We start from the raw sequence: 491,294 nt of genomic DNA on the forward strand, positions 1-491,294 counted from the left end.
GGGCAGTGCCTGTTGCTGCAGTACCTGCCGAGAGAAACTTTCTTGCTGTGCCCTGTTTTCCTGAGGCATCAAGTGACCAAATTGAACATCCAGCATCTTTTCTGTGTTTGTTGTTATGCTTGGACAGACTCATTCAATCAGCTGCATGAATGAGCATTTAAGGGTTTTATAAGCCAGAGTGGACAAATTATGGTAATTAGACATCTTGTCTATTTTGTTATCATGGCTGCAGGACAATAATGAGGTTAAAGGGATACTGTCAAGGTGACAAAGGTACCAGACTGTCTTACCTAAAACCTGTGATTTTTCTGCTGTATATATCTGAATACTTTGATTTTAGAGTGTTCTTTCTGCCTGTATTTAATTTCATGACAGAGGCAGAGGGAAGGGGCAGAACAGTACAAATGCGTGGTGTGAAATCTGTATCAGCTTCTTATTTCTTGGAATTTGTCTCTTTTAAATGATGTCAGACAACTTGACAGTCTCTAAAGTTAATTTTATACAATAGGTCACCTGTAATGCTTCTAGAAATTCATAGCTCACTACTGAATGTGGCAAATGTGCATTTAATAGTACAGAAAACTGAGTGCAATAGAAAAATGGGTAACTCCTTAGGGTGTTGCTGCTTAGGAATGCCAGTGTCTTTTATATGGGCTTTGCTAAATAATTGTGTTTACATGGCTGAGAAATTGATTCTCATAATCAGAGGCGATTAAAGAAACAAAAAATTGCAACCAGCTAAAAGCCAGCCAGTTTAGTAACATCAAAAGTGGTTAATAAATTAGTAGATATCATATGTTAAAATCCAGCCTGTGTTCAAGCAGAACACAATAATAGCCAAGGACAGCAAGGCTGGTTTTTTGAGGAGTTCAATCAGCTGGAGCATGTTATCTGAGCTTTACATCAATATTCCTTTGCTTTTTTCCTCTCCTGTACTGTGTCAGTTCTTGTATTTACTTCTTACAGTGTCACAGTGTTTTCTCTGAAAGTCTGATACTCATTTCAGACATGTTAAATTTGGGGTTTTTTCATCAAAGTCCTTTTCCCTTGCAAAAAAAAAAAAAAGATCAGGGAAGGGGACTTCTTTTACCCACCACTTTCAGATGTTTTGGGGAAAACAGCTGTTAACTATTTTTTTGCAACACAGGCATCATCCTAGAGCAGCTGACCTTGGATAGTCTCCCAATCTGCCTGCAAAATAAGGAGTTTTCCTTTCCTGTTTCTGTTGGCAGCAGGAGGAGGAGGAGGAGGAGAACCTGGTCTGTCTAAAGGGGTGGGTTCCTGTGTTTTTAGGGCTGGCTGTGGGAGGGGGCCATGGATGTCCTGCACTGTCACTAAAGGCTCTGCAGAAGAAGGTCTGCTGTCTTCAAATGCAAATTTGTTCATTTTGGCCTCACAGGCTTTTTAGAAAATTGTGATGGTTTTATTAAGTGGGAGGGAAGGAAAAAGCTGAAAAACATTTGTAGATGGTGTAGCAGTTAAAAATTCTGTCTCACCATGGCTTCAGCCAAGAGCAAGGGATGTGGAAAAGGAAAGTGTGTGTGGCTGCTCAGTTATTGTGTTCCCTGGTGTCTTCTCATCTCCCTGATCTCAGTCCTGTCCTCCAGATGGCCAGACCAGACTGGTGACTCTCAGAGATAATTTTGGCTGTTGATTTTCCCCCTCTCCCTGTTGAGAGAGGAAATACTGGTTACATGTCTGTGTTTTCCCTGGTGCAGCATACTTCCAGTCTGTCTCTCCAAATCTCTGCTAGCTGCTGGTGTACAGCAAACTTCTTTGTGAAGTTATCAGTTTGGGGATTATTGTTTTTACCCCCAGTTACTGTTTTTATGACTAAATGATGGTTTGCAGTGGTGGACAAAGTGTGAGCTCTGTGGAACAACTAATCCACAAATATTCTGTAGTTTATTTTTAATGAGACTTCTGGTAAACTTTCATGCAATAATAAATATAATAATAATGTTTTCTTTAGCAGATTGTAGATGTTGGGTGTGTTTTGTTCTGCAAGAAAGCAACTGAGTTGATACAGTCCCAGAATTTGGGGGAAGCCAGGAAAATGTCCCCATGGAAATGAAGATGGTTTGGTTTATTTGATAAGTGGGTAAAGAATTGTTGTAACAAGGAACTGTTGTTAGAAAACATTTTTTTATGGTAATGATACAAGTGGGAAGGAGAGGAGCTGAGCTTCAGGTTGCATGTTGTGTTCCAAATGGGATCGTTGGATTTTTACAGGGACCATGAAGCTGCTTTGTGAGTGATGCAGTCACCAGGGAATCCAGCAGGACAGTTTTAGAGGAATAATTAAATTAATGGTTCTTGTTTTGTCATTCTGTATGAAGAGCTGTGTGTTGAGCATTAGAGGTATACTCTTTAATGGACAATTCAGTATTTGGCTTCCAGCTTCTCAAAATGGTCTGATGTCTTTTGGATTTAGAAGAATAAAGTAGGGGTGATTATAAGAGCAGTTGCTTCAGACTGAGAGTAAACCAGTCCTGTTCATCTGATAAAATTCCAGTGTCTGCCTGTTCATCAACATAGATATCCACAGCTGCTCTTTGTAATTCAGGATGAGCAGGAGGTATTGTTGGGCACCTTTCTAACCTCCAAATTTCATTTAGCAGTAGCAAAAACAATGCATTTCTTGGTGATGTGTGTGTTTAAAATAATTAAAAGAGATTCTCAAGCTACAAGTAGACATCTGCTTTTATTCTTGTTTTAGGGAACTGCTGTGCTCAGTGCTAAATCATGATGGTGTCGCAAGAAGTGCTTTTGCATGTGCTGTGCCATATGAAGCACAGTCAAGCAGGCAACAAGTTGAATCTAAAAGCAAAATATTTTTCAGCCAGAAGAGACAAGCAGCAGGCAGCCTGGGAGTTCAAAGTTAGAATTCAGCAGGAAACATCCTTTGGCTCTGTTCAGTGCACATGAAAGCCTCACATCCCATCCCTGTTTATGAATACCAGCAACTTGCTGTGTAGCCCACACTTTGCAGGCTAAAAATAACTTCTCTGCAATGCAAACTTGGCATCAGCAGCTGGCAAGTTTATTTGGTATCACCTTTAGGTGTTTTTGGGTTTTTTTTCAGGGAAATTAATGGCTCCTTTGCTGTGTATGTGAACTATCACACTATTTAATCACTGAGACCACAAAACACAAAACTCTTTTCCACATGGCACATATGAGAATTTGTCTTTGAGATAGATCTTTAGAAGAGAGAAGTTTTAAGTGAAATCAGCTGCCAGCAAGTGTCTGGTGCTGGTGGCTACTATGGGATGAAAGAATGGTGTGAGGAGGTAAACATTAGTTCAAATTTTGGATTGGAGTTGATTTTTCTATCTTGTTTTAAGTTTTTACACTTAGAATTTCAGCTTTCTTCGGAGAGTGTTGTGCCCCAAATGAGAACTCATGTGGAGCACAGGCTGTGTTTCCCTCATGAAGAAATGATACAAAATTCACTATAATCCTGGTATTGTAGTGATGGTAGATTATTTTTAAGGGTTGCAAAAGTGCACAGCTGCCTGACAGGAGTTGCAGTGAGGTGGAGGTCAGTCTCTCCTCCCGGGTAACAAGTCACAGGATGAGAGGAAATGATCTCAGATTGTGCCAAGGGAGGTTTGGATCAGACATTAGAAAAAATTTCTTCGTGGAAAGGGTTGTCAAGCATTGGAACAGGGTGCTCAGTGCAGTGCTGGAATCACCATCCCTGGGAATGTTCAAAAAAAGTCTGGATGTGGCACCTGGGACATGGCTTAGTGGTGACCTTGGTGGTGCTGCTGGTTTACAGTTGGACTTGATGCTTAGAGGTCTTCTCTGACCTTTATGATTCTATAACTCCACATTTAGGTGAAGAATTTAGAAGTATGAGCAAGAAATTCCCTCAGATTCCAGCAAGGAATTGGTTTTCTTGGTTCTTAGAGGTTTTCTCTCTTTAATTACATTGCTTTTTTGGCAGAATTAACTGGTGGCAGTATTTTTGCAGGGTTATAGCACATGGGCAGTGATGAGAATAGATATATTTAGATATTTTCCTCAGTGCCCAAGTATCCATTTTGTATTAATCATTTCATGGCAATGGGAATCAGCACAGAGGTCCCAGTTTCTGGGTGATGGATTTCTCTGTTCACTAGGACTTCCTATAAAACCAATTTATTATGGTGACATTCACAGAAAAGCCAAACAACTGTTGTCCTCATCCAGGAAGGACACTGTAGATGCTTTAGTCTAGAAAAATCTTTGGAGCATTGAATTTACAGCATTAGATCTGTCCTGCAGTTGGAGCAAAGTCATTTTAGATTAGATCTAAGAGGGTTTTTTAAAAGAGGTGCTGAGGCCCTGGCACAGGGTGCCCAGAGAAGCTGTGGCTGCCCCTGGATCCCTGGAAGTGTCCAATGCCAGGCTGGAGATGGGGCTTGGAACAACCTGGGACAGTGGAAGATGTCCCTGCAGGGTTGAATGAGATGAACTTTAAAAAGTCCCTTCCAAACCATCCTAAAATTCTGTTCTCAGTGACTACATGACTTGTTCACACACAGCCCTGGGGCATACAGCATTTCTTGTTATCCAGCTTTGTGATTCCCTGTTCTGTTGGTTATTTTCCCTATTTTCAGACCCTTTATATTGTCCAAATGAGAGGAAGGTACTAAAGACCCACAGAGCTGCATTTGTGCAGTAAAGAACACTCGACCATACAATGAACTTTTAATTGGCCTGAACTGAATGTAACCCAGCATATGTGTAAGGTCCTGAAAAGGACTTTTTCTTAAATATCTACAACCATAAACAGCTTCTGGCTTCTGCTCCAGAAACAGCATTATGGAAGGGTTTAAGTCTCCTTTTGGGGTGTTTTTTTTTTTTTTTTGTTTGAGGGAGAGGTGTTGAAAGGGATTTCAAAAGAGAAAGCATACTGGGGAGATAAACAGCTCTGGGAATAAGAGCAGCACAGGAAGCGAATCCATGGCTGTTGCTTGTGAGAAGCTCTTAGAAGTAATTAGGGATAAGAGTGAGGCAGGAGGAAATCTGGTTGGCAGCTGTGGCACTTTCAGCAGCAACTCTGACCTTGGCTTGTAGGTGCTTTGAGGCTGCTGGGGAAAAATTTGCTGCCGGAGCTCTTGGGTTTTACCTGAATTCCCTTGGAAAATCTGCCGGCAAGTTGCAGAGTGTAATTTCTCAGGCACTGCAAAAATAGGTGATAAAAGTTGGTGATAGACCAGAGGACTCGTGTTTGCACGTTTTAGAAGCCTAATCTAATCCTGGAGCACTGGGAGCAGTCTCCCAGCAGTCTGCTGGAGGGTGGGAATTGCATCCTCCATGCAAACACTTCTCTGCCCTGCCCTGGGACAACATGAGGGTTGGCAAAAGCCAGCGAGTCTCTGGCCAGGATCCAGGCCCAGGAGATTGGCTGGCAGGAAAGTACATGGTGGGATTTAGTCTGACACAATTTACTTGGCTGAAAGGGATACGTGATGGTGCACGGTGCGTGTTTCACCTTGTTAAATATCTGCGTTCTGCTGCCAGAACATGAAATGATAACTTAATCCCTGATTGCTCCTTACATCCCTGCAGGCCACAGTCTCTGGAAGAATGTTTGTCAGCCAAAAATGGTGTGTAGCTTCACCAAGCCCAGTTTCAGTGCCTTTTCCAGCTAATTCACTTATGAATTAATTTGGGGCCAGGTGGTTTTGCACTCTTGACGTTGTAGCTCCTGCACTTGGTCCCACCAGTCACACTCATCTGCTAATGCCTGTTCCTGATTCCTGTTTTCCCCAGCATGAATAACTCAGCAGCAGTAATGAACAAACCCTTCAGCAGCTGCCACGCTGGTTTTTGGGGTGCTGGGTGTTGATACAAGCATTTAGTGAAAGAATTCCATCATTGGAACAAGAAGTAAGGAACAAAAGTGTATTCAAAATTATCTGCTTTTTTAAATTCTTCAGGATTATCTGATTGCCCAAGTGAGAGCTTTCAGTTGGAACACAATGGGCATGAAAGAACTGCAGGGCTTTGAAATAGTTCTGTAGTGTGTTGATTCAAGAATAGGTCACAAAAATATTTCCTGCACTTAAAAATGACCACAGCCATTTGCTGAGGTGGGAGGGAGAAGAATAGACAAAGCAGATGGGTAGGTTCATCATGTGGCCAAAAGATGAATTTGGGGAGTTTAGGGTGCAGAGGAATGCTAGAGTGAATCAGGAACACCTATTTAGGAAGAAGTAATTGTGCTTTTTCTGCCAAATAATGAAAAAAATCTGTATTTCTCTCTTTCCTTCTCACTCCAAAGATGCTATATTTTGTCTTCAGAACAAGTTCTCAATGCAGATCTGTTCACTTCAATGCAATTCTAGGTTTAAGCAAATATTTAATTCTGCCTAGAGCACTCTGACATTTTTTGCAGCAGTCTGGAGCCATTAGCAGGGCAGATGCAAAGATATGGGAGCTGAGCTGTCATGGTGAAGGCTTGCCTGTAATTTTCATAATACGCTGTATTTTCCCTTTGCTTTCCAGCAAACAGGTCAATTATAGCTTATTTCTCATCCTTGTGCTGGGAAGTTCAAACAGCTGATTGGAGTGGTACACTGAGGATAAGGATTGCTTTTCTAGGTCAGCCAGAAGAGAGCTTGGTTCAAAAATGTTACCCTGGAAAGCAGTTCTTTCTTTGGGACAAAGTTTGTATTTATTTCCTCATGCCAGCTGCTCCTGTAGTAAGATTTCTGGAGTTAGATGGGATATTGGGAAGGAATTGGAATAATAGAATTGTAAAATTGTTAAGGTTGGAAAAGACCTTTAAAATCATGGAGTCCAACCATTAGCCCAGCATTAAAACATGTCCCTAAGCACCACATCCCTGCATCTGCTAGATCTCTCCAGGGATGGTGATAAGGATATTGATTGCTGCCTGCTTCCTTATCTCCATGCTGTCAGTCAGGTTGTCTTTAGTGGTTTGGAGGAATATAGACAGCATTGAAAGGGTTGATCAGGGAGGGTGCAGAGTCTGTGCTCTTGGGAAGAGCAAAGGACATCGTGACATCATTCTTTTTTGAGAAACTAATTTTACGCTAGCTGCATGTTTGAGGCTTCTAGTGCATGTCAGGCTTTTGTTGAAGTGCTGTTTTTGAGATGCCAGTGCCTTGACAAGCTGCTATTCTTGTTTGCAGCGTGGTTCACGTGAGTTACGCTGTTCTTTCACCTGCCAGGCTCCTTGGATGTGTTTGGGTTGAGAGTACCCAGATCTTGTGCAACAGCCTCTGGGTTATCACTGTGGTCCTGGAATGTGGATGTGCTGATGTGAGGAAATTGGTTACTGAACAGTGAAGCCAAGACAAATCACTTTTTTATGCTAATGACCAACCCTTCTTGCCTACAGCTCTTAATCTTCTCCCTCCTCCCCATCCAACATTAGACCAACATTATTTGTGGTTTCCAGTGTGTTTGTATTTTAAATACTGCTCGAATCCCTTAGATCTGGATCCAAAACAGGCCATGAATAGACTTTGCCACATGACAATAACACTGTGCTTAGCAGCCATCTGGCTCTGGAGGTACCAAAAATGACTCTGAGCTATAAATTTTGGCACTGTACATGTGCCCTCTTCATCAGCTGGAGATCCAGAGGTATTGAAATTACATCTAAATTCTGGCTGCTGTACCCAGTGAAATTCCCAATCTTGTAAATGCCCTGAGCGTGCACAAAATGCACCATTAAGATTGATTTCTTTACAAAATGTGGCCACAACGATGTTCCCTTTTGAACTGCTGCCACTTCAGACACTTCCTGCTTAATGCCTGGTGGATGTGCTAAAGAAGCTGGAGAACCAAGACCAAAGAGAGGAAGGTGGTAATCTCCACTGGAGGACAAGGCAGACAAGTGGAACCAAAAAAAGAAAGTGAAGGAAGCAATTTGACTTCTTATTTAGGCCTCGGGGCTGGAAGGTGTCTCCCAAGTTGCATCTATGATTGTCTAACACAAATTGCCTGGACAGTCATGAGGATAAATGACTGAAAGTTCTCTGGGGATGTCAGAAAATATCGACTGTCAGGTGTTAGGAGCACAGAGCTGCCTCATGCTGTTGGTAATTCAGTAGGAGAGTAGATGGGGAATTAGCAAGTACTCAGAGACACCTCTTCTACACGTTTGTGCTTGGAGGGAGTTAGTGCCAATTTAAAAGAAATAGAAAACATTACCAGCATTTTCTGAATGCTCCTGCTGAGGCATTTGTTTCCCTGAGTTGAAGAGTCCTTGCAGTAATTGCCTTAGTGTGCACTGATTGATTAATGTGAGGGTGAAGAGCTTCTGGGCTGCTCTGGAGCCTGCATGGCTGTGGATCCCTTTGCCTCCTTTGCAAATGTCTCTTTTTCTCCTTTTCTCTTCCATGTTTGAAGCAGAGAGGGACTGAAGAAGATTTAGGGAAGAAATTCTTCCCTGTGAGGGTGGTGAGGCCCCGGAACAAGTTGCTGTGGCTGCCCCTGGATCCCTGGAAGCGTTCTAGGCCAGGCTGGACAGGGCTTGCAGAAATCTGGGATAGTGGAAGATGTCCCTGCCCATGGCAGGGGTGGAACTGGATGAGATTTAAGGATCCATCTAACCCATACTGTTCTAGGATTCTTCTTTCTTCAAGGGATATTGGATACACACATTTGTGTTTAGGTACTTGTGTAAATATTGCAGAGTCTGTGTGAAAATCAGCTCCCATTCAAAGTGATTCTGTTTGTTGCATTTGTGTTCTCAAGGAAACCAGACAAACTCAGGCTCAAACTGGTTTAAGGTAGAGGCTCTAATGAGTTTATGGATTCAATAATATAGCTGGGTGATCTACCAAAGGTGGAATAATCACTCTTGGTGGACCTGAGTTCTTGAAATACCCTTTCAAGGATTAATTTCCTTTCAGTTCCAATCTTTTGCTTTCCATAGTGCCCAGGAGATCATTCTGGATTAATCCTGCGTGCCAGTGGCCTGGCTAGAGGTTGTCCTGGATATGAATGCTGAGTTTGTTGATGTGTAGAACAAGATCACCATATATTGTACATTTTCCTGGCTGCTCCACCTGCCATCATTTTCCATTTGGGATCCCCTGGAGGAGTTAAAAAGCTGCCACATCCTAAGGAGGCTTTTTCCCTCCCTCACATGGTTATAAAAAGGTAGGGACAGCCCACTTCATTAAAAAATACAGTAATTCACAATAGTAACTGAAAGTTTGGGGACTGGCTGTTCACCAGACATTCTCTAGAGCACAATAGTATCCTGACATCTGAGTATTTACAAACAAAAGGATAAAGTTGTAATCCCCTAGTCATAACACCAGCTTTATGGGATCCATGCTCTGCTTGAATGTGGTCAGGACTAAGCAGATTATTGTACCAACAATACAGAAAATTTAGCTCCAAGTACAAAATAACACAAACCCACAAAGCTGCTGCTCAACCCGAGTTCTTGGGGTGGTTTTTTGTCTTGTTTTTGGTGTGTTTTTTTTTTCTTTTTGTAGTTGTTTTTTTTTATTTTTTATTGTTTGAGTGAGCTGGCAAAAATTAGTTTTGTCAGTAGAAACTAAGTAACCACCAAGCCAACTACGCCTGGAATGCCCTGGAGCACTGGAGGAATTTTCCAAGGAACAGTGGTCACCTTTGTTCCTTTTAGCTACACAAGTTTAGGCTTTGAACCGTGTATGCTCTTTCACAGGTTGTTGTTTGGTTTTTTTTTTAATGTATTTGGGGATTTTGTTTTAAAGAGGCTGTTTCTGATTGGAGAACAATCTTTTGATCAAACAGAGCAGTGTGGTTTTCTCCCAAAGGACTCAGTATTGCTGTGGAAGTAAAAATTAGACTGTAAGAAAAATAATAATAACAGGACATCATGATAAATTGGAGTTTGGTGGGCCTCAGCATTTTGGTACCACTTGGCCTGCATGTAAAAAATGGGATAAAAATATTTATAAATTGTTCAACAGTTGTGAAACCAAACACCTTAGGCATTTTACAGTCTGAAATGTTCTGTGAAAATGGATTTCTAAGTATCCTAGGATAAGCTTGAAGTGATCAGACTTGATTTAGTTGACTTTTCTTCTCATTGTATATACCTGGCAGCAGCAAAATGGATTGCAAGTTGTATTCTTCTGAAAGGCAGAAGGAAAGGAAACAGCTTCTCAAAGAATTCTAATTTTTGTTATCAGCTGTCCTACTACTGTCTTTCAGTTATGTCTGTGTTAGTAGAATTACTAAATCCATTCTCTACGTTTTATTTCACCATTGGCTGGCGCTTTTTCATGCCATGAAAGAAATTCTGGAGCTGAAATTTAAACAATAAAACTGACCAGTGCAGTGCTGGCTCTTCAAAATACTTCATTCTGAGTCCATTATTCATACAGGAAAAAAACCCAAAACCCACACAAGCTCCCAATTAAAGGATCTGCTTCAGAAAGATAACTGGGCTGCCAAACTTCAGACAAATCCAAGATCTTTCTGATATATATATATTTATTTATGATTTTATTTTGTTTTTGGTTTTTGTGCCTCCTTTGCATATGCTGCAAGGCCTTGAGACTTGCTTGTGCTGGATCTCTTGAGTAATTGTGCACCCTTTATCAGCTTCTCCACTCTAGGAAGGTCCTGTAGTACAGTGAAGGATAGGGAAGCTTGGAAATTGTAAATAAATAAAAGAATAAAAGACTGTGGGTTGTTAAATCCCATCTCCTGTCCAGGCAGGTGTCTATTGCCGAGGCAATGAGAGCACTTCCTTTGGAATTCCACTGTTCTACACCCAATATTTGCCTTCTGAGAGATAGTCAGGGGTTATAAAATGATAGAAAATCCTAAGTTGGAAGGAATTCATCCAGTCCAGCCCCTGGCCCTGCACAGACACCCCAACATCCCCACCCTGGGCATCCCTGAGAGTGTTCTCCAAGCACCCCTGGAGCTCTGGCAGCCTTGGGAATGTCACCATTCCCTGGGAGCCTGGGAACCCTCAAGACTTGAAAGCCTTGTTTGAAGGATGCGTTTTCTTGAGAAACCCTTCAGTCCATGAAATCCATTGTGTTTTAACCCACTGCTCTTTGAACAGAGCCTCGTTTGCTTAGCAAAGCTTTGTGCTGAAGTGCTGGGAACAGAATATTTAATGTTCCTGAGGTGCTCCTGGCTCTGCTGTGTTTAGTAGGGAAGCTCATAGCAGGTGAGTGAGAAAGAACAAGGGAAAACACCTTTCATTCCAGTGGAAGGTATCACTGCCAGGGGCACAGGATCGCAACGGGATGATCTTTAAAGGTCCCTTCTAATCCAAATCATTCTGTGATTCCATGAAAACACTGAACAGGAGCCACAAAAGGAATTGTGCTTCAGGGTTTTCCATACCAGTGCTGTTTTGAGCCGTACTTCACCAAGGAAAGAAAGGAAGGATTTGAGGGGATGACAAACTCTGCCCAACTTAGTTCTTTGATTTCATGGAATATTGGTAAATGATGCTGTTGTGTCTGTAAGAACCTAGGGGAGTTATTGTACAGCTTCTGCCTGCAACAACTGATGAATAAAATCCCAGAATGACTGGATCCAAAAAGTAAATTACTGTTACATATCATATAATCTTTACTTTTAATAATAATAATACTTTTTTAAGCCAGCTGGGAACATAAAGATGTGGCCTTCCAGAGTAATCTCTGGGAGACACTGACACCTTTTCACTTGTAAACACCAAGGAGCATTTCCCCATCAGTTTCTTTTTCTAGTGGCATTTTTAGTTGCTTTCTAGAGCTTATGCTGGACAGTTTCTGCTGATGGGCATAAAGTAGCACTGATTACACTGGAATTTGATATGGTTGTTTTTGCAATGCTTATGGAAGATTGAAAGTGGAAAGCAATAAGAATTTCTGGAGAGATTTGCTGAGACTTTCCTGATTCATAGTTGGAATTGTTGCCTCCTTCTTTCTTTTTTCTAACCCTCAAGCTTGTATTATATTTTGCCAGTCCAGAAGCTTCTGACAATGACAAAATGTTATGTTTCAATTCCATAAATCCAGCATAGCCTTGTGCCACTTGGCAGTATCACTCAGGTGTACAGTCTGGATGTTGTTGCAGTTGCTGTTGCCACAGGAAATGTTCGTTTTCAAAAAAAATATGGTGAATAAAACCCATGGCTGGCATGTCAGCTCCTGTCCTAGAGCTCCTGGAGCTCTTTCCCCTGCTTCCTGCCTTGCCACCTCCCACCTTTCTCCTCCCTTTGCCCTGTCTGCCTGTTTCTGATTTAGACAAGAAGCGAGATGTGCTGTGACTGATTTAGAGCATGTGCTGATTTGCCAGCTGGCTGCTATCTCAGAGCTGTGGGGTCATCCAGACAGAAGAGATAAGGGCTGAGCTCTCCTCTCTCCAGCCAGGCTTTACCTCTGCTCCTTTGCTGGAGTGTTTGCCCCCTCAACATTTGCACATTCTGAAATACACCGAAGCCTACTGAACCTTCCATCCCCTTGTGAACATGGAAAAAGTGTTACTAAAATGCCACTGATAACTGTGGTTGAACCATTTATTGTGTTTGAATATGGAATTGATGGAGTATGTAATTTAATTATTCTGTTAAAAAAACAGAAGCAGTCGTGGTATTGCACATACACTGATGGTCTCAGCTGGGACCTGCTCTGATTTTATTCATGTTTTTCCATTGTGCTTGAGATCTGTGGAACCACCAGAATGTTCACAGAAAAGCAAGTATGTCCTCATTAAGAAGCTTGATCAGGACACATTTACATTGTGTAACAATTGTACTTAAACAGAAATTATTACCAGAGCTCCATGTCTTCGTTCACTCTCAAAACAGCAGATAGATTCATGAAATCACGGAATGATTTGAGTTGGAAAAGGCCTTAAAGATCATCTCATTGCAATTTCCTGCAACAAATAAAATGCTATTAAATGTAGGATGTTGTTTCAGAGTAGTCTTCCTCCTTTAATTTTAGAATTAAATTAGATACATTAGATTCCCCTAACTTCTGTTTGACACGGAGCTGAGAAGAGATAAAAGAAGGGAGCTGGCGAATTCCTGTCAGACTGGTTACAAGTGAAAACAAGTAGCTGGAAGCATCTCAATCACATCCTTCAGTGGCTAAAAGATAAGTTTTCCCTCCCTGCCTTGGATGCTTCTGCTTTGTCCGAGATAGATGTGAGTTTCTGGCTGTGAGACAAGGAGCTGCCTCGGAATGGCAGCATCCTTGGGGATGGAGAGGGAGCTGGGGACGGAGGGACAGGACACAGGGAATGGTTTCCCACTCCCAGATGGGATATTGGGAAGGATCTCCTGGCTGTGAGGGTGGGGAGGCCCTGGCACAGGTTGCCCAAGGCAGCTGTGGCTCCTTCATCCCTGGAAGCTTCTCTGTGCCAGGGCTTCCCTGCACTCATGGGGAATTATTCCTTCCACATATCTAACCTAAATTTGTCCTCTTCCACTCTGAACTCATTCTCCCTTGTCCTATCACTCCAGTTCCTGATGAACAGTCCCTCTCCAGCTCCCCTGTCACCCTTCAGACACTGGAAAGTGCTGTGAGGTCTCCACACAACCTTTTCCAGGCTGAGCAGCCCAAAATTCCCCAGCCTGTCTCCTCAGGGGAGGTGCTCCAGTCCTCTTATGAACCTCGTGGTCTCCTCTGCATTTGCTCCACCAGTTCCATGTCCTTCCCCTGTTGGGGACACCAGAACTGTGTGCAGCATTCCAGGTGGGGTCTGACAAGAGCAGAATAGAGGGAGAAAGTCACCTCCTTGTTCTTTGCACGTGTTCCTGACGTGTGGGTGTAGTTGTAGGAGATCCTTCCCTGCTTGGTGGGTGATGCTGTTTTTGGTATTCACCTTTTCCTCACCTTTGGGATGGACAGGAGTGCTTGGGTGTGAACACCCAGCACTCCCAGTGTGTCCTTGCAGCCAGCCAGGCTGCTGGGGGTGCTCTATTTCCCCATCTATTCATTTCCCAAGGGATTTTGAATCAGGCTAAAAATCTTTTCATGGGTTTCTGGGCCCAGCACGCAGCTGCAGCATTAATGGGCTCATATGTGCACAGCACAATGCTGTGTGATGCAGGCTGCACCCTTAATGCTTTCCTTGGGGAAACATTTGTTCCATTTATTCTCTTCGTGGTCAAAAGTACAACAAGCTGCTGCCCTGTGTATAGCTGTGCTGTATCCCAAATGCTGCACGCTGGGTTTTGTGGGGCTTCTGTTCCCTCACGTTTGGATTAAACAAGACCCAAGACCTGGGTTTGTGTGTTTGTGTAGCCCTTCAGAAAATGAGATACTTAGTTCAGACTAAAGGTCTTAAGTTAAGCTTGATGATACATAGCCCCGTGTAATCCATCCTCTTAAAATTGTATCTGTGGTAGAACTTCTCAGTTTATATCCTTATGGCTGCTTTAACCCAAATACTCAATAATATGCCCTATATTGAGGGCTGGGCAGATCAGCTGGGTTGTTGCAATATAATCCTGCCTTGGAATTGGGCTGGGGAGTGTGAGCAGGGCAGTGTCGCATCTCTGAGTGCTAAACTCATGAATCCAGGCTTGCTGTTCCCTTTGTTTTACAAGGAGAAAGTTCTTGTAGGAATAGTAATTAAATATATAAGCAGAGCTTCCCTAAAAGCAGTTTCCAGCGAAGTCCTGCAGCAAAGTGCTCCATGAGCATTTCAGAGCACAGAGAGCCATGAAGATGCTCCTGTGTCTCTCTGAGAAGGATCCAGAGGGGCTCTCTGGAGTCTCCTGTGTCTGGGTCAGAGCCCCAGTGAAGGAGATTCCCTCAGTAAAATCCACCCAGGAGCAACAGCCGAGAGTCCACACCAAGCTCACTGCCAAGGACCTTGGGAGAGCCTTTATTTCATCTAACCCAGATGGCAGAGGGGTTGTGTTGTCATTGCTGACTCGGATGACCCTGTGACACGGGGTGACCTTGACTTAAATAATCATCCTGCTCTCCCAAGCGCCTGTCATTCCTGTTCTGTCAAACAGATAGACAGAGCAGATCCAGGCACGAGTAAAAAGAGGTGATGGATTTGCGTAATAAATAATAGTTTTTGAGAGACAGTGCTCAGAAATTACTATTTTTAAACTCGCTTCTCAAGCCCTGTGAGCAGCAGGAGCTGTGAGGGTAATCCTGTATGGCTCCCATGTCTTTCCTCTGCTCTGCTCAAAAGAAATCAGTGTTGCTTGTCACAAGACTTTACTCGTTGCTGATGTCAAGAGTTTCCTAATGTCATCTGGAAGGTCCAGGACAAGGGGAGTATCAGTGGCTTGTTGTGTATTTACTGCTTTTCCTCTGATGTGGGGAGGCTGCATAACCTGCAGTCATCAACTGAGGCCGTGCTGGTGTTTTAAAGGTCACTCCAGTAATTTTGTACTTGCTTAAAAACAAACAAACAAAAACCCCCAAACTTTTGAATTCTGCACATAACAGAGTAGAGGAATTGCTGTTCTCTGCTCATTCTTTTGGGGAGGCAAATGTTTGCTCTGCTGTCCCAGCAACCAGAGAGAGCTGGGTTGGGCAAGCCCAGGGGCTGGACTCTGAAATTTCCTCTTGAATAACACTCCTGAAGTTCCTGTTCAAGTGGTTTTGAAAATTTTTATGTTGCTTGGGTGCTTTGTTTTTAAGAGGCAGTGACACCCAGAAAGAGAGAGAGGTGTCACAAGAAAAATAAACCTGTGAGAGAGTGAGGAAGAGGTGCAGCTTGAGGAAAATCACGGGCTTTGAATTTTAAATCAATTCTGAGCAGCATCTGAAATCTTGCCCCTAAAAGTGTTTATAAAATCACTTGGGATCTGCAAGCAAGGAGAGTTCTGAAGAAAGAAATTAACTTTTTAAATACAGTGCATTCCAATGATTAATGATAGCACAATTAAGCTAAAATCACTACAACTAACGGTCCTTGTTCTTCTTTTGTCTTTCTTTTCTCTTCCCCTGACCTTGTACCAAATCCTTTCCGTTCCTGATGCATTGGGGAACAGCAGGACTCACCCAAAGGTAAGGGCTTCTACCAGTGTGTGAGAGTTGTCCTATCCCTTGCTCACTCTTGGGTTATCCAGATATTAAAAGCATTTTGCAGAGCTCTGTCGCTGATCAGCTGCTGAGTAAGAAACTCGAAGCATCTCCTTGCTGCAGAAATGCTCTGTACAGCCCGTGCCAAGAAATGAGTCAGAGGAACAAATGAGAACACCCACACTCAGCACTGCAGCCTCTGAATGGAGGATATTTGTTCTTTGTGGGCTTTTTAAAAGCGTTTTCTGGTATTTGTGTTAAAGCAAACTCATTTTGTTTTTATGGTCCCGTGACTTTGCACTTGTTCTGAAGACTCTGCCCTGGAATATCAGGGTTCAGCTCCATGGATGTGCTTATACAGCCAGTGGTGGTTTACCAAATATTCTGAAGGCTTGGGATGCTTTAATAATATGTTTAGCTGTAAAATGAATTGAAAGGCAAAAAAAAAAAAAAGGAGCACCTTAATTTTTAAGACACAAGTTGTTGTTTCCTCAGAGGTTATAAAATAACTACTTTATCTGTTCATGCTGGTACATCAACACAGTAGGGGGGAAACAATGTATTTTTGAAGATAAGTTATTTAAATTTCAAGGATTTTGCTATGTTAAACATTTTGATAAATGTTGGTAGTCAGCAACATTACAATGCAGGACATCCAAAGGGGAAAAAGCAGCTTCCATTAAGCTTAGAGGGGAATTCCACAGCCAGAGAGCCCCACTTCCCTTTTCCTACATAATAAATTTTGTGTGTGTGAATGTAGGTCAGACATTACCCTAATTAATATTTTTCCTTGTAGATACATACCCAGGGGAGCTGTTTTTGCAAACATCCTAAAATATACATTGTATTATTTCAGGTCATCTTTCAGGACAAAAGGTGCCTGTGGAGCTTTCAATGGATTTATGGCAAAATTGAAAGTTTTCTATTAAAAATATTATAGTTCTGCTCTTTTAATGATAAAGCTGGTTTGCTTTCTATTATTCTTTGCAAATATTAGACTTTGATGCTGCTTTGGTTTATCATGGAATTTAAATAAATACCTACTTCTCTTGTATGGGAAGAGCTTCCTACCCCAAGGCTTATTTTTAATTTATGCAGACAAGAGGCACGAGGAGATGGGAGGCAGAAAGAGCTAGAGGACATCTGTCAGTTTGCAAAAGAGAAACTCTGGTGAAAAATGAATTGCAAGGATGGGTTTGGAGGGAGAAATAGAGAGGTCCTTGACATCCACTGGGTTGGCACATGGAGAGAGGGGAGTTGGGTTGGCACAAAAAGGAACAAATAGAAACAAATAAAAGCATAGAGGAAAATGAAGTGTTTTTTTAGGCTTCAAACTCCTAGAAAATGAGGAATTCAGTGGGAATGTGTGTTGAGTTCAGAATGTGAATAACGTGTTGGATTAGGCAGCAGCTGTTGTAAGGTGTCCTGCTTGTTCCCCTGCAGGTGTTTGCATATGATCACTGCTTTTGGTCTATGGATGAATCTGTCAAAGAAAAATATGCAGGTAATAATATTTACTGTGGCTTGGTTGTCTCCAAGTGGGAATGATCTGATTAAAATACAGCCCTTGGCTGCAGGGCACCGGCCATATGGCACAAAGTGCTGCCCCTCTATGACTGGCTGCTGTCAAAAGGAAAAGGGAAATCTTCAATCATTCCAGTTTCTTTTCTCTAAAGGTGACAATAGCAATGGGCACTGACAGCCCTTTGCACTGCAGAGAGTTGAGAAACTCAGCACAATGTTTGACTCTCATTTGCAGCTTTTTTTAAAGTACTGCTCCAACTCCATCATTTTAAATGTGTCAAATCCATTTATTTATTTTGAAGAACACTGTTATATGTGACTTCATGTTTTTCAGTGCTGATGGGAGTTTGGCATCATAGTAAAACCTAATAAAGGAACATTAAAAGCCTAACTTCATTTAAGTGTATGTGAATTCAGATGTTTTAGTGAGAATGTGTAATGTATTCAATTCAAAGTTTTCTGTGTATTATTATAATGCATTTTGGCATATAGTTATGGTAAAATATGAAATGTATTTGGAATTATCCTGTAATTTATTCCTTTCAGAGCTGTTACCCTTTAAAATTTGGGATGAGTTGAACTTGTTAACAATGATTTTATAAAAATTTAAGAAAAAGACACGTACACGTATTAATTTTAATTTCTTTAACAAATAACTATTGAATAACAACGTATCAAGCCACTGAGAAAAACATGAAAAGCTTTCAGCCATACAAATTACATAAGAATATTACATACTTTGTTCCGCAGACTAACGGTGATGCCTATATAACTGATATTTTGGTCTGTTATACAGTGGAATTGTTACCCCAGCTGAGCCTGGCACAGCTCTTGCTGCTTTTGATGGGGAATTTAGCATGGATTTGCCTGTAAAGATAGGAACTTTAGTGAGAGAAAGGAAGAGCTTAAAGGAAAATTATTTGAGAGGGCTTTTCAGTCCATCAAGTTCTGTCATGCCTTGTTCAGGCTTGAGTTTTCCTGGTTGTAAAATTAATTCTGAAAATAGGTTTTGTTCAAGTAGTTACTACCCAGATATCTTAAGCCTTTTTTCTTCTGCTTGGAAAATTATCCAAAAAGCTCAAAGTTAATTACAAAAGAAGTGATACACCTTACTTTTTGCCAGTGGCAAAATATCCTGTGAATATTCTTGTGATTCCTTCTCTGCAAAAATCTTCTTGTGGACCCAGTGTCTTACACAGTAAAATTTTCCAGTGCTCTGCTGATTCCTTTGGATTAAAATCAACTGACTGTCATTAAAATGTACATCTTGAGTATATTTTGAGGAGGTGTCATCCCCCAGCAGATTAAATTCTGCAGTTGGTCGTAGATTCTCTGCTGATAAAACTTCTGAGTATGAACCTTGATAGGATGTTGCTTTAAGCACATCCAGGTATACCCACAATAATCCCAGCCCCTGATTTTTACAGCAGCATAAATCTGGAGCACATCCTCTGCTCCTTTCCATGGAGCAAACCTGGATTACTGGATGTGTTTTAGGCAGAGGCAGCAGCAGGAAAAACCCTCACAGCTTTTACCTAATTTTCAAAGAATCCAAATCAGGGGACAAGAAGCTCTCGCTGTGTTACAATGTTGGCTTGTGTGTTCTATTTTCTAGGTCAAGATGTTGTTTTCAAGTGCCTTGGAGAGAATATTCTTCAGAATGCCTTTGAAGGCTACAACGCTTGTATCTTTGCCTATGGGCAGACGGGTGAGTCCAGGAGTGAGGGAGAAGTGTTCCCTCCAGAGGTGTTGTGTTCTGGCTGGAGGTGCTTTCCACGGCTCTTGTGACATTGCTTGAGGAGAAATAACCTTCCAGCACAGATAAGAAATGTTGTTCCTCTTTTGTAACATCAGATATGAGGTGGGCAGGATGAGAAGTAAGGTTTTGTTGCTGCTGGCTGCCCTTATTTCTCACACTTTGTGTTATAATCTTTGGCATGACCGTGGTCGTCCTTGAGCTCAGAGCATCGCTCAGATTTCCTGCCTCTGCAGTTGAAGTAATCTTGAATTGTTATATTCATGTAATATTTAAAGAGTAATTTGAAGAGTTTACTAATTGTGGGTGTTGGTAGCTTGTCATCTACAGTAATCCTGTATGTACCTAAAAGTTCTCCAGCACTCTGAACCAAATTTCTTGTTTTCCTTTTCCTTCTAATTAGTCTTTAGCTCAGTGGCGTTTGGATTACTTTAAGGCAGAAAACTGAGCTAATATCTTTCACTGAAATGAAAAAAAATAAAAAAATTAACCTCTTTTATTTCCTATCAATATTCTGCACAGCAGGAACGTTTGTTGCATGTTCTCTAAGCACAGCTTCCCTCACAACAGGGTCTGGAAAATCCTACACCATGATGGGTACTGCTGATCAGCCCGGATTAATCCCTAGACTTTGCAGTGGACTCTTTGAAAGAGCACAGAAAGAAGAAAATGAAGAGCAGAGTTTCAAAGTGGAAGTGTCCTACATGGAAATCTACAATGAGAAAGTCAGAGATCTCCTCGACCCCAAAGGGTATGGAATTTGTGTGTGAATGGCACTGTAGTATTTGTCCTACACCCTTCCTTTCCATAACCAGTTTTCCGTCATGGATCCCATCTAAAACATTTGCCTAGGATGGCTTTTGCTGCTTCCTGGTTTCAGCATCTCCTCATTATAAATCAAAATAACGTAGCAAGACTAAAAGCTTGGAGTAAATTTAAATTTACCGTTTGTGAAGTGACAACACTGTCTGTGTCAGCTTTTTATGTGTTATAAAGCTTTCACTGTTTGCATTCTGGCCCTTGCTCTGTGCTTCAGTGGGTATTTGTGAGGCCATCCTGTTTGAGATGTGTCAGTGAGAAATGGACTTTGTGTAAATGTTGTCTTAAGTCAGTCATGTGTTTATAAATCCCTTTTTTCTCCCCCAACCAGAAGCCGTCAGTCATTAAAGGTTAGAGAACACAGTGTTTATGGCCCTTACGTAGATGGCCTATCCAAACTAGCTGTTGCTAGCTACAAGGTAAGGATCAACTTTATGAAGGGCTTATCTTGACATCCTAAACACCAGGTGCTGTCCCTTAAACTGGACAGAATTATTGAAATGCTCCTTATCAGTACCCTTAGAGCAAGAGAGCTGTAGATTGTTGTGTTGTGATCCCTGGGGAGAGCAGGGCTGAGAGCAGAAACTCCCTTTGTCTTGTGCTGCTCAATAATTCTGGAAGTAATTCAAGTGTTGAATGGAACAGACTTCCTCTCAGCCTTAAGATGAGTGCACACTGTCATGAGAAAGTGTTCTGTGATTAATTACAGGCCCAGGATTAAGCAGAGGACAGGCTCTCAGTGCCCCACTGTGTCACTTTTTGCCAGTCATGCTCTACTCAGTAATTTCCCTTCCCAGCAGCCCATGCTGGAATTATGAAGTAATGGTTGTTTACCAAGCAAATACTTGAGAGCTTCACATGAAACTGGCTTGCAGGATAGTAAGTGTTTATATGTGCATTCACCAAATGCCCTGTTTTTTAAAGGAGCATTAACTTTGGGGAAAATGGATAAATACGGGATGGAATCTGTCAGCTTCACCAAGACATGAAAACAGTTCACCCACCCCATCTTGGTGGTTTCTGCTAAGACAGGACACATTTCATGCTTTGCCTTTCCATGTTGCCCAGCAGCTTTGTGTAATCCAGAATTTGGAGTCGGTGGTCTGTGGTGGTTCTTTGTTTGACTGTTTGAGTTGTTTCAGCATCACCCAGCTAGAGCTGCAGAAATAGAAGTTTAGACCCTGAGGTTTTTACTGTTTTACACAATTGCTGTGAAAACCCAGAGCAGGGGAGCTGGACCTTCCTCAAGCATCACAACAGATCAAAGCACTTAATAAGCTCTTAAAATTTGGAGGATTATAATGACCTGTTTTATAAACCTCTCAGCCTTCTGTCAATATTCCAGAGTCTCAGACCAGGACAACTGAGGCTAAAATGTGTCAGGGTTCAAACACAAATTTCTGTTTCCTCACTTCTTTCCCTGCTTTTGAGTGTTGCTGTTTGCAGCCAGGTGCATTATTTTTGTTGATAACTTAATATCTAGGTTGAGGAGTGGGTAAAGTCGTGACACTGTGGAGTTTTTAGCCTTTCAAGGGGGGGGATCGCTTTTATTTTTTCCTCACATTTTTCTGAATAAACAAACGGGAGGTTTAGTGGGAAAATGCTGTATTTGACCAAGATGAGATGATTTTTGGAGGTAATTGATAAGGATGTTAATGCAGATATGCTCATGGCTGTGAAAATTGTATTTAGGACATTGAGTCCTTGATGTCTGAGGGCAACAAATCTCGGACAGTGGCTGCCACCAACATGAATGAGGAGAGCAGTCGGTCCCACGCAGTCTTCAAGATCATCCTCACCCACACCCTCTATGATGTGCAATCAGGGGTAAGAAAATCCAGTTGCAAGGTCCAAATGTCAAGCTGGGATGTGTCTCTTGCTTTAATGTATTTCACAGGGAAAAAAAAACACATTTATTTGGAAGCAGCAGTTTGTAGTACAGGCTAGAGATAAAATAGGTGAAAAATAGAAATACACCTGAGTGTACCTCTGGTGATTTCCTTCCCATGGTTATTTAATGCACGTTTGTATAAATGACAAAATTTAATTAATTTAATTAATTTATTATTTATTTAATTTATTTTAATTTATAATAATTATTAAAATATTTATCAATAGTAATTTTCTATTTAATTCATATTAATATATTTATTTTATCTATCGATTTAATTAAATTAATTAATTATAAACTAATGCAAGTTTGTATGAATTATCAACTTTCTTAATTGAAAAAAAATACTAATTTTAAATATATTGCATTGTATGCCATTAATGTTTTTATGTGTATGTATTAAATATTGAAAAAACATTTAAAGCTGCAGATATTTTAATTTATGTTCCCTTTTACATAAACATGCTGTGAAGGTGTGCATGAAATACATTAGGTCAATATTATTTAGTCCCTCACAGAAAATGGTGATAAACTGGAATTGAAGGAAGTGTCTTTAAACTTCATTGATAGATTCAGTGCTTGAACAATTCTTTAACATTTTCAAAGGTTTGGAGAAATTTTGAGTGGAGCAAATCTGAGCCTAAATATTGAATATATTGGAAAACATAATGAGAATTTGGGCTTTTTTTCCTTCTAATTTCTCCCTTTCCACCAATCTCCCTATCCACACAATTTTCCTCATTCTTCATTTGGATTTTTTTTCCCTTTCCACTTCAAATCAGCATCATACTGTGCTGATTTTTTTATTTTATTTTTTTTCCATAATTTGTCATTCCAGTTTTGCTGTGACTTCTCTGCATGCTTTTCATACCTGGTTTTTGTGTGGTCCTGCCCAGCTTGGATGCAGAGTGGTTGTGCCTGTCCATCTTCTCTGCACCTTCCAGTGTGAACTTCTGCCCCAGAAATCCCAGTTCTCCTATCTGCTGGTCCTTTCAGTCCTGGAAGTGGCACATTCCATGATAACATCATATTTTGATAGGTTTAGGGTGACATTTTTGAAAGCTTATTGATTCTGATTATCCCGTTCATTTACGGGAACATAAATTTTGCATTTGGGATCCTTAAGTGGTGAAGGTGCAGGTGCTGCAGAAGAACATGATGTGAGCAAGCTGTTCTCAAAGACAGTTGGCTCTTCTGTTTCAAATTGATTTAGGGAACCCATGGGGTGCTTCAGAATGTCATTTTGGGTCAAATGAGATGAAAGGATTTGTAACAAAATCTGCATTATAGGTGTAAATACTCACATAGCTGGGATCGTGTTCCAGGAGGCTGATAAGGATAAAGGAGACTTTTCAATTCTGATAATTTATGTAAATTGTAATGTGCTTCTTGCCAGGTTTCATTCCTGGTGAATGAAAAACAGAGGAAACCCTGCTATAAAATCCGAGGATTCTAGGAGACTGTTTTCAGGATAGGATTGTGAACCTCATGTCTCTGCTTGTCACTCCTTTGGCATAACTGCAATTTTTCATGGTTCAGCACTTCATTAGTGTGCCCTGTGTACATCTCTGGAGATTTCTGAGATGTTTGAAGGTATCAGAGTATCTGACTTCACACCATCCATGACTTCACTGTTGTTTCTGAAGCAGCAGGTAGTGACTCGGCACTGGACACTGCTCAAATCCAGCTGTTCTCAAAGAGAACAAGAGTTTACACCAAAAATGAAGTTTGATTGCTGTTGTAAAATACATCAAACAATGTAACTTGGTTGAAGTGACCTAACAGGTGCTGTTCTCTGGTTCCTTCCCCAGACATCAGGTGAGAAGGTGGGCAAGCTCAGCCTGGTGGACTTGGCTGGTAGTGAAAGGGCAACTAAAACTGGTGCTGCAGGAGACAGGCTGAAAGAAGGAAGCAACATTAACAAGTAAGACTTTGAGATTATTTATTTTCCTTTTTTCATCACCATTTTCTGCTAAATACAGCCTACTTGTAAAACAGGATGAAGCTCCTGTAGTCAATTTTCTCCTTTCCTTCTCTCTACAAAGCTTGTAGTCAATCTTTCTCCTTTCCTTCTCTCTATTTCTCCTTCTGACATGCAGCACTCTGAGATACGGGAGTAAGATCCTCATCTTTTAAAAAAACATTTCTGTTCCTGTAACTGCCACGAATTTCATTGTGAAGACCTGATTTTTTAAGACTGAAAACATACTGAAAAAAACAGGAGTGGAGTTTTTGTGAAGAAAGCATGATCAAAATTAAACTAGGAGTTTTTTCATCAGAGCATGTTTTCGGAGAGAAAGCCACTGTCTAAATATGCATTTGACTTACGAATATTTACCCCTTTTAATGACTGTTTGTGTTCTCTGGGCAGATCCCTCACAACTCTGGGGCTGGTTATTTCTGCCCTGGCAGATCAGGCTGCTGGCAAGAACAAGAACAAATTTGTTCCATATCGTGATTCTGTGCTCACTTGGTTACTTAAAGTAAGTTGTTGGTTTTTTTTTTTAATTTTCTTCTTTTAAAGTGAAATAAAAGAGAGGAAAGGGGGAGAAGAGTCTCATTAAATGAAATCGAAATTCTGTGCTTTTTGCCTCATTTTCTGGGTTTGATGTTAACCATAATTGTCTTTGGAAAATGAGCTGGATGCAAGCCATTAGTATCTCTGCAGACTAAATATGTTCCCTGTCTTCTGGTGACCTGCAATGGCCTAAGGACTAAGGAACATTAAAAATAAAACAAAAAGCAGTGTGTATTTTATGGGTTAGTGTAAGTACAGCTTCACACACAACCTTGGGGCTAATTTAATTTGGGTTATTTCTGCACGCAGCTGATTTTACATACTGGTATGCTTAGCTCTGAAGATCTTGATTAAGACTATCACCTTTTCCTAATTGTCTAATTTAATTGTTAAGATATTCTGCTTTTGTCAGCAGAGGATTATCCCAGTTACAGTCTGAGGAACAGGTCAGGAGACTTCAGGGATGGTGCTCATGTGAAGTGAGCAGTTAAATCATTTTCTGAACTGCACAGGACTCTTATTTCGTCTTATTTTGGGGGAAAAAGGAGTGCATCATGATGGCACTTGGATGAAGATCTGTACAGTCTAAATGAAGAAACCCAAATTGTTAAATATGAGGTCTATATATTTGAAATTTCTTCTTTTATTTCTGTTTAGTTGTTATCCAGGAGCAACTGAGATACTTATTGGTAGAAAGAAATAATCTGAGAAGAAACCGATTTGTGGCATCTTTCTTTGTCCTCTTACTTTTTTGTAGGTGCTCTGGCTATGTTTTGTTGTCTTGGCTTCCCCACCCTTTTTCAGCATGTTTTTTAGGTGATGTTTAAATTTCACATCCCTGGGATTTAAATGCATGTGGAAAGAAAAAGACAAGGTGACTTGCAGGTGGAATGAAGTGTGGAGATAAAAAAAAAACCAACACGTTTTCCTGGCAGAGATTTGAAAACAAAGTTGAATTCACTGCTTAAGTAAAACAAAATCCCTGCTCCTGTAACTTCTTGACACACAAACCTTCATTTTTCTCAGTGCTGCCTTTTAATTAACCTTTTAGTATGACTTGTGAAATTATCCCTAACAGATGTGAACATCAAATAGTCAAGTAAAAACCTAAATGGCACAACACAGTGTCTGAGTAAAACAAGTCCTTATAGCACAGTGTTCTTGCACTGAGGCATTTTCAGTGTTTAAATACATTTTTTTACCACTCTATTTACACTGAGTTTTCACTCCCATTCATCAGAAACAAATGATTTTTTTTTTGGCAACAAAGCCACTGCCCAGCTTCTCTTTGCCCCGCTCAGGGGTCCTGATGTGGCTGCAGCAGGGTGGAAACCTCCTTCATGAATTTCCAGCCTTGTTGGAATTAGTTCTGCTGCTCCATTTCTAAACAAATCCAGGGAGCAGACTGCAATTCCTGTTCAGCACCTGTCTGAGGCATTGTGGCCACGGTGCCGCCGGCCGGCCGCGGCGCAGGAATGGGAGCCCACTTTTGTTCTGCCTCCTTTCAGGGAAAACCCTCTTTGTGTCCAACATCAGCCAGCAAAAGGGTTGGGGGCTTTTGGGGTTTTTTAACAAACAAGCTCTCGTTGAAGCATTGTTTTGAAAGGGGGAAGAGGGGGAAAATTTAAAGTTGGTTTTTTTTTTTAATTAGAGATCAAAGGAGGGATTTATTCGTGTAAAGAGGCCTGTTTGGAGAAGCCGTGAGATGGTGGGCTGTCCTTTCTCCATGGCTTTCAACTTCTAATTATGATACCAAAGCAGACTAAATGTGTTCTAACTGCAGGAATATCTGTAATACAGTGTCTCCCCACAAATCTGAGAAATCAGTTCAGGAGACCTCAAGAACTGTCAGTTTTTGCTTAATTTTGTTGAGGATTTTAGACAAAAACGCCAGGTGAAAAATATCATTGCTTGAGCAGTGGCCTCAGGTTATGTGCAAGGAGTAAAATAGTTTTGTCAGTTCTGTAACTTCCTGTTTTAATCAAATTGTATTGGCACAAACATCTTGTTTTCCTGTGTCATCAGAAGCCTGATGGCTGCTATTAAAATGTCATTTTTGAGTTGTTTTCACAGTAATCTTGCTGCTAGAGGAGAAAAAGCTAGTTAATTCTTAGAAATAACTTACTTATTTCCATTATCTCTCTAATGTATGCAAGCCTTGCCAGGCTCATTTACAAACAATCTTCACTAGTGAGAGGCTGATTTGCTGGTTTTTTACCTTTCTTGCTTATCATTAAAGAAACCAGTGAAATCAGCACACGGGGTTTATACATAAAACTTTATCAGACAGTCTGGCATTGGGCTTGAATTGCTGCAAGAGGGACTTTGCCCAGTTTATAATGGGTGTATTGTGGGTTCTGGTGTATCACTGTTACAGCGTTCTCAGCTGCCTCTACAGCAGAGCTGCAATTCAAATAATGAATTCATCCTATTTTGGAGCTGATTAGTGCAGTGAAGGACATTCCCAAAGCGCAAACCGTTAGGGTTGGATTTGGGAGTACCTGGCCAGCTCCCTGCCAAACTTCAGCTTTATATGAGGAACAGGGATTGCAGTTGCAGGGTGTCATTCCTAATTTTTTGCCAGGAAATCCCATGGAATGATTAATTAGTGCTCCTGTTGGTCTTAAAGTTTTCAGTTGAAAAACATTTCTGTGGTACAGAGGAGACCCTCCCAAGCCATGGATTAATTTGGAGTAAACATTGGCTAGTCCTTGGATGAGAAAAGTCACTGTGAGATCAGTCAAAAAGTTGTTCTTTGCCACTGGTTTCTGTGTAAATACACTTTACCTGCATGTGCTGTGTTGAACACTATGTATTTACATTTCATATGAGTTTCATGCCCTTTTGCATGACCAGAGACAGCCAAGTGCTGCCAACAGCCTGACTGCTGTCAAACTGCTTTAGGCATCACGCAGCCAAAAAGAGATTCTTGGGGAAATACTTAAAGGGGCATTTTAATGATTGCTGGGGAAAGCTCCACGTGTGCTTTGGAATTGAAATGGTTTGACAAGCAGTTAATGCAGTCAGATTGTTCTAATGGCAATGCCTGACCTACATTTCATGGGTTATTGAAGATGAAAATTAAGAGTGTGGTTTGTCTCAGAAAGAGATATTGGTTAGAAAACAAATAAACAAACAAAAAAAACCCCACCCCAAAATTCCAAACAAACCAAAGAAACCAAACTGCCAAGCAAAAATAAAAAAATTTAAAAATCTGCTGCACAATTTAAACCAGAATATTTTAGGTTTATATATCTATATTTTACTGAAATTGTAAACCATAATCTTCTGGTCAATAAAAAGATTGAATCCTTCCTTCCTTGTTTCCTTCCTTGTTTCCTTCCTTGTTTCCTTCCTTGTTTCCTTCCTTGTTTTCTTCCTTGATTTATGCCCTTCTTCTCAAGCAAATTCCAGGAGGGTAATTTCTTATGTAACTCAGTTTAGATTTGTGAGCTGTGCCAGCAGGAGGAAAGGAAGGGCCCCATTCTGGGTGTTTATAGGAATAAAATCAGCTACATTGTTTATGAAGAGATATTTCAGTCATTTATTTCTTGAAGACATCTGTCTTCTAGTCTTTGAAATGAGATAATCTGACTTCATCATGGTTTTTCCTGAGCTCCCTCAGTAGCATCTGAGAAGTTCAGTGCTGAAGTGTTTACAATTCTGGTTTGTAAATCTAAGCAGAAAACACAGAAAGAAACCTTTGAAGCCTTTACCAGGCCCTGTAAAGCCCAAAACCGAGCCTTTTTTTAATTCCTGTTGAAACTAAAAAAGCCAAGAATGTCAAAAGCCAAGAATGACATTTCCTCAACGAGCTTTCAAAAGCGAACACTGAAAATCGCGACTTTTTCTTCACTTGCGCAGCTCAAACTCTTAAGCCGGCAAACCAAAACAAAATAAAAAACAAAATAAAAATAAAAACCTTGCAGGACAGCCTCGGGGGCAACAGCAAGACGGCCATGGTGGCCACGGTGAGCCCGGCGGCCGACAACTACGACGAGACGCTGTCGACGCTGCGCTACGCGGACAGGGCCAAGAACATCGTCAACCACGCCGTGGTCAACGAGGACCCCAACGCCCGCATCATCCGCGAGCTGCGCGAGGAGGTGGAGAAGCTGCGGGAGCAGCTCACCAAGGCCGAGGTACAAACTGGGAGCCTGGCAAATCCCCGGCTCTCCAAAAGGAATTTCCCCCAGGGAACGTTGCAGGGTGTCCAGGGGATGCTGAAATCTCCCTTTATGTGATTATTTTTTTTTTTTTTTACATTTTTCTGTAGTTTCCATCTTGAAACGTGGGTGTTCATTGAGATGCTGAAACCTTGTTGAGCATTCTTGGTTTTACTCTGTGATGCAGAGGGCACGGAGACATGGATAGTTCCAGTTAACACTGGGGGATTTCTAAGCAGAGCTCTGCCGATTTATTTTAAGAATTCAGCATGGCCACATCCTGCGAGATGTGACTACAGTTGAATAAAGTTTTCCTGCTTGTTCTGTTGAATCTCTTACAGGCACTAGGCAATATCTCTCTACAACTCCCTGAAGGGAAGCTGTAGCCAGGTGGGGGTCACTGTCTTCTCCCAGACAACCAGTGACAGGATGGGAGGGGACAGCCTTAAGCTGCACCAGGGGAAATCTAGGCTGGACATTAGGAAAATACTCTTCACAGAAGGAGTGATTAAGCATTGGAAGGGGCTGCTCAGTGAGGTGGTGGAGTCGCCATCACTGGAGGTGTTTAAAAAAAGGCTGGATGTGGTAGTCAATACCATGGATTAGTTGATAAGGTGGTGTTAGGTCATAGGTTGGACTCGATCATCTCCAAGGTCTTTTCCAACCTATTCTGTGATTGCTTCTGCAGCGAAATTTCAAGAGAAACATGGTCTAAATGTTCGATGAAGGCCAAGAATTAGTGTAGTTCTGAGTTCTGCTCCCAAAGGGACAGAGCAATGGCGATGTAATCCTTGTGGTTTGCAGTTCAGAAAAATTACAATTACAGCATTTGCATCATGAGGTATGCAGGGAATGCTGGCTGTGGTAGTGCAAATGACTTGTGGATTTTGGACTCCTCATTTGAGCTGCCTGATAGCTGTGTGTATATCAGTTTCTTTAAGGTATTTCAAGTTAAATATCATAATATTAAATATCTAAAAATTCCTCTAAAATATCAACCACAGCCTTAACAGTGCTCTTGAGAGCCGCAAGTAATCCCCATTTGTTTTGTTTTTCAGCATTACTCCCAAAATAATGGCAGCTGTCCAAAGTAATGAAGTAGTGTTTCCTAAGGATGAAACAATAAATATTTCCTTTCCCAAGTATTAAAATCCCACCCTAGTTGTCATCCCAGTGGCATTGACAAAGAGCAGGGAAAAACCAGAGCAATTTGCTGTTAAGAGGCTGCACAGTAAAGGTCAAACCCCACATTCACAGCCCTGTGCTCCTTTCAGTTCATTACATTTGTTGCCCATCTAATTTTTCTTAGAGAAATGTGCATAAATAACTTCCTGAAGTGAACAAAAGCACTGACTCATTATGACAGGTTACATTTTCAAAGCTCATTTCCAGATATAGAAGTTGCCAAGTTGTGGGTTTGGGTTTTTTTTTACCCTTTGGTGTCAGTGTCCTTTTCTCTCCCAAAGAGTCAGAACAGAACTTGACAGGTGACTCTCCCCTCACAGACTATGGAATTATCTTCTTTTCCCCTTTTCTTTTATAATCCATGCATTTTGATGTTTTTATTTGTCAGAATTAACATCATGTTTTAATTTGTCTGTGCAAAGGCCAGCAGTTTGTCCTTCCTGGGAATTCACCTGTTCCAGGAGAGAAGCAGCCCATGGGTCTGGGGTCAGGCTGGGCCCATTTCTTTGGCTTTTTTTTGGGCATTTTAGGGAATGAGGAAAGTTCCCCAGGTCATTGTGCAGCTGAAACGTGTGAAAATGTTCACTAATTGTCCAAAAAGATGGACAAACTAAACCTTGAGAGTATCTGGGCTTCATCATTCTGCCCTGGTAGTGTCCCCTGCTTTGAACCGATCATGTTTTCTGGCATTATAAATGTTTGTTTGGGAAATTGCCTTGGCTTCACTTCCCCTCCTGTGTGGAATTCATAGAATCATGGAGCGGTTTTGGGTTGGAAAGGACCTTAAATCTCATCCTGTCCAGGGACATGGACACTATCCCAGGCTGCTCCAAGCCCTCTCCAGCCTGGCCTTGGACACTTCCAGGGATCCAGGGGCAGCCACAGCTTCTCTGGGCACCCTGTGCCAGGGCCTCCCCACCCTCCCAGGGAACAATTCCTTCCCAATATCCCATCCATCCCTGCCCTCTGGCAGTGGGAAGCCATTCCTCCTTATCCCTCCAGACCCTTGTCCAAAATCCTTCTCCCTTTTACCCCATATTTAGGTATTTAAAGCAGAAAAGGCCCACACAGGACACATCAGCTGACAGTTCCTAGACAGTTGTGTCTTGAGGCAGAGGAAACTCCCATCTTGAAACAGGATTTTCCAATCCTGGCACTTGGTACGTTTCTTGAGGGAACTGCAGTGTAATGAGGCCACTCTTTGATCTGAGTTCCTGTGAGGAGTTTGGGGTTTGTGGTAAGGGAATGTCTGGTGCTGGAGGACGGTGCTCCCATTGTTTAATTGGCATTGCATAAATGCCAACCAGCCAAACCCATGTTCCTCGTTAGCAGTAATGAAATAATGACATAAGGAAGTTCATGGGCTTTTTGATCAAGGTTAGTAGAGGAGGAAATGCCAGTGTGGAGGTGGAAGTTCGAAAAATCACGGAATAGTTTGAGTTGGAAGGGACCTTGTAAAGCTCTTTTAGACCAACCCCCTGCCATGGAGCACCTTCCACTATCCCAGGGTGCTCCAAGCCCCATCCAGCTGGCCTTGGGCACTTCCAGGGATGGGGAGATGCTGATTCCCTTTCAGTTTTTGGGGTGTCTGATGGGTGGCCGTGGGAGAATCTTCTTACTCTTAAGGCAGTCCTTGTTTGGAACATAGGCCTTTGAATATTTCACCAGACAAAATTAGAGCTGTGGCAAATGAGCAAGAAAATGGAATTTCAGTGTCTAGAAGGACATTGTAAAGCTTCCTTTGATATTCACTTTGTAAACTGCATGTAGAAGTGTGGAGGTGCATAACCAGAAGAGCTTTTTTCCTGTAGAAAATTGCATTTTTCCTATAGAAAAAAAATACTGCACGCATCAGGCCACTTAAAAATGAGCAATAAAAATATTCTAGTGGCATGGCAGTTTACTGAGATGTGAGGTGTCATTTTGAGGGTTTGACAGCTGAGGGGGACATCGCCAGAGCAGCAGGATCTTTAAAAACAAAACTGTTTTTGATATGAGTCACTTGGGCTGTAGAAATAAGATTAGTTTGTGTGTGAGTATCTCTGTGCAAACCTGCCAGTATCATGTAATTGGTTTGTGTTGAAGTACATAAACTCCATGTTAACATCTGTACTTGTAACTAATTAAAAGAGATTTTTGGTGGATTCTTTACGTGCAATATGTGTTTTAAAGACCCCTTTACTTACTGCTAAGTGTGCCTTGAAAAATGAGCCATGTTGCCTTTATTCCCCCATCTGTGTGGCTGCAGAGGGAAAAAACCACAAAGCACAACACGCTTTTCTTGTTTCATTTGCTTTTATTCCTGCAGGCTATGAAATCACCAGAATTAAAAGAACGATTGGAGGAATCGGAAAAGTTGATTCAGGAGATGACCGTGACCTGGGAAGAAAAATTACGAAAAACTGAGGAGATAGCTCAGGTTTGCTGCTTTATTTCCTCCTTCCCTGCCCCCATTTTTTACAAAAAATAGGTTTGTTTTCTTTGTCTGTCACTTCATAGAGGTTGTCTGAGTCTCTCCCCACATTTATGGGTAAGTAGGTCAAGCTTGCTGCCCTTTTGAAAAGCTTCACTTAATTCCTGTGATAGATGGGTGCCTCCCAGATTACCACTCCAGTGACAATAATAAATTGTCACTGTATGCAAATGAAGAAGTTATTTAGAAAAAAAAAAAAATAATCCACAGATGAGAGGATTACAGGGATTTTTATATTCTTCAAGCAGTAAAATTGTTTGTGATGAGGGAGCACTGAGAGCATTCAGTGCAAGGTTATGGACTGAGTGCCTCAATGCACCAGGCAAAGGGCATTCAGAATAATAAAAAACAGAGCTGTTGAGCATCTCTGTATGTTTTAACGGCTCCTAAAGTGATATTTAGGGCCTCAGAGCATAGCTGGAGATGATTACGTTGGAAAAATGATGCAGGTCACCACGGTTATTGCACGGCACTCCTGGTTCTTCCCACACAAATGCTGATGTATCTATTTGCAGAGGGGAGCTCTGGGAGGGGGAGGACTGTTGGGAGGTGATGAATAGTGTGTAATAAATAAGGGGAGAACGGAGCCTCTGGTACAAAGCCCTCTTGTAGATGCCACAATCAGAATAGACTGTGTTGACTTTGGTTTTAAAGATCCATTGTAAGAAGTGCTGCCTGTGACTACGAGGGCTTCCTGCCTTTCAATGTAATTCCTCCTTGTGTATAAGGGTGGAAAAAAGAATAAAATAAAAAATAATAACAGTAAAAAAAACCCTGCTCTTATCCTTGCACAATAGTTTGTAGGCATTGAATGTGTGAGGAGGTTGAAAAAAATGAAGTAATGGGCTCAGCTCTCCAGACTAAATGTGCATTAAGGTTTGCGTGTTGCTGCTTTAACTCTCTGCTTTTCTGTCTCTGAATTCCCAGCCTGGTAGGATGTTTCAGGGCTGGGAGTTTTATGAGCCCTGAAATAGGGATATTTTTTCCAGAGGAGGGATAAAGATAAGTGTTTAAGCAGCACAGGCTGTTTTAGGACGGTCTGGAAGCCGGTGGAAGCCACTCTGTCACTCCCCTCCTCACCTGGACACGCGAGAGAAGATGTAACAGAAGGTTCCTGGGTGGAGATAAGGGACAGGGAGAGATCAATCATCAATTACTGTCATGGGGAAAATTGATTTGACTGGGGTGAATGAGATTAATTAGTTACCAATCAGATCAGAGTAAAGTAATGAGAAATAAAAAACTAAATCTTAAAACGCTTTCTCCCCTCTTCTCCTTTTTTTCCAGGCTCAACTCCTGATTTTCTACTTCCTACCCCCAAGTGGGACAGGGATGTAGGGAAAGGGGGCTGAGCTCTGTTCTCCACATGTTGTCTTTGCTTTTTCCATTTGTCTGTCAGATTATGTCAGGATGGAGGGATATTTGTAAATCTTTGAGGAAAGGGAGATTCCTAACAGAGAGCAAGGACCATTGAAGAGGCATCAATAAGAGTTCAGAGCCTTAAGCACCAGCCACATGAACAGGCAATTTTTTGCATTTTCAGTGAGCACTTGACATACTTTTAATGTTCTTTTCAATGTTTAAGTTAATTAACATGAAGTCTTGAGAAAAAATTAACAGGAACTGGCTCTTTTTCTCTCAGTTAATCCTAAGCGATTCACATTGTGGGTCAAGTTCTCCTTAGGGCAACATGTGCTTTATCTTTGTAGATAATAAGGATTTTTGTGAACTTCAGAGCCTGGCACTGGTGATTGGAAGGGAGATCTTTGACATCACGCTGCAGTTTCTCCTCTGTTCTTTGTTTTCTCTCTCACACGCACACACACACATGACTTTTCCTTACAAGGACATTATGTTGGGTTTGTAAGTGTGTGGGGAGACAGGGAACAGAAAACCAAGAGCAAGTTGTGCCGTTTCTTTGCAATTTTAATCTTGATTAGACATGGTGCAGCTCCAGTGCTGAGCAGAGAATGATACTGAATATTGTGGCATAATCAGTTTTTAAATATAAAGCACAGTGATAGGTAAACATTCCAGGATTATTCATACATTATTTAATTTTATATTTTTTAAAGTCTCGGCAACACAGAGAAAGCACTGTAGGTCTCTTGTATGGTTTTTTTTACTTCTTATTATTTAATTTCACCCTCTTCTGTTTCTGCTTCCCCCAGTAATCCTGTGAGCACCCTCCCATAATTATTTCTAATTTTTTTTATTTATTTTTTTTTGCTGTTGTGGACAGTGATTCTCACTTCAGTTTCTCTCTGATCCTGGGAACAATCCTCAACTTTTCTATCCCAGTGGGCTTTTTTTATAGAAGAATCCCTTTCTGTTCCTAAGTCAGAAATGTTTAATGTTCCTTTCACTGCTCTGGTCTCACCCAAACCCTTCCCTTTGAGAGATGTACATTTTTGCACAGTAATGCTTTGTTGGGCATTTCTATGAAGTCCTTTGACAAGAACAAAACACCATCCAAAACGCTGCTATTCTTTTTCAGCAGGAAGTGTTCTTTGCATTACTTAAATAGCAGGTTGCCAGTTTTTTGTCATTTTGATTGCTCTGGAACAAAGGATAGACATGGAGCTTGGCTTGGCAGGGATTTAACTTAACTTGTTGCTTTTTAGCTGGAAAGGGAGAATAAAGGGCTCTAGAGATGGCTTTGTGGTAGCGTTTTGCTGTTCCAGTGAGGTCATGGAGAAGCTCTGCAGTGCTGCAGGAGGCTGCTCCCGGCTGCCTTCATTTCCCACTGGGAATATGGGAATGTGTGGGACCAAAGCACGGAGCCCTCCGAGAGCAGAGGGGCGAGGACGGGAGGAATCACAGATACCCCCGCTCAGAGCTTGGTAGAACCGAGGCTTCTGTGCCCCACCTGATGCAGAAGGAAGAGTTTCCTGTTCTAGAAGTATCAATTTGTCATTTTTGCAGATGGGAATGGATTTCCGAAGGGTCGTGCGTCAATCGGATAAATTTTGATGGCTGCTCTCTTACAGGAGCGTCAGAAACAGCTGGAAAGTCTTGGCATATCCCTGCAGTCCTCTGGAATAAAAGTTGGGGATAATAAGTGCTTCCTGGTTAATTTGAATGCAGATCCAGCTCTCAATGAACTCCTGGTGTACTATTTAAAGGTAAAAATATATTTTTGTATATAAAAATTTTCTAATGTCAGAAGTGGGCCTCTAATTCATTTAGCAGAGGTGTAAAAACTTAGAGAGTTTTACAAAACTGTATATCTGAAAATATTAAAATTATTATCTTACACAACCTTTTTATTTCAAATGTAATTATTTCTAGCACAGGAAAGGTTTGGGGATTCGATGTTTTTGTTTTGGTTTTCTTTTGCCTTTTTTTTTAACAAGAAATTTAGACGTGTTCTTTTTGAGAAACCATTTCCTGTTCTGGGATGAGATTTTTTTTTGTTGGTTGGGTTTTTTTTATGCAAAATTTCACAAGCTTTCGCCTATGAAATTGTTTTATATGAGGGTTGGGCATAGCAGTAGCCAGCTTCTCCATGTGCAGTCTAAATTCTGGCTGCCGTCTTCAGTTTATGAAATGCACTTTTAATCCTCTTCGTGCAACTTGCCAGGAGTGAAAAACAAGTTCTGTTCTGCCTCAGCACTTCTGATGTGCAGTCCTGTTTCTGGTATTAACCATCAAACACATGATGTGACTTCTGGACCCTGTGCTGAAACACTTGGGCAGTTTATTGTGGTTTTTTACAAATTGTAGCTGGAGGACTCAGGAGGAGAAACGAGGCACAACCATTTTAAAGTCACGTCTTGGAGTGCAACTTCTAAAAATTTCCCAGCAAACGTCGGCGGTTTGAGCTTCACATTAAATCGTTCTCTTCCCTTTGAAGTGGGGTAGAAACTCTGAAAGCAGCCACAAAATCAGCAATTAGGCTGAAAGATGGTTTTGGTTTCGTCAGTCTTAGGAAATACGTGATCCTCTTTTATATCGGCCGTGGTGGCTCTGCGATATCTCAATAAAAACAAGAACACTTTTTCTATGTTGTATCTGCTGAAAATAACCACATTAAAAAGGAGATAAGAGCTGAGGTTTTGGGAGAGGTTGACTCTTTCCCAGACTTGCACATAAAAGTCCAGAGTGTCACTCAGCTGCTAAATCACTGACAGATACTGGGACAGATCCCACTTCTCCCAGTGATCACTGGGAACAAGGACAAGAGCAAGGCAAAGCCTTTGGCCCATCAGTGCCAGCAGGAAAAGTCTCAGGTGGTTCTGTGCTCCTTTCCTTTTTCAGGGAAAGCTCCTTGGGGTAGATTTTCTAACAAAGGTAGATCTCCTTCAATTAGTCTTCGTTATTTTTTTAATATCTCAGATTTGTCTTGCTCCTGGGGAATTTTGGTGTAAAAAAATCCCTGTGCTTTGAAATTATTATGATAAAACTACTCTGTTGTTTCTCAGAATAATTGCCCACGTTCCCTCTGAACTGTGTGTTCACCAGGTCCTTCAAGTACTGAAGAACAACCTGAACTCTGACCTGTCTAAACTGTTCCTCAAAATTTCCTTGGAGATGCCTAAAAAAGAGATTTCTGTGCCAAAAGGGGGAGCCAGCGCTGGCAGTGGTGGAGCCCCCATCCCTGCAGGGATTTTAAAGCTGTTATGGATGTGGCACTTGGGGACACGGGGCAGCGGTGGCCTTGGCAGAGCTGGGGGTTGGTTGGATGGCCTTCAAGTGGTTTTTCCAACCTCAGCAATTCTGTGTGTGGGGTGATCCTTCATCTTCCAAATCCCCCATACCTGAGTGTTCCAGGAATTTCCTGAGCTGTTGCTGATCGAGGTGGAACCTCCACAATCAACCGTGGATCTGCCATTGCGAGCCTCTCTTAATTCCTGCCTGAAATCCTTAATTCCTTTGGCTTCTACAACATTCCAAGGCACTGAATTCCTCCACTAAATCATGAAATTCTCTTCATTTTCATGTTTAACTGTTGCCTGTAAACTTTCCTCAGTGCTCCCTGCTTGTTACTGTGAGACAATGCATTGATTTGCTTCCCTTTTTCCCTCTAAGGGAAGAATTGAACAGCTGTGAAAATTTGGGACCAGATGACACAACACATCCAGAAGGAGAATGGGTGTCTTAGACCCAGTGAACCTCTGCAATCCATCATTAACATCTGAATTAATTTTTCCCCAGGAGCACACATTAATAGGCTCAGACAACTCTCAAGATATCCAGCTGTGTGGAATGGGAATTCTTCCTGAGCACTGCATCATAGACATCACCCCAGAAGGACAGGTTATGCTGACCCCTCAAAAAAACACCAGGTGAAGGAATAAAATGCAGCCACAGCTGCTTGATAGTTGTCATTTTATCCAGTGTTTTATGATTAATGGTGCACTAAGATGCTTGGAAAACAAACTTCTCCATCTCCTTCGTAGTAAGGAAAATTCTGCTTCTTGTATGCTGCTTTTACATTTTAATTGTCACCTGTTCCTCTGTCAGCTCATGTTCCATTCCAGTGAGATTTCTCTCAGGGAGGGTGTTTGTAGACCAAATTTTCAAAGAGAAGATGGGTAAATTGCATGTGCTTTCAGCAAGTAATACACACTGATTTGCAGCTGTGTAGATACAACTCCTATCAAAATTTGAATTAATTTTCTAGGAAATCTGTTGATATGCAAAGAGCTGCTGAAGCATTTGTTGCTTTATTCAATTAAGTAGCTCTACTTGAGAAGCAGCTGGCATATTCAGATTGATCACAAAATGACATGCAGAGTCAGCATCTCCAATAATTTATTGTTAATACACAAAATTCAAACTTTTCTCATTTACGCTGATTTGTGGCTGATCCTGCTTGGAGCAGATTTGACTGGGTGACAACCTGAGTTTCCTTTCAAATTTGAGTTATCCCATCATCCTATTTTCAAACTTAATGTGACTCTGAAATAAAAGTAGTTTCTGATTATTTCAATTAGTGTATTTAAGCAATGCTTGTAGCAAAGGTATCTGTTGCCTTAATCAAATATTTCTACTTTGTGTCTGTATTTCAGAGCAGTGTGCAAGTGGTTTTTTTTTCTGGTGACTTTTTCAGGCTGCTCATTTTTAAGCTCTAATTTTACTCCCCAGACACAGCTGTAGTAATATCTGTCTAAATGCACTGAACTTCATGAGCTTAGGAGGTCAAAAGAAGCTGAATTTGAGGCACTGGGTAATTCAGTGAATTTTCTGGGAATATTTTGCCTGTTTGCAATCCATAAATCTCTTCTACTTTTGCTTGTTGCAGTAATGAAAGTAATACTGGCAGGGGGGAAAAAATTAAGCTTTAAATAATTATATTTACTTTACACTTTTGCCTTTTCACAGGACATTTGTGAATGGCTCTGCTGTCCTTTGTCCCATCCAGCTTCACCATGGAGACAGAATCCTGTGGGGAAACAACCACTTCTTCAGGTAACAGAAGTTATTAAAGGAATTGTAAATTGGCACCCACTTTGGCTTAAGGTATGAGGAAAGAGGTGGATTATAAAAGCAATAGTGATATTGGACTGGTTTTTATTGCTAAATGTTACTACAAGGTCACTGTGCTCTCTATCCCCTGTAGTCCCAGCCATATCTGTGACCTTCCTGTGTCAGACAGGATCACTGGTAGGTGTTTTTTGTTCAAGACTGTGCCTTGAAACGCTCTGAAATACCTCAAAAATCTGTGGATTTGAATGATAATCTAAAATTTCACTGCTTTATTTTATGCTTAAAAGGAGAGCCCCACGTAAAAAAGTGAGGTGTCACTTCATTATTGCCCCTAAATTATTTGGAGGTGGAATGACTAAAAAATGTCATGATTATTTAAACTGTATTACTGGTGGTATCAGGTACTTAATTATGAGAATGTAGAATGGATTAATTAGTTTACCTAAGGCTCCTGTTTTTGCCCTGAGGAAAGTTACACCCACAGGAGATCAATAAAATTTGAAAGGGAAAAAAAAAATCTTCTGATTTGGAGGCTCTACTGAATTCTAACAATATTTGAAAGCAACCCTGTGCTTCAGAGCTGAGCAATTAATAGTTCTTTAAAACTTTTCCTCTTAATTAAAGGCTGAATTTGCCAAAGAAGAAAAAGAAGGCAGATCACGAGGATGAGGAGCGGGACAACTCCATGAAGTGCAGTAACAGTGTGGAGCAGCTGGATATAGATGGAGACAATTCCAGTGAGGTGTCCAGTGAGATTAACTTCAGCTACGAATATGCCCAGATGGAAGTCACCATGAAGGCTCTTGGTAGTAATGGTAAGGAGCCACAAAAATTATTTGGAATATGTACAAAATATGAAGATAACCACAGACTTTTTCCCTTATAACTTCCTTTTGGAGAATTTTTTCTCGTCAATGACTCATCACAGTCATTTTTGTGCTTGAGGAGGGAAAAATAACCATGGCAGACTGTTTGGTTTGGCAGTTCTTGCTGAGGGGAAAGCCAAAAGTGGAATGCTGGTGGAACTGCAGTCTCAAATCAAAGTGTTTTCACTTGGCAGTTTATTTTTCTTGTGTTATGTCTCACTCAGGCATTAACTGCAGAGATTTCTGTCTCTGAAACGGTGTTTTTGAGTTTTTGTGGTCTTATGTAGCTGTCCCAGAATGACATTATTTTGGGAAACAGGAGGACTTTTTTTTTTTTTAAGCTTGGGCTTTCCCTTTTGTTTTCTCTTAAGTCATCTGTCCTGTAAATGTTTGTTTTGCTTCAGAATTCAGCATCAATTTCTAAATACACACTGCAACAAAAAAAGCCTTTCCCTTTTTACCTGCTACCTGTGCTCACACCACGCATCCAGGACCCTCCTCAGCATGAATTTCACTGCAGCACTTCCCTTATTTTCAAACTCTGCCTAGACCCGATGCAGTCAATCCTGCAAAGCCTGGAGCAGCAGCACGAGGAGGAGAAGAGATCAGCTCTGGAGAGGCAGAGGCTGATGTACGAGCACGAGCTGGAGCAGCTGCGGCGGCGGCTCTCGCCCGAGAAGCAGCATTTCCGCAGCATGGACAGGTTCTCCTTCCACTCCCCCAGCGCCCAGCAGCGCCTCAGGCAGTGGGCAGAGGAGAGGTGGGTAACCCACTGTGGCCATCAGGGGGGGTTCAGTCAAATTTCTGCAGTGAATTTGGCAAGATCTCAGTTGTGCTGCACTTGTGGTGAATTTCTCTGAGGACTGGTGGTGGGGCATTGATAGATCACAGCTGTAATAGTTATCTAAGAATCACAGAGTGATAGAACAGGTTGGGTTGAAAGGGACCTCAAAGACCATCCAGTTCTACCCCTGTCATGGAGAGGACACTTCCCACTATCCCAGGTTGCTCCAAGCCCTGTCCAACCTGGCCTTGAACACCTCCAGAATAACCAGATCTAAAACGGTAGAAAATATGAGAAGTAATGAGTTCCTGCTTTGTTATTAAGGAGAAGCTCTATCCTGATCAGCAGCAAATTTAACTAAAGATGGGGTGATTGGATGAAATTTTGAGGCTTCTGTGGGAATTTGTTCCTTCATGGGTCATGCATGACTCAGCTGCTGGAAGGTTTTTTTGCTCTTGACTCGGATCCAGCTGTCTGACCTGGCAGGTTCTGGCAGGCAGAGGAGTGCAAATAAAAAATGGGAGTAAGAGGATGATACAAAGAATTTTAATCCAGATCATGGTAAAAACCATTTAATAACCACAGAGGGGTCACTGTTCACTCTGCCTCTTCTGGCACTGAGTTATTTACTTCAGCCACTAAATAATCTTTCCCACTATTGCTCTCAAAAAGAGCAGCTGCAGGAGGAAGATGAAACCCTAAATAAATAAGTGTGGTAAAGACATTGTCATGAAAAATACAAATCTAATATATATGGATAGAAAAGCCACTTTGGAAGTAAAAGATATTTCAGTCAGCCTGACAAGGTACTAGCTTTGTGCCTGGGATGTTTTGTGGCACCAGATTCCTGGGCTGCGCAGTTGCCACTCTCTCTCTCACGCTTGCCAGGAAGTCATGTCTGAATAAACCCTTCTCTGTAACATGGAACATCCACATCTGTGGTGGGGAAACTCTGGAATGAACCACACAGTAGCTGCCTGTTCAGCAGATGCATGGAGAAGTCTCCAAAGCCAGCAGCATCCTAATTTTCATATTGCTAAATTCATACAGATAGGGTTGGTTTTTTTCCCCCAGTTGAAATGTTATTTCATACACCTGATTATTGTGTTAAAAATGATTTTGGTGTGAAGGGACCTGAAAGTACTTCCAGCTCCATCCCCTGCCATGGGCAGGGACACCTTGCACGATCCCAGGTTGCTCCAAGCCCTGTCCAGCCTGGCCTTGGACACTTCCAGGGATCCAGGAACAGCCTCAACTTCTCTGGGCACCCTGTGCCAGGGCCTCACCACCCTCACAGGGAACAATTCCTTCCCAATATCCCATCTATCCCTGCCCTCTGGCAGTGGGAGGCCATTCCCTGTGTCTTGTCCCTCCATCCCTTGTCCCCAGTCCCTCTCCAGCTCTCCTGGAGCCCCTTTAGGCTCTGGAAGGGGCTCTGAGCTCTCCCTGGATCCTTCCCTTCTCCAGGTGAGCACCCCCAGCTCTCCCAGCCTGGCTCCAGAGCAGAGGGGCTCCAGCCCTTGGAACATCTCCATGGCCTCCTCTGGACTCTCTCCATGTCCTCCTTATGCTGGGAGCCCCAGAGCTGAGCCCAAGGATGTGTAGGTCCAAACCTTTGCCCAAGTTGAGGTGAATTCCAGGGCTTGTGAGCGTGAGGTTGCTCCTGGGTTTTCCGGAGGGGCTCATCTGTCCCGTATTTGTAGCAGCCCTGCCGTAATGTCACCTGTCCCCTCTTCAGTCCTCACCCACAAGCTCTCAGTTGCCTCCTCATCCATTTGTTTTGCTTTCAGTACATAAACCTCATGTTTTTTCCTCTTTCCCAATCCTGTTCTTCCAGAGAAGAAATGCTGACCCACAGCCTGAGGAAGCTGCGAGAGCAGATTGTTAAAGCCAATTTGTACGTGAGAGAAGCCAATTTTATCGGAGAGGAACTGGACAAGAGGACAGAGTACAAAGTGACCCTCCAGATCCCAGCTTCAAGCCTTAATGCCAACAGCAAGGTACAGCCATCCTGACTGAATTAAATGGCTGTTTAGTAAGTTTGTCCCCCAGTGCTGAGATTTATTTTACTCTGACTGTAATGGTTGAGTTAGTTTTCCACTAATGTGCATTAAATTTGTCTCTGCTATATCCTTATCTTATTTTATACCAGGAAAATCCTATAATGTGCCTTAAATGCACCAAAGTTGTGCCTTGCACCAAATGTTCTGGTGCAAGACCTTTCCCCTGGTGTTGAAGTTCCCACTTGCTGCTGTCTCTGCAGGTTTTTTGGTAACATCTACTGCAAGTGTTTACCATCCCTTTGTGGGCATTTGACTCTCCATCATCCCAGTGAGCTGCAAAAATTCTGCCATCCTCATTGTGGAGGAACTGGGACAAAGAGGATTTGGATTGTTTGTTCCCAGGCATTTTAGAAATTTTGGAAGGAGGGAGCTGAACCCAGACTTGTGTGTCTCAGGCTGGCTGCCTAAGCTGGTGTTATTTCATGGAGCCAAATCAGTATTTTGGTGATACTCAGAGTGTCCTTAGTGCAGTAGATGGATTTTATTCCAGGATTATAATTTTTGTCAGTTGTTTTAGAAGTTTATCTCGCAGTCTTCTGGGGAAGACACATCCAGAACCAGGATGATAAGGGGGGTTAAGTATCTGCACTAGCTGAAAGTTGCAGTAATTTTAGCTGGAACTCCAGGCCTGCTGTAACTTGAGGATATTTGTGAAATGCTTAAGTGTTCCCATTTCTAACACTTATGCAAAGTGAAAATCCACAGAAACCAGTGCCTGTAGCTGTGATTAGACTTCCCAGTTAAAACGAGCACCAATGCACTGTGACAGCTGAACTCGGAGCTTGTCACACTCAGATTTGGTTGCTCAAGCCAGAATAAAAAAAAAAAAGGACAAACTTTTCCCAAAGATATTCTCAAATTTGTGTTAGTTTTAAACTCTTTTTGCACTGTTGTGACACGAATTCCTTCTTGGCATCCCTTGAATTGTTTTGCAGAGAGGTGCAATTCTCAGCGAGCCTGCAATCCAGGTGAGGAGGAAAGGGAAGGGCAAACAGATCTGGTCACTGGAAAAGCTGGAGAACCGACTGGTGGATATGAGGGACCTCTACCAGGAGTGGAAAGATTGCGAGGAAGACAATCCAGTAAGTAAAAAGCACTCCTGTAATTGCATTCCTCTTACATTTTCAAGAGGATTGTTGGGTGGAGGTGGGGAGGGAATATGCAAGGAGCTGAGTTTCCCTGAGGTTTTGCTTTTCCTAATACTGAATTGATCCTCAGCATTTCATTAACCCTTATCTTGTCACTCTGATCCCTGCTTGCATGCATAGCTTGGGGAGGGAATGGAGCACACAGTGGGAAGCAGCAGGTAACACAACAGCAGTTAATGTTCAGGAATCTGGCAAAGTTCAGGAGAATTTGCTCAGGACAGGCCTTACCCAAAGTAAAATTCACCACCATTCTTCTTGTGATCCAATCTGGCCTCTTGCTTGAGTCCCTTTTTTCTTTCCCTGGGCTGGTTGTGCAGCACTTTGAAAAGTGTTTCCTGGGAGATTTGGTTTCCTGACAGGACTCTGGATTTGCTGGATTTGCTTGCAGGTGATGAGAGCTTATTTCAGGAGAGCTGATCCCTTCTACGACGAGCAGGAAAACCACAGCCTTATCGGAGTAGCCAATGTTTTCCTTGAGTGCCTGTTCTATGATGTGAAGCTTCAATATGCTGTTCCAATCATCAATCAGAAGGGAGAGGTTTGTCATTCTTTACAATCTGTCCTTACTCAGCTGTTTAATTACAGCCTGTGGATCCTACAACCAGGATGGAGTAGATAATTTCCAGTTTCATGTGCACGAGTTCTTCACTAACAATGTGGAATTGTGTAAATCCCGTAATACTTTACTGGGGTTTTCAGACAGCTCTGAGTCCCAGCAAGGTGACTGTGAAAGGAGAAAGGTTCCTGAGCACCTTCCTGAGGGAAATACCCCAAAATAAGTCCTTAGGATGAGTTATAGCTCCACTGGTTTTCCTGCCTGCCATTAAGGAAATAGGTTCTTAAGTGTATTCTGTAAGAACAACCTCAAAGGCAGCAGAGCACACCAGGCAGCATTCTCCATCCTCTGCATCAAGTGTGCACTTTGCAGACTCTCCAGAGTCAGGTTTGAAGGTGAGATTGATCCCCAAGTCACCTCAGCAATTTCTTTACGGTTTTTGCAACAAAGGCTTTTTGATTCTTGTGCCGGAGAGTTCTTGGTGTGGTGCAACAAATGCAGAGTGCAAGAGCAGTGCAAAAAGGAATAAAATGTTGGCTGCTTACAGACTGGGAGGGGGTGAACCTGTCACTGTTTTCTGGCCCACAAATAATTCTGAGTCCTGTCCTGCCAGGTTTCAGGTCGTCTCCACGTGGAAGTTGTCCGAGTGAGCGGGGAAATCGATGACAGGCTGGTGGGAGGTGAGGACAGTCCTGACTACTCAAATGAAAATGACATTCAGGAGAGAAAGCTTGTCTGCAGGGTGAGTTCCAGATGGATCCCAACCTCTGAGCAACCTTCTCTCTTCCCATCCTGAGTCAGAAAGAAATCCTTGGCTTCTGGACATTGGATGTCTCTTTGTAACCTCATTTTGTTTCTGGAGTTGCTGAAGTTACATAAGATAATTAGTTGGGGTTTGTCCCTTTCATTAATTGTATTTATATGCCAAAGGCTCACCCCAGGAAGCTTCTTGATATCCAGGGAAGATCTTTGTATTAGGATTGGCACTGCAATACCCAATTCAATGAGAGTCACAGTCTGATAAACTCCCACCATTCTAGGAATCATTTTCTCTTCATTTTCTCTTAATATTTCTTTTTCTCTCAATATTTCTTTCTCTAAATATTAAATATTTTGTAAAATATGTACAGTCTGTTTATTACTGTTAGTAATAAGAAGAAAATGAGTAGGAAGTATTTACTAGAAGTTCTGTGTTATATGGTAAAACTACAAATTACAGGTAAGAAAAGAAAGGCAAAAAATATTAGAGGGAGTGGTCCCCAGCCTTGCTGACTTCTGGACAATATGAACTATTTGGGAGAAGTTGTGCTTTTTTTTTCTTTTTTGTCCTGTCCCATAGAGAATGGGGCAATACTTTTGCAAAAATAAAAATATTTTTTTGGCAAAAAATATTCCTGCCTAGTCATGAGGATCATACTGCAGAAGTTCGACTCATTTGGTCTTAATTTGACAAATGGAGAATAAAAGTTTATTAGATAAATGTGAACATGATGGCTTTTAGATCAGAATGAGAATTTTGTTTTGATTTTGCCTTGATGTGATGAAGGGACAGGTTAATGTTGCATTTTTTGGGGTTGATTTTGGGTTATTTCCAGCATCACAGAGTAAGAACAAGTAGTATCTTAAACCAAGGATTTTTGGAGCATAAAGGAGCCACTGGAAATAGGAGATTTTTATTGTATTCCTCTTCAATTGCAATGGGTTTGGTGCATTTCACCATTAAAAAATGAGCAGAATGTCCCTTCCAGGAAACATGAGCCTGGTGACATCTAGTGTTCAGCTGCTGCACTCCAAATATTGTCTCCTATGAGTATCAGTGCAGAAATTTCATTTGCTAAATTGATTTTGGTTTGCTGTTCTTGTTCTTGTTATCCTTTGCAGTGGAACATCGTTCTGCCAGGTGATGTTTTTAATTCCATGCCTGATGAAAAATAAATGCTTTTCATTTCTCTCTCACCTCCTTTCCAGATTAAAATACTTCAAGCTACAGGTTTGCCACAGCACCTGTCCAACTTTGTGTTCTGCAAATACACATTTTGGGATCAGGTGGAGCCAGTTATTGTTGCCCCTGAGGTGGATCCTTCCCAGTCTTCCATCAGCAAGGAGCCACGGTGCATGGTTGTCTTCGACCACTGCAATGTAATTTATTTTTCTGTTTCATTAATTAAACTGTAAGGCAGGCAAAAAAAAAAGCAGGTTTAGCTTTGTGTAGCAGTTTTATCTGCCTCTTTTCTCACATTGTATTTCAGGATGCCCTAATACCATTTTTAATTTCATTATGTCGGTACAGTAATATTTTATTTTTAATAAGGACTTAAATGTCTTCAGAGTCCATTTAAGTTTGATTCTTCTACACTGTTCATTTGTACAAAAATTACTGAAGGTGAAGTGGGTTAATAAAGGAAAACATCAGTTCATCCCAGAAACTTACATTAGAATTTCTCCACAGTAAAATTCACTGTGGATGAGGGATATTTATCTGAGGATATTTGATGTCAGTAACTGAGCTGATCACTCTAAACTCTGATGAAATGAAGAGAAATGTCCCAATTCTGGGACATGGGGCTACTGTAGGTGCTGAAGTTGGGTTGTTAGAGGTCAGATCAGAGTATTTAGGACAGGCTCTTCCTTCCCACTGGCTTTGGAGCAGCTGAGCAGAGGCATCTTAATAGAGACATCTAAAGTGAGCTTGGATGAATCCCAGCCAAATCAGCCCAGTTCTCATCGTGTTTTATCACTTCTCATCACACTGAGCAATTTATTCCCCGTACCATTTGTGAAATGGATGTAACACCTTCTGATGAGTTTTGATTTCCTGATTCTGAACATTACAACATGTGCTTTGATTTTTTTCCTGAGCCATTGGCTCTGGGCTTGCTACAGCCTGTGGTCATTTTTCAGCTCCTTGCAGACTTCAATCTTTGGAAAATCACATGCCTTTGACCTGCCTCCTGGTTTTACAAACTGAGGCAACACTTCTTTTCCCCTGGGCTGTGTCTTGGGAACCAGGGGGGTTTTACTAAATGCTTTTATTAAGATCAAGGCAGTAAAATCTCCCAGCCTGAGCCATGTAGTCACAGTTAACCAACTGATTTGTCCCTTCCAGGAGGTTTCTGTGAATATTTCTGAAGACTTCATGGAACATCTTTATGATGGTGCTTTGGCCATTGAAGTTTACGGGCACAAGCAGAGCGGTGACCGCAAAAACCCAGCCCTGTGGGATTTGGGAATAATTCAAGCCAAAACACGCAGCCTTCGGGACAGGTAAATGTGGAAAATGCATCTTTGGTTGGAATTTGGGAAAAATCACACTGTGAGGTGCCTGGTTTTAAAGCAGGTTTGGGGTAAGGAGTCAGATTTTCAGCTGGAGGCCACTGGATGACTCCAATTCATTCCTGGCTATGAAATGCCATCCCTGTAGTGCTTCCACTGAGAAAGTATTATTCCTTATTACCTCACTTTGGATAAATATGCAATATTATGGTAATTCAGACTGCAGGGGGGTGTTGTTTGTTTGCTGGCACCATTTGTTGTCCCCAAAGTAATCTTGTAGTAGCATTTTCTTAAATGTGAGTTGTTTTGCCTCTTCAATTAGCAGGCAGCTCTGAATTTTAATTTATTGGCAGTTACTTCTCTTTTGACTTGCAGCTTAAGCTTATGTTGACTATTGAGCTGCATACAGGTAAATTTAAAATAGAAGTAAGGGAAATACAGCAAGGAGGAAAGGGATGCCCTAAAATAGTGAATTATGTTTGATAGCTAAATAGTGAGCACCTCTATCCTTTTTAATTTTGAAGTTCCACAAAAATGTTTCTTATTAAGCTCTGGGAAGAGTTGGAGAGAAGGCAGTGATATGAAGAAGGGCAGGAAACTGCTCTGAATTTTGAGGGCTTGTGAGACAATGTCATATTTCATTCTTCTCTCTTCTATCTCAGTCTGATTGCCCTGACAGCACTGGGCTTCTGTGGCAGGAGTTGAAACCAGAGCTTAAATGTGGAATTGGGGTTTGTATTGGAATCAGGAAAAGGCTTATTTCTGGTGTCTGACTGAAACAGCTGTCAGGAGAGTTTAGAAGCACTGCACAGCTGGTGCCTGTGTGCTCACCAGTGATGCATTTATTGCAGCAGTTGTTGTTGCTTTAATCTACACTCTGAGCTCAGTGTTTTGATGTTTTAATTCCTTTTTCTTTGGGGAAAAAAAACCCAAAAAAACAACCAAACAAAAGGAACAAGCCAGTGTGTGATTTGATGTGCAGGTGGAGTGAGGTGACCCGCAAAGTGGAGCTGTGGGTTCAGATCCTGGAGCTGAATGAGAACGGGGAGTACTGCCCAGTTGAGGTGACCCCTGCCAAGGACGTCAGCACAGGAGGCATCTTCCAGCTCAGACAGGTGAGGTTATTACTGTCAGTAACAAAATCAGTAGGATTTATTTACTACCAGTTCTGCTAGGCTGAGCGGGCAGGGTTCCAGCTGTGCAAAAAGCACCTGGGAAGTTTTGCTTTGCGTGGCCAAGGTGTCCAAGGAAGCATCAAGCTTAGGTGCAAAACATGATGTTGTGGAAAACAGAAGTAAAGTGGGACACAGAGCAAAACTCAGCTTAAAAGTGATCAAAGCCCTCCCTGTAACCTTTTTGCTCCGTCCTGTGCCTACACCTGGCAGAAGGGACATCAGTCTCCACTGAACTTCATTATTTTTTAAAGAGGTCCAGAGTTCCCTTTTATTTGATCCTTCCAGCCATGCACTCCTTTGTTCTTTGAATTCTGCCTGCTTTAAATGGTTAATGCTTAACTGGACAGCTCACGTTTTTAAATGATGAGCTATTGATAAGCTGCTGCCCAAAGAACAGGAGGAATCAGTAAAAATTAGATACAGGCTGCTCCTCTGACCTCACCAAGTCCTTTGATTTTTATTTTAATTTTCTTTTTTATTTTTTTTTATTTACTTATTTTTTTTACCCCCTTACAGTTTAACTAAGGAGCAGTTGCTTTGCTGCACTGATACCATCAGTGGGTCAGAATTTTCTGTCAAGGAGAGCAGAGTCAAGAAACATTCACTGAAATGCCAGTAGCTCACCAAATTAGACTATTTACTCTCTTTTGTAGGTGGGGAAAAGATCGCATTTTCTGCCTCCAGAAGTATTAAAAATAAAATCCTGTAAGGGTATATTGGAAAACCCTCCAGAAGAGTAAACTGGGGAGTCGCTGAATGCTGAACTTTTATTTTTCTCTGTGAATTCATAAATCCTGTAAATATACATCCTTGCTACAGGAAGGGGATCTCTTAAACACTGTCATTGGGAAAAACAGAATACTCCTTGCCAATGTCTGCCAGTAGAGGTCTCTCTGGAATTAAACTTTCAGCACTTTATATTCTTTTCTTTTTAAACAAGCATTTCAAATTGTTCTTTTGTACAGGGGCAATCTCGACGAATCCAGGTTGAAGTGAAATCTGTGCAGGAGTCTGGGACCCTGCCACTGATGGAGGAATCCATATTATCTGTTGGTGTTGGCTGTGTTCAAATAAAACATGTCAGGTCACAAAATTATCAGGTAAAACTCTGAATATTTACTCTCAGCTATTTCCAAGAGCTGGAAGGCATAAAGGGGAATAATTTTCCATGGTAAAAATAACCCTTGTAAGATGTTTTGTGTCTCTTCTGGTTTTGGTTGGGGTTTTTTTTTTACTATCTTTGAAAGCAGCACAGCCTTAACGCACCACTCGAAGAAGAAAAGAAAATGCAAACATTCCTAAAACCCATTAGTAGTTTTTCCTGTCGATTTTACTTCAAATATTAGACATGGAAAGCAATATTAAGTAAGTACTCAAAATAAAAATTAATTCAAAGTATTCAAATTAAAAATTCAGCCTAAAATAAACCACTGCAACATATATTTAAATAGTGTCCAAAAACAAACGTTAGAATTCCATGAACCACTCGTGGCCCACAGTAGATGTTGGGCAGTTCTTTGACAATCTCATACACACTGCACCTCATGTGTATCTTTCTCTTTTCAGGGATTGTCTTCTTGCAGTGCTCCTGTGAGTTTCTGGTGCACTTTGACTGTTTCCCCCCCAATAAATGAGAATTCAGTGACTCCCTGGAGCTGACAAAGCTGAAATCTGGTGCAGCAGAACGAGTCTCTGAACTTGTTTGATTTTCTGCCCTGCTTGAGACAAGGCCAGCTAAATGGAAAAGTCTGAGATGTCCCAAAATATTTACCTTATTGACAACATATGATTCAATCCCTGTCTTCTCCCCTTTTTTTGCTTAATCAGGATGGCTTTTCCTTTGACCTCTGAAGTTCTTGGGGTTTCTTGTTGTCTCCTAAACTGGGCAGTCCTTTCCCATTGTGTGTCTGGGGTACAAAAAGGGGAATTTTTTCCACCTTTCCAGCAGCATCCTGGGCAGATTGTTCCTGTTGTTCCCCATTAAGCTCCTGCTGGCTCTCCCTGCAGCTTTCCCTGCAGCCCCTGATACCCACATTTCCTTCCTATAAAGCCAGGAAACTCCTGAATGGAGGAAGTTTATCTCCTAGGAGAGAATGATTGATTCTTTCAGTTTTTCCTTGACCCACAAGTGCCCCTTTTAGTCTGTTTTGTAGGGACAAGTCCCAGGGGAGCCTCACCTTATTTATTCCCCAGTGAATTCCTGATCTACTGACCAATTCCAGACTTATTCCACAGAGCTCACAATCCCCCAAATAGTACATTCTGTCAAGAAGAAAGACTAAAACTCAACTTGAGAGAGAGAAACCAGTGAGTTGTGCCTGATACTGATAAACCCCATGGGAAAGGGCCATTGAAAAACAGATTTTATGAGACCTGTTGCTTACAATAGGCTTTGGACATCAGCACCTGGATTTTTAGTCTCCTTATTATCATTTCTCTTATCTCAGGTAAATTAGGTTTCTCTGGAATGTGAAAGATTTTCTAAAGCCCTTGAACTCAGGAAATGCCTGTTCTCTATGACTTTTTAATTTTAGCTTAGCTAAGTTTTTGCTTCCATGATTAAGGTAGAAAAGTAGGCTCTGGTGGCTCGTTATTGCTTAACTAGATAAGTTATAACTCCTTGAGGACTGGAGACCTCATTCCTTTTCCATTCCCTGTGAGGAGGGGCAGTTGTGTTCATTGTAAGTGGCTCTGCTCAGGATGAAGGTCAAGAGTTAAAGGAAAATAATGGGAATAAAAGGTTGAAGGTCTTCACTGTCACTCCTGGTGTGGCTGCTGTTCTAATTCCCTAATAATTACACTGGATTTTTACAGTTTTTCTCCTTTGCAGCAGTTACCTCTGATCATTTGGAGACATCTCACTTTTGGGGGAAGGTCTGGGCCCCTCATGACAGGAGAGACCCTGAGGGGCTGGAGCACATCCAGGGCAGGGAATGGAGCTGGGAAGGGGCTGGAGCACCAGGAGAGGCTGAAGGAGCTGGGAAAGGGGCTCAGCCTGGAGAAAAGGAGGCTCGGGGGGGGATTTTATCCTCTCTGGAATTCCCTGGCAGGAAGGGACATCCACATGGGATCGGGCTCTGCTCCCAGGGAACAGGGACAGGATGAGAGGGAGCAGCCTTAAATTAAATAATAAAATAATAAAATAATAAAAAAAAACAGCCAGGGAAGGTTCAGGTTGCATATTTGGAACAATTCCTTCATGGAAAGGATTTTCCAGCCCTGGCACAGCTCCCCGGGGCGGTTGTGGAGTCCCCAAGCCTGGAAGTGTTCAAAAAACTTGTGGATGTGGCACTTGAGGTTCAGTGCTGAGCATGGTGGTGGTGCTGGTTGATGGCTGGACTCAGGGATCTTAAAAGTCTTTTCCAACCTCAGCAGTTTTGGGATCCTGGGATTCTATATCTGACTTTGATTTTTTAGCACTTGCTGTAACTTCATCCTTAAATCTCAGAGGTAAAACAGCATTTTTCTTTGCTGTCTGGGATCAACAGGTTTTAAGCTGTTTTTCCTGTTTCTTTCTTGTATTCTACTTTCTTTCAATTATTAAGGCTTCTGAGAGTTACATTGCTGTGAATTTTTCCATTATAATTATTGGATTGTTGTGGTTGGTGTTTAGAGGAGATGACAGCAGCAAATCTTTGGGATGTCAGTGTGTTTTAATTCTGTGACAATGCCATTGCTAAACTCAAGACTTTTATTTTTCTGGAAGACTGTTAATAGTGCTTAAAATAGTTAAACCTTTCTCATTCAGTGTGTTTCCCATTATCAAAAAAACCAAAAATTAATGGCATGGGTTTTTTTGTGTTTTGGCCTAGGAAGAAGAGGATGAAATGGACAGTTATCAGGTAAAAATTTAAAGTTCTCTCCTACAAAGTTTTCAGATTAAAGCATATTAGAGGAGGAGCTGAACGTTCTTAAGGATATTCAGGTGTTTGGGGGTTTTTTTAAAGAACATGAGCACTTGAAAAAAAAAAATTTAATTATTTTTATAAATTTTTTATAAATTATTTTATTTGCAAATGCCACAACAGTGGGATGATGTGGGGTAGGGATGGATTCCTGACGTGAGGACACTGAAGGGAGCGGTGAGGACTGGGGCTTCCAGCTCCAATGAGTGAGTTTGTGGGCAAAGTATTGCATAAAATGAAGGGTTTTTTTTCAGCTGGGTAGTACAGAAAAAAACCTTAAGACTTGGCAAGCAAAAATAATTCAGATAAGATGTGGAAAGTTGAAGGGTTTAGATGTGTCTTCCTTATCTTCTGCTTGAGTGTAGGATGAGCAGAAGGGTTGAGCAAATGTGCAAACCACAATCAGGAAAGCTTGGCATTCCTGGGGCAATATTTCATGTGGTTTTTTCCCCTTTTTTAGGACAGGGACTTGGAGAGGCTCCGTCGGAAGTGGCTCTGTGCCTTAACAAAGCGCCAGGAGTACCTTGATCAGCAGCTGCAGAAACTGGTGGGGAAGCCAGGTGAGGAGAATGCTGTCAAAGGCAATAACAGTAAAAGGTTGAGAGTTGTGCCCACACTTCTTTTATCTTGATATGTATTCAGATTTAGAAGAGATGTTCATGGAGAGTTGGATCTCTGAGCTCGGCAGTAATTTGCTTTTTTTAGGGGTGAAGTTAAAGTTGGAGAAGCTTTTATGAAATTCTGTTGTTTTGGGGTGCTCCTTTGTGCACTGGATTGTGAGCAGAGCAGGGTTTATTCTGTCCTGGGTGGTTCAAAATCTCTGCCAGGTGCCAGAGGCAGTGGGAGCTGCTCTGCTGCCCTGACTGACGTCCTGCTTGCAGATAAAACAGAAGACGACGCGGATCGGGAGGCTCAGCTCTTGGAGATGAGGCTGACCCTCACGGAAGAAAGGAATGCTGTGATGGTTCCTTCTGCTGGCAGTGGGATCCCTGGAGCTCCAGCAGAGTGGTAGGAACATCCATTCCCAGAGGAGGGATGTAAAAATGATGCACTGCCCATTCCTGGCTTTGGACTGTGGCCGGTTTTTTTTATTCTCTCCTCAATCTGGCCTCTGTACCCTGCATGAGCAAAGTTGTTAAAATTAGGCCTCTTGCTTAAATTATTTTATCAGGTTGTGTCTGTGAAATCCAGAAATGCTGTTTGGTAAACGATACTGTTATTGATCAGGGTGTAATTATAACCTTCTGAAAAAAAGGAATCAATATTTATTACCACTGCACTCACCATTTAAAAAAATTAGCTAATATGTTAACTACCTAGTTCATTCACTTAAAAGGCTGCCCTCTCATCATAAAACTGCATCTCCAGGAGCGTTTTTGTTGCACTCTTGGTTTGAGAACAAACTCTGTTTAGTCAGCAAGTGTTCCATGTAATTTTATGAACATTAAAAATAGTAGAGAGCACTAGACTGAGACTGCTGTGCTGGATCAGCTGTGAGCAGCAACTGCAGATAAGGATTCAGGGTTGTTTCACCTCAAACTCATCTTCAGTTGCTTGCAACTTCCTGGATATCTTCTCTGAGCAAACCTCTAACAGTATTTATTTATGGAATTGAGTGTCATGGAGTTTTAAGCTGGAGTTTGTCAGAGCTTCTAAAACATAAAAAACATCAAGTTCTTGTTGGAAACACATCAACTTTCACATTAATGTGTGTTTCATTAGCTTTGAAAACAGTGGAACTGCAGGGAACTTGCTCCAAGAAGATTCTGGATTGCACTAGAGGAAATGTTCAGTACGATTCGAGCGCTTTATAGATCACATGAGACTCCAGCCTGCTCTTGTTCACTATAAATTCATCAGTGTTGGCTCTTCAGTATGTGTTTTGTAAGAAAGAGTAATAAATGTGTGGAGTGGCAGCATCAGTGTCAGTTTAAAAACTTTGAGACTGGCGTTTCTGATTCCCCATTTTCCCTGCCATCAGTAAAGTAGAGGGGGTTGCATTTCATAAATGTGTGTGTCAGAGTAAATAAACTCAATTTTGCTCTTAGCATTTAAGAGAGAGAAAACACTTCAGAAATCAGAGCTCAAAGAAGATAATTCTAAGACAGCTGATATAAAAGAAATACTGATTTGTTTGAGTCTCCTGGAATCTGCAGCAGTAAATTAAAATAAAGAGGTTTGCCAGGGTTATCAATTGCAGACTAAATGCAGTGTCCTGGGGGTTTGGATCATCAGGGACGTGGGCTGGGTAAATCTCTGGTACTTTAAATACCACCATTGTCACTGTCTTGTATTTTAGGACTCCTGTGGCTGGTATGGAAACTCACATTCCCGTTATATTCCTTGACTTGAATGGTAAGTGGTCCTTAAGATGGCAGAGTAATTTGAAAACAAACTTTGTCCAGCCAGTGACATTACAGAATTGAAGCAAGCTCTTAAAATTAACAAAAGCCTGGAATGGCAGAAGGGTTAATTGGAGAAGTGCCCATTTTTCCTGAAACATATTGCTTTATGTTTCAAAATAAACAATATTATGTATGGGAGGAAGCAGAGGTTTTAATAATCCCGTGTTTCAGTGCATGCCAATGCAAGATCCAGTTTGAACAATGTATTTGTCACGTGCTCCTACCAAAGATGGGAAGTTGGAACCACGAAGGTGAGAGCCCCAGAGCAATCCAGGGAGCAATCAGTTAAATAAATCCTTGAGAGGATGTTTAAAAGAGGGTTAATATTTAATTAAGGTGACGCTCAGCCTGTTGTGAGGAGACCTGGGCTGCAATCTTCTGACATTGCTGGTTTGTCCACCTGGGACAGCACATCCATGGATCCAGTGGCTTCAGAGAGGAGCTGGTGAATAATTCCTGGGGAGAGATTCCAGCCAGGACAGGTTGAGCTTCTCAAAACCCACATTAAGGGTTTGTTTAATCATGATCTAAAAGTTTTCCTCCTGTTCAGCCAGCAGCTTAACAGCATCACATGTTTAATGCCAAATGAGTTCAGTGCTGAAAACTCACCTGTGGGCAAGGAAGGGGTGTTTGCCACAGGGGGAGATTCCTGCCCTTTTTTAGGCACACTTGAGTCTGTGTCCCAAAATCTTTGTGCACACTTTCTGTATAGAAATGGGATTTTTTTTTTTTAAGTGGAACGATGCAGCTTTAATTTTGTAGGTGAACTCTAAGTAACCAAGCTGGGGGTGAAAATGTGAATTCATGACTTGCTGATGTTTTTTAAAAAGGGTGATTTCGTTGTGTTTCCTCACCTTCCACATCCCCTCCTGTTTGCAGCTGATGACTTCAGCTCCCAGGATAACCTGGATGACCCAGAGGCAGGAGGCTGGGATGCTACTCTGGTGGCAGAGGAGGAGGAGGAATTCTTTGAGCTGCAGATTGTGAAGCATCATGACAGTGAGGTAAGGGAAGCTGCAGACCAGGGAATTTTAGTCTTTAATTGCTCTTTTTATATGTCCACATGTGAAAATAATACATCAAATATGTCATAGAAATGACAGAGCACTTGTTTCTCCTGTGAGCAACTATGTTTTCAAGGAATATTCACTAGGAGTATAACCATGATTTGGAAAATAGCAAAACTCAAGGATCTTCCTTCATCCAAATCCAAGCATTCCAAAAGCCTGAGGTTCACTTTCTGTTTAGCAAAGCAAAACCCCTGAGCAAATTAGAGTACAAAAGCCTCAGCTGGAAAACCAAACAATCTTAATTGTTAACATTTTTGCCTCTGCATTGTTACACTCATTATCCTCCATTTTGCCATATAACTCACAGTTTCACAGCTTCACAGTCGTTGGTTTATAATTTCTGCTATTAGGTTTAGAATCTCTGACTTATTTTATTCCTTAAAATTTTGCTCCTTTCTCTGAAACTTTTTTGTTTTTTAGAGGAGCTTTATTCCTGGTAGTTCTGTTAGGGATTTTTTTTTTCTTGGTCTTGATTTGTATTTAGAGCCTGGAAATTTGGCTACCAGGCCAGTTTTCTTACGGCTTGAAGATAAACCATTCAAATCATCAATAATACTTAAATTTTAACATGCAAGAAGAAAAATTCCAGCTTTTGCTGTATTGCTAGAAAGTCTTCAGCAAAGTTATTTCTCTAATACAGACAAGAGAATTTTTGTGGTGTGATGGAAGATTTCCACTGCAATCTCTGTTGCTCCCTGGTTTATCTTAATAAATTAGGCCAAATGGCCCTGCACTTCTGCATATTTTATAATTTATTTGCAATGATCCTGGGTATTCAAAGATCTTTTTTCAAGAGGAAATGTTCCAGAGTTTGAGCAAGTTGGCATTTTTAATCCCAACGTCTTCATTTGGCAAACTGATCTTGATTTTTTAAATGGCCTCTTCTAAAGTGCGGGGATTTTTTTCTTCACAGGGAGCGAAACGGAGAAACCGACTCTCAAAATTTATGTATTATGTATTTTTGCTAATTATGCTTAATTAATTACAGTTAATTATACACCTAATTATGCTTATTAGAGGATAAATTTTTATTTTTTTTTCCCCCCCTTTTGCAGGTGAAAGCAGAAGCCTCGTGGGACTCCACGGTCCACGACTGCATCCAGCTCAGCAAGGGGACGGCGGCAGAGGAGAGGGTTTACCTGATTGTCAGAGCCACTGTCCAGCTCAGCCACCCTGCAGAGATGCAGCTGGTGCTGCGCAAGCGCATCTGTGTCAATGTCTATGGCAGACAGGTACAGATCCTGCAGCCCTTCCTATTTCCCAGAACTTGGATTCCCTCGTCTCTGCCCCCATCTCAGCCTGGGCGGAAGCGCCGGATCAACGGCGTCCAGCGCGGCTTTGAGCTGCCAAGTCGTTTTCCTGGTATCCCTTGTATTGTGGATGGTGATACAGCTTGTTTTTTAAGGCATCTAAATATGAATAATTTTTCTCTTAGCCCCTAAGTGCTTTCTCACTGGAAAAAGAAGAAGAGTTAATTTCTCGTGAACTTGGAGTTTGTATTTTGCATAAATACATATTTCCCTGGTCCTGTGTTGAGTTCACACATTGCTGCTGACCATTTGTATTTACACCTCCTGGTATTTAGAAATCAACTAGGAAGAGCTGGAGGAGAGATCCCTTGTGTTAATTCACCACAGTTAATCACTCTTGGTCCTTTATGTTTTCCAGCTGGTGCTCTTGCAATAATGTGCAGGTGAGAACAGGGTGTTTGATAAATGGCAGGCAGTGAAGTTGTCATTCCATTTGCAGCATCATGCCCTGAAAATAACATAAATCCTGAGAACAATGGGGGAGGCAGGAGCTTGTTCAGCACTGTCTGAGAATCCAGCCTCCCCTGGCAGTGATAATGACAAAGCAGAAAGCCTGGATTGTTATTCTGGTTGCACATCTGTAGTTAAAATCCGAGGCAAGAGCAAAGACAAGAGGTGTGGTCACACTCAGAAACTCTGTAGGCAGCTCCCAGTGCTGGAAGTAGAACCCCAGTTCTTGGTGCTTCCATCAGGCAGAAGCTTTTTCTCAGCGAGGGAGGAGCAGTGAATTTTTTGTGATGTGGAATGGGAGACTGTATTGACCAGATCAATTGAGCGTGCCAATAATCACAATCAGGTGAAGTTTTCATCAATTCTGTTTTCTACAGATTTAGTCAATGCCATTTTTTACTTTCATTCGACACGGAATCTTTGGCTTTCTTCCTGTTTTTCTAAACCCTCCTCCCCCATCAATAACCTTTCCTGGGAGTTTGTCTCAGCAGCATCTTTGAATGACTCATCTCTGCATTAATTCAACAGTCCGGTTCTTAACCCTGCAAGGCGCCAAGTCAGCATAAACAATGACCATGCCCCTTAAATCATTCTTCATAACGATCTCTTTGGTCAAGAATTTAATGTCTGTACTTGTCAATATTCAAGACAAGTTACCTAGGGCTCTGTCAGGGGAAAAAAAAACACCTCTAAAAGCAGCTGATGCTTGGTGAAACAGTCACCTTGCAAGGAAGTGAATCCTTCTTGTGAATCCACAATAAGCAAGCAAATTATTTTTTCCAAGTTGAAGTCTTTGACTCTTACATATTTCTTGGTTAGACTTTGGAGTTTGGGCTTCTTCCATTGTGAACTGTATTTATTTCAGCTGGAATCTGTTAATCCACGTTTTCCTTGTGTTTATTTCAGCTGGAATCTGTTATTCCACGTTTTCCTCCTGTTTCCTCCCCACAGGGTTTTGCACAGAGTTTCCTCCGAAGGATGTCCCCCCGAAGTTCCATCCCTGGCTGTGGCGTCACTTTTGAGATAGTCTCAAACATTCCAGAGGTGAATAAGAAACCAGAGTGTCTCCAATTGGCCAAGAGCCTCTAATTTGGTGCTTTTCCCCCATCATTTTGAGCGTGCTGGCTCATGCTGCTGCCAGCATAAACTGTGGTTTGTAAAAGATGGAGCCTTTTTCTTTACACGCTGTGACTTAGCAGCAACCTCTGTCTTATCAGTGTCACTGTGTGTTTTGTTGAGGGAGCATCTATTTGCTCAGGTCCTTGAAGAAGCAGTTTGAAGAGAGAGGGAGAGGGGAAAAAGATGAAGAAAAATGGGCAGGTGAAGTGCCTGCTGCGGGGAGCATGAGAATCTGGGGGGAAAAAAAAAATAACAAAGTGGCTTTTTCTCAGTAATGTCTTTATGCAACTCTTGATTCCTGAGCATATTCCCAGTTAGATGCTAATCCATTCTTTCCAAAGAGATGCTCTATCAGAGCACTTGTGGAAACATTAACACATGAAGAGCCACAACTCTGATTGCTGCCTGGCTCTTTCATGTTCTGCTGCATTTTGCGCCCTGTGTTGTGATGCTTCTCAAGCAATGTTCAGTTTTTTTTCTTCTTGCAGCTCACTTGAAATTTTGTTTTCCTCTCAGGTTAGATAACGCCCCAAATGTGCTCGAGCACTTTTTAATTATGAAATATCTGAATGCAGCCCTTTTGCTAATTAATGGCAATGTCTCGCTGTGAGACTCTCAGAAAGAACCCAAAAAGCCTCAAAATAATAAGCACGTACAGCTCGAGATGTCTGCCACAGTGGCAGGAGCACCTGTGCAGGTTGCATGGCACGAGGTGTTTATTTGAATCAGAATCTTAGGTTGGGTATTAGGAAGAAATTTTGAATAGATATTAGGAAGAAATCCTTTTCTTTAAGGGTGGTGAGGCAGTGATTGCTCAGAGAGGTTCTGGACTCCCCATCCCTGGAAGTGTCCAAGGCTAGGTTGCACAGGGAGCAGCCTGGGATGGTGGAAAGCGTTCCTGCCCATGGCAGGGGGTGGAATGGGATGAGTTTTAAGGTCTCTTCTAACCCTATTCCATGATTCTCATCTGCCCCTGAGCTTGAGGACAAAGAGTGCTGAACTGGTGCTGTGTGGTTTAAAAATGCATTTTCTCCGGGGGTGATGTGGGAGATTTTGGGTTTATTTTAAAATGCTGCCCTCTCTTTTTGCCTCCCCAGGATGCTCAAGGGGCTGAGGAGCGGGAGGCACTGGCCAGGATGGCAGCAAACGTGGAAGATGCAGCTTCAGCTGACTCTGAAGCCTACATTGAGAAATACCTGCGGAGCGTCCTGGCCGTGGAGAACATCCTCACCCTGGACCGGCTGCGCCAGGTCTGGCTGCAGGGCTGTGCCCTGAGAGCAGTGTGTGCAATCCACACGTCCTCCTGAGTGCACAAAAGCTACCAAACAACGCCAAAAACCACCCCAGTGCACCCCTCAGCCTCCCAAAGTGGGCCTGTGGCAAAGATCCAGGGAAGCTGAGGTGTCCTCGCTCAGGTCCAGTGTGGATGGATTTGGGAGTTCTCTGCTCAGGGTGCAGTTCTGGGGTGCTTGGTCTTGTTTTAAGGCTGTTCATTGCTAATTCTGGTTCAAGAAAAGGAGTTGTGTGGCCTTAGCTTTTGCTTTCTGAAGATTTAGCAATGGTTTCTGCAGTTGCCAGTGGGATTTTTCTCATTTTTTCCCACATTCTACTTGGAATTCACCAAAGCCATCCTGCCAATAAAAAAAGACATTGATTGGGTTAATTTTAAGTACTATAACTTGATCTGTTTACCAGGAAAAATACAGGAGAGAAAAACATTTATTGAAAATTGTTCTCCTGGATATAAATTATGCAAGCACAAAGAGAAAAGTTATGCAAAACAAGCTGGAGCTTGTGCCTCCCCACTATAAATTCACGGGGAAGTGTGATGTACTTTAAATATTGAAAGCAAGTTCCCTGTCATTTGTAATTAGTTTAAAGGATTAAAATAGGAGCTCAGCTAGGAAAGAGAGTCTTAGTCTTTGCATCTCTGTCATCCCCTAGAATCAAGACTAGCTGCAAAATCCTACACGTGCCAATCAGTAAAATACCAGATGTTAAAATTTATCCATTCATAATTTTGGCCGTGTAAACTTTACAGACAGCAGCCTGTGCCACAAGGCAGCTTAGAAACATTTTACTCATATAGACAAAGCTATCCTGGGATGATCAGAGCTTTAATCCTTGCCAAATACACTTATTTTCTTTGTTTTGCTCTCTCTGACTGCCAGGAGGTTGCTGTAAAGGAGCAGCTGATGGGAAAAGGAAAACTCTACCGCAGGAGCCTGAGCTCCCCCAACGTGAATCGGGTGAGTTTTCCCTGCTGGCATCTCCAGCAGCTCCACTCTTCATTCTCAGGTCCTGGAGTCATGGAGCAGAGCAGTGAATTTCCTTCTTTTTGACCCCTCTGTGCTATTTTATTATTTTTTTTTCCTGAACACTGAAGATTTTTTATTTCCTTTCCAAGTTGAAGGGTTTGGTTTTTGGGGTGTTTTTTTCTGTTCTTCTTTAGAAGATTTGAAAACAAGTATATGCTGAACTTAAGCTTTGTAGCAGTGTTGTGCATAAGAAAAATGAGAGTCCTGCTGCCCAAAATTTGGAAAGAAATCATTGGATAGAGCTGGTAATCAAACAAGTGTCAAATTTGGGCTCCTTTAGATCAAGAAATAATTTTTCACCTTTAATTTATTGGATTTTGATTCTGCTTTAACCACAAGACTGTTTCTTTTCAGCATTACTAGTCAAGAGGCATAGTTATGACTTTTTTAAGTTCCTGTTAAGAAATAATTCTGCTTAACTCTTCCAGCTTTCTGCAAGCCGCCAGGATTTAGCCCCTCCTTACAACCTGAGCAGTAACAGGGTGAGTATCTGCAGATCTCCTGGGAAAACTGGGAAGAAAAAAGGAAATTACTCTCCTCTATCAGTGATTAGGAACATAAATGGGAAATATCTGTGAAAAATGGGCCACCCCCATGTGCTCATGGATCCTCGGGACAGAAATAGGTTTGGATGTGCTGCTCTGCACCTCCCTGAGGAACTTGCCAGGTCTTGTCCCAGCTCCTGTGGGGTGCTCAGGAGCATTGTCCAGCTTTAGAGCTCTTCCAGAGCTTTCCACCTGGGTGGAGGGAAAAATTCTGGGAGAAAGGAAGAGGTCTGGGTCCATCTGTCAGCTCAGGTCCACCTCTGGACAGAATAAAGGCTGTGAAGAAAGTCCCTGACCTCCCAGTGGTCCTAAACTTGTGGTGGGTGATAATTCAGCCCATTTCACTCCTTAAAAACACCAGTACAGACCCGAAGCATTTCTTTACAAGGTGAAAAATTAAATTTAAGCTTATTTTCCGAATCCTAGATCAACTGAAGGATCTCTTCCTGATAGATATTCTGCCCAGCAAGCGTGGAGTCATTTTGAGGGGGAGAATCTGGTGGTGACAAGGCATTTTAATGCATAATGCAGTTGCACAGAATAATAGAATTTTGATGTAGTGCTCCAGCATTGGTTGCTAAATCTGCTACATCTGCTCCATGGACAGAATGCTAAAATATGTGCAGGTGATAAAGTGTTTGTAGCAACTTCTGCTTGGAGAGAACTGTGGGGTGTTTCGATATTGTAAGGTTTTTAAAGCAAAAATTAAAGATCAGGATTCTTAATGATTTCTGTTTTTCTCCTCCCTTTCCCCTCAATGATTTCTCTCATTGCATGTTTCAGAGTCCAAAGGTCCCAGCAGAGGTAATGCATTAGGTCCACCTAATGAGTGGGATAATAATTTTATCTCACTATAAAGTTGATTTTGCTCACTCACACGCTTTTATTTCCTGCTTTGAAGATGCTGCTGGTGGTGCCTCATTTGCATAGCACAGAGCAAACGAGTTTTTCCATTGAAATCCTGTCATTAATGCAGCGTGAACTGGTACAAAGCAGAGAACTTTTCTCCTTGGGTGCCTCTGATGGGTTCTTACAGAGCTGGAGCTGTTTAGTGCCATTTCTCACAGATTTTTGGACAGGGTGAAGTAATTTCAGAAATAACCCCCTCTCAGCTGAAAAAAAATAGACATGAAAGCAAGCAAATATCTAAATATCTGCCAGTGAATATAGCCTGGAGATGAGATAAACATTGAGACTTTCTCTCAAATCTTGCTCAGGCTTCATGGCTTTTATAGCTCAGTGTGAGCAACTCTTGATTTCTATGAACAAATTACCTTAAAATAATAACTGGGCCAATGGAAAACATGCTTCTCCTTAGTTTTGTGTTATTGCTCTCAGAGGAATGACCCCTTTTCCCAAGCTTTGGTTGACTGGAGTCATTGGCAGTGGTTTGCATGAGGTTCTGCAGCTCTTGGCCGTGGCTGTAGTTGCTGACAGAGACTCTGTGCTGCAGGAATGTGGAGCTGAGGTGGTGGAGCTGCTCCCCTTGCTTGCAGTGAGCTTCAGTCCAAGGCACTTGTTCCTCAGGACGTGGAGGTGCGACCTCCCCAGCTGGGAATTCCTGGTTTTGAATGGATCTCTGGTTCCAGGCCACGTTGGGCAGGGCTTGGCACAGCCTGGCTTAGTGCAAGTGTCCCTGCTCATAGCAGGGAGGTGGAATTAGGTGATCTTTGAACCCTCCCAGCCCAAACTTTTCTGTCATGCAATGATCCAGTTTCAGTAGGAAGGTGAACAAAAGCATTCGTAATCCCAGTGAAATATTTAACAAATCCTTAAATGTCCCTATGGCACAGGGACATCACAAAAAATCTCACTGGTGAGATCATTTCGGTCCGCTTTAGGATAAAGGACCTGAGAATAGCTCAACAGGCAGAGTTTTGGTTAAGCAGGATGTCTTTGTCCCTTGACAAGATATTTGGTGGCAAAGCAGTCATGGATTGTTATTTTTTTTGTCATCTGACCAGGAATTGGGTGTTCTTTATCATAATAAGCCAATCCCAAACAAGTGATTTAATGTATCACAGGAAACAGCAGTCACAGGACAGCAGCAGCACCTGAACCGGGTGCAGAAAATTGCTGGAAGCCCTTGGCACATTCCAGAATATTCCTTTCCTTAACCTATATTCCATTACTTTATTCTTCTCTCTCTAATTGTTATTCCTTGCATCCCTGCTGCCTTTACCATGGATTTTTAGTTTTGTGGAAAGGGCTCCTGAGTCTCATTCCTCTATGTCAAGCACCATCCGTCCTGGTGAAGTTTGGAATGTGGATGCTGCTCCATTCTCCAGCACTCAGAAGTGCCAGGGCTTATTTAACCATGCCTGTTAAAAAAAAAAGAGTATTAAACAAGAAAACAAGAATATTATATGAGTTCATCTAAGAATTAAAGATGGTGTCAAAGCAGCTACAACAGGAAGCTCAGGAATTTCAAGAATTAGGACATGGATTCATCTTGCAGACTTTGGTAGTAAAAACATGGATGGGTCACGTCTTCCTGAAGAGCTGGAGGCGTCTTTCTCTCCAGGACTGGAGCAGAGGTGTGGGATTGGCACATTTTGGGGAAAAAACACCTTAAAGAATATCCCAGTGTGCCAACAGATCCCAGGGAGCAGGATGACTCTCACACTGAGCTGTGCATTCCTGAGAAGTATTTAAGCTACCACTGGGAACTCCTGATTTCTGAATTTACTTGGGAAGAGTTTAGTGGGCTTTGGTATTGCCAGCAGGACTGCAAGTGGCCTCACTTCTAGGTTCTGTCTGCTTGCTTACATGAGAAAAAGGCAATTTTTACTCCTGTTATCACTGCAGATGTGGTAAGGGGAGAGCGAGATGAGTTTGATTTCTCCTTGCACATCGGGTGGTGCAGGGGTATTGAGTGTCTTAGTCTTGATACAGGAGGTGAATTTTCATGTTCAAGGGGGCATTTGTTGGAAATTTAATTTAATTCAGTTCAGTTGGATGCTGAATTTAAAAACTGAGTTGACTAAACTGGATGAATCAGAGACACAATGAATGGAAGGCACCTCTGAGGTGTTTTCCAGATCAGGCTAAATCACATATTGATGAAAAATATCACAAGTTTCTCATAAAACACGTCTGACAAGAACCATTTAGTCCTGGATAGTTGTCTTTCCTTTCCCAAAGACCTGGTATTTGTAGCTCAAAATCCAAGTAAGACACCCTTCAGATTTTTCTAGGAACCAGAGTTTTTTTCATCAAATTGATACCGTGTAGATTGACGTTGAATAATCCTGCTGTTCATGAGAACAAGTGCCTTTTGTCCCAGCTGTGTGTCCCAGCTGTTTGCTTGTATTCCAGTGCTCCATGGTCACCTTTTCCTAAGCCTTTTCTGAACTGCTGAAATAATAAAACACAAGAACTATTCATTTCTCTTACCCAGTGGCTGCATTTTAATGGTCTGTCAACTTCAAGGAAAGATTTGTCAGGTAAAGCCTCCGGATAACTTAGGTAGTGATCATCCCTACCTGCCCTAAAGGTTTTGTGCATGAAGTAAATTCCCTGGGGTTTTTCATGGAGGATGTGTGAAGGAAGGGAAGGCAGAGGAGGAGAAGGAGAAAGCATTATGAAAGTAAAGCTCTGCATTATAAACAGCTCTGCATTAAAACACATCAAGGGACCTGCATTCTTCTGGTGGCTACTTTGATTTGTTAAATTAAATCACTTGACCTCCGTTTGGTCACTTGGCAGAGAGCAAATATATTCATGAAACGATGGCTCCTCTGGGCAAATGATTTATAAGCTTCCTCTCTTTCTCTCACCACCCTTCTTGAGAGAGAAAAGATTCACAGCACTTAAATAATAAGAATAAAAGAATAGACTTAAAACTTGTAGTGCTGCAGTTGGTGAATGCACAAAGCAACACAGGAGAGTAGTGGATGACATCCAGGTGGGAAACTTGGGAACTTCATTAAGTTCATACAGTTAACTTACAGTTCTTTTTATTTTTATTTTAGTGAGATTGATGTGGGTTATCTTTCGATCCAGCTTAGTAAAATCATTCATGAATTACCTTTTCCCTCTGCACAGTAGCTGACACTTCCAGTTGTCCCCAGAATTTTCTTTTCCAAATGTTTCTCCACCCATTGCCCTGATTAACCTAATTTGGATGGTTTGTTGTCATCTCAGAGTTGAGGGTCACAAATCTGACCTTCAGGCTAAAACTGATCTCTTCACTCTCTCTAAACCAAGTGTGATTCAAAAACCCGACATGCCTTAAGTCAACAGCCACACAAATCCTTTTCTCGTTCCTGTTCTTCCCTTTATTTAGCCTGGCAAAACACTAAAAATTATTTAGAAAATACAGTCATCCAGAGTTTCGAGGCTGAAACAAAATTTCTGAAAGATCCTAAGGAAAAAGCCTTTTCCTGCTGAAACAGATACCAGATGCTGCCATTGTTTCTGTGAGGGATGAATATTCTGAAAATGTTCTGCTGGTTCTTCCCTACTCCATTTTTTCAGCATTCCCCAAACAGGGAAAGTCAAGATATTGGCCTGAACTCATTTGTCTCTTGGAACAGTCAGTGAAGGGCACTTCTGACTCAACAGATCATGACTCAGAAATTTTTTTTAGTTGCTCTTTACCTGCACTGAGTCCCTGTTCTAGTAAGCTGCAATACTCTTGAGTATTTGTAATATTCGTTCTGTTTCTGCTTTTCCTGTGGTCTCCAGAAGCACTTGGGCTTGGCTCAAGATGTGTCACCTTCATCCATTTGTCTTTAGGTGGATCACTATCTCAAGATCCAAAAGGATCACAAATCAAGATTTATATTCTCCAGAAATGGACCTTTCAGAGGCTTTTCACTCTTCCACAGCAATTTTTCCTAATCCAGTGCCAACATCTACCAGGCTGATGGCAGACTAGGCCAGGAGGCAGCAAAACCAATATTTAAAGATTATTTTGAGTCTTGTGCTGTTTGGTTTGAGTCTTCTATTTTTTATTAATCTGTGCACATGATAGGGCCACCTGAGAGAAATCCGCACTAATAGAAACACAAAAGCCAAAAAAAAAAAACTGAAAAAAAAAAGTTTGGGGATGAGGAGTAGGAAAGATGGTTTCATGGAAGCATCTGGTGGAATTTTTCAGCCTCAGACATGACTCCTGGATGTGTGTAAGACATAAATGAGTTGCAGGTCAAAGATAATGCTGGAATTGGAGGCTTAAGGCATGGGCAGAGCAGGAAGCTTTCAAGAAGGGCTTAAACACCAAAATCCTCAAAAATAGCAGACTAAACAAACCCCTGCTGCTCCCAGCCTGGCCTCCATCAGCTTGACTTTCAGGATGCCTCAGTGACTCAGACATCCATCAGTTATCCCAAATTTGTCTTCCCAGCTGCAGCACTGTCTGTACCTGGAGCAGGAGGGCTGAGGACAGGTCCTGCTCTGCCCAAGTGAGGTTATTTGCTATTCAAAGCAGGAGAGCTTCCCTGGGACTGACTTATAGATCCAAATGGAAATGATTCTTGCCCTGGGCTGCTCACCGTGACCTTCAACCCATTGGAGAAATCTATTCCTCCTATCCTGGCTTATTTATTATTTGTGAAACATTCATGACTTCAAGTTCCAGTTAAGATTAGTTCGGCTGCCTGTCGTTTTTATGTTCAAGGTCAGATTAATTCCTTGCATCCAACAGTGGGGTGCTTCTTGGAAAAGTACATTTTCCCCCTTTTCTCCAGGAAAAAATACGTGAAACTTACGGTCTGGGACACAGCAGGTCCTTCCATCCCTCGTAACACCTGCACCATTTTACTCTGAAAGGATTTATCTTCCTGTTATATCTTTTGAAACACAAATTTAAAAATTCAGGTGTACAATAAAATCCAGATTTTGCATCAGCCATAGCAAAATTCTTTACCAAAAAAAATTTAAAAAATGGGATTAGACTTCAGTTTTTGTCAGTTTGGCTGCACCTTTGGAAAGGTGAGGCTTTGCAAACTCATCCTGAAAACATTTTGCCACCTGAACAGGACAGCATTTTCCCTCAAGACCCTGAGACTTCTTGAAGAGTTTGAGACTGGACTTTTTTGACCCATAGGCTCATAAATGAGTGTTGATCGTTTTCAGGTCTCCTATAAATCAGGTAAATGAGGAGGAACTGCTTTGGCAATGTGCTTTTGCATGTGGGCCTCCCTCAGACGTTTTCAGGACAACCCCATGGAATTTTGATTTCCCTTCCAGCTCTGCACACTCAGCTTGGGGAAGCAAAACCAGGCCCTTTCCTACATCCACATGAAACTTCCAGCAGGGACCCAGCCTGGCCAGTCACTTGGAGTAATCATTGGAGATGAATTTATAAATGATTCTACCTAGCAAGATGAGAGAATTAATAAAAAATGGATTTTGACATGTAGATCCTTGTCACTCGCATGCTGATGCAAAACAGTGGCCTCTGTTGGACAAGAAGCTTTGTCACTGAGCCAGTTTCTGGCTGTGAGTTTGAGAGGAAAGTTCCAAAACCACAATGGACCTTTGTAAAAGCAAGAGAAATCACCCCTTGTGTGCAGAATGGTGTGTGGGATCCATGGGAAAACCCAAACAGAGAACCCTGGGATCTTGGGAAGGCAAAGGAGCTGCTCTTTTCTCTGTCACTGTTTCTTCCTCATCTGCATCTTGTAGGGCTGAAAATAATCTTGTTTCAAAACCCATGCCAAAACCCTAACCTGTCCTAATCTGTTTTGTGGCTCCTGCTATCCACTTGGATATTCCAGCTTTCTCTTTCCCAGGCTGTCAGAGAGCTTTGCAGTGCCACAGTTGCTTCCTCTTGATCTGATCAAGTTCTCCTTTCTCTGACTCCAGACACCAGCATCCAGCCTTTTTAGGTCTTGTATTTCTTGTTTAAAGCTCTGTCCTCACCCTTTTTCTGCCTCCACTGCTCCTGCGTAGATACACAGAATATTCAGGAATTTTGGGCAGACAGCACCATATTATTTTCACCTGGTTGTAACGTACTCAGCTTCCAAAGCACAGCAGCACAAGTGAGTGAAACATAGAAAGAATATAGAAATAAATATTGCAGCTGTGAGGTCTAGAAATAAACTTTTTCCTGTGCCTTTCTGCTGAGGGTGCCCATCTTTGCAGGGCTGGGTCTGCCAACTAAAAGCACTTCTGGGGAAGGGTTTTTCCTCAGCTCTGGCACACTGAGCTTGGCAGAGGGGCTGTGCAGGGTGTGTCAGGATTGCTGTGCTCCTGCTCTTGTGTTAACTTAGAAAAACACCTTATTTTCCCCCCTCTAGGGTCGATGGGAGAGTCAGCAAGATGTGTCCCAAGGTGCCACAAACTCCAGTAGAGGCATTAGTCCGTCTCGTACCTCCCTGCCGGGCTCTGGGCAGCAAAACCACTCTCCTGATCCAGGTAAGGGCTCTTCTTCAGCTCAGAAAACTCTCCTGATCCAGATAAGGGCTCTCCTACAGCTCAGAAAACTTCCTAAATATGGGATGAAGTCACTGCAGCTCCTTAGTGTCACAAAAAGTCAGAGGGTTGCTCATTCTTTGACCACGGAAGTCATCTTAGACTAAAAACGAGTTTTAAAGATTTTTTTATAGAGGGTCTTGTGTCTTTTCCCCCCATTCCTCCAAAGAATAACTCTTTTTATGTATTAATATTTTTTTCCAACAGGTATTGGTAGCCTGGCTGCTTCCTACCTGAATCCTGTCAAGTCCTTCGTGCCTCAGATGCCAAAGCTGCTGAAGTCCCTGTTCCCTGTCAGAGATGAGAAAAAGGGCAGGCAGAGCTCTCCCTTTGCACAGCAGGTAAAGCATTAAATCACCCACAAAATCCAATATTGGTGAGTGCTGCTGGGCTTGCTGGCAGAGAGCTGTTTTGTGGAAGTTGTTGCAGAGCAAACCATGCTTTTAGGCACAGTAAAGCCTCGTGATCCATTTCCCCTCCATCCTGTCCAGGGCTAGCGGAGCTGCTGGAACTTATTGACACACACTCAGCCCACTTGGCTTTTTACAAGTGCCAGCTCCACTCCCAGGGTGATTTATGGGCCTCCCACTCGCAGCAACAATGGTGAAATTTATGAAGGGCACTTAGTGTTGTTTGTGTATTGCCAGGAGGAAAATGTAATTCTATTTTTAATTCCTTATTTCATATCCCATCCCCTCCCACTCCTCGCCCCAGCTCGTGCCACCTTTTACCATCTTTTCCTGTGTACCTGGGGCAGGTGCTTTTGTTCATTCTCACCTATTCCACATGTCAGGCAAGCATTTGATTTCCATTTTTTCTTTTGGATGTTGTGCTGCAAAGCTCCCACCTGCTCCAGATGTGGCTTCTGTGCTCTGAGCAGAAGTTGATGCATGGGCAAGCTGACTGAAAAAACACTTCTGTCTTTTGAAAAAACATCAGATGAAATAGAGAATCCCATTATAAATCATATAATCTCCTTTATTTGTGAGGCTGTAGCTTATTATAAAGGAATATTTCCCTGTAAATTTTGAAGGTTTAAAAACTGCTGTGAAGATGAATCTGAATTCTGTCCATGCTGGTTCTGCTCTCACCCTCTTCCTTTGCCTGGAGTTCTGGAAGCTCATCACTTATTAACTCAGATTTTTCCTCACCTCCTGCCATGCAGGCAAACATTTTAAAGAATGTCTTCCTCAGAACAAACCCTAAAATCCCTGAACATGAGTCCCTGAACTCTTTTTTTTTGTGGATGAATCCACATATTTTTTTTTGCAACAACTGAATTTGCTCTTACAAGAACATACCTGGAGTACAGGAAGTTGTTTTGGCATAATAGAAATACAGTAAAATATTAAATAGAGCAAAAATAAATCCACTAACACTTAAATATTTTTAAAAGTAATTTCTGGCACATATAGCACAAATAAGAATGAGGCAGTTTTAAAATATTTTTAGCTTGATTGGGGATTCATTTTACATTTTTATGTTGCCTTCTGCTTGGTGTTGAGGCTGGAATTGTACAAACCTCCTCATCTATGAACTGTAGAGAATTAAAATGAAAGTGGTGACTTTCTTTAAAGGTATTTGGGTAAGGAAAGATGCAAATAGGTGCTCTTACAATTGCAGTGAGAGCCTTTCACACCTTCTTGAAGCCTCAGTGAATCAGTGAGAGCTGAGAGGAGAAACTAGGCTTAATTTCCTGCCTCTAGTCTAACCACCTGTTCCCACTCCTTTCCTGTTCAAGATCAGTTATGGATGATTTGTCTAGAAATCAAGTTTTAAACTACAGAGACATCTCCTTAATGAGATTTTAGTTTATATTATGGATTACTATGGAAAGTCAACCAGGTCATGATCTCAACGATTTTTAATAGGAGGGGAAATGTTATTGATGGTTTGTTTTTCAAAAAATAAGGAGTTGTATGTGATGCTTCAGTGCTTGCACAGGAGAGCAGCCCAGGGTTTCCACGACCAGTGGGTCTGTGCAATACAATGAGATGTTAGAATTACTCTTGACTTTCAGGCTTTGCAGTAGAACAAATCAGCTTTATGGCAAATGCACCTCCCTGGTTTGAGAGGTTTCACAAATTCCTTGCAGCTCCATCCATAGGGAAATGGGGCTTCTTCACTGCTGTCAGCAATCCCAGGGAATTGTGGAATATCCTGAGGTGGAGAGATCCACAGGGATCATTGATCCAGCACTCCCACCCTGTCCCTGAGAGCACTGTCCAGACATTCCTGGAGCTTTGGCTGTTTTGGGAATGTCACCATTCCCTGGGGAGCTGTTCCAGTGCCCCAGCACTGGGTGATGTTCCCAAGGCTGCCAGAGCTCCAGGAGTGTTGGACAGCATCCCAGGGATGCCCAGGGTGGGGTTGTTGGGGTGTCTGTGCAGGGCCAGGGGTTGGACTGGATGATCCTTGGGGTCCCTGCCAGCTCAGGATATTCCATTATTCCATGAAAAGCAAACTTCCAGAGGAGCAGGACTGACCCTTTATCCCAGTTTGGAGCTGAAGTTCACCATGACTGTTCCAAGTGGGTGTGGTACCAAATCTCTGATCCTGTGCTGGTAAAAACATTTTAACAGTCATTATAAAAATACACTTCCAAATACACTTTTTATTTCAGTCCTGCCCATTGCTTAGAGCAGCATCAGCATTAAAGTGAGCGAGCCCAGACAAAAATTACCTTTACAAAGTGATCTTCCCTTGTTTAGAGCGGTTGCTTGAGCTTCAAAAATAAAATAAAGGCAGAGGCATCGCAGTCAAGGTGGTGGCAGTGAACAAAATTGCTGTCTTTGACCTTCTGCTGCAAGTTTAGTAACTAATCTGGAGAATAATGAACCGCAATTAATGAAATCTGCTCTCGTATTCAAGTGTGTTTCTCAGACAGCACATAAAATAATTGAAAGAACTTCCTGCTCTCTAATTAGTTAGATTGAATTAATTTGGCATAATAGGATTCTTTATGTAACTCGCAGAACGGCTTCCGATGAAGCTGTTTATGTACCTAAAAGATTGGGTTCTGATGAAGCTGTTTATATACTTTAAAGTTAGAAAATGCCTATTTTCTCCTTTATCTGGTGCCTTTAAATTAATTGCCAGCAGTCTGTAAATTAAAAAAAAAAATAAAAAAAGCCAACAATTTAAACCTTTCTCAGTGGCTGGAATTGCTTTTTATTTTCCCAGCCTGTTCTTGAAAAAGCTGAGAAGCACAGAGTGCAAAATTTGGAGCCTTCTGACCCTCACTGCTGATGGGGAGAAGTTTAAAATCCTTGTGTAAAATATGCAGGTGGAGGGGGAAGGAGAGTTTCATCTGTCTGTGCTAAATTATATTATGTAGGAATTGAAACTCCTCTTTTTTCTTCACATGCTGAGGCTTTCCCAGTGTGCACCAAGCAGAATTCCTGTTCTTTTCCCCTGTGCCCCTGTGGCTCTCCAGGAACTATCTGTGTAACCACGGTTCAGGGCATCACTGAGTGCTGACATTAAAAATAGACATATTCAATTCCAGTTTCTGGGTTTTTTTGGCATTGCTGTGGCAAAAGGAAATTCCTGTGGCAGATTTGGTGAGTGGATTTTGGTCACCTTCCTATCCAAGAATTTTTTTGGATGCTCAGATGTCTTTTTGGTAGCACATGGCTTGAGAGAGAGATCTTGAGTCACAGATCTATTTAAAAAAAAAAAGATAAATTCTTTGAATTTCCAGATAATTCATTTTTGCTTCGTGGTGTAGCCACATGGAGAGGGCAGCTGTCACTTCTTTCCCTTCTGATGCAGACATAGAAATTAATCTTGAAAACTAATGAAATGCAGTTAATGAAAGGCTTTCTGAATAGACAAAACCCCTGTTCTGGCAGTCCATTAAAAAATAACAGTTTCATGGATGGGCCTGGTGCACAGTATAATTGCTAGAACTGACATTCCTTAATCAAATGTAAATAATGTGGCCTCTGAGAACTTTCTTTAACATCTTGAAGGCTTTTTTTTTTGTTTTTGTTTTTTTTTTTCCAAGAGTTTAAAAATCATTTGGATGCCAAAATCAGCAGAGCTCGTGTGTGTCTCCTTGTGACTCAGTTGTTGGTGTTTTCATTTCCTTCTGAGCTGGGTTTTCCCTGTCATCCTCAAATACAAATAATTTTTGATGAGAACGAGTGTGGAAAACTGGCTTTGGATGTTCCAAACCATTCAAATTTCTTTATAAATGAACTTAAAAATGGGTATGAATTACTCTTTTAATCTGCCAGGACCTAGAAACAAAGTAATTTAGCTGCATAGGAAATGGTGTGGTTAATTTTGGATAAATTTTACTAGAAGTGGGGAATTCTGAAGTTTTATTACAGGCTGAAATGTTCCACATATGGAATGTGGGATAAGAGGGGGTTGTTTGGGTTAATATTTAAATACAGAGTGTATTTAGAGAAGAAAATGAGCAAACACCAAAAACCCCCAACAAATTAGCTTGCACTGGATTTCAGATCTCCTTGTGGAAGGCAGGAGATTTTATATTTGAGTGATTAATGACTTTGCCCTCAATTTAAAATTAATTTTCAAGAGGAAGATTGTTGGGGTAGGGGGGGTACCTTTTAAAAATGGATTTTTATTTTTTTTCAGGCTGTGTACTAGGGAATTTTGAATTCTCCCTGCATTTCCATGCACGCCTTGTTGGAAGTATTTTATCCTGAGTGCTCCAAACTGATTTATATCTGTGTTTAATGAATTTAAATCTCTGTCCTGCTGCAGAAGTTCCCAGTAGCTGCTGTTAAACAGTGATGGGACCATAACACTGTCAGTGGGAGGAGGCTCAGCCCCTCCTGTCTGGGCATGGGAAGGCAAAGAAAAGAGCAGTGGAAGTTTGGGATAATGTCCTTTTAGGATTGAATCAACCTTGGCTAAACCATACCTGCCATTCACAGGGCAATTCTTGGCCTGATTTGTTCTCTTAAATGCCACTGAACTTTCTGCATATTGGGTGTTAATACTGAGGGATTTTCATCCAAGTGACACGAAATCAAAGGCTTTGCACTGAAGTCATCAGTCACTGCTGCCAGAGGCATTTCACAAAGTGTTTAATGACACAGAAATACCAAATGTGTTTTGCTGAGCTCCTGGAAGAGGTGGATGTTATATACGTGTGGAATATATGGGATGAAAAAAATGTTCATTCAGGATTAATGAAGTTGGTGCCTCTGTAGCTGGCGAGAGACACACAAATGCTTTTCCTCTTCGAGCTCACCAGCGTGGCAGGTTGGGCTCTCTTTTGGTCACCTCAGGGAATGTGTAAAGTGACCTCTGAGTGAGCACAAGATGTGCACCTGCAGAGATCAAAGATTCATAGAATCACTGTGGAATCCTGGAATGGTTTGGGTTGGAAAGAACCTTAAAAATCATCCAGTCCCACCCCCTGCCATGGGCAGGGACACCTTCCACTGTCCCAGGCTGCTCCAAGCCATGTCTGAGCTGGCCTTGGACACTTCCAGGGATCCAGGGACAGTCACAGCTTCATCTGTGCCAGGGCTTCCCCACCCTCACAGCCAGGAATTCCTTCCCAATATCCCATCCATCCCTGCCCTCTGGCAGTGGGAAGCCATTCCCTGGGTCCTGTCCCTCCATCCCTTGTCCCCAGTCCCTCTCCAGCTCTCCTGGAGCCCCTTTAGGCCCTGGAAGGGGCTCTGAGCTCTCCCTGGATCCTTCTCTTCTCCAGGTGAGCACCCCCAGCTCTCCCAGCCTGGCTCCAGAGCAGAGGGGCTCCAGCCCTTGGAACATCTCTGTGGATTCCTCTGGATTCATTCCAGCAGCTCCACGTCCTTCTGCTGTTGGATCCCAGGGCTGGAGGCAGCTCTGCAGGTGGGGTCTCACCTGAGCAGGGCAGAATCCCCCCCTCCCCTGCTGCCCACACTGGGGGATCAGCCCAGCACTGGGGGGATTTCTGGGGTGGGAGTGCACACACCTGGGGCACATCCAGCTTCAGAAATCCTCATCATCTCCCTGCACAGAGCAGCAGCTCTTAGGAGAAGATAATCAAAGATGCTTTAAAGTGAAAAGCTTTCATGTTCTCCCTCACTCTGTGTTTTGTCAGCTTGGTTGAAGAAATTCTGCCAGAAATCATCAGTGTAAAAGGGTCGTGTTTTGCCAGTGGATAAATAGATACATCAAGTTTAGCAGTCACTATCTACAAACATTTAATGATAGAATTTGGCTCTGGATCCAGAAATATTTTTCATCCAGCAGTGTCACCCCAGATAGTCCCAACAGTTTGTTTTCAGTGTGTTTCCCCCCTCCCCAAGGAATTTGACTGCATTTTGTCCCCCAGATCTGGTGTGGTGCCCCAGTGAGGGTGTTCCTGCCCAGCTGCTTCTTGTCAGCACCAAAACTGGGCAAGTGCCTCCTCTCAGAATTGCTTTTCCCTCCCTGTTTTTCTAAACTGTGCTTGGCAAAGTTACTGTGGTTTGGAGATCTGTCATCCTTTCAGGAGGAGAACTTGATGAGGAGTGATTAAAGCCTAATGGTTTTCTTTCTTTTGCTGTGTGATACCAACTGGATTTTTAGATTTTTGTGCATTTGCAGGCAGTAAGACTGGAGGTTTCGGAGAGATAAAAAAACCCAAACGCTTTACTCTGTTTATTTGTTTTAAAGGGAGAAAAGTAGCTTTAAATACTTTTCCTTATTCCAATTTTGCATGCTTATTTCTCGATAATAAGGCTGGACAAATTTTATAAAACCTAAACTTTGCAGGGTTTCTTCATTGGTTTATTCTAATCCATCTGCTTCCTGACCGATTCCCGACCAGGTGAGCATCTCAAAATGCACAAACTTGTGCACCCAAAACAGAGCCAGTTTGCTCTGAACCCCATTCCAGCAGTGAATTTTCATTTAGCAGGTTTAGGAGAAAGCAAAAACCCCTCATCTCCTGCTTCCTTTTATTGAACTGGAGCTTTAACGTCTTCAAAAAATTTACTTGGGTCCGTGGTGACCCTGCTGGGGTTTTGTCCAATTTTTGTCTTTTTATTTTCTACGTCGAACCATCTTGGTTTTTTAATGCCTGGAAATCTCTGTATAAATAAAAGCTGTTCTTCTCTCCCATGTTTATTCCTCTTGAGGGTAAGATTAGTCATATTTCTGCTTTACTGGGCTTAGAAGGGATGCAAGAGAAGGTTCCTCACTCCTCAGCTGGAAGGTTTCAGTGCTTTAAACAGATTATTGAGTTCTGGGAATCACTTGTCTGGGAGCTGAGCACTGCCTGTGTGTTTGTACAGAAGGAATCCTCAAGTCCCTTGGAGAATAAAAGAATAAAAAAAAACATATATAAAAAGAACAAAAGCAGCTCCCAGATTGTGTAATGTGTCTCCCTTAAGGAGCTCTTCCCCTCGAAGTCTAAACCTGCCCTTGCAGTTCATTATTTAACAGTGCTAAAGAGATTTTTCTACCTTTTTCTCCTCTCTCCTTCTCTTCATTTTCCCTTGCTTCCCTTTCCCGAGGTTCTCCACTGATCTGGTGGTTCCTTCCCCTCCGGTGTGACAGCCCAAGCCGACAGCATAGCCTCAGATTTATATCAGGTGTCACAGTGTGCTGCTCTGGTCTCAGGAGAGGGATTATTTCAAATCTGCAACATAAAAACCTGAATATGGAGCAAGTGAGGGCTGTTTATTGTCAGTTCCTGCCGATCCAGCCCCATGCAGCAGGCAGTGGGAATGTCCTCCGGGAAAAAGGGATGCACAGACCTGGATTCTGCCTTGCTTTCTGAGTTAAAGCCAACACTGCTCAGATCCAGACTGAATTTAGAGACTGGAAAAGGAGAAGGAGTTCTGGAGATCAAACCATAGATCCTTAAGGTTGGAAAAGGCCTTGAGGAGCATCAAGTCCAGCACCACCCCTGTGGTCATGACTAATCCAGGTCCTCAAGTGCCACATCCAGGTGATTTTTGAACACTTCCAGGGATTCAGGGCCAGCCACAGCTTCTCTGGGCACCCTGTGCCAGGGACTCAGCACCCTCAATAGAAGAATTCTATCCTAATATCTAACCTAAATCTTTTTTAGATTAAAACTATTCCCTCTGCCTATGTAAAAAGCCTCTCTCCCTCCTTTTTTTTTATTTTTTGACAAACTCCATTTTAGGTACTGAAAACCCGGTGTAGTTTTCCATCCTTTTGTGACAAAGGTTTGCTCAGGATCCCAAAATTTCAAATACAAGCTTTAACATTTACCAAAGTTTGCCAATACTTAATCCTTTCATTGAACAATTCTCTTCATTTCCATTCCCCCAGGCTGTCCCACGAATTATGGTTCAGTCAGCCAGTCTGGATGCCAGTGCTGCAAGGATAAAACAGGTGAGCACATCCCAGGATGTGAGGATGGAATTTTTGTATTCACCTGCCAGGGGTGGCCAAAGCATCATCTGCTTAAAAAACCTGTTGCACTTGTGCTGTTGCCTCTCTGTGAGAGAGTGAAATTCTGCCGGGTGTTTTAGGTCCTGGTGAAATCTCCTCTCCTGTTCCCAGTTACACTTTGATATTTGAAAGCATTAGCAGATAATTAGCTGAAATTTAGCTGGTTCCCTGCTTTAAAAGGAAAATTTCTAGGCTCTGGCAGTGTCTGTAAGCAGGATGTGGCTGTTCTAAGTGTGGAGCTTAATTCCCCATTTTACCATGATATCATGGGAAAACTCTTGCTAAGCTGGAGAGAAAATAGAGCCTGTGATCTCCCACTTTTCAGCAGAACTTCAGTCTCCTGAGCACACAGCAGCTTCCTCCCACTGTGCTTTTATTGTCTTAGAAAACTCTGTGTTGTCCAAAGGGAAAATCCACAGAAAGAGCAAAGCTCCTGAGTCCACATGGACACCACCCTTGCCATAGGAGAGTGAACAATATATTTTTAATCTGCTGTAATGTTTAATTTTATTTTTTAAATTATTTTTATTTTCATTTTTTATTACATTTAAATTAGCAATAGCAAACCTTTGGTTCTGAAATTCTGAAAGTCAAATCCCTCTTTCTTCAAATGGTGCTTAAGTTTCCAGGGGAAAAGGCATTTTGGGAGTAAGCTGAAAATCCTGTAGTTCGGAGTCTCACACTCAGCCACTAGATGGAAGAAATCACAAAATTGTGAATAATAAACAAAAATGTTCACCTGAGACAGGATTTGTTCAAATCTGCCTTTCTTCAACCTCTTTTTTCCCCCCACTTCCTATTGGCACTCTCCCTCCTCCCTCTTTCCCAAAGAGATTTAGAGACATCCTAATCTTTTAGAGTACATGTGCTGGCAAAAGATATTGATCTATCAGATTTAGTAAACTTTACAGCCAAGAAATACATCACTGAAATGGACTGTTAATCTCGTGAGGTGCAGTTAATTTCATCCTCTGGAAGTGCGAGGTGCTGGCGGCACTGAGGTGGGAATGGCATTTGGAAACGGGGACAGAAGTGACAGTTTAGGTGCAGGGGGATGATTTATCCACCCAGAGACTTAAGCCTAATAACTGTGAGAGACTTATGGATCACTGCTGGTTCCCATTCTGTATAAATCCTGCTGTTCAAACAGCAGATGACCATTGCTGTAATATAAATAATTTTTCAGTAAATATTGGGGAGTGTATTTCTAGGGGTTGACACTTCCCTTATTAATGGAAGGAGTGAGCTGACAATCCTCCCACGCTGGCTGGGCTGACTTGGGATCAGCTTCCATCTTCTGGAGGTGGCAGCTACACGGGGATTTAGATAGGCTCAAAGCCTTGGTGCTTCCCAGAGGTCTGGTATCCGTGCTTTTAGCCCAGATATTTTGGATGATGGAGCCCCACGTTCCCTCTCCCCCTGTGTTTCAGGTGAACCAAGAGGAAGCAGCAAAGCAGCCACTGGAAACCGTGGCGCAGACGCCCGAGGCGGACAAGAGTCTGGAGAAGACACCCAAAGTGCCTTTGCAGCAGCCCACGGGGGACAGCCAGGCCCAGGACTGCCAGGAGGGACCTCCAAGCCCCCTGAGTGAAGCCTCCAGTGGGTACTTCTCCCACAGTGTCTCCACAGCCACCCTCTCTGAGGCCCTGGCAGCAGGAAGCGACGCTGCGGCTCAGCCAGGAGGTCCAACACCTGCAGGGAGCGACTCCCCTGCTCCTGCACTGGCTCAGGTCCCTTCTGATGTGCAGGGACACTCAGAGAGGGCTTCTGAGAGCTCTCTAGCCACAAAGAAGGAGAATCCGCCCACCTTCAGCCTTCCAAGCGCTCCCCCCAGACCGAGGGATGGCCCCGAAGTGAATGGAAAGTCTTGTGCTTCTCCCAGCAAGCAGGGAAACGATGCTTCTGCAGCCACTGATGCAAAACCTTTCCTCTCTACCTCCGCTCCAAAGGAGTCGATATCCAAACAATCAGTGGAGCCAGCAGGACAAGCCAGGAAAAAGGAAACGTCTTCTGGGGCTTCAGAACTGGGGTTTCCCAAAGCTCATCCCGACAGCGCTGCAGCCTCCCCCTTCAAAATCCAGAAGGTGAAGACATCGGAGCTGAGATCCTTTACAAGCATGCTGGGATCAGATCCCATGAGTTCCCTGGGCACAGAAGAGCAGCAGGAAGGAGGAAAAACCACATCCAGTGCTCGTGGACTGAGCCACAACGAGTCAGAGACAGCAGAGGAAAAACTGGAGGTGATTTCTGACTCTGAAGACACCAACGAAATTCCTGAGTGGCTGAAAGAGGGAGAGTATGTCACAGTTGGCACCAATAAGACGGGCACCGTTAGATACATCGGGCCCACAGACTTCCAGGAAGGAACGTGGGTTGGTGTTGAGTTGGATTTGCCTTCAGGTAAAACATCCCCTGGGTCAGGTGGGAAGCAGCTGGTGTGTCCCAGCTGGCAGAGCTCATCCTAAAGCTGCTTTTTTGGGGGAGTTTATTGCCCATTGCAGGAGACATTTTGGAAAGGGAAATGTAAAAGGTCTTCCCTGCTGTTGTCTTTTTCCAAACCTGCTCTCACTCCCAACTGCTTTGAGATCCCAACCCAAACAGTTCTGTGATCCCTGACCCTTTCCAGTCATTTCTTGGCTTCTTACACTGGAAGTAGGAATCGGGGTTCCTTTTCCATGCAGTTTGGTAAGCAACAGCTGCAGGAGACAGGCCTTGTGTCCATAGGATTCTCTTCTGGGCTTCTGCTGTGAAGATGAGGGTGCTCAAAGCACAACAGGAGTTGTGGGATTTAGCTCAAAGGGACATTTAGGCTAAACGAGTTGCAAAGTCTCTTAATAGGTATTAAGAGGTAATAGGATTTTATTTTAAACTAAGCTTTAAAATTGCAAAAGACAATTTCTGTGTATATATATATATAGTGTGTATAAATATATAGTGTATGTGTATGTACATACACTGTATGTATATGTATATATACACATATATGTGTGTGTCTATATATATATATATATTTATATACATGCCCCCATATATGTGAAAAGCAGTGGGAAATAATCATCCACTGACCACCAGGTCATACAGATAATTTGAGGTTTCTTTCATCATCTCATTTGTCATCCCTGCCTGACTCTTGCCTGTACAGCTGTGGAACTCCTGGAATTTTGGGTTTCCAGGATTTTTTTGGAAACCAGGGTGCGGTTCCTCTGGTGTTGATGTGGGAATAGGGTGTCTCCAGCACAAGAGGAAAGGAAGATGATGGCTGGGATTTGATCCTTGCTGGAGTCCAGCCTTCCCAACTGCTTTCCTCTGCAGGAGCAGGCAGGATTGGAGTGAGGGAGTGCCAGTGGAAAATTTGGGAGAGATGGAGTGACAGTGAGAGGATTTGGGTTCCCCGGGGCACGTAGAACTCTTTATTCCAACCCTTTTAGCCCAGTGCAGCATTTCCAGGCTGGGTGGTGAATCAGCACCTGCCAGGGAGCCTGTGCTCCTCCCCACCGCACATTTCCCTGAGGTTGGAGCAGTTCATCCAGCAGATCCAGAGCTCCCAAATCTCCCTGTGTCCCGTGTGGGCAGTGACTTCCCAGCTGGTTTCGGAAAACTCTCTGCAGTTTTCCATCCTGGAAAGCAAGCTGGAGCTCTTGATCCTTTTGCAAGCTGTGGTAGTTCCTCAGTCCTGGATTTGTGCCTCATTTTAAAAAAATAAATATATAAAAATAAAAATATATTAAAATTAAAATTATATCAAATATATAATATGTAATATATATTTTATATCTTAATATATTATGTGTATTTATATATAAATATACATATTTTATATGTATTTATATTTATATATATAGAGAGAGAGATAGATACTGATATGGATATAAATAAAAATATAAATATATTTACAGATTGAGTTCAATTTTGGAAGGTCACCTTCCCTCTCTCGAGCTGTTCCAGTGCTGATTCTGTTTGCACATCCCAGTAAGCAGCAGCTTCCATGGAAAAGTCAGGAGATTTTTGGCCTGCTGAGGACTCAGCTGTTGATGTTGCTGGAATTTTTTCCCACCCCTTCTGTATTTCCACAAGGATTAAGACCCTGTTTTGGTGGATGCTGGCTTCTGGCACATCTGGAGCTTCACTTGGGGAATGTGGTCACAAAGTGGTGTCTTTGTCACACTGAAAACAGGGATAGAACTCCAAGGACATGGAAATCCAAGTCCCCTGAGGGTACATTGGACCCGACGTGCTGATGGTGGAAGGGAGAATGAAACCCCCCAGAAGCCAAAGGGGTGACTTTATGTCATTTAAAGAGCTGTTGGATCTTTCCACCTCCCCTTTATGCATGGGAGCAATCCCTGAACAGTGATCCTGGGAATTTTAAATTATCTAAAATTAGGTTTCAACAGCATCAGCATAGAGAAATTATCCTTCCTGTTCTGTGGAGGGTTTATGACATGGCAAGAGCGGCAATCCTCAACTTCAAACGTCAGCTCAGAAAGCCAAAAGCTCTTTTAAATGTCTGATTTTCCTTCCTTCCTGGTACTTTGGCAATGGAACTGGTTATTTACCTCTTTTGGAGAAATTAGAGAGCGAATGGGAAGGACAAGGTGGAGTGTCCCATTCAGAGTCACTCTCCATGCTGGGGCCTTGCTGGGGTTCCGCAGGGAAGTTTTTAGCTCCATGCTGTATTTTTAAGGAACAGTTCTCCCTCTCAGCGTTTTTTCCTTGCCTCCTTCTCTGGGTGCAGTAGCAGCAATTTGCACAGAATAAAATCCCTGTCAGGGTGGCACAGAGAAGCTGTGGCTGCCTCACGATCCCTGGGCCCGGCTGGACGGGGCTTGGAGCAGCCTGGGGCAGCGGGAGGTGCCGGGGTTGGAAAAGGGGCTGGGATTTAACATCCCTCCCATCCTAAAGCAGTCTGTGACTCCCTGATTCTCTCGTCCCAGGTAAGAACGACGGCTCCATCGGCGGGAAGCAGTATTTCAGGTGTAACCCCGGCTACGGTTTGCTGGTGAAGCCGGGCCGGGTGAGGAAGGCCCCGGGCCCGGCGCGGCGCCGCAGCAGCGGCCCGAGGCTGCCGGCAGCCGAGAACAGGAGGAGCGGGAACTTCTCCGGCTCAGCCTCCAACCTGGCCTCCCTCACAGCCCTCGCCAAGTCGGAAGGAGGATCCACGCTGCGGCTGGAGAAGAGCCAGAAGAACGCGGAGAACAGGAAATCCTGGGCAAACTGAGAGCTCCGAGCCCAGCAAACACCCTGGGGACCCGGCCGGGGGAGCCGGTGGCTTCGGGAAGCCAAGCCAACCATCCCAACTTCCAGTTGGTGGCAAACACTAATGAAGGGTTTGTTCTCTCTGCTCTGGGTGATTGACACGATAATTCTTTGCCTCGTCGTGGTGCTGGATCCTTCGTTTCCCGTCCCAAGTCCTGACACCTCCGAGAGGAGCTGACGGCAGCTGGGGCCGGTGCTGGCTGGGTGTAATGAGCTCCTTCTCTTCCTCCCTTCAGAGGAAAATTGGTCAAACCACGGCACCAAAACACTTCCCAACAGCCACCAAGTCCTCCCCAGGCACCGGTGCTTCCCTGGAAGTGCAGGGCAATTCCTGAAGAACCTCCCCAAAGTAACAGCTCTGTTGTAATTCGGTAGGAGCTGTGTCCGTGTCATGTAATCCACCATGAAAGGGCAAGGTGGAAATTATTCCAGACGGGCAGAAAAGTGAAAGTAGAATTTAATTTGGAGATAAAGAACCCCCAAAGTGTCCCTTTATTTAAAGAAGCAGCAGCCCTTGGGTTACGTGGGTGGGACCAGTGCTTGTTTGGATCAGTGCTCCGTTATCCCACTCTTCTGTGGAAGGCAGTGTGCTCTTCCCAGCTGGTTTGTTGGGAATGGGAGAAAGCCCATGGCCAGCTCTGTCCTGTTTTTGATTTTTGGTCCATTTAATGTTTGCTCTCACCGTGACAGGATCCCCTCTCTCACTTCCCCAGAGTGGCGGGACCTTCTCCTTGGTTCCTCCCTGGGCCAAGAGGATTTTTGCAGAGGTGTCAGCACTGAAGTGCTTCCCTGTTCCCACCCAGCCTTTGAAGACACTCAGAATTCTGCCAAGTAGGGGGTCTCTGTCCTCGTAACAGGATCAATCCAGTCTATTTATTTTTATTTATTCTTTTAAAACATGAAATGTTTGCGCTTTACAATCATCCCCCACCCAATTCTGCGCAGAGGAGCTCTCCCAGCACCGATCCAAAGAGGAGGTGCCTCTGTCATCCCCAAAACCAGCCTCTCTCTTGGAAAGGGGGAGCTTTGGGCTGGCTTTTATAAAACTTGGTTTTATTTCTGTCTAATTTTTAGCTGCCTGTGGCACAGGGGACGTATCCCTGTCCGCGTGTCCATGCACGGATCGGCCCACGCTTGTTTTCCTATCAGATCCTGAAAAGCCACGGATTTTTCTATCCTGAGCTGTTTATATCTTGTTTAGTCATCATGGGGGGATTGGACAGCCTGAGCAATAGATGTTTTAGCTACGTTGGGACTATTTAGGATGCTAAATTAATGATTAAACTTTAATATCTCTTCAGTCACTGCCCGTGGGTATCCAAGTGCCTTAAACATCTGGTTCTGAGGTCCAGGGGAAAGCTCCATTGGCATCAAAGGAGATAGGGATGCTTAGTGAAGGAGATAATTATGCTGATTTACTGTAATTAATATCATTTATGCAGAAGGAATAAAATTAAAATAGAAACTAATCTGTAGCAGAAATAAGTGGGCTGGGTTCCGATGCAGCCTGCGTAGACCTGCCAGGGGTTGTGTATCCTTTCAGCTTGGTGTAAGTAGTTTCCCTAAATTTTCCTCAAGAAATCTTAATATAAAATGTACAGAGCAGCTTTTTAAAGATATTTTTAGTGTACAGTTTTCCCTCTTTTCCCTTTGCACGAAGCTCCTGTCCATCCAAGCCACGATGGGGGGAGGAATTTGGTAGTAAAGGATTCGGATGCTGAAATCCTGGGTTTTAAAATGAAAACAGTTTCTGTGAACACAACCTGTACAGTGAAACTCTTCGTTTTGGGGTCTGAGGAGTCTTGCCGATGAAAGACCACCCGCTAATTAATTCGATGCCTCTTAACTCTGCCTTGTTGTTTCTCTGAACTCCACCCTGGCCGTGTTTTTAGTTGCACTTTGTTCTGATGTGCTGCCGGAAGAAGCCGATGTGAAACAGCCCCTCCCCAGAGTTGTGTGTTTTTAGTCTCAGCATTTCAGATACTTGGATTTAGGGATGTCTTCAAAACTCCTCCAGGTTTGTTCGGTGGCCCCTTTGGGGGAGATGCGAAGGGAGGAGCCTCCAAGTCCTTTTGAAGCCTCTTTTCTTGTGCTGCTGTTTGGGAATCCAGGATTTCCCCAGGGCCCATGGAAAGGTGTCCAGGCTGCAGGAGAGAAGGGGAGGAGCAGAAGGAGCTGGGGTGATGGTTCCCTGTTTCTGCTGCTGGTTATAAACTCCTCTGGCCATGGCTTGGTGTTTGCACTCCTGGGACAATCTGACTGATCCCGGCTGGATTCCCTCTCCTCCCACCCTCACTTGTGTTGCAGAACCACGGGGAGGGGTGTGAAGGGTGGTTTGAGCAGCCCACACCTGCTGCCTCCTCTGGGATAACTCGTCCTGGAAGCAAATCTGTTCAGTAGGGCTGGGCTGGCTCCAGGAATCCACTGGGAGTGAAGAGCACGAGGAGCCTGCGGTGCCTTCCTGGAGGGAGGACCTTGCTCAGAGCTCTCTTGGTTTTCACCATTTCCTCTGACTTCGGAAACAAAACCTCCCCTCGAATTAAAATCACCCTGATGCAGCACAAGCTCCAGAAAGCCAAAAACATCAGATTTGGCCATGAGGGTGTTCCTGGAGGATGCCCTGACTCTCTCCTGTTCCCTCACAGCTTTCCTGGGCACGTGAGGTCTTTTCTAAAGGTGTTTTTCAATTTTTGGCAGAGTGAGCACACATTCCTCTACTCAAAGCCATCTGTTACTTCACCCCAGCTAAGGCAACTAACCAGAAAAGAGGTAAAAATCATCGTGGAGGTAGTAATATCTATTTTTTACTGATAATCTTGAAAAACTCTAGTCTCAGCCTAAAGGAGGAGGTGCTCTTAAGTGGAACCCAGCACTGAGGCTGGTGTGTGAATAGCTATGCAGATTTTTCCGAGATTTTCATGCACTTTATACAGGGAAGAAGAGTATTTAATGCAGGAGAGTGTCATTTGTATTGAGTGTCTCATCTCTGGTGTCTCTCGGGGGTTCAGTCCTGCTGGCTGTGTCCCTGAATTGTGGGTGGGTCTCAGATTTTTGGAAAATGGTGTTGGTGGTTTGGAAAGGCTCCATCCCCACTGTGTTTGTGGGGCTGGGGGTCCCTCCTCCCCAGGGGCTGTGGCACCAAGCCAGCCAAGAGGAAGCTGCTCACAGGGACTTTTTGGGGTTTTCTCAAGCCAAGCCACGCCTTTTTCCTGTGTTAGGTTCAGCTCTTGAGGTGTTTTGATCTCCATGTCCAAAATCAAGCCTGTTCACCTGAGGCTTTGGCCCTTTGCTGTTTCATGACGTTGTTGAGTTGAGGAAAACGAGCAGAAGCAAATTCTGTGTGGTGACACCACCTGGGTCCTTGAACAGAGGGGTTTGTCCGTGGCTGGGGTGGAATGTTCACCTCCTACCAAGACAGGACCCCCTCATTCCCCCCCACAGTGGGGGAACCCCACCAAGCCTGGGGGTTGTCCATGCCCTATGGAGCCGTGTCCGTGGTGGTGTTCCCGTTGTCCCTCCGCCGGTTCCTCCAGTTCTTTGCACAAGATTTCGTTTTCCCAGTGCCTTATCCCAGGGCCAGCAGCCGGCAGCGAGGGCTGGGCGGCCTCGGGGTGCCTGGATTTTAGGGAATGAGGCGGTGAGGAACGGTGTGGGCTGGTCACACGTCACAACACCCCGAGTGGGGTCACGATCAAGTGTCTTGTTCCTCCATCCCCCGTATCCACCTTTGGTTTCTGCCCTCTGCACCGTTCCCAAACCGCGATCCCGTCGGGTTCCCTGGGAGCCGGTCCCAGCTCGGCTGTCCCTGCCAGGGTCAGACACTGCAGGGGCTCCGTGTACTTTAAATGAGCTGAAATCCAAAGAGACTTTGTAATGAGCTGTAAAGTTTTTAATTATTTCTGTACCATACTAAATGACTGTAATATTGTATCATACGTGCGATGCCGCCTGCAGGACCTGAATAAACATCTTCTATAGAGCCGGGATGTCTGTGCTTTGTTGTTCCAGTTAGTGACACCAAAATGTTTAGAATCGGAATAGTTTAGGTTGGGAAAACTTCCAAAATTGATTCCAGTGGTTCCCCAGCACTGCCAAGGCCACCACTGACCCACATCCCCAGGTGCCACATCCACGTGGATTTTAAATCCCTGGAGGGGATGGTGATTCCAGCGTTCCCTGGGCAGCTGCGGCAGTGCCTGACCACCCTGATGGGGAAGATTTTTTTCCTGATGTCCACAGTGGGATGAGGATCCCCAGGACTTCTCTGCCTTGCTCCAGGTTGGTTTTTAAGGAGGTTGGTGCCTCAGGGAACTGCCATGACCAACCCTGCTGGCCAAAAAGGCCTTGGGGTGATGAGAACCCCCCTCAACATTTCATGATGTCCTTGAAACCCCCTGCCTGCGCCACATCATTTCCTTTCTCTTCAGCACCATTTCTCTCACGTTGGAAACAACAGGCAGGCTTTGACTGGGATTATTTTGTGTGGTTTTTCAGTTTATCTTGGCTTTTTTCTAAAGCAACAAACGCTGCGTTGATCCCCCCCATCCCCACTGAAACTCAGCGAGCAAAGGATATTTTTATCAGCGCTGTCTTGCAATCAGCACACGAAAACAGCTTTTTCTTTAAAGCCACTTCCCTTTTATGTTTTACCTTCTGAAAGAAAAAAAACCCTCTTTGGCTGAAACACAGGAGCTGTTTGAAGCGGCGTCACTTTGTTCAAACCTCGCTCTTCCCGGAAGGTGGCTGCGGCACCTTCCCCGCGCTGCCACGTTCTGTTCTGCAGCCAAAGCTGGCTTGAAAAGGCTCCGATCAAAAAGAGCAGGAAAATAATTTTTAAAAAACCCCAAAACTAACAAAGGACACCTTTTTCCTCGTTTTCCTTCAAATTAACACCGCTTCCATTGGCCTCGCTTGGCTTCAAACACTTTGCCATGGGAGGCAACAGCCCCTGGGCTTCACCCTGAGTGGAGAGAGGAGCTGCCCTGCCACGAGCTGGGCACATTTCCAAGGGGGTTTTGTTCACCTTTGGACACCAACCTGTGATAAATTATTGTTTTTTTTTCCCTGATCAGTCTGGTTTCCCACCAAAACAGGCACAAAGGTCTGGAAGTGCAGCCTCTTTGCGAAGCACAGACCTCCAGTGTGGATTTATTCCTCTTGTGTTTTTTAAAACATCTCCAAATGGGGCTTTTTTGTATTCCTGGTTTTCAGCTGTGAAGGAGGGAGAGTGGGCTTCATCCAGCAGCCCAGGTGTTGCAGCAGACACCCCTGGAAGTGTTTTTCCCATCCCTGGAAGTGTCCAGGGCCAGACTGGATGGAACCTGGAGCAGCCTGGGATAGTGGAAGGTGTCTCTGCATGGCAAGGGGTGGGACTGGATGAGCTTTGAGGTGCCTTCCATCCCAAACCATTCTGGGATTCCATGGTCCCCACCCAGCCTCCTCCCTCCAGAAGATTCCCTCTATGAACACAGCAGCTCTGGCAGCTGATGATGTGGAGATAAATTTTATCCCTCTCTTTGATGTCTGAGAGGCATAAGGAGCAGTCTGAAAGGTGTTTCCACTCCTGAAGTCCATTTTTTATCATTTGCACCTCTCCGGAGTTTCCTTCCCCCGTTTTGAGGTGTCCATCCTGAGCAAACCCCCCAGCCACAGCTGCACATCCTGATTTTAACCAGGATGGCAGGACCCAGCCACCATCTCACTGAATAAATCGACTCCTGTGACTTTGTGTTTTCTCAGCTTCCACACCTCCTGCAGGAATTTCTTCCCATTCTGAGGAAGCTTTTTCCCACCCACCCACCCCACAAACCCTCTCTGAGACCCCCCCAGGCTGCTCAGCCCCACCAGGCCAGGAGCAAAGGGCAGCCACAGCCCCCTCCTGCCTTGGGGCTCTCGCAATCCCCCCGTGGTCGGGAATTCGAGGTCTTTTGGTTTCATCGGCCGCTGGCCCCAAGGGCTGCTCCCTGCAGACCTTCAGCTGCTTGAGCAGGAGACTTTTCTGCTGGGGATGGGTCACAGGGCCCTTCCTGAGGCCTGGGGGGGAGGTTCCCAGAGGGAAGGGCACCATCTCCAAGGACGCAACATCTCTGTGTGACCAGCACTTCCACCTGTGACAAACCCCAGTCCAAGGAGGGAAAACTCCACTCTCAACATCTCCTTTGAGTGGAAAGAGACCCAAAAGGTCCCTGGAATCAGCCCAAATCCAAAATCCAAAAATCCAAAATCCCAAATCAGCTCAAATTCCAAGTGATTCCACTGCTTCAAATCCACCATCATCGTGTCCACCACCTTCACCCCTTCCCCACAGGGAGGGCACAAAGAATTCATTTTCCCCCCAAACAAATCCAAATTTTCTACATTTGCTTTGTTCTCAGGACACATTTTAGGTCTCACAGCCAAGCCCTGCACAAAAAGGACGATGGAAGAAAAGGGTCGGTGTTGAGTTATACATTTTTATTTTCTAATAGGTACAATACTAAAATAAACACAAATTAAAAAAAAGTTTTATTAAAACAAAACTGTACAAAAAAGCAGTTATACTACATTTTAATTACAGAACAGTCTACTGTCCAAAAGGCACTAATCCAGAATAGGAGATACAATGATACAGGACTCATTTGAACTATTTTAATCAATACAATAGAGCACTTGTTTCTCTGTCCATTCACATACAGAAACAAGGACTTTTGCTACAGTCATTACACATTGTTATAAATATGAGCCCTACGTGGAAAGGTGCAGTATCGCTCTCCCCGGGCCGCGGGTCGGCTCTAACGAAGACAGGGATGAAATTAAAAAAGAGAAAACGAAGAAGGGCACAAGGGGACAGGATGATGGTTTGTTTTCACAGCACCTGCTGCCAGGGGAAGGTGTGATGGACACTGACCCTCACCTGCATTTGGGATGGAGGCTGGATCAGTTTCCTCAAGGGACTGTGGTGGGACTGAAGGTGAACTTCACCATCTCCCGCCCCAAGCTTTCCATCAGTTACTCCACTACATCCTGTTCTATCCAGCTTCCTTTGGCCCTTTGTTTCCCTGGATAGCTCTCTGTGATGGATAAATGACGACTCCCAAGCGCACCAAGGGTTCTCAGGTTTCCTACACTATTCCTTTTCTCCTCGCAGGGAGCCATCAGCACCTTGCAGATAAAGGCAGTGACTGGGAGAAGAGTTTGGAATGTTCTCAACACTCAGTGCCTTCACTGCAAGGGCAGTGCATGAACAGATGGATCCCTCTCAGGGCTGCTCCCAAAGCCAAGAGCCAAAGTGCCCCAAAGCCACCAGGGGTGCTGGGGTGGATGTTCCTGAGGGGGCACAGGGGGAGTTACAACCCATCACCTCCTCCCCAGCCTTCCTCCCTGACAGCCAGCGTGGGGAACACAAGATGCTTCCTCCATCCCTCGTGAGTGAGGCTCGCCCTGGGGACCACCCCGGCACTTCCTTCTCCACAAGCAACTTCCCACCACGAGGATCTGCTCATCCTCCTTCCCAACCTATCCAATCCATTTTTTTCTCCCCAAAACGTCAGGCTGAGGAGCAGCAGCAGAGCATGGAAACGTGTTCAGGGAACAGCTACGTGCAGAGGAGTCAACCAGCGCATGAATATTCAACTTCACGAGGAGCAGCAGCGACACAAGGCGCGGGCAATGAAACATCTCATCCCTCAGCTGAACGAGCAGCCCTTAAGATCAAGACCAGGGTGGATCTGAAGGGGATGATGATGATGATATGATGATGATGATGACAATGATGATGATGATGAGGGGCATCACCTGACTCATTCCCTGCGGAGGAAGGAGGTCAGACGCGCAGCGGGAGAGGGATACTGCACCTTTGGAACAGTGTCATACACATAAGACAAAGACAGGCATCTGGATGTTAACAAAAATAAGTAACAAAGAAATATGATTAAACAAAATCTCTTCTCACATCATCCTATACTACATCCTCCTTCTGCTTAGCAGAAAATTGTACGTACACAAAAATACAAATACACAATTTTGTAGAACAGTCTGATTTTAATATATTTATATATATTTATATTTATATGAGTGGCAGGTTAGTTCATTATATAGAGCTTTTTGCACTTTTGGCTCATATGCAACAAGGCTTTATAAATTCAGCTTTAGCTTTCATTCAGGTTTTATAGCTTCTTGAACATTTGTTTTCACATTTAAAGCAGCATCCAATTTGCAAGAGGAGTTGGTGGTGGCTACAGCAAGGATCAGGTCAAGAGGTTATTTGGGGGCTGGGGGGGGAGGAGAATATACATTCCAGTGTGTGTGTGTGTGTGTGAGTGTGAGTGTGAGTGTGAGTGTGCGCTAGTGCTCATGGAAAACTGACCAGAGGGTGACCACACCGCTCCAGGATCCCATGGTTACCTCTTGAGGTAGGCAGGACACCTACAGCAGATGAGACACGGGGCCCAGCTGGGGCAAAGCAGCAGCTGGGTGGGAGAGGCCGACGGAGGAACGGACAGGACAGGGATGGGACACGGCTCGTCTTGGGTGTCACTGATGGACCTGGTGACAGTGAAGTGACAGGAGGCAGCTGGAGCCATCCCAGCCCAGGACAGGAGATGCAGGGCTGGCACCCGCCCCAAGGTCGAGGGCACGGTGGGACGAAGTCGAGACACACAGGATTTGGGTGTGAGGAACCTCCCCGGCCTTCGCCAGGGTTTAGCTCAGTTTTTGTGTGGCTCTGAGCTCGTTCCACCCTGCCCTCACTTGAGGGTTTGCAGCGCTCAACTACAGCATCCATCTGCTGTCACCAACATCCACTGCCAGTGACAACCACTCCTCAGGGAAAGTATCGCTCCCAAAAGGCATCTCGGAGCAGGGCCACAGGCTCCACCAACAGGGGATTTCCATCAGGACCCCAGCAATGGATTCCCACATTCTATCTGCTTCTATCAACATCCACTCCCCAGAGGCTGAGTTTCTGCCCTCTGCAGAGATGTCCTCACAACTTTCCAACAGTCCTTTCCCAGGCTTTCCCACCTCGGATGTTGTCAGAGTGAAAACATTTTGTTGCTAATGAAAAATAAAACATCTACACACGGATTGCTTTCATTTGCTGAACCCTTAAGTGGTACTAAAACACCTTCATAGTGTTCTGTTACCTCCTTTCACTCTGGTCAGAAGAAATCCTCCTTTAATGATTTTTTTTTTTGAACTATCACTGATTCCTTTAGTCTTTAAACCCACATAAAATTCTCACCTTTACAAAATTATAACCACCTGCCAATAGTTAGGATTATTTGGACAAAATGTTTAGCAGGTGCCACTATGATAAACCTAGAAATAATTAATATAGGAAGAAACTGCCTTTGGGATTCCAGAGAGGTTTTGGCTGCCCCATCCCTAGAAATGTTCTGGGCCAGACTGGACAGGGCTTGGAGCAACCTGGGATAGTGGGAGGTGTCCCTGCCCATGGCAGGGGGTGGGACTGGATGATTTTGAAGGTTCTTTCCAACCCAAACTATTCTGTGATTCCAAAGGAGGTGATTAAGGAAGCACATCAGCTTTTTCCACCTGATTTTCCAGAGGTGGATGTTTATCACACAGAGCTCTTTGTATCTGCAATCCAAGAGGCAGTTTCCTACTGAATTCCATCCAAGCTTTCCCCCTCTTTGCCATCCACCCCAAACCAGAGATTGCAAACGTTTGGCTGAGAAATGAGATCCCCCCTAAAAGACTGAGAACCAAGGAGGGCAGCACAAGGCAAGAACAGGGAGCTTTTTCCAGCCGGATTCTGCCGGGCTCCGGACTCACTGGAGGGATGTGCGGAGGGATGCAGGGAGGGCTCTTTTCTTAAGAGGGAAATGAGGTCTAATCCTATTCCTCCAGCTCACTCTGGAGTCCTGTTCCTCACTTAGGCACTTTTTAAATCGACACTAAGGAAAAGAACTTAAAATGAAAGAAGTACTGCACGTATCTCCCGCTTCCCGGGCTCGCGGCAGCCTCGGGAAGAACATAAAGACCAAGAGGAAGACAGCCAAGGCAATGTGTCAGGAAAATGGTGCTTCCCGTGGCCACAACTGACTCTGCCTCATCACCCTGTGACAGAACTGCTGTTTAAACTGAGTTTAAATCTGATATTCCTGGGTTATGGACACAGCCTGTCCCACGGTGACACAATGACATCGCCCCGTCCCACAGGATCTGACTGAAGGCTGAGGGACTTTGGGCTCTCCCAACCTCAACCAGCAGCACTGGCTGGAAAAATGATGCCCAGAATGCCAGCAGCAAAATTAGGGAGGCTTTGATGAGATTCAGAAAGACATTCCTGGAGCAAACAGCAAGGAAAAAGGGGGTTTGCTTTTGGGTTTTTATTGGGTGACAGAACAGGGAATCTGTCCCTCCCAAAAGACCAAACAGGGCTCTGACCCCACAGCCACCAAAAACCAGTCACCAGCTTCAGGTCAGCACAAGGCTCAGGATGACACCCAAATTCACACAGAAGCCAAAAAAAGGGAACAGAAAATTCAGTGGATAACACTGGAAGATGGGAAGCTCAAAATCCAAACTCTGTTTTCACTGTAATTCTTTCTCTTAGAAAAGTGACTTCAAGATTTTCCAATGATTTTCAAGCCTAAACCAACTTATGAATAATAATAAAAAGCTACTCTGGCTGCGATGAGAGATTCCTAACCCTGGATAAATGAAGTGTCCAAGGGAAGCAGGAGACTCCTGGGAAAGCTGTGCAAATCCAGGCATCCTGTCCCAAACTCCCACATTAAAAAAAGCAGGCACCCAAACCGGGAAAATCCATTGCTCCAATTTAGGTTCCAACAGAAAGGGAAAGCAAGGCAAAATAAATCAAAATAAATTGGAACAAAAAAGGCCAGGCTGGACAGGGCTTGGAGCACCCTGGGATAGGGGAAGGTGTCCCTGCCCATGGCAGATGGATGAGCTTTAAGGTCCCTTCCAACCCAAACCATTCTACAATTCAATGAAAAAACCATTTCCACCTTGTCCCTCTCCCAAGGCCCTGATTTCACACAGGATTGTGCAAGTGAAGAACCTGCTGTAAACTGGATGAATTTATGAGCTGATTTTTTTTCCTTTTAACCGGCCAAAGTAGATAAAATTGTTCTTATTTATTTCATATATACTTCAAGTAAGTTATGGATACAGCACCATCTAAAAGGCCAAAGGAAAGGGGGATGTCTCCCAGTAAACAAATGTTCCCAGTAAAAAAAAAAGAGTCTCCAAGTACTAATAAAAAAAAATTTATACTTAAAAATTGCTATTTCTGTGATTTTCTAATCATCTAAACTGCGAGGAGGGAAGGGAGAAGGGTCTGAGAGCTGGGAAACCCCAGAGCAGAAAGTCTGGAACCTTCTGCCCTACAATGGATTGTTTTTTATAGGGTGGAAACATCAATCCCTTACTTGGAGGCTGCAAGGACAACAGCTTCAGGTCAGAGCACTTCAGAACAGGCAAACCAGGTAAAATGGGATTACTGGGGTGTGAAGGAGCTTGCATGAAAGATAAAAGAGATTATTTCTATGAGAAGCACTGAAATCTGGGAAAATAATGTGACAAATATGTAAGTATAATGACCTATACCGACAAATTCCGTACCAAGAATCAACTGCAGAGGGAAGCAAATGGCTCAGAGCAGTTGAGGAGGGTTGAGCTCAGACTCTCCACAGGAATTTCTTCAAGGAATGCAGGCTCCGTGGAGGAAGTAAGTTTAGCAAGAGGGCTTGTGCTGGCTGTGGGATTTTTTGAAGCCCTCTGACAATGGTATTTGTGAAAATCAGCTGCTGAGGCACTGCAGCCCAAAGAAATGGTTATAATTGATCAAATTCTATTTATGCTGAATTTGGGGGTAATGGTACAAGATTTTTATTGTATGGAACTGGAAGTGGGGTTAGAGACATAAGGCACAACGTGTTCTCTGATGGAAAGTTCTTGCTGCAGAGAACCCCTCCAGAACTCAAATCTCTATAAACTATTCAATATTCTGAACAAGTTCTAAAGGTAAAAGACACATTTTATCTCTTTGGAGTCATAGATTTACAATTAAGGCCAGAAGGGACCAGTCTGCCACCTACAAGGAGACCCTGAAGGTCGGGTGGCCTCCAACAATCCCAAAGCAAACTCCCTATTCCACCTACTTCATAAAAAAAAAATAATTAAAAAACTAAACCCAACCCTAATTGAAAGTGTCTCTCTATTCTGCATCTCCCTTCACAAATTTATCACATATATCCAATAGATTTATAAACATTTCCACATCTCAACAGCACTGATTTTCTCCAAGGCCCTGGAGAAAGAGGACTGGGACTTAAAAAGCTCTACGAAAGAAAGGTTTGTGTAAGAGAAGGGCTCTGAATGAGGAAGTGGTGAATTGAACTCTTAGGATTGAACTGTTCCTGTGTGCCAAGGTGGGAATGTTTGGTTAAACTGAAAGGGAACTCTGCAGAAAACCTTCCAGCACCTGCCAGGGCCTAAAGGGGCTCCAGGAGAGCTGGAGAGGGACTGGGGACAAGGGATGGAGGGACAGGACACAGGGAATGGCTTCCCACTGCCAGAGGGCAGGGATGGATGGGATATTGGGAAGGAATTGCTCCCTGGGAGGGTGGTGAGGCCCTGGCACAGGGTGCCCAGAGAAGCTGTGGCTGCCCCTGGATCCCTGGCAGTGTCCAAGGCCAGGCTGGAGCAGCCTGGGACAATGGGAGGTGTCCCTGTCCACGGCAGGGGTGGGATGGGATGGGATTTAACAGCCCTTCCCTGAACTACCTCTGTGAGAAAATGAACAAAATCACAGCTCAGATCCAGTAACAGCTCCTAAACCACTTCAATCCTCTCATCAACGAAGATCCCAAGGTGTTTCCCCTTTTCAGGGAGCAGTTCCAGATGTTGTGCAATACTCCTGGGTCTTTCCCAGCAACATCTTGAATTCCTTCACCATTCCATCCCACTCCATCCCGTACACTGGAAGTGGAGGTGCTCCTGCTGCTGTTTTCACTCCATAATTTTACCAATTGTTTTCAAGCTAAGAACAGCTTGGATGTGTCAGGGACAGTCTGTGGCATGATTGGCTTGAAAAGATCTGCTCACAATGCTAAAGGAAGTGGAAAACTTGGTCAGTGAGTTGATATTTGGAATTCCTGGCTGTGATTTAGGTTCTGAACGGTATTTTCCACCCTGTCCCTACAGTCCTGTCAAAGAGAGACAGCAGCAACTTCATCAGCAGGCAGACTTAAGAACATAATTCTATCCAAAGTCAAATGTGCTTTGAGGAATGGAATAAATGCTTAATATTCTTAATGGAATATACTGGGTGAGAAATATTAATTAATAATTTACTCTCATTATCTCTTTGCCCTCCTTGAGTGATCTGACGGATAAACTGTGTAAGTAAAATGTATTTTTAAATCTCAGATGATGTCAAATATATCTCAGAAGGCTGAATTCAACCTCTTAATTAAAGAGGTGGGTTATTTAAGCTACATATGCCATCTTGCCATAACATGGAAGACTTTAATTAGTTGAGGGGAAGGGAGAGGAGGACGGGAAGCTGAATTGAGGACAGTGACAGCAGCAAGTGAATATCTAAAAATGTATTTTCTAAAAGAGAAGATGTTCCCATTGCTACTGTGAGTGCAGTGCTGGGAACTGTGCTGGGAGAACTGAAGTACCCAGGGCCACAGGTCTGCTCTGGAACTGGGATTCACAAGGATTTCAGGGCAAAGAAGCTGAAAAGTAACTGGAAGATTTAAATAAGAGCCTAAGGGAAGTCCCTAAATTCTCTCAAGAATTTGTTGGTGATAGGAACCTGCCAATTTTACTAAATTTGTCTCAGAGTACCTTTAAGCACCTTTACATGCCAACAAAATGTGGAAACCTGCCTGATAAGTGGAGAACAAAATTATGGAAAAATCTGGTCAAGAATTAAGGGCAAAAACGGAGCACAGGCTCTGCAGTGCACAGTGGGCAACAGACACTCACAAAAACAGATTTAAAAGGCACAGAACACCCTATGGCAGATGCTTTTGGAGGATCTAACAAGATCAGGGGAAAATGTTGATATTTTGGGTCACCACCAGATATCCTGGGTGAATGGCAAGGATAGTGTCCAGCCAAGTCTCCTGTGGGGGGATAGTTTGAGATTTTTTTTTTAAGGAAAAAGGGGAGTTAGCTCCCATCTCTACACTGTGAGCAGAGCTGGAGGAGAGCATGGCAACAAGTGCTGGTAAGGCTTCCAAATTGGGAATGGGAACTTGGAGTGGCACCCAAGAGCCAGGGACACTCCCTGCTCCAAGGAACCCTCCAGCTGCAGACAGGTGAAAAATCAGGATGAGTCCAGCAGAGTTCATCCTCTTCATCTCCTTAAATCCAAAATGAGCCAGAAGAGCTAAACCAGGCTCTGGGCAATCTGTCCTCAGGCTGTCACACAACCAAATGTCCTCTTTGTCTCCAAACTCGCTGGGAGTGACACGCACGTGGAGCGGGAAACAGAATCAGGAGGAGCAGCTTTGCATAGAAAACTGAGCTCGCTTCAGTCCCTGCTGCTGTAAGTCACCATTCACTGAGGTCATTATTTAAGTTTACAGAGGAGCTGTGTTCCAAGTGTCACTAATAACACTGGTATTAAAGAGAATTAGGGGGTGGGAGATCTTCTGTTTTCAATCACAGAAAAGACAGAAATCCTTTTAATCACGGCCATGCCAATCCCCCTGGTTCTAAAGCCGCTAATTACCCGTCAGGGACACCCAGCCATTGAAAAGAGCTGCCATCACTGTGACTGCCATACTCCCATACATTTATCCTGCCCATCCCAATTACCCTGGCTGCAGCCTGAAAGGATTCAGCACAAGTGTGCTGGGTGTTTTGATCAGCAGAACACTCCCGCTGCCATTGAGCAGAGAGGGAATAAATGGCACAGGGAGGCTTCTGCCAAGGCAGCTGAGGGAGAGATGCTCTGCACATACAGAAACATCAAAGGCCCATCACCAGCCCCTCCAGCTCAATGGCTTCGGTTCATTCCTGCTCGAGCTCCTGGCTGGAGCGCTCCAGACCTCCCTGAAAGAAAGGGAAAGAGCTCCAGACTGCAGCCATCAAGCCCATCGGTTCTTCTGCTGCATAAGCCTGATTAAAAGGGGCATTTAAAACGCTTTGTGAATTTTCCCCTGGGTTTCAAATGGCAAATTATTTTCTAGCTCCGTGGAAGTTCCATCCCTGGAACTGTCCAAGGCCAGGATGGACACTGGGGCCTGGAGGAACCTGGGATGGTGGAAGGATTCCCTGCCCATTGCAGGGGAGGGACTGGATGCTCTTTAAAATCCCTTCCCACTCAACCCATTCCACGATCCTCTGATATAAGCTACAAAACAAACAATTCCAGGCTATTTTTAAGTGATAAAACCTAAGACCAAGGATGGCAACAAACTCTTCGGTACAAGAGTTTAAATTTTTCTTCCTCTGCCTCACTGCTGCCACTGAGATAAACTTCCATTGGTTTGATCTGATTTACATTTGTTGGACAAAAACCAACATCAAATCCCTGTCACCTTCCTGACAGTCCTCAAAACACTCAACCACGCTCTTTTAGTTGTAACACATTTCTCATAAAGGAAAAAAAGATAATTTCAGTGTATTTTAAATTTGGATTTGTAGCTGCCACCTCTAGAATGCCTCTGGTTTTCATGAATGTGCAATGTCTTTAGTCAGACAGTTTAAACCCCATAAATTTGACAGGAGAAAGAGAGGCTGAAATGAGGGTTTTAGGGCTGTACCAAATCCCTTTTGGCCAATAATTGTTCCAATATCCTGAGTAAATATCCCAGCTGCTCAAAAGCCCAGAGGGGAATGTTTTAGGTTGAAATGTCTCTGCAACTCTTCTTGGGAACTGCAAGGTATTTTTTTGGTCAGGCCATCAACCTTCCCTTCCAAGGAATCATCACAGTGAAAACTCCATAAAACTCCATTAAAGTAGCTGGGATCAGGATCCAACCCCTGACTTCTGCTAAAAACACACAAAATCCATGCAAGGAACATATATTAAGGTCACTGACATGTAACACAATTTTAAAACCAATCCTGCCAACAAAGGTTCTTGCCAAATGCCAAAAGCTGCACCAAACCAAAGATTATTGCCTGTAAGCTTAAGACTTTGATCAAAATTGTATTATCAAGTTAAATAACTTCAAAGAGTGCAAGAGCTACTTGAGTGGGAAAACTCAGATAAAACAAGAGCAAAATTTTGACAAAATCCTCTAAAATTTGCTGGTAATTACTCAATGAGTTTGAAAGAAGCTGATGAACGCTGGGAAGTGGGGGCTGCAGCATGATGGAGCTGGAGTGGAAGGAGGAGGAACATTAATACAAATATTAATTAAAATGAGTAGGGGATAAAGCAGTGGAGGGGTTGGAAACCATCCCCAGCTGAACACCCACAGCTCAGGATTATGGGCAGAGTCTCACACTGAATTTAGTCATTTGCAAAGTGTGACTCCAGCTTTGGATTCCAGTTAGGATCACACACAGGGAACCCAACATCCTGCATCAAGGCGGCAATTTTGAGTTTGGAAAATTCTTACGCCAATTTTAGTGGGTTGATCTGTATGAAAAATAAAGCTTATTTCAACTACCACACTGCTTTTCCTAGAAGTGGCCAACAGCACAAGCGGGATCCAACTGAGCATAATCTGACTTTTTCCCAATCAAACCCTTTCAGCTCCTAACAATGACCAATTTGTGATCTCCTGACCCAAAATTTCTGGCTTACCACAGTGGGCTTGAGTTTTTCCTGAAATAGGTTCAGCTATGTGGAGTTTCTCACTTGCACTCACAGCAGCAAGACAAAGATAAATCTTCACAAATGAAGGCAAAAACTGATCTACAAATCACAAATGTTACAAAAACATGAAAAACTTACCAGTCTGATGTTAGGCAATGAAACAAACAGAGTAAGTCAAATATCCCTGAAGAACTGTGTAAACAGAGCAAATAATTAATGAAATCTCTAACTTATGGCTTGATTGGAGCCTGGAGCCAGACCCTGCAAATAAAGCTCCTCTCTATTAGTAAACTAGAAAAGGTAATTTTTATGAACAGCAAAACAGAAAAAAACCCTCAACAAATTAACAGAATTTCTTTGAAGAAGTCAACATGTACAAATCAGAACTAAGGAACACCTCAACCTGAGCAGGTCTGCACATAATCAGAGATAATTTAGGTCAGAAGAGACCTCTGGAGGTCTCTAATCCAACCCTGTCCAGCTGAATTTTGTGTATCCCCAGGGATGGGAATTTCACTGACTTTCTGGGCCATTTCTACTACTGAGCATGAAAATACTTCTATTTATATTCATCTGGGATTCTCCTTAATGCAACTTCAGCCCTCTGCCCCCTCAGGTTTTTGCTGGACACCTCTGAGAAGAGCCTGGCTGTCTTCTCTGGAATCACAGAATATCCTGAGTTGGAAGGGACCCACAAGGATCATCAAATTCCAACTCCTGACCCTGCACTGGACCCCCAGGTTAAAACTGATTTATTAAGACAGTTAACACCCAAAATCTGGGATGTACTGTGACCCAGCATGGACAATCCCAGCTCCTGCAATCTCCCACTATGTGACATGTGCTTCCATCTCCCCCCTTCTTGCCCACACAATGGTCCCACAAAAGATAGACAGAGGGGTCTATTAACCTTTCCATGACCTCCTGAAGGCTCTTAATGAGATTCCTTAATTGCTGCAAGGGTGCACTGCAGACTCACATCCAGCACAGGATTCCACTATAACCACACGTGTGTCTACAGAGTATTCACAAGATCAACAGGTAACAAATCTGCTGATTTTTATCAACTCATAAGGCTTTTGCAAATGTTTAGGATCTCATACTTCAGGAAAAAGGGTGGGGGAACTAAACAAAAAAACCCTACACCAAAACAATCCAGAAAAGAAGTAGAGGTAGAAATTGTTGTTTTAACAAGACGGTCAGAGACAACAACTCAAGTAAAAGGACTTTATGAGGGACAAAGTATCAGCCAGAACTCACTCTACGAAGGTAAAAGCAATCTGTGACCATCACAGATGAGGAGCTTCTTAAATTAACTTCTTCTCTGGTCACAGAACAAAAAGGAAGCTCGGATCTGACACCAGAGCCACTTCAAGGAGAACAAACTGCAGTGACTCCAGCCTGGCTACAACAAACTGCCACTCCATTGCAGTGCTACCAAAACGAGGCTTCATGTCCAAAGAAAACCACAGACAGAAAGACAAAGATGACTCCCATATAGTGGAAAAACCCCCAAAAGAAAGAATTCCAGGATTCCTGAATTCCAGGACACGCCCTCCACCGATTCTTTCACTTACTCCAGATCACATTCGTTCATCTCGGTACCATCACATCAGCACCTGTCCCATTCCAGATAATTCACCTCAAACCAAAAAGGGATTGAGCAGCTGCAAATGGCTCCTTGTGAACTTCCAGAATGAAGGGAACAACCTGCCAGGAGCACCCTGGGGACAGCTGAGGTCCCACTCATTCCTCTGAGGTGCCACTTGTACCTCCCGATGCGCAAAGAGAAGCCAGAGCAGACACACCCCAAACACTGACCCCCACAGAACCAAGGGGTTGATTCCCCAGATATTTGATATTTTCTCTGGTAAGATGATGATGTGGGAAGGTAGAGAACTGGCATGTATAGCCCAGGAAGATCTGCTCACAAGGGTTTTTTTTACCTGTTTAACCTTCAGAGAAGATAATGGTGTGGGATGTCAGCAGCTTCCTGACAGTGACAAACAGAATTAAGACCAGATTATTCTACATTAGATGGTACAGACACACAATTTCAGCGGTGTTACTTTGATCCTGCATCACATGAACCGATAATCAGGATATGTAAGTTCTAATACTATTTTTATTCTTCCTTATTGCTCTTAAAAGGCAAAGCCTCAAACAATGCCCTTTTTGTTTTTTACAGATACTATAGTAAGCAATAAGCAATATGTCTTTTAAAATTGCAGCTGTCCAACAGTTTGAGTCTGTTCTTTTTAAAATGAAACAGCCAGAACAAATGGTGGTGGCAAGCCCAACGTAAAGAGGTCATCGATTATTAAAATCTCCTTACTATAAATCGTGGATGTTGCTTGTCAGCTCAGTGTGTGACTGTGGAATGAATAAGTAGGTAAAATTCCACTAAGGCTCGAGTTTGCTCGATCATTCTGCTGTGCAAAAATAGAAATAAAAGCTCTCCCCATCCTTTCACTCCTTAGTACCAAAACATTCATACAGGCAGTAAGAAAATAACTGCAGTGGTGCAATGGTCACTGATCCAAGTCCTGCCTTTCCTGAGTCCACCCTGACACTAGTCATGAATTTGCCTACTCAAGAAATGCAATAAAACAGAAAAAAAAAGACGGCTTCATTCTGCTCCAGTGATCTATACCTAAGGAAAGCACATAAATTTTCCAATGAAATCCATAAGTGGAAGTCAAGGCCAAGCCCTACCTATAGATTTTCCAAGGGACAAAGAGGTGGCAGGGCGGTGCCCTCTGAGCACAGCATCTCCTCGGCACTTGGGGGAGCAGCTTGCTCCACATGGACACGGGGGAAGCTGATCTGGAGGGCTCAGCCTGGCTCAAAACCTGCTGAGGAGCCGCTCTGGAGGGGTCACTGAGAGTTAAGAGGGAGGAAGGGATGAGAACAAGGCGAGTAACGGGAACTTCCCTTCGCTCCACCTCGGAAGTGGAGGGGAGCAAAGGGAAACCCATTCTTCAGACTGAGCTGTTTTCCCCTCTTTAAGCTATTCCCACACCAACTGGGGAGATAAAGCAGAATGTGGAGGAAACGCTATGCAAACTTTTATGTATGTGCCTCTACACGAAAATTTCCATAGGTTTTTAATTTGTTCTCTGTTAATGTAACACAGCCCTGCCCGTCTCTAACGCTTCTCGTGCTGTTTCCATCAAAATGTTTCCTCTTACCGGCAGCAACATATCATTTTATCAGGATGCCAGGAGATCATTTCCACACAATGCTAGCAGATGTAATTTTCTTAGATGCACACACAGTTCATCATTTAGATACTAGATGACAAGGTGATCGCAGGGTGACTCTGTAATGCAAGTTTGCTGTTTGGTATTTGGAATTCTCAAATGATAAAAAAAAGACTTATCAAATATAAATATCTTTAAGAAAAAAGTAACAAAAGTGCTACATATGATCAAGGAAAACAATTCCATTAGTTCCTGCTACTTAGAGTAGGTTTGCTTTACAAATATTACCACATCCATTATCAGTATGGCTTCCAATTATTAATTAAATTGCTCGTAGCAGTATAGCTTTCTCACACCTTAACAAAGACAGAGTAAAGAGAACACAAAACATTCACACCCCATTTCTCAGGTAAGAGATCCTCCTGCCTCCAAACCAACAAAAAAAGTTCATATTTAGGAGAATATTTATGCTCTGATGGTTATCTAGCAAAGGTCAGATGTCGAATTCTCCAGCAACCTTTCAGGCTAGTCGGGACGTAGGCATTACTTACACAGGCGTGTGAAAATCCACTCACCCATTTCAGGACCTTAACAACCTTCCTGGAAAACATTGCTTTCGAAAGTGGCAAAGTGGAGAGGGGAGTAGGGTGGGGACAGAAAAGGTGAGAGAGGAGGAATTAAAGGTGAAATTGTTAATGACAGATGGGTAAGAGTCTAGACCTCTTCTGAGCAGGCACTGCCAGCCATGCCAAGAACGCGCAGTGGTTCTGAGAAGTGGACTGTTGTCCATTAGACATTCAGCTCATTTTTCATTTGATCCCAGGCTGGGCTTCAACCATGGTCCCAGAGGCAGAAGGCAGCACTTCTCCACTAAGCCAGGCAGCTTGTGAGAGTAGAGGATGTCTGTGTTGAATATGTGAGCATCAACCGAAATGTGGGAATGTGTTTCCAATGGACATTCTCAGCACAGCACCCGGAAGTAAACGGAGTCACTGTATGACCAGTGAGGCACGGCTTATTGCAGCTGGAAATCATTTATTCCCATGCTGGAGTGGGGTTTCTAAGTGTTCTTTTTACTCTCTGTTGATACTCCCGGTCTGGTGTCCATCCACCCTGTGCCACTACCTCAGCTTGCATCCTTCCAGTCTCAGGGCAGGGAAAGCGTACGGACTATCGGTTTCAACACCATCTCTAAGGTTATCCAAGATTTTAAGTGTAGCCTAAGACTTGTAATTGAGGGCTGTCTAAAATACCTGGAAGCACTTTGAATGCTAAGACAGAGCAGCAAGATATATTTTTTTCCTTTTTTTTTTTTTTTTTTTTTTGATTATTTTGTTTTTTTGTTTTTTTGTTTTTTGATTTTACCTTTCTAGCCACTGGGGGCCGGGAGAGGGAGGTTGGTTGGTTGATTGATTATTTACTGGGAATTAATACTGAGAGAGTATATGCAAAGGCTGAGGGCACCATGCCATCTTCACAGAACAAGACCCTAACAGCTAACTGACGTACAAGAAACTGCAAAGTTATACTGTAAGAACACATATTAAGGACCGAGGAAAGTCTGCTAAGGTGCTACGTCTAAAACTAAGTTACTTCTTGCTTTGACCCTCCCCTTTCTTGGCATCAGTCGTCGTCCAGAGCCTCTGTCTTGATCTCGTTGGCTCCTTGCCGGGCCAGCGCCAGGATGGTGTGGTTGACTGCTGCCATCTCCACGGCTAAGGAAATGGGGTCTTGGTGGTCACTATGGCTAGTGCTGTCATCCTGGGAATCATGTGGGAAGGAGCAGAGAGAAGCAGGGTTATTCCATAAGTCCAAAACCACAGCGGAGAAAACAAGTGCGCCGAGTGATCGTGGGGGGACAGAGCTGGTTCACAACGTGGGTTTAGGAGTGAGGGTTTCCCTCACTGTGCAGAGGTAAGCAAGGCAGGGAGTGGGGGACCCAGCTCTGGAGGAAAATATTCAATTATAAATAGACATGATTATAAATACTCAATTACAAAGACAGAAGTGATACACCAGGTTAAGTCAGGAAAGCAAATTAAGACAGGAATCACTGGGCACGGCACAGGTCCATGCTTATTGTTGGAATATTCTGGTCACCCTATTTAGGTCATTCCTGGCCATGGAAGGTCCCTTCCAACCCAAACCATTCTGTGGTTCTCTGATTCTATTCAATGCCACAACGGAAGTCGTAAAGGCAGAGAAAAAAGGCACCCCAAGGGAAGAGGTTTCCTCATGAGAAGAAACTAAACAGAGTAAAGGCCTCCAGTTTGGGGAAGAAATGGCTGATGGCTGATATGAGAAATGTTTATTACAAATAATTGGAAAATAAGAGGACAATTGTCCATGTTTTTTGATGATTTAGTAATCAAGGACACTCGCTGGAATGATAATGTGATCCAAGGCAGCAGTGGGAAGCACTGCTCGCTTAGCACAGTTCAGTTCAGGATTCACTGATTTTTACACCAGACAAAAGTAAAAATGGCTTTAAAAGGCAGGGGTTTGACAAATCCAGGGAAAATTAGTCTGCTAGAAATCATGGAAACTCAGGAAGACTCTTAAAACTACTGACTTCCAGAAGCTGGAAGCTATTAGAATGAAATAATTCTATATATATTAGAGAACTACTTTAACTGGAACTGTTGACCAGAACCATGACACAAGCCCAACCCTTGGTCCAAGTCAGCATCCTGTGAAAACATTAAATTCACACAGATACAGGGGAAAAGATGCTGGAAAAACCTTTGAATGCTAAGAAAACCAGTGACTGAAGGGTACTGGAACCACCATAAATCAAGTAAGGAATTTTGGGAAAAATCTTGGTGCTTTCCCCTCTTTAAAACAGGGCAATAATAGTTATACCCCTGTGATCCTGGATTTTTAAATCATTATCATTTAGAGAAAGCAAATGATAAACATTTATCAGTCTCCCAACAGCCTTCAAGTGATGAACTTGTGTGATTTAAAATTTAAAATGTGCATAAAGCATTTTTAAATGAAGATGATGGGTGGCAAATGCTAAGGAAGACCAAAAAAAAAAAAAGGAAAAAACAGGTTTTGTTAAAATTCTGAGGTTATTTAGAAGGATTCATTCACTTATAACAAGGATCTGGTAAATTTTAGGGCCTCTCAGAAATCTTTATCATGGCACAAATAAGTGCCCTAAAATCTGGGGGTTTAGGTACTTCATTAGTACTTAGATGAACTTTGTGTTTTTAAAATTTATTAGAGATTAAGTGTTGCTGTAGAAAACACAGTTTCTGGGTTTAACAGCTAAGGGATGTTAAATGGTCATTGGGAGAATCTGCCATTTAATCTGCTTTGCTGCTAACGACTAATTACACCTTGTAGAGGAGCCCAGATTACTGAGAAATGTCATTTCTAAGGCCTCTAAACAAAGACTTTTAAATTTTAATAACCAATTTATTTCTCTTTTCGAAGTATGCTGGTTAATGCACAGAAGAAAAATGTAGTTTGGGAGTCTACATCACACTCCACCTCAGTATTCCGGTCCTTTATCTGTCTGACAGGGAATTTTCTGGGCTTGGCAGTGGTTCCTAAATATTTTACGGCAGTCACAGAGCAGTTTCTCATCACTGAGAGCCAGAAAAGTTGGTCCCACCAAATCTGCTGGTGCTGACCTATAAAAAGGGTCTCAATCCCCATCAGGAGAGAGCAGCTGGGGATGCCTCTGCCAGGGACCTGCTGATCTGGGCCAGAGCCAAGTGTGCCAGGGACTCATTCCAGGCCACTCAGCTGCTGTTCCACTCCAGCAGCAGCCTTTGGAGAGGGAAAACTCCCAGCTTCTCCCAGAACAGGCAGTGAAAAGTGATCCAGCACAGAAAGATCTCCTCTCAAAAGCAGGTGAGTGAACTGGTGGAGTCACTGGTGCCAAGCACACACAGCCCTGGGGGTTTGGCCAACACTGGGAAAATTGGGAAGGGGATGCAATACCTGTCAGGAAGGTGTGTGAAGGAAGGGTCACCAACTTTAGGGTAGGTGAGGGCTCAGAGTGCGGGAAGGGGTATTCTTTTGCTAGAGAATTTAAAAAAGAAGTTGCTGTCAAGAGTTAAAAACAACCAAGAAAAAGAGAGAACAGGCAAGAATAAAAATGCAAACAAACAAACAAAAACAAATGAACAAAGAAAAAAAGACAGATAATATGTAAACAATCCAAGTAGTGGCACACTATTGCAGAACAATATGGAATAGGCCAATTAAAGGTCAGAGTTTAGTTAATCAAATCCTTTCCCCCCACCCTTCATCCTTTGTCTGTCAGTGTCTAAGGGATGATCCCAAGAAGCTCCTGAACGGTTCTCCCACAGAACAGAGGGAGCTCAGGACCTTCCAGAAGGGCACTCAGAATCCTGCTGGAAGAGGATGGCACAAGGAATTCTGAAGGCTCCTGGGCAGGGACCCTCCCTCCTGCTCATGTCTGCAGGTGTGGCCCTGGCCTATTCTTGCAGAAAGAAATCAGAGGTGCAAGAGGTGCCCAGTTCTTCGGGGACAATTTCTGGGGACACACAGGACTGTGAAAGACCTGTCCATCCCTTCCTGAGGGAGGGGAACTCAGAGCGTGGGGAAGGAGAGAGTGAGTATGGCAGGGCTCTGGCTGAGGTGAGGCTCTCCTGCCGTGTCTCAGACATCGTGTGTGGTGTGAGGGGTGTAACTTGCTTGTTTGGAGCAGATCCTCCTGTCTTCTTCTACCTTCTCTGCTTCTCTGCCTCCCTCGGAACATCGTCCCTCCTCCTCTCCATTGCGGACTTGCCAAGTGTCCTGTTGTAAGGCAACAAATCCATGTGGGTGAATACTGGAGTCTCACCCTTTCCCCATCACAATGACACAAAAGCCGAACAAAACAGGATTTTCCAGAGGCAAAAGGGCCTTTTAAGGTGTTTGAGCTCTCCCTGTTTGGGCCACGAGGCTCCGGCACTCACCTGCTCCGAGTAATCGTTGCCGTCCACGTCGTCGCTGTTGGAATGACCTCCTGGACTCTGTACATCTATTCCATGGCTCTCCAGGATTGCTGCTTCTTCGAAAAAAGCAAATGGATCCCTCATTTATCTGATGCATTGGAGTAGCTAAAGCAACTGGGCTTTTTTTTTTTTTTTTTTTTTTCAGGAAGTTAGAATAACTGGAGAAACAGGGTTAGTTCTCAGCCCTTTCCTCTTCACTCTCCAACATTTGGGAAGGCAACACAGGTGTAAACACTGGTTTGCCTGAAATCCTTCCCTGCCAACTTGTCTGTGAGTAAATACCCCTGTTATCCAGGCAGTCCTAAACAGAAATCAGTGTCATTTCTAAGGTACTGGAGTGCCAAAGGCATTCCCTGTAAATCTTCCCCCATAGTTTGGACTGGCCAGGACTCGAGGGGGTGGGCAGTGCCTGAAAATAGATGGGAGAAATTTCTGCAAGCACTTCAGGGATTTGAAAACACAAAAATCCAGCTTCCAGTAGAATCCATACTTTGGTTCTTTTTAATTTATTTCTAAACCTCCTCCCCAAACACTAAACTCCACCTGCCTTAGACTGAGTTTGCTTTATTCCCCCATCCCTTTGAGAAGCCATTTTTACTTGTAGAAAAATAAATTTAGTTAAACTTCAGCAATGTGTTAAATGATATAATAAGAAGGTTTTTTTCTTATTCAGAAATAAGGTAAAATAGTGGAACATTTGAAATAATTAAAAATACTGGAAATAAGCAGATATGGATGTCTGTTCACCCATGTGTTGCAAAAGTAATTCTTCCTATCTAAGTAAGAGCATCACATTTTTTATGAATGGCAGGAGTTTGTTGAATCCAGGCCACTGAGGTGATTTATTCTCCTTAGAATGTCTTACCCACACCAGAGAGTCTCCTTCCTACAAGTTCAGAGTCACTTTTGATTTCCTTATTATCAGCTAAGAAATCACAGGGTTAACTCTGAAGTGACTTTTGTTTTTTCCTGATCATCAACAAAAAATATGGCTTTTTTCCACCCACTTGGCCTTGGGCAAAACCTTGGAAAGCTGTCAGGGGCAGAGGTATAACCAGGATAAACACCACACTAAGTTTGTGATCCTGCCAACATCTCTATCTCCTTTATTTACAATTTCGAGGTTTCATTTCAGATTTGAGTTTGGATACTCAAAGGAGGGAAAACGCAACTCTGCTTCCACCTATGAAATTCTCATTTTGCTTTTTAAAGCTGATCTTCCAGTAAAACTTTGTAACTGCACCACTTTTCCAGCACTGATGACAGAATTTTACAAATTATACGTATTTTACAAAAAATCTGGAACAGCAAGGGGCTCATTTTCATAATTCCTCCACATTTCTCCTGAGGCTGTCAGCACCTCTGGTGTTTTCACTAATTTATTCTTACGTAATTGCCACCTCTCCTGAACAAACCCCAAGCCTTGCAGGCAGGCTCTGTGATACATTACCGATATTGGCTCTTCTCTTGATCTCCTTCCTCCTGTTGGCAAACCAGTTGTACACTTTGAGGGAGGTAACTCGCTCCAAATCCGACAACTTTTTACCTAGGAAAGCAACAGAAGGGAAAAGTAATATTTCAGTGGTGTTACTGGGTTCCAGAGAAGCTGTGGCTGCCACATCCCTGGGAAGTGTCTAAGAACAGGTTGGACAAGGCTTGGAGCAACCTGGGACAGTGGAAGGTGTCCCTGTCCTGGGATTGGAACTTCAGATGAGATTTGAGGTCCCTGCTCACCCAAACAGTTCTGGGATTCTGTGGGATAAACCCCTGAAACACAGAGAGCACTGGCAAGTTATTGTAACTGAGAAAAAAGTGAACTTTATGTGGATCAAATTCCTGTGTCCAGGTGCTGAGGCACTAACTACCACACATCTTCTTTTCTTCTGCTTTTTAAAAATCTGAAATACAGGGATTTCTCTGCAGCTTCAACCAACTCAAACCAGAGCCATGGGAGAATTAAGGGCTGCTTTTCCAGTTCAAGTACAGATCTGAGATTCCAAAAACTGCAATTCCTGCCACAAACCCCACCCCTGGGGCTCCTCCTCTTACTCTGTGTCACCAGCGCACAGTTCATGGTTTTATACAGCAGCATAATGAATGAAGAGGTTTTGTGTCACCCTTGCAATCTGCTTTCCTTTCTCTCAGCCCCATCACCCATCACACTCTCCCAGCTGTGCTAGGACACTCAGGATCTTTTGGGAGAACAGAGGTGGATGCTGGAAACCAGATCACTGGATTTTTACACTTGAACCAACAAAAAAAAAATCCAGTGTAAAAATCCAGAAGGCAGCTATAGAAAACTATGCCTTTATCTGGTCATCAGTATAAATAAGGGAAGACTGGAGGGATTCAGTATTCCAAGAGCATTCTGGAAACCTTTTCTGTTGCTCTTGACCGTATACAAAATATTCTCCACATCTGCATCCTCAGACCTCTGCAGGCTCCACAGGGTTGAGCCCCTCTGCTTCTGACTCCTTCTCAAAGTTTATTTATTCAGCATACAAAAAAAAAACAACCATGTAATTGCAGCAATCTGCACACTTAAATAAGTTAGGAGAGATGAGACAAGTGAAAGAAAGAAAACTCTGGAAATTGATAGCCTGGCTGCTGCTGAATGCATCAGCACCACTGGCAGTATTTTACTGCTCCCTGACACAGCCCTGCAGCACTTTGTTCCAAGTTACTCCACAAACCAGCAGCAGAGCCAGGAATCAAATCCTCAGCTCTCTTGTCCTCTTCCTGATGGATTTTTCAGGGAAAATTTCAGCAGGTATTAGGGAAAAAGTACTTTGGTGTGAGAGTGCTCAACGTTGTGGAACAGGGGCCTGGAGGTGGGAAAACCTCTGGTTTTGGAGATATTGAAAACTGAACAATCTCACCTAAACTGATCCTGCCTCACCAGATGAACCCCAGAGGTCACTTCCATTCTAAACTGGTCTGACCCTGTGCTATCCTCTGACAGTCCCAGCTCTCCACAACCCCCTGAAAGGATAACAAGGTGGGGATTCATCTTCTCTCCCAAGGAACAGGGACAGGACAAGAGGAAACAGCCTCAAGCTGTACCAAAGGAGGTTCAGGTTGGATATTGGGAATAATTCCTGCCTGGAAAGGGCTGTCTAGCCCTGACACAGCTGCCCAGGGCAGTGGTGCAGTCCCCATTCCTGGAGGGATTTCAAAGCCCTGTGGATGTGGCACTTGGGGACAACTGGTTGGACTCAATGATCCCAGAGGCTTTTCCATCCTAAATAATTTTGTGATTCCATGTGCATGAGTCACGCCTTAGTTGCCTTCTCATTAATTTTTTTTCTGGTTGTATGAAATCTAAATATATCCAAAACACAAGTTCTGAAATCTATGTAAATGTTTGGTTAGCAAAACTAAGCAAAGGCAGGTGCATCCACTAACACTACACTGAATATTCATGCTCCTCTCCCAAAGATAACTTCTCCAGAAACAGGGAAAATGCAACTTGTTGACCTAAAGATAAGATTCAACATTAACACTCAGGTTCTAATATCAGATCTCTCTCTGGAAGCTGTAAAACACCCAAAAACAGGAGAGCTGAGCTCTTTCCTCCTCCAAAAACCTCATTTATCAGTCAAAGGCTGATGACCTTGGAGGTCTTTTCCAGCCCAAATGATTCTGCAAACATCAGTCTGAGAACTCAAGGTGCTGAAACCTGTTTGTTTTTGGGAAGGGCCCCCCAGCAGCTCCTCACCTGGTTTTTGTATAACTGCGTTACAGGCGTTGGCAATTTCTTCTCTCTTTGCCTCGTCGGGATATTGATTCTCATTGAAGTAACTGCAAAAGGGGAAAAAAAACCCAGGTTTTTTTCTTAAGAAATCAGAGCATGAAGGTTCCAAAGCAGCTCGCCTAAAAGGTGTCAGCTGCTGATTGATGCATCACTCCTCCAGAGGTACCAGACACAGTGAATATTAAGGATAAAGTAACATCAGCCTGCACTTACATCCACATGGAATAAAGGAAAACTTCCCAAATCCCTCAGATAAATGAACATTATCTCAGCATTTGGAATATTCTACTAGGACACCCAAAAATGCAGGCAACTCCATTGATATCTGAGTAAGATTGTCAAGTGAATCATCATCTCCAAGACACCACAGGCCTTTGACTTTATTATCATTTATTTATTATTTATCCCCTGACACACCCCCAGCTTAGGTAGAAGGAACTGTTTAACATTTATTTTGATCCCTGTTCATGTATATTTGTTAACATATACACATCCATATGTACTTTCAACATCTATATTATGCAAAACCCCACAAATAGTGCAGAGACAGGTATGGTGTGGAGATGCTGTGAAATTACACGGGACAATTTCTACAGTCAGATTATTTTTTTAAAACCACAATTGAAATTTTTTCAATGTTCCTCAGAATGACACACTGAGTACAGCACATTTCTAACAGCATTTTTTCCAGAATATTTGTGGGGTTTTTTGTACTTTATATGCAGTAAACATCCTATAACAGTTAAAACTGTTTCTTCTTTTACCTCATTGAACCGCTCTGCAAATTTTAATGAACTGATTTACATTCTGCAGAGCTTATCAGATCTGCATTAAAACCAACAAAATGTCCTGTTTACTTCAATGGACTCTGCTAATCACACCACAAGCAGGGACTACCACTGTTTTTTCTGTAGATTATCCATAATATATAATCCTAGGATTTCCTTTATCAACTTTGATCAAGCAGCAGGTCTGGCTGTTGGACAGCTGCTCTGGATTTGAAAATAAGATATTTACTTCCTTAACTGTAGATCAATTCGTAGTAGGAGATTCAGGCATATTGAGGCAATTATTATTTTCCATAATTCACTGAGTGGATTGGCCCCAGCTACTTTCTATGGAAATCCAGATTCTGTTCCATACAGGAATTGTTTCTGTCCAAACTCTGAACGCTCAGCCTGAATTTTAGGTGCCATTACCTCATAACCCTGTTCACAGAGTCATTTACAGCCACAGCCATGCCCAAAATGGGGTCCCTATTTCAAAGTTGTTGCTCAGTGAGCAAGAGAAATCACACATCAGCTCAGAGAGTTGCACCATTCATGGACTTCCAGGTGATCTGCTGGAAGAGAGCAAATGGAACCACAGGAATGCCTCAATCTTCTCTAAATAAAGGGCAGCACTGCCTTAAACTTAGGTTCAAGTGTTGGAAAAGTTGGGAGTTTGTCAGCCAACACTTCCAGTATTAGAATGATCTTAATTGCTGGAATTAAGGTGACTGAGGAATCAAAGGAGGAGCCCCCTGACACAGGATTGGTGTCTTTGTTCAGCTTTATGAGAACTTAGAACGAACATCACGCCCTCTGGATGTGGCAATTTTTAAAGTGTATTCTCCCCTCTCCCATGTCCATCCCCTTTCTGTGATTCCAGCCTTTGAAGTGGTGTGTGTGTCTATCTCAACTTGCAAATTTCTGCTCAAAGGGGTCGCTTTCTGTACAAAGGTGCATTTCTGGGGAATGGAGAACAGAGCAGAAAACGCTTTTTCCAGTAGTTAGTGATGGAAGCAAAAGCTGAGGATCCCAATTCAACAGCCCCATGACAGTATTTCAGCTCTCCCACCTGCAGAGCACTGCCCTCTGCCCAGAGCCAAGAATCATTTCCTCTTTTAAGCACCCTGAGATAAAGGAGCATTGAGAGATCACAGCTGAAAACTGCTGCTCTGTTATTTACATGAACATAGTGCCTGCCCTGGAGTCCCAACCAGCAATCCAGGTCAGCACCACATGTACAAAAATCAACATTTATGGAAGAAATAATACAAATACCTAAAATTATCAGTCAGGGTGTCCTTGAACTGCCCATTCTTGTTGATGCAAGAAACTGAGACATTAATTAAAGCAGCAAAGACAACACCAGAGCCACCAGTGACCCTTTTCTTGTCACCTAACTCGACACTGTCCCTCTACCAAGCCTCAGCCAGGCTTTTGCTACCTCCAACAAATAAGAAAAATACTTCCTACCAACAACAAAACTTCAGCCCATGTTTACAGCTCTCTAGGATAACAGGAAATTTCCCTGTGATGGAGCAAACTTCCAGAAATGGACAATGGATGAGACACCTCTTCTAGCAAATGAAGGAGTTCTGTGTATTCCAATCATTTCTGTGATTCAGAAACTGCTGAAACAGTAATTCTCAGCTCTAAACATTCTACAACTGAGCTATAAACAATTCATCTGCCTGACATTTTTCATCAATCTGAAATGTTTCCTTAAATTCAAACAGGAATTTCTGATCTTTTCATGTAAAATGTCTAAAAATGTCTACAAGAAAAGTGATTCTCACTAGAAAATGTGAGATTCTTCTCATATCAAATCTCCAATTTATGAAAAAGCATCAAAAATCTCAGTGAGTTGTCACAGAGCTGTCCTGGTAATTTTTGTGGGGATCACAAAGCCAAGTGGGTACCAGCTGGAAGGGGAACTACTGGAGCAGTTAAAACTCTGTTTCTGCAGTTGACAATAATTTTAGAACCTGCCTGTTTTTCCCCCTGCTGGATTATTCCTTATCCTCATTAAAGATGTGACTTCCCCCACACATTCCACCTCCCTATAAACCTGGCCAGCCCTCAACCTGAGCACCCCAAAACTGAATCTTCTCCTCAGAACTGAATCCCAGGATGGTGTGGGGTGGAAGGAACCTTAAAGATAATTCAGTTCCGACATCCATCCATGGGCAGGGACACCTTCCACTATCCCAGGCTGCTCCAACCCAATCTTGGACACTTCCAAGGACCCAGGAGCAGCCACAGCTTTTTCTGGGCAACCTGTGCCACCCTCCCAGGGAAGAATTTTTTCCCCAAATCCAACCTAAATCTACCCCTTTCAGCTTAAGGCCATTCTTGAGGCCATACTGTTCCTCTCCAGGACCACATGGTGCTTTTAATGTCTGAAGGAGTGCAAGCTGCTTTATCAGAGCTCATACCCTGAAAGGAAAAGGTCTCAAAGCTCCAGCTAACCCAAAATATCCAACCCTAATTGCTGATTTTCCTCCTCAGCCTCCAAATTCCCTGTGCATAAACTCTACCAACACATCGCATTTCATCCCCCTCCCATCAAGGTCTTGTGGCTGACACACCACGCCACAAAACACAACATTTAAAACCTCCCACCATGTGGCACTTGGGGACGTGGCTTAGTGATGAACACAATGCTGGTTGATGGTTGGACCTGATGATCTTAAAGCTCTTTTGCACCCCTAATGACTCTGTGGTTATATGATTCCTGAAAAGTAGATGAGAATAATTAAGTTTTCAAGATAGGGAAGCCATGGAAAAAAATTCAAGACTTTATCACTGACTATTTTGTTTTCTCATACAGAAGTTGTGAAAACACTCTGACTTTTTTGGACTACAGTTCTTTTTGCAGTAAATTAATTATTCTGCCTCTAGTTCTGTTTCTTATCAGCCAGGTACACAGGGAAAGAATGCAGGATGTCTAAAATTCCCTTCACACCTACAAACCTGTTCACAGTCTGAAAAGTCTCTGAAAGCTACGGATGAAAAATATGAAGCAATATGAACTTAAAAGGAAAGAAAAAAAGAAAAGGAGCAGGCACAAGTAACTCCTGCAAAGGCACACTGCTTTCTAGACAAAGGGCAGCTGTCAGCTGAATACCTTCCATGAAGAAACCAAATGATCTCTTTTGTAGAAAATGACAGTGGAGGATTAAAATGAAAAGTGGCCAAATAATTTACATGAGATGAGAATCCATATGATGGTAAAGAATGTAGATATCCTTGAAGCCGTTTCATTTCAATAACACTGAAGCCTAGAAAAATTGCAGATTCAGAGAAACCCTCTTTCTTTCAGGGATAATGTGCTTAGGACGATGATGGAGAGGGAATCCATCTCAGCCCAGGGCTCTGTAATGGAAGGAGAAGCCTCCCCCCGGCTCTTTACCAAGGTGCCCCTCTCTGAATTCCTGCAATAGCTGCCAATCTTTTTTTTTTTTTCTTTTTTTTTTTTCTTTTTTTTTTCCCTTCTGTTCTCGAGGCTGAGATATCAGATGCATTAAGCAATGCCTCAGTAGTGTTCCTGATAATCCACAGTGGAAGTTTTGTTGCTTCCTATCAGCTTTGCAGCTGCCAGGGAAGTGTCTGAAATGACAACTGCAGAGTGGCAGAAGGCCGGATGGGGTCGGTGCTTTTCCAGATAAGGCAAGAGATAAAACCCCCAAAACTGATCAAAAGACCCCAGGTTGAGGAAATATTTAGTTTACAGCAGAACCTAGGGGTTAAAACTTTCAAGTGTGGCAGGGTTCGAAGTGGAGAGGCTCAAATGTGTTGCAGGGTAACAATTCACGGTGCTGCTGCAGCTGAATCACTCTCAGGTGAGGTCACTCAGGCACGGGGACACAGATCACCCTCACTGGAGGAAGGATAACTGACCTTGCAATTAATGGGGAGCAAGAATACACAGATGGATATTTACTGAAGAACAGCAGACGTGCTGCAAGCTCACTCCCTCACTTCACTTTGCGTTTGCATCCCTGGGTTCCCACTTCCATCCCTGCAGGAGCTTCACCTGCAAGTGAAATATCCTGGCACTCCTCTTGGGGCTCCAACTCCTCTGCTGGAGACCAAAGAGCCACTGAATGCTTTGGCCAGGAAGGACCTTGAAGAACCTCTATAGTTCCCACCCCCTGCCAAAGGCAGGGACACCTTCCACTGTCCCAGCTTGCTCCAAAGCCCTTTCCAACCTGGCCTTGGACACTTCCAGGAATGGGAGATTCATCTTCCCCGAAACTCAGGCTGCAGTCCAGCTTAACACAATTTAATCACAAAGCAAAGGGAATGATCCCATCCTCTCCTTCATTCCTGTTCTGCAGGAATGTTTTGTGCCCGGCTGCCTCCCCAGTCCAGCTCCCCACGCGTGCCAAGAGCAGCGGCTGTGCAGCCAAGGGAGGCGGGAGGACACGGCTGAAAAGGCAGCTGGGCCCAGCTCCTTCCACAGCAGCTCCCAAAGATCCTCTCCAAGGGATGCTGAAAGCAAAGCCAGAGCCACGGGCTCGGCCACCAGCCCAGGGAGGGATGGAAAAGCAGAACTGCCCAGCTCCCACCCCTGTGGATGAACAGAAGCCTGTGCCGTCCCCAGGAACGGAGCTCCCTGCCAAACCCTCTGGTGTCTCAAAATACATGAGGTGAAAGCTGCTCCTTTGGCTCTGATAAGATGCCTGTAATTTCAGCTCCCTATCTTGTTTCCCCTCCCAAGAGTTCCTCTGCTTCCCACTGACAAGCAGTTACCTATTTATCTCTCATTAGTACATTTATCACCCCAGTATCACCCAGCAAGCAGAGGTCACTGTTCCAGTCTTTGTGGCTTTTAGCAGAACTATTATTCAGGCTGTCAAATCAATGGAAATATTTCTGAAGTTAGTCTGTCATCTGTGCCTGAGATCTTATCTCGTCGTGGCATGAGACAGACTGTCAGAGAAGTGACATTCAGAGCGCAATCTCATCAGAAAGTGTAATGCCTAGTTTATTTCCCAGTAAATACTGGCCAAGAGTATCACTAATGCCACTCTCAGTGAGGTCAGCAGACACTCAGCATGACACCACCACTTTTATCTGCTGATATTTCTATTGATTACCCAGTAACGACATAGGTGTCAACTAAACCCACAATATAAAGCCATTTTTATTTTTGACAGCAAAATTAAAGCTCAAAGGCATCCCCTCAACAGATAAACTCTGATGGATCTGAGAACTTCCCCCAGGACTGCAAAACATAACCAGGCAAGGATGGGAAGTGCAACTCTCTGGATGAACTTGAGTTGAGGCATCAGCTCAACCAGACCTAAGCAGCAAAACAAATCTAAGAATAAAAATCCCTAACCCAGAAAAAACACTGACAAACACGACAGCTGCAGGTCTCTGCTGTGTTTTACACAGCACCATCATCTAGCCAACGGATTCCACAGGTCCATGGATTTACAGGAATAGGAGAAACCACTGCAGGACTGTAGCTTGACCTCTTCTACAGCACTGACCAGAGGGCTTTCAGCAATTCTGGAGTTAAGCCCAGATCTTCTGTTCAATCTGTAGAGATATCCAGTCCCAACATAAAAAATTGGGTGTTTACCCAGTGCAGAATATACCGTAACTTTAAATCAACTTTGGAAACAAACCGCAAAAATCTTCATTTTTTAAAAATCTTTCTCATTCCCAACTTGAGCTTTCAGGCCCAGGGTATTGCCACACTCTGTCCAGGAACAGCACAGTTTTTAAGCCTTTCACTCTAAGAAATGTTTCATTCTTGGATTTCTTTTCATTGCAAGTGCAAATCTGGAGATCTCACCAGCACTAGATCACTTAGAGCATCAGACGGAGAGAAACTGAAATTATTTTACACCTCAGGATGTGTCTGCGTACGTAACTTCCAGAGCCATGTCAGTACACATTAAAAACCCTCACACAACAGAGCTGACTCTCAGTTCTGGTTTTACAAGTTGCTGTCTAAACTCTGAGAGTCGTCTCACTGATGCTTCTTAGCAGGAATCTCCTCTGCCACGTAGATTAAAATGCCAAAAATACACCTTGCACGGGAGTGGGGAAAGCTGGATGACCTTCAAAGCTAACAGAATGAGGTTTTCATTCTTTCAACATCACTTTCTCAAAATTTTGACAGCGGTCTCCAGGACCACAATCCTATCAAGCTATTAATATTATCCTAAAATTTGTTTAGAAACAGAATTAATTGATAATAGCTCTGAAAGCCTCGTACTTGCAAAAGATAATCTCTGCCTCCTAATCTCTAGCACCCTACTGTCGAGATAATTAACAATTAAAAAAAAGAATAGTTAAGACATCCGAGGTGGTGATTTACTCTTCCTCGTAATTGGATTTGGTGATAAGAGCATTTTTGAAATTACACAACAGGCCTCTTCTGAATGGCAAGGTTTGGAGTTTGCAGCAATTTGAAACACACAGTGCTTAAGGTGCTTAAGGCACCTTGAAGATGCTGGCAGCTGAAATTTTGAATATACTTCAATTTATCCTTAAATTTACTGGCACCACCAGACTCTCAAAGTCAACAGAGTTCACTAAATTGTTCACAAAATAAAAGTGGACATATTTTGAAGCCAGCAAGTAACTAGTACATCAAGACAAGATAAAGTGAGAATTGTCCTGCGATATTGCAACGAGTGGTTGGTGTGAAAAAACAGTATCTTCAAAGCTCTTCCTAAGAATGAATTCCAAAGCATGAATAATAGGATCTCTTGTTCCCTTTTATTTACTTGAAATATTTAAATTGAGGCCTCCATGCTGCAGGGATATTTATGTGCACTAAATCCGGTGGACTTCGCGAATGATAAACAAAACCTTCCTGCAAACAACTGCAAAACAAACATCTCATCTTCATTTTTAACGTGGTACAGGGCAAGAGTTATTTCAGTGGTATTTTGGATTATGTGGTCCTCACAAGCAAAGCCAGGGCAGGGTCAGCCCATGGGTGAAACATCTCCGAGGAGGGATGAGGCCCTGCAGGAATCAGCCCTGGCCCACCCACTGGGAAGGGCTGTTCTGCTGCTGGTGACCCACAATTCCAACCAGACAAACTCTAATTGACACTGAGGCTTTTACACACACCACTCACAAGACAACGGAGGATTCCAAGGCTTTATATGGCAACACAAAGAAATAGCAAAACTTAAGTTTTTACATTACTCAACGCAGAACATCTTTATTTGCTCTCTGGAACAAAATATTCCACTCAGCAGAGCCAGAGCTTGGTTTTCAGCTCATCTGCTTGGGTATTCCTAGAACAGCCTCAAAACTGGAAAGCTCAGCCCTGGATGTTTGTAAATAACGTCAGTTTGAGCACCAAGGTTCCTCAGGTTCTCCTCACTTTAGCCTCAGTAAAGTTTTATTTCTTCTGGACAGGAATCGTGCAGCATCCTTTTGTCGCAAGCCTCCAGAAAAGTTAAAATACCAGCCATGAAATTTGGGATTAATCTTAGTATAAACTGATAGCTCCCAACATCACCACCAGCATTGTCCCTCAAAAATCCACAAGGTTTTGTTTTCAGTTTCCAGTCTTGGACCAGACTTGGTTCAGCTCAGCAGAGCCGCCAGTTGCTGCTACTTTTTCAGAAAATAAAAATTAATTCAGCTAAATGAAAGGATCCTACGGGATTCCACAGACAAAACCAATTTCTGCAGCACCTAAAGTTATCCAGCACCTAAAGTCAGGATGAAATCTGACTTTGGGCTCAATACATGTATTTTTCCTAACATGCAGTATCTCCAAGATCTGGGCCAAAATTGTTATCCCATTAAGTGTTGGACAGAAGGGTAGCAGAAAATATATTTAATCTTTTAATATCAATCTATTCTGTACCTTGCAACCTAAATACAACACAACAGATGGACAGAAGCAAAGGAAAATTAAAAATATTGAATGAACCCAGTAATGGCAGTGGATTAAACTACTACAGTGCCAAGACCAACTTCAGGAGGTTTTTTTTAGACAGCACAGCAAAGAAGGAGATTTAAGGGAAGTTTTAAGCTATCAGAAAACTTTGGGATCTTTAAAGAATATTTCTCAAACTTGGCAGCAGCAACATCTTCTTTTTTTATTTGCTGAAGATTGTTCAGTGACCATTCACCATTCATAGGGAGGGGAAATAGCTGAATTTATTACCCAACTTTTTTACATTTTTCTTTTTGCCTACAGGATTATGAATAGTTATCTTGGAAATAACAAGCTCCAAAGACTCAAAAGATTATTTTGTATACCAACACTCATCATATTTCGTATTTCAAGACCACTTTTTATATCCAGATTATCAATCCCTTTAGGAACTATTCTGAAATTGTCTTTTTTCATCTTGCAATTTAATATTATTATAAGAATTTACAGGTTAGAAGAACAGCAAAGTTAAAAGATGCAGAGCTAAGAAAGGAGATTAAATCAATCCACAATCCAAGATTTGTGCTCCCTACCCTGAGCCATGGTTTTTGCCATGTGCTTCCTCTTAAATGTCACTGTCACCCTCGCTCAGATCAGCTGAGTTTCCTGAGGACAATCCTTTTAGGAGACATGATTTAAAAAGTGCTGGTAGTAAAGCTCCAAAAACAACTGAGGAGTTGTTTACCAGAAAAAAACTAATTATTCTTAGCATTTTTTTGGACTTTAATAGAGCAATTGATAAAGTGACATAATGGGAAATTATCCATGATTTTGGAAAAGACAAAGATCAGTATAATTACAAGATAGGGTAGAAAGGAAACATGTAACTAAAAAGAGGCTGAAAAATTAAGCTAATGGCACGGAAGACAACAATCAGGGATACTCCTCAATAATCATCTTTGGAGCATCTTAAAAATAAAACCAATTAATGATCCTGACAGAAAAACGTCTGTACATGGTGATGAATCTGCTGAGGCCAAAGTCAGAAGCCACATCACTGCAGGGAACTGAAGCACCATAAGAAGTAATAGAGAATCCTAAGGGCAAGAACCGGACTGAAATTTAACGGTGCAGCATCCAAGGTCACCCACTTTGGGAACAACAACTTCGCAGGCACAAAAAGATCATCAGCTGGGAAGATCAGTTTTTGTGAAGTCACTGTGACCAAAAGATACAATGCAACAAAAGCACCTGAGAGGCCAAGCCTGACAGAGCTGAGGATGCTGCTATTCCCAATCCAGAGAGAAAAGTATTATAAAAGGCACTTCTTCTATGCTGTTGACAGGGTTCCTCACACATAGCTTAGTATTCAAAACAAATTTAAACTTTTGTGTGTTCCAAAGGAAAATCAAACAAGTAAGAAAGCTGTACTATCCAGGATCACCCAAAAAAAAACCCAAAAAAAGAATTAAAAAATAATCTAGGATGTGGTAGTGACTTTTGTGCCTAAAGCCCATAGGGTTCTCTGATAGAACATTCTTTCAGGCTGTTTAAAGTGCTCCACAGTCTGACCAAGAGCCCATAAATATATGATGCAACAACTTAAGAGTTTGACTTTGGAATTTTCCTCCCTCACTTCTCCTCGTAATGACTCTGTTTATTACTTGTGTAAAGACCTCACATCTGTTACTCGATGGCAGAGAGTTTCCTCTGGCTGAGGTAGGGTTGGACTCTGTTCAGCACTGGGCTGCAGTGAGAGTCAGCAGGAACGCTCTGCACAGTTCTGGAAAACAGGAATGGGAAAATCCAACCGCACTCTGGGCTGGATGGTGCTCCTGGATCCTCCTTGTTGACAGGAGCAGCAAAGCCAGAGGTGACAAGGTGCCAGCCTGGTCCTGAATCCCTTCTGAATGCTTCCCAGATCACTCAGGAAGTTAATTCTGTAATTCACTTCAGTGGGTTTGTCCCAGGAGTAACATCACACACGGATTGGGTGAATCCTGCTGGGAGGGGTAACTCTTCCCTCAGCCTGGAGCTGTTCTGGACAGCCCAGACATCATGAACAACCACATAAAACGCAGCCTGAACGTGCCAGGGGACACTTCACACAGTTTGTGGGACAAGGTTGTCATGGCTTTCCCTGCCTCCTGAATCCACATTAAAATAGCTGAGAAAATAATTTAGCTGATTAATACAAGCTTCTTGTTCCTAGTTCCTTCTGTGTCTTTTAAACAGGAAGAACAACACTAGGAAGGACTGAGACAAACTCAGAAAGCTCAAAGAGATAGAAATCACAGCACCAGACTTGTATTTTTACTCTGTCCTTACAGCAGGCCAGCACCTAGAGGTCTCAACATGATGGTAAAGAGCGAGAAGTTCTGTGTATAAACTCAGCACCAGCCCTTGACTCAAACAAGCTGTGCCCTAAAACCACTGGCACTAACAGTTACATTAAATAAAGTTCTGCAAGGAGAATTATTTACACTGGATACAAATAAAGCTGGTAGTTTTGAAATTCACAGCAATTAACACTCCCACGACTGAACTTCATTCGTTATCTCGGCATTAAGCAAAGCACTGCACGTGGAAAAGGACAAATTCCAACTCCTCACGTAAATGACCAGGTCTAAATCAGTAGTAGCTCTTCAGGAAAGACTATTCCAAGAAGAGATACTCTCAAATCGATACATAAAAGTGATCAGCAAAAAAAACAAATTTTAGGTTGGAGGTCAGAGAACAACAGGACTTGGATTCAGCTGCTTGTGTAAGCTGGAATATTCACCCTGGAAATATGGAAATCAGCTCTGCTTGAGTCCCCACTCACCTGCCCCAGGTCACTAAAAATTGAATGTAAGAATAGAAAAGGTCCAGAGAAGAGTGACAATTAATATTATTAGAGGCAAGGGAAGCCTCGGTGTCTGAGAAGAGATAAGAGAGTGACTGTTAAGTTCAGAGAGGAGATAAACGAGCAGCACATTGATAGCAGCACGTGCAGAGAATGATCCTGGATAAATGCAACGTTCTGCCTTATTCTTTCTCATGATACTCATGCCAGAGGGACCTTTGACTTTTTAAACACGTTTTAGCATATAAAATGAAACTAGGTATAATTAGTTCTCCGGAAGCACCCTGAAGACCTTAGCAGGATTTAGAAGGAATTACATATTTATGTGAATAACAAGAACACCCAGAGCTGCAATAGCAGGATTAAAAATACAGGATAGGAGATAAGAGCTTTTGTCCACAGCCACATGGCTGCTGGCCAGGTGTGAACCAGGCACAGGATGGAGAGGACAGGTAGAAAGAATGATAAACACCACAACCATCATCACCTGGGATGAGATCCTGCTTGTCACCTTCACCAGCAGGGAGACAGAGCACAGAGGATCTCAACTAGTGCTGGAGAAATGCAGCAGACTATCTGGACCAGAGGAGAATTCCCATTTCTAAAATGTGGGTTTGCTGCACGAGCCAGTGCTGTTACAGATCAGACTGACAAAGTTGCTTTTTCTAAATGTAGATTTCAGTTATTCTGACCTTGGCAGATACAAGAATTTTATCTGAAGTCTGCTGCAAGGAGCTGCCCCTCCCACAGATCATCTTTTTATTATTTTTTAAAAAGAGAGAGAGAGAGAGAGAGAGAACACAAAGACACAAAAAGCACCTGAGCTCTCTAGAAAGCAAAATAACTCATTAGGTGCTGGATCCTTGAAGAAACCATAGCGTGGCGAGGCTTTGGACAGACATCCTTGCATTCTATTTTACTGCCTGCAATCTGCCAAACAACTGGGATTTGCTTACAGCTGATTAGAATAGGAAGCTTGTATATTATGCATGTCTGAGAGGGAACAGAGCTTGATCTAATGCAAAATAAGGCAGATCCTGTGTGCCAAGCAGAAAATGGCTGCTCTTGCATTCTATGAAGACACAGAGCAATGACCCCGAGCCAAACCACTTGAACCTTCACACAAGCAGATGATTCTTGCCCGTGTCTGAATGGTAAAGTGAACTTTGCTGGGTGCCTTTGCAAAGTGCCTTCGCTCAGATCTCGAAGCATTTCAGGAGCACAAACAGCAAAGATCCTAAAAAAACCCACTGCCTGTGTCTCAAAGGGCTTAATGAAGTTGAATCTCCCCCTGGAAGTTGCTGACTAACAAACACCTTATGACAGGATAGAAAGAGCTGGAAAAAATATAAAGAAATCACCTGATGTTTCTCTCTGCGTTAAGATCAAGTATCTCAGAACCATCCTGACAGATTTCAGCTAATTTGCTCCTGAGAAATGTTCTGTAGCTCCTGTAGATAACCTGCTTAGTGCTGTGCCATTCCTGAAGTCAGGAAGTTTTTCCTAATGCCAGTATTCCTTGGTAACCCAAGAATTAGAGGCTTTTGGCACTTTTCCCTTGCCTTGACTCATCTCCCAAGCTGGTAGTGGCTATTCCACAGCTGAGAACAGCGAGTCACCAAAAGGTCCAAGGACACCTGAGGGTCACAAGGACAGCAGAGATAATTCCCAGCCCTCCCAGCAAACCCAGGAAAGATGAGCAGCATTCCCCAGCCAACCCATGGCCATCCTTATATTGATGAGAAGCTGCTGTTCTGTTTCTAACAATGTAGCAGCCTAATGGAAGGGGCCAAAGGACATTACTTCCTGCTCTGCTGTCAGCTTGGAAAGGGAGAAACACAATGAATCCCAAACTTAAATCTCCTCCAAAGCCTTGCACAGGAAACTTAGATCCCCTATGGGGCCGGTATTAAGGTTCTGCTGGAAGACATAACTAAGAGTAATGGGATGAAATTAACTAAGAAAATTTCCTAACTGAATTTCAGGAGCTAATAGAGCTCTTGTGTTCCCCAGGGAAGTCGTGGAAGCCCCGGCGCTCAGGAGAGCTGCAGTAAAAGCGCTTTCACAGTCGGAAGGATTTCTAATAAGGCACGTCAGGCCTCATCTCACTCGGGGCCAGGACCATGCCCAGGGCACTGCCTCGGGATTGGGGTGGGATGAGCCTCTTCCAGGAGGGGAAATGAGGCTGAATCTCCCAGCACCATGATGGGAATGCTGCTCTCGGCATGGAGATGACCTTCCTCAGCTTGGGTCCACTTTGGAGGGGAAACCAAAACACAGCTGGTTAAATCAGACCAAGTTGGGCAGTGGTGCCACAGTAATCATGGAATTACGCAGTGGTTTGACTTGGAAGGGACTTTAAATCTCATCTTACAATTCTGACACCTTCACTATCCCAGGTTGCTCCAAGCCCTGTCCAACCTGGCCTTGGACACTTCCAGGGATCCAGGGGCAGCCACAGCTTCTCTGGGCACCCTGTGCCAGGGCCTCCCCACCCTCACAGGGAACAATTCCTTCCCAATATCCCATCCATCCCTGCCCTCTGGCAGTGGGAAGCCATTCCCTGTGTCCTGTCCCTCCATCCCTTGTCCCCAGTCCCTCTCCAGCTCTCCTGGAGCCCCTTTGGGCTCTGAGCTCTCCCTGGATCCTTCTCTTCTCCAGGCTGGAAAGCCTGAATTCTCTCAGAGGAAAGGTGCTCCATCCCTCTAATCCTCATGGACCTAATGCTTTCCTGTACCCTGGAAAAATCAAAGGACTCCTCTTCCACGATGCCAGTATAACCATGCCTCTAAATAAACCAGGAACTCCTCCAACTCAAACCAGACAAAATCAGAACAAAACCAAGCAGACCAAACAACTCCACGGAATCATCATCTTTTTGTTAAACTTCCCGTTCCTGGTGCTCCCAGCTGTGCATTCCTGTCCTTTGCCCCAGCACAGCCCTGGCACAGCAAGCCAAAACAATTCAGGAAAATGCAGGGGGAAATAAAAAGGATTTCTTTTTCCTGAAGCAGGCTGAATTGGCTGCTATTTCCATCGGACAAGAAACATCTCTGGCACAGCACAGGCTGGCAGGAGCAGGGAAACCGAGGAGGAGGAATTGAGAAGGGTGGAGAGGCAGGGTAACACCTAAGGATGAGCTGGTGACAAACTGTTAATTCAGCTCAGCTACAGCACGAAACTGTACCCCCCTATCTTGGGAAATCTAAACCCATTTCTCTTCTGAATAAAGCCAAGTGAAGCACCTGACTGTTTTGCCACCTATGAAATGGGGGTGATGGGGATCTACAGCATCTCAGTCTTATTTAATCTAAATACACCTTTACAAAAGGAGCTTCAGAAGCACAGACAAGTGTTAAAATAAAAACCCAGAGCCATAAAATCAAACCGAATAACCCTCAACCAGAAAGCAAAGTCCCTGCTCCCTAGAGAAACTGAAATACGTTCAACTGATGAATTATTCATTTTTGTTTAGGGCAGAATTTACAGTTATTTTAATTTAATCTTTGGATAAAGCATATACTTAAAAAACAACACTCAACTCCCCCCCTCAGTCTTTAACAGCACTCATGAAAAGTGCCTTAAAAAAGGGTATAAAATCACTGATTCTGCTGCCAATCTTAGTTATTTTTTTGTCTGAAAAAGAAGGTAAAACTCTACTCCAACATATGATTAGGAGAGAAGCATAAATCACTGGGGGAGAAAAAAAAATAATAAAAAAATAGACCGACAAGACAACACATCTTCATTAAAAAAACAGAAAGCCCTAAGGGAATTTTCAATTTCATACTTCTAATGAGAGGGGTTGAAAAGAAGAAGCAAAGCAGAGAAAAGAGGAAAAAAGAAACACAACATTATCTGTGGGACAAGACGTAACAAAAAAAGAACACGAAAGTGAACCAGAAAGAGGCTTTCAAGTTTAACCTCGGGTTTGCACAGAAAGGACTCTTGCAGTCTTAGCTCTGCTCCCAAAGGAGAGCAAAGCCACACAACAACATCGACACACTCAAAACTCAGCATATTCCATGAGCAGGAGGCTCCACAAGAGAACAGGTCAAGGTTGGCATCAGTAGCACTGCAGTTGTCTGAACCACACCTAGTCTGCAGTTAAATATAGAACTTTACTTTCTGGAACCACTGCTCCTCTTAACCTTCAGAGCATAAATATTCAGGGAGATATCTACAGAAAAATAAAAAGTAAAGGGATAAAGAGACCCGAATTTATTGTCCAAAAAAATCTAAGACCAGGGATTAAAAAACTAACCTGGGAGGATTCCAAAAAAGCAGTAAAGGCTGGAGAATTGAATTACAGAAACCACAAGCAGCATCCTGGAAATCCAGTATAAACCAATTAGTTCCTTTAATACACATACCCTGTACTCAGACCCTCAGGTACATCAGACATTTCAGGATAAGGCCCTAACTCTAATCTTCATTCTGTCAGGTTGGCACCAATATAATAATTAATTGAACTGGATTTTTTTTGTTGATTTAAAGCTTTTGAAAAAAAAAAAGAGAAACTACCCCTTCAACCCTCACCCTTCTCACTCAGTTCATGGATCCAATCCTGACCGGTGCTGTGCATTTTCAATTGGAGAGCCTGCTCCTAAGAAACAAATCCCTCAAAATTTTGCAATCACATTCAGATTCTTCCCTTGAAGTGCTCTCAGCTGGTCTGACACATGAGACTTTTAGCAACTCCAACTTTTACCAACTGAATCCAAGGCAAAAGCAAGAGCACGGGGCACAATTCAGTGATGGAACAGGTCAACACCCTCATCCCCAGCCAAAAAATGTTTATACGGCATCACAGAAGCATTTCAGAGAGAAGGAGGAGTTTTGCAGAGATTCCACTAAGCCCTGGATTCCACCCTCTTATCTTCAGGCATTAAACTAAACCATCAAAGTTAGTTCTAATTGCAGGAGGCAGCTGGAGAGGAAGGTGCACAGAGCCCTCCTCTGAGTGCATTAATGGGATGGAATTGTCTCCTGGATCTCTGTTTCTCCCTCCTGGACAGGGATCAGCCCAAATGAACGAGCACTTTCCTGAGGTTCCCAGAGCAGCAGCTCCAAAACCAGGTGCCTAAATCCTTGTGTGCACCAGCATCAGAGCCAGAAGCTGCAGGACACACAAACACAGTGCACTCAAAGTTGCATTTCATTAGGGAAAACAGTCCATTAAACTGAGATGCCTCCACTCAGAGTCAAAACTTAATCCTGCAGAGGAAAATGCAAATTACCAGACAAATGGCACCACCAGCCCACAGGCAATGCCAAACACCATTTTAGTGGCCAAGTGCTTATTCATGACCCTGGGCCATCAAGGGAACCTGATCTGCTTGGGCCAGAGGGGTCTGGTTACCTTCATGCTGCTGCTGTTATGAATTATATCATGGCCAAGCCTGCAAAACTCCAGTGACCTGTAAGTGAAATTAGTGACTTTTTTTCCAAGGGCTCCCAGAAGAGCATTTTTCTCCCACTCTTTCAAAACTTGACACATAAAACAGCTCATCCTTACAGCTCAACGAGGCCTTTTAAAGCACAACAGTTAAACAACCATATTCCCATTGCTTTATGGTGTAGCTTTATTGTCACACAGCACTTTTACTGTGTTCCTGCCTCGAGTAAAACTCCTCAGCTTTGCTTCCCAGTATCCCACACAAGGCTGTGAAACCCAGCACCCACAGTGACCCAGCCAAGGGCTTGGCAAATTAATATTAAAAGCCAGGATTAAGGCAATGTGGCAGCAGCAGAATAAGGAGAAAAGCCCAACAGCAAAGACCTTACAGAGTACAAAACCAAAAACAACAAAGAAGAAGAATTTAATGAAAAATTAGATCCAGCCATTATGTATCTGCATTCGTAACTAGATGATTTCCAGTGTCAAGACCAACTTGATTTTTTCAATTCCCAAATCCAAAGCACACACCTTTCCAACAGATGTACTAAAACACCACTGTTTTAATTTCTAGAGCGTCCCAGCAGAGACTGGCTTGAGGAGCGAGGTGGATGAGGAAAGGGTGGCTTGCTCAGCTCTCTATCAGCAGTTTTCCCAGCAAAGAACTCTGAGGCACAATCAGGGCTCAAACAGCAAATAACAGCAGTTACTGCACTTTGGGCCAGACAGAAACCAGGAAGAAAAACAGCCATGCCCAAAACCAGCTATGCCCGAAGAGCTCTGATTCTACTCCCAATAAGCATTTCACACACAGAGGGTTGATCAGGAGATGGGTGCTGCCCTGAAGGCACAGACAGCTGTGGTGGTTCTGTCCTGCACACACAATCAGGACAGTCAGACAAACATTTCAAAGTGCTAAAGATCCTGTCCTGCCCCTTTGCTCTGCCTCTGCGGAGGGGGACACTAGAAAAAACACACTATCAGATCACAGGTCTTTGCATTAGTTGGGCCTAAAAAGGCAGAACAGATTTAAAACATTTACGTTATTTCCTTTGGGGAAATATTCAGGCAAAGCCAAAAATATCAATGCCAGATAAAATATCAGTGCCAGGCCAGAACAGGGAAACAAACATTTAAGTTACTGGTTCCAGTGCTGCAAAGTCACAGAAGTGTGTCCAGCCTCTGCTCCTGAGGGAGCCCAGGATTTCAGTCTTAGCTCAGGCAAAAGATGATCTCCTGCTCCTAATCAGTTCCCAAGACCCCCATGCAACCAAGAGGAAAGGGAAGCATTAAAGAAATGGTAAAATCACATCCTACAAATCTGCTGGCTGAGATCTCACAGGGGTTGTAGACCCAGGAGGAGGGTAGCACACACAGTCATCCAGTCCTTCCATGGAAAGGAGGCTCCTCAGAGGGGGGAAAACTCCTCCCAGCCATTTAGCCCTGGACAGAAATAAGCATTCATCCCTAAACTACATCCAAGTTCCCCAGCCTTTTTCTACTGTACAACATTACCCACAAAAGAGATGTTCCTGTAAGCAGAAGGAAAGGCAAAGCACGCCTGGGCTCAAAGAGGAGAGCTGAGAGTTCAAATGATCACCTGCCACTCTGCATATGGATTTGAAAGATCCACTTTGCTCTGTGCTGCTCCCAGCTCCTGTAAAAGGGTTCTAAGAGCCTTTTTGGACCAGGAATCTACGGCTTGTTAGGCAAAGTTCTGCATCCCAAACAATTACAGCGCTGCCAAAATGCCGGTATCCACTTTAAAACACCACGAGGCATCAGGAAGACAAGTCAGGAAAGTGGAAAGGAGAAAATGTAGAATGGAAAGAGCTTGCAAGACCCTCCCAAGAGAGCCCAGATCAGGATAAGTTGAAAAGTTTCTGCAAAAGCAAAAGAGAGCTGAACACCAACACACTCAGACTGAGCTAAGGACATGACTGACAAAAATAAAGAGATCTGGAGCAGAGCTACAATTTTTTAAACAACACAAGAGGCAAAACAGCTCCTCCTACTCCACCATTACAAATCCAATTCTTACAGGCCTGCACGAGGCTACAACAAATCCATGAAAACCAGAGCAGGGAAAAGGACCCTTGCCTTGGCTTTCCCATCTCCAAACCCCCTCAGAGAGCCAGCACGTACCTCTCCATAACAGCCAGGCACTCCTTTCTCCACGTGAACCGACTGCCTCGCCGTAGTCTGAAGGTCCCAGAGGTAGCTGTGACTGGGGGAGGCGTCTGTCTCCATTCTGGCTCTTCTATTGGGATGGGAGCGGGTCTCATGCTTAGTGTAGCCCCTAGGGACAATAAACACTGTGTTTCCCAGAGGGTTAAAAATCAGGCTCGTCCTCTCACTCCTGCTCATGAAAAAAGAACAAAACAGGTGATGAAACCGTTCAAACTGAAAAAAAATATAAAGTATTATCAAAGACAACTTAAAGATGTACAAAGCCAGCTAGAATTCCCATTCCCCAACCTCCAAGGTTGATGACCACGGAAATCCAAGGAGCTGATGGGCACTCAGGAAAATCTGTCTTGTCTTCATCAAGAGGAAAAGGATCACACAGAAAGGGTGAACTGTGCCCCAGATGGGATTCATTTAGGTTGTGCTGCCACCTCAGCTGTCACAAAATAGGAAACAGCAGTTTCTATTTAATTATACCACAGTCTCACGAAGCAAAAGGGAAATTTTTACCAAAGGTATTTCAGTGTGTCTAAAGAGCTGAGAAAATATCTGAAAGCAGCTCCACCAATAGAAACACACCCTATGGCCTGGGAAATCATGGGCTCCCAAGTGCCAGGGTGCCTGAAAAAGTCAGTGCAAGCAGATTAACATCACAACCTTCCTCTCCTGCTCCCCTTCTTTGGAAGTATTTCTCCTTTCCGTGACTCTGAGCTGGAAAGCATCAGGCACAAGACAGGATTTGGCAAGATGCCTTCAGGAAAGGCCCCTTTGAAACTTACCCCTGATCCTTTCCACAAAAGCCTCTCAGTTAATAAATCAAGATAAATAAATCAAGACACTCTGGGAGATCGATCTTTCCTCCATCCCTTGGTGAGGATGGGAATCTGGGATAGGACACGAGGACAGAAATCAGGGTATGTTCTGAAGGACAAGCTTTGTGCTTAGTGACTTCCCCTGCAGGGAAGAGAGAGCTGTTCTAGTCTGCAACAAAAAAAATTAAGAGAAAAAGGTTGTATGGAAAGATAAATCACCACCTATATCCCATAAGCATCCTGGGTTCCAGTGGAATTCCTGCACTGAGCCAGCCTGGACAGATCTAGGAGAAGCAGCAGCCCTGCTCACGGTGCAGGGCACCCTTTGGGTGCTCAGGCTCACTCAGAATGGCTGGGATTTAATCATCAAAACACACAGTGTTAGTGCAACAACACCGCTCCTCTAATACACAGAGGAGTGAAAGGGTCAAGGGAACCCAGGAGTTTAACCAATAAACAAATTCCTACAGCTAAAAAGCAAGAAATGAGCTGTTTAGGCACTTGGCTGCATTCCTTTCCAGAAATGCACACGGAGTCTTTCCCTTCCTGCCAGGGGCTTGCATCTGTGTTAGGTAGTGGAGCCCAAAATAATTTACAAATGTTCCCCAGGAGGAGTCAGTAGGAAGTGAAGCCCACAATCTCTGCCTTGCACACACAAGGCACGGTGCCTCTCCCTAATTCCCAGCTAACGAGCCTACACAGATTACTTGGTTCCATTGAAACATGAAATATTTCCTATAGTGCCAATTTACTGGGAGGCCATTTCAAGGAGAGCTCCTTATCTAGTCTTTCTGCTACTTGCACAGTTTAGGGGGCTGGGTGGCTATCGAGTTGCCAGGTTTTAAATACACTTCAAAAACTTAAAAAAAAATTTAAAAAAAAAGAGAAAATTTTAAAAAGAGACAGGGGAGAACAGGAAAAGAAATTAGGTTTCCCTGCACTGTGTTAGCAATATACTTTCCCTACCTAAAGATTTGATTTCACAGGGAGAGTACAGGAGTATCAGTGCTGCCTCACATCAAGGCAAGAGATGCAGAATCCTTCCATTAAATTTGCCCAAGATTTTTCAGACAAAGGTTGAAAAAAAATCTGCATCGAAAGCATAAATTTTCTGCTGCTGCTACAGGTATGTTCACGTACTGAATATAATGCACTTTTTTATTTTAGTAGCCTTCCTAGATCAATTTAGCCATTTCTCTTTTCTATGGGGTAACATCAATATCAGCAGCAGATAAGAGAGGAATATGCTGAGAATTACAAGCAAGTACCTCCACACAGCAAGAGAGGAGGATCTGAATGCATAAAGAGGCCCAAAATGGGCTTGGATGAACATGTGGAAAAATGGCAACATGGGATGCTCAGAGCCCCTTCCAGGGCCTAAAGGGGCTCCAGGAGAGCTGGAGAGGGACTGGGGACAAGGGATGGAGAGACAGGACACAGGGAATGGCTTCCCACTGGCCAGAGGGCAGGGATGGATGGGATATTGGGAAGGAATTGTTCCCTGTGAGGGTGGGGAGGCCCTGGCACAGGGTGCCCAGAGAAGCTGTGGCTGCCCCTGGATCCCTGGAAGTGTCCAAGGCTAGGTTGGATGGGGCTTGGAGCAACCTGGGACAGTGGGAGGTGTCCCTACCCATGGCAGAGGGTGAAATGAGATGACTTTGAATCCAAATTTATCATTTATGATATGCACATTTGATAAGGAACCCACGGAGCTTTTCCTCATCCCCATCTCTTCAGTGAGCTCCCGTTTATTCTGCTGTTCCAACATTCCATCACAATATTCTCGCCACCCAGCTCCACTTCTTTATAACTTAGCAAGTTCCATCCTAGTCACCAGTTCAGATTCTTTTTTTAAACCCCTCAAACAGCTTTTAAGGAGAAGTGTAACTTCTCTCCTGAGCAGACAGAGTGGAGAAAACACAGTACAAGGTTCTCAGTGTATGCATCAAACAGCAAGACACCTCTGAGGGGTGCAGAGGTGAACTGCCTGGGAAGAACTCCTTTCACACACAGAAATGAAAGGAGACAGCTCTCACTCCCTGCCTGTGCTCAGCACCTTTTCCTACAGCACTGAGTTTTCTTGGTGAATTTTTTGTGTGACTGAGGATGCTGCAGGTGGGTTTGGGGGAGAGGAGGCAGGAGACGTGCTCTCCAACTGGAATGGAGCTCTCTCCATGTTCAAAATTCCTCCTGGCCAAGGCTTGCACATGCCAGGTCCCATCCTGAAGGGAGGGAGTTGTTCTAAGAGCATCACATGCACTCATTGCTCCCCAGCCCAGGGCTCAAGCAGGCCCTACCACTGCACGGTCACAGAAAGCCTCAGGCATCTCCCAGCTCCAAGAAACCATTTCCTGGCAAGTTTTCATTTGCAGCAAGTACCTGCTGTACATTATCCTGATAAGAACAGATGCCTCACTGTATTTTTAGCCAGGCTGACCCCAGATCACACAATAAACACCTCTCGATCAGAAATCAGCAGCAGCACAAGGTTCCCTACAGAGCCCATGGTGGGGAGGAAGAGGAGCAGAGCCTGTTTGCTCTGCAGCTCTGTGGAACAGCACATTCCCAACCAGCCCTTCCCAGTGCAAACCTCGTGGGACAGCCAGCCCCTGATTTTGGGTTGGCTTTTCTTTCATAGCTAAACAAGAACCGCTATGAAAATAACAAAAGAGATGCTACATCCTGATAATAGCTCCCTTTCATTTTCCCTTTTGTTCAAGGAGGAAGAGCCCATGGCTCTCTCCAAGGTGACCACAGCTGCCTTCCTATTAGAGAAGAGTGGCAGAAATAAATACCCAGCCTAAATGGAAGCAGCCTGTAGCCATCTGTAACTTTAACACATCATTTCGAGGTGCCAGCTTCAGTTTGCACTACACAGAGGCAAGAGACAAGCTGAAGTTACTCCATGACAAACTTTCCACATTGCCCAATAGCCAGTGACAGGAAAATTAATCAGGATAACAACTACCAATCAAAAAAAAAAAAATTATTTAAAACCTATGGGATCTGAAAATAATAGCGAGAACATTGCAGGACACTACTGGCTTCTGAAATATACAGAATTTATCTATTGCCAAAATGCTCTCAGTCCTCCTTGAAACACAGGACAGACAAGTGGTGCCTGTGTGAAAAAAGCTCCATCTAAATGAAAAGTATCCCTATTAATTGGAATAAAGACCTTTTAAACACCTGCATTTAGCACTGACTTCTTCCCTTCAACAAAAAAAAAAACTGCCTTTCACCCTAACTGGCAACTCCTTCCAGAAAAATTTCCATCAGTAGCACACTGGAATTCACAGCACTGCCATTAACTCTGACATCACTCCTACCAAGAAAACATTGATTAAGACATTTTTTTTGAGCAAGATTATTGCATACAGTGGGACAAGTGGGTGTTTTCCTCCTGTTCCATGAGACTTCAAGTCTCCTTTGCAACATTCCAGTCTGGTGCTTTCTGAACACCCACCACCAAGGACAGGAGAAATGCAGAAACTGCCCATGCAAACCAGCAATCAAAGCCAGGCAAATAACAAACAGCACATTCAAGAGCTCGAAGCCAGCTGGAAAAGAATGGAAGGGATGGAATTGCTGAGTCTCTTCCATATAGGACCAGCAACACCCTAAAACTGCCCTAAGGCTCCCCAGCACCAAGTCCTTTGGTTGGCAGATGCAGCACTGCCTGTGGATGATTTAAAGCATCACATAGCACATTTTAAAAAAATAAAATATCTTTTGATATATTTTTAAGTCATAATTTGCTTATATAAGCACAGTAAGAAGACAGGTCCTGCTGTGAGGAACTGAAGGCAAGGCAGGTGTGTCAGCCACAGGGAAAGGTCTCACCTGTATCCAGGAGATAGAAAAGGGACATAAAAGGTGAATTCTATAAGCTGCACAGAAAAACTGGCAGAGCCAAGGGAAAGTCTGCCAAGAGATCTCCAGTCCTTTCCATACAAACTATTCCTTCACAGTTTAGAAATTGATTACATCTGCTGTCCTAGTCCTTCAAAACTGTTTCAATTTAAGGTTTTCTTTCCATTACTACACAAATTCAGTCAAAAAATGGATTTACTCTGAAGATCCAGTTTTTCAAGATTAGGAATTACAAAAACTGTAATTTTTGGGAACCAATAGTCCTCAAAAGCCTCACTTTGCCCTCTGATAACTTAAACCTGCAGATCCTTCTGCACACAGACCTGACTTTCTCTCAAAGGACAGAGATTTTCCTCCCAGCAGCTGGAACTGGAAAAGATGGGATGTATGAGAACAGAAAGCCAAATGCCATCTCTTACTAAGTGAGCAACTAAAAAAAACCCACATGGCAGTCATTTCATCTCTCGAGTTTCTTCCAAGGAGGGCAATCCTTCACACCCTACAGAGAGAGTGTGGTGATGGCAGCACTTTTTGGGAACATGGCAGGAAGCCCCAATGATTTCCTCATTTTCTGTCTCTAAGGAGATCACCAGACCAGCTACTCTGTCTACTAACCACAGGATACTGTGTACTAGCACCCAAAACTCCAGCTCCAGGTGTTTTTTTAAACAGTGATTTAAATCCAGGATTCTCTGGACAAGGTTGGTACCTCCCTTTGCACACTTGTTCATACCCATGTTAATTCTTCTTGGCTACCTAGTCTCACCTGCAATATAATAGATGGCAGTAACTCAAAGAGTGGATTAGCCTACAGTGTATAAATAAATACAACCCCATTTTCCTCAGATTTTCAGATAAATCAGATAGATAAAAATCAGATAGATTTTTTTCTGACAGTGAGAGGAAAACTGAAGGTTCTTCCCTCTACCTCACCTTCTAAAAAGAAACCAAGTGCTGTCTGGTTCTAAAAGGAATTTAAGTGCATCCAAATAGTCCCTTAGCTTAGGCAGAGGAAACAATTTGACTTTTACACTCCTTGAAAATGCTGTTTAAGATCTCTTATTGGGAAAAAGGTTACACTCAAACAACCACTCTTCAACGAGTTATTCCATGTCTAAAGCAAAGCAGAGTTAATGTTGATTCATTTCAATTTCAGCCAAAATCTTCAGTGTGGAAAATCTTCCTTCCTATGACAACTCTCAAGAGCAAAAGGACAAACAAGACATGAGCTCGTGGATATGGGGGAAAAAGAAGGTAAAGAGGAAGAAGTAAAGATTTTAGAGCTAGGTTGAACAAGCGTTCTGTTATTAGCACAAAATACTATTCCCTAAACAGCTCCATGTAATACTGCAAATAAAGGATGCAAGGCTGGGAAAAATCCACACAACAGCTTTCATCTGGCGAGGGTTTTGATGGTTTTTACACCTCCCAAAAACTCTCAAGTCCTTCCACTGCTTTGGAGGCAACACTTTTCATCAAAGGGAAATGTCTGGGAGTTACTTTGTAGGGTAAAACCTGAGCCTTTCCAAGCAGCTGGCTCTGGATGGTTGTACCCAGGAGTTCTGCTGATTCTCAGTATCACAAGTCCAGCCAGTGCAAAAATCAAGGCTTCTTGGCACTTTTACTCTTTAAAACAACTTTAAGAAAATTAATCTTAAGATGCTTCACATAAAATACAGGCTCAGTTATCCCTCTGGACCCACCCAACTTAAATCTGAATTATTCTCAGGCCAACTATCAGCTGGAGCCTCTTGATTTTCAGTTTACACACAAAGCAGAAGTTTTGAGGCTCTGTTTCCACTGGAATTTTTCTTAATAGAATTCTGGATATTGAAGCCAAGTTCACATTAGAGAGCCTGAGTTTTAAATTCCTTGAAACAATTACACAGTTAATTTAATCAAGCCAATGTTTAAAGGGAATTAAACGTAAATATTTTGATCTTTACAATAAAACTGTTAAAAGGGAAAAATAAGAACTGTGATCAAACAAAATCTATGGAGAAGAACAATACAAGGAAATTAATTCAACTGTGATTTTGAAGATTGCTGGTTAGTTAAAGATAATGAGGAGCTTTACTTCTCTTTTTGTATTCAAGATCTATTCTGAGATTTGGAAAAGCAGGTGGGATTTGAAAGACACATCTCCAGCTTATCACTGTAACTATCAACATCCCATCCGTGAGCTTGAGATCCAACCCAAAAGCCTCTGAAGATCCTCTCTGACAAACTGGGTGGGGTTTTTTGCTGCAACTTTATATTATGCAGCCATTATTAATGGTTTCTATTTCTTCATTCTGAAGAGCCTCAGCTTCTATTTGATGTTTACTGATTATAACTTCACTGGCTGCTTCTGATTCCCAGATTTAGTGAGTGGTGGGAGGGCAGGGCAGGTATCTGTGGCTGAGGAGCTCTGGACGAGGCAGCTCTGGATGAAGCAGCTCTGCATCATTTCTTGCCAAGCAAAAAGCAATTTGTTCCCACCCTCCTAAAAATTAACCTGGTCAGAGGGAGAACCTCTGGAGTACCCCAGACTCCAAGAAGAGAATTATCAGTGCTAATAAACAAAAGGTTTCCATTCCATAAATAAACAGCAGGAGATATTGAGGCTGCATTTGTTTACCAGGATTTGTCTTCTCAAGCTGGTACCATCTGTAAAATGCCCTTTTCTTCTGTTCACTCAGGTCCGACCCCTGCTGCAACAGCCAATGGGAGATCCGGCTCTGACTGATACCTGTGAAAAACCAGAACAGAAGAAAGAAAGAGAGAAAGAGAAAAGTTCTTCTTTACCAAACATTTGAAAGTGGTTTATCTACTGATAAAAGGTGGTGTCTTACAAAGCCCAGGAACTTGTGATGCTTCAATCCCAGAAAAAGCAGAGTTGAAGCTCCCCTGCTCAGTCCCAAACTGCCCATATTTCTCCCTGGGGTTATGTTCAACCTCACTCAAGGAACACCCTGGAATCTGCATGATCAGCCCAAAAGCAAAGAGGATAAAAACTGAACAGCCAAAGCTATCACAGACTCGAATTGTCCACACCTTCCCTGATTCCTAAACTGTGAAATGGAAACAAGCCCCTTCCCCACTATTATATATAAATAATGATTTTTAGGAAATTCTTATCATTCAATGCTTGAATAAGAAGGGAGCTAAACAAAGGAAACAGTTTATGTGACATAAATCACATCAGCCCAGAAATGGAGCAAACCAACTGTCAGCAGCTGTAACAACAGCCAGAAAACAAGCCAGAAAGAGCAGCTGTCTGTCAGCAAAGCAGGAGCCAAGCTCGAGGTACCCAGGCATGATTAGGGACAAAACACTGCAGTTTTTAAAGCAAGAGATCTAAGAAAACAGTAAGAAGGGGAAAAAATTCCTAGAAGTTAATACAGTTATTTCCAAAGCGTGACAGGGAATGAAGGATCAATGCAGGAAGGGCAAAAAGTGATCAGCAGAGGAGCTAAGTACAGCAAGAGGTTTAGAAGTGCATGAAGAGGTCAGCAATAGGCTCATGTGAAAATGTCAAAAATGCAGTTTGCTGAGTAACTGAAGCACTACTTCAGAACTCCCCGTGCCTTCCACAAGGCCCTTCAGAACAGGTTAACAACATCCAAACTCTCCTGAGAAGTTAAGTTTTAGGAGGTGCTCCAAGTACCAATACACTGCCAACACCACCTGTGCCACCACCTGCTTGGTGAAATCACCCGGGCAGGTAGAGGCTGGTTTGCACACAGAACCCAAACTGCCTCCCCCCTCTAGAGATGCATCAAGGTTTTATAAGCTCTCATAATCATATTTAACTCCTGAAAAACAGCCCCCTGTAGTTTCACCACTTCTAATGTGGGGGTTTATTATGGGGGTTTTTGTGCGTTGAAGGTAGTTAACTTCAAAATGTCTCAACTTGACTCTCAGGTATCATATTCAGGTGGGTTTACACCGACCAGATTTTTTAAAATCACTGGGTTTGTACTCTTAATTGTTTTTCCACAAGTAGAATTGTAGAGGCTATGAATTTTAAATTGTCCTGGGGGAAAGATGGGTGTGTTTTGTTTCAGATACAGCAGCTCACTTCTGTTCAGCAGAGCTGTGCCCACAAAACAGACCCTGATTTTCCCAGAACCTTGCCCTCAACCGACAGAGTTCAGGAACAGCTGGGGCAGCCAAGAGCTGCCTACCCCCAGGGCCCATACTGGGATCTAAAACTGAGTTTATACTACTGGGGAAGTTGAATTAATCAACCAAACACAACCCTCAGACCCTGCCAAGTTTACATCAAGTAACTGTGGAAGCACACAAGTTAATACCAAAAGAAGGCAGTGTAAGTTGATAACCCTCTCTGGCCCAAAAAGAGGCTCCAGCCTAGTTGAAACCCTGCCATCTGCATGCCTCATCACCAGTGGAAAGTCCAAGTTTTGAAAATTTGCAGCTCTTGACCTATTATGATTGATAAAAGCCATTTCTTGTCCTGGCCTGTGGGACACAAAGGTTTGTGTCTCGCTGCTCTTGGCTGCCCTGTTCCCATTAATTAATCACTGGGTAACAGCTCCAGTCATTTACTTGTTTACTATGGTCCACTTACACTTATTGCAGTGAATTAGCGTGTGTTGAGCGTTTGGATAACAACCTAAGATACAAACACAAAGCACTGGCAGATAAAAATTATAAATAGAGATTACAAGTCTGCCCCGAGTGGAAAATCCAAATTCTGCTCAAGAGGCTGCCTGACACTGTCACACGTGGCACAGATGTCACCGCTCCAAACAATGTGCTCGAGGGCAAGGCACACCAGCAGGAGCCAAAAAACTCAAGTTGGGTCTTGCCATGTCCACTTTCATGGCATCACAGAAAAATCTGAGTTGGAAAAACCTTTAAAAGTCAGCTAGTCCAACACCCCCTGCAATGAGCTGGGACACCTTCAACTGGATCACATTGTTCCCTGTCCAACCTGACCTTGAATGTTTCCAGGCATGGGGCAGACACCAACTTCCTGACCAACCTGTGCCACCTTCATCATAAAAAGCTTTTTTCCACAAATTATGCACTGTGCCAATGTCCTGAACTGCATCAAAGTTCTCCCAAACAGAGCTGGATCTGTGCTGGGATCCTTTTGTGGCTGTCATCTAGCCACAGTAGCTGAGCCTCTGACTTACTGCGAGTCCTCACAGCTCATAAAGCTGCTGCTGCAAAATGTTTTTAAGGCATAAAATTTATCTGCACCTCAGCAAGGTTTAGAGGCCTCAAAACAGTATCCCAGCAGCTTGACCAACCCAAGGTCACACGCAAAGTCTTCCAGAAGAACTCATCCAGGATCTCTCAGATCCCAGTGCCATGGGATCCAAACCCACCGTTAACTCCTTTCAGTGTAAAAAACAAACCCCACAAATTGTCATGCCCGAGTTTCTTGCATCTCAAGAAGTGGGTTTCACACAGAAAACAGTGGTTGCTGGACCACCAGGACCCTCCTGTCTTGTTGTCTCTAATCACACTCTGCTTTAGGGAATTGCAGTGGCAGGAAAAAAGAAATCATCCTGCTGCCAGAAGCAATTAATGAAATAACTTCTCTGGAGTAGTGAAAATCCAGCTGTGCTGAGGAAATTCACTCTCCAAGCAAAGCAGGGACATCAAGGAGGGGTGTGCTGCTCCAGGCTCAGCATCAGCAGGGCCAGGAACACACCTGGTTATGAACAACAGCAGTTTTTCATGGAAAATACTGAAGGAAAGTGGTATCCACAAAGGATTATTGCCGTTCAGATGCTTGTGTCACACTTACTCTTTCCCACAGCAGGTCACACTTCCCAGTGATAAAAAAAAATGTGCTCACCCCCCTGGCCAGGCCTGCTGTGTCCTACACAACTGATTTAGGGAGAGCTTCCCCTCCAAACACATAAAATAAATGGTAAAATACATCATCAAGAGAAGGCCACTGCTATGTGCAGCTCAAACCTGCTCATAACCCTCAACTCTGTTATTCATCAAGTCTTTGAGATCTGGTTTTCACCTTCACAGATAGATCTGTTCAGCAGCTCTGCTTTGCATTTCTTTAATGTTTCTTTCAGGAGAGGTTTTCAGAAGCACCTGGAATACATCAGACCTGGAGAAGAAAGTAACTGCCTGTGTTTTAATTCTTCACTTTGTAAGCAAAGTCCCAGATTCAGAGAACAAGTGCTTGCAAAGGACATCTATCAATTTAGGAGATTAGCAAAGCTTGTTTACAGAAAACCTGCAAAGATCAAAATCACAGAAAAACATATCTCTGTGTTGTCATGAGTATTAAAAAAAAAAAAAACAGGAAGGAAAATGTTTCTCAAAATGCATAAAACTGCATTTTGAGATGATTAGTAATTCAGGAATTTTCTGAATTCTCTTCACAATGGAACTAGTTAAGTTTCCCTGTGTATTGGCATTTGCTCAACATCCCTGTGTGTGGGTTCCAAACCTGTGGGGATTTTATTTGTTCCAGCAGTGCTCCAAGGCTGCCCTCCACTGCACGTGTGTTTTAGCATAATCTAAAGCCAAGTCCTGCAGATCCCCTATCAATTAAGGCAGAGGCAGGAGGACAGGGCTGGGTTGTACAAGCGGAATAATTGGGAAGGGTACCAGAACTGCACCCTGGAAAGCTCTATGTGTATTTAAAAACAACCCAATAAATGATTTCTGCATTTTACTGTTGATGGGTTTGGGTTTTTTTTTTAAATGGTGGTTAGGGTTTTATGTTTTTAAGAACTGAGAAAACGGAATTGAAATTTCTGCTTTGTAACCTCAGGAAAAGAAGGGTGTTTTTTTAATTCCCTCACTCCCTATGTGTAACAAACAGGAAAGGTAATATTTCCAAACCTTGCAGAGGCATCATCCATCAAACCACTTCAGCCCATCTGCAGAGGGCTCATCCCTGTGCTCTACTCCCTCTCTCCTTTACTGTAGAACAGAAAGACATCAGTTCCTGAAAACACTTCCCCACCCTCCATCTAACTTGGGAAGCTCAGCCAGCACCTCTGAGAGAAGTTTACATTTCTCTCTCTCATTTTCATCCTTTGCCTTCTGACCATAACCTGGTGCCCAAGTACAATTCTTGTGGCAATTTAAGAAAACTGCAACACACGACTTCAAATTGTATTTGATCAAAATTTGGCAGCTCACCTGCCCCACGTGGGGCTGAACCCTGAGCAGGCTGCAGTGATGTTAAAAGGAGCTCCAAACACCAGGATAGGAAAATCCGCAGGAACTATTATTAGCTTCTGTTTATACTGTCATTTTTTCTTATCAGTAGGAGATTATTTATACAGAGCCCAACCCAAGTGCTCCTTGTTTATCTTATTACAGACACCATTAAAAAAGTTTCTATAAAAAGCAGCTCCTGTTTTTAGGACCAGCACTAATAAGTGTTATGCTAAGTTTTTGCTTCTTATCAATCACCCTTTTATTTTCAAGTCACTTTTTAATACCCTGTTACTATTTTCCAACCTGCCCTGTCCTCTCCATACACCAGGCAGCCCTGTAGAATGTCTTCCAGGTTTAATTTTTCCTGTCAGATTCATTATCTAAATGACTTTTAAAGTTCCTGGTAATTTTATAAGGATTAAGAGAGCCTCAACATTTTTTCTACTGCAACAGCTGACTTTAACCTTCAGCTCTGTTTTCCTCTCTCCTGCATCCTCCCTCTCCATCACTTGCCTTGTGCTACAGCAGGAAAAACAAGAGGAAAAGCTGTTTACTGATGCAGAGCTGCTCTGCAGGACTAAGGATTCTCTAAGTGCTTTGCAATGTTAGAATTAAGATGGGAAAAAGAAGAAATGTGTTTCTGAATGAAAGCAGTTTTGAAGAATTAGAAAAATAAGGTAAAAAGGAGGTTTCGAGGGGTCACAGTTGCAGTAGAGGTTTCTGCACCAAGGACAGAACATGGCAAGTTACAGAATGGGGATAAATAAGGTCATAAGGACTGCGGAAACAGAGAATTGGTAGAGGTTGAAAGGAAAAGTTCCCAGCAGAGGTAGCCAAGCCAAGCCAAGCCAGTCTCCTGGACAGAACCAGCCATAAATTTTTCATTTCTTGCCTCTTCCCAAGGCAGAAGGGATGAAGACTAAAAGCTAATATTTCTAATTTTCCTCTTCTACAAGTAACTTTTTACAGAAAATATTTATCAGTAAGACTAAGGCTGTAAATCCTGAGGTGATGCCATTTGGGATCATACAGCCTGCAAAGCCTCTGCCTATGCAAACTGTTCTTTTACTGAACCAGAAGTGGTTTCCAGACATTCTTTGGGAGTCTCTTTCCCAGCTGAAAGGGATGTTGGAGGCATCTGAAGAACACTCAAAGTCCTCCAGCACTCATCAGGCCCGAGACAGCTCTGGAAGGGAGAGCCCTGGGACGCTCTGCTCCGGATCTCTGTCCCGAGCTATTTCAGTCACACCTCACCACTCCCTGCTTTTGAGAGGAAGCTGATGTTTCCCCCTGCTAGAGCTGAGTACACTCTTTAATCTGCTCCTTCCAAACGTCTCTTTGAGATTTACCATTTCTCCCAGATAAGCTATTACTATGTACTTAGGAGTGGCATGTAAGTGCTACACATCTGCTTACACAAGGTTTATTTAAAATGGATCAGCTCCCTCCAAGCACAGGGAGGATGACTGAGATGCAAGGAGGTATTGGTTTCCCATGGATTTGTCTTGGAAACAAGATAATAACACAGTGTTTTCAGCTCAGCCCTCATGCTGTCCCACTGGTACCCTGCAGTATTTCTGTGGTCCCTCTGTGAGCACACTGTGGATCCCCCTTATGTTACACAGGAGGGCTGAGTGGGAAGGGTGTGAAATTCAGTCAGCCAAGTCTGAAGTGGATGGTTGGTGTCATTTACTCACAGGAGGAAACAATGAGAGCTCCCAAAGTCTAAATGCCAATTTAATGTCCATTGAAATCCAAGAGAACAGGATGGAAGGAAGGAAAAGATCAGGTGTGAAGAGATTGGTCTTGTCTTTCCTACAGCTTCTTGCAGGGTATCAAACACACACACACCAAGACACTCAGTTAATTATAATTAGATCCATTCCTTTCACTGATACAGACTCGGATCTGGTGTGGTGATTCTGATTCAATGACCCCACATGTGGCAGTCCCATTGACCAAAAAAAAAAAGTCTCCTTTTGGAAACACTCCTTTTGTGCTGTTTTTCTCTCTGCAGTACTTCTCTTGCAGGGGAAGCCAGCCTGATTTGCTGGGTGCTACACAAAGGTTAATTCAGAGATGGGTTCTTCCAGGACTATATTCAGGCAAGGAATGAACAAAAGCAGGAGACTGACCCACTAACTACCAAAATTGTAGAGTTCAGGTACAATTTAAGCAACTCGACTTACATATAACTTTTTGAAGTATTAGTGCTAACATCTGATAAGGCCAACATCCCTTACATTTACACAAATTGTTAATCTCATGATTTTCCAGATGAAACTGACACCAGGGAAGGACAAGTCATTTTACCCAGGATCACACAAGAATTGAAGACACACAAGGAATTCCTGGCTCTGTGGTTCAAGCACCAGTTTGTGTTTGCCCACCTCAACTGCTGCCACGTCTGCAAACCCACAGCTCCCAGACAAGTGGGTTCCTATGACATTTCAAATCCTGGAAATATCATAAAAGAACAACTTCCTTCCTACTGGTTTTGAATTCCCAGACATCAGGGAACCTTAAAAATCATCTGTCTCAAGATCTTCATCCAAGTTTGGGTTAAAAAGTTAACAAATCCTAGAGCTGTAACATGGGATTGAGCTGTCTGAATTTTATCATCAAGTCTTCATCCTAAAAGAAGGGCTAGAGTGAATCCAGGGAACGGAGCTGGGGAAGGGGCTGGAGCACCAGGAGCAGCTGAGGGAGCTGGGAAAGGGGTTCAGCCTGGAGAAAAGGAGGCTCAGGGGGGACCTTCTGGCTCTGCACCTGTCCTCTGGTCCCCTGTCAGGAAACAGGGACAGGATGAGAGGGAACAGCCTCAAGCTGTGCCAGGGCAGGTTCAGGTTGGATACAACAATTGGAGAACAATTCCTGCCTGGAATGGGCTGTCCAGCCCTGGCACCAGAGCAGGGGTGGAGGAGTCCCAATCCCTGGAAGGATTTAAAAGCCATGTGGATGTGGCACCTGGGGACACGGATCAGTGGTGGCCTTGGCAGAGCTGGGGGAGTGATAAGACTCAATGGTTTTAGAGTGCTTTTCCAACCAAAATGATTCTGAGGCTGTTCCAGGCAAGGCCCATGTGCCTGGAAGAGAGAAACAGCAATACCCCACCCCATGGAGGAGGAACAGGACTTTATCACCCTCTCTGTAAAGCTCTGGGAAGAAGAACAGGGAAGAAGTGGCACCACTGCACCTGTCTGGATGTGAGAGAGAAGGCTCAGGGCACAGGGCACCCAGAACCGCTGCTCCTTCCAGGTAAAACCTGAGCTGGTCTGGTCATCCCTCAACCTCCCTTCAGATTTTCATTAATTCTGACTCAAAGGACGGATAAAACTTCCAACTCTCCTCCTGCAACTCCTTGCTGCAGAGGTACCAGATATAGCTGTGTCCCCTGACTATTCATATGCTTTTTAATATATAAATACACATTATCTCTCTCTCTCTCTCTCTCCATACCCAGAGATGTAGATACACATCTATTTGCCATACTCAACAACAACTTAAGAATTAAGGAAAACCATTTTCATTTTAAGATAAGAACTTCAGGCTTTATTATAATGCTGTAAAATAAAATCTGCCAGCACAAGCCACAGGAAAAAAAAAAAAAAAAAAGAAAAAAAAAAAAAAAAGTGATTCACTAGGGAAGTTCCATGATGTGCAGGACAATGGGTCTTAAATCAAAGGCATACATTATCATGACTAAGCTGACAGATCTGCACTGCAATGCAGAAAGCCAAGTGATATTCCAACATCTGCACCATGCTCAGACAGGCAGCTCAGCCATAGAGATTACCAAAATGAGGACAGGACTCCCCGAGCTCTTACCTGTTACCTGTGCAACAACTGCTTGGGAAATTCTCCGGTTGGCGAGGAAGGCTTTGATTTCCTCCTTTATCACACTGCTGTCCCTCCTACCAAAACAAAACAACAGGACACACAAAAAGAGGGACGGACCAAAACGCACCTGCAAGATGCAAAATGCCTTTATTTCCTTTATTTACGGGACAAGGAGTGGGGAAGGCTGGAATTAAAGCAGCCCAAGTGCCTCAGTGCTGGACACTTCTTTTAACAAGTGTCACGTTTGATCAAAGTACCATAGCAGGAGAATGGATGACTCATGTCCCATATAATTCATATTAGGTGCAGCACTGCCATATGGAATGTACAAAGTTTCATTACACAGGGATGAATAAATCTCTCATACCAGCATAAAAACCTCACTCATAAAAATGAGGCAGAAAAATAAAAAATAAAGGATAGCAGGAGCTGCATGGTTAGTTACCCAAATGAATATGCATACACCAACCTCTTCCAGCATCCCAAGGAAAAGATCCAAAATTTTACAGCCTCTGTCCTTAAGTCCCCTACTTAGTCTAGAGCTTGCACTGAATGAACTGAGGTCTTTGTATGATTTTTACAAGGTCTGCACAGGTAGCTCAGAAGGGGCAAAAACTGTGCTAAAAAGCAAATAAATTGGAGGTTGCACATGTACTGTGATACACGGCAAATTTCAATTGCAATAAACATATCCTTTGCCCCTCCTCTTCCTCTCTCCCTTCCTGAGAAGGGCAGGCAATTAAAACCAGCCTTTATTAGGCTTTCTGAGACATTTCCCTTCCTCTTCTCCCCTCCTGCCCTAGCAGCGTTGAAGACAGACTCAAGCTTGCAAATGTAAATGCAAAATGAATGCTGTGCTGTGGGTTCATTTTTATTTCTGTACCAACACTCATCTTCCATATGCCTGCAAAAACAAGTAATTTCAATTTAAATAAGCACTAAAAGCATTACCTGAGACTCACTGCACAGGAACCCAAACCTCAGCCATGGTAACTTAGCACTCTGATGTACTCACTCCCTTCCTGCACAATTCCATCATCCTGCAGCTGACAGCAAATGAGGTTGATCGGCTTTTTTCTTACTGGTCATCTCTAATCCTCTCCCCAAAAAGCCACATCTTTCCCTGAAATCTCCAAATTACTTCCAACATATTTCCATTCTGAAGCTTATGGACCCCAGTTCTCCAGTTCTCTTCAGGAATGGTGAAGTTATGGGGGGAAAAAAGAATAAATTCCAACATTATGACCGAAGTTGTTTTGAGACATTTGGCCTTTCCTCTTATTTCTTTCTGCTCTCAAAGCCCACTGTCTCTGACTTTCATCCTCAGGAGTATAATCCCCTCCTTTCATCTTTGCCATAATCCTGAAAAGGAAGCTGCTAAAAGTAAAGGAAGGTCAGACCTGAAAAAAACCCACGCAAATGGCTTTCAGAGAAAACTTCTGCTTCTTCTTTACTATTTGTATTTTCCTGCACCACTCTGCAAATCCCTGCCACAAACTATAAACAAACAACATGCACCCTCTCCAGATCCCACTTGGAAAGCACTGACCAATCCAAGTTGGATTCCTTACTCTCCCTCTTTATTCAAGGAATCACAAAGGGTGTGTGTCCTAGTCACCCCAGGACAGTGTGAAACAGTGGAGGAGGAGTCATGTGAATTGGCATTTGATCAGAATCCTGAATAAAGCTAGGGTGGAAAACGAGTGCTCTAACATCAATCCCAATTGTTGGTACAGCAGCAGAAAAATTATTTATACAGTCAGACTGTGGGACACCCACACAGGGCCAGGGGCTGTCTCCACAAGGGAGGTGAGAGGTTCTGGGATGGTGACCCTTGGAGCACTGGCAGGAACAACTACCTGAAGCAGCTCCTGCTCTCCTGATCACCACCATCATCAAACCCTCACAGAACAGTGAGGGTTGGAAGAGACATTTCAGGTTATTTAGTCCAAACCTACTGCAATAAGCAGGGGTATCTTCAACTAGATCAGGCTGCTCAGAGCCCTGTCCCACCTGACCTTGAATGTTTTCTGGGATGGGGCATCCACCACCTCTCCAGACAACCTGTGCCAACATTTTACCACCCTATAATCCCTATTTGAACAGCCCATTCCTGCTGAGGCTCTTCTCACCCCCAAACTTTTTACAGAGACCTTCACTCACCTCATCAGCTCCTCCACTTTGTCGTCGATGTCCAAGTCCTCCTCGGAAGCCTCGAAGCTGTAGGACCTCTGGGCCAGGCTGTTGGCCAAGGGGTAGCGGGTGGGTGACATCTTCCCATTGAAGGCAGACAACCTCTCGTTACTCTCCCTCCCGTTCTGATTCGTAGTGCAAGGCTGTGGGGAGGTGTCGTAACTGTTGCTCGGGGACGGGGACATCCCGGAGTGCTGGGTCTGTGTGGAAGCCGTGGCCGTCGAGGAAGACGCCGGGACGTTGTTGGTGCTGTTGCTGTAGGAGCCGCCTCCGTAGCCAGACCTTCTCCCGAATTTGTCGCTATGCTCTTGGTCAAGACGGTCCAAGGTTTCCAGGGCGTGCAGGATCTCATGCCTGGTCATTCCCGTGCGTCTCAGGCGCTGCAGGAGGTCGATCTGCTCTATGGTGAATCTTGGCTCGTCTGTGTAGTGAGACATGGTTTCCAGCAGGCTGGAAATGAGGTAAAATACAAAATACTTCAGTTCAAAGCTTCTAAAAGTGGCACATAGAAAGTACTTTATAAACTTTGGTGCAAAACTTTAAGACACACAACAGCTCCAAAATCCACCTCCAAACAACCTCAGCTGGACACCTGCCATGAATGCCAGTCTCACTACACAGTAAAAGGATTTTGGACCTCTCCTGACATTCCCCACACCTGCACCAACCCTGCAGTTTGTGCCTTTTTGCTTCTGATAAACCAATGCTACAGAGACTATGGCTGCTCAGTAATTAAGGCTGCAACTTGATTCCAGCCACAATTTTGCCCAGTGTTAAGTACCCATCAGACAGGAATCTCAGATTTCTGTGGTGGCCACAGATCTGAGTTTTCCTGGACAAGTTTTAACCGGTTATGACAAGAGATTTATGAATCTCAACTCTTTCAAATCTTAACTACAAAGAGTTTGAGTTGCCCTAACTTTTGTTGCTACCTTGGAAAAAAAAAGCGCAGATAAAAACACACCCAGCGGAAATTCTAGTGGCCTGTAGGACCCAAGTTGATTTGACTGAAGTTTGATTTCTGAAGTTAGGAACTTTTGAACCTGGAATGTTGTCAAAGATTGCCTGCCCTGACAAGAAAAGTGCAGCACATCCAATTACTCCTGAGCTTTCATTTAAAGAAATAAGTCTTCAGCTTTTTCCCCTCCAAAGACTGGCTTCTCAGATAACTCAACCATCCTGGTGGCTCAACAAAATAATTTTTAACTCCTAAACTTCCCAAGGTGCCGTAACAATGAACATTATTTGCTGCAAAGCCCAAAAAAAATTATAGTATGCTCTCTTAATCGCTCTTCTTTCCTAAGTCTCCTGGCTACAGATCCAAATGTCACACAAACAAGAAGATCTCCTCCTTCAGAACTCTAGATCTTGAGAAGGGATGGCAGATGGAGGGCAGGCAGAACTTGGCAAGCAGAATATGGCATTTTCCATCCTTCTCGTGAGTCAAGGGTTTATTACCATTCCTGCAGGAGAGCAGGGTGAAGAGATCACTCAGACTCCGGGAGATGTGACAGAGCTGATGTACAATCCCTGCGAGCCAGAGCAAATCACAGCTGAGGGAAAGTCAAGGAGGAATTCCAAGGACCCTGTGAAAGCCAGGAGAGGGATGATGGCTGTCAGGCTGAGACCTTCCAGGGACAGGGCTGCCTATTCCTCCCCACAAATTTTGAGGATGACTCCTCATGTCCATTTCTGCCCTGGCACAGAGAAGCTCCCAACAGGAGTCAAGGAATGACTCAAGATCCATAGCTGGGGCTGAAGAACAACACAGAACTGGCTTGCTGAAGTAGAGCTGAAGTAGAGCTGTAAAGCCAAAGCCAGGATGCACAAATCCACGAAAATGGCACTTGCAGCCTGAGAGATATAGAAATGAGAAGAAAATCCAATCTTTGCCCTCATCCAGCCCCTTCCATTGTTTCATGGGAGATGGAAGCAGGAGGACAATGCAAGGGGATGACTCCCATCCAAGAAAATGCCTCTGTGAGAAGACAGACGTTCTACATCCACATCAGCGCTTCAGCCCAACGGGAATGTGCTGTTCTCCAGAAAACTGATTACTGGAAACATCCAGGCCATTTTAAATTTTTCAAGACAAGCACCCAGACTGTTGAACCACAGGAGGGCACGGCAGGCAATGCAGCAGTCGACCTGCGACTGACTGGAATTGTAACAACCACAATTTGGAAGTGGCATCCCAGCCTGAGACTTTCGGAGCTCGACAGCGAGCATTTGGAAACGGACTGTTCTAGGTTTGGCCGCTGGGAGAGGCAGGGCTGCTCCATCCTCTTCTCCCAGCTTTGGGAGAAATGTCACACGGACTGACTGACTCATGACAGACCGTTCCGAGCAGCACAGTTTTCAAACAGAAAATCTCTTTAAACATCTAGCCTTGAGGTGGTTTTCACTGGATATTCCAGCTCATCCTTCCTCAGGGAAACACCTGGTTTGGACATTTCTTACCTGTATTTCTAATGTCACCACTTCCTGCATCATTTATCTGTCAATAGCAAGTTTTATGTGCTCAAGTTCTTTGTTTGAATTGGAGAATTTAATGAGTCAGAGCCTCCAACCAGAATAACCTCCACTCAAAATTCCTACTTTACAGACTCTTCAACATTTAATACTAAAACATACTTTAAATTATTTAATCATCCATTTATCACAGACACAGAAACCCAAACTTTTGTCCTTGTAGCCCCGTGAACTAAAAAACTCCCATCTGACAAAAGCAAGATTTTCCAGATGGCTTCAAGAATGTCAAACACAGAATCATGGAATTACAGAATGGTTTGGATTGAAAAAGGCTGTAAAATCATTTAGTTCCACTCCCTGCTGTGGGCAGGGACATCTTCCAGTATCCCAGGTTGCTCCAAGCCCTGTCCAACCTGGCCTTGGACACTTCCAGGGATCCAGGGGCAGCCACAGCTTCTCTGGGCACCCTGTGCCAGGGCCTCCTCACCTCTTGCAGCAGTTGGTGGCCATGGACAGCAATTCTCTCTAAAATTTGGGTGTCGTTCCTAATTTGTCTAAAGTGACAGGGCTCAGCTCCTGGATCTGAGTGCCCAAGCCAAATGAATTTCTTTTAGTGAATTACACATAATGATTTGGTGAATCCTAAGTGTCCTTTAAAATTCCAGCTAATGAAGTGCAGAGTTCTCAGATGCAGGGGCAGGGGTTGAGCTCCCGTCGCTCGTGGCTGTACGAGGGAAAGAGCTCCGGCCTCAATTTGTCCCTCTTTGATACATCTTGTGTGGGAATTTCAGTTCACAGGGATGCAAAGGCTGCTGGGCAAGGCCACCCTCTGCCCCAGGAATAAGATATTCAATGACTTCCAACTTGTATTCTGGAGTCCTGTTCATCAGTGGACTTTAAAGCCTTGCAGAAAGTAATGTAATATAGCAAACCTACTGTGAAATTAACACCATGATACTGTGTTTAACACAACCACTAGAAAAATGTGGACAACTTGAAAAAAAAAAACCAACAAACTAAAACAAATGATCTGCTTGTTTGTCCATGCAAAGAATTCTTACAGACGTCCAACACTTTTAAGGCAACTTCTGGGTAATTTTTCAACACTTAAGAGGTAAGAACACCAAAATTAGAGTATCTCCCTGCTGGTCTCACTAATGCCATACAGAGATGTCCAAAGTGCCTTGTTTATATTTGTACACTCAGCATATATTGCACTGACACATCTCACTGGTCTTCTTGATCTGGAACTCCAGTTCCCATCTTCACGTACTTTTCTACACAGCCATGAGATCTAGAAATAATGCTCCTGAGGGACTTTTATGTATTGAAAACAACTGCAGGAGCTTGGAATTTTCCATTAAAACCCCAAAACAAATATTGCAAAATATGGTATTACTGAACATGCTCCAACATTGCCAACTATCCACAACTTTTTAATGAATAACTACAGCAAGCATTATTTTGAACTGTTACTTGAGCAGGACTTTGGGTATTTTCTCTTTTTAAAATATTTTAATAATCTTACCCTGTTTAAAGATCAATTTACGAAGCAGTTAATTAAATCAGTCATTTTAGAATCACCCTAATTTCATTCGCCTCATTAATGAGTGGATATTCTCCACCACTTCATCCCCCCCACATTGCAGTAAGAGCCTCTTATCCTCCTGCACTCCTCTGGCTACCTGTAATTGAATTTACTTCCCCCTCTTTTTCCTTGTGAAATACAATCAACTGCAAAAGTAGCAAGGAATAAAATAAGATAGAGACAAGCAGAATGATTGGGGGGTATAGGAGAAAATCAAGATGGAAAATACTTTTCCTGAGAACACTGACTGTGGAGAAACTTTGCTGTAGGCAAACTTTGCTGCCTGTGTAGCAAAATATCCTCTACATCCCATGCTTTATCTGCTATCAATACTCTCACCACTGACAATGGGCTTGGGGAGACACCCAAAAAAAGAAAGATAACCAAGGGAGAACAGCTGTGCATTTTTCTCCCTGAAATTTTGCAAGCAAAACCTCTGCAACTGTCTAATTAAGCTGAAAACTTAAAGTGACACATTTTTTAACAACTGAATCTTGCCCTTTAAAACAAAATTTCTTTAGGTCCTGATATAAAAAGTAGCCTAAAGTATCAAACTTATTTACATTCCTCACACTAACATAGCAATCATTCCCCCAAAGAATGGTCCAATTGTACCGTTCCAAAGCATTAAAACTTCATGTTCATCTTTTGTGGCTCATCCAAAAGCAACCTGAGGTACCTGAATATCAGATTGAAGGGAGAAGTCTGAGGAGGTAAATAAAAAGGAATTTATTTTCCCTCCCAAACCCGCAGATATAAAATATCCAGCCCAATGCAGCACCACTCCTCCCCTTCTACGGGGATTTTGTGGAGTGGAGGCTGCTCAGGGGCTGCTCTCACCAGCACTGCTCTTCCTTCTCATTCCACCAAGGTTTATTTAACTTCTTTTTTTTTTTTAAATTAATTTCACCCTTTGGATGTGGGGCTCCCCCCTAGTTTGACTGTTCTGATCTCCTGTGGGGGTATGTGGCCAGAGTGCCCTCTTCCTTTATTTTCCTGCACTGTATAAAGAAAAGAAAAAACACATCAAGGGTTTCTCACCTATTCTCACAGCCCAAGCCCACGCTGATGCAAGAATCATTTACCCAACACTTAACTTTCTAGGTGATGGAGCACAGCAGAATAATCCCATAAAAACAGCTACGAGCTAAGTCCATGTCCAATTGAACTCGCAGAAGTTCAAAGCAATTCAATTACCCGTTTGGGAATAAGGCCAGACAGCAGCCTTAACACCTCTAACACTTGAGAAAATGGCTCTGGACTCTTTAATGATCACAAGAAATCATTTTTTCCACTCTTCTACTCACTGTAGATGAGTAGGAAGCACTCTAGCACCACTGAGGAGATGCTCTTCTGCAGAGGTCCTTCTCCAATTCCCATTAAAATTCACTGCTTTATCTAATAAGCAAAGCTCAAGACTGACAAAACCAGTTGTGCTTTTTGCTGTAAGACCTATATTTGATATAATCTGCATAATATGGATGTGGGCAAGAGCCAAAGTGTTCAGAACAGGATCCTAAGTCTGGTAATTGGTTTAAGAATGATTCTGATCAAGTCCCATCAACTGAGGAGAGCAGGATGGGGAGAGATGCCAACATTTACCCTTCTCTGACACATGGCACAGGGTAGGACCCCCCCTCTGCTCACAGGGACATCCAGGATTTGTCATCTCATTTATTACAGCACCAGCATTTTTCACAACATCACGGGCAGCTCCTTGGTGTCACTCAATGCCATCTCACCATTTAAATGGAAGAGCAGAATCATGACATAAATTGTGGCTTTCCAGCTGAAATAGGTTTTTCTGAAGTACACAGCTAAAAATATCACTTTCTACAACTCGTTAATTAAACTAGAGTTTTAACTACCAACACAGTTGAAAGCTGAACTCCTTAACCTGCCAGATTTTTCCTGTGTGTCTGTGCATCCACTACTGGTAAGAACCGCCTGAACAGCTCTGGAGGTGGATGTCCTCCTGATATTAAAAATGGGCATTAAGGATGGCGTTGCTATTTCCAGAGCAATGTAATTTGTTTACCACCCAGTCTGATATTCAACAACCAAATTCACATGAAATACTGCTCCAGATGCTTCCTACGAGAACCAGCGACTACAAAGAAACTCCACTTCCAGCTGCCCACTCTGAATTTTATAACCCTGTTTTAGGTTATGCAAGCTTGTTTCTCTCTCCACACATATTTATGAGATCTGAGTATCAAGCATAGCTTCATTCAGCCCTTCCTTTTCTACACAGAATCCCAGGCTGGTGTTGGTTGGAAGGGACCTTAAAGCTCATCTGCCACGGGCAGGGATGGCACTGAGAGATGAGATTGATCAGGGCCCCATCCAACCCTTTACCCCATCCCAAAGGATGCAGCTGGTTCTTACAAGATGCTCAAAGGAAGGGCTTTCATTGAGCTACAGCAATTCCACAAACAGCACTGACATACAGCACCAAAAAATCCCAGAATATTCTGAGCTGGAAGGGACACACCAGGATCATCAAACCCAGAGGCAAAGACTGCGTGACCCTTCCAGGGCAGCTCTAAGGCAGTGCTGGAAGAGAATTGGGGCATTTAGGGCATAACAGTATCCAGTCTTCTGAAATTCAACATTTGGCCTTTTCTGTTCTTACTGCATAAATGAATCTCCTTCAGTTCAGAGGGTGGGGAGGCCCTGGCACAGGTTTCTCAGAGAAGCTGTGGCTGCCCCAGGATCCCTGGAAGTGCCCAAGGCCAGGTTGGACAGGGTTTGGAACAACATGGGACAGTGAGTGGCATCCCTGCCATTGGAATGAGATGATCTTTAAGGTTCCTTGCAACCCAAACCATTGTGTGATTCAATGATTCACAGCAATATAAATATTTCAGAAGCACCTAAAACTTTGCACCATATTAAGCAAAGCTGCCTTCAAAACCAGGAGCTGATGCTGTGAATTCTGGGGCGTAACAGAGGATTAAGGATCTGACTCATCACTTATGCTCATCAGTTGCAACTCCAGTATTTTCAGAGGAGTTGTACCGGTTTTCAAGAGAGAGAGAGAGAAAAAAACCTCAGGCCTGAAGTGCTCATCATGTCAACGAACACAGAGCCATCCTCATCCATACGTTTGCATAATTATCTCCTGCAGTTGCATCTCTGGGTTCTGATTTTCAAAAAAAGGCCTCTTACTCCCATTCACCCTGATTCACAAACAAAATGTAATTCTTGTAATGACTGCTCTCATCCCGGGGAAACGAGAGCCTCGCGCTGCAGCAAGGAGGGAAATCAGGCTCTGAGCTGAGCCGCGGAGCCTCAGCATCACCAGCTCTGTTTAGGAATGCAAAACAGCGGCTCCGGAATGCAGAGCTCTGCCACACGCCTTCGATCAAAATGGGGACAATTAATAAGAGCAGCCTGAAACTTCTGAAAATAAATCCGGCGTAATCAAATACTCACCGCTACACAAATTAGAGGAGGCAAGCTGAGAGCAGAATATCAACACATCGTTTCTTCAGGAGGCTTCAAGTTTCTCAGCTGGTTAAGGAGCCCCAAACCCCGACACACTGCTCTACACAAGCTGCTCTTCCACTTATTCTCTGAAATTCTCTGCTGATAAAATCATTTTAATGGATGCTGGCAGTGAGCAAACCCAGTCGTTTTGCCACTTGGGTGAGTAACTTACACTGCTTTACATCTCTGGGAAAGAGAGAGAGAACTTGAGATTGATCTTACAAGGCAAAAATATAATATAAATGGCAATTATTGTCATAATCCAAGTCTTACAAAAGGGACTGACCTCTGACTAAGCACAGGGCTGGCAGCCAGATACTTCTGAATTCTACTCAAGGCACACACTGATTCACACTGACACCTTATCTGTCTAACCCTAACCTTCCCTACTTCCAAAATCTGGGTTTCCTGCTATTGTTGCAATTCTACAGCAACAAGGCAGGAATTCAAACTCTGAGCCTGGATTCAAGGGCAGAATGAGGGATCAGCAGGACTAACAAACAGAGAGAAAAACTGTAGTGGCAGCTGAGTGCTGAACCAGGGCCCAAAGCCCAAACCTGTGCCAAGAGCAAGGAGGAGCTCTTGGATTCGGGAGCTGAAGACTAAACTTTGGATATATAAGCTCTGTAAAAGCAGGAGTTGTGTGCTTTACTTATAGTAAATCTCATGAACACACTGAAATAGTGTAATCCATGTGAAGAAACAGTCATTAAAAAAGTCATCCATAAAACTGAGACACAGGTCTGCCCAGGACACCAGACTGCTCCACCCCTGGAAGTGTCCAAGGCCAGGGTGGATGGGGCTTGGAGCAACCTGGGATAATGGAAGGTGTCCCTGCCCATGGCTGGGGATGGGACAGGATGATCTTTGGTGTCCCTTCCAACCCAAACCACTCTGGGATTCTATGACAATTCATAATTTGTAGTCATCAAGATTACAGCATACAGTGCTGTCTTCTGTGTCCTCCATTTAATCTCAAAATTTGATCAATCCTTTATTAAAATCCAGGAAGAATCTCAGAATTCTTCTCCATTAATTCTGCCACGTGGGGTATCTAAATACTCCAATCACAAGACCTCTGTGAGGCAGGGAAATAACACTACACTAATTTTTGTGACCAAGAGCTCCCAGAGAGGGGCTGGACTTTGGACAAGTCCAAATGACTTGTTTGAAGTCACACAGGAATTTTGCAAGAAGGCAGAACAAGAGCCTGGCCAAACTCTGAGCATTTTCTCACCACACATACAGGGTCCATCCATAGCATCACACATGACAAGGTGTAGGACAAGTTTCAAGCAAAGCCATCGCCAGGATTTCCACCACCTCTTCCACACATGAAGAAAAAGAAACATTCTGAAGTGTTTCAGGCACCTTCATTCTCCAGTATCTATCACCAGCACTCACAACTAAAACACTTCCTTTCAAGAGAAATTAATTACTTCAGGAAACTAAAATCCAAACCCAGCAAACAGCTGAACCTCACCTACTCCTGTTTTTGTGCTTAACTACAAAGCAAATTATTTTCCACTGGAAAAACAGGTTGCAAGTGCAGCGTTGCTGGCACAGCCTTAGTGAAGACAGAGATTACACCTGGAGAACTCAGGATAGATAACAGTGTCTCCTTGAAGAAAATAAATCATAATAGCAAAAACCATGGGCTTCTGGCCACTGCCACTTCCATACTGGAGTTTTATTTTAGTTAAAAGTATTTCAGAAAGAAATTAAGGTCCTAATTAATGTTCTTAAAGCAACAAACATTTCTTTGTGTAACCTAGACCCGAACCAGGGAAATTTCCTGCATGACAGACAAGACCCAGTCTAAATTCCACAGTGCCAAGGCCACCACTCCCCCATGTCCCCAAGTGTCACATCCACACAACTTTTAAACCCTCCAGGGATGGGAATCCACCACTTCCCTGGGCAGCTGTGCCAAACCTTTTTGAGGAAAAAAAGTTTACCATTCAACAAGATTTTTCTTTAGGTCACTTTTGCTGTGAAATCATGAATTAACTCATCTGGTTTATCCTAAAGCAAAACCACGGACTCAGACAGGACATTGTTTCAGTTAAAGAAGTTAAAAAATCCAAATGAATGCTCCCAGAATCACCCACTATTGGCACAATACTTTGCCACCGAAGACAAAAGGAGAAAACCAGCTGAGATTTCTGTTACTTGAGTTTAATTAACCTGATTTGTGTCACATTTCAAGGACACTGGACAGGTACAGCTCAGCCTGTGGTGATTTTTTAAGCCACTGTAAATCCAGTACCTGCTCTTCAATCTGTGCTGACCTGGGTAGAGTTCACACTCTTGTTCTTTCCTTCCAGTTGTTTTTCCTAAATGATGACAAGGCTTCAGTCCAGTCCTTCTCCATCTGCATTATTCACCCTGATTTTCTTTTACTCACTCCCCAGACACCCCTGCCATTGCTGGCAGTTAAATTCATAAGCACTGGCTTGATAACTCAGGTAAATTTTAAGTGATGACAGTGAAACTGTCTGGTTCTATCAGAAATCATACTTTGAGGGATGTAAAACATACTGATGGTCATAGCTCACTATTAACACATATTAATTAATCAATATGGACTACAAAGCTCAAGTAATTACTCCCATATTTATGGGGAGCCCAATAGAGAAAAAGCTGTGTTGGCTACAGGACTTTAGATAAATTCTTAATTCCTGTGAGGCCAAGACCAAGAGTTCTGTGTTCACACCATGGCTCAAACTCCTCTCCAACACTGGCTCTCATCCTACTAAGGGTAAAAATGAGACAGTGAAATGGCAACTGCACCCAGGGGACTCCCCTTAGGAGTAACCCAACTACTCTCTTACCGTGGCAGTTTTGCAACTTTTCCATCTTAATCTTAATCACTTTGAATTCAAACTTCTAAACATTTTTTTTAAGGCTCCATTTGCTTCTTTCCCCTTCACAATTCCATTTACCTATTTTAAAAGATATCTGTGGTTTAATCTGAAAACTTTCTATCTAAATGGGTCATCTTGGCCCATTTCCTCTCATTTAATACTCTCTAAGCCCCTCCAAATAGGTTCCCCCCAGTTTTCCCTCCATCAAAAATTATTCACCTCTACTTCTATCGCATCTTCCATGGCCGTGTCAACTGCACATACACTGGAATAAAATCAAGGAAGCTGCTACTGCTCTGCTGGGAGGTGGCAGCAGAAAACTGCACAGGGGCAGAACATGACTGAAATCGAGCTAAAACACAGGAAATTCAAGCTATGCAATTCCACGTCTGGAAATTTCTGGCAAAAGCCTGACACAAAGTTGTGACATGTCCTTGTGCTCACTCAAAGTACAGAGAAGCTCTAAGGTCACCCAGCAAACTTCAAATTACCGGGATAACAAAGATGCCCAGGGTGATGTGGCCTTACCTCCAGACTTCTCTCCTGCTGTGAACCAGATCTTTACAATATTAAGTGGTGATTTTAATAGTGAAGTCCAGCATGCTTCCAGCTAAAAGGAAGAAGAGGAGGTGGCTCAAGGGACTGGCAGCAAAGTAGGAAACCACCAGTTTTGAACGGAACACTTAGCCACCAGCAATAGAAAATCACTAATTAATGGTTTTGAAATTCATTGGAGCTTGGCTTCCAACACTAAATCCCTGTCATTCATTATTTTTTGCTGTGACTCCTTCTACAGAAGGCTGTGACTGCACTGCCTCTTGCACTATCATGGTCCAGGGATAGATCTCCATCCTTGAAATAATCCATCTCGGAAAATGTGATGCATTCACAGCAGCCCAGTTCCTTTGCTACCTATCCTGCAGAAAAGGTTTCTCTTTCCAGCTCAGTCTGACAGAAGGAATAATTTTAAGTCACGAGGAATCTGACTGCAGGGGACGAGCATTTGGAGCATTTGGTTGTGCCTGCAAAAGGGATACTGCAAACAGCAATACAGAACTGGGCAGTGGGAGATGAGTGACAGCACAGTGCAGGTCAAGCCCTTCCTTTCAGCCTGACAAGCTTCAAAATTTGAATTTATTTGCTTATTTATTGAAGAAACAGCATGGAAACCAATTAAATTGAAGATCTATGACAGAAGTAGTTAAAAGGAACAAACTGATTTCAAATTCCACAATGAGATTTGGACAACCTCGATTGGCAATGGGGTTCAAGATACTTGAGTTGCTTGAACCAACACATCCAGCACCAGGGTTAGGTGAGGTGCCCCAGGCTTTTTGTCTCTGCCAGAGGCCACTAAATTGAAGGTGGCTCATCCCTTTCAGCAGATCTAGAATGGTGTTAAACTCTTCATGCCTCTCATTTGTTGAGTTGCTGTATGGAGATCTCTCCTTTAGCACTGATTTTTCTCTGATTTTCTAAGAACTGCATCATTTTCCTTCTCTGTTTCAGTGACAGAAATGTAGAAGCACAAACAATACATGAGGCAGAACACGTGAGGAATTCAACGTTACTACTCCCTGATTTAAATGTCCACTTATTTCACTATTCCTGGTTTAAATGTCTTCCCTGGTTTAAATGTTCCACTAAACCAGTGAAACTCTCCAACTCAACCAACTGTTCATAATCATTGCAACCATTTCTCTGCTCTTTTTAGACAGTTTAACAGAACACCACAAAATTACTCTTCATTGTTACAACTTTCTTCAGCTTGTACTTACACTACTGGAAAAGTTCTGAGCATACTTTACATGAGGATGGGACGTTACAAAGCCTCTTGAGGGTCTTCAGTGTTATTCACCATTCTGTAAGACACAAGGAAAAGATCCAAGAACATTAGAGATGTCTGGGAGAGGCAAAGAGATCCAATCACATCATTCTGGATAATCTGTCACTAATCTAGACTCCCAGACTTCAGTGCACACAGCAGATTCTTACAGAGAAAGTTTATGTCTGGTGTTGTAATCAGTCCAGAGACAAAAATTTAAATTACAATTGATTTCTTTCGGCCACAAGTAAATTAATCTATGCAATCATTTAGCCTTATGACAGTTACCTACCCTTTTAACTCACAAAAGCTATTAAAAGGATTATTTGGCCAACATCCGCAAAGAGCTCAGGAGACAGGTACCGTGTTCTGAGGAGGAATGACCTAATAGAATTTTCCTCAGCTATCACTGCTGATGTCTTTCTCCACAAACTAACACGGACTGAAAGTGCTCCAAAAGTCAAACTATTAACCAAGAGGAAAGAGAAAAGCAGGATGTTATATCCAGGCAGAGCTGGGATAGAAAATGAGCGGATACACAGTAGCATAGGGAGTTGAACCAGATAATTTCCTCTGCTCCATCTGTAACGTGAGCAATGGTGGATTGCTAATCCATGGAGAGCAATCATGGATGGACACATCTTGGCTCTTCTCAGTGGTTTAAAGTGGTTCAGGTATTAGAGAATGAGTCTTCCTCCCTTGAGGCCTGCTGAAGATGTTGGGGAAAAACTGCACCTGTCCCAGACGGAGCCCACTGGGATGCAGAGGCACAGAGCCGGTTAGGCTGGAAAAGCCCTCTAAGATCACAGAACCCCAGAATGGTCTGGGTTGAAAGGGACCTTAAAGCTCGTGCTGTCCCACTCCTTGCCATGACACCTTCCATTATCCCAGGCTGCTCCAAATCCCATCCAGCCCGGCCTTGGACACTTCCAGAATCCAGGGGCAGCCACAGCTTCTCTGGGCACCCTGTGCCAGGGCCTCAGCACCCTCACAGCTGAGAATTCCTTCCCAATATCCCATCCATCCCTGCCCTCTGGCAGTGGGAAGTTTTTCCTCCTTTCCCTCTAGCCCTTGTCCCCAGTCCCTCTCCAGCTCTCCTGGAACCTCTTTAGGCTCTGAGGTCTCCCTGGAGCCTTTTTCAGGCTGAATATTCCCATCTCTCTCAGTCTGGCTCCAGAGCAGAGGGGCTCCAGCCCTCAGAGCATCTCCATGGCCTCCTCTGGTTTCACTCCAACACCTCCACGTCCTCCCTCTGCTGAGGACCTCAGAGCTGGACACAGAATTCCACGTGAGGTCTCACAACACAGAGTACAGGAGGAAAATCACCTCCATCAAGACCATCAAATCAAACTGGTACCCCAGCACTGCCAAGGCCACCACTGGCCCATGTCCCCAGGTGCTACATCTACACAGCTCTTAAATTCCTCCAGGGATGGTGATAGTGTCTCTACATCGTACTTTTTCCTTTCTTCCTCCATGAAAAATCTCATGAACTTTCAGAACCAAAAGCTCAGCTGAAAGAACTTTCCCAGAAGTGTCAGCACTCAGCTTTTGGCCACCAGCTTTCCTGGAAGGCTTAAGACTGTCCACAAGAGCTTTCTCCCACCCAGCTGTGGCCAGGGAAAGCTCTGGGTGTTTCCAGAGAGGGGAGGTGCTGAGAGTTGGCTGCTGCTCTTCCAGAACAACTCATCTGGCCCACACTGAGGTGCTGAGCTGCCTCTTTCTCTCGAGGAAAAGAGGTCACCAAGATGAATGGTCCCAGCAGACCCTCACAGGCCTCACGTTCTGTGAGCTGGGAGAGAATCAGTGACACCAAACCACTGATGGATGGAAGAGCCAAACACCCAGGTCCCTCCCAAACCTTTTAGAGAGACTCCCCCACCAAACCCCTCCTCTGACAAATCTCCTAACTGCATTTTAAACATATTCCCCAAGGCAGTCACAAAAAGTATGAGATCATGCTGCTGACTTCTTGCCAAATTTTAATACAGAGAGCTGTTTTGTTCCTCCAAAGAGGAACAAATTAGACTTAAATATATACAAACTTTCTGAAGGTCACAGGGGTTAATGATAAAGAACTGGATTCCTCAGAGAAAGATCTGCTTCCAGGGTGAGGAATGGGGATTTAGCGAAGAAGAAAACCCAGAATGGAAAGAAAAAAATCACCTTCCATCATCATGAAATGCAGGATTAAAAGTAGAACACGAGGAGATGAGATAAGAGAAGCAAAGAAAAGGCTGCTGTAACTCAGGTTTTGAGATGACAAAGGCAGGAGGATGATATTAGTGATAGCAATGAAAGAGGAAAAAACTGGTATGGACCTCAGATGTTTTAAGAGAAGAGCCATTAGGATCTAGACCAAATTTGGGACGTGATTAGAAGAGGAAGATGAGCTTTTCCAAGAGACTCCAGATCTGTGAGTGCAGACAGAGGACAACGGGATTTCAGCAGAAAAAAGCAGCAGCAAATCCATGAGAAAATAGGGATAATTCCAGTTTTGCTGCATTCAAGTGTCAGGCAGGTTTATTACACTCAGAACCAGAATTACACTCAGAACCAGAAATTGTCCCAGACTAACGAAGGACAGGGAATGCTCAGGTCTGCCTTGGGAGCAGGACTGGTGAAAGGAAACCCAGCTCCAGAGAAAGGAGAGGAAGCTGGTGCTTCCTCCAGCCGCTGCCAGCCCTGAGTGGCCGCTATTGAAAAGGGGCACAAACAGTCTTTGACTCCACTTTGGTCTAAAGTTCAGTGGCACAGAAATACCTTCCCCACCCCCAGACACATGTGAGAAGTTGCTTCAATGCTTTTGTCACTTAAGGGCACATCAGGAACAAGCAAACCCTTCACCTAAAATCTCAGTCAAAACAATTCAATCCTGACCAACATAAATTCCATCAGCAACAAATCCTGATTCTGAATCATGACTCAATATCCCTTTCCCTCAGTCTCCTTTTAGCACAAACCAAAGCAGTCTGAGCACAGCAGCCACAGCAGGTGTCACCACTCTTTGTGGTGCTACGGGAGTAAGAACTCACAAACCTTTGCCCTTTTCGCATTATTCATTAAATAAATTATCTGCTAACCCAGGGAAAACACAACCAGCTCCCTGTCCTATTTCTGGTAGAGACAAAAAAAAAAAAAAAAGTCACTATTAATATGGAAATCATGGCTGCAGTTGTAGAATCGGATGTAATGAACAATCTTGTCCCCAGCTTAAGTTGCTATAAAGGCAGCTTAAATTTACAATGGATGAGTCTTCATGGCAATCTGTTTTTCAGATATTAAAAATCTCATTTTCTCGGTGCCAAGGACAAGTGGAAGTGTGAAGCACTGGAGTATCAACTCTGCATTTGTCTCACTTGACATGAAATCATTCTCATTTTAGTTCTGATTTTTAATATATTCTTGGGATCCCCTTCAGTTTTCTTCATTTCTCACTGTGTGCAATTAAATGTTTTGAAGTAGAGTTCACCCTGATCCCCACAACACCCTGCAGAAGCAAGGAGAAAGTTACTTGGTAAAGATGTGGTTGATATCACTTATTTGGAAGAGAAACTCATTTTCTCTTTTAATTTCTGAGTGACTCACATAATATAAAAATATTTTTTAAAAAGCCACCACTTTGTATTTCACTAATACCTTCCTTGGTGAGCTCTTAAAATGGACTTTACAAATAACAAACTAAAAGCTTTTGTCCTTGGGAAGACAAACATCACCATTTTGACAAAAGTAAAACATGAACAGAGGGGCTGAATTCTTGGCTTAAAGCCACCCAGGGCAATATCAGTGTCTGAACACAGCAGAGGCCCCAGCACTACAATTGTCACACCACTCCTGAAACCCACAACCACCAAGGTCCAGGCTGCTGAAGAAATTCAGCCCTAAGAACAAAGTTCTATCACTACTGAACTCACAGTAAAGGCAGATCCCCATGCATAATTACAAACAAATACTCTCCCAGAACAGCAAAAATTAAAAAAAATTAGGTATTTTACTAAAAATTTTTTTTTTTTTTTTTTTTTTTAGTAAAGGGTTAAGATCTGCTCTTTTATTTTGAGGTCTGTAGGAATTGTCAGGTTTTCTGGGTGGACCCTGTGCATGTGTGTACATGTCCATGAATGTGTGTTGGGGAGGTTCAGGACATCAGGAGGAATTTCTTCATGAAAAGGGTTGTTCAACATTGGAATAGGCCCAGGGAGGTGGTGGAGTTCCCATCCCTGGACGTGCCCAAGGCACAGCTGGATGTGTCACTCGATGCTCTAGTCTGGGTGACAAGCATCTGTCAAAGCTGGGACTCAATCCAGTTGGACGGTTCTGGAGGTCTTTTCCAACCTAAATGATTCGGGGTTCAATTGGCTTCTCTAACTGAGGCCAGTGTGAAGTAAAGCTGTTACCAGGTTTAACTTCCCTCCCAGGACATCTCTCCTCAAAACCAGCAAGAAACCAAGGATCCATCCACTCCAGTTCATTCTGGTGATTAATCACCCTCTCCACTACAAATTTGTGCTTGATTTCTACTTTGAATGTGTCTGGCCTGACATTCCAGACAGCAACCCTCCTTTGTCAGACCCAAGTCCTTTATTTCTGGGAGATGTTCAGGCAGGCTTTTATTTACCAAGTGCTTTTAGAAGTCCAGGCACCACGTTTGTATCAAAACTTAAATTCATCTGGGTACACGCACAAAAGTAGGACTAGTGTCCAAAATACTGGAGCTAATCTAGGACTCTCTAGCCCATTTTCCCAAAATAGGCATGTTAGGAAAAAAAATAAATTAAAAAAAGCTTTGCCATATGACTCAAGGATGTGTTTTATTTGTGCCCTGGGAAGCAAGGCTAGGAACCTTCTCCAGGCACTGCCACCTCCTGAGCACACCCCACAGCTCGGTGACGTGAAGCATCCAGTTCCACGTGGAAATCTTTTTATCCAAGCTCCCTGCTTGAGCAGGGCCACCAAAGCCAGTTGTTCACGACCATGTCCTGAGTATCTTCAAAATTTAAGATTTAATTTTCTCTCAGCAACCTGCACCAGTGAGTGGAAAGCAGCAAAAGATCACACTTTTTATGAACACAAAAATCTTTGGAAAAAATGTTCAGAAGTCACCTCCAGCCATTGCTGTTTTCATTCCTACTGTGACTGTGTTGTTTACCAAACCTTTCACAGTGCAACCCTGGAGCAGGCCATATTTTGGGATTATGGTGAGGGAATGCAGCAGCTCCTTGTCAAGTTAACAAGTTTACAATTTCTTTATGGGATCGTGTTTTTTCTCTGAACTCTGCGGGGAAAACAATGACAGAAGAAAACAAACACCTTAATCTTATGATACAGCCACAGCTTATCATTTATTACAGGGAAATGTAAAAAAAGCAAATAAATGATTTCTCCTACAATATGCCCTGCATCACATCTGCACAGGACAATCAGCCAAGGATCACAGTCAAAACTGTTTCTCCCTTATCCTCCCTCCCAAATCCCATACAAAAGAAACCTCCTTGCCCAGATTTAGTGGAATTTCCTAGAGCACGAGGCAGAGGCCAGGCTCCGTTTTGAGGCAGACTGGCAACAGATCCCACTATAGAAGAATTGAAGTCACAAGATCATGAAGTTTCTCAAACTCCAAGGCTTCCAGAAAGGCAGAAATGACCATCAGTATTTCACTGGAAAGGACCCCTGAGCTACTTCAGAAGTCCCAGAGATCCATCAAAGGCAATGCAATCCCAGTAAAAGGATGTAATTTAGTGTTGCTTTGTCCTTAATGGCAGCTGGAAATGAAATGCTGTCACCAAGCCACCTCTGCAGACACATTTGAGCAGAGCACCTTGGTTGCACTTTGGTTATTGCTTACGAATGAGCTTCCAGCCTTAACATCCCCACCACCTACACATGTATCTCCTGGATTGCTGAATGTCGACCCCTCCATCTACAGCTAAAAATTTGCCTGGAATCAAAGACGAGGCTTGAGTTGTCTTTTCCAGCTGAAATTACATGTGAACGTCACCCTCAGAAGAGTGGCAGCAAGGCACAAACTCCTGACTAGCAAAGACAGCCAATGACTGCTACAACTCAATTTCCTTTGGGATCAAACAGGTTCTGAGTCACCTCAGATCAGTCTGACCACTGAAATGGGGGAGGAAGAGTGAATTAAGAGCCACCTGACTCCTCCAGAGCTACAAGAGGCAAGACAGACACTGAAGTGGAACTGAGATTTAAAGTCCCTACATGACACCAGCAGGGTTTGCACCTCTAAGGAACACACCTTCATCCCAACAAAACTGATGGATGGGAGACTGCCAAGTCCTTGAGTCCAAGCCTGGGCCAAACATAAAATAAATGAGAGGCTCTTTCTAAAACCCATCCAAATTAACAGTTTTCTGTGAGGGATACAGGGACACAGGAGCCCTGGTGAAATGAGGTGCTCTAGTGCCAAGCTCAACATCTGCATGCCATGAATCCATCTCCACTGCGGGTTGCTTGTCCCAAAGGGGATTCAGGAGTCCACTAGGAAGAGGAACTCACAGATTCTGTAGAGGTTGTGGTTGGGAAAGGGCAGGGTCAACAAGGGACACTGCAGAAGATACAACAGCTCCAAGAAATCAGAGTGTTTATCCAACTGGACAGGAAGGGACCTTCCTTCATCCATGACTCTCCAGGGAACACCTCAGTAGATGCCCCAAATCCTCTTTAGTGGAATTCCAGAAACTGCACTTGGCATTGGGTCCTTGACAGAGGGAGATTAATTGCAAGACAAGAGCTTTGAAATATGTTGATTAAATCAAACTTGAATTCCTTTTCATTTGACTTGATTTTAAGTTTTCATGTGCCAAATCAGGGAACACTTCCAAAAGCTGCCTTTTTTCATAGAGTGGTCTACCATGCTTGGAATGTGCATTTGCACGGATGTAAAACCCTTGGCAGGCACAGAGAACTGCAACTACACGATCCAATGAAGATGCCCAGTAAGAGGAGCACATTCAGGTGAACTGAGTTCAAGAACCTGCACCTAGCTGCTGACCCAAAAAAAGAAAACAGAATTGTATCTGCCATCACTTGTACCAGGAACAAGGCACGAGAAACAAGTCATGCCTCACAATCCTTTATTTTTGCACTGTCGTATGGCACGAGAAAAAGCATTAGGAGGAAAGTGGTATCACTTGACAATAGCAAATTCACTGCATAAAATTTAAGTATTATCAGTTTTAAAACAGGTTTTGGATTTAAGATCATCATTACTTCTTCCCAAAAAGGAATATGATAAAATGCTGTGCAAACAATAAACTTGGTAGAAACTTTAGAAAATTTAAAATGGCGTTCTGAAAAATGCTGTGAGCTTTCAGTTACTTGTAATAAAATAAGAATGCAGTTCTTTTTCACCTCCAAAAAGGTCTACACAAAAACTGTGCCACAAAAGGAGGCTGAGAGCAGGGCAGTATCGCCAGGTCTGCCCTCTGCTCACAACTGCTGGAGGCCACAGGGCACGCAGGGCACCCATCTGTTGTTCACTTGAGAACAAGAGGAGTTATCTGAGAATCCTGAGTCTGCCAGGGATGTTGGAACAGAGCTGGGATGTGGCAGATGTGTCCCCACTGCAGCAGCACAGATCAAACATGTCCCCTTGCCCTGCTCCACCCCGTGCCCTTGTCAACCTGTTGTGCTGAAAATATCGATCTGTGGCTCCACCGTCCTTTTTTGCTTCCCCTCTTCTTCCTCCCGGCTGACCTGGACTTTGATCAGCTTCTCCTCTAAAGGAATTATCCATGGCAAGCAAAGAGGCCGATCAAAGTTTCCTTTTTCACAGCTTTGCCAGAAAGCCTGAGGGGCTCTCCCACCCCTGCAGAGGAACACGGAGCAGCAGACGAAAGGGAGAGGATGAGCTTTTAGTCCAAGGTAAAGCTGTACTCTGGTGACTTTATACCAGAGAATTCATCTTGTTTCTCCCCAGTGACTTGTGCAGAACAGAGATTACTCGTCTCTGCCCAAGGCAGGGGGTTGGAACTCACTGATCTGTGACTGGGCTGAGACTCAGAGACTCCTTCCACGTGAGACACCCACCCTGCTGAAATGCAGGTGGGAGCTGCTGGTAGCCTGATGTGAGTGCAGAGTCTCTCAAAGCTAGGTGAAACAAAATACTAATTCCAAAATCAAGAGCTGGAGAATCGTGGAATCACAGGATGGTTTATTCTGGAAGGGACTTTAAAACTCATCCAGTGTCACCCTGTGTCATGGGCAGGGACACCTTCCACTATCCCAAGTTGCTCCAAGGCCTGTCCTGGCCTTGGACACTTCCAGGGATCCAGGGGCAGCCACAGCTTCTCAGGGAATTCCATCCCAGGGCCTCACCACCCTCACAGGGAACAATTCCTTCTCAATATCCCATCCAGCCCTGCCCTCTGGCAGTGGGAAGCCATTCCCTGTGTCCCTCTCCAGTTTTCTCGTTGACCCTTTCATAGCCCCATTTAACACTTCTCTCCCAAAAAATAAATAAAATATTCCCAAGTGCCTACTAGAAATGGCAGCAACATTCAAACAAACATCAACTGGAAGCTCCAGCAAAACATTCCAAGAGCAAGCACAGTCATTTCCCCTACCTTAGCCCAGACCACACACCCAAATGGAGATCACTTGCCAGCTAAATATTATTCTTTCAAAGGCCTTCTCCTGCTTAACATATTAACAGGATTTATAGGAGTGACTGTCTGGAACACTGCTTAACAATGCTAATAGCAGAGTTCCAAGAAATCAGTAGTTTGGCAATTGTGAATCCAGCAATACAAACTGAAGTATGTGCTCACGCTTGCTAAACCTGTAATCCGAGTTCTCTTTTTTTTTTTTCCCTCCCCATAATAAGTGGTTTAAATTTAGTAGGAATGATTCACTTGCTGCAGGTTCACTTGCTTTATTTCCTTTCCTTTTTTTTTATTTTTTTGCACTTGGAATCCATCTTGGATGACATCTAACAGGAAGATTGGAGGAGGGAGGCAAAATCTGACTTTTTAAAGAAAAGCCAATACATTACACTGAGCATCTTCTGTAATTTTAAGTTAAGTATCTCCATAACTCCAGTTTTCTCCTTCAATAAGCAGTAGATACAGGGCAGGCACAGACCCAAGCAGGGTTCTAGTGATGTCTGTGCTCTAAAAGCTGGGTTCAGGCTAAAGAATAGACCACTCCCTATGGCCTTAACAAATACTCCATCCCCAGATGTTCTGCTCCAGCATTGAGATCCCAGAATCCCAGAATTACTGAGGTTAGAAAAGCCCTCCAAGATCATCGTGTCCCAGCTGTGCCTGAACCCCACCTTGTCACCCAGCCCAGAGCACTGAGTGCCACATCCAGATGTTCCTTGGACACCTCCAGGGATGGAGACTCCAAACTTCCCTAGCAGCCCCTTCCAATGCCTGCCACCATTTTGTTTAAGAAATTGTTCCTAATATCCAATCTAAATCTCCCTTGGCACAGCTTGCAGTAATTTCCTCTTGTGCTGTCTGTTTTTTACCTGGGAGAAGAGGCCGATCCCCACCTGCCTGCAACCTCCTGTCAGGGAGTTTTAGATCCAGCTGGGACCCTTCTGTGCCGGTCTCAATCTAACCAGGCTGAACAGCACCTTTGCTTTGAATGAGCCAGGCTTGGGGATAAGGAATGAGGGACTCCCAGGATGGTTTGGGCTGGGAGGGAACCTTAAAGCTCATCCCATTCCATCCCCCTGTCACAGGTAGGGACACCTTCCATTATCCCAGGTTGCTCCAAGCCCCATCCAACCCGGCCTTGGACACTTCCAGGGATCCAGGGGCAGCCACAGCTTCTCTGGGCACCCTGTGCCAGGGCCTCCCCACCCTCACAGGGAAGAATTTCTACCCAGCACAGAATCTAAACTTACTCTCAGTTTGAAGCCATTCCCCTTGTCCTGTGAGCAACTCTGGCAGGTGGCTTTTGACGCATGGCAGGGGCCTGGGAAGGAGGGAGGCAGCAGAGCAGGTGACAGCTTTGGGACAGCACCGGAGGACTATTACGGCAAAACTTTGCTAAATATATCAGCAGTGCAAAGTAGGTGGGTCAGAACATCCCTCCAAGAGAAATCCAGATTTGGAAGCATAGCCCAAGTGACAAGGTATACGTTCAAAGTAGATATAAGCACAAACATAAGGGCTTTAAGTGAGAACACTCAGAGGATTTGGAGTTTCCCTTCCCCCTTCACACATATATATTCAGCCAAAAGCACAACACAAGTCTGCAACGGAAAATACTCTTTAGGAAACAGGCAAGGAAAATAAATGGATGCACAGAGAGGTGAACTGACCTCCAGGCTCAATTGAAATTATTTAGGAAGCTCGGGAGCAAATTTGAGCTATCAGGCTAAACCCCCTCACCTGTGAGTGGGATGAGACTCAGCAACTCATTCCATGTGTGACACCAATCCTGTGCATTTCCTGAGCACACAGGAGTGTCAAGAGCTCTATAAACCAAAATACTGATTGCAATGTCACGGATTATAGAATCACAGAATAGTTTGGGGTAGAAAGGTGGTTCAAAGCTCACCTCGTTTCAACCCTGACACCTTCCACTATCCCAGGCTGCTCCAAGCCCCATCCAACCTGGCCTTGGACACTTCCAGGGATCCAGGGGCAGCCACAGCTTCTCTGGACACCCTGTGCCAAGGCCTCCCCACCCCAACAGCCAAGAATTTCTCCCTAATATCCAATCCAAACCCACTCTCTCTCAGAAAGAACCATTCAGTAAGACGAGGACAAGGAGCTGAAGTTGTATGACGGAGACTTCTGAAAAACTGATGAATTTCCTTGGGCTGTTACACAGTTCTGCTGAATCTTCGAACAGGAAATCCAGCTTCAGCTGTGGGTATGTGTTGGAAGTGTTGATAAAAGCCAAAATTGCAGAACATTTGGAAATGCATAATTTAGTAGAGGACATTCAGTACAGATTCATAAAAGGAAGGTCAAGCCTGACAAATCTGCTGAAATCCTTTTTATTATACGACCAAATCGTTAGGTTAGACAAGAGTAAAACAGTGGACATAAGTTATCAGGATCTCAGGAAAGCATTTGATTTTGTACCACTCAGGCTGATTTACAAAGTCATAAAGTATTGTGCAGGGAGAAGGAATTGAAATGGATTAAAGAACATTTTAGGGATAGGCACAAAAGCAACAGAGTGAGTGGAAGGAATCTGAAACAGAGAGGTGTAAAGGTCAGGCTGCTGCTAAAGGTATAAGAACAGGATGTAAAAAATGTAAAACTTCAGCTCAGCTACCATTTGAGAGGCAAGAACACCTGAATTTGGTGGCAGAAATGCAGAAGGGTTATTACTAACGGGAGTAAGTTTGGAGGAAATCAGGTGCAGAAAGGTGGCACTTGCAAAGGTGCTGCACCAACCTGTGGGATTCACCTGCGCTAGAGCTGAGGTGTGAAGGGAGCCTGGCTGAGAATCCACACTCATTTTAAAGAGGATTCAGTAATTTTATGGTCATTAATAAAATCTACAGCTACGCATGCTGTGGTAATGATTTGGGTAATTAAATCTGAAGCTTCTGGGAATTAAGCTGATGGCCTGAAAGGGTCAAAAAGAAAACTCCTCTGGTGCTTAATCAGAAGATGAGCTTTGCAAGCTGGATGGGTGCATTAATTGTCCCACAGTGACCACGATGTGACATACAAAGCTACATACAATGGATCTCTGGGCAGATCCAGCTCAACTCTCCACAGAAATCACCGCGATTTCATTCATGTAGGACACACCAAAAGAAACCAGTGTGGTTCTGTCAGCCCCTCTGGGATAATTTTGCACAGACAAAAAGAACTCCCCCTCATCCCAAGGTTTGCCATGGGCTGCTGGTAGTATCTTCTCCTGAAAACTGTCAATTATTCTCGTGGCTGGTGGACTGGACACGAGCTCTGTCGCTTGATGATGATGCAAGGAGTTTTTATCCTTTGTCTCTTCTTCCCTAAGTGAGCAGCAAATCTTTACAACAATGTCCTCGTGAGCCAGGGTAAAATTCCCCACAGAAAACAGAGCCTCAGCTGCTGCCACTTGGCTCAAGGTCAGCTGAGATAAAGATGAGAACAGAGCGTGGATCTTCTGATTCCCACTCTTGTGCCCTGAATTCCAGACCACAGTGCTGCTGCCACCACCTGTGGGGACAGCCTTTCAATCTTGAAGGCTGTCAAAAGCCAGCAGCTTTTCTAAGCACTAAAAATCACTTTAAATAAACTTCAGTTTGGAGAGAAAAAAAAAAGTTAGGGGAGAACAGGTGGACTCCTGTGACACCAGAATTCTTCAATGCACAAAGAATCTTTCATCTCACTGTTCTACACGGCACCTTTAAATATTCTTCTACATAAAGGCATGATATGCAAGAGCAAAAGAATAACTGAGAAACAGTAATCCCTAACAGATCAACTGTGCTTTATCTACACAGATTCTGCTTTCATAAAAGCACAGAGGAAAGAGGGGAAAAAAAAAAAAAAAAGAAAGTACATTCTTATTGTTTTCTGAAGCTTAAAATAACCACAAAGTGAGAAAAATCAAAGCTGTTCCATAGAACAACTAGGAAAAAAAAGTCTCACTGAGCATTTGAGAAAGACAGTAAATGGCAGAAGATGGAATTAGAGATTTAGTGAGTGCCGTGGTCACCAAGCTCAGATCCTAAATTTGGTCTGTGCTTAAACCAGTGTGGTTAAATGGAAGGATCTGCTAGAATGTATGTGCCCCATATATAATTATAGCTGTCACTGTCAGCAAAGGCTACAGTTCTGGCTGCCATTACATTCTCCATTTTCACTTGCTAACTTCTCTGAAAACTTTCTTTTTTTCCATATATAATGCAAGTGGATGCAGGCAATGTCTGCAGGAAACCTGCTAACTGTGAGCCAGTCAGAAGGTAAAGGGATAGGAAGAATTAGGAACAAATCATCTGCACCCAACACAGGCAGACTTGCCATCAATTTATCCTCAAAGCTGATTGATTTTGGAGTTTTTGCACAGAAACAAGCAGGAAACACATTATCTACTACAGCTGGTTTATGAACCAAACATTTGAGCTTAGATTAAACACAAGGTCCAGGTTGGTGCTGGGGGAAGCAGCAGCGGAGTGGCCACAATAGTATCTAAAAACCATTAATTTATCCCCCATATTCAGGTATTTTGCATATTCCAAAACATTTAGCTGTTCTGACACACCAGTGGGCTGCTGACATCAGGGTTTATCCAAACCCTTCTTAACTCAACCTGTGTTACCTGCTGGAATGACAATCCACAGAAAAAAAATCTCTTTAACTCCCTAAACCTCTCCCTAATCCAAAAGCTTCCTAGCCAGGATACAGCTTATTCCCTAAACCCTAAACAGCCAAGGAAGTGTAAAGTAACCTTGTTCCTGTCCAAAGGGGCCAGGTACCAGCTCAGAGGTTCAAAGGGATCCTCTCAGAGCAAGGCTGACTCCTCAAATCTGCATCCCAGTGCTGTAAGGAGATAACCAGAAATCATCTGAGGAATTATTCCAGCCCAGTCTTCCATCATTTCCAAACACATCTTTCCATCTCCATGCCTCACCCTGTGTTACAAAGATCTGGGAAAATTCTTTATATTTGGCCATTCAGACTCCTGAAGAGAGGTTTGTATTTATAGGTTTGTGTATTTTCATGTACACATTTTATTTTAAATTGAAATAAATGGAAGAGTCCATTAATCTCATCCCATCCAGTCGCACGCTAAAACAAGAGAAGCAGCAGTTGGAGACAAACCCAGATTTACACACATGTCATTGAAATATTAATTAAAGTTACAATAACTGTCAATTAAAAATAGGTGCAAGATATTTTTGTGGTGTGAATGCTTCCATCTGATTTTCAGCTGCTGGAGTACCAAGATGAGCCAGCAGCATCCCCCCAAAATATATTTCAAGAGCTGTGGTTGTACTATCAAGGAACTGCATTTTCCCCCTGCAACACTGGCTGCTAACAAGCAAAATTCAAAAATATCTTTGCAATATCTCCTGTGTAGCAGTGACAAAACAATGAGCTGCTGTTAAGCTTCCAGTTTTAAGGGCAATTAAAGAAAAAACCCAGTATTTTAAATTCAAACATGACTTCCACTTTGATTCTGAGCTTTTAGGTAAGTTTCCAGGCCTCCTCCAAGTGCGTGGATATTGATTAAAAGGCATTCAAAGGTCTACACCCCAAAATCCAGGTGGGAATGAGTGTAGAGCCTTTCCTGTGCAAGCCTTTAGACCCATCCCCATCATCACCTTGTGGTTTTTCTCTGAGCTGGACAGGTACTGACTTGGAAAGTTACTCTTCCTGTCTGAGAACTAAAAATTTTGACTTCAGTTACTGAAGAGAGGTATCCAAGTTTGGAAATTGGAAGTCCACCAGAGGACTGGAGGATATATAAATCAACACATCAGGCCTAAAATGTAAAAGCTACTGTTTAATGCAATATGCCAAAAATAAAATGTGAGTTCCTCTAGACAGTCTGCAACAGGCAATTATCTAAAAAACAATTTTTCACAAAGTTCTGCACATTCCTGCTGACCAACAATTCTGCTGCCAAGCACAGGAGATGGGAGGATGAATTTTTATCTTTTTAGTTAGTTCTAAGAATATTATCCAAAACACTGACTTATATAAAGGGGTACTTTCAACTTCATTTATTACTTAGTTCTTTATGGTTCTTTACACCCAGTTGATAATGCACTGGCACACTGGCACACTTATCTCTTATATAAATCTCTGCCACCATCCACCCAAGGAGACAATTTGTTAAGCCAGTTTAACCCCTGCTGAAACATGACTTACCACTGAAAGCACAGCCAAATTCCCATGCCTGAGGTCAGTCCTAGAATTTAAACAACTCCTGGAAGACATTCCAAAGTTACAGCAGCAAGACTGCTGCAAGTTCCTCTAGACAACAGAACGGCACAAAAGTCACTGGTTTTAAGTTCTTATCTCACAGTCAAAATAGGCAGATTTTCCTAGACTGATTTTGTATTTAAAAAAAATAAATGTGGCTGTCACAGAATCCTGGGATGGTTTGAGCTGGAAGGAACCTTAAAGCTCATCACATTCCACCCCCCTGCCATGGGCAGGGACACCTTCCACTATCCCAGACTGCTCCAAGCCCTGTCCAACCTGGCCTTGGACACTCCCAGGGATGAAGCAACCTGTTTCAGCTTTTCCCCTCTTGCTGGCACTACATTACCATTACATGGTAAGACATAATGAGGTCTACAGGGGAGGGGTGATGGAAATAGTGAAATACCTGGATCACTGGAAAGGGTTAATAATTGCACAGTGCTGGTTGGTGGCCAGCAGTTCTCACCAAGGATTTGCACCAACAGAACCATTTCAGGATTTGAGAAAGAAAAGGAGAAGTGGAGTAACTCTGACAAGTCTCTTTTTCTAGGACCTCCTTCAGAATCCAAAGCAGAAAGTGAAACATCTTCTCCCACTGTCCTCACACAGTTCACATTTGCTCTTATTTCAGCTCCAGCTCCTGAAGTCAAATGATCTGAAGTGAAAAAATAAAAGCTGAGAGATGTAAAGTAAATAAATACATCATATACCTTCCTGTGTCCTTCACTGTGCCAAACCCTGACTTAATAAGAATTTATTTGGTATATTTGATGCTGCAAATAACAAGCAGCAGTTATTATCAAAAGACTACTCAGCCTTAATACTTTGGAATATAAAGGTCTTGGCAAACAACCAAACAGGATTGGTCTAAGAAACTCTCTTAACCTGTAAAAATTAGTTTGGAACCTATTTTACTTGTGACTGAGACTGACCAGGGAAGAACCAGCAAGTGCCCTTGTTGAGAAGAGATCACAGCAGAAGAGCTCCAGAATGAGGGTCAAGGATTATCAGGAGAAACAGTAATGGAAAGATTTGGGCAAGGGCAGAGAAATCACACCTGACAGCCCAAATTTTGCTTCTCAATCTATAAATCACAAAATCATTTAGACTGGAAAAGACTTCCAAGATCAACCTGTGACCCATCATGACCTTGTCACCAACTTAGAGCACTGGATATGTGCCACATCCAGGCCTTCCTTGGACACCTCCAGGGATGGGGACTCCAAGCCTCCCTGGGGAGCTCCAATGCCTGACAATCCTCTCCATGGGGAAATTCCTCCTGATGTCCACCCTGACCCTCCTCTAGTGCGGGCTGAGGTGTTTCCTCTCCCGTCCCTGTCCCCTGGGAGCAGAGCCCAACTCACACCTGGCTGTCCCCTCCTGTCAGGGAGCTGTGCAGGGCCAGAAGGGCCCCCCTGAGCCTCCTTTTCTCCAGGTTGAACAACCCCAAAAGCTGAAGCCCTGGGTGTGGTTTCTGCCATTTCTCCAGCTGCCAGATGAAGGCTGACTTTCTGCAAGGAGTGCTTTTACTGCCATCTCAGACTGGTTCCTGGGCTCGTCTGCCAGTCTGACCCTGCAGGATCCGATGTTCTTAAATGGCCTGGGCACAATTTATGTGCAGCCGTTCCGGAGCGTGGATGCACTGTAAAACATGGAACGGCAGGAAAGGCTTGCTCCACATCCACAAGGAGAAAACTGACACCATAAGTCAACATCCAGTTGGCTGGGAGAGAAAGGGGGATGACACACACATGCATATAAATGGATGAGATCACAGCCTCAGCACCCGCTCTAAAGCAATCGAGTAAGACTTGCCCTTAATATTCTTAAAACGTTTTTATTTTTGAAATATAAGATGTGAAAGTGCCCCATTTTTCACTGGCTGAAGCCAAACTTGAAATAACAAAACAGTCCTAAGTAGTTAACAGGCTACAAAACTGCCCCTGATTTCCAGGCAGCGCTGCAGACTTGCAGAGTAACACTGTGTACCCATTAACTCCAAGTCCACAATTTGGCCAGAATTTGTTTTGCTGCATTACAGCCAAATCACTTTTTGTGTCTGTCTTCCTCCTACGTGGGATTGCCTGAGCAGAACAGGATGCCAATGCTGAAAGCACTGACTGTCTCAGACGTTACCATCTCTGATTAAGAAGGCCCTTTTATTGCAGGATCACTTAGACTTCACAGATAACTGTTGCTGCATTGAGATGAAGTTACTGGCAGGAAAAGCTTAGGCCAACTCAGGGAATAGCAACCAGAATATTAAGACTCCCCAAGTGAGCTATTTCAGAAGTCCAGCACAGAAAATTATTTTCTTAATATCCTTTTTTTGCTGAAAATAAGGTCGACTCTTTCTTGTACTCCCCACAGATGATGAGAAAACATCACATTTCTCATTTCCCTACAAGAAACTTCCATGTTGGGTTTGCACAACTCTTGGCAAGTGGGGTGGGTTATTGAAAGGTTCACTTTAAAGGTTCCTGCTCTGTCCTTCCACTGTAGGAATCCTTTGGGAATTCATCTCTCCATCCTTTTACTGCCACATTCTCAGCTTCTACATGAATTTCACAATATCTTGTTTCCAGTCTTGTTCCTGCCCCACATTCCCATTTTTGTTTTGGTTTGCTTGTCCAGCTGAGCAAGAGGAAGTGTGTGCTCCAGCTGGCCAAGAGCTGGATCTAGAGGGGCTGATGAGCAGCGATCAAAGACTGCAGCTCCCACATCCACATCTTTGAGGGACCAGACACAAAACACCACCAAGAATCAAGTGTTTCATAGCAATGGACAAGAAATCCTCATTTTTTTATCCACATATCCTGAAGGAGCTCTCTCCACTCCATTTTACATCTACCACTCCCTTTGTTACAAGTATGGGAAAACAGCTCTTCCCACTTCATTTCACTTTACCATTTGACGTTTCTATTCCATCTCAACTTGGTTTTATTGAAAATGAATACTCCAGTATATAAACCTCTCAGTAAGTTGCATCAGGCACCAACATATGATTTGTAGTCAGATATGGGTGAAATTTTTTGATTCAGAATTAAAAATCTCATCTAGGATATGGGACAGCACCCAGAGGTGTAAGGTCATATGGGCCATTAACTTCCCCTTCCAGTTTCACAGATCTGAGAAGCAACAGTGTTTTGCATTCATATAAAGGATTTTGTTCTCATCAGAGAAAAAATTAAGTGTTTTCTAACTTATTAAGCAGAGCTTAACGTCTGCAAGCGCCTGGTTCCTGCATCACTTTGTCACTTCCAGCAGCAGCCACTTGAGTGATGGCAGGGACAGCTATTTATCACCCCATCACCAAGGAACACAAACAGCAGCAAATGAATGACCTGACAATACAGAACTCAGCTCAAACTGAGAGTGACAAAACGTTGGGACCTCACTTTTACCCTGATTTACAGTGCAGCATATTCAGCAACAGAGTGCTGGTTCATCAGCATGGGGAAGGCGTTTGTTTTAAAGTGCTACAAATGTAAAAAAGTACAATTTAAAGAATAAATTTTAATTTTCTGAGAGGGGGAAAGAGAGGCCCTGCAGCATCTTTTACCCAAATGCTGACAACTTTCATCACAGACACTGCACTCTAAGTAGCACCACAGGTTTGATATTGTGGAAGATGGGAATTATCAGCTCAACACCTCAAACTGTTGCCTTTTTTTCCTAAACATAAATATTTACACAGTGCAGAGTAATAAGCAAAGAGTTAATTACCAAAGGATTTAAGGTGCTCTTTAGAATTGAGACAAAGCTATCATCATCCCATCAATGTTAACAAAGTGTAATAGACAATCTAAGCAGACCAGAATCTCTTGTCTCTGCTTATTCCATCTCCACTAAAGCTGCTCTTAGGCTGCAGTAAATCTTGTGGCCCAGGAACAAAAAAAATACAAGTGTGAAAGAGTTTTGGTTTTAATCACAAGAACACAGAGCAGCATCTGCCTGCCTCGTTAGCTTGGGGAATTTAAACACTGACCAAAGCACTTGAACTCGTCTGCAAGACACTCCACAGACAAATTAAAAAAAATCTGCTGCTGAAGTCCTTCAGAGAAGAAATAAGAAATTCAGTATGTATTCCATAGCTTAGTGCATTTTTCACTTTGACTACCAAACAACAATTACATTCACCATCAAAAAAACCACTCAGAAACTACCTGAATTCATATTAGAATTTATAATGCAAGATGTAAAAAAAAAAAGTTTTGAATTGTATTTTGATTTTTTTAAAAGTTGTATGACAATTTTAATCAATTACTCCAAAACATTAACTTAGTACAATGTTATTTTAAATTATATGGAAAATATTTAGCAGCATTAGCTATTGCTGTGTTTTGGGAGGCAAGAAGGGAAGGGAAATAAATCCCAGTCCTGGCTGGTGGAAACTACAGCAGAAGCACTGGGAAGGAGAGTCAAGTGCTAAAGCACTTTTGCCCTCTTTGGCAGATAAAAGGAATAATTTGTTCATTTAGAAATGTAAACGTTACAGAATTTAAATGAGTATTTGTTGAATTATGTACCTGTTCAGGACATATTCCCACCCCACCTCCCCTACCAGATAAGCATTCCTGCTCCTGCCCAAAGAAAGAAATTAAGGAATTAACTTAAGAGCTGTACCTGTTTGCAAATAAACAAGCCTCAAATAGTTACCAGCCAATGAAAATCAACCTATCTTTAGGAAAATAATGAAAGTACAATCCCAAAACAAGATTAAAATCAATGATTTAAATCAAAGCTTCCCTCTTGCTGATGTAAATCAAAGTGATTTAAATCACCAGTTTTGATCAATTCACTCATTTGCATAACATTGATCGTTTATCCCTTAAAATGTCATCCAGGGGCCAAAGTTAGCTGGGTATTTCTCTAAATCTCAATTCAGCCAGCATAAATAAAGCTTTTGTGTTTTTATTTAAAAACTTACAAAATTCCCTATCAGCCCTAACATTTCCATTCCTGATGTCTCATCAGCTTGGGGCAGCTGAAGTGGTTTAAAAGATAAACTGAGGCGATTGCGCGGTAATCCCAAGTACAACGGGAGCCACATCCCCCTGCCACAGCTCTGGAGACGTCCTGCCCATCACCAAACACACAAACATGCTGATGGGACAAACAAGTGTTTACAAGATCCCTCAGCCCATCAATTCCCTTTAATACAGTTGGGTAGCCAGGGGTTATTGATCTATGGTGGTAAATTTTCACAGCGGGCTGTTTTCCTGCATTGATCACGGGAGCAAGGCAGGGATTAACGAAGCGCAGGAGCTCCTTCACTCCAGGAAAACTGCCTTTGCTGAAGGCAGTGCAAAGGTTACCCAGAACTGCTCCATCCCTGGAAATGTCCAAGGCCAAGATGGACAGGGTTTGGAGCAACCTGGGATTCTGGAAGGTGGCCCTGCCATGGCAGGGAGTGGAACTGGACAAGCTTTACGGTCCCTCCAATCCAAGCAATTCTATATGATTCCATTCATCTCATGAAAGCTGGACTGTCCTCCCAGTCCTTCCTGGCTTACTTAGGTCTATCCTACAAAAACTTTTTGATTTGTAGAATCCTTCATTTTTGAAGGACATTTGTAGAATACCATCATTTTTGTCTAATTTCCTTCACCGTCAGACTCTTCACCTGAATTTTCCAGACATTCTGACACTGCCCAAACCCTTTAAAACATCAACTTTTTTTCCCTGGGGTCTACCTTTGCTCCTGAAGCCCCTGTTTCAAGGTACAAGGAAGGAAATGCTGGAGGAACTGGAAGGAGGTGAGAGCACAAAGGACGGCAGGATGATACAGACTGAAGTCGAATTATTCCCATGAGGGTCATGAGGGGCTGGAATGGCTTTTCCAGAGAAGCTGTGGCTGCCCCTGGATCCCTGCAAGTGTCCAAGGCCACACTGGACAGGGCTTGGAGCAACCTGGAATACTGGAAAATGTCCCTGCCCATGACAGGGGGGTTGGAATGGGAAAAGTGTTAAGGTCCCTTCCAACCCAAACCTTTTGGCATTCTATGAATTTTCAAGCACACAAATCGACTAATTATTCCAACAATTCTCTGCACGCACAGCATTTTATGTAAATAACAGCTCTTAAAAACAAAGAATAACCATTGAGTGCTTTTACCTATTTTATTGGCATAGACAAAAACATGACTGTCTCGAGTACCAAGCAGGTTTTTTTAAAAGCAAACATTTTAACGCAACAGCACAAAGCCAATAACTGTATCCTGGTCACTTTGATCCAATTACAATACATTTTAAAGTATTACAGTACTTTAAAGATTAAATAGTGCTGCAGCTTCTCCATCTACAGTTACCATGCTGGAAAGTTCTTGGTTAGAGAACGCCCGGCCCTGACTGCGTGAGCTTTTCCACTTGGGAGATTCAAAGTGGATTTAGTAGGATTACCAGCATACTTCAGCATTTTCAGGATCAGAGCTTAAATAGTATCTCCAACACACATGTGGGACAAAAAAACAGTGGAGGAAAAAGAATTCTGTTCCTAAGAAAACCAGGAAGCTATCGATCCTAAGCAGCTTTATGCTTTTGACTTCAAACTAAGAGGGAAGGAATGAAAACAAATACTCTGTGTTTTAGTGAGGGAGTTTTATCAAAATCTATGTATTTATGATCTATTTAGTTATCACTAATTGCTAAATAAAACAAAATATGCAACAGGAAATGACAACATTTTGAGATGACAAAATTCAGATCATACTAAAGGCACTATTTTGTTCAACACTGAAAAAAAAACCCTGAACGTTATAAATATTAGATTACTATGCTGACCTAAAATATCCTTGCTGGACAAACCACCACAAAACCCTACCTCAAATCCATGTGTGTAGCAAACAGCATTTTCCCCATTTTTAAAAAGAAGATGGAGCTTAGCTCCCTTCAGGAGAGCAAACAGCCCAGACCTAAGGAACAGGAAAAGTTAATATCCCAAAAAGAAAGCAGAAGCTGCTCTTATGGCTGTGTACAGACATTTCCTGCCTCAAGATCTTAAAAATTCACTCCCCAGTGCACTCAGAAAACTGAAGTTGTCATAAACTCATGCCCAGATTTGTTTCCCAGCCTTTTTTTTTCTCGTTAAACTGCTCACAATTTATTTTTAACTACTGCACAGAAGCTGCATCTGTCGAGGATGCTCTTTTTGCAAGCAGAGCTCCTGCTCAAGAGACTGCAGGGAGACTTGCCTGCCTTGCCTTGAGCAGAGTTAAACCATTTCTGAATAAGAAATTATTCCTCTACACATAATTCCAATTTTAACCTTCACAGCTCTGCCACCTGCCAAAGTCCCACTGCTTTGTCAGGAAAAGGACATCTCCAGTGAAGTTGCCCCACCCCTGGAAGTGTCCAAGGCCAGGTTGGACAGGGCTTGGATCAACCTGGGATAGAGGAAGGTGTCCCTGCCCATGGCAGGGGTGGAATGGGACGAGCTTTAAGCTTCCAACCCAAACCATTCCATGATTCCATACTGCTGCTGTCTCTAATGTCTCACGTGAGCACAAAAAGAAGGATTTAGAAGTAGATGGTCTATGTTTAACTCACATTTAGAGCCTTTAAAAGTTAAAGGAGTGCAATGAATGATGCCAGGACAAGCATTATCTACAAAGATAAACGAGCTCAAAATAGCCGGCAGAGCCCTGTCAGCCAGTGAGCACCAGCCACAGATGCAGATCCTGCAGCAGGAACAATTTAGCAAGTTCCTTCTCACCAATCTTCCAGAGACTCATCTTAAAAACTTCAGAGCAGGAACAACAAAGAAGTCAAACCAAACCCTGTCATTGAGACAACTGAAGGCCTTCCCACAGACATTACATTAAGAGCTCACTCTCAGCATGTTACTTCAGGTATTTGTGAAGTCCAGACATGCCATGTATACATTCTCAGTTGTAGGGTCTTTCCCCTCAAGGAAAAATCCCTGGAATACTCAAAGCTGGGCAACACCCAGAGCTTGAGTGTCCAGCAGGGGACATTTCCTCTCTGCAGCTCCATGAGAGCATCACCTCTCTCTGTGAAGGTGGTGAGGCCCTGGCTCAGGTTATCAGGGAGGTTATGGACTCCCCATCCCTGAAGTGTTCCAGGCCAGGCTGGACAGGGTTGGAGCCCCTCTGCTCTGAAGAAAGGTTGGGAGAGCCAGGGGTGTTCACCTGCAGAAGGGAAGGATCCAGAGAGACCTTGGAGCTCCTTCCAGACCCTAAAGGGCCCCCAAGGAAGCTGGAGAGGAGCTTGGGACAAGGACCTGGAGGGACAGGGAAAGGGGGAATGGCATCCCACTGTCAGCGGTCAGGGTTACATGGGATATTGGGAAAGAATTGTTCCCTGGGAGGATGAAGAGGTGCTGGCACAGGGTGCCCAGAGAAGCTGTGGCTGCCCCTGGATCCCTGGCAGTGTCCAAGGCCAGGCTGGACAGGGCTTGGAGCAACCTGGGATAGTGGAAGGTGTCCCTGCCCATGGCAGGGGATGGGACAGCATGAGCTTTAAGGTCCCCTCCACCACAAACCACTCTGATTCCATCATTCAATGACTTCCTAGTCCTTGGTCCGTCATCTCACTGAAAGGCTGATCCCAGAGAAGCACCCAAATTTGGGATATGAGGTCCTAAAGCAGACACAGCAGTGCTGGGCTGTGTGTTCACCAATCCCCAGCCTGCAGCACGATGCTAATCCCACATCCAATAAAGGATATCCATGGAGCAGGGCTGGGGCTGCCGCCACACGTGCCCTTGACTTCACAAACACAGCTGCAATACTCACAAGCAAAGGTGCATCTGCATCACTGCAGAGTCATGCAGTTTAAAAATAAAAGCTTGAAAATTACTTTCTAATTTGAAATAATTTAAATTAGAAAAACGATTTTAAGATGCATATTTTGCAAAAATTTTCCAAAGGAGAAGAATCTCAAGGCAGTGAAGCAGTGGAAGTCACTTGGTAAGCACTGGGAACCAGTGTATGATGAAGTGCCAACCCATCTTTCAAGCAGAATCCTTGTCTGCAAGTACAAAAGAACAAACATTTTCTTTTTACTTTGCTTATTTAGCTCAGTTCAATGACTGCAGCTTTCAAAGTTGAGAAATCAGCTGGGAATTCAGAAAGCAGGAAAAACAGTTTCTCGCTTTTAAATGAAGAATAAAAATAAGGTAAGTTGATGAGCTCTGCCAGCTCTATGGTTTTGAAGGACAAGGTAACCAGAAATTAGGTGAAATTTAGCTTAGCAAGACTCACTGTATTTAATAAATGCATTTTAGAAGAAAAGCTGTATTTTGACAGAAGTGTACCACAGCCTTAACATCAAGTAAAACTGCACTTTCAATTGAATTAGTTTCCATCCAAATGGAGCTTGACATGATTTTAAATAGAAATCAGCTGGGAAATATGCAGGATTAACCATGTTCTAATTCAGCATGTAATAAATGTGTAGGAAGCAATGTAATTGCTCAGGTTACATCCTGACACCTGCTACAAACCCCTGAAATTCTCAGCAGAACCCAAGAAATACAAGTGTAAAACAAAAGTAAGGATCAATTATTCAAACCAAAGTTTCCTTCCTGTTCTTTAAACCACTTTGATTCGCATCGATCCACATGCTGCAGCGTTAACTTTGTACAATCCCCCACCCTCTGAAGCCACACTCGGGCCTATGCAACATCCATGGGATGAATTTTTATTCTTGGAGGAAGAAAACTTCTGGGATGGATTTCATGGATCTTATCTACCTGGGAGACAGTCCTACTTCTGCCCTGAGTAGCTAAGGGAAGGGGAGCAAAGAAATGCTGGGAGAAGACAACAGGACAACCAGAGGAATTTGGGCCTTGAGTATATTTTTGTAAACAAATGCATCATTCCTTTAGGAATAAACATGCAAATTAAAACCAAACCACTTTTTCTGACACCTTCTAAAAATATGAACTAGAAGGGGTTGGGCATGAGTTTTGTATCACATGAAATATAAAAAGAATGTTCAAACAGGTATAATAAGCTGTTTAGAAATTATTCAACTGCTGTGAGCAAGCAAAGTTGGTCACTCCCATGCTAGGAAGCTGCAAAAGCAATGTCAAGAAATTTAGGGGGCAATTTACTCGCTGTCAAGAAGTAGAGAAGGTTTTAGTCTAAATGAGGAATAAGGCAATGGATGAAATTTCATATTCCAGACACCAAAATGAGACAACACTATCACACAAGGTCAGAACTTTCCAACAGCCACACTGGTTGACTCAAAGAGGACAAAAAACTTGAGCGGTTTGGCGAGAAGAGCTGTTTAAGAGAGTTTTATTTTAAAACAAAGGACCAGTAATGCGCAACCTTTCCATGTGAATCTGACTACGAAGCATCCTTTGGGAGAAGGACCTGGGGGTGCTGGTGGATGAGAGGCTGGACATGTCCCATCCATGGGCACTCATATCCCAGAACCCCCCCATGTCCTGGGCTGATCCCCCAGCGTAGGCAGCAAGGGACGGGGGGATTCTGCCCCTCTGCCCTGCTCAGGTGAGACCCCACCTGCAGAGCTGCCTCCAGCCCTGGGCTCCAACAGCAGAAGGACGTGGAGCTGCTGGAGAGGGTCCAGAGGAGGCCACAGAGATGTTCCAAGGCTGGGAGACCTGGGGGTGCTCACCTGGAGAAGGCTCCAGGGAGAGCTCAGAGCCCCTTCCAGAGCCTAAAGGGGCTCCAGGAGAGCTGGAGAGGAACGTGGAACAAGGGATGGAGGGACAGGACACAGGGAATGGCTTCCCACTGCCAGAGGACAGGGATAGATGGGATATTGGGAAGGAATTCCTGGCTGTGAGGCTAGGGAAGCCCTGGCACAGATGAAGCTGTGACTGCCCCTGGATCCCTGGAAGTGTCCAAGGCCTGGCTGGACAGAGCAACCTGGGATAGCAGAAGGCATCCCTGCCCACGGCAGGGCGTAGAGTGGAACACAATGATCTTTAAAGTCCCTTCCCATCCATTCCATGGTTCCACAACCTTGCACAGGTGAACACTGCAGCACTGCATTCCTAGAGCCACATTTGCTGGGACACAGTGCAGGCAATGGGGTTTGAACACATCCCATGGTATCCCAGGACTGAAATGGCCTGGCAGCACTGGAGCACCGTGTTTGCTGTGCATTTGCAGGGTATTTTCAGGAAGGTTTTCCAATGGTCTTGTCTACACAAATTGGAAGGATTAAACCAGACCTCAGAGCAACTTAAATAAATCTGCACAACCCACGTGTCCCTGCGAGTGCCTCACAAAGCTTCATCTGAAATTGGTTCCCTATCAGCTTAAATTTGTGTCTCCACATGTAGGAGCCCTGCTGAGCACAGGAGGCGACACCCACAAATTGACCTCTAACCACTGCCATGCACAGAAGTGAAAGCAATTTATACCTCGTTCTAATTTCGCCCAGTGTAAGTTGCGTATATATAAATAAACACAAATTTTATGTACATACAAATGTATTTAGGTGTATATAAAATAATCCCAAATACAGGAAAAGAAGCCACCAGCTTTTGCTGCAAATCCATAAGCTTCTCCCAGCCATTCCATAAACCTCACAACCAAATCCAGACCTACTTTATGTTTTTATAAAGTCTGCAACTAAACCTTAAAATAAATAAATAATAAAAGGTCATAATTCATCATCCTGACATCAAATCAGCAGACTGGGACTCCAGTATATCAGAGTGATGGATATAGACTTGTTTTAAGGATGGTTTAGTCTGCATTATGCCAGAACATTTATTGTTGCCTTTAAGACTGTTTCTTTCCCAAGACGTTTCAAATAAAAGCAACCGTCTTCTCCTCCTTTAACTGCCTGTCTGAGAATCCACTATTCAGCAAAAACAATTTTCCCCAAAAAATCATGACTAGGGAAGCAACAGGACAGTGAGTCCTAAAAACACAATTTCTTGTTTTTCCTTATTTTCTCTTACTTGCCAGGTGATCTTATAACCATTCCTTGATGGATATCACGATTTGAGCCTCCCTAAGGCAAAAATCCTTCCTAATAAATGTCCAACCACTCCGAAATCTCTCTTTCCATCACTTATCACCGCTGACGTTTCACTTTGCCACAGTGGCAGGATACTGGAGCACCACCTTCCTGGGCCCCACTGTCCTACAAAGGACCACAACCAGTCCTCCCAGTTCATCCAGTCCAGCTTCCACCTGCTCCCTATGACCCACACCTGCCCTCTTGCCCTTCTCGCTCTGCTTTTCATGGGTGTTTTATCTCTCTAAGCATAAACTCTGATCTCGTATCAAATGCTGTTCAATAAATGAATATGCACTTCCAGTTTTAAGTCATATATATACATATATATACATATTTCCATCACCAGAGCACACTGGAAACTATTAATTCTCATCTCAACCTCTGATGGTGGTAAAACACATCAACTTTACAGGCACAAAGAGGTCTGACAACAACCTCAGATGTCCTGTCCACCTTGGCTGGTGCATACAACACTTCTTCCCTTTGCCTTGGGCCAAGATCACATTTCTTAACCTTAAAAAAAAGTCCAACTTTTTGCAAACTGCTCCACAGGCCACCCTGTATCCCACTAACACTACAAGACACATCAGAGTCATAAAACCACTCACCATTTTCACCAGAACATTTTCTTAATTACAAATATAGATAAAAACCTGCATCGCTTCTGCTTCCCAGATAATCCCAGCAACACTGACAGTGCTTGAGAATGTGCCCAGGAGACAGAACGTTCACATTCACTGCAATCATTTCAGGGGCCTTTTTCTAATACCTTACAGTCCACCAAGAGATAGAAAGTCAGTACTACCAATATGGAAACTTGCTGTTTGATCCAGATCTGAACGAGACCTCCTCAGGTTTGATTTCTGTTGCAAATGGTGCTTTGTAAGCACAACTGGTAATCAATTTGGAAAAGAGGAGAAAATGTAAAGGAATAAATAATCATTTCTACCTGCTTCCCTTGCTCCCCCTGCCCCCATCGTGGTTTTACAGCTTTTCTTTGAGCCTGTTTAGGGAAGCAGAGAACCCAGGAGGGAGAGGAGCTGAAAAGCCCCAGCAAAGGGAGGAGAAGTGGCTGCCAGTTCTGCCAATGCAGTGCTGGGGGATGATGTGTTCTAGGAACTGACCTCATCTTCCAGGTTGCTCCTATCACTTCCTTCCCTAGAGCAGAGCTGAATCAAATCTTTGTGAGTTAAAAGGGTGCAGGCAGCCGTTCACAGACATGGGGGTATTTGCTCTTCAAATGAAAAAATGACAAAAAACCCCAAAACCCCCCCACGTTACAGCAACCCTAGGTCTGCCTGCACCCCTCTTGTGAGAGCACTGTTGTATATCCTTCATTATATTTATAAAGACGGCTGGTTTTGTGTCACAGGTTGTCATTTACACTGACTTCTCTTTCTCTCAGCTCATGCACAGGAGCTCCCTGGCCTGAGTTTGTAAATACAGATCTGTACGAACAGGAATAGATACACCATCATGCAATATGAGGCCGTAATTCCAGCGGGGAGAAAGCATGAAAGGAACCCCAGGTAATGGAATTGTTTGTACATATTCACACAAATAATCTCAGCCCTTGTCCTGACACTAATACAAAAACACAAGTCTTATGGAGCTTGAAATCTTCCCCTGGAGAGACAGCTTTGCAAAAGCAATGGAAGAAAGTACACTGGGTAGAAAAGGCTGTTTGTAGCTTTGCTTGCTATTTAAACCAGGCTGATTAATCTTAAAGATTCAGCAGCTTTTCAGATTTTTGCCTTCCTTCCCCCCCTCCCTTATTCCACAGCCTTTTTATCAATGCTTTAAAGTAACAGCACACACCAAAGGCTCAGGTACACCCAAAGCTGTGCACACAAACCCCAGTAAGTGCAAAAAGCAGCGGCTCACGTGAGAACTCAGAGACCACCAGGGAACATGGAACAGAAGAGGGATACAAGGAACACAAACCAAAAAAGAACTGGAATGTGTGAATCTCTACAAGCTTCTTGAGTACAGCAACCACAGCTCTTCAGAAGCCATGACACAGCAACAGGACAGAGCCACAAGCGGTGCCAGGTGGACATCAGGAGGAATTTCCTCATGGAAAGAGCTGGAAGGCGCTGCCCAGGGAAGTTTGGAGTTCCCATCCCTGGAGGTGTCCAAGCAAGGCCTGGACATGGCACTCAGTGCTCTGGGCTGGGTGACAAGGTGGGGATCAGTCACAGCTTGGACTCGATCTCTTTCCTCTTTTCCAACCTTAATGATGCTGTTTTTTTAGGTATTCCCAGTTGTCTTCTCCAACTAAAACCATCAGGGCTCATGTCTAAACTTTGACTTTGAAAATGAGATTGCAGGTCCTGGTAAAATTAGAGATTCAGAAAAAGCATATTCTCAAAACTAACACATAAAACAACACCTCACTCTAAAAATCTGATAAAATATGCTAATATTGACAGCTTGCTTTCATATGCAGCAAGGTGGGAATGGAGGGCAAGAAGAAGATATTGAGAGAAGAGATAAGAATGAACAGAATGCATTTATAAGGAGCCTGGTACCTGGAGTATGGCACAAAAGCCAGCCACCCCCTTCCTGAAAACCACTTGTAGCCTAAAGCCCAGACTGTGAGGAAATCTACCCCATAAGGTTAAATATCACTATATAAATATTTTCAGGTCTGGGCTTTAAGAAGTTAAAGGTAGTCCAAGGAAGTCCTTCAGCACACCAGTGGGAAACCTGACTTATGTGGAACACCAAAAAAAAAGTAAAATAAAAGGAATGAAGAAGAGAATCAGACCACCATTAGTCACTGGAATATAACTGCACCGTGTAAAGACTGTTTGCCTTTGCTAGAACAAAAAATCCTGCCTAAACTATATAGATGCAATGCATATGTTGCACAAAACCAAGTTTACATAATAAAGAGAATATATATTTGCTTTGATCTCGAGCTGCCCCATAAATTTTTAATAACAGCTGTAAAACAGAAATCTTTGGCTAGAAATCCTCAGCAGCAATGAAATTTAAGCTCCCTACTCATTACAGGTTAAGAAAACTCATTTCCAATCCATTCCTTGTAGAACTGTTACCAACTTCTTACAAGGAGAAATGCAAATGTCATTCCCAGCCATTTATTTGTAGATTATTCTCTTCAGCCTGGCTCTCTCCAAAACAGAGGGATAAGGGACTATTCAATCTGGTTTGTCATCTTTGATCCTATTAGCAAGGCATTGCTAAATTCAGATATCACAATCCTCTCATTTTGTATTTCACTGGAAGGATGTCTCAATCTGTTTTTTTTCTCTACAGAGAAACTGTTAAACCAAAAGTACTAAAAAAATAACTTCTCTACGATGCACCACAAATAGATTACAGTTTCTAGTTCAAGTGCAAAGGGACAAAGAAACCAAAATCTTTTTATATGCAGACATTAAAGTAAAAGCAGGAAACAGACTTAACAACTGGCAAAAAAAAAAAAATTAACCCTTGTGCTTTCAGTGATGTAACTGACAGAACTTCCTTTGTTTTCAGCTCCTTCCCCCCTCACTAAAGAATCACCACTGTTGTACAACACTTGAAACAGTGTGTTAACACATCCCCTACAATAAATAACCTTTTAGGTAAATTAGGAGGCTCCAAAAAGCACAACTATCAAATATATTACCTAGAAAAAAAAAATTACAATAAAATAAATATTAAATTCCTTCTTCAAGTCTTACATATAGCACTGCATGCAAGGAAAGTGTCACACAGAGGCAGTTTTCATGAGGAAGGTTTGTAGAAAACAGTATTTAAAGCCAGTATTTAGGGGTAGCAAGAGGACAGATGATTACAGTGCTCTGTGATAAGATGAGAAAGAGTGAGCTAATGGGATATAAAACTGCATACACTGGAGACAGCTTTACAAGGTAAAGAAATGACAGGCAAATAGCAATCACACCACACCAAAAAGGCACTGACAGGTCAGAAAAAACCTTCATTTTCTAAATGACAGCAGACTTAGTCCCTGTATATGAAGAGTACACAGAGCGGAGTTAAACAGTAACTGAGAGTGTGAGAGATGTTTGGAGAGTACCCAAAATGGAAAAGAAACCATTCCCTGCCCTCATTCCACAGGGTTTGTGCCACTCTGGACACAGCCAGGTATGTTTTTCTGGATGTTGATCCATCAGAAATCCAAGCTGTGTCCTTCCCTGCCAGGGATGAGCACTTGCAGGGTCTTGCTGGCTCAGAACTCTGAACACTCCCCAAATCACTTCCAGAAAAACTACTTCCTATTCCAGTCAGATCATGAAGTTACACAGATATCCATGTTCTCCCAAGTGATTCCGTGTGAACCAAGTACAAGAGTTATTAAACAGCCCTGTGAACATATTGGTGACTATGGGAATGGGAAGGATTCACTATCCAGCTCACAGAGTTTAAATACTGTATTTGTTCATGCTTAAAGTGGCACAGGACTGAACAAAGATTAAAAGAAAAAGACAACAAAAAGAATAAAACAAGCTAATAAGGTGACTTAAATTAGAAATTAAGGACACTTGCTCACTAGGAACTGAGCTAATAGCACCTCCCTTCACAAGGGCTACCTGGCCTCCAGGTATGGGACATTCAGCAGGGGAAAACACTACAATGGACAATCCCCATTTGGGATCAAACACATCTGGAGCTCCCTTTGGGTAGAAAAGGGGGGATATGGAGAATATCCAGATCACCTGCAGCACATAGTGAGAGGATGGCTGCAAGGATGTGCTGGGGAGGGATCAAATGTTTGCTTTTTTCTTCCAGGCTCTCCTCAGCACTCACCACTGCATTATTCAGCCTTGTGCCAGAGACAAGGCAAACTACTGATCTGATCCCAAGAGCACATTTTTTACACCTGATTTGAATTGAGCTCAGTTCCTATGCTGAGTTTTGCAATTCTTGCATAAACATTACTTTATAGCTGCCCAAATGTAGTTAAAAACCTGCACAGCCCTTTGATGGTGCAGCTCAGAACCAGCCCTAACCAACACTCTCAGGACATATGCCCCCTTATTTTTGTACCATTGCTGCTCTGAAGAAAAAGAGCAGCAAAACAGGAGCCTCACTCAATCCCCAATTTCAAAGTCTACCATGTAAAATGCAAACTAAACAATTGCATTCTAAGTTTCCCCTGTGCCAGCCACAGTGTTCAATCCAGGAAGAGTTGCATGTTTTTAAGAACTACAGCAAAACACCTTACAAGCTCCCCTTTTCAAAAATAAGGAGAGAGAGAGAGAGAGAGAGAGAGAGAGAGAGAGAGAGAGAGAGAACAGAGGACAGGATGAAAAGCACAAGGATGCATCTCCATGAAAATTATCAGTTTGAGTTCCCCCTTTGCACAGACCACAGAACTGCAGAGGTTGAACAGCACCTCTTGAGCTTGTCCAGTCTAACCCCCACATTAAGTGCAATTTTCCAGCGCAACTCACTCCAAAAATAACTGTGCAGGAACATGATGATCCACCTGGATTTAGGTTGGTGCTGGAGTAATGACTGGACTACAAAAATACATTTTCCTACAAAGCCCAGCAGCCTCAGAGCCCTGGGGTAGGCACAGCCCAGCAGGGTGGCTTCTGAAACCTGAGGGAAGGTTGCTAAATCACTTTTGCTTGGTGGCTGACTAAGGCCAAAACCAAAAAGTTCAGCCAAAACTGGGTCTAAGTTTAAAACTGTGACTGCAAATGATACAGGAATGGATACAAAAGAAAGACCATCAGCAGTAGCAGGGAAAACAGGCAAGATAAACTCCAAAACACGTAATTTGCCATTTCTTTGCTTTCTGCAAACACCAGTCATGGTCCAAGACTCTCCTCAGTGGCTGTAAGAGCACAGAGCTCGTATCCAGCAAATCCAAATTAATGCAGGGGAGTTTAGGAGGTCTGCCCAAGCAATGTCTCCACACAATTATAGCTCAGAAGTCATAACCCCTCCCTTTAATATTAAAGAAAAAAGAAATCACATTTGCAGCCAAAATGTACTGATAATACTGCAATGGCAGCATGGCCCTGAGCCTACAGCCTTCTCAGAAGTCATTCTCATTAGAAGAAAACTGAAGGATCATCCTCTTCATCCAGTGATTTGCAGGACATTTAACACACGGTGCTCACTGGAAGGCCAGCGCTGTGGAATTTTTAAGGAGTGGGCAAGGGGAGTTTGAGTGTTTCAATCCCATCCCTGTGTAGGTTTTATGTGGAAGAGATGGAGACCATAAAGCAGAGCTGGGAAGCAGCACTCAGGAGGACACCAGAGGCAAATTTCTGCCATGAGGGGTGGGGGAAGGCTGCTCATAGTAAATTGTTTCATCATACAACTGGAGGGAGTGCCAATGTCTCCTCTGGAAGGTTCAGTAAAAGTCTGTCAGAAGCAAAAACAATGGAGAATTAATTATTCTTAAATATGAAAGGACCTAGAACTCAGTGATCTGCTAATTAAAAACAAAATATCCACAATAAAGTTCCAGTTCAGCTCTTGTGAGAGCCAACAGAGAGCAATCCCACCGCCTCTAACGCCAGTAAGAGCTTATTTTAAGGACTCATCCCTTAAAGATATCAAAATTTAATGGAAATTTCAGATATTTACTACTCACCTACTCCATATTCAAATGTCTGAGCTCACACAAAATACACAAGACAGTCTTCACCAACTCATTGTGTTTCAGCAGTTCTGGAAATCACTGAAAAGTAACTGACAAACCAACTAAACTTCTGTGGTGTAAAGCTGCTCCTTGAAGGCAGCTCTGGAGGGGCTCAAAGCAGTGAAGTTTTATTTTTGTTTTAGCTGGTCACACAGTGTGCAAGAAGCAGAAAGCAGCTCTGATATGTGAGAAGTAGCACAGACAAGCTCTGTGCCAGGGAGAAGGAAAGATAAATTGTGATTTTCTGTGAGGATGACAACACTTAAAATTAAATGTCCTTGTCTTAATTTCTGCTCCCATGTAGCAACTGGGTTGTGTGAGGGACAGAAGGAAACTCAGGTTTCTTCAGCCTACCTTTCCCACAGTGTTTTGCAAAACAGGGAGGGAGGAGAAAGTTTTCAAGATAAATCAGGATCTGCAGGCATACAGCTGCAGGATCCCCAGCTTTTTGCAAGAAGTTCTCTCCTCACAATGTCTACAAGCCAACCATCAAAGAATCCACAAAAACCAAAAATATCTCAGAATCATTTGGGTTGAAAAAGACCTCTGAGATCACCAGGTCCAACGTGTGACCAATCCCCACCTTGTCACCAGCCCAGAACTCTGAGTGCCACATCCAGGCCTTTCAGGGACACGTCCAGGGATGGAGACTCCAAAGCTCCCTGGGCAGCGCCTTCCAGTGCCTGACAACCCTTTCCATGAGGAAATTCCTCCTGATACTGGAAATGCTGAAGAAGTAGCAGTGTTGATACACAAAGCAGAATGGAATGGTTTAAATCCACCCTCCCTGAATGTGGTGTCTCAGTGTGGGCTAAAGGGAGGCAGATCCCACAATTTTAAGACCTGCACTATCCCAATTTGGAGAAAGCGCCCACATCCTTTTCTCCAAGCACTGGACAGCAGCAATTCCTTTAAGGACAAGCAGAGGAGATCGCCAGGACAACTCCATGATCACTGTCTCCCTTTTACCTGCCAGCTCATGAGTCAGACACCGCTAAATTAGGAGGGACATTTATTGAGGGACGTTCACTGAGCTTTTCTCTGGGTTGGAGTGACCAACACCACCCTGAACATGGATACCCCATGCTCTGGGCTTAAACCTTCCCTTAAAGCTGTCATTTTCCACTAAATTAAAAAAAAAAACCAAACCCTGGAGCTTCATCCTCTAGCCAGGCATGGGCCTGAAGAGCAGCATACCTGCATTCCAGTTTCCACCCTGGGTTGTTAGCCAGACTGTTTATAAAACAATTTTAAAATGCCAGCTTTTATGTATTACAGTTTTATTAATCTTGAATGATACATCATAGGTGCAGGATGCATAAAAGGGTTACAGAAACATGGTTTGCATTTTAAAATGCTTTAGTGAAAACAAATGAATTCTCTTTATTAAATGAACTGAACCTTGCTGTGTCCTCCACGGAAAGATTTCAGTATTAGTGAATCTCCTCCCTCATTGTTCTTTTTTCCACCTTATGTTAGGGGAGGAAAACAAGTATTTCGGCATTTACAGTTCCCAAATGGTTTCTCAGTTTTGAATTAAATAGGCTGTGATAAGAACTATCTGAATACACAGAAATAAAGGAAATATTCTCTATGCATATGCCGAAGAGGCTACCTCAGTCAAAATCAGATTCTGGTTCCATGTGCTCAGCCAAGAGTGACAACCACCACTCCACTGGTTGTTTTGACTCGTTTGACTTGATTTATTTGCAGTAGAAATACAATGCTGAGGCTGTGCTGGAGTCCATTACAAGAAACAGAGGCATTACAGCATAAGGCCTAGGCTTTAGAAAAAGGCATTTAAATATTTTAATCTATTTAAATAGAAAACTTTTATTTTAACAAAAAAATCAGATTTTGAATTCAGGTTATAAGCTCAAGTTTAGGTGTAATTACAAAGAAAAGGTAGAGATGCTTCATTGCTGGTTTTATCAGCCAACTTAGCCAACAATCAGCTTTTATTCTTATCAAAGATACAGATGCATCCATTTGCCATTAAACAGATCTGTTTCCCACAAACTGGACACAGCCTCCAGGCTCCAGATAAGCAGGGAATCTGCCTTCCAACATCCAGAGTACAGGAATTTTAACACCTGTTTGGAGCAGCATCTAAATTGATCATTAGTGTCAACAAATACAATCCAAATGGACTGTCCCAAACCTCTTTGGAAGCAGAGATTCTTTTCTGCTTGTTCAGTGTTTAAAACTCTGAAGGCCCAGCTCCAGCACTGCTGCCACTTTAATCTTAACTATTTTATGAGTCATTTATACGCCAAAGTAACCCACCTAAGCAATCAAATACAACGACCCAAAAAAGATCTGGATCCCAGTTTTCCCGTTTTACAAGCCTCAGAGGGGAAAGATGATAATAACTGAACAAGCTCCATGTTCCAACCCCAAGGTTTTATGGAGGAAGGGGAGAGAGGGAGGGATGATCTTTCCATAGCACTGCAGTGCCACAGGAAAGCACCACGTTTAATGTAATCAAGCTCTACATTGCAGCCATATGGAAACAATTTCAGTCAATAAACAACTCCTGCAAGAAGACAGCAGAGGAACAGGAAAATCAGATCCTGATTTAACCAGGAGGCAGGAGAGCTGCTGGCTCAGCTCAAAGGCTGCCATGACATGAAATATCCCTGTCCACCAGAACTCCACAGCGCTGGGTCCCCATCGCTTGTGTTCCACACCTCGGACTGCAGGAGTACAAATGGCACAGTTTCTTCCACAGTGTTTCCCAGCCTCCAAGATCCTGTACCTCAGTGCTCTCCCCTTTCTTCTCTGTTCCCAATCTTTCCTCAAAGCCTATCGCTGTGGCCAGCTTCCCACCCGATAGCCAGAAAGGAAGCAGTCATCCCAAACTTTAGATACTCACCCGACCTCCCTGCAGCTTATCTGCCTGGAATTTGCAGGTTTCAAAATAGGGACTTTCTCAGGGAGCAAATCCTTAAAAACACACACAAAAAAAAACCAACCTAAAACACCACACATTTTACTTCTTCCTGTTAGTGGTATTTAAATAAGGTTTGGTTTCAAGGTTCCATATTATCCAGGATCCTAAAAACCAATAGCAAAAATACTGCCTCTCCTGCAGAAGACAACATTCCTGTACACTGCTGATTACAGCTGCAACACGGAGGGAGTAAAAGCTAAATCAGTTTGGGACAGGAAAAGGGAAATTCAAGGGAACAGCCAGCAAGCAAAGGCAGCTGCATTTTTAACAAAAAAGCAAGAAGGCACAGTGCTATGAATAAATCAGAATTTCCTTGAGTGTGACAGAGGAGTGACACCAGTATTTATGGGAATAATGCCCATGAACTGAAGGGTAATTCACGAGTGTCTTCAGAAGTAAAGGTTCCGCTTGTAAAGGTTGGGAACTTCATCGCTTCCACAATGCCACGGGATCTGGCAGCAGATGCACCACAAACACCCCAAAAGCACTGCCATTTTACACTTGAGGACACCCAGAAACAAAAGGCCTTGGGATGTTTTTCTTAATAACCAAAGTGCAAGACTCCAGGTATCTTGAAAAACAAACACAGCACTAGTAATAAAATTTAAACCCCAGTAGCTTCCTCGTGGAAGGAAAAACCATGGAGAGTGCAGTTTTCTGTCAACTGGGGCAACATGCCTTTGTCACATGAAAATTCACCAGCAAACAAAAGATGATTCCCAGAAAATCCATTAGCAGAGAAACATTTAAATCAGCCTAAAACCCATGCACCAAAGAGGCCTTTCACCCCAGGCCAGGTGGACGTTCCTATTTCACCAATCCTCAACGAGGAGGTGGACAGAATCTGCAAAGCTGTAAGCTGGGGATCCATCCAGGCAAAGAACAGGAAAAGAAAAATCTGTTTTCCCAGTAAAGAATTACAAGAACAAGGACACCAGTAGTGCCAGTCAGCACGTTTTAATGGCAAATGTCTCGATAAAGGACTAACTTTGTTCTTTTGAGATTACAAATGTAGTATTGCAGAGTCAAGTACACGCACAGAGCGTACTCTGGTTCTGGTGGAAACCCACATCGGCTGCTCCGTATCCGAGAGCTGTCAGTCAGCCAGTTCTTAATCTACTTCCTGGGATTGCATCATGCTAATTTTTTTTTGTCACTAAATTTAAGGTCTGATGCAGTTCAACATTTTTATCACTGCAGATAAAAATCTCTGAGTGACACCAGGACTGTAGCACAACAGGACACTACTGGGAGGAAAGGACAGCAGGAGAAAGGAGGCCAAAAACCTGCCTTAAGTTAGCTCAGGAAAGCCAAACCCATCAGAATACAAAGGCTAATTTATAATCTAAAAAATGCAGACTGTAACTACCAAATGGCAGACTTACTTGAGTAAAGAATGTCAGTGCTGGGGCAGTGAGGCTCATGAGCAGGATTTCCCTATGCAAAAGGTCTGCTGGGAACTGTTTCAATGGCTCTGCAGCAAAAAGAGCTGAAGGCACCTCAGAATTTGGTATGGATCAGGCACAGGCTGGAACAGGCACTTTTTTTGGTCTCCACCATGTTAAAAATAAATGGAGACCATGAAGAATCACCAGATGATCTGAGTGCTGGAGAAAATGCCTCAGAGTGAGACTTAAAAGCTCAACTCCGTTTCCTTATCTATCAAGTAACTTGATTACAGAGTGTAAGTACCTTCATGGCAAGAAAGTCCTGGATACTAAAGGGCTCTAATCTTGTCAGGAAAATCCTAACAAGAACCAGCGGCAGAACTTAGACTAATTCAAATTAGAAATCAGCCACTTATAACTACCAAGAGAAGTGATGAGCCTGAAATTACCAGTGATGGACACTCAGGGCTGGAAAGCTTTCAAATTGTTTTTAGCCAAACATCATTTACTGATCTCAGTTTCAGAGTAAATGATTAAAATTTAAAGGCCTGTGATACAAAGCATATAAAACATATCAGGGAAGGCAATTTAATTATCAGTTCTCGCCTTAAATTTTATGAATCTCCAATATGTTAACATCACTCAACTTCTGTGGACCAGGAAATTAAAGGAGGAGGAATAAGTTTCAAGTTCAGCAAGTTCCCTCTTTTTCAGACTTACCATTAAACAGCACCGCTCCACCACAGATGGAGCTCCCATGAAATAGACAGGGAATAATCAGCTATGATGTCTGGAAACCACATGTAATGCAATTTACTTGGGCAAACTCTGATCAGCTCCCACCTGAGGCATGAAAAGTCAGTATTAGCTTAAAAAACCAGTTCTCATTCTGGGTAACTACACCTCTGACACCCAGGTTATACTCCCAAGAGCAGCAGCACCCATTGACAGCCAGCCAAGAATCTCCAATACTTTTTAAACATAAAAGCATCTCAATAGCCCTGAAAAGATTATTTCCATATTCCACACTGGAACACAGGCAAGTCAGAAAGTTTGCCCTAGGTCATAAAATAAAACCTATGCTGCTAGAGCCTAGAAAGGAAATTTCATTGCCAGGAAAAACTTTCCAGCACTCAAGCACCACTTCCATGTCAGAGCTACTGCACACCCCCAAATGCTGCCAGTTAAATCACTAAAAGATTTCTGGTGAAAGCTGACATTGTAATCAGAGAATCTGATCATGGCAGAGAAAATGTCCAAAGTAAAGGTCAGAATAAATATCCAAGCAGGAAGAGCACTTGTATTTGATGAACTAACTAACTGCTTTCTGCTGCCATCAGTATTACAGTGCCATGGCAAGAACAAAAAGCAGATTCAGTGTTCGCCTCAGAGCTCAGAAGGAACAGGCAGCTCAAAATGCAGGAAATGACTATATGCTGCACTTCCCAACTGATAGGGCAAAGGCTTATCAGAAGAACAAAACTGGCTGTTCACAAGGCCACTGAAAGAGTAGCCTACACTATTTCAGTGTAGTTTCAGTAGTTTCAGTGGTAGTTATCCTGCTGTTGAACTTTGAAATTCTAAGAAAGTGAAAAGAAAAAACAGCTTCTTAGATATAAAGTTCAGAAGTGGGGAGAAGACAGGTACTGGGAACTCAGGACAAGCAAGATTCAACTGAGGGGCAGAGCCAAATATAATTAATAGAATTTTTATGCCTGGCTTGTAAACTCCTTCCTTAACCCAACATTAAAATCTCATCTACCACCACAGCAGTGAACGGGATTCATGTAAATTTAATAAAGCTTAAAATATAACTTGTACATATGGAGAACAAAAAAAAAAATGCCACCTCTATGCGTGAGGCAGGTGTGAAAATTTGTTTCCTCAGGCTATAAGAAACTCTTCCCTGGAAGCAACACTCCACCCATTGGGCAAATGGAGACTGGAAGCATTACCTGCCAGCACTCCATGGACACACACACACCAAGTGGGGTCTTTGTCGAGCTGTATTACTAAAGTGATTTGGGTGTATTCATGTACAACCTGCTGGAAGGGCTTTGCTTGCTAATGAGTTTCAGGCTGGTAACTGCACTCAAACCAAGAGATGATGAAGTGAACGTTCAGAGTGGAATTCTGTAGGAAAAAGGGAAGTGACCTTCCACAGCTCCTGGTTGGCCGCACAGGAAGATAAAGCAGAGCTCACTCTGTCAGGAGCACTACGGCAGTTCCCTGTTTTAAGAGCAGACTTTAACTTCAGACTCTGCATGCAGCTTTGATTTACAGCTGGGAAAGGGAAACCTCCACTAAGACAGGCAGAATAACCAGTTACAGATTATTTCTTTTAATTCTTAATAAAGCACATTAAAACAGCAGTTGCTCAACCTGCTGGTGTCTGCATTAACATAGGACTGAAGTAAAACAAGTGACAAACACGCCTGTGCATTCTTGAGGTAGAAGTACAACACCAAAAAAATCCTATTAAATGAAGCAGAAGAAAAGCAGTACAAGAAAGGAATCCCTCACAGTCTTGGGAGAAAGTTTGCTTTTGACCTGATGGGAGGTGGAATATAATGGATTTAAAAGCAAGTAAAATAATTGAATAAGTAAGGATGAGAAGTGTCAAGCCACAGAAGTCAGTGGGAAATCCTCCCATCACCATAAAAAATAATCTCTGGACTTAGATATTCTTAATGACCACATCAGATGACCAGCAAATAAATTCCGCATATGGTTACTATATATCAATATATCACAGATAGAAAGTGCAACAGATGAGGAGACACCTATGTTGAAGTGCTGCTGCCTCAGACCATGACCTCATACGGCCTTGTGCCTCAGTTTCGCAATTTGTAAAACACCAATACCTCTGTCAAGCACCTGTAGAGATTTACAGAGGTATGAAGTACTGTTTTGACATGGAACAGCAAAGGAGGGCAGTGGCTCAGCCAGAGTGAGCGAGTAGGAGCCACTGGAGCCACGCTGCTCCAGCCAGCACAGGAGCTACGGCCATAAATCGATCAGCCTTGATTAGGTTGGGCTTTACGACGCCGTAATTGTCACAGCAGCGGCTCCGGGACTGTGACATGAGCCCTGCGCTCGGCAGTGTCACACAGGCAGCCTGCACCAACCACAAACCTCTGCTAAAACCAACTGCAACAGCAAAGAACAGGAGCTGCCCAAACCCAACAGACTTTTTAAGGTTATCAAGGATAAAAGCTTCTCCACATGCTCATATGACCACAGGCTAATGCTGTGTAAGCGCCCAGCTGAGATGAGAAGGATATAACCAAGAGCACGTTTAAAGAAAGGGATATATTCACTGGAAATCTGCAGGCACAACACAAAAACCAATGTGTTTCTCACAGTGACAAGATGAAATTTTCATTTGGTCAGCAACTACAAAGTTGATTCTCTACTTCTGGCTGTGGACCACATGACAGCCTCAAGTACATAAGAGCGTTTTATCTGCCAACTTGCAATGAAGACCACATAGTTAATAGTTTGCAACCTCCTTTCCCCCAGAAGATCTTCAGAGTTGAGTAATAAAATTCCTCACATGATTTCAATGAGAGGGTTCACTTGTCAGGGGCTGTTTGGAGATAGTATCATATGTCAGGGAGGTGCTGCTCAGATCAAGTTTTCCAACCTTGTGTTTTCAAGGCTTGACTGAAAATGAAAAAAAAACAAAACAAACTTCAGGCGATAAAGTCTGAAACTGGAGAAAAGAGAAATAATCTCTAGATGCTATTTTCAAAATGTCAAACTTAGCCAATTAATGAAGGGGAGGAAGAAAAACTGATTAAAGCCCTGACAAACCCTTGAGATCACAGACTGATTGCGAGTTCTGCCGCAGACTCCCCGTAGGAACCTGGGCAAGCTGATCCCTCCACACCTTGGTATGCCACCTGCGAGACGAAAAATAGCACTTTCTTTTCATATCCTGTCATTCTTGCTTGTATTGTTCCCCAAATTAAAAGCATTTGTCAAAACACTTATCTTTAGCATTAACCCTGGGAATTGCATTCACAGCTACCACAGAACCAACCCATCTGCATGACAGAGTGCTCAGATACAAACTCTTAGTACACTTTGCTACCCAGCCATCCTAATTTAATACAAGTCAGAAGGAAGCTTTAGTCAATACAGGAATATTAGAATGCTAAAATACAGTTTGTTACTAACCTTACAAATAAAACCAGCTTTAGGGTTCCGAGTTAGAATGACTGCCTCCTTCCTCAAAAAAAATCAAATTCTCCTCATTATGTCCTAAAAATCCTGCTGTAATCACAGTATTGGTCTCACTACATTGATAACTCACAAGATCATATTATCAGGATAGGTATAATTAAAGCCCAGTCCCACGAGGACATGTATGCAGAATCCAATCCCCACTCTGCTAAAATCAGTGTAACATGAAATCAACTTCGGGGACTTTAGAACCAAAGCTGCATGAAGTTATCGACAGGAGGAACAAAGGCATCTGTTTTTTGCAATAAGATTCTTAAGCTGACAGTATTTTGATTTCAAATTCTAGAACTTTGCAGATGAAAAAGATTCGCTACAGATGCCAATATTGTAGCCTGTCATTCTGTAATGTCCTTAAATGCTCTGCACAGAAATCACTGTGAAGCACAAGTTGTTTTTTTTAGATTAAAGTGTGCTGTTGTTTCCTGAAAATTCATTTGTTTTGTAACATATACAACCAAACACCTTCCCAGACCCCTTGGTATAAGGAACAGTACAGCTTCCTCCTCCCTCATGGTTCAGTTTCATTGATTCTCCCAATTCTCCACCCAAAGACCAAAATTTCACCCCTGCCCCACTGACACACAACACAAAAAGAACAGTCCTAAAAGTTAACGACAGAACAATACCTGACAGTTCCTTAATAAAAATGCATTTTATTAAAAAGTAAGTTAGTTTTAAAAATTAATGTCAGAGCCTCACTCTTTTCCCAAATCCAGACAGCAATGAAAAAATATACCAAACACTCCCATGAACCTATGGATTATCACTAAAAAGTAAACACTTAATAATAATTTTGTTTACAAAACACTGCACAGCTATCAACTTTTAATATCCCTTTGTAAGAGACCAGTAAGACCCACACAGAAACTGCCTTAAAAATAAGCTTCCTGCAGCTGACACCAGCTACAGATTCCACGGAATTGTCAGAATCACAATGCTAGAGAGATGCACGTTGTCCAGAAAGGTCAATAAACCCAGGGAGCTGCTTGACACCGCTCAGTGAAGCACTTCTAAAGATAACCAGGCTTCATTCGCACAGGATTTTCTCCCAGATTTCCCTACCCTTCCTTAAAAATCCTGCCGTTTCACCTAGGCAGCATTCCTGTAACCCAGCTGGCAGCCTGCATACCACAATGTCGTCTAGACCTGCTCGGAACAGTGGGATGACACAGGAGTAAAAATGCTGATGCCTGTTCTGGTGCTTGCACTGCTGTTAAGTGAACGAGGGGAGGAAGAACAGGCAGCACAGAACGAAACACAAGTTCCTTGTTCCCAGCCTCCTGCCCAGGCTCGTTGGGTAATTCTGTCAACCAGACAGAAAAAGTTGTGCCCGTCACAGGGCTAAAGAACAATCTTTACAGGAGGGAAAAAGAACATTCCCAAACCCCAGTTTTCACGTGCAGAAACAAACCCTGCCCTTCCCCAGCCCAATGCTCCCCGGACTTGCAGATAACAAATGCATCCCTGCACAGACAACATTTTCTGGCCCTTTCTTCCTTCTCCCCTCTCTCCATCTCAGAGATGTTTTCTTAGCAGGTCGGAAGAGAAATGGTAAAAAGGGAGAAGCGAAACGCAGAAATAAATTAAGTTTGTTCTCTGCTGCTGACAGATTTAGTCTCAGCATGATGGAAGGAAAAAAATGTTAGGAGTGATAAATCCATATATACCTACTCCAAACTACACCCCGCTTCCCAAGGGACATGGTATAATGGTAAATAAGTATAGATGCAGTTCCTACTAATGAGGCAGGGTACAGCAAGGCCAAAGAAAATGCAATCATCTCGGGGAAAAAAACTGCACAGGACTCCTCCTCTCCCATCCATGGAGGAAATCAAATGCCAGCTGCACCATCCCAGGAAGGAAGCAGAGTCTGTACCTGATGAGCCCTGCAGAAATGAGCGAGTCATATCACGGGACCCGAGCAGGCACTTCAGGCTTTCGCCAGCCCACAAATCGTCTGCAGAGCACAATTCCTCACTCCGGTATTTTACATGGCATCATTCATGCAAATTGTAGGGGTAATTTCCCCCAGTGTTTTCTTTCTTTCCTTCCCTCCATCCCCACTAGTTTGAAGCAGGGGGACGTAGGTAGCGTCTCCCAGATCTGCGTTCCCTGGCCATCACTTTAAAGCTTTCCTCCCTACAAAGTTTAAATCTCCAGTTTTTTGTTCATAAACGTTTTGTACTTAAAAGCTACCGAACCATGCTCCCAGTGTTACTTGAACAAATTGAGACAGACCCGACTCCACGAACATGCTTAAACCTTCATTTCCTCTTCCTTCTTCCTTCCCCACCCCCAAAAGAGCATTTTTTTTCGTCCCTAACACGAAAGAACTGGGGCAAAAACAGTACATCCAACCAAAGCTTTTCCAGACCTATCGCAAAGAACAAAATGCTTCCGAAGAAGTGGTCTGCAAACATACCAAGAAACACTCCACCAACTAGGGGAAAAAAAATAACAAAAAAAAAAAAAGAATCCATCAGACAAAACTGAGGTCGAAGAAGTCGGCGGGGTCCGCCTCGGGTGTGTATTCTACACCTAAATACACTCGCCTCTTGTTTTGTTTTAACCCCGAAGCTGAGGCAAACACTCCAGCAGAATTCTCTACCGCTTCCCCGACCGCTCCTGCGGGCAAACCGTTCTGACCCAAAACCATCCCGGACACGGGACACAAAAGCATTTACCCCCCACCCCCGCTCCCCACCTCTTCCTAAGAAGTACAAAACAAACAAGCGTCTGACACCCCACCCAAGCTCTCCTCGCACATTTTGGGAATGACTTCCCTCCGGGTCCTCCTCCTCCCCCACCCGTTCCCATGTTAAACTCTCCAGCAAACATACACCCTTCGTGTTTCACGCCTTTGCCCTCCCCGAAAACCTCCCGAAGCCGCGGGAGCTGCTAGAGATCTCGCAGCCCTGGGAGCCGGCGGGGTTTGGGGCACCCCTGAGCCCCGTTTCTCGACCTCCACCGGCACAAAGCTGCCGAAAAGGAGCCCCCGAAGCCCTCACACAGCCCCAGCCAGGGCAGAGCTCACCGGCAGAGTGAGAAGGCTCCGTGCCCGGCTCCATCCCTGAGGAGTCGGTCCCTCTTTCCCCTGCCGTCCTCGGGGGTCCCCGGGACAGGGAGCGCCGGGGGTCGCACCAGCCTACCCCAAAACTCCGCGGCGAACAACATCCGAACACCCCCAAACCGCAGCACCCACCCAGGCTGAGGGGGCTCCGCGGCCGTCACTCCGTGCCCCACAGCCGGGAGATGGGAGGAATCAAAATAAATATACAAATGGCAGGAACAGCGAACCCCAATGGTGCCCTGCCCTCCCGCTGCAGCCTCCCGGGGACACCTTCCTCCTCCTCTTCCTCCTCCCCCGATCCGGGGGCACCCGCGGAGCCCCCCAAAGCCGCGGCTCCAACTCTGCCGCCCGGGCTGAGGGGCTGCCCCTGCCCACCCCTGCCCGCCCCCGGCTGCCTCCTCACGCACATCCCGCTCTCCGGCTCGGCGCGACTCCCGGCGGTGCCGGCGGAGGGGAGACCCCTTCCCGCTGCCCTCCCTCCCTCCAGCCCACCCACCCGCCCGCCCCCTCCCCTCGCCACCGCCGCTCCCCCCCCGTATTCTCCCTCGACACTCACCTCTGGGTGCTGCCGGCGCCTCCGCCTCACCATGGACCGGCGGGACTGGGGGGGTCCCCCCGCCCCAGATTGAGAGGGGATTAACGGGGGGCGCGGAGGGACGAGAACAATAGGGGGGAGGAAATCCCTCAGCCCCCCCACGCCCCCCGAGGACACAGCCCCCTCCCCGCCTGGCGCTCCTCCTGCCGCTCCCTCTCTCTTTTTTTGGTTTTTTTTTTTTTTTTTGGCTCAATCACACCAGACCGACTGTCTTTGTCTGTCTGACAAGCGCCATGTTGATATCAACATCCGAGCCCCCACCTGCTGCAGCTGTGAGACCCTGGGACTTGTAGTTCCCCCCTCCCCAGGGTGACGGGGAGACCCGCTGCTCCGAGACTACAATTCCCAGCGTGCCGCGGGTACGTGGCGCGCCAATGGGGCGGCGGAGCTGAGGTCGGAGCGGACTACAACTCCCGGCGTGCCTCGGGCGGCCATGACGTTATCTAGGGCGGGGGGCCGGCGAAACTACAATGCCCATGATGCCCCGGAGCGCAGCGGGGCGGGCAGGAAGGAGGGTAGGATTGTCCCGGTAAATAGAACCGGGGGACGCGATGAAGCTGGTGAGTGCCCGGGGCGGGGGGCCGTGAGGGCGGGGAGGGAGCTTGGCCTTCCCCAGGCGGCGGGGGGGGAACTCCCGACGTCGCCTGCGGGCTGCGCAGTCTCAGCCTCGCCGAGCGTGAGGGGAAACTGAGGCGCTGGAGGGTGGTGGGCTGAGGGAAAAGGGGGAGAGGTGATCCTGAGGGAGTCGGGGTGGGGATTGAGGGATAAAGGGGAGATACTGGGGCGGGGAGGGGCTGAGGGAGGGACGGGAGTCGGCCCTGAGGTGTGGGGGAAGGCGGGGGTCGGCCCTGGGTGGGGAGGGTTAGGGGGGGCCGTTGCCCAGGTTTGAGGCGTTGGGTGGGATCAAATCTTAGTAGGCTTCTGGAGGAGGAGGAGAAAATGTTTCTCAGCTTTCCTAGCTTTAAACATGAGTCTGGCGTGGAGCTTTCCCCCTGCACGTGTGGCTTCTGCTGGGCTCTGCTAGGAACATGAATAAATCCCTGTGGTTTGTGATAAAGACGTTTTCCATCTGCAGTGTGATAATATAGGGAGATACTAATAAAAAAAAATCAGCCTGGAACAGCTTTGCCAAGGGTGTACCTTGCTTCTTACAAGGATTTTGGTTTTGATATTACAGTCTTCTGTCAGAAAGTACATGACCCATGATATTGGTCTCCTCTTTTGAACTGTTTAACTTTCCTAGAGACCTTGGATTCAGGCACTGCTTTGGTTTCCAGGAAGAATTTCAGTTTCACATAATGTGCTGCAGTTCTCGGTCTGGAGGTGAAAACCCAAGCAGTTTTCGACATACCTGAGCATAATATCAGATGTATTTAATCTGAAGTAGCACCATTATTCAATTTAAAATTGTCTCTTGGTTTTGAGACTGAGCAGTGTGTTATTATAAAGCTTCATAGAAGTAAATGTGGATTCTGGGCTGTTTTTAGACTTTTAGGAAACCACTCTCCATGGAAGTGTGTCCAATTATTTCCAGAGGCAGGTGGTCAAGGAGCTTGATCCTGCTTAATCTTACTTGTGTGATAAGGATCTGTGCAGGGATGAGTTTTACCAGTGGGACAAACACTGCAAAGTCAAGCACTTCTGGGTGTGATTGTAGAGGCTGATAGAGTTCAGTGGGGAAAAGCAAACTGGGAAACCTTTAAATAAAGACCCCAGTGAAAATGCAGAGCTCTTTTAATGTTTAGAGTCTTGCATAGGGATAGGGAGGGGGAATGCAAACTGTCTGGACTCTGTATTGGAGCATTTTTAGACTTATTTTTAAATTCAGGTACTGAGAATTATGAGATTCTGCACCACATATCTTTCTGGAGATGTGTCTGAATTTGGGATTGTGAGGAGAGGAGTCAGATGCTTTTCATCCTCTTTTCTCATAGATTTGGGTTGAATTTGGAAGAACAGGGTAGAGGTGAGGGACTAGTGGAATGTTCCCTGTCCAGAGGGGTTGGGATAAGATGAGCTTCAAGGTCACTTCCAACCCAAACCATTCTGGGATTCTGACTCCAGACCTGATTCAGAATCCAGTGGAAACGTCAGACGCCCACAAACTCAAATGTGCTTTGGCTCAGGCAAATCTCAGTGCTCTTTTCCCCCCAGATTTTAAGCTGGCATGTGATGCTAATACTGGAGGAATGCACTGCAGGATTTCTTGGCTACACTTGGAATTCCAAGCTCTGCCTTTAACCTGCACAACTCTGAATGTTTTGGAGCCGCAAGTTTGAGCCACTATCTCTGTCCTCTGTCACTCTGCCCTCCATGAGATGCTCAGTGGGAATGGGATGTCTGTGGAGAACCTTCTTCTCCCAGGCCCTGAGAATCTGGAATCAGCCCCTCAACCTGGGCCCTTTGTGCCTCACTGCCAAACTTTCATCGCATTTGCAAATCCTGCCAGGAAATCTGTGAGCTGAGCTGGGCGTATTTATTTTTGTGTGTTTTGTGTCTTTTTTTACATGACTTTTGGAGTTAGGAGATGAGGCACCTTTGTGTGTTGGCTGTACCAGCCTTTATCCATAAGAGAATAAAGCTGGAAGCAAACAAATATTGGGACAAAAAACTTACATTTTAGTCCAGTCAGGAACGTGACTGAAAGTTCTGGCTCTGTTTTAAACAGTAACAAATACAAACTGTGAGGAAATTATCCCATTTATAATGTGTGTAGAGACACACATAGTGCAAACACTCCCATTCCTGGATTCCCAGTCTAAAATTCTAACAGAGGTGCAGGCCCAGCAATGTCACCTGTGCAAACAGCTGTACAGAAAATATGAATTGCTTTTTATTTTTCTGTCACTTTGTTTGAATCTGGTAGAAAGAATCCATTGACTCCCAGGAATCCATTTACCACAGCATGACAGCCACAGAGAGAGATGATTTTAACTGCTTTTAAAGAAGGAAAAAAGGAGGATTTTCCAGTTAGCCCATAGATGTCAGGGTCGTGATACTACTCATGATTATAAAAACAGGCAAGAAAATGTTTTGCTGATAAAAGTGGTGATATTTCATTGCCTTTTTAAATTACCAATAGTTTAAAAGCTACAAAAATAGAACTTATTTTTCCCTTCATTTCTTTCTATTTACTTCAATTTATAGCTTCATTTGTCAAAGTTCTGGTCTGGTGAGAACTTAATTTCATGTGAGTGTGTTACATTTGTGAATAAACCAACTGAATTCCTCACTCCTTCACCAGCTTGGCTTTACATGTTTTTTTAAACTTTACTAAAAGAAAGGCAAAGTGTGATGTAATTCCTTAATAATTAAAGCTTTGTGAATTTAAAACAAAACTCTCTGTGATATTTTAAATTTAATATTTGGGGCTTAGTCGGTTTAACTATTTAAATATAGTTTAAAGCAGGTTTTTGAGGAATGTATGTAAATAGCCTTCTTGAGGGCTGTTAATCCAGACAGTTACAGTTCTGTGTTAACATTATTGTGAGAAGAGGTAGAAAATGAAATTATTAATCTCCCTTTTTCCCACTTTGTAGAGGGAAGTATAGAACACAAGCTTAACGGATAAATGACTTACAAAAAGGCTGTTTTTAGTACAGTGCACGGCCAAACAAGTAGTATTTTTCATCTTCATTGACAAAAACTTGAATTTAAAAGCTCCAGTTTGACCTGAGCATGGCTGTGCTGCCAGGTGCCCAGACTTGGGAGGCTGGAGATGCAAAATCCCTCCTCGGAGCAAAGGAACCCTCCTGCAGAGGTGGCCACGCTCCCGCTCAGACATTTGTCTCTAATCCCACATTTTAAAGCTGACCTTTCTGTTCTGTTCTCCCTCAAAGCTCCCGTGCCTCGTTAAATGTTTGTCACTCCAGACAGGAGGTGGCTGCATCTCAATGATGCTCAAGTGCCCCCTACATCACCTGCTCACCGGCTCATTAAGCTTGCAAAGCCTTTGGGATTTGGATATACAAACCCTTCCATTCAGGTGGGGATGCCCAGTCCCTGCTGCTTCCTGTTTGTGTTTAGCTAGACAAAAAGTAGGTGAGAACTTGCCCCAGAGCTGCTACACCTGTGCAGGGGTTGTTGGGGCAGGTTTCTTACCAAAATAAAAACTTGTGTTCCTGCAGGGCTTCTCTGCTTCACTGTCCAACTCGAGTCATTTTCAAATTTTCTAGCCAAGTTTTGTCAGGAGGACTGAGCTTGGAAGAAGCTGATTTGCTGGGGTTTTGGGGGAAATAGGTGATTGCAAGGAAAAAAAGAGATTTTGCATGTGTTCTGAATCGGAGAGAAGAGCTTTGCCATCCACTCAACCCTTAGGGTCAGAAAAACTGTCTGAAGTAAATCTGACCCTTAATACCATGACATGGGGAAATCTCAACACACAGCTGTGGGACACAGATTAATGGGAAATCATGTTTTATTATGGTGTGTAAGGAAATGTGTTTAAAAACAAGGGGGGAAAGGCAGTTTGTAAACTCTGTTCACAGAATCACAGAGGTTAGAAAAGACCTCCACGATCGAGTCCAATCTGTGACTGACCTCACCTCGTCACTGAGTGCCACATCCAGTCATTCCTTTGACACCTCCAGTGATGGGGAATTCAAACCCCCCCCTGGGAAGCCCCTCCCAATGCCTGACCACCCTTTCCTTGAAGAAATTCCTCCTGATGTCAAACCTAAACCTCCCCTGGCACAATTTCCTCTCATCCTGTCCCTTTTCCCTGGGAGAAGAGCCTGACTCCCGCACCCCCAGCTGCCCCCTCCTGTCAGGGAGTGCAGAGCCAGAACGTCCCCCTGAGCCTCCTTTTCTCCAGGCTGAGCCCCTTTCCCAGCTCCCTCAGCCCCTCCTGGTGCTCCAGACCCTTCCCCAGCTCCGTTCCGTTCCCTGGACACGCTCCAGCCCCAATGTCCTTGCAGTGAGGGGCCCAGAGCTGGACACAGGATTTGAGGTGTGGCGTCACCAGTGCCCAGCACACAGGGAAGGGTCATGTTCTGAAGGGTCCTGAGTAACTTCTCCTCCTTCTTCCAGTACTGCCTGTCAGGACATCCAACCTTGCCATGCAACGTGCTCAAGTTCAAATCCACCACCATCATGCTGGACTGTGGGCTGGATATGACGTCTACCCTCAATTTCCTCCCACTGCCTCTGGTCCAGAGGTGAGTTCTGTGGCCTGTCAGCACTTAGTCTGCATCTTCTTGGGTTGCAGTTGGAGTGCTCTGCCTGAAATGGTGTATTGGAAGGAGGGAGGGGATGGGTACAAATGAACAGCATCATCTGATATCATAAATAGACTTTGTTCACTTAAAAATTCTCTTTATCAAAATAACGTCCTTTGGCTCAGTAGACGGAAGACATTTTATGGATTTATTGATTGGTTTTTCTAGATAATTTATTCTAAGCTTCAGTAAAGTATTGCTGCAACTGCTCAGCACAAGTGAGGTCACATATCTGTCATCTTTCTGGCTTCTTCATGCAAGATGAGATAAATGGGTAACTGAGATGGAGTGTGTGGGCCCAGCAAGTCCTGTTTAACCACCATCTTCTTAGGCTGTTCTTTAGAGCACAGACTAAGAAAAACAGCAGTTAGCAGCCCTTGTTAGTTGCCTGCATGGCATAATTGTTCCCTTTTAAAAGTTAAATAAATAGAAGGGCAGTGCAGCTGGGCATGGGATTGGAGCAGCAGAGAACCAAAAACAGAATCTAGAAGAGAATCCTGAGATCTCCTTTCTATGCCCTGCTACAAAGTTGTGTTTTCCCAGGTTTTTAGACGAAATTGGATATTCAGTTAGGGTGACATGTTTTGTGTAAATGGAATAAATGACAAAAATTAGCAGTTGGAAAGGTGGGAATGAGTCACTCTCAGTGATGGGAAGCAGTAGGAGTTTTCTCAAAAGCTGTTTAGTAACTTTGATCCACAAGGAAACAAGTGAGGAACATTCTGGGTTCAGGGAAGGCTTGGTTAAGAGGAGGAAAATACAATTGGAAAAGGGAGTTTCCTAAGAGACCTAGTGAAGTTAAAGCAGTTTGTCCAGCACTTCCTATGATTTGTTATTTCATGGAGAGAAGAGGAAAGGAATAGACAATGTGTGCCTTGTTCTGCAAGAACGTGGAGTTCAGGATCTGCTGTAGAGAGGCAACAGATGCCCTCAGAGGGATCAGTGTGAAAGTCAGTTTTTGTCCCTTTCCATAATGCAACTGCTGCCTGCAACAACTGGTGCAGTAATAGATTTTGAACAGATCCAGCAAATTTTGGAAATCCAGGTACAGACAGAATTTCTTTGCATTTGCTTTTTCCCACCCCCCCCGAAAAAAAAGCAAATTGAGAGAGGAACAAGTAGCAAAATGAGGTGATTGAACAAAGGCTTAGGAGGTTCTTTAGCGTGGCAGGAATCAGCCTTCCCCTGGGATGTGGCAGCTTTGTCTGCTGATAGCAGACCCTGGGAATGAACAGCCAAATTGCAGGTCACAACCTGGAATTCCCCAAGCACCTCCAGAATGTCGGCACTAAAATGACTCAAACTCAATAAGAGAGGATGTCAGATTTGACCCCTGATGGCCCAGTGGAATTGGAGCAAACACTTGGATTTAAATCCAATCAATCTTGTCGGTGAGGTGACTGAACACCCCTTAGAGCAAGGATTGGCCTGAGCACATGGACTTGGGCAAGTAATTGATCTCCTCTGCAAACCAGGTGTCCTGCAGAGAGTTGTGGAAATAAGTCAGAAATGCGAGGAGGAATGTGGCTGCCACTGCAAAGTCTTTATCTCTGTAGTACTCACAGTTGTAGCATTAGAGATTAGGAGTCCATTACCATGATATCCAAACACCTCTGAAACTCAAATGTGTGTTATTGACATGACGTGGGGTGACAGAGAGCTGACTTTGTCATCAGATGCCAGGTGAGGTGACAGGAAAGCCTGACTGCCTGAGGAATTTGAGCACAGGTCTGTCAGATCTGGGGTTCTCACCAGTTGTGTCCTCTCAGAACCAGATGTGCTTATTGGAGTTGGATGTGAATGAGACCTTAACCTGAGAGGAGCCATGCTTCTCCCTGGTGTCTTTAACCAGAGATCCCAGCAGGATCCATGAACCCCCTGGATTCTGCAAATCTCAGTATGTGGGCTGCAAAGCTGCCCAAATGTGTGATATTACAGAGGATCTTTGCTACACATCTCAGTCCTGTGTCGAACTTGGCATGGGACCCTCCTTGAGCAAATATTTTGAGAGCCTGTGCTTTAATCTGTAAGAGAGGAAAGTGCTGCAGCGTTTTAATGCAGTGTGGCATTAAAGGGACTGGGTATTTTTCAGAGTTCTCTTCAAAGAAATGCCAATGCAAAGGTATTTAGATTCCCCCTTGCCCTGGAAATGGCATTCCCTGTTCTCACCAGCCCATGGAGCATGTGCAGAGCACCTGCAGCTGCCCAACTCTTTATGCTCCTGTACTTTAAAGGAGGTTTGTCAACTGGAGTTTTCTCCCCTGAACCAAAGTCAAATGCAAAACGGTGAAATGAACATGTGGGAAGCTCTTAACCTTTCCTGTCTAGCCATGACACACTTGCTCACATTATTTATGGGACAGTTCCAGCTATTTTGGATTAATCAATCACTGTATTACAATGTCAAAACTATGTCAGGAGGAGCTGTGTTGCTTCTTGGCTTCAAGGTAAAGAGTCCTTTCTGTCCTGTGTTGCTTGTTCTTTCAGCCACACACAAGACACACCTGCTCATTTTGCCTGCCCTGACTCTTCACTCCTCAGTGGATGCCAGTTTAGTACTCATAGTTTAGTGCTCTTCCATCATGAATAAAGCAAAACTCTTGCTAGGTTAAATTATTTGGAGTAGGACAAATAAAGTTTATTCTGCTCTGCCTCAAACTGCTGAAACCACAGATAGATCCAAGGATTTGCAAGGCACAAGGCACAGACCTGACCTTGTGCTGATGTTGAGACACTGGACTGCAGCCCTCCAGGTGGCCCTTCCAGCCAAGGTTCCTGTCCTCTCCTCCTGTATCTGTCAGTTGTTGAATATCAGAGTGGTTTGTTCTTGCTTTTCCCATAACTCTTTTAGACTCACTGCACCAATTCTACTCAGCTCCCTCAGTCTCCAAATTACTGCTCCTAAATTGTGCTTTTGAACAATTCACTGGGGAGCACATTTAGCCACTTCATCTTTTCTATCATCAGACTTCTTCAGCCTTGCCCTTTATCCTCAGAAGGGAATTGCCCTTCTCTGGCACAGCCTCTCCATGACAGATCCTTCTGCTCTCACCTCTTACCTTCTGTCTTCACTCCTTGACTCTTGGATTTCCCCTTTTTCCTTCCTTGTGACTTACTTGGGTGTCAGAATTTGTTCTTTTATACTGCTGTTAGTCTCAACACAGCATTCCTCTAAGCCCTTGAATCACTTCCTATTTTCAAGATGTTGAATTTGAAAGCCCTTTTAGGATATAAACATGCCTGTCTGTAGATATTAGTGCACAGTGCTTGCAAAATACATTGCAACCAAGTTCTGTGTCCAAATCTGAAGTTGTTTCAGGGTTTGGTTTCAGGTGGGTTTAATTATCTTGTTTACTCAATTTTCTTTTAAATTTGTGTAAGTAAACTTCAGTCTGGGCAGAGAGTGGGTTTAGAGCTAAGTTATAGGCTCACACAAAAATCAAATGTCACTGTGAAATATAAGTCTGTCAGTTATGGTGGCAAGAAATGGTGCAGCCATTACTGCTGTAAACTCAGAATTACTATGTCTACCTTTAAATTCCTTTATTAACATTTGAAACAGTGAAAAAAGGGGCTCTGCTGTTGCTTAGAACCTGCAGTTCACTGCCCAGCCTCCTTGCCTCTGTGTCCTGTACAGCTGTTGGTGTGGGTCTTCAGGGTGACACCCAGGCAGGAAAAACCATGGTTTATGTGGATATAAAATGCCAACATGTGTCTATAAATGACTTAGTCCAGAGCATCAGTCTTTTCCTGCCACTCCTAATGGGAATATTTGTCTGTTGCCCTCTGTCCCAAAACAGTTTTATGGTGCTTTTGTGTTGTTTCGAGTTGTTTTTGAGCTCAGAGTTTGTTGCTTCCCTAATTTCTGTTTATTCATCCAGTTTCACCACAGGGAACTCAGCAGCAGTGAGCCTTTTTAAAATCCTCACCATGAATGACTAAAAACTCCCTGCATGCCTCGTCCTCTTATTTCTTTTTACTTATAAGTGTCATCATCATGATTTGTAAAAGTCATTTTGGTGAACACTTAACCACAGTGAAACTGTCTGTCTGTTTTATTGGGACTGTTACTTCCCTTAGACAGGAATGGTGTTCTCTGCCTGTATGACTCCAAGTAGAAGGTCTGTGCTTAGCCACTGATAGTAATTCAGTTCATATTGCAATAATTTTTCTTCTTTCTTTCCACAGCCCCAGGCTGTCCAAACTCCCCGGTTGGGTTTTGAAAGATGGAAGCACATTTCTAGACAAGGTACTGGGGTGATGGTTGGAATTTTTTTGCCATGCAAAAAGCCACCTGACAGGTTAGGGTCTGGTGCTGCAGGAGCAGCGTTCCACGCTGACTCATCCCAAAGGTTTCTCTGTGTACCTTTACCAGCCAGGATGTCCTTGCAGAGCAGAACATTTTGAAACAAAATGCTAATAGCAACTCTCAGCCTTCAGGGGTAGCCTAGATTATAAAAAAAAATCCACTTAAAATGCACAAGTCATCAGTGTGAATATTTTTGTATTTCATGGAGCTCCATAAATAATAGTGCTTCGCCTTCTTAGAGTGCCTTTTATTCCACAGTCTCACTTTTCTGACACTGAGGCTTCAGAGCATGCCTATAAATGAGGTTGGTTTCGTACCCTTTTTCAGGCAGAACTATGAGAAAGGCAATGGTTTGCCTATGGGAGGTCTCTCAGAGAGGAAAATCGTGGCTTTGGCCTCTGAAATCAACATGTGTTCTGCTGCTGGACATAGCAGGGAGGATATTATCTCCAGCCTCCTGATTCTAAGACATAGAACTTCCTCAGCAACATGAGAGACACAGAATTGCTCTTTTCCCCCCTCTTTTCATTCCATCGGTTTTGGAGATACAGAATTTATCTGAGGCTTCAACCAAAACTTGGCACTGCAGCGGCCAGCTTGATCTGCCATGAGGGAACAATGAACACAAAAATATGTCAGATGTTAGTAAAATAGGCAGATACATTTCAAATGTGGGCAGTAATAGGTACCAGTGGAGAAAATGCTTAATAGACTGTTCTCTGACTATGGGAACATTAAAGGAAACAGTGATAATAGTTGCTTTTGTAGGGGACTTTGAGGTGGACAAAATGGATTGATCTGATTTTTACAGACAAGGGAGCTGAAGATCATAGATTAAAGACCCGATTTTTCTTCTCATTGGAGACAAAAGAAACTGTGCAGGCAGCATTTCTGTTGGTAAAATAGTAACAGCTCTATTCGGAGCACTTGCTAACTGGCAGTTGCAGGGCTGCAGAGGCTCAGGGCAGAAATGGAGTTGCTCAGTTTGAATTCCCTGGAATTTGTGTCTTCTGAACTCCAGCTTTGGTGTCAGAGCTTTGGGATCCAAAGAATGGACAGACTGTCCCTGTAGTTTTATTTGGAATATATTTAAATTTCTAGGATGCTGCTGCTGCAGTGTGTGCTTGGGAGAAACCTCCAAACTCACACAGTGGCAATGGAAATCATGTTAAAAATTCACAGGCAGCGTCTCTTAACTTCACCTTGACCACTGTAAGTGCTTGGAATGGTAAATTCTTTGACCCATGCTGGAAAAAGGCAAGGGAAGGAGTCAAAGGGGGGTGTTTTATCATGTGGGGTGGACATTCCTGTTACAGCATTCAGTTATAAAACTTCAGTCCTGGAGAGGCACTGAAATGTGCTGTGATCTACTTTTAATCATTTTGAACTCCCTTGAGATGAGGTTAGGAGACTTCTGCCACTAGATGTAATTGCTCATTCGTTATTAGTTGGCAGGTGCACTGTAATTATTAAGAATTGGATTCAATCTTTAATTCTGTCAGTCTGAAGCTGGCTGAGACCACTTGCTTTGGGACAGGAGAGAAGGCAGGGTGGGTGGTAGGGAGCCTGTGAGTTGTGCTAGGAGTAGGGTTGGGAATATTTTTGTTCCATGCTGAAGGACATGACTTTTCAGGTGACAAAAGTTTTTGATGTCAGCATTGAAAAAGAGGAAGAAAATAAGGGGTAGAGTTTAACAAAAAGTGTGATGTAGAGATTGGATCCCAAAAGTTGTTTCACCAAATACTCTGAGACAGGCGCTATAAATTGTATTTAGATTCTAATAAGACAGAAGAGGTTGGATGTTATTTGGAACCAAAAGTAAATTCCGGACTTGCCTTCCTGGTGGTTACCAGGGCTCTTTCTTTACCTACCAGAGTGCTCTCTCTGTCCTTCCCAAGGAGGATCTGATCCTTACAGGTACAAAGCAGCCTCAATCTGGCATGAAAGCAATTTCAGCACATCGGACTGCACCAAATTGTGTCTAGAAGGGGGATAAATGTCCTGTAGTAACACGCTGGAAATTACCTGTGATAAAGAAAATGTCTGGAAAATCCAAAATGTGCTGCCTAGGAGTAACACTGTTTTGTATTTTTGTGTATTCTCTGTTGGTGTGGTTTTTTACAGGAGCTGAAGGAGTGCTCTGGCCATGTGTTTGTAGACTCTGTGCCTGAGTTCTGCTTACCAGAGGTGAGTTTGTTCCAAGCCTTACTGAAAAAATCTCCATTCAATCACATGGGAGAAACTTGTTAAAGAATAATAATAATAATAATAATAATAACAATAATAAAAAAATGTTATTATTATTATTATTACTACTATTATGTTCCTGCTAATTTATTAATATTCAGTAAATAATACTGCTAAAATTCTGTGTTGTTAAGGTGCCTCCAGGCTCTATGACACTGGAAAAAGGATGGAAACAACCATTCTCAGTTGTGGTTTTGGGATACATGGAAGGTCTCCTTGAGCAATTATCAGACTGAACTGTCCCTTTTTGTGGCCTTTTCAAAGACAACCTGACTGAGCTGGGCTGACTGACAGGGCCCATGTGCTGATCCAGATGAGGGCAGGGCACAAGGGTGAGGAAAGCTGCTTGTCTCTTATCACAGATGCAGGACAATGCCAGTGGAGCTCCCTGGGAGCCAGCTGTGGTTAAGCCAGGTTGGGTTCTGCTGGGCTGCACTTCTGCCAGCAGCACTATCAGGTTAAAAACCTTAACAACCTCTTTGAGGGAAGAACTGGGCCCTCATATCCACAGGCATGGCTGCAAGTGGCTGCTCAAGCTGGTTTTTACTGGAATTTCTGGGTTTGGAAAAAGCAAGCAAGATGTTTGGATTACCTGGAGTCACCCGATGGATCAGGGGAGTGCTGTAGGAGAAATAAAGATATAGAAAGCTGAGCAGAGAAAGGTGGGGATGAATGATGGAGAGTAGCATGGGAATAGTATCCCTTTCTTTCAGTGTGATAACATCAGTTCTTTCATTTCATGGTGGGATGTTTTCTCTGTCATTCAAAGACAGACACAATTGGTTTTGGGCAGAAATTTTTTTTTCCTGACCTTGCGGATGGGAAGCACAAAACACTCCTGGAAGGTTGCTGTCAGCTTGCTGAGGTTCTGACAATATTGCTCCCATGTGTGGATCCCATGGAACTCACCTCTGGCACCACTCTTGTCACCTTGATTCTTCCAAACAAGCTGGCAGTTCTGGTACTGCTTTTGGCAAGTGATTCCAACAGATTATAACCATTCCAACCCAACTGGAATTGTCATAATCCAATCACACCAAAAAAGATCAGCCCAAAACCTTAATAATTCTCAGTTCCTGTGAGCCTTTTGGTTACTGTTCTGTGAAACTGAGGGATGTGGGAAACATCTGTGTGTGTAGAAAGTGGTCCAGATCTTGGGAAACACAGGGTTTATGTGCTGGATTCTCTTTGGAATGATTATCTACTGGGGCTTAGGGTGCTTCTGCCAGACTTTCTGGTTACTTTGGGCTGGAAAATACCCACATGTGTAGCTCTAAATATGACAGACAGGGAATCACTGCTTCATTTTACTCCTGTTATCACTGCATGTGGTGGTTTTAAAGCACTAGGTAAAAATCACCAGAAAACTTACTCGTCTTTTGTTGTGAGATATGGATTAGGAGAAGGGTAAAACAGGCTTAAAACTTAAAATGAATAAAGGAAGTTGATTAATAGAACTACAAGAATAAGAAACAAGAATAAAACGTAAATAAGTTTTCTGGTGATTTTTAGCTAGTGCTTTAAAACCACCACACTGTATGAAGCTGCTTCCCAGCAGCCCATCCTACAACCAGAAGATGGCAATCAACTGCACATCATCATTGTGGGGACTTTAAAAATGTTTCCCAAAATTCCCAGCAGATGCCACATCTCCTGCATGAACACTGGGAAGGGATCCGCTGAGATACCCAGCTCACACCTTGAGCTCACCTGTCTGCAGGAGGTTCAGGAGTCATGGCCAGCTGCAAAGAGTGGAAATGTTGCTGCTGTTTGGCAACGCAGGATAAGAGGGAGCTTGTGTGAAAGAGGCTTTTACTTTGTCTCCTTCCCTGCCACTTCTTTTGAAGAAACTTGTCTGCAGAAGCAGTTAGCCAGACGATCTCAGTATTGCTTCCAGAGCACCGTTGCCAAAGCAAGCCAAGCTTTGGATCTAATCCAGCAGCCACAAGGTGATAGGAGGCTGTCTCGGCAGCAGAGTACTCTCACACATGTCAGAGTGCAGGGTGCAGCCCTCTCTTTGCTTGGCAACCTTCTGCTCTCTCACTTCTCATGCAAGAAACATTTTTAAGCCTCTTCAGCTCAAAGGCACTTTAGTGGGATTGCTGCAAGCCCCAGGGAAGATTTCACTTTGTTTTGGTTTTGACACCCTTTTCATCCTATCAGTAAATGCTTCTAGGGTGCTGAGATGTGGCATGCTTAAGGTTGGAAAGTGCTGGAGTGTGTATCCTCCTGATGGCTCTCCTGGGCTGGGATTCAGCTCAGGGCTGGAGCCCCTCTGCTCTGGAGCCAGGCTGGGAGAGCTGGGGGTGCTCACCTGGAGAAGGGAAGGATCCAGGGAGAGCTCAGAGCCCCTTCCAGGGCCTTAAGAGGCTCCAGGAGTGCTGGAGAGGGACTTTGGGACAAGGCATGGAGGGACTTGGGACAAGGCATGGAGGGACAGGACACAGGGAATGGCTTCCCACTGCCAGAGGGCAGAGGTAGGTGGCATATTGGGAAGGAATTCTTGGCTGTGAGCATGGGGAGGCCCTGTCAGAGGCTTCCCAGAGAAGCTGTGGCTGCCCCTGGATCCCTGGAAGTGTCCAAGGCCAGGCTGGACAGGGCTTGGAGCAGCCTGGGATAGTGGAAGGTGTCCCTTGGTGGGATAAGTTGGTTTTTAAGGGTCTTCCCAGCCAAACCAGTCCTGAATTTGATCAGTCTGGACACAGCTGAAAACCAAGGCATGGACAATCCAAGCTTTGGCAGGAGCAGGCATCAGCAGATCCTGTGATTCCTTGCAGGGAGACTGTTCCTGCCTGGAAACCCAGGAAGATAGAAGGTGCCCTGTGGTGGAGCTGAGGATGGTGCTTTACCTGCTGTTCTCAACTTGGAGATCATTGCTCCGACATCAGCTGTGATCATGGATTGAAACCATGAGTGCTTAGGAGGAGTTAAGCAGCTTGTCACCAGAGCACTGTGTCAGCCCTCTGCAAAGCAGAGTGACCTACTTTCTTGCCTTTTTTATTCAAATTGCTGGACCAAGCCTTGTAATCAGATAATATGTGCTTGATGAGTGTTGAATTCCATTAGCTGCTCTATAATAACTGAGTTAGAGGTCAGTAATCTTGTAAATTTCTGACTTGACACCATTTGTGTTGTAGTATTACCAGTAAATATTTCTAATTAAAATTCTTTTAACAATGTGTGAAATCTTCTTTCAGTCTCAGAACTCTTGTCTAAACTGTCACATCAAAACGAATTGGGCCCACCCATCCCTTTTGTTGTATCCTGTGAATGGGCTTCATCTCCTGCTGTAGAAAATGTGAATGATAAAGATGCTAAGCATTTACTTTGGGAAAAATATGAGGATTATTTTTAAGCATATGAACAAATACAATCTTCATTCATCCCTTTCTTGGGGTACAGTACGATGTGATGCATTAAAAAAATATGAGTTTCCCTAAATCGCTGCTGTAGAAGTTTTGGTGTCTCTTCCTCCCCAAGGAGGTGCATACATCAATTCTTTGATAAAAGTAAAATAATCATGGATCTCATAACAGCAGCCATTTCATCACCTGAAAGACAGAAAAACCCAGGGCATGGTTTCCTTTCCAGGTTGGAGTATGGAATAATTTTAGGGGACTTTTCAAATAAACCTTGTTAATTTAAAGACAACATTAATCTTTGCTGCAGCTGAGACATACTTTTATAAACCAATTACATCCCTGCAATAAAGTTTAAAAAAATAGAATAAGTTTTTCTGCCATTTATTAAACTTCATGAAAGGGCTGCAAGTTGCTTATCTCTTTGCTCTGTTTCCAGACTGAACTGCTTGACCTCTCCATGGTGGACGTAATCTTGATCTCCAACTATCACTGCATGATGGCCCTGCCCTACATCACAGAGTACACAGGATTCACTGGAACAGTTTATGCCACCGAGCCCACTGTTCAAATTGGCAGGTAAAAAGCCCCTGCATATTCTCTGCTCCTCTTCCATCACTGCTGAGGAGAAGGTGTAAAGGACAATGTGGGGAGAGAGGAGCGCTGTCTAATGTTCCGAAGAGGCTTTCAGGCAGGAGCTGAACGCCAGCCAAGTCCTTAGTGCTGCAAATGTGTTAACTCCATGTTTCCCAACCTCTGGAATCATCAACATTTCCAGCAGGTGCTTTGTTTAGAGTCCAGGCCATAAATGTGGAATTTGAGTGGGCTGAGACGCCTCAGTAATTGCCATATAGGCAACTGCAGACCTTCAAAAACTGTGGATCAAAGAGCTCTCCTGCTCTGCTGTGGTCCCTTTAACCAAAAGGAGTCTTCCCAATCAGAAAACCCCTTGTTCCCCACAGAAGGTGTGGCTGCCCCATCCCTGGAAGTGTTCAAGGCCAGGTTGGACAGCACTTAGAGCAACCAGGTCTAGTGCAAGGTGTCCCTGCCCATGGCAGGTGTTGGCACTAAATGATTCTCAAGGTCCCTTTCAACTCAAACCATTCTAGGATTTTATGATTCCACATAATCACACTTCCCTCCACTCGATGGAAAGGAATTCAAGCTGACTTCATCTCAAATGGCAGCTGAGCTATGTGAGCTCTGAACTCCAGAGAGAAGCACTAAGAAAAATGGCAGAAATAGGAGACTGAGGTAGAAAAAGACATTACAGTGCAGGCAAAACCAGAATAGTTACCAAACCTGACAGTCTGTTTTTTCAAAATTGTGATGTTGATTGGATGGGTCAACACCAAACACTGCAGATTCGGTGAGGCCTAACTGGAACTGAGCTCTGTTCCCCTGTCCTGCAGAGCTGCCACATTCAGTAGTTAGGAGCCAGATTAGGCCCTCCTATCTGGACTACTCTGTAAGCACTTTAGGGCAGGAATCTTTGTCCACTGAAGGTCCTGTGCAAACTTCCCATGCCAGAGTAATTCCCCCATTGTGTGAAAACAAACAGAAACTGAAGGCCCTCGTAGGTGAAATGAATTGTGTAAATATGAACGGGTAGTAGACCGCTGGGCTTTCCTGGTCCAGAGCTGGAGAAAACAAGCACAGTCTCCAGATGCCGTCCTTCTGCTCCAAACTTCAAAGGAAAGTCTGCACACAGTCACAAATGCTGCTTAGTTTTGGGCAGGGAAATCTGCAGTGAGAATTTCTAATTTTTGACACTTTTCCATGTCTTGGCAGATGAGGAGAGTTCACTCTGACAGCATGCTTGGTTTTCCTAAGTGATAAACAGGCAGCAGCTGAGGAGTTTTTGTTGTGTGTTTTGTCTTGTCACATAATCACAAGCAGTCAGTAACGAAGAAATTATCTTTGCACTTTCCAAATAGCCCATAACCCAGTGGGCCAGATCCTCCTCTGTTGCAAGCAGATGGAATTGGAAACACTCCGTGGAGAAACAGGGGCAGTGCTGGTGACGACCTCTGTGGGAAGAGCCTCTCCCAGCGTTACAATTTCTTTGGTATTTTGGAAAGATTTGGGCCAAAGTTCTCTCCCGTGTGAGAGGAGGCAGTGCTATTTTAGGTTTGATTTCTGTTTTCAGGCTCCTCATGGAAGAGCTGGTGAATTCCATTGAACGCGTGCCAAAGGCTCAGTCTGCCTCCATGTGGAAGAACAAGGAGGTGCAAAGGTAAGGAACGAGTCCCAGAAAAGGTGGTTGTGCCAAAGCCCCAAAGTTTGGGAGTCACTGTGAGGATGGCTCAGCTCCCACCATTTGAGATTTGCTGCTCTGACTCCGTGGGTCGATTATTTCTTTAATCGTTTTTTGCACATTGGTGTTTTTCCAACCTCAGAAATCTGTTTCTTGGAGAAAGACTTGGTAACAGCAAAGCCTCCCCTAATCTCCCCTCACACAGTTCAGCTCCATGATGGTAGATAAAACCAGCAGATTTTGGTACTAACATCATAAAATGTTGATGAAATGAGCAGGTTATTTAAATTTAATGATACTGATTTGGAATAATTTAAATTTAAATGGTATTTACATTCATATTTGCTGACATAGTAAGAAAGTCAAGACACAGCTGTTGGAGGTCACTGGTGTTACCTTTCTTCCCATCTTCTTTTACACCTCAACAGCAGAGATGCACTTTTTGGCTTTCCAAAGCTTAAAAACAAATTAAAATCTGAATTAAAAAGGTTATTTGGAAGCACCATGTCCATTATTCCAGGTATACATCAAAGCAAGATGCTCAGAGTTTTGAAAGCCTATGGAAACTAAAACTTATCCATACAGTTTACTAATTGCAGCTCATGCATTCCTTGGGAATAAAAACAATTTTAAGTGCACAACATGTTCCTTGGAGAAGGCAGTTTTGTTTTTAGCACATTTTAAAGATAGGGTTGGTTGATTAAAAAGTTATTTTTAAAAGCTGCTTTGTGCATTTTTAATTGATCTTCCATTTTATACTCCTGATTCTTAAGATGGCTTGATTTAGAAGTTTCCTAAAAGTGAATTATTTCTTACTTTAGAAGAGTAGGCTTGATGTTTTCCAGTCTCACAAAACAAAAACTAAAAATCCAAATTCCCATGATTTTAGCTGTAGATTGCCTTCCCCTGCTGAATTTGGGAGCAGTCTTTACACCATAACTCTTGTTCTTCTGAAGAAGACAAGCAGATGCCAACTCAGATGTAAAGCAAAACTACATACACCAAAGTTCAGCAGGATTTTCCAAATACTGGGGTGTTTTTTAAAAATATTTTGGGGTCCACTGTCCTGCCCAGAGCCACTGCTGAAGCTCCCAGTGTGCAGAGAGAGAGGACTGGAGCTGTTATTCCTGTCACACCAGGCGTGTTTTGTATGCATGGTTTAAAGGAGAATCATATATCTTGCAGCTCATATAATGTCACTTTCCTGGTGGTCGTATTTTAGGAAAAGTGCTGCCTGGCACTTTGCATGCTGCTGATTATTCCAGGGGAGAACACAGAGAGGGAATCTTTGTTCTGATTCAGCTGCTGTAGAGCAGATTTTTTTTCCTTTAAGTGGTGTTTAAAATACATGTTCCTCTCTCCTGTTGCTGGGGATGTCCCCCAAAATTCATAGTTCCATCCCGTAGCTGTTGTAAAGGGGTAGCAGGGAGGTGGGAGCTACTAAACAGCTGTTTAATAACATAAATTTGTATGTAATAAACTTTGCTGGTATGAACCAATGTTGTCTTTGAGCCGGAACAAGAGGACAAATGTGAACTCCCTCTCTACCTCTGCCCCACCTGTGTCCCGAGTTTTCCCCTTCACCTCCCTGTGCATCTGTAAAACAGAGCTCCCATCCAGCACAGAGGGCACACGGGGACTTTAATTAATGTTTGCAAAGTGTTTTGAGATGCCTGGTGACAAGTGTCACGCAGGCGTGAATGGAACTGATTATTAGAGCAAAACATCCACTGATCCCCAAATTAGCACCTGGCTAATGGCACATGCAGGCTTGGACTGACATCCGTTACTTAAGAAAATGTGATCTTGATGAATTGGGTTTTTTTTTTCCTTCTTGGCTGTTGCTAGAGCAGAATACTTATTACTTCTGAGTCTAACTTTAATTTTTCAGGCTGATCAATCCCCATTACTGCTTTACAGTTCAGCTAGTTCTACTCCAAACAGTTAGTATAAAACACAAAGTATTATCATCTTCATTAGATAAAGCACTGGAGCATTTTAAATGCAAATACTGTATAAAATATAATAAGTTCATTATAGTGGTTTACATTTTTCCATTATCAGATCCAGTCTGAACTAATTACTTAGCCAGTTTTATTGCCACTGGGTTTTATTTCAAGTGAGCAGTCTTGTGGAAGCTCTGTAGATGTCAGCCAGGATATCTTTCACACTGATTGGGATTGAGGGGCTAGAGAGGAAGTTTGCCTTATGGAAGGAACTTTGTTGACTTCTTGTTAGGTGGTTTCCTACATCTTTTAAAGTGTTTGAAACAGGCTGTTTCCTGAGGCTGAGCAGGGCATGAGAGAGGCTGTGGTGCTGCCTTCCTCCTCTCCCTTCAAACAATTCTGGGATTTTATGTCATGCATTAAATGTCACCCTTTGCATTGACCAGGAGGAACTGTCTCTGTGCAGGTCCCAGGGAAGAATACAAATCCCTGAGTTTTTTAAGCATGAATTTTGTATCCTCAACCACATGGATTTGTGGTACCTCCCTGTTTGTGGCTGTCCCAGCAGTTGCCCTCGCATGTCTGGTTGTTGTGAGGATTACAGGATGTTGCCTACATGGTAGGCAGCAGATTTAGTCCAGACCACAAAATATCCTGTGGTAACTCTGTAGGGATTTTAGAAGTGAGTTGACAGACTGAATGCTGACAGGGGCACATCTGAGGGACCAGCACCTCATGGCCATTCACCTTCATGAAACCACTGGAGACTTGTGCCACTGGTCTCTGCCAGGGATCAGAATATTTTCAGTGTAGCCACAGTCAAAGCTAAGAGAAACTTCCTTCAGTCACCAAGGACAATTCCCCACTTTCTCCATTACCTGGAGAAACATTTTCCTCTTCCCAGAAGAGAAGCTCCTGAAAGCATCCAACACTAAATGCTTCTTATGGTAGGTTAAAGGCTTTTACAGGCAATTTGCTTCAGTGCAGTGGTGGACAACTCTCCATATTGTGTGGCCTTTTGTTGCTTATGACTTCCCAAAAAAGACCTTGAAGGCTTTGTTTGTTTCCTGAAGCACAGGCTGCTTTCAGCCAGCGTGTGCTGGAATTACAGTTATCGTTCTCGACCTGTGCTGTGGTCTTGGCAAGAGCTGCCCTTAATCCTTTCTTCAGTATCTTAAATTATGGAGGAGTTCACTGACCTGGTAGATATAACAATAAATTAAATTCCTTTAAACAAATTGATCAAAGAAACTTGACCAATTTCCATAAATCTTTGGAAAATGGTTTGAATTAGCCTTTGATTTAGCATTGGTTTAATATACAAAAAAAAATAAAAAAATCCTATTCTTCTTACGCATTTGGCAGCTGTGCTGCTTCCTGCCTCAGTTCATGTTGCTAAGGAAGATTTATTTCCCAGAAGTTAGCCATCCCTCTTCCAGCCTGTGACATTATAGTTCACTTCTTCCCTTGACAACGCTGGCCAGCTGACTTGCAATGTCTGCGAGGAGAAGAATGGATGGATCTTTCTTTGGTGTAAAACATCTTAAATACTTCCGTGGAGGGGATTTCAAAGAGCTCTGCAGTGTCAGCTCGTCTGTCCCTGCCAGGGCACTCGGAAGGGAAGTGGGATTGAAGGCAGAGAAGGGACCTGCAGGGACATGTGCTCTTGGAAGAGACCAGTGGCAGAAATCAGGGCAGAGCCATCCCTGCTCGTGTTCTGGTAACTGTACTTTAATCACTAGATTGTTTCAGATTATTAGGGTATTATTCAGATTAGGTTTCAGATTATTAGGGTATTATTCAGATTTTTATGATATGAAAAATAGAACCGATCCAAGATCCCAGTGCTGGGGATGCATTTCATGCTGACATCTCAGATCAGCCAGCACCTTTCATCAGTGGTGAAAATACCCCAAGAGTTGTGATAACACCTTGATCACAGCTACTTCTTTGATGCAAGGGCTGGGCAGAGCAGCAACAAGCAGAGCAGGAGGAGAGCAATCCTCAGGGAGAGGCAGATTGGGAAGCAGGGCTCTGCTCCTCAGCAGGCAGAAAGTCTTGCTCCTCACTTTGAAGTACCAGGCACAATGAAAATAAAAATTTAAAAGGGTAAAATCAAAGATCTGGAGAATGTAAATGGTTGTAGAAACTGGTCCAGCACCAGGTTGTTCTGGATCCCACAGAACATCCCACTGGTGTTTGCAGGTTGCTGCCGGCCCCGCTGAAGGACGCAGTGGAGGTGTCCATGTGGAGGAAGTGCTACACCATGCCAGAGGTGAACGCAGCCCTCAGCAAGATCCAGCTGGTGGGCTATTCCCAGAAAATCGTGAGTACCTGGACAGCTGCCCTCAGGGCAACGCCAACAACTGTTCCCCAGCTTTTTCCTCTCTAAATTTTGTGCTGGACCCAGTTACCCTGGTCTAGGCAAGCAAGACAGGATTGCACAGACTGCCCTTCAGTCTGCCTCCCAGGAAGGGCTCTTGTTTGGTGAAATCAGGGAATATCCATTTGTTTCTTCTCTTCCTTGGGGAGGCCAATTTTAAGGCGGCGTGCCCTCAAATTTGGAGCTGATGGCTGGCCCACTGAGAGCTGGGAGGATGCAGGGAGTGAATGTATCCTCTCTGTCTCTAAGCCACATCCCCTTCCCAGCTCCCCTATCTCACTTCTGGGAATCTTTTGAGTGCTTTAGCCTCCACTCTGTTTCATACTGTAAATTAGGGATTGTAAACAAAACCTAATGGTTCAGTGTGAACTTCAGAAACTCCTTTCCCAAGGCTCCCAGCTAAGAGTTATTGTCTGTAATGCTGTTGACTATAATCCAGTGTAGTTTCCAGAATGAACTGAACCAACAATTCCACAGTCTGCACATCCCACTGAGATTGTAGGCAGCATGTGGGCCATGATCCCTGCTCTTGTTTGGACCATGATACATAGTTCTGCTGCTCAGAGGCCATAAAAAATAAAAATACGAGTTAAAGTAAGTTGTGAATCCTCATTATCCATGGATTGTCACAGTTCATTTTTGACTGTCCTCACAGTGTGGCTGCATCTCCCCTAATTTTAGATCTGTGCATCTGAGCCAATCATTCTTTTATATTTACTAGGGAAAAAAACATATATTTTTTCTCTTCCCAAAGCTAACTTTGCAAATAATCAAACTTTAGAGCCTTAGTTTATACACTCTGAGGAATACAAGGCTCCCTGCCTTGTTTTTCAAGGCATCCAAATATGTATTAAAATACTAAGAAAATCATTAGTATTGCATGAATCAGATGCTTGTTCTATTATTCAGTAACCAGAAGGTGGATCACATTAGGGAGTACATGAAGGTTTATTTTCCTTTCTCTAAACAAGTATTCCACATTCCTGGGTATAGATGAAGGAATACAATTCCTAATGACACCTGGGAAGGAGGCAACTGTCAGGTTGCTTACACTGAAACTCAAATGTGAATTGAGTTTGCTGGGTGTTGTTGCTAAATCAACAAGAAGAAGCATTTAGGAAGAAATAAAGTTAGAAAGCGAGTGAGTTTGAGGTTAAGCTTGTTTTGCACAGTAAAATTTGCAACTCAAGCAGAGTTTCATATCAATATAGAAGTACTTGTCCTTCCTTCTCTACCAATTTAATTTGACTAAAGGAGAATAGAGTCTTCAAAGATACAAAGCTCCCACAAACTTCTTCAGTCCAGCAGAGGCGGGCAGAGGATCAAGACCCTGGTTGATTCCTTCATTTTGAGGTGTTATTGTTCAGTGTGAACTCAGATACCATAAAATTCTCATGGAAGTGAGACTTTATGGAGGCCCTGCCTCAGGAAAAGCTTTTCTCAGAGTGTGTGTCCTGCTAGACATGGGTGGGTAAAACCAGGAGATGTAATTCACAGCAGAACAGCTTCATAAAGGCTTTGAGCAGCACAACTGCTTTTAAAACTCCTATCACTGATGATGAAATGACCTGTCCTGATTTCTTTTGGGGCTCCCTCAAGTTAATGTCTCTCACTGTGTTTCAGGAGCTGTTTGGTGCTGTGCAGGTCACCCCTCTGAGCTCGGGCTACGCTCTTGGGAGTTCCAACTGGATTATCCAGTCACACTATGAAAAAGTTTCTTATGTTTCAGGATCTTCTCTGCTTACAACACACCCTCAGGTACAGCCCCTGATTTTCTTAGTCTTTAGGAGGAAATTTTGTCCCAAAAAAAAGGGGTTATTCCAGCTGGGATCAGGTTTAGGATAAAAGCCACTCGAAGGTAACTGTGTTAGCAGTGCCTGGACTTAATGGGCATTGATAAGACATACCCTGACAAATTACAGGTATCAATAGCTATGAGGGAAAGATAACTAAAATTCTTTGTTACTGGTGATTTGATGTTCACTTAAAATTGTGGAATTGTCTTTCACTTTAAAGAGGAAATTTTCAACAGAGTTAAACAAAAGAGCATTAGTGACTTTTTTTAAAAATCCATATTTGACTGAAGAATCTTCACAGACAGTTCACAGACTGCTTTATATCACTTCTGAAACATCCTTCCTTAGGAGGAATGATAGCTCAGTGGCTGCCAACTTTTCCACCCTGCTCTGCTAAGGGCAAAGTCTTTATAGTGCTGTAGATGTAATTTCCAGTAAATTAATTCTCTCTAGATCCATAAATTCTTAGTGCAAAGAAAGGCTTGAAGTTTGCAGTGCCATGCGCTTCAGAAGTTGTCAAAATAGTTAAAAGCATTATTGCAGGAGGTATTTAAAAATAATTTAGAAGATGTGTCAGGTTTTTGATCAGTAAGTGATTTCCCCCAAGGTGGGTGTCTGCTGGAGAGCTTTTCTTCTGAGCATCCCTCACTTAAAAGCTTGTTCTCAGCTGAGAAACTACAGTAGATGAAATGATCCTTAATAGTAGGGCCATCCTTAGGTGCACAAAATGTATCAGAGCCTCTAAATCCCCGTTTCACATCAGCCTCATTCCATCCTGGGCTGTGCCCTCATCCCCTCCTAGAGAAAGAGCAGCAGTATTTAACAATGTGTGAATGGGATAATTCTGTGACGAGAAACTTTGCCCTGTACCAAGTAATTTGGTAACTGAGAATGTTTTCTCTTCACTGACATGAAATACGATTCAGTTTATCAGGTCAGACTGGCCAGGCTTCATCATTCTCCAGAGTTAAGCGTTTCTCTGGAAGCTTCTGGTAAAACCTCTGCTTTTAAGGAAATTCAGTCCCAGTGGCAGAGAATGGTGTGTGTGAACTGCTCATGGGCACATCTTCAGAAAGAGTAGTTTAACAGATAGTTAAAATCACATTCAGTTTGTACTTTCCTTGTTATTTACCACATCACAGATGTTACCTCATATCTTGCATTTGCTTCCAGATGCTTTTTGAAGAAAATGGATAGTTTTTGTCCTGGGGTTAATCCCTGTGAGTACCAGCACAGGCTGCTACAATCTGGTGTTTCTGTATGTGGGTTTTGGGAGCTTCCAAGCAGCTCTTCATCCTCTCTTTGATGTTTGACGGACAATATGTAGTGATAACAGTATCTCAAGTGGCACAGAGTCAGAATTGTGAGCAACAAATCATTTCTTAGGGAGTGAAAAGTTGTTTTTCTGTCCTGGTTCTCCATAGGATCATAATGAGAAGTTCATAATGAAATTCCCATGTTTTTTAGCAGAGTGTGAAAACAGTCACTGCATTTGTTTTAGAAAAGGATATAGTTTGAACATATCCAGAGCTGCTTTTCCAGTGAATTGGGATTTAAGCCTGGCACCACTGACTGTTCCCTGTTCTTCTGGCAGATGGTTTCCATTGAAATTTTGCCTCCCCCTCTCCTGAGGCTGGAATTGACACCGTTGCCACTGAAGCAGAGAACAGGAGTTGACAGCACAGGTTCAGACATGTCACTAAAAGCCTTTTAAGACATTTTCTTTACATTAACCCACAAAAATCAATGCAGGCCCTCTCAGTGCAATGGCATCTGAAATTATGTGGATCTAATATGCCATAATCATTATGTACATTATCACAGGCAGATTCCATATTATTTTTTATTGCATTATTGGCATTTCATTTCCATTGACACACTGGAGAGAGTCGAAGATTGTGATAAATCTCAGGTGTCAGGTGTGATCCTACGAGGGGGCACACAGTTTAAACTCCTCTCAGAGCTGATAGGAAATTCCCCTGCATGTTTAACAGAGCAGGGTCCTTCTCAACTGCTTCAGAATGGCTCTGGAGAGCTGTGAGCAGGGGAATTGACCTTACAGTGGTCTTGGAGATTCAGCAGAGGAAATCTCTTCATCTGTCTCTTCTGGCAGAAATCTTTCCTGGTTGGTGAGACTGCAGAGAGTTGTTTATTGAGAGTAAATAACCATAAAATACCACACAGCTGCCAGCAGTTGCGCACTTTTGCTTAATCAGTAGCTGTGGGAAGGGCATCCCAACCTGGAGTGAGACTCAAAGTTACCTTTTCACCATCTGCAGAGAGAGAATTGGGTTTTACATTATCAAGATTGGATCATGCTACATTTTCAATATCAAGAATATGTGTTTAGACAAATGTCTAATTTCTGAGTATCTACTTTCTGTTTGCTAATGCAGAGAAATGGGTTTGCATTTTCATTCTGCTTTAATAAAATACCAGTATAAAACAAGTTAGATTTCCACAGATGGAGGAGTGTGGAGTGTGAAATGTTTGGTGACTGTGTCTATTATGGAGAAACTCCCATTCCTGATTTCATTTCCTTCTGCTCTGTTCCAGCCCATGGACCAGGCTTCTCTTAAAAACAGCGACGTTCTCATCCTGACAGGGCTGACCCAGATCCCCACTGCCAACCCCGATGGAATGGTGGGAGAGTTCTGCAGCAACCTGGGTAGGTCACTGAGAGAAATCTCCTGCCTCTTTTATCATCTTATTCATGGCTTTGGGTGGGAAATAATTCTGAGATTCCTGGAATTGAATAAGTTGTCCAGCTATAGCTCCTGGCATAAAACTACCTGTTTAGATTTTACGATGTGCTCCTGATGTCATTAATACAGTAAGTGCTTGGAGAGACACAAGTTGTACCTAAAATGTTTTGGAATGGAACAGGTATAATGAGATTTAATCATCTGCTGCTCCTGGTTTGCTAAGTATGTCACTTGGCTGCCAACAGGCTACGTGGATATTGTTCCCAGCTGAAATATTACTGTTTCCTTCCTGTGTATCAGCCAGAGTAAAATCTTTACATGCTTTTTTATGACTTTCAGTTTTGAAAACAAGCACATCTGCTTCCCTTCTTACACCTGACTTTTAAATATATCAAAAGCAAACAGCATAATCTCTGTTTTAAAAAAAAAAAAAAAAAAGTCAAGATATATTTATAGACCCCCCAGAAATATAAAACCTAATCAGACGCTTTCACAGCTGGAAAAGCTGATAATTGCAAAGCTGTGATAGCAGTGTGAATGGCAGCATTTTCCAGCCTCTTTGGAATGTCACATCCAGTGCTGTTCTCTCCTTTTCTCCCCTTCCCCCTGCTCAGTTCCTCTGTGCTCTCATGCTTCTTTCATCAAACCACTTTTCCATGTCTGTCCTGCTCTATGTTGCCTGTTCTTTTATCAGAGATCTTCCCTTTGTTTTAAAGTCTCTGCTTTTTACAAATAAAACTAAAAAGCTCATGATAGGAGGAGGATCCTGAGTAAGGTTACCAAAAGACATGACAAACCTAAATCAGACTAAATTCCTGGTCTGTTGGAATGGGACCCTGCCCATGAATGATCCCTGAGGTCCCTTTCAACCCAACCCACTCAATGATCCTAAATATCTGTTAATAGAGCACATTTTGGCATTTTATAAGAATGATAATCATGGGTTTTACTGAAGATCCTCTCTGCCAACATCCTGGCTCCAAGAGGGACTGTGTGCAGATGCCTGAAGAAGAGTAGGAGAGCAGGGTGAAATTCTGGGATACTTTCCTCTCATGATCTTTTAAGTATTTTATTTCAGGAATTTCCTGGATTAGATGTGATTGTGTAGTTTATGATGTCCAGTGGTTTTGTTCAACCTCCCCTTGAGGCTGTGTTAACACCTGAGACTTCCTTTCCTAAATGTGTGTTTTTACATTTGTGTGTGTATTTCACCTATGTCTTCATTGTTTTTAAACATTGTGAATTTCATTACCCTGTGAGCTGCCACAGATGAGCTCTGGTGACCTTGTTTTGGTAAATCCAGATGTGCTGCCCTTCTCTGTCCCTCCTGGACCTTCATGGGGGTCACTGTCCCCCTGGCAGACGGTGGCACAATCCCCTCCTATCACACTGAGTAAACAGTAGTGAGACTATTAATTAAAATGCATCTACAAATTAAAGTCTTAGAGCTGTAGTTGGGCCAAAGCAGAATCCACAAGTTGACTGTGTATAAATAAACGTGTTACATGTGTCAGTGCAGGTGGCTGTTTGTCTGCACAACTTGTTCTGGTTTACAGAAACATTCTGAACTATTTTCAGGGGTTTGCAGGTCCTCAAGCCAGCTTCCATCTTGAAGGAGACAAACTCAGAGAAATGAGAAAAATCATTAAAGAGCAAAGGAAGATACATGCTTAAAATAATGCCATTGTAAGAATCTGGAATTTGAGTGGTACTTGCCAAAAAACAGCAGTCTGAAGAAATTAAATAGTTCTATATGAATGCAGTTTAGGGCTGTCTTTTACATGATACCAGCTGTATTTATCTACCCAACATCAGGAAAATAGAGACTCAGTTTTCTTTCAAATATTTAAAAAAGTCCAAAAGCAATGGGTTGCTGGGAAAAGCAATTGAGTAGTCAGGCAGAGCACAGTAGTTTTCACCTGTGTTTTCTCAGTTCCATAATGTTCAAGGGAGTGCACAAGCAGCTCGGAATACTCATGGTGAAATCTCTAAAGGAGAGCAAAATTCACTGAAAGTGTGTATGAGGAGGTACCAGCATGCTTGTGAAGGAGGGATGTGAAGCACAGAAATGCAAGTGTGAGAATTCCACATGGATCTCTGTTTTCATCCCAGCATGTGGAGCTGCAGCCCTGATTCCCAGGATTCCCAAGGCACACACAATTTCCTCCCCACACTCTGTCCCACCTCCAGCTTCCTCTCAGTTCACCCCAAGCCCCATTTTTCCCTGCTCAGCCCTGCTGCTCCAGCACTCTGCAGCTCAAGGAGAGCAATTTTATTTCCACATTGCCTTGGGCACCAGCAGCAAAGCTGCCAGTCTGTCTGTGGGGACAGTTGGTGATATTTTGTGTGAGTGTGAGGCTGTGTGTGTTTATGGAGAGCAGAAAAGAGCACAGTTTGCTTTTTAGGTGCCAACTCGACCTTGTGGTGGCAGCTGTTGGGGAAGCAAGGATCTCTTTGTGAGCTGCAAATTGAACAACTTGTTATGGAGCTGCTGCTGAAGGAGACTAAATTTGAAATGCCAAGATTATTTTACAACTTTCATCAGGAGAGAGCATCCATCAGTCACCAAGATAAATTGGGCTTTAAACAACTTTCAGAGAGATGTGTCCTCTTACTGACAACTCTGAAAAGTTGTTGTAGGGCTGCAGAGAGCCAGACTGGACCTTCTGCTTGTGTGGAAAGCAATATTCTTGGAAAGGTTTCCACTCCTGTTTTGCAGAAGCTGGGAGTTGATTCCTATCCCTTTGTGCATCCCTGGCCTGGTGGGCACCTGGCTGGAATTATTCTCCACTCCCTGGATTGTGATTTTATATCCATTACTGCTCACCAGCTCTGCAGTTTTGCTGGGGACAAACTCAGGCTGAATCTCCTCCAAGACTTTACCCTCCCTTATTTCCTCTGTGGCCCCAGGAATCTTGAACTTGTGCTTGTTTTCAGCAGAGAAGGCTTGAGGTTTCCAGGGAACCACTGGCTGTGGGGAAGGGAGAGCTGGGAATCCAGGCTCTGTTGGATTTGGCATGGTCAAGTTTTGGTAGTGTAGGGCTACAGGGATGGCTCCTGTAGGAGTTTCCAGAAGTTTCCCCCATCCCAGCTGGCTCCAGGATGGACCTGCTGCTGGCAAAGGCCAAGCCCATCAGAGGTGGCAGCACTTCTGGGATAACGGAGTGAGGAGGGGGAAAGAAGTTACTGTGCAGGAGCAGTTGCAGCCAGGGAAGAGGAGAGTGAGGGTAAGTGAGGAACAGCCCTGCAGACCCCCAGGGCAGTGAGGAGGAAGAGCCAGGAGCTGCTTCCAGCAGAGCTGGAGATTCCAGCCCAGGGTGGAGCCCAGGGAGAGGCAGCTGTGTCCCTGCAGCCCAAGGGGGCCCAGGAGGGTGCAGAAATCCACCTGCAGCCCCTGGAGACCCCACACTGGAGCAGGGGGATTCCTGAAGGAGGCTGTGAGCCCCTGGGAAGCTCACACTGGAGTAGGGTCCTGGCCAGGCCTGTACCCTGTGGAGAGAGGTATAATAAATAAAAATAATTTCCACTAGTCCATTTTGTCCACAATAGTAATTAGTCAGTGATCTCTCCCTGGTTTTAGCTCTCCCCACAAGCTTTCTGTTACATTTTCTCCCCTGTCCAGCTTGAGTGATAGAGGAGCTTTGGTGGGCACCCAATCAAAGCACCACAAAGGAATGGAACTCACTTTTTTTGTGGCCTGACACATTCTTTAACCTCTATTTTGTATCCTATCCCTGGCCTGTGCACCAGTCCTGCTGCAGTGGGTGTAGGTACTTGCCTTTCCTCTGCAGAATTTTTGGGTGTGTGATGTCTGAGTGTAAATTCAGGTCCTGGAGCCACAGCCTCAACTTCCACCTCCAGATGGCTTTGAAAATGTTGTTCTTAACCTCCCCATTGCTCTCTTCACATCCTGTTTACAGCTGGGATAGTTTAGATTTGCCCATGTGAGGGGGATAATGTCACACATTGCTGGGATGTTTGGGAACATCTCGAGTTCTGGACAAATGTGAACTATTGCTGTTCATCTCCACAAATATTTGGATGGTATAGTTTGTATATGGCCTGGAGAAATAAATCCACTACCCTGTAGTTGTACTATAAGTGATAAACAAGGGGCCTTTGATCAGCAGTTGTTGATAGCACCGTGTCAGAGGCACTGACTGCTGCAAGGAGTAAAACAACCACAAATGCATGTGAAAAATCCTACTAGGCTGTGCATCTCCCTGAACTCCATAAAACTTAAACATTCAGCCAGAAAAAATCTTCCTTAAAGTGCTAAATCCATACCCCAACAAAGCTCAGCAAGAAATTGGAAGTCAAGAAAGTGGTTTGGGGAGGGGGATGCAATATTTGTATTTTCAGGCTCTTCCACGCTTTTTGTGGAATGCTTGGTGCATGATGTAACTGCTGCTGCACTGCAGTTAACAGCAGTGGATGGTTTTACCCCATGACCACAGGTGAAATTGCTCACTGAGCTGAACAAAGTATTTCTCCTTTCCCAGAAGGTGCAGTATTTTTGTAATTCATTCTGCCAGAAGAACGTGGTGTTTGGTCTGTTTGCTTTTGCTGTTGTACTCAGATCTGTCTCAGTTACAGAGTAAACCTATATTTCCTTTTTCTTCTCCTCATTTTTATCTAGTCCCACACTGCCTGCAAGTTGGAAATTGCTCCTGTTATACAGAAAGGACAGAAAAATTTAGAGTTTTTAAAAAGGACAAACATTCCATCAACCATTTCTGGCTCTGAGGGCTGTTTGAAATAACCACACTTTTGGCTTTTCATCTGAAATCCAAGCGCTGAACAGCGCACCATCTGCAGTGCCTTTGGCTGAGACCTGGGAGCTGTTGTCCTTCCTCTCTGGAGGCAGCCGAGAGATGGAACAGGGTTTATTTTGATGGTGAGGTGGTTTGTGTCACTCCTTTATCCTCCTGTGCCAATGCACGGCTGCCCTCTCCTGTCAGGAGTTTTCCATGTGCTCAGGCTGTCATGTGCCCCCAGCTAAAGGAGTAGAATGGCTCCATTGAGCCTGGAGAAGGCAGGAAATAAATGTATTTAATGATCAGAGGTTTTCTTCCCAACCCATGTGCATAATGTGTTGTGCTAATTCATGCAAAAGCTGGTTTATATAATATTTGGATGAAAGGAATTGATTGAAAGTTTAAATAAGAACTGAGTGAGTTGATTTCTCTCGTTGTGTCTCCCTTAGCGATGACTGTCCGGAATGGAGGCAATGTCCTGGTTCCCTGTTACCCCTCTGGAGTGATCTACGACCTGCTGGAGTGTCTCTATCAGTACATTGACTCTGCAGGACTCTCCAACGTCCCCTTTTATTTCATCTCACCTGTTGCCAACAGCTCCCTGGAGTTCTCCCAGATCTTTGCTGAGTGGTAGGTGTGCCAGGGCAGCCCCAAGTGCACCCTCAGCTGTGGGAAGAGGCAGGTGCAGGTTATCTCTACCTGACAGATTCTAAAATACACCTGGTTAGGATTGTGAACACGTTCCTGGAGTCACCAGGGGGTGGGTGTGTGTGAGAGAACATGTTCTATAATTAGGGAAGGATCATTTCCTATAGAATGTGCAAACTCAATCTCTGCCTTTTGGTGCTTACCCTAATGAGTAAATTATGTTCCTGACTTGAGTCACAGTTTTAGCTGTGCTTGTTTGCGAGTCTTAGCACCCCCAAATTCTACCATGATGTCCCTGGCCAAGCAAAATAGAGTTTTAAAGCTTAATTTTGCTGAGCCATGGCAAGAAAAGGCCAAGAGTGTCCTGGACTGCCTGAGGCAGAGCAGAGCCAGCAGGTCAGGAGAGGAGATCATGCTCTGTTCAGCACTGCTGAGGCCACATGGATGGTGTTCTGTGCAGTTCTGGTCTCCCCAGTACCAGAAGGATGTGGGATTTCTGGAATGAGGCCAGCACAGGGCCATGGAGATGAGGGGAGGCTGAGGGAGCTGGGGCTCTCCAGCCTGGAGAGCAGAAAGCTCAGGAGGATCTGACCATTGTGTAGAAACACCTGATGGGAAGTAATGAGGATGAGGGCTCAGTCTGTTCAGCAGGGCCTGCTTGCAGAACAAATTAAAACACGTGAAATTCCATCAGGGCAGGGGATTTAAACTGCCAGAGGGCAGGGATGGATGGGATATTGGGAAGAAATTCTTCCCTATGAGGGTGGTGAGACCCTGGCACAGGGTGCCCAGAGAAGCTGTGACTGCTCCAGCCCTGGAAGTGTCCAAGGCCAGGTTGGATGGAGCTTGGAGCAACCTGGGGTGGTGGAAGGTGTCCCTGCCCATGGCAGAGGGTTGGAACTGAATGATCCTTCAGATCCCTTCCATTCCATGATTCTGTGAAACACTGCAGCCTCTGTGCAGAGAGATGTCAGGAGATTTTGCTGCGGAGACATCGAAATCCAACTGGACACAGTCCTGGATCACTCTCTGCTGGGAGTGCTTGAGCAGGGCTTGGACTTGGTGATCTCAGGAGGTTCCTCCCAACCTCAGCCATTCTGTGATTCTGAGCCCTGGAAAGCAGAACCCAACCACTCGGAACTCTTCCCAAATTCTTACCAATGGAGACATGCTCTAGAATATTAAATACAATAAGGTAGCTCTCCTCTTCTTCCTCTCCAGATTTTGGAGTTCAGGAAAGAAAAGACAGGTCCTGGAAATCTTGTGGTAATTGATCCCTCAGGAGAATTGTAAAGAGGATTGAAAACTGGTGGATTTACATGGAAATGGAGGCAGAGGGTGAACATCTGTAAAATAGAAGTTTGGGGTCAGAACTGTGGCTGATATTCAGGGATTCCAGCCTTTAATATTATACCCTTTACTCAGCTAAAGGAAATGCCTTGCTCTTAGTACCCCTTAGACTTTATCAAAATTAGTTTGACCCAGGCTCATATTTTTTTAATAACGTGCAAGTGTGAGCCAGGCAGTGCTTCCCAGAAAAGCCACCAGGACAGTGTCACTGCAGATCATTGTAACGTCACCCAGACCTCTGACAAACAGCTTTTTTTAGCTGCTGTAATAGGATGAATCAGGAGTCTGGGTAGAGCTCATCAACAGCTCTCAATATCTGTTTTAAAGATAAAAGTGATTGATGGAAAATGCCAGGTCACAGTGAGCCTTGGGCCGTGGGGAGAGGCAGCTCACCAACATTGAACTGCAATAATGAAACGCATAGGGGAATTAGATTAGAATGAGCAAAAGGACCAAGTCACTGCCAAGAAGTGGGATGAAGCAAGTGGCATTTTTCTGTTGACAGATGATTTGACTTTGCAGAAGCTGCTGAGATCTGGATGAGGAACCACTGTGGATGCAGAGTTACAGATTTATCTTGGGCAGCAGAGTGTGCAGTTCCAGTGTGTAGAGAATTACCTTCAGCTGCCCTGCAGCTTCTCGGTGTGATCCTGCTGGGACTGAGGGGTTGTGTCCTGTAGGTGCAGGACCTCCAACCAGAATCTCTGGCAGCAACAGGACAAATGGGTGATTTTGCACCTGGTGCCTCAGATCCAAACCAGTTTTCTCCAAAAGTGTAACAGTAGATGGCAGCAGATGCTGCAGGATGGGCTGCATCTCTAACTCTGGCTGATTTCCTTTTCTTTTAAAGGTTGTGTCATAACAAACAAACAAAGGTGTACCTTCCAGAACCTCCTTTTCCCCACGCTGAGGTGAGTTAACCATGGTCTTGTTCACTTTCTGGATCACAGTCCACACAGTGTAGCTGTTGTTTTTCTGATGAACCCTTCTACAGCTGTTTAAGTTTTGTTTAATTTTTCATAAACGTGTTTCTTTCCTTTGCTTTCTGTGATGAATTTGGGAGCGTGGGGGAGGAATGAGTGATGGTGTTCCCTAAACTCCAAAATTACCCTGTTTATTCCAGCCTATCACTTGCACAGGCTGGCCTGGCTCACTCCTTCCCCCGCAGAAGGAGATCTGGTGTGGGATGTTTGCTCTTATCAACTGCAACCACGAGCATTCCCTTTGTCCAAGCAGTTTATTTCCAAGTCTGTGAAACTAAGAGCTTGTTGTCAGAGACAGCTTAGTCATGCCAGCTCCTTCCTTCCTCACTGAAGCAGGCACCATGTCTGCTGCAGTAGGAATGGTATCTTGAAAGAGAGATTTTGATATCAAAATTTAAAGTTCGCAGCACTGAGTGCTGTCTGTGGCAATCTTAAATGAAATTACTTGAACATTGTAATGAAGCAAAGAGGAATGAGGCTCCTAAATTTGGAGGATTTCCCTGCAACAAAATTAAAATTTGAGGGGATGCTTTAGCCAAGCAGACAGTAAATATAACTGGTGCCTTCAAAGTTACCTCACGTATCAGGACAGGAAATTCTCCCCTGGGAACAGGTAGCTTTCCCACCGAAGTAAACAAGAGGCAGGCTGGGAAAGGAAGAAACAGGACAGAGAATTTTAGCTAAATCCTACTCCTGTGAGCCACTGAGCCCCTTGGGACATGCAGAAACCTGGCTCTTTTAGTTGCTGTGGTCCAGACTGATGAGATGTGCAGAGTGGCCATGGCAGGTTTAAGAGCCCAGAAATTCAATGTTTTTACAGACACTGGGTGTTTTTTTTCCTCTGAGATATCTCATCCAGGGACTTGTTCTGGAAATTGCCATTAGCCATCATATCCATCATCTGTAGGTGCTTCAAAGGCGTTGTTGGGAGTAGGATCTGACCAGGAGCCCTCACTCTTTCCAGATGCTTGAATGTGTTTCAAGCAGGATGTGCAGTGAATTATGTATAATCTGTTACCAAGAATAATGTGGACTGCAGGGCAAGCCACCTGTTCACCACTTATTTTATAACCAAAAAATTCATTCCCACTGATAAATCAATTCCAAATTCTCTGAGTACAAGGCTCTGCAGCCTTGCTGCTGGCTGTGCTTTCTGTCTTGCCCTCCATCCCTGCTTTTTGGGGTGTCCTTGTTGATGCACAGTGTCATTGGATTCACTGACATCCCACATTCTGGTTTACAATATTCACTGGAACTGGCAGATTTAAGTGAAAACCCATCCAAAAATGAGAAGCCAAACATGCAGCTGTCAAAGACTGGATTAATTAACCCATCTTATACAATGGGTCTTTATGTTTATAGAGTGATAACTCTGTCCTCTAATTCCTGGGACGTTTTATATTCTCTGGGGGCCTGTTGATTGTGAGATTTTGCCAAATTATTGGAACAGCTTTGCAATAACTGCTCTGTGCTTCTTGTGTGGATCAGGGTAATTATGTAGGAAAGGCCTCCCAGCAGTGGATCCCAGCTCAGCTTCCCTGCTCAGAGGGAGGAACGTGCCTGTTCCAGGTGCAGGATGGAACATCCCACAGGATCTCCCTGCCAGGGCCCCCCCCTGGTGCTCAGCATGTGCCTCGGGTCCCTTGTTAAATCTCCGAAATCTCACACCTGACACTGAATTTCATTCACACAGTGTGAAATATCCATAAAACCTCTTCCCAGCACAGCCCTGAGCCTCCACAACCCCCTCCCCCAGGCAAGAGCTTTGCTTACTGGCACTTCAGGGGATTTTTAATGAGTATCAGAAGCAGACAGTGAATGATGGTTTCTATCGGAGAGGTTGTTAGTGGAGAATTGCTTGGCTTTTTTCAAAGTAATGCTAGGCTTGTGCAATGTAACCTGTGCTGAAATTGCCCATCATGAAAAGATGTGCTTAACTGCTCGGTTGTTGGAAGAAAATAGGGAATTACTCAGACATGCCTCTTACTTCTTAGGAAGCATTAATAACATGCCTGGCATGATACATCAGAGAGGGACAGGCCAGGAAATAAGCTTCTAATTATCCACAGAACAAGCCCAGCCCAGCATGCTGCTGGTCCTGAAATTTGATGTTCCTGTTAGTTGTATAAACAGCAAGATTTAAAAACAAAGAAGGCAAAAAATCCCCCAAATCCTCAATGTTGTCCCTTGTAGCAATGAGTTCCAGCAGTGCCTGATGTGTAGTAGAACAGAATAATTCCTTCCTTTAATCAGATTGTATTTGGCATTTCACTTAACTATGCCTTTATTACTGTCACAAGAGGGTAAATAAAAGCATCTTCATTGTCTTTACAATTACTATTTTTATTTCTCCTCACTCTCTACACTCAGTTGTTTGAAGCTTTTGCATTCTCTCTGCATGGAAATTTTTGTTTTATGATTTATGTTGCGTGTTTTGAACTCATTCCTTGTTCTGCTCTGCTGAATAAAACCAGACACATGTTCAGCTCTGCAGAGAACCTGAAACATTTCTCCTTCCTTGTTTAATTCCACTTAAATGGAGCAGTAGATGTTCATCTTATCTCCTCCTACACAGTCCTGGCACAGTTCTTGTGGTGGCAGTTTGCTCCCTAACATCCAGTCTGAGTGAACAGGGAATACTTTCCCTCCGTTAGGAGCAAGGAATGTGGGCTGAAATGCTCCAGGTTTGTAGGGATGGATTTGGACATCAGTTCCTGCTGAAGTTAGTGAGAATGGAGTGTCCAGGCTCTTGCTGAAGTCTCTCCTGCAGCCTTTTATTGCTGCACTAACTAAAAGATCTTTTTAAAGGTGTTACTTTGCAGTTGCTCTGACTGCAAAGTCAAAAACTGGAGATCCCAAATATTTGTCAGCACAGGCTGGCAAGGCAGGGGGTGACTTTCACTTCCAAGCCCCTCTATCCATTATATCCAAGGTTCAACTGTCTAAATAGGCTCAGACTGAAGCTCCACAATGCCTTGCTGAAATACTGTGGAGAATAAACCAGCAATTTGTTTAGCTTAGATTTGTTATTCTAGTATCCCAGAACCAACATGTGGTATCTTACCAAATTCCACATGGGAATATCCCATCCCAGCACAGCCCCAGATGAGGAATTAGCGGTCTCCTTGATCATTTTAACAGGATCCATGGATTGTACACTCTGCCCCATCCCTTTTGTGGAGGTAGAGGCTTTATGTTTATAAAGGAATGGCTCAATTGTTGTGGCTGAATTGTTCCTCTCTGTTCGATCTTTACACGGACAATTTCAGGCCCTAAGTGAATCCAGACTCCTCTAAATGTCTGCAACAATAAAATTTGAGAGGTAATTTGTATTGATCAGTATTTGCCAGTGGAGGGAGGATTTGGATTTACTGCACTCTTATTAGGGATTCTGTTAGCAAGATCTAAGAGAAATGGCTGTAAAAACTCTTTTTTCTGACTCAAAAAAGAGCCAGGGTGGGAGTAATATTGATTTTGTGGTCTTAAATACCAGCATTTGTCTTCTTCATCTTTTATTCCCTCCTCCATTTACCAGTTCCTGCATAACATATTTAAATAAATACCTGGAGCCAGGTGATTGTGGAGTATTATGGTTTGGTTTATAGAATTATGTTATAAATATTATCATATAGGAGTTGGACTCAGTGATCCATGGGGGTCCCTTCCAACTCTGGATATTCTGTGATAAAATTGAGCCCCTGTTAGTGTTGATCTGATGGAGTGAGGGAGGTGAAGTAATGAATGCATCTCTCATTCCCTGATAGCAGCCACATCTGTTACGAATTTTGGATACAGAGTACACACACACACACACACACACAGAGTAAATATCAGTGTATTTTGGCTCACTTCAACAAAGGGTACACAAAGGCTCTGGAGATTTATCCTGTTTATAGCAGCAGTTGCTGACCCTGTAAATCAAGTCTCCAGCTTTAAAGGGAAGCACAGAACCATTTGGGACTGCAGAAAAACGCAGCTCTCACTCTTGATTCAGTACTTTACCAGCCCCTATCTCTTAAGCTTTCAGTCAATAGTTGTTTTTTCTATAAAAAGATGCTCTGAATGTTGCTTGTGCTTCCCAGAAACCAGGCCCACTGTGGAAATATCGGCAGGCTCAATGCCAGGCATTGGGTTTGGCCCAGGCTGGAGGTCTGGCCATGGCACAGCAAAGGTTTGCACACCCCATCTCATTTGGAGATACAAAAACCCTCCTGCACAAACCAAACTGCAAACTCAGTCCCCCTTAATGAGTTGGGAAATTTTGTTGGACCTGTTCTGCAAGTTCAGCTCCGTATATTTTTGATGGGGTGATTAGAAGAGGCTTTACTATAGACACTAAAATCCACCAGCTGCTTTCTCACTGGAGTGAGTAGAGTGGCTCTAAACTTGTTTTTGTAGCCTTTCACCCCTGTTCTGTCCACCTGTGAGAGTCAGGGATTGTGAGCTGAGCTCTGAAGCCTCACCAGACTTATCAGAAAAGATCTGGCAAGATAAAAAGAAAAGATGAAAAAAGAATCATCACCAACGAGCTCCTGAAAACTGGATTATAGCTCCTGTGTCTCTTTACAAAGCTATAGGAGGGGATTTGAAGCTTCCATAATGCTTTGAAGAAAATACAGCTTTTATGTTGCTGAGCAGTGAACGTTTGTGGAGGTTTGGCAGGGAAATGAGCTGTTCGCTGCTTTCCACATCCAGTGCTGCTCTCACATCTTTCCAAAGATCTGAATGCTGCATACAAATAAATATCATTTGAAGGAACCTGTTAAAGAAGATGCTGGAACAACAGTTTGTGATTTTCAGGAGTGTCTTAGATCAGTGCTGGTGGTAGAAATGTCTTTCCCTGACCTATCTGCCTGTCCCTGGAAAAGTTTTCCCCTGGAATGTCACATATCCATATGACATGTTTGAAATAGAGATCATCATCCTCCTCTTCCAGTTTACTCAGTTGAAACTGCTTCTGCAATTTCAGTTTTGAGACTTTTGGTTTCCCTGAAAAAAAGAAAACAAAACCAAACAAACAGAAAAACACTTTTTGAGGCCGTTTCCTACAAGTTCATTTAAATGTCAGTATTTTATGGATTCAAATTAGTTTTAAACTGCAGTTTTTATTACTGAAGCTAGTTTTAGATTCTAAACCCTGCACTCCAGATGTGTTAATCTGAAATCTGTACCAGTACAATTGCAGGAATGTTTTTGAGATTCAGTGCCTATCAACTGCCAGAACAGTTATTGAGTGTTTTCTTTCTAATTTCCCTCTTGAAGATTAAATAAGAATTAGCTATTACTTGTAAACTGCAGATAATGTAGTCCAGTTTCTACCTCCTCTATGATTCAAGGATCCACATGGAAATGATCCATGTGCATCTACAGAATTGTGTCATAACCTTGAATTCTGAGGTGCTTTGTGGTGCACAACTTGCTGAGAATTCAGTTTCTCTTCATTTCCATAGAGGCACCTTAGATCAGCCATTGTAAAAAGTAACACAGGACGAGGGGAAATGGCCTTAAGCTGAAATGGGGAAGGTTTAGATGAGATATTAGGGAGAAAATGTCCATGTGGGGGTGGGGAGGGCCTGGCACGGGTTTCCCAGAGCAGCTGTGGCTCCCCTGGATCCCTGGAAGTGTCCAAGGCCAGGCTGGACAGGGCTTGGAGCAACCTGGGATAGTGGAAGGTGTCCCTGCCTGTGGCAGGGTATGGAACAGGATGAGCTTTAAGGTTCCTTTCCAACCCAAACCATTCCAAGATTCTGTGATTTGTTGAACAGCCCAATCTCTTTTTAAAACTGGCTGACAAAGGAAGCCCCCTTCCCTCCCTCACACTCTCTATCTCCATGGTTTTTCTCTCAGCTGTTCAGTCTGTGATTTCATGTGTTAAATTCCTTGCTTTTTAAACTGTATTTACAGTTATTTTCATGCCGAAAATGGAAGCATGTACCTGCCAAGGAAGAAACTTGCAAAATATTCCATGAAAGTGCTTCACAGCCTGGTTATTAAATTGCTTTTTAAGTTGCACCTTGTTTTGCAGATTAGAAAACAGTGGCAGGAGAAATAAAGCAAAACTCTTCAAAAAGTGCCTTGATAAATAAACTTCTCCATCTTAGTAAAGAAATCTGTTCCACCTGCAGAGCTGATTGCACTGCGTCTGTAAAACATCTTACTGCTCTCAGTTCATGTTTATTGCTGGTTTCAGAGATAGTTAAGGAAGGGAAAGTCAGTCTGTTCTTTTTCAGCAGGTTTGATTTTGTGTGAAACCTTTAGATGGGGGAAGCTCAGCAACATCCTGCTGAAGGCAAAAGTGCCTGGTACTGCTGTGATGCAAGAAAAGCAGGTTAAACATGAGCCCAGAGCTCTTTGCAGACATGGCAAATAGGAGAAAGGAGCTTATTGTGAATTTGGCAGCTGAGCACTCTGCTCATTCCAGGGAGCTCGAAGCAGGGAGTGTTTGCAAAATTTTCCTCCCAGTCACCATCCTGCTGGTACCAAAGAAGTGAGAGCAAGGACTTGGAGGCCCCTGGCCCCATGCTCTGACTTCCTTTTCATAACATTTATGACAGTCATGACTAAATTTGTTGGAAAAATCTAAGGGGTATACAGGAAGGGACTCTCCTGATGAGTTAGGAATAAATTGTAGAACATTTATAATCTCATGTAAAGAAACACACTCAAGCACAGAGGCATGAAAAGTTGCACTGTCTGGACTTTTGTTTTCCTTTCAGCTTATTCAGACAAACAAATTGAAACATTATCCCAGCATCCATGGAGACTTCAGCAATGACTTCAAGCAGCCCTGTGTTGTGTTCACTGGGCATCCCTCTCTCAGATTTGGGGATGTGGTGCATTTCATGGAGCTGTGGGGAAAATCCAGCTTGAACACTGTTATATTCACAGGTAAGTAAAATGCTGATGCCATTATCAAATGAACAGTTCGTGCACTCTGGTTAAGTGTGGCTACATCCCTGGGGCTTTACTCATTTGTTCTGGGACAGAAGTTTTTGACTTCAGTAGGAGCTTATCTAAATTAAGGCCCCAGGACTGGCTGCAGGGACAAATGTAATTATTGTGCCATTTAATTCAGTGTAGCCCTGCAGAGCCAACCTTTGCCATGCAGAGTCCATTCCTGCCACATCTGAGCAAAATCATTGTTATGCACAGCAGTAAAATGCCTACAGGAAATTAATTTTTGAATTAAAAGCAGCTGGCTGCAAGTTAAACCCAGGCAAGACCTAATGGATGCTGGTCAGAAAGGAGAAACACTTCTCCATATTCTGGTGGAACCACAAACCTTTCCTCATCCTTTCTCCTGCCTTTTCATCTTTCAGTGTTTCTAAAGGGGTTTCTGTCCTCTCTGCTGTCCCAGAAGTGTGCACCCCACACAGACCTGGCACGGGGATCTGAGCTGTTCCTGCCTTTGGGCTGAGCTTTGTTCAGATGGTTTCTGGCTGGCAGACACATCTGTAGCTGAAGGTACAGCTCAGGCTCATTCCCCAGGGGAGCTCTTTCCTTTCTCATTACTCAACAGGTCTTTTAAGTTCCCCCACTTCTCTCCATCTGCTTCCAGTGCTGACCCTGATTAAAAATCCTTCAAGGCCTTCCCTGCAGGTGAGGTTCTGTGCAGGTGTGTTTGTACCTGATGTGTCACCCAGACAAAGCCCTGCAGTGGGCATTGTCCTGATCTTAGGAGGCAAAGAATAATCCTTTAGGTCCTTACTCCTGATTTTGAGTCTAAGGAGCTCTGGGATAATGGGAGGTGTGCTCTTTATGACTTAGCCAGCTAAAGAAGGTGTGGATTTTTGGACAAAGTAATTAGAACTGGGAAGGAGAGCCCTGAGGAGCAGATCAAACCTACTCCCAAAGCAAGGGTGGGATGGAGTCCCACTGTTAAGTTTATTTTCCTTCAGTTTTTGGTGAATAGGAAAGCTGCTGGACAGCACAAAACCTGAAGAAAAGAGGGCTGGGAAAGGGTTATTTCCTTCTTTCTTTTAAACTGTGAACTCGAGGCTAGTGACAAGCAAGTCCCTTTGACTCTTTCACAATATTTGCACCAAAAAGTGTGACAGTGTTAAGCCAATTTGGGGATATTTGTAGTATAAAATTAACCCTATTCAGTGGGAGGGGAGATACGGGGAGGTTCCTGCAGAAAACTTAAATCCAGACTGGTTTTGTGCTGGGAAATGGTGTAAGATACCACAGAACTAAAGGTACAGCTGCTGCAGTGCCCATCCCTCCTGACCTTTGAGGCAGTTCAGGAGACATTCCCTAATTACAGTAATTGGGTAAAATTGCAATGTGGATATGCATTGTCTTGGAAACAGTGAATTCTACTCCAGTCAGGACTTCAATTAAGGCAGAGTTGGCAGAGCCTTTGCTGGGGTGTGTATTCCATGCATCCCCAGGGAACCAGTGGCATTAATCACGTTGTGAATGTGCTGCCCAGGGTGTCAGGAACTGGCCTTTAATGGCAGGAACTCTTCCTCTGTGTCTTCTGTAAGGAGAGGCAATTGACCTTTCTGTGTGAGATCCTAATCCTTCAGTGAACTGAGGCAATCCGGCACTTCTGTCAGAGCCTGGCCCTGGCAGGTTGTGGTGGCATCCAAATGTCACTCCTGACAGCCTGGGGATGCAGCAGGTCATGGTCTTGGAGATCCATTCCCAGTTTGTACTTCATGAAACTCCAGTTGAGAGCTACTTTAGCTGGGTGACCTTGTAGTGCACAGTGATTCCAGATGCTTGTGATGGGTTTTTTTCCTAAATTCTGTCTATCCATGGCTTTTGTCTCTGTCTGTGGGCACATCCACTGGGTAGGATGGTTCTACTGCCTTGTGACTATTTCCTTATGGTTGCCTCAGCTGGAACAAAACCCAGGGTTTAGTGCTGGCTTTGGCAGTTGGACTTGATGACTGTAGAGATCCTAAATGATTCTGTGTCCATAGAAATTCCTAGCTGATTAAATTCTCCTGTTCTTAGTACCAGTGAAAATCTGAATCTGAACCTCCACTGATGCCACTGATTTCCATTATTTAATTACTTTTCTGTTTTAAGCTAAAATCTCCTGTGGATCTGAAAGAACCCCAGTCCATTAGAGCAGTGTGTGAGAGCAGATGATGATGTAGCTTTTCCTGTGAAAAACTCCTGGTTTGTGGTAATAAAACCTTTAAACTCCAAACCATCCTGCATTGTTAATGAACACTGCTTGTTCAGTCCACAGGAACAAGTCAGTCTCCACCTTTCCAATCTGTAATATAAAAAACAACAACAAGAATATAAATTAAAGCAGCCAGGACCTGGCTGTGAGGGAACTGTGGTGCTGCTCTGCTGGCTGGTGTCACCTGCAGACATCACTGCTGGAGCAGTACTGAGGAGATTATTGATTGAAAATATCGAATACAGCTGAACCACAAAGAAATTCTAGGAGAATACACAATATAAAGAAGTCTCCTTTAAAAACCAGCTTCCTTGGAGATGTTAAAACCAGCTCAAGCATGTCAGTGCTGTACAGTGGAAGGTTTTATAACTCAGTGTCACACAGCAGTAAATCAGGAGTCTTGGGGGAAAAGCTAAAGACCTGAGATTCTGTCAGGAAAAGTCAATATGTGTCCTTGACAAGCACTTGCTGCCTCCAGACAGGTGACTTTGGGATTTTGGGTGGTTTCAGAACAGCAGTTCCTGTGTGTCACATGAGTTCCCTGTGAGCCCAGCTCAAGTTGTGTTTTTAACATTCTAAATCTCCCAAGTCCCATGCTGGGATTCCTTCATTAGAATTTCTCCCTTTTCCAAGGCTCTCCTGCCCTTATTAGGAGTTCAGAGAGGCTTTGGACTGGATTTAATATGGGATTCCTAGACCAAGACTCCATGTCTGTACATTCTCTGAACCTGCTGATTCAGAAATGCTGAACAGGTGCTGCCACAAATCTCTGTGTCCTCCACAACCCCAGATGGGATGGAGAACCTCCCTTCTGGTAACTTTTTAAACTTAAAATTTTACAATTTCATGGCACATCTCTAGCAGAGAACCTCTGCCTGACTTAAGTTTTCTGTTTTCCCCTAATGAATTTTAAAATGCCTTGTCATTTAACCTTAACTGATCACTGATCATTCTTCAACTCCCAACTTTCTCAGTATTCCTATTTTTAAATTGCTATTCATTGCTAATAAACTTAATTGACATAAAATGCCATTTTTACATTGATATTTTTAGGCTTTGTTTCATTGCCACCACCACATCTGTTTTTAACTAACATGGCTTTTTGCCCAGTGTAATTTTTATTTCGTGTTTGTGGATTCATGGCTTCATGTACACGTCCTTGTACAACGCTCATTTTTTGTTAATATTTCTCACTTTCATGTTCCCAGGCAGCTACAATTGCTTTAAACTTGGGGAAGTTATCTCTTTGGCAGTTCCAAACATTTGTGTCATTGCCTGCTGCCATGTTCTGTTCTCTCAGGGTAAATATCACCACGTTGTGCTCAGTGGTGCTTAGCCAGCAGCAGATTTTGAGATTTTGAGATTTTTAGGTGAGCAATTAACTTGTCTTTTTGTTGGATGTCACGCTGGTGCTGAACTTGCTCTGTTAAGGTTTGAAGGAGATTTTTTTTCTTGCTGTCTGCATGAGAAATCCAACCAGTACTCTGCTCTGCTGCCATGTCAGAACATCCTAGATGGCTCTTTAAATCTGTACTGGAGGCTTTGAATTTCAGTTTCCTTTAAGTTCATATTTTCACAGCCTCAGCAGGTCCCAGAGAATCCCTCCTGCTGTGTTCCAGCCACGCTTGAACTGCATTTGGCTCTGCCTGGTGTCCTTTGAGGCCTTGTGGTTCAGGATAATCCAGCAGATGAGACTTTCATGCATCCCTTTCTCTTTTCCAGCATTCCCTTTGTCTCATCTACCCCACAATTAGCAGGGAGATAGGGCATAATCTTTTCCATACCATTAGTCTGACCCCCAGAATCATGAGGTTACCTGTATCCTACACTGTGTCACCTGAGATCTGCATTTGTCATTCACCAAAAAAAAAATAATCTTTTTCTGTAGTATTCTCAATGTTTTATTATTCTCTGTGGGAGTGAAAGCCCATTCAGTGCCTGACTTTTCCCTGGCAAACCTCTAATCCAGTAATAGAAGAACCCTTGGTTTCCCACCAGTCTAAACCTGGCACTTAGATTCAAAATAATAAATACTTATATTTATTACCATCTTTATGCTGCATTTTTGTCATAGTGAAAACCAACTTGCCATTTGGATTACCTTACAAGTCTCAAAATGTCTACATTTTGCCTTCCTTTACAGGATCTGATTAAAAATAAGAGATGATGGTTTTGTCTTGATTAAATTTGTTCTAAAAATCATGCAATAATGTGTTCAAATGAAATAGCATTGCTGTGTTGCTTGATTAAAGTAAGACTAATTGTGGGCGTAATTTTCATCAAATTAATTTAAAATAATGGGTGGGGGAAGGAGGAAGGGAAGAGAAATCTGTACCAGAATTAACACTGAGCAACAGCTCTGACTAAACTGGAATTAGAGAGGAATTGGGCCATTTTTGTTGTTAATGGGGCTTTTTGAGTGTTTTCAACATTTCTTTTTCCAGAACCTGATTTCTCTTACCTGGATGCCCTGGCTCCCTATCAGCCCTTGGCAATGAAATGTGTTTATTGTCCCATTGACACGAGACTCAACTTTATTCAGGTGTCTAAATTACTCAAAGAAGTCCAGGTAATGAATTTTCTGTTGCCTTTTCTTACGTTTCTTCACACACCTGAAATTAAATCAATTAATTGTGAGCAAATGTTGCATTCAACAAAAATGGAGAAAACACCCAGATCCTTTTTTTCCACCAAGAGGACACAGAATTGAGCTCTGCTTTAGGAAAGGTCTAAGAAAAAGAGGATTATTGTAGTATCTGCTGTTCCCCCTTGACTCTGGTGCTTTTGTGGCCCATCCCGATTTTTGTACTAAAATTTGACATCTCCTTCCATGTTACTGCTGATGTGTTGTGCTGTCTCCAGGGCAGCTTGCAGAACCACTGGCTTCTCCTTTGGCTTCCTTAAACCCTGCAGTGGCAACCAGCCTGTTTATGCTTTCTTAACATTTTTTCTGGAAAACTCCAGGAGTTGTTTTTGCAGCCTTGATTCTTGACGGCCGAGGTTTGTGCAGCCTCACATGCTGACACTTGGGATGGTCTCCACCACTGCTGCCATTTCCTTCCAGTTTATCTAGCAAGGATTTGATAGTAAAAAGCAATTTGATATTTTTATTTTTCCTCTCCTTGCGGCAAGTACGACATCAAAGTAACGATTAAGGACACAAATTCCAGGCAGCTCCCTGCTCCTGGATCAGTTCCCTGCTGTGCTGATGGGAATTCCACGCTGCTCTTTTGCAGCCCCTGCACGTGGTGTGCCCCGAGCAGTACACGCAGCCCCCTCCCACGCAGTCCCACCGCACGGACCTGATGATCGACTGCCAGCCCCCGGCCATGTCCTACCGCCGCGCCGAGGTGCTCACGCTGCCCTACAAGCGCCGCTACGAGAAGATCGAGATCATGCCCGACGTGAGTCCCTGCAGGGCACGGGCTCGGGGGGGGGGTTCTTGATTGCTTCTTGTAGCCAAATTCCAGCTCAGCAGCCTCTGGAAAGTCGTGGAATCACACAGTTGTTGTGGTTGGGAAAGGTCTTTAAGGTCGTGGAGTTGAGCTGTCAGCCAGTGCCACCGCTGTGGTTGGCCTGAAGTTCCACTTGCAGAGGTGGGGACTCCTCCACCTCCCTTTCCATGAAGGAGTTGTTCCAGTATCCAACCTAAACCTTCTCTGGTGCTACTCGAGGCTGTTCCCTCTCCTCCTGTTCCCTGGGAGCAGAGCTTGACCCCCCCGGCTGTCCCCTCCTGTCAGGGAGTTGTGCAGAGCCAGAAGGGCCCCCTGAGCCTCCTTTTCTCCAGGCTGAGCCCCTTTCCCAGCTCCCTCAGCCTCCCCTGGTGCTCCAGCCCCTTCCCCAGCTCCATTCCCTGCCCTGGACACGCTCCAGCCCCTCCAGGTCTCTCTTGTCATGAGGGTCCCAGTCCTCAGGACTGGAGATGCAGCCTCAGAACTAAAGGTATTTGTCCTAAAGATGTCTTGTGGCTGGGATTTACAGTTGACTTCTCATCATGTAAAGCACATTCTGTCAACTGGAGAGCTAGGAAAGAAGCATTTTTGAGAGATAATTTCATCCTGTAAACTAATAGGAACTGAAAAAAACAACATTGTCTGGCTGAGAGAGCTGTTCGGGCTGGAGACCTTAGAGATCCTTCCAGTGCCTAAAGGGAGTCCAGGAGAGCTGGACTTGGGTAAGGGATGGAGGGACAGGACACAGGGAATGGCTTCCCACTGGGGAAGGGGAGATTAGGGTGGGATCTTGGGAAGGAATTCCTGTCTGGGAGGGTGGGGAGGGGCTGGGCTGGAATTCCCAGAGAAGCTGTGGCTGTCCCTGGATCCCTGGGAGTGTCCAGGGCCGGCTGGAGCAACCTGGGACAGTGGAAGGTGTCAGGATTGGAGTGGGATGAACTTTAAGGTTCCTTCCAATCCAAACCATTCCATGATTCTGTGATTGTGAGGAAGCAAAAACTGTGTTCAGGTGAGTTTTCCTTTGCAAGAAAATCCTATCCCACAAGACAAACCACGATCTCTGCCGTGAGTGAAGCAACCAGTCACCTCCAGTTTAAATATGTGGAAGTTTTAGGCACAGCAGTTTGAACTAATGCCCCAGGACCATGGAAAGGATCCAGAAAATCAAGGAATTAGCAGCCAGGAGTTGTCTTTCTCCTTCCTCAAATTCACCTGCTGTTAGAAATACTCTTCCCATTAAGGATTAGTTTTCAGTCATGGTAAAGAAGCAGTGAAAGGCTCATTTGTATTCCAACAATTTCCATAAATGGTTAATTCCTACAGGCTGCAGGAGCCCAGCAGGTTAATGGATTGCTTGTAGCCATCTAAAATGTGGATTACTTACCCCACAACATCTATTAATGATTTATTAACTGCATAAGTCAAATCCAAATATACCCATATTACACAGGGTGACCCATATTTTGACAGACACAAGCTTAAAATATTTTTTGACAATGCAATCAGCACAAATGTGCCCTTGGATCAAAGGTGACAGTGGCTTTTTGCAAGCAGGCATTACTGCCCTTTGGAAAGCGGAATATTGAGTGACTTTTCATTGGAGTTTAGAAGGAGGAAATATCCTTTAGTTGAGCCAAATATGAAGTGCAGTAGTGGGACCCACGTAACAAATCCTTCAGCCAGCCCACAACAGCCACTGCCACCATTTCACACCATTTCTGTGAGGAGCCTGCCCAGCCCACTGCTTGGAGACAAGGAGAAGGCTTTAATTACAAAATATGCTTGGCTGCAGCTCCATCATGGCATGTATATTGAATTGTTTGGGAAATTTGCATCTTTATTGGATCCCATTAAACCTAAGACTGAAAGAATCCTGAGCTCAGGATTGGTTTCATGCTGGTGAAACATGGCTTCAGTTCACCAGCATGAAACCAATCCTGGGTTCAGAGTGCAGAGCCTGGGGCTCACCAATTATTCAAATTCCACTGGAGCCTTGGGTTTCCACCTAAACTGAGGTGGAACTGAGCCTTTGTATGAGAGCCTGTCCCTTGTGTCAGCTTCTGAAGGGGCTGGATTCCAGCTCTCCCTGCACTTCCCCAAGCTGCTGGGAGGGAGGATGTTCTGTAGGGAATGTGGCATTCACCAACCTGGGAAAAGCGAGCTGGGTTCTACTGCGTTCCCTTTAACTTGGAGACATCCAGCAGAAATCTGGAAGTAGGACAGAAATGGCCTTTTTTTCTCCTCCCCTAACAAATATCATCCAGTTGAATTCACACAGGAGTCCTAATTTCAGAGCTGTCTGTGCTCAGAGAGGAGAAACATCTTGTGATTGTCCATATCCAGGGATTCTTCAGGCTGGTTGTTCACTGGCCTTTCAGCACCTGAAGGGGGACTCCAGGAAAGCTGGAGAGGGACTGGGGGCAAGGGATGGAGGGACAGGACAAGGGGGAATAGCGTGCTACTGCCACAGGACAGGGGTAGATGGGATACTGGGGACAAATTGTTCCCTGTGAGGGTGGGCAGGCTCTGGCACAGGGTGCTCAGAGAAGCTGTGGCTGCCCCTGGATCCCTGGAAGTGTCCAAGGCCAGGTTGGATGGGCTTGGAGCCACCTGGGATAGTGGGAGGTGTCCCTGCCCATGGCAGGGGGTGGAACTGGATGAAATTTAAGTTGCTCCCAACTCAATCCATTCTGGGATTTCCCTGATTCCAAAGCTGCTCTTCACAACTCGCTGCAAAAGCTGCTTGGTCTGTAGTGATGCTCCTGAAAAGGCTCCTGAGAGCAAGGCTGTGCTTCAGGAATGTTAACAGGATGCCATTCCCCAGCTCCAAGATATGCAAATCATCCTCCAAAAGAGGATCTTGCTCCTTCTTTTTAAGGGAACTACATGGTCCTGGTAAAAAATGGATGCAGCTTTCCCTTCTGCTGAGTGGGTTGTGCAAGACAGATTTCAGACATGATGGATGGGGCTCCCTGGTGTGGGAGTATTTCCTGCTTAATGTTCCCTTTTCAGTAGTTTAGGGTTCCTGAATATAGGAATTTCTGTACTGCAAGGAAAGGGCATTTGTTTAATATGGGCTCCCACCAGCCCTGGGGTTCTGTGCAGGCTCAAGTGACAGTTGAAAAGGGCATTTTATAGCTCCTAGAAACCTTGCAATGGCTTGTTATTTGTCAAAACCATGTTAGCCTGAAATGGAATGATGAAATCCACCTTGGAAAAACCAGTAATTGCTAGATCTGCTGCAGGACTGGGATTTGTGTGTGAAGTAAACCTGAAAGTCTCATAAAAAAAACAGCTGCTGCAATGAAATCCTGATCAGGGCCCTTTTCTGACATCCCCAGTCCCTTTCCCAGCTCAGAGTTCTGCCTGGATTCTTCCAGCTTTGGAAAACCAAAGGGTTGGCTCAGCGTGGCTCCACTCAGTGCAGGCTGATGCTGTGGTAGAGTGAAATTTCCTTTCCCAGAACTTGCAGTGATTCAGATCCTGCCAGACTAATAGAAATTTACTTTTACTGCTGGACCTTGTCTATATTTCAATCGCTTCACCGAGGAGCAAAGGCAGGTCAGGCAGGCCTGTTGTATGATAATGAGATTTACACTCACAGCAGCCTTTGTTTGGAGAGAGTTTTTAACAGTCCCAAGGCATCAGGCTCGAATGGCTCTCCCAGGGATTGTGCAAACCTTTACACTTCAAATAATTTCTTCTCAGCACCTGCCTTTCACTTAAAAAAAAAAAAATAATAATAATAATAAAAAAAGACTGCTTCCTGGAAATTGGTTAGGCATTGTCTGCTCACAGGAGAAAGGTGGGAAAATGGAAAACACCTTCTGGAGCAAACAGATAAAATTAAACAGTAGTGTCTGAGCAAATAAAGTGCCTCCAGTTTAATTACAGCTGAACAATGGTGCGGATCACTCGGTGCCGGCAGCAGACACTTCACTGAGGGCTCTGTGCTTTTCAAATACTCAATTTTGTGTTCCTCAGGACACAGCCCAGTCAGGAGAGTGTCAGTGTACAAAGTACAGCCTGACACCGAGTGAAATTACCAGAAAATACTGCAGAAAGAATTAGGAAATCAGCCATTTTAATTATGGAACTTTTGTCTTGGCTCTTTTTCCTTGCTTTTACCTGACCTTTACAACTTTCTTCTGTGTTTCAGGGACTAAGGAGTTTTGAATTCTGTCCTTCTTCCCACTCTCAGCTCATTTTGGTGACCCCACATTATCCAATCTCTGACCTCTGTGTTCCTTTTTCCCTGACTATTCCCCCTGGGTTCAATGGGCTGTAGCCTCAAAAAAAGTAAATTAAATACAGCCTGTTTAAATGAAATACAGCCTGTTTAAATGAAATACAGCCTGTTTAAATGAAATACAACCTGTTTGCTTCTGCTGCTCAGTCCTGCCCCAGCTCACTGCAGAATTGCCTGGAGTCTCTCTCCAAGTTGGACCTCACCTTTTGACATTCTACCAAAACTGCTCTTTCCCAGTTTTTACCAACTTTCCTCGCACAAATCCAGAACCAGTGCTGATAAATCCCCCTGATTTACATCAGCAGAGCTCAGTGCAGCCTTTATTTTCTCCTTAAAAATGTCTCCCACCTCTGGTGTCTCTTCTGTCCCAGCCATTCAGCCTGAGAGAGTTCTCCTCCCTCCTCCTCTCTTTTGTGGGTTGGAATGTGTTATCTTTCATTTCCTTTGCCTTTTTTTTGTTGCTGTACCTTATCTGTGGTTGGTCTTACCCCCAGGTTGTCTTTTTTAGTCAGGTGGAACTCAGATTTGCTTTTCTGCTTCCAGCATGCCTTTGCCTGCCTGTATTAATGTCTAGCTTTGTTTTTCCTTTCATTTTTGATGGCTGGCTGTAAGATAACACTTTTCTAGCCAGGCACTCAGCTCTCTATTCCCAGTCAGCTTCAACAACAACATCCCATCCTGACTTGACATTCTGACCCATAAAATGGTTACTATATTTTGAATATTTTGATTTATGCAATTTTTATGTCTTTCAAATGACTCATCTCTTGCATCTGCAAGCTTTACTGCTTTTACTTTGAAGATATTTCATGTCCTTGCTTCTCCTACCTGTCATTTTTCATTCAAATACAAGCATAATTTCTGCTTCTGCTGGTTCTGTTTTCCACCATCCTTTGTAAGTTCCTCAGACAACTGTTCCCTGCCTGCTCCCAGGCTCCTGGGGAAGAGCTTAATTAAACAGCCATAAATCTCCTACATTACACTCCTAAAATACTCCTTAAACTGCTTTTTTTGGCACAGGATTGGCAAAAAGCCAGCGGTTAGAGTTAGTGCTGAGTGGTTGGAGTGAGTTCTGGTGCTTGGAATCCCACCCAGGATTATTCCCTGGTGGTTGGTTGGTGTCTTTCTGGTTTGGGGTCAAGGTTTTGGGGTCAGGGTTTTGGGGATGAGGTTCCTCCTGCTGAGCTGGAGCCCTGGTCCAGTAGCTGCAGGTGGAGCATGCCCATGGAAAACAAGAGCTTGAATTCATTGCTCAAAACTGCAGACTGCTGCTTCTTTTATTTCTTCACTGGATGTTGGCTCTGTGGAAACCCAAAGCCAAGATCTGGGCTTTTGCAACTGATGATAGCAAAATCTTTAGGTGTTCATGGTATGATTCTTTATCCACTGAAGTTAATGAGACTTTAAAATCTGCTCCAGAGAGAGCTGTGGGAGACCCCCAGCGAGATACAGCTCTGTGAAGTTTGGGTTAACTCAGCAGCTGAATTAAAACCCTTGGATTGTGTCAAATGTGAGGCTGAAAGCCCGACAAGACCTGGCTCAGTTCACCCACTAATGATTCTACAGATGCCCTTCATTTCTGGGATGTTCTCTGGTGGAAAAGCCTTTGTTCCTTTAGGTCTCATTAGCAAAATTCCCCCAATTTCCATCCCACCTGCAGCGTGCCTGTGCCTCGTTCCCTGTGCCTGCTGGTCACGAATCCACAGGCACATTTCATTTCCCCCTTCACCCCATGTGCTTGACCCCACATTTTTTTGTCCCTCTGAAGGATCTGACAGTTGCAGAATTCCTGCACTTGTCCCCTGGTCTAGCAGGGGCTGTGAAACCAAGGCTGGATCTGTTGGAGACTCCTCCTGTGTCTGGTTACAAGGGCCTGGCCATCAGAGCTCCTGGTGCTTAACTAATTAATTAATTTGTAACTAAATTACTTTAAAAATTAAGGGATAAGAGGAGGCAAGGAAGTAAGAGGTGAGGGAAATTATCCTTCTCTCCTGGCACCACCATCCAAATTTAAGTGACATGGCAAAGACAGTGGTTTTAATTCCGCTTACAATACTGACTGTACAGAGCCTCCCTGCTTGCAGCAAGGCTCCTGCACAGCCTTGGAGCAATTTTTGTCCTATTAAAGATGCTTTCCTGCACCCAGAAACTGGATTTGGTGTGTGTGAGGAGCAGGGGAGTGGAGGGATGGAGGATGAGGAAGGTTCTCCATTCAGTTTTTGCTGAGGAGCAGTTACTGTAAAAACTTCTGCAGGTGTGATCTCCAGGGCTTTGTCTGAACTCAGGCAAATCTTAAAATCCTTGGGCTTCTCTAATAATTGGCAGGGGATATTTTTCTGTCCCATGCAAATTCCATCCTATTCAGAGGCTGGGATCTGGGTGGCAATTCTTTCATACCCAGCAAGCTCCAAGGCTGTATTCCATCATTCCCACATAGAAATGGAAGTGCCCTCAGGGCTTACGTGGCCAGAACCCAGCTGCAGTCACCAACAGTGTTTATAATGTGCCTCCAAAATATGTAGGATTTCAAATTGCAGAGGCTTTTGCCCCTGCTGTTCCCAGTAGATGCTGTTCAAGCCCCCACTGTCTCTGATGGCCAGAAACATCCTAATTTCCAGCCTACACATATTCACTGCTGGCCTGCACACATTTATTCCTAACATCATGTTTGAACATAAATACATTTTCCTTTTTGTTGGTATTTTCCCTGTGGTGTTTATGTAGAATCATCAAGTTCTCCCTTTGGCTTTCTTCTTTTGCTAGGCTAAACAAGCCAAGATATTTAGTTTCCCCTTACAAGGCAGCTCCTCCTGCCCTAATCTACCCTTCAGAATCTCCTACTTGAACTGAAATTACCCACAATTTACAAGTAGTTCAGATGAAATCTTGCCAGGCCCAATGTAAGAGTAATAGCTCATCTCAGAGAGAATTACCTGATACTTTCTGGGCTTGCATTTTGCTTTTTCATGGCCGTGTCACATTTGTAGACTCTCCTGGTATGGATTAATAAACCTGAACCCTTCACCTCTGTCCTTTGCAGCAGCAGCCAGCCCACGGCAGAGATTCTCAGCATTAGCCCCATCCTTGGCCTTCATTTTGTGCTATTGAATTTCATCTTGGTTTTCTCACTCCAATTCTTGAAGTCTTGGAGTTTTTCCTCTCTCACAGCCTGGTCCTGTTTTCTGTTAAAGGTGCTCTACAAACTTCAGTGGGACCTTCAGAAAACTCCTCCTCGTTCTGTCCTGAGGTCGTTAATGAAAACTAGGAGTAGGCTCAGGAATGACCCTTCAGGAATTGCAGCAGCAGCCCAGGAATTGCCTGGAAATATTTCCTTTAACCAGTGCTTTCCCCACCTCAGGACTGCCAGAGAAATCCACAGTTTGGGGTTTCCTGTGTGCTTCTCTGGTTTGATCCCATCCCTCTAATGCAGAAATCCCATATTTATGCAGTTTGAAAATCTGGAAAACACATTTAATGGTGTAGAAACACAGCTGGGCCCCTTTCTAAATACACATGCTGTAATCTAATGTACACATTGGTGATTTCAGATCCTAAAAGTTCAAGGGATTTTAACTGCTGGTCAGTTTGCTGTGCTCCTGCTTGTTCTCCATATCCAGCTCACCTCACTCAGCCCAAACTTTGCCTCTCCCTGCTGGGTCAATCTTCCTGTGCCCTCTCCAGTGTAAGCCAGAGGTAAAAAGGGAAAAGGAAGGAGTTTGGAGAGGTGTCCCAAAAATCTAAGAAGAAATTACTTCAACTGGGATGTTAAAATGCTGTTCTACACCCAGTGTGTCTGTGCCTGGGAGAATCCTCCACAGAACCAAGACAGTGTGTGCTCAAAGTCTGGGCCTGCCCTGATTTTATTCACTGATTATTCAGCCTCATTTATTTTTACTGTGGAGTTTCAGGTCCTGTTCTCAGTGGTTGTTGAGCCCCTCATTGCCAACAAGAGGATTTTTGGCTGCTGACTGAAGACAAACCTGGGGAGAATTGTTCCCATTGAAGTCTTTAAGAGAGTCTTAAGAGTGACTCAGCCCACATTGTTCTTTATCAACATCTGTAGTTTGACCAACAGCAGTGTTTGTGCTCACAGGCTGTGTGTCAAATCCCCTTTTGGGGTGGAAAATGCAACCCTGCAGGAGAGACTTAATGGCAAAAATATCTTTCCTCTGGTTTAGCGTGGGCAGACAGCTCTGATCACAGGAGAACATCCCAAGGGAAAACTGGAACAGTGCACACATCCCCCCCAAATTTATCCTAAGGTAGTCCAAGTGCTCATCCATGGGCACTGATTAATGCAGTGTTAGATCTCAGTGTCCCTGCTTTGGTGGCTTTCCTGGTGCCAGCGTGTGACATCGGGCTGGGGATAATGACTGGAAGGAAGACTCATTTATTCCTGCATGGTGGGGGGCTTTTCAATCTCACACACAAAGGCACAACAAGAGCCAGCCACTGCAAGCTGGACAAATTCAACCTTGAAATGAGACACGGCTTCCTGGCTGCCAGGAGAATGAAAGTTTCAAACCACTTGTCAGGGGAAACAGTGGAGTTGCTGTAGCTTGGAGTTCAGACAAGACTTGCTGCCTCTGTGAAAAGGGTTTCTTTAATCCAGCGTTTTGGAGGAGTTCTGTGATTTGTGTGTGCAGGAGGTCAGTTGAAAGGAGTAGAGCAGTGCTGCCTGGCCTTGGTGCGTGAATTACTGGATGTGATTAAATGACCTTTTTTGGTTTGGGTCACTGAGTTTCTGTAATAGAAGGATTGGCTGCCACATGGAGAGGGCTGTGAGCTGGGGAGGAAATAAAAATGAATGCCTGTCCTACTGTCTTTCTGACTGTAAATAATCCAAGTGTTGCTATTTAGCCTGTTTAAAGCCTGCAGAAATATTAATAGCAAAATACTTCTGTGGCAGGAGAAGACTTTGGTTCCAAGGCACTCCCTGTTCTTTAAGGATCTTCCTCTTCACAGGAATTGTCATTTTGTTCTTCATCAGAGCTCGTTTTGTATCGATCCTCCTCAGGAAGGTGGTTGGAATGGGAAGTGCCTTCGACCACTGGCAAGGCAGCAGAACTCACTGCTGCAAGTGCTGCTATTCGCAGCTCCCAGGAGAAATCTGAAGCCATGATTGTTGTTATATTTTCATTCTCTTTGCCTTCAACAACAAACCATAAAGGCTCTATTCAAATTGCCTGCTTTAAAGATCTTGAACAGAGTCCCAGAGTAACAGTGAGCTGAATTGCTCCATCAGATTTGGATTTCTAGGATTCACCAAGGCTGAATACAGACAAAATTTAGGGATTTTTAATGCAGCCTGTGTTTTTCCAACACACCAACTGCTTTATTCCAGGGAGCTGCTCTCAAAATGTTCCTGCATCTTTTACAGTGGCAGGTGAGATTTCAGAACTTCCTAAAATAACTTTGCCACCACCTAAGCCAAGAGAAAAACCCTCCCAGTGCTTTCATGGCAAAAGGATTGGGCATCCTGGCACCTTGAATTCCCTTGGAGGGAAAAAGGGAATAATTTTCTCCATTCATGAGCACTGTTTTTCCACAGAATTCCTTTGGAAAAGTGGCTGGAAGAGGTGCTTCTGAACTGGCCAACTTCCACTGGTCTCAGCAGGTGCAGCACTGCCCACTCCAGGCACTGCCAGCACTGTTAGATCCAAACTCCAAGCCAAGACTAAATTTTATGTCTTTCAGGGAAGAATTATATAAAAGGCAGTGGGAAGGGTTTTGTGCAGCACTCTTGGAATAATTTCAAACTAATCAACAGTGGGTTGATTGAAAACATTGGGGTTTTTAAGGACAAACCCTTCTTATTCCAGATATTCTGCAGTCAGGAACTGAGAGGAAACTCACTTTGATTTTTCATTGTCCATCAGCATAACAAACATAATAATGCTGGATTAGACCACAAGTTTTACTCACTAAAATTATTAATGAAACAATTGTCTCTTCACACAAGGGTTCTCTGTGCTTATTATGGTTTTTGGGACCAGCCCTGCTCCCTGCAAACCTCGTGCTGCTCTGCTCATGGTGTGAAATCCATAATTTTGGGAGCTGGAAGGAGGCTGGGCAGGTCCGAGGAGCTCTTCAGTCTATCAGTGGCTTTGTGTTTACAGTTCATTAGCCCATGTTTAAAAATACCACACTGCCAATTTATCTCACAGCTGGGTTCATGCATGTTTTGAGCTGATCACTTGCTGAACAAAATCTCCTTTTGCTTCAGCTTGCAGATTCCCTCGTGCCCTTGGAGATCAAGCCTGGTATTTCCTTGGCAACAGTTTCTGCTGTGCTGCATACTAAGGACAACAAGCACGTGCTGCAGGTACAGCCTAATGGGAAAGGGAGAAAAATATCCTTATTCTGGCTTTTGCTGCCATCCAGGACCCCAGCAAGCCCTCCTGCAGCTCCTTCCCACTGGAGCAGAGCCCTTGGCAGAGGCTTTGCCCTGGCATGTGCGGCTGAGGAATTACACCCGGAGCAGGGAGTGGGATGCAAATCAATCTCTCTGCCCTCTTTTCCTTGGCTATGTGCCTGGCTGAGATAAAAGGGGAAGTGAGATAATTCCTGAAGAGAGGCTACAGATCATCCTGCTGTCTTCCATAGTCAGGAACAGCATCAGTCAACCTCTCAGGACCAAGGGCTGGAGGAGAGAGATGACCTGGGACATCAGACTTGGGAAGGGACCATCTGCCTTCCGTGTCCCTGGAGGCTGCACATCTCTGTACACCCCTGCCCACTCCCTTCCTGCCACCCCCTTCAGGCTGGCACTGCAATTCCTGGGTGCCCTGCAGGAGCAGGGGATGGCCAGGGACCTGCTCAGCAGCAGCTGCCCTGGTCCCCTTTCTCTCAGATCCATGAGGCTGCAGGGCCTCACTGAACAACCCTTCCCACACTGGGCAGCAGAGCTGGCTGGGCCCAGGACACTTGGGAAGAGAGCCCAGTGTGGAAATGTCAGGGACATGAAGGTTGGGTGAGGATTTCAGTCAGAGCACAGCAGACAGGCTGCCCTCCTCTTCCCAAGCTGCTTCCCTGGAAACCCTCAGCAGCGCTGGAAACACTGCAGTGCTGCAATGGAATTGGGCTGAGGCTGCTGTTGTTCATTTACTCCCTTCTCCACCCATTCCTGCTGCCAAATAAACTTAGACCTGGGCTTAAAATGCCAGAATCCTCATAAATGGCTGGAACTAAGCCACGTTCTCATTCCCTGAGTAGTTGCTCGATCTGAATTTGCCTGTTTCCCCAACCTGTTGTTTGCTTTAGAGTGGGATGATTTTTTTTTTCTCCTTTCTCATCCATCAGCTCCCCCCAAAACCTCCCCAACCTCCTGCCAGCAAGAAGAGGAAGCGGGTGAGTGATGATGTGCCCGAGTGCAAATCTTTGAAGCCGCTGCTGAGTGGCTCCATCCCTGTGGACCAGTTTGTGCAGACTCTGGAGAAGGTGAGGAGTCTCAGAGAGAGGGAAAGTAATTTTATTGTGGCTTGAAATGGAGAAAGGCCAGTGAGTTCCCAAAGTGCTCCAGGGTGTCTCTGCACTTCAGAATAGAGGGAATTGTTCCCTATGGAGCTGTTCCTGCTATGCAGGGTTCATGTCAGTGATCTCCTCCTCTTTCCCATGGAAGCAGAGCTTTTGGGTGGGTGATTTGCCTCACAGAACTTTTGGATTCAGCAGCTGAGGGAGTCTCAAAAGCATTTAAATTTCTACAAGATTTGTAAGAAGGTGAACAAGTGAAGAATAGATCCTGGAAATGTCTCCACTAGTGGAGGAGCCTCCTGAGGAAGCTGAACAAATTCGCTTGCTGCTCTCTGGAGTCTTGTTCTCACCTGCAGGGGATAATTGGAGATAATTAGCAGGGAAAAGGGTGGGACTGCAGACTTCCCGTGCCTAAAGCAGCTCCAGGAGAGCTGGAGAGGGACTTGGGACAAGGCATGGAGGGACAGGACACAGGGAATGGCTTCCCACTGCCAGAGGGCAGGGATGGATGGGATATTGGGAAGGAATTGTTCCCTGGGAGGGTGGGGAGGCCCTGGCACAGGGTGCCCAGAGAAGCTGTGGCTGTCCCTGGATCCCTGGAAGTGTCCAAGGCCAGCTCAGACACGGCTTGGAGCAGCCTGGGACAGTGGAAGGTGTCCCTGCCCATGGCAGGGGGTGGCACTGGATGAGATTTAAGGTTCCCTTCCCACCCAAACCAATCTTTGATTCCATGCAATTCCCCCTCATCCCTGTGCCCTGCTGTCTCCTCTCTCCCAGTTTTCCTGAAATGTGCTCATTTATTTCCCTCTCTCCCTCTCCCACCCCAAATCCAGCACGGCTTCAGCGACGTGAAGGTGGAGGACACGGCCAAGGGCCACATTGTGCTGCTGCAGGAGGCAGAGACCCTGATCCAGCTGGAGGAGGACTCCACCCACATCATCTGTGACAATGACGAGCCCCTGAGGGTGAAGCTGCGGGACCTGGTGCTCAAATTCCTGCAGAAATTTTAGCTCATGGACATCAGGAGGCTCTGCAAGGAGAGAGCCTGGAGGAGCAGAACTTGGATCTGTCCAAGGAGAGAGAGAGAATCCTGTGATTCAGAGAGACCAGAAACCACATTCCCCTTCATGGAGGAGCAAGGGAGTATTTTTAATATCTATTTTTTAAATCTTATTTTTAACCTGTTGTGGAGTACTTTGGAGGAGATTCCTGTTGTGTAAAAGTGGGAGCTGGGAATCTTACAGGAGATAAGAACTGCAGAGTAAGTAACTGGAGTGTTTATTTACAACATCAGGGTGAACTGCTGCTCCTCTGTGTCCCTCAGCAGTGTCTGCCCTGGTCCTTCACCTGACAGAACTCTGCAGGAATATTGAAACAATGGCCTTTTTCCTCACACTGCTTCTTCCCAGTCCCCAGATCCTTCTCCCTGCCTCTCCTTCCTGTGTGTTGTTCACGTGTCCTTCACTGGCAAGAGGAGGGGAGAGCTGATGAGGCAAAGAGTGTACAAATAAAAATGGAAAAAAAGGGGGTCTGGTGGACATGGAGAATAGTGGGAAGAGCCTGGCCATTCCCTGCACAAGCAGAGGCACTTTGGAAAAGCTTTATCCTGTAGGAATTCAAGTGTTTATTTGATGCTGCAGCCTCACCTGTTACAGCCACATCTGTCCCTGGAGCTCCAGGCCTTGCACTGGTTCCTCCTGGGTTCCTCCATCAGCAGCAGAGGAAACACCTCAGGAAGACACTTAGGGAAGTCCATAAAGCAGGAAAATTCCTAATACTCATAAAAACCATTTCGAGATTTAAGTGCCTCTTGTTTCTACCTTCCAAAAACTTGTCCTTGCAGCGCCCCCATCCCAAATCCTGGATGGAATTCTGAGTCATTTATCCAAACCCATCTGTACTGCAGGCCTGGGGAGGCTTTTCCCTCCCCAAGTCACGTATTTGGGGCCTCACCTCAGTCAATAGTATTGCTTTTAAAGGCTTCCCATTTCTCAGATTTACTGCTGTTCATTTTCTATTGGATTGTTTTGTATTTATTTGGTGTTAAAAAATAAAAAGCAGAGTGAGTCTGCCCAGGAGGGAGCACATCCCGTGGTTTATAAAAGCCTCTCCATGCCCATTCCACATCCTTGTCCTGATGCCTTTGGGAAATAAAGCTGCTCCTCCAGTTCATCCCTTTGGGAAGATGGAGGGAGTGGAAGCAGCTCTGTAATAAAATCTCTTTGCCATTGCAGTGTCCACATCCCATTTCATCATTCCCATGAAGGGTTTCTGCTGGCTTGGGTGTGCAGATGCCAGCACCCACACCTTTATTCTGTGTGTGCACAGGTGTGTGAGGAGTGGTGTCACCAACACGAGAAACTTGGGGCGGTGGAATTAAATCCTCATCGGGGTCTGCAGCTTTAGCATCATTTAAAAACAGAGTAAATGAACTGGGATAATTTCACTTTAATAAACTCCAGAGGGATTATTCCTAACCCAGAGAGGCCGTGGGATAAACTCATCTTTCTGCTGGTTACCTCACCTCCAGCACTGATCCCACTGCTCCAGTGCCTTCCTTTTCACATTCCCAAGGCTTTCCCACCCTCCTCAGGCAGAGAAAGTAAAAATTGAAAGTTTTACATTTTTCTTCCTGTCATTTTGAGCAGGAAAACTTCTCATTGTTCCATCCAGTCCAGCAGCTGAGAGTAGGTTGTTTTGTTGTATTCAGGTTGTACCTGCTGGAAAAACAAACATGCTGGGAGGGGAATTCTTTAATGGGAAACCCTACTTAAACTGGAGAAAGAAGTGTTTGTTCCTTCTGCACAGAAAAACAAACAGCATTTCTTGGGGCTGGCTCAGTCCTGCAGAGGGCACCGTGGCAGCCCAGGGAGCTGCCAGGGGAAGAATACCATGAATGCAATCCAGGCTTTATCCAGAAGTTCCCAATTTCATGGCCGAAGAGCAGCAAAAGTTCCTGGTTTCACTCTTCTTCCAGAGGGGAAAATAAATTCCCTTGGCCCCCATGTGGCTGTTTGTGCCGTGGCCATCCCCATTCCCTGGATCCCACATCCCTTCCTGAGCTGCTCCAGCCTCTCTCCACTGCTTCCCTCATTAAACACAATTAGTGGGGTGTGTGGCAAGTGATTAATTCCCAGTGACTTCCCAACCCTGTGCTCCCACAGGAGTAATGGGGAGGAAAGGTTAAAATCGGGTTTCTGCTCTGGGATGGCTTTTATGGAGCAGCTGGTGGAGATGAGTTTATTGTGTTTTCTCTCCTTTAACGTGAGACCCAGTGAAAACAGCTGGAGCAGGGGAGTTAACGCCCGGTCCCTGCCCTGGCTCAGTCACTGTCACTGGGCTCTCTCACCTCCATGAGCACCTGGACGTGAGGAGCAGAGGGAAACCGGAGCAAAGTGCTGGGTCTGTGCCCCACAGCTGCCCCACAGCAGCTCAGCCTTTGGCAGGAGTGGGAGGAGATTTGGGATTGGCTGCGCATCAGAACCTGGGCAGGCTCGTGGTGGGAAAGGTGGGATCTGACAGGTCCCATTCACCTGTCACAGGTGAGCTGTCACCTGGGAGCCATGGACTGTGACCCCATCCCTCAAGGATCCATGGACTGTGAAATCATTGCTTGACGATCCATGAATTGTGACCCTCATCCCTCAGGGATCCATGGACTGTGACCCTCATCCCTCAGGGATCCATGGACTGTGACCCTCATCCCTCAAGGATCCATGGACTGTGACCCTCATCCCTCAAGGATCCATGGACTGTGACCCCATCCCTCAGGGATCCATGGACTGTGACCCTCATCCCTCAAGGATCCATGGACTGTGACCCCATCCCTCAAGGATCCATGGACTGTGAACTCTTCCCTGGAAGACCATGAAGTGGGGCAGGTCCTCCCAGGACCCATCACCTGGGACAGATCACCCGGGAAGGGGTGGCAGCAGGTCCTGTCCTGGGCTCAGCAGGAGCTGGTGGCTTTCATGGCACTGCTGGCCAGAACAAGAACAATTCCAGTGGAATTGTGTTTTAGCAAGGAGTGCATCATCCAAAAGGGAGAATCGAGGGCACTTTGTAGTGCAGAGGAGTGGAGTGTAAAGCACTTCACCCTGCCCTCCTCCTGGGAGCAGGGAGTGAATAAATGATTAACAGGATTTATCGCCTCTGTTTCCTCATCCCAGGCTAGAAACTCTCAGAGGAAAACGGGGAAATGGAACCGGAGCTGTGGCTTCTCTCACCAAACACAGCAGTTACAGCAGGAAAAATTATTGATCAGGAGATTTTTATCTCGGGAAAAGCCTCAGGAGAAAATCGGCTCCAGCTGAGTCTGTGCCCAAGGTGCTGCTGGGCTCGTTTGGGAGCCAGATCCCAAACCAACATCCCACTGCTGCTGCCAGGCCGGGGTCCTGGAGTGAGGAATTCTGTGCCCTTCCCTGCCAGTGATGGCCCTGCCTCCCTGCAGTATTTTGGGGACAGATCACTGGCATTTGGGAGGCTGAGCATACACCTCTTCCCTCCAGGATTAAAATCCTTTGGGGTTTTCCTGGAGCCTCTCCTGGAAACAAACCCCAGCACAAACCAAGCCTTACTCCAAGGCAGAAGGGAAAATGCAGGACACAATTCCCAGTGGGAGGAGCAGCAAGGGCAAGAGACAGAGGTGAAAAGTGACAACAGAAGTGAAAAGTGACCACGGAGGAAGCAGCTGCTCAGGAGGGAGGGCAAAAAACAAAAGGCAATAGGAAGGGAGGGAGGAAATGCAGCCACATGCAGGAAATCCTGAGGGACTGCCAGCCCAGCGTGGAGGGGATCCCATGGCTCGTGGCCCAGCTGGCTCCATTCCTCCTCTCTGCTCCTCCCTGCATGTTTGAAGCTGGGAATTTACTTACAAGCCTCGTGGATCCGTTTGGTTTTTCCACCTCCTTCATAGGAGAGGGACCAGGAGCATCCTGAGCCATCAATGCCGTGGGAAGTGTCCCCTGAAAGCCCTCGGCTCTGGATTCCTGGGCAGGGATGGAGCTGCAGTCCCAGCTGGCTCAGCTGCTGCTTTCATTGCCTACAAACACCCCCATGCCTACAGAAACCACACAGAGCAGCCCCAGAACGGGGATGGGGTGGCCCTGGAAGCCACTCAGGGTCCAACCCCTCCCAGGGGCTGTCCTGGCCCAGCCATGAGCTCAGCAGGGACACGATGAACCCCGGGCACTGCCATCCATGAGGAGTTCCCAGCATTCCAGACCAGCTCCCCTGCTCCATGGGAACAGAAACCCAGAAGTTGCCTGGTTTTTGGGGTGTCCCAGGGCCAGGAGCAGCATCAGCCCCATCCCCACCCCCAGCAAAGAGGCACCGAGACTCTCCCAAGTTAAACTCTCCATTTATTGGAACCTTTTACAAAAAAACTCAACATTGTGCTCGTGTTGAAGGAGTGTTCCTTGTCTCTCAGCTCCTGGCGGTGCTCAGGGCACCGTGGGCACAAGGGGAGGGCAGGGGCCGTGTGACACAGCCGGGGCTGGGGCCGTGTCACCTCGGTCGTTGCTATTTACAGCGGGAAAGGCCTCGCTCCGTGCCCGGGGGAAGCAGCAGAAACTCTGGAACTGGGGAAAAGGTGCAGCTGCCAAGAGCCCCAGGAGCTGGGATGGGATCGTACAACCAAACCTGAGCTTCGGAGTGACCCTGGGATGCCCTGAAAATCCCGGGAGAACGGTGCGTGGTGGCAAGGAAGGTGTTTGGGATGGTGGCACGGGTGGGAGCGCGCTCTGGAAAAGCCCCTCTCCTCCTGGCAGGTCCTGGCAGGTCTCAGGAGCAGAAAGCTGGGCTGTGAATGCCGGTCCTGTTTTCCAGGGGGCTCGGTGGTGTTTGGGATAATTTGGGAAAAGCCGCAGCAGAAGGGCCGGGAGGGGCAGCACCAGCCCTGTGGGTGGGGAAGATGTTCCTGCCGGAACATTTTCATTTCCTCACAGAATTCCATCCCTCCCAACGCTGCTGCTGCCCTGGTATCTCCCAGCAGCAGCCTCTTTATCCCTTCACTCCCAAATCCCCCCCCTTTAGGGGCGCTCAGCAAGGAGGAATTCATCCCACCACATGCAGACAGATCCCACCGCACATCCTGCTCCTGCTCCAGCACAAGGTGCAGGGGGATCATCCCAAGAGAAAAAAAACAGCTTGGGAAAAAGGCCAAAGAGCCTGGGAACAGTTGGATTTGCTCTGCTGATCCACAATCTCAACTGGCCTCGAATGGAAACAGAACAAGGGGAAGCAGAATTCCCAGCCTGGGGCTCCGACACGCTGAGCATCCCGAGCCCCACGACGCTCTCGGCAATGCCAACACTTCCCGTCCCCTCCGTGTTCCCCCGGCTCTCACTGCAGTAACATCTCCCTGGGATTTTGGAAAGCCTGAAGGCTGCAGCAGTGCCTGTGTTTGGATAAAGTGCAGTCCTCGCCCACATCACCCCGTGCTCCGGCAGGGCAGAGCTGACCCCGGGCCCGGGCTGTGCCTGAGCCACGGCATCGCTGCTAACGAACCCCCACTAATGAGGGTGGAATTAAAGCCGTGGCAGAAGAGCTCAGGCCCCTCGGGAATGCTGGAGCTGACAGCTCCTGACAAGTGCCACATTTCCACTCTGGGCAGCACAGAGAATCCTCCCATGGCATTTTTAAGGAGACTGTGAGACTTCACGTGCTGCGTTTTGAGCATCTGATGTTAAAACAAGAAGGGAATGGAAAGGGCAAAAGAAACATAGGGAAATATTCCTGTTTTGCTGTGGTCAGTGGTGCTGGTGAAGGCACGAGCCATGGGCTCTGCTGGGAACAGGCTGCTCCTTCCCTCCCCAGGGAGGAAGTGTCAGTGCTGATAGGAAAACCTATAGGGGAGAGGAGTTTGGAGAGGCCCCAAAAGGTGGTGCAGGAGGAACTTGGACAGGGCTGGCCTTGGGAACGAGCCCAGGAGCTGCTGCTGGACCATCCCTGCTCTCACACACCAGGGGTGACATCCAGGAAAAGCAGGGACACCTTCCCACCTGCCCAGCAACAGCTTCCCCAGGCTGCTCACAAACACCTGGGATGTGCTGAGGGAGAACCACACGAGGGCCAAGCTGAGCTCGGGTGGTCACAGCTGTGACAGCATTTTGCTCTGGGGGACAGGAACCAGCTCCAAACCCACGCTGTGAACGTGATCCCAGCGGCATCACACCCTGGGAAGCTCCTGTTGGGATTAAGCCTGGGCCACAGCCCGAAGCCAGGCGGGGGTTAAGGCAGCCACGCTGAGCCCCACGGCAAAGCCGAGGTGGGCACGGCGTGCTCTGGGATGGGGATGAGGCAGAGCAGGAATTGCAGCTCTGGCTCACCCAGGCTGGGTGCAGAGCCTGCAGGAGCCTGGAGCACTTCCAGCCCTGGCTGTGCTGCAGGTGGATCTTCCCTAAGCCCCAAACACGCTCCCTGTCTTTAGAGGATCAGCAGGACAAGGTGGGAAAAGACACCGAGACAGCAGCGACTGAACCCCCCGGGCTGCGGCAGGAACGGGGCCAGAGCTGGAGCTGGAACGTCCATCCAGGCCAACCTCACCCCTCTCCAGGGCTCAGGGTGGGGAGCAGAGCACTGTGACACCTGAGAGGCCTCAGCAGTAGCCACAGGGCAAGAGAAGCCAGGAGGATCTGGTGGGTGGAAAGGGCTGTGCCATGGGAGGAAGGATGGGGACAGCAGCGGTGACAGGAGCTGCCCTGATGCTGCACCCAAACACCTCTGAGCTGGCCTTGCTACGGTCCCTTCGGACGGGCTGAAGGGTCCAGAGGGGGAAATGAGGTGGGGAGAGGGGAGGGAAAAGAAAACAAAAAAGCGCCTCACGCGGCAAATCTAAAACACTTTCATTTTAAATAACAATAATTATAATTAAAAAGAACGGCTGCCCTTGGCTAGCGAAGGGGCAGAGCCAGCGAGCCATTCCTCAGTGTACGACCCGTGGGAGTGTCCTTCCAGGAGCCACGGGATCCCACTCCCTGTCCGGGTGAGCCGCTCTGGGAGCGCGGGGAAGTGCCCGTCCCAATCCAGGCCGTCCCGTTTGCCGGCGGGAGCGAGGCCGGAGTCCAGAGCAAACGGCCTTTTGCTCTCACAGCCCCAACAAAGAGCCCCGTGCCGGCCTCCCCCGCCTCCAGCCACAGCTGGGAGCTGGGAATGTCCAGCTGCTCCCAGCTCTAGATGAACTTGAAGCATTTGGTCTTGTCGTGGGGCAGGCGGGTCTTGAAGAGGACCGAGTCGACGCGGAACTGGGTGTAGAGCAGGGGCATGTACCCGTACACCTTCACAAAGAAGTTGATGCACTTGTGCCGCTCGTGGAAGTGGGAATCGTCGTGGGACAGCGCCTGGGGACAGCCGGGGCAGCGGAACGTCCAGCGGGAGGTCACCTGCCGGATGGACACAGGTGTCAGGGCCACGCTGCCCACAGCACCCAGCCCGGGGCACTGCCAGGTGGCTCGGGAATGGATGGAATCTCGGGATGGAATCTCGGGATGGAATCTCAGGATGGAGTCTTGGGATGGACTGGGTTGGAAGGGAGCTCAAAGCTCATCCAGTCCCACCCCCTGCCATGGGCAGGGACACCTTCCTCTATCCCAGGCTGCTCCAAGCCCTGTCCAGCCTGGCCTTGCACACTTCCAGGGATCCAGGGACAGCCACAGCTGCTCTGGGCACCCTGTGCCAGGGTCTCACCACCCTCACGGCCAACAATTCCTTCCCAATATCCCATCCATCCCTGTCCTCTGGCACTGGGAAGCCATTCCCTGTGTCCTGTCCCTCCATCCCTTGTCCCCAGTCCCTCTCCAGCTCTCCTGGAGCCCCTTTAGGCCCTGGAAGGGGCTCTGAGCTCTCTCTGGAGCCTTCTCTTCTCCAGGTGAGCATCCCCAGCTCTCCCAGCCTGGCTCCAGAGCAGAGACCATCTCTGCTGTGGACAGGGAACCTTTCACCAGAATTCCATCTGATTTAGTCCTGTAATGTCAAACCTCAATTCACCTGCTCTGTGGCAGGGATTTGGCTGATTCCAAAGGCTGAGCTTTCCCACTGGAGCTGGATTCCCTGGAGCAGACACCACTCACTTCCCAACCACAGCTTCTCCAGCAAAGCCAACCCCGAGACAAGTGCCGGTGCTTTACCTTGATGGGAGGTTTCCTGGTCAGGTGGGACACCAGGAAGTTCATGGCGATGTCCTCGCAGTTGATGTACTCGTCCACCATGTCCCGGATGGCCTGGGGCATCACGTAGGAGTACAGGTAGGCGTAGTACTGCAACGGGAACACGCGGCCGTTCGGGACCTGACCCACAGCTGGATCAGGGATCCCGGCGGAGACGTTCCCGTAACGGAGTTAATCCCACACCGAGATCCTCTGTAGCCACAGCAGCAGCAAATCTGCCACGGGCACCACCCTCCTCTCCTGGAACCTCAGAAATGGAGGAATGGGGGTTCCAGCCCCCTCCTGCCAGCCCAGCAGGAACAGCCACTGGATACCCTTCCCAATGCACTCAGGTTGTGGCTGTGTTTCAGTTTGGAGGAAGTCAGGGGAAAGGAACAGAGAGCTCCCACATTTGTCCTTAAAAAATCACAACCCCCCAGAGCTGCAGCCTCAGGTGGCTGTGAGCAGGAAGGGGCAGCCCCGGGGAGCTCTCACCTTGTGGAAGAAGGCAGCACCAGTGAGCACCATGGAGAGCTCGCAGGAGTAGTTGGAGTTGTAGAGCCAGGACTGGTGGGGGATGTCCCAGGCGTGGTAGCGCCCCGGGAAGCCCACGATGCGATCCCTGGCCTCTCTCCACACCCTGCAAACACAGAACTGCCCGTGAGACACACACCTGGGAGCCCACCCAGAGGGGCTGCAAGGGATGGAGAACATAAAGGGGTTTGGCAACTGCTTATCCAAGGAATGCCCAAAGTGCAAAAAGGAAAACTGTGTTAAAATGTGCTCCCGTCCTAGAACACAGCCGAGCTGCTTATGCACAGGGAAAGGGTTCCTAATCCATAAATTAGGGGATTTTGTAGCTCATAAGGGCTGTTCTGGAGGATTGAAAGAAAACTAAGGCCAGAGCAGCCCAGGCTCAGCCTGGGAGGAGCCCAACACCTCCTGGCCTCTTCCCCAAATCCTTGGGATTTTCCATCTGCCAGCAGCTCAGTGAAGCCAAGACAACATCAACCTCCCTTAGGGAAAGCTTCAAGACCAGGTTGGACAGGGCTTGGAGCACCCTGGGACAATGGAAGGTGTCCCTGCCCGTGGCAGGGGTGGGACTGGATGAGCCTTCAGCTCCCTTCCAACCCAAACTGTTCCAGGACTCTGGAAATCCCACAATTCCATAATTCTGTAAAAAGCTGCTGAGATGCTGAAGGCCCGAGGGAAGACCTGGATTGCCAAAGTGCCAGCTCCTCATCCCAAACTGCAGCTTCCCGGGCTCCGGCCATACAGGAAAAGCCTCCAGGGCCCTGAGTGCCTCCCTCACCCCACCACATGCTCAAAGTCCAGCTTTGGGAATGAAATCCTGAGCTTTGTGGATTGCTTCACGTTCTGCTCTCATCTGCAGCTCACGCTCCTCCAGAGAAATCCCCCTGGGGAGCTGCAACACTGGCAGGAATAATTAAGGAAAAAGTCAGTGCCTGATGCCTAAGCTGGGAAACAAATCCAGCTTCCAGAGGCAGGGGTGCTGGATTCCTTGGATCATCCAGCCCCCTCCTGCTGCTCCGTGCCCAAGCTGTGACTCCAGGCTGCAGGAGAGAACTCCCTGTGCACACAGAAGGGTTTTCCCTTCTTCCCAGGCACAAAACTGGGCAGAAAGTGCCGTATTTGGGTTTTTTCCCTCATTTGGGTGTGAGTTTCTCCCACTAGCCCTGTTCTGGGAGAGCTACAGGAGGAAAGCAGCAGAGGAAACCGAGATTCTCTGAGCTTTCCCTACACTTACGGAGCACAGGAGTGTTTGTTGTTCAGTCTTCCACTCCAATTAATTAAACTCCAAGATAATCCCGAGGAATCACCACCACCAGCAGCTTCCCTGGCTCTATCCTCCCCCCAGCACTCATTTGCTGCAGTTCCTGTCAATCCAGGGTGCTTGTTTAGAAAAGCTGGAAGTCAAAACCACTTATTCCCTTTCTCTTCTCCCACATCTTCGCTTTCCTACGAATGTGATGCTTTTTCCTTCCCAGCTCACAAAAGTCAGGATTTCTCTGGAGAATCCTTCTGGGGGCGCTCAGAGAGTTGCTTCCAGCTCCCTCCTGAGTGGCAAACAGGGAAAAATGATGCTTTTGGCCCCAAGAATCAAAGCCTGGAGCAAAGTTTTGACAAAGCACAGCTGTTGTGGGCAGAGGTTCACTCCAGTGCCGAGACTCCGGCAGTTCCTGGGAATGTGTTAACACAGGGAGCCTTTGTGGGAACAGGGTGTCTGTAAGCAGGGATATGAGTGAGAATGACACAGGGCACTTACAACCTTCATTTGATGCTCTCCAGGGCTAATCAGCAAAACCTCAGCCAGGCAAAGGAAAACAGAGACCAAAAAAGGGGAGATGACAGCCCAGTTTGGATAAAGAGCCTGGAGTGGGGCAGGGAAGGGAAGCCAGGAATCCTGATGCCTCCTCTTGCACTTCAATCCCTCTCATGCCTTGTTTCTCATCTCTCTGGGGGAGCCTGGTGGGTTTCCAGTACCTTTCTGTACCTTTTAATCCTCCTCCCAAGCAGGTTTTGGTCCCTGTCTCCTTCCCCCGGGCAGCTGCCGGGTGTTCTCCGACCGGGAATCGCAGTCCCTGCCCCCTGAGCCACCCTCAGTCCCCAGCAGCTCCTGGCAGGGAGCGAGGTTTGGCTGCAGGAGCTGCAGGAGCAGCTGGCACAAACCTCCCCCGGCAGGAGCCCCCTCATTCCCGACATCAGGAAGCTTTTTCCAGGGAAAAGTCAAGGGAAAGCTGGGGGCTGGCAGCGAGAGCAGCCAGCGCCTGCCTTGGGCTGCTCTGCAGGAGAAAGGGAACTGTCACTCCCCAGTGCCACACGGAGCAGAGGGTGGCAGCCACCACCAGCCCTGCCTCTGGCTCACGGATGGAGCACATGAAACAAATCCTCTTGGATTTCCACCCTCAGAAGCCACAGGCGTTAAATCCATTCAGGACCACGATCAGCACGGCAAAAGCTGAAGAGCTGGGTTAAGAAGTGTGGGAAATGGGGTTTCCTGGACAACCTGGGATCAGGTTCCCCACGCCATTAACGCGTGTTTCCCCAAGAAACGGAGCTGGGGAGCCGTGGGAAGGGATGTGCCAGCCCCAGTGGTGCCCCTGGACAGATCCTGGCTGTGGGGAGGAGCGCTTTGTGCGGAGGGCTCTCACCGGAAGCCAAACATGATCTCGTCGTGGCGCAGGTGGGCGTCGTCGTCGATGGACAGGATGGCCTCGGTCTCGATCTCGTCCCAGGGCAGGAACCGGTTGTTCAGGCTGTTCTTCTCCGTGCGCACTACCTGCGGGGCGGGAGTGACGTTTAGGGGCTGCGGGGCCCCGGGTGGTGACAATTCCCCTCACCCCCAGCCATACACCTGGAAAATCCTACTGGAAAATCCTACTGGATTTCTCCCTCTTACAAGAACCATGGAGTAGAATCATGGAGTTGGAAGGAACACACCAGGATCATCCAGTCCAGCCTGTGGCTCTGCCCAGGACACCCCAACAACCCCACCCTGGGCATCCCTGAGAGCGTTGTCCAAACACTCCTGGAGCTCCGGCAGCCTTGGGAATGTCACCATTCCCTGGGGAGCTGTTCCAGTGCCTGACACCCTCCAGGGAAGAACCTTTCCTGATATCCAGCCTAAACCTCCCCTGCACAGTTTCACACCATCCCTGACAGCCCCATCCACCCTGGATCCTTTCCCCTGCTCTTACACTTCCAGCCTCCCGTGGCTGATCCGAAGTCACTCCGTCCATCCCACATTTCCCGCCCCATTCCATCCCTCCAGTCATTTCCCTGCCTCTGCTCTGAACAATCTCCATTATAAAATAAAGCCCAGCCTGGTGAAAAGACCAAAGCATCACAGCAACAGAACTCCATTAAATAAGATTACATTTGATCCCACAAAAAAGCCCACGCTGAAACCATTAACAGTGGAAATATTTGTATCGGGATCTGCGTGACAGCTGGGATGATTCAATTCCCATGGAAAGCCAGTCTTGGAGCTTTCATCTGCTGAAACCTCCAGGGGGATGGAATATTGGGCAGGAACACGTGGAATATTTCATTAAAGAGCCATCAAAAGCACCAACAATCTACTGCAGGTGAGCAGACCAGGCAGCTCTGGCCGATGGAAAAGCAGCATTCCCACCCCGGGAGCTCTGTGGTTTCATCAGGATGTGGAAAAACCAGGGACAACGTCAGCACAGGAATTTCTGATCCTGCTCCCTCCCGAGGTGGAGCAGCATCACAAAGCTCTGCTCAGTGCTTGGCTTGGCTGAAGGGTTATCCAGAGCCAGCAGATGCTCCCAGGGGTTTCTTCTCTGCCTGGGAACTGCTGGAAAAGAGCTTGCAGGAATCAGGGTGGGAATGGGGTGAGGAGGGAAGCAGGAGGAGGCAACTCCACACTCCGTGTTCAGCTCTGGGGTCCTCAGCACAGGAAGGACGTGGATCTGCTGGAGTGAGTCCAGCCTGGAGAAAAGAAGGATCCAGAGAGAGCTCAGAGCCCCTTCCAGGGCCTAAAGGGGCTCCAGGAGAGCTGGAGAGGGACTGGGGACAAGGGATGGAGGGACAGGACACAGGGAATGGCTTCCCAGTGCCAGAGGGCAGGGATGGATGGGATATTGGGAAGGAATTGTTCCCTGTGAGGGTGGTGAGACCCTGGCACAGGGTGCCCAGAGAAGCTGTGGCTGTCCCTGGATCCCTGGAAGTGTCCAAGGCCAGGTTGGATGGGGCTTGGAGCAACCTGGGGTAGTGGAAGGTGTCCTTGCACATGGCTGGGGGTGGGACTGGACGAGATTTAAGGTTCCTTCCCAGCCCAACCATTCTGGAATCCTCGGAGTCACCAGCACTGACCTCCCGTGTGCTCCAGGGCAGTGGAGCTGTCACTGGGAGATCTCTGCCAGGAGAGTTTCCTGTCTCCACCTGGAGACAGCCAGAGTGGGAGAACCCACCTTTCCTCTCAAACATCAACACTGCTCCTTGGGAGTTGTGTCCCTTCAGCTCCCACCCCCTGCCCTGGGTGGGTCTCACCCCCAGAAGAGCCCAGAGGTGCCATAACCAACCCTCTCTGTCCCTTTTCAGATGCTGAGGTCTCAATCTCTCCCCCAGCGCTGCTTTTCCCACATTTCCATCGTTTTAAGGACCAATTTTGCCACAACTTTGTTCCCTAATGGTCTCGAGGCAGGAGCTCTGTCAAAACCCAAAGATGTTCCCTCAGCAAAGCTGAGAGGCTCTGGCAGAAGGAGGAGGCAGCAGTTCTCCTTCCCAAGGAGATTCAGACAGTGAGGAGGACACGAAATCAGGCAGAGAACAGAGAGACCCCAGCCCATCACCAGAACACCTCCTCCCCTCACAGCAAGGGCTCCAAACACCGAGCAGAGCATCAGTGCTGGGACCTGCACCAAACCCAACCCCTCCAGACCCAAAACCACCCCAGACTGTGCCCTGCTCGCCTGATTTTGGTCGTTTTGGACTTTTGTTTGGGACTAGTTCTCTTTAAAACACTTTGCCATCAGCTCAATGGCCCAGAGCCCAAAAGCACGAACCTCCTGAGCAGTTTGCAAAGTTTGGAGATACCTGAAATGCCTCCAAGCACCCAACAGAACACATCAGAAGCTTCTTCTGCTTTTAGAAAATCAGTTCCAGGTGATTCAGTCCCAAAACATGGGATTTGTTTGACTCAAGGAGCACAAAACCCCACAACATCCATTTCCTCCCAGTGTTTTGTTATTCACAGACACATGGGACAAATAGATCTTAAAAAACCTGAGAGAAAAACTAAACCAGAGCATAAATCCAGAGTCTGCCCAGCAATAATGTCCTTTTACCGATACTTTAAAATACCTTTTTATACATAAACACAAAAAAACCCGCAGCAAAATCAATACCTTCCAGCAATCTCCGTGCTAGCGAGGCTTCATGCTTAAGCTTTAAATTAAGTGTCACATATAATTTGATGGTGAAAACATGAGGAATGCCCGTGCCCTTGGAGAAGTTTTGACAGCTCAGCTTAGTGAACTGGATTGATTTCTGGGCAAAGAGCAAACTCTGCAAGAAACCGGGCGCCTCGTTGCTCACGTCAGGTCTCTGTGAGGGGAGAAAAGCCTGAAGGATGATGCCCTTAGGAGAGCTGGATAATTTGGGGAGACAGTGAATGAGCCCTCAGGAAAAGGATCCGTTTCCATCTGTGCCAAAGATGAGGAATTCTACCCAAAGGGGCTGGGGGAGGAGAGCAGGGTGGGGTGGGGACTCACTGAGCAGCGCTCGGATGCTCTCCGTGCAGGAAAGGGTTAACGCCTGTCCTGGATCACGGGTGACTCCTCTGACCCGGCCAGCCTCGGAACTTGGCCCCAGAGGTGCCACCACTGTCCCCAGCCATCAAAGAGTGCCACATCTGGGAGCTGATGACCTTCATCCCAGCCCTGGTTCCCAGCTGAGCAGGTCGCTTCCCGCCCTCCTCGCTTTCCGCAGCAGCGCACAGGAAGCCGAGGCTTCCCCAGCCCTCCCACGTGCACGGGTGGGAAAGAAATCAATTAAAAATCAGCCAATCTAAGCTTAACAGAGGCCAGGGAGGGCTCTGCTGGAGGACTTTGGGAGATGGCAAACTCTAGGAAAAGGGAACAACAAATTCCAAGTGTCCCTGAAGCCACCCTGTCACACACTTTTAATTTCAACTCCTGGTTTGGCCAAATCCAGACAGGTTTTAAGAAAGTTGCCCGGATCAGCACTTGAGATCCACAGACTGAGATCCACCAGGGTCCCTTCCCTCCACACATCAGGCACAAGTGCTGGGATTATTTACAACTCTCTGGAAGGAGGGAAGAGAATAAATCACATCCATTATTACCACGGCCGACTCCATTCCCACTCCCTCTGCAGCCGAGGCGTGAGACCTGATTTTGGTCATTTTTGACTTTTGTTTGGGACTTGCAGCTCTGCAAATGCATCCAGAGATGGGCATGAGGGAGACAACAACTCTGCCTGGTCCCATCAACCAGCATCCTCCTGGAAGATGAGTCGTTTTTTGGAAGTGAAGCTGTCAGAACGAGTTTGCACTGAGCCAGGCGACAAATGTGGGATGTCAGACGGGGACAAAGCACACGGCCTCAGGCTGGGTAGAGAGGAGGAATTTCTTCATGGAAAGGGTGGTCGGGCATTGGAAGGCGCTGCCCAGGGAGGTTTGGAGTTGCCATCACTGGAGGTGTCCAAGGAAAGGTCTGGATGTGGCGCTCAGAGCCCTGGGCTGGGGACAAGGTGGGGATGGGGCACAGGTGGGACTGGATGGGCCTGAAGGACTTTTCCAAGCTGAGTGGTTCTGTGATTCTCTCGACATCCTGGCTACAGCAGGAATTCTGGCACTGGGTAAGGCTCCATATGGAAACCTCGGGTTCCCTTTGGTAGAGATGATTTTGATCCTGATGTCTCTGAGCTCTCACTTCATGGAAGGAGAGAAGAGCCACGATCACGTCGGCTCCAGGACAAGCAGCCGAGCTCTGTGCCAGGACAGGTGCCAAGGAGAAGCCAAAGGAGCTGCTGTCATCACCAGAGATGCCACCCAAAATCTCCGCAGCCCATTCCCAGTGGGATGACACTGGAGTAAATCCCGCGAGTCCGACCGCGGACGCATTTTAAGCTCGATTTTCTCAGTGTTTTATCACTACCTGTTCTGGGCAAGCTGAGCTGCTCCACAAAAGCTGGCAGGATCACCGTGGCTCTCAGCCCAGACCTCAAATCTGCTTGGCTGCCCCTACCAAGGACAACCATGGAGGTGCTGATTGAAGATTTCCAAGTGCAGCCTCACCGCTGGTGTCCTGCCCTGCCCACACAGAACTTCTTCCCTCCTGCCAACCTCAACTGCCACCATGAGAAAACCCTCAGAGGACAGAAATTCCTGCTGGCCAGCATTCCAAAGCCAAGAGCACAGATCCAGGCCTTTGGCTCAGCCAGGAGTTCTTCATTTCATGAGAAATGAAAGAATCTGGCCTCACTCGATACAACACGAGGCTTCTCCCGGCACGTTTCCAGAGCCGCGTGGGCAGGGAGGAGATGGGATGCCAGCATGGCATTTCCATCAGAGCCAAGCCCCTGGGATGATGCCCTTCCTCCCCAAAACCAGGCTCTTTTTCCCAACACAGACCCAAAAAAGCTCGAGGAAATGAGTCTGGCACAACACGGGACTCCAGGGTGTTTGCGGCAGCTCCCGATGAGCGGCGAATCCCGCAGGAATCGCTGCCCTGCACTTTGACACTGTGTGAGCAGGGTGTCAAAGCCCCTGCCAGATCCGAGCAGGCTGGCATTTGTAAAAGGAAAATGGATGTTCTTTTGGCTGTGTTTGTGATAATGAATGTTTAAAAACCTTGGGACGCAGAGGTGAAATCGCAGATAAAGCACAAAAAGCAGCCCTGAGGTGTTTGTCAGGACAATGATGTTGGGTGTTAGTCTGGGTTTAACACACTCAGATCCTGATACATCAATAAACGGGAATATTTCAACTCCTAATTACCACATCCAGAGCCATCCTGAGGGGGTGCCTGGATCCTCCTGTATCCAGGGACGTGCTCCTCTCGTGACTGGTCTCTCACCGTTCCCAGCTGGTTCCCAGCTTTGTTCCAGGGCTGGATGAGTCCCAGGACGTGCCTGGATGGAGCTGTGGGTAGCCAAGGGGGACATCAGTCCTCTCCCATCCCACAGAAATCCTCTGGAATCTGCTCCCTTGTTCGACTTGATGGCACCAAAAAATCCATTTATCGGAGCATCCACCCCAAACCTGTCACTTTTAGCAGGATGTTTCCTCGGTCGTGCATTGCCTGAGGAGCTGTCCCTGGTTTGTAGTGGTTTCCCCTGGCAATTCTTCACCTTCTTGTTTTCTCTTTAATCCTCCCTTGTAAAGATGGAGTGGGAAGTTAATGTTTCCCCCTTTCTCGTGTATTAATTATTCCCTGCTCCTTCCTCTTCACCTTGAAACAGCCACGGCCCCTCCTTCATGCCCTGAACCTCCAGCTTTGTTACCTCCAACTTAAAGCGTTTTCAAAATCTGAATTAAAAGGATTTACAGACTATTTTAAGACTCATCTCCAGAGGTATGAGAAGGGTATTTAGCTCCAAAGCCATCCAAAGGCAGCGCATGCTGAATATAAATTGGCAAAACAGATGCATTTTAAAAATACATGTAATTAAATAATGCAACATAAAACCCAGCATAAATTATCCCCTGCTGAGAACAAAACCACACAGGAAGATACCACGGAAAGGCTTTTTTAAAATTGATGCCGTGTCCACGCACAGAAAATGTGCAAACACTTGGTCTCCCTTTAAACTCCTCAGCAGAGATCAGTGGGTCACTCGTCTCTGAGAGGAGAAAACAGCTTGAGATACAAATAAAACTGATTATTTATTCATTTTCGTACAGGAGCAGCTGTCGCGTCTTCCCGGAGAAACGAAAGGAGAAGGATGCTCCTTTTAACATTAAAGGGATGCAGATAGTTATTTTTATTCTCTGCGTGCTGCTGTTAGTGGCTGTGCAATTAGAGATGCACATGGAGCTGGCTGTCCAATTAGATTTATTTTACAATTAATTGTAATTATTTGGCTCAAAGAAGGTCCCTGGGATAACACGCTGTCATGTTCCAACACTTCCACTGCTGCAGCTCATTCCCTTCTCAACTTCCCGAAATTCCTGTGTGTGCTTTCCATGAAAGCTCACAGGGAAAAACTGCAGAGTGCAAAGCTCACGATCCAACTTCCACCGGCAGGTCTGGGATCACGAGCCAGATTTACGAGCTGCTGTTTGCTGTGAAGCCAAGAAAAGTCGTTTCAAGAAGAAAGAGCTCACTCTTTTGAGAGTTTTGATAGTGATAACCCAAATTTTTGGGTTGGTGGGGTTTTTTTTTTGCAGTGGAACAATTCCCAGAGGTGTGATCATGCAACCACAGAATCATTAAGGCTGGAGAGATCAAAGGTGATCAAATCCAACCATTAACCCACGATCCACACCCAGCACATCCACGTGTTTTATCAACCACCTCCAGGGATGGGGACTCCAGCACTGCCCTGGGCAGTTCCAATGCCTGACCACCCTTTCCATGGAGAAATCCCTCCTGGTGCCCAACCTGACCCTCCCTTGGTGCAGTCTGAGGTTTGTCCTCTCCTCCTGTCCCTGTTCCCTGGGAGCAGAGCCCGACCCCCCCAACTGTCCCCTCCTGTCAGGGAGTTGTGCAGAGCCAGAAGGGCCCCCTGAGCCTCCTTTTCTCCAGGCTGAGCCCCTTTCCCAGCTCCCTCAGCCTCTCCTGGTGCTCCAGCCCCTTCCCCAGCTCCGTTCCCTGCCCTGGACATGCCCCTCAGGGTCTCTCTTGCCACAGGGGGCCCCAAACTGACCCTGGGATTGGAGGCGTCCCCGCAGTGCCCAGCACGTGCCAGGAGCGATGTCCTGACAGATGTCACTGTTTTTCATCGATTCTCTCTCAAATTGCAGCTGGATGAACCTGTTTTCACCTGCCTTGGTATTCAAGGCCTGATAATTCCAAAGGAATTCTGCCCAGCCTAGAAACAGTCCCGGATGCCAGAGCTGGAACACCCCAGGGAGATGATGGGCAGGAGCAGGAGTGTCCCCAGCACGGATTTCCCATCTGTACACCGTTATTTGTCAACTCTCAACTTCATCCTCTGTGCCTCTTCTTCCTCTCCAAATTCCCCCTGGCTGTTCTAGTGGCAATTTTAACAACAAAAAGGTTGTTCTGATGAGGTGGGGACACCTTCCTCACACTGCCTGTACCAAACCCACAGGGATGTCATTTGGGACCACTGCTGCAAAAGAGAACACGCAAAGAGGCAGAAAGAGGGCAGGCAGCAGCTTCTAACGCCACCCAAAAGGTGCAGTGTTACTGCCTGGAGCTCAGGGATGAGGGATTCAAACCACCTGTGGGCAACAAAAGCTTCCCAGACTGGTAAATACCGACAGCTGAGGAATGGATGTGTGCAGTCAGTGAGCCTGGGAGCAGATCCCACCCTCCTGCTTCAGAACTGACCCAACCCAGAGCCCTGGGATTCAGCAGGAGTTTGGCTGCAGATCCCTGGAGCAGAGGGAGCCTGAGGAACACCCCAGCTTGGAGTGACCACTGTTCTGAACTGGTTCCCATCTCCTGGACCTGTTTTGGGATCAGCGGGAAGCTGCCACTGTACCAGGCAGGGCAGAGCTGCACAAGGAACTGACTGGGAAAGCCTGGCCCTTGTTTTGGCAAAAATGTTCATTTTCCTTGCCTGCCTCACTCTCCCAGATGTGCTCCCAGATGTGAGGAGCGCTCAGAGCTGTGTCAGGCCAGGTACAAGCTCCTTGCTGTCCTCAGAAGAGCCACACAAGAGCCCAAGAACCACTCACAGACTGCAGCTGCCTGACCTGATTTCAGTAAACAAGCAAAACCCCCAAAACTCCTAAAGTATGAAAGCCCAGCTCTCCCTCAGCCCATCACAGCTATTCCCACACTTCTGATTTCCCTGGAAAAGGCACATTCATTGCCAGTCCCCTGATCCCTGCTGAGAAGCCTGGCAGCAAATGGACTGGGAGCTCAGGGGTGGGGCTGAGAGGAGCTGTCACATCTCATCTGTGAGACAGCAGATGGAAAAGTCAGGAGGGGCTCAGGAGCACCCCGAGGTCTCCTCCCCTCACCAAGCCATCAGAGCCACCACGGGAGGAAACCCAGCAACTTCCATCCTGGAGACAAATGCACAGCAGAAAGGCAGAGTGCTGGAAATCCAATGGCTGTGATCCCAGGGGATTATTGGAAACACCTCCAGAGCTTATCTTTCCACACTTTGCTCTTTGGCTGATAGCCCGGCTGCTTTAATTACCAGAGGCTCTCGTCAGTGCAAAGCCTCTGTATTGTTGTGCAATTACTTCTTCAGCAGGTTCCTCCTCGGGATCTGTCAGACAGGATTTCCACCGCAGCAGGAAAACAAAACACCTGGCAGAGCAGGTGCCATTATTTGTAAATTTGTTCACGTTGGTGCGCCTCGCTCTTCGGAAAACATCGTTCCCAAGGATGCTCGGAGACGTTTCCAGCAATTAAAAGCTGCTCTGACCTATCCTACAAGAGCTTCAGTGCAAACATTTGTATCTGAGGGCATCCAAGTGAACAGCACAGCCCAACAAAGGGAGGAGGGAACTGGAGTCAGACTGTAACTCACTGAGCAGCTACTAAAAAACCTGGAATATAAACTCTGATACAAGCAGAGCCAAGAAGCCATCAGGTTTGCAGGCAGGTTATTGTTTTGATGGGAAGAGGACAGTGGATTTATTAATGTTTATGTGGCTGGGAGCAGCAACCATAAAACACTCAGGCACATAAACTCACTTTTGGCTTCCAGGTAGAGTCCAGACCGGAAGCCTTCCGGGGATTTCTGAGGTGAGAAGGCTGAGATCTCACGGGGAAAGTTCTGGGTGAAATGAAGACAGCTTGCTGCCAGCGTGCCTGCCCTCAAATCCGTCATGGAGGGACGAGAGCTCCTTTATGGAATGTCAGAAGAACGGTCCCAGTGGCCACACCACAATCCCCAAATTGGCATTTCATCCCTCGTTGTTCCCGTTGTTCCACGAGCAGAACTCACTGAGAGCTGCAAGTACCATCAGCTCCAGTTCAGGATGTGAAAGGGGACAAATAAAGGCAGAGGCAGCCAGTGACAAATCTGGATACAAGGTCTAGACGAGTTTCTAAGGAACTTCCCTTTGCTCACAGATTTCAATTTCTGGATCCTAATTGCTGGAATCCTTGGCTAAATCCTACTTCACCTGGTCCATGTCTCACACCAGTCCAGAGGATCAGAGAACTCAAGCCACAGACAATGTCATGTCCTTCAACACTTGATTTATCCCAAGGCTTTTGGTTCAACAAAATCCAGGAGGAAAAAAATGCTTCCATCAAGAGGCAGTTAATAATTCCTGCCAAAAACACGGTTGGGATGAATCCAGACTCCCAGAACCACCTCCCACGAGCATGGGTTGGGAATTAAGGGCCAGCATGTGTTAGGAATCACAGAGATCACATAAACGAGTCACAATTCAAAACAACTCCTTCCATAAATTCCCAATAAAATCAACTTAATTAATATCAGTGTTCTGAAACCTGTGCATTGTCACCTGCATTCACAGCAAGAGGAAATTGAGCCCCACTGGAAAGAATAATCCAGTTTATGGCTGTTCTGAAGCTTTTCTCATTCCCTCTCAGCTGTCTCCTGTCACAGCCCAAGATGGGGCTGTCCCTTGTCACAGAGATAAGCCAGGCTCCCACAAGCCAGGCTCTGGGCAGAGATCAAAGCCTTGATCAGGCTGGAAATGGAACTTCCCTGCCCCAAATGCCTTCAATGTTGAGAACAAAACCCATTTCTCCTCCCCCCACGAAGCTCAAACCCCTCAGAGTTCAGTTCAAATGAGCTTTCAGGAAGCTGAAGACCTCGCTGAACTATTTGGATCTGGAAGTGTTATCTGGGAAGACTGAAGCTTCCCCAGATTTCCCATCTTTCTGCCAGTAGAAAATCTGGGAATAGGTGAAAACAGCATTTCTGTGGACTTACAAGGAGACATGTGGATGTTTCAGTGACCAGGTGTGGCCTCAGTTTCCCTCTAGTGCCCTTAGTTCCTTTTCCTGATGCTCCTTCAGCCAATTTCAGGAGTAGGAAAAAAATTCTCGCTTTTCTTAACAGGGCTAACACAGATTTTAATTAACTAAAGGTTTTAAGTAAATGGAAGTGTCTGAAAAGTACTGATTTCCCCCCTGATTTTCTCATAGGCTCCAAAATTCCATTCCCTCACTGTCAACAGGAGAAAAAGCTCCATCCTTTCTGGGTGCTTGTAGTGAAACAACTGATTGCAGGGATTCTGGAGACAGGACAAAGGGAAAACAAACTGCAGCCCTTGGTTCTGAATCCAGCTACTCCATCTCCTGCTGTCAATGGCTTTTCACGGGAGATGAACCTTTTCCAGGTTTTTGGAGAGGAGAGCATTCCATATGCCCAGCAGGATTTATCACCAACAGTTTGATTTTATGAAAATGGGGGAAAAAAGCATCCATGAGTTTGATAAGAGAGCAGCATCTGCCTCCTCACCTGACACAGGTGAGGAAAGGGGAAGGGATTGTCCAGAGGGTGGCTGCTGCTGCCAGCCCACGCCAAAACTTGGGAGTAAATCATTACCTTCTCCTTGAGAGCTGCAATGCCTTTGCTGATCAATCCACAGAGCTTGGGGAGGCATCTGGGAGCTACATCAGACACGCAGCATCAAGCAGTGATTAAAAAATCCCTTCTCCTGCTTCTCATCTCTTTCTCTAACCTCATATCCAGAGGTACCTTCCTCTCTGTAACCTCCTCATGTCCCTCACAGCTGCCTCTTTGATGTCCCAATGCCCCACAAGGTCCTTCCTGTTCCAGCAAACACAGATTTTCTTTCTTCCCTTTCTATTTAATACCCAAATTCCCGACTTTGGCAAGTCCTGCTCGCTCCTTTCGCTCCTGTGCCGGGAGATCCATCCTTGTCTTGTGGCACAGCATCAAGTTATGGCCACTCTGGGAGACAAGGCTGTCTTCACAAATAAGGCAGCCTATGCAGAATGCACAATCAAATGGCTTTGCACAGCAGAACTGCTCCACCAGGACAGATAAAAGCCTGGGAAGAAAGGAAATGCAGATATCCAGGCTCTGGGACTTTATGGGGAGAAGGGCATGGCTTGCAGTGAAGTGGATGTCAACACTCAGTTCCATCGTAATAAAGTCACAGAGGATGAAAAGTAGGTGGAAACAAAAGGGAAAAAGAGAGAAAATGCACCCAACACACTCCATTCCCCCCCAAATTATTATGGAATAATTTGGTATTCTGTTGGTATTTAAACAGGTCACAATACAAACCCTAAAAGCAGCAGGATTGCAGCCCTGGAAAATCAGAGTGGGTTTTGCTGCTGCACTGCCCCTGGTGCCGAGTCCTGTCGTGCTGCTTTTGTGCCCCAGCAGTTGTGACAGAGCTGCTCCAAACAGGGAGCGTTTGAGACGCACAGGCAGCTTTCGTGGTGATGTTTAATGGCTCCAGCACGGGGGACTGGCCCCTGTGACACCTTCAGGGTGACAAAACCCACCCAATTATGTCTCCAGCAGCATTCAAAGACGCTTCCCTCCCTTGATTTTCCTTTCCAATGCCCCAAACACGCTTCCTTCTGTTCACCGACCCCATTAGCTGCATCCTGAGCCAAGGGGATTCGGAGAGCTGGGGCTACAGGAAGGTTTTATCTGCAGGAAAGCCATCACAAACCAGCACATGCCACGGGGAAGAATGAAGGGCTGGGTCTAGGCAGTAGCAGCGAGGACTGTGAGGGAGCTGGAGTTAATATTCCGAGTGCAAATTCCGAGGAGTCGGCGCTGCTTGTTCCATTATCATCCCACGTTCACGCATGGCTGCACCTTTGCTCGGGCCCTGCAGTGACAAGCATCTGGATTTTAGGATTTGCAGGTAAACTAAGCAGCAAATTTGTTCCTTCCTCTGCTGCTACACAACAGAAAAAACGCATATGGAGATGGCAAAACTCACGGGGATTTCAGAGCTCAGCTGCCTCCCCGGCAGCACCGGCTCCGCGGGCAGCAGGTGGTGCTGCAAACCCGACTGCAGCACCCAGGCGCTTCTGTGGAACATCTCCCTGCCTTCTGAAACTGCTCTCGTGGAGAAACTGAGCTCACAAACCTGGGACACACTGCTGGAAACGCTGGTGCACTGAATACAGACTGTTCAGCCCAGGGATGGGGCAAATCTCCTGTGGGAAGTGAGTCGCTGCTAAGAAACAGGGATTTTCTCGGCTGATTTTGTGTGAATTGCTCCTTCTGGAAGTAAACCTGGAGTTCTCCACTCCCATATGCAATCCAGGACATCAAAGCAGAATTGGGGTTTTCCTGATTTGGAACACAAGAGCTGTGGGTCAATGTAAGGCAGGGAAAAGCAGGATAAAGCTGCGACTCACCCAAGAGTTTCTGCAGGTGAGTTGGCCCAGAAAAGCACAAGTGATACCACCAAGGAAGAGTCTGGTAAATGCTGAATTACCAGACCCTGAGCTGGTATTTAGGCAAAGCTCCCAGGAAGGAAAAGCATCAACTGAAGTGGTGGTGTTGATCAGCATGGAGGTTTTATTCTCTTTTTTAACTCCCGGTCAGCATGATGATCTCACTCTGGATCGCACACACCACTGCAGCGAATCTCCAGCTGCTGCTGAGTTTGGAAGGTTGGTGCTGCTCTCATCAGAAAACCAAGCTCGAGGATCCAGCTGCTTGCTGAAGGGTGAGCAGAGAAGCTCATTCTGTCACCAAGGCCACCAGCCTGAGCAGCTCCTGTCCTCCTCCTCTTAGCCAGAAGCATCACCTACAGATCCTGCTGTGCTCCTTAAAATGGAGATATCAGAAAACCCTTTGAGTCCTTCTGCTGGAAAGGACGTGCAAACCTCAGGCATCTGAGCTTGAGAGCCAGCTCAGCACAGCACATTTACACAGCCCAAAGAGCAGGGAAAGTCAGGACAGCGTTCCCTGCCCCGATTATTAAATGCCATGTCGGTGGACCCGTGTGCAGCCAAACGGGTCTGCAGCCCCGGATTAGCCCTTTTCCACAGATGATTCCTTTTTAAACAAGCAGCTAAATGGAATGAGCCCTCTCAGCCAGCCACCAGGCCAGCAGCAAAGGATGTTACACCACTGGAAGTGGCTGCAGGGATCAAAGGCAGCGACTTATTCTGGAACAAAGCTGAAGGAAGGGATTAGTCACTGCTGGCAGCCACAGGGGCTGGCACTGAACCCAGCCTAAGTGCTCAGAGATGCCTCCAGCGCTCCCAGCTCATCTCAGCCCCGAGCAGGAGGAGAAACCAAACTGCTGCAGGGCTTTTCCAGCCACTGAGGGCCCTCACAAAGCCAGCAGAGGGAGAGGAGCTGGAAGTTCGGGCTGCCACTTCTTAGGATGTGAGCAGAGCTTGTGAAAATAATGCTTTGGGCTGAGTAAGGTTCAGCCCCAAATCACAGAATGCCAGAATGGTTTGGGTGGGAAAGGACCTTAAAGCTCACCCAGTCCCACCCCCTGCCATGGGCAAGGACATCCCAAGCTGCTCCAAACCCCAGCCAGCCTGGCCTTGGGCACTTCCAGGGTTCCTGGGGCAGCCACAGCTTCTCTGGGCAACAAAAAAGAAGTTCAGCAGTGGCTGTGATGTGGCTGCTGGAACAGTCACACTCCTTCTGTCCTGGGGAGTTCTCCTTAGGCAGTGCTAGAGATACAAACACTTGGGGAAAAGTCAGTTTTTGAGCTTGCACAAACAGGATTTCTCATTCACAGCCTTTGGGTTTTGCTGCAGTACTGATTAACGTGAGATGGGAAGAGTTTTTACAGCTTTAAATGTGAGGGTGAAGTGCCTACATCTGTTCCAGGGGCAGCCCTGAGTGACTACAAACAACTTCACATTACGTTGGATTTCCACCTACTCACTTCAGGCTGGGGACAGGGACAGAATATTTGATCAGAATCCTGTGCAGCTTAGGAATCTTACTGATGTTTTAGGAAATCATGCCATCTATATTTAAGCCAAAGTCTTTTTAAAAAATCAAATATATTCTGTAGCCCTGTTTATCTCGTTATCCACAAAAAGATTCCAAGTTCCAATGTAGCTTTGAGCTCAGCTCTTGATTAATTCCCAGCCCACCAGGGAAAAGAAATCTGCTTGGGAGGACAACCCCCAAATCACAGCCAAGCAGCGCAGTTTGCAAACGATGTTTGCAATAAATCATCAATAAATAAGGTCAACACATGGAGTAAGGAGAAGTCCAAATCTCCCTTGGGGGATTCTGCTAGCACAGAGCCACACATCCCTTGCACCAGCAAGAGATCTTGCACCAGCAAGATGTCCTGGTGGCATTTAGGACTCTGTTTGGCTTCCAAAGGCTCTTTAGCCTGCTACACACATTGCCTTGTCTCATTAGCATGTAATTTACATAAAATGATAAAATGTTTTGGGTTGAAGGGACCTGAAAAATCATCCCATGCCAACCTCTGCCACAGGCAGGGACACCTTCCACCACCCCAGGTTGATCCAAGCCCTGTCCAGCCTGGCCTTGGGTACTGCCAGGGATATTTATACAGCAGATGGGTTTTTATCCCACGCAGTTCCTTGCAAATCAAGCTGAAAATAAAAATCCCAGAATGGTTTGGGAGGGAAGAGACCTTAAAGCCCATCCCATTCCACCCTGTGCCATGGGCAGGGACATCTCCCACTATCCCAGGCTGATCTAAGCCCCATCCTACCTGGCCTTGGACACTGCCAGAGATCCAGGAACAGCCGCAGCTTCTCTGGGCACCCTGTGCCAGGGCCTCCCCACCCTCACAGCCAACAATTCCTTCCCAATATCCCATCCATCCCTGCCCTCTGGCAGTGGGAAGCCATTCCCTGTGTCCTGTCCCTCCATCCCTTGTCCCCAGTCCCTCTCCAGCTCTCCTGGAGCCCCTTTAGGCCCTGGAAGGGGCTCTGAGCTCTCCCTGGATCCTTCTCTTCTCCAGGTGAGCACCCCCAGCTCTCCCAGCCTGGCTCCAGCTCTCAGAGCAGCTCCGTGGCCCCCTCTGGACTCACTGCCACAAGTCCACATCTTTCTGATGCTGGATTTTCTTCAAAAACCTTCTGGCTTCAGGTGCTTTGATCCTGGATCATGCTGGCACACACATGTGCTGCTGCTGCTCCTCGGAGTCAGGTGGTGCCTGGACCCACATCAATCACAACCCAAATCCACCCTCATCCCCTTCTTTTCTTCCCCCAGGTTTCCCTGGAAAGCTCTGTGCTTTGGGACCTGAACACGGAGCAATTCCTTGCATCCCAAAGTTACTGGGAATGTATTTGTTACACGGAGATAAAGCACCACTGCCAGATCTGAGAGAATTGGATATTCCCCATCAAAAGAGGTTTTTTTTTCCTCGTAAGGAAATCAGAATCACAGCTCCTCACTTTCTTTTGCCACTGCCTTGTGTCTCCTGCCGATCCCACATCCCACATCTCAGCCAGCAAGGCTCAAACAGAGCCTCACCTCTGCTCCCAAAGTCCTCGTCACCCTTTTCCAGAGCAGACCTTGGCATTTCTCACTGCCTGATGAAGCCCAGGGAAGTTTTCCATCATTGCCACACCAAACCATCCTGGTAGATGAATGGTACAAACTCCCAGCAGGATTAAACACCCACTGGAGATGGGCTTAGCAACAGGCACGTCAGGGGGTGGATGCCTGGAGGCTGCTCAGGGTTAACCCTCCTGTGAGAAATCCCAGATTTGGGCTCTTTTAAAAACTGGGATTTAGAAAAACGGGAAGAAAGCAACGCTGTTATCAGACCAATGTCCCTTCAGGAAGGACCTGGCAGAAGCTCTCTGCCACTCCACAGTGTCACCATCCCAAAGCAGGCACAGGACAATTCCCTCCTCTGGAACCACACGGTTCCAAACATTCCCCACATCCCCCCCCAGCACCCGGCTCGAAGGTGACACAAAGCAACTCGTGTGTGTCAAGTCCCCAAAAAACCAGCAGGGCTCCAGCACAACAGATGTTCAGATGAGGGCCAGGTACAAAAAGCCATTATCTTCCATCAACAGAAATGCATTTTTCTTTCACAAATAACACCCATTAGCAGCTCCAAGGAGAACAATCTCCGCTCCAAAGGAGGATGCAGTTTTTCGGCAGACACAATGCAAAGATTTTGTAGAATTCACAGGTTCAAAAGGACTAATGTGAAAGATTATTTCGCAATTATGCAAGCAATTTTCTCTCCTCATTGTTCCTGGACCATAAGGGTTTTTAAATGTGAGCAGAAGGATTTATTCATCACAATAATAATAAAACGAAATATTAAATCAATGAATCTCTTTGCATGCAGCATAAAGCTCGCTTTGCTATTAAGCTCAGTAGCGTCCTGTCACATAAACCACACGCAGTTTGTGTATTTAAGTACCATCTCCCTCTTTTATTTTTCCCTTCCCTAATTTGTAAGGCATTATCCTTCCATTTGTCCTCTAAACACAACCAGATTCGGAGCACTCAGTGCTCGTTCTTGTTAGTGGCTCTGCGCCCTCGCTCTCTTTATGAGGGGAGATTTATATTTGATTTTGATTGCTAACAATGAAGAAAGTTATGCTGGGATGACAAGGAAGTCCTAAAATAAATAAAAATTTGGGGAGAATAAACTCCTTACAAGTCAATGTCCAAGTGAGTACATTTGCATGGATCTGAAAATGAGTGTTGGCATTTGAAGGTGTCACTTCTTCAGTTTGGCCAGGGGGAAAAAAATAATCAACCCAAATATATGCAAAAGTCAGCTCCAACCTTGGGAGCATGGAAGCTCTCACGGTCACGTCAGCCTTGGCTCGTAATTCCTTCTCTGCCATCCCTTGTAACACAAAGTGAGAGATGAGTTTTGAGGTCTTGGCAGCCGACACTAATTCAGTGGGTCCCTCTTTTGTTTTAATAAAAAATTCATCTGGCAAAGTGCAGAAACAGTTACTACTTAGGTATTTATAAGGTGTCAACTGTCCTCACAGGGAGGCACTTAAAGAGCCTAAGCAAAGATTTCCAGCGAGCAACAATCTTTAGCTTTAAGCATCAAAATTCACATTAGGCTCCTCAAACGCATTCTCTAAGTGCTAAATACCTGGCTCCTCTTGTTTTTCTCCACTGATGGAAGTATCCAAAAAAGCTACAGACACCTTCAACCATCCCCCAGGACTGAAGCCGAGCTGACACAGCCGACTGCACCATGCAAACCCCACCACGAGCAAGCCCATTGTAGCTACATCTGTCTTACCATGATTGGGACACCAATGTCTGGCCACAAGAGATCCTCGGAGGGAAGCTTGGGAGAGTTCCACACCACCACAACTTTATTTAAGTAGGGGAGACCATTGAGCCTTTCTAGGGAGTTCATCAACACTTCCTCCCGCTCGTAAGTCAACATCACCACCGTGAACTGCTCCCGCGGGACGTTGCCACCCAAAGCAGCCTGGAACTCCTTCCCAGAGCCACCCGCTCCTCCACCAATTGGTCGAAATCCAGTCCCAGACCCCAAAAATTTTGCTTCTGATGGTAAAACGGGGTCAAAGGGAGTGTAGGGGAAGAGGTGGAAAGGCCCCGGGGCAGAATTCCAATTCCTGTAGATATCCATTGCGGTGAGGGTGAAATTGCGGAGATATTTGGGAGAGGCGTAGGGTGGTTCCGTTTCCACAGGCCCCAAGTCCAGGTCACCATTGTCTGCCATATTGGGGTCTGTACCAGCAGCTTTGCCAGACCGGTGGGGGATCTCCACGGCGGGTTCCTCTCGGATAGGAGCAGCGGGGATTTGGATTCGAGTCCTTATGATAGCTAAGACTGTGCTGAAGACGTTGTCGGAGGTGGAGAAGTAGGTCTCCCACAAGAAGCGGCCCTGCCTCCTCATGGCAAGGAGATCGTTGTCAGAAATGCTTCTCAGAAGAAAGTGCACTTCTGTGATACGTGGCTTTGGTATAATTAAGGCTGCCTCGTTCCACCGGATCACGTCGTTGTAGGGTAGCTGAACTTGCTCCCCGAGAACCACCGGGATGGCCCCGACCTCCAGAGCCTCAAACAGTCTCATGGTACACCCGGCGGAGATCACTAAACGGGTGTCCCCGGGGGTGATGATCAGTGCAAAAGTAGAAAGCTTCAGTAGCTCTAGTCTGTCTTCCCTTTCTCCACACAGAGCCCACTCAGTGGGCAGACTCGCCTTAGGCTGGTTCTTACACGTGAACTCCACCAGAACAAAGTCCAGCTTGCTGTCCTGAACAGCCTTCAAGGTGGTGATGATCCGGTCGTCGTAGTCGGCCGGGGCGTTGCCTTCGATCTCCTCTTCGAAAGAGCGAACCTCCTGCAAGCTGGAGCGGAGAGACTCGATCTTCTCCCCCTGGAAACTGAACAGGTACTTACGCTTGACCGGCACCTGGGGCGGGATTTCTAGGAAGTTGGGCTCGGACATGGCGTGGACCAGAGGTGACACCACGATGTCAAACCCCGGCCGATACTGGGCGTCGTAAAAGGTGGACTGGGCGATCATGGCGCGCCCCGTGCTGATGTTGTAAATGAAGTTCTGAGTTTCCGACTTCCTCGATAGATTGATGATGAGATGGTTGTGTCCATCAGTCCTCCAGTACGGCAAAGAGTGCAACTGTTGCTCTAGTTCAGTAGGTTTTGGCATTACGGGCTCTTGCATTTCCCCCACTAAAATTATATACACACAAGCAATATTTGCATTTTCAGTAACATAAACGTTAGTTCTGACAGTCGCCTCAAAGGCCTGTTTAATTAAAGGGTCTAAGGAACTACCAAAAGGGTAATCGTCACTGTTGTAGACATAGACTGGAAAGCCAGACGTCAGCGGGCAGCGTGAGTAGTCAAAGCAGTTGTGCAGCCTGCAGTTCCTGTTGGATTTTGGCAGGGGGAAGGTCACATCGTCCTTGTCTGGCAGCAGCCGGATGGGCAACGAGAGCTTGGGCTGGTTCTGAGCCATCAGCTCTTTGTAGGAATGCTCAGTCTGACTGATGACGTTCTTCAGCTGCAGCAGGTCCTGCTTGGCATTTTCAATGCTCTTCTTGCAGGCCTCGATCTTCAAGTTGAGCTTGGCAATCTCGCTGTTGAGCTCCTGCCGCTTGGCCTCGAGCTGGAGCAGCTCCTCGCTGACCGACTCGCGGATGCGGCACAGGTCCTGCACGTGCTTCACCTCGCACAGCTCGTTGCCGGTGCGGGGGCCGAAGATGCGCTTGCCGGCATCGTCCGCGTCGTCGATGGTGGTCAGGTAGTAGTGGGCAATGAGGGGGAAGAAAACGAGGATGACGAAGAGGGTGAAGCTGAGCCAGGTGAGCCGGATCCGACTGGACCACCTCAACACCCACGGCTGGCCTCCGTTCCCCACTCCCCCATTGCGCAACATCGTATAGCCAGTCATGAGTTCCAAAGTCGCCGCGCGCACAATCTCACGTTGGATCAGTAGCCATAACCAAAGGAGTTTTTATAGCGAGTCTCTCCAAGGGAAATGTTATTGTGCCTGCTTAACGAGCAGCCAATGGAAGGGGAATTTCATCTTCTTGCCGTGCCGGCGGCTCTTCCACGGTCGTTTTGCTGCAGGCGCAACTTCTGATCCCGTTAGACTCGGTCATTGACCTTCTCGCCCACCCCCAGCCCACCCTTGGTCCGCAGGCAACCTTTGCTGGAAGTGTCACAGCGTTGTCATGGTGATTCAGAGTCGCAACTGGCAGAAGGAAAACGCAGTGGGACCGAGCCAAACTCTACCGCTGCTGCCGACATCCTGCATTACCATCCGATGAATATGCAGAGGCAGCAGCCGTGGTGCAGAAGGAGCCAGAAGGGACTCGTAGCACTGTCAGTCTCTCTCATCGCTGCTGGGAGGGTGAAGGTCTGCCATTCCTACAAGAGAACAATCACACAGTCAGGCAACACAACCAAAACGACCCAAGAGTGACCCAAGACATGGTTAGGTTTAAAAGCAATTGTCCTCTCTCAAAGGAACAAGCTCTGGGGTGTCACCTGAGGAGGTGATGGGATCCATGAGATGTGGACACACAGCTTCCTCCAGGCGCTCTGCTCTACATTAGGGCTGTGTAGGGAAGCTCCAGACCACACAGCCTATTCAGCCCTGGGCGTGGATCTCTGTTTTTCCCACCTGCAAGGCCCCCTCTCTCTCTCCTCTCATCCAAACCAGAGGCGTTGACGTACACCTGCTCTCCCTGCTGTGATCCCGGGACGCAGCAGCGCTGGGAATTTGGACTGCATAACTGAGTGTAATCGCCATTGTTCTGCTCTGGTAACTAGAGCTGATGAGGAATTTTTAGATGAAGTGTTTTGCTTTCATTTCCTGCTGGAAAATTTTGATTCACTGCATGAGAAAGTTTAAAGGGAACGTGCTTGTGTTGGTTACAATTAACTGGATGGCTGCGCATGAGGGGAATTTCTGGTCAACACTGGAAAATTCTACACCATACATCAGAGTGAAGATGCTGAATTTAGGATCTATTGGGAACATCTTGTGACAAATTCTTCCCTGTGAGGGTGGTGAGGCCCTGGCACAGGGTGCCCAGAGAAGCTGTGGCTGCCCCTGGATCCCTGGAAGTGTCCAAGGCCAGGCTGGACAGGGTTTGGAGCAACCTGGGATAGTGGGAGGTGTCCCTGCCCATGGCACAGGGTGGAACTGGGTGTTTTAAGGTCCTTTCCCACCCAAACCATTCTGTGATTCTATGAAATTCAGCTCTGACTCAGCTCTAGGCCAACAGATTTAAATCTAGGCCACATCAATATGCTGTCACTAGAAAATCTCCCCTTTTATTGGCATCCTCCAAGGTACTGAAGTTTCTGGGATATTCTTTCATACACTGGACTTGCCACACCACTGATGAATAGAGCTGGGCTTAGCAGCAGCTCCTGCACGGCCTCCAGAGAAGCTCATTCATTTCCGTTTCAATTTTTAATTAGAAGAAAGTCATCCACGCTGGTGACGGTCATTTTTCACTAAATCTATTTAATACCCCTCTCATCTCCTCATCAAGAATTCCCAGAAAGAAGGTGAGGAAGCAAATCTCAGCTGAAAGATAGATCTGGAAATGGGCCAAAACAAAAAAGTTCACCTTAATGCAGCAGAGAGAAGTCAGGAGGAATTTTCAGTGTTGTACTCAAGAGAACATCAGAGAAAATGAAGGGGAAATTTGATTTTAACCATGAAAAATCATCACGAGGAAGGGAAATATGTGGGCTAATAAAGCAAAATCCTCAGGCCTATTGTTACACAGCCATTTGTTGCCACTGAGATAACAACCCATGATTAAATGGGATTTCCATCCCCCCCACCAATGTGACCCACAACCCAGTTGCAAAGCAGCACAAACACTTAAAACTAAGGCAGATTTCAAATTCGCGACATTGGCAAACAGCAGTGGCGTAAATCTCAGAAAGCCAGGAGGATAAAGGGGCTAAAAAGTCAGCAAAAGGCTAAATCAGCTTTCTTGGATCTTGGCAGCACATGACTGTGGGCAGATGGGAGGCTCCAGCCTCTGGGACTGCTCTGCCCAGCAGCAGGATTTTAGCAGGCACCAACATGCAACTGAAGGCAAAAATAATAATAATATTAATTTTTTAAAAGCTTTTATTTTTTTTTTATATTTATTTATTTATACTTTTTTTTATTATTTTATTTTATTTTTCTTTCTCTCCCCCACCTTTTCAGGCCCTGCGCAGGAAGTGAAGCTCGCACTGTGTGTGTGCCAGTCCCTGCTATTTCAGCCTGGTTTCAAAGGGGCTGCAAAGATCCTCCAGTTGCCACCAGTTTTCTGCAAACAGCTGGCCAGGAGATCAGCTGCCCTAATAATGCTTTTCCTGAGGGAAATGCCAAAGCACACACTCACTTAAACACCACAGAACCTAAAAATCAGTTTAACAAAGCTTTGCTGGGTTTTTTTTTTGTTTGGGGATGCAATGGGGTAAGTGGGGTCAAAAGCTGCAGGGTTGTTGAGGCAGCACAGAAATGAGGGATCATGAATGTGGACACATGGACACATCAGGCTGGTCAGAAAAAAACTTCAGCCCCAAAGGTAAGATTGCATCAAAATCTCACTCCTTTGTGGTTATATTGCCCATTTATAAGCCATAAATGGTAATAAAATGACAAACTGGACTCCCTAAAATGGCAACTGAAAAGCCAAATCCATCACGTCACGCCTGACCCTCAGCAGCTGTTCTGTCACCTAATACCCCCAGGGGCTCCTCTGCTCCTTCCCTTCTTTGACACAGAACAAAATTCATCCTCCTCGCCTCAAAATCTGGGTTGTGAATTCAAAATATCCATATGCTCCCCAGTCTGAGGTTGCCGGTGTGACTCTGTTGCTCTCCTGGAAAACACCACAAGGGAAAGACCAGGCTGAGGAGGGATTTAAAATGCACCACACGTGGCTTGGGATTAGTTAAAAGTATGAAGTGTCAGGATGAAATATGTGCTGGTGATAAAATGAGCACTTTAGACACACGTCTGGACTCTTCTTCACTATTAAGATTTTATTCCTCATCAACTCAATAGAGCCTGAGGTTGTGACACATTGCCATTAGGACTTTTAAAAAAAAAAAACAAAGTAAAAACCCAATCTGTGGTTTCATCAAGAGAGACTTCAGGGCTGTGTTTATCAACCCTGGGGAGAAAGCCAAAGCTGATTCCCATCATTCCCAAAAAGAAATTTGGGAGGAGGAGAAGCAGGATAGCTGCTGGGCTTTGCAGCCAACTTATCCCTCTCGCTCCAAGTACTATTTAAGTCCTTTAAACTTACCAGGCTCCACACTGAAAACTCTTGCTGATGTTATAGCACAATTTTGCTGCCTGATGGAGCTAATTACACACAGAAAGAGGCAGGAAAAGCTCTCAGGAGATCAGAACAATAAATCCCAGAGCCTCTTCCCAAATGCCCACCTGACAGAATTCTCAGGCACGACAGGTTTGCACGCTGCAGCTCCTTCTCCCACGGGTCTCAGCTGCTCAGAGCACGTTGTCAAAGCTCGGGCTGCATTCCCAGCTTTCCTCAGCTCCTGTGCCAGTGAAGTTATGGGAATACCTCAGGTTCTCCCTCATTTTGCATTTTTAGAAATTACCTGGCTGGTCTGATCCATGATTGTGTTTATGGAGCCATTGCTCTGCAGATGTTCAAAGACTTGTCCATACCTACTCCTCCCTGCTTACACCTCTGTTATCCATCTCCCTATAAAATTAGAGAAACAGTGCTCCTTTCTCAGCATAAAATTAAATTAAAAAAAAATACAGTGAATTCTCCCCTTCAGAACAGGCTGTAGTGGAAGAAAACGAACCCTGAACAACCCTTCAGCAATGATAACTTTCTATTTCCTAATGCTCTCAAAGGGAAGGATTACATCCCAAATCTCCCAATCACGTTGGGAACAGGAGCAGTTGAACAAGGAGAATAAATCTATCAGGTGTGTGCTTTAAGATACAGTTGGTTGAGAGCAGATCCTTCAAAGGAGCAGGTGGAAAATTCACTCTGAAATGCTTCGCATGCAGCAGCCTGAGGGATCATCCCGAGGGATTTGTACCATCTCCAGAGCTCACAGGAATTCTCCCAGGCTGAGATCTGCGCAGCTGAAAGGTCCTGTAATCTGGAAGTTCCAGGGATAAACTGCATCCCTGGCTTTAGGCAGTTTTATCCAAACCAAAGGAACATTCTGCACGTTTGCAGCTCCATGCGAAGCCAAACCTGCTCCCAGCCCTGTTCCTCATCCACATGGACGTGTGTGGGGTAAAGCAATCCTGGAAAAATGCTCCAGGAGCCCCCTCCATGTGCTCACTCTGGAAAAGCAGGAAACCACATGTGCTGAGGAAAGCAGTGGCTTCAGAAGTGGCATTTGAGGAACACTGAGTTTTCCACCCCAAGTTCCTGGGGAAGAAGGGCGCTCACTCCTGTCACCACGGCACACAAACGATGTTCTCTGCTGGAGTCTGAGTGTTGCTTAGCTCTGAGATCCAGAAGAACACTGAATTTCATATAACATGAAATTTATGAGCATGTTTTCATAGTAATACATAGAAAACAACTGCTGAAGTTAGATAGAAAAGCTAAAAGTGTGTGTAGATTTGAGAGTTTTCTTAAGCCACTGGGTGAAAAAGTTAAAGTTTAGAGTTTAAAACAGTTTAGAAAGCAGAAGGCAAGATGGAGGATTTAGACTTTTGTTTCTTTTCCTTCTTCTTTCTTCTTCATGTTCTTCTTCTCGAGGTTTTTGGGTAATAGTAGGTGATTGGATAGAAAATGCCACAGTGCAGCACACAGGTGATGGGTCATTGGGTCATTAATAAAAATAATTTATGTGTCTATTGTTAATTGGATAAGAATGAGTATAAAGATAAAAAAACTGCGCAGTTCAGGGCCATTTTGTGCCTTCAAAGCCAAAGTGAGCCACAAGGCCATTCTGTACCATCAGAAAGAAATGATCCAGGTTGCAGTGAACTGAACTTGTGCAGAAAGTCTGGAGAAACCTGCCAAGTTCTGTGCTAACATCCTAATAAACAGGAGAAACAAGATCCTAATAGGATTTAGAGTTTTTGTCCTGAGACCTGTAAAAAGTGGGACTCCCCATGAAGGAGGATCCCCAAGGAGCTCAGCTCAGAGGAGACTGAGAAATCCAGGAGTGAAAAAAAAAAGTGCAGAAGAAGCACAGCAGCAGAATCAAGAGAGAGGAATAAGAAACAAAACAAATTAAAAAGTTATAGCTCTCCTCTGTCCTCCCAGCTGCAGGGAATGAATGAGGGAAAAACCAGCCAACAAGATCAACACCTGGCTATGAGCAGGTAGAATTTTGGGGCTTTGGATCATGGCTTGGTTTACACCACACCAGGTCTGGTGGCAACAGAGAGGGTTCAGCTGTTTCAAAGGGAACAAAACATCATCCTGCAGGAGTTAGGAGGGCTCAGGGAAAGAGTTTTAAATAGGATGTGAAAGAGGATGTGAGGCCAACAGATATCCAAAACTCGCTGGAGAACACCCAGGTTCAGAGACATCCTGCCATTCCCAGCTAAATGATTGTGTGGCTCTGTGTCCAGGCTCCCAGGGGGCAGCAATTCAGAAATTGAGGAGAAACCTGGAGTTAAGATGTCCTGGGCCTGCCCCCAGCTCCGACACTGCCTCTCTCCAGCACCCAGGGGAAATCAGGCACCCCCAGGCCTCCATCCCTCCCTCCCTCTCTCCACAAAGCAAAGGTGATCTCAAACGCTTCAAGGCAGACGAGTGAAGAACTGAGCTCTCAGCTCTGTGTTCCCATCTGGGCACTGGGACAAGGTCGTGCTCCAGGAGATGCTCAGAGCTGAGGAAATACAGAAATCTCTCCCCCAGGTGCTCACTGGTTCCTGAGCTCTGCCCTCAGCTGTCCCCTCTCCTCGGCCGAGCTCAGCTGAGTGCTTCACAAACACTCATTTATTCTGATCAAATCCTGGAGACAGGAAAAACACATCCTGTTTTTAGAGAGCAGGTAATGGAGGTGCAGAGAAACAACTTGCACAAGAAGCCAAGCTTGGGATTCACTCCACATCTCCTCGTCCTGTCTGCAAGATCATCCATCTCCCCAGCCTGCCTTCTTCCAGTGGTTTCCTTCTCCAGTGCCTTTCTGCTTTTGGCATAATGCATTGCGAAATCTGCTTTGCATATAGAGCTTTTAGCTCTTAAATTTATTATTTAATGTTGTTTTCTGGTGATAAACCAGTCACAGTGTTTTATTTGTTCTTCCAGGCTGTATAAAAGCGCTTCTCCACTCAAAGGAACATCCAGCTTAGGAGCAAATCCTTCTGTGTCCTGTGGGATGGAGTGGCAGAAAATCCTGGATGCAAAGTTCACCCCTCTGCTCTCCAAAGCTCGGAGCAAGTGGCCACAGGGCAGAGTTTTCCAAGAAAGCTGGAAAATCCCTCCAGCCACCGTGGCTGATGTTGTAGTGCCCGCCACATTCCCGGTTATGAAGTGCTGAAGATATTTTGGGACATGGGAATCAAACCAAGGATGCTCCAGGATGCAGCGGCACAAGCTTTTACTCGCTCCCAAAAGGGATAAATTAGGTGTGGGAGGAAGCAAAGCCTCTCTTTGCTTTTACCTTGAAGTAATTAATGAACAAGAACTCTCTTGAGGTTAAACCACAGCCAAGAGCCGGGTGCTCCCCGGCACACGAGAGAAGCACGAGGAGGTCAATTCCAGGCAGGAAGAGAGGGCTGGTTTCCCAAACACTGACTCCATGAGACAGCTCAAATCCTTGGTATTCTTTGTGGTTTCCAGCCCTAGACAGCTCAGGCACGTTATTTTCCCCAAGGCAAAACCACAAGCCTCTCTCACCTCCCTAAAACACCCTCATTGCTGCTTCCACAGCAGGAAATACCCACGTGGCAGGTTCAGGCTTCTGCTCTCTGACAGAAGCTTCAGATCATAATTAAGCACAAATTTAAAAGTTTCATTGTCCTGGGTAAGTTATAAGGAAAAGGAAACACTGCTCAAAAAGCACAGAAACACACAGAGTTTTTAACAGCATCTCACTCAGCAGGGTGGGTCTCTATGGAAAAGAATCCATCTGTGTGGGTTTTATGGGAAGTTTGTTCCTTTCCTGCACACACAGGGAATGAAACGGTTCTGGAGACTGAGCACCTCCATGGAGAGGCCTCTAACAAATATGAGATGACACAGATGGGTTCTTGTGCAGCTCAGGGGGCAGGGAGGCAGCTCAGCACCGAGTCCTCACAACCCAGGGACGCTGGGAGCTCGCATCCAGGGAAAGCCAACAGAAACCTGGGAGCCCCGGCTGCTACATCTGAGCGAGGTTCGGTGAAATTCGGTGACACGTGGCCAAATTAACCAACTCCAAACGTACCTTCCCTCCCTGAAACAGCTCCTTCACCTGCTCCCACGTTATCCCTGCTCTTGTGCCCAACTCCAGCTCCTCTCTCCTCTCTCAGATGCACGGGGTGGGCACCCACCCACAGCCTCAAGCTGAGGGCCTTCTGCACTTTTTGGAGATGCTTCATCACCACCTAAATGGGAGCTATTCTGTTCCAGACAGCCTGATCAATCACACCAAAAAAATTATATTACCTGATGTGTTGGATCACCCATATTTATACAGCAGATGGGTTTTTATCCCACACAGTTCCTTGCAAATCAAGCTGTAAATGAAAATCCCAGAATGGTTTGGGAGGGAAGAGACCTTAAAGCCCATCCCATTCCACCCTGTGCCATGGGCAGGGACACCTCCCACTATCCCAGGTTGCTCCAAGCCCTGTCCAATCTGCTCTTGGACACTTCCAGGGATCCAGGGGCAGCCACAGCTTCTCTGGGCACCCTGTGCCAGGGTCTCCCCACCCTCCCAGGGAACAATTCCTTCCCAATATCCCATCCATCCCTGCCCTCTGGCAGTGGAAGCCATTCCCTGTGTCCTGTCCCTCCATCCCTTGTCCCCAGTCCCTCTCCAGCTCTCCTGGAGCCCCTTTAGGCCCTGGAAGGGGCTCTGAGCTCTCCCTGGATCCTTCTCTTCTCCAGGTGAGCACCCCCAGCTCTCCCAGCCTGGCTCCAGAGCAGAGGAGCTCTCAGTGTACCTCCATTTCTCCATCCTGAGCAAAGCTGAACCAGGGCTTGGAGCAACCTGGCACAGTGGGAGGTGTCCCTGCCCATGGCAGGGAGTGGAATGAGATGGGCTTTAAGGTCCTTCCCACCCAAACCATTCTACAAAACCCAGTGAAGGTCCCTGAGGACACTCCACTACACAGGACTTGCAGATGAGAACGTGGCTAAACACTTCAAAACACACTGAGAAAAGACAGAACACAGCACATGAGGTTTGTGTGTGTGCCTAAGGAAGCCATTAACCAGCAGCAGAGTGGATGATAGGGGAGAAGCAGCAGCACAACCCACGGTAATTAAATCCCTACAAAGCACCGCCGCTTGGATTTGGGACGCCGGATCATTCCACACACGCTGTGCTCTGTCTTGTCACTGGTGCCCAGCGCTTCCCTTCCACAGGTCAGAAAGAAACACAACAAACAAAGCTCTTCTCAAGCTGTTTCTGGCTGGAGAAGACCGACAGAGCCAGAATTCCTTGGAAAAGGCAGGATGGGAGATGGCAAACCCCACTCAGCAGCTGCATCCAGCGTGGAGACTGCTCCTACCAAAACGGGGAGGTAGAAAACATCCCGAAGATGCTGCGGGGCAGATGGAGCAATAACAGCAGTTAGAAGGGCAAAGTGATGCTGTTCTGTTCATTGGAGGGCTAAGAGAGAGGTCAGGCAAGGAGGGGATCCAAGGAACTTGACCAGAGCTGGGGGTGAAGGAAGGAATTAACTTTTCGGCTGCACAAGGTGGATTCAATCACCGGCCGAGATGAGATGAGTTTTGGAAAGCCACGGGTTATAAAAGTTAAGCTGAGGGTTAGATTGAGCCTGCTGAGAAATAAATTGATCAATTTAAGACCTACTCACTAAATATTCAATAATGCAGCATCGACCAAAGGAGGTCTCTGCTCTGGAGCAGCACCCTCCTGCCCCAGGCCTGTGTTTGTGCTTCACACCTCTGTGATGGTGAAATGGGAAATGCTTTAGGATCCTTCCAAGTCAGAGGTGATTCTGCCTGCTCCCAGGGCTGGGAACTCGGGGATATTAGTAAGAATACAGCAGAACTCTCAGTTTAAGGGCTGCAAACTTAATGAGCAAACACAGCACTTCTTTTGACCTCAAAAATTACTTTTTAGGATAAAAGAGAGGCCTTAAAATGAAAAAAAAAAAAAAAAAAAAAGCAAGATGAAATGCTTCAACCAATGGCACTACTGCATGGAACCTCTTCCTTAGCATCCCAGAGCAGATGTGCTGCACTCAAAATGTCTTTGTCTATTAAAACTGTGTCAGCTTCAGAGACTCCAAAACTCCCTGTGGCATAAACAGAATTTCTAATGAACAGCTGCAGGATACAGGAGTGGCCATCCAAAATGCAGCTGCTGAGACGGTTTTCTTTGCCCCCCTCTCTCACCAGCTTTTCCCTGCTGTCCAAATCCCATTTGGGTCTCTTCTCCTGTCCTCCCTCTCACACAGCTTCACTGTTCCTTCTGCACCCTGCACACATCTCCTGCTCTAAAAGAACCCTCGCCCTCTCTCCTGCTGGAGTTTTGCTGAAAGGAAGTGCAAAAGGGACAAATTAAGGAGAAAAAAAATGTTATTGTGCCAAACCCTGTAATTCCAGAGAACAAGAGCAATCCTCAGGGAAGGATTTATCCCGAGTAAATTGAAATTCACTAATAGATTTTTTAGCTTCCATGCTGCCTTCCAGGCCAAGGCAGCAGAGCATGGCTCCTTGTGTGAGCTGGGGGAGCGCTTCTAAAATGCCTTTGAAACCCAAAACCTTTCAAGCTTAAAGCCTGGTCCAAATGCACTTCCCAGCTGCTCTCCCAAACCTAACGGTGTCCCCTTAGCTGGAGAAAGAGCTGGAATGATTATTAATTTAGTCAAGTGCTTGTAAAGGCCCTGCAATGCTCAGTGTGGTATTTTGAGAAAAATATCTGTGGTGTGAACCCATGAGTTGAACAGCAGCACAAACAAAGCTGAATTCTCTCAGTTTGATGCTGTCAGTTTTCCATGGGGCTGTCCAGTAGCCCATAAAGAGCCTCAGTTCCCTGTTTTCAGACCATTTATACAGAGTTACTGCTTTGGTGAGCTCCATCCCTCAAATCTGAGTGCAAACAGCTGATGGATTCAACAGCTATTGGAAGACTAATGGGTAAGAGCAGATGCCAAAGCCCAGCTTTGTTAGAACCCTCTGACAACAATAAAGAGCATCTAATGCTAAGGAATGTGTCTTTTTAAGGAAATTTTTATTAACTGGTATCGAACATGAAAGCCAATGAATACCTTGTGGCTTTGAGGCAATCTGTCTGCTGCAATCACACCAAGTCCAAGTGTTCCAGCCACGAGTGGTGAAACTGCTGCCGTCACTGAGCACCTCAAAGCAGCCAAGTTTTTGAGAGTTAATGGTGTAACAGCTTCCCTGGACTGGCAGCAGGATGTTCAGGACAGGCTTTGGATGGTTCACGTCACAAATGTGACTCCAGGGCCAGGAGGGAAAATTCCCAGAGAAAGCATGGATATTGTGGATACAGCCTGCACTCCAGAGATCACAGAACCCTCAGCATGCAAACCCCTCCTGCCTGCCCACAGCACAGGGTGGAGGGACTCCAAATGTCAGCAGAGAGGGCGTTTGGGAAGGCTGGAGCTCCTTTGGCTCCCAAACGCTCCAGGCAGGAATCTCCGACACACAGCAGCTATTTTCGTAGGGAACAGGGGCCAAATATCCTCGGAGCAGCTCGAAAAATGGCCCAGAGTGCCAGCAGCAGGCTGATGCAGATGAAGGAACTGCTTCCAACACAAGCTGCTGTCTCCCAGCCATCATCCCAAAGATCAGACCCGTTCCAACTCGCGGAACTGGTTCCAGCTCACTTCAGGGACCGTTTGGAAAATAGATGCTGAGAGGTGCTAATGGATGAGCAATCCACAAACGCCTCTCCTGGCCATTCACAGCAATTATTATGGACACAAGAGCCAGCCCCAGCATCTCAAGCTGTGCCATCTCACTCTCATCTCAGTGGCTGGAGCCACAAATGGTTCTGAAATTCTGAAAATTTCCCTGAGGGACAGCAGAGCTCTCTCCCTTTCAGCCTCACACCATCCCAGGCTGGCCAGCGTGTGAGTTTTCTGTTGCCACCCACTGCACAAAGGCTGCTGGTGGCCAGAGTAAACACCTGATGGCCAGCCAGGAAAAGGGGAGCCATTCCCAGAGGCTGGGAAAGCTGCTGGCAAACACAGCTCTGCTGAGAATGTGCCACACGAAGGCATCTCCCTGGAACAAAGTCATTAAGATGGGCAAAAAAACTCACAACTCAATTTGGCCTCTGTAGAGAATCCAAAAAAAATATTAAGGAAGCGCTAGGATGGCTGTATTAGATCAAGCCAATGATCCGTTCACTTCAGCCCCTCACTCTTCATTTCCAGCTGCTTTGGTGTAAAATAACCATGAATCACAGTCATGGAACAGTTTATTCAGGACAATTTCCCCCAAACCATTAACAGATAGGAGTTGTAGGAGCCCTTGAAGAAGAGCAGCTGCCCACCAAAATACCTTTTTTTGAAGCAATCAATCACAGACATATTCAGTAGTACAGAGTTTGAACTGGTAAAAAAAAAGTGGGGGAAAAAGGAAAAGGAAAAACACACCAAACACTGAGTTTCACAGCTTCCTGCAGCAGCAACCTCCCCAGATGAGCTCTGCAAGTTTCCCAGAGAAGCTGCCCCTGGGAGTGTCCAAGGCCAGGCTGGAATGGGGCTTGGAGCAGCCTGGGATGGTGGGAGGTGTCCCTGCCCATGGCAGGGGGATGGAATGGGATGAGCTTTAAGGTTCCTTCCCATACAAACCATTCTGTCATTTTAAGGGATTTCTTTTCACCAGCTTCAAACCCAACCCCTCCTGATTCAGTCCCTGCTCCCTTCTCCAGCATCACACATATCCACAGGGCTGGGAATGACAGGACCCACAGCCAGATCACAGCAGATCCAAAGGAACAACAGTCCCAAAGCCACCACGGGAACAAGAAGTGCCACCTTACCTTCTCTGAGCTGCCTGACATCCCACCACATGCTCCTCTCTGCACCAGGCAGTACAAATCTTTCCAATCCTGGCAGCCAGCAGAGTTGGCAGGGAAGCAGAAATACAAGGATCCTGCTGCCAAGGGATAATTTCAGCACAAATCTGCACTTCTGCTATTGTCTCCCCCTTCCTGATGGACACCCTGGTTCTACAGCACACTCCTTTTGTGGAGCAGCCCTCCCTCTCTTTTATCCAGCGTCCTCTCTAACATCTTTGTTCTGTTCCCATTCCACTCATTTCCCAAATTTGTGCCTAGTTTCCCTTTTTTTTTTTTTTTTTTAATTGCTCTCAATATGTCACTCTATATTAGTCAACAGCAGATTTATTTAAACGTGTCAATGCTGTTGCTTAGCAGATCTGACTGTGCTTTACCATTTCAGCCTCCTTCAGAGTCACATGTTCCCCTTTCCCAGAGATCCCCAGCATGTTTAGATCACCAGGAAGTTTGAGGAAAACAAAAATAAGTCTGATTCTAAAGGCAGGCCACTAGCCTGCCTGGAAAAGCTTCAGGAAAACAAAAAAAAAAAAACACCTCCAAAAACAACCAAGAAGAGGCTGCCCAAAAACACACATGATTTTATTGCTCAGTTAGGAAGCAGCATCAAGTTCTGGTTTTCCTTCCGTTTTCCACTTTTTACCCATGAGTTTCAATAGGAACCCATCAGGTAAATGATCATCCAGAGCTTTGGAAAGGGTCTGATATGGAGCCAGTATCAGCTTTCCCCTGCAGCAGCTAATTTTAGGAAATGGCCTTCAACCACTCTATAAAAGGCTGGGAACACCCAGGTGAGAGCACGTTCTGACCTTTGAAATTAGATTTGGTTCTTTGCTGAGGCGGGGAGAGAAGATAATGTGTGGCTAAATCCCCCACAGGAGGTTTTCTGCTCGGGCTGAGCTCTCCACAGTGGTGCTGTTGATTTGGTCGTTGCCCCCACAGTCCAACTTGCACATTCACAGCCCGGTAACCCGAGAGCCCAGTGGCTCCAAGCAGCACCAGCTCCACACATAAACTGTGCCACAGCTGTCCCAAAATCATGATGGGATCATGGAATCACAGAATCATAAAGGGTTGGGAAAGCCCTCTGAGATCACTGAGTCCAGCTAACAACCCAGTGCTGCCAAGCCCTCCCTAAACCATGTCCCCACACAGTAAAATCCTTTACGGAAAAGACTAAGCAAAAACCAAGAAAACATCACCCTTCTGCAATCCACCAAAGTAGAACAACCCCAAACTCCCAAGAGCACCCCAAAACCTGCTGTGTGGCCACTGACAGATGCCAAATCTGCACATCCATCGAGGGCTCCAACTGTGACATCACCTCTGTGGCTTGGCTCCACTCCAGATGCATTTCCCACATTGCCCCGAAGCCAAACCTCATCTTCTGCCCCAAAACCTCCAGCTCAGCCACCACCCTGAATCCCTCCCAGCCAGGCTGGTTTAGAATCCCGGAATCCCAGACTGGTTTGGGTTGGAAAAGACCTTAAGGCTGGTCTCATTCCAGCCCCTGCCACAGGGGATGCCACTCACTAGGTCAGGTTGCTCAGGGCCCCATCCAACCTGGCTTAGGAGGAATTAAATCCCAGAAACTGATGCCATCAACACAATCTCCAGCAGCTGCTAATTCCACATTCAGAGTGCAGATCACATCCCAAAAACCAGGTTCACAACCCTGGGAACCGATACCACAACCTGAGACAGCCCAGCCGAAAACAAATCCCACAGCGGGACCTGCCAGAACGGCTGCTGATGGGTTTCCAAAAATAACCCAGTCCCCTCTCCACAGTGCCTGATGTCCATTTACTTACAGCCACCTAAAAATAGCCCTTTCCCATTGGGATCGATGGCAGGAGCTGACAGAAGTGAAAGGAGCTCATCACTCCACAAACACAGGACTAAAGGAGATAAAATACTTTGGAAATGCAGCGTAGAGAACAATCTTGCTCTGGCCCCGAGACAGCCAGCTGGATGGGCCTAGTAATTCTTCTCCAGCACCAGCTGTGATTGAATTTATTTCCATTTGGTGTGATTAAAAAGGAAGAGATAGATAAAAGGGAGAATAAAAAGTCCAAGATTTCAAAAGACACTAAAAATAAAATAGTTTGTGTGTGCTTGGCACCCTACCTTGACAATTTTTATATGTGTCAGCCAAGCTCAATAACCCAAAAGGAAGGCAGAAGTAATTTATAGGTGGGGAAACAGAGGCATGGAAATGTTAAAATTCAATGTTACCAATTCAATCCTCAATAAAATCAACAGCAGGAACAGGTTTAAAGGGCAGGTGTTCCTGAGGCACCATGCCCTGAGATCCCTCTGAATTTACTCTTCATGGCGCCATTTCAATCGTTTCCATTGCCTGGCAAGTGCAGATTGATGCTGAGGAGTCCAGTCCAACCCAGCACGAGTTCCAGCTGATCAAAGGGAGCCACTGGGACGAGCCCGTTCGCTCCTCAGGGAAAAGGCGCTTCCTCAAAATTCAAACACACAAGTTTGGCAGCAGGAGGCCTGAAATTAATCCCTTTATTTAAACATTAACGACTTTAAGCGTCTCTAAGCAATTGTAAAGGCTTTATTAGAGAAGGCAATGAAAGCTTGTGAGCAGCCAAGTCAAGAGGAAGCCAAGGTTACCTGCACTCACTTTCTGAGCATCGACTTCGACAGCACAAACTCACCCTGCAGAGAGCTTGTACCTGGAATAAAGAGGACAGCAACACCTTGCTGCCAGCTGAAGTCTGTGGGCAGGGATGGATGGAGCAAATCCTCCTGGAATCCATCCCCATGGCCACCAAGGGTAAGAAGATGTGCAAACTGAACCTCACTGACTTGTCTTCTGAAACCATCCTTGGCAGATGCTGATTACCGTGACAGCAGCAAGGTTTCTGATGCAGTCTCCTGTGTGGATATTCAGTAGGAAAACCAGTGACTGGAACAGGAGTCTGGAGAGCCTCCAGCCCAGCACAGCCAAACCTCAACTGGACAAAGCCTCGAGCAATCCCATCTACCTCTGCCCTAAGCAGGATATTGAATTAGAGACTTCCAAAGATCCCTTCCAAACCTGTTTGTTCTACAATTCAAAGAAATGCCAGAGAGCAGGTGGAAGCCTTTCCTGGACATATCTGAACTAGATAAAGTTGTAAAGGATGACAGTAAAAACCTCTCTGTAAACTTTTCATTGGATGTATGAGCTGGTGGCAGCGAGGAGCCTCCAGCACACTGTGCTTCCCTCCCTCCAACATTTACCCCTGGAATACATCTCTTCACTTAAGACACTTACACCACTTTCACACTAAAACTCAACATGTTTTAGTGGCATTGTAGGACTTAATACTTGTAGGAGATAATAAAACATTCATGAGAGCAACGCTGTGAGGTTAAGTGGGTTGGGCTGGCATTAAAAGACATTTGAGGGACAACCTTTTAAGGACGCTGCTCAATCACTACACAATCATTTCCCCAAATCCTTCCATGGATCATCCAACATGCAGAGAGATACGCAAGGTGTGCACATCCCACCCTGGATCCTGTCTGCTTGCTGTAGTGGGAGAAAAAAAACTGTCTGAATTGCAGGTATCATCAGGTTTGGCATTTTTTTTTAATGCCTCCCTATTACTGGAAAGTAACTATTGAGTTTCACCACAGTCAAAAGCTCCTCTCAGGTTCATTTCCCTCTCAGCTGCTCCAACAACTGTCTTACCAAAATCCATAGAAGACAAAATCTATAATTCCTAGGATTCACATTTTGAAACGGCTCCAAGAGCAGAGCAAAGGTTTCACCTTTAAGACACTCTTGCAAGGCACACTGCTATCTCCCTGACTTTGCTGGTCCTGATCCAGATGGGAAAAAAAAAATCCCAAAGCACAAGTCAGTTTTTTTGCTGACCAGGATTACCTGACTTAGTATCAGCAGCCTTCAAGGACATGGTCCAACACACCCAAGTGGAAATCACCAGTGCTGGATGCAGTTCCCTTAAATCCTCTAAGCCTCTGCTTCTCTGCTGGAACTGCTGATAAACACACTTTCAGACTATTTTCATAAAACTGAAGGTCAGCAAATGATTTGCTAATTAAATCTGTCACATAATTCTCAGCCTGATGCATAACTCAAGCCAGCTCCACTGAGCAGAGCGGCAGGCGGGGTCAGCTGCCCGTTCTGAGGTGTCACAGGGCTGTGGGGTCACCAGGCCTTGGTGACAGATTCCTCAGAGCCACATCTTGCAGCAAGCTGTGTTTTGCAGCCTCTCCAAGCCCTGCACCCACCTCTGCAGTTTGTCCATGTTTGGTGACAGGTTCTTGCTTTGGTGCATCCCTTGGCTCTGCACAGCTCGTCCTCCTCCTCCTCCTGCAGCTCAGAAGTGGCCCCTTGCCCAGGGTGGCTTTGCAGATGAAGGGTGGGAGATGTTGCACTGATCAATTCCCAGCATCTAAAATGATCCTGTTTCTTTTCAAAGTCACTCTGAAGAAACACAACAATCCTGCCCCCCAAAAAAAGTCTCCAGTCTTGGGAGAGTTGTTCTATTTTCAACCAGAGGAGGGCAACCACACACATTCACAACAGGCACATCCTTCTGCCTGAGACAGAAAATGCACTTTATTCCCATTCCCAACCACTAGAAGAGTTGTCTCATCTTCCCATTCTGCCTTATTTATGTCGATTCCCTTCCCTGTGATATTTAAAGAGCATCCCCTGGACAGAATCACAGAATTACAGAATGGTTTGGGTTGGGAGGGACATTAAAGATCATCCAGTTCTACCCCCTGCCACAGGCAGAGACAACTTCCACTCTCCCAGGCTGCTCCAACCTGGCCTTGGACACCTCCAGGGATCCAGGGGCAGCCACAGCTGCTCTGGGCACCCTGTGCCAGGGCCTCACCACCTTCTGAGTAAAGAATTTTTTCCTAAAATCCAACCTAACTCTGCCCTCTTTCTGTTTAAAGTAGCAGAATACATTCCAGTGCTAAGGAGAACCTGAATTCCTCATTCCTCCTGTTCAGCAGCAGTTCTTGTTCAATATGGACCCAGAAGCCATCGAGCTTGTCCAAACTGTGTGTGCCACTGACCTCAGGAGAATTCATCAATCCCAGCTGGGAACTCAGGCACTGGGAGCAAGGAAACTGCTTGTGACACGGCTAAAAATACCAAAAGGACTGAGGATATTTTTCTCCCTCTCGTGTACTCCTGCCTGCCCTGCTCACACGAACCCTTCAGAGCCTGGACCAGGCTGCTCTGATGCTCTCCTGCCAATTTTGAATCATGAGATGCAGGGGAAAGGGTTTGCTCAGGAGAGCAAAACCACCCAAACTTTGGTTTATTCTTGAGGCAGAATATCCTGCAAGTAACGCCATTCCTCAGTACTCAGGTGGGAAAGGCAGGACTTGGTGGGATAGGGCCCAGGTGACTCAGCTTTTCACCCTCTCCTCTCTCCCTGCGGACACTTCAACAGCACAAGGCACTGGAGCTACGGGGTGAGACACAGGAATTCACTCAGTACAAGAAATGGAAATTCAGCAACCCCATCAACCCTGATTTTTAAGGATACTCGTTTCTCATTATTCTCTGTGCTAATAAAACTAAAACTTTACGAGCTCAGCTAATCTGGGATGCTGTTGCATCATCACCTGATGTGGATGAACAATTATTAAAGAGAAAAAAAACAAAGAGGCAAACAAATCCATGCCTCTCCTCTGGCCTGGGGTGGTTTTTGGTACCGTTATCAGTGAAAAGGGAGAAGAAGGAGCTCTGTGGTTTTGGTATGGGCTGCTGTGGTCCCAAGGCCTGTTCTCTGGCCCAAATCCAGCCACTTTCATGCTCCTGAGGTTTCTCACCTACCCAAACACCCAGGCCACATCTGACTCGCCTGGGAGGTTTGGTTCCTGGTCGTGCCAGCTTCTGGATCAATGGCAGCTGGCTGAGGCCACCGTTGGGTGGTTCCAGCCTGGATGAGCGAGTGAAGAGCAGCTCCTCATGTCCCAAAGCTGAGCTGTGCACCCACCTGGGAGCAGAGCCTGGCTGGGGAAGGAGTGGGAATCCCAGTTTTACACTACCCCATGGCATTCAGTAACAAATCCCATCAACGTGGGGAGGGTTCTTACTCCAGCACGTATAAAGGAGATGCTGAAGTGACAGGGAACTTCCCTTCCCACCTTTTGTGGGGATAACACAAACCAGCAGAGCAGAAAGACATACAAAACATCACTTTTCAAAGCAGCAACAGATTTTTCTGTCAAAGGAGAAATTTCACAAGGATGTCTTGGGCATGGGTGGATTTGTGGCAAAACAAGCAACGCGAGAGACACACGACCATTTCTCTTCTCTGAGTGTTGAAAAGCTTTCAGGAGATTTATAAAATTAGAGCTGCTTGTGTTGAACATCTCAAAGGGAAAGGGGAGGGAGAGGAAGTGTTTCCCTCATGCAGCTCTCCAGCAGCAGCTCCTGATTGTACTCAGTGGGAAAGACGGAGCGCTCTCAGCACCTTCCCTCCCATCGAGCTCCAGGAACAGGGGAAGCTCAGCAATTTGCAGGATTTGGGTCCTTGCTTTTGTTCCCCTTCCCTCTCTCCCTTCCCCATCCTCCCTTTGACAAGCAAGGATGGAAAGACTGAGGAGAACACAGCAATTAAGGAATTTGAAGCCTCACTAGCAGCTACTCTGAATGCAGGCACATGAAGCAGCAGGATTCTGCTGGTGACATTTGGACCACAAATGAAGTCCCCAAGAGTAATAAACAATCAGGTAAAGAAATCTGGAAAGAAATTACCCAGCACACCTCGTCTTCCTGGCCCCCATGAGATCCATATAAAATGTGTTAATGCATCTGATTATGATCTAAATTATGTACAGAGGCTCCTGCCAAGCACTCTGTGAAGTTTCTTTATTGTTAAGTTGGAAGCTGTTGAAGAATGGTCCAGTCATCATGTTTCAAATTAGATTTAGGGAAAAAACATTTTCCTACTTTATTGCTGGCTCAGAAGACGGGAGAAGGTCGGGATGTGGGTTTTCTCTGCTGAAGAAAGAGCAGGAGGAGTGAGAACAGAACAGCTCAAGAGCCAGTCTGTTACCTGTCCTTTACTGTCACCTGAGCTGTGTGGCTTTACTGTACCCACACATGCCAGAGAATTACTGCAGTTTCAGCTTTCTACACATTTTTTTTCCTGGAAGGGGGGTAAAACACCAAGGTGTTCCCGTGCACGTTCTCCACAGGCCCAAAAACTTTGAAAGAAAGGATTTCTGCAGGAGTTGTACAGAGAAGGGCTGGCAAAACACCATGTGGGATTTTCCTCACACCTGTGAGGACTAGCTGAGCTGTCACTTTTGCTGCCAGTCCTTTGTGCTGCTTGGAGGCAGGTGAAAAAGCTGTTTCTCTCCCCAGCATGTTATAGGAGGACTGGGGCTTTTTAAAATAACTCCCAGGTGTAAATACAAATCTGGGAGAGCATCCATAGGTGTAACTGCAAGCCTGACAACCTCACCTGTGCTGGAAACTCCACCAGCCCAACCTGTGCCTTCTCTTCTGCTGCTGTCTGGCCAAGCCTTTGCTCCATGGATCAGCATCTCCTTCCTCCTGGCAGGGCTGGATTCCCAAGTCAGAGCCAAGGTCACCTTGCCCAGAGGAGCTGGATTTTAAAAGGAGGGTCCCTACAGGTATTAAAAGTCTTCCATCCATTACCTCTGCCCTTCCTAGCTCACAGCTGCAGCCACAACTGCATAAATCCACACTAAGCAGGGCCCTGTGGAGGTGAAATAGGATATAAATAGTTCTTACAGGTTTGTTTTGCTCTGCATATGCACATAAATCACACACACACACACACATATATATATGTGACAGATATGTCTGCACCTCATTGAATCATGGAATGATTTGGGCTGGAAAGGACTTTAAAGACAATCCCATTCCACCCCAGCCATGGGCAGGGACACGTTCCACCATCCCAGGGTGCTCCAAACCCTGTTCAAACCTGGTCTTGGACAATTCCAGGGATCCTGGGGCAGCCACAGCTTCCCAGGGCCACACCACCACTCTTATAATAAAGAATTTCTTTCTAATATCTAATCTAACCCTGCAGATCTGCAGGAAGTTAGGGATAAGAACTACCATTTCCAGCCACCGTGGTAATGTAGTGGTTTAAACACCCAAAAAATGCTTTAATGTAGGATCACAGGCTGGATCCCAGCCAGGCAACAGCACTGCTTTTAAAGTAGTATTTATCTCCATAAAACACTTCCTAAACAACTCGGTGCTTGAAAATAAAGCCTTGCTAAACAACCAGATTTTAACCTGGAATTCTGCATGCTGGCATTCTCTGCTGCCCCAGGTAAGTTTGATTCCCTTACACAGCATGGTGATTTTCTTTTTAAGGAAAAAAAAAAAGGAATTTTCTCTTTCAGTTTAACTTTGAGGCAAGATGGAAGACCACAGCCTGGCCTCAAAGACCTGAGAGCTTTTGAACTCCAAGTCAACAGGCTCTCACAAGAGCTGAGCTCGAGGGCTGCTCTGGAATAAATCAAAAAGGATTTACTCTTTCACTTGAACAAGGCAGGAAAAAAAAAGTTCCATGGATGCACAGATACGGGGTTGGGGGTGGGGAGACAGCTAACAGCTTTAAAAAAAATAATAAAAAAAAAGGCAACTTAAGAAGGCCATGATGGTTTGATAGTCACAGTCCCAGAAGCTAAACACCATCCTGCATGGCTGGATTTCCTGCAGGAAATCACAGGCACGGTAGCTAAGCCTGCTGGAAGCTGCTCAGCCCAAGAATATACGGAGCAGATGCTCCCAAGGACACGGCACTCCTGGAGAAATCCTCTGACAGGGAGTCAAAAAGGGGCTTGAACTGGCTGTGTGTCATTAGAGAGGAGCAGAGTTCATGGCCAAAAGGCCATGAGAGCACCTAAGGTGCTTTGAGCTGTACCATTTCAAGTTTTCCCAAGAGCAGGAGTCAGATTGAGCAGCCAGATTCTGACCTGAGTAACTGTGGTGGCTCTCAGTCACAATCCATGTGCTGCTTCCACTCCAAAACTTGGGCTGAGAGAGCAGCTTTGTGCAGGATGCTACTGTGCCTGGTGGTGTCCTTGTGTCCCTGTGCCAGGAAATGCCATTCCCTGGAACAGGCAGGAGTGACACCTTCACTTCACTCCTGACACCTTTGCTGGAGCCCAAACTCATCAGCAGTTTTGACAACATTCCAGAGCCTGAGTTTGCCTGAAGGAGCTCAGCACAGGGCACAAAATCTCATCCTCTGGCTTCCTTACAGGAGTGAGAAGAAAACTGGGGAAGGAGAAATGTGCTGCTGGCAGCAATTCCAGCCTCTGCAGTGAGATTGGAAGGCTCCCAGGCAGCCACACACCCCGGCAAGAGCTGTGATCAGCACCCATGGACTAATCCTCACACCTCAATTACAAAGAGTTTGGGGACAAGAATCTGCCCAGAGAATGATGCTGAAGAAGAAGAAAAATGTTCAGAGTCCAACTTCCCCCTGAGCTGTGTGCAGGGATTTGGATCCTGAGGCGCCCAGACACTGAGCTCAGACCATTAGTGACATCCAACACTGCTTTTAAAATCAGAACTGAAAACTGCTGAAACCAGAATATTCTGAAATTCTGCTTCTTCGTCTGCAGTTCTGCCAAATTAATTTGGCTAAAACTTTCAGCAATTAATGGATAATTAAATGGAGGAGCTGATGGCCAAAAAATATGTAAGGGGCTTGATTAAAGCTCTGGGGTTGACACTGTGCTGGTCCTGCCCTATTTTTACAAGTTCTTCTCATCTCACCATTATTTCAACTGGGCTATGGGGAGGAGAAGAGTGCTGTTAGAAGGGTGTGAGATGTTTCAGTAAATTATGTAAAAATCCAGATGGGGAAGAAACAATTTAACCCTGGGTGCAGGGCAGCCTGGCACTGCAATGCTCCTTTGTTCTTTACCTGTTGTCCCTCAGCTCCTTGGCTCAGACCTGTCCCACATCCCACATCGACTCCTTCACCACCTCTCTTCTTTCTCCCAGTGCTGATCTCAAGGGTTTCCCTCCTGTTTAACAGAAAAACACAGACAAAAACACATGGATTCAAGAAATAAGTTATGCATGGCCCCGAGGCATTGTGCAAGAGAGGCACTGTGACATAAACATTCCTTCTGGACCTCTCCAAGCAGGGATGGAGCGACCTGGGAGAGTGGAAGGTGTCCCTGCCCATGGCAGGGCGTGGAATGAGATGAGTTTTAAGGTCCCTTCCCTCCCAAACCATTCTGGGATTCTGGGATTTATGATGTGGTCTTAAGCCTGGAAGCTTCCACAGGTTTGACATTTTGGGCTGCTGGGGAGTGAGGGAGGCTGAAGGACACTAAAGGGGGAATCAGGAACAAATGAGACCACCTGGAGGAGGGATATTGCAAATCTAAAAAGGAATCAGACGTGGGTCATCAGCTCCCTGCTCCATCAGTTCTGAGCCTGCTTCCAGTCATTCTCAGCTTTCTCAGCTCATTTCACACAAAATTCTGATAACTGACAACTCTCAGGTTACATCCATGCCATCATTTCCCACAAAAATATTAAATAAAATCATTGTCTCCATTGTTCCATAAGTGCCAAGGTCCAAGAAGATCACTGCAAGCCACCCAGCCCGACCTGTTCCGTGACACACCACAGAGTTCCACTCACCAAGCCCAGCCTCAAGCCCAGCAATTCCCACCAATTCTTCATCCAGCTTTTTCCCTAGCTCAAGTCCTCTCTCAGCCACGCCTCTGCTGCAAACAGCCCGTCTGATTTCAGCAGACAAACAGATAAATAAAATTAAAAGAAAAATAAAATACCTTTCGTTAAGAAAAGCCCGAGGCTCCAGGATTATCCTTCTGCTTGGCCATCAGCGGCATTTCCCTTTGTTTTAAAACAAAAAGGGCCATCCACATCCTGCCTTCATCCTCCTACACAGCCTCTGGGACAGCAGAGCATCTCAACCTCCCTCTCCCCACCCTGACTCTCACTGATGTGTTCCATACTCGCCGCCTCTCCCCAGTCCCAGCTCCCGGCAGGGAGTCAGGGCTGGTCCTTGGAGGCTGGCGCCGCTTATAAAGGCTGATTCCATCCCCTTCCATCCCTTTCACTTCAGCTGGCAAAACACTTCCTGAGTGCCCACATCTTTGGGATACAAAGAAGGAAAACACATCGTGATGGGAGCTCCTGGCAGGCTGCGGGTCCTGGCAGGGTTCCATCCGCACCCCGCTACAAAATGTTAGCAGAAACAAGAGCAGCCACGACCCTTCTACCTCTCCTTCCTTCCCTGATTGCAAAGTTCTTCGCAGGGTTCTCCAGAAATCACGAGAGGAGATGTTACTCAACAGCCACAGCTGAGGCTTTCGTTCCAACGTGACCTGTGAAATCTCCGCTCCAAACCTCACCCAGGTTTGGACCCAGCACGGCCCTCACCGCCTCTCCCAGGGCTGGAGATGTTTTATGGCAAGCTTGGAATGCTGAGAGTTTACAAAACAAAAAATCTGTTTGTTTTTTTTTTTCCTTCAAAGCCACCAATTATTCCGAGTCCCTGTGAAACTCCGGCCACTCGGGGCAAAGGAGCCAAGGAATCATCAGGCAGTGGGGATGCCCAAATCTATCAGTGGAACAAATCGCTGTCCTGAGAGCCACAGAATTGTTTGGGCTAGAAAAACCTCAGAGATCATCTCACTTCAACCCCCTTTCAACACCTTTCACTAGAAGAGGGCTTAAGAGTTTTTTTTAAAGCCTGATTTTAATGTAAGATCTGGAAAACATCAGACTCTTCATAGAATAAATGCCACTTTATGATTAAAGTGAAGGCCCGTGTCTAATAAACACTATATAATTAATATGATGTAAAAATTCCAGCATATGTTAATACTTTATTCTGATCATTTTTATTAAAGCAATAACAGCACCCCAGCACAGGCTCACCCCCCCAAAAAAGGGTGGTTTCTCCCTATTCTCCATCGAAGAGGTGGCAAGTCGCTGTTCTAACTTCATTTTATATTTTATTACTTCTCACAAACCAGCTATGCTAAAAGGTTGCACCAGTAATTTAAACTGCAGTTGTCAGCAGAAGTGAAGGACATTGTGGGATACATTTTATTCCAGCTCTTTTATTGCCTGGCTCCTTGGAGTGATTCAAGCAGCTTAAGGATTTTAGAGGCTCTGTCACAACAGTTTCTGGCCCATTGCAAGCTGCTATTTGAACAGAAAAAAGAAAAAAAGTACCCAAAAACTCCAACTTTCAAAGAACTGGCTGGACCAGCAGAAGCTGCTCAAGACTCAGCAACTCCTGAATGCCACCAAATTGTTGCCTCACGACAACAGGCACTTTCTGCAATGTTATTCCCATTTGGCAGAAGGGGAGGGGGATCTATAAAAGGGGGAAATGCCGATTTCTGCGGCTCTGCCAAGCCACGGCAGCACACAGAAACACGTCGTGACTCTCCCCACCATCAGCAGCCAGCAGGGCTCTGTCACATCTGCGGGGACACAGCAAGGCAGGTGACAAACTGGGGACAGGAGCACTACAAGGCTGGCACAGACCCAGTCCAGGAAAGCCTCCAGCAGTGCTGGCCAGCGAAGAAATGTTTTGAAGAGAGTTCTGAGACAGCAGGCGCCTGCTTTCCATCCCAGCAGCACCCCGGGGTTCTGCTGGATTCTTCCCTACAGATGATCAAAAAGCAAATTAATTCCTTGACCTCAGGGACCAAGCCCTTCTCCTCACCACCCCAAGCTGGTGGGAGATGTTGGTTTTCATCCCCATCCAGCTGCCCCGGACACTGCAGGGCTGGAGGGGGAGAACATCCCGCTGCTGAGACATGTGCTGGCTGCTTGCCTGGCACAGGACTCCATTCCAGGTCCCACTAGGGCAACTATCCCAGAAAAACAGGGAAATGCTGCTTTGTGGGAGCGTGGAAGAACGGGGCCATTCCTGGTCAAAGCACTGCAGAGTGCAGTGTGACTGAGCCCGGTGTCCCCAGTGTGACTGAGCCTGGTGTCTCCAGTGTGACTGAGCCCGGTGTCCCCAGTGTGACTGAGCCTGGTGTCCCCAGTGTGACTGAGCCCGGTGTCCCCAGTGTGACTGAGCCCGGTGTCCCCAGTGTGACTGAGCCCAGTGTCCCCAGTGTGACTGAGCCTGGTGTCCCCAGTGTGACTGAGCCTGGTGTCTCCAGTGTGACTGAGCCCGGTGTCCCCAGTGTGACTGAGCCTGGTGTCCCCAGTGTGACTGAGCCTGGTGTCCCCAGTGTGACTGAGCCTGGTGTCTCCAGTGTGACTGAGCCCGGTGTCCCCAGTGTCACTGAGCCCAGTGTCTCCAGTGTGACTGAGCCCGGTGTCCCCAGTGTGACTGAGCCCAGTGTCCCCAGTGTGACTGAGCCTGGTGTCCCCAGTGTGACTGAGCCCGGTGTCCCCAGTGTGACTGAGCCTGGTGTCTCCAGTGTGACTGAGCCCGGTGTCCCCAGTGCTCCCCAGGGTGCTGAGCTTCCCTGGGGTCCCCATCTCCTGCCACACGTGGGTCACCTTCCCCCACCTCCTGGGGGGCTTGCAAGGAGGGAGATCCACGGCTGACAGTCCTGCTAGGGCTCACAGGGCCATGGGGTCACCTGCACTGATCCTGGCTCAGCGTGGAGGGGACACTGCTGGACCACTCTGTGCCACGGGCAGAGGAGAGAAATCCTCATCCTCACCCCAACCAGCCCGGCCTTGGACACTTCCAGGGATCCAGGGACAGCCTCAGCTCCTCTGGGAAACCTGTGCCAGAGCCCTCCCCACCCTCCCAGCCAAGAATCTCTGCCCAATATCCCATCCAGCCCTGCCCTCTGACAGTGGGAAGCCAGCAGAAGATGATCAGAATGTGCCACACCAGTACTGGAGCATGGATCATTCTCATGGATCATCCCACTTCAGCACATGCAGACACTGCCAGGAGAGATCCGTGGTTCCCAGAGCTTAAAAATCTGTGAGGACAAGCAAAACTTACTTTGTAAAGAAACAACTTTTAAGCAGAGGGAAAGTTCTTAAACCCAGACTTTGGCATTTTTAAGTTTGGGACATGTTTTAATGTGTTAAAAAAAAAGTTTTTCAGGTCACCTTTGATGCAGAGTTGTCTGGGAGGGAGAGGCTGTCAGCTGGTGTCTTAGCAAGGGAATATCTGTTCCCTAGGCACGGACTCAGAGCCTTGTGAACCCCCTGTGGCACCTGAATATTCCATGTTTGTACTCCAAGCCCCACAGACACTCCTTTGATGTGGTGAGCTGCAGCTCCTGAAGGTCTCTGGAGATCACAGGAATCTACGTGATGGGATGTATTTAGTGGACAAGGAGCCTTCCATCCTTTGAAACAGAACTTTGCTGTTGTTATCTTTTTTTAAAAACATTTTAAATGCATTTTTTTTTCCATGCCTGATGCAGGGAGCAGCTTTGGAGAGATGCCCAGGAAGGCTCCTCTGCACCACGGGGAATCCAGCCCTGCTCTTACATGGTCTCGTCCTGGCCTCTCCTGCTCGCTGCTCCAACATAAACAAGTCAGACCTACATCCTCCTGGAAATTAAACCCAGCCTCTCAGATAAGTACACAGATCTCCTGCCCTGCAGGAAACAGGGAGGGAGAATTTGCAGCCCCAGGTGCCCAGAGCAATTCCTGTCCATGGGGGCTGGGGCAGGAGTGGAACACACAGCACTAAATGGCATCTTGGGATATTTAACGCTCTCACTTCTGACCTCATCTCTTCACCAGCCAGAGAAATTTGTCCATTTTCCTCTGCTCATCCTCACAGTGTTCACCAAAAAGCTTTTTCCTTTATTCCTGGTCACAAAAACATCCCAATCTTACTCTCCCCTGACAATTATCTCCACTTGCTTCCCTATTTTCTTTCAAGGCTCTCATCCAGGCTGGTTTTTTCCTTCCCTCACCTGCCTGTACCACCATCATTTTTCCACTGTCAGAGGTGTCACTGCCAATCTAAAATTTGCTTTCAGTACAGTTAATTTAAGCTCATTCTCCTGCACTAAGGCAGACAAATATTACAACCTAATACAGAAATATGCCCAGGAAACCATCCCTGGGATGCTCCAAGCTGAGCTGAAGGCCAACATGATGGAGACAGAGCAACACAAGCCCAGACCCATAGCTTTGGAAAGCATTCCTGGCACTCCCATTCCAAGTGCCATTAAGGAGATGCCAAGGTCCAGCAGATGTTTGGACAACACAAAACGTTAAACTGAGCTATGATATTTAAGAGCAGAAAAGTTTCCCAGGCTAATTCAGGCAACGTGTTCCATAAAACTGGCAAAAAAACCATCAGGGTCCATTAACTGCATTTGTTCCTGATTTGTTTGTGCACAGAGGTTGCCCAGCATATTAATCCTCCAGAAAAACAACATGTAGAGCAGGGCTGGAAATGAAGGAGTGCTTGGGAATCCTGTTATTATGAGTAGGATAACGCAGCAGGGGTCTATGGGGGGAGAAACCCCCACAAGAAAACTCCAGAGAGCTCTTATTTACCTTCCACTTCAGCAAACAAAATCCCACCAACAGGGAAATTAAAACCTGTTGTTGAAAGCAGAGAGAAAGTCAAAGATTTTATGATCCTGCTGCGAGAAAGGAATTTTAACAGGCTGGTGAAGGATAAACTGTTAGTTTCTTCCATAAACCTGAACAAAACCAATTGATTTCCCAGAAATAAATTGGGAAATTATCCCCCCTGGCCCCATGAGTTAAGTCCAAACCTGCCACTAATGTTTCTCCTGCTTTTTTCTTATCCTGTACCTTCACAGACTTTGCTGGGCTGGGTTCAGACTCATGATCCAAATTCAGGCAGGTTGGAGATGCCCTAAAAGCTGCCGAGTCACTGGAAGGGAAAGGGATTTAAGCTAATAATTTACCTTCCATCAGGAGCCTGCCAGCACACAAGGCAGGGTGTAACTCATGCTGGAAATGCTCCACTGAGAGCATCCCAGATGCCACAATTCCCCTTTCATGCCCCCTTACAGGAGACACAACTCCCAGCCTTGACCCTTGGATGGCCAAGTGACCACTGAAATCCCAAATGGACAAAGGCTCCCTTTAAAAATCCCTGAATTCCCTCAGCAAGCTCAAGTGTGGAAATGGAGCTGATAGAGAGGGCTTTGCATAGGAAAAGGAGGAATGCACAGGGATTTCCAACATGGAAATGAGGGTGGATAAGGAAAACAGGACATTTACTGTGGAATTGTTACTCCTAACGTTTATCAACAAGGAGTAACAAGACAAAAGACAATATTTAAATGGGGTATTATGAATAATTTCTTCCCCAAAAGAGTTTTCCAGCTGCCCAGGGCAGTGGTGGAGCCCCCATCCCTGGAGGGATTTTAAAGATGTGTGGGTGTGGCACTTGGGGACAGGGGTCAGTGGTGGCTTTGGCAGTGCTGGGGGATGGTTGGACTCAATAATCTTAGAGAAATCTTCCAACCTAAATGGTTCCATGATTAAGACTTATTTTTGAGAGGAAAGAATGAATTTTTTTCCCCCCTTATCTAACTCAGGAAACCTGTATTAAAAAGAAATCACTTTGCACACTCTGCAGACGCTCAAGACATTCAGGGATAAAAACGGGACCTTCAAATTAAGGTTCTTAATGTTCCTTTTCACCTGAAGCAACAGCTGGGGATATAACAAATCCTTTTCACCTTAAACCAGTTGAAAAATATCATGAAAGTGAGGGATGCTCAGCAGGGGTAAATGAGCTGCTGCAAAGAATAACTCCAGGCACATCAGAATCTGTCTTGGCACAGCTCTTCCTTCTCCAGCAGGAAGAACACATAGAAATGGCAACAATCCCCTTCCACAAAATTGTCCTAAGCTCCCAGCCCACTGCCAAAATTCATTGGAAAGGAACTGGTCCAAACAAAAACTTCCAGGATTTCATGGTGCAAAGCCACCCTCTGTTCCACAACAGCGTTTTGCTTTCACAGAAGAAGAGGTGCCTTGAGATTTTGTCTTCAAGAAAGGGAATGGAAACTTCCTTTTGCTCACTGCCACCCAACTGGTGTCACCCTCTCTTGACCTCATGTCCTGGGTTGATGCATTCCCACAGGTAAAGAAAAAGCGAGTTCAACCTCCAAAGACAAATTCAGAGGCAGCAAATCCACCCTTTCCTGGGGGTTTGCTGCGGTGATCAATCCCAGCCCATGTCCACCCTTCAATGTCACCTTCCAAACAGCCTCTCCCCACCCTCCCTCCCTCTCCAGCACCCAGCAGCCTCTCCCCAGAGAAGGGACTCAAATTTTGGTCTCTCTCCTGACTCATAAACACAGTGAGAGAGTTTAAAAGTTCAGCTCTGGATATTTTCACCCTGATCCAAAAGCTGCCCTGCTGCTCCTTCTGCAGGATTCCCAGCTTTTCCCATATCTATTTTAACACAAGAGCTAAACGTCAGAGCTAAATAAGCTACTTCAGCAGTATTTTCAGAAATTTCTGGATTAAAAACATCCTTTGTTCCTATTTCCCAGCTCACATGTCCATAGATGGCATTAAACACTTCTTGTTCTGGGAACTGAAGCAGATTTGGCTGCTGAGTCCAACCACAAGTACCTTTGCACAGCAGCTGTTCCTGGAGGGCTGAGCCCTCTGCCCTGGCACAGCCCCTTCTGCTCACTCCATCCTCCAGTTTAAAAATCAGCTGGACTGCTCCAAGTCATTTATCATATTCTTGAAACTATTTATTACTCCACTGGTGTTGTGAACTCCACAGATTTTCTTGTTCTCTGTACTTGATGAAAATCACAAGGGCCACGATGCAGCTTCTCCTAAGAACTCCCATGATCATATTTACAGCTTTATCACAACCTTTCCATGACTTTTATTTCCTATCCTGGTGAAAAAAGAGCAGAGACAGGGGCTCACACGATCCTCATGACAGCTCTGATCACACAAAGATGGATTTGTTGAGAGCAGCTCACGGAGAACCCACTCCTCCCTATAAGCACAAATTTTACACTCAATTTCTTTTCACTACGGACAAGAGAAAATTGATTAAGCACAAGAAGAGGTCCCTAAAAAATGAATCTGCTTATCTGCTCTCTATCAAACAAAAATAACCAGAAAAACTGGCAGATCTAAGTGTTTGCCCAGCAGATAAGACAAATCATCCTTCAGTGGCTCTCACATTTTCCTCCCGGTTAAGTGGGCATGGGGAAGATGTGTGCTCATCTAAGCCACTGTGCAAGGAAAAATTCCCTGGATCAGGAAAACAGGTCCAAAATATTCTGTAATGCCTCACCATATTTATTTTTCTTGCAGGTCACCACCACCTCCACCAAGAGAAAAAGAAGGGTTTTTATCCCCCCTGTCCCCATGGAGGCTCCAAGCCAAGAGCCCAATGCACCATCCCACCTCCAGCCTGGATTCTTGCAGAAATACAGTTTGTACAACGGTGTTTTCTGACATCTCTTCTAAAATCTGAAGCTGTTTCAACCCAAATTTAGCCCAGGATGAAGCTCTCAAGGCACCAGCATTGTCCTTCCACAAGGACAGGAGCCTCAGAGGATGCACAAGGAACAGCAGCTTCTGCTCGTGAGGGGGATGCCTCAAATTTTAATATAGCACAGAATGGTTTGTGTTGAAAGGGACCCAAAAGTTCATCCAGTTCCACCCCCTGCCACTGGCAGAGACATTTTCCACTACCCCAGCTTGCCCCAAACCCCATCCAGCCCGGCCTTAAACACTTCCACATTTATATACAGGTTTATTTTATCATCTTCACCAGCACACACCTCTATGTACACACGTATTTTCACACACACAGAGGGGGCAGGTCCCACTGAATTCCATCATCCCTGCAAAACTAAACCCAGGGTTTAGTTTTTTAGTTTTTTTAGCTCCAAACCAGTGCTCTGGGAAGAGTATTTCTGAAGAGATTGTTTCCAGCAGCTTCCCCAAAATGACACAGCCCATGGGAACAGCAAGGACAGGATCCAACCCAAGGGTGATACTCAGTGATGATTAAGAAACTATTTTTCTCCCTCTTTTCTCCCTCTTTTATTCCCTCAGTGTTTCCAAACTGGCCCAGCTTCGGTGGATTTTTATGGGAACTGCAAATGAGGTATTTGCCAACCATCCAATCATTGCTCCCCAGTGCAGAGGCACCCTGACTTGAATTGGTCACCCTGCCTTTATTTGTATTTATTTTTAATTGTAAGGAAATTTATTTTCTCAGTCTCATCTTCCAAAACAGCTGAACAGTTTTCATTACAGTCTTCCCAAAAAGCACCAGCAAGCAACGAGTTGGAATGTTCTGCCTGAAGTTTGACATAATGTGAACAACTGAAAACAGGATTTTCAAACACAGAAGCAGCTTAGGAATGCCACCATTCCCCTCTCCCAGATGAAGAACATCCATCATTCCCCTCTCAAGGCTCTTCACCCACCCTTCTCTGCTGGTTTGCTTTGCTGCAATCCCCAAATTTAGGCTGCCTGATCCTTTGGAAAAGACCTCAACAGTTTATTTGTCCATAAAATACACATCAGTGCTGCTTTGCACCCAAAACCATCCATTTTAGCCACGATGGTATTGGTTTCACACAGCCACCCCAACAAGTTTTTAAAAATTCCCTTTAGATGCCCATGCACAGGCCACCAGCAGGATTTCTGAGCAGGCAGAACATGAATATGTGTGTTGTGATGCACAATTCACATTTCCATAATCAGGATTTCACGTTACTCAAAAGCAATTTGATGTTTAGTTTGGGTTTGTTGGGTTGTTTTTTTTAAGTCTCCAGCAAACCCTGGAGCGGGGGATGAAGGAGAGGAAGGGCAGGTCAAACATGGCCAGACACTGCTTTTACATGATCCTTGCCCAATTTTCTTTCTCCACAGCCAAGCAACAAGAAATTCCCCCTCACAAAAATCAGATGGCACCGTAACCAAGGCCACCACGAATCATAAGGAATGGAAAGGAGAAGGGATGGATGGGGCAGGGTGCTGACACATCTGATGCTGCCACTCTTGTCAGCTCATTATTTGAGGCAGCCTGGGCTCCCCATGAGTTCCCAGGGAGCACTGATGACTTAATCAAGGGACCTCCCTGGGGCTGAGGGAGATGCTCATGAATAACAGCATCAAATCAAAGCCTGGGAAATCAGTGGCACCCTATGGGAAATTGATGGGATCAGCTGGTTAATCCTTAAAGCAGTTAAGTGGTGCCTCCATCCTGCCTCATACCAAAAAATTCCCCTGACTAGAGCTGGAGGCTCAAGGAATGTTAAAAAGCCAAAAGTGGGGAGCTGGGCTCCAGAAGTCTGCAGAAAAACTGACCCACGCTTTTGGGTAGTGCCACGAGGGACAGGACACAGGGAATGGCTTCCCACTGCCAGAGGGCAGGGATGGATGGGATATTGGGCAGGAATTGTTCCAGAGAGGGTGGAGATGTCCTGGCACAGGGTGCCCAGAGAAGCTGTGGCTGCCCCTGGATCCCTGGAAGTGTCCAAGGCCAGGCTGGAGGAGGTTGGAGCAGCCTGGGACAGTGGGAGGTGTCCCTGCCCATGGCAGGGGATGGGATCAGATGATCTCCAAAGTCCCTTCCAACCCAAACCGTTCTGGGATCCCCTGGTTCTAAGGCAGGAGTGTTTGTGCACACACCCACAGGCACACCATTTCCAAAGTTCAAAGAACATTTTTTGAGCTATCTCATTTTCAAGCCAAACCTGACGGCAACTTTCCAGTCAGCAAGCTCCTCATGCACACTCAGGGCTGAAAAATCTGCAGTGACTTCAAATTCTGTACTATTAACATATTCTCCATATTAATCTTCCCCAAATGATCCATACTGGGAATTTGTGTGTGAGTCAGTATTAAAATCCACTGTAACTGTGTCTCTGAGCATGTCATGGAGCTTAAATACAGGCGAGCAGAGGGCATTAAGAGGCTGCTGAGAATCATTTTCAAGCACATTGGAAAGGACAAACTGTTTTTATGAGTGTGTGTTTTACAGGCTGTTTTTTCAAATTAAATCTAAAATAGTTCCCAGATGGAACCTGTATCATTCCAACTTCAATCTAAGGAATATTTTATGAAATAAAAAAAATAAAAAAATAAAATAATAGAGGAGGTGAAAGTCTAGAAAATCTGACTCCACTAAAAGGCCAATAGTGTCTTGTGCTGCTCAGAGAAGACTCAGAGACAAAAAAAACCTTGAGACTTTTTTCTGAGCAAAGATTCAGACAATAAGGAAGCTGTCCTAAAACAGTAGCATCAAAGTTTGTCCTTAATTCCACAATGAGTGCATCAGACTGTGGCAAATTTCTTTACAAAGCTCCAGGCACCCACGAGGCAGCTGGAGAGAAAAAAGGATTCCCTTGCCCACCGTGTTCTCATCCACTGCTTCCAAGCAGCTCTCCTCCTGCAAATCAGTATTTTCCATTATTTTTCATAATTCCATATAGCTGTAACATGTCTCTAACACTCTTCCCAACTCACAGCACCTCCAAAGCTGGAATTCAGCTTTTAATGAGCATCAGCAACGATGGTCCAAGCTCATCTCTGATTCCAGTGCTGGAGAGGTGATGCAGATCCCTCTGGTTTTGCCAAGCCAACTAATACTTGGGAAAACAGAGAGCAGGAGATGAAACCAGGATGCTTGGAGCTGTAGATGAGGGTAAAAGTGCAATCAGCACCTGGCTTGATTTACATCTCCCACTTACTCGTAATTTGGTCTGAACAAACGTAGGAGGGATTTGATTACAGGACCCCAGGGATGGAAAAAGCAACTCCCTTGGCAACTTCCAGCCTGGCTGCTACAGGACAGGAAGGAATAGGAGGGGAATCAGTACAAACACCTGCTCTTCCACGATGCAGAAGGAATAACTCCTGTGCCTTGCCCACCGAGCACGGTTTGGTCTTACTCCCCCTCCAGTCAGGATGGCCACACGCCTCTCCTGACACCTCCTGGGTGTCCTGGCCATATCCCAGTCAAGAAACCATGGCTATCCATGGATAAACAACAGCCCAGCACTCCTCAGCATGTCACCCCTCCAGCCCTCTGCCAGAGCCAGATCCCCAGGGATCACCAGGGAACAGAGTGGAAACAAACTGATGTGCTTAGAAAGAAATGCTTGGGAGGAACCGAAAGCAGACTCACATTTCCTTTACTCTCATTTCCTCTCCCTTACTCCAGCTTCTGGCTCTTCTTCTGGCCCAACCTTCTTCAATTCCTCATCCATTACAGAATCATGGAATATCCAGAGTTGGACCCATGAGGATCTCAATCCAACCCCTGGCCCTGCACAGACACCCCAACAATCCCACCCCGGGCATCCCTGAGATGCTTTGGCAGCTTTGGGAATGTCACCATTCCCTGGGGAGCTGTTCCAGTGTCCCACCACCCTCAGAGGGAAGAACCTGTTCCTGATATCCAACCTAACCCTCCCCTGACACAGCTCCAGCTGTCCCCCGTGTCCTGTCCCTGCTCATGGAGAGATCAGAGCTGCCCCACTGCTGCCCCTCAGGAGGAATTATCCACCCACCCTCCCTCCTTTTTGACGTCCTCCCACCCACACCAAATCCCAGCCTACATTACAAATTCTGCTGAGCACAGAGATCCCATTACAGCAAATTACCAAAATGTTGCTCTGCTTTGCAGCTTAGAGAGGATTGAGTTATGCCCCAGCTAACTCCTGTCAGTACCATCAGGAAAGCTCCACTCTGCCTGATGAGGGACAAAACCGTTCTGGACAAACAGGAAAGCTGGAGAGGGAAGAGTTTTGATTGAAAAACGATCTCATAACTGGGTAGAAACAGTGCTGTCAGCAGCAGCCAGACACACCATGCCAGAAGGAGTTATCCCTTCTCCAAACAATTTTAGGCAGCGCAGTCAGGAGTGGCCACACCAGCTTATTCCACGCTTGCTCCCTCCTAAAATCAATTTTCCAGCCGCACATCCGTAGTTCACCTGCCAAGTGGCCGTGTCTTTGCTGTATTCACAGCCCTGACTCCCCTTGGTCGGAACAGGGAGCTCTCCCTGGAGCTGGGATTAAACACAGACATCTCCAAGCAGGGATCTTTCCCCTTTCCATGTCACCAGTCCCACTCTTTGCTACCAGAATCACCCAACAGCCTCTTGAAACCCCAACCTCACGTGAGGTTCTGCCGGCAAGCAGAGCACAAAGTGCAGGTTTCCATATTCATTTCTGCTCCCTGAAAACCCTAGGACACAACAAGAGCAGAATAATAATATCAATTACTGGTATTTGATGTGGTTATTTCAGAGCCAATTAACATAATGAACCTCTGTCTCTTTCAGATAAGCAATCTCAGAGCACTCCAGTTAAAGGTGAGGGGCTGAAGCACAGAACAAGAATGTTAAGCACTGATTACAGGAATGGAATTGGGAAAGATTTCCACACAGTCCTGCCTCCAAAAATCCACCTCCCAGCCCCTCTCTGCCTCCACACACACACACACCAAGGAGGATCTGGAGTGTTTTTTATCTGTATTTTGTTGGCACACTGAGGGATTAGAGCTGGAAGTTTTTTATGACAAAGCTCCTGAGCCCACCCAAACCCGGCAGCCAAGAATTAGGAGAAAAACAAGGAAAAGTCAGCCAGTTCTGGGTGAGAAGCAGCACATTCCACCTGCTGCATGATAGAGAATTCCCTTCACCAGAGGTACAGATCCATCCCTCTCACAGGGAACATACCTGGAGCCACGTGTGCTGTTTGCTCCATGCTGTGTCCTGTGCAAAATGTGGCCACTACAAGAGACTACAAAGGACCCACCCTTGACACACATTTGTGACACTTCAAATCATCACAGAGTGGTCTGGGTTAAAGGGACCTGAAAGATCATTTTGTCAAAGAATCTTAAAAAATCAATTCCCATCCATGGCCAGGGACACCTCCCACTATCCCAGGTTGCTCCAAGCCCTGTCCAGCCTGGCCTTGGACACTTCCAGGGATCCAGGGACAGCCACAGCTTCTCTGGGCACCCTGTGCCAGGGCCTTCCCACCCTCACAGCCAACAATTCCTGCCCAATATCCCATCCAGCCCTGCCCTCTGGCAGTGGGAAGCCATTCCCTGTGTCCTGTCCCTCCATCCCTTGTCCCCAGTCCCTCTCCAGCTCTCCTGGAGCCCCTTTAGGCCCTGGAAGGGGCTCTGAGCTCTCCCTGGATCCTTCTCTTCTCCAGGTGAGCACCCCCAGCTCTCCCAGCCTGGCTCCAGAGCAGAGGGGCTCCAGCCCTTGGAACACCTCTGTGGCCTCCTCTGACCCCCTCTAACAGATCCACATCCTTCCTGGGCCAAGCATTCCAGTTCTGGGGGAAGAAAAACATCACACTAACATCCAGCACACTAAGTTCTGGGGAAAAGAGCTCACTTATGACTTCCCCTGAACATAAATCTTCCTGCTCAATCAGTTACAAGAGCATTTGTGGGGTGAACATGAGAATTCACCATGTCACGGAGCTGTCCAAGCCTGTCCATTCGGGACAGCCTGGATTTCTCCAGCCACACATGGAGCTCAGAGAGCCCCAGCAGAACCAGTCCAAGCTCACAGTGCCATGGGAAGGGGACTTGAGGGTGGCAGAGCTCAGGCCACCAGCGTGAGAACGGGCTGGAACAGCCACACCACAGCAATGTGGGTTTCCTGATTTTGAAGCCGCCAAAACGGTTTCAGTAATTTTTTTATTCTCTTGTTTGAAATTAACTAAAAGTGTGGGTATCATGAGTGCAAATGGCAAGGGAAGGAAGTTAAAAAACATAGGAGAAAAAAAAAAATGAAATCAGGGTGTATGGCCTCTGCCTACAAACTGAACATGTCTCCTCATCCCCCATTCCTTGTCCAGGTCACTTCTCTCCTTTGCTTCCAACTCCACCACAATTCTCATTCCATTTCTCACTTCCTACAGATTTGTCCTTCTCTGTCTCATCACTGAAGTGCTCCAGGAGGCTTCAGTAAATGCATCAGGATTTCATCCTAAACTTTGTGTAGAGTCACCCCAAAATGCTGATCCTTGCTGAAGCACCACACAAGAGACCCACAATACCCACAAAAACCAGGCAGCCCAAGAAGAACAAACCATGAACATGAAAGATTCAAAACACTGGCTGGGCTTTACCCAGACACTTGAAGGGCACAACCTGCCCATGGGAGGGGGTTGGAACTTTTTAGGGTCCCTGAAAACCCAAATCCTGTGTTTCCATGATTTCTACTCTTGAGCAGCAAGGTTCCATCACATTTAATAACCATAAATCTCACAGTTCCTCAAATAATACAAACTGTAGACACACAAAATGAGAGTCTAAGCTTGTGAAATGAACAGAGTTTGCACTAAAGCTCCTGCTCCATCACATGGAACCAAAAAATCTACTCCACGATCTAGAAAAGAACCAGGACCAAGAATAGGTTTCAATGAGGATCAAATTAACAAATTGATGAAAATAACACGAGGTTTGACTTTCAGACAAGGTCACAGCAGTACAGTCTGAGTGCTGGAATGGCCACAGCTACACTTTGGGTTAAGCTGTGGCTGCCCCTGGATCCCTGGAAGTGTCCCAGGCCAGGTTGGAGCAACCTGGGATAGAGGAAGGTGTCCCTGCTCATGGCAGGGGTGGAATGGGATGAGCTTTAAGGTCCTTCCAACCCAAACCATTCTGGGATTCTAAGCTCAGTCATCACCTCCAAGCTGTCACATCAAGCAGCAAACAGGAGTTTTGATGTTTATTTGATGTTTATTTGGCTACAGACTAACAAGGAACCGGGCTGAACATGCCCAGGGCTCTTGGCCACTGCCTTGATGTACAACCAGAAGCACCAATTACCAGAACTTTGAGATACCTTGAAGGCACTAATTAGGCCAATTAAGGCAAGAAGGAGCTAAATGACTTGCCCAGGGCCATGGAAGGCAGTGACCAAGTGGTGTTTAGGAGTCTTGTTCACAGCCCTGTCCCCCAAGCCCTGAGAGGACCCCACAGAACAATTCACAGGGGTGAGAAAGCTGTGCTGCAGCCAAAACAGCTCCTCTCTCCCCTCTCCCTCCCTCTCTGCCCACAAATACAAGAGGTTTTGATGAGTGATTTCAGATGTACAGCCTGACTTAAACCAGAAAGAAACCAAACACAAATCCTTCACCCCCAGTGCCCAGGGCACCCGAATGCTGCCGGAGGTCCACGCTCCGTTGTGAGTGAGCAAAGCTACAAACAAGAGTTAAAAATACAACTTCCCATGTGCTGCAGGAGCAGGAAGCACTGCCAGGGATCTCCCAGTCAGGGATCTCCCAGCCCAGCCCAGCCTCAGGAACCCCAGTGCTGTGCCAGGTGAGGCTCACCTGAGCACACAGTTTCCTTGGGAAAGGAAGAGAAACAGGATAAAGCTTACAGGGCTCCATGCCTATGACTCAGGCATCCTGATGCTCCAATTACCCCAGAGATGGGAATAACTAATTAATCAGGAGTCATGGGATGGAAGTGAGCAGCTAGATATTTTGGGTTAATTTAATTACTTCACCTCAAAAGCATCCCAAAGTTCCAGCAACAAGAGATTCCCTTTACAGCATGCCCCTGTACAGCAATACTCACACTACCTGTACTGCAACCCCTCCTGCAGCTCCTGACATCTCCAGCGGTTACAGATTTCCCTGGGAGAGGTTTCTGGCAGCCTCGCTGGTTTTCAGTCTTAGGATGCAATAAAAAAGGAAATTCATGAATTGTCTGCAGCAATTTGAGGGAGATTTGTGGCCATAGCAACATTACTATAATCTATGCTGCAGGGAACAAAAGCCACTTTGAATCACGTTGTTCCCACCCTCCCCACCCCACCCAGAAGGCTGGAAAATGCTGTCCAGACACTCCCCAGTCCCCAGATGCCAAAATGTGCTCTCTCACTGGCTGCCCTTGATATGAAATCACTGAAGAGGGGATTTAGAATGACTATGGAAGGTCATGCAGGAATTCACCATCCAGACAGACCATCCGGAGCAATCACCCCCGACAGACCACGCTCCTGTGCTGCTGCAGGAAGAGGACAGTGCCTGGATTTCCCAATTTCCCATCCCACAGCTCCCAGTGAGGAACCTGTGACAGCTGACTGAGCTTGGGGAAGAGATGAAGACATTCGTTGTGCTGGTGATAGAAAATAAACAACTCACCCCAGGTTTATTGCTGTCGGTGCCACGTGGCTGCAGGTTCTGTCCCCTTCCTGTCACTCACTACATTTCCTTACTCTGAAATTCCTCCAGAGCATCTGTAGGCTCAGTCCAGTCTCTTGCCACGCTCTCCTGCCATGCCTAGCTGGGGGTCTAAGCTGCACTCAGGCCTGCAGGCACTCCTGTAATGCAAATAAAACAAGGAACCAAACCACTGAGGAATTAATCCAAGGAGCTGCCTGCCTGCTCCTTGTGCCGTATGGCTCCCACAAGGAAGATGCCTCCGGAGAGGCCGGGCTGCCCAGCCAGCTGAAGGCAGAGATTCGTATTAATGCTCTCACTATTTTTAGCTTCACAAATCAGGGAGAGCTGACTTGTGCTTCCTGCCCCCAGCCACAACATCTGGGCTCTTTATGGTCATTCGGGCTCTTTTTCCCACAAGGCAGAGCCTGGAATGTGGCAAGGTGGAGCTCTGGGAGTGGGGGGGGGGGGGAAGAGGCAGCAAACTTTCCAAATTAGTAGCAAAAAGCAGAGGGCAGCATTAATTCCACCGCTGGGATAACTCAGCAGCAGTGACTACAATCTGCCCACTTAATTTGGCCCTGCAGTTTCTATTAGAGGCACAGTAGGAGGAAATTCTTGTACAATAGTTAAGGCAAGGGCTGGGTGTCGGGTGACTGGGGTTTGATTCCCAGCTGTGCCTCAGACCCTTCTGCGCAACCTCAGGGAATTCTGCTCCGCTTCCCTGGCTCGCAGCATTCCTTGGGAATTCACCAGGGAGCTCATGGCTCACAAATAGCAGCTGAGAGGAGAAATAGAATCAAAAGCTACTTCCTGTTCAGCAGGATGTAAAGCATCTTACAAATTCGTTCGTAAGGCGACCAAAAGATGTAAGTACTACACGGAATTGATTGATTGGCATCTTCCAGCCATCCCAATTTTACAGGAAGGAAAGGGCACAGCCTCGCTGAGCCATTCCCATAACCCCCACGCTACCAGGGAATCTATTTGAGAACATATGTCTTGATAGTCTCAAAAGATGATCTTGGGAGACAGGAAAAAATTAATCATCTTGTGCTGGTCTGACTTCAACTACTTCATAGCTCTGACTCTGAAATAAAATCTGAGCATGGGAGCAAGAAATGCCAGGAACATACAACAACTCAAACTTGAAGCTTAAAAACAAAAAAAGGCATTGAACCCCAACAAGTTAAACACAATTAAAGAATGAAAGGGTGATTATTGCTGACCCTTCAGTCATGTAGCTCTGAAATTTGGGGTTTTTTTGGAAGAGGACATATTCCAGTACCCAGGACCTTCTGCTGGTTTTCCAGAGCTCTTTGTAAAACGCTCTGAGGTCCTCAAAACAAAAGCCAAAACAAACCAATAACAGAACTTCCAGTCCAAAACTCTCACTCCAAATCAACTCTGAATTGCTGAGCCAATGCATTAACCCCTCACAGGGGCTTCAACACCGGGGAAACAACATGGGGTAATCCGGAATAACAAATTGAGATAAAAATGGGAACCCCTTGGGAAAAAACCCAGCGTTTTTTCCCATCACCTTTCCATGTCCAGACCCAGCAGCAGCAGCACAGGGATCCCGTGAGTCCCTCAGCACGTTTGTGCTATGGGATGAGTGGCTCAGAGCCTCAGAAGAAAGGCAGTGCCACAGCAGCAGACTGAAGTCACCCTGTGCCAGTTTGAAGGCCAAACACGTAACTCTGAATAAAGCAAAAATAAAGGATCTGAGGCCAGGAAACAGCCCCAGAGCTCTGCTCTGCTTTCAGGGGGAAGTGTCACGAGCAGCACTGGTGCCACTGACCTACTTATCCCCACAAAAGGGCTACAGAAACAGGCAACAGCCCCAGCTCCGTGGCTGCTGCTGCGCCCGGCTCCCATGGCGTGAAAATCTCTCTGGAAAATGCACCACAAGGAACATAGAACAGGTGGGACCTTCCAAGACTGCTCCAGCTTTCCCAGAAAAAAATGCTATTTTTGCCACTGTGTTACACAAGGGCAGAGCTGGAGCAAGGCTGTGTTTAGGAAATCCCATTTGCACCTCTGCCTTCCAACAGCAAGGTCTGTCCAATAATCTCCCTAAAGCTAAAACCCAGCTGTAATCATTCCAGGAGTAAAGGGCAGACAGGCTTCATTTTTTCAGGATGAAAGCTTGCAAAGCTGCAGGAGTGTTTCAGAAAATGATCATTCCCGCTCACCAATCCGAACACAAACCCAGAGACAAGGATGTGGGAATGCTGAGCCCGCACAGCCAGTGGTGTCCCCACAGCTCCAGCCATCACCCCAGGAATCCAGGGATGGAGTCAGGAAAAAAAGAGAGCAAAAGAGCCTAAGCTCATCCATTTGGCAACTCAGGAACACACCGGGTACAAGCAGGGTACCAGAATGAGCAAAAATCACCACAGAGCCCAAGAATCCCTTTGGGGCACCTGGTGAGGTCTCAATCAAATCTGGAGTTGTGGCTTTATTTGGAAGTTTGGCTTTGTTTTTTGGCTGTGTTCAGAAGTTCAATCCTAAAGAAAACCTTGCAAACAGCAAAAAGATAAATGAGAACTCCGCAGTAACAAAGAGATGAGACGACACTGACTAATTTAATTAATGAACTTAATAGCAGCCAGCAGGAGCAGGGCAGTGATGAGCCTGGCACTGCTGAGGCACCTCCAGCCCTGGAGAACTTCTGAGTCCCTCACAAGGACATTGAGGGGCTGGAGCGTGTCCAGGGCAGGGAATGGAGCTGGGATGGGGCTGGAGCACCAGGAGGGGCTGAGGGAGCTGGGAAAGGGGCTCAGCCTGGAGAAAAGGAGGCTCAGGGGGACCTTCTGGCTCTGCACAACTCCCTGCCAGGAGGGGACAGCCAGAGGGGGTCAAGATTTTTCTCCAGGAAAAGGGAGTTACAAGCAAAAGAGTGGGAGCCCAGCAGGTCTCTCATTTTCAAGGAAAGAACTTCAGAAAACTCTTCCAATAAAAGTTTCCTGAACAGCAGCCATGACTTCTGAATCAACACTCCGGTAGCAGATTCCTCCTCTCTCCCAGCTGATGGTGTGATGGCTCTTTCCTTGCCAAACACCTGCTCGTCAGAAAGTGAAGCCGAGTGCTTTACAGCCCGAAACAGACTCTGCAAACATGTGAACCCACCATGCAAATGAGCCATTTGCTCAGGCTTCACACACAGCAGCCCAGCCCTGGCTCCTCCATCCTCCATGGACCCGACACCCGGCAGCGAGGCATGGCCTTGGTGGCTTGTGGGGTTTTCTCTGAGCCAGGCCTTGGTGGCTCATGGGGGTGACTAAACCAGGCCTTGGTGGCTCATGGGGGTCACTAAGCCAGGCCTTGGTGGCTCGTGGGGGTGACTAAACCAGGCCTTGGTGGCTCATGGGGGTCACTAAGCCAGGCCTTGGTGGCTTGTGGGGATTTCTCTGAGCCAGGCCTTGGTGGCTCATGGGGGTGACTAAACCAGGCCTTGGTGGCTCATGGGGGTCACTAAGCCAGGCCTTGGTGGCTCGTGGGGGTGACTAAACCAGGCCTTGGTGGCTCATGGGGGTCACTAAGCCAGGCCTTGGTGTCTCATGGGGGTCGCTGAGACAGGATTTGGTGTCTCATGGAGATCATTCAAACTTAGGGAGACACAGCCTTGGTGGCTCATGGGGATCACTCCAGGCCTTGGTGGCTCATGGGGGTCACTGAGCCAGGCCTTGGTGGCTCATGGGGGTCACTAAGCCAGGCCTAGGGTGCTTGTGGGGGCCACTGAGCCAGGCTTTGGTGTCTCATGGGGGTCGCTGAGACAGGATTTGGTGTCTCATGGAGATCATTCAAACTTAGGGAGACACAGCCTTGGTGGCTCATGGGGATCACTCCAGGCCTTGGTGGCTCATGGGGGTCACTGAGCCAGGCCTTGGGGGCTTGTGGGGGTCACTAAACGAGGCCTTGGTGGCCCATGGAGATCACTCCAGGCCTTGGTGGTTCATGGGGATCACTCCAGGCCTTGGTGGCCCATGGAGATCACTCCAGGCCTTGGTGGCTCATGGAGATCATTCCAAGCCAAGGAGGCCGAACTTGAACCCTGAGAGCTTCACACAGTCCCGGATTCTTCTGAATCCTTGTGCCTCACCCCAGCACCAAAGGCAGAGAGACGATGGAGAACAAGCACTACAGACAGTGCTGATGGAATAAACCCTCCACAGCTGCCAGAGCCTCCTCCCCCCCGATCTCCTCAAGACCTGACACTCTGATGATGTTTGGCACGGAGCTGCCCGAGGTGCCACCAAGCCGGGCAGGGACAGGCGGCTGCCTGCCATTAACGCCGCGCCTGCTGCCTTCAATTAAAACGCTCCATTGCCGACGACACGGGGGGAGCTCCCTGTCTGCTTTCATTTTGTGCTGCACACTTCATGAGGCACAGACTTCTCCAAAGACTCTGCTGGGTTTCACGAAATCCAAGAATCGTTAAGGCTGGGAATGTTTTCCAAGATCATCAAGTCCAACTGTCAGCCAGCACCACCAGGGTCACCACTAAACCATGTCCTCAAGTGCCACATCCACACGTTTTTAGTGACTCCAGCACTTCCCTGAGCGGCTGTTCCAATGTTTTACAACCCCTTCCATGATTTTTTTCCCCTCCCATGTCTAACCCAAACATCCCCTGGTGCAACCTGAGGCCATTTCCCTTGCACTAAAACATAACCTGGGAAACTTCACATGAAAGAACGATTGCTTTGAGGATGGTGGGAATTGGATCAGCTGGGGGTGCTCACCTGGAGAAGAGAAGGATCCAGGGAGAGCTCAGAGCCCCTTCCAGGGCCTAAAGGGGCTCCAGGAGAGCTGGAGAGGGACTGGGGACAAGGGATGGAGGGACAGGACACAGGGAATGGCTTCCCAGTGCCAGAGGGCAGGGATGGATGGGATATTGGGAAGGAATTGTTGGCTGTGAGGGTGGGGAGGCCCTGGCACAGGGTGCCCAGAGAAGCTGTGGCTGCCCCTGGATCCCTGGAAGTGTCCCAGGCCAGGCTGGACAGGGCTGGGAACAACCTGGAATAGCAAAAGATGTCCCTGCCCATGGCAGGGGGTTGAAATGAGATCTTTCAGGTCCCTTTCCACCCAAACCATTCCATGATTCTGTCACAAACAAAGCAGTTTGCTCTTTCAGCTGCATTTTTTTCAGAAGCATGGCTGCAACAAGAAACAGATACACACAAAAGGCAACTCAAAAGCACTTAGCTGACCTAAATAATGGTAATTTCCTGGAAATTTCACTTAACTACTTGGGAGTTTGCAATACTTCAAGCAATCAACACACAGTGCTCCACAGATAAAAACTGGGGGGTTTCACTTCCCCATCTGAGACATCTCTGAGGAGCACCAGCTCTGCAAAGAGAAGAACCACAACACTGAAAATCTCAGATCTCCTTTTGATTTTATGTTGTTTCTAGAAGGAGGCACCTCCAGCCTGCAGAAACTGCAAAGAAGCACGAAAGAGAATAAAAACAGTTCCTTGCTTCTGCTGTCACAGTCCACACAGTCCCCACATCCTTAGAATGAGACATCCCACCCAGGAAAGGGGCAGATGAACTTGAAAGCTCAGCATCCCTTACAGATCTGGATTCATAAAAAAGGTTACATTTTGTTCAGAAAAGGAAACTGAAATGGGAATTTCACAGTAACATCAGACGGGAGCAAAATATCTATTTTATTACACTTTTATTGTATTAGCCTCAACTGTGCCTGGTTCTGCCAACACGAGATGTTTGACATGCCTCAAATATGAATACCTAAGAAGTTTCAATATTTGTCTTGGATTCCTCCTGAAACAAAAACTAGTTTTTGTAAAATCTAAAGTTGTAGCCATTGGATGAAGAAATAGATTTAGTGAGGTATCACCTAAGGCAACCTATTGCTTTCGAACTTCTTTGCTCACCAAGAGAAAGCAGCCTTATTCTCTCTCCCCATAAACCTTAAACCATGTATGATTGCATTCTGTAGATGATTTAATGTACTAAAACCACATAAATTGAGAAATCTACAAACAATTATCTCTCTTTTGGTGCTGATTTTAGCATCTTGTGCTGAGGGAGCCCTTGGATGGTGCAGATTTCCATCAGCACTGCTTCCCCAGCCATCCTGAGCCACCTCATAACCAGAAGTTGGAGTTTTCTGCTGAAGTAATTTGGATTTCCCATGGTTCAATTTCATATTAAGGCCTGGGCACATTGGCAGAGGAGGGAATTTGGCACAATGACCCCAATGTTAGGATAAAGACCCATCAGAGAAAAGTCCTGTGCTGTGGCAAAATTGAAATTTTGAGGCTCCAGACAGAAACACAGAGAAAGCCTCTGACAGAGATTTTAACACTTTTAACAGTCAAGTCAGACAAGAAAAATTAGAAAAGGGACAATCCTGCCATGGGAAGACCAACTATTACCAGCAAATTTAACACCAGTATTAGTGTGAAAAGAGATGGCCCCAAGAACACGGTCCTGGAAAAGTGTCCCTCACCTGGTAGGGCTCAGTTCCCACACAGAGAGGTGACACAAGGAAAAATCAGAGGTTAAATGACAGGGACAAGGACTAAACCCAACAGTGAGTTAAACCAAGCCAGAGTGGACCCAAACAGTCCAAGATCAGGATCAGGAAATGGCACAGGCTGGGGAATGTCCTAAAAGGCAGCTGAGACCAAGCTGTCCTGATTTTGGAGCTGGAAGTTTAACAGTGGGATCGTGTCCAGGCTGTGCCAGCTGGGCTGAGGCCATCTGGGGACAGGGCAGGAATGTCACAGCTTGACTGGCAGTGGTCACCAGTGACACCCCAGAGCCAGAGCTGCTCCCAGACAGACTCCAGGGAAGGGCCTGGGGTGGGATGTGGAGGAGACAATATGCAGGTAAATGTTTCTTTGGGGAAAACCCTCCAGGTGCCCCTGCTCATGGAACTTTGAACAGGAACACAGCAAATCCTCACAAGAGAGGATATGAAGTGGCTTCACATCCTCCCCTGAGGGCAGCAATTGCTCTCCATGGGATCAGACAGACTCCACTGCCTGTCACACTCTGATCCCACCACAAGAAAAAGGAGCCCTCACTGCAAAGGTCCTGCCAAAAGCCACCATCAGTGACTAAAACACTTTCTACTGTGAAAGATCTGAGAAATCTCTTTTCTTTGAGCACTTCTGGAGACATTTCAAGCTCCCTCTGCACTGCATATTCCAGCATCACCCTGAGATACGTCAGCTCCAAGGGAAGCAGCTTTGGGCTTCTACTGGAGCAAAAAAAAAACCTCTCCTGGCTTAAAGAAAGAAATTAATAACTGAAGCAAATGCTTTTCTTCTTCCCCAAACCTCTCTGAAACCAAGAGAAGACTGAAGAAGTGCTAAGAACCAGCACAATATCCATCCTTTATCAGTACAGATAACCAAGGGGGCCTTACAGGAGAGCTGGACAAGGACATTTTGCAAAGGCAGGGAGTGACAGGACAAGGGGAAAAAACTTTGGGCTGAGAAACTTCAATGGGATATCAGGAGGGAATTGTTCCCTGGGAGGGTGGTGAGCCCAGAGAAGCTGTGGCTGCCCCTGGAAATGTCCAAGGCCATGTTGGACGGGGCTTGGAGCAACCTGGGATAGTGGAAGGTGGAACAGGACGAAGTTTAAGGCTCCTTCCACCCCAAACCAGCCTGGGATTTTATGATTATCCACTGTGCTGAATACAATGCCAAGACAGTAATTCCTGATGCCAGTCAGAGCTGTCCATATCCGAATACCAGGCAGGCAAGATCCAAGCTTTTGAAACAGTGACCACATTTCAACTTGGTAATTTATTACAATTAAATTGCAGTATTGTAATTCAAGTGGAAAGGATGATACCCAACATAAAATAGCCAAGGTCTAATGTTAAGAGGGGCTTTTACAGACAGAGAAATTGTGTTTAATCTGCGCTTGAGAGCAGTGGCAGGTCCCTCTCTCCTGTTCACACTTTTCCAACACCATCTGCTCGAGTTCAGTTCAGTGCAAGTGTTCCTCTCCTTACAGGAACTGGATAAGGAACAAGATTTAAAAGTCAATACCTACAAAAAGAACAGCAGCTTGAGATGAGGAAATTGCCTTAAATTTCATTTCTCCCAAGTACCTGCAAAAGCAGCAGCACACCCCTTTGCTCAAAGATCTCAGCACTTGTTTTCCTTCTTTATCTCTGTTCATTGATTTTACAAGGAAAATCAGCACCAGAGCTTTTGCCAGGAAGGATGAATTATGTGTGTAGATTTAAGGGGTTTAAAGCAGGCTCGCACTGAAATCTGAGAATCAAACTGTAAGCAAGATTTTTCAGCTTTTACTACATCCACAAGGAAGAAGACTTTTCCCCAGGAAAACTGATCCATGAGCTTTCATTTGGACCGTCTTTAAAACCCTTACATTGCACAGAAATGTTGTTTTTATAGTGTAGTTTTCAGAAAGAACAAAATTAAAAAGAAAAACTGAAATTTCCTACAAGCATCCAGGGAGCTTTTCTTCTTTACTACTTTACCATGCCAGGAAAAAAAACACTGCTTGCTGTAAAATAAATTTTCAATTAAAACTGCTCTGCAAGACTCAAGGAATTTTATTTCACAGGGAAAGCAGATTTTCCTTGGTGAGGGGGTGGATTTGCTGGGCACAACACACACACGAGCCAGTGACACTCAGGGCCCAGCCACCACAGAAATGGGGAATAAATCAAAGTAAATCAGAAGCCCTTAGAAAACAGCAAGAATCTTTGGGTCCTACCCCAGCTCTGACTTCACTTAGTGAAAAATACTCTGTTTTTAACTAAAAGGGTATTAATCCAAGTCAATTAGTCCAACTGTACAAAACCTCCATTTGCAGAATGACCTTCTTTCCAATTACCTTAATTTTAACTCTGGAAGTAAATTAAGACAAACCTTCAGGCAAATTTCATTCAGAGCAAGAACTAAATTTCATAAACTTCAAACAATTGAACTTGAGAAGCTGAATTCTGATTAATTTTCCTCTGTATCCAAATGCAGATGAGCCACGAACCTCCCAGCACCCTCAGCTTAACTTTCTGCTCCCAGACCGAAGTGTGAGGCTGCTCTTCCCGTCAATAATCATTTTTCCACCTCCCAGATGGTTGAATTTCCAGAGCTGTGGATGTTGAGCTGTCTTAGGCTCACAGATTCTGGGAATGGGAAGCATTACACGATGCTTGAGGCCATTAAACTTGTGTTGAGTGCTGGAGCCCGGAGCCAGACATCAAATCGACGAGATAAAAACCTCCAACAAAAGATTTCCAGAGAAGGCTTCTGTTAAAATAAAGTAAAAATGTGAGGCTGGGGAGTTTGAAATATTAAGGAATAAGAAATCTGTTTTCCAAGATTGTTCTACTGTGTTGACTCTGCTAAGTGAAAAGGGCTGCTTGAATGGAATCAATCACAGCAGTTCAGGGAAAACACGGCCCAGAGGTGGGAGGGAGTAACTCACCCGGCTTCAGAAATGCCAGTTTGCTCAAAAAAAAAAGAGAAAAGGCCACTGGGGCAGAGCAGACAGTGAAGAGGTCTGACTCCAGCAATGGATTTACACACAATTTTTAAAGTGAGGGATGGCTGAACACCAGCTGAAGTTCCTGAGACGCAGCTCGCCAGTTGAATCCAGCCCCAAAAAAGGGTTGTGATGAGACAAACTGAACGAGAGGGAGAGAGAGGAAAAATCTCTCAAGTGCTGTAATTAAGGGATATGTAAGGAAACAAATAATGACAAACTCGCTTGTTGATCACCTCTGCTCCAGGAACAGAAGAGCCCCAGAGTGAAGAGCAGCTGAAAAAGGAACGTGTGCTGATGGCCCGCGGTATTTGGTGAGAGAGGAAATATCTGCCAATGTTACACACAAGGCTGTGCTGCCATGATAGCATCACAATTTCACAGATGTAATTCTGAGTTTTCTTCAGGTGATGAAGCACTACTGGAACATCAAAAAGTCCCTTAAGAGAGGGAGTAGGAGCCCCATTTTTCAGCAATAAAGCCACAGGATGACACACGCTGGAGAAGCAGTTTGGTTCCCAGTCCAGGGGCACAACTCAGTAACTTCCCTGGATGCTCATCCTGCTCCACTCATCCATAGCCATGAGGGTTCTTAGGGCACAGAGCTGCTCTATTTGCTTTCTTTTCCTCTTCCAGGTCTCTCCTCACAGCCACTCGTCTTCAGAGAAGCTGTGGCTGCCCCTGGATCCCTGGAAGTGCCCAAGGCCAGGCTGGACGGGGTTTGGAGCAACCTGGGATGGTGGGAGGTGTCCCTGCCCCTGGCTGGGGGTGGCACTGGATGGGTTTAAGGTCCCTTCCAACCCAAACCATTCCAGGTTTCTCCATTTCCCCCAGCCAGGGTTGCTGGGTACGAACAACCAAGTTGCCTCAGTAGACACCTGTGCTGCCACAGGCGTCAGACAGAAAAGAGAAAACCCAACCCTTCCAAAACAGACAGGGAAGCAAAACTGATTTCCAAATATCAAGCAACATTTCCTGACACTTCTCAAGAAAACATCAAAAGCTTTTTAGCCAAAAAGGTAACTAGAAAACTTCCCCCAGCTGAGAGCAGCACTGGGAATGCCCCTGCCGGACACCATTCCCGAAGGACACGGCGGGAAAGGTCCTGCCACAAGCTCAGATCTCAGCAGCTGCATAAAGAGCAAGTGATTATCAAGGTGCTCAGATGGGCTCATCTCAGTTTTTAATGGAAGTTGTTGGTTAAGTCATCACTCACTCCAAGATTTTCCATTTCCCCTCAAGCCCAAAGCACGGAGAGGCAGTGGTGGATCTCATCCCAGCTCCTGCTGTACTCACCCACCACATCCCAGGCCCTGGGAAGGGAAGCACACGCACCGTGGTCAGATTTATTATTTTTAAAAACATCACTGACACACTTGGCAGAATTCAGAACTCTCATCTGGGAAGATGAAACTTGCTACATTTGACGTGGGAGTCAGACATCCCTTCTCCCATAATGGAGTTCACAATGACAAAGGCGGACACAAATCTTCGGGAAGTCACAACTCCCCCCACCCTCAGCGGGAACCAGGGCTATTAATTTCAATTTGGAGCATCAAACCCCTCAAGCCAAAAGCACCAGGCAGAGAATAACCACATTTTGCTGTGCGCTCTGTGATTTATGACCTGGAATTTCAAGAGGGGAAGAGGATTTCTCGTGCCGCATTTCATTTTCCTGCCCCTAAAACCCCTGCCAATAACAACTGAATGTCACTAAGAAGCAGCTCCCTCCCCAAAGGAGCAGCACACGGTGGGACAGAGCCCAGCTCCTTCTCCCACAGCGTTATTCCATGTGAAGGACAAACAGGAGCAAGGGTTTAAGTGCTAAAGCAAACACAGCCAGCTTTAACACACAGGTTGATGAAAGAGGCCGTACACAGCCGCTCTTGAAGTCGGTCCTTTGTAGTCTTCATTCCCACAGATAATTACCAGCTTAGAGGTTCCAAGACTTCAAGTGATAGTTTGTGCTTCCTTCAAGTATATATATATTAAAAAAAATAATTTTAAATCTCATATGCTTTTAAAGTCAAGATTAATGAATCCTCACAGAAATAACTGTAACAGCCACAGTTACCTGAGTGATAGACTTGGGGTGGGACTGAGATGTGCTTCTGGTTTTGCAGAAAGGCTGAACCTCAACCTGGCTAGGATCTGGAACTATTTAATTTATAAATTCTTAAGGGTAATATTATTGCCTTGGAGACTTACATTATATTATATTATTGACTTGGAGATAGGTACAAGCCTTCCTTTAAAAGCAGATTTGAGAAATATTGATTTTTAAGAGGATGTCACAAAGCACTGTTAGCAATAAAAGTAGCATTTGGGAGAACAAAGCTGGAAGTTTTAACTCCCCAAATGCTGCAAGTGGGAATTTGGGAGAATCTGAGTCCAGGGAATGAAGGAAATTCATCTGGTTTTTCACATCTACCTTGAAATAAGAAATGACAGTGCATGGGCCAGGAGACCTCTCTGGAGTGACTGGTATTTAATAAATTATGGCAGTGTTTTAAAAAGAGATACAAAAAACAAGACAAAAGAAAGAAAAACAAGACCAAAAGTATTTTAAGAATAGAGACAAAAAAAAAATAAATAAAGACAATTCTACTTCAAGGACATAGACCAAAAAAAGAGCTACAAGCAAGAACACAGCACAAGACACAAGTAAGTTAGTGGAGGAAAGGAACAGGTTTATTCTCTTCCCAAAATCTAGAGAATACACTATATTTTGCACAGCAATTGTATGGGGAGAAGGAGTAGGGGGAAAGAGAGTATCAAAATCAAAACAAGTCACAAGGCATCAACAATCCCTTGATGACAGCAGAGTAGTTTTTGTTGGCACAGCTCACGACAGCTGGAGGAATAATTGCGATGCTGAGCGAGGATGCCGAGAATATTTTGCTTCAGAGACTCAGATGAAAGATGTTATCCACAAGCACTTTGCAGATGTTAATTAAACCCACACAGCCCCTTTTTGGCAGATCAAGAAGTATTTATCCATATTTTGCAGAGAGGGGAATGAATATCTCAGGCACTTTTAACCTAAGGTTAAAGCTGCTCTTTGTACTTAGGAAGTGCCCCACAGATTCACTGCTAAAAACACAAATTTACCTTCCCAGTCCAGCACAGCCAGGATGGAGCTGATCCCTCTCACTTCTCTCCGGCTCCTGCCCCAACAGAAGCCTTGAGTCTGCAGAAAAACCAAACTCTGAGATGAATATGGGCACAAGAAATGAGCTTTAAAACAGCAGCGACCCTTGGGGAGCTGGAAAAGAAAAAACCCAAACCAATTCAGCTGATCTTCCTTTGGTTTTCTCCTTCAAAGGTGACAGTTTTCCCTGGGCTTAAAATCATGGAATGCCCTGAGTTGGAAGGGATTCATAAGGATCACAGAGTTCAACCCCTGGCCCTGCAGAGACACCTCAACAATCCCACCCTGAGCATCCCTGAGAGCGTTGTCCAAACACTCCTGGAGCTCTGGCAGCTTTGGGAATGTCACCATTCCCTGGGGAGCCTCTTCAGTGCCCCAGCACCCTCTGGGAAAGAACCTTTTCTTGATTTCCAACCTAAACCTGACACAGCTCCAGCCATTCTCTGAGTCCTGTCCTCCTCCTCCTCTCCAGGCTGGACAAGCCCAGTGACCTCAACCCCTCCTACCATTCCCAACAACCTTCCTATTCCATAAAACACCATTCTCCAACAGGATAAAACAGCAATCGTGTCAATTTAAGCCAAAACAGTGACTTAAAGCAGGCAGAACCAGTGGGAATAAAAAGGAGCAGTGAGATCACTACCAAAAAAGACAAAAGAGGCACAAAGTATTTGAGGCACCTCCACTGGAAGGGCAGGAGTACCACTGTGTCCTGGAAAAAAGAGCTTTTCCTCAGAAGAAAACCACTCCATTATTTGCTAAATTGACATGGAACAGTTGGTATTTAAGAGGGGAAGGGTCAGTTTGTAGGATCTATAAAAGAGCAGCTGAGAACATCTCCAAGGTCAGGAATAAAATGCATAAACACACATGTGAACTAAAACACCAAAATACACAGTGGTGGCCGATGCCTGTGATCTTCCCAGGAAAATAAGCATATCTGGAGTTCCTTCCTGTTAAAAAAAAACCCTCAACCCCCTGAAGCAGCTGATTTGGGATATATTTCAGTTGGAAACACATTTAAAGATGCAATCAGAAAGGAAACCTAGGAGTAAGTGGAGCACTTTCAAAGACTGTTGCAGACCCCTACCCAGCAGAAAGGCTGTGGGACAGGGTCTGTCCTGCAGAGTTCACACCTAAAGGCAGACACTGATTACACACACTGTGTAATGTTTTCATAGACCCCTAGCTTATATTCCATTTATGTTCACAGGGCACAGCACACAATTCACCACCGTGTGCCCATCAGCTCAGGAGACTGTCCAGAGCTGCAGGCTGCATTCAGAGCAAGCAGAGGAGCTGAAAAGCTTTTTCTAGGCTAATCTGTACCTCAGCTAGCTTTCTTGGGAGCTTGCATGATCACAGGAACTTTAGGAGATGGAAAGCCTGGCTTGAAAAACCAGGCTGAGACACGCCACAGCACAAGGGGCCACCCCCACTAATTCAGCTTTGTCACTGCCCCACGCATTTTGTGTCAGTGCCACCATTTCCTCATTGCTAATCCAAGGTACAGGAAGCTCCAAAGACCCAGGGAAAACCTGACACCTCCCCAGGGAAGCAATTCCAGCATTACCTGTGCTGCTGCAGTGTGGCACAGCCAGAGGACAAACTCGGGGCAGAGGCAGCAGATGTTGGCTGCTGCATTCAGTTCCCCCTCTGTGACCCTCTCCAGGCTCACTCCACCCAGCCCCACCAGCCAGATCCAGCTCCTGCTCTTTCCCATGAAGCAGGAAAAGGCTCTTCCTTAGAGGGTGTCAGGCACTGGAACAGCTCCCCAGGGAATGGTGACATTCCCAAAGCTGCCAGAGCTCCAGGAGTGTTTGGACATTGCTCTCAGGAATGCCCAGGGTGGGGTTGTTGGGGTGTCTGTGCAGGGCCAGGGGTTGAACTCCATGATCCTTATGAATCCCTTCCAACTCAGGATATTCTGTTTCTGTGATTCTTTGCCATCCAGCTCTGAGTTGCTTCTCTCCAACGTGCTCACTCAGGACCATGGTACTACAGGCATTAAAATAATGTTTTAGTGTCGTTTATAATGACCAAGTCAAAGTATTTTGGCTCATAATTCCATCTGTGCCCTTGGCTTCTGGTTATATTAAAACTGCACACAGTGAGGTAGAGATTGAGACATTATTAAAGGTGCTCTGCATCCGAAGCAATTCCCACAGAAATGTATTTGCAGTCCACTTCATCTTGATGACAAGGCTGGAATTAGGGCAATTCCAGCTGGGAACTATTCCTGTGTTCTCTTACAATGCCCTGCAATGCAAGGCAGCTGCACTGACCTTTCCTGGCTGCTGGTCTGGGGTTTTTCCCACAAACATTTGAAGGGCCTGGTCTGGTTCTGGATCTGCTGCCACTCTGCCATGTGAGCAGCCCTGCTCCAAACTCCAAGGAGAGGTGTGAAGTTCACCACTGGAGGCTGCAGGAGGAGCAGGAGTCTCCAGGCAAGGGGCAGGGGCCAGACTTTGTTATTCCCTGCTTTCCAATGAGTGACCCAACACATTTTTGGCCTTCCCACACAAATCCACATTCGAATGGCTGCCAGCTCGTTATCACTTCCCTTTTTGCTTTTTTGGTTGCTTGTTTTAAACTTTGCCCAAGGTTACATTCAGCAAAGGCTAATCCCTCAAAATACAGCATTAAACCCACTATCACATTAACATCTGGAAATCGCATTTAAATCCTTCTAGAAAGTGAATGTTTTACAAAAGAAAGCCCCAACTGAGCAGAAAGCAGAGAATTTTTGCACCACATCCCTTTGCACATGAAGCATTTTGCAAAGGCCACCTTGCAGCTGTTGTCATGACCTTCTAGAGATCAATGCCCCCACCTGTGCTCACCCTCTCCTGGGGGAGCAAACAGCACACACAAAACAAGAATCACTCCGTAGCCTGGAATTTGACACAGGGTATAAACAAGCTCAAAACCTCCTACATCAAGTACAACCTGCTGCAGTCACCAACTCAAAGCCCCCTGTGAAATGGCTCAGAAAGAGCCCAGCAGCTGTTGAACTAATTCCCTTTTTTTTTTTCCCCACCCAAACTAGTGTTTGGAATCTGCACATCTCTGACTAAAAACCACTTTGTAACTCTCGGTCACTGCTTGGGGCCTTCACATAATTTTCCTTTGGGGGATCAACACTGCCATTAGAGGATGGGTTTTTTCACCACCACGGCATCATCTGTATTTCTTATTTATAGACTCAGACATCATCTGTGATTAATATTTTCAGGAACCCCTCTGCTGGCCCTTCACCTCTGTTATCACCCTGCAGCTGCTCAGGGATGCCTGACAGGGCCCCTTTTTGCAGCTCCCGTGTCCAGCAAATGTTCCAGACAAACAGGAGACTATTCCAGATTATCCCTCACCACATTTAATGACTCTGGAAAGATCCCCAGGGAAGGAGTGTTTACTGCCAAGGAGCTCCATTAAGTATCCAACAACATCCAGCAAAAAAAACAGCAAAACATTGGGGTTTTAATTATTTCTCAAGCTGCTTGTAGCACACAGAACATGTGCCATACGAATGGCCTGCCCACAATTCTTTGAATTCTTTTGGGGACTGTCAGCAAAGACAGCTCCTTCCAGGAGGAGTAACTTTACTCAGGATAACCAAGCAGTAGGAAAACGCTGCCTTTTGCCCCACAATGCCAACAGGCAGAGAGCAGAACGTCTGGGAACACCTTTCAGACGGTGATGTGCTCCTGGCCTGAGAGGCTTCGTTTAGGATGTGGGTTTGCACTGTTGCTCAGCTGATCTCATGGTCTGGTGATGCTGAAAAGAGGGATCTCCTCCCCAGCTTCCAAGCCTGAATCAGGGAGTTAGGCTGGAAGGAAACTGTGTGGACTGAGAGGGAAGGAACTGGATCTGTATCACTGCAAAAAGATCAGTGGGAGCACAAGGCTGGGAGCAAAACCTTTCCTTGCACCACCAGCTCTGCCGTGAGATCAGTTCAGCTACAACGCACAGCCACACTCTAAATTTAGAGAGCTTTCTAACTCTAAAGCTGTATCCCACGTCCATTATTCCTCTCCAACACAAGAATGAGCCATGCTATTATAAATGCTTTTATACCAGCGTTGTGCTCTCCACCCTACAGGAGCACACATCAATTGTGGATAAAGTGGTTCAGCTTTGGAATGTAGACAAAAACTGAGACAACGCTAATGGTGGTGAAAGACAGGTTGCCTGGGGAGGGAAATGATCAGAGATTTAAGAGGAAAGGGGAAAAAAAAAAAAAACCCTGCAGATAATTTACCTGTGCTTGGGTCACTGCTCATTAGTGCTCTGAAGAGAATCACTTCACAAGTTATAAATTAGGCTGCTCTTGGCTTACTCCCTTATTATCCAGCTCAGGCAGCAGCCAGGAGCCTTTCACACGCACTGGATAATGGGAACACTTACTCTGAATAAAATGAACACAGGCAAAGAAAGAAAACAGGGGCCTTCATTTGGGCAGGAAAAACCATCAGGAGACCCAGCAGTGGCATTGGGTTTCACCAGTCACTTCTCTGTCACTCTGCATTTCCTCCTTCTCCAGAGAAGGGAAAACGGCTCCGAAAACAAATTCAGGTTGTGCAGAAGATGTGGTTGTTTTCTCCTGTTGATATTTTCATCTACCCCCTGCTGATTTGGAATTTCCTACAGACTTTTTAAAAGCTTTCCCATTCAGGCTGAGCTCCACTCCAAGAAGTTTCTGGAGACACCGTTCAGGGAAGACATCTACAAACTTTTAATTTTGGTTATTAGGCAAAGCTCACCGTTCAACAGCAAGCAGTCGATTTCTGTCTCTTTTTTTTTTATCCTTTTGTAATTGTGGCTTGAATAAATTGCAGCTGTAACACTTCTTCAAGCATTCATGATTTTTTCAGTGTATAGAAATAATACAGCAGACAATAATGTACCAGTGATACCTATCAGAGCTGGCAAGGGCAAGATCATTCTTTTCCCACACACCTTCTAATCTCCTGCTTCTATCTCTGATAAAATAAACTCATTATTAAAAAGTGCTTTAAGTCTAAAGGTTAACCAAATCCACAACTTTGGAACAACAAAAGCCAACTTTGACCAGAAAGGCTGAGACAGCCAATTCAGCCCAAAAACTTTGGCAATTTTCCCTCCTTAAAGGATGAGCTGTGCAGCTGCAGCCCCCACAAGCAGCAGCCCTGACACTTGGCCTTGCTCTTAGGATTCCATCTCAGAGGCAAAAGCACATGGAAACAAAGACACGCTTGGCCGGTGAACCCAAGAGGATCTGTATAAATTAGCTCCCTGGAGACCTGACAAAGGCTCCCTGCCCTCCTCAAAGGCATCAGCTCTTCAGTGCCTCACGGTGAGCACTCCAGATGGAATTAAAAGGACTCTAAATCTGTCCATAGGGAAAGGCAGCAGCTGGATCAGCAGTATGAAGCAGAGAGTTCAGGCAGCCCCACACAGGAGATGGGAGGGGAAAGGGAAGAAGTAAAATCCTCCTTTCCTTAGGGGCAGTTTCGGTGCACTGCAATCCTCTTCCACCCCTCCCAGGTTAACTCTCTCCTCTAAAAATGCTTTCAGTGGCCACTTCCAGCCTTTCTGCTGCCTGTGGGAGGCACAGATCCTGGCCTGATTTTAGCTCCTGAGTCACTTGGGAGCTGGGAACAGAAGGAATAAAGTATCCTTCAGTCATCATGGGCTTACGTGGGCTAAGGGACCATGCAATGATCTCATTACAGATCCAGCCCCACTCAGCACCAGCTTCCAAAATCATCCCCCTCTCTTTGCAATGGTGTAAACACTAATAGGCAAAACAATAATCTGACTCTTCATAAATTAATAGCAGAGATTCAAGTCCCACTTTTCTGGGGAATGCTGACAGCCCCAGGGCTGCCAGAGCTCCGGGAGCATTTGGACAGGCACAGGGTAGGATTGCTGGGGTGTCTGTGCAGGGCCAGGAGTTAGACTGGATGATCCCAGTGAGTTCCTTCCAACTCAGGATATTCTTCAATTCCAGGCAGATGATTTTGCAGCACTACCTAATGCAGGTCCAGGCTGAAGCCTGCCTCAGAGGAAAAAGTGAAACCTGTTCTGCCCAGGAGCCTCGCTGGCGAGGTGAAGCTGCACCCCCTTGCTCACTACTCTGGACCAAGAAGAATTGCTCTTCTAAAATTTTAAGCATCATCTTCACAGCAAGATGCCCATGACTTCCACATCAGCCTTTCTGCTGCCTGTGGGAGGCACACAGATCTTGGCTTGCTTTTAGCTCCTGAGTCACTTGGGAGCTGGGAACAGAAGGAATCCTTCAGTAAAAAGTATCCTTCAGTCATCAGCATCACCAGCTAAAAGCACCCAGAGAGCAGCAGGTCTGAGAGGCACCGAGTGCAGGAAGCACGTGACAAAAACATCTCCAGCAGTGAAAAATTTAATAACCTTGTTGTTAATTCTGAACAAACAACAACACTGATTCCCACTCCTCCTTTGATTTGCAACAGGAGGAGGAGGAAGAAATAAAGTTGTTCAAACAGGAACAGCTGTTACATCAATGCTGGTATAATGGAGTCTCCAGCATCCTGTTCTCGGGAGAGCCATCCCTGTTTGAGGAAGAGTTCTGCCTTTTCAAGAGGACTTCAGAACCTCAAACACCAACCTGCAGCTAGATTTTCTCCCTAATCAGAAGTCAATTATCCTGCTGAGTGATGACAGAACAATTCACCAAGTAAATCCTTCTCGTATCGGGGCCCTCTGTGATGGAGTTGCGCTGAGAACTTCATTACTCACACAAAAACAAGGAGAATTTCACTTGTGCTTCCCACAATTATTCCTCTGAACTGCCAGGTGAACCTTCACATGACAATGTGAGCTAATGCACTTTTATCCATAGCAGAAGTTCCCGAGTTTTTATTGAGTCTGAGGAGATCTAGAACACATTTACACCCAGCTGTCTCTAGAGCTCGCTCACAGAATCAAACTTGTGCTACTGCCATTGTTTCTCACTTCCCAATCATTGCTACAGTAATGCAAACCTCCTGGAGAGTCCTTTTAGTAATTTTTAACCACTTTGAAACAGTTTTATTATACTAAATAATTACTGCAACATTTTCATATCACAAAGAAGTTCTCATCTGTTCTCAGGCTTTGTTCCTTGCAGGGTTCTAGTCCCAGCACTGTTCCCCTCCCAGGTGTCTGAGGTCAGATAAACTGAAATTAGCTCCAGAGAGGGCTCTCAGTATCTGCTGTTGCATAAATGAAGCCATGAGTTCATAGAATGGGTTGGGTTGGAAAGGACCTCAAAGCTCATCCCATTCCATGGGGTGGCTGAGATTTGTTATTTAACAATGAAAAAACCAGCAGGACCAAGAGAAGAATCAGGGAATCGTTAAAGTTGGAAAATCACAGAAAAATCCAACCATCAACCCAACACCACCACGTTCACCACTGCACCAGGTCCTCAAGTGCCACATCCACACATTTTTTGAACACTTCCAGGGATGGTGATTTCACTAGGCAGCCCATTCCAACGCTTGACAACCCTTTCCATGAAGAAATTTTTAAAACTTAACCTCCCCTGGCACAACTTGAGGCTGTTTCCTTTTATCCTGTCACTTATCTGGGAGAAAGCCTGACCTGCACCTCCCTACAACCTCCTGTCAGGGAATTCTGTGGAGCAAGAAGAGGCCTGGAGAATTGCAGCCCTGCACTAACACACCATGGAGGATCTCACAGCAACCTGATGGCTTTCACCTCGCTTGAGCTCCTTCCCTCTAACCCTCTGTGTAATCCAAGAAGAACTGTGAGCAGGAAAGAAATAAACACACAAACAGCGACTTATTCTCCCCAAGTCTGGAGCAGCTCCTGGCAGGAAGGGAGGAGAACAGAACCCAGGCTGACATTCCAGGCCCAGCAAGCAGGAGCACTCCAGCACATAGTGCTGGCTTTGTGATGTGCCACAAAGGCAGCCTGTTCCAGCTCCCCCGTTACACATTGTCCCACACAGCCTCTGGTCCCAGCTTCAATGGCTGCATTAAATGGAAAAGTCCCCTGGGTGATGACATGAGCTGGATTCTCCCACTTCCATTTCCCCAGCGTGGCTGGATCACCGCAGGGATCCTGGGGAGGTCTCCAAACAATCCCTCACTCCAAGCTAATCCAGGAGGTTTCCCCTGTGTGGAGTCTCTCATCACAAGAGATTTACTTGGGCAGAGCAAAATTCAACCACACAACTCAGCATTTTACAGGCCCTTTCCACACTGGCTGTATTATTCAGGCAATGTACTAAAAAAAGGTAAAATATAAATAAATAGACGCAGTGTTCCAGTGCAGTCCAGGAAGAGCTGACCCCTCATTCAGGGAGATCAATGTCTGCTGCATTTACACCCTGTAAGGACAAAAATAATGCTGGAACCACCAGGAGAAACAGCCAATTAAGCTGGTTTTCTCCCAAGCAGATTAAAAATTACTCTGAATTTACTACCTTACTGAACTACAGCTGAAATTATTATAGTAGGCTGGCTGTGGGCTGCCAGGCTGCCTTGTGTGCAACTCCACATACACAAGAGGAAAAGAAGAATGAGAAAGGATCATAAACATAAATTTATGTATTTTATATGTATATATGAAGGGAAGGAATATTAAAAAAGCTCCATCCTTCACCAACAAGCAGAGGCTGGGACACCCTGAGGGGTGACAGAAAATCAACCTATAGTTCCTGGATGTATTTCTCTCCCTCTCTCCTCCTCGTGGTGTCCCCTCTCCAGCTGGGTTCAGGACTGGTTGAGGCACAGGTGACACATCTTGACAGGCCAGGTGATGTTTTGGGGAGTTTTTGGTGTTTTATTGACAAGTCAGTGCGATGAACTGATTGTGCTGCGCAGATTGGCTGCTTTGGGAGAGAACTGCTACAAGGACTTTGTTCTTTGGCTTCCCTTGAAGAACAGAAAGCACCAGTGGAGCACAGACAGACCCTGGGAGCTCTTTGGGGTTAAAGGCAGGAAGGAAGCACTGCGGAAGGCAGCAGAGAGGAAAGAAGAAAAGCACAGTGGTGGAAATAGCAGTGGAGGCGTGGAAGACAAACCTCAACACTGGGAAAAACTGCTCTGGATGGTCCACAGAGCTGTGATTCAGCACTGAGGAAATTATCCAAGAGTTCTTAGCTGAACAGAGGCCCAAATTTCCCAGGCTGCCCACAGGGCAAGGCTTTAATCATCCCTGGGGGAGTCCTGACTCACCTTAGGGCAGCACAAAAGCCACAGATGTGAGTCAGGGCAGATAGACAAAACCACAGACTTGTCAGCCCCAGGCACGTCAGTCTGCAGCCCTGGGACTGCAACATTGGTGTTAACACTTCAATCACATCATATTCCAGTCCTACTTTTTGGGAGCCACTAATAAAATAAATATAATTTATGCAAAGCAGAGGAGATGGAGAGCAAGGCCCTGCCCTTGCAGAACCAGAACCTGTTTGATGACTCTGATTTATGTTTATCTAAGACCAATTCTGTGTTTTGATATCATTTCTTAACCAACACAGAGGGAGAGTTTAACACCCAGAGTATTTCTTGTCCTCATTCAGAAGATGCAGTAGACACCAGCAACCATTTTAGTTTCACAAAACTGCTGCAGGATACAAAGATACATCCCATATCCTGGCTGACAGCTTTAGCACAAAGCCACACAGCTCTGCCAGGGCTCCTTGTTAACAATGTATTGTTCTAGTGACTCAGTGAACTGGAATGCTATCAGGTTTATTCACAGCTTTTCTGATAGGGTTTTTAGATTAACAAAAAAAAACTCTGCTTTTTAGAAAAAAAAATAAAAATAAATAAAAGGCTACAGCTTATTAATACACGGAACATCAGAATTCCTGGTTTATTTTCTATGGCTAAACATACAGAGAACTGCAGCAAAAGGACAGGACCTCAGAAACCCAAAGGTTCCTTCAATCTTCTAGTAAAAATACTCAAGAGGAGAAAAAATGACCAAAAATTGGAAATGGTAAATATAGTGAAAATGGTCAAAAATGTGAAGCACCTCTGTAAGGACCACTGAATCAATCAGGACATTTTAGGGGACACAGGAGGGATTTACAGCATTTTATGCCAATGACAATTCCCCAAACATGAGCTTATTACAGTACACGAGCTGGCAGTAGGTGCAGTTACCAAAAGGAAGTGGTTCACCACACAAAATTAAACTTTGAAATGCCAGGACAGAGGCTGAAGACACACAGGGGTTCAAGCAAGAGCTGAATAAACTGCTGGGAGATGACGGACATTCCTACTGGCCATGGCCTGCCACAGCTCAGGTTTGCCACGTTCTGAGTTTTTAAGAAGCAGACAAAAGTCTCCATCATCTTCTGAGGGGAAGAGCAGCAAGAAGCAGGAATTCCACCCCCTCACTTCCCAGTGCTCCTCAGGAGGACTGCAGGAGGTACAGGCAGCACAAACCCTCCCTGCCATACCCAAGTGAGCAAAGACCACACAAGCCCGTGTGAGGCACAGGAAGCATCGGACCCACGCTCGTGTTCACGTGGATGGTGCCACATCCTCACAGCAGCCATCATCTTACAAAACTCCTGCAGAACTTGGCTTTGCTGCCAAGCCAGGAAGCCTCAGGAGGTGTTTGAAGATGAGTCTCCTGAAAGTATTTTTAAACTCCAGGCCCAACCCAGTTATTTAGATATTTAGTGCCATGGAGAGAGTCTTGCATAAGAATGACTTGTTAAGGAGTCCCCTGAAACAGGTTATTTTCCCATTCTGCTCCATGGCAATCACAGACTGTTTCCAGCATCTCCTCTATTCCAGCTCCCTGCCAAGAACAGCCCTTCCCTCAGCTGTCTCCTACTGACCTAAATTCATACTCCTTGCTTTAATCACAGCCTTCCACCCTAAAAAGGACTCCAAACCTGAAATCCTTGTCTCCTCCATTCATTCCTGTAGCCACCAGGCCCACAAACCCAGAAGGGCTTTCTGAAGGTCAATGCTGAACCTGCTGCACACCACAGCAGTGTAATAAATGTTGCACAAGCCAAATGATGTCCTGGGGGAAGCCTGTGCAGCCCATGGCCTCGTGCAGACCACACAGCTGTCAGCCTGAGACTTCCTTCTCCTTAAGATATGCAAAGAGAAGGAGAATTCAATGGTATTGACTGATTCCAGCTCCTCAAGTCAGCAGATCTGGCTCAGAGCACACACTGGGATTAGAGCTGTCGATGAGGACCTTGGCGCGGTGGCACCCTCGGTCAATACCGGCATCGTTTGTCCTTCACGTGACCCCGCTGCTACTCCCAAGTTTTGTTATTCACTGCTGAATTTTTCACAGGAGCTGTGCTCCAGCTGAGGGGAGTCCCTGCTGTGTTTGGCAGGGCACAAAGATTTCCTGGATCCAGAAGTACAACAAGAAATGAGATGAGGAGAGATACAGAGAAATGAGGAAGCCACAAATAAGTTTGCCTCTCTTTCCCTTCTTTCCCAGAAGCACAGGAATTCTCTGCCCTGCTCCCTGGATATATCCACACCAACGTGGTGACACAACCCAGTCTCTAAATGCATGATTTCATCCTTGACTTTTGTCAACGAACACTTTCAGTTTCAAGTTTCATCATCCCACATTATCCTTAGGGAATCACCTGCTAGGGCTGTCACAATAAACTCAACTGCTGCAGCTCCCACACTCACCTGAATTTTACAGCCCATACTAGAGCATCCTCCTGCTTTTCAGACACCTGTTTCAGGCAATTCCCTGTTTCAATCTGGCCACACCACCGCACCACATGGGCCAAGACATTCCAATTAATCAGTATTTACTAGCTCCAGTATTTCCTCCCTCACAGCAGCAAGTTCTAAGATGTTTGCAGACACCTCATAAAGCACAGGCTCGTTATTACAGCCCATTAACACGCATGCAAGAAATTTTAATGTGTAAAAATTTCCCATGAAATAAAGATTTTCTCCTCCACTTTCAGGGCAAACCTGCCATCCCTTACCATGAACTGGACAACACTCTCCAGTGTTTTTTTTTCTGCTTTTTTCCGCCCACCAGTCAAGCCAAGCCTCATTTGGCTGATTTCATAGCAGTCCTTTATGAGCAACCCCAGCATGCGCCGTGGCAGGTCCCTCCTCACTCAGTTCCAACACCTCCAACAAGGCTGGAATAGCTCTGGAGAGCATTTCCACTCCTGACCCTGCAGCACAGGAAGCCTCAGGTGACACCTTTAGAACTTTAGTGTTGATTCCCCACAGCCTGAGATGGAACTGCAGCAGTTCTCTGCTCTGCCACTACTGGAAGTGAGACGAGGACACAATTTACCACTCCAGATAAAAGGAGCTGGAGCACACTTCTCCCACAACAAGAGCTAAGCCAAGGAAGCTTGTACTTTTAGGAAAACACTGTCCAAGCATGCAGACTTAATGCTGTGCCCCAGTGGAGGCAATTTGAGGCTGACATCAGGCACTACAGAAAGTTTTATTCCTGAAATATGAAGGTACTCACTGTACACGGTGATCAGCTGGCAAACTGGAATCTGTCTCTCTTCTGCAACCAGCTCTCTACTCATCTGTCTGGAGCCTGTTAGAGAGGAAAAAGAGCTGTAAATATAGATAAAGTGACGAAAATTTAAAAAAAAAAAAATTAAATCAACAAATAGGCCAGGTAATCAATGCAAAACAGACATGCTCACCTCCCCAGCTCTGAGGTCAAGAACTCAAAGCACCTGCAAAGCTCTCAGCAAGGTCTCTCAAGCAAACGCTGTGATGTTTGAAAACAACGACAGCACCCGCTGCCTCTGGAGGCTGTTGAGGTCAGACCTGATCCAGCCCAGGAGAAAAGCAAGGTATTTATACATGAGAGCAGCAGCAACAGCTTCCCAAAGCCAGTTACTCCAGAGACGGTGAATCACAGCTCCTTGTGACACGTCCTGATCCCCAAAGCACCATTACACACGCAGGGGAACAAATGTTTATGCAGACACGGTGCTGAAGGGTTACATGGGCTCTGATCTGGAGTGCACCAAAGAAGTTCCCTTTAATACATTTGTTGTTTCAACACACTTTATCCCCTTAATGAGGCGCCACTGAAGTTCTGCTTAAACCCATTTTGATTAAGGAAAAGATTATCCATAGAATTGCCAGCCGTACATGTTAGTATACATCACACACAGACCAACTGTGCTTCGGGGAGACATTAAATCCCCGTTCAATTAACAGAGACACCTCTTAAAACGAGCATTAAATAATTCCCCACAATGTACCAAGACAACTGGCTACTCCAGTAAATTGGAATAGAAATAACTTCCCATCTCTCCACCAACAAAATCCCAATCAAAGCTTGCCCTTAAAACAAGAAGTCAGTACGGAGGGATAGGGGGCAGGAATGTTACTACCTCAGTGCTATTGTGTGCTTATATTAAAAGCTCTTCATCAAAAAATTAAATGAAATGGATGCCTTTCATGTTTATCAATAACAGAGCTAATGGTTTTTATGTAAATGCCATTGCTTTCAGCCAGATCTGCAAGAGACTGGAGCCACATAGCCCCATCTCCCCTTGCAAGAGACTCCCTTCAGGCAGCCAATCTAAATGCAAATTACAATCAAACGCAAAACCAAGAGTTTTCTGGATGATACTGAACACATAAAACTAGGGACAAAGCAGAGATACTTAAGAACCACCCTCCTTATTCTGGAAAGACCTCCTGATCTCACACTGCTTTTCTATCCTGAACGTACATAAAATTTAAAGTATAATTTGGTTCTCATTTATAGTCATATTATTTACCAGCTTCTCCCCTTCCATTGCCTTCAGTGTTACCAAAAAAAAAATAAAAGAAGGAGGGGAATGTTCTTCTGAAGAGAGAATCACCTCTTGGAGATGCTTCCCCCACAACAGGAGCATTCCATCAGCAGGGATGTAAAATCAGAGCGATAATAAAGCCCCAGTTGGATTTGCCAAGAACAAACTGCACTTCCACATTTTCAGGAGGAAATTTCTTCTTGGAATGGAGCTGTTTTGCAAATCTAGGAAGAAGGTGTTACTACAGGACGGTTATTAAGAGGCAGAGACACAAAACTGTTGTCAGCACAAGGAGCACCATGTTCCTGTAGCATAAAAGCTTTTTGAAGAACGCTTAAATCCGACCCCTACCTGGAGCACGGATCCAGCCAGGACTTTGTCAGCGCTGATTAAAACAAGGTTCTAATGGCAAACCTGAAAAGAACTAATCTTAGCAACTGTGCTTTTAGCGAGGAGAACGCACAGAGGAGAAGCTGAGATTAAAACACAGGGCAAAGAGCTGACAACCCAACTCTGGCAGAGTCTGCACGTGAGTCTCGGCAGGGACTTGCTCTAACTACCACAGGCAGCTCCACACCAAACTTCCATTCCCAGGAGGAGCACAAGTCCTTGGAGGGATGCTGCTAATTAACAATGGGGCTGAGTACACGCTCGTTACACGGGTGAGGAGCTGAGCGCTCTGTGTGTGCTGCAGGAATACTCACAGAGCAGAACCTCGCTAATTAACATTAATAACTGAGAGACCACTGCTGCAAACGGCTGGATTTTGGGAATCAGCCAGCAAGAAACTGTGCAAAGTGGGGAACCAGAGGGACAACACAACCCAGCAGGCGCCTGGTTCCCTTCTTTGGGTATCTATAATTAAATAATTTATCATTGTGCTGCTGTGTCTACGAGTGACTGTACAGCCTGTAAACAAAGCACCTCCTGTAATGCAAAGCTTTGCTAAATCTGAAAGTTTGACTGCCTGTGGAAAGAAGTCATCAAATTAAAAACCACAGCCCTGATTACCTTCCCTCAGAAACTTTTCTCATGGGCCAGCATTTCAGAAAACTCATCAACTTCTTCTTCATCTATTCTGTCTCACAGATCTATGGTTCTGTGCTCAAAACCTCTGGCTTTCAGTCCTGGATCACACTTGGAGTTGCTAAGGCTGCCTTCTCCTCCTTCCCTTCCTCCACAAACCTGGTGAGGAGAGTTTTGGGTCCTCTCTGGCAAAAGGAGACTGGGACCCCAACTTGGGCCTTGTCACCACACCGACCATGCAGGATCAACCCACGAGCAATGAGAAAAGGATGAGGCCCTTCCAAAACAAGCAGATCTCCGTTTTTTCCCCACTCCAGACCCGCTGTGCGAGGCCTGGCGCCGTCCCTGCCAGAACCGCTCAGGATTTCACACCCAGCCACAACCATGTGCGAGCAGAGTCTGATTTCACAGCCACGCTCTGACTTCAGCTGTCAAACCACAGCCAGAGGATCTTCACGAGCCTGCAGAGCTGAACTGTCCCTGCAGCAAAGCCATTTCCTCCCAAAGCCCCCCAAAATCAGAGGCAGCCACACATCCCCAGCCTCCACCCAAATGCTGCCGCTCACGGCCTCGACCACTGGCTTAGCTGGGTGCCAGCAAAATGAAGATTTTTGGTGGCAAAAAACATCCAACCATCACTTGAACTTTGCAATTTTGCAAAGGCAAGGAACAAAACTGGAAATATTTCCCTTTCTAACAGTTCCTGTTCTTTGCTGTACAATTCACAACTACACTCAACTTACTCAGCACTGTAATTTTTATTTCTCCTTTCTGTCACCACACAGCCTCATACACAGCCCATGACTTCACTTGCTGAAGGCCCAGGGTTTTCCCTTTGCAAAGGTTCAGGTTTATGCACAGCAAAATGGTCTCTTAAAGTCTTTTCTTATTTCCTTTTGTCAGGGGCTTCATGCTATGATGAATGCGTGGAAATGCAAAGCAGAAGTCCATACAAAAAGAAGCCAGTGTGTGAGGTGGTTTTGTCTTATAAAAAAAGAGAGCCAGGACTGACTTACGCCTCATTAAAGAGCTCCAGTCTGCATTTTTATTAGATATATTTAGACACCGATAGCTTTAAAAAAAAATAAATTATAAGCAGTTATATTCTTAACATATGGCCCTGGATCAGTCACGTGGATATAAACAAAAGTGGGCACAGCAGATTCTCCAAACTTAGGCATGGAAATCGTTTTAATGGTGCACATGAGCTATAAAATTTCAAGCCACACAAAAGTAGACAATGGTGTGACAGAATTCAGCTACTGCAGGGCTGTGTCTTGTCCCCAGTCCTTGCATCACCACACATCCCTGAGCGTATCACAGCTGCTCCAGGAGACAGGAAGAGGGAGGAGAGTAATTCCTGCTAACAAACACACTCAGGCAAATCATGCAGAATTCATTTATTGGAGGAGAAACTGAGGTATGGAAGAGGCATTTTCTGCTATAATTCATTTCCTATCACAAATAAGACCCAGACAATATCCCAGCCATCGGTTTCTTCACTCTCAAGTGTCTTTGGCAGCACTGCTGTAGCCCATTGTCATCCCCTCCTCACACCCTGGTCTCTATCCTGACAAAACACACAGCTCTAAGAGAAAACCTATTTCCAAATCAAGAGGCAGTGTAGGTAATTCTGGCCTGCACAAAGCACTAATTACTAATGTAAATGATACCTCTGAGCTTGATGGCAATGATAAACGATGGCAAATCGTAGGGGCAGAGACTGGCACTGAACAAAACAACGAGGCACACCCAGAGCAAGCATGTCTCGAAACCACCAAACACACATTTCTGTGCTCTACGTGGGCAGCAACTGCTGTCCACATTATTTTAACAGCAGAAATTGCATTGGGAAAAAAAAAAAAAAATCACCCCCACCACAACATAAAAAAACCTGAGTGCATTCCTCTTCTTAGTCGGAGCCAGAACATAAGAAACAAGCAATATAATTATTTCCACACCAGAAGGAAAATAAACCCAAGAACACACAGAGGGAAAGAAACAAGCCTTCAAAGCAGATCTGCAAAATAGTTCAGGGCTTCTGTGCTGGGCTATAATTTCCCAGCACAAATCAGGAGAGTAAAAACTACAGGGAAGCCAACTTTGGGATGGTGAACATCTCAGAGCCCACAGCACCCGCTCCTCTGCCCCCTTTCCCACAGAGCCCGAAATCCTGCACATCCTTCAGCACATGACCACATTTCATTTTGCCTGAAATGACCCTTTTCTGGTGTGGCCTCTGGTACAAACAGAAAGAAAAACATTTTCTTGTCTTTTTTTTGCATCAAGCACAAAGAGCATCAACCACACCAGTGACTGCTGGTCCCACCTGTCCAGAGGTGCTCATCCACAAGAAACACAGCATCCCAAGAGGATGCATCTGGCGTGCCCAGCCCAGGTTCCCCAGCTGGGATAGCACTGGAGCCAAACTCCTAAAAGGCTGGAAGCAAACAGGAGCAGGAGAAGAGCCCCTGTGCTCCATCCAGACAGCAGAAGCTCAGCTGGGACACACTCACTCTTCAGGGATAAGTAAAAGCACTTTAAGAAGAGCTTTCTTTTCCCTCCCTTCACTTTGTTTTAAATGGCTGAAGAATTTCCTCTGTGAATGCTCCCAATTGTGGCTCACACTGAGTTATTTTTAAAAGCATAGAACCAGATTTTCAAGGCCCTGAATGAGGAAATGCAAAGCTTTTATTAAGCAATAATAGCCCAGACAATGGTCACAATTTCCCAAGGGTCTGAACACGGGCAGCTGACAATGAGCTTTATTCCTCCACAAAACCTCCTTCACAGGCTCGGAGGGTTTGCTTTGTATGATCCAGGCTCAAGTTAGGGAGTTAAAACAGAAAGCTCTGTGGTCGTTTTCAGTGTGATTTCCTCCACCAAAGCACATCTGATCAGAGATACAAAAATCACCGGGAAAAGCAGCCATGCACTGTCTCATCCCCTCCTTTGCTACCAGGACATCATCCCATCCAGCTGGACCTTTCCCTTGCAGATGGATCCCAGCTGACAAACTGGCCAATATTCCCAGGGTCAGGAGAGTAAAACAAAGCCTTTCAGCTTTCTTCATTGACATCTGAGCCACTTCAAAATGCCTCTCCAGTAAAATGGCCAGAGATACTTTCCAAACCTCAGACCGGCTACCACAGGGTATAATCAGATCCAGTGGCCCCATCAGCTCTTCTTTCTTCCAAGCAGGAAGAAGTTGTAACTATGAGGAGAGCTTGTACAGTCTCCAAACCCAGCCAGCAGCCAAGGTTTGGCCTTGCAAAGGCCCAGGTTCACTCAGTAATGCTGGCCACAAGCAGCTCCCAGCACACCTGAACCAGCTGGACTGGCTCTCTCTCTGCAGCCAGCACCAGCAGCAGGCACTGCTGGAGCACAGAAAATCGGATTGGTTCGAGAGGTCTGCTTAGGACAAGATGAACTGTGCTACAGAATGGGGTGTTTTTCTCTGCTGGTTATAAAGCAGACCTCGAGAAAAGAGGGGAAAAAAAGAAAAAGAAATAACGGGATACACAACCAGATCTGTAGAAAAAAGTCCCAACCTGAATGTCTCCCACACGACTGCTCTCCTCACCTTCAGCAGAAAAGCAGCTAATGCCATAAATTGGGGAGCTCTTCCAACCAGAACAAGTGTATTTCTATCCTCTCACCCTCTTCCCTGTCCCACTGAAAGCACAGCGTGGCTGCACAGCAAACCAAGATTACAACTAAACCTCACAAACAAGAACCGAGCTTAGATTCAATCTGAGCACTTCCCAAGCTGCCCTGTCACACAGCCAGGAGAGACCACAGGAGCTCTTTCTTCCAGCTTACCACAGCCTCCAGGCCTTGGGGAAAACACTTCCCAATCTTCTGCAGATCTGTCAGTCGGTCCATAACCAAGAGAGCTCGTGTGCCCAAAATACTTCAAACCCCTTCAGAAACGCCTGCAGTGCTCCTGCTGCTGGTGCAGCCCCAGCACAGCTGCACACCTCTGGCACCAGAGGTGAGACCTCTGTGCCTGCTGCATCACAGATCCTGCTCGGAATGGTACAGACACTGGAAAATGCTTTCAAGTTTGTCTACAACTTCCTGGAGGAAAGGAAAAGGTGTTTGGAAGATTAAGGAAAAATATGCTTTGTCCCCCTTGCTGTTTTCAATGGCTGTAATTTGCCATAAGACAAGAGCCTCCACCATCCCTTGTCCTTTTTACTGTAAACTTCAAGGCCCCTTGACCCAGTGTAATCCCTGAACTTGGCTTAAAATGCTCCTGAAAAATAATTAATTGTCTGCTTGTGTGTAAAACAGCTGTCCATGTCTGTGTCGAGACAAGTGTGCAGGAATTCAGGGTATGTTCAGAAAATGGATGCACTCAGAGACTGAGGATGCCAAAGGTACCCAGATATCGCCATTCAGAGAATTCACACAAGCACTTTTTGTGCAGCAACATCTGTAAATCAAAGCATATTATTTTCCACCCTCATAATCAAGAGATTTGCTAGATTATCTAGAGCTCTGTCTGATCGTGACAGATGAAACTGCTGAACCTCACTGCAGCTGCCTAAAACGCGCACTCAGGCAAAGAGCTGGAACAATGAACGCAGCCCCTTCAGCGCTCACTTCCAATTAGGAAAACTCTCGGTGTGATGAGGAAAGAGCCCCTCACAGCCAGAGGAGTGGCCGCAGGTGACAAATGTGAGGCCAGCAGCCGCTGCTTGGCAGAGGAGATGCAGGCAGAGGGCGGATCAGGCAGGCTGCAGGCAGTGAGAAAGCAGAGAGGATGGAATATCGCAGGGAGGACAGAACTTTAAAAGGCAGCTTTGCCAGCGAGCACAGCTTCAATTAACAAGCTGTATTTGCAAGGCCAGACTCCAAAATGCTCCTCAGTATCCAATCATCTAACTTGTGCTTAAAGACACACCATTATAGCGTGGAATTTGGGATCAGCTGGCTGAACTAATCCCAGCCAGATGCTAAAACTACCAGCAAATAGGTCAGTAATGTATCCCACACCATGCAGGGCCCTGCAGGGGGGGAACAGTCACACACCACCACTCCTGCACCTGTGGAAAGGCTTTGAGAGGTTCCTCCCAGCCCGGAATCCATTTGCTAAATATTTCAGTCTGTGGTTCTGGGGAAGGGAAGTCACAGCCCACCTCATTGCCAGGAAGCTTTTTCATTGCTCCCTTTCCAGGTGATGTTAGGCAAAAAAGTAATTCACTCCTACACAGGTAGGAGCAAAAATGCCCTTGGGCATTACTGACAATTCCAGCTTACTACAACCAGAATAGTAATCAGATCGTGGAGATTTTATTGTACAACTCTGCAAATTACTTAAATCAAGCAAAAAGGGACAAGGTTAAACTAAGACTCCTTTCTTACTCTGCCTGTGAGAGTACACACAAAAAAAATTAAATACAGCCCTTCACTTTCAGATGCAGCACAAAAGTCATTTATTAACCTACACAAGGTCCAAACATGCACCTCCAAACACATGGGCTGAAGATAAGTTATTCCAGGTACTTTTTAAACTCCCAAAAGGGTGGTGACAGATACCATCTGGAAAGATTCAGGACTGTATCTTACCGAGCCTCCACTGCCATCAGTGACCTTTACAGTAACACAATAAATAATTCAGCATATAATGAATTTGCTGCATTACATTTGCTCTCCGGGCTATTGAAGATCAGCCAGGAACCAACAGACTGGAGGCACAAAGCTCCCATAAAACTGAAAGTTACAATGGAGGTCTTACTACCTGCAGCAAAGAGTTAAGGGATGAAGAGAAAAAAGGTGTTGAAAAAAAACCAAACCAACTCATGAGCTCTCCATTTACATAAACTTCCATCAAATTCACTGTACCAGCCCTGAGATCCCTGCAGTCACTCAAACAGGACTGGCCCTGAAGCTGCATCTTTATTGTTTCGAATTCCAAGATTCATTTATGCCAGCAAAAAACCCTCCAAAAATAACCTCAAAAAAGCCACAAGCTTCCCAGGAGTTTGAAGGACAGGCTCTCAAACACGAGGGACGCTGTGTGGTTTAGCTCCAGTTCTGCCATCAGCTTGTTTGGATCACTTGGATCCCTTCAGACACCTCCTTGCATCTCCATTTCTTCGCCTGCTTGGAGGTGTTGGGGCTTTGTCATTTTGCAGCAGCACCTCAGGAACACGTGGAGTTGTTCACCTGCAGAGATGAACACACAAAGCCAGCAGATACCAGCACAGAGGCTGCTCACCGGTGCCAAAACCTCAACCAGCCAGATTGTCTTGTATTTTATTTGGGATCTCATTTTCAGTAGATTTAGAAAAATTATCCCAGGGGTATGGCAAGGGACCAGAATGTAGAAGATCATTTCATGACATCTGTAAGAGCGCAGAGTTAACAGCACCACCTCAATTTTTTTCTTATGACCTCACTCATTGGGAAGAGTTTTTATCACCCTCAATATCTTTATAAACACTCCCCCTCTCTGTCTCCACCAAATCTTTCCTTACTGCCATATAAGCCCAAGGCTTCTCTTTCCTCCCCTTGAGCTGCAGTCAAGGTAAGATCTTAATTTCCTCTACCATCTGCAATGAAACTGCCTCCACACCCCTGCCAAACAAGCTTTATTTTTTAATAAATTTTAATTTCAGCTTAGTCAGCTCACCCTACAGACTAAGTCAGTATTTGACAGATATTTAGCAAAGACTACAATTTATTTAAATTCAGCACATTGTGCCCATCAGAACAGATACAGCAGAGAGTCAGCAGGACTTGCTGCTTGGGGGAAAACCCCCAGATCACCGGATTTCTTTTGGCTGGAGATCTCCTGTCATCCAAAAAAAAAAAAAATAAAAGAAGGGGGTTTAGGGATAGAAAGAGCAGTTCCCCGAGATCTGCTCCCCGAGAAACAACCAGCATTCCCTGGAACAGCACTGCGGGAGTGAGAACATCTCAGCTTTCAGAGAGGCAGGGTTGCTAAGGCAAGCAAACAAAAGGCTCCTTGTCTCCAGCCCACAGCTCCTCAACACATCCCCACCACTGCTGGGGCTGGGGTGGTGCAGCCCATCCAAGGAGCTCCGGATAAATCCAGGCTCCACAACCAAGCCGTGCCCCTCTGAGCAGCCCTTCAGAGCAGTTCGTGTTTTCCGGTATCTTCCCAGCTGCTCCACAGCTGGCAGGGAGCAGGGAAATTCTGAGGAAAAGGATTTATGTGAAAACAATGCCAAAGAGGAAGGAGTCAAACCAGCAAGCAGAGCGTGGGGAATAAAATCATAATAAACAGAACAGATCAAGCACAACTCCACCATAAACTGCAAGCGGCCCACTACTCTTAGTTTTCAACCATGGAAAAAATAAACCATCAGCTGCAGGACAGCCCCTCACAGAATTTTTGTGAGATCCTGAAATCCAGCTGTTTGAAAGCAGACCAGCCCAGCAGATCTCGATGCTGTGAGTCAGCGCCGGCTCTCACAGATGTGATCTCTCCCCAAGTGCTGTTTTCCACAGCAACAGCGTCAGCACAAGGCACCCTCAGAGCTTTCTGCCAGCGCTGCTCAGAGGAAGAAAAACTGCTGAAGACACCCCAAATGCCAGGCTGGGTGATGACATCCCCGAGAAAGAGGCTGACCCCAGATTGGGGCAGCTTTTAAGATGAAGCTGCTCCAAGATTGAAGATGGAAATTTTTTCCTTTTGGATAGAAAAAGCCAGAGAAGATGGAAGCAATTCCTCTAACTGTCACTTCAGTTTCTCGTGTCACATCTCCCCTCCTTCAGCTGACACCGCAGCTCCTGGATGTATCTGACCCTGTTGTGTGCCCTGGTTCATCCTGCTGGCTGGCAAAGCCCCGTGCTTACACCAGCCCTGGGAAATGGTGCCAAAATTGAGGATTAAAGGAATAGGTCAGTGAAAAATTCCAATAAACAGATCGTCCCAGAGAGGAGGAGGGGAGTGTTGATCCAAACCTCCCTCTTCCACAACCAGCCAAAGTCCCCTCCTGTCAGCAGACACGAAGCACTACGCAGACCAGACCTGCCACCAGCACAGAAACCTGCTCCTGAAATTTTTCAATTTTTTTTTTTTTAAATGTGTTGTTTTTTAAGTGTTCCTTGTTTTGTACAAAACTGGCTGGGAGGGGAAAGTCCAAACACCAAGTAAGCAAGCCACAGGCAACCCAAAGCAGCTGCAGGACAAGGAGTCTCCCACCCAGCAGTGCCCTGGGGACCTTGCAGGGAGTGAATCTTGCTCGGCCAAAGGAACGTGCCTGCAAAGAGACAAGATCCAAATTCAGAATAAAACCTGTGCTGCAGCTCATCAAAGTGATGGCTCAGGATTTTAATTCAGTCACAAAGTAAAACTTAAAACCAAAAAGATGCATATCGAGGTTTATGGCAACAAAAGGTTTACAGCAACATTTTCTCTTGCCCCTGGACAAACTCTTTGGCTGCAGGAGCTGAAGGAAACCACACAGTGTGGACACACAAACGTACCCTGCATTTAAAAGCAAAAAGAACAAAGCTCTGGTGAATGTGGGAAATTAGAAAGCCTGACAGATTTCACCCTGGTTTATCCCCTGGCAAATTAGCTACTGTTTAAACATGGAGCTTGGGCATTACATCATCTGTTTGCAGGGGAAGATTTTTTTTTAAAAGCTAAACCATTCTTGTATTCACAGCTTGAAGAACATTGTTCATTCCAAACAGACTCAACTAAATGAAGGGGTGGATCAAACTTTTTGCAGGAACCCTGTGAGCAGGGAAGCACACACCTAAACTGCTTTGCAAGTTCAAACAGTAAAAGATCTTATCTGGAGTTTAGCAGGAAATATGGAGCCCCTCAGGTTTGTCTGTTCAGATCCAAGGATGAAAAAACCTACTTTTTCAAGTCAGGATGTGCAAAACCAGCCTGATGAGGAGGCTGAAATCACACAGGCTGCTGCTCACTCAGCTCCAGATCGTTGTGGCTGGGTCGCGTTTGATTTCTCCCGATTTTTCCCAGTCATTTCTGTCCCCTGTGGAAGCAACTCCAGGTTTCAGTCCTGTGGGACACCATGCTGCCTTGAGGGATCAGCCTGAGAGGAAGGGAAACTCCAAACTGAGCTACTGGACGTGTTTCTGGCATCTGTTGTCTCGTTCCAGCTTGGACACTCATTTTGGAGACCTAATTTTCCCTTGAGAGATGCTGATCTCCATCAGTGCAGTTTTCTGCAAAGTTTTCAGAAGCTGAATTTTGCAGCACCTGCTCCTTGGCACAGCTCTCAGAGTTCTCTTCGGTGTGTTTGGAGGACCAGGCTCTCACAGCCTCAACAAGTGCAGCTCCAGAAAACACACAGAGCAACGGGCTCTTAATGTGAAAACTGCAATGCTGAGTGATTTCACACAATGTGTTTTTCTGACCCTTCGCTCTCAAGGGTTGTCAGATGTGTCAGAAAGTGGAAAAATGCCAGAATTTTCGGAAGGGGAAAAAGGAAGAAGCATTGGTCTCATCCCTGAGAAGAGCAGGTTTCACACAGAGTGCACAGCAAGGCCCTCAGATGTTGGACATCTTCCTACAAACCAAACGCACAGTGGCTTCTGACCACAACCCAGTGGCTTCAAGGAACCAGATTTCACAAGAGCTCTGCTAACATTTCTTAAAAAAAAAAAAAAAAAAAGGAAAAAAAAATTTTTCTTTCCCTAAACCTGGCAAGTTTCTATGATCTCATCACATTACAACCTCTAAAAACCCAAAAACAAAATAACACAAAACCAAAGCAAACCCACAAATAAAACTGACAAAAAAAACCCCACAGACCTTTCATCATCACGTCTCCAGACATTCAAAAATACAGCAAGAATTTTCTCCTTAAATAAATAAATGTTTTGTAATAATACCCAGGATAAGCAATTCTAGCTTAAAAGAATCCAGGCAAACAGCCACACCAAAAAGTTTCAGAAATTTCATCTGTGGAAGTCCTGTCAGATAGAGCTTAACCTTTAAGAAAGCAAAAACAGTAATGCACATAGAAAAACAGGCTTTGCTATCAGAATGTAATTAAAAAACCCAAAACAACTCAATTTTGCTCTATATCGAGATTGCCAGGAGCTGATCTGGGAGAAAGTCAAGCAAACAAATTTTCTCTCCGAGATTCCAAAAGGTCATTTCAAACAATTACTAAAATGTAGTACTGCAAACAACATATGCCAATTATTTTTATTTTTTTTTCAATTTACAAGATATCTTTACTGCTCCAGTTATTACCTAGAAAAATAATAATCCCAGGGATCATGCAGCTGATTAAATAATTGCATGAATTACCGAGGAACCATTAAAACTGCATTTCAAAGAGAATTGAGAACTGTTTGTTTCTTCTTCCTCTGCTTTTGCATAACAGTTCCCAAAAAAAGTCTCATCTGCTTGGGCCAGGATGAAGACATTCCTTCCCACTGCACAGGAAGCAAGGCAGATTTTTAATTTCACTTCTCAAAACAGAAAAGCACAACTCATAGCAAGGAGACATCAGAATAAAAAGTCAGGCAATAAAAAGAAGCCCCCAAAATCTGAAAAATTTGTACCCAATACACATTTTTCCAGTTGTCTCGCTACCAAGAACCTTCAAAACGTGGCATTTTCTTCTCTCAGTGCCACTCCAGCCCCATTGACAGGAACTGCCTGTGTCAGCACAAAGCTCTGCTGCACCCAGCAGCAACGAGGAGCTGAAAAATGAGCATCTGATTCTGGTGATACACAACAGCCAACTATTCTTGTCCATTCAGCGTGTTCATGTAGAACGAGTCCCTGCGCTTCATTAAATCACCCTCCTTGGTCCTGAGCACACTCTGGGGCTGCGGGGAAGATAAAAAGGTGCTGGGGCAGCTCCCTGACACTGTCCCACTGCCCATTTCTCACCTGCCCAAGCTCAGCCACTCCTGTGACTGCCAGGGGAAGGGGCTGGAAAGTTGCTGGGTGGAAAAGGACCTGGGGGAGGTGGCCCAGGTGGGCAAAGAGGCCGGTGGCAGCTGACTTGTGCCAGCTCTGGGGTGGCAGCAGGGCCAGGGCAGTGCCTGTCCCCTGTGCTGGCTCTGCTGGGCCACCCCCATCCCTGGGGACACTGCTGGGACAAGAGGGATGTGGAGCTGCTGGAGCACGTCCAGGGAAGGGAACGGAGCTGATGAAGGGTCTGAAGCACCAGGAGCAGCTGAGGGAGATGGGAAAGGGGCTCAGCCTGGAGAAAAGGAGGCTCTGGGGGGAACTTTTCTCTCTCTGGAATTCCCCAACGGAAGGGGACAGCCAGGTGGGATCAGGCTCTGTTCCCAGGGAACAGGGACAGGATGAGACGGCCTCAAGCTGTGCCAGCTGAGATTCAGGTTGGATAACAGGAGGAATTCTTCACTCAACAGGCTGTCCAGCCCTGGCACGGCTGCCCAGGGCACTGCTGGAGTCTCCATCCCTGCAGGGATTTAAAAGCCATGTGGATGTGGCACTTGGGGACATGGGTCAGTGGTGGCCTTTGCAGTGCTGGAGGATGGTTGGACTTCATGATCACCAAGTGCTTTTCCAATTTCTCTGATCCCCCTGCAAGGACACTCCAGCATGAAACCTCCCAGGGCACCAGCCCTTGCCTTGTGTTCCCTACCACTAAGAGGAATCCCCACCTCCTACCAAAAATCCTTCAAGCAGTTTTGATTTTCAAACTGAATCACTTCACTGAGGCATCATCTGCAAGACTGGGACTGCAGAGCTGAGAGAGGGATAGGGACCAAGGCCACCCCTTCAAGCAGCATGCTGTGAAATCAGTTCAACCATGTCACTCAGATTCCAAGGTCAGTGTCAACAAGTAGCAGACAGTACTTCCCTGCATCACAGGCACTCTGTGATACACTCAAACACTATGGAAACGTTAACCTGTATTCCCCGAGTAGTTATAAAGCACAGAAGCAGGAGGAGGTGAGAGAAAAGCTTGGATATAATCCCCTCTCTCCTCAAAAGGCTCCACATAAACACACAAACGGCCTGAACAGGGAGATCTCTTGATGCACATACAACAGCTTTGGGTAAACAGGCTAAGAATAGGTACAGGGACAGCAAAGTGTCCAAGCGAGACTCCCCTGCACAGGAACACCGAGCTCACAAAGAAGCATTCCCAATACCACTCCTGCTTTAACCAGTTCTGAGGAGAGGAAATTCACTTTGGTTCTTTTTATAACGCTTGCTCCATTACATTTGTCACACAGCTGCCACTTTCTCTCCCAGGGAGAGCTGCTGGAAGCCCAGGCTCGCGTGTCGGCGCACGCAGCAGAGATCAGAGATGCACACGGAAACAGGCGCCAGATCTGTCTGCAGATTCCAGGTCACTCCTTCCAAGGCAATGGAATTATACAGAGACACAAGTCAGAGTGAAGTCATGCTGGTATAAACTAACCATGAAGATGCTCCTGGCATTGACACCTGAGCAATGTCACCTGAAACACAAGCTCAGCGAAACACTCTGCATGCAAAAACATCTTCCCCAACGAGATGTTTGACAAGGGAGAAATAATTCTGTAGCTTGGCCTTTCTAATCAAAATCATCATTGTCCCAACAATGTAAAAGTCATTTCAGAGAAAGAGCAGGTCTGATCCCTGAGGGGTGAGGCGAGATCAGCTTGAGTATAAAAACCTTGAGATACCTGCCAGCTCCAGCTCAATCATTACTCCTAACTAACTACACCCTTGAGACACTGGCAAAAGGCTTGGTGCTATTCATCATTGCCACAAAGAAAAAACAGAGTCAGAAGACCCAGGAGGAAAATACAAGGAACCAACTGCAAGATTTCTTTGAATCTTTTTTTTATTACATCTTGATTTTTTGTTAAAAATTCTCAGATTAGCATCAACCACGCCACTTTGCAGACGTTACTGATTTTTACAGCTTTCCCCGTGAAGAATGACAGCCTCAAAATTATTTTAAAGGTAAGGAGTGTAAGAAGTTTGCAGATTGCAACAGAGACCAGCAACAAAAAACCAAAATGCTTCTGGGTCCGTCAAATCTGACCTGCTCTGCTGGGAGGGAACCACCTCAGAATCAGCTCCACCTTCTGCTTTTAACAACCACCCTACAAGACCACCACAAGGACAGCTCTCCCCTTTCTCCAGGTCTTTGTTTTGTGTCCCATGCACCCTTGAGAACTTTGCAAGGAAAGGCTTAACAGCTAATTGTCAGACTCCACAGTAATTAGTGGCACCTTTCCAAGACATCCATCTCTGGCTGCTTTTAGATAGCTGGCTCCTCCTCAATCCCCACATTAAAATGAAGGTACACAAGGTAGGCGGCAGATTCATTTACAAGTAGCAAGGCCTTCCCAGGAGAGATGCCTAAGGAAAGAAATATCTCAGCTAAACAATGCATGGGGTTTTTTCCTCCCTATTTGCAATGGAAGTGCTATCTTTATTAATTATCTGAGAACGATGCTAACCTATTCCCTGACGTGTATTATTAGATGTACAATGCGTTTCTGGGAGTCAATGGGCTCCTGTATCACATGGCCCTCAAATTACCTCTAAATGAGGAAGACAAGATCATACTGTCCTTACTTCTGCCCACCTGCTGGTCACACATCACAACTCTGATGTCACCACTGCTTATATCAAAGGTTTCCATCCTATTTTACTTGCAGACCCTCACGAGTTTCACTGCAGACAGAAGGGCTCTGGTAGGGAATTCAGGGTAGCTCTGCTTTCCAGACCCCTGAGAAAGAGGCTCACAGCATTGCTCTATATATTTAGGCTCTGCTCTCAACTCTGAGGCTCCCCACTTGTTTGGCAGCTCCTTCTCGTCACAAGTTCCGACGCTTCCATGCCAACCTTTTCCAGGCATCATCTGCGTGTCAGCAGCACTCCCCAGCATATCCTCCACCCCACACCAACACAATCCAGAACACATCACCTCCCACTGAGTGCCCACACAGAGCAGACCTGCAGCAATAATGACTTCCTCGTGCCCGTAATAGAAGCACTAAAAGACGCGTACGAATCCCAGCCCGCTGTGCTCCTGCGTTACGTACGATGTGGAGGCGCTGGATCACGGGTGGGAAAGACAAGGAAGCCTTTCCCATGTTCAGTGGTGTGCTCAATTCCATCAAACCCCTACCAAGAAGGTGGGTACATATGGGATGGGGAAAGGGAAAGCTTCTCTTCACGCTGGAAATGGGGATGTGTTGATGGGACAACGTAATGGAGGATGTTGGATGGTTTTAATTGCGTTGTTTTTATAAGCAGAGAAGGCAATTTCCACATTAAGTGTCCAAATTTGAATTCTTTATCTCTTTGTCTGGATTTACAAAGTACCCAACCTTTCAGGAAGTGTTCCCTGAGGAAGGTAAAATGCATGGGCAGAGCAATGCACTTCCTGCTCCGTGGCACTGTGGCCTTTAAACAAATAGAACTCACATCCAGGTGAATCCATCGATGCCAAATATTGCGGCACGGATTTGAGATGACTTTGTTACACTCAAGGGTCACACTGAACAGGAAAGCAGCTCATCCAGAGGCAGATGTAGAAATCCACACTTCAGGCAATGCTGGTACCAAAACACAACAGGAAGAAAAACAAACCTCAGGCTACCTGCCCTGTCACTGTCCCTAAGATTAAAGTCAGATGAGAAGGTACCTGGAAGTATTTTGAATCATAAAAGGAAGCATTTTATGAGACAAGACAGGTAAAAGACCAAGCAGCTGGGCACTGTGCAAAGTAGGGGAATAGAAATGTTACTTCTGCACTGGGAAATGTTCTTAACATTTTTCTATTAGAAGAAACTTAGAAGTGTTTCTTAGAACCTGTGGTTTAATCCCACATTCTGGTACCACTCTCAGGCAGGCATTTGCATTAGAAAAGTGGTACATTTTCTTAATGCACCAAAATTCACGGTGAAAGGGGAGGGCAGAGTATAGCAGAGAAAACACAAACCCCGACTCCAGGCAACAGGATTCCAGTCATTCAAGAAGCTGGGTGTAAGAGAAGAAAATCTGATACTCATTAAGAATATGTGCTTTAAAATAGTCCTGATGTCCTTTAGTGGCTACAGATTAACTGCTGGTTTGGAGGTTTAGGTTCTGTCCCACCCAAAAAAAAACCCTACAGGATTGATTTGATTGATTTATAAATCTCAATTTTCTGTATTTCACTCGATTTTACCCTTGAGGAGCAGATCATTCGGTAGAGTTATTGGTTATGTCAACATAGCCCTGAGAAACCATTATCCATTTACCACCAATTAGCAGGGACAGATCATCAAATCCCAGAATGGTCTGGATTGGGAGGGACCTTAAAGCTCATTCCATTCCACCCCTGCCACAGGCAGGGACACCTTCCTCTATCCCAGGTTGCTCCAAGCCCCACCCAGCCTGGCCTTGGACACTTCCAGGGATCCAGGGACAGCCACAGCTTCTCTGGGCACCCTGTGCCAGGGCCTCACCACGCTCACAGCAAAGAATTCTTTCCTAAAATCTAACCTAAACCTGCCCTCTTTCATCTGAGATGGATTAGCCAGACCTCTAAACTGCTCTTGCCGGTAACAGGCATCAATTAACAAACAGCAATGACTTCACAGAAACGGGATTTCAATTTGCACTTCAAAACCGGCCCTGCAAGTGCTGTAACAACATCAATTTACCTGGTGGGCCAGAGCTCGAGGCTTCCTATGCCCGGGGATCGATGAACTGCAAGCCACGGAGCTGCACATGCATCCGTCTTTATCCTTCCTAAACAAACCCCAAAACCTCAAACTGGCTTTGCACCTCCTCTCAGGCAGCATCCAGCACCACGATTTGCATGTGCTGAGCTGCAAGAGCCCAAACTCAACCACGACAAGCCCCAGTAATCAACACTTTCAGGTGTTCTCCGAGAAGAAAACTCTGCTTTCTGAGGATTGCAGCCTCACAACTGCAGCTCATACCCGTGCGAGCTTTAGCCCAGCAAGCACAGCCTGTGTCAGCACGGGTTGTAGGAGACAACTGGAGGCCCCAGCTGCATCCCCCAAATCCCATGGGAATGCTTTCCCCACTGCCAAGCCACACAGCAGCAGGGATACTTTTTTGTCTTTTCAGTGTAGAGTGGCGTATGTAACAAGCCTATGAGTTGCGGTTGTCTCTTCACATGAAAACAAACGAAAAAAACCCCAATATTTTGCTTGTTGGGTGGTTAAGACATAGGAATCCTGCTCTGGGTTTTGCTCATTAGGAGCAATATCAAATATTCCACCCTGAGTTAAAATCTCAGAGTTAGGAGCTGCCTCAAAATATTCACCTTCTCAGAAAATAAAGGTATTTAGCACAGATGGCAGAAAAAATCTCTGGTGATGAGACAAGAGCCAATGACCATGAGATCCTTTCCAGTTCACTGTTTCTGTGGGGTCTCCAAAGCAGAGAAATTGTCTCTAGACCAGGAACCAATCCACAAAGGGCTGCCGTGATCTTGGCATCAAACAGGTAACATCTGTGGTTAGCTGCAATTCCCAGCCTGGTGAAAACATTACTGTGGGTAGCACAGGGAATGCCCTGGGAAAACAGGCAAGGCAACTGGGAGAGGCAATGGGAGTCAAAGAGTAAGGAGGAAAAAAATCAGGCAACAGAGACTGGAAGGAAAAAAACAACAAATACACACAAAATAAACACAGCCAGAAGGAAAGAGACAAACTAAAAGTTTGAGCTGAAGGTGTCGTGGCATTTCAAGAATTAATAGCCATAGGAAGCAAGCTTAGGAAGGGCTCTGGCTCCCCATAAGCAAACGAAACTTGTGAACGCGTCAACAACACACGACTCATCAGGTAAACAGTCCCCGAGATCCACAAATATTCAAGGGAAGATGATGATGATGATGATGATAATGATCTTTTCCAGCCCATCTGAACAGTACACAAACAACCTTTCAATTTTGCAGAGTATCCCTGAGACCCAGCCTAACTGAAAGCAGTTCAACAATCATGTTTTACTTGTTCCCAGAATTTGCTGCTTTTGCTCTGACCTGACAACTGCCAAAATCCATCCTCACGTGTAAACAAACATGAGAGCTAACAGTCTCCACTTGAAAAATGAGAGAATTCCAAAAAGCTGCTCTGGACTTCCCTTCTGCAACACGACATCAAGAAGTTCAAGAACTGTCTGTACCACAGCTGAGCTGCTGGAAAAATTTGCTCAGTGAAGGCAGGCAATTACCCCTGCTCCAGAATCCCTGAACACCAAGCTGAACCCATACAAACTCCCATTTCTGGAACAAGAAATGTAAAAGCAGAGACATCACAAAGGCCTGAGTGGGTACAGATAACACTGCATGATAACAACTGGGCTCTCAGGTGGTACGTGGAGTTAAGGGATTTGTCAGGGGGAGATGAATCTCTCTCCCCATCATCACATAATCAGACTGTGGTTCATTTCTGATGCTATTTCTGCATAGAAACGAGTTTAAGATTACTCAGTACTTGATAAAACCCGCCAACCCACGTTCCAAGATGTTACTATCTCGGATATCACAGATTCCTCCATGAGAACAAAAATATCTAAGATAATCACCTGCGTGTGACACTCCTCTCAGGAAACAAAGTTATTTAATCTTCTTCACACACATGTGAGACTTGCAGCACAAGAAACCCAGGCACTTTTAGAGGCAAGTTATCATATCATGGTATCAACACACCCGATCTATCAGACTCATGCAAAAGCAACAAGAGGTCAGAAACTGGTCAATGCTTGGATTTTAACACACACACAGCAACAGAACAGCTTATCTAAAGTGCTTCTCAGCATCTCTGTGAATCCTTAATACCACTTGAACTATATCCAATCCCTTCAGGCTCCAAATTGTTTGGGTTTGGACCAGCATAACAGGACATTAGCCTATCAGTATTATTATTATCACCACACGGGTAAAATTTTTCGTAAAGACCATGTTTCTTGAGAAGGAGGAGACCTCATGTGGGGAAAACAGCTGTGAAAAAAGAGTAACACGACCTCAACTTTAGCAAATAACTCACAGGAGAGCAATACCAGCCACGCTAAGAAGCCCACAGCAAGGGCAGCCTCGTCCTTGCCATCCTCACCACCTCATAAGGCAGAACCCCAGCAAGAACCACAGGGACCACAACTCAGGCACTGCCTCAGAGTGGGAGAAATGCGGCTGCACTTGCCAGGGTGGATGTGATAGTCCCTGAACCGCTGGGGATCCACAGGCGGGACAAGGGGGGGATCTCAGGATCCTTGCTGGATGCAGGAGGGAGGACAGGCAGGAAGGCTGGAGCCTGCCAGCAGCACCTGGGCACCACCTGCCACCACAGCCCTCCCACCATGAGGGTCCCTAGGCTTGTGGGGACCCCTCCGCAGTGTTCCTCACTCTGTGAGACCCCCACAACGCCCCTCGTGCTGTGAGAGACGCCCGCCCTCACAGCCCACCAGCCCTGAGGGGTTCTCCCAGCCTTGTGGGGGTCCCCCCTTGCAGTGTGACATCCCCACAATGCTTCTCACGCTGTGAGGTGAGAGATTGCCTTCACAGCCTCGCCAGCCCCGAAGGAACCCCCAGCCCTGAGGGAGTCCCCTCGCGAACCCCCTTCCCTGAGGGACACCCCTCACAGACCCCTCCGCCCTCAGGAATCTCTCCCCACCGTGCCCACAGCCCTGAGGGACCCTCCGCTCACAGCTCTCCCTAACCCTGAGGGATCCCCATCAGATACCCCAGCCTCGAGGGACCTCTCTCGCATCCGCCCCCCAGCCTTGAGGAACCCCCGCTCAGAGCTCCGCCGGCCCTCAGGGACCCCGCGCCCCTCCTCCTGCCCCTCAGGGACGCCCCAGCCGAGCCCCCCCCCACGCCGCCGCTCCAGGGGGCTTCCCCCGGACCGTACCATTCCTGCCTTACCCGGCCCCACGGGCTGCCGCCGGGGGGTTCCAGGGGGGGGTGTTACCGCTCTCCCACCTTCCTCCCCCTCTCCCCTTGCGTGGTACGGTCCGCTCCTACCTCTCGGCGCCCTCACTTCGCCCTCCGGGCGGAGCCGTGAGTGGCTGGGGGGGGAGCCATAGCCGCTGCCTCGTCTTCCCGCTCCGTCCGCCCTCCCCTGCTCCCCCCCCCACGGGCCGGACACAGTTGGTTTATTCCGAGAAGCCGGCCGATCTTCTCCCCTTAAACCGCTGGGTCTCGCACGTCTTCGGCCATTTCCGACCGAACCGGCGGAAGTTGCCGAAGTGGTGGCGGAACTTAACGAAGGAGGGCGGAGATATCCGAAGCGGGGGCGGAGATAGGCGAAGCGGGGGCGGAGATTCCCGAAGGGTTGAGGGCGGAGAGCAGCGAGACTCTCGCCTCCGGAACCTGACGGGAACAGCCGAAGCTTCCCCAAGCTCGGCTCTCGCCACTGCGCACGCGCGCCGCGCCCGGGCGCGTTTTCCCGCCTAAAAGGCAGGCGCGCGCAGCCCGTCCCTCACACCCTCCGCTCCCCTCATGGAGGAGCCGCCATGTTGTCAGTGTACAATGCTGCCTCGAAGGGACAGCCACAGCCCGGCCCCATGGGCAAGCAGCCCTTTGTGTCCCCCTAAAACCCTGGCAGAGTGTCCCCCTGGAGCTCAGTCAGTCCATGCAGTGATGTGTATCCCCCAAGAAGCCCCTGTCGATGCCCCTGTGGAGCTCCACCATGCCTCAGCCCCGTAGTGTTGTGGATACAATGGTTGCCACTGACCCCCTGAGAGATGTCCAGGTGCCTGCTGGACGAAGGAGTTAGGAAAACAACCGTGTTGTCGGAAACTGATCAGCAGATACTAAAAGACCACAATGGTTTGGAGTTTGTTACAATATAACATTCAGATCCACGCTGGAGGGTTGGTGTGAACAGCGTCAGTCGTTAAATGTTCTCAAATCAGAGGAGCCATGTAGAGTACCGAACATAGCATGCAACAGATGGTAAGTGAAGCAAAAGCAGGGGGAAAAAAGCAATGAAGAAATAAAGGTTGGGGGGAAAAGGCAAGTAACAGTGCCAGCATCTTCTCACAACAAAACCACATCACACAGGTCCAGCTCTCTGTTTATGCATTCTAATTTTCTATTTTAGGACCTCAATGAAAGGCATTTGTATCTATGGCAATCAAATCCCACACCAAAACACACAACATGACAACTTGGGGAGAAATAGTCTTTCACAGGAAGAAATGGGGGTTTATCTCCAGGAGTAAAAAGGGTGATGTGTTTCTGGCCACAAAGGAATCTCAGCTTTAATAAAACATGAGCACTTCAAAACGGTGAAAAACCACTTTTCCATCGCTCTGCACTTTTTAACAGTCACTTACACACGTGTAAAGAATGCAAGGAAAAACTAACTTTTATTCTGAGATGAAAAACCAGCAAGAGGTGAGGCAGGGGCACAGGTCTGCCCTTTGATAAGGGATACAAAATCCAATCTCGCCGCAGGGAACGTGCTATATGGAAGGGCAGGAATAGGTACTGCAGGTTCAAAGGCTCGGAGAAACAATACTTTTTATATTTTATCAGGACAAAAATTTAAAAAAAAAGACTATGACTGTGGCACAGTATAAAGACAAAATTAACATTCGAATCACTGAACACACCCACGTTGTCCTACCACACACATCTGTTCCCACTGTGCCACGGCTTGGGGTTTTGTATTCCACCCTGGTGTACCTGGAGCTCTGCAGGAGGAAATAGTGAGACAATCAATCCCTTCAGGTCCTCAATGAGGAAGAAACACCAGTGGAAAATGTTCACTTCAGGAACAACTCCGGAGAACATTCTTCTCCCAGCTCCCAAAAGGAAAAAAAGCTGTCAGGATCAGCAGCCGGTCTGGCAAGTCTCCCTTTCAGGAAGCACTGTCAAGGCTATTACAGATTATATTGACAGAGATACCTCCAGATTTAATCTTTTGTTTCCCCTTCTTCCTCTAACAGGAATTGGTTTTAAAGAGGAGTTTTCAAATTCCCTTCTACCAAGTAAAAAATCCACTACTCCACTGCCTTCTCCTCATCCCAAAAGAAAAATTACTGTATTCAAATACACTAATATCCCACATTTTCTGCCATCTGGGCTTTTATTTTCTCATATACATGTAAAATCTACACATCAGAAACGGATCCTAAAGGGCAGGGTCTGTAACCTGTGATTAATAATTATTTAAACAAGAAAATAAGTTGCCGATAAAGTTGCTTGACGCTTTCCTGGCAAGGAAAAGCCTTTTACTCCTATCAGCTTCCAAACCTGTTTTCCCAAAGGACTGTCAGTCCTGTTAGAGACTTGGAAAATCCATTATGACCTTGAGTGGAAGCTGACAGAGCAGAGGACTAAAACCACTAATCCTGCTGTAGGGAAACGTGCGGATGTAAAGCAAAGCCACCTAAAAAGCAGCTACAGTTTAGATCTTGGCCTTCTGTTCAACCTGTAGGAAGAAATTCTTCCCTGTGAGGGTGGTAAGGCCCTGGAATAGAATTCCCAGGGAAGCTGTGGCTGTCCCATGATCCCTGGAAGTATCCAAGGCCAGGTTGGATGGGACTTGGAGCAACCTGGGATAGTGGAAGTTGTCCCTGCCCATGGCAGGGGGTGGGACTGGAAGAGTTTTAAGGTCCCTTTCAACCCAAACCTGTGTGGGATTCTGCTCACAGAACTTCTTTAGATACCTCTAAATCATTTCAGGCTGGGAATCTCCTTTATATTTATTAGCTTTCAAGTTACCCTACACTTGGCAGCTGCAGCTGAACACATGAATGCCATCACACCTTGACATCCTCTCCACCTAAATGGTCCCCACTTCCCCTCTTTTCCTTACCTGCACCACATTCCCTCTTCCTCATCCCATTTCCTCCTGAGCATGCCTTGCATCCTGGTGTCTCCAATCTGCTCTAAATTACATTGAGTCATTGCAAGCAGGTATTAAGGAGTTTCAGAGCCAGCTAATGCACATTTCCATGGCACACTTCCATGGCCTGAAATAAACCTCAGAAAAACATGGAACCACGACGGCGGAGAGGACGCTGAGCTTCCATCTTTTCCCTGCTGCGATCCTTTTGGTACATCTCTTTTAATCTCTTTCTCCTCCCTTCCACAGGAGAGGGTACCAAGGTCGGACCGTCTGCAGATTTTACAAGTTCCATGGAATGTTTTCAGACCGCACTCTTAACCTCAGACACTCCTATCGGATTTCATAGGATTCAGCCACTTTTTAGCCCCAGGGTGCTGTAGGTGCTAAATAGATTATCTACATCTCTCAGGCACTACAGAACAACCACACAGCAAAGCTCAGTTTTTAATCCTGCTGAGACTCTGACTGCTTTTGGCCGTCAGGTACCCCACGGCTTCACGAGAGGAAATGTTAATCTGGAATGCTGGCCAAACTCCAGTTTAGGTAATTATATTCTGACAATTTACATTTTCCCTGCAGTTTTTTAATGGATATGGAAATTTTTTTCTTCTCTTATTTTATGACATAAAAGCAGTGGCCTGGTCGTGCTCCTGCTGTTGGAGCAGCTGCCAGGCTTTGCAGCTTAAGTAGCTGCATTTCAGTGGTAGGTAAAGGCATCTCAGTAGAGTTAAATAAAGCCCTTTGAAGACCCCATGGGCACAAGGAGTATTGTAACAATAAACCCCACTTGCCATAAAGCATGACAAGGGCTGGAACATGAAATGAAACACCCAGGAGTGGAAATGTCAGCACGGGAATGGACACACAGACCCTTCCCTCCCAAATCCTAATTCTGCTTTGGACCTACTGCAGCCCCAGCTGGGATCCAAAGAGCAAACACAATGGACTGCCAGCATCCTGCACAGAGGAACCAGTTCCTGATAGCAAAAGAAAATAAGCTTATAAAAGTAGTGGAAGCTTTTGGCAAGATGCTGGAGGACACTGCCTGGTGCTTAAATGGGATGAGGAAAAGAGAAGCCTGTTCCCTTGTTAATGAGGGCACAGTTACTGGTTTCATTTTACCTGGCTTTGTAAAAGAAAAATCATTGGGCGAGAAATGGAGCAGAAGGTTTTGTTTGGGGTGGAATATTATGGATCACACTCCGAGTATGTCGAATTACATTGCCACATGCTTGATTAGGGACAAATATTCTGGATAAATTAATTAAATTACTGTATTATCACAGAATCACACAGTAGTATGGGTTGGAAGGGACCTTAAAAATCATCTTGTTCCAACCCCATTACCACAATGCTTTGTTTATAAAACCATTCATAACCACTCTGAGTTCTTTTCTTCACAAGAAACTTTCTGAAAGGTTCATTTTCCTATTGCAACAACAATTATTTAAGTTCTGAGAGATGAAGACAGTGGTGACAAATAAACCATGAGATACTGGATGGATACAGGCATGTGCAGCTTTCCCTTCTTTTAGATCACTGTCAACCAGAGGCTGTTACCATTACTAGGTGAGTCTTTTTCACAAGTAGTTCGTTGATCAAAATACGTTTTTCCCCATCCCCAAAATGACCAAAAATTAATTTCATTGTGATGGGTCACTCCTGGTTTTGGTGGAGCTGGATGTGGTGGGAGAGGGTAAAGGCAGAGCAGGTTTCCCTCCCTTTGCTCTGTAACAGCTCACAGTAATTCTACACCAATCCAGTATCAAAAGAAATGATCTAAAACACATCTAAATAGAACTTATCTACAGGAATAATTTCTAAAATCCCATTAAGAAACTTCCATATTACAAGGCTCCTGGAAATTCCATGGAGTCTTAAGAAAGATGGAATCCAAAGCAGGAAGCAGCAGCCCAGCCTGGTGACAGCCAAGCAAAACTCTGCCTGGCTCTTGGCAATGGCTGAACAACGGCACAAAATACCAGCACTGCCTCTCTCCCCAAGGCTCCTTCCCCTTCCAAGCCCTGCTGCACTGAGGAATCAGCTGCATTTCTGGAAAATTCCCTTGAATTCTTGGAGTATTACAGCTAACCCTGCTTCCCCTTCATCTCAGCGCAGATGCTTTGAAGTTTTCCAGAGATACCCAAGGAAGAAGACACATCCAAATACCTTGACTAGCCCCAAGCTCCACCCTGGAACAGATGGTGGGGTTCTAAATACAGACACATCTGGTAACCACTGGTATGAAAAAGCTGCCAGGCATCAGCTTATTCTGCTCTACTAAATATTCCATCATTTGAACCATATTTAAACTGAAGTTAAAAAGAAACAATCATTTTGCTTGTCTATAATATAATCCCCAAACACCTACATATTGTAACCATGGCACGGCTCAGGGCATTACAGTCTTGCCTACCAAAAGCACTTTTTTTTATTAATTAAGCGCTCAACACTGTCTAAACTTAAATTAAAAGTGACTGCAAGCCAAGCAGTTGGGTAAAGTACAAAAGCATCATTTTCAGCGCGTGCTTTGTTGCACCAGGCTACCAGACTTGAGGCTGCGATGCTCCAGCACTTCAGCTCACCCTCGAGTCCACACAATTTGAGGGGCCTTGACAAGCTGCCAGATTGCTGATAGTGCTTGAAACAACTGGGGGAGAGCAGACTCTGCTCTCACAGACCTGTGTGTTTGAGGCAGCTGTTCCATTTCTCCCCAGGTTCAGCTCCCACAATGTAAACCGGGGATAATTCTTCCTTGTCAGGAAAACAATCTGTTAGAAATGATCATCATCCTGTAGTAAAGGCAGCTGAGAAACACATCTGCAGGTGGCTGGGGAATACACCCTCCCTCAAAGCCCCACACCAAAGTCAGACCTGGAGCCTGCACACTACCCATGGTCACCCCAAATCCACTCCCAAAACTCCATTTAAATAATCTTTTGGGACGTTGTTCCACTGTTCTTTCTGTGAGCTGAGTGAATCATCTGTGTTTGCTAAAAATCCAAAGCGATAGCAGGCATAAAACGATCGTTCTGGATTAGAGTCACTTTGGGAAAAGGCTGTAAAAGGCTGTCTGCTGGGATTGTGCTAGAGGTCCGCTGGAGACCCCACCATCGGGCTTGGATGTGTGCAGAGAGCTTTTAAAAATGGCTAGAGAGAAAAAGAAATACTCCGAGGAACTGGCTGATAAGGGAGTCTTAAATTCCAGATCTAGAAGGAAGAACAAATAGCAACAGTGGGGCTCTGTAAGTCCGGGATGTAAGAGCCAACAGACCTCAGAACAAAACAGGCACTGAGCAAACGAGAGGTGATTCTGTGGGAGACTTTTGGCAAATAGTGAGGATGCTGTAATAAAAGCCACTTGTGATCACTCAATTCAAGCCTGTTTTCCACAAATTGACTCAGTTTAAGCAAAATGAAAGCAGGTCTGCGAGGTTTTCAGTTTCAAAAAGTTGAGGTAATTAAGCGAACTAGTTTGAGAGGCTGAATGGCTGAAAGGCTCAGATGAGAAGACCTTGAAACCAAAAAAAAAAAGAAATAACATCTGCCATTTGCATCCTGAATAGAAAAAGTGAATAAGAAGCACACGTGGGAAGAGAGGAGAACACGTTGGAGATTGGAGATAGTCAGGGCCAAGCCCCCAGGCTGAATAGAGATGCTGCTGTTGGGTGAAGAGAGTGTGGGGCTGAAGGAAGGGTGAACTCAGACATCCCAGCCGTGTCTGAATGCGCACCTGAAGTTCTCCTGTAACCACAGGCATCCCCTGTGTCCCTCTGGGATCATGGAGACCTCCAGGCAGAACATCCCTAAGGATATTCTAAGGTGAGCAAGACTCAGCTCTCAATGGCAGACAAGGCTGGAGAACTGAGGCTGAATCAAAACATAAAAAGCATGGAAATCCTGAGCACAAAATGCCCATGAAATCAAAGTTACACCGTGCTAAAACAGCCTGGCACCTGTCTTTGATAAAATAACCATGGCCTGCTGACAAAAAGGCACTCTGTCTTATTTATTGGGATTTTAGTAAAGCAACCAGAAATCTGGGGACTATTTGTAAATGGGGAAAACGGGGATCAATAACGAGAACGCCGGGATCAATAATAAACACTCGTGTGTCTTAAGTGCTGCAGGTTTTTAGAAAAGCACCTTGCAATGATAAATAACAATAAATAATTGTCACTGTTTTGAGCACAATCTATTTCAAGTCCTAACTTTACTATACAAAAGGCTTTAAATTTTAAAAAATATACATCTGTGTGGCTCAGGCCTGCCGCCAAAACCGACCGCTAAAATAAGGAAGCAGGTGGCAGCTTCTTCTTTGGAGCTCAGAAGATACTTGCTCCTTTCCACAGCTCGCCCAATTCAATTATTAGTGCGTTCAAACCAGCAAAATCCACTCCAAGCTGAATCAGAGTGAAAATATTTCTTAGAATGTCAACCTTCCATGTTTTTTCTCACACCTGCAGGATTCTTAAGTGTACCTGCAAAAATGCAGGACCGGAAATCCAGAGTCTGATCCCTTAATACTGAAGCCAACCACATTGAATAATCCCATTAATACATTTATCAGGCTCCATCTTCACAGCAATCGGGTTTTTAGCCCTTTACATAATTCCCATTAGAAGGCTCTTCAAGCACCTCCCTTGGTTTGAAGCTATTCTGCTCTTTTCCAGCCTAAACTTTTTCAGAGCCTTTTGTTCTTGTGCCAGAATTGTCATTTAACTTAAAGACCTCTTCTCCCTCTCTGCTATTTACAGAGAAGGAATCTAATTTTTCTCTGCCGTTTTTTTGTCACCACCTCACCATCCAGGTCCCTTTAATCATTTAGGGAGCAGGATTCCCTGTTCTCCAGATCATTTCTAGCAGATGCCCTCCGCTGCACCTTTTCCAGCTGGAATCAATCTTTCTCCTATGGACAAGGAATGCAGAATGCATTTTAAGCATTGCCTCACTAAAACCTGTTGCAGTGACATTCACATTCCTTTGTCACCAGTGGGAATAATTCAGTTGACAAATGTGATCCCCGAATGTACCTTTATCATCAGGACATCAGAATTATCCCATGGTTGATTAATACATCCCAATTCTCACACAGAACCCCCAGCTTTCCATCAGAGTTTGCATTACAAGAACTCACATTTGCTTACAGACAAATGGTCCCAAAGTCAGTCATTCTTCTCCTGGGATCTTCTGGTTTTCCTCTTTTGATGACAGCTCCAAATCTCATTAATTTCTGCTCTATCATTAGTCAATACCCTGATTAAGACCAGGCTTGAGACCAGTCTGTGAGGAACACTATTGCTAACTTGCCTGCCAATCCTTCTTCAACCATCCTGCCTTTAGTACAGGATTTATTCATGCAAAACAGGAGCAAAATACTTCAATTCTGTTTGATTTAAACCCTCTTGCTTTGCATTTTTTGGTTTGGGTTTGTTTTTTTATTTTTCCTTTAATGAAAGGCTGATTTTTGCTGGTGAAGAACAAAGGCACATTTCTCCATAAATCAAGCTTTTGCCTGAACTGCAAAGATGTCCTATTTTTACATTTGGGCATCTGTAAAAATTAATAAACTATGCAAGTCAACACATTTGATGTTTGAAATGGTAAATGAAGTTTCTTAATGACTAGTCTGACTTTTTCATTGTACTTTGGGTTTATGTCACAAATTTAAAAAACAATGAAAAGGACGTCAAACTTGTAGTTAAATAAAATTAAGCTAAATGTGCTGAATACATAGTTTAAATTAAAACAAACTGGTTTATTGTACAAAGAAATTCTGCAGCCTATAAATAGAACAAACTTCTACCTATTCAGCATGTCTTCAGGTTTCCAGAACTTGAAACAAAATTAATTTCTATTCTCTTGCAAAGGAAGAGCTGATGTGCAAGTAAAATGAAAAGTGGCCAAAAACACTTCATAAACATTTTTTTTTAACCCACCTGCCAAGGAGAGGACACTCACACAACCCAAACACAGCCACTGTCCTCCTCCCATCCCTTTTTTCCCTCCCCATAAATCCCCAACATTGGCAATGCTTTCATTCAGTCAATACCAGTATTGGCTCCCAAGAGTGCAAGAGCAAACAACCATTTGCCCTTCCAATTACAGCAAAGTTCCACTAAAACCACTACATATGTTGAGATTTAAATTCAATCAAATTTAAAGATGAAGAAAAATCCTCCTTCTCTCCCACTACCAGTGACAGAACAATACTATGTTCTGCCTTTTTTTTTTCCTGGTAATTAAAAATAGGCTCAACTTTAGAAGTGTTATTGCACTTGAAGCAGTAGAATAAAGTGCATCATAAAACGATGCTACTGGGATCGGTTGAAGCCAAGAAAATTGAAAACATTTTGAAGGAACAAAGCCAGAAACACAGAACCAGATTTAAACTTGGCGTGTGCTGCGGCAGGAGGCCGGTGGAAGCGCTGGGGGAGTGTGGAGGGGGAAGGCTCCCTGCTGCAGCCCATGGATCAGCTGTGGTGCCCAGGTGATGGGGGTGGCACAGCTGGCACAGCTGGGGGAGATCAGTGAAGTAAAGCCCACTGCAACCTGCTGGGCTTTGCAACTCAGCTGTGAAACACGCTCATCGCATGAATCCATGGCATTAATATACATGGAGCTGTTATCCACCACTTTTCATCTCCAAAGAGCTCTAAAAACCCAATGACAAATTTTCACAACCACCTCCTTAGTTTTATAAAGATGAGAACAAAGGCAAAATGGTGAAGTCACTGGCCACAGCTCCTAAAAAGCAATTTTTTAAACCAGAGGAGCACGAGGTTTCCAGTGACACAGCCCCCTCAGTAGGTGGAATTTCCCTTGTGTTTCTTCAACAGCAGGACACATCTACAACCTAAAACACTATTCCCCAAACCTGAAACTTCAGATAAAAAGCTACTTCTTTAATGTGTGAGACTGATTTTATATCTTCTCCGTGCAGGCAGGGAGCAGCAGAGCAGCAGAGGAAGTAAAATGGGTGAAGTGATGCTACAATGGAGATCAGCAGGAAGTTTTGGCCACTAAACTTGCATTTCAGCTGATATGGTTTAACCAAGATAAAGAAGCACCTAGCTAAGCCTCCTCACTAAAAGGTTGGTAAATCACAATTCCTGGATTCTCTTCTTCATTTCAGTTTTTCCTCCAGCAAATAAAATTACCTTAAAATTTACAAGAAAGCTTTGAAATAGATCCAGGTCTACGGCAAACTCTTGTAGAAAAGATGCACAGGTGGTAACATCTCTGTTACCAATGCTCAGCTCAGCAGAGATCTCCAGAGGAGACCAGAACTAAAAAATATCTTAACAAAATGCCACAAACAGGAATAAGTTACCAAAGGGAAAATAAACCCGAGACACTTGTGTTTCTAAGCACCTCAACAACGTTATCAATAAACCCAGATGCAGCCTTTCCACAAAAGCTGCAGCAACAATCGATTCAAATGGATGGCACTTCTGTAATGCCCCTATTTGACTCTCTCGAGCTGAAGCAGATAAAAATTCAAAGATTGGACTTCCTTGGTATTTTTATGTTAATCTGCACAGCTTTAGGGAAATTGTTGCGACTCAACTCCAATTCACTCTGTGCAGTCAGAGCCATTCAAGTACCTACCAGCAATTTTCATACCCCTCCAAGTCTATCTCATAAACTGTCATCAACCCAAAGCATTATCTTTCCTTAAAAAATCTGTCAGGAGCACCAAGCAGGCTCCCCCTTGGTTCAGATAAGCAGAGCAGACCTGACTAATCCTCTTTTTTTTGATCCCCTTTCATATTGATTTGTATTGTCTCCTTTACAATTTATTTTCCTGTATAGCACAAGATCAGGCTACATATATGTATAATGTGTGTGCGAGGGACAACGAGAGAGAAAAAGTGTTTTTAATCTCCCCCTATCCCTCTTTCTAACAGTTCCTTTTGCTTCATCTTTTTGGAGGTATTTTAGCATTAAATTCAAATGAATTCTCCCTTTCTCTTGCTTTTGTTGAAAGAAAACAACAGGACACGTGAGAAAGCCAGGTAGGAGGAAATGCTTTCCTGACCTGGAGCTCTTGGACTTGCTCAAAAGCCTTTTCCTGTGTTTCTGCAGAAAGCAGAAGAGCAGCTACACCTCACTCCAGGCTACTTTTGCCCAAACTGCCCAATTTCAACTGAAAACCAGCTTTATTGCAAATAGAGATAGGCATCCACGGGCCTGAGGTGTGCCAGGGCAGCTCAGGGCCCCCGCTGACGGATCCCATGGAACAGCTGGAAGATCTCGCTCCCTCCTCGGGGCTGACTGGTACCGCTCACGCAGCAGCTGGAGCTCCACCCCTCCCCGAGGCTCTGTGAGTACCTGGGCTAGCCCTCATGCCTTGCTGCCTGTTTTTCATGAGCTTACACAACCTTCACTACCCTCAAGCACAGTGTCTCTTTGTCGGGCTTACAGGCTGGCAGGTTCAGAAGTTGTTGGGGTGGCACAAACATACAGGGGGATTGGGTGAAATTTGGGCTCATTTTGTAAAAAAATAACACAGATGTTGGTTATTGTGCCACAGATCTGAGTAGAGATCCCAAGCAGTGAAACAACCTAAAGATTTAGGTGTAAACACACAGAAAAATCAGTATTTGGATGAACTTGGGAACAGCCAAATGTCTAAAGTACCACACTGATAAAGGAACCCCCCCAGCCCAGCTTCTTGGCATCAGCCTGCCCCAGAATGACACTGCCAAGGTCAGTGTCATCTGCAGCTGATGCCAGCTAGGACCCCTCACAGCAGTCAGAGGTTGCACCACACTCCCAAATCCTTCACCAAAGAGCTTGGGGTTGCACCACAGACAAAGGAAGAACAGAGCTGAGATGGACCTAGAGGTCCATCCCTTTACTCCAGGCTGCACGAAGTTTCACTGCAGTCACGTTCTTCCATAAGTCCACCTGAGATTCTCCAGGGTTTCTTCAGATCATGGTTGTCAGGCCCAGGCCAGTGACAACCCAGGTAGAGCAAAAGCTCTAAGTCATCAATCCTTTTAATTCTTTAAGCCTCCCTTTGCACCACAGTTGTGATTGTTTTCCTCTAACAAGGTCTTCGAGGCAACATGAAATACGAAAGAGCAAGGCACAAGAAAAGTCCTCAGGTGGTCAAAGATTCATTACAACAGACAGAATCATTCCCTTTATCCTCTCTCCAGCCCCCACTTAATTGAGTAGCCTGATAAATTGATGAATTACAGTTAAATGATCTTGCTGCGATGCCTCTTGCTGATGAATGAAGAATATCCTGCCAGAGTCTCCTGGTTTCAGGTGATGGATTCGAGCCCAGGCTGCAAGACAATTCCTTGTGACTGACAAGCTCAGCTATTTTCACTCTTAATCTTGATAATATTTGATTGAATAAATCCAAGGTCATCATTTCCCAGGTGGATAAATTGTTGAAAATATCACCAGCCCTCCAATTACTTCAAACCGCATTAACAAAAAAAGGTGAAGAATATTCACATCAGAGCTGCTGAGATTTCAGCTTCGTGGCTGGGAAATATCTACAACCCAAAACAAAACTTTGCTGGAGCATGAACGAGCAACTGTGGAGTTCCATTTGTCATCTCACGGCCCACAGCCCTTTTCCTGCAGCCCTCAACCCTCAGGGACACAGACCCCTGGGGAGTGACATTGCTCATGTTCAGTCACAGCCCAGCAGATTCTTTCTTTTTTCTGTGAAAGTTTGATAGGAAGCAGCTTGGCTGAACTGGAGCGATTTCAAGACGTGGGAAGCTGGGAAAGGATAACTATTAATTGGCATCATTTTCTTTCAGCACATACAAACACTTCCTAATAGGGGGAAACCTTAAAACTCCCATACTTGAGCTTTAGTGAATGCTTTGGGGATGCAACCTGATTTTTCCTTCCCATTTTCTTCTACTTTGGGAGGCAAAAATGAGAGCAAGAACTTCTGCACCTTGGCTGCACAGAACTTTCACACAGATCTCTGCCCAGCATGAGCTGGACCAAAAGATGGTGTGTCATTTGTGAAATATTCCAGTCTTTTATTGTGCAAGCTCCTAATTATTAATATCTAGGCTCCGTATTTCTGCAGTGAGATTTATGATATAGCTGAGGGTGGTGGATTTGAACTAATTTTCCCTCAAATCAACAGATGGGAAACCACAGAAGTGCTTTTAATCCCCTCAACTTCTGTAGTCTCTGGTGCAGAAAAACCCCAAGGAACAAACAAGCCCCTCAAAAGAGGAATCTGAGGTGAAAATTGTCTTTCTCTGCCTTCACCACCACCACAGTGGCATAAATGTCTTTTAAACAGCTCTACACATCCCTTGGGGGCAATACAGACAGATTTTAGCAAAATTTCACTGTTGTATCTGCTTTTAGGGGATGTAAACTGCACTAGTGCAGGCCTCCTGCCATCCCACTGAGGCATTTCAGGCCAGGTGCAGGATGGGGACTGCAGCAGGAACAGGACACAGCTGGTGCCCTGGAACCAGGAGAAGAGGCAACTGATGCAAAAGCCAGTGGCCACACGTAACCCTTGTGGAGGGAGCCAGAAGCTGTCCCCGTGGAACAACAGCAGGAAACGGAGCTGGGCACGGAAAAGTCCTGCAAGGGAGAAGCAGAGAACTTCTGGGGATAAAGGGTTTCACTTCTTCATGTGATTCCCACAGCAAACTGAAAGGAAAAGATTTTAAGCCTGGAAATTAAGATGGTTTAGGAGGTAAGAGCATGGTTGGAGAGTTAAATGAAGTTAACCCATTTTTTCTTCAAGGATACCATACACTGGAAAAACACCTAGAGTGAGCAACCAGCATCTGGACTGGCGGCACACGCTGCTCTTACTGGTTTAACAGGGCTTAGCACAAGCAGCTTGTGCTCCAGAAAACACTCATATTTATATATTCATGTGCATACATATGTACATATAGCCACGCTGGTCACACATTAACAAATGATAAACCATCTTTTGGCTCCAGGATGTGGGATTTTAAAGAATAACAGTCTGCACGTGCTACAGCAGAAGTTGCATTAAAACAAGCACTGCTGGTCCCAGTGAGTTCTGGGTGCTTGCAAGAGGCAGGATAATGTGATTTCTCCTTGTTTCGTTCCCTCAGAGGTAACTGCACTCTTATCAGGAGATGCAGGATACGAGGCTCTGACGCTGCTCTGATTCACGCTCTGGAATAAAGCAGACATTTGATGGCATCTGCATTGCTGACTCAATTGCGTGTCTCCGCTGCTGGTCTTGTTGGTGCTGGGAAAAGGGATTGGGAGAGGAAAGCGCTCCTGTTGCCTGCATGCCGTGGCTTTGCTGTTTGCCTTAGGACCTCACCGGCAAAAATAGGTAAATAAAGAAAATAAACGTGTTCCTGCCTCCATCCCACATCCACCAAGGCAAGGCTTTCAGCTGGTTTCCTCCACCCAAACCTGGCAAAGCAACTTCAAGGAAAAAAGGGAATTCCAACTGCTCAGCTTTCAGAATATATTTGAAATTAAAAGAAAATAAACCTTGCCCCATCTTCTCCCTGCATTTTAGCTCCAGCCAGTCTCAGAAAAAGGTGGAAGACAAACATTTTCGTGCCAAGGATCATTCTACTTCCAAGTGGTTGCTTCCGAAGTCTGGATTTATTTCTTTTTCTAAAGTTTCAGCTCTGGCACATCTAATTCTTTTTCCTTCTGGGGAATAAACAAGAAGAGCAGCATCCCAGCAGGTAATGAAAGAGATTCTTCTCCAACTCTACAAGTAGAAAGCTGAGACCAAGAAGGTGACAGAGAAGATAAATAAGCACCCTAGAGGATGCTAATCACACATGGGAGCAGTGATTTCCAGCAACTTCTGCTTCGTCTGGTGCTCTGGCAACCCTTGGAGAACATTCACAGCCCCATGCACCAGACCCAGCACGGGACTGCTGCTCCTGTTCTCTTCTTGCCCTGCCTTCACCACCAGAGCTGTGATGGATGTGGCTCCTCAGCCTCCTCACAGAGAGGGGCTGTGACACCTCCTGTGCTTAAATGTGAGTGATTTAACAAGAAAAAAAAAATCTACAGCTGTGTTTTATAGAATCAAACAAACATGTAGTGGCTTGTGCTGGAAGGGAACATGAAAGTTCATCCCATTCCAACCCCCTGCCATGGACAGAGACACCTTTCACCAGACCAGGTTGCTCCAAGCCCCTCCGACATGGTTTTGTGTGGAGGTTCATCCCCACAGCATGACCCAGGTTGGGTTATCCATGCTGGACAAGGATAATTTGGGAGAGGACTCTCTATGCCTCGTGTCCCTCTTGATATTTTACTCATCAAGGGTGCAAACAGGACCTCAGAGGGGTCATGCTAGAGGTCCTCTGCTGTCTGGTGGAGACACCGTGCAAGAGGCAGAGCCTGCCTCTGCTCCTCCTCCCAGCCAGGCTCCTGGAGCCCACACACCCGGCACACACAACATCCACACTGGCTCTGGAGACCTCTGGGATCATCCAGGAGGAGACATTCCCCACATCCCACCTCCCACCCTCCCACGTGGCCTGTGCTAACACCCCACCAAACCCAAACCCTGAAGGAGCCAGAGGATTTACAGCAAACAAGAGCGGGCCCGGGGTTGACAGCCTCGATGCCCAGTGCCAGGGCTAAGCCTCCTTTCCAGGGAAGTCGTGTCTCATCAAGCCTTGGCTGAGCGCTGGCCCAGGCTGGGGCTTGCCCAGCTTCTCAGGGCAGCCTGGCTGGTGACTAATTACCCATGACTAATAATCACCTCTTCACTCCATCAGGGCACTTCTGCTGGCACCCGCTCTTTTGGTTCCCTTCCCTTGGTGACCCCACTGCTCCACCAAACACAGTCAGAACGGGTCCAGAGTCACCAGGAATGGACAACAAGGAGCCTCTCATTAAACCTCCAGGTTTTTGGGAGCTACCTCCAACTACAGCCACCAGCAGCTGTGCCTGTCTCCAGGTGTGCCAGCCTGTGCCCCCCTGCATTCCTGTTTGAAGGTCCACTGAATTTTCCCCATCCCAGTTCATCTCTAGTGTTTAATTAATCACAAACAGAAATTCAGGGGAGGGCGGCTGTTCTAGGACAGCACACAGCCATTAAATAAAATATAAACACCTCATCCATACTTAACATCAGGTTTGATCTACACTGTTTTCCTTTCGGTTTTCAAGGTGATTTGCAATTTCTTTGGTTGCATTTTGGGGAGGGGAGGGCTGACTTACTGCGTAATCTCATTTTTGATCTATTATTAAATACCTGCTTTCTTTTTTCTTTTTTACCCTTTCTCTAGGAAGCCAGAAACCCCAGCAGGAATTACAGCCAGAAGGGAAGGTGAACTGTGAAATGAAAGCTGCAAGAGAAAGAATTGCTTGGGCTTTTGTTTGAAATTTTCAGAGTTTTCTGATTTTTGGTTGGAAAAAATCTCAAGATTGGCAAACCAAGGCCAGAGCCAGTGAAAGTCTGGGACAGGACCACAGCACACGAGGACAGTGTCACTCAAGGCAGCCAGGAACATCGGATTCTTTACCATTTTGATACCATCTGAAGGTGGATCTGTTCCTAAGCCACGCTGGAGATGCATCAGGGCTGATGAGTGATTTTCATCACCCTCTTTGCCTCCTTCCAGCCCCTCTACATCACTGCCAGCGCTTCCTCCTTCTGCTGTATTTCAGAAATAAGGAGTTTCCCCTGCTCTGGACACGCTCCCACCTCCCAGCCAGATGAGTGGAAAGCGAGCCTGGCTTTGCTGCCAGCTCCTGCTGGGAGCTGGATGCTCCCCTGGCCACGCCGGCCACTTGGCTGGCCAGCAAATTGTCCCCTTGTGGAGCCACATGGCCAAACTGTGTCCCCCAGCTCCCCAGCAAAGCCTCTGTTCACACAGACATCAGCCACCAGCAGCCCCAGAGAAGGGCAGATGCTCGTTAGCATTTCTTATTAATTTAATTAATTAGTTTAACAACTTCCTGTTAATTTCCTATCATCATCACTGCCTTATCAACTAATAGGAACAGAGCCATCATTTAACCACCAGGAATGTGACTCGGTGACAGTCACAACCACCAAAAGCTATTTTTTTGGAAAATAAGAGTTTTTTAAGTGCCTTTGTTTTTAGAGAGTGGCCCACGCAAGCAGCTGAGGGCTTTGCAGCTGAACTGGACAAGTTCAGACTCCTTCAGAAGGAAAAAGCATCCCTGGGCCACATTCCATAGAAAACTCTCTGTTTTTTCCAAGGGAATACAGAAAGGGCAGGGATGTGACACACAGCCCCGAGAGCAGCTCCATCTCCTTCTGCCCCTGGACACCTCAGAACCTCCTCCCTGGCAAATCCAAAAACCAGCACATCTGGAAAGAGCCACGCCTGGCTGGGAGCAGTCAGCAGATGTGAACATCCATCTGACAGCCAGCAGTGCCCACCGCTCCTCAGGCAGGTAAAAGGACACCAGGACCTCTCCTGGTCCTGCTACAAGAACCATAAAACTTCTGCCTGACCATTTCCAGGCAGCTGCTTCCAGGACCCACCAGAGACCAGCTACAGATAGAATGAAAACAAATGCTGCCATGGGACTGGAAACCCTTTCCTCATTCCCTAGGGAGACAGAGAAATAGAGGAAATGAAGGAAGCAGGTGTGAGCCTTCAACTCCAACTCACCCAAATCCTTTTTGGGATCCCCAGTGGCCAAATCACAGCTGCCACAAAAACTGATGTTGGCGACGTGGGAGTGGATGTTCCCTCACCTTCTTATTTTTGCTGGATACAACTGATTCAAGTTTCTGGGCACAAAACCATTTGGAAAGGGCCTGTTCCCAGAGATGTACGTCTGCTAGAAACACCAGAGCTGGATGTCACTGTGACATGAGGGATGTATGTGCCACCTCCAGCCTGAATCCCATCCTCGAAATCAGCAGAAAGGAGCCAAATCAAAGCAACTGTCTGCATTTGGCTTTATCTGCTACAAAATGTCAAACCCTTCCACAAGAATTGCAACATTTCCATCCTCCCTTCCTCCAAAGCAGGAAGACTGGTACAAAGAAGCCAAAAAATGTATCAAAAATAAAATGCATCACCTACAACAGCCTCAAATGGAAGTGCCTCTTGGACAACAAAGGGTCCTGAAGGGGGAAAAGCCACCTGAGTTTCTCCACTTTCCCTTGTGTCACCTCTGAATTTGCTTCCCATGCACCCATTTATAAGAAAATGTGAGAGCACGTGTGGCATGCTGGAAATATTATGACTAATGGATGGAATCCATGCAACGTGTCAAAATCTTCCCTCTCCCCCGATGTAAGAACATTTCACACGCACTCGAGGCATTGGCACCTACAGTTAATCTGTTTTCTTGTAAGAGGATGGAATGCATTTAATGAATGACAGTGATTTTGTGTCTCACCAGGAGATTCTGTGCTGGCATTGCTGCAGAGAAGCCACAGGTTCCCCCAGGCCATTTCTACGGGATCAACAGGCTCACATCCCCCCTTATTTATTTTGGAAGAGCACATCAGGGCACAAGACATCATTTCATTTTGATTTTTTTTTCCCCATCTCTGGTCTTTGATGGCACTGGACTGCATCTTGCATCTCCTCGTCACTCCTGCACACATCCTGCACTGCTGGGACTGCACAGGCTCTTCCAGCAGGGAGGAAACTCTGCCCAAGGTTTCTCTGGGACCATTTATAGTCTCATAGCAATGAGAACCAGCACCTCCACCCCTGAAATCAGCTCCTGCTTTGGACGGGCACATTCCCGTGATCACTGGGACACGGCTGGGCTCCAGTGCCCAGACCTGGCCAGGTCTGCAGCAGTGGGATCGGGAAGAGAAACACCTCAGCACCTTTTGCTTTCAGCAGGGATCAAAGTGCCCGAGTTCTCTCTCCTTTGCAGCATCCCTTCCCTCCCGAGCCGAGCAGCGCTGGCCGCGGGGCCGGCACATCCCTGGGCACAGCGGCACGGCCCTGCCAGGGCAGCCACGCTCACACTTTCCACGTCTGCAGCATCTCAGCCTGGAGCAGAAACCCTGCAAAGCCCCTTCCTGCAGCAAGCGAGGCGAGAAACACGCAGAGGAAAGCCCGAGGGAGGCAGAGCACAGAGCAGCCCCCGCGGGGAGCGGGGTTTGCGCGAAGGAGCAGAAGTTTCTTTGCTCGGCACGTTTGGAGGTGAAGCTTGGCCGGGGCTGGAGGGAGCCCAGACTGCCCAGAGCAGAGCGCAGCACAAAGAAACCCAGCCCCAGCATGATGAAATACGAGTTTATTTGCTTTAGCTCGGGTCCAGCTTCCCTCCCTGGCTCAGGAAAAATGTCTTTGCTGTTGCCCTGGCTGGGGGCTTTGGTGCAAACCAGGTTTTTAACCAACTGCAAGCACAACTGGAGAGAGATGGAGAGTCCTGAGCACCCCGAGATCCACGACACGAAGGGAGACATGAGCAAGGAACGGGGACCAGAGCATCCTGACTCCTCCAAACCCTTCGGCTCTGCCCACGCTCTCCCGGTTCACATCCCACACACGGAGTTAAGGCGGCCGTAGCTGAACCGTGAGAGGTACCACGACACCGCCGAGATTCCTCCTTAAGGGCAGCCCAAACCATTCCCGGCTCCCCTCCCTGTAGGGATTTCTCCTTGTGCCACAGAAGCCCTTCCAAAGCCTCCAATTTTCCTTGCATTCCCCATGGCCCAAATGGCCAAACTCGAACGCAACTTTCAGCGGGGGCACAGCAGCCCCCGCCCGCTGTTCCAATCGCAGCCGCCACATTAAACCTGATTTATGTTGCACCATCCCGGCGCAGCGGGAGAGGAGCCGCTGCCACCCCGGGGCCACCGGCACGAGTTTCCCCCAACTTTGGGGACCTGGATAAAAACCCATTCCCCCCTCCAAGAAGGCAGCTGCCGGCTCAGCCAGGCTTCATCCCGCTGGAAAAACCTCCGGTCCCCAAACACCCGCGACCCCAGGGACATGCACAGCCCCCGGGACATCTCCAGCCCGGGTAGGGAGAGGAATGAGGAGGAGAAGGAGGAGGAGGATGGGTCCGCTCCATCCCGGGAGGGGCTGGTGCTGCTCCCCGGTTGAGTCCGGGGCGCCCCTCCTGTGGGGCGGGGAGTGATTATAAAGTAGAATAAAATCAAGAAATAAAATATTAAAATAAACGGCGGCGGGGGGGATTAAAATAAAAGCTAAACAAATAATTAAAAAAAAAAAACAACCCAGGAAATAAATCCAATAAAATAACATAGCATGAAATGAAACGAAATAATCCCCTGCAGCCCGAAGGGGAGCAGCGCTTACCTGGCGGAGGGGCCGCGCTGCCCCGCGGAGCTCCGCGCTGTCCCTGCGGCCGCAGCCCGGCGTGCGGAGCCCGCCGAGCCCCCGGCCCCACTCGCTGCATTCTGGGAAGCGGCGCCCAAAAACGGGGGCGCGGTGCCCTCTGCTGGCACCTGCTGCCTGTGGGGGTCCCCTCGGCTGGGAGCCCGGGACCCGCAGGGCGGTTTGGGGCTCTGATAGGGTGGGTGTGTTAATGTACAGCGCTATCTGGCTGCGTGGTGTAATATATATATAATATACATAACATACTTATTTTTATATATATATGTATGTATGTATATTCATATATATTCATATATGTATGCATATGTATATATATGTAATTCCATTAATATCTGGTATGCATGTATTTTATGTGCGTATATTTATATTTATATTTATATTTATATTTATATTTATATTTATATTTATATTTATATTTATATTTATATTTATATTTATATTTATATTTATATTTATATTTATTTTGGGTGTATATGTAAAAACTTAGAATCACAGATTATTTTGATTTAGAAGGGACCTTAAATATCACATTATTCTACCCCCCTGCCATGTGCAGGGACACCTCCCACTATCCCAGGCTTCTCCAAGCCCTGTCCAGCCTGGCCTTGCACACTTCCAGGGATCCAGGAGCAGCTACAGCTTCTCTGGGCACCCTGTGCCAGGGTCTCACCACCCTCACAGGGAACAATTCCTTCCCAATATCCCATCCATCCCTGCCCTCTGGCAGTGGGAAGCCATTCCCTGTGTCCTGTCCCTCCATGCCTTGTCCCCAGTCCCTCTCCAGCTCTCCTGGAGCCCCTTTGGTCACTGGAAAGGGCTCTGAGATCTCTCCATAGCTTTCTCTTCTCTGTGCCCATTCCCAGGCAGAACCCAAAAAGGTGTCTTAAAACACCTCTGGAAAACACCTGGAAGCCCTGGTTTGGTGAGGAAGGGGCAGATGTTGGGGCACAGCAGCTCCTGGGGTGAAACTCGTGACTGGAGGTGCGAGGTTCAGAGTATTCCCCTCGTGAGAACTCATTGGACACAGGTACAGAGTGGTCTGTGGTTACAGAAATGTGTGGATTGCTGGGCTGGAAATGGATGGATTGATGGATTGGAAATGGATGGAATGATGGATTGGAAATGGATGGATTGATGGGCTGGAAATGGATGGATTGATGGATTGGAAATGGATGGAATGATGGATTGGAAATGGATGGATTGATGGGCTGGAAATGGATGGATTGCTGGATTGGAAATGGATGGATTGATGGATTGGAAATGGATGGATTGATGGGCTGGAAATGGATGGATTGCTGGATTGGAAATGGATGGATTGATGGATTGGAAATGGATGGATTGATGGGCTGGAAATGGATGGATTGATGGATTGGAAATGGATGGATTGATGGGCTGGAAATGGATGGATTGCTGGATTGGAAATGGATGGATTGATGGATTGGAAATGGATGGATTGATGGATTGGAAATGGATGGATTGATGGATTGGAAATGGATGGATTGATGGATTGGAAATGGATGGAATGATGGATTGGAAATGGATGGATTGATGGGCTGGAAATGGATGGATTGATGGATTGGAAATGGATGGAATGATGGATTGGAAATGGATGGATTGATGGGCTGGAAATGGATGGATTGATGGATTGGAAATGGATGGAATGATGGATTGGAAATGGATGGATTGATGGGCTGGATGTACCCGTGGGTGTTGCAGGAGGATGTGGGGCCAGGGTGGGTTTGGGGAGTCTGGGTCACAGCCCCAGTCCTGACTCTTTCTGCCCTGCTCTTCCCCACAGGCATCTCCTCTGTGCCCAGTCTGCTTGGAAAGGTAATTAATGCACCTCAGGTGGGTAATTAATGCACCTCAGGTGGGTAATTAATGCAGCTCTGTAGCAAAGTCACCTAAACATTAACAGGACTTTGTGGCTTGACCTCCGTGGGCCAGCACTGCAGGAGTTTTGCTCTGCTGAGCCCAGCACTGGGATCCTGCTCGGAGGCCAAGCACTAACTCAGCAAAACCCTGAGGAAAAGTGATACCAGCAGGATGATGATCCTACCCCCACCCGCTTGGGATCACCCCAAAATTGGGATTAAAACCCCACTCCAAAAGTGAGACCTCACAAGCCTTGATCCACATTCCCAGTTTGCACCAAGATCCAATAAGGTCATTCCCAGGGATTTTTTCTGTCAGGAGAAGCAAGGTCATGGACGAGACATGGAAAAGAGCCACCAGTGACAAGAGAGGAGAATTGCTGCAGGACTCTGAGGAAAACCAGAGGCACAGCAATCAGGTGTGTGCACACCTCGAGCTCCAGCTTGTCTCTCTTCCGTGGCAAGAGAAGCCTCACAGGAAGGATTTAGCTTTCTGATGCCACCTTGCATCTGCTGCAAATATGAAGTGACATTTCAGACCCTGCCAGTAGCTTGTTCTGACTCAAAAACTTCTTTTTCAACCAAATTCCCCATTCTGCAGCCTCTATTCCCATGATGTCTTTCTACAGGCTCGTGTTTCTTCCCCGGAGCAGGGATGGAATTCTGGAGATCAGGGTCCCTGTCCCAATCAACATTCTGGGGAGGGCTGCAAGTATTTCTCAAATCCCAGGAAAATCCTGGTGTTTTCCTGGTGTGTTTGTCAAGTCTCAAGTCCAGAGCTGCAATGACTGTTCTGAGCAGCTTAAATAAAGTAAAACACTGTCCATGTCCCCAGGGAGTGACCAAGGACAGGGATAGGGGCTCCTTCATGGGAATTTTTGCCTCTATCTGGTTTTCTTGGCACCATTTCCTCCAGCTCCAGGTGGCAGCTTGGACACAGATAATCCAGTATCTTCAAAGGAGTCAGGACCTCCTGGTGGAGCACGGAATTTGTGGAGATTACAAAGGCTGGAAACATTTCTATGAATCCCAGGTCTGGTCAGACAGGCAGGGAAGAGCAAAGCCAGCCAGGAGCATCTCCTCTCCATCACCTGCAGCTCCTGGGGCACCTGGAGGGGAAAATGTCCTCTTTTCCACTCCATTTTAATCAGCTCATCAGCGACAGGCGCTGACAGCACACCAGCTAAGAGGTTTATGTCTGTTATTCCCCAAGGATTAGCCTTTGGAATCCAGGAGAGGGAAATGGCTGCATCTCCAGCTCACTGAGGGTGTCACACCAGAGATTCCCTGAAAAATTGTCTCCCCAAAATGTCCTGCTGCTCCTCCAGTATCTATTTGCACAACCCAGGGACCCTTCCCTTCCCTTCCCTTCCCTTCCCTTCCCTTCCCTTCCCTTCCCTTCCCTTCCCTTCCCTTCCCTTCCCTTCCCTTCCCTTCCCTTCCCTTCCCTTCCCTCTTCCCTTCCCTCTTCCCTTCCCTCTTCCCTTCCTTCCCTCTTCCCTTCCTTCCCTCTTCCCTTCCTTCCCTCTTCCCTTCCTTCCCTCTTCCCTTCCTTCCCTCTTCCCTTCCTTCCCTCTTCCCTTCCTTCCCTCTTCCCTTCCTTCCCTCTTCCCTTCCTTCCCTCTTCCCTTCCTTCCCTCTTCCCTTCCTTCCCTCTTCCCTTCCTTCCCTCTTTCCTTCCCTCTTTCCTTCCCTCTTTCCTTCCCTCTTTCCTTCCCTCTTTCCTTCCCTCTTTCCTTCCCTCTTTCCTTCCCTCTTTCCTTCCCTCTTTCCTTCCCTCTTTCCTTCCCTTTCCTTTTCCCCCTTCCAGCCTGAGGATCCCATATGGCCCCTATAGGATAAGGGGATGCCCTCCCAACAGTCTTGGTGGCTGTGTGGATTTGTACTCGAGCCCTTAGCTGTGTGCACACTTGGGGAGGAGCCAAAACAGCAAAACCTGACCCTAAAAATGTCCCAAAAGCTTCTTGTCCCCATTTGACCCCCTGGAACCGTCCGGGGTGCTCCTGCTCTCCGGGGTGGCAGCCGTCACCCACGCACGAAATATCTGCTTCTCCCCAGGCTGTGACAATTAAATTATCCCAGATATCCCGCTGGTGGTGCTGGCCAGTCCCGGGGCTCAGGGACACGAGGGTCACTGATGGGACATCACCGGGGCTGCCCCAACATCTCCCTCCGGGGCAGGGCGTGGAGCAGAGGAGGGGACGGTGTGGCCCAGGCACTGCAGGGCACCAGAAAAGATGGGGAAAGCATAAACCAGCACGAAACTCCCGTTCGCAGCTCCAGGAAGTGCCGAGTTGGATGTGATTTGTGCACGTTCCGTGTTTCTCCAGCTCTCACGGTGTCCCTACAAACCACAGACACTTTGGGTCTCTGCAGGATCCCAGCTGCAGTGGGATGGAGTGACTGGCACGGGAATGCCACCCTTTACCTGCCGTGTCCGTGGGTGTGTCCCCACCCTGTCCCCCACCCGTGTCACCCGGCTGCGCCCAGGGCCCGCGCGGTGCACAGGGTGGCACTATTGCCTTAAAAATCCCGGCTGGCCCCTGGGAACGCCGCTTTCCTGGGCTGGTTCCCCGCAGCCGTCCCGGCCCCGCGGAGGGAGCCCCAGATCCAGCGGGCAGCGTCCCAGCCCCGTGCTCAGGCGGGCGGGGATGAGCCCGCACTTTTCCCTGGGGATTTTCCTCTTCCAGGGTAACGCCGGGAGTTTCTGCCCCGCGGTCCGGATCCTGCCGAACCGCCCCGAGGGCAGATGTGGGGCACTCGGGACCCCGCACTGAACCAACATCGTGGTTTCTCCCGTAACATCCTCCCAAACCTTCCAGCTCAAAGCATTCAAGGATTCCGCGAGCATCCCAAGCGCCAGTTCCTCCCCACGAGCATCCCTCCACCCCTGCACAGCGAAACATCCTCCCCGCAGCCAGCGCTGCTCCAGGAGCTCTTTTAAAAGCTCGGTTCCCCGCTGCCCCAGGATGGAGGAAAAGCATTCGAGGATGGGTTATCCTTGGGAAAACAGGATACCGGGGAGACAACTGCTGTACAACGAGCTCTGATGACGCCAGGAGCCGCTTGAGCCCAGTATTATGCACAAGAGCTCGTGGGATGGTGATGCAGCTTTTCCTGCTCCTGCGCCACCCCTGATCCGACTGCTCTGACTGCTGCAAAGCCCCGGAGGGTCTGCGGCAGGAGCGGCACTGGCAATTCCATTTACGATTTTCCATTCGATTTACGGCCGCTCGAGGTGTCCCTGTGACATCCACTGTCCCCGCCGGGGCCGCGGGGCTCCTCCCTGCCGGGCTTCAAAAAACAAGAAGTTTTCAGTCCCGCCGCTCGCAGCTTTTCCAACAGCAGCTGCTCCGGACGGGGATGGAAATCCCTCCGGAGCAGCTCGGGAGGCTGGCAGGGCTCAGGGTTTTCGGGGTGAGCTCGGCACCTCCTCCCGGTGCTGCTGCTGATTCCTCACAGCCCCGGAGGTCGCCACCGCAATCAGCGCCGGGGCTCCTCTCGCCGCTCTCGGGGTAACGAGCTCCGGCAGGACCCGCGGGGCTTTTGGAGTTCAAGGCTCCCAGAGAGCAGGGTTAACCCTTCACCTGCCCGAGCAGAGCTGCTGCCAAGGCCGGGTCACCCAGGGAGCGCCAGGAGCTTTTGTGGAAACGAGCAGGTTCTTGGGGATTGCTTTTAGGGAGAAACGTTTCAAGTGGAGGAAAAGGGGCTGGAAACTGGTTTCTGGTTTTCACAGAATCATTTAGGTAGGAAAAGACCTCTGAGATCCATCGAGTCTGAGTTTTGACCGATCACCACCTCCCTGGGCAGCCCCTTCCAGTGTTTTCTGTGAGGAAATTCCTCCTGATGTCCAACCTGAATCTCCCCTGGCGCAGCTCTGAGGGCGTTTCCTCTCGTCACTACAAGTCCAAACCCTTGGTTAGCCCCAGATTTTATGGCCCTGCTCCCTCTGTGCAGCGGTGCCATCATCCCCAAGGACACCTCATCCTCAGGGCCTGGGGACCACCGTGAAAGCCCCAAACCCGCCCTGCAAAGGAGAGCTCGGGAGTTGGTTGCCTCCCAAAAATTACAACTGAGGAAGGAGGTTAACTTTTCCCTAATCCCCCTTTCTGCAGCCTTGCAGATGTTGTGTGTCTCTTGGCAGGGGCCGAGCCTTATCTGATGGTGTCATTTCCACGGCGCAGATCAGAGGGCTTTGAAGGCATCGGCAGGGGAATGTCAGGGCTCGTCCCTCCTAACGGATTCCAGGTGGGATTTGGAGCTGGATTATGTTGCAATTCAGGGCCTCGAGGGATTTTTTCAGCACCTTCTCCCAAAGGCAGGAGCCCTCTGCACTGAACGGGAAGCAGAGGAGGATACGTCTATGCCAAACAGGAACATCAATATATTTATATTTAAAATACTGCATTACAGCAGCTTGGCAACCATCTGGCACTGCAGATCCATCCTGCTTCGGCTTTCCCACCATTTCAGGTATCCGGATAGCTCCAAACTGCTGAGCATCCCTGCAGTGGGAGACCCTGGAAATATTTTAAGCCAGCTCCTGGGATTCAGAGGCTTTGAGACGCATCCAAGTGCTGCAGGGGGAAGCAGGAAGTGGGGGCAGGAAGCCAAGGGGGATCTCATAAAACCCAAACTCCAGGAGATTTGGGAGAGGAGAAAACGGCTTTCCCTGTCCCGTGGGACTGAGGGGGAAGAGCAGCAGGATGTGGGTGCAGGGAAGAGGTGGCAAACAGGTGCAGGCACTGAAACTGGAGACTGAGTATCAATCCAAGGTGTCTGGAGCGTTATCACAAAAACCAGTCGGACCGGTAGCCGAGGGCGTTGGAAACGCGGATCCTGGCTCGTCACGCTCCAGGGCTGCCGGTTTTATCCCGCAGGGCTGGAGCTCTGAGCTGGAGATAACTCCTAAAAAAAATGACTTTTTAAAAAAAGATCCTTCTATTTCCACCTATTTTGTTTCAGCCTTTTGTCACCAAGGATTTCTCGGAGCAGGTTCAGATTGGATTTTAGGAAAGAATTGTTCCCTGTGAGGGTGGGGAGGTCCTGGCACAGGGTGCCCAGAGAAGCTGTGGCTGCCCCTGGATCCCTGGAAGTGTCCAAGGCCAGGCTGGACAGGGTTTGGAGCAACCTGGGATAGTGGGAGGTGTCCCTGCCCATGGCAGGGGAACAGAATTATGAGATAAACTGAAGATCCCTCCCAACCCAAACCATTCCATGATTCGATGATTTTGTTGTCTTTAGGATTAGCGCATAACCAGATGCTCTTCTCCCTTCAAACTGGAGAAGAAATCACAACAAGGGCACGAGCTGGCAGAGCTGAGACAAAAACCAGCCCCAAAACAGGCACCGGGGTGTTAAGGTGCGCCAGGAATGTGATCGTGACTAAAATACCCCCAGCCCTAATCCCAGCCTGGGGCTCTGAACTGACCTCGCTGCTCCTCCCTCACCTGCAGGTCCTTAAACCTCCTCGGGAGGGCCAAACAAGCTGCAGGTGACTCCATCTCCTCCCCACGTCCTGCATGAGCCCCTCTGGGAGCCGGCAATGCAGCACAGAGGGCAGAGAAATGCTGTGAGCTCCCACTCCTCAGCCTGATGGGTTTAGCTGCAGGGAATCCTCCTGGGCTGCAAGAGATGACATCTTTTGTGACTTCATAGCTTGTCACTCACAACCCACCAGAGCTTAAATTCAGGGAAGATGGAGCAGACCAGCAGCTCCTAAACTTTCATCCCTGAACTATTTATCTAACGAGACCTAAACTAGCAGCAGTAATTAGTGAGAGGAGTTATTTTATCACCAGCCATGCGAGGCTCAGCAGAAGGCTTCCAACCCAAAACAACCGCGTATCCGCCCAGGTGCCAGACAGCTCCTCCAGATAAATCAGTCATCCTGTCCTCGGGTTGGATTTGCCAATAAAAAACCCCAGACATCGCTGGCATTGCTGCTCCCAAACCTGTTTGCTCTGCGCTCCTCTCTGCCCGTGAAGCGCTGCTGGTTTTGAGAGGGCTGTTCTCGTAAAAGGGCGGAGCAACCCGGAGCCCGAAATCTGCGGAGAGCTTTGTGTTTGCTGGAAAGGTGCCCGGCGTCCACGAGTGCAGATGTTGGGGGGAGATTAAGTCTACAAAGTCTTTCTTCAAATTCAGAGAGCTGCTGGCCAGAGTAAAACCTGATATTTAATTATTTAACCTTTATATCTCAACTGCTGCTCAGCTGGAGTTTTTAAGGGGGGTAGGATTACACCCACAGGAGAAGAATTGAAAACCCGTTGCCAGAGTTTTTCCATGGTTTTATTAAAAACTTCCAAAGCTCTAAAATGAAAATGTACACCAACTACAAGGGAACCAGTTTGTACACTCACAGTTAAAGTGCTAAAAATTAAACGTTACAAAACCCACACTGGACTACTGTAAACAAGTCTACCAAGAGCCGAGTGCGAGTGGGGTCAGCCTCGGGCAGGGACTGCCCCACACATTCCACCACGCAGGGATCTCCCGGGAGCGCCTTCCCCTCTCCTGAGGAGCTGGGCGTTGTCTCAACAACGGGAAGGGCTGGGAGAGGCACCGGGCCCACCGGCAAAACCCGGGAGAACCCCGCGCCTCGGGGACGATCGATCCCCATCCCGTCAGGAGAGAAGCACGAGGGGAGAGGGGTAAAGCTTCACATTCAACTGGACATTCTGCTGCTCGGGGTGGAGCTGGGGATGTCTCCTCTGCTCTGTGCCCTGGTTTCACTGCGCAGACAGAGCAGCCTGATGCGTTTTGGGATCCTCAGTGCACTGGAGCTGGGCTGGAGAATCGGCTCCCCCCTGGCTCTAAGGCTGGCCTGGGCCTTCTCCTCGTGCCCTTCCTGAGGGATTTTCCCTTCCCTCCTTGCTGGATAAAATTGGAAGCAGTGCCGGACTCGGCCATGCCCGGATTTCAGCCTCCCAGTGCCATCCTGCGCTCACCACTGACCCCTGGAGCTGGTGGCTCAACGCTTCCAGCACAGAATCCGGGATTTGTGCTGGAACACAACAGGGAGAACACAAACACACTGACACCTGAATGTGGCTGTTTGCTGCTCTTGGGTTGTTTATGCCTTAAAAAAGAGGAGCGGCCTCCTCCATGCAACGCGACCGCAGCTCCGATCGGGGACATTTCACGGGAGCTGTGGAGGGATTGAGAAAGAAGGAACAGCACAAACTCGGGGGGATCTGTTGTCAGCACAGTCGGGAAAACAGGAGCTGGAGATCCCTGGGGATGCTGGGGATGAGGAGTCGTGCGTTCTGCAGGAAGCTCTGATGGAGCAGTTTCACCGAGCAGAGTTTGGGGCTGCAGCCATGGTGGGAGGCAGAGGGATGGAGTCTGGGATAACTGGAGCTGGAGAAGCCAGGCCCTGTCCAGCCTCCCTGCCTGCTCCCTGGGAGAAGGGAGAGAGGATGCAGCTCCTGGTGGCAGCTGGGGAGGGACGAAGCGCTGCAGGGACACCCGGGGAGCCCAGAGCACTTGGGTGTCTGCAGAAATGCCCTCCTGGCCGGGGGTTTCAGCTCGGGGGGAATTTAAAGCTTGGCACCGATCCCATAAACCCGGCACCCGGGCTGGAGCTGGCAGCAGGTAGGAAAGCAGCCCAAAACCACCACTGGTGCCCCTGTGGGGCCACATTCAAACTGGGATGCCCTTCAGAGCTCCTGGCCGGGATGATTTGGGAGCTGAAGCCCTGTGGGCCCCAGCTGGGGAGCTGCAGCAGAGCTGGGGCACTCTTCCCTGGCTGAGGAATGCTCTTCCCGGGAGGAACGCTCTGCCAAGAGAGCACAGCGCGCTGCCTCAGGTGTTGAAGGTAGAGGGGAGAGGGCAGGGAGGCAAAAAGCCCAGCCAGAACTCCAGTTTGAGGTTTAATCACCTCCCTGGGGTGACAGGAGCCTGTCCCTTTAGCACCCATGAGCAAGGAATGACTTGGATATTCCCATCTGGAAGCAGTACTGGGACTGGGCCTCACAAATTAACAACATTCCCAGCAGGATCCTTCTCCAAGCTCCATCAGCATTCCTCTCCCTGTCTCCAAACAAGTCAAAGCATTGCTGCAATTTATAAAAAAGGAAAAAAAAAAAAAAGGTACTGGAAATGGAGCCAAGAGGATCATTGTAAACCCTTGAGCTTATTTAGTTTGGTTCCAGTGTTTAGGAAAACTCAGCTTCCGCAGGTCCGGATTCCTACCAGATCACCCCTCTGAGTCGGGAGGAGCTGGATTTGAAAACAGCCAAGATTCCACCCTTGGGGTTTCCAGGGAGTCGAAGTTTCTCCAGTTGAAGTCAGCCCAAAGGATTTTGCAGAGCTGGACAGGTGTCCCCGGTCCCCGGGGCTGTGTGCTGAGCAAACAGGCCCAGCAGAGCCGGCTCTGCCCCAGGGCCCAGCCTGCAGCACCTCCCTCCCGGGCCCACAACAAAGAGCTTTGTTATTCCACGCTGGGCTCCGTTTGTCTTCTCCTCCGAGCCGCTGAATTTGGGATAAATCTGTCTGGGAGCTCCCGGGGCAGCCTTTGATTCCACAGCACACAGGTTATGAGCTCTGCCTCTGTGTCATCAGCTGCAATTAAAATGAGTTAATTGTGGAGCAGCTCCTGCCCCGGCCCTGCCCTCGAGGTTGGTGCACAAAGGCTGCTCAACAAGGCTCCACCGGGTCAGGGAGGGAATTATGGAAGGACAATGCAAAAACAAGGATTCATTTCCCAGCAGTGATCTGCAGCAATTACTGAGGTAGGTTTGCATGCCAGCAGGGTTTCCTCATGCTGGATCAATCTCCTCGGGAGATGCTCCAGAAGATCTCCAGCACCATCCTCGAATTCTGCCTCCAGGGTATCCCAATGGATCCTTTCCACACACAAAAAAAGCCCAAACTGAGAATTCTCTACAGTGAATCTGCAGCAGGGGATGAAAACAGCCACAGCAGAGGTGGATCCGTAACCAAGATCCCTGAACTGCGGATCCTGTCTCCTCCTCAAGGAACTCCGTGGGCTTCCAGCTGCCACATCCTCGTTTTTCCCCATCTGGGGGCAGCTCCTGCCTCAGCTTCTCCCAGCCATCTCTGGATTCTTGCTCAGCGCAGAGGATCCTCCCCAAACCGTGACATCACGAGGAAGGTGGGGAATCCTTGAATAAACTCCTCTGGTCCTCCTGGCCTCAGCTGCTGGGCTTTGTAAACAGGCTCAGCTCTGGCTGTGACAACGGGCTGTACATTCCTGCCTGGGTGACAAATTCAGCTTTTCTATGATAATCTTTTTTCTTTAAATAGATCAGGAACAGGCAATCTCAGCTTTTGTACATGACTCTAAAAAATAAATGGCTGAATATTATCTAGATAACTGCTTTTAAAACCCATCTCTTCCTACGGAAATTGTAAACGAGTAGAAAATTTAAATAGTCTTTTGTAAAAAAGCAAGGACAATACAAGTTATAAAAAAATTGCTCTTCCCTGCCTCTCTCTTCCCCCCACCCTGTGGACAACTGAGCCTGGACAGCTCTGGGAAGAGCTGGTGATCCTCAGAGGAGTTTCCTTCTCCAAAAAGCTCCTTCCCGTGGCGTTTCCAGCGTGACCGAACGCTGCCGGGTCACACAGACGTCCCTCAGGCAGCGCTGGACGTGTCCCCTCGAGGGAGCTGCACGGAGGGATTCCTTCAGCCACCAAGAGTTCCCTCATCAGAACAACTCCCAGCACGGCCCCGCTGATTTCCGACACGCGGAGCCCACGGAGGGAGGGAGAGAGAAGGAAGGGGGAGATTGTTTTCCACAGAGAGTAAGAAATTCAGCAGTTGTGTCTGATGAGGAACAGTTATCAAATAAATAATTACCTCCAGAGAGGTTCAGAGGAGACAACCAGCTTTTTTACTCAGTGACTCAAGACAGCTCCGAGGCAAGTCCCACAGCAGAGAAGCCGACCCCGGCTTCCCGACGCCCGAATTCAGCACCTGGCGAGAGGCTGAGGGTAACACTGAGCGCGGAAGGAAGGCACCACGAGCCCTGCCGGCACCCTGAGCCCTCGGAGCCGCTCAGGCGCTGGTGCCATCCTCCTCAATGACCCGGTTCATGCTGGTGCCGTGTGTGATGTGTGTCATTGGGTTGCTGCTGAGGTCCCTGACGCTGCTGTGCCGTGACTGCTCGTTGAGGCGGTGCGAGCTGCTGTGCCTGGAGTGGTCGGTCAGCCGGGACATGCTGCCGTGAGGTAGTCGTTCCTCCACGCCCCTGTAGCTGCAGGGAGTGTACCTGATTTTGGGGAAACAGAGAATGAGAGAATGCAGATAGAGCTCCTGTGAGGAAAGGCGTTCCCCGCTCAGCTCGGGCACTCCTCTCCCGCCGCCCCGGGCGAAGCGGTTCAGCTCCTCGCACAGCGGGCCTCGCTCGGTTCTTACTCCAGCACTGTCTGGTACTGATAATTAGGGGAGTGAAACGATCGATGATTAATTACCCTGGAAGCCTGATCTCCACCTCAACTCAGAGAGGGGAACTTGTCCCCTGTTTACTTGGGCAGGGAGTATTGACAGACACAAAATGGACTGACACCCGGACAAAAGCGGCCAGGAAAGTGCTGAGCTGACGTTGGGGCAGGTTTGTTTTCCCACACGGTGGAACACAGATCGCTCCCGTGCAGGGAAACCAGCCCTGCCGTGTAACTAATTCCTCAAGACCAGCAGTGACCCTGAAAACATCATGGCATTTTTTTCTCTTTCCAGGCACTGCCAGGGAGAGGAGATGCACCAGAACACCCAGTTTCAGCAGAATTACAGCCACACGTCTGGCTGGAAGGGGCCTGTCCCACCTCCTGCACAAGACTTGCCCAGTGAGGTTGTGGAATTGTTTGAGGACAGGTTGGAGGGGGCTTGGAGCAACCTGTGAGGGTGGAAGGTGGAATGAGATGATCTCTAAGGTCCCTTCCCACCCGTAACGGCGCAGTTTCGGGGGCCGCGCGTACCGTCCGTCCCGCGAGCGGTGCAGGCTGCCGTGGTAGCTGCTGACTTTGCTGTGGACGCTGCCGGCCTTGCTCCTCTGGTCGTCCATCACGGCCAGCTGGGTGGACGAGGCGTGCGTGGAGGTGCCCTGGGTGGAGGTGCCCCTGGACTTGCGGATGATGGGGGTGTTGGGGTCCCTCAGCAGCGACTGGGCAAAGTCCGGCTCTTGCAGCACCTGGCGGCTCTCGTTGACGACTCTGAGCGGTTGTTGGAGCAATTAGCGTTAATTACCGCGGTACAGAGTGATCACAAACAGAACAAGGCTTGGCAAACCAGAGCATTATTTACGGCGTAACGTCCCCGTTTGCCCGGTTTGGAAGCGCCTCCCTGTCTGGTTATTCCAGCCGAGTTGAACCCTTGAAGGATGCACCAAAGGAGTCACCAAAACGTTTCTGCCTTTGTGGATCTGCTTTAAATCATCTTCAAGGACAATATTTATTTGGAAATCTACCCGTGGCTACCACGAAATCACACGGATTGTCTCTTAATTGATGCCAACCTTAATCTAAATTAATTTCAGCCTTACGGAAGCGCCAAGAAAATCTTGCTGTCACTTTATCAAACCTCTCTTCAGCACCAATGCATAAGGAAGACTAAAAGCAGAGACAAATCCTTTCAGCTGCAACCACGGTGAGAAGAACCTGCGTTTAATTTCAATTTAGAGCTCTGATTCAGTTGGCTGGATGCACATTTATAAATAAAACGTTTCCATTCCACCTCTCAGTAAGAGGCAGAGTAGTTGCAGTGTTTATTTCATGCTTAATTCTTGTTAAAAACAAACTGAAGACAAATGTAGATTTGATTCTGGGAACAAAGAATAATTAGGGAGAAATAAGGAACTTTTTGAGCTGTTGCCTGTCTTGTCCTTCCTTGCTCCATTCTGAAAAGTGACTTTTCCACCCACTCCTGCCTTTGTCTCCATTAAAACCAACCCAAACTCTCTCCCAGGACAGCAAGGGAAGGGTTTATCTGTAATTATCCGTACTCACTCTTTTTTCCTGCGCCCATGGAAGAAGCTGGCCCACTCAAAACAGGTCTTCTTGCTTCCCACCCAGAACACCGAGGGGATCCCGACCACCAAGGCCATCAGGTACTTCATGAGGAACAAAATCAGATCTGGACGGCTCATCTGAGTGACCTGGAGAGAGAAAAAGAGACAAAAGGAAGATTCTAGGACCCATCCTGGCTCACCGCTCGTTTTTGAATTTAAATCTCCCCTCCCTGCCTGGAGCCAAAGCAAACACGGTCAGGATTCCTTTGTTCCCGGCTCCTCCGAGCGTGACCGGGAGCGCTGCAGGGCCCAGGGCTGGCTCAGACAAAAGGCTCAACTGCTGTGAGGTCCTGGCCTTTATTTGTATTTCTGGTCTTTTGTCCGTGCCCTGAATAACCGTGAAATATTTTCTAGTCTGCGAATCAGAAAGAGTCGCTCCTTTGATGGGATTAACACATACAGGACCAGGTGCTGCTGCGGCTGCTCTTGGGAAAAATGCCAGGGGAAGCTTCGTGGATGGGCAATCCTTTATTCCCTGGAGGGATTCCCTGTCTCCCTCCCTGGGGAATTCAAGGCTCTGGCCAGGTGCAGGTGCCTGGTTCTTATCAACCCAGCAAAAACTTCTCTCTCCAGGGAGATCTGGAACTGGAAAACGCTCACAAGATCTGTTTTTCCAAACGTTTTTATACACCAAGGGTTTGTTTGGAAAAGAAGACAGAGGTTTTCTTTCCAGGAAGGTCCGTAGGGAAGCTCCAAAACAAACACCCAGGGCCTTTCTGGAACCGATAACCCAGCTCAGAAACTGAACCTTCGGGGAGAGAGGACTTCCAGAGCAAACCTGAACGAGGCCACCAAGTTGTGGAGGGAAGGAAGAAACTCGTGGTGGTGACAAGTCCTCTGTCAGCATCTGTGTGACTCCGGAATTCCCACAATTCCAGTGACTGGGAGAACTGGGATAAAGGCTGGGAGAGCTGGGGGTGCTCACCTGGAGAAGAGAAGGATCCAGGGAGAGCTCAGAGCCCCTTCCAGGGCCTAAAGGGGCTCCAGGAGAGCTGGAGAGGGACTGGGGACAAGGGATGGAGGGACAGGACACAGGGAATGGCTCTGAAGTGGAAAAAGGGGGGATTTGGGTGGGATCTTGGGAAGGAATTCCTGTCTGTGAGGGTGGGGAGGGGCTGGGATAGAATTCCCAGAGAAGCTGTGGCTGTCCCTGGATCCCTGGAGGTGTCCAAGGCCGGGCTGGACGGGGCTGGGAGCAGCCTGGGACAGTGGAAGGTGTTGGGGCTGGAACTGGATGAGTTTTGGTCTCTTCCCAATCCACTCTGTGATTCCATGAGCTCAGACACCCGCTGGCCACAAAACCACTTGGCCTTTAGCAGGAGCCTCCCTGCTTTTTGTCATGGCTGAGGGAGGTTTCCAAACCACCTTGAAATATTTTATTTTCTCAGGAGACGAGGGCTGAGGACAAGAGAGAAGGCGGAGGACGAGCAGCAGATCCGTCCTGATCCCAGCAGAAACAAACTCGGTGCACAAGGGGATAAGGAGGACCCGCGGATGGCTCCAGGACTGTGGCCCATGGAATCTTTCCAACATCCCAGAAGCTGCTGGAGAAGCTGCTGGTGCTCTGTGAGGTGAGGGTGAGGCTGGAATACTCTGGGAATTCGTAGGGAACAGCCAGCCCTCCCTTGCAAGAAGCTGCTCTGGCCCAGAGGGACTCAAAGGTGTGAGAAAAAGCATGGCTGAACACCAAAATGTGGAGGAAAAAAACCACTTTGAAGTGTTTAATCTGTGCAACAGGAAAGAAATACCACACCAGCCATGGAGGAATTCCATCCTCAGGAGAGCAGGATTCTGGAAAGGCTTCCAGTAGGAATTGTGGGGGCACAGGCACGTTCTGAGTGTCGCCAGTGTCGGACAGAGGTTGGCAGAGACAATCAGAGCTCCCCTCTGACCCTGTACTGATGTAAAAACACAGGTACAACCTCCTAGAACAACATCCAGAACCCCAAATTGAAAAATCCAAAGTCAAATCATGCCCTGTGTCAGGGGGATTGGCCAGAAATAGGCCCCCACCCCGGGATATTCCAGAATATTCCAATTATTGCTGAGGGGCAACAAAGCTTCCAGTGGTTTAATCCAGAAATCCAGCAATCCCCGGTTTAATACTCTGTATTATTGCACATTTTCAGTCCTGTCACCACCAGAGATGGAAAATAAAAGTACTGAAATGTAATGAGAGTAATTAGGAGATGTTCATTAGGAGTTCTCCATCCACCTCTTTCCACCCAGGAAAACCACGGGTGCTGAAGGGTCCTGGACACCTCTGGACCTTCCCACACCATTTACCAGAACAGCTCTGAGATTCCACACAGGATTATTATCCCAGAATATTAATGATTACTCAATTAAAAAAAATCCTTATTATTATTTTACCTTATTATTTCAGCTGGCACTAAGTGGAGTAAGTGGTGAAATTCATCATCTCTTAATGAAGGTGACATCCAGGTGCATTTTTATATTGAATTCTTTATATTTACATTTAATGTCTGTCCATGGGGGCCAGGTCTCCCCTGGCAGAACTTCTGGCCTGAAGGGAATTTAATTTTGAATATTTCATCAAGAATAAACCACATCAATTCTACTGCTGAAGCTCTCAGCTGCTCACTGTATTAATTCCACCAAGATATTACAATAAATCACTCAACAGCAGAACTCCTGGCTCAACATGCTCCTGCTGAGTGCTACAAATAATTCCAAGTGAAAAAAAAATTAAAATAAATACATTCAACAAATCTTTCAGGTGAAAGGAAGCACGTCCTGCTCTTTGGCAAAGCGAGTTATTAAACATCATTACATGCTTTTCTCTGAATTAAGCCTCAAAGCAGCCAATTGAGGGAGTAACACCCATTAAATTCACATTAACACTAAGTGACTGCACCTGTTTGAAACGGTATTAATCTGCAGGTATGAGGGATTTATAATAATTAACAACATTTACGATAATTAACACCGGAAAAATGAAACTTGAAATGAGTTTTCCAGGCTTAACTGGGCTAAAAAAAAACCCAGGTGTTTGAGCCCGAAGTGGGGCACCTCCAACCCCAAAATGCTGGGACAGAGATCCTGTTTTAAAAACAGCAAAATTAGGCAAAAACTCACTCGTGTTCATCATCAAGACTTTGACTTTTTTACTGCCCAGCATTTTAGGAAGAGTCCAAAATACATCTTTAAAAATTTATTCACCACGCATGAAATGATGCATTCACCTGGAATATTCAAACTCCACCTCAGCCAAAATGCAAAATATTTTCCAAAAGCACCTGTGATCATGATCTTATTTATAGAAAATTATATAAATATATATTTATACATATAGATATAAATTTATTTATAATAAATTCTCTCTGATGGGGAATGTGACCTTGAAAGAGCATCAGAACCACTTTTAAAAAGTGAGAATTGGACAGGATCCCTGGTTTCAATTTATTTTCTTGCAGAGATGAAGCAGGGAACAACCAATAAATGAGACACTCTGGAGATGTCTGAATTTATGGAACAAAGTCCCTGATGCACTTTCCATCCGTGCTTTTTGAAAATTCAGGTTATAAAGAAATATCTTTGTGTTTAAAAGCGAATTTTTTAGTGCACAACCTGACTCTATTTATATTTATACCTGAATAAACTTCCAACCCAAACCATTTTATTAAGAAATCCAGGCTGTTCTTGCTGGTGCTGATAAACACATGGCATTGAAGCTACAATTAAAGGTTCAAGGGTATTTTAGCAAGGTGTGTGCTGAAGGCATTGCTACATTTTTGGGTTGCAGCCTTTTATTGATGCACTGCAATTAATTTTTATTGGGGAAAATGCCACATCCCTCTGTTATCCTGTAGAAATGTGGGGTTTCCTCATCCCCCCATCAATGATTTACTCATCAGAGCGATTCCCCTGCACTGGCTTCACCTCCCAGCCCTGCTCTGCAAGAACTCCGGGTGGTGAAGCACCAGCAGAATTCCAAATGCATCTGAAAACAGAGCCTGAGCAGCGTTTTGGCGATGAAATAACAATTATCAGGGTTTTTGTCAGAGATGGAGATGTGGGAATGCCGTCAGAACCGTGATCCCTCAGGATCAGAGAGTGAATTCCACTGCTGATGAAGCCAGAGAGGGAAAAAAATCTCCTCTTAAACCAAATTTTAGTGTCTACATTCCTGTTACCAGCTGAAACAATAACTGGGAACATCTACTAAGGGATTTAATTCCATCATTTCTTCTGTTTCCCACTTGGCTCCGTGGCCAGACTCCTCTTAACATTTCTGAACCTCTGAACCTCCACACTGGAAAGATCAAATCCAGAGAGAGATCTCCTCTGGGCCTTAAAAAAATGGGATAATGTCCTCCTTTTTAGATAAAAAGCTGCTTGTTCTGAACGCCAGGAGCTGCTTTTCCGTGTCAGGGACGCAGGGAGTGGAAGGCCCTGGGGCCGTGTCCTTCAGAGATGAGAACTTTTCCCAGAGGGAAGAGAATTCTGGTGGTGATTCTCTGTTTTCCCTCAGACCTGATCGCATTCCCAGGGCTGTATGAGGGGTTTGTGCACTCCAGGAACATGAGAACTTGGCAATTTCATGGAGTTTCAGAACGGTTTGGGCTGAAAAGGACCTGAAAGCTCATTCCAGCTCCAGCCCCGACACCTCCCACTATCCCAGGCTGCTCCAACCCAGCCTTGGACACTTGTAGGGATGGGGCAGCCACAAAATCCTTGGGAATTCCATCCCAGGGAAGGATTTCCCTGTGGATCCAGGCTCTCAGAGCCATCCAGCTGCCAAGGAAAACAGGCAAGGAGATGTAGGATTTGGGTCATGGGTCCTGCGCCGCGCTCGGAGCTGCTCAGACACATCCCGCGAGCAGCGAGGCCTGGCCTGGCAAGTTCTGTCAGATACAAAGATCACAGATGAAATAAAGGTATTTTTGTAGCTCATTTTCCCCCTCCCATCTGCTGGGCTGGTCCAAGAGCATCCAACAGAGAAGTTTTCCCCTCAGCAAATCCAAGAATCCTCAGCGAGGTTCGGAGGCGTCGCTTCCCTCATGGAACACGCGGCGGGGCAGGCGCTGAGAAAGGAGGTTCAAAACATCAATTTCCACATTCCTCCAGGGAAAACCAACGCTGCTCTGCGGGCACGCCGCTCATTTCAATGCTTAGAGAACCAATTCCGGAATGTTCTCCCCTCCTGCCCCCAAATGATCAATCACAGCTGCTTTTCCCTGACAGGCACCGGAGGCCTCTTCCCGCCGAAACGCGTCAAACCACAAATTAACGAGCGCGCGGCGTGAGGGGAAAAAACCCAAACACAACACCTGTCCCCCTCCTCTGGGGCAAGAACGCCCATCATTTCAATCATTTGATATTTCCCTCAGGATAAAAAGTGATGAAATTCAAATTAACCCGTGCTTTTGTTGTAAACGGGAAGAGCGAGGGGAAAGGCCGAAGGGAATCCGACCTAGCGGCCTCGCTTTCGAAAGTGTTTCCATCACTGTCGGCGCTCCGAGGTTCAGGATTGCACTCACAATTTTCCAGTCAAATGCAGCAAGATTTGTCACTGTGAAGTAAATATTTTTTTATTATTTTATTATTATTTTATTATTACATTTTATTATTTTTATTATTTTTATTTTTATTAATTTTTATCATTTTTATTATTTTATTATTGTTATTTTTAATTTTTATCAATTTTTACTACTTTATTATTTTTATTATTTTCTTTTTTTTATTAATTTTTATTTTTTATTATTTTATTATTGTTATTTTTAATTTTTATCAATTTTATTACTTTATTATTTTCATTATTTTTATTATTACTTTATTATTTTCATTTTTAATTTATAATTTTATTAATGTTTATATTTTATTTTTTATTATTTTATTATTTTATTATTGTTATTTTTATTTTTAGTAATTTTATTATTTTATTATTTTTGTTATTTTCATTATTTAATTAATTTTTATTATTACCTTATTATTTTTATTTTTTATTTTATAATTTTTATTACTTTCATTTATTTTTATTATTTTATTAATTTTTATTTATTTATTTATTTATTTTTATTATTATTTACTTTACTGTGAAGTGAATTATTGTTTAAATCTTGTTTTGCTTTCATCGAACCACGACACCGAGCTGGCTGCTCCGCAAGACTTGGGCCGGTAACAGCTTCAAAAAGAATCCAAGATAAAAATAAATGATCAATAAATGATGGAATAAAAGTTTATAAAATTACCATCTCCACGTGGAACAGCTCTTCTGGGGGAAACTGATCCACCCCGGAATTTAAGTGATAGCCCAGGTTCACCTCACCATGCCAAACCCATCTAAAATCCGTTTTTCCCAAGAATTTTAACTTTGTAAGTGCCTAAAAAACACATCCTTGAGTCTTTGAAAAATAATTTGGTGTCAGGGTTATTCCATCAAGAGTCATTAATTACTCTTGTTATTAATAAGTACTTATTTCTGCTTAGAATTCCTCTCAGTTCCCTCTGAAAAACTGCTTCAGGAGGAGAAATTGAATATTTTCATTCATTAAAGTTGGGTTGTTAATAATGCAAACCTATAAAATAATGCAAAAATAAGACAGTTCGCAAAATTTAAACACAAAAAGTAACGTAAGTTAGCCAAAGCATTACCCTGATTTGGACACAGCTCATCAATTCTGATATTTCTTATCAGTTTGGGCATTTCTTATCAGTTTTTGAGGCTTATCAGTTTTGCTTTACACTGCTGAAAATGAGAAATAAACCCCAGTCTTGCTCATTTTTGAGCATAACAGATATTTTTAAATAATTCGGGTTGTATATAGAATTCAGAAGTGCTATTAAAAAGAGAAAAATAAATAAACAAACCACAAAAAAAATTTTAAATTATAATAAAAAAATATAAATTTATAATAATAAATTAATAATAAATCAATATTAATTAATTAAATAATTAATTAATTAAGAAAAAATTCTGAATGTGAATCCTAAGCTATTTCCTTTAATTTATTAAAACAAAAAAGGACAAATCTGTTTTTTGGGGGATGGATTTCCCATCACATTCAGTTCTGAGGGTAAAGAGCGACTTCACTCAGCTTTTCCTGCTGCTTTAATCACAATTAAATCACAATTAAATCACAATTAAATCAAGAGTCAGTGGGAAAATAACCAAAATTCAAGATTCAAGGTTGCTCCTTGAATACATATATTTTTTTTTCCTGACCACCAGGAGAAATTCTGTGTATTTTTGCTGTTCTAAATTCCATTTGTTTGTGAATGAAACTCCTAATTCAGATTTGCTGCATCTCTCGTGATTAATATGGAAAATCTGGTTTTATCTCCACCTTTGTTTTGGTTTTTGGGTTTGTTTTTATTTTAAAGATGGAATAACTACATCCAACAAGAAACAACTCCTTAGGGCAGATTTAAATAAATCCATTACCTCTCCTGAGAGGAATTCTAAACAAGAAGAAAGGAAGGAAGAAGAGGGAGGGAAATTTGGGATTTAGGGACACCCCTGAATTTGTGGATTCCCTTTGGTGTGAACGGGGCTGAGATTTCCTGGCAGAGCCTCTCTTGGCAAAATGGCAAAAAACCAGCTGGGACACGCTGGGGGAAAACACAGCGGGAACGCTCCCCAGAGTGGGGAAAATGGGAAAAATGGGGGGAAGTGGGGGGAAATGGGGCGAGAAATGGGGGAAAAATGGGGGGAAAATTGGGAAAAAATGGGGGGAAAATGGGGGAAAAAATGGGGGAAAAATGGGGGAAGAATTGGGGGAAAATTTGAAAAAAATGGAGAAAAAAATGGAAAAAATGAGGGAAAAAATGGGAGGAAAATGGGGGAAGAATTGGGGGAAAATTTGAAAAAAATGGGGAAAAAAATGGGGGGAAAATGGGGGAAGACTTGGGGGAAAATTTGAAAAAAATGGGGAAAAAAATGGAAAAAATGAAGGAAAAAATGGGGGGAAAATGGGGGAAGACTTGGGGGAAAATTTGAAAAAAATGGGGAAAAAATGAGGGAAAAAATGGGGGGAAAATGGGGGAAGACTTGGGGGAAAATTTGAAAAAAATGGGGAAAAAATGGAAAAAATGAGGGAAAAAATGGGGGGAAAATGGAAAAAATGAGGGAAAAATGGGGGGAAAATGGAAAAAATGGGGGGAAAGTAGGGGGAGAAATGGGGGGAAAATGGGGGAAAATTGGGGGAGAAATGGAAAAAAAATGAGGGGAAAAATTGGAAAAAAATGGGGGAAAAATGAGGGAATTGAAAAAATGGGGAAAGAAATGAAGGGAAAATGGGGGGGAAAATGAGGGGAAAAAATGAGGGGAAAAAATTGAAAAATGGGGGGGAAAATGGAAAAAATGGGGGGAAAAAATTGATAAAATAGAGGGGAAAAATGGAAAAAATTGGGAAAAAATGGGGGGGGAAATGGGGAATAAAATAGAAAAAATGGGGGGAAAGCGGGGGGAAAATGGAAAAAATAATGGAAAAAATGGGGGAAAAACGGGGCAAAAAACAGAGGAAAAATGGGGGGGATATTGAAAAAATGGGGGGAAAAATGGAAAAAATGGGGGGAAGAAAATGGAAAGAAATGGGGGAAAAAATGGAATTTTCTTCACAAAACTGGAGAAGTTCCATCCCGACTCGAGGAGCACTGCAAAGCCACGTGCTCTGCGTGTCAAGGATTAATTCTTGCCGGCTCTTCTTGGTGTTTCTTTTGTTTCAGCCCAGTTTTAGTTCAAACGAGCACCAGGAGCCAGGATATTCAGCAGAGGGAAGGATAAAACCAAGGAGGAATGAAACTTGGAAATGTTGCCCCTGCTGCGTGGGCAGCCTTTAAAAAAAGCAGCAAAACAAAGCAATTTTGGGGATGTTAATGAGCCACATTTAATTTTATCCCACAGCAAGGCTGGGGCTTGGACTTGGAATGAGACAGGAGAGGAAAACAAAAGAAAGAGTGAAAAAAATGGGATTGTCTATTTTTGTTGCTGATAAGAAAGATATTTGCTATGACATCATTTTACAGCTCAGAATAATTAAATTCTTCAAAATGCCAAGGCAGTTTTAATTTTTTTTTAAAGAGGAGATCAGAAGGAAAAGATTTAGAGATAAGCACATGAACTGCCTCAAAGAACTCGGTGAAAATTACTTTTATAAGAGTTGTGCTCATCATTCCTGCAGAAAAACTCCTCCCTATCAGCAGCAAAGTGAAATAATCTTTATTCCCTATTTATTTATTTATTGTATCCCCTATTGATTAGGGGAAACCCTAATGGGATTCCCAAATTCCAGGAATTTCCATCTTATTGACATTCAATCCTCAAAAAATGGGCAAAAAACCTCTCATTTTCTTTCTGGAATGGTTATAAAGATTCAGCCAAGGCTGGTCAGGATGGAGAAAGTGAATTTCAAAGAGTTTATTCTGATTTTTGAAGGGGATTAACTGCAAACCCTCCCCCCACTTTTCCTACCCCTTTTTCCCCCAAGAAATTTCCCAGAATTTTGCAGCAAAAAATCCCAAAATAAAAATACCCAGTGAGAACCAATGTGAGCTCCTGAAAGAGATCACAAATTCCTCCTGCTCAGTTCCTCCTCCCAAGGACTCCCAGTACAGCTTCAAATGTCTTTGAAATGTTTTATTTACCTTTTTTTATCTCTTTAGTATCCAAATTTGAAGCCTCTCCCAGCAGCTCAGTGCTGAGTCTGCCTCTGAAGCACTCGTGGAGTCTCTTTAGGTTTGGATTTGAGATTAATTAAACCTAAAACCTCCTTTATTTTGCAGGAAATGAGATTTTTCTTGACTTTTGAACTCCTACTTTTCACGCGAGAAATGTACATTACAAGGAGCTTTGGGGACAGACTTTACTGAGTCTCTATTTCACTTTTTAGCCAAATTCATCCCAGTTTTGGGACCTTTTTCCACAGACTGGGGCAGGTCACTGGGGCCCAGTTTTGATTTTCTTTGTAATTCCAAGAGGAATAAAAACTCCATCACTCTCCTTGCAAGGAATAAACCAGGATAAGTGCAGGACAAGGATGTGGAACAGCGGATAAATGAACTTCAAAGTTGCTTTTTTTATTCCCTTTTCACCTCTGCCTTTACTTCTGGGGTCAGATGGAAAGGAAATCACAGCTTTTATGCCAACAGGAATTTAAAACCTGAGTGGAAGCTTTTCCTAAAATCCAACCTGACCCTCCCCATCAACCTGGGGACATTTTGTGCTTCTGCAGCCCAAAATTTTATCCCAGTGCACCTGGATCTGATTTAACTCCCACAGGATGTCCCATTCCATCAGCATCTGGGAAGGAATTGCAAATGAGAGAGGAAAGAGAGAAACTTTGTGAGCTGAACATTGGGGCAGGATTAAACAAACCAAGCCAGCACCAAGAATTTATTATCGAGAACGGTGAAATTCTCTCGAGGCTCCGCCCTGGGAGCCGTGAGGTGACGCTGGGTTCATTTCATGGACCCAAAATTCAAAATTCAGCTCCTTGTTTGAGTATTCCAGTGCACAAAGTAGATCCCAGAGGCACTGTTTCCCCCTCCAGAAAAAGAAAAATGTCCCAACCTCGGTAAAGAGGGAAGTGGAAGGGTCAGGACAGCTCTAGGCCAGCGTGAGCAGAGATTTCCTTTCCTGCTCTCTCCCAGATTTTGGAGCACAGAGCGCAGGACAGGGCACCAAAAATTCCTTCTGTCCCTGTCCACGAGGAGAGGGAAAACTGGGACATGGATTCCCTGCCCCGAGGGCAAAAAAGATTTTATTTCACAAGGAAAGCAATGGATGCCTCCCAGATTTGCCAAAAAAACCAGGAGAATCCAAACCCAGGCTACGCCAGGAATCAGAGTGGGTGATTTCCCACATAAAGGGATCTTGTGGCTTTCTCCACTCGGGGAATATTTCAAGTTTTGGGAATATTTCTGGTTTTTAGGCAGCCAAATAAACACAGTTTCTGTTTTTTATCGGAACCCCAGCCTGGCTGTGGAGCAGGCAGGAGAATCTGCGGCACAGCACCGACCCTCCCACCAGGAGCAGCTGCAGATTCCCACCCCCCTCACAGGGAATTTTCCAGAAGGAATTCCTGTGGCATCATCTCCCATGGCCAAGATGATGTCACGCCCCGATGGATTATTTTTTTTTTAACCTCGGATTTGCTGGTGTTGGGAAAAAGCCTCCGACCGCCACAACCCAGAAACATTGGAAGTTAATTAAATAACATTAAAGCTTCGTAAAAACAGGTTCTTATTTCACCACTGAGGGATATTCCCCACAAAACTCCACATTTCCCCCTAATTTAAGGATGTATTTCACTAGCAAGAGCTAAGGATAAAATCATTTTCCCCCCACAGCTTTGGGAATCTGTTTCAGTTATAAATCCGGATTGTTTAATATGGGAAGCGTGTTTAGCTTGAGGGAGAAAAAATATAAATGGATGGGTTAAAAGAAAGAAAAAAAAGCCCAACAAACAACTCCTCTAACACTCCCTGGGGTTTGCAGGTCCTTCAACCCAATTTGATGTGAATGAAACCATTATTGTTCCTTTCACTCCCGCTGGGCCGTTATGGAAACGGTTTTCCTACTTATTTCTCATCGTTCCCGTCCTCGGTTTCGAGGTTTAAAACAAGTTTTTTGCTGGAAATTTTGCCTCCCCAAAACCCTCGTGATTTTTATGGATCTTTAAATTTTGATTGGCACGCGGTGGGTGTTGGAAATTAATGAAGAGAAAGCCACGTGTCGCTGCTTTTTATTTTTTCTCTTTGTTTTGAAGCATCAGCCGGTTTGAACGGATGAAAACCCGCAGCAGTGAAGACTCAATTAAGCCAAAGGAACTGCACACACCCACTGCCAGAGATCTGCTGCCATAAAAATGCTCCCACCCTAATAAAACCTTCAAGAGAAATAAAAAAAAAAAACCCAAACCAGAAAGGGTTAAAAGGTAATAAAAGGATTATTATCAAGCCTAAGCCAAACCTTTAAGTGATATTTTATTGCATTAAAATATGAGCTTTGATGACTCAGCTGGTGTTTTAAATGCTTCAGAGCCCAAAATGTTAATTTTTAAATGTCCCTCTGAGTGCAGCTGTAAAATAGAGGTTTGCTGTGAAACCCTCTGGAAATAAAGTTCCTTTAAAATAAGTTGCAGAAAATATTTAAGGAATGCCATTCTGGCCCAAAAGCAAGCAAATTAATCCCTAAAATCCTTTCTTTTCAACTGCATCTGAATAAACCAGTGGAGGGGTTGATCTTTGGGCTCTTAGAGGCTTCTGTTCCTGTGATAACTCAATCAAAGCGAGCAGATAAGTCTCAATTTCTTGGAAAAATGCCCCAAAGCTGATGAGCTGCAAGCTCTGGTTTTCATCAGAAGATGCTTCAAGTCAGATTTTATACAGATGTTCCCGGCACAAAATGAGCACCAAACCTCCAGGCCATCAAAGCCCCAAAACCCAAAAAGATGAACAAGAATTACAAAAAGCAGCCTGATGACAACTCGGTTTAAACACCAAAACTCCCAACGACCGAAAATAAACTCATCAAGCCCTGGTCTTGAGGATGGTTTAAAACAACATCTTTACATCCCTTGGAGGTGCCACACAGCCCAGAAACTCCAGAAAAATTCACCAAGCAGCTGATGGGAGCTTTTGATTTCCCAACAACACCCTAAGGCATTATCCCAATAATTTTTTTTAGTAGGAACAGCAGCGCTTTGAGCGAGGAACGACGAGTAACTCTCCCCAGCCACCCAGCTCAGCTTCCACAGGAAGCTTCCACACTCCTGCAGGAATTTCTTCCCGTTCTGAGGAAGCTTTTTCCCACCCACCCACCCCACAAACCCTCTCTGAGACCCCCCCAGGCTGCTCAGCCCCACCAGGCCAGGAGCAAAGGGCAGCCACAGCCCCCTCCTGCCTTGGGGCTCTCGCAATCCCCCCGTGGTCGGGAATTCGAGGTCTTTTGGTTTCATCGGCCGCTGGCCCCAAGGGCTGCTCCCTGCAGACCTTCAGCTGCTTGAGCAGGAGACTTTTCTGCTGGGGATGGGTCACAGGGCCCTTCCTGAGGCCTGGGGGGGAGGTTCCCAGAGGGAAGGGCACCATCTCCAAGGACACAACATCTCTGTGTGACCAGCACTTCCACCTGTGACAAACCCCAGTCCAAGGAGGGAAAACTCCACTCTCAACATCTCCTTTGAGTGGAAAGAGACCCAAAAAGTCCCTGGAATCAGCCCAAATCAGCTCAAATTCCAAGTGATTCCACTGCTTCAAATCCACCATCATCGTGTCCACCACCTTCACCCCTTCCCCACAGGGAGGGCACAAAGAATTCATTTTCCCCCCAAACAATTCCAAATTTTCTACGTTTGTTTCGTTCCGAGTAATTTCTTTGTGCTTTGGTAATTTCTGGGACTTTAATATTAAAAATTGAACTTATAAGACTAAAGAGTCTGTAGGTCAGTGTTTTGTAAAATAAAATCTTTCTATTTGTTCCTGGGATAACACTTGGAGAACGACAGTAGGTGAGGCTCTGTGGCCATGCCTGCATGTAAATACTCGGAATATAAAAGGAACCTTAAGGAATCTTAATACTGAAAAATATCGAAAATATTGAAATAATATTGAAATAACATTGAAAAATTCATTCAACATCTAGGAGTACGAGCAAGACTGACATCCCCTAGTGCCAGCAGTTCTTGGGACACATTTGCAGCCCAGCCCTGCGCGAGACAGGACGAGAAGGGTGGTGGGTGTAGATTTGGGAGGTGCTGCTCACCTGGTAGGGACAGGGGATGTGGTACTCCCGGCAGCGCTCCTGGATCCACGTGGTCTCCCACACGCCCCGGTAGGCCTGCTCGTAGAAGTAGCAGCCGATCACCACCAGCAGGGGCACGAGGTACAGCACGCTGAACACGCCGATGCGGATCATGAACTTCACCAGCTTGTCCTGGTTCTCCTTCTCCAGCGGGATCTCGATGCGGACGCGGTTGAGGGAGATGATTCCAGCCAGCAGCAGGGAGACTCCCACCACCACGTAGAGGCAGAGGGGCGCCAGCACGAAGTACCTCAGCGCGTCCACGTCGTAGAGGCCGACGAAGCACACGCCGCTGATGTTGTCGCCCTCGATTTTGTTCATGGCCAGCAGGATGATGGTGAGGGTGCCCGGGATGCCCCAGGCGCTGGCGTGGAAGAGCAGGGCCTTCTTCTCGATGGCCTCGCTGCCCCACTTGGGCACGGCGGCCAGGAACCAGGTGATGGTGAGGATGACCCACCAGACGCTGCCGGCCATGGTGAAGAAGTAGAGCACCATGAAGAGCATGGTGCAGGCCTTGTTGTGGGAGCCCTGGGTCACCGTGGACGCCTTGTACTGGGAGGGGCTGGAGGCGTTGCAGGCCACCCGGTCCTCCAGCAGGAAGCCGATGAAGAAGATGAGGGACACCATCATGTAGCAGACGGCGTAGAAGATGATGGGCCTCTCCGGGTAGCGGAAGCGCGTGACGTCGATGAGGAAGGTCAGGAAGGTGAACAAGGTGGCCGAGAGGCAGACGATGGAGATGACGCCGATGAAGTAGCGGGCGAAGGACAGCTCCTCCCGGCGGAAGTACATGTTGGGGCAAGGAGGGGAGCAGTCCCGGACCCTGAGGAAGGAGTAACCCAGGTCTGGGTCGATTTTCAGCTCCCGAGGACACCAAAAGCCGTAATCACGCTGGACGGCCATCGGGGCCTCCTCCGTGGGCTCGCCGGCCAGGTTGAGGTCGACCAGGCGGGGATAGGGCTCGTCGCAATCTGGGAACCTGAAAAGAGGCATTTACGAGGGATGTACTCACAGTTTACAAGGACCGGTAACCTCATTTCTAGGTGTGACTTCAGGAAAACCAACCGGAGCAAAAGCAGACAACCCAAAGCACGGGGAATCCATGAAATTCTGCACTACTTTGTAGTATATAAAATTATAACTTTGAAGCTACATAAAATTAGTTTAAAAATAAAACAAATGAGGAGCCTGTTTGGGCTTTAAGAAGGAAGGTAAGGATGCAAAATCCATCCCAGGAAATCTGTGAGTTCAAGCCCACGGCAGCAGGATTTTAAAAACATTTTAAAGCCTTTCCTAGGGAACTGCAGTCGCTGCCCTCAGACAGGCGGCGACACCAAAATTCCAACTAGCAACGCTAGTTTTTATAAATGGAACTATGATCAAGATATTTGCGTAGCTGACACCAGCATTAATAAATTGAATTATTGGAGATATTTGTGTAAATAAAGCTGGGACTGGAGGCTGAGGACTGCTGGAGTTTCGAAGGAGAGATTGGAGCAACACCTGTAACCCAGAAACATCCTCTGACCTATTTAACTAAAACTATTTTAATTGTTTTTCATTCTCTCCAATCCAACTGTAAACTATTTCCTCCTTTTTGTGCTCCTCAGTTCCATTAACCATTGGAGCCACTTATAAAAAACAAAGAAGCACAAAGATACTGCTTTTTACTCTCGTGTATATTCTGTCTCAAACAGCTTGGAACACCAGTGGATCGATTTTCCATAAATTTATTTGTGCAATGTAAAGCTGTTCGCAGCTCAGCGAGGGGCACATGCTCTGCAAACAGCTTTGAGATCTCACTCTCATCAAACCCAGCCGATTTTCAGCTGATCCCCCGGGCAGAAATAGGAACTCACCTCCCGCCTCAGGAAACCCTCGTGACGGAAAACATTTAAAACACCTGTTTTTTTACGTAGAACATCCTGGATGGGAGTAAAATTTTACCCTGGAATAAAATAAAATAAAAAAAAAACAAAAACCAAGAGGTATTTTCTCACCTGGTGCACTCCATATCCTCGGGCCAGGAGACCCCGAACATCTCCATGAGCTTGGAGCACTCGCTGTGGGCGCGCTGGCAGAGGCGGCGGCAGGGCAGCGTCACCCGCCCGTACTCCATGCACACCGGGGCGTACAGGGCGCACAGGAAGGGACGGAAATCCCGGGAGCATTCCAGATTCACCATGGGGTGGAAGGGCTGGCACAAAGGGAAAAAAAAAGGAGAATTCAACAGTGGAAAGCAGCGCTTTTGTGGGGTATTTCATTTTTGTCTCATCGCAACCGCGATCTTCTGGCTGCTGGGAGAAATGATCATCAGGACAGAACTCGGGAGGTTTAGGAAGACAGGTGAGCGTGGAGACAATGAAAATATTCCCAAGGGATATTTATGTCCTCCATCTGCATTAAAATCAGTGGGAATTAGATGGGTAAATTGCCCTGAGGGTGGATTTCAGTTCTCTCATGAAGGGGTATCCGTGGAAGGAAAACATTCCCAGCAAGCACGTTATCTCAGCTCTTTAAATTCCCACAGAACTTCCAGGGCTGTGACCAGAGTGAAGGCACAGCCAAGATGTCATTTCTTGCCTGAGCATCAGAAAGCACCGTGAAATCAAAACCTGAAAAAATAAAAGAGAATAAATAAGCAGCGCCTTGTGCTCCCGTGGTGCTTCATAACAGGTTTGGGTATCAATGAGAGCAACGCTCCTTGGAAGCTCTGAGAGAAAATCGATCAGAGTTAGGCAAATACAGCTGGTCTGGAGTATTCCTGAAGGATAAGGATGGAAAAATAAAGAGGACAGGGATTTGTGTCTCAGAAGAAGCTGGTGCACGTGATAATCCGCATTATTGTCCAGTGAGGGTTCATTCTGCTCTTGGTTTTTGTGGTTTGTCCTTAAAACTCTCCAAGAATTAATCAATGTTTTATCCCAAATCTCTGTGGGACCCACCGCCATCCAAAGCCTCACAATCTCTTTGGATATCTTCAAGATCGATGATATTCCCGTGAGAGCGGAATTAGGGAATACTGGAATACATTAGGACTTCCAATTCTGGAATAAAACAAACCCTGGACTGTAAAAACACCTCCACGAGCCACTTCTTCTCCTGATTTATATTTCAAATCACAGCTCAAAGGGAAAAGGTGACAGTGGCTTCAATCAATAGCTTTGTCCTACACAGATTTTTAGAAAAAGTCCATTATTTGGACACCAGAGTTTCCTCCACAGCCCAGCAGGATTAAGGAGCGGGAATTCTAATCCTTGGAATTTGCAGTGCAATAGCTGAAGCACAAATGAACCTGCTATGTATAAATACATATAAATCCTAAATCTTGTTACAAATGAGGCTGAAGAGGAGTTGCAGAAAGATTACATTCTCAAGCAGCAATATCCTGGGAAGTGTTTTAAACCAATTCAGCATTTTTTTTTTCCCCAAAAATGACAGAAAAGAACTGATCTAACTGGAAAAAGTAGGTCATTTTCTGTGACCACAAAATAGCAAACACTGGGAATTACAAGGAAAAATTTCACTTCTCCCTCGCCACCTCTTTACTCTTCCAATCCTTCCCAGAAGTCTCCTTCCCTCTGCAAAGGGTTAATTTTGGGATTAGAAGACACAACCATGATTTTAATGTTTTTTTTTGTTTTTTTTTAAAAATCATTATTATTTAGCAAGTTGATTAAATTCCCTTAATTTCTCAAACATCCCATGAAATTCAGCAATAACTTGCAGGAAGAGCAGGATGAGCCTCCCTGGAGTTACGAGCCAGGAAAGATGCAGCATTAGTTGGGAAATATTTACATTTACAGGCTCACGTTACTCAAAGAATTTCTTCTGTTTGGCTGGATGTGTACTTCAGATTTATCTTTATTTATAAATTTATTTGTGAGTCTACCGCAGAGTTAAAGCCATTGTTTGACCACATGGATCCAAGAATTTGATTCCAGGGAGTTACAACACCTGCCTGGAAAAGCTGGAGGTAAAAAGTTTTTACCTGATGGAAAGGGAAAAATAAGAATTCCACTTTTATTCTGGTAAGAGTTCAACTTCCCTTCTTTTCAAAAAGCATTGAAAATCAGAATATCAAGGTAAAACTTTACAGAAAACAGTTCCTGTTTTCATGCCTGCCCCAATCCCGAAGTTTTGCCTCCCGCCACTGCAAGTTTTGACAAAATTCATTAAATTTCACTAAATTTCAAGTTCTGACAATTTTCCCCCTCCCTTCATCTGATACACCCCTCTCTTGGAAAAGATGTTCTCAAATTTCCTCTTTTCCTGCTATTTTTCCCTCATTGAAAGATCTGTTTGGTTTTGGTGGAGCTGCAGAGGCTGAGAAGAGACCTCGGAGCACCTCGAGGTGCGCAAACACAGCTCCAGGTGAAGGGGCAGGACAGGAGGGAAGGGCCTCAAGCTGTGCCAGGGGAGCTTCTGGCTGGACATCCGAGGGAATTTCCTCATGGAAAAGCTGTTAAACGTGGGAAGGGGCTGCCCAGGGAGGTTTGGAGTCCCCATCCCTGGAGGTGTCCAAGGAAACAACACTCAACTCTGGTGATGAGGATCGGCCACAGGTTGGACTCAATGATCCCAAAGATCTTTTCCAGCCTAAATGATCCCGTGAGCTTTAAAATCATGAAGAGGCTGAGCTGGAGAACAGAAGAAAACAAAATCCCTACAACAACTCCTGATAACACAGAAAAAGAAACTCACTCGTTCTGATCCAGCGTTTGTGCCCGTGGGCAGCTCCCTCTGTAAGCGCCCCAAAAAATGATCTCCAAATTGCCTTCCCCCCTCACAGCTCCTGAGATGAAAAGTCACCTCCACCTACTGATTATGGTGTTCCCTATTAAAAAATAAACACGGGGAGATTAAAAGACTCTTTTCATGCTCTTGCCCAAGGAAGCAGTGCAAGTTATGACATCGAGCAGAACAAAAGGCTCTCTGTTAGATGGGATGTGCTTCAGAAAAACGCCCGGTGAACAACTCCAGGAGGAAAAAAGGAAGAGGACGAGGGCAAGAGGAGGCGTGGCAGACAAATTGATTTCAGTGATTCAGGCCGAGTCTTGGAAAAGCCAAGAGAAGGAAGAGAGAAATGTTTAGGAAGAGAGGAACTCTCCTTGTCCTCCGCTTTGCCTCTCAGGTGTCCTGTGAAGGGACCTTAAAGATCATCTTGTTCCAACCGCCAACTTCCATCCTCCAGGGGATGAAAGCCAAAGGACAGGAGGAATGAGAAGATTTTCCCCCATTCCAAATAATTTCTTTAACAAATCCTCACTTTTGGTTGCAAAGCAAGAGCAGTAACTCAAATCATAAACACACCGCGGAACAGAGCTCCAATTTGAGACCTCATAGCACCGGGAGATAATAAACCAAATTATAAACCAAATTATTTTATTTTATACCGACATTTGGCTGTCATTCAGGAAGTGACTTGGTAAGATTCAAACCAAATTACTTGGATGATCTTTCCCCGTTGTGTTTATTTATACATTCTATTCTTTGATCAGAGGACTAAACAGGAAGCATCCTCATAAACTCAGAGAGGGAAGGAGGGAACTTTTCTCCCCCCAGGCTCCTGGGAAGAGAGTGATGCGATGATTCTCAATTGCTGTTGCAATTCCCGGGTGGAAGCAGAGGCCTCGGGGCACATCCCGGCTCGGAGCAGCCACATCAGCTGCTCTTTGTCCTCAATCTCCCGGCCTTTGATGGAGCTCGCTGTTCATTAAGGAAAAAAATCGGGAATTGTGTCCCAAAGCCTTCCAGGCTCTCTGGAGAGCTGGACTGGTTTGGATTTAACTCTTCAGACAGCTCCTGCTCCCACCGAGCACCTTCAGCCTGCTGCTCTGAGGAGCAGAATTTTCCTCGAAACTCTGAAAATTTATTTTCCATCTGTGAACCTCTGTGGATTCACTGGACCCTGCAGCTCGTGGTGAGGAAGGGTTTGCTGCAGGTTCACACCTGAGTCGAAGAGCTGCTGGAATAAAACAGGGTCCTGCCTCAACCCAGCTCTGCTTCCTAAAGAAAATCAGGGAATGTTCACAGCAAAGCAAAAATCAGGGATTTGGGGCATGAACTTGGCAGAAAATCAGGGCCATTTCTACTTTTTCCCACCCATTTTGGCTGGATCATGCCATGAAATCAAAGGTGAAGGCAGCCAGGTGTGCAGGAGTGAGTTTGTTTCTCCTGGAATCCACCCAGCTCACCCAATTTCATGTCACTCTGGCACTGCAGAGCTTTTATTCCGTTTTCTGAAGGCAAAAGGTGATTTTGCCCAAGCCTGCTCCCAGTGCTCGGTGCCAAGACACGTTCAGTGAGAATTCCTGGCACAAAGCACATCCCGCCTTACCTCTCCACCAACTTCCCCGTTGAGAAACTGAGGTGTAACTTTTATTCTTGGATTTATTTCTGGTTTCTCGCAGTGCTAGACGTATGAAAAACTGAGGTGTACTTTTATTCTTGGATTTATTTCTGGTTTCTCGCAGCGCTAGACGTATGAAAAACTGAGGTGTAACTTTTATTCTTGGATTTATTTCTGGTTTCTCACAGTGCTAGACGTATGAAAAACTGAGGTGTACTTTTATTTTTGCAGTTATTTCTGGTTTCTCGCAGTACTACATGTATGAAAAGCCGAATGGGGCACAGCTCTGGCTGCCTGTTGAGTTTTTCCCCTTCAGCAATATTGGAATTAGCTATTCCCAATGATCTGTATGAACCCCACAGCTTTTCAATATCCCACATCTCATAATTTGATGGCAGCTGGAAAAATCCCGATTGCAATGAGGAATAGACTGACACTGCACTGCTTTAGGGGCTGGGAAGGGAAAAAAAAATCAGATTGTTTTGACCTTAGCACTAATAAGAAATGCCTGCATTTAAATAGTTGTTTAAGAAACTCCAACAATAAAAGAAGACAAGTAATTTCTGTGGGTTCCAATGATTTTTCTGTGCTATAGCCTGAACCAGGCACTCACCCTGTTATTCACCTTAAAACCCAAGGCAAATTATTTTACCTGCCCATAAATAAAACCATCCCAAGCTTTCTGTCTTAGCCAAGGTTAATTTCTGCAGGGAAAAAACCAAAGGAGGATAAAGATGGGAGTAGCTAAAAGGCAGAGAATGACGTCAATCTCTGCCCATAGGTTTGGGAAGCAAAGCCATCTGCTCTCGTTCTCTTTGGATGTCTCCTGCTGCATTCTGAATTCCAAAGTCCCTCTGGAAGACGGCATCCATCTGTCAGTCTGCACTTTCCCTGGATGTGGGTGTTTTGGGACTGGGGGGATGCAGGTGGGTGGTCCTGGAAACCATTTCCATTTGCAGGGAGCGTTGGGGTGGTGGCAGCTGAGAGGGTTTGGGATTCTTCCTTCCTCTCCATGTGCCTGCTGTGATGGGCTTGGGAGAATTCCAGAGGGATGTTATCAGGGAAATAAATCCACCAATAAACCCACCATCCCCTGGACTGCATTTTAGATACTGTTAAATAAAAAACCACTTTGCCTGGGCAAGGAAGAGACTTGAGGGCAGGAGCTGTAAATCTCATCAAAATCCTGTTTTTCATAGAAATGACACATTCCCATCTCCTGCAAGGATGACATTCCCAGTGGGAGCGTGATCACGGCTTCCAGGCCTGCTGGGAAAAGCTCCAGCGCTGCTGTCACCGTGGGGAGGGGAAGGAGACCCATGGTGAGAAGTGGAAAAAACAACAACCTCTTTCTCCTTTTCTTCCTTTTCCTTTTCCTCCTTCTCCTTCACTGCTCACAAGTTTCTCTTGCTGAGCAAAGGAGGAAAAGCATTTGGTGGGATTTGTTAGAGGATTTGACACTGACTGGATGGAATCCACAGCCAGATCAGGTTCTTCAGTGCCCAAAAAAAAAAAAAAAAGGGATTTCTGTAAGTCACAAATGGGATGGAAAATTTGTATTCACCTCCCCATTTCATTTTTACAGCTTTAAGAATGCAGGGTGGCAGCGTCTGCCACATAACACACAACATCAAAACCCTGCAGAATGCACCCAGACGAGCTGAATTTCCAAACGCAGGAAACGCTGAGCACTCCCACTGAAGAGAATTTACTTTTTATTCTGTTTTATTCTGTTCCTTCACGGACCCAGCTGATGCAGCAGGATGTCCAAGGGTGTTTAACATCACAATTCCCGTGTTTTCCACTGGGATGGCAGCAGAAGGCTCCTGTTCCCTGAATTTTGACATTCAAGCCCAAGTGTTTCTTGGCAGGTGCATCTGCAGGGCTCTCAATTCCTTAAATGTCAATTTTGCTGTCATCAAACGGTCACAAAACGAGGGCAAATCCCAGCTGACACCTAAGACATTTTCACAAGAGGCAGAAGTTAATTTATCCTCTTCCTCTGCTACCCTGACTTGGGTTTAAGGTGAATTAAAGAGAATTTCAGAGCCTCAGCCCCACAGCACAGCAGACGAACCCTTCTTGTCGCGGCAGAGAAGAGGCAGGAGGCTGTTGGAGCAGAATTCCGGCAGCCAGGAGAGGCAGGAGGCTGTGAAACCCAGGAGCAGAACCTTTGGCAGGCAGAAAAGCTGCGAGTGACGAGCTGAATGAATTCGGGAAGTTTTGTTTGCTCCTCCCTCGGCAGCTGGAATTCTCCCGTGGGATTTTCCCACCGGGAAACAACGGTGGATTCAGCTGGAATAAATCCCCTCATGGCTGAGCTGGGAATGTTGGAGACTTTTCTCCGAGAAGGAATCACCGTCCAACAGCTCCCCTGTTTTCCCTGGCTACAATCAGGACCAGCAGCTCCTTGGGAAGAGGTTAAATGAGTGAATTTTGATGAATTATTCCTCCCTATGGAAAGAAATTTCATCTAAATCCTTCAAGGAATGATCCTGCAATATCCACAAAGTTTCTGCCCTACAGTTACTGCCCAAATTAAACCCCAAAAGTACCGAGGGGATAAAATGACACATCTCCACAGGAAAAGTCCCCCAAAAAGGGTTTTTTTGGTGTTGGGAAGGAGCAGAGCCTGATCCACTACAACAATATCCAGAATTAACACGATGCAAACTGAAGTAAGAACATGAATCTGCTGGGTTGAAGTTATAAAAATGATTCTGGATAGCGACGTGCACGCTGACATTTTAACAGCTGTGTCTCAATCTAACACTGTTAAATCTGTTAAATCTAGATCCCAGCAAAACCACATGCACATGTTGGGTGGCAGAGAAAAACTGACATCTTTGGGCCTCAAAATTAAGGATATTTCACAGAGAAATAATTAAATTGTATTGTTTAGAATTATTCTAATAAAGATATTATGTCCTTTTCCCCTCATGTTGGCTTTCCAGGCAGATCCTGGACACTGGGCTGTATTTTGGTGGAAGTAATTCAAAAATCATTAATTCAAAACTCATTAATTCAAAACTCAAAGTTGCCCCATGAGCATAAATAGTTCTCCACAACCTCTGCAGCCCTGCTGTCCCCTAAATCATGGAATCACAGAACCATGGAATGGTTTCGGGTGGGAAGGAACCTCAAAGCTCATCCAGTTCCAACCCTGACACCTCCCACTCCTCCAAGTTGCTCCAGCCCAGCCTCGGACACTCCCAGGGATGGAGCAGCCACGAATTCTCTGGGAATTCCATCCCAGCCCCTTGCCATCCTCAGAGGGAGGAATTTCTTCCTCATTTCTCTGCATTTACTGGAGTAGGATCCACCCAAATCAAGCTGCCCCAACACCAAATCTCAGCTCAGCAGCACCTCCCATTTAATTCCGTATTTACCCCACCTCAGCTGTTACTGCTTTTTACTACAATTTAATTTTATTACAATTTTTAACTCCAGATTATTTTGTTTGTGAGGATTCTCAGGGTCTGGAGATTATTTCAACACCAGAGAAGTAAAGCTGCAGCACCCCAGCACTCTTCCCGTGCATTAATTGGGAAGATGTGGCCAGATTACGACATAATCCAGATTTTACTCAGGAAAATTTGTAAATTCACCTGAAAGTCTGGCTGAAAAACCAAGAGTGTTTTTCTCAGTGTCCCCTGGGGCTCCACACAAAATCATCCTGTACTGTGAGCAAGCCAAAAAAAAAAAATCACTACAGAAATACAAGGTGAGCTTCAGCTGAATCTCAGGGACAACTTCCCGTATTTTGGAATTAGCCATGGAATTCTTCCTGCACAGCTGGACACAAACAACGAGGAAATGAGGTGGGTTTGGGGGAAAACCGCAATCTTTGGAAAGAGATTTTCCTTTTCTTTCAGGATTATAATTCTACAGCGAGTCTGTAGGCTCTGAGCAAACACTGACTGAATTTATTGGGATTTTTTTCCCTAATTTTTTTTTTTTTTTTAATTGGGATTTTTTTTTTTCTGATTTTTCAAAGGAACTGCCCATCCCAATATAAATTTCTCTTATCCAATTAAGGAATTACAAGAGGGCAACCAAAATGGCCTCTGTGTTCACCAGACAATAATGCAGAAAAGTTGAGACTGAGATACCTCAATTTACTCCAACGGATTAAATGAAAATTATTTATGCTTCTAAGTAGAGGAATTAAAATAATTAGCGGGAAACTTCAATTTTTTTAACCATTTTCAAACCACTAACCATTTCTAGAAAACATGTGTGAACGCAGCAGCTGTAAATTAAAATTTAAGATTCATCAGGCACCATTCTCCCTTCCATTCAGTGCCAAGTTAATGAGGTCACAGCTGAACGCTACAGGGGAGGACGGGGGGAAAGAATTAAAAATAATTGCAATTGTATCCCACTTTTCCACTGGCCAGACAGCTGTTATCCACCTCTGAACAGCCAATCCCGAAATTTCTCACCAAAACCATCAGACCCAGGCCCCTGACTTGATTTTTTCAGTTAATAATTCAACAGATAAATATTTGACAGGAATTCCCACGGTGCCTCCACTCGTTTGTTTCCGCAGCACCCAAAAAGGGTTTTTTTTAGTGCTCTCAAAACAAACTAAAGAATATTTTCCCCTCAAAAGGCTGGGATTTTCTCCCTGTCAAGGCCATGAGTTTGTTCCCGGCTCTCTTCTGTACCACAGACAGAGTTTTGGGGAAAAACTCTGGAAAACTCACAAGCAGGACAAGGCCAAACAATAACGGGATTAATAAGAGAGAGGGGACACGGGGTGAGGGAAACAAGGGAAGACAAAAATCATTCTGCAACTGCTCTGCAGAGGATAATTCCAAATTATTTCCCAATTTAATGGAAAAGAGCAAGTATCCGTGGATGCAGTGGGAGAACCCCACCAAAACCTTTTTGAACAGTAAATGACGCTCCTAAAAACATCGGGATGTGGATGGAATATCCCGCAGGAGAGTTTGGAAGGGGGGAATCGGCACAGAATGGAATCAGTGGGATCAGACTCCAAAAGCAGGAAAGGCTGCACTGAATTCTTTGAGGGGGACAGGAGGGGCAGGAGGGGTGAGTTTTCCCACTGAATAACTGCAAAATGCCTTTTATGTGTCTATAAAAGTGCCCAAAAGGCTGGAAAACGCAGCTGAGGGAAGAGCAGGAGCGGGGCTGAAGGGCAGGGAAGGCAAAAGAGCTGGAAGCAGCGGGATGGGGAGTGGGGAGGAGTGTCAGAGCATTCCTTAATGAGTTCAGCTCTTCCCTCACTCCCGGCTCCCACTGCTTCCCAGCTCAGGGACGAGCACTGACAGCCAGAGATGAAAAAATTGCCCTTTAATCCATCCCAGCGCTCCTTTCTGATGGATCAGCTCCCACCGCAGGACATCCCAAAGCCACAGATCCCTGCCCGTCCCTGGCTCCGGCTCTCCTGAGTCCCCTCTGTGACCCCGGAATCTTCAAGGCAGCAAAGTGGGAAGGGAGGAAAAGGCTAAATTTTAAAAGGCTGGAAGTTTGAGATTCCCAGACAAAAGCAGCCCGCCTCCCGTGGTGCCAGGGAAAAAAGTGGATCCAGAGAATGGCGTTGCCTTTTTTTGTGATGCCACTTTAATGAAGGTTATCATGAGGAACGGTTGGCAAAGGAAGAGGAAAGAAAACGTCTGAGTGCTCTGCAGGGTCGGTGTTTCAGCCACGAGGTTTGGAGGACAGATTCCCAAATAACTCCTTTCTCTTGGATGTGGTTGGATTCCAGACCTTTCCTGGAAGAACTGGATAATGTGTCAGGGAGAAAAACCTGAAGGCAAAGTGACTTCCTTGTCCTTTCATGCCTTTATATCAAACCTTTAATTTAATTTAACATCTTTGTAAAACACGCTGATAAAATGTTGCCATCCCACCATATTTTTGTTTCCTTGCCTTTTTTTAAAATTTTTTTTTAATTAATTTTTTTTTAATTAAAAAATTTACTTCCCCCCTTCATTACTGACAACGAGCAGCAAACCCAAGATCCAAGGTCAAATTTTATAATTGAATTATCCTCTGCAGTTCCATCTCTGTGCTGCACCTGCACCCTGAGGGTTAAAATGTGGAATAAGGAGGGGAAAATGAATTCTCAGGAGCAGCGATTCTGAATCTGCTGGTTCTCAAGGACACACAATTCACCCACGCCCCCGCAAAGACTGGATGCAGATAATTGACAATATCACTGAGTCCTTATGGAGTGAAAAATACATAATGCGTGGGTGAGTTTTCAGGGAGAAATGTTAAAAACACGAGTGATGCTTTCGGAGCTGTGAGGGGGGAGAAGAAAGCGAGATGCTGACCAGAGTTGTCTCCTTGAATTTATAAAGAAAGATGTTTCCCCCTGCTCAGCGCCATGGACATGACAACTTTTGTCCTCCAAATCAGGAAACGGAATATAAACAAGTTTACAAATTGAAAGCAACTTTCAGAAGATAAATTTCGGGGTTTCCACACCGCACAAAGATGAACTACAAGGAGCCTTCCTCCCCTTGTTCAAATTCAAATTAAGCAGCCCTTTGTGCTTCCCTTTTCAAATTTCCTTCCCTGTTTCCATGGGAACCCCCGGGCTGACAAGCCTGGGATGGAGCAGGAGGCCAAGCTCAGCGAGGGGTGTGAAAAGGGGAGGGAGTCAAAGGGCAGAATTTGGCTCGGGAGGAGAGAGATGCCAACCTTTGTCCCCCCACAAAGGGGGGGTAACCATAGGAACAACCCCGATGGAATCGGGAGGAGCTGGAGGGGGGATCCCGGCCGAGATCGGGAAATGGGAGGAAAACGGGAAATGGGAAGAAAATGGGAAAGGTGTGGTTAAAAACACGATGCCAGGACTGTCTAAAGTCTTAAAAATCAACCAAAATGGAAGAAAACTTGAAGGGTTCCAACTTCGTGTTGGTTCTATATCCAGTTAATTCCATCAAACTGATTTACAGATTACAGAGAAACTGGGAAGAAGCGATTCCCGAATCCAACAGGAGAATTTAATGTTCTGAAGATGCTGAATAATCCCCTGGACTGAAGAGCTCTGGAGGTGTTTTCACCAATCACTCTACCAGCACTGCATCCCATTCATCTACTCCATAAAAACAGAAATAGCAGCTCCATAAAAATATAAATATGGCACGTTTTGATGACGGCACCTCGTAAAAAGAGACGGCGGGAGGACGAGCCCTATAAAACCACAGAAAGGAAAACTTGTTGTGTCTCCAGCAGGGAATGTAAAAGCAGCAGGTGGTTTATTGAAGATGAAAGAAAAAAACCCCAAAACAAACCAAAGAAAAAACAGCAAATTCTTCACAGCTCGTGTCGTTGCAGCCGGTGATTTTTGGGGGGGTTCTTTGGAAATTTGGGCAGAAAAAAGATAAATATCATAAATATATCCCTGTACTGAGCATGGTTCTGGTGCTCCCGGAATAAGGAGGATGTGGAATTGCAGAAGCAGCTCCAGAGCAGGTCACAGGAGATGCTCCAAGGGCTGGAATTCCCAGAGAAGCTGTGGCTGGATCCCTGGAAGTGTCCAAGGAAAGGCTGAAGCCACCTGGGATGGTGGAAGGTGTCCCAAAATCCATAAAAACCATCTGAATTTCCTCTAAACTCACCCATGTCTCCCAAAACAAAGAAGGAAACTGCGGCCACACCAGCAAGATATTTCTGACAGTTATTGCAGATTTATTCCTTGTCTTCTCACTCTGGTGGGGTTTTCTCTCCAGATCCATCTATCCTATAACTGGAACCACCATCACGCACCAGAAAAAGCAGGGAAAAGCCAATTTCCAACCCAAAAAGCACATCCCAGCCAAGCCACCCTGCTTTTAAGCAGCCAAACATTATTTATTGCCTATATTTTGCACAAAAATCACGCAAAGACGGGAAGGAATATCTGTGACCACGTAACAGGTGAGAGAGTGGTAAAAACAAAACAAATATTCCCAAAATTCTCCAGCAGCACGACATTCTCTGGCACCTAAATTTACATTTTCCAAAGCTCCATCTGACTTGTGCAGTGCTCTGTGTTTAACTATTCCAAATAAATCCGTGTGTGTTCCACCTTTCCTAATAATTCCTCCTTAAGGCTCCACCAGCTGCTGCAGATTGAGCCACGAGGCAGAGCCATCTGCCTCCCTGACCCCAAAAACATCCCCCTGGGAATACATCTTGATTAAGATGTGCAGCGCTGACTTTCGACTGAATCTTTACATAAAAGTCTTTTTTTTTTCTTTTTTTTTTTCCTATGTTTGCACTGAGCCATTAAAGCTTAAATTTGTTCTCCCGTTTCTGCTCGGAATTAATCTTGGATTCGAGCAAATATGAACGTGGTGACAGAGTTCAGCTCTGGGTATGCAAGCACTGGTTTTTCATTTTAACAAAACCGCCCAAAAAAACCTTTATTCCCTTCGTTTTTCCTCTCACTGCCACAGCCAGCATTTTAAAAATCCTCACGTGGCATCTTGTTCTCGTTAACAAACATGAAAAATTAAAAGATTGGTGTTTCTTAAATTACTCTTTGGGGAACACGTGTTAGGCGGTGGAAAAAAATTCAGGTTTTCTCACACCTGTGATTTTGCTTTGATATTTGGGCACTGGTGGTCTCCAGGCAGGAGTTTGATCCCTTGTGTGCTCTGTGCTCGTTCTAGGAGGAAATCTCTTTTTGGTGCTGGTCCTTTCAGGCTGCCCTGCGAAGCTCAGCCCTGGGGTGCCTTTCCCTGGTTTCTTGGAGCGCAGGGATAGGAATTTTTACATTATTTTATGTTCAGAGAGTGCTCCACGTGATTGTTCCATTTGGGAAGGATCCATCCCACCTGGAAATGCCAGACAGGGACACCTCTGGCTTTGGACACTTCCAGGGATCCAGGGGCAGCCACAGCTTCTCTGGGAATTCCATTCCAAGGCCTTGCCACCCTCACAGGGAGGAATTTCTTCCCAATATCCCATCCAACCCTGCCCTGGCATTGGGAAGCCATTCCCTGTGTCCTGCCAACTTTGGGAATTACCACATCCCCCAAACACAAATCACTGCACACAGCAGCAGCAGCCCAAAATTCCAAAAATTTATTCCTGACTCGGTCTGGATTAACTGCTTCCAAAAATTCCCAGCCAAAGCTTCTTCCCTTTCTTCCTCCAGCCTTCACCAACCTCAGAGCAGGTCCATGAAATGAAATATAAATAAAAATAAAATAAAACATAAATGTTTTATCTGAATGCAAATTATCACCTCCCGTGGCCGCTCTTCCTCTCCAAACAATCAGAATTATTCACTGCTCTTGGAATTTGCAATATTCACTCCGATTATCTCAGAGCCTGCTGGATTTTCCTGTGAAAAGGAAAATTTTCCAGCTCTAACACGAGCCCATCCAAGGCTCCAAGCTCGTTTTATAAAATTGTCAGATCACGCTCATTTTTGTACAAAACCCGCTGGGGGATGTAACAGCTCCGGTTCTTCCCAGGTTGTTCTTTCCCACCAAGGATTTCACCTTTGCATGACACTTTGCAGATCAAGCCTGAAACAGAGGCTGCTGCATTTCAAACAGACCAGCCCCAGGTATTCCTAGGGCAGGAATTCCCAAGGACATTATCAGGAATTCCCTGGCTCTGCCCTCACCTCTGCGATTCCAGCTTTGCTTTAGCAATCCAACAAATCTAAAAGCTTCATGTGGCTGTTTCCAAGGTAAAGAAATTCCAGCTGGAGATAAGAGAATATAAAATTAATGAAATGGAAGGTTTTAATCAGCTGGAGCACCGCTCGCATCCCTGTGATCTCCATTGTTCTGAGGGGATCGCAGTCGTACACGCTAACGAGAAAATTAATCCTTGCAGCAAATTAGTGCCTAAGATCAGGGTGCTTACGAAACAGCAGCTGATTAAAACCCACTTTTCCATTAGCTTTATGTGCCTGAGCTTCCAGGAGCTTGGGAGGAGGAGCTGAGGAACACAGAAAGCCAAGGAGAAGTGTGAAATTTGGGATAAGGTGATGAGCTACTTAAAAAACTGACTGACCTCTGCTGGAAAAATTCCTCTTATCCCAGATGTTGAGGCTGGGCTGGGAGTAAATATAGCTATGCCTTCTGTTGATGCCATTTTAAACACACTCTGGTTATTTTTTAATTAAAAAAAAAGGTGGAAAAAAGGGATTAAGATTCCAAAGGTGACAAAAATAGGGCTGGCAAGGGCACACCGACTTTGCAGCTCTGTGGGAGGTCGATGGAATTGTCCTCTGTGAGCACCAAAACAGGCAAGAAACCACTGAATCTGAGCTAGGGTATGAAAAATCAGATGTCCTCACGTCTGTAGTCGGATATTCCGTGGCAAATTAACTTCTAAATATTCCAAAAATCCTGACTGGGAGGGTTTATTTACATCAATGCCCTGATTGCCTGCTGGGATCAGCACACGAGTGGACACCGCTCCTTTGTTCTTCCCACCTTCTTCCCTCACTCTGCAAACCCCAAATCAACTTCAGGATAATCCAGCCCCTCCGTTTCCCCCTCTTCCATCTCTCCTGGACAACCCCACTGCATCCCTGAGTCCCAATTGCTGCTCTCTTTTTATAGGGAAAATGGGAATGGAGCGCAGAGGAAGAGCCATTATCTCCCTGGCCATATGGTGACTGCATCAGCTCCTTTTTAGAGCCTTTGACCTCCAGTTTAATCCCAAAAGGAAACTCAGATTCAGCCCTTAACCATGTCTGGATCCTGTCCTTTAAAGCCTCTTTGATCCCCACCATCACTCCCATAAAAATCAGGGTGAGCAGAAAGAAGCGGCGACAACTTATTTAATTCAAAAAAGTTAGGCAATCATCAAATTAAACTGCTTTTCTTCATCAGTGACAAAAGCTGAATGGCCACAGGTTCCACCAGGCCACCAAATTCCACGTTTTCAGATCAAAATGTTTGCCCACAAAAACCGCGTTAAGGCAGATAAACCCCGCTGGCTCGCACGCCTCGGCAAATCCTTCAAGGCCGAAGGAATTTTTAAGTGGGAAAGGGACAGAAGATAATTCTTTGGAGCAATAATAACCCAAAGAGAAGGGAAAACGAGGTCAGGTCCCTGTGGGGGAGAAGGGTAATTTGACTTCTCCACCAGCCCAGGATTTATGGAACACATGGAGCCGTGGGAGCAGCACCATCCCGATGCTGCCACATCCTCAGGAATATCTGGAAGTTTCATCAGCACTGCTAAAAAACAGCTATTCCTGATGGCTATTGCCCAAAATCAGCCTGTCAGCAGGTTACAGCAAATAAAACACCTCGGAGCACTCTGGGTGTGACAGCAGCACAGGGAAGGAGGAGCGATCCTCCCTGGACAGCTCCCAGCTCTGGACAGCTCATCCCAGAAATTCCACAGGAGCTGGGAAATTCCTGCCCTGGCCACCAGCACCTCCTCACTGGGGAGTCACCACTCGTTTATTGCTGCTTCTAGAACAGCAGAGGGAGAATTTTTTGCAGCAGAAGCAAAATAATTCTCATTTCAGTCAGGTTGGATTGGTGTTTGCCCTCTGTCCAAAGCACCAAATCCTTCAGGGATATTTGGGAATAAAATAATGCTCCAAACCCCTGGATGCAGCAGCCCTCCCTCCAATCTTCCCAGATTAAAGCACAAAGCTGAAGGAATTCTCTTTCCCAGGAGTGAATCAAGGAGCAGGAGCTGATTCCAGCAGGGGCCAGAGGGCACTGAGGGACCCTGATGGAATATTCTGCATTCAAGGCTGAAAGGATGGAGATTCAGAGGGGTTGTTGGGAAAAAAAATCCTTCCCTGGGATGGTGGGGAGAGAATTCCCAGAGAATCTGTGGCTGCCCCATCCCTGGAAGTGTTCAAGGCCAGGCTGGAGCAACCTGGGATTGTCCAGGATGAGCTTTAATGTCTCCTTTATCCCACTTAAAGTCTCAAAAAGGCATCTTGGCTTTTTTTTTTCAAGAAATAATAAATAAGTTTTTAAGCAATCAGCAGTATTGGGAGAGAAGCTCACCGAATTTATTAATGGCAAGACAAGAGCTACAATAATTCTCATTTTTGCTTCACCTCCACTCTTTGTTTTATTCCACCCTTTCAGTACAAACCAACTGAGTTTTTTCTTGGTTTTTTGATTGTTTTTAATCAGGAACTGCTGTAAAAAAGAGGTTTTGGAAAGGAAAGATTTACAAGGCCCTCCCTCCAGTACACAAAATGAATCACCCTGATTCTGTTGTTATTTTATTTTAGGTTCACAGCAACCAGGGAGGGGGCTCGGGGACCAGAGATGTTCCCAAAAAATGCCACAATGCAACATTTAACAGCCTCCAGCATTTGAGTGCTCCACAACAACTGAGTCATTAAGTAACGCCTAAAAAGCCAAATAATAATGAAAAAAATTCCTCTTCTTAAGTGTATATTAAAGTGTAATCTAAGTTAATACAAGGAATGGGAATATATTTATGAAAAGATGTGGATTTTCAGCCTTTTTGCTGCTCAAAACTCTGAAGTGGGAGAGAATTTAATCCTGACAAAGCTTTGTTTTCCCGACAGCATGCACCTTTTCTCAAAAGTGGCCCATAATCCAACCCCAGACTGGAATTACCGCCTTAAATGCTGATTTTATTGGCAAAAAGGGAGTGTTAAACACACCCACGCCACCCACCCACCCCGTGCTAAGCCTAAAAATGGCTTTGGTGTGAATTGCAGCATTTCCTGCAGGGTAATTTCTGCTTTTAACTCGAGTTTTTTGCATCTCTCAGCCCTCCTCTCTTCCCCTCTTCGCGGCAGAAAGCTTCCACAAAAATCGGGATAATTGCACCGGGATTGTTCTGCCTCAGGCTGGGGCTCCAGGGAATTATTCCTCTGCTTCCAGCAAATGGCTTTTAAGTAAAAATAATGTTTCTGACAGTTCTCTGAAAGGTTTAAGGTGCAACAAAAAGGCTGAAGAATGAGCAGGATTGTTGGCCATTGTAAGGGAAAAAAGTGGGATTTTAATAATAAACGGTGTCCACACCCTGGGTGTTATCCCTGGACAAGGATAAGGCTTGGAAAAAAACAGGCAGAGGGGAAGGGAATTCAAATTATCCCAGGAATGAAGCAGCGAAACTGCAGGAAGGAAGGCCAGCACTTGGAGAAGGACACTGCAGGGGAAAAGCTGGAATGATTCCTGTTGGAGAGGAAAAGCCTGGGGGATAAAACTGAGCCTTCCAAAACCTCAGGAGGGTTTTAAACTACACCACAGTCCAAGAGGGGGTTGAAGGAAACCAGCAGAAAAATGGTTTAAAATAGGTTGATAGAGGATAAATAAATGAAATCATTAAATTCCAGCATGGTTTGGGTGGGAAAGATCCTTAAATCCCATTCCCATTCCAACCCCGACATTTTCCAGGATCCCAGAGCACTCCAACCTTGCCTTGGGACACTTCCCAGGTGCAGCCACAGCTTCTCTGGGAAATTCTGTGCCTCGGAATTTGCCAGAACCAATTCTGCAACAAAATTAACTCCTTTTGCTCTGTTTTACAGTAAAATCCTTTTGCTCTGTGTTCAGGATAATCAGAATCTGCAGACCCACCCAAAGGAGCCACTGCAATCCAAGCCCACAGTTCCTCCAAAGAGCAAATTTCAGGGGAAGGACCTCAATTTTAAAAAAATCCACCACATTTAATCCCCAACTCTTCTACAGACAAACCACACGAAGCCAAAGCTTTGTATTATTTAACAAGAACAGTGAAATTCAGTTTCTGTGCTGTAAGGAAGAGCATTCCAAGATGAAAACACAGCATTATTCTTTCATTTCTCACAGATTTACCCCCAGGGGTTCCCAAGTACTTTAAAAAATACAAATAAACCAAATCTGCACAAATCCCTCACGGAATTTTGAACAGGTTGAGAGCAAGAACTTGATTAATATTCTGAATTTCCATTCATTTTAGTCTTATCACAGAATACCAAGTGAGGAAACTCCTTGGCTAGGATGGAAAATAGACTGAAAAAGTCTTGTATAAATCAGACTTGAGGTATTTAAAACAACAAACACACCCAGAGCATTTCTCACTCAGTGATATTAAATTAGGCAGAATCTGTAGTCATGGAATATTTTGACTAGTTAGAATATGGCATTTGGGGTTTTATCTGAATTATTCAATACCTTGATAATTTTTTTTTTCCCCCCCATGAAAACTTATGAACTGCTGGTGAACTACAGGCCGAAATTAAGTAGATAAAGATGTATTTGTGAAATAAAAAATGAAAAGAAACAGGTTTACCTCCATTGCCAGAGCTGCTGTTTGCTGGTCGTAGTGGTTGAGGAGGTTGGGCATGAAGGTGGTGTTGTAGGGCAGGTCCTGGCACATCCTGAGGATGATGGGCTCGCAGGAGAACAGGCTGTGCCCTCCCGTGGGGGCCAGCCAGACCCCCAAAATCCACAGGGAACGCAGCAGCCAGCCCAAAGCCATCCTTCCACCCCGCCAACGCGGCCGGCACATCTTCCAGCTCCTGGCGGTTTTCACAGGAATATTCCCAGGCCTTGCTTGAGGTTCCTCTTCCCAGCTGGAAGAGTTTGTGTGTTCAACATCCTTGGCTCAGTCCAGACAGATGGGAGAGAAATCTTCCCTTTTATTTCCCTTTTTTTTCTCAGTCCTCCATGGCAGGAATTAAATATCGCAATTTCAACCACATTCCCACACCACCGACCCCATGGTGACGGGGCAGCGCTCCAGGGGCTTCCTGATTCCTTCTTTATTTTCCTGGAAAACCTGGAGCACAAAGCAGAACAGACAGAACATGTTAAAAAGCCTTGTCATCCGGGGAAATATTAAAATATTTCACCTCTCAGATTCCGCTTCAAGTTCTCCTGTGCAAGGCTACAAGGTTCCTCCTGCGAGTTTTAATCCTGATTTTTTTAAAATTTCTGGAGGAAAAGAACAGAAGATGGAGGAACTGAATGGAAGAATCTGATGGAAGAATGGAAGGGAAGAACTTGATGGAAAATGGAGGAACTGAATGGAAGAAAAGCACCCAAAAATGGTGAAAACGTGGGGATGGTACTGGTTGTGACAGAATGTTTTTAGAAATATTTAGCTTGGCCACACTGAAACCAGGCTGTTTGTGACTCACTCACACCGATAGCATCTCCTTCCCTGCATGGCCTCAGAGCTCCTGAGGAATAATTATAAAACAAAAACAAAAAAAAACATTCACCAGCACCACCAACCCCACAAGTCCCAGCTCGCCACTGGCCTGCCCAGGGAGGTTTGGCTACTTGGGCTCAAAGATGGCATTTTAATCTGCTTTTTTTTGTTGTTGTTGTTGTCCCAAACCCATTTTAATTGCTCCAGAAACCACCCCAGCAGCTGAGCGGAAGCCAGAAAATGTGTTTTGGCCACCCCTTTTCTCCACACAATCCCCAAAAAGGGAAATTTTAGGGTTGCCCTGCCAGTTCTGCTCTCCCTGTGGAGACAATTTAAATAGGAATCGCTCCTCAGGGCTGGACCTGGGTTTTCTCAGCACAATGGTTGTGCTCATCCATTTCAAACTCTGAAATTGGAGGTGGGAAAAGTCCACAGAGCCCTCAGAGTACGAAACAGCCCGTTTTTCACAACAATTTTGTCTTACAATGGTAAAATTTGCAAAATCCAGTCTCTAACCAGCTGCTTTAAAGTGAATTATCATTTAAGAAAAGAAGAGAAATTTAGAAAACCCCAAATATTCCATCAATATTCCCAAAAGCAGGCAGCCACGAATCTGAACAGATTCCCAATCTTGAGAGAAGGGAGCTTTTCCTCAGAAAAACTTTTCATTTCTGCCAATGGTGAGAGATAGGAAGAATTTAATTACCAGATGTGTTATGTACATTTTTATTTACACAGGCCCATCTTATGGTCAGAAAAATTAAGATTTCAAAGCCTTTGTGGGTTGGACTGGATAATTTCCAGAGGTTCCTTCCAACCTAAACAATTCTGGGCTCCTCTGTGAGAGGGGAAAGGGTTTGGCTGGAGATTTTTGGAGACAGGCTGGTTAAAAACAAACATTCAAAGAGGGGGGAGGAAAAAAAAAAAGAACCCCAAGCTTGCTAAAGATAACCAGGTTAAATTCAGTTTATTGGCAACTTTGCTTTCACAGGCTGCTTCTCCCTCTCACAGGGATTGGCAGGGAAGCCGTGGCTGAGGCAGCAGTGAAAAGAAGGGAAAAAATAGAAATAGGAAAAGTTCCAGAGTCAGGAAAAACAAAACATGAGCAAAAATAAAAATAAAAAAGGGAAAAAGAGAGCTACCTACACACCTGAGGTGGGAGAAGAAACACAGCTCAAACCTCAAATGTGTTCTGAAGGAAATGCTGCTGTGAAGAGTCAACACACTGGGTTTAGAAATATTTAACAATATTTAACACATTTTCCATGTAAACCCAGCTGATTTTAGGTCCATTTCCAGATGATACGAGCTGGAAAAGCTCTGATTTAAGAAATGTCATTTCTCAGATTGATTTTTCCATAACTTGGCGGCTCTGGAAAGAGACAAGGAGCTGAACTGCCCCATCTGCCAGGCAGCATCAGCAGCCCTGGACCTTCCTGCACATCCCCACCTCCTGAGCAGGAGGTCACAAATCAGACCGATAAAACCAATCCCTGCTCAGTTTTGTGAAGTTCCCTGGCAGAAAGATTGGTTAATATTGGATAATTGGATAAATAAATGGTCCCTTCCAACCCAAACCAGTCTGTGATCCCGTGTTGGACAAGGTGCTCAATCCCCCCTGGAATCCATTCCCTTGGGTTTAACATTTCAATAACAGTTCCTCAAAACTCAGGGGAAAAAAAAAAAAAAGCTTTTTGAGTTTGTTGGCATCTCCAGAACTCTGGATTCACAATTTTTTTTTTTGTTTCTCCTAAACCATCCCCAAAGGATTTTATTCCTCAGTTTGAGTGAGGTCCCCCTGCAGTGTGGATGAGCGAGGTTTTCACTGTAATTGAGGCATAATTGCAGTGATCTGTAAAAAAACCTTCACAAAAAAGGGTTCAGAAGCAACCTAAGATGAGCTGTGCTCACACCAGTTAAAGTCTGCACCACAAAAATTGGGCAAATCCAGGTCAGGATGTGGAGTTTTGGGGAAAAAGTCCAAGAATGCTCCATAGAAATCATATTATTGACACACAAAACAGGATCCAAACACATCCACCTCTCCTCCACCTTCCCCACAGCCTCAAGCTGAAGAAAACATGCAAAAAACAAAGATTCAACGAGCCACCAAAAAAAAAAGAATAAAAAAAGTTTTAACTATGCAAAAAGCAGAAAAAAATTTCATGGTGTCCCTTCGGGACTTTTCCATTTCACGTTCAAGATAATAATTAGAGTATCATAAAGAAAATTAAGAATGTATATAACAGGAGGTGGGAAAACACATCAAAACAGACAACCTGGCCCTGGGAAAACTGAAACAATTCGGGGTGAAATGAAGCAGAAAAGAGAAGGATTCCATTGCGAAAGGAGCTCCAGGTTTTGCAAACCAGCCTATGGATGATCCATTAATTGGTGCAGACAGACAAGTGCTGTAATAAGCAACCCTCAGTGTCAGGAGAGTTCCTCACCACAGATCCAGTTTGTGCACTCTTTGTTAAGCCTCTGCATAGGAGATTTTGTGGTTATTTTTGTATGTATATAAAAACAAAACACTTTTGATGACACCGGGGATAAAAAGAGGAGGGGAGGCCTCCCCTCTCACCACAAGCATTGGAAATAAAATGCAGGCAAAGGGAGGAGTTTGTTCGTGTGGTTGTGGATTTTTACAGTATTTATCAGCAGGAGAAGCACATCCAATTCTTGCTGGGAAGGATTAATTAAGACATGCACGGACAATTATTATAAACAGTGAAAATCACGAGGAGAAAGTGTTGATTCCCACAAGGAATTTTTTTTTCAGAAGTTAATTTCAAAGTCCCTAAGGGATCAACGAGGAAAAAGAAAAAACTCATTAATCCCAGTATCTGGGATTAATTCCCAGTTATCTGTCCCAGAGAAATGGGGAGACAAAACAAACCAGACTCCTCCTGGAGGAGAGGAAAATGTCCTCTCAGCCATTCCCCACCCAATTCTGACCCTGGAGAAAGGAGATGAACTCATTCACTGCATTTCCCCAGCCCTTTCCCACCCACACGAAGGCACAACAGGAGAATAAATTATTCTCCCAACTCCATTCTAATTAATTACTCAGTGGGAATGAAACTCCAGCGCTGTTCCACTCCGTCTTGAGGGGCAGCCACACCATAATCCCCCACATCCCCTATTTCAATTAGGAGCAGAGGGAGGATGGAGAGGCAGAGACAACCCTGGCGAGATTTTCCATGATTATTATGGAATCACGGAATGGTCAGAGAGGACTCTGAAGCTCACCTAATTCCTGCACCATGAGCAGATATGGAGGGACAGGTCTGTCACCTCTCCGCGAGCTCCGAATCCATGGGAAGGGCCTGGAGAGGGAAATCCTGCTGTTCCCTGGCACGGGAAGCAGGCAGGCTGCCGGCTGAGCCAGCATCCCTTTTGGAAAGGCACAAGGAACAAGTGCATCCCCTGGCATCGCTGCCGCACGGCCGAAGCGCAGGGAGCAGCGGATCCACGCCCGGAACACCCGCACCGCCTTCCCGGAGGATTCCGGGGAGCGCACGGGCAGCGCCGGCATCTCCCGATGGGGGAATCTGCGAGGGGCGCTGAGGCTCCGGTATCCCCGATGGGGAATCTGCGAAGGGCGCTGAGGCTCCGGCATCCCCCGAGCCCTCAGCGAAGGGCGGTGAGACTCCGGCATCCCCAGAGCCCTCAGTGAAGGCGGTGAGGCTCCACCATCCCCCGAGCCCTCAGCGAGGGGCGGTGAGGCTCCGGCATCTCCGAGCCCTCAGCGAGGGGCGGTGAGGCTCCGATATCCCCCGAGCCCTCAGCGAAGGGCGGTGAGGCTCCGGCATCCCCCCCCCGAGCCCTCAGCGAAGGGCGGTGAGGCTCCGGCATCTCCGAGCCCTCAGCGAAGGGCGGTGAGACTCCACCATCCCCACCCCGGGGCCGCCGTACCTCACTACGGCACGGGGAGCCCTGGCCAGCATCCCCGGCCTCACGGCGAGAGGATCCTGCCCGTTCGCGGCGCTCAGGGCCGGCATCCTCCGTCCTCCGCCGGCCCGCCCGCCGAGCGCAGCACCGGCATCCCCCGTCCCCGCGCTGCGCTGCCGGCCGCGGGGCGCTGCGGGGCCTCCCCGCTGCACGGCCGCAAAGCCCCGCCGCCGCCTGTGCCCGGAGCGGACAGGACGAGCCCCTGAGGGCTCCGCCGTGTCCCCGCCGTGTCCCCGTTACCTGCGCAGCTCCCGCCGCCCTCACGGTCCCGCGCGCGCCCCTCGGGTGGCGGCGGCGGCAGCGCCCGGCCACGCCCCTCCTGTGGCCACGCCTCCCGCGCCATTGCGCCCCGCCCACTCTTCGCCGCTCAGCCAATCAGAGCGCGCTGGGATGGTTGCTAGGTAGATCGGAACCCCCGGCCGCTCTAACCCCGCTGGGGGGGCTCTGATTGGCTGGCGCCCCCCGGGGTTGCCGTGGAGACGGGATGCGGGAGGGCGGGAGGAAGAGGCTGGAGCTGATTGGCTGGCACCGCCCCTCCACTGCGTTGCCATAGCGACGGGATGCGGACGGGGGGAAGGAGGAAGAGGAGGAGGCGGCGTCCGCAGGCGGGAGGAGGAAGGTGAGAGGACACGGGATGACACCGGAGACCCCCGGGAGGGCGTGGGGAGGGGGTGTCGCCGCGGTGGGGCAGGAGCGGACACATCCCAGGGGACACTGGGGGTGTGGAGCGTCGTCTCAGGGGGACAACCGCAGCGTGGCACGGCGGGGCGGGGACACGAGGCGGGGAGGTGGCACAAACCCCGCCGGGAATGCGGAGGGGACAACGGATCCGGCGTGCGGGAGGAAGGTGGGGAACGTCGGTGGAAAATGTCAGTGGGAGCTCCACGCTGGTGTTCCCAGTGTTTACATCCCGGCAGTGCAGGATGGATCCCTATGGATGGGGGTGCCCAGGTGGGCAAAGAGGCCGGTGGCAGCTGACTTGTGCCAGCTCTGGGGTGGCAGCAGGGCCAGGGCAGTGCCTGTCCCCTGTGCTGGCTCTGCTGGGCCACCCCCATCCCTGGGGACACTGCTGTGACAAGAGGGATGTGGAGCAGCTGGAGCACATCCAGGGCAGGGAACGGAGCTGGGGAAGGGTCTGAAGCACCACGAGCAGCTGAGGGAGATGGGAAAGGGGCTCAGCCTGGAGAAAAGGAGGCTCAGGGGGGAAACTTTTCCCTCTTTGGAATTCCCTGATGGGAGGAGGCAGCCAGATGGGATCAGGCTCTGCTCCCAGGGAACAGGGACAGGATGAGAGGGAACAGCCTCAAGCTGTGCCAGGCAAGATTCAGGTTGGATATTTGGGCGGTCAAACCTTGGATCAGGCTGCCCAGGGCAGTGGTGGAATCCTCATCCCTGGAAGTGCCCCAAACCCGTGGGGATGTGGCACTGGGGGACATGGATTGGTGCTGGGTTTGTGTTTGGGTTTGCTGACCTCAGAGGTCTTCCACCAACCCCAACAATTCTGTGATCCCACAAAGGGATTCTCCAATCAGGGGAGTTTAAAGGCGTCATGCAAACCAAATAAGCTCAGGGGATGCTTGGAAAATGCTGTGGAATCCATGGACAAGTTCCCAGCCTTGCTGGATTATTGATTATTAGTTCTTGATTCCATCCCCAGATCCTTCCCTATCTGCCCTGCCTGTACCTGTGCTCGGTGCTGCTGCTTAAATCACTGCACTGTTTATTTTGATATAACAAATTACAGTCAAAATCACTCTCCTGCTTTAACTTGAGGTTGGTTCCGTTAAATTCTAAACTTTTTTAAACTTATTTTTAAATTTATTTATGAGCTTGTTGCCACGTGGATTGATGGGATTAGGGGAATACATCCTTAAACCTCAGCATGCAGCAGGCTCTGTGCACCACCGAGGTTTTATTTCTGTAGAGATGATTAAAAATCATTAATAAAATGGTTCTGCTTCTGCAGGAGCTGTTTTGAGTATGGTGAAACAGAGATTAGCCCAGGTAAATGAAATTATTCCAATGCCCCTGGTTAATGGTCTTTATGGATTGTTGAGCTTTCTTCTATGGAATCACTCCTATTTTAAAGCATTTTAAAATTCCAGCTTGTACTGGAATGAGTCTGGGTATTTCCAGTGGTTTCCAAGTGAATTTTTCCTGCTGTTGGATCGTGCCATTCCTGTCTCCTGCCCTGTGACACTTTGTGTCTCCTCCATATCCAAATTTCTTGGATCCTCCCATCCCAACTGTTAACCATTCCAAGGGACTCTGGCAATTTTGCACTTTTTAACCCTGTGTAAAAGCACAAAACTTGGGGTTTCTTTCCCCAAATCTCTTTTGCACTGATATTTACCATACTTGCCACCTGCTCCTACATTTCCTTTTATTTTTTTTTGGCATTGAGTGTCAATAGCTTCTCCTCTTTGGGCAGCGAACCAACATTTTCCTGATGTCTATTTAAGGTTGGATATTTGTTAACCTCCCCTCCTGTCTCTCGCTGCTGGAATGTTTTGGGATCACCTGAGCCTGATGGATTTCATCCCGGGCTGTGGGAAGAAGGAGCCGGAGAAATCTCTGGAATGTTATTTTGGGCAGCCAGTCCCGAAATAATGAATCTTGCAGGAGAAAAGTGAGGCCTTGGCTGAGCAGCCTCTGGATCCCAGCCCTGCTCAGCATTCCAGCTGCTTCTCCATGGGGCTGCTCTGGAGCTGGAGCTGGGAATGTTCCCCTGGAGAAGGATCCAGGGAGAGCTCAGAGCCCCTTCCAGGGCCTAAAGGGGCTCCAGGAGAGCTGGAGAGGGACTGGGGACAAGGGATGGAGGGACAGGACACAGGGAATGGCTTCCCACTGCCAGAGGATGGAATTAGGGGAAGAAATTCCTTCCTGTGACGATGGTGAGGCTCTGGAATAGAATCCCCAGAGAAGCTGTGGCTGTTCCTGGATCCCTGGAAGTGTCCAGGGCCATGCTGGAGGGGGTTTGGAGCAGCCTGGGACAGTGAGAGTTGTCCCTGCCCATGGCAGGGGGTGACACCGGGTGATTTTTAAGGTCCCTTCCCACCCAAACCATTCTGGGAACGAATTCCTCAGTGAGCACTGAGTCCCAGCACGTGCAGCTTTGAGGAATTCCAGCGAACACTCGGTTATCCAGTCCTACCCAGGCAGTTCCGTGGCTTGTGCAGCTTTATGGAATTGTGGAATTATGAAATGTGACTTTTCCATACGATCCACCCACATCATCAAATCCAACCCCTGGCCCTGCACAGATGGCCCAAAATTCCCATCCTGGAGCTCTTGGGAACGCCACCATTCCCTGGGGACCTGTTCCAGTGCCCCACCACCCTCTGGAGGAAGAACCTTTCCGTAAAATCCAACCTCCACATCCTTTGAGACATCTCTAACCTCTTCCCGGGGTCCTGGAGAGAGAGGAGATCCGTGCCTGCCCCTCCACTTCTCCCCATGAGGAAGTTTCACACACACCTTTTCCAGATCCAGAAGTTCCACACAGACTTTTCCCAGATCCTCAAGTTTCACTTTTCCCAGATCCTGAAGTTTCTCCCAGAATTTTCCCAGATCCTCAAGTTTCACACAGACATTTCCCAGATCCTGAAGTTTCACACAGACATTTCCCAGATCCTGAAGTTTCACACACGCTTTTCTCAGATCATGAAGTTTCAGATGCTTGTCCCAGATCCTGAAGTTTCACACACACTTTTCCCAGATCCTGAAGTTTCACACACACTTTTCCCAGATCCTGAATTTTCACTTTTCCCAGATCCTGAAGTTTCACAGACTTTTTCCACATCCTGAAGTTTCAGATACTTTTCCCAGGTCCTGAAGTTTCACTTTTCCCAGATCCTGAACTTTTGGACAGTTTTCCCAGATCCTGAAGTTTCACACAGACTTTTCCCTAATCTTGAATTTTCAGACACTTTTCCCAGATCCTGAAGTTTCACACAGACTTTTCCCAGATCCTGAAGTTTTTCAGGACAAAGGTGCCTGGATTTGGTTTTTTTTTGGCAGGGAATGATCCCAAATCCACCCAAAAAATCCTACTCTGTTGCACAAGAAGGTGGATGTGAAACCTTGCTGAATCCTTCATCTTTTGCTGGCAACGTTAAAATTGGAGAGGGAAATTTTTTATTTAAGGTTCTTAAAAAAAAAAAAAATTAAGAAAAAAATTCAGATTTTTCTTATTAATTTATTTCCTGAGCTCGGAGATGAAAATCTTACAGGTTTTTCTTTCATTTTGTTTTTTGGCTGGATTTTTTTTTTTTTTTTTGGTTGATTGTGTTTTTTTGTAGTTTTGTTGTTGTTGTTGACTGTGGTTTTTGTTTGTGGTTTTAGTTTTTTTGGGTTTGAGGGTATTTTTTGTGCATGTGGTTTTTTGTTTGCGTTTTTGTTTGTTGTTTTGGGGGATTTTTTTTGTTTGTTTATTTGCTTGTTTTGTGGGGTTTTTTGTTTATTTTTTTTAAAATATATTTCTTTGAGTCCATAACAAGAAAGGAAGGAAAAATTTAGCACCAAATTGATGTGCCCAGAAAGATCCTGCAGTGATTTTTGAAGATGAATCCATTGAAATAGAGAGGAATTTTGACTTCCACTATCTCAGGTTGCTCCAAGCCCTTTCCCACCGGCTCTTGGACACTTCCAGGACTTTAATCTCATGGATATTGTGGCTACACAAAATAACAAGCCTCGCTCTACCTGAATTTCAAATTATTTTTCCATTTTGTGTCATTTCTGTGCTATAAAATCATTGGATTCCTTGTTAAAATTATAATTTTTTCCCAGGAAAATGAAGGGATGGCACAGGGATAACGTCCACCTTTGTTCTGTGAAATCGTTACGTTCATCCTCATTAAAATCATTCTTTTTTCCACCAAAAAAACGCGCTACGAAACCGTTGCACGCAAAATGCCACGAAATCATTGGATTCCCAATTAAAATTTCCAGGAAAACGAAGGAACGGCGCGGGGAATAACGCCCGTCTTTGTTCTGTCTCGTAGCCATCGGTGGCGACAGGGAGGATCCGCCCTCTCCATGGCATTTGCGCCTCCCAAAAATTCGGATGGCTCCAAGCTCCAGCTGAGCACGTGGACTCCCCTGAACCACCAGCTCATGAACGACAAGGCAAGTTCCAAGGGGAAAAATAAGCTGGAAATCAGGGAATCGTGGAATTGTTGAACTCGGAAGAGACTCACGGAGGTCAACCCAGTTCGGCCATTCAAGGCCAAGCCAAACTGAGGATTTCTCAAAATCCTCAATTTCACAAATCCCCAAGCCCGAGGAAAATTTAATTAATTTCACCTGATCCCACCTGGAATTTAATTTATTTTCCCCTGTGGAGGTCAAGGGAAATGAAATAAGAATTTGGAGGTTTTGTTCCCCGGTGGAAGTATGGCGGTTTCTTCATGATATATAAAGATAGATAAAATCTAACGTGAAAAGATGGAAAATTCTGATTTACTTATTTAAAGTAATTTTTAAATAAGATTCAAAGTAATTTTTAATTACTTTAATTAAATTAATTTAATTAAAATAAGTAATTTATATATATATGTATATATATGTATGTGTGTATATATATATAAATAATTTAAAAATAATTTTAAAATAATTTTAAAGAAAGATTTTTACTTATTTAAAGTATTTATCAATTTTAATTGATATTAATAATTAATTAATTTTATTTATTATTTAGTATTAAATACTTAAATACTTTAAATACTAAAGTATTTGATTTAAATACTGCTATTTTGCCAATTAATTTGTTTTTTTTTTTTAAAAAGTGGATTTTTTTTTGCTGAAAGTCACAAAATTGTATTTTTTTGGGGGGCAGAGGACTGTCATTCCTTAAAAAATGAAAATTTCACCACTTTCCTATTAATTTTATCTTGATTTATTTCTTATGCCATAAAAAGACGAAGCTTTGTCTCCTGTCCGGGTACCTCTGACATTAAAATTAATTTGATTTTTCCTTGCTCCCTAATTAAACTCCTCTCTATCCTTTTTTTTTTCCCTGTGGAAGGACTTTTACCCCACTTCAAGTGAACACTTGAATTTATTTTATTTCTGATAAACTGAAGAGATTGAGCTCTTTGAAGTCCTTTCAATCTGGCAAATTCTCCAGCCTTTGAATCATTTTGATGTTTCAACATTATTTTTGCAGATACGCATCGCTGTATCGCAATAAAGTATGACCTAACCAGAAATTAAAAAAAAAAAATAACATTTTCCCACCTTTTCCCACTTTTTTTTTTTTTTTAACTTCTCTCCTCCTTCGGCAGTCTCAGCAAAACTTGTAGGGATTAATATTGGATTGCTGAATAATCCAATGCTTGGTGATGTTCCAGGTAGGGAGGAATATACAAGAATATCCCAGAAAATCCCAGAAATGAATATTCTAAAATGAAATACCTGGGATGAACCTGGCATAACTTTGGCACATGGGGAATGTGGTGGTGTCTTTTCCAACTTTGAAAATTCTCGGAAATTCACAATAAAAGATATTTTCTTGTTTCTTGATCCAGGTTTTAAATCACCGGCCTGGCCAAAAAAAAATTTCTTTTTTTATCTCCCTACTTTGCTCTGCGGTGGAAAAAAAAAAAAAAAAAATTAAAAAAAAATTAAAAATAGCTGGAACAAAATTAGTTCTGACGTTCGGAATCAGGAGATGTTCTGTTAGGTATTTATAGGGAGCTGGAGAAGGACGAGGTGCCATTTTTGTACAGTCATGTGTCTGCTCCTCTCCGCACTCCCGGAAGGCAGCGTGACGAGGAATTTATAGATGGGAGGGATGGGAATTTATAGACGGAAGGGATGGAAAAAGCAGGGAGAGATGAGATGTGTGAGAATTGAACCCGTTGGAACAGAGAATGAGGAGCGGGAGCGGTGGGAATTCAGAGCTGGTTCAAGGCAGAAGCGTCAAAATTCCATGGTCAGGAGTGGAGCTGGGAATTTATGGTGTCGTAAATTTACTACTTGACAAATTTTGGGTAATTCTGGGGGTGCTCCATTGGTACTTCCTGTAGATTTCCCTGGATTTTCAAAGGTGGTAGGAGTAACACCACAGAGTTCCAGAATGGTTTGGTTTGGGAGAAACCTAAATCCCATCTTGTTCCTTCCCTGCCATGGGTGGGGACACTTTTCACTATCCCAGGTGGCTGAAGCCTGGCCTTGGACAGTTCCAGGGATCCAGAGGCAGCCACAAATTCTCTGGGAATTCCATTCCATGGCCTCGCCACCCTCACATGGAAGAATTTCTTCCTAACATTTGCAATTTCTCAGGGGGTTGGAAAGAGACGATCCTTAGGGTCTGTTCCATCCCAAACCCTTCTGTGATTCCTGAAACCTCCTGGGTTTGATGTCCCTGGATCCCTGGAAGTGTCCAAGCCCAGGCTGGATGGGGTTTGGAGCACGCTGGGATAGTGGGAGGTGTCGGGGCTGGAACTGGATGAGCTTTAAGGTCCCTTCCAACCCAAACCATTCCATGATTCCACGATTCCTTTAAAGGCAGGATCACCACCAGGGACAGGCCAAAGCCAAGGAGGCAGAATGAGGAAATCCCAAATTGTTCAGGGTCACAAAACCAGGGATAAAATCCCGGATACGCCAGGGGGGTGCTGCAGGGGAGGATGAAACAGTGGCAGGAGATGGAGCATTCTGCGGACTCCATCCTGGGAAGGACTGGAATTCCGGAGAGGATTTGCCTTCTGCTGGGCAGGAATTCAGGTCTGAGGCAGAAGAGCCTTCAGTGGCATTTGCAGCAAAGGATGGAGGGATTTTCCATCCACTTGAGCATCTTTAAACCCCCTGAAGCCATGGATGTGAGACAGCAGATCCCAAAATCATCCCGGGCCTCCAGCTGCATCCAAGGCACTCCACAGGTGTAGCTCCAAGGCCTAGGAGAAGAGGACATGGGGTTGATAATTACACCAAATTTGGGCTGTTCTGTTGCTAATTAACGCTCCCAAGTGCCTGGAGAGGCAGAACTTTGTGAGAGCCTCAGCTCAGATGTGTCTCCAAGAGCGCCGGAAGCAAACCTGCGTCTGTCTTTGATCAAAGACCATCAACACCTCCCTCCTGCCTGGAATTCTCCACCCCAAAAACTCAGATCTTTGACTATTCATCGCTTCCTCAGGGCAGATCCTTTTCCAAGTTCAGCTTGTTGGGTTTTTTGGGTGCTTTTTCCCCTCCGTTTTACCAACGTCCAAATAAAGCAAATAAAAACTGTCGACGCGCCAATAAAAGACATGTCACTTCCCAGCCCTCGCCGGAGACGCTCCTGCTGGGAGAGGCAGAGCTGGAGCTGTCGGCTGCTGCAGCAGACATCAGCACTGATCATGTCCTTCTCTGCAGGAACCATCCCCGCAGGCTGCCAGAGCAAGAACACGTCTGGAGTTTATAGCGATGGCGCGTGTTTTCCTGCTCGCGGTTTAATCGCCGTTTTATGTGCGGTTATAAGCCAGGTATTTTCCCCCCCGCCTCTTTGATCTCTCTGCTGCTGGAAAAATCATTTCCAACATGCCCTCGCTTCCCAGGTCACCATGCCGAGGGTTGAAGGAGGTTTGGTGGTGGTGGGGAGCCACGTGTTGGTGCTTTGGGGTCCAGCTCCCTATGCATACAGGTCAACAGCAGAAATCCTCCTCTGGATTTGGGTACGAATCGTCCTCGGTGGGAGTTGTCGCTGCAAAGGCTGCTCTTGTTACCCCATTCCTGGAGATTTTGCTGAGTTGGGATTGAATCCATGCAGGATTTCAGGCATCCGGTGCCTCCAAGTCGGGATTAACGGGATTTCTGAAATAAAGAGGTGGGAAGTTCTGGGGCAGCTCCCATCACTGCGTTGTCCAGGAGAGAAGAATTCCCATGGATCCAGGCTGGGAGAGCTTGGGGGTGCTCACCTGGAGAAGAGAAACATCCAGAAAGATCTCAGAGACTCCTCCAGGGCCTAAAAGGGATCCAGGAGAGCTGGAGAGGGACTGGGGACAAGGGATGGAGGGACAGGACACAGGGAATGGCTTCCCACTGGGAAAGGTGAGATTTAGATGGGATTTTGGGAAGGAATCCTTCCTGTGAGGGTGGGGAGGCCCTGGCAGAGATTTCTCAGAGAGGTTGTGGCCTCCTAATCTTTGGATATTTCGTGTTGGAAGGGACCTTGAAGCTCATCCAGTTCCAACCCTGAAACCTCCCACTGTCCCAGGGTTGCTCCAAGCTCCGTCCAGCCTGGCCTTGGACACTTCCAGGGATGTGGCACTGAATCCAGCAGGGTTCAGGATGATAAATTCCCGACAAGATCACCAAGGAACAGACAAGGGAAGAGTGTAGGTGGCAAGAGAAGGGATGTGGATTCTTTCCCTCTCCACAGGGAAGGTCGGGAATGCTGGGTCCATTTCTGGACTCCTCAGCACAAGAAACACGTGGATTTATGGAATAAATCCCGCACAGGGCCTCGGGAATAATCAAGGAATTGGAGAACATGATGTTCAGGGAGGTTCTGGAATCTCCATCCACTAAAATACCCAAAACTCTTGGACATGCCTGAGCTACTCCTTTAGCTGATCCTAACAGGGAGTTTGGATTAAACGATCTCCTTAATTTTTTTTCCCAAAATTCCCATTCAGCAATTCCGTTGATAGCTTGAGGATTGTTTTCCGAGCTGGATTTTTTTCAGCACATATTGAGTCCCCTTTAAATACTCAATTTTCTTTCTTTGTGTGTTTTACAGGTATTTGAAGAAAGAAGAGCCCTGCTTGGGAAATGGGTAAACTTTTCTCTTTAAATATTTTAAATTAAAAATTTTAAAGCATTTGCTACAGGCAGATTTTGGAAGTTTATCTCATGGGAATGTAAAACTTCTCCTCTTTGGAAAAAGGGATTCGCTTCCCTGATGTGACTGCTCTGCTTTTGAGGAGAGCAAAAGTGTCAGTTCCCTCAGTTCCCACATTCCGTAAGTTTTGAAGCTGCGAAATCATATTCCATCTTTGGAATGAGCTGAAATGAGATGAAAACAACCCAGGAAATGTCTGTAAAGTCTTGGATGTTCAGATGTTGCCATGGCCTGCTGGAGGGTCTTTAAAATCTGTAATAAATGACATTTTATCTACCAAGTGCACACACAGATTGGTTTGGGCTGGAACTGATTATTCTTTACGCTTATGAAGTCGCTAATGAAATGTTTTTTGCATCTCAGATGGTCTTTACAGGAAAATATTTTTGTTTTAAGGATTATTTGTCTTTATAGGAAATAATCTTTCCATAATTTGTTGTGTTTCGATAATAAGGAATTTCAGGGACACCAAGGAAATTAAATAATTGAGTTGATTATGGTTCAAAAAGCAGCTTTTAGTGGGATAGGCAGCAAGCGGAAAACATAAAACCTGCCTCTTAGAAATTGCTGGATGTCTTAAAAATGCCAAAATCTGGGCAGAACCTTCCTCCAACCAGTCTCACAATTGCTGAATCATCTCCAAAAGGTCACATCTCCGACCCTTCCCGTGACATTGGATCAGCAGCTCTCAGAAGGCTCCTTCACAGCTGCCTCTCCTCGTGCTCCTGCCAGCCAGCATTCCAAGGGAAAGAAAGCACAAAAGCTGCTCTGAAGTCCCTACAAGGCCTGGGGTTGTGTGAAAGGAACCATGTGGAGAAATCTCAGTGCTCCAGGCAGGATTTTCCACCTTGGTTCCCATGACCTTCTCCAAGAGGTAAATGTGGGCTAAATGGAGCTGCTGGAGCTTGGATTTCATGGCTGTAAAGGATTTATTCTGGAATTGGAAGGATGAAGCCTGTCCTAACTCCTGTCAGGCATTTTCAGGGATATCCAGATGATGGAACGGGAAGCAAATCCTCATTCAGTGGCTGGACTCGATGGTCGGAGAGCTTTGCCAACCCTGATGAATCTCCGATTCTGTCCGCAGATGACGCCAGGCTTGGAGTGTTTTCTGGAACTTTGGGGCTTGGAAGTCAGGTTGGAAAGGTCAGCAGCCGGAAAAGGGCGAGGGAAAAGTTCTGCATGAAAGAGTGACACCCAAAAACTTCGCATCTGAGAGAATCCAAGGATGCAGCAGTTCTGCAGAAAAAAAAATTCCTGGGAATGTGGGTGGATCACAAACTGAATATAAACCGACAGCATCTTAAAATAAAGGGAAATATCCCAAAGGCAGAAACCATTCCTGGTTCTGCTCCCTGCGTTTTGGGAACAAGACAGAGGTGAGAGCAGGTCCAGAAAACACAGAAAACATCCCTGTGCTTCAGGGAAGATGGAAAAGAGGTATAAAAACATCTTCTAATAACACAGAAGGTGTCAAAGAAGAGGAAGGGAGGGATCCGATCCCTGTGCTCACTCTGGAGCGGGGAGGAAATCCTGGGTTTGCGTTGCAGTTATGGAGACACAATTTAGACACGAGCAAAATCCAGTGCTGCAGATAATTCCCTGCTGGAATAGCTTGCCTGGGGGTTACGGGTGGAATCTGGAGACTTTTGAGGTTACACGAACACTGCCAGGAATGGTTTAGGGAGAGCAGATCCTGCCTTGGGGCGGGAGGTGAACCAGATCAGTGTCCCTCAACTTTTTCCATGGAAGGAGCATCCAATCTCCTGGAAAAGCAGAACAGGAAATGCCTCATGTGGCCTTGCCACAGCGGTTTCCCTTTATTTGGTTTTCCAAATAAAGATTGGATTAAACTTGGGATGCTCACTGTTTGTTTAATTCTTCCTGATTTTACTTGCATGTATCCAGGGATTTACATTTTCATTTTGTTATTTTTTCCCGTTGGTGCCACAGGACACCTTTGATGTCCTTCAGGGTGTTGTGGTCCATAAAACAGAGGCTGAGAAAGGAGGAATGAGGTGACCTGAAGGGATTTAATTTCTGTTTCTGTGCACCTGACAGGAGGGCTCAGCCAGGCGGGATTTGGGCTTTGCTTCCAGGGAATAAAGGACAGGACAAGAGGGAACGGCCTCAAGCTGTGCCAGGGGAGGCTCAGGTTGGATATCAGCAGGAATTTCTCCATGGAAAGGGTGGTCAGGCCTTGGAAGGGGCTGCTCAAGGAGGTTTGGAGCCCCCATCCCTGGAGGTGTCCAAGCAAGGCCTGGATGGGGCGCTCAGAGCCCTGGGCTGGGGACAAGGTGAGGATCAGGCACAGTTGGGACTGGACGGTCTTGGAGATCCTTCCCAACCTGAATGATTCTGGGATTCTGTGTTTTAAACTCCTGCTTTTCCTTCTGTCACCTCTCTGTGTGGAACTGAGCCCTTCCAGGATGGTGGCCACCAAACACGTTCTTGGGGCCACCTCTGCTCACGTTGCAATTAGCACAAGAACACCGCCCCTAATTTTGCTGATAATAATTGGTCTTTCCGTGGCAGGATTGTCCCTGGCCTGGTTTTCACCTTTAGCACTGTATCAAACAAATAATCCTGACAGGGTTTATTATTATTTTAAACCTTTTACAGGGGAATCACAGAAATATTTGGGTTGGAAGGGACCTTAAAGCTCATATCATTCCACCTCCTGCCATGGGCATAACCTTCCATTATCCCAGGCCTCACTTCCAAGAGGAGATTCCCGGGAAGACTCTGAGGAAGGGAAAGTGACCTGGTGACAAGAAGGAAACATTGCATTGTCACCTGCCATGGGGTCAGCTCCTGGGTGAAGGGCTTGGAGCTTTAAGGTCCTTCCAACCCAAGTCTTTCCACGATTCTCCTGTAAAACGTCAGGGTTTTTCTGTAACTACAGAGGGAAAGGTGAAACCAAACAGATCCCAGAGGAAAGTTCCTAATAGCTGACAAGGAGCTGCTTGGCAGCAGAGATATTTGGGATTTGGCTGGGTGGATTCAGGTATTTTACGGATATCAGGTGCCTTGTCTGCTTCTCACCTTCCCACCCAGCTCCTGGGTCTCCAGCAAATCCTCTCTGCAGGACTGGGAGAGGAGGGCTGGGGCAGGAGGGGAAAATCGTTTGTCTTCTGGAGAATCCATTCCTGCTTTTGCCGAGCACGGGGATCCCAGCCTGGGCTGGAGATGAGGGTTGTTGTGTCCCTCTGCAGTTGGAGGCAGCAAAACCAGCAGCAGCACAGGGGCCTCTCCGGGCTCTCCCTGCATGCCAGGCTTCGTTATTTGTGTGTGTGCCCTGATGGATTAATTGCAAACCGATCCAGCACGGCCCGATGTCACACGATCCCCGCGGTGACATTGTTCTGGGGAAGGCCCCGGCGAGGGGAAAAGCTGCGGGGAGAGGGAAGGAGAAGCCAGGGGAATCCAGTCCGACTGGTTGGGCTGCTGAAATCACATCCAAGGGGAGGACCTGTGGAGGAAGCAGCCAAATGTGGGATGGAAACCTGCTCCTTAATGCTGGAAAAGAGACAAATCGTGCCAATTTAACTCCTTGGCTGCTGCTGCTGCTGCTGCTGGGTGTTCCCAGCGCTCCCGATGCTGCGGCACTGGTTTAAATGGAGTTTAAATACAGGCTGAGGATGACATAAGGAATTCCCCCGCTGGGAAACCCATGGCAGGGTGGGAAGGGTTAACAAGGAGCAGCTCTTCCCAGTCTGCTGGGAAGTGAAGCTGGATTTGTTTTGACTGGTTCACTTAATCTCTTGATGTGGAAGAGAGGGAGCCAGTTACTCTCTTGTCTCCGGAGCTCACACGGAAATTTAACAGCGCAAATTGGTGATGGGGGATTGTTTTAACGAGCAGAGGATGGGGCTGGGATCATGGATGGGGAGCAGAAGTTTTCCCCCTTCGTGTGACAGAGAAAACCTTTTACTGCAAGCCGAGTGTGAGAAGGGGACAGGCAAAACCTCTTCTGTGCCACTCTGGTACATCTTTGTCTGATTTTATTCTCAGGGAACATTTCTAAGTCCTAAATCCCCAGGTTCTACTTCAGTTTTCCCTTAATACCCTGCTGAGCATCATTAGAATTGAAAGTTATATGGAAAAAACAGGGATTAAAAAAAGGGGAATATTCCTTAATTCACTGTGTCTGAAAAGACAGGGAGCTTTTTCTATTTGGCTTTTCATCTCTCCAGGATCTCAGGAATGCCAATCCCACACTTTCTTCACTCTGACCTTCTTGAAGGTCTTGCTGAAGTGTCTGTGAGAAAGAAAAGAGCTATTTGCTTCCTGGAGTTTATTCTCCGGCACTGGAATTCATCCAAGGGAAAATAAATAAATAAAGAAGGAGTTCTTCAAAACGATCAGGAAAGAAAATGTTTCTCAATTACCTTCATCTGCACAGTGCATTTTAAATTATTATCCTGCCAGCCCTCCATTTGAGCACAGATTTGGGGTGAGGAGGAAGCTGAGGAAAAAAACCTAAAAATCTGCATTTCTAATCTGTTTCATTCTGACAGGGAAAAGAAGGGACACTGGACATGAAACCATTTATTTGCCTCTTATAATAATAAAAAAATATTCTAAGAAGATTTTTCCTTACTATTTTAATATTAAACATTTATATTTCTATTATATTTCTATTTCTATTTAATTTTTGGAGGTCACATTTAACGAAGGACTTAAATGTCCCTGAAGTTAAATGCAGACAAGGATTAAATGCAGAGATGTGACTTGCAGAGAGCAAGTTGGGAGTTGTGGAGAGGTGGGAACAGTGGCCAGCCCTGAGAAGGAAACAAACTGGGAAAAGCAGCATTCCCCAAGGAGAGGAATTCCCCAAACAATTCTGTTTCCCCTTTGAAAACTTTGAAAACCTTTCCATTTTCCTTTTCTCCCTGGGAAAAGGAGGTGAGTTTGGGTCAAGGCTGCTCTTGCTGTGCTGAGGAGGAGTTTCACGGAATTCCAGAGATTGGGTTGGAAGGGATTTTAAAGCTCATCCCATTCCAACCCCTGTCACGGCAGGGACACCTTCCACAATCCCAGGTTGCTCCAACCTGGCCTGGGACATTTTAGGTGTTATAAATGAAATTAGAATTTTGACAACTAGGTCCTTTGAGTTAACACCAGTTTAGTACAAGAATACAATTTAACAAAAAAATACAATTTATGTATATAATTTTCCATTAATTAAGTATGATTAAAGCATAAGCAAAACCGACCGGGGTCCGGAGTGGGTTCCCCACCCTACCTCACATACAAAACAAAGCACTTCAAGCTAGGCTTATATACTGTATGCTTATACACATTCATTAATGTTTCTCGTAAGTTTCCTCCTATTTCTGATTATTTCTGATTTTTTTGACTTTATGTCACTTTTCTTCATGGTGCATACCTTACTTGTTGCTAGGCAGTCTTTAGTTTTCTTTTGGGGGTCTTTTGACGAAGGCTTCTCCTCTTCTTCGTTGTCCTTTGGATGGCCTCACAGGTTTGCATGTGTGTACTAAGCGTTGTGTTATGTAAGTCTACTAATTAGTCTTATATTTAATAATTTTTAGGCTCTATGCCTAAAGTCATTCTAATTTTGTCCATCTCAAGGCCGTTTTCGTCTTGGGACATCACTTCCAAATTACATCCTGTACCTCAATTTTAACACGTAACATCTGCAAAGGGGTACATCTGCCTTGTAACACTGATTCTTTGGATTGCTTCTAATAATAACTTTCCAAATAGTTACAATTAAGTTAGCACTAATCAATTATATTTACTACATAGGAATGGGGCAGCCACAGCTTCTCTGGGAATTCCGTTCCAGGGCCTCCCCATCCTCACAGGGAAGGATTTCTCCCTAATATCCCATCTACATCTCTCCTCTGGGAGTTTAAAACCCTTCCCCTTGTCCTTTTACCACACACTCTGGTAGAAAGGGTGAAGAAAAACACACATTCCCCCTCAGGAAAGCCCTCAGGGAGGGAGCCCCCCCCAACCATCCCACCCTGTGCCTGCCGTTCCCGCTGGGAATTCCCGCTGCTCCTTCCACCATCCCGGGGCTTTTCCTGCTCCTTCCACCATCCCAGGGCTTTTCCTGCTCCTTCCACCATCCCAGGGCTTTTCCTTGCTTGCAGGTTTTTAGGTTTGGAGCCAGGTGGCAGCGGCTTGTGGGCATGAGGCCGATCTCCTCCCAGGAGATGGCTGCTGACAGGGCCCTTCCCAACCCCGGCCTGCGCCACCTTCCCTCCCACCCCAGCTTGCTCAGCTCTGCAAAGCCATCCCTGCTGCCCTGAGTTCCTCCCACACGGATTCCATCCTCCTCTTGAGGTACCTGCCATAAACCGTGTTATAATCTTTGTGACTCTGCTGCCACCGCGGATTTTTCCCCCCGCGAGGCGCCGGCAGCTCGGTTGGTTTCCCTCAGCTCCGCCTCTCGTGGTGGGCCAATGCAGTGGGATTGTGAGGAAAAATTACTTTACAAACCGTGAGGCGCTCTGAGATTGCAGTGGTGGGGGCCATGGAAGTGTCAGGGGAGAAGGAATCAACAATGAATTCATCCTTGGGGCCTGCTCCTGTAAAAACCCATCTGAGTCTCCTCCTTTCCGTGAGGGAGGCCAAGTCCCGGAGCCGGTCCCAGGAACGTGAGTGAGTCCTGGCCTAGGCTTCCCTGCATCCTTTGAGGGTTACAAATCATTCTGTGCCTTCGAAGTTCCTTTTCATGCATCCATTCCATTTGTTCCCAGCGCTCTGCTCCCTCTGAGTGAGTCAGAAGCTGCTGCTCGTGCAATTTCCCTCGCCTCGTTTTATTTTAAGACGCTGAATCTCCGGTTTCTCTGCACTTCAAACTCCCATTTTTAATTTTTTTAAATTTTTTTTTTTTTTCCTTCCAGTTTGACAAGTGGACAGATGGCCAGAGGAGGAGGATCCTGGTGGACCTGCTGGAACGCTGCTCCCTGTCCCAGCAGAAATTCTGTGCCAAGCAGCTCGAGGCCCGAGTCCCCACCGAGGCCGTCGATTTTACCACCAGGCTCCCTCGAGTCCTGTCCTTGTACATCTTTTCCTTCCTGGACCCACGGAGCCTCTGCCGATGTGCACAGGTAAAAAAAAGCCAGCACCTGCCTGGGGTTCAGAAAGCCAGGTCAAAGCAGTTTAAAACCAAAAATAAATAAAGGAAAATACTGATTTTTTTGGTGAGGACAAAAGGTCTTCTGACTTGGCATGCCAAATGCTTAGTGATGCTTGTTCCTCAGATCCTAAATTAAGCCAGATTGGCTAAGAATCATGGAAGTGAAGAATAATTTTAAATACTCAGTTCTAAAGCATTTTAAAAGTGATATTTTCAAGGCTGATTATTCCTAGAAGGGAAGCCTGGTACTTCCTGAGAATTAGATTCCTCTGAAACACCTTGCACTATGTGCAGAGCCCTTAAATTAATTCTTTGAGAAACATTGGCTTGTGCTTTTGCGAAGTACTACACTTGATCCTTTAAGGAAAACAGAACCTTTAAAATGCCTGAGAGTCAAGTGTTGGTCGTGGGGGAGCAGAAAATTACAGATGGGCTTTGGAGCAAAATGATTAAGACTCCAAAAATCTGTTTGCATGCCACAAAATGCTGTGAGATGCTGCCCGAAGTGGTTTTAAATTAATAAGTTTCATTTTCAGTGACATTATTGCTGCACTAATGAAATAGTCCATGTTATTTAAGATTATATAATAATCTCAGCTTGGCTAAGCCTTGTTTTAGTAACTTTCTCCAGCATTTCATGTGGATGCAACTCAAACTCTCCATGCTCAGGCAGGGAGACAATAGGTTAGAAAATTACTTAGAATCACAGAATATCTTGAGTTGGGAGGGCCCCACATCATGAAGGCCTTGAAAGGATTAAATGGTTTAATCAAAGGTTTGAATGGAACATTAACAGAGCAGAAGAATCTAATTCGTTCAAGGATAGGTGGGAATTACATCCTTGGCACAGAAATCCAAAATCTGGGGTGTTTTAAACCCCAAGGTTTTCAGCTGGCTGGGAATTCACAGGTGAGCTGGCACTGGAAGTACCTGTCGGAGCTGGATCAGCTGTGGATGCTGAAGTGCCTGCGTTTCGGGTGGTTCATCAGCTTCTGCCCCACGCCCTTCGAGCAGGGCGTCTGGAAAAAACACTACATCGAGATGGTGAGGGAGCTGCGTGTCTCCAGGCCCAAGGTACGGCCCCGCCTCGTGCCAGGAGTTTCACCTTTCCTCTTTCCCAGATTCTGCACTGGTGCGTGACTCTGAATTCCAGATTGAGTGTTAGCAAGTTCCCGGTTTAGTCAGACAAAACAATCCCAGAACTGGGGACACAATCACAGCTTCAGGCCCCAAAAAAGTACAAACAGCAGCGAATTTATGGGAGCAAACTGGGAGGATGGGACTTAATGAAGAATAATAATAATAAAAATAATAATAATAATAATAATGATAATAATAATAATAATAATTGGACAGTTAACCCCAATATGGAAATGGGCCAAAACTTATGAAAGTGTGGAAACTCATGACTCAGAGTCCATCTGAGGCATGGCTGGGCTCTTGTGCTGCCCAAGGTGTATCCTTTGAAGGCTTTTTTAATAAACACCTACTTTATTTCTCTAGCTCTGTCTAGTTTCTGTTCCTGGTAGCCTCTCCAGGCACCTCCTCCACGGGAGTTTGTCCCCACTGGGAAAACTGGGGGGTCTGGCTCCCAGCCCCTCTGCCTCTTGCTCTTTTTGGGATCCTCCTGCCCTGAATTCAAAGCTCAGCTCTTTAATTTAGAGCAGAGTCTCCCTCAGGCTCTCTGTGGTTGATAGAGAGAAGCTGATGCATCTCAACAGCAACTCAGCTCATCTTAATATGGATTATAGGGTGGTGACAAGCGCTGCCAGGTGCCTCTTTCTGTCCACTGACCATAATGGAGCCTGCAAAGACCAATTTTAAGTTAATCCCCAATTATTATAACTCAAAATTTAACCCAATCTGATTCTCCTCATAGGCTAAAACTTACTTTCTTCTTTCCATCTCTCCAATTAGACTCCTTCCAAGGACGAGTTCATCGTTATCGATGTGCAACCGGTAAAAAGCAACGTCCCAGAGAGGAAACTTTCCGTGGCAGGACGGGGGACAGCCAGGGGGAAAAAAGCTCTCCCTCCTTGGCGCTCATCCGACAGGAACCCCACAGACACCATCCGCTACAACTACCTGGACAACTACGACCCCATCGAGCAGGCCAGGCAGGCGTAAGAGCTTCACCTCTTTTCCTTTCCCCCTGGCACAAGATTTCCCATGTCCTCTGCAGGCTCACAGTGCTTTTTCTGGTTGCAAACCCGCTTTCCTGCTATTTTGGCTTTTTTTTTTTTGTGGAGGGATCGGTTTTGGTCCAAAGCTGCCACTGCTTTGTGTCATTTCTGCACGGCTCGTCAGGTTGGAACTCCTGGGGGATGTTTCAGAGCTGGAACAGGAGAGTTTTTTTAAAATCAAGCTGCCAGGCTGAGAGGAATGTGTGGGTTTTGCAGGGCAGAGGAAGAATGAATGAATTGTGATGAAATATAATTCTATCGCTCCGAGGATCTCCTGGCTGACAGGAGGCTGGGATGATTGAATTGCAGGGCAGGTGTAAGAGGATGTCAGAGCATGGAGGTGATGAATGGCATTTGTGTCTGCACTGCCGGGATCCATCATTTCCTGGGCTCCCAGGATTATCCACATGGAAAAAATAAAAAACAACAGCATTTCCCTCCCAAAGCCGAGTTTTGCACATTGATCTGTGTTAGAACTGCCACAGGTTTTCCTTTGCCACCTCTGGCATCAGCGATTTTCCAAATCTTAGATCCAGGGTCAGTTTTCTGTGCATTAACAAGCCCAGGGAGGGTGTGGGAAGAGGTTTTTTTGTGTGAATCCCTGGAAACGCCACCTCTGACGCTTCCTGGGGGTCACCTCAGCCCAGCTGGTGTGGAAAGGGTGATGCTGTCATTAACCCAAGCCTGGCAAAGAGGCAACAGATCCTCTTGACCATTCCCTGGATCCTGTGGGAATCCACGGACTCGCCACGCCGAGCCTGCCCGGAGCAGGCGATTCCTCTCCGCCGTGCCAACGAAAACCTTGGGAACCGCCGGAGCCACGACGGAAATCACTCGGGTTGCGTTTGAGTAAATATCCAACAGAGCCAAGATTATCCCTGCACCCGGGAACAATCAGCCCAGGAATTACCCCAGCCAGGGATTGTTTGGCCAAGCACTCTCGCAGCCCTTTCCCAGCGTGATTAGCTCTGCCGGACCCACCGCTCCTCCTGGGTGTTCCACAGAGCTCCCCGAGCGAAAGCCTTTTATGATTCACGTTTTAATCCGCGTCCCCTGCTCCTTGGATACTGCACTACTTCAAAGAGCTTCCCAGTTTCCACCTCACCCTCTTTCTGTGGGATGTTGCCCAACCCCAACACCACTTTTGGGTCGTTGTTCCTTGAGGCTTTTAACTGAGTGTTTTCACCAAACGCTTCCTGCTGCAAACGAACATCCTGGTGTTATTTTCCAGCTGTGCTCAGTGGTTTTGTGTAGCAGCTCCCAGAGGTTTCTGTGAGGTTTAGGGTTCTCCTGTGCCATCCCTGTGAGCTTTAGGATTCTCCTGTGCCACCAAAAAAGCGAGACAAGCCATGTTTGAAGAGTTTAAAAGTGGCCTGTCCCAACGCCGAGCTGTGGATGCGGCCGAGAACCAGGTGAAAACAATTCACCTGGAATAAAGAAACAGTAAATATTAAATCCACTCCCTGTTTGCCTCTCCCGAGCGAGATCCCAGCCTCTCTCCATCTGTGGAGAACATTTTAATGCCGAGTGTTCCTGCAAATCTGCCATTTATCCGTAATTACAGAGGATTATGGAGAGGAGAGAGAGGAATTCTGTGAGATTCTCCAGTTTATCAAGGATCTGCCTTTAATATCACTTAAGCTGCAGGTAATTGCTGGTGTTCAGGCTCATCTGTGCTGATTATTCAGCAGCGCAGGTGCCACGTTTCAGGTGCTGACCCAGCCTCCCACTCCCACAACCGTGTTCTGGTGCTTCTTTTCCATGGACACTTGGCTGTCTCTTCCCAAAAACCCTCCTGCTGAGGCTCTGTGTTGTGTTCTCCACCTTTCCAGAACGGGAATTCAGCTCTTCAGCTGGATCCCTGGAGCAGGGGGACACCTCTGTCCCTCAGGTTTTGGTGGGGGTGGCAGGAGAACGTCACTGTGGCCCTGGTGTCCCTCTGGGATGCCAAGCCTTGGTTTGGTGTCTCCCAGGACTCCAAACCTGACCAGGGCTCAGCTTGGAAGGCAGAAGAGAATCCCAAGATAAAAATCTCCCGCCCCGCCGGCGATTTCAGGTTCTCCTTCAGATGAGCCGGATTCCCGGAGCTCAAGGGCAAAACAACCTCTCCTCATGTAAAATGGATGTCAGGAGGAACGAGATCCGTGTAAAACGAGATCCTGAAACAATAGGAGCGATTTCCCAGGGTTTGCCAAAGGGGATCTGGGAGGGGAAATGATTTTTGCTGCAGTCTGAGGAAAGGACCTGAGGTGAGGCTTTCCTTGAGGACACGAACGTGTGGGAGAGGACACGGCAGAACTCGCAGAAGCTCCAAGTGATGGTGGAGAGAAAAGGACTGGAGGGAGCTCTTCTAGCCCAGCACCTTGACTGGGAAACTGGAAATCCCTGAGCCAACAAAGCCTTTTTTTTTCCCCACTTGAGTGCCGAGGAAAACCGGAGCTGTGGAGAATTCCTTGTGAATAAACAGGATCAGATCAAAGGAATACCTGACGCCACCATCAAAGCAGCGTGTGAGACGAGTCACTGGCTGCTACCTTGACTCCAAGTTAATCTCCCTAATTTCAGGTTGGATTTTGCAGAATTTAAGAGGCAATCAACCAAAAACAAGTTTTTCCTAACTCTTGGGCCAGGTTAAAACCTCCTCGGAGCTTGACCTCGCTCTGCAGTTCTTTTCTGGTCCAAAGGGAGGGGAGGACTCTGCTGCTCATCGCATCAAGGTGAAATATTGACATTTAAATGGCAGAGTTCGTGGAATTCCAGAACAGTTTGGGTGGAAAGAGATGTTAAAACTCATCCAGTTCCAACCCTGACACCTCCCACTATCCCAGGTTGCTCCAAGCCCCATCCAACTTGGCCTTGGACACTTGCAGGGATCCAGGGGCAGCCACAGCTTCTCTGAGAATTCCAGCCCAGGAACTCTCCACCCTCACAGGGAAGGATATTTTCCCCTGATATTTAATCTAAATCTCTCCTCTTTTAGTTTAAAACTGCTCATGGAAAAAGTCACTTCTTGTCATCTGTGATGCTGAAGAGTTTTCATCAGTTTCTTTTGAGTCATCAGCCGCCTTCTCCCTTCCACAGCAGCACCAAAACAGCACTGCTGAGAATTCCTAGCAGAGAACTCATCCTTGCTTAGCCAGAAAAAGGGAAATACGGGAAGCAGAACGAGCTACAGTCAATTCTCAGGCAGTGCAGCGGGAATGGAATCCTCTAAGTGGAAAAACCAAACATATTCTGCATCCTATGAGACCATAATTGGCTCTTTGGCTTTGAAAAACAGATCAATACATTTCCAGACAGCAGCTGGGCGAGGCCAGTGCTCACTGGGGAGAACAATTAAACTGCGCCACAGCCGGGGAGTGCCCAAAAAATGGGGTTCGTTTGCAATCTGGATGATCACTGAAACTTATTTTTTTGTTTCTGATGGATTTCTTTGTTCTCTGCTCAGAAAGGCAGGAGTTTGTACCCTAAAAACTGTGCCCAGGAGCTCAGTGCAAACCCCCCTGGCAGCGTGAAGGGGATGGGACAGAGATCCCACAGTGAATTCCCTGGGAGGCTTTGGGTTTAGTTGGAACAGTGTGGGAAAAGCTTCTCAGTCACTGAGCAGGGAAATTAAGAATAGCAACGATCAGCTGTGCAGCCAAGGGAGTGGTGAGGTGATAGAGAAGAGATACAGACAGGGCTGAGTTACAAATTGCCTGGAAGGGGTTATCAAAACCCCTCAATAGAATTATAGCTGTGACTATCGGTGTTGTAATTTATCACAGCGATAAATCGCAAAAATTACTAAATTCTGGTAGGTCTGGTTTGTTTTCTGCCTGAATTGTCCAAGCAGCTTTTTGTTATTAGACTAAAAAAAATCAAAACAAACAACAATCCTCCAGAGATAATCAAGGAAGGATTTGCCTCTCTGGGCACAAAGAAATATTGCAAAGGGGAAGTGAAAGATTTTTATCTAAAGCGTGGAGTCGAGTTAGGAGGTTTTTCTGTGGGGCTCTGATCTGCCTACAGAGGCTGGGAGGGCATTTCTGTCAGGCCCTGTGTGCGCAGTTCTGCTGGAAGGCATCTGCTGGTTGCCAATAAATCAAAAGATTTGCCTCCCACTCCATGGTGAATAATGAATTCCGATTCCATCCGAGCGCTGGAGCCCCGCCAAGAGCGCGGCCTCGCGCCTCAAGACAGGGCCCTGCTACTTCTCACGACAACAGCCCTGGCTCCTTCCCCCCATCCCCAGCCTTGGGTAATTTATGTAATTTATGGCCATGGGCTGGCTCTAAAAAACAGTTGCATATTGTCCCGGAGTGTTTACCCGACGAGGAAATAATTACTTTCAGTAATTGTTCTGCCAGCGGCCCAGGCCCCGTTTCTGACAAAGAGGGGCTCGCTTGCGTGAGAAGGGCTCGGAGCGGCCCCGTCCTCCCGGATCCCCACGCTCCCCTCTCCCTTTTGAGGCTGCTGAAAAGCCAGCCCAGCTCCCCCTGGGCGTGTGGGAATCAGAAAAATCCCCTGAAGGAGGAAAACGGGGTGAGAAACAGCGAGTTCAGCACTGGGGGTGAGACCTGCCGTCCTTTTTCCTCGTCCTCGCTCCTTCTGTTTTCCTGAGCCGGAGCTGGGGTTGTGGGGGTGAGCTGACACCACGTTTTGGACACCAGAACACAGCAGCAGATACCAAAATTTACAGTAATATTTTACAGTAATAATTTGCAGTAATAATTTACAGTAATAATTTACAGTATTATTTTACAGTAATAGTTTACAATAATATTTACAGTCACAGTATTTACAGTTACTGCCTCCTGCCCAAAGGTCACAGCATCATTCAGGATGGAAAACACCTATAAGATCACAGACTCCAGCCATAACCTGGACACTGCCAGGTCCAGCAAAATGACTGATTAATTCCCAGCTGGAATATTTTGGGTTGAATTTTCTCCCTTGGCTTGTTTGTGTTTATGGACAGGTTGCGGTTTTCCTCAATTTCCGATTTGAAATAATGCTGGATTTGACTTTACGATCCTGGCTTGGGATGAGGGAATCCTGGACACGTGCTGGTGCTGCGTGTGTGTTACGTGGTGTGATCCTGGTTTTTTATGGGATAAAAGCTGCTTTTAGAGTCCAGATCCACCCTTCATCTCCATGGTTTTGTATTCCTGCTGTGCTTTTTTAGCTGCCCAGAGACACTGGGAGAACCACTCAGAGCTTCTGCTTAAAATTCCCAGATTACATATCGCGGAATTTGAATGTGGAATGAGCGCCTTGGGATAATGAACCTGCCTGAGTGCTTAGAAAAAAACTGCCTCAGAGTCTGGATTTTACTCCTGATATTGGAATAAAAAAAAAAAAGTGGCAACCGGCCACATTCCAGCGCAATTCACTTAATTTTCACACTCTGGAATGTTCCCGTTCTGCCAGTTAATTGTGTTGGGTTTAATAGCAGCTGCACATAATACCAAAAATATGGAAATACAGGTATGGAACGATTTGGCTACAAAAACACCGAATAAAAACCTTGCTGGAGGGGCGGCCCCCAGCCTTTTTTACACTTCAGGCCACACAGACTTCACTGAAAACTCCCAAATGGATTCAGCTCAACTTCTTTTCTGTGAATTTCCTTAAGGAGCTGTAACATCTTAGGTGGACTTAGCTTAAATCAAGAATTTATCACAACTTAAAAAAAAAAAAAAAATTAAAAAAATCAAGTTCCCACCTTCCCCTGAGCGCTGGTAGCCGACTGTGCTCTTTGGGGCAAGATAAAAATTTGTTATCTCGAACCACAATTTTCAGGTGGCAATATCCCAAAGGATTTGGTTTTTATCACCCCGCAGGGCTGCAAGAGCAGGGCATTTATTATCAATAAATTAAATACATTAACAATCAATCATTACCGATAAATTAAATACATTTATTGATATCCTTGTGTTCTGCTCTGCAGCAGGAGGAAGGGAGGAGGGCACACCCCGGACCTGAGCCGGCAGGCGGCTGAGAGGAAGAGGAGAGGAGGTCGTGGATCCGCTCAGCTCCGGAAGGTGAAATCCCTGGCAAGTGTCACCAGCGTGTGATTCCAGCACCTGGGGCGGTGTCAGGCACCCCCAGGGATGTTTGAGCTCCGAGTTTTTCCCTCGGGGAAGTCTCAGGGAGGACACCTGGGCAGGAGGAAGACACAAAGCCCCCCGTGGCATCCCAGACATCGCTGCAGGTGGGAGAGGGACAGCGCTGTCAGTGCAGAGAGTGACCCTGTTATTCATCTGCTCCTCCCTCTCCTTGCTATCCCAAAAACCCCTTTCCATCCTTTTTATAAAGTGCTGCCACACTTCTTTTATGACTTTTATCCCAAACTTCCACAGCCCTGGATGGCCGCGGTTCGATGTCCGCTCATTCTCCGTGCCCTGAGCCCCAGCGGAACAGCCCCAAATCTTAACACTGAGGGCTCTTTGTGCTCAGGGCTGCTAAAATGGAGCATCCTCCCATGAAAGGAGCCCAGGGAAGTCATTCCAGAAAGCTCCATGGGTTTTGTGGCTCTGGAGACAAATAACCGCCGGGAGCAGGCCGTGCCGACGAGCGTGTCGGGGTTCTGGGAGCGGCCCTGGTGTTCCCTGAGCCACGGCAGGCGGGCTGAAAAAGGGTTACAAAAAAAGAGAGGCATTGTCTCCCAGATGGGGAGGCATCCTCCTGACCCAAATACAGCCTTGCGTGTGAGGAAATTGATTCTGGCACTGTTGGAGGGCAGAAAATATCGTTATTTAATATCATTATTCAGCCTCTGGCTTACAGTTTGCGCTCTCTGGGGATCGGTGTCCTCACGCGGGTTCAGCCTGCCACCACTTCCCAATTTCAAGTTGTTTCATTGCCAGGCCAGAAGTGAAGTTTTTACTCTCGGCTCAGAGTAAAAAATAAGTGAAGTTGGTTTTCTTTCCCTGGGTTTTAGGAAAGTTATGTGAATTCTGAAGTTAATTAACTGGCAACCCCAATCAGGAAGCGTTTAAGTGATAAAAAAATGGGAGAATCGCGGAATTGTTGAAGTTGGAAAAGATCTTGAAGATCATCAGGTCCAACCATTCCCAGCACTGCCAAGGCCAGCACTGATCCCTGTCCCCAAGTGTCACTTCCACAGGGATTTTTAGTCCCTCCAGGGATGGCAACTCCATTTTGCCAGCCATAAATGAGCACAGCTCTAAAAACAATAAAACCGAGGTTAAACCAGGCTGATACCTAAGAAAAAATTTAAAAAAAAAAAAAAAATTAATTCTCTAGGAATAACCCGAAATTAATTTCCATTCCTTATTAAAGGTAGCATTGGGAAACCTGGTTGAAATGAAAGACCTTTGAAAAGGCTCCTATTTAATCAAGTCTAAATAAAGAGGTTTAATGTGCAAATCTTTCAGCAAATCCTTAGAAGAGGAATAGCCCAGGATGAAAGAATAAATGCCCAAGGCGAGCAAACACCGAGTCAAATTAAAACAAAACCCTCAAACAGATCAATGGTCCAAGTGCAGAGTGTAGGTGAGAATAAAGAATATTACAGCCAACAATGAAGATGTAAAAAAGGGGTTATTAGATGGAGCTCCCAGCTCAGCCAAATTAAGAATAAACACCTAATTAAGAGGGCATCCACTGGCTCCAGGGTGAACGAGAAAACCTTGGAGGGTTTGGAGTTTGTTGCTAATCATGGAAAGCAGAAAATGTGACCAGGCTCGCTCTTCGTTTGGAATAAATTAAAGTCAATTGGCCCAATTAGAATAAATAGTAAATTAGAGTGAATGAAGTTAATTAGGTTTTGAATGGAGGGCCACATTCTGCCACGTGGAACCCCCATGTCTGTGCAGGGGGCAGGGAATTCCTGCCCTCTCTTTTTTCCAGGAAAATGCTTCAAGGACAGTCCAAGGATGCCTCTCTGACCAGGAGCTGTGATTTCTGAGCCCAGCGCCCTTCCCACGAGTCCTTCCCACCAAATTCCCAAATATTTTTATGGGGAAGGTAAAACTGGGTGGGTCAACATCAGCAAGGAGGGGCTGGGTCTGCCTTTGTCTGCTCCAGACACTGCCCCACCCTCACAGCTGCTCCCAAATTATTTTTAGTCCTCTAAAAATTATTTTTAGTCCTTAAATAACATCTTGTTGACAGGATCAGTCATCCCCTGCCCCTAAGGTAATGAGATTGCAGGATCTGAAGGCAGGAGTGCATTTTTTTCCACGGCATTTTGGCAGGGAATTGATTTTCTGAGTCAAAATCCCATTTCCAGGAGGTGGGAATAGCCGACAGGAAAATCCAGGATTCCCAGCACACGGTCCTGTGCAACACATATTTATATTCTACAAACATTACTTGGAATTTTCTTTATTCGCCATGATAATGTTTGTTCTCTATTCTTAACAAAAAATTCAGATCAGTCAAAAAAAAACCCCAAAATTCCAAGCTGTTCTTTTCCAGAATTTTTATTTTTATTTTATTTTTTGGCATCTTTATCAAGGAATAAACTGGGTTGTTAAGATCTTTTCTTTTTCTTAATTTTTGTAATATAAAAGTTAAAATAAACTTCATCCTTTACACTTTTGAGTCTTCAAACACTGAGCAAGACAGGGGACATGCACAGGGGAGAATTTGGACACTAATTTTATTTGTTTATTTATTTTAATTTAATTTTAATTTATTTATTAGTATTTATTTGGGCATATTAATTGGTGTGGAGAATTAATTAATGTGGGCACCAATTTCTAATTGGGTCCTTCTGTCCTTGAGGCAGATTTGCACCACAGCACAGCTCAAGTCAAGCAGATTATGGCTGTATTTTTTAGGAATCTCATTAAGGGATATAATTTAGGAATAAAGTGTATAGAATCAATATTTATCGATAGTATTCCACAGAATTGATAGAATAGAATTTGGGAATGAAATTTATGGAATGCATAAAATTTCTCAGTGGATTCCAATGTTTACAGTCCCTCTGAAGCTGCTGTGATGATGATTTCCCTTCCCTTCCCTTCCCTTCCCTTCCCTTCCCTTCCCTTCCCTTCCCTTCCCTTCCCTTCCCTTCCCTTCCCGCACCTTCCCTTCCCTTCCCTTCCCTTCCCTTCCCTTCCCTTCCCTTCCCTTCCCTTCCCTTCCCTTCCCTTCCCTTCCCTTCCCTTCCCTTCCCTTCCCTTCCCTTCCCGCACCTTCCCTTCCCTTCCCTTCCCGCACCTTCCCTTCCCTTCCCTTCCCTTCCCTTCCCTTCCCTTCCCTTCCCTTCCCTTCCCTTCCCTTCCCTTCCCTTCCCTTCCCTTCCCTTCCCTTCCCTTCCCTTCCCGCACCTTCCCGCACCTTCCCGCACCTTCCCTTCCCTTCCCGCACCTTCCCTTCCCGCACCTTCCCTTCCCTTCCCTTCCCTTCCCTTCCCTTCCCTTCCCTTCCCTTCCCTTCCCTTCCCTTCCCTTCCCTTCCCTTCCCTTCCCTTCCCTTCCCTTCCCTTCCCTTCCCTTCCCTTCCCTTCCCTTCCCTTCCCTTCCCTTCCCTTCCCTTCCCTTCCCTTCCCTTCCCTTCCCTTCCCTTCCCTTCCCTTCCCTTCCCTTCCCTTCCCTTCCCTTCCCTCCCCCTCCCCTCCCCTCCCCTCCCCTCCCCTCCCCTCCCCTCCCTCCCCTCCCCTCCCCCCCCCCCCCCCCCCCCCCCCCCCCCTCCCCTCCCCTCCCCTCCATCCCATCCCTCAATCCCATCCCATCCCTTCCTTTCCCAGTTATCCCTTCCTGCAGATCTCCAGCCTGTCCCCAAGCCCCCAGCCCGTCCCACCTGGGCCGCACCTGAGCTCACCGGGACCCTTCCCGCCAAGGCGCTGGCCCGGAGCTCCCGCTGGAACGCCGGGATCCGCCCGGGACCTGTCCGAGCTCCAGCACCGCGGCCGAGAGGAACCAGAGATGTCACCAGGGGGGACACCAGGTCTTCGTGTGAGTGTGATGTCCTGTCCTCAGCGGGGGCTGTTCTGGGGACAACACCCAAATCATGGAACCGTAAAATCATGGAATGGCTTGGGTGGGAAGGGACCTTAAATCCCATCCTGTCCCACCCCCTGCCATGGGTACGGACATCTTTTGTTATCCCAGGTTGCTCCAAGCCCTGTCCAGCCTTTCCTGGGACACTTCCAGGGGTCCAGGGGCAGCCACAGCTTCTCTGGGAATTCCAGCCCAGCCCCTCTCCACTCACCCGGCCAGGAATTCCTTCCCAATATCCCATCCAAATCTCCCCTTTCCCAACAGGAAGCCATTCCCTGTGTCCCTCCATCCCTTGTCCCAGGTCCTCTCCAGCTCTCCTGGAGCCCCTCTCGGGGGGTGGAGGACAAGGAAGTGCTCCAGATGGTGGGAATCCAGGGAATCCAGAGGACAGGGTTTCCAAAAATAAGGAGGCAGAGGGACACGATCCCAAACAATGTGATGCCATTTCAGTCTGGGGTTGGCTCTGGAAGCTCCTCCTGGTGCATCCTGAAGCTGCTCAGGGTCAGGAAAGCCTTTTTGGGGTCTTTGGGAAGTCCTGGTGGTTCACCCAGGGCTTGTCATCAATCCGTGACCCCTGGTGGCTTTTTGTGCAAAAACGGTGAAGAACCTGGCGCGAGCAAAGGAAAAGAGGATTTTGATGGAAGACTGTTGGGATTTTAGGAAAGACACCGGGATGGAGTGATGGGAGATCCTACAGGTCAATGATTATCCGGTAATTATTGGTGATCCCGTCTCGATGGGAGATGATGGAGCACGTGGAGACCTCCAGCATCCCTTTGGATCTCCCAAGCCTTGCGTTTTTAGCAGATCCATGGGTTCATCTCCATGAGGAGGATCCACAGTGCAAACCAGCGATCCCAAATCCTCGTGACCAGAGAAAGGACCAGGGACGAAGGATGAGACACCAGGAAAACACTGGAATGTTTGGATTGGATTGGAATTAGTATCAGGAAAAGGCTTGTCCAAGCCCTGGCACAGCTGCCCAGTGGTGGAGTCCCCATTCCTGACGGGATTTAAAAATCCACGTGGATGTGGCACGTGGATCCGTGGTGGCCGTGGCAGAGATGTGGGAATGATTTGGCTCGATGTTCTTGGAGAGCTTTTCCAACCTTAACGATTCCATGATTCCATGAATGAGGCCTAAGGAAAGCACAAGTGGGAAGCAGAACATAAACACATCCTGGCCACAAAAACACCAGGATCAGGCTGGAAAATCCCAGGGAATTCCTGCAGGGATGGGATCTCCCAGGGACGGTTACTGGGGCCATACTGGTGGAGGATACTGGGACAGGCCGGGATGTGCCAAATCCCATCCTGGCTGCATCCAGGAAAATGAAAAACTGTGGAAGAGGAAGGGGTTAGGAGGGAAAGAATCTCCAGACACTGCTGCTGAGGTAAATTATCCCTGAGGGATGCACCTGGATTAGGGGCAGTTTTCTGGGGGATTTTTTTTTGGTATCAGAGAGAGACAAATCCTATCGTAATTCCTTCAGTGACCTCTCCCAGACCTCTGTGAACTCCAGCAGGCTCTTCCCAAAGTAAACATCCCAATTTTGGATCCAGCTCCCGCTGGGCTTCGCCAGGCCGCATTTGCAGGATGTCAGGAAGGGACGGAAAAAGGGAAAACGTTTTGATTGATGATTATTTTCCCTGTAATGAGGTCACGAGCGGGAATAATCTTCCCATTCAATCCAGATTTGGAATGGCACTTGAGGTATCAAATGCCACAAAAACCCCAAGGATTGGCCGAGCACTTAAATACGTTTAGAGTCTGAATTCTCTGAGTTCATCTGAAATCTCTAAATTAGTCTGATTCTTATCGTTTCTCTCTCATGCAGCCCCTCCTCTGTTTGAGGCTCAGCCCTGGCACATTCCTTCATCCAACCAAGGATCCGACACGGAATAAGGGAGGATCCAGGGTATCCTTCATCTAAGCAGAAGAGAAATTTATCCGCCTCCCACTGGGGAAACGACAGGAAAGTTCCTGCTGGGTTTGGGATCTGAACCTGTTTCCCCGTAGCTGGTGCTGCATTCCCTTTTCCTCCCGGATACATCCGGAATTCCCAGAATTTTCCCCATGGAGATGCTTCCTTAGATCCTTGCCAGAGCTGCTGGCCCTCATGGGAGGTTGCCTGTGGATAGTTTGGACATCCTGGGGCACATCCCACAGAAAACCTGGAGACAGAATTCCTTTCTGGGGTTAAAGCAATTCCATCTTTCCCACTTAGCGAGAAGGAAATCAAATCCCACGCTCCGGCTTTGCGCCTGGATCCGCGAGGAGCTGGAATTCGTCGTTTACGAGACTGGGAGTCCCCTGCCCTCCCTCTCATTGGTCTTTCCTGCGGTTTTCCCAGAATTCCCAGCAGAATTCCCAGAAAATGGAACAAAGAGCAGTTTTTGAGGATCAGGGGATTGAAAGCACGAAAGGACTTTAATCCATCCCAGAGCGCTGGCACAAAACAGAACCTTTCCACGCTTCGGGAAGCGCAGGAATCTTCAGCATCTCCGGACAAAAATCACATTTCAGAGGAAATTCCAACCAACCAATCACGGAGCCACGGAATTATTAAGGATGGAAAAGACCTTTTAGATCCCCAAATCCAGCACCACGCCTTAATCCCTTAAACCACGCCCACAGGCTTTCCAGGAATGGCGATTCCATTTGGTGGAATGAAGATTCCATTTTTTCCATGAAGAAATTGCTCCCAATATCCCACCTCATCCTCCCCTGCTGCAACTCGAGGCCGTTTCCATGTGGATTGGGAGGAAACTTTATGCAGGATTACATAAAATTACCCAGGAGAACAGAATGACGGATTTTGATTAGGAAAGTGAAATTTTGGGAATTTAAAGTGAGGTGGAGCAAACCAAAACATTCCCTGGAATTTCAAATCTCTCCTCACCAGCCTTTATTTTTACTTTTTTACGTAGGAAACCAAGTTCAACCAATCACTCCGTGGGTGCTTCCTTGGCTTCCTAAATCCAAATTTTTTTTTGGGTTAGAGGGTTAGATCCACTCCCAAACATGGAAATTATGCCAGTGGTTTATCTTTTCCCAGCAATTTTCCCTGGAATTGTACAATTCCCAGGATCTGAGTGGGTGAGTCTTGGACAGGCTCTGCGCCTTTGCTGCATCTTAAGCGCTCACTGCGCATTTTAAAGCTTAAACCTTCTCTGATTTATAATTTTTTTTTTTTTTTTTTTTTTTTGGTATTTATGATGCTGTAAAATAATAAAAAGAAATGTCCAGGAAGGTGTCGAGCCAAGCCAATTATCCTCGGAATACCATCAGACCTACAGAAACCCTGTTAATCAGAATAAAATCAGATGTGCTTACACTGTCTGTAAACATATTTTACATCATTCCTGAGGTCAGGAAATGGGCTGGAATTCCAAATGGAGAGGAAATAAAAAATCTCCATCAGCTGCCTGGGGGCCAAACACATCTCCCCGAGTGCCTGGGGCTGCAGATGGTCTGAGCCCCACTCCAGGGCGCATTCCCAGATAAGAAATTCCCAAACTGCAGGGTTGTGCCTTTGGAGACGCGTGTTTCCCTGCCCCGCTTGGCGTTTCCAGGTCCTGCTCGACTGGAATCGGCCCCAGCCTGGGATTAAAGGCGCCTCTCCAAGCCCAGGGGCCGCTGAATCAGCTCCAGCCCCGCTCAGATGTGGGGAAGGAACCTCTGACCCCACCTTTGCTACCCCAAAACTCCACCCGCACTTCCCTGGTGCTCCTTGCCCCGGGGGAATGCCGGGGTTTGGAACTCGGGAGCCAAACCAGAAGTTTTCCTGATTGTTCTGAGCTGAAGAAGGAATTTAGGGAAAGAAAAACGTGTAACTTCGGTGGGTGGGAGGATTTTTGGGAGCGCCCAGCTGGTGTGGAGAGGTGGGAGATGTTCTCTCCTCCTCCACGGGTAGGTTTGTGATCCACCAGAATCCAGGGATTGACCAGGAAGGGCTGGAATTCCCAGATTTGGGAGCTGGTGGCATCAGCGAGGCCCTGGCAAACAGCAACAACCAAACAGCTGCCAATTCCCCAAACCAGAGCCGGGGAAATCCCCGCCTCCAGAAGCTCACTGCAGTTCTAGAAGTCACTGGATTTCCACAGAAGAATCCCGAGCCGGTTTTATAGGATTGCTGCGGAATTTGGGATGCACGAGACTGCAGGAGACCTCTGGTCCAGCCTCCTGCTCTGGGATCAGGCAAATCCTCCCGAGTGATTCCATAATTCTGTGAATCTGCAATTCCATTATTCTGGGAGTCTGTGATTCCGTGATTCTCTGATTCTATGATTCTCTTTATCTGCAATTCCATGATTTTGGGATTCTGGGAGTCAGTGATTCCATGATTCTCTGATTCTGTGATTCTGTGATTCCATGATTCTGTGGTTCCATGATTCTGTGAATTTGCAATTCCATGATTCTGTAATTCCACGATTCTGTGACACTGTGATTCCATAATTCTCTGTTTCTGTGATTCCATGATTCTGTAAATCTCCAATTCCATGATTCTGGGATTCTGTGACTCTGTAATTAATTCCATCATTCTCTGATTCTGTGACTCTGTGATTCCATAATTCTGTAATTCCATGATTCTGTGACACTGTGATTCCATAATTCTCTGTTTCTGTGACTCTGTAATTCCATGATTCTCTGATTCTGTTGAAATCTGCAGCTCCGTGATTCTGTGATTCTGGGATTCCATGATCCTGTAAATCTCCAATTCCACGATTCTGGGGTTCTGGAAGCCTGTGATTCCACGATGATTCTGTGGTTCTGTGACTGACCCTGCATTTCTGTGACCCTGTGTGTCCGATACTCTGTGATTCCAGGATTTCTCTGGGATTCCTGTGATTCTGGGAGTCTGTGAATCCGTGACTTTGTGATTCCATTAATTCGTGGCTCTGTGATTGAGTCAGATTCTCTGTAACTCCGTGATTCCAGAACCTGTGACTCTCTGACACTGGGATTCCGGGATTCCATGATTCCATCTCTGGGATTCCGGGATTCCATGATTCCATCTCTGGGGTTCTGGGACTCCATCTCTGGGATTCCATGATTCCATCTCTGGGGTTCTGGGATTCCATCTCTGGGATTCCATGATTCCATCTCTGGGGTTCTGGGATTCCATCTCTGGGATTCCATGATTCCATCTCTGGGATTCCATGATTCCATCTCTGGGGTAATGGGGTTCCATGATTCCATCTCTGGGATTCCATGATTCCATCTCTGGGGTAATGGGGTTCCATCTCTGGGATTCCATGATTCCATCTCTGGGATTCCATGATTCCATCTCTGGGATTCCATGATTCCATGACCAGGATTCCGTGATTCCATGATTCCATCTCTGGGATTCTGAAATTCTGGGATTCCACCATTCCGTGGTTCTGACTTTGTGATTCCACAACTCCATTCTGCGATTCTGTGACTCGCTGACTCTGTGATTTAATCATTCTGTGATTCCCGGATTGATTCCCTGACTGATTCCCCGATTGATTCCCTGATTGATTCCTTGATTGATTCCTTGATTGATTCCCTGATTGATTCCCTGATTGATTCCCTAAATGATTCCTTGATTGATTCCTTGATTGATTCCCTGATTGATTCCCTGATTGATTCCTTGATTGATTCCCTAAATGATTCCTTGATTGATTCCATGATTGATTCCCTGATGGATTCCCTGATTCCCTGATTGATTCCCTGATTCCCTGATTGATTCCTTGATTGATTCCCTGATTGATTTCTTGATTGATTCCCTGATTCCCTGATTGATTTCTTGATTGATTCCCTGATTCCCTGATTGATTCCTTGATTGATTCCCTGATTCCCTGATTGATTCCTTGATTGATTCCGATTGATTTCTTGATTGATTCCCTGATTCCCTGACTGATTCCTTGATCGATTCACTGATTGATTCCCTGATTCCTTGATTGATTCCCTGATTGATTCCTTGATCGATTCACTGATTGATTCCCTGATTGATTCCCTGATTCCTTGATTGATTCCCTGATTGATTCCTTGATTGATTCCCTGATTGATTCCTTGATTGATTCCCTGATTCCCTGATTGATTCCCTGATTGATTCCCTGATTCCCTGATTCCTTGATTGATTCCCTGATTGATTCCTTGATTGATTCCTTGATTGATTCCCTGATTGATTCCTTGATTGATTCCCTGATTCCTTGATTGATTCCCTGATTGATTCCTTGATTGATTCCCTGATTGATTCCTTGATTGATTCCCTGATTCCCTGATTGATTCCCTGATTCCTTGATTGATTCCCTGATTGATTCCCTGATTCCCTGATTGATTCCCTGACTGTTTCCCTGATTGATTCCCTGACTGTTTCCCTGATCGATTCCTTGATTGACTCCCTGATCGATTCCCTGATGGATTCCCTGATCCAGGCACTCTGCATTCACCTGACACCGCAGTTTTCCACAAACACCGCCCGACCGAGCATCTCAATGAGGGCGGCACGGGCAGAGACACCGGGGGACCCCAAAACCCA

General features: G+C 45.6%; 6 protein-coding genes across 29 annotated transcripts in view; 3 read left to right on the forward strand and 3 right to left on the reverse strand.

The window, feature by feature from the left end:
• The window catches only part of KIF13B (kinesin family member 13B), a 120,125-nt gene extending 33,355 nt beyond the window's left edge, over positions 1 to 86,770 (forward strand). For 2 of the 5 annotated variants that reach the window (XM_088053906.1, XM_014257636.2), the window contains exons 3-41: positions 15,947 to 15,962; positions 17,421 to 17,481; positions 19,117 to 19,209; positions 19,828 to 20,008; positions 20,408 to 20,495; positions 21,769 to 21,903; positions 23,779 to 23,891; positions 24,339 to 24,450; positions 28,415 to 28,627; positions 32,145 to 32,255; positions 35,300 to 35,434; positions 37,467 to 37,597; positions 38,637 to 38,723; positions 39,366 to 39,556; positions 40,157 to 40,367; positions 42,229 to 42,391; positions 43,390 to 43,536; positions 43,991 to 44,140; positions 44,772 to 44,900; positions 46,127 to 46,297; positions 47,265 to 47,422; positions 48,414 to 48,546; positions 49,572 to 49,706; positions 52,419 to 52,448; positions 52,972 to 53,071; positions 53,393 to 53,519; positions 54,811 to 54,866; positions 55,796 to 55,920; positions 57,042 to 57,218; positions 58,698 to 58,790; positions 59,963 to 60,115; positions 61,037 to 61,114; positions 61,612 to 61,665; positions 62,512 to 62,532; positions 68,979 to 69,096; positions 69,361 to 69,494; positions 77,413 to 77,475; positions 78,966 to 79,935; positions 82,470 to 86,770. In XM_088053906.1, the coding sequence (XP_087910032.1) occupies positions 15,947 to 15,962; positions 17,421 to 17,481; positions 19,117 to 19,209; positions 19,828 to 20,008; positions 20,408 to 20,495; positions 21,769 to 21,903; positions 23,779 to 23,891; positions 24,339 to 24,450; positions 28,415 to 28,627; positions 32,145 to 32,255; positions 35,300 to 35,434; positions 37,467 to 37,597; positions 38,637 to 38,723; positions 39,366 to 39,556; positions 40,157 to 40,367; positions 42,229 to 42,391; positions 43,390 to 43,536; positions 43,991 to 44,140; positions 44,772 to 44,900; positions 46,127 to 46,297; positions 47,265 to 47,422; positions 48,414 to 48,546; positions 49,572 to 49,706; positions 52,419 to 52,448; positions 52,972 to 53,071; positions 53,393 to 53,519; positions 54,811 to 54,866; positions 55,796 to 55,920; positions 57,042 to 57,218; positions 58,698 to 58,790; positions 59,963 to 60,115; positions 61,037 to 61,114; positions 61,612 to 61,665; positions 62,512 to 62,532; positions 68,979 to 69,096; positions 69,361 to 69,494; positions 77,413 to 77,475; positions 78,966 to 79,935; positions 82,470 to 82,753 (5,647 nt within the window). In that variant the 3' untranslated portion in view covers positions 82,754 to 86,770. The remainder of the gene's footprint in view (positions 1 to 15,946; positions 15,963 to 17,420; positions 17,482 to 19,116; positions 19,210 to 19,827; positions 20,009 to 20,407; positions 20,496 to 21,768; positions 21,904 to 23,778; positions 23,892 to 24,338; positions 24,451 to 28,414; positions 28,628 to 32,144; positions 32,256 to 35,299; positions 35,435 to 37,466; positions 37,598 to 38,636; positions 38,724 to 39,365; positions 39,557 to 40,156; positions 40,368 to 42,228; positions 42,392 to 43,389; positions 43,537 to 43,990; positions 44,141 to 44,771; positions 44,901 to 46,126; positions 46,298 to 47,264; positions 47,423 to 48,413; positions 48,547 to 49,571; positions 49,707 to 52,418; positions 52,449 to 52,971; positions 53,072 to 53,392; positions 53,520 to 54,810; positions 54,867 to 55,795; positions 55,921 to 57,041; positions 57,219 to 58,697; positions 58,791 to 59,962; positions 60,116 to 61,036; positions 61,115 to 61,611; positions 61,666 to 62,511; positions 62,533 to 68,978; positions 69,097 to 69,360; positions 69,495 to 77,412; positions 77,476 to 78,965; positions 79,936 to 82,469) is intronic. The other 3 variants (XM_088053904.1, XM_088053907.1, XM_088053905.1) reach the window with 3 other exon arrangements.
• A 2,459-nt stretch (positions 86,771 to 89,229) lies between these two features.
• On the reverse strand, positions 89,230 to 206,580 carry HMBOX1 (homeobox containing 1). Of its 12 annotated transcripts, none has more exons than XM_088052337.1 (12): positions 206,330 to 206,580; positions 160,609 to 160,692; positions 159,359 to 159,440; positions 148,382 to 148,861; positions 146,207 to 146,292; positions 137,847 to 137,957; positions 130,500 to 130,653; positions 111,445 to 111,527; positions 109,177 to 109,272; positions 107,688 to 107,782; positions 107,425 to 107,526; positions 89,230 to 104,511 (listed from the first exon to the last, which is right to left on the reverse strand). In XM_088052337.1, exons 4-12 carry the CDS (start codon positions 148,846 to 148,848, stop codon positions 104,374 to 104,376), a joined length of 1,332 nt encoding a protein of 443 aa, XP_087908463.1. In that variant the 5' UTR covers positions 148,849 to 148,861; positions 159,359 to 159,440; positions 160,609 to 160,692; positions 206,330 to 206,580; the 3' UTR covers positions 89,230 to 104,373. The 12 variants fall into 12 exon arrangements, with proteins under 12 accessions (XP_087908463.1, XP_087908460.1, XP_087908462.1 ...); XM_088052334.1 differs by lacking the exons at positions 159,359 to 159,440; positions 206,330 to 206,580 and adding exons at positions 202,012 to 202,121; positions 202,288 to 202,348; XM_088052342.1 differs by lacking the exon at positions 159,359 to 159,440 and adding an exon at positions 106,705 to 106,785 and having other exon boundaries at positions 104,415 to 104,511; positions 107,458 to 107,526.
• A 253-nt stretch (positions 206,581 to 206,833) lies between these two features.
• INTS9 (integrator complex subunit 9) lies at positions 206,834 to 267,535 on the forward strand. The gene is made up of 17 exons (XM_014257626.2): positions 206,834 to 206,928; positions 211,397 to 211,524; positions 215,773 to 215,833; positions 218,018 to 218,080; positions 221,939 to 222,078; positions 223,649 to 223,735; positions 227,908 to 228,028; positions 229,709 to 229,843; positions 232,438 to 232,549; positions 237,793 to 237,973; positions 240,192 to 240,252; positions 247,041 to 247,212; positions 251,911 to 252,035; positions 252,703 to 252,870; positions 263,394 to 263,492; positions 264,470 to 264,607; positions 265,474 to 267,535. The coding sequence occupies exons 1-17, from the start codon at positions 206,920 to 206,922 to the stop codon at positions 265,648 to 265,650; spliced, it is 1,977 nt and encodes a 658-aa protein (XP_014113101.2). The 5' UTR covers positions 206,834 to 206,919; the 3' UTR covers positions 265,651 to 267,535.
• A 2,447-nt stretch (positions 267,536 to 269,982) lies between these two features.
• On the reverse strand, positions 269,983 to 382,759 carry EXTL3 (exostosin like glycosyltransferase 3). Of its 9 annotated transcripts, XM_088053267.1 has the most exons (10): positions 382,537 to 382,758; positions 361,282 to 361,356; positions 336,133 to 336,311; positions 335,569 to 335,659; positions 318,948 to 319,050; positions 294,617 to 297,243; positions 276,957 to 277,084; positions 274,279 to 274,423; positions 273,766 to 273,894; positions 269,983 to 273,021 (listed from the first exon to the last, which is right to left on the reverse strand). In XM_088053267.1, exons 6-10 carry the CDS (start codon positions 296,762 to 296,764, stop codon positions 272,812 to 272,814), a joined length of 2,760 nt encoding a protein of 919 aa, XP_087909393.1. In that variant the 5' UTR covers positions 296,765 to 297,243; positions 318,948 to 319,050; positions 335,569 to 335,659; positions 336,133 to 336,311; positions 361,282 to 361,356; positions 382,537 to 382,758; the 3' UTR covers positions 269,983 to 272,811. The 9 variants fall into 9 exon arrangements, with proteins under 9 accessions (XP_087909393.1, XP_014113124.1, XP_014113120.1 ...); XM_014257649.2 differs by lacking the exon at positions 335,569 to 335,659; XM_014257645.2 differs by lacking the exons at positions 335,569 to 335,659; positions 336,133 to 336,311.
• Positions 382,760 to 410,983: 28,224 nt separating this feature from the next.
• Positions 410,984 to 456,076, reverse strand: FZD3 (frizzled class receptor 3). The gene is made up of 7 exons (XM_005528805.3): positions 455,944 to 456,076; positions 450,886 to 451,374; positions 432,320 to 432,516; positions 430,281 to 431,298; positions 416,493 to 416,641; positions 415,467 to 415,700; positions 410,984 to 414,760 (listed from the first exon to the last, which is right to left on the reverse strand). The coding sequence occupies exons 2-7, from the start codon at positions 451,102 to 451,104 to the stop codon at positions 414,547 to 414,549; spliced, it is 2,031 nt and encodes a 676-aa protein (XP_005528862.3). The 5' UTR covers positions 451,105 to 451,374; positions 455,944 to 456,076; the 3' UTR covers positions 410,984 to 414,546.
• A 195-nt stretch (positions 456,077 to 456,271) lies between these two features.
• FBXO16 (F-box protein 16) lies at positions 456,272 to 486,741 on the forward strand. Its single transcript, XM_005528806.2, has 9 exons — positions 456,272 to 456,322; positions 460,710 to 460,833; positions 465,428 to 465,463; positions 472,408 to 472,614; positions 473,553 to 473,717; positions 474,561 to 474,766; positions 480,759 to 480,864; positions 484,533 to 484,740; positions 486,624 to 486,741. Exons 2-9 carry the CDS (start codon positions 460,744 to 460,746, stop codon positions 486,689 to 486,691), a joined length of 1,086 nt encoding a protein of 361 aa, XP_005528863.2. The 5' UTR covers positions 456,272 to 456,322; positions 460,710 to 460,743; the 3' UTR covers positions 486,692 to 486,741.
• Positions 486,742 to 491,294: the final 4,553 nt, after the last annotated feature.

Source organism: Pseudopodoces humilis, chromosome 3, assembly GCF_049639895.1.
Source record: "Pseudopodoces humilis isolate 2021_Gansu_Grassland_sample_001 chromosome 3, ASM4963989v1, whole genome shotgun sequence".
In the NCBI taxonomy this organism is placed as follows: domain Eukaryota; kingdom Metazoa; phylum Chordata; class Aves; order Passeriformes; family Paridae; genus Pseudopodoces; species Pseudopodoces humilis.

Coding starts and splice junctions, on each gene's coding strand:
- EXTL3 (XM_014257652.2), bottom strand. CDS start 296,764: ATGACTGGCTATACGATGTTGCGCAATGGGGGAGTGGGGAACGGAGGC. Junction 277,085..294,616: donor ACATTGGTGTCCCAATCATG/GTAAGACAGATG, acceptor CCCGCCCCGCAG/GTAGTGCGCACGGAGAAGAA. Junction 273,022..273,765: donor CCAGGAAACCTCCCATCAAG/GTAAAGCACCGG, acceptor TCCATCCGGCAG/GTGACCTCCCGCTGGACGTT.
- FBXO16 (XM_005528806.2), top strand. CDS start 460,744: ATGGCATTTGCGCCTCCCAAAAATTCGGATGGCTCCAAGCTCCAGCTG. Junction 465,464..472,407: donor GAGCCCTGCTTGGGAAATGG/GTAAACTTTTCT, acceptor TTTTCCTTCCAG/TTTGACAAGTGGACAGATGG. Junction 472,615..473,552: donor GCCTCTGCCGATGTGCACAG/GTAAAAAAAAGC, acceptor GGGAATTCACAG/GTGAGCTGGCACTGGAAGTA.
- HMBOX1 (XM_088052333.1), bottom strand. CDS start 160,631: ATGCTCAGAACTTTTCCAGTAGT. Junction 109,273..111,444: donor CGCAGTTATACAAAAACCAG/GTGAGGAGCTGC, acceptor TTGCTTTCCTAG/GTAAAAAGTTGTCGGATTTG. Junction 107,783..109,176: donor CAAGAGAAGAGCCAATATCG/GTAATGTATCAC, acceptor CTTTTTTCGAAG/AAGCAGCAATCCTGGAGAGC.
- FZD3 (XM_005528805.3), bottom strand. CDS start 451,104: ATGTGCCGGCCGCGTTGGCGGGGTGGAAGGATGGCTTTGGGCTGGCTG. Junction 431,299..432,319: donor GAGGATATGGAGTGCACCAG/GTGAGAAAATAC, acceptor GCCTCTTTTCAG/GTTCCCAGATTGCGACGAGC. Junction 415,701..416,492: donor CATGGGCGCAGGAAAAAAGA/GTGAGTACGGAT, acceptor ACAACCGCTCAG/AGTCGTCAACGAGAGCCGCC.
- INTS9 (XM_014257626.2), top strand. Junction 240,253..247,040: donor CTCCTTTTCCCCACGCTGAG/GTGAGTTAACCA, acceptor TTTTCCTTTCAG/CTTATTCAGACAAACAAATT. Junction 263,493..264,469: donor ACAACAAGCACGTGCTGCAG/GTACAGCCTAAT, acceptor CTCATCCATCAG/CTCCCCCCAAAACCTCCCCA.